This window comes from Canis lupus, chromosome 24 (assembly GCF_048164855.1).
Source record: "Canis lupus baileyi chromosome 24, mCanLup2.hap1, whole genome shotgun sequence".
In the NCBI taxonomy this organism is placed as follows: domain Eukaryota; kingdom Metazoa; phylum Chordata; class Mammalia; order Carnivora; family Canidae; genus Canis; species Canis lupus.
This window is the reverse complement of record NC_132861.1, coordinates 16647123-17151417: the sequence shown is the minus strand read 5'-3', so window position 1 is coordinate 17151417 and position 504295 is coordinate 16647123. Positions and strand designations below refer to the sequence as shown.

Below are 504295 nucleotides of genomic sequence, written 5' to 3'. Positions count from 1 at the left end.
ACCAGTTTGCATTCCTACTAACAGTATAAGAGGGTTTCCTTTCCTCCACATCCTTGCCAACACTTTTTTCTTGTATTTTTTTTTTTTATTTCAGCCATTCTGGCAGGTGTAAGATGGTATCTCATTGTGGTTTTGATTTGCATTTCTCTGATAATGAGTGATGTTGAGCATGTTTTCATGTGTCTGTTACCCATTTGTACATCTTCTTTGGAGAAATGTCTTTTCATGTCTCCTGCCCATTTCTTGACTGAATTTTTTGGCTTTTGGATGTTGAGTTTGATAATTCATTATAGATTTTGGATACTAGCTCTTTATCGGATAACACATTTGCAAATGGCTTTGTTAGTTGGGCGTCCGACTCTTGATTTCAGTTTATCTTGATCTCAGGGTCATGAATTCAAGCCCCATATTGGCCAGTATACTTCAAAAACAAACAAAACTACACAATACCACGTAGTTCCCATTTTATTATGGCAGCATTCTGCTTTAAGGTACCCATTTCTGTATACGTTCAATTAATCCTAGCTACCATAATAAACGCCAAAATCTCAGTGAGTTAAAACTATGAAGTGTTTTTTTGCTTAGGTAACAATACTGAGTTTTTCTGGTTGGTATGCACTGCCAGAAAATTCAGACACGCAGACTCCATTCAGGGAGTGGCTCTGCCATCTATAAAATGAGGGCTCTCAAGGTCATGCTTATGGTTGTTGCTACTTAGCCTAGCAAGAGGAGAAAAGAAAATAGAAGAACCTCCCAAATATGCACCATGCCTGAAACTGACATGTGTCACTTGTGCTCATCATCCACTCATAAAACTCTGTCTCGTTTACAAGCTTTACAAGAAGCTACAAAAATGTAGGCTAATTTCTACAGGATGAAGAAAAGGATTTGTACATAAGGTAATAGTCTCTGTCACACTGGCATATGTACTTTGGGAAAGTAAGAACTATGAGTGAGACCTGCCCTTTCACCTACAGATATTTAAACAGCAAGGCATGTGAAGAGATATATCCATAGACAGGATAATCATCTAATTTATTGTACCAACTGGGATACTTTTAAAAGTGAAAAAGTATCTAAAAAGAATTCAAATTATATAACTTTTGAAATATATATTGACCAACAGATGGAGTTATTATGTTGGTGGCCATATAGAATAATTCTATTAACAAACTTTAAAAAATATTTTCAAACAATTTAAAATTATTTTAAATAATAAATTTCCCTCTAAAGATGAGAACATTTATTTTAAAGAAAATGTTTTTAAATTTCCCTCTAAAGATGAGAACATTTATTTTAAAGAAAATGTTTTTCAAACATTTTTATATTGATTGAGCCATAAAAAATAACAAGCAGAAAAATTACTCTTGCTACATATTCACATACCTTAGTTTCTTAATGATATCAGCACCTATTATGGTATTTTTCTCGAAGAATGCGTTCTTTTCAATTGACCTCGTTTTTAATATTTTCATAAAATTTCCAGTACCCTCCTTTAAAGTTTTTAGCAAACATATTTAAAATTGTAGCCTTTTCAATGGACTCTTCTACATAGACCATATTTTTAAATGAGAAAATAGTATCTTTAAGTGCCGAGGTACCTGTTAGATTCACAGCAAATTCTGTTAAGTAGAGAATATTCTCAATTCTACTTTTTATATTGAAATAGGTAAATACTTCAGCTCACTTTTTTTTTGCATATACTGCCTTGTTTGCCTTCATTCAGAATGTCTTTTCCCAACAACTGTATTTTACAAGGCAAATCGTATGTAATTTATCACTACTTATGATTCTTTTAAGAGTTTTTCAAATTTAGATGCTGTAAAACCTCAATTTCATTCCACTCCTGTAAAGAATGTAATTTATCCAATTAGAATAAGAGTTCCAATAGAACATTCATTGCTTGAGGAGAAAAATGCTGTTGTAGAACTTTAAAATTATGTCTTTTGTAACTTTAGATTCTTCGTTTAATTTATTCATTTTCTCCTTTCTTTTTAGGTATAAAATGCAATATGTTCCTGTTTGTTTGTTTTGTTTTTAGTAATTACAGTTGGTTTATACATCCAAAGTATTTCAGTATTCAATATTTTGAATAAATATTCTCAGCTGATTTTGAAGAAAATATAATTAACATTTGACATCATGCTGTTCCAGGTTGCTCTTAAGGCTTACCCAGACAAGGAATGGACATTCCATAGATGAATCTACTCCTCTTCTCACTCTGCCCAAGGCCCCTTGTGCAAAGATCATTCTCACTCATGGCAGTGTGTGCAAAGCTAGGGTATTACCAGCATCAAAGAGATCACAGTCCAAAAATGGAGAGATAATTTCCTAAAGTGTCCAAAAGGAGACATAGTTGGAAGATGTATTATTCTATGTGCAAACCCTAAAATTCCAAATGGTAAATTTATGTGATGAGAAAATATACTATCAATTACAGTTTCTTTCATATTCTGAGATGTGTTTGTATTTGTGTACTCAAGCATGGTAAACAACTTTGAGACACTTGTGGGAGTCCACATGCAGGGCAGTGGCATCATATATGGTGCAGCACCATGATAATGATATGACCAGCATTAAATGAATAGAATTAGGGAACTGTAGTGGAAGGGAAGTCTTTTTCAGTTAGAGCCTTCAAATGAGACTACAGTCCCAAATGCCATCTTGATCTCAGCTTTGAGAGACCCTGAGCAGAGGACTCAGCTGAACTCTGATTCCTCCTGACTCACAGACTATGAGATAATATATGTATGTTGTTTCAAGTTGCTACTTATGGTCATGTCTTATAGAGTAATAGAAACTAGGAAACTGGGAGTTATCCCATACTATTCTCTCTTCATCCCTATACTCTTCCCTTAATAATTGCACTAAAATTTAATATTTCAAATTTTATTAATCCACTTCTCTCTATCTCTGTTATTTTTTATCTTAACCGACACCATCACCACCTGACAGCTGGATCCCTATAAAGTTATTCTAATTGATCTTACCACATTTAGTCTTGTTCTCTATAAATCCATTCCTATTCTGAAGAACAACTAATTTTAAAAATCTGATCACGTCATTCTTCACTTAAAATCTTTCGATTTCTGGGGTGCCTGGGTGGCACAGTTGGTTAAGCATCTGAGTTTGACTCAGATCATGATCTCGGGGTTCTGAGATTGAGCACTACATCAGGCTCCACAGGCAGTAGGAAATCTGCTTATCCCTTTGCCCCTCCTTCTGATCATGCTTGCTCTCTCTCATTCTTTCTCCTCCTCTCTCAAATAATGTTTTTTTAAAATCTACTAAAGTTACTCTTTAGTGAAAATATGTGCTAAGAGCACTGGGACAAAACTTTTATGAATAGAATTAGAATTAACCATGACAATTCCAGGAGGTAGGTACTATTATCATCTTAATTTTTTAAGGTGTTTTTGTTGTTATTGATTCTAAAAGTAAGCTCTATGCCCAAAGTGGGGCTTAAACTCACAATCCCAAGATCAAGAGTCACACACTCTGCTGACAGAGCTAGGCAGGCACCCTATGATTATCTTGATTCTTAAATGGAACGTATTGAAGCTTATAGAAACTAGGCCCTGAGGCTTATAGAAACTAAGTAATTTCACCCAGGGCTACACAGTTGTTAAAGGTAAGCCAACCCTGACATCCTTCAGTTTCTTGAACACATACACCTTCTCTCACTTGCCAGACTTTAAACTTTTATTTATGTATTTTTTTATAGATTTTATTTATTTATTCATGAGAGACACAGAGAGAGAGAGAAAGAGGCAGAGACACAGGCAGAGGGAGAAGCAGGCTCCACGCAGGGAGCCCAACGTGGGACTCAATCCCAGGACTCCGGGATCACGCCCTGGGCTGAAGGCAGACGCTGAACCACTGAGCCACCCAGGCATCCCTCTCACTTGCCAGAATATTCACTTTGGCCAAAAAAACCTCAGCCAGCTGCTCTCGCCCTTCCCTCTTTTTATCTTATAGCACTCAGATTAAAGTTTATTTCTCCAGAATGCCTTCCCCGAACTTATGGAGTACATTAGCTCTCCCTGCTGTGTACTTGTAATTTCCTTTCTAAACTACCTCTGTGTAGTTTTATGATCAAGTGATCTCAAAGTCCCTGCAAGCTCTAAAAATGACTGTGATTTCACCAAGTTTGGAACAGTTTCTTATTATAAGAAGCTGGAAATAGATTGCTTTGTATTTTAAAAAATCTTCCATAAACTCTTTGATAATTCAGTGAAGCTTATCATTTTATTTATTCTTGAGGATGCTGCCTATGTAATTGTATTCTGAAATAGTTCATCATAATAATGATATGATGAAACATCTGGAAATACAAATAAAAGCATCTTTTGGGTATTCTGCTCAGAAAAGAATAATAAACTGCCTGTCTGGCAACAACAACATGTCACTTCCTCAAGCTGAAATGTAGTCTCATTTTTCCTGACCCAAATAGACTCAACTAATGTTCTCATAAGAAAGTTACACAGCCTAAGAGCCCTTGCCTCAGCGCTATTAGGTACACCATTATTCCACTTTAATAGATGTGTTGTCTCACATACTCTAGAACCGTTTGGGAGCCATTAAAAAGACAAAATGATAAAGATTAGAAGTTATTACAGTTACTTGCTAGAGCTGTAGTTAGACTAATGCGTCTTTAGTAGGACAGTTCACACATCAAAAACAGTCTTAGAATAATCTGTTAACTTTTTCATAGAGAAAATTACTAAGGAGGAAAATAAAGGATTATAGGCACAATCTTTACAAACATTGATATTTATCTGGCAAAAATATGGGTTAGGAAGAGGATAGAAGAACGTGAAGGGTGTGAAAGTATAGACACAGGCTATAGTATGTTTGGGGTGTATATACATTACTTTTTGTCAAATATCTGTTTTAACAACACAACCCCAGGCAACTTTTTGATGGCATGCTATAGAATGGTTATATTGGTTTAGTGGTTACTCTGTATCAGAGTAAACACAAACAAACAAAAGCATTAAAAAATTTATTTGGCTGTACCTATTTAAAATGAGAAGAAAATAAACAATGTAGATTTAGAACACATAGCAATGCAATATAATACTTAAAATCATAAAGTTCAAGTTGCTATTAGGGTTTGGGATATTTTTTAGTTCAATGAAAATTACATTAGTTAAGCCTGTTTGGGATACAAATAAAATCCCAGATTTAACTAATTTAACTATGAAAGTTTTCTTGAACACCATGAATAAAAATGCATATGCGACCCATCTAAAGAGCTCAAGGGGCACCAGGCACCATTAAGACCATGTTTTTGTATCTCTCATGTCTGCTTCTGTTAGCATGTCAACTTCATTCTTTTCTTGCTTAAGGATCGCCTTCTACACATGGTGAAAACACAAACTCTAATAACTACAAAGTTTTATGTCTTATGACCTCAGTCACCTGAGAGACATTTCCTTCACACTGCCTCTGGTCCCAAGAATGAAAGTTACCAGGAAATATGCTCAATGATGGAGTTTGGGTTGAGAGCCACACAATCAATTGTGATCACATTTAAAAAATGGAAGCTCCTGAGAATAAAAGATGTATAGAATAGGGGGTGGTGATTCACAGAACCCTGATTCAGGTCAGTTCACATTATGGATATCTACTTTACTAATACAGGTGAAAGGTATAGCAGTTTATGACACTAGTGAAAGAATTTCCTAGCAATAAAAAAGCTTTAAAATAGAAAGTAAGGTCAACAAAATGGAATAGGAAGTCCCAGCCCTACTTTCCCTACAAAAACACTGATTTAACAAGATATGTGGACCAAAATGTAGGCATTTAGATAATCCCCTAATCCAGTTAAGAAGTTTCAGTATACCAGGAGAGCACAAAGCTAAAAACAACTGCACTGAAATGGATTGAAGATCAATTTCACTCTACCTGATTCAGCTCCTCTCTCAAGCTGGCACAGCACAGCACTGGAAAAAACAACCCTACTAGCTACTCTTCCCTCAGGGAGAAAGAGAAGAGTAGGACATTCATGCATTCAACATTCTGGCTTTTCAGAGGGCTACCTGAGGGCCTAATTTATGCCTCATTTCATTTGGAACACTAATGGAACTAGCTTAGTTTATACGGCTAGGAGCTACTGTAAATAAAGAAGGATGGGGAGTGTCTTGCTGTAGCTGGCACAGCTTGGCATAAGTGGGAAAAGATACACAAGTCAAAGCTTCTTCCTTAGGAAGGAGGAAAAGAAGTAGAATATGTGTCCAGAGTTCCACATTTTCTGATTGCTACTTGAGGAACTAGTAACTCTTTGCCTGTCTTAGGGCACTGATGGGAAGGCAGCACATTGTCCATGCCTGGTAGCAGGTGAGAACAAGAGATTAGGTAATTACTGCTATAGAATCAGAGAACTTTCAGTGCCACCCATAGACACCACATAAAGCAAGAGTTTAGAGGCTCCTGAAAAAAAAAAAGAACAGAAAACAAAAAACAAAACAAAACAAAACAAAAAAAAAATGGCTATGCCTCTCTAATTGGTAAATTGCTTCCTCAGGCGTAGAGAAGCCACACCTTCCCTGACAAGTTTTTAGGTGCCCCTAAAATCTCTAGTTAGGCTGCTTAATGAACATCTTCCCCTATATGAAATCATAAGGACTGAGACAGGCAACTGGTTTTATAAATGGGCATATTCCAAGTTATAAAACAATAAAGAAACAAAGAAAATGCCCCCCTAAAAAGAACAAATAAACTCCAAAAATTTATCCTAAAGTTACCTGAAGAGAAATATAAATTACCTGAAGAATGCAAAATCATCATTATAAAGGTGCTCTGTGAGCTCAAGAAAATAGCACATGAATAAAACAAGAATATCAATAAAGAGATAGAAAATATTTTTAAAAAAAGAACCAAACAAATTCTGGAGAGAAGGAATACAATAATATCCTTCAAAAGGAAGGATAATTGAACTTTTCCATAAAAAATAAAGGCTAAGGGAGTTCATCACCAGTAGACCTGTCTTACAAGATATGATAAAAGGAGTTCTTCAAGTTGAAAAGCAAGAATATTAAACAGCAACATGAAAGTATAAAACTCTCTGGTAAAGTATAAACAAATATGGAAATCAAAGAGAAGACATTACAACTGATACCACAGAAATTTAAATATTGTAATAGACTACTTTGAGCAATTATATGCCAATAAATTGGATAACCAAAAAGAAATGGGCAAGTCTCTAGACAGCTACAACATACCAAAATGGAATTATGAAGAAATAAAAAATGTAAACAGACCTGTAACTAGTAAGGAGATTAAATTAATAACAACAACAAAAAAGTCATGCAACAAAGTAAAGCTCAGAACTAGATAACTTCACTAGTTCATACTATAAACATTTGAGGAAGAATTATCACCAATTCTTGCCAAATTTTTCAAAAATTGAAGAGGAAGGAACCCTTCCAAATACATTTTATGAGACAAGCATTGACTTGATAGCAAAGATAGAAAACGACTACAAGAAAACTACAGGCAAATATCCCTAAACATAGATGCAAAAATTCTCCACAAACTATTAGCAAACCAAATTCAACAACCCATTAAGAGAATTATACACCATGACCAATGAGAATTATCTCTGGGATACAAGGATGGTTCAACACACAAAAAGCAATTACTATGATTCACCACATAATCAGAACAAAGGATAAAAACTGTATGATCATCCCAATAGACCAACAAGGCTACATATGATGAGCCCACAACTAACATCACACTCAATGGTGAAGAGCTAAAAACTTTTCTACTAAGATCAGGAGAAGACAAGAATGTCAATTCTCTTCACTTTTATTTACATAGTACTGGAAGTCCTAGCTGGAGCAATTAGGCAAGAAAAAGAGGTAAAGGTATTCAAAAGAAAAGAAGTAAAAATTCTGTTTGCAGATGACATGATCTGCAAATACAGAGAGCCCTAAAGATTGCAGGAAAAAAAATTGCTGGAAATAAAAAATTTGTAAAGTTGCAGATTACAGAAACCAACATGCAGAAATCAGTTGCAGTACTATACACAAAATAATCAATAATCTGATAAGGAAATTAAGAGAGCAGTCCCATTTACAATAGCAGGAAAAAGAATAAAATAGGACTAAATTCGACCATGGAGGTGAATGACTTGTACACTGAAAACTATAACACATTACTGAAAAGAAATTAAAGATGATACAAATAAATTAATCTTATGTTCATGAATTAGAATACTTTTTACTCTTAAACTGCCCATACTACCTAAAGTCATCTACAGACTGAATGCAATTCTTATCAAATTCACAACAGAAATTTTCATAGAACTAGAAAGATAATTATACAATTTATATGGAACTACAAAGGACTCTGCATACCCAAAAACAATATTGAAGAAGAACAAATATGGGGGCCTCACACTTCCTGTTTTCAAAATATATTATAAAGCTACAGTATTTAAAAGAGTATGGTACTGGCATAAAAATCGACATCAAGAACAATGGACCAGAATAGAGAATGCAGCAGTAAACTTATGTGTATATAGTCAAATGATCTTTCATAAGTATGATAAAACTACACAGTGAGGAAAGGATGTTTTTTTCAACACATGGTGTTGGGAAAACTGGATACCCACATGCAAAAGAATAAAATTGGAAACATTTATTAACACCACACACACAAAATGATATCGTAAGCAATTAAATACTTGAAAATATAAAACTCCCAGAAGAAAGCAAAGGGGAAAATCTTCATAACATTGGTCTGGCAATGATTTTTTTTAGCTGTGACACCAAAAGCATAGGCAACAAAAGCAAAAATAGACCAATGGGACTACATCAAACTAAAAAGCTTCTGAACAGCAAAGAAAACAATCCACAGTGTGAAAAGGCAACCTATGAAATGAGGGAAAATATTTGCAAATCATATATCTGACAAGGGATTAATCTCCAAAATATGTATTTTTTTAAACTCCTACAATTCAATAACAAGAAAAATAACCTGATTTTTAAAATAGGTGAAGGTATTGATTAAACACTTGTCCAAGGAAGATATGCAAATGGCCCACAAGTATATGAAAAGATGCTCAACATCACTTAGCGTCAGGGCCTGCAAATCAAAATCACAATAAGTTATCACCTCACACTTTCTAAGATGACTGTTACCAAAGATAAAAGATAACAAGGTTTAGGGTGGATGTGGAGAAATCAGAACCCTTATATGCTGTTGGTGGGATATGAAATAGCACAGACATGGTAGAAAACAGAATGGAGGTTCCTCAAAAAATTTACAAAAGAACCTCCATGAGATCTAGCAATTCCATTTCTGGGTATATACTCAGAAGAACTAAAAGTATGATCTTGAAGAGATATTTGAAATCTGGTGTTTATTGCAGCATTATTCTTAAGAGTCAAGGGGTGGGAAAACCTAAACGTCCATTGATGGATGAATAGATAAAGAAAATGTGGTAAATGCATACAGTGGAATATTACAGAGCCAAAAAAAAAATTAAGGAAATCCAGTCATATGCCACAACATGAAGGAACCTTGAGGATATTATGCTGAGTGAAGTAAGCTAGTTACAGAAAGAGAAGTATTGTATGATTCCACCCATGTTTGGCCTCTAAAGTAGAAACTCATAGATACAGAAAATAGAATGGCAGTTGCCAGGAGCCAGGAAGAGAAATAAGGAATTGGTGTTCAATGAGTAAAGGTTTCCTAATCACATCAGATGAAAAAGTTCTAAAGATCTAATGTATGACACCATACTTACAGTTAACAATCGTGTTAAGTTACAGTTAAATCGTGTACAGTTAAATTTTGGTTAGGAGGGTAGATCTGTGCGTTCTTTTTACTACCATAAAAAAACTTTAAAATATTAGGTCATCTTTTGTGTTAAAAAATAAAACAATGAAACCATGTATATCAAAGTGCCCTATCAATACTGTGTGCTGAGAAAATAGAAATATACCCGCCACAATTCCTTGCATTTTTATGTATTGGTCATCTACATTTTACTAAAGACTTTTTCATCTCAATAAATACAAGAAACTCTATTGGAAATTTAGAAAAGATTTAACTAAGGTGTATTTTAATAATAAGGAAATTGAGGCTTAAATGAGTGACAGAAATTTCCCAAGAATGTGTAACCTGTTACAGGCAGAGCACAGACTCAAACACTATTTGCTTGATTCCCAATTCTGAATACTCAAAAACAAAGCACAGAGTGTGTAGAGCCAGATCTTTAAAGACATAAACTCTAAAAAGAAGCTTTGATTTTTAACCTACCACATATGAATATTTTTTACAACAATAAAAGTTAGTAGCAATTCTCCTCTTCATTATTAGCAAGATAATATCTCCACTGATTTAGTTTGATTTATATTTTCTCGGAATAAATTCCTTTTCCTCTCCCATATGTTGTGATACATTACTCCAAGCAGTCTTTGCATAAACACATCAGGAGCCAATTTGGCTGGTGTGGGAAAGTGTTAGGGCTGATGGGAGCAGAAACACCTGCCACAGGTCTCTTTAATGGGCCCTAAATTAAGACTGTCGGAATCTTGCCTCAGGTGAAATCAGACCCGAGAAATGTTCCAACAAATCCAATGGGGAAAAAAAAAAAAAAAAAAAAAAAAAAAATCCAATGGGGAAGACTGTCAACCGGTAATAGGTGAAAATTGTATCTTGCTTGGAGAGGAGTTGGACATCTTAATGAAGTACTCACAAGCGCTTTCCCCAGGGCACTATGACTGTGTCAGTGTGCCCTCCGAACATGTGGTTGACATCCTATAGCTTCATGGGCCCGTGGTTAATATAGTGAAAGATGTATATGTTTCTATCAAGAAAGGATTCAATTTCATTCCAGATTTCCAGTATTGAAAACTTCTCAGGCAAAATAAATAAGTACTTCACAAAATCACATTTAATCTATTCTCCTGACTTTAAAAAGAGTGTCAAAATTGCCAAGTTAGTAAAGGAGATAACTGGATAGCAAATTCTTTTTCTAAGAATTTTTATTTCAAGAGGATTCATACATCAGTGTAATTCTTTTGCAGTGCCTATAGATTTGAATCCAAGAAACACACAAAAAATCTTTAATCTAAATAATTTGATATTTAGGGTGGCTTAAAAAATATGTGTTTAATAATCAAAAATTCAAGAAATACGGCTTTACAGTTGTTTAAAAGGTCACCCTCCTAGAACCTCTTCTGAAAAGGCATTTTATACCTTAATATTCAAATGGACAGCAAACTAGAAACAAGATCATACCAAGTGGCTAAGATGATGTCAAAAGGGATAAGAATATAAGCAACATGGGATACCTGGGTGGGTCAGTTGACTAAGCCTCTGACTTTGGTTTAGCTCGTGATCTCAGGGTCCTGGGATCTGGGTCTACACTCTGTGGGGAGTCTGCTTCTCCCTCTCCTTCTGCCCCGCCCCCCACTGCTCCAGTGTGTTCTCTCTCTCTCTTTCCCTCTCTCTCTCCCAAATAAATAAATAAAATATTTGAGAAAAAAGCATATTAGCAACATTATAAGAAATTCACATAAGAACATTGAAGTCAAAATATAATTCAGGTGATCTCTTCTTCTCTTGGCACAGTGATTTCACATAATAATTTTATTTTTGTTTTCAGTGCATGCCATACTTGAATCTACATATAATGCCTAGTAAATTTTAAAATGCAATGAAATCAAATTATTATCCTGGGAAATGTTAGGGACAATTAGTAAAAACTTGTTATTCTAAGTTTTAAGGGTAAAATCTTCACTTTTGTTGGGACTCTATGGGAAAATAGGAAAGTGATACTCATTTGTTTTATCTTCAACCTGAACAAACCACTAAAATACACAAAAAAAGAGTCAAAAAGAAAAGAGAGCACCATCGATACTGAAAATAGGATGTGATCCTAACTCCATAGCTCAAAAGCAGAACATTTGCCAAATTCTGCACAATTTGGATGAAAATGACACAGGAAACTTAGAGTCAACATTCACGTTCTCTACTTATGAGCACAGAGCAGTGGGCAGGAGACTGGATAGTTCTAAAGCAGTAAAGCAGAACTAATTGGGAAGATAAAAGAAAGAGGAAGATTTATGGTTTTTTTTTTTTTTCTTGTGGCCATTTAGATTTTCTTTCTTTTTCCTTTTTAAACTTTATGGTACTATCACACAGACACACACACACACACACACACACACACACACACACATATCTGACCCATTCTAAGTGAACAGTTTGATGAATGTGACAAACGTATGCATCTATGTAACCACCAACACAGTCAAGATACAGAACATTTGCATAACCCCAGAAGTCTTCTTTACACAAATTAGCATTGGTTCCCTCCCACCTTATTCCTACTGATCTGCTTTCTGTGACATGGATTGCAGTGCATTTTTCTAGAATCTCATATGAATGAAATGACGTATTATGGACCTTAGTGTGCCTTCTTTTACTCAATGTAATTTTTTTGGTTCATTTACATCACTGGATATGTTACTCAATTCCTTTTATCACTGAGTTCTTTTTCTCTGTATAGATAACCACATTTTTAAAATCTATTTACCACCTGATACATATTTTGAGTTTTTTCCAGATTTTAACTATTACAAATAAAGTTTCTACGAATATTTACATGCAAACCTTTATGTATTGTATTATATTGTTACCTTTACTTAATAAATACCTAATAGTGGAATTGCTGGGTCATATGGTAAGTGTATGTTCAACTTTATGAGAAATTCCCAATATATTTTCCCAATCAGTTATACCGTTATGTATTTCACAGCAATTTCCCACATGTAATTCAAAGTTGTTAATATCCACATTTTAAATTTTACCCATTCTAGTAAATGTGTGGCAGCATTCTTAGATATTTCATTGATGACTAGTGACACTGAACATCTTTCATATGTCTTCTTTGTGTAAGATCTATTCAAATCTTTTGTCAGTTTTTAAATTAGTGTTTTTCCTATAATTGAGTTGTGAAACTATTTTTTATATTCTGAATATGAGTGCTTTGTCAGATTAAGTATAATATTTACCTTTATTGCTGTAACAAATTACCATAAACCTAGAGGCAACACGAAGTTCTTCTTGTCGAATTGAACTTTTTGTCTCTTTCAAATGTTACTGTTTATTGCCTGGCAATATTTCTTGCTGTAGATTCTACTTTTTCACATCATAATGCAGCCACTCCTGTTTTCTTGTGATTTGTGTTTGCATGATATATCTTAATCAGTCTTCTTGGCTTTCACCTATCCATTTCTTAAAGCAGGATTTTAAAAAATATATTGTAGACATACGTGTTGGAGTATTTAAAACTTTTATGTACACACATTCCCACACCCACACAAATACTTGGGTTTAAATCTACCTTATTTTTTGTTTTCTATTTGCCTTATCTTTTTTTATTGTTGCTTCTTTTTTCTTGCATTTCTTTGGACTGAAATTTTTACAATTTTGTTCAACGTTTACTATTGGCTTCGTATACCTCTTGGTTTTATTTTCCATTGGTTGCTGTAAGGATTACAGTCTGAATCTCTAACTTATTTGGTCTTTTAATAGTATTTTATCAGTGTGAATAATGTAAGAACTGCACGTTAGTATGCTTTTTCCCATATCGGGCCTTTGTACTACTGTCATCCTCTTTATTTCCACGTAACAAATTCCACTATGTATTCTTATCATTTTTATTTAAAAATAGCTATCTTCTGAAGACATTTTTTAATGAGAGAGAAATATCTTTTACATTTATCTACATTAGTACTCTTCATTTCTTTGTGTACATACAAGTTTCCATATTGTATTATTTCCTTTCAATCTAAAGAAACTCCTTTAACATTTCTTGCAACACAGATCTGCTGGCAATAATTCCGTTTTTGATTATATGAGAAAATCCTTATGTTATTTTCATTCTTAAGTTTTTATTTAAATTTCAGTAAGTTAACATACAGTGTGATATTAATTTCATGTGTATGATACAGTGATTCAACAGTTCCATACATACAATACCTGATGCTTATTACAGCAAGCTCACTCCTTAATTCTCATCACTTATTTCCCACACACTCTCATAGTCTTCTCCTCTGGTAATCATGTTTGTTCTCTGTGGTTAAGAGTCGGTTTCTTGGTTTGCCTCTCTCTCCCTCTCTGTTTTTTCCCTTTGCCCATTTGTTTTGTTTCTTAAATTCCACATGAGTGAGATCATATGGTATTTGTCTTTCTCTGACTTATTTCATTTAGCATAATACTCTATAGCTCCATCCACATCCTTGAAAATCTTTCTTTTTGTTGCCTTCATTCTTGAAAAATATTTTCACTAGGTATAAAATTTGAGTTTGGCTTTCTTTCTTTCTTTTAGCATGTTATAAATGTTTTACTATCTTCGGCCTAGCATAGTATCTGGCAAAGAGTTTCTCATCTTTCTTAGCTTTGTTCTTCTGTATGTGATATGGCCTTTTTACATGTGGCTGTGAAGATTTTTTCCCCTTTATCCCTGGTTTTCAGCAACCTAATTATGCTATATGACAGTATAGTTTTCTTTTTTCTTTTTTTTTCTTTTTCTCTTTCTTTATATGGGTTGATGCATATTAAGTTTCCTGGATCTACAGATCTATGGTATTTGTCCAATTTGTAAAATACATTGGCCATTATTTCTTTAATTATTTTTCCCTTCCTTTCTTAAGGGCTTTGATTAAATGAATGTTAGATTGCTTTATGTTGTCCCACAGGTCACTGAAACTGATTTTTCTTAATTATTTTGTTTTATTTTCTTATCCCTTTGCTTCAGTTTGGACAAATATTTTGTTTGTTTGTTTTTGAGTTGATAAGTTTTTCTTCCATTTTTATTTCAGGTATTGTTTTTTCAATTCTAGAGTTTCATGTTCTTTTTATATATTTTATTTCTTTTGATATAATATTCATATTTTCCTTTAATTTAGGCATACTTTTAATAACTAATTTAAAGACCTTGTAACAATGCTATTATTTATTTCTGGATTTGTTTCTATTGCCTATTTCTCTCCTGTTTATAGGTCACATGTGCCTATTCTTGCAGTGTCTAATAGTCTTTTTTGGAAAGTAGACATTTTATCTATTACCTATTGAATGCTGGATTTTTTTTATTTCTTTAGAATGTTGGATTTCATTATGTCAAGTAATTATATTACATATACAATAAGTTAACCCCATGACACTTACAAGCTTTTAAAGGCAGGTTGAGGGTATCATTCTAGTATCTCCCCTGAGCACTCTGGGTGTTCACTCTGACTTTTTTTTTTTAAGATTTTATTTATTCTTGAGAGGTGGGGGGCAGAGACACAGGCAGAGGGAGAAGCAGGCTCCATGCAGGAAGCCCGATAATGGTACTTGATCCTGGGTCTCCAGGATCAGGCCCTGGGCCGAAGGCGGCGCTAAACTGCTAAGCCACCCGGGCTCCCTTACTCTGACATTTTATAAATGAAAGATATTCCCATCTTGTGTAAACTTGAGGAATTACTCATATTACAGCTCCCTGAGCTTCACCTGGAGCTTCACCCTACATGTGCATGGCTTAGTATTCGGTAACAGGATTCAAAATACAGGATGTATGGTTGAAAAATCCAGTTTTCTTTTATCCAGAAGAGAATTTATTAGTGGATATAAATGGTCCACAGAGCTATTGGGAGGACTGAAGAAACAGACTCTAGGGTGAGCTTCCAGGAATAAGTCCTTAAAATGCCCTTGGGCTGCCCTCCCCATCAAAAGGACAATTCCTCAAACCTGAACCATTCAATCTGGAACATGCATTGTTTTTTAATTTTTTTTTTTATTTATTTATGATAGTCACACAGAGAGAGAGAGGCAGAGACACAGGCAGAGGGAGAAGCAGGCTCCATGCACCAGGAGCCCGATGTGGGACTCGATCCCGGGTCTCCAGGATCGTGCCCTGGGCCAAAGGCAGGCGCCAAACAGCTGCGCCACCCAGGGATCCCTGGAACATGCATTTTTAATTGGGTGACATCATTTTCAAAGAGGTAAAAATTGGTTCTTGTGGGGATGGAGCAAAACAAACTTATATATTACAATGTTTGTAGTTCTGCAAAGCTCACATCTACCCTACAAATCTTATCCCTTTGTATTAATTTGTCTTAACTCAATTTTTCTCCATAGGAGGTGATAGAAAGGGGAGGGAGAGTTGCAAAAATGGACTTAGAATGAATGCTGTCTGTGCTATGGTGTTTTGTATTGTTTCATAAGATGGTGAGTCAGAGGTAGCCACAGGAAGGTGTTAGAAGCCACAAGAAGACACAGGAAAACAAAATTTATTATACACAGAGGTCCTCAGTAATACAGTTTAATGCATAGCTAAAATAACTGTTTGCTGCAAGAAGTAGGTTAGAAACATGGTCTTCAGTAAATGCAAGTGCATATGAGTATGAACTCTAGGATTGGTTTTGGGGAATGGAATAATAAATAGAATAACATAAAGAATAAGAAAAATATGTAAAATACTTTAGCCTTTAGATAAGTTTTAATAGATTTTTTTCTGTGTATTTACCAAAAGAGAAAAGAATATGCTGCAGAAATTTACAAGTCCAGCAATTAGCACACTCCATATGACATGTTCTAGTAACCAAAAGAAGACATAGCAAGGGGTAAGGGCAAAAAGGCCTCTCAGTACAAGACTGGGGAGATAAGCAGAGGCCACATTATAAAGGATATTATAGGCCATGTTAAAAATGTTTATCTCTATCATAAAAGCAATGGGAACACATTGAGAAGCTTTAAGTAGATGAGTGGTACATTATATTTGCATATTTTAGAAGTTCCTTCTGACTAACCTTGGAGAATCAATCAGAGGGTGACAAGAGTAAATGCTAGAGGATTGTTCTGAGGTTATTTAAATAAGAAATGATAAAAACTCATTTGAAGGTGGTGAAAGTAGAGGCAACAGAAATGAGCATTTATAAATTTAGTGAAAAGACTGCTTCTTGGAATACACTGGATGGGACGCCTGGGTGGCTCAGCGATTGAGCACCTCTGCCTTCAACCCAGGGCATGATCCTGGAGTCCCAGGATCAAGTCCCACATCAGGCTCCCTGCATGGAGCCTGCTTCTCTCTCTGCCTGTGTCTCTGACTGTCTGGGTTTCTCATGAATTAAAAAAAAAAAAAAAAAAGGAATACAGCGGTGAACTCCAATCATATGTCAGAGGTCACCAAAGTCACAGGAACAGATGACATCGTTAGCGTGAACAGTTTGGAGCCTAGGGCAAGCCTCCACTAACAGAGCAATAAAGGTGATAGGAGGCATGGTGGGGACCCAGGCAGAAAGCTAGGTGGGTGCCATGTCCTGTTTGCTAAGGAAAAGTTTGTAGAGCAGTTGGTAGTCAGAATGCTATGGATAAAACAGCAGAAGAAACCTAAAGCTTAATTCTTGTGTTTTTTCTTTTTTCATTTTTCTTATTGAACAGTGAAAATAGTTAAAGCCATACATTTCCATTGAAGTCCTGTGTTTGTTTTATCCTATAAAGTTTTACATGCAGTATTCTCTTTTAATTTTATAAACCATCAATGATGATAGTTACTTCCTCTCTACCAAATCGTTATCTTAGAGAATGTTATTTTAATTTTCAAGTGATCATATTTTTGTTTCAGTGGCCATCATTGTACAGAAAAAGGACTTGTAGAATCCTTTTGAGGACCCTTGATTATTTGGTTAGTTTTTCTTTCCTCTGGCATTGGGCTTTTGTTTTGTTTTTGTTTTTTTATGATTTTATTTATTTATTTATGAGAGTCACAGAGAGGCAGAGACAGGCAGAGGGAGAAGCTGGCTCCCTGTGGGAAGCCTGATGCAGGGCTCAGTCCCCTGACCAGGGATCATGCCCTGAGCCAAAGGCAGATGCTCAACCGCTGAGCAACCCAGGTGCCCCCCTTCCCATGGCATTGTGAATCGGGTTGACTTTTATTTTACACTGACCCCATCTAAATCTCAAGTTGAAGAAATTTGACAAAATACCAATGTCAAGTGTCCCCTCTCTCTAGTTTCCAGCACTAATATGGGAGTTTCTTTATTTTCAAACTCCTTTCATTATTTCAGGAATCTGGAAATAGTTAGGTGTATGCTCAGAGTATATTACCTGGTTCAGAAGCCAATCACAGATACTGGTTGAGTTGCCTGATGTTACAGCTCTGTTCTCTTCCACTGTAAACTACTGTATTAATTTTATTCTCTTTATTCTCTCCAATACAAAGTGTTTTTGTGACTAGAACAATGTCAATGTCAGGGACATTTTATTTATTTATTTATTTACTTATTTATTTATTTTTAAATATTTATTTATTTGAGAAAGAGAGAGTAGGTAGGAGGGACAGAGGGAGAGAGAGAGTCTCAAGCAGACTCTGAGCTGGGCATGGAGATCCACATGGGGCTCAATCTCAGGACACCAAAATCATGACTCTCAGAAGCCAAAACCAGGAGTCGGAGGCTCAAGCAACAGCACCACACAGGCGCCCCATCAAGGACATTTTAAATTCCCTTTGAAACCACTGTCTGCTTAGAATTTAAGTTGATAACCAACAGCAAATTTCCATTTGATTGAGCCATGATTTTTTTTCTACATAATGTGATTACAGCACCCTCTGGCAACAATAACTCAAGGGTAGCTGGAGGCTAAGTCTATGTAATTGCTTTACACCCAGAGTCACATGGTTGATAGTAACACTGCAAGAGATGTGAGAGAGTTTCTCATTAGTATACCCCCTTGTTTTGTAGATGTGGAAAATGCATCATGGCTAATACTTTGCACCTGTTATTTAGTGGAAATTTTGCATTCATATTTGACACAAAGAGTGATGTCTGACATAATAGAAAACTACAACATAGTATGGTTTGTGGAAATATAATTTTTAAATGGGCTATCCATAACCTCAGACTCCTTAGATTCTAGGTAGAATAGAAATGTCTTTCTTGTCAGCCTTTTAAAATAGCTATTAATTTACTATTCTAAATGAGTAGAATAGGTAAGTTACTCAACAAAGTAGAGCATGAAATGCACCCAAAAGATATTAAAAGTTTTATGGTTGCAATTTTGTATTTCAAACCCATAAGGACTTCTTGACTATGAAGACATGTGATATTTGTAAAATATCTACTTGTCATTTAAAGGCAGACATATCTTGACTTATTGTGTGTATTAATGTAGTCTCCACATAAATAATTATCATTACCATGGTTTCACTCATTTTTGCTGTGATTCCTGGTCACTCCGTTCTTCATCTTTCTTCCAAAATTTAGACGTAGGGTTTCACTTGTGAGCCTAAAGCCAGCCTGGTAATAATGCTAATACAAATGCTCATACTATTTTCAATTTCATCTTAATTCCAATTTTAATTCTAATACTAATACCAGCTAAAGCTTATTGAGTGCTTACTAGATATCAAGCTCTCTCCTAAAAGCTTTGCATCTCTTTTAACACAAATAATAACTTACTACAATTATTTCTACTTTACAGATTAGGAAACTAAAGCACAGGGTGTTAAGTAACATATCAAAGGTGCAGCACTGATATCTACCATCTACTGTCTACCAGGCAGTCTGGTTCCAGAGCCTAGAGTCTGGTTTTAAACACAGCTTAAATTCTACTGTTCCATCCAGAAGCTCATGTGGGTATTCAGGTCATGTCCAGGTAAAAAGGGGAATTCAGAGACTATAGCTACAAATGGTCAGTGATCATGGAACTTGTCTCTCTTGTATAAACTATAGGTAACCTGCTCACAGTTGCTACAGCAGCCTGATGATAGCCACACACACGAGCAGAAGAGAGAAATGTGCTGCATAAGTCATACCCTACCATTCATTTCTGAGAAGGAGAAAAAGACCCAGAAGGAAAAGCAGACTGTTTGGATGTTTTACAAACATTTAACTAGTGCTATAACCCAGTGATGAAGGATAGAACCAAACCCACACATGTTTTTTGCAGATGGCTATTTCTCAAAGGAAACCGATGGATCGTATTTGGAAATACTTTCTTCTTGATCTCATAACCTTCTTTTACCTTTAAGCCAGCAATTTTGGATGGTTATTCCCACTGGTGTCAGATAAAGACTGAAAAAGTTCATTGAACTTAACAACTAGAAGGTTATGAATGGGGATAATTTCAGCGATTTACCGAAGGCTGAAGCAGGTGTCAGTGGACTCAGGAAAGAAAACTCGTTTAGATTCCCATTTTGTAGGAGATGGAGGAAAATAGCTCTTACCTAACTTTGATAGCTAAATAAGGAATTAGATTAGAGACAAAAACAATAGATGTTTTTAAATTCCTAAATATAATTAAACAATAAGGTGGCAAAGGATGTAAAGAGAAAGAAAAGAAAAGAATCAAGAGTGCAGGTTTAAAGGAATAAGGGCACATGGACAGGACAGGGAGAAGCCATTTCACCCACTGATGTTGATGGGAAGGGGATGCCAGGGGATAGATAACTCGGGTAAGAGGCTGAGATAAGATCCACCCATCACCTTTATTTTTGCTGTGAAATCTACAGGGCCTGGGTGGTATTCACTCATTTCAGTGGTGTTAATTGGTAGTTGAAATACTATTTTGAATTTCAAATGAGATATCCTAAAATAAATACTAGAGTACATAGAACAAAACTAGCCAAGACTTTGTCCAGAGCAGGAAAGGACAGAAAAGTTAGAAAGGAAAAGGCAGTAAAATGGGTAAAATAGCCCCACTTAAGATAATTTATATTTAATACTTCCTTAGGAAAAACACAATTTGAAAATTTCAGAGTAAAATTACTAAGTTGCTTCATATCTTCCACATATGCTATCAGCCATCTAGAAGTCATTTTTGCTGTCTTTTTACTTTGGTAAACTCAGATGAAAAAAGAAACATCCTTTCAGTTCCAGTGTACTCCAGTCTGGTGATGAGTTTAAAGTGCATACTGAAGATAAAAGAATACCAAAATCTACAATGAAGGAAAAAGGAAGGGGGGGAGAAGAAATTTAAAAGCAGCATTCCTTAAAAGAGTAAACCTAGAAGTGTATCAGTATTTTTAAAAAGATTTTATTTATTTTGAAGTAGGTAGAAAGACAGAGGGAGAGGCAGAGAATCTTAAGAAGACTCCATCATGAGTATGGAGCTGGACGCAGGGCTCAATCTCACAACCCTGAGCTCATGACATGATTTGAATCCAAGAGTTGGCACCTAACAGACTGAGCCAACTGAGCACCTCTCAATATTTTTGATATCAATATTTTTGCCTCGTGGCATTTAAAACTTTTGACAGATGAGAATAACAGTTTTTTAAAGATTTATTTGTTTTAGAAACAGAGAGACTGAGCAAGTAGGGGGAGAGGCAGAGGGAGGGAAGCTTCAAGCAGGCTCCCCGCTGAGCACAGAGCCCAACTTTGTGCTGGATCTTACAACCCCAAGACCACGACCAGAGTCAAAACCAAGTGTTGGACACTTAACTGATGGAGCCACTCAGGCACCCCTGAAAATAACATTTTTAAATGACAGAGTGTATTTTTTTCAAACATCAAAAGCAGCTGAATTTAATGGTGAAGCATGTACTAATTGAGGCTATAAGATCATTTTCGCTTTCAACTCTCAAACTAAGCCTGTAACCTAAGCCAGAACAGCTGCTTTGATGAGAGTAATTCCAAAACTCTTACTTTTTAGGATCATCAGACAGAGGAGTCTTAATCATGCAAAGAAATCATAACGGCAACTCTGACATGTTCATTTCAAAGTACTCACAATGAAGTCCCTCTAAGTGAAGGGCAATATACAGATTTTGCTTGACTTGAATGAAATCTTATTCATGACACACTCTTGTTTTGCTGAGTAACTTCTCAGAGTATAAAAAGTTTTCAAATATGCAAACTCAACCAAATCTAACACACATTTATAGCCTAAAATAGATGTAAATTTTTTATACCCGTAAGCAAATGTTTTAACTAATAATAAATACAGTCTCTTTTCAGTTGTTTTTTTTTTTTTTTTGCAGTCTGTATGCAGTTTTTTTCACACACAATTCCAAGAGTCTTTGAAATTACAATGTCCTAACAACCATCAGCTTAATCAACCCTTACACCATATCTGTTTGAACAGATCCAATTTCTACTGAGCCTTCCTGCTTACTCATTTCACTCTACTATAAACAGTAAGACTCATGCCCTTTCTCAGCCCCGGTTTATACCACGATGTGAAATTACAGAGCTTCCTGCCCAATGATGATAAAGATGAAGCTGTCTATTCATAAGAGAAAAAAACCAGCAGCATTTACTGTATGATTATGTGCCAAGAACTGAGCCAACTTTTTTTACACAGATTTCCAATCCTTACAACAACCATTAATTGTATCTCCATTCTACAGATTAGGAAATTGAGATGCAGTAAAGTTACCGGCTTCCTGAGAGACACTCCTAGGAAGGCTGTATCCCCTCCCATACCTGATGATCTCACTGAGGAAATGAAGCCAACGAATCACAAACTGTTCCTGCCCTGCCCTTCATCTGTGCACAAATGTTCAGGACTCCTCATGATACCATGAGAAAAGTTTCACTGATCCTTTTGGAAACCCAGTCTTTCCACTTAATCACTGGATCCTACTACCCTCCCTCCCTTTCTTGTGAAATATATGCATCCTTGAAGTTATTTCTTTTCTGCATCCTTTTTGACTGGATTGTTCCCATCAGCATACAGAACTGCTGCCTTACCTCCCAAATTTGAAGAAAATTTCCTTGACCAATTATTCCCCACTGATTACATCATCCCATACTTCTTTTCTTCCCTATACCAAATTCTCAAGTGAATTGTCTATATTGAACACCTCAATTTCCCCTCTTTCATTGACTTTTTAACCCACTCCAATCTGGCTTATTGGCTTGCTGCTCCTCAGACTTGCTTAGCTATAGTCTCCATGTAGCCCAGGTGCAGTGGGTGTCTCCTCACCTCAATTTACTTGGCCTTTGGACCGTCCTAGAAGCTAATCAACAGCAGGGTCCTAGAGGATTCTGTGTTCCCCAGAAAGATCTCTAGATCATGTGTAGTGGCTATGAACATAAAAATGAAATCCTTCCACATGGAATATATTCTATAATTCTGTCTAATCATAGATCCTGGGGTGTTTTCTTTTCAGCTTTTATAAAATCCTCAATCCAAAACTTACAAACCCAAGAACTATGTACCCAAGAGATCCTTTCTTTTAAGTCTCTGTCAAAGACACTCAACATGTTGAATGCATTCAATCTGAAAATTATGATCATGTTACATTTTGTTAATCCTCTTCCCCTAAAAGCCACTATGTTTTTTACACCTAGAAATGAATTGGGGGGTTATATATACATTCTGCAATCAAATATCACTTGGGTAACTACCCAGTAGTTAAATTGTTGGGTCATATGGCATTTCTATATTTAATTTCTTCAAAGAATCTCCACACTGTTTTCCACAGTGGCTGCACCAATGTACATTCCTACCAATAGTACACGGGAGTTCCTTTTTCTTTACAATCTCATCAACACTTGTTATTTCTTGTCTTTTAATTTTTAGCCATTCTGATTGGTGTAAAATGATATCTCATTGTGGTTTTGATGATGAGTGATGTTGATCATCTTTTCATGTGTCTGTTGGCCATTTGTACATCTTCTTTAGAAAAATGTCTTCTAAGAAAAAAAGAAAAATGTCTTCTTAGGTACTCTGCCCATTTTTTAATCAGATTGTTTATGTTTTGGTGTTGAGTTGTATAAGTTCTTTATGTATTTTGGGTACTAACCCCATATTGTCTTGAATGGTCCTGGGGATAAAAAGTACAACATAGGGAATATAGTCAATGATACTATGATAGCATTGTATGGGAACAGATGGTAGCTACACTTGTGGTGAGCATAGTATAATGTATGCAGAAGTTGAATCACTATATTGTACACCTGGAACCAATGTAACCTGTACCAACTATATTCAAATTTAAAAACTTTAAAAAAATCTCACTCAGGACAAAAATTATACTTCCCACCAGAATCCTTGAAATACCCTATTTTGCTTATTAAAAGGAAGGCAAAATATTTGTCATTTGGAGTCAGGATCTCCCAAGCAATGAACTCTTCTGGAGAGTCTTGTAGTTTGGCTGTGCCTAGCTTGGCTTTTGCTTTTTGGTGCATGCCACCCTCCAGCCATTCCTAGTTACATGTGTACGTTAAGGTCTCCAGACTATTTAGCCCAAAAGCTGAAAGTCTCTTGTGGTTACAAATTCTTGAAAGAATGTTGTGTGTCCAGCTACTCTATTCTTATCAATATGTCAATATGAGAACATACGTTGTCTGAAACATGGCTACTTTCCCTTAAGTTTACCCTGAGATCATTACAGGGATCATGATATTGTCACTAGAAAATAATCTTCCTACTTTCTTCCAGAGGAACTGGGGGAAACTATCCTTCTTTTTCCTGGAGCTGCTAATTTAGGTTGATGCAGGTTGTATACTGCCAGAATACAGGAATACACCTGCATTATACTTTTCCCAACACAAAAAACTAATACAAGAAAGCAAAGCAAATAGATGGAGATACAAGCAAAAAGCCTTGCCCTCATGGAACTTACAGGAAAGCTGCTGGTGAAACATAAAATAAAGACAAGCAAATATATAAGAGCGTATATAGCAATACGTGATAAAGAAGAAACACAGTCAGGGAACGCTGAGGTGGGAGCAGTGTTGATGTTAGATAGCATGTTGATGTTTGAAGCTTGGGAAAACCTCACTGAGAAACTACATTTGAGGAAAGACCTCAGTGAAGTGAGGGATAACTTGCATGGATATTGGGGAGTTTTTCAGGCAGCAGTAGTGCAGATGCAAAGGCCCTGGGAGGGAGCAGGCCTGGTGTGATCAAGGAACTAGAAGTCGGCCACTGTGGCCACAGCACGGTAAGTGAGGGAGACAAGGCAGACGTGAGGTTTGGGAGGTCATATGGCACAGGCTTACGCAGGGCCTCAGAAGGCCCTATTGGATGGAGTTATTGGGCTTTACTCTGAATATGGTCAGAAGCCACCATCATGATTTGAGTGCACGGTCACCCCTGTGGCCAGCCTGTCTGCCACAAGACCCAACTGCCTTGGTTCCTAACATTCCTTGCTAGAGGCCACCTTGGCTCTGCCTGGCTCTGTGGCCACCAGACACACACACGACTTAAGGATGTACAGGAGTGGGCACGTACATCTCTTTGTGACCCGAACTGTAACTTGTCATTAGAATCCTGCTGCTGCCACTGTGCCGTCTGCTCCCCCAGCCCCACCTCCACCCCTGGCTAAAGCTGTGCGATTGCAGGTGTGCAACTGCTCCACTGCGGATACCATCCTGTCCCATCCTCCTCCCACATCCCAGAGCTGGCATTCTGTGCCTCAGAGTTCCTGAGTTCAGCACATCGGTTCTCTCCATTTTTTAACAGACCTCACTGTCCCCTAATCCCAAACATGCATTGGACTGGCCTGGGGACACATTCAAGCAACCACCACCACTCTCGACTCATCACTCCTTTCACCGGTGATGTTGTACTGGGTCAATCTCACAAGCCTGGATCATTCTTAGCTCGGTTTTTCCCTTGAATATCCTATAGCCATACCCTCCCTGGCCACAAACAGAATTCTTGGCAGGCAAAACACAGAAGATCAATAACCCAAAGCAATGCGCATGGCTTGAATTTTCTCTTATGCGGCTCCTCAGGGCTTTTGAAAAAGAGTCTTCTTCTAGAGATGATTGCTCCACCATTTTGGCAAAAAATGCTCAGGAGCTCTTGAATTCAAGTTGAGAGCATTAAGAAGTTGTGTTTCAATGTGGGAAACTCACTAGGAAGATTGGAGGAAATGCAGGCTGGAACAGAGCATCCTGGAGCAGTTTTCCATACCACTGGACAGCCAGACTCCTGACGACTCTGATATATTTGAGAATATGCTTCTGAAAGTCACCCTCTATCTCTAAACATCTTGATGGGCAATAATTTATAAGTTTATAAGTTGCAGGACATTAAAGGAATAAAGACTCTGGGGGAAGGAATTCTGAGGTGTGTGTCCCACCAAAAAATGGCAGAGTAAAGGGGAAGGAGGGATGGCTGGGGCCACAGTAAACTACATTCAGGCCAAAAGTTGTGATAGGGTTAGACAGGAAGTGACTTTGCATTCCAAATGACTTTGATAAATCAGACAGGAGATAAGGGCAATAATTAAACTTACTGTCATCAATTATATAAAATCACATTTTATTAAATTATCATTCTACTTTGAAAAAAATCCTCAGTTGGTTATAGCATCGTTATCTTGAGCCAGTTTTCCCAAGCTGGATTAAGCTGATCATATTTCATTTTTAGGGTGAATTAGAAACAAATTCTAAGAGCAAACTTGTGGTAAGAGTAAATTTATAACAATAACCCATTTCCAGTGCACTTTCTTTTTATGCTAACATTTCTATTGTGCTCCTGAAAATGAGTGTGGCTAATTCAGGTTGATGCGCAGTGAGTTTTTGGATTAACAGTTTCCAAGCCCCTACTCTACTGAAAATATAAGGAAAAGAGAGGTATTAATTATACCAAAAAGTAATAACTAAAAATAACTTTGAGTGAGACTACTTACATCTTAAAATGGATCTCCTTTGACTATACCTACCCTACCATGGTAATGAGTATGGCTATAAATCTATGAAATGATTTCAAATAAGCAAATAAAGACAAAAAGTGAGTATTGAGGAATCTATGAAATGGTATAGATCCTCTCCCTCAACTTTATATTTGCATCTGACCATTCTGGAAATAGAAAACAGAACTCTCATCCTAAGGCAAAGTTTCAAGCAAAGATTTGTTCCCTTATCTTCAATCTATTCGAAACCTAGAAGCTATTCCCTGTCCTCAAAGGCAAAGTTCAAGAGGATGAGAACCATAATTATTCATTTTTATATGCTAGCATCTGGTACACAGTAGATCTTCAACAAATGTTTGCAGAAGAATAAAGGAATTAACCAAGTCATTATCTTCAGTTTGATAATTAAATAACCTATAGCTGAAAGCATTTTCACACAAGTTAAAGAATGACCACCTGATGTATGAATGTGATCAAAGCAGAAGTGAACAAAGGCCTAACAGTCTTGGGTAGGGGAAACTTCTTTGGTTCACAATTACATGTACATCAGAGAATAATTTGGTGAAATCTAAACTTATCTGATAGTGGAGTAAAATAGATAGTGGAGTAAAATAGATAGTGGAGATGACATTTAAAAGATATTCACAAAAGAGCCAAAATTCTAAAATGGATAGAATTGAATTAGAGAAATCAAGAGTACCTCATTTAATATGGTGTTTTGAGGAGTGCCTGCGTGACTCAGTTAAGCATCTGCCTTGGGCTCAGGTCATGATCCTGGAGTCCTGGATTGAGCCCCCACATCAGGCTCTCTGCTCAGCAGGGAGTCTGCTTCTCCTTCTCCTTCTGCCTCTGCCCCTGCTTATGCTCTCTCTCACTTGCTCACTCTCTCAAATGAATAAAAAAAAATCTTTAAAAAAGTTTTTTAAATATGGTGTTTTGAGAGTTAAATAATATAATATGTGTAAAACCTTATAATAGTGCCTGAGACCTAGGAAGTGCTTTGCAAATGTTGAGTGATAGTAATAGTGGACGTAATACTGTCAGCACTTAAATTGATCAAACCTGGAGAAATATCCTTTTGAAACTGCAATCAACTAAAGAAATATTTATCAATCACCTGCAATGTGCCAATTCTGTACAAAACACTTGAAATCGAGAGATGAATGAGACATGATTTCTGCTTCCAATATGTAATGTAATTATAAATAATTAAATGGTAACACAGGAGGAGGAATAGTGGAGGTGTTTTCAAAGCTCCATTGGGACAGAGGAAGATGAACAACTTGACTATTAACTTCTAGACTCTAACCCCATCTAGAAGGGAACATGAGGCCTTCATAGAGCCTTGAATCCCAGAGCAGGCGAGCAATGGTTTTCCAAGCAGAAAAAACACATTTAATTTTTTTTAAAAATTCATTTAATTTAAATGAATTAAATTTCATTTTAATTCGAGCACAGAAAACACAAGACAATGGCCTTGAGTAAGATTAGGAAGATAAGCAATGTTAGACTGTGAAAGGCCCTGCAGGTTAGAATTTTTCTTTTTCTTTTTAAATTTTGTTTATCGATTTGAGAGAGTGAGTGCATGTGCAGGAGTAAGGAGAGGGGTAGCAGGGCTGGTGAGGGGTCGGGGGAGGACAAGCCAAGCCAATTTGACTCAGTGCTGAGCACAGAACCCAGTTTGGGGTTCAATCTCATGACCTGAGATCATGACCTGAGCCGAAACCAGAAGTTGGTCATTTAACCAGTTGAGCCACCCAGGTGCCCCTAGAATTTTCTTGTAGGCAATATAAAACCACCAGCATTTTAAAGTATAGTATAGCCTGAAATATAAGATATTTTAAGATGCATTTTATTAAGTACTTTGAAAAACTTATGAGAGCTGAGCCACTGAAAAAAAACTATAGAACATAGAGGTCTGAAGTGTTTCACAAGACAGACACTAGCCCTGTCTGTGTCACTCCCTGGGAGGCACCTGGAGAAGCTGTAATGTTATCAGTTGCACTCCGGTGAATTTTAAGAACTTAATTTAGTATCAGGGATTTATTAAGGCATTGGAAGGAATCTGGCTCATTGCCCCTGACCAAGGTCATTAAACAATGTTATTTTTGCATTTATTATATACAAAGCTAATATTAATCCTGATTTTCTTATATTTTAATGTTTTATCCCATAATTGCACATGCAGAGGCAAGAGAAACACTGAACAAACTCCAAGGCAATTAACTGGAAATCGGAAAAACTCTCCTGATTTCTTTCTTTCAATATTCTATGGAAGCTATACTGGCAAAGCATATGATGGTCTTCATGTGTGAATCCTTCTCTTTAGAAATGAAAGCACCTATTAGAAGTTTAGAAGTACTGACTATTATGAATATAAATGGGATTTCAAATACGATGGGCTTCAAAATGATTCTATTCTATGTGATAAGAAATGAAAGCTTCTGAGTCCAAAAGTTATGTTTCAGAGGCAAGCATATGCATTTTTACATTTTATTGTGGAAGGAAGTCTCCTTGGAATAAGGCAACTCTCTGTCCTACATTTGGTAAAGAGCTGTATCTGGATATTGATAGGGAGTTGTTTCAATAGATCTTTATTATTATGGATTTTCTTGACAACAACTCCGAGTTCATTCCAGATTCTCTCTATTACATTCAAATTCTTCGGTGACTCGGCTGGTTGCAGCATTAAATGTGTCTTCCTTTTTCCTCAAGAAGATTTGTACGTGTTTTGATGGACTCTTAGTGTCATGCTGAAAAATAAATGGTCTTTGTTTTTCCTTTCCAATGTCAACAGTTTGGGATGATTATATCCCTCCAGAAATTACTGTTGTTCTGTGGTTGTTTTCAAGGTCCACTTAAGTACCTAAATCTGCTCACATTTTTATCCTTGGTATTGCAGTTTGGAAAAATGTAAAACGTTACAGAGCAAAATGAAGGCTATCTTTAAAGGAAGAATGGCAGTTTTTACCTCCACTTAAAGGAAAGTTATAGAGCTGTTGAGTGGCTTGGAAGCCTAGAGAGGTTAAATAATTTATCCAAGGTCACAGAACTTATAAGTGGCAGGTCTGCTAGACTCCAAACTTCAGTCCACTGAAGATCCCCGGGTCTCTGTTCATATGGGTGTTAGGCTAACTGATGTTTCAGCATGTGTTTCCTGAGCACCTGGACTCAGGCAAATGAGGAATTAAAATGTACTTCTCTATGTTTATTCATTCAAACGACTTTTTTCAAGCACCTGGTGCTGGGCCTTATGTTTGCAAAAAATAAATTAAACACTGTTCTCGGCCTGAGGAGGGCTTAGGCTAATTAAGGAGGAAATCTCATGAATTAAAGAAAGAAAGGGAGAAAAACCATTATATTAACTGCTGTTAAAAAGGAAGGTGAAGAGGAGGAACGAGATCTGTACCATGGTAACAAGGTGCAATGGTAGGGCCAAGGAGTGGGTCTGGGGATGGGCTGTTCCTAGAATATTTATAGAAGAAGCGGGCAGACACAGGAAGAAGTGCCCACTATTGTCAAGTATGTGACAAAATTCAAACTTTTCAACTTAACTCCTGGAGAGAGCTCAGACCCCTGATTTTCATTTGACCACTTATATCCGATAAGCTACCTAGTACTATCCATATTTCTCAAATCCTACCTTCCTTTTCAATTCTCATTTTCACCATTGTAGCCAAAGCTGCCATGATCCTAATAATGTGTTACAAGGATGGAAACTTACCTGGTTCTCCTAGCCTTCAATCTCAAACCCTACTGCTAGCTCCTAGAGCTCTTTTTGGCATACACACTTGGCCATATTACTCTGAAAACTATTTGCCATCCACCCAATTTTTTTGAGTAAAATCTTAAACTTAGACCCACAATAAAATGTAATTTATTTGCCTAAGAATTACTCCCAACCCTGTGGGCCACTGGGAAATATAGTTTAAAAATACTCAAAAGATCAAGAAGGACTCCGTGGTATAGCCTTCACAGGCATCATGACTACTAATTACAAGGTGGAATCTCGAGTCTTGTTAGGGGCGGGAAGCATGGTATATTACCTGGGAACATGTGAGAAATGCTGAATCTTAGGCCCCTCCCCCAGAGCTCAATCTTCCAGGAGCAGTACCTTTTGGTAAATCATATGCACATTCAAGTTTGGGAAACACAGACTTAAAGTACCGCAGCATTTCGCAGTTTTTGCCTGATGATCGATCCTTGAATGATTTCCACAATACACTCGCTCATCTTCCTGAAGGTGGATATCTAACAGCAGTGCATGTTTGCTATTTCATGCCTCCTGTCTCCAGGTGGATTGGACACCTTCTCAGACCCTGTTGTGTGCCCCTCTCACTCTGTCACTTCACCATCTGGATTTACCTGCTGGGCCTATTTCCTGCCTTCAATCTCTGACAATTGGGAAACAGCCCATTCTTGAATATGGCAGTAGGGTTCCCACCTGGCTATGTCTTTTCCCACTCCTCAAATGGATGTGATCCATCCTCTTGAGACCCTGCAGCACTCAGTATCATTCTCATACAATGAGTATTCCAGGTTTGTTTTTTCAGCTAACCTGATTTTCATTTTCTTTATTACCAGATTGAAAGCTTACAGGGAGTGCAGATTCCTTAATATTTATGTTTAAGTGTTAACAAAGTATGTCCGGAGTGGATTGATGATTGTGGTAAGGGAAATAGATAAAGGGGAGTGAGTTAAGTCAAATGACCTAAGTTTTATTTTCACTCTGCTGAAAACCAATGTACCTTAGTCAAGTCACTTATGCTCTGCAATTCAAATTTCCCTTCTGTTACTTGACGAGTCCCTTCCAACTCTCAGATTATATTATTTGTGGGTGGCGGTGGTGGTGCTGGTGGTGGTGGTAGTGTGTTAAACATCTGCCAAGACTATAAATTTCAAGTTATATTCATTGGAATTACAAAACTGAAATCCATTATACATGTAGGCTTCTTTAATTCCTAGTGTTCTGTAAGTACATCCTATACTAAAAAATGCGGAATGTAAAAATAAAGAAAATCAGCACTTCCGAACGAAATTCCATGGAGTTATTAGATTTCAGATGACACAAAGATTCATTTTTAAAGGAAGAAAATTTGATCATGAAACCAGATTTAAATAATTTTATTTATTCTCTTAAAAATCTCATTTCAGAAAAGTTTATAAGGAGTTTATAATAAAAGACTTAAAATACCACAAGATGATGAACCAGAGTAAATAAAAATAAGACCAGAAATATGAAATGCAACAGAATGAGGCCCAAAAGTGAGGGAAACTTTTAAGACATTTGTTTTGCGTCTTCCCTCATACACGAGTAGACAATGGAGATCCTGGAGTTACTCTGTGCTAAGCTTTTAGCAGCAGCCAACACAGAAAGGGAAATTTTCCCAGCTAAATGATTCATATCTGGCACACAAAATGGGCCATGTCATTTCTGTAATCAAGATTTGTTGAACATTGGAAATGCAGCTAGAAAACATTCCTCCAATAAATATTTGGCAAGTTTATCTTTCATAGTTTTTTTAAACTTTCAGCTTTAATTGAGGGATAATTGACATATAAAATTGTAAGATATTTAAAGTATATATAGTGGTGGTTTAGATACATAAAGATCCCCTCCCCATTTTTTAAATTTTTTTAAAGATTTTATTTATTTATTCATGAGAGACAGAGAAAGAGAGAGAGAGGTAGAGACACAGGCAGAGGAAGAAGCAGGCTCCATGCGGGGAGCCTGACGTGGGACTTGATTCCGGGTCTCCAGGATCAGGCCCTGGGCTGAAGGTGGCGCTAAACCACTGAGCCACCAGGGCTGCCCCCCATTTTTTAATTAACACATCCATCTCCTTACTTTTATGGGTGTGTGAGAGGGAACATTTGAGTTCTATTCTCTTAGCAAATTTCAATTATACAATACCATTTAGTGCTGACAATTGAATGAAGACATGTATATCTGAAGAGACAATAGAACTGTGGTTGGGCTGGCCACCTTTTGTGAAAGGCAAAGATTCTATTAAAACACAGTTACTTGCCCAAATATAAAACCAAAATTGTGTCAAGACAATCACTTTGCATCTTTTCTAAGGCACAGAACAGACGATGAGGACTTCAAAGTTATTGTTCACTGTGTGAGTCAAATAATTTTAACCTTGAAAAATTTAAAGGGGCATAACATAGACAAGCACTGAGTACAAAGGGAAAGAGAAATGTCTCAATACATATGAGGAATAAAAGAATTTTATTGTACCTGGATTTAACTTCAATAAATGCTTTTTAACTGTCTCCACAATGACATTGGTCATTTGGCTAGATAAAATGCTGAGTGGAAAATTTTAATAGAGATAATTTTCAAGGCATAGAAAAAAAAAAGATGGTGCACAAATACATAAAATATTAGTGATTTTGGGGTTATAGCTAGTGTTAATTTTTCTTTATAGCATGGTTTTCACAATTTTTACAATGTATGCAAATTAGTATTGCAATCATAAGTACAGCATATATTAAACAATGATAAAAATACAAAGAAAAAAGGCATGCTATTCCATTGCAAGATGAATGAAGACTGCTTTCAAAAGAGTTACCAGAGGTATAATTCCACAGTCGGCAGGGAGTCTGAATTTCTGGGCCAAAACATTCTGGCCATTTTCAAGGGAAAAAAAAAAACCCACAAATTAATAAAGATAAATTGCCTAGAGATAGATTTTAATGAAAGTGAGCGTACAACAGCAGCATATTTATTACCTTGAACTGGTGATTTAACAGAGGCACATCTGGTCTTGGAATACATACTGTTTAAACTATCTAGCACATCTGGTCTTATCTTATTAAGCAAATAATGCAAATTCAAGTATAATTGAGGACCTCCTCATATTCATGGGAACTATGTTTAAAAAAAAAAAAAAAAAAAAAAAAAACTTTCCAAATAGCAAAATACATGCAAGCAAACACAGGAACACCTACAGAAAAACACATGTTAATATTCAAGTTAAATAAAGTATGTACTGGACCATGGACAAATCTGGAAAATGACAAGCACAATTCAAGACATACTTTGTTCCAGGAAAGCAGTAGTATTATAAAATGAAAAGAAACAAATAAATGTATATAGTACATTCTAAAGAGCAAATTTTAAATTACAGCTCACACAGGATCATACCTTTAACTCATGCCTACATCCATTCATTAGCTAACATTGCATACGTACTTTGATGTGCCAGTTTCCAGTTTCTGATCTGATGGGGCACTGGTGATCAAGTGCTGATCCCAGCAAGCACACCGCTTCAAGTCAGATGGAGGAGCAGACCATACACATATGCATGATGTGTGACATACAGGGAAAGCATCTTAATATTTCAGAGAAGACCCCAAAAAGAGAAAGAAAGATCAGGCTATGAGTAATGTCTAATTTTAGACCTCACCTGCAATTGAATTGCTAATAATCCATAATGCATCTCCCATAAATATAATCAATCCATTGTGAACTCTCCACTACACTAGCAAGCAGAGATTTGTTTGATTGAAATTTATTAAATGCATTAGTTGATGGTGAGACTTAACCTTCTCCATCCTGTTCTTCACTCGACCTGGCCTACATCAACATCCAATAAATAATTATCAACATTCAATAAATGAATTAACTGTTCAGTAAGGGATTGTTTATTTGAGGCCTTAATGTTATTTTTCATTGTTTCCCTGTAAGAGATTCACAGCAAAATTTTCATCTATCCAGGAAGCTACAAAAAAGGTCTAAAAATTTGTTTTAGAAATGACCTTAAGTTGTTTAGGAGTTTGGACTCATACAAAAATCATTACAAAATGTAATTAAATAATTTAAATCATTAAATTACAACTCCTATAAACATCACTGGGCATGCTGACCCGAATATCATGTTGCCAGAGGGCATTCCATTTTGCTGCATCATGTTTTGTTTGAATCTGCATTGTATTTTCAGAATAAAAGGATATTGTAATTATTAGGAATGCTGTGTTGACATTTGTCCAGAAGAGTTTTTCCCCTTTTATGTGTGATTTTATTTTCTAAAGCAATAAAAATATTCCAGTGAAACACATCTCTAATTTAATATTAATGTGAAAATGATTTCTCTTTAAGAGATTACTTTTGAAAAGTGTTGAAACAAATTATTCCTCAAAGCAAAGAATTATCCATCCAATTTATTTTAAAAGTGTTTTTCTGTTTAGCATAAGCAAAATATCTAACCAAAGCTTTGACCACTTCTTATCTCAGTATTTTTAAGAATAAAACATCAAGGCAAGTTACTGCTCTCAGTGAATTCACAACCTAGCCAGGTAAACACATCAAAAGAAACATATACTAAAGATTATGAACTATTTTGTGGAATATACAGTAAAGTATATAATAACAAAATCACAGGATGCCTGGGTGGCTCAGTGGTTGAGAGTCTGCCTTTGGCCCAGATCGTGATCCCAGGGTCCTGGGATTGAGTTCCGCAACAGTCTCCCTGTAGCAAGCCTGCTTCTCCCTCTGCCTAAGTCTCTGCCTCTCTCTCTCTCTCTCTCTCTCTCTTTCTCTCTCTGAGTCTGTCATGAATAAATAAAATATTTAAAAAAATAACAGAATCGCAAGATGCAAATAATTAGTAAATAGCTCAGATATAAGACCCTCAGGAAGGGCTAGAGGAACCCGAAATGATTCCATGGAGGAGGCTGGAGCTGGGAAGAGCTTGAAAGGGAGGGATTTTGTGTAAAAACACAGAAATGGAAGTGCCTTCAAAGTTAATAGTGTGGTGGATGGAAATTTCCTAAGAAACTCTTTATAGCCCTTCCAGCTCTCTCTAATCAGACTAAAAGAGCTATTCTAGGCAAAAATGGAGTTCTAGGGAGGCTTATCCAAAAATATATAGGACAGTTATATATACAATACATATTAGAAGGATATACATGTAAAATATTTGATGCTTTCTCTATATATGAGGAATATATATTATAGCATGTATATGTACTATATCAGGGGACCCAAGTCCTATCTATGAACACAGATTGCTCCAAGATCTAAATTACTGACCCTCAAAACTTACTTTCCCAACAAAGCCCTTCAAAGAAAATGGTGTCTATCTTTCAGATCCACAGATTTCTGTTCCAGTAAGTAAAATCATCCCACAACCAGCCAATTAGGAAGCTTAGGATACAGCCTCTCCCATTAATGGGTTAATCTGACCCAAACCCCTGTCATCTCTCACCTGGACTATTGCAATAAACTTCTCCACATTGCCCCTGTCATCACAATCTATTCAATGGGTGGTGTAAAAGAACAGAAATGTATTTCTCATGGTCCTAGAGGCTGAAGTCTAGGATCCAGGAGCCAGCCGGTTAGGTTTCTCCAGAGGCCTCTCTCCTTGGCTTGCAGGTAGCCACCTTCTCCCTGTGTCCTCACACACCTAACATCTGTCAGATGTTCTAATCTCTTCGTTTTATGAGGACACCAATTAGATTGGATTAGGAGGGCTCCACCCTTAGGACCTCATTTAACCCATTCCCTCCTTAAAGGCCAAATCTCCAAATATAGTCACCTTGGGGCTTAGGACTTCAACATGTGAAGTGGGTGGGGGAGGGGACACAATTCGGTCCATTCCAGTATCATTCAATGGTTTCCCATCACACCTAGAGAACAAGCCAATGTCTTTTTGGTGGCCAGCAAATGGTACCTGATCTGGCCATCTCCATTTCCATGCTCTCTCTAGCTACTGTGCTCAAGTAAATTGGCCTCTTTGCTGTTTCTAGAACTAACGGGCACCCTCTTATACTTGCTACTCTCTTTTACAGAACAGTTTTTTCCTTCAGATCTTTACTAAAAGGCCACTTCTCTAGGAGACATCACTACCTAATTTACAGTCTTGATCCTTGGGGCTCATCTGCACATCATAACCCCCTTTCCTGCTTTATTGTCCATTAAGGCATTTATCACCATCTCTCCCAATATTGAAAGGATATATCTTACATATTTATGTGTTTATTGTCTGTCACTAAGCTTCATGGTGGTGACATGTCTGTCACTAAGCTTCATTCTTTGTTTTATTCGCTGCTCTTCTCCATCATCTTTAACAGGAACAGGTATTCCCCTGTGATTCCACCTATCAAGGTGACAGAAATTCATGACTGTTTACTGCTGATGGGAATTATAAACTATTTCTAGAACATACTTGGTCTTGGCCAGTAGGTGACCTCCACTTTCCCCTACTTATTAATAAACTTTTACTGGTTCTTGGACATCTTTCGGTCTGCTGACTTTGCACAGCTACTCAAAATCCATTATTATTTCTCGTTCCTTTGCTTGTATACTTAGAACATGCTGAAATCAGCACATAGGAATTCATAAATTCAGACCTCAAGGGCTTTTCTATGAAAGTCCATGGTTTATTGAGGTGTTAACAAAACACTAGTAGTGCAAACAGAAATTCCAGATTAAAGAAGAGAACATTTATTTAGCTACCTGTCCCCCCCACCCATGTGTCAGGCACTTAATAAATACACAATTTCCTTGAATCCTTACAACATGCCTGCATATTTCTAATATACTGCTATCAAGTCTAATGATTTGATTGTCTCCATTCAAACACAAAAGCCCACATATTCCTTTAATATAATAAAATCTACATTTTTTTTCTCCCGAGTATGCAAAATTTATTACAACCCTCAAAGATTTTATTTAATGATCCTATATTTTATCTTCTCAAGCAAGCTAACATCCTCCTGTCTGGACACCGCTCTGGTCTCACACTAGTACACACTTGAAAACACCCTGGATCTAGAAGCTTGGTTTAACCAGCAACTCATGAAGGGAGTAACAGGTACATACCCTCATCCAACTACCTCTGGGGCAGAGGTTTGCAAATGGCATTCCTCAGAAGGATTCCTCAGAGGTCTTCAACAATTTTCAAAATGCAGCATAAAGGAGTCATTAAGAACATGGAGCACTGAGTTCAAATATCCACCCTTCCATTCACCAGCATATGTCTTGAGAAAATACTTCACTTCTCTATAAAACAGGAAGGATGATGCTGATGAGAATGCAAGTACTCAGAGTGGTGTTAAGAGAATTAAAATGAAAGAATACATAGAAAAGACTTAGAATTGTGCCCACAACCTGTGAGAGCATTCAATAAATGTATGTTGTATTTTGCCCCTTGCTTTTCTCATTTATACAAACACATCACATTTTTTTTCTTTTTCCTTATGACATTTAGTTGATTTCTAATCTTTTTCTTTAACGAATAGAGCCATGCTGAATATTCTCACGTTTCCAGAGGCTTATGTGAAAATTAGTCTAGTGTGCACACATAGAAGAGAGTTTGCTGTTTGGGAAATGTTCGTATGCAATGTATCTAGACATTCCAAACCTGTTCTCAAATGTTTTTGTATCAACCTTTATCGACCCCACTGTTATAAGACACCCTCACCGTCACCTGATATTGTCAGGCTTTATGAATGTGCTTCTCTGATGTGTGTGAAATCATGCCATCCTTCCATTCTCACTTCTGTGATCATTAGTGAGGTTAAACATGTTTTCGTTATATCGGACTTTCAGATTTCCTTTTCTACCAATTGTTTAACCACTACGATTTCTGCTGCCTTTTATTGGTCAAGGAAATTCATAAAACCAGCCTAGATTCAAGGGCAGGAAAAACAGGGTCCATTTCTAAATGACTAAAGCACCACACACATACACAGAAGGAAGGAAGGAGTTGGTAACCATCTTTCACCATCTACATTGTACCTTTATTGGTTGTATTGTTTGCCTTTTGCAAGGTTTTAGCTAATTTTAGAGGAGTTATCTCTATCTTCTAAATAATCATTCTTTGCAGGTTAGGCATCATGAATATTATTTCCCCATATGTGGCTTTTCTTGTCACACTTCAGGGTGTTTTTGACTCACAGAAATTCCCAGTTTTGCTGTTAGTACCCGTCTCTAATTATTTTTACCAAGGAGAAAGTTACAGTGTTCATGTTAGGTGTCAAAATATCTTTGCAACTCCTTCCGCTTACTCAAGACCAAGCTGAGTAATATCAAACTGCTTCATGACCATGTCCCAGTGAAGAAGAGAAAGTTATCTTGAATTCACAATCTACTCAAAATGTGACATACTCCATATGAAATCTAATCGTAGTCCATGTGCTTCTTACTTTACTTTTGCTCAGTGCATAAAATCCCAACAATATTTTTTAAAAAACTCCTTGTAGAAAACCTGAAACCACTTCTCATTTCCTGATGCTCCAAAGTGAGCTGTTAATTCAGCTTGAAGAAGTTCCTCATACAGAATGTCTTTCTCTTTGTTTTTCTTCTCCTGGCTGGCACATTTCTTGACATAAAGTAGGCACAACTTGACTGTTTGCTTAATTGTATTTAATTGAAGATATAAAACCAAGGTTAAAGTGGTTATAAAGTTTATGAAGGATTTTTTTTTAAATCACTAAAGTTGAAGCCAGTGAAGTGAGAGCTAAGATTCTAAAACATCTATTTTATTCCATCTAAAATATTCATAATTATTACGTTACAGATTATTGCAAAGCATTTTAAATGATTTAAAAAAGAAACAACAAAGAGCACAAGGGTAAAATTTTTAAGTATAGATCAGGAATTTGAGCCAATTCCGATTTATTTTATTGCTAAAGTTAATGAACCTTTTAGACTGTAGTTTCAATATGAAATTATGACACTATTCTTGAAATCTGTTCATGACTATTCATGGTGAAGAAGTTTTAGGTTCACTGAATTTACATGTTGCAGAAAGTCACAGCTTGAAACCCCATAGCTAAGAAACCTTGTGACTTCTAATTCAAGTTAATTTATGTCATGAATTTCCAGATATGTAAATCTGTAATAGATATTTTTATCTACCAAAACTGCAGTAAGGAGAGTGACAACTGTTTATTTTCTACCCAGTTTAGTGCCAGTTCCTGGGTTAGCACATTTAATAATGTTTTTATACATTCATAAAATAGTTTAGGGTCTCTTATTTGTTTGTTCCAGTGTACTAAGCCATGACTTCTTAAATTTCTAGCATAGTCCAGAGGCTCCAAAGATTTTAATGCATTTTTCAACAGTGATCATTAGAAATGTATATAATAGATAATCTTACACTGTGGATATGAAGTTATTATAATCAAGGAAACTTTTTGAGAAGCTTTTTTTTTTTTTGAGAATCATATAAAGCTTACAGATACTGTCCAAACCAGTGCACACCTACACAAAATTTGGCTTATAATTCTAGGAATTTCAAAGAATACTGAGGCCAATTCTTAGATCCCAGGCTAAGAATGTTTACCTAGTTCAATTGCCTTACTGGGAAGCAAAGCCCAGAGAGGTGCAGGACCTAACACTTCAGTGGCAGAGGTGGACTGAAATCCAAAACTTTGCTGCCTGAAGTCCATACTCTTTTTTTTTTTTTTTTTTCTGCACTGCACTCAAACTTAAAGGAGGTTACTAGAAAGAAATCACAGGATTAGAATTCAGAGTCTTCATTAGCTATGAAATGAACACAAGTGAGTTATTATACATGTAATAACTATAGCATAATATATTTAGAAGTGGGAGATGACCAAAACCAACAATCAAAAATGATAACCTACGCATGAGTGGCCAAAATAAATCCCACCAACTGAGCAGGGGTCATTGATGTAGGGTGGCTGATGGAAGGAAGGAGAAAGGAAGATTAAGGAGGAGAAGGAGAGGGGAGAGGACACGAGGGAAGAATAGGAGAGGGGAAGGGAAGGCAGAAATAGGGAAAAAGAAGAAGGATATGTGGTACCAGGGATGTGGCAGGACTATGCTTCTGTTTTTTTTTTTTTTTAAGATTTTATTTATTTATTCATGAGAGACACAAAAAGGCAGAAACACAGGCGAGGGGGAGAAGCAGGCTCCATGCAGGAAGCCTGATGTGGGACTCGAGCCCAGGACTCCTCGATCATACCCTGAGCCAAAGGCAGACACTCAAACACTGAGCCACCCAGGCGTCCCAGGACTATACTTCTTGTAATTATTTCCTCCTCCAAATCTTGAGGTGGTTCTAAAGTTCACAGAATGTTTAATGTGAGTGGTTGCTTTGTGGAAACCACTGAATGGACTAAATGCTTTTTTCAGGGTGATGTGGGAGTTCAAAACAAAACTGTTTAAGAAAACCCTTTCTGATAACAGCACACAGAGTACTCCCCCCCTTATTCATGAGGATATGTTCCAAGACACCCAATGGATGTCTGAAACTATAGACATTAGCCAACCGTATATGTACTATGTTTTTCCCAGTACATTCCTGTGATAAAGTTTAATTTATAACTTAGTTATTTTAAGCGATTAGCAATAATAATAAAAAGAACAATTACAACCTACTGTAATAAAAGTTATATGACTGTGATTTCTCTCTCTTTCTAAAAATGTCTTATTGTACTATACTCTTCTTGTGATGATGTGAGATGATAAAATGCCTAAGTGATCAGATGAAGTGAGGTGAGTAATGTAGGCATTATGATGCTACTATTGACCTTCTGACAATAGGTCAGAAGGAGGATCATCTGCTTCCAGACAAAGGTTGACTGGGGGTAATTGAAACCATGGAAAGCAAAACCACAGATAAGAGGAGACAACCAGGGATGCCTGGGTGGCTCAGTGGTTGAGTGTCTGCCTTTGGCTCAGGGTGTGATCCTGGAGGCCCGGGATTGAATCCCACATCGGGCTCCCCACATGGAGCCTGCTTCTCCCTCTGCCTATGTCTCTGCCTCTCTCTCTGTGTGTCTCTCATGAATAAATAAACAAATATTTAAAAAAAAGAGGAGACAACCATTTTTCCAAAGAAAATTACAGGATCCTGTCTGGTACTGTTAAGATTAAATTAGTTATCTAAGAGATTGAAATGATATAGGAACAAAACTGACTCAAGCCATCAAAATCTGGTAAATATCTTCAGTATCTTTTAACCTGTGGCTCTTAGGTTCTTATTTGTTTTCTTCAATAGCCTTCATGTTTTAAAATATCAGACACCATTAGAAACAAGAATTTCAGGTACTGAATTTAAATATATCTGTGATTCTTTCATGCACATGGATTTCATTAAGTTCAGTGAAGCAAATAAAATCTGTTGTTATGAAAGGGGCCTTTGACAGCTCATAATTACATAAAAATAAATGCATCACTTGAAGAGTAGAACAAAATTAAGATGTCAGCATTGATGGATCTCATAACTAAAATTTTCAAGAAGCACATTAAATCTCAGTAATTTCTTCCTGTTTTGTGTAGTTCTATTAAAATGGTAACAATTTTGCAGCAGCTTGACAGTATTTAATTCTTAACACATCATGAAAGTTAATTTTTAGAAATGATAGACTAAAATATATTGTATTTAAATCTGCTTAGTTAATTAAACCATGAAAGAATAAGATGGCAATTGCAATAGGAATTCAACTTAATTCAAAACTTGGGTTAAATGTATAGATTGTAAGTAAATAATCGATTCTAATACTTACAAGGAAAAATTAAAATATTAAAACTTAAAGTGTCATTATATATGTTAAGTGTTCATCAAAGAAAGAGAAATTGATATCTTCTAATGAGCTGTTTAAGTGGTCAGTCAAGTTTGAGTGGGAAATTTTACAGCCAAAAACTTGAAGACCTGATGCAATCATGTTAGTGCAATAATTCAATAATTTTAATGTGATATTTGAAGTCCTACCACCAATGAATAATGTAGGAAAATAGAGGCAATTCTTGGGGTTGATTTAAGCAATCACCTAACTTTAGGCTGTTTACACTGAGCTCTGATTATGAATCCAAATACTTTTATTTTATTTTAGTTTAGTTTAGTTTAGTTTTGTTTTGTTTTTCAAATATTTCAATTTTGAAATTAAAGTCCACAATTAGGATCACCAGTTACTGGGGCTCCTCTAAGTTTAGCCACTTCAACCTTCTTTCCCCTTCCTGCACACTTTCCCCATGCCCACAGCTTTCCTGTTTGGAATGGAAGAAGTTCCATCCTTCTGAAGCTAATTTGTTGGCCCTTGTCAATCATCTGTCAGGAGGACTGATTGGGGGGTAAATTAATTTCTAATCTATAAATAATTCTACCAAAACCCAGCACGTTCCCCCTTTGTTCCTCACAACTCTATCTCAGAATGTCACAGACACAAAAACAGCCTGATGATGCTTGAACTTAATTGAAACCTCTGGGGGAATAATGATGTGAAAAACAACTAATTTTCAGGGAATGAACTTGCTGAGGACAAATTTTAAAAATGACTCATATAATATTTCTGTATTTTTATTTTCAGAAACAAATGCCCACCATCTGTAAGGCAAATCTAAGCAAGTACACCTTTCAGGTATAAGGTTTTATAAACATCAAATAATTATATATTTTGCTAACATTTCCATGACACTATCAGGATTAGATTGGATTGGATTAGATTAGATTATCTGTGCTTATAAATTTCAAATGTGTATTTATTACTATTTAATCCTAATGACATTATCATCAGTATCTTCATTAGAAACAATTAATTAGTTGTTCTTTGCTATTTTTGTTACAAATCTTCTTTTATACCGTGTCTTTTGAGTGACTTGAAAGATAAGTAAGATTTTCTCAGATCAAGAAGGTAATTTAGGACGTTCTTAACAGTGATAGTAAAACGATTCTTTTTGGTAATATTGGTAGCCAGCAACAGTTAGGGTAGATAAATATTATAGGTTTCACTTAAATCCTGAGTCTCAAATCAAAAGCTGTCATACATACATTAATTATAAAATAGACATGAAATAGTTTCATAGCCAGGTCTGTAAATTATTTGAAGTCCACAGCACCTTTCACAAAGATTCACCCAAAGCAAATGTGACAATATTCTCATTGTAGATAGAGCTTTGTTAACTATATTTCACAGTCATCAAATCACAGTTTGATTATCTTCCAAACTGATGGCTGAACATGAGACAACTTAGAAACCCAATCCAAAGCTCCACTCTTGGCTACTTGACTCTCAACATTCTAGTGTATTCATGGAATTCTGCAAATATGCTTAAAATGTCTATGTATCTTTTTTTAAAGATTTTTATTTATTTATTCATGAGAGACACACACAGAGAAAGAAAGAGAGAGAGAGAGAGGCAGAGACATAGGCAGAGGGAGAAGGAGAAGCAGGCTCCATGCAGTGAACCTGATGCAGGACTCAATCCTGGGACTCCAGGATCATGCCCTGGGCATGATGCTAAAGGCAGGTGCTAAACCGCTGAGCCACCCAGGGATCTCCAAGTGTCTATGTATCTTAAACACTGTGAGTTTCACTGGTAAACACCATGTCCATAACCCATTTTGCTTACCAACCAGCCACAATTTTCACCAATAGAAACCTATTTCTTTTTTTTTTTAATTTTTATTTATTTATGATAGTCACAGAGAGAGAGAGAGAGAGAGAGGCAGAGACACAGGCAGAGGGAGAAGCAGGCTCCATGCACTGGGAGCCCGATGTGGGATTCGATCCTGGGTCTCCAGGATCGTGCCCTGGGCCAAAGGCAGGCGCCAAACCGCTGCGCCACCCAGGGATCCCTAGAAACCTATTTCTAACAACCTTTATGCTACCTTCCTGGCTGAATAGAGAGATACCTGAAACGCTGTGGTAGCTACTTTTTGAATGTGGTTCTCCAGGGGAGAGAAGGAATACAGTAAATGAAGGCAGGCAAAAAAAAAGCCAGACTCCTCTAAATACCCCTTGATTTATAGATTTGACTTTGGAATTGTGAAATTGATTTACCTATTTGGCAAAGCAAACAAACAAAAACAACCTGTCAAGGAACCTTAACCTGTTCTCAGTAACCATGCTGCTGATAAAACAATTGGTTCTGGGATCCTGAAACTGGCATTATCCAGTCTGAGCCAATGATTAGTCTTTGATACGCATGCAACAGAAATGTTTGCACAGTCTACCAGAGGACATGTACAAGATTATTCATTTAGCCAAAGGAGGAAACAAGACAAATGTCCATCAACAGTAAAATAAATTGTGTTCTAAGTATTCAAAGCAACAAAAATGAACTGCAACTATATACAACAAAACAAATGGGGTTCATAAACCATAATGTGCAGGAGAAGCCAAACATAAGTCTATGTACATGTGTATGTATGTATGTATGTAAGTACCTATCTATCTGTCATTTATCTATCATCTATGTGTCATAGGATTTCATTTAAAGTTCCCAAGAAAGGTTAAACTGAAATTTTTCTTCTTGCTACAAACCAAGATAGTGGTTGGCACTGAGTAAGAAGGAGGTAGCCAAACCTGAAAATGAGCACCAGTGAGTTTACTAGCATGCTGATAAGCTTCTGCTTTTTGGTCTGAATATTGGATATGTGGACATTCACAATATGGTAACTCATTGAGTTTCACATTTATGCTCTGTGGTCTTTTCTATATTTTATTTTATTTAAAATTCTTTTTAAGGAAACAGCTGCACTGGGGATCTCTGGGTGGCTCAGCAGTTTAGGGCCTGCCTTCAGCCCAGGGCCTGATCCTGGAGTCCCGGGATCGAGTCCCACATCAGGCTCCCTGCATGGAGCCTACTTCTCCCTCTGCCTGTGTCTCTGCCTCTCTCTCTCTCTCTCTCTCTGTCTCTCATAATAAATAAATAAAATCTTAAAAAAAAAAAGGAAACAGCTGCATTGACTGACATTTGAAAATGTTCAAATTTGATTTAAAATTTTATTCACAAGATATTTAGATTTTAAAACCAAATCATTAGAGATTTTAAGATAGGATCCACAATACTATCAATCCATACTCTCATGTGACACAGCTCTAAGAATTTTCTAAAGAAAGTTTTCTGAAGCAAACTTTCATCACCTAAGAAAGAGTATAATACACAATCACTGCCCCAGCTTCACAATGCAGTGTGTTATACTTTTCCTGGATGTCTACTTAGATAATATGATTATTTAATTTAGTAACTTGATAATAACAATAATGTGCAAAATTTGTTCTAGCTCATAGCCAATACAGAACAGAAAAATGAAGGCAGTAGTTCAAAGTAAAATATGAAGAATTAACTCTGGCCAAGTTTACTATCTGGAAAGTGATATGCAGGAGTCTGGTTCAGTTGAAGGGTATTTTGGGTCTGTAACTCATAAGCAGCTTGGCGATTTTATCTTTTATTCCCATGAAAGTAAATGAATAAAAAACAGAGTCTTAAGAGAAAGTTTCGTGAAAATGACTTTCAAAGTTTCCATTGAATGGAGCAAAGATGCTGCTCAGAAACTCTGAGCCACTGGGTCTCCTTTTTTCTTAGTGAAAATGTCACCTTCCTGACTTTAAGTTTGGTTCAAGAAGCATGAGAGCTTAAGGTTTATTTACCCCCAAAAAAGGTAAATATTAGGTAGAGAGAGGCATCAGTTCTTCCTGAATAGTGCAGAAAAAATCCAAGTTGAAAGGATCCTGGTACAGCTCAGAATGAAGCTTATGCATTCCAGCAACATCCCACCTCACCCAGGTGTCCAGTCCCCAGTATCTGTGCCCTCATCTCTATTTCCAACACCCCAGCTGGGACCCTGGGCAGTGAAGGTCTGGAGAAAGCATGCTGAGAGCCACAACGCATAAGCCTGAGTTCTGTGGTTGCTGCACTTTTGTCAAGTTCCAGTAGTATGAATCTTGTAGCACATGAGTGGGTGAGAGGGACCTCTTCTCTCTATCTCACAAGTCAGCAATTACCACAACTTGTGCCCACCTCACAAGTCAGCAATTACCACAACAAACTAAGCCTTGAACAAAACTCACACAATGGAGAATGTGTATTGACAAAGTTTTATTATCTTGCCTTTGCCTTCAAGTACCCGCAGAAACAACAAAATGTATATTTGACCAGTTGTTTCTGACCTGGTTGAGTATCAATTATTTCTTACATGGTTTCATGTCATAGCTCTTCTTCCATAATTAATGAACATGTCTCCTACCCACAGTGAAAATTACCCAGGTAATTCCAAGTTGAGGGAGTAAGGTCAAGCTCACTGTCAGCTCAGTGATGGACTATGAACAATTTTTCTCTTTGGATTGATAACAAATGCTACTGATGAGATTACCTACAATTGTGATCCTGGTAGTTATGGCATTTTAATGGAAATGAAGGTTGGAGCTACTGCCTAAACCTTACCAATTCTTTTTTTTTTTTCCTGGCTGAATTCAAGACTGGTGGAAGTGCTTCCTGGAGTGAATGGTGGCACATGATACCAAGGTAAGTGTACTTACATCTTGCCATCTCTACAGTGTTAATCAATGTGGGAAAAGGAAGGATATTTCCCTTCTAAAAATTATTCTAAATAGTTGGGAAATTGGATTCATAGTAATAGATATGGACACTAATATTAAAACTCTGGAGAAGTCTACATGGATGAACTAACTAGACTGAAACTGAAAATGCTAACAATGGTTGTAGTAGATTAATAGGTGTTCAAATTTATTTCTCTGTATTTTCCAAATGCTCTATAATAAGATTAACTTAATGATTTAAAAAATAAATTTGTGACGAAAAAATAAATTTATAGACAAAAAATATATTCTAAGAATAATGGAATCAAAACTACATATATATCTATATAAATACAAAATAAATAGTTAGTTGGTTAGCATGTTCTTTTCACCTGAATAGTAGAAAAGCAGGCAACCTTTTCTACATGAATAGAACTGATATCTTAATTTTAATGCTATCTTTGATATGTCATTTTAGCTTTGGTTTTAACTATTTGTATGAATATAATTGCTTCACATATCCATCTTTATTTGTTTTTAAGATTTTATTTATTTATTCATGAGAGACACAGAGAGAGAGAGAGGCAGAGACACCGGCAGAGCAGAAGCAGGCCCCATGCAGGGAGCCCAATGTGGGACTCAATCCTGGGACTCCAGGATCACTCCCTGCGCCAAAGGCAGGTGCTAAACTGCCGAGCCACCCAGGGATCCCCATATCCATCTTTCATAATTATCTTCTAACAGTATATTGATGCTTTGCTCTATCTGATGAGTTTAATTGAAATTAGTTGAGTTTTTAAATTTTACATTATTGTAAAATATGCAGCATAGTGATTTATTTCCCAATAATGTACAGATAGAATTCTGAAAATTCAAAGTATATCTCACACAATGATTTAATCATAGGAAGTTGTTAACTAATAATTTGCTTTTTCAAAAGTACTGGAAATCTTTCCCCTTATTTAATATTCAGAAAGCAAAGCAAAGAATAAAAAAGAGAAATGTTTGATTTCACACACCCAAGAAAATACTTAATTGCATATTCTTCAAAACTTTTGCACTCACTGAGAGAGGCATATTTGTACTTTCGATAAAAGTTATTATTCTATAAGACTGCTCTGTATATGTCTTTTTTTATCAGTGATACATCATGGCCACATTTTTAAGTCGACATAAGGTTATCTCATAATTTTAGTGGATGACTGATGTTCTACTGTACAGCTATATAATAACTTATTTAACTAATGCCTTATTGATTAGAAATTTCAGTTGTTAGCTAATTTTTAGTACAATTAACAATACTATGACAATCTCAAAGATCATCTTTGCAACATTGTCTAAATGTTAAGAAAAACTTCATAGTTGTGGAATAATTATTCCAAATGAGCATATAGTTTTTTAAAGTTTTTCAGATAGTACAAATTTGTCACCCAAAAATCTTGTGCCAATAAAAAACTCTCATTGACAGTTTATGAGATTGTCATTTATCAAAAACATTTATAACACTGACTGCTGTATTTTTTTAGTATTTGGCCATCTGAAAAAGAGATATCTTGTTTTAATCATCAATTTATTAGTTATTAAATGATGAAATAGTTTTCCTTAAAGTCATTGACCATTTATGCTTCTTTGTGTATATATTGCCCAGTAGTGTTCTTTACTGTCATATGAATAGTTTACAATTTCACATTTAATTTCCATTTTTAGCCTTATTCTTTAAAAATCTCAAGTGCTTAGGATAGTGTTTCTCAGTGGAGCATCACTGGCACTCAGGAAAAGACAAGCCTTCATTCACAGAAGGATCATTTACATACTTCAGGATATTTATCATACAAGGACCCTAAATGCCACCAGTGCTCCAGGTTCCCTAACAACCAAAATGTCCTTACTTCCAAATAGTCCTCAAGAAGGAAACAGTACTTTGGTTTGGTTGAAAATTATTTAATTGGAAACTTCTGCCATCCTTTTACTTTTAATTTCTAGTTTTATTCCAATTATATTGACAACTGTAAATAAGATTCTTATCATTACTGTTTAGCTGTCTGTAAAAATTTGGGTACATTATTGAATTTCACCTTATAGCCCAGTACAAAAATAAATTCAAAATAGATCAAGGACTGGGACGCCTGGGTGGCTCAGCAGTTGAATGTCTGTATGCCTTTGGCTCAGGGCATGATCCTGAAGTCCCAGGATCGAGTCCCACATCGGGATCCCTGCATGGGGCTTGCTTCTTCCTCTGCCTGTGTCTATGCCTCTCTCTCTCTCTCTCTCTGTCTCTCATGAATAAGTAAATAAAATCTTTAAAAAAAATAGGACCTAAAGGACCTAAATATGAGACCTGAATCCATAAAACTCTTGGAAAAGATCACAGCAGCAATTTCTCTCACATTGGCCATAGAAACTTTTTTCTAGATAAGTCTCCTGAGGCAAGGGAAACAAAAGCAAAAATAAACTATGGGAACTACATCAAAATAAGAAGCTTTTGCACAGCAAAGGAAACCAACAACAAAACAAAATGGCAACCTACTGAATGGGAGAAGATATTTGTAAATGAAATATCCAATAAGGGGTTAAAATCCAAAATATATAAGAACTTGAAAAACTCAACACCAAAAAAAAAAAAAAAAAAAAAATCTGAGGCACCTGGGTTCTTCAGTGGTTGAGCATCTGACTTTGGCTCAGGTCATGATCCCAGAGTCCTGGGATCAAGTTCTGCATCAGGCTTATGGAAGGGAGCCTGCTTCTCCCTCTGCCAATGTCTCTGCGTCTCTTTCTGTGTCTCTCATAAATAAATAAATAAATAAATAAATAAATAAATAAATAAATAAATAAATAAAAAAAATCATAAAAAAAATAAAATAAAAACCAATCTGATTTAAAAATGGGCAGAGGCGTCTGGGTGTCTCAGTTAAGTATCCAACTCTTGATTTCGGCTCAGGTCATGATCTCCAGGTCATGAGATTGAGGCCCATGTCAGGCTCCATGCTCAGCAGGGAATCTACTGGAGATTCTCTCTTTCTTCTTCTTTTGCCTGTCCCTCTGCTTGTGCTTGATCTCTCTCTCTCTCTCTCTCTCTCTCTCAAACAAATGGGTAAATCTTAAAAAAATAAAAGGCAGAAGACCTGAATAGGCATTTTTCCAAAGAAGACATACAGAATGCCAACAAACACATGACAAAGATGCTCAATGTCTCTAATTTTCAGGGAAATGCAAGTCAAAACTACAATGAGATATCACCATATACATGTTAGAATGGCCAAAATAAAAAAGACAAGAAATAACTTAGCGTTGGCGATGCTGTGGAGAAAAAGAAATCCTGGTGAATTGCTGGTAGGAATGTAAACTGGTATAACCACTATGGAAAACAGTATAAAGGTTCCTCAAAAAATTAAAAGTAGAAATACTATATGATCCCGCTATTCCACTATTGGGTATTTACCAAAAGAAAACAAATTCTCTTTTTTTTTTAATCCATGAACATTAGAAAGCATGTGTATTTCCCGATGGGTGTCACTTCATCAAATACATTATTCAGATCCCCTCTCATATCCATGACAACAAACCAGGTAGCCTGAGTCCAGTCTCTTTCCTCAGTGGATGACTCAGTACCACTTAAAAGATTTCTTGGATGATTACACATATATGACTAGTAGAACCTAATACATTGAGACACCAGCTTCAGCATAGCCCGGGGAATCTAGTTTTCAGCTTTCTTATATCGCTATGAGAGAAGAGGATAGGAAAAATGTGAGTTTCCAAACCTAGAGTCCATCATATTGTCATTGTATTTTGTTTGTTTGTTTTTGTTAAATTACTTTTCTCTTCTAATTTTTAAAAAAATTTTAACATGTTTAGTTTCTTCTATTATTTCCTCATTTTTCCCCCTCAAATAGCCAAAAATAATCCCATTTTTGGTGATTTAGGATTTTGAAGCACTACAGTTAATTTTATTTTAATGGCTTTATTATTATAAAAATTTACATTCTTCTGTCAACATAAGGAACAAGCTAGCTTACATAGACCCTCTCATAAGAAAGAGAAATTTATCATATTTTAATTCCCTTCACTACTCCCTTTTGTTGTATAATATTTTTCTAAAATATTCCGTGTTTCTAGAGATAATACATGGTGATATAGTTTTATAGTCCTCATACATTTGAAAGTACTCCTTTTGCTATTTGACATAAGTGTTATATTTGCAGAAGTCAAATCCTACTAAACCATAAACCTGAAAATGTTTTTATTATCTTTCAATATTTAATATTACCAAAAAAATTCTAAAGCAAAGCTCATTCTATCACCTTACTAGGCATTTATTTTTCCTTGTCAATAAATTATCTTTTTTATTGAAATATAGTACAGTATTATAGTAGTTTCAGATGAATAACATATTGATTTGACATTTATATACATTCTGAAATGCTCACCATGATCAATGGTCATCTGTCACCATACAAAGCTATTACAATATTACAATATTATTATTGTTATTAGTATTGTTATTAGTATTATTATATTACAATATTATTGACTATATTCCCCATGCTGTACTTTATATGAATATTTTTTATAATTGGAAGATTGTTTTTATTATTCAAGTTTTAAAAAAATTTAAAAAAATTATGATATCTTTAATTCTGCTTTAAATGTGGTGAAATTTTAGTAAATATGCACAACTTTCTTCATTTGAAGAAAAATTTTCTCATTTTTTCCTTCTGCTATATCTCTTCCTCCATCAGGTCCATTTTCCTTCTCTTACTCCCCTTCTGTATTTATTGTATCTTCAGAATCTACCACCTAACTAGTTTGCCTTTCCTTCCCTAGCTACTCTTTATTTCTTTTACTTCCATGTTATGAGAAGAATTTTTCTCTTATTCAGTCTTACATAGGTTTTTTTTTTTTTTTTTTAACCTTACTTAAGTGCTGGTAATACTTGGACTCATCATTCATTCAGACTTTAGGCCTCTCTTTAGGTTTGTTAAATTTTATTTTTTTCAGATAGGCATAATTGAGGCCTGTTAATTCTCAAATCATTCCTCATGCTAGATGACACAACAGAGATTTGGATAAATTCCTTTGTGTTATTAATAGTGAATGATTAATAGTGAATGATTATTAATAGTGAATGATTAATAAATAGGAAAAAAGGAAGTAATTTTAAAAGTGAAAACATCAAATTAAAAAAGTCTGAAATGAAACAAAATGAATAAGTGGAAAAGAAAAAGAGATGGTGGATTGAAGTAAAAGAAGAAAAGTTGATGGAAAGAAAAAACTGAAGAGAAATCACAAAGTAACACAAAACAGAAAAGAGAGGGTAGGGAGAGAAAGAAAGTTTAAATAAGAATATCTGTTAATATAAAAAGGGGAAGGAGGAAAGAGAAGAGAGTTCAGAAGGAATGGGAATGACAGATAGTATTTAGCATTACTATGCCTCTGGAAATTACTTTGTTACAATTAATAAATTATAGTAAAATTGATTAAATTAATAGTTAGTGAAGTTTAATAGTGGCACGAGATGGTGGCCATCATTTTAACTATTCTGAATTAAGGTTATGAATTCTAAGAAATGGATAGGGGTTTCTCCTGTGAAAAATTCAGTGAAAGTATACAGTGAATAAAGGATATGAAATGTAGAAAGCTAATAGGAAAATAAATAAAGGTATATTATTCTAATAGTTAAATAATTGCCAGGAATAACATATTCTGTCAGGTTGCAATTATTACTTTTAGACACTGAGACACACTTAATATACTGAAAGAAAAATACACAAATGATGTTAGGAGCATTAAGAGTCCATTCTGTTTCAGAATATGTCTGACTGCTCCCAACATGTTCATGCACTGGAAAAAATCTGGGTCATTACCTTTTATTATTGCATAATCAAAATGATTTCAATAAAATGAAAGAAAATACAAGAGATCTAAAGAAATGTAAGGGTGCATTTTGATGAAACTTCAAAGTCTATGGCTATACAGCAAATCATTTATCAGACCATCTCTTGTGGACCTTATGAGATTAGAAATGAAAAAATAGATGTGAAATTTTGAAAATAAAAATCATCTATAAAACCGAATGTTACTATGACCAAGGAATGCGTTTCAGAGAGAAACTGGAAATGTTCAGTACACAAAATAACTGAATTGAACAAAAGAAAAAGGCAAGTGACTGTGATCACTGAACGCAACATTTGCTATTAATTATGGCTTGTTGGAACTCTGAAACAAAATCCTATTGCATTGTTCATTGATTTCATTAATGATGGTAAAAAGAAAAATTTTGAAATAACTCAAGTTTATAAAAATTAAGAGTATGTAAAGATCATCTGGAACATCTATCATCTTTGATAAGTACAGGAATATTTTTTTAAGATTTTATTTATTTATTCTTGAGAAACACAGAGAAGCAGAGACATAGGCAGAGGGAGAAGCAGGCTTCCTGTGGGGAGCCTGATGCAGGACTCAACCCCAGGACCACAGGATCACGCTCCGCTCCGAGCTGAAGGCAGACACTCAACCACTGAGCCACCCAGGTGTCCCAGGAATATTTTTTTAAGTACTCTGATTTTTTTTGTTTAATATATTTGTTACACCAATAAAATACTATAGAAATAGTATTTGACTTTAATGAGACTTCTGTCCCTAGGAATCATGATTTTTAATATATATGCAGATTTAACAAGAAAATCATGTAAAATATACACACAGGTATCCATGAACCAATTAGGGAGCTGTATTTCTGAGTCAGTATCAAGTGACCCCCAGAGTTAGGCAAGCATGCCCCAGCCTAAAAACCCAGTGTCCTAGCAAAGAAAGAAAGTATAATTGTTGTAAATGTAATAGAAGTGTCATTCTACGTGAAATCACTTAATCAAATCACAAACAATAAGTTTTTTTTTTTTGTTTTGAAATTATGTAAAACTTGCTGAGTTTTTAAGGTAAAAAGTGAAAACTCAACAACAAAATCTGGGACTATTAAATTTCACTAAATCTTATGTTAATCAATGCCACACTCCTGTGGTAGACTGCATTATTGTTCCAAAGTATTTGTTTTAGACTTTAGACTAAATAATTTAGGGAAGTATGCACATCCATGACCAACTGGCCTACAACGTCTTGTGACTGACAAGCATATATGTTAAGACTTGGTTGATACTAGGTTTGGGCAGGTGACTTCCTCTGGAATATGAATGTACTGGGGTTAACACATGTCAGGTTGAAATAGGAACTTTGAGATACACTGTGTGTTTCCATCAGCTCTCTTGATTTTTTCCTTAAGGACAGCTTGCTTCCAATAATGACTACTCCTTCAGCCTGGGTCCTGAAATGAGAAAACCTATGACACGGAGCAGCAGCAGCCCAACTGCAATGACTGGCATACAACATGAGAGAAAAGTAAATATTTTTGTAAGTCACTGCCTAACAAAAACAAACAAACAAACAAAATGCTATTAAATCCCATTTCTAATATTTGTGGGTTCCCCTACATACCATCAACCACTTTCTCAAACCACACCTGTGCCAAGTATCCTGGAAAAAAACAACATGAAAACAAAAAAGCCAACTCAAAAGTAGCTCCACCTTCTGCTTTTGAGACTTTCCCGAATACACACAAATTTCAATCAGAAATAGGAGTGGTAAATACTCAGATCAAAAAATATTTAGCCCAAATAGGAATTGGCTATGACTTCTAACAATGCATAAGCCTCCTTTCCACCTGCCAAGTGTTTCCTGGACACCTCTAAAGACAGGTCTCATTTGTGCCTAGAAAGCAGTCTGTCACCGGCAGTCAGTGTCATTTAACCATATCAAGGGAGTTGCCTCTAATTCTCCCTCAGCTTCTGGTCTTCAGGGCTTCAGGGCTGTTAGGAGACCCGTTGCCCACCCCCCCACACCCCTGCAGGAAGTGGGTCGACTTTGCGTCACTCAGTCACCAGACCCTGGAATGATTCTTCTTGGGCATAAAGGTCCATAAAGTCCCTTTTGAATAATTTTATCATCTTTCACCTGGAGAAAATTTTTGACACTACAAGAATAAGTGAGAAAAAAATCAAGGGAAAGCATTAACTTTTCTAATAAAGTTCAATATTAAGTTTAAGGAATATATTTTATCTTGAAATAATTTATTCAACACAGTCGGATATTAAAATAACCTTCTGATGAAATATTAGATAGTAAGAGAAGAGAAACTGCTCTTTTAAGGGTTCTTTTTGGCAAAAGAAAAAATATAAGCTCATATGTAGTCCTATATTGTTTAAATTGAAGTTTTACTGTCAAAACTCTGGCCTTCACAAGCAGAGTCCCTCAGTATTCTTTGTCTAATCATTTTTTCTCACAAGCTCCCTGAGTATTTACAAAGATCCACTACTCTATTAAAAGCATACCATGCCACACGTATATTTTAAGTACTACGTTATGCAAGTGTGAACATGGTATTTTAAATATTATATATATGTGAATGTGTATATATATATATATATATATATATATATATATATAAACATGAAGCACTTTATAGTAAATGTCAGCTAGTTAGGACATTCAAAAGTACCTTCCTTACTACTAACTATTTGTTGGAGTCGTCAGTGAAAAGTGGCCTACATTAGCATTGAAAAAAAGAAAAGACAGCCTAACTAAAAAATAACTTATGAGATACTAAGGATTGTGCTCTTCAGTTTACAAACATTAACTCATTTAACTCTCTGTACCCCAAATCACTGTCGTTCTACAGGTGAGTGATTCTGAGCATCAGTAACCTGAGTATGCGTAGGCAGTCTCATGAAATGTTAAGAGTCTTTCTGGGTCCAGAGATCATGGGTTCTGATCTCTTACTGCTGGTCACTGTAAGATCTTTGTTAAGTTACTTAAAGTTTTACATCTCCACTTCCTAGTATGATTTCAGTTTGTATTTCCTTAATGGCTAATGACATTGAGCATCTTTTCATGTACTTACTGGTTATTTATATATTTTCTCTGGAGAAATATCTATTCAGATCTTTTACCTATTTTTAATTGGGTTGTCTTTTTACTGCTGAACTGTAAATGTTCTTTATATATCTAGTTGTCTCTTTTTTAAAAAAGATTTTATTTATTTATTCATGAGAGACACACAGAGAGAGGCAGGGACATAGGTAGAGGGAGAAGCAAGCTCCCTGCAGGGAGACCGATGTGGGACTCAATCCCAGGACCCCAGGAACATGCCCTGAGCCAAAGGTAGATGCTCAACTGCTGAGCCACCCAGATGCCCCTTGTTATAAGTCTCTTGTTAGATATATGATTTACAAATATTTTCTTCCATTCTGACCATGGTTTTTTCACTTTCCTGATGGCATAATTTGTAGCACAAACATTTTTAATTTTGGTGAAGACAAATCTATTTTTTCATTTGTTGTTTGTGATTTACCTCACCCAAGGCTACCAGGGTTTACTCTGATGTTTTATTCTGAAAGTCTTTTCTTTAAGCTCCTGAATTGAGGCCTATGATCCATTTTAAATTAACTTTTGTGCATGGTTTAGAGAAGAGAACACACTGCATTCTTCTGCATTTGTTTGCATATATCAAATAAATTACATAATTTGTCAGCATACAGTTGTTCACAGTATTCCTTTATAATCTTTTCTCTAAGGTTGATAATGATGGCCCCTCTTTCACCCTCGACATTGGAATGAATCCTCTCTTTTCTTTCTTGGTCAGGAGCCTCTGAGACTCTTTTCCCTAATGTCCCTGTTAAGCTTCTGGCTGGTTTGCCTCTATGAATATCACACTTGGTTCTGAGGCTGTTCTAATTGTTAGTGGATTCCTGTTATTTTCAAAAACACCTGGGCATAACCCATTCCACAGTCAGATCCAATTACAGTCCAGCCTCTTTGCACGGGTAATCTTTGAGGTCAGTCTCTGAGGCTTTTTCCACCCCAGGAGGGCTCCATTCTTTTTCCTGATTTTCTCTGTTAAATTTCTAGCTATTTAGCTTTTTGCTATCATGGAGCTACCATCCTCCTCTTAATTGCTTATTCCCAATATCTCCAGTGTTTCTGACAGCACCGTTAGGGGTGAACTTCCCCACACTCTCTTCCAGAGAAAATCACCCTTCTTCGGAAGAGCTATGGGACTATTGTCTTTCCCACTGCACAGAACCTCTGCCCCACTGCCCTGGAGCTGGAGGTGGGCAGCAGCCTTTCTCTTTACAGTGACACTTCTGCTCTATTATTGGGGTCTGTATCCCTTGGTATTCTCAGTTTTCCTCTCCCAATGTGGAACCCCCACCTTGAGTGCGCTAGAGTGGGGAACAGTAGTAGTAGCCCAATATTCTCAACCCCTCTATACCTAGGCTAGAGCTTCTACCCCACAGTGGTGTCTGGGTAGGTGGAAAGCCCCACACCTCTCAGCCACATCATATTGCCTGGAGTAATGCTTCTGGCACATGGCTTGGGAGACTGGGGCTGAAAATGGTGGATGCCTGCCCCTCCCAGAGAGAAGCCAATATCCCAGACTGGGAACTGGAGGAGAGAAGCTGCACTCATCCAGAGTGGCACCTCCACAACATTGAGCTGGGAGCTGGAGGAGTGGGTTGTGGCCCAGATTATTGCTCTTCTTACCAAGATTTAGTAGATTTTCATGAATAAATATTTCTTCATTTGCTGTATGCCCTTGGGACAATTCTCAGAGACTTTAAATGATTCTTTTAAAAATATTTTCACCACTTACAATTGTTTCATGGAGAGGGTAAGCAGAGACCCTCATTTCATTCCAATACTTTTCTTATTTGTATGTACATTTACCTTTCCTTTTAAAATGTAAAGTGTTAATTTTATGCATGCAATACACTGTGTATTCAGAAATGCACATAATTTACAAATAGATATACATGTACTGGGTGGCTCAAAAATATTTTTTACTAATAAGGTACTCGGTCAAACTGAGCCTTCACACCCTGTACACACTCTTGGGTTTTTTCCCCTATACCACTTTGGATATATTAGCTTTTCTGCCAGGATAATGATGGCAAGTGCTCTGGATCTTCAGTGTTCTCACCATCCACAGCATCAAATTGTTGCCAGTTACTTCTTTCTAAGCCAAGAAAAAAGAAGCCCTGACTCACATCACATTAGTTTTCGCAATTAAAATGTATTAATAACTTCTGAATTCTTTGACACAAATATATAAACTGAGACTTTTTCTAGATAGTAGGGACATTTTTAGAGCAAGGGTTCACAGTTCTTTTCATTGTCTGTGAAAGAGTTACGAAATGATTAGTATATCCTTAACAGTATATCTCAACCTCTGTCAATCTTATCTTCCTTGTGAGAATAAAGTTCTTGAAACAAATGGTTGTCACTGTCACAATCCATGAGGTAGAGAATAATTAATGAAGATTTTCACTGCACTTCTCTGGGAAATTAACTTACCCGCTTTTGATTCCTACCTTTGAAAAAGCGTGCTTTAATGTAATCTAAGCATTGCAAACGTCTCGGCCTTACAATTACCCATTTCGTTACATGAAAAACGTGTAAATTCCCCAACATCTTCATGTTTCCATTTGGTTCCAAATATGGTAGCATATCTCCACCTAAGAAATCATAAAATATACCAAAAAATGATCCTTTCGGGAATGAGCTAATCTACCTCCTAGGACATTCACCAAACATGTTCAAATACCTACACCACTCTCCAGACACAAAACTGCTAAAACCAAGTCACTGTCCTATGTAGACCAAGGGGTCCGAGTGTACGCATGGATGTCAACCAGGAAATAAATGATTGAAATACAAGCACTAATTAGGATAACTATATTCCATATCAACACAGTTGGGCGAACCTCTGCAGGCCTCGAGAAAAACAGAGTAAAAGAGCCTTCTTAAAACTGATGGGTCAGCACTCCCTACTTGGGAGCTGGTTGTAAGAGCTAATAACGTGCAGCAATATTTCTGCCACCGCGGAGAGTTTCTGCAAATCCCGAGGGATGCCTCCTGGCGGGGGGACCTGGCCCTCGCTTTCCAAGAGTGTCGAGGAGTGACCCGCGCAGCCTCTGAAGCCCAGGGGGTTCTCGGCGAGACCCCGGAGGCTCCCGGATGGGGCCGTTCCCCGCGCAGGGACGCCCGAAAACGCCGCAGGTTCGGAAGGCGCTGCCTGCTGTAACGGCGAGGGGCGAGGAGCCCGGTGCGGGGACGAATTCTTCCCCAGCTCCCAGCGCACGGCGCGCTCGGCGGGCGCGGCGGGACCCGAGGGGGCCGCGGGGAGCGGGCGGCGGGGGCGGGCGCAGGGCTGCGAGGCCGGGTGGGCGCGGGAGCAGCGCGCGGGCGGGGGTGCCGGACGCGCCCCGGCGCAGGAGGGAAGGGGGGCAGGGGTGGGGCTCGAGGCACCAGGGGCTCCTGTGCAGGCGCGGGCGGACGCGGGGCTGGACGCGGGGCTGGACGCGGGGCTGGACGCGGGGCTGGACGCGGGGCTGGACGCGGGGCTGGGGCGGGGCGCGGGGGGCGGGGCCGTCGCCGGGCTGGGCCCTCCCCGCGGGAGTCTGGCCTCCGCCTCCGCGCGCTCCCCCGGCGGCGGGGCCCGAGCTCGGGCGGGGATGTGGGCACCCGCGGCTCCGGGGAGCCGCACCCCCGCCCAGACGCAGAGGGGTGGCTGCGGTCGCCGAGGAAGGAGGACGGAGAGAAGACAGTGGTCTCCTCCGGTCGGGAATGAAGGGAAATCCTGTGGCCGTTTGCTCGCCGGGACCCCAAGAAGTGCAGCAGGTAGAGCACGGTCGCGGGCCAGCGCGGCTTCCCCCTCGGCTCCCCTGCTCCCCTCTTCCTTCTCTCGCAGCCCTACACACTCACGCCTCGGTTGTCGGGGTCCCCGGTTCCCCTGCAGCTTCCCCGAGACCCCACACCTACCTTCCCACCTGCGTCCTCTCCGCCCCACAGAGCGCCCCCTTCCCCGCCCGCGGGGCCCGGGACGAGGTGCGAGGGTGCGAGGAGGGTGCGAGGAGGGTGCGAGGGTGCGAGGGTGCGGTGCAGTCTACGCGCTCGGCCTCTCTCTCCCGGAAAAACTTTGCTAAGTGACCTGCGCTGGGACGCAGCACTTGGTAACTCGGTTGGGCGGGGGGCCCGGGCCGAGGGAGGGGGTGAAGGAGACGGGGGCGGGCGGGCGCGGGCGGAGGTGCAGCCCAGAGGGAAGGGAGATCAGAACGAAGCTGTTTTCTGCAAATTGATTTTGCCAAAAACATTGCCCCGGATTGCTGACTAGTCTGTTGACGTTGACGAAGCTGAACGGCTGCACCAAGTGCGGAGTTGCACAGGGTTTCACTTGGGCATTTTAGGGGGGAAGCAGAGATCCTTAAAATCACAGGTGGCTCACCCAGTCTTCAGTGGGATTATAACTTGATGATCACCCCCACCCCCATACCCACTACCTCTCTTAAGTTCCCCTGGTTGGTATTTATGTATTTGCATGTATTTGGTAAAACCAGAGTACGGCAGCTGATAACTTTTTAAATCACTACTACTGCTACTACTACTACTACTAAATCATCACTATCTGATGTTTACAAATAATGGTACAGTCCCATACAATTCTTCTGTGAAATAACCACTCATTAAGTAATACCAAGTGCTGTAAAAGTAGATTTTTAGTGATGACACTCTATATATGTATGGTATTTTTACGTGAATATTGCTGCAGGTTCCTTAAAACAGGTAAATCTGTAAAGCCATGGAATTGTGCTTATTTTACTTATAAAGCAGATCTTTTTATATGGCTCTTTTTGTGCTTTTTTTTTTCTTTAATATGAGCAAGCTATTTTTAAAAAGCCCTGAAAAACAGATTTTACAATACTGTTCAAAAATATATGTAAGTTGATCTCTCGGGCTTTGGTGCTGGAATATTTTACCAGAAGGTTCAGTGTCGCTGTATGAGATCTTCCTCTCTAGGAAAAGTGCTTCCAAAGTGATTAGCAAACTGACACCGCTCCACATGTGTGAAAATATTATATAGTTAACTTTCAAAGTTATTGAACTATGTTTCCAAATACCTTGCTCTGCCTAAGTCCTTATGTTCTTATGATGTTTAATGTTTGTTATTACTGAATCATTAAACACAGTATTTAGTAGATATTACACCTAAATCATGAATGCATGTAGTACACCTCCCCTGTGGGCTTACAAGTATAGAAAAGTTGTCCTGTATAACATTACAGTCTATAAGATATTTCTTTAATCTTCGAAAAAATATAGTGATGAACAATCCATTTAATGAATTAGACATACATAAGTAGACTATAAATGAAAACAGGAAACTTGACATTTAACAAATACTTTGTTTGCTTTTTAAAACTTAAAACACAAAAATAAATAAATAAATAAATAAATAAATAAATAAATAAATAAATAAATAAATAAAACTTAAAACACGTCTCTCAGTTAATAAGGATAATAATACTCATTAATTGTGGCTGGAGGATATATCAAATAGATTATATTTGAAGTATAAATATATTTCTGTAAATATATATGTATAGAATTACATTTTAATTTTATTAAAGATTTTTATTTATTTATTCATGAGAGAGAGAGAGTCAGAGACATAGGCAGAGGGAGAAGCAGGCTCCATGCAGGGAGCCTGATGTGGGACTCTATCCCAGGACTCCAGGATCAGGCCCTGGGCCGACAGCAGGCGCCCTAAACTGCTGAGCCATCCAGGTACCCCTAGAATTACATTTTAATCAGCATTATTTCATTATCTTAGGTATGACTTTTTAAAATTTATCAGAGCCCCATTTTGATGTTTAGTTGTTAAGATTGTGTCCTGCAAGAGTTCCTAATGTCCTTTGGGTGAAATAAGTAATTATCTCTAGATGTAGTTACAGTTAAGCAAAAAGGTAATGTTAATTTTATTTCTTTCTCTAGAATTGTACTGTTAGAAAGTGATTTATATGAACATGATCATCATAGTATAATAACCCAAACATTTAATTTTCTAAAGACTTAGGTGATGTTCCTTTGTGATTTTTCAAAAAATGCACATTTCATTATGTCTTCCATAGTTGAATTTATGTGAAGTAAACACACGGGTTATTTGTTGTGAGTGGTTATCTGTATAGTATCCCTTGTTTGAAGTATATTTGCATGTAAATTTCTGAACAGGACACCTAAATTAGGAAACAAAATAGCTACATATAACAACTTGTTTTTTTTTTTTTAGCATATCATTTTGTTAGATAAGAGGGAAATATTTGTGCTGGAATAGGAGATAGTAGGAAAAGGAAGTAGGTAGTAAATGAATGCTTCCTAACTATTTTAAGGTGATGGATTCCTTTGAAAACTTGATGATAGTTCTAGATCTGCTACTTGGACTGGATTTCAAGAGGTTAACAGTTCTTGAAGCCAGTTCTGGGCTCCTGGCTGAGGTCACATAAATTAGATTCTCAGCATGTAGGTGGGCTTGGTTGCTGCATGTACAAAACCTTGAGTCAGTCCATTATAATAAAGTGTGATTACATTAATACTTACATTAATAATAAAACAGGGAAAACTTAATTGGAAAAGTAACATGAGCCAGGTATTAATTTATAAAAATGTGCTTGTGATAGTTTGTCTAGCAGACTTTAATATTGCTTGCTAAACTCCTTTTGCAAAAATGACATAGTAAGTGAACTGAATGAAAAAAGGGGAAATTTAAAAAATAGGAAATCTTAACTAAAGTCATATTGCATTAAAGACAAAGGTCTAAGTAGCAACCGGTTATAAAAAGGCTAAGGCCGTATAAAAGTTGTGTTCTTATAAAGAATGTCTTTATGAGTCACTGGATTATTTACATGAAATTCTGTGGGTGGGATTATAATTGAGGCTGTCTTACATTTCAGAGACGTGAGTTGCAGATGCCCTCTGCATATAAAGGACTGTGTGCATCATTTTTTCCTCCAGGCTCCTGCTAGGCCTGCTGTCCTGACAAGTGGCTGCTCCTGGGAGCCATGGTTCCTCCTCTGTATCCTTCTTCCTTAAGATTCTTGACTCCATCTGTTTATTTATAATCCCCCTTAATCCAAAATGATTTGAGGTAAATACCCAACAAATTATTCTCAGGAGAATTTCCTCTGGGCATGTAGAGCATGCTGCTGTCCCTCTGACACTTGCTTTCAACCGGAGAGCGCTGAGTTCATCATATTGACTGAGCTCCTATATCAAGCCTGGCACGTCAGGCATTCATCACATTTCATCAGTCTTCACAAGCACCCTGTGAGGAGGACCCCACTCAACATACATGGAAACTAGGCCCAGAAAGGTTATCACTATCACTTGCCAAGGTGATTGCTCAGCAGATCTGAGTAATGACACAGACTTGACTCTAAACCCACACGTCCCAAGGTAGCACAAGCACAGCCCAGGGAGACGCTGCTGTGGTCAGTCCCACATCTCATGCTTCTTGTGAGTGCAAAGTAGCTCAAGTGACTAGCCCACATTACTAGCGCTAGGACTACTTTGATTCAAGGAAAAAGAAGGCCATCACATTTAAGGTTAACATGAGTATATGGAATGAGCACCAGTAACTCTGGTGCCCTTAAAACTCTCAGAATTCTTCTTGGGAAAGTGTGGAAGTCTTCTTGAAGGCAACTTCCATGTCTTCATTCTCCAATTACATATTTTGCTTTGACAATTTAATAAATCAGGCAAATACAGAAGGCCGATAAAATAGAATCATATCTTATGAACACAGTATTCCATTAACAAGTCTTGAGATGCATGGAGCATAGGGATGGATGGTGGCCAGCCCGTGGGTACTTGCTGTTTTACAAAGATTTTTATTCATACTTAGCTTAAGAAGCAGTCTTGTCACCCTTCACATGTTCACCATGTTTTTGCCTTTCTGCCTTTTTTTTCTTCCATTTCCAATATCTAGACTTTGAGATGTATACAAGTCGATGGGGAGAACGATCAAAGTAGAATAATAGTAAGAGAATGATACTCTGGTCCCTTCATTTGACCTGTCTCAAGCCCCAGGTAACCATCCCACAGTGTGTGTTTAAGAAATATCACACTCTGCTTAGGGTTCTACGTGATTCTTCTGGCTGAGACTCTTTCTAAAAATCTGGAAAAGTAGATGTCACCCTCTTTTTGAAAATTGCTTCTCTCTCTCTCTTTCCCTTCTTCTTGAAATCTCACTAGATACATTTTGGCCCTTCTCATCTCCATCTTCCATATCTTCTCGGGCTGCTGATTCCCTCATTCCACATCATGGTAGTTTAATTGCTCTAGTGATATGTAATTATTTTGTGTGAGTTCATCTACACTGAGAGTTATTCTTAGATAGGACTCTCCAATGTGACAGGTGTGAAAATGTCCCTAGGAGTGGTTCCGCTTGTACATGTGCTGGGGTACCAGGGGGTTTATGGGATTCAAAGCAGTTTTATGTAAATTTCATGGTGTGGGGTTATAGCAGCACATATTTGTTGTGAATTTGGGCAGACTGACACCTATAAAAGGTACAGGCTTGTGGTTAGTACAAACTTATGACTGCTTTCTTCCTATACAGTGGCTTATTTTTCTATCCACAGCCTTGGAGAGGGAGGGATCTCATACTTTCTCTGCATGTGGGAGCTCTGGCCTTGCAATGGACAGTGGCCAACTCTCCCATCTTTGTTGAGCATTAAGATTCAGGTTCAGTCTCTAGGCTCATAAGTGGGTCTGATAACCTGCATATTTCTATGTGTAGCATCCTCCCCAGTTAACTCTGGCTTTCATTTCCATCCTGTTTTGTAGCCTTGAGAATGTTCCATTCTTCCCTGCAACTTTGACTACATATTTTTAAAGTATTACATTTTGTGCAGAACTTCTGTGTGTTGGTGGTATAAATGGAACTCTCTCAGGTCTTCCTAGTCCATTATATTAAAAGAACTCTCTGTGTGTGACACATTTCATTATTTGGGGGGGACAGTTCCTGTTAACTATTTTTAAAGACAATTATGAAATAAAAAGTACATTGTACATCATATTGTGAGCTAGATTACAAAGAACTCTGTGACATTCATTATCTAAATTTTAAGTAAACCAAATTTTAACCAACTTCTGGAACTTTAAAATTAGCAATAAAGTATAATGGTGTATTAAGTAATGTTAAATGATTAAATGTATATAATAAGGATAATTCTCAATTATTTGTCAATTATGTTAATTATGTAATCTGTGAATTATTTAAGTTGGTTATATAAGCTATTGAGTATTTATTCTTGGGATGCCTATACCTTTACTACTAAATTTTGTTTTTGTTTTTGTTTCTGTTTTTTTATTTTTTTTTAAGATTTTATTTACTTATTCATGAAAGACACAGAGACGGCAGAGACGTAGGCTGAGGGAGAAGCAGGCTCCAGGCAGGGAGCCCAATGTGGGACTCGATCTTGAGACCGCGGATCACGCCCTGAGCCAGGGGCAGATGCTCAACCGCAGAGCCACCCAGGCATCCCTAAATTTTGTTTTTATTTACTAATATCTCTACCAAATGCTAGTTGGAAAGTAAGGATAGACATCAGGACAGTTTTATTACCTATTAGAGTTTGAGTGATTGGTTGCTTGAAACTAATAAATTGAGGTTTGAGTATCTTATTTGTCTTGTGACATAAAACTCAGACCTTAAGTATGAATTTGTATTCTGAACAGGTACTTAAGTAACTACCAGATGATTTCAGGGTTTTTTTTTTTACTTTGCCAGGGGGAGTGAAGGGCACATAAGACTGTAATATAATTATCAGATTCACCTCTTGGATTAACAATGATAATGGGACAATAAATTTATTTCTAAAATAGTAAAATCTAACTAAAACATGACTTAACATATGGTCTCTTTTCAATGAGATGTATAGGAGTAGGGAAACTTTTTCTACCATGGCTTAGGAACATTCTACTTGTAAAAACAGGTAGCAGGTTGTATTTGACACACAGGCCATCATTTACCAGACCTAAACTGTACTAATGAAAGCAATCAGTTATGAAGAAATAAGAACTTTAATTGTGAAGTATTTTCCAACATAGATTGAGGGTTTGAAGTGGTGGCAGCTTCTCACTGGCCGCAGGCAAGGGCAGCTTGCAGCTGCCAGACCGAGAGAAAATCTTACTTCCTCCTGCTGGATTGAGTAGGTTGTGAGGAGTGGGAGTGGGGGACAGCTCCACATCATGACATTTCTCCTCCATTTGAATGAGGCTTCCTTTATTCATTTTTCGCAATAGATACATAAACATTTTTGGAGAAATCACTTCATACACAATACTAATATATTCACACTCAAAAGATTTAGGAAAGAAGGAACTAATCCCTGTTTATTTTTTCTTTACCTTCTTTACTCCTGGCTTCAGGCAATGGTATGATTTACAAACCTAAAAAAATGTTGCTTTCTTCTCTGGAGCTGAAATTTCAAACTGAGTAAGTTAGTGTTTGCAAATTACCTCAAATTTATAAAAATTAATGCAATGAAAATTGTTAAAATAATATTTTGGTATATGCATAACTGTGAATATGCTGTACATGTTACATTACATTAAGGATCTTCCTTGAATTTTGTCACTATACAAAACTGTTGCAACAGCCTGAAAATATTAAAAATTAGAGAAATGTATATTTGTGACCCGTAATTTATTTTTTATTTGAATTCATTTAATGAACATATAGTGTCAAAGAGAGTTCAGTGATTCATCAATTGCATATAACACCCAGCGTCCATTCCATCATATGCCTTCCTTAATGCCCATCACCCAGTTACCCCATCCCACCTCCCCTCCAATAACCCTCAGTTTGTTTCCTATTGTTAAGAGTTTCTTATGGTTTGTCTCCCTCTCTGATTTTGTCTTGTTTTATTTTTCCCTCTTTTCTCTTATGTTTATCTGTTTTGTTTTTTAATTTCTACATATTACTGGAATCATGATAATTATCTTTCTCTGATTGATTTGTTTCACTTAGCATAATACCCTCTAGTTCTATCCATGCCATTGCAAATGGCAAGATATCATTTTTGATGGCTGAGTAATATCCATTTTGTATATATATGACCCATATTTTAAAATGGAAATTGTGTTGTACCCATCAGTAAGCCATGATCATCTGCACAGGTGGTTTATGATTTTGTTTCTGCAAACAGTGATCAAGTGGAGGTGAGCCAGAATGGTCATTTTCCTTTAAGAGATAAGAAGGATTTATATAAATTGGAAATAAGGGGGAAAAAAACCTAAAAATTATTTTATCAAGTTTGCCTCTTTTGACATTTAAAAGATTTTACAATTTAATTAAACTCTTTAGTTTCAAAAAATATTCTTAGTTTCATACTGGGAAGGGCTCCAGATTTTTCCATGTTGCTTATTTTAAAAATATTAACTACATATTGAGAAGTGGTGTTGTCCTTTATTTGCTACGCATCAAATAGTTGGAAGATGTTTTTCCCACTGGTAGATTTTGATTATTTGTAAATAATTTTTTCAAATAAAATAAAAGGTAATAATTTTGCGGTATAGAAGTGTATCAAATCAACATATTGTACACCTTAAGCTTTTACAGTGTTATCTGTCAAATATACCTCAATAAAGCTAGAAAGAAAAAAAGATTAGTGGAACTCTTCTCTCCTGCTTCGAAAAAGAAAATACTCTTATATTATAATGGTGTCTCTATATCATTATATATGTGTCCAAGCCCATAAAACATTACAACTCCAAGAGTAAACTCTAGGGTAAAATGTGGACTATCAGTGATTATGATGTGTCTATATAGGTTCATCCTTGCTAAAAAAAAAAAAAAAAAGAAAGAAAAAGGACCATTCTGGTGAGATATATTGGTAACAGAGGAGGCTGTGCATTTATAGGGAGGGCAGGACATATACTGCAAATCTCTATACCTCCCCCTTACTTTTGGTGTAGTAAAACTGAAACTGCTCTTAAAAAAAATAGTCTCTAAAAAATGAACAGTGCACACCTACACCACATTTTCTTTTTTTTTTAAAGATTATTTATTTATTTATTTATTTATTTATTTATTTATTTATTTATGATAGACATAGAGAGAGAGAGAGAGGCAGAGACACAGGAAGAGGGAGAAGCAGGCTCCATGCCAGGAGCCCAATGTGGGACTCGATCCTGGGACTCCAGGATCGCGCCCTGGGACAAAGGCGGGTGCTAAACTGCTGAGCCACCCAGGGATCCCCTACACCACATTTTCTATATCATCATTCATGTGTTGACGGACACTTAGTTTATTTTCGTATATTGGCTATTCTAAATAATGCTACAGTGAACATGGAAGTGAAGATATCTCTTCCAGATCCTGATTTATTTCTTTTGAATGTATACACAGAAATGGAATTGCCGGATTACATGATAGTTCTATTTTTAAACTTTTTGAGAAAGCTCTACACTGTTTTCCATAATTGCTGCACCATTTTACATTCTCACCAACAGTGTATAAGAGTTCCAGTTTCTCTACATCCTTCCAACACTTGTTAACCCCTTTTTTGTAATTAATTAGTTAATTTATTTGAGAGAGAGAGAGAATGAGCAGGGGGAAGGGCAGAGGGAGAGGGAGAGAGGCACACCCCCAGCTGAGCAGGGACCCCAGTGTGGGGCTCCATCCCAGGACCTGGTGATCTTAACCTGAGCCAAAGGCAGATGCTTAACCAACTGGGACACCTGGGCATCCCATCTCCTGTCTTTTTTGAGAATACCATTATAACAGGTGTGAGGTGATACCTCATACTATATTGTATACTTGAATTTTCTAAGATGTTCTGACCAAGGAAGGAAGGAAGTGTTCTGACCAGGGAAGGAAGGAAGGAAGGAAGGAAGGAAGGAAGGAAGGAAGGAAGGAAGGAAAGAAGGAAAGAAGGGTAAGGAGAGGGAGGGAGGGAGGGAAACGGTAACTATGGGAGGTGCTAGATGTGCCAAGTAGCTTGCTGTGGTGATCATTTCATAATATGTGTCAAAATTTCAAGTTGTACACCTTAAATACAATTTTTTTATTTGCCAATTATACCTCAGTAAAGCTGGGGGGCAGGAAATGGGGCTTTGGAAAATTTTCCATAGGATATGCTTTTGACATGATTTCTGTGTCGTATCCAGCGCGACTAACTTTGTCAATCTGCCCCAGTTAAACATGTTTTTAAAAGTTAATCTGCTACATTCAGAAAAGAGAGGGAAAAATTCAAAGGCCAGACTTTCATTAGCAATGGTCTGAGTTGTAGCCCTGATGAATTCTTATGAGTCACTAGCCCTAACTGAAACTGTAGGCCAAGTACCTCCATCCAGCAATTCCTCTCATCCCACATTCTTTGTCCAAAATGGGATGCTTCATTATTCATTTCAAACCATCCCTGCTCTGGTTGGTTAGCATTGTTTTTCATTCCATTTATTCTCCCACAGGTGAAAAGCTTCCCTATGCCCCACCCAGTGGGTGTGAGGTTCCATTAAAGCCTTGCTCTACACAGCATCCCAGTTTCCCAAATTGGGGTCCAGTGGCCTCTGCTTCCATGATACTTAGGCAGGGGTTTGGTATCTGCCACCATCTGGGGTTGCTCAGGAAATATTGTGGAGTTAGGCTTAAGTTTTTCCATCCTTTCAAGTTCAAGCACAGAAACCTTCCTTGAACTTCCTTTGCACGTAGGAAATGTCATGAAGACGCCCAGGCAGGTCCTACCCATCCATTCCTCTCTCAGGCTGCTGTCCATGAGCCTCCTCCTCCTGTTGGCATGTTCCTTCCCATGCAGCTGGACCCAATTTGATGGCCTGAACTTCCTTGGCCTCACCAGCACCATCAGCTTCCACCTATCTGTATGTATCTCCTCCATCCACTGAGAAAAGTCCTGCCACAGATCAATCCTATAGTGTGGTTTTCCTCTTATTACCACCAAAATGTTTTTAAAATCCCATACGTGTTCAGTTGCCAATGCTGAATAGCCTCAACTGGCAGGACCCTTAGCTTCATGCTGCTGTCATTTATTTATGCTCCACTTTTCCCTCTCCCATCCCAATGGGAGCCATTCCAGACCTCCTCCGTCCTTTATCATCCTTGGCAGATGACCTCCCTCCTGTTCAGCTGAGACAATGAGGCTCTTAGGTCTGTACTGCCTCAACTTCCTGTTCTGCCCAACCCTAACCTTAACCATATGCACATCTATCCTTCCCTCTTTTAAGCTGCTTTCCCTGGGCCCTCCCCTCCTGCTTTCTCCTTCACCCTCTTCAGGCCATTACACTTTCATGACCCTCCTCACCACGGGCCCCTTCCTCTATTTATATATTAGCACAAGATTAGATATGTGTTTGAGGCCTACGTGAAAGAAAGACCTTTAGAGAGAGATGGTGGCTACATATACGACTGGTTTAATAAAGACAGAAAATTAATTATTACCAGCCTACCTATGAACTATTTAAAGCAATCTTCTCCTGTACCTATTCTGATATAGTTTTTGTTTAAAAATTTTAATCAACTTACTTCATTACAATGTCAAAAAAAATGGGTGGGGGAAATGATTTAAGACAGTTTTGGGGGATCCCTGGGTGGCTCAGTGGTTTAGCGCCTGCCTTTGGCCCAGGGTTTGATCCTGGGGTCCTGGGATCGAGTCCCATGTCGGGCTCCTTGCATGGAGCCTGCTTCTCCCTCTGCCTCTCTCTCTTCTCTCTCTCTCTCTCTCTCTCTCTCTCTCTGTATGTGTGTGTGTCTCATGAATAAATAAATAAATAAAATCTTTTAAAAAAAAGACAGTTTTTGAACGATGAAAGAATTTAAACAAAATGAATATTATAGCATTATCCTCAAATCAGTAAATATCAGTAAATACCTGATATTTCTTGGACTAAATTTTGAAGTACAAGTGTTGGTTTTTTAAAAAGAAACAAAACAATAGGGAATGAAAGGTAATATTTGTAAAAGGCTTGGGCAGGAGGGCAGTTTTAGGTTTACAACAGAATTGAGAAGGTATAGAGATTTCCCATACTCCTCCTGCCCCGCGACAGGTCAGCCTCCCCACTATCAACATCCCATCCTACAGTTGTTGAAGTTGACCACCCTACACTTACATAGTTTTATCACGCAAAGCTCATCGTCTACATAAGAGCTCACTTTTGATGCTGTACATTCTATAGGTTAGGACAAATCTGTAATGACCTGCATCCACCATGATAGCATCATACAGAGTAGTTTCACTGCCCTATAGGCTCCCTGTGTTCCACCTGGTCAGTCCTTTCTTACCACGGACTCCTGGTGAGCACTTACCTTTTTATTGCCTTCATAGTTTTGCCTTTTGCAGAATGTCAGAGAGTTGGAATCATGTAGCCCTGTCAGATTGGCTTTTTTTCACTTAGTAGGAGGCATATACATTTCCCCTATATCTTCTAATGGCTTGAGAGCTTATTTCTTCGTGTTGCTGAGTAATATTCCATTGTCTGGGTGTACCAGTTTGTTTATCCATTTACCATTGCCCAGGCTTGTGTAAAATCTTTTTAAATGCAAAAACTATTTGACTTCCTTTTCTAAGAACATTCCTAAAAGTATTTCTTTTCGTATGAGTCAAACTTTTTTTTATTATTTATGATGTGGGAAGAAAAAGACCTGGAATTACTTCCTCAGAGTGTACAATATAGTTTGCATCCAAATAATTGTCTGTGTTCTATAAGTTTGTTTGCAAATATGATTATATTTTCTCAGAAATGTGTCATATATGTGTTAACACTGTAAGGAGCTTTGCAAATGTTTCTTTAAGCCTAATGTAGTTAAATAATAATGTTTCTTGTTGTGCAAAGCCTAAACATTGTTATCATTCCTGTGTTTCAGTTATTAAAACCAAAAATATATCAGAATATGTGATATTCAGGTTTGGCTCAAAGAGTAAGGACTCTTTCCTGGGCACATAAGTGGCATGAGTTTTCAATGACAGTTGCAGTAGAAAGAAACCAAGTGTGGTCCTGGGAGAGAAGGAGGATTCTGCACACCTCAGGGTGCAGGAAGATTCTACATATGTAGTGGTGACAAGCTCACAGCCACTTGGGGACATACTGACATGTGAGGCTGAGCAGGAGTTTTTACCAGCCATATCTATAAACCAGTAGTAGACTTTATGTTCATGTAGCATTGCCTAGATGTGAAAAGAGCTTAACTATTTCTTTCAAATAGACCAAAAGAAAAAAAATAGAAAGAAAATGTAAGAAAGAAAAGAAAAAGAAAATTCTCACTTTGGGGACCTAAAGCAATTACTTCGTTCTATTGAGTTGAAATGAACTGTCAAAAATGACTAAGCTTTCAGTTATACTCTGAGGCATAAAGGTGAACTGAACAGAATCATGTTCCAAAAGAGAGCACTCACATTGCCAGGGATTAAAAGTGGGATAAGATCTGTAGAGAAATCGGGAGTCCTAAAAGTCTGGCTTGAACCGAAACCACAAATTGTCTTCCGTTCTGTCCTTTGTGTAGGCTTTTGCTGAAACTGAATTTGCTATTTTCCTCTTCTTTGGTTATCTAAGATAGTGTGAAAGACCAAAATTCTTTCAGGAGTTAGGATCCACAGAAGGGAATGCATGGTGACTACCAGTAGTTTTCACAAGTAGCTAATGACCCCCTTAACCCTATGCTAAAGAAACATACTTCCACCTTGAAGATGATAATGTGAGGATAGTATTTACACAGCGCCTTCCTGAAATCATTCAAAAGCAGTAAGGCAAGAGAAAAACTTATTCAAATCCTATTTTAGGCAAAACTAAGAGACCACTAAAACCACAAAATTAGTGGAAAGTTGACCAAAAGAGTAGAGATTGAACAGGTATGTGTCTGAAAGAATAGCAAAGAGGCCGTCAGAGCTGCAGCCTCAGAAAACCCAGCACTGTGTGTTTCACAGGTAAAGTGTATGTGTTACGTGGTACAGTCTGCACGTCTCAGGTACAGTGGGAGGATGAGATGAATGAGCTGACAGCAGGGGATCTCTTGCACCAGGCTCAGTGCCAAGATGCAAAGGTGGGCAGATGAGGAGTCACACAGATCAGTCACGTGTCCAGAAGGCAGTCTGTCTGTTGAAGCTAAGCATAGGAGAGATCTTGTATTGTGAAGGAAAAGAAAAGTAAAAGAAAAGAAAAGCTTAAAAGTGAAGACTGGAAAAACACAGAAGCTCTGGTTCAGAGCAGAACACATCCCATCCTGGCACAGACCTCCTTCCTGAAAGTAGCTGATCCGATCGCAGAAAGGAGAAGGAGAGATGACGCTCTACGGAAAGGGATTGTTGGAAGAAATGAGCAGTATTTCACAGATAATGTCAGTGCTTTTCATGTATTTCTACATCTAGTATTTGGAATAAGGTCTTCTCTTAGAGTGGGCTACAAGCTACGTTGTTTTGCACCGTATCAACCTTGGCGACCCAGTAGAATTGCCTAGGGAACTTGACAAATACTGCTAGCCGGGCCTCTGTCATGCCAAATACATCAGAATTTCTGGAGAGGATCCTAGGCAGTGATATTATTTTATACATCTCCTGGTTGGTGTTAATGTGTGGCCACAGCTGAGAACCACTGCTCTTCATGCCTCTGTCTCTCTGGCCTTATCTGGCCTCTTCCATGTACCATGTTCCCACCCCTGGGCCTTGCTTGTGTAACTTAAACATAGATCATTGCTGCCCCAGGGCCATTACATGTGCCATCCCCTGCCTGTATCACACGTTGCTCTGGTCTCTTCATGATTGGTTCTTTCTCATTATTCAGGTCATCCCACAAAGCCCTGCCCTGACAATATATTTAAAATATTCTCCCCATCACCCTCTTTATTTTCTTAATATACTTGCCACTGTGAGAAATCTTGCTTATTGTTTTCTTATTGATTGGTTGTTTCCTCTCAACTAGAATATAAGCTCTAGGAAGGCAAGACCTCCTTTGCCCTGTGTATGCTGGTATCCTCAGCATCTAGAATAGTGTTTGGCACCCAGGTGGTGTTCATTGGATCAAAACAGCAGAAGTAGCCTCGGCAGGATCCTGGTAGCCTTTGTGTAAAGGTGATTCATATAAGATGAACCAACTCAGCATCTCAGAAAACAGTTTTAGGGAGAGTCCATCATTAATCCCATTAAGCAACCTCTATCTATAATAGGAAACATTTCCATACAGCTACCTAAAAAGGCATTGCCTTTCTTAGAAAATTATAAAGACAAGAACTAAGTTTCTCATTTATTCTAGCAAACATAAAAACAAATCAACAAAAGCAACTCATGTGTATGACAGAGATAATCCTTGATGAATATTATTTAAATAAATCATAAATGACAGACAACTGCTATTATCGTTCACTCCATTGTGCTATTATCATATTTTACCAAATCTGAAATGCTCATTTTTTACGTTTTAATAGCACTTAATTGGGATGCATATTACCATTAGTACCATATTATAGTTTAATTTGCAGAGGTACTCCTTTACTGGCATAAAAACAGTGGTGTTCTTAAAATCATCAGTCTTAGCTTTGATGGGATAATAGTATATGAGAAAGTCAGGGCTTTTTCATGAGGTTTCGTTGAGTCATAACTATGCATATAATATTTTTTTTGTAATTTAGAACTACCATCTTAAATTTTCCTTCTAGCCTTCTCTTACCAAATCAAGTTCTCTTTCTCAGTCCTCATCTTTGACCTCCCCAGAGCATATGATAACCCTGAATAGCCCCATCATTCATGTATGCCACCATAGAGGATATGGATTTCTGTAACCTCCAAGTTCTGTTTCAAAACTGATGCTAAGGGCAGCCCAGGTGGCTGAGAAGTTTGGTGTCTGCCTTTGGCCCAGAGCCTGATCCTGGAGACCTGGGATTGAGTCCCATGTCAGGCTCCCTGCATGGAGCCTGCTTCTCCCTCTGCCTGTCTCTCTCTCTCTCTCTCTCTCTCTCTCTCTCTCTGTCTCTCATGAATAAATAAATAAAATCTAAAAAAAAAAAAAATGATGCTAAGGAGTTTTTCAAGTTTCTGTTCACCACCTCTCTTCATTTTTTTGAAACTTGTGGTACTATCACCCCCTCAGTCTTCCACACCAGGAACTAAGTGAATTCCTATACCACTACCACCACCCACAAAACTTTTTTTAAAAAAAGGCAAGTTCTTTATTGCATTGGTTTGACTAAAACTTATGTTAGATTTTTATTTTGCAAATTATCAATACCAACTCTACAGTTGTGAATGGAAAAAAGACAATTTATTGGCTGATGTAAAGCACAAGATTAGAGCTGATTTAGGCATGCCTCAATTTATGGACTTGAAATTACCATGAATTTGACTTCGTCTCCCAGCTCCAACCTTTGCTGTGTTGTGTTGTTTTGTGTTCGTGGCTGCTCGCTAACCAGGCTTGAATCACAATCAAATTCAAATCAAGCAGAAAAGAAAATCTGTCTTGTCAGTCACTGAAACAAAAGTTGTGGGATTGCTCTGACTGAGACTGGTTGGCTTGGATAGAGTCATTTTAAAATAATCTCTGTGGCCGAGAGAATGCCATGCTCTGCTCAGCCTGGCCTAAGTCACTCAACCTGCCACTCAACGGGGAATGGTGTTGATCTGACTCGACCAAACATATGAACTAAAAACAAGGTAGGGGTGATTCCCCAAAAAGAAAAGCCAAGAGTTGTTATCAGAAGTGAAGTCAATGGATGTTAAGAAACAAAAAGCATGTACTCAAAAATTTTTTGGAACCAACATGTTCATTTTTGACATTTTTAAGTTTTAATCTCTCATTTTAAAATGAAAAAGTATTTGTCTCCTTTTAAAATATTAGTAAACAAATGGGATTTTTGTACTATAGTGGAGAAACCAGATTTTGTGGTATTGTGGAGATGCCAGATTTTCTTCTTGTTGCTGAAATTATATAGAATCTAATGCTTGATTATCAAACAGCTTTATTTCTTTCATCGTAAGTAATTGAACTGGATCATGCATAGGATGTGTTTAAGCCAACATCCCTCATTTTTCCCTTTAATTGTATTCTTCCTTTTCCATTTAAAAAAAAGGGGGGGTGGGCGGGGCAGCCCCGGTGGCTCAGCAGCTTAGCGCGGCCTTCAGCTCAGGGCCTGATCCTGGAGACCTGGGTTCGAGTCCCACGTCAGGCTCCCTGCATGGAATGGAACCTGCTTCTCTCTCTGCCTGTGTCTGTGCCTCTCTCTCTCTCTGTGTGTGTGTGTGTGTGTGTTTGTGTGTGTCTCATGAATAAATAAATTAAACCTTAAAAAAAAAAAGACTTTTTGATCATTTGCTAATGGGGGGTGCAAATACACACATTAGTGAAAATAATTTATATTAAGCTATGGAAAATTTCTGGCATGGCCAATGGCAATGGCTTTAAGCTAAGAAAGAAAACAGAAGTTTTGGGGAGAAGTGAGAGGGATGATTAAAATATGTTGAGTTTGCAACATGACTTTGAAATATCTACGCCATAAGTCTTTAAACACAAGGGATCCAAGCCAACTTCATTGTTACATCTCATCTCTCAAGGTCATTCTCTTCACCACCATCTTTTCTCCCAGGCCTCAGCATTGAATCTTGCTGTCAGCCCCATGACCTCATGACACAGCATTTGTGTTGTCATGATCCCTCTCACTTGTGAATGTGTCCCACTTACACATTTTCAGTGGAAAGAAGGTTTTTGAAATAGTAAGATTTTGAAGACTTTTCAGTAGCAGAGTGAAGGTCAGAGGTCAGAAGCACAGGGACGCTCAGGATGATATGAGCAAGGCAATGGTCAGAAGCAAGTCAGGTCCAGCTTCGTGGGATTTCCAGGGTCTTTACCTTTGAGACTGTAAAGTATCCCTGTGTGTATGTCAAGACTGTTAAACTGTGTATATCATATTAAGGCAAGTTGTTGTCAATTGATGTGGATTCAGACACCAGAAAACTAAATTGTAAGAAAAAAAATAATGTTTTGATTCTGTGAAAGTGCTATTGTGTAGTCTGCTTAGGAAAGTTAGTTACTAGCTGAGCATGTTAATAATTAGACATAACATCAAGTCAGAATGTTTTTTATCCTATTAGGTGTATCATTAAGTAAGCCAAAATATGTTTGTTGTAAAGATTTCATTTGTCATAATCTGTGATTCATGTATTTTACTTCATTTTGAAAAATTCACTCACAGCATTAAGAAATAATTGTAATAATAGCTACCATTTATATGTGTTTTACTATGTGCCAAGTGCCTTTTGTACATTATCTCATTTATTTTCCTAGCCTTAAGCAGGGAGTTGATATTATCCCCAACATTAATAGCAGAAAACAGACCATTAAGAAAATAACTAAGTTACCTGACATTACACAAGCTATTACTGATGAAAAGCTGATTTTAAAACTCAGGTGATGGGATCCCTGGGTGGCGCAGTGGTTTAGCGCCTGCCTTTGGCCCAGGGCGCGATCCTGGAGACCGAGGATCGAATCCCACGTCGGGCTCCCGGTGCATGGAGCCTGCTTCTCTCTCTGCCTGTGTCTCTGCCTCTCTCTCTCACTGTCTGCCTATCATAAATAAATAAAAAAAAAAAAATTAAAACTCAGGTGATCCCAAAGCCTAGAATTTTGGGCCATTAGTTTATATTATTTTTAGGGAAAGAATAAGTAAGGGAGATTTTTAAATTGAATTAAATTAAAAATTTTAATTAACTCTATGTAGTTAATGGTTAATAAACCATGATCAGATTGCAGAATACAGGACATCAGCCAAGCTGTCAAGACATGATTTGGGGGGTTTAGGGAGCTGAACTAAAGTCATCAATACCATAAATGTTTCAAGGTTTTGGTTCACAGTCTCAAAACTTATTTGTGAACCAATAAAAAACAGAGCACTTAGGTGAGTGACCGGTACATATCTCAATATGTGTTGACTCATATACATTTACAAATTATGTTTACATACTATTATGTCAATACTGAATACATTTGAAACAGGCACAAATACTGGAAATTTCAAAAGGCTGAGGTAATGATGATTTCTGATGTTGGAGAATTAACTACCACTAGGTCTCTTCCAAACAGAATTAACTTTTCCTTTATGTCTTCCATAGCCTTTGGTTCATACCTAAACTGTTATGCTACACACACTATTAAGTAATTCTTTAGCTATCTTTCCTCTGAGCTGGAAGGAAAGCTATGTAAGGAAAGTAGAAATTGTGGTTTACTTGTTAAATTCATTCATTTAGCAGATATTTAATGAGTACCTAGAGACTAAGGAATTACAGGTATCAAGATTCAGACCCTGTTGTCAAACTTAATGATCAAATAAAGAATAAAGAGGACTTAGGGAAGTAAGTAAGCAGTGACATACTGGTCTGCAATGAATGCTGTGAGGACCACAGAGATATTTAGGAGGGTACCAGCCTTGCCAAAAAGAGGACATTAGAAGAGAGGAGTTAGGTAAGTCTAGGAACTAATATAGAGTAGCCCTTGCCATGTAGTAGTTCCTCAGAAGAGAAGTGTGGTTGTTAAATGCTGACTTTTTCTGAGTTAGAGAAGATTGAGAAAAATCACTTCTCTGTTTACTGCCCAGTTCTGAACCAACCGAGAGACAAAAGGATGAGGCAAGTGAAGATCTAAATGTCATTTTTGTTAGAAATAGAGCTGTTGGAGAATGTATTCTAGGTGCTCAGCAACAATGGACTTGCTGATATTACATTCCCTGCCAGGATTCACCCACTCCTTCGGCAGCTCTGGATGAACACAGGTCCTTCCTAGGGCCCAAAGGATCAGTATCAAACTGTACTCTCTGCTGGCATGAAGGTCCCTGAAGAGAGTGGAATTGTACCATACAGACCCACTTTCTTATTGTAACTCATCAATGAGAACAATTAATCCACCTTCCCTGGAAAGAAATGAGTAGAAGAAATGGAAAGAATAAGTGTTCCTTCGTATGTGACTATTCTCCCAAATTTCAATGTCTGACATGCTTTTCAATGTCCCTGGGCACAAATGTACCTATTCCACTATATGCAGATTTCCAATATTCTCTTTTTCAGTTCTGTTTTTTCCCCTCCAATGTATTTTAGATTATGTATCTTACTTTTCATAAATCCTACCATCACTTCTTCTGTAGTTTTTGGTCAGAAATTTCTTATCAGAGTAAAGAGATTTTAAGAACATTCATGAACTCTAACTCAAGTAGTCTTACTTGATGATTACTTTTCAATAAGAAGAAATACACTTACATTTTATAAATGGATGCTACTTTCTCTTTGATGGAATCAGATATATGAAATGCCAGATGAATGGAACAGGAAATAAACTAGAGAGAATACTAATCTTACCAAAAGATATAACAGGTGCCTTTAAATGGTAATGTACCTTACTCGATATAAGCTAGAAATGCAAATCAGACTAGAATCACACTTCTCTGTGGGAACTCTTAATAATAGATGCCCAATGGACCAAGGATTTCAAAGTTTAGTCTGAAATTATTTCAACCCAGAATTTTATACTAAATTTAACTATTAACCAGTTTTGGAGCAGAATAGTACATTTTTGGACATAAAGGTACTCAGTCTACTTCCCAAACACCACTTCTGAATGATTATTTGAGTGTGTAAGTCCATCTAAGCAAGGGGGTATATGAGGAGAGGACATGAGATCTGAGTCAAGGAAGTTTTACTCAGCTCAGGGAAGACAGCAGCTGTGTGGGAAACTGGCTCGACAAGACAGTCTGGCACGTGGAGGGGAAGCCTGGATTACAGGATGCTGAAGAAAAATGCAATCCTATACAATAGATATTATTATCAGAAATTCAGCAGAAGTTTGATGATGTAGTAGAGGTAGAGAATGCAAGAGACAGAAAGAGCATTAGAAAGTAAGGGAGCTCAAGGTGAAAGACCTCCAAGAAAACCATGATATAAACTACTTAAATTAGAAAAGAACAGTGGATTTTAAGAAGAAAAATGACATTGATTCCAAGTATTAGATTAAAGCAATAAAAACTGAGAGACAACTAGGATAAGCTGAGGAAAGCAAATTTAGCAAAATTTCTTATTTTACAACAACAAAAATGGTATTCAGAAACTCCAACAACAAAAACTCTCTGGGAAAGACACAATGTCAGTACGCAGCAATTAAACTAATTGGAAGAATATTTTATTTTTTTAAACATTTTATCTATTTATTTGAGAGAGAGACAGAGAACAGTGGGAGGGGCCGAGAGAGAGAGAAGCAGACTCCCTATTTAGCAGGAAGCCTGATGCGGGGCTCGATCCCAAGACCCGAAGATCATGACCTGAGCCAAAGGCAGAGACTTAACTGACTAAGCCACTCAGGTGCCCCAATAAGAAATGAGTTGAAAGTCCTGTTCCACGCTTCTGGAAGTGGAGATGCCGGGGATCGAACCCGGGGCCTCATACATGCAAAGCATGTGCTCTACCACTGAGCTACATCCCCACTGCAGGAATAGTTTGAAAAGAAGATTTTATTCAAACTGATAATAGAACCATTGAGGAGCATTGGTGTTTGTCTTTGAAAGAGAATATCATTAGATAGTTTGGTGGCTAGTTGTAAAACAGTGAACACTGTGTATTGCATTGTTCTTTAAATTGACCTGATCAAATCACAGGAGATACAGGATCCCTGGGTGGCTCAGCGGTTTAGCGCCGCCATCAGCCCAGATCCTGGAGTCCTGGGATTGAGTCCCACTTGGGCTCCCTGCATGGAGCCTGCTTCTCCCTCTGCCTGTGTCTCTGCCTCTCTCTCCCTCTCTGTGTCTCTCATGAATGAATAAATAAAAAATCCCCCAAAAAATTTTTTTTAAAAGATTATAGTTTCAGAGTGGAATGTAAATATTACCCCTTTGAGCATGTACAGCAAGTAAAGGGAAAGGACAGAGGGTTGGAGATAAGAGTGGCAGGCACTGGGGTGCCTGGGTGGCTCAGTCAGTTCAGTGTCGGACTCTTGATTTTGGCTCAGGTTATGATCTTGGGGTTGTGAGATCGAGCCCTGTGTCAGGTTCCATACTGGGTTTGGAGCTTGCTTAAGATTCTCTCTCTAAAAAAAAAAAAAAAAAAGATTCTCTCTCTGCCCTTCCCTACCTCTCCTCCTCCCACGTCTCCATAAAAGAGTGGCAGGCACTGTGGGCACAGGCAGTGAGACATTTGGAATGCTAATGTCCTCCATTGGGCAGCAGAAGAACCAAGGGATAATCTGCCATTATGGAACGAGAAATGATTTTTTTTTTTTAAGAAATGATTACTTAAGTTCATTGTTTGAATTTGCAGAGGTGACCACAGGAGAAACAAACACTTGATAAAAGCACATCAGAAAAAGGAGACAAGGGCTACTGGGTAGTAATGTAATAATGTACATGAAGTAAGTCAGTAGATTAGGTCGAAAGTTCATAAACCCAGATTGAGCAATGAAAGGTTATGTAAAGGTCAGAGGCAGGTATGAGAAGGAATATCTAAGCAGTGATCTCTGACCAGTGGAAGTGGAGATGGGATAGGAGAAGCAGGAAACAGCAGAGTTTTTATTACAAGCCCTTCTGATCAATTTCCCCTTCTGTGTGTGCAAATCCAGCTTTGGTCTTTACTTGTAGTGCATTTCCTAGGATTCTGATGTGTGCACACCACACTTCTATTCACTGTCCAACCTGAGAATCACTGCTCAAGTCTGCACCTAATGGAGTTGCAGTACCTGTCCCCTCTCAGTTATGCAAGTCATGTGTCCATGGAATAAGGCTTTAAAAATATGATGATCCGGGGACCTGAGTGGCTCAGTCAGTTAGGCATCTGACTCTTGATATCAGCTCAGGTCGGGATCTCAGGGTGGTGGATCGAGCCCCAGGTTGTTCCCCAAGTTGGGGAAGATCTGCCTGGGATCCCTCGCCCTCTCCCTCTGTCCATCACTCCTCACAATGCTCTCTGTAAGATAAATAAAGCTTTAAAAAAATATGATGACCCAATGCAGTGATTGCCAAAGGATAACCTTAGAAATTTCAGGTAGTCCATTTCCTCTTCTGAAATGTAAGAGTTTTCTTTTTTTTAAGTCTTTCTTACCTCTTGTTTTTTTCCATATCCCACTGTTTTCTTTCTGTCGTCCCTGACAACAGTGAATTAATCTTTTGCCCTAAATAGTAACTCCAAACTTCCCCTGAAGTACCACAAGATGCCACAAAATGCCTACTTTCAGATCAATTTAAATTTTTATTAGTATGGCAACTCCAAATTATCTTTCTGAATACGTACACTTGGATGATTTCTATTGAAAAGTAATCAGAAAATTTAGGTGAGAAGCATCCAGGTGATTACGTTAATTACATTCTGGATTTAAACTTGTGTTTTCACTTGGGTGTGGAATCATTTCATTTTGCTTATGTGAAAGATCTATGGCCATCTCTCTTGAGGAAGTTGCAGCTTTGATTGGAGGGGCAGATCATGGATGTGGAATTTTGATACTTGAAAGTTTATCTCTTACAAAATAATTTAATTTGATTTCATATTTCATTTGCCCTGAAAGTTAATACTTTTATTACTGTTATACTGACCTCTTCTGGAAAAGTCTTATAATGTCATCCTGATTATATGTTAGCTTTTTTTTGTTATTGTGCACTGGAGAATGGATATTAGAAAACACCAAGTTTGAGCAGCCCGGGTGGCTCAGCAGTTTAACGCCACCTTCAGCCCAGGGCCTGATTCTGGAGACCTGGGATCGAGTCCCACGTCGAGCTCCCTGCAGGGGAGCCTGCTTCTCCCTCGGCCTGTGTCTCTGCCTCTCTCTCTCTCTCTCTCTCTCTGTCTGTCATGAATAGATAAATCTTAAAACAAAACAAAAACCTCAAGTTTGGTGTAACTCTTCAGAGTTCGATTGAGGGCTCACTGTATGCAGGTGCTGAGCAAGGGGTTCATAGTCTACCAGCGAGAACATGAATATAAAGCAATGATGGCGATGTAAATACAAATAACTATTAAGTTTATAAACACAGATAGGAAGCTGATGGTGACATATGAACAGACTTTTGAAAGTTAAATAGTAGTTAGAAAGAAAAGGATGGGAGGTAGTCAGATTTAGCCGGCATCCAAAGGCGTGTAGTTTCTTCCAGAACCTAAAGCAGGAGACAAGGGAGACAGAGCTCAGTCATAAAGGTGTGTGTGCCCTGTCAAGAATGTGGCACTCCATCCTGAAGGCTCACTGAGGAGCTTTAAGCTGGGGAGTGATATGGAGAGAGTGACCTGTTCTCAGCATTTCTCGGGCAATCCCAGGAGTCAAAAATGGAACTTGGCAGAACCTGGCAGCAGAGCAGCAGCTGCTGGCAGCAGCCCTAGGTGAGACCTGATGGAGAGCCCCACAGTCAGATGGGGACCTGGAGAGAAGAGAGCAGGCACAGAAGGAGATTCTGGGGCTTAGTGACTGGGGGGCTGGTGAGTGAGGGATGTTCCCCAATCATCTCCTTTGTGGAGGATAGAGTCTTATACTGAGGAAGGAAGGATGGACGAAAGAGCAGCTTTGGGGAGATGATGAGTTTAGTATTGGAGGAAAGCTTGAGGTGGTTTGGGGGGATTTCATCATAGCAACTCACATCTACGGTTAATATCCAAAGTCACGGGAACTATTAAAAATGGGGCTACTGTACATTGATCATCTGCACCTGGGCCCCTAACATGGTCTGGTATACTTCACTAGTCAATGTACTCCCCAGCTCTTCATGGCTCCTCTAGTCTTTTCAGACTTTGAACTGTCTCATCCCCCATCATCCCCTATATCCTGTCTCTGCAGGCAAACCTTACTTCCCACTTCATAACAAAAATGCAAATAATTAGCCCAAAAAGAACCAAAGCTCTATCAGAAATTCCTTGTTTTCACTAGATCTAAAAGTGTTCCCCCCAACCCAGCATCTTAGGCAGCAGGACTGTCTGTACCCAGGCAGAAGAAGTGAGGTAGGAGGGCAGGATTGCTGATGTCAGGAGGGAGGATAAAGGTGAATCCTAGAAGGATTCTATAGTTATGTAAGACCATGCTTAACAGAAGAGCCTAGACTTCCTTTTTTTTTTTTTAATTGAAGTATAGTTGACACACAATCTTACGTTAGTTTTAGGTGTACAACATAGTGATTCAACAGTTGTATACATGACACAGTGCTCGCCAAAATAAGCGTAGTCACCATCTGTCACCATACAACATTATTACAATATTACTGACTACATTCCCTACGCTGTGCTTTTCATCTCCATGACTTAGATTTGACGTGAAGTTTGCACTTCTTAATCCCCTGTACCTCTTTCACCCATTTCCCCTACTCTTGCCTCTGGTGACCACATTTGTTCTCTGTAGGTATGATTCTGTTTCTCTTTGTTTGCTTGCCATGACCAAACCAGCTCTGTAACCTCTAATGAGCCATTCTACAGCCAGTGATGTTAGATGTTAGACTAGGTTTCCTTTAAGGTTTCAAATAACTTTAAAATGTTATGATTGCACCGAAAACATATGAGATGTGTATATGTGGGTTCAGCTTCTAAGCTGAAGCTAGACCTACATTCAAAGCTTTGAAGATTTTGTTTCAATAATTGCAACTATTCTATAAAATGAAAGATTTTTTTTTCTCTAAGCCCTCCTCCTGAAAGACTGAAAAGGTTGGTTGTATTAAGTGAATGGAGATCAAATCCATAACTTGACTAACATTTTTACAAAGCAGTCCACAAAACATTGAAAAGTTAATCACTATAAAAACCAATTTACTGATTGATGAAAAGGTCCCACAATATGTAACCTTTAAATGTGACATTAAAAAATAAGAATATTGAGTTAGGAGTTTCAAATTTTTACTTTTCAGACACATACTGATACAAACATACATCTCATATTATCATTTTAAGTATTATATATTTTTATATATGTGTGTGATAGTTGTGCTGTAATTTTATGTCGAACTAAATTGCTGAGTTAGAGAAAATAGTAATGAGGAGAGAGTTCATGAAAGATTTCTTAAGTATTATAAATAAATGTGTGATTAGTTGAAGCTGTATCAGCTTTTAATTTAAGGCCTGCAGCTGTTAGTATAAGAAGCATCAAATGTCAAAAGAAGTTAGAGTTATGAATAAACAGAATAAGAGAAAAAGTCTCCTGAGAAGAAAATAAAATAAATATCAAGTATATGGATTATCACTACACTCCTTCTCCTATTCAAAGTTTGGTGCTAAAATATAAATTTCAAATATTTAATTTAATCTGTGTTAATCCATGCTGCTCACCAGGCTACACAAAAATAATGCAAAATAGAAGATTATTTAAAAGCCTGATATTTGTTTCCTTTACATCTTATAAAATCAAGTAATCTAAGTGTTATTCTTTTTAAATAAAGATAAAACATCAAGATTGCATTGTTACATTCACATACCTTGTTAAAAATAATATAAATGTAGTTTACTGGAGAAGAACTGTCGTAATTTTAACATGCAGAATTTATTTACCTTCTCTTTATTCTCTTTATTAGGAGGTTCATTTCTTAAGGTTTTCTTCTCAAATATTAAAGTTTTTCACTTAAGAGGCTTACAGAAAGTGATTTTTAAGGAGTGACTTTTACATGATAATATGCATTTCACTTGAATGAGAATATTATTCTCATATCCATTTAATACAAATAAAGTCCTGAGTTCTAACTGTTGCATGTTAATTTGTAATGATTTCTATGAAATTTTGTCAACATTAGATTCTACTGGAAATGAGTCTGTTTTTTTGCTCTTCATTTAAGGTAAAGTTTATTTTAGAAAGGTATAATTACATAAGACTATCATGATTCAGGATTTAAATGTTGGTTTTGTAAGAATTTTATGGGTTTTTTTTTTTTTTTTTTGGCCCACTTAGAGCTGTGTCCTGGAATTGGTGCCCAAACAATTTTAAGTGTGGTATGAGCTGTTTATGTCACTGAGTAAAATTAGATACGCCTGTTGCTAATAGGAGGGATGAAACATGAGACAAGGCCAAACACGTGAGAGCCTTCTCTTGCAGGCATAGTCCTGAAACCTCAAATCCTTCACTCATTCTGCAAATAAGGGGAAAGTTTGAGACATTTTGTCTCTGAAAGAGCTGGAGTTGATTGTAGCTACTTTTCCAGTGGGCTTTTTATACATCTAAGGTAAGTTATCAGTTTTAACTTGGATTTTATGTCATTAACAATAATAAGTACAAGATTTCTTGGTGTTTTTCTCTTTGTAGGTGACATAAATTTCTTTTAAGATGTTGAGTACATTTCTCTCAAAATGATTATGATTATGTATAAGAATCAATAAAATTTAGTATGGCTTCTCATTTCCACTCCTTTAAGTTACTCTACTAGTATGCTATGTATTTTTCACATGATTTGTATTTCAAATGTTTTTAATTTGTAGAATGACATGATAGCAGATCTATGTTATCAGGTATTAAGGTGTATACTATAGTTAATCTAGATAAAATATAATCTTTAAGATTACCTGTTCTAGTTCTACTCTTAAACTTTTGTGGTAGAACTACATTTGCTTCACATTTTGTCCATAGTTCTGTTACAAACATCAAAAAAATAGATTAAAATTAATGAGAGCAAGAGTCTAAGTCATTTGAAAAATTGGGAGTAAGCAAAACAAGAGCAAATTACCAACTTCAGTTCCCAACTATTCTCAGAGTGAAAAAAAGGAAAGAATAGTTCTCTCCTAAAATCTGGAAACAAAGTGTTACTCAAAATCCAGATCAAAAAGTAAATACAGAGGAAAAGTTAAACATATGCCAACACTTAGGCCTACTAAAGTTGTCAGCTTGCTCTTTGTGCTTCCTAGGTTAATAAGGAGCAATTGGAAAAACAAGTTTAGAGGGAGGCACAGAAAAAGATAATAAGGGAAAAAAGAGCTCAACTGGCTGAAAGATTTGCCAGCATGATGGAGTAACTCACTAGTACAAAATGTACTGTGTTTTTACTTATTTCCTTGGAAACATTTTGTAGAAATAGGTACAAAGAGGCACACTCAGTTTCGAGACTAACGGTTCAAGTTGGTATTCGTCTTATAGGTTCTAGAATTTATCTAAAGTTTTCCTTCAAAGCCAAATGAAAAGTAGTATTTCAGCATATTTAAATGTCAAATTCCAAAGACTGACAAATCCAAGTTTCCAAAAGAGGCTGGCTAAGCTTGCAGTTGCAGGTGCCAAGGGCAGGCCACCCTGAAATGTAAAAGTCACTTAAACAGCTAGTGAAGAAACAGTCTGAACCCCCAACTTCCCACATTTGTTTCCCAAAAGCAAGAAATCAATCTTCCTCCCGTGTGAAAGGTGTCCTCCTTCTAGCAGGAGATACAGAGACCTCCTTATCACCAGGGGTAATATACTCAAGTCTATATAAATCCTTGTTACTTTTTACTAATTTACTCCCCCAGCCCAAATTCTGTTTAGAATTCCTTACTAACAGAAGCTCCCAAAGTTAAGTTTTCTTTGTCTTCTAAATTCCTCACAGATTTATGGTCCCTTTCTCCAAAAAGTGTAAAAACTGCCTGCCTGGGTTGTTTCTTTAGGTCTCCACCTCATCATTGGGCCTCCTTGTGTAAGTAGTAAACCTTGGGTTTTGTTTTGTTAATCTGCCTTGTGTCAATTTAATTCTTAAACCACCTGGAAGACCTTAAAAGGTAGAAGGAAAAATGTTTCCTCCCCTACACAGTTAAAGTGCCGAAAATAAAATGGCACCATGTCATTCTTTAAAATACACACCCACTGCATTGCTGTTGACTATGAAAATCAAGGAGTAATTAATTGTAAATTATGAATGAGTGCCCATTTAGTTTAATTATGCATATTTTGTAGGACCTGTGGTTCTTCTTTTCCTCCCTCTTCTACTTGGCTTCTCACAGGCCCTTGCGGCTTCCCAAATGAGCCCAGACCCTGTAAGTCCATAATTGGCATGGTTTCCTCATGGGAGCAAACAAACTACATTCCTGAGTGTGATTCTGCTACTTGTCCATTCCTCAGAACCTGCTTCTATCCCTCTGTCCTTCTCTCTCCCTTTTCTTCTCAGTGTAAGTACCATTCTCCTATCTTTGAGTTTCTCTGGACCTACTGCAAGCCCAGATTATTTCCATGTTGCCCCCGTGAGTGTTGTAGAATGCCTCATCCATTGGACTTGCCATTTCTGACTGCAGCTTCATTTTCAATTTTATATGTGATTATGCCTTAGCACAATTTATGAGAAAATTGATACAGAGTATTTAGTAATTTGTGGATGTGCAAAAGTCTCAAGACTTCTCTGAAAATCCCTCAAAATATCAAAGTCTACTTGACGCGAGTATGACTTGACGCTGGTGTGCAGCACCAAAATGAGCTGGGGATTGCAGGAGGGTTCGCTTATGCCCAAAGGATTTATGCTTCATCCATAAGCGGTGGGGTGCCATTTGAGCATTTACAACAGAAAAGCAGCAGGGACAGATTTATTCTTTGGGATGCTCACTCTGGTTGCCATGGAGAATGGATTGGGGGCATGGGAGAGGGAGAGAGGAGGAGTTCTGGAAAAGTCCAAAGACAGCTTCTGCTAAGGACTGAGGAATGAAGGGAGAGGCAGCAGGAAGAAGTCATTGCCTTTCAGATGGATATCTTAAAACCTAGCCTCACCTTTGTGACTATTTCAACTCTTTTGAACATTCTCAATTAGTTTTATTTGTGAAACATTCCTGAAAAGCATACTATCAATGAAGAGGCAGTGATTACAAGTTCAGCGGAGTCCAAGTGCCACTTTCTAGCTGTATGACCTTGCTTGTGTGAATTGCTTAATTACCCTCTCACCTCCGTTTCTTCATTTGTAAAAATAGGGATTATCACACTTTCTACCTCTTAACGTTATGATGAGTATCAAATTCAGTTCATACAAAACATACAGAAAGTGTCTGACTTCTTGGTAAACAGTAACTGTCCTTTTCCTCCTCCTGCCCCCATCTCTTCTCACCATCACCACCAATAACGGGGAAACACATAATCTCGAATTCTCAACCCCACTGTCAGGGAAGTCAGAGAGGAACCTCAGAATAGTGAGTGATCAGTGATTCTAACCTTCTCCTGGACTCCCAACAACACCATGTGAGCCCTATATAGAAGATACCAGGCTTAGACTCTTTTTGCCCCAGTGGGGAATGTTCTCCACATTTGGTCAAGGCTGCTGAGGAGGAAATACTCCTTCCAGAACACAAATAGAAAACACACAAATAGTATCCTCCCTGATACTCTCACTAATTTACTGGAAATCCTGGGTGCCTTTAGTAGTTCTGAAGGAAAAAAAACTCAACTGACTGCTGGGATTCCTATGAACATTTTCCTTTCATAAAATATGTTAGATCTATCTTAATGAAAATTTTATATACAATATTCTAAAATGTTAATCTTGGTAAAAACATAGAAGTATGCTGTCCCTGTACCAGAATGCATTTGAATATCACTTTAAATCCTCCCTTTTCAATCCTGAGAAAAAGGTGTCTACAAAGATAGAAGTGAATCGTGACCTTGAAGTTCTCTGAAACTTCTTAATGAACTGTCAAAGCAATCGGAAAATTGCATACACACCACATTTGATAAGAACTTTAATTATGCCTACCTCAAGAATTTCTTTTTGCCCTAAATCTTTCATATGGAGACTTGTAACTAAAAAGAATCTCAGCTTGGTTGATACATTTAAATAATTTTCTTTTCTTAAAATTTGTCCTTTTGTATGGATATATCTCAGAGTTAGCAATTAGGTAAATGCTATTTTTAGGGACTAGGCAAACTGAGATTTTTGAGGGGAAGGGGTCATAGAGCTGTTATGCCTGAGATTTTCAGTCCAGTCATAGAACTCCAAAGACTTAATGACACAGAGGACAGGCTCTTTTATTCTGTTTGGTTAAATGTAGCTTCCATGTGTAACTTTAAGAATATTCTGAAATCTGTCTTCCTTTGTAAATAATGTCAAACTTAAGAGTTGTATCTATACAGGATGAATGGCATGAGGGTGGACTGAAGCCCCCCTCACAAGACTGACACACAAACTGGCTACTAAATGGCTAATAAGGGTTTGCATACTTCTCTAGGGCATTGCCCACACTGCAACCCACATCTTTGTATCTAGCTGCTTCTCGGCCCTAATCAGCTGCTCTCATTGCTTGACACATGCCTCATAGAGAACATTACCTTAATGAATCACTTGTATAAGAATCCTCACCTCATGGGCAGCCCGGGTGGCTCAGCGGTTTAGCGCCGCCTTCAGCCCAGAGCATGATCCTGGAGACCCGGGATCAAATCCCACGTCGGGTTCCCTGCATGGAGTCTGCTTCTCCCTCTGCCTGTGTCTCTGCCTTTCTCTCTCTCTGTGTATCTCATGAATAAATAAATAAAATCTCAAAAAAAAAAAAAAAAGAATCCTCACCTCAGGTTTTACTCAGGGAACCTACAATAGCGATGTTCTACTGTGAAATCCTTCAGCAAATCTGACTGAACACTTGCAAAAATCCCCATCTTTCCAAGAGCAATTATTTAGACAGGCTTTCCCGTGAGATTTGCTTGCCAGTTTATACACTCATAAACTGGCAAGCAAATCTCTTTTACTTTAGTAAAAGTCTTTAGTAAAAACACCTGTAGGACACTAAAGGCTGCCGAACTGAGGAGGACGATTGAATGGCAATGTAGTTGTGCCAGAGCTGGGATGGCCCTCGAAGCTGTCCTGGAATTGAGGAAGGGGCCTGGACTTTTGCACTCCTGCTGTGATCAAACAGTGGATGTGGGACGTTACTGTAGGTGGGGCCTTTCAGTGCCATCGAAAGTAATTCTTATCATCAATTCTCACTCCTGGCAACTGGAAGAATGAGAGCTTTGGTTCTGAAGAGTGACCAGAGTGTCACACCACTATTGTTCACCCTTGCATCACTCAGATACTTCATGTATCTAATTTGGGAATGCCGCCCCACCCCCAAGCTTCTAATCAGTCCCTTTCCTGAGGAAACCACTGAAGCAGCTCCAATGCTGCAGCTCGTCTCCAGGTGGCAGCTGATACTCATTGTCTCTCCCTCCACTGGCCACTCATTCATGCCACCTAACACCTTTATCAGTCCCTGTAGTCAACCTGACGTTCAATTCTGAGGGGTCTGAGCCATTGGTCATTGTGCTCTTTATCAGCCTCTGTCTGAGCACTTGTCCATTTACTATCAAAAGATAGAAAGATAAGAACAGTAGACCCATAGTCAAGTGCCACAGTGCCTTTGCTGTGAAGTGATCATTTGATTCATCAAAATGTCACAGGGAGTCCCACACCAGTGGGTCCAACACCTGTAAGTCCTCAGATGGTGATGCTGGCTACAGCCATGGAGGCAAAAAAGAAAAACCCATACCCAACCTATGTGTCAGTCCCAGTCACAATAATATAATTATCTTGCCATTGAGTAGCTAGCTACTTGAACATGTCGAGGGATGGTGCTATATCCAGGCTCAGCATTGGTGTCTGGCATTGGCAGTTTACACACTCATAGCAGCAATAGCTAAGCCAGATCAGTCCTGCTGAGGGGGAGCCTTCATGCATAGCCTCTATCCCAGCCACTATGGCCACTGTGTTAATGAGCCCACTCTGGGAGCACTGGGGTGGATGATGATGAGCTGGCTGGTGTCAGCTGGCTGAGTCATTCTGGCTATTTGGTGCCTCTTGCACAGTGGACACTCTGATGAAGTTAATGTGTGAAACAAACGCCTTTGCTCTGTGTAGCCTGTAGGTGCACCCCCACCCCACCTCCGCTCTTTCCCAGATCTCATTGCCCTCTCTCTTTCAGACTTCCCCTTCCATGTCCTGATGAACCAGCCAAGACATTCACCTTCATCAATAAGACCATATATATTACAACCTCAGCTGATTTTGGTTTCCATAAAATGTACACAAGCAGTCATACTGCCAGAGCTCTGTGCTTGGGAAGATTTCCTCTCAGCACCTTGACTGGGCTGAGGTCGACAGCATGACTTTTGTGGCTTGCACCAACATGTTGAGTCAACCCACCCTGAAACCAATTTTGGCCTTTTTCCTCCTCTGTAAGCTGGTCATATGGGACACCCCTCAAAGGCCAGAGGACTGAGATGAGGAGAGGTGGTGGGTGACATGGAACTCCTAGTCACCTGTGCATGTAGCCTACTTGTGCCCTCTGCCTGGACCTAACTTTCTAGGAAAAAGTTCTAACTTTCAAGAGGTTGCTGATGGCTCCTGTCCTTGGTGTAGGTCTAACAACACTCAGGTCATGATGGGAAATGCCACATGGCTGTTTGGTGTGTCCCATGGTCAAGTGCCTTATCTACACAAAGGCTCAGTAGTGTTTAGAGAAATGTTTTCAAACGGCATATAATTCTCTGCTGCAGATGGCTTGGCCTTATTCCAAAATGCTAGTGATTCTTCCATCGGCTTGCCCTTTCCTCATTGTGTGGCAGCCCAGTTGTATGGCCTTGGGCTCTGTTGGAGCAGGGCTGGCTGAGTCCTTGCTATGTCCACTTGCTTTGGTGTTGCAGGCACCTCCTTCTGGGGACCAGGTCTCTCTTTAGTCAAGGGTTTCCAGGTCTGGAACCTGAACAAAAAGTTGTGATTTTTATAGGAACCAGTGGCACTCAGCCTCCTGATTATCCATCCTCAATGTCTCTTTGTTGCATAGATGGAGAGAACTCCCCTGGTGGCTGCCCAACTATCCTCGTCCTCTTCAACAACTAGTAATTCTGGATTTTGTCTTTCACTATAGAAGCCATCACTTTCTCCAAGCTTTTGAGGGCCAACCTAGTGTGTATTACTGCCATCTTCCAAGACCTTTGCCATGGTGTTAAGTTCTGTATCATCAGAGGATGCTCTAATACCAAATGCTTCTTTGTCCACTTGGTATTTTCCTTGATGCGTCCAGATCCTCAGGACTCAGTGCTAGCTACATTGTTACCTGCTGACACACCTGCTGGATAGGGCCTTCTGGCCCTTTGGATAGTCCCTTTATTCCCTTATCAGGCCCTGCCTGTCCCTACCTGGTTATATGATGCTTTAACCCCAACTCTTGGTCAACTGGCCAGGAGAGAACAGGCCAAGTGGCAGGTTGTCACATCCTCTTCAAGTGGGAAGGAGGAATGGGCTACTCTTTGGACTCAGACATTCTAGGGGCATCTGGAGTTTCTAGTTTCTTAAGTGCATTGGCCCAGATGTCTCATTCCAAATATCAGGGCTCCACTCCCACCCTGCTGGGGCCCTGGCTCCAGCAGAACAGACTTGTTTGGGTTGAGAATTCAATCTTCTTTGGTACTCCATGACTCTTATAAAGGCTGGATCCTCTGTTGCTCTACCCTTCAGTTACAGGAAGAGAGGGTGTCTTCATCAGCTTCCAGAGAGGCCCTCTGATTTTTGCAATTTGCCTGGCACCATCTCAGTCTCACATTGTCTTTCTCCAGTGCCTTAAAGATGAGCCATCAATTCCGTGGCCCTTATGATTGCTTCATTTGAAGCCCTCCAACCCCTTATGCATTGCACCCACTAGTAAGTCTCCTCCCACTGATGTGCCATCCCCTGGTCACCACCAGGGGCAGTTTTCACAGTGATGCCACCACAGCATGCTGTGGCATAGCCCTGTAATCCAGGAACTGCCAGAAACAGGGTCCTTGTTGTCAGTAATTGACGGATGATCCAGCTCCAAAATACCATTTTGGATTCACTTTCTCAGACTTCTTCTTACCACCAACTCTGTTACCTCTATTTCTCTGGGGGGAACAGGAAATTGAAATTTGCATAGAAGAAGTTCATTAAGAAGTATTTTTTTTTAATTTATTTATGATAGTCACAGAGAGAGAAAGAGAGAGAGGCAGAGACACAGGCAGAGGGAGAAGCAGGCTCTATGCACTGGGAGCCCGATGTGGGATTCGATCCCGGGTCTCCAGGACCGCGCCCTGGGCCAAAGGCAGGCGCCAAACCTCTGCGCCACCCAGGGATCCCCATTAAGAAGTATTTTTAGGAAGAATAGCTCTACAGGAGTGGAGGAAACAGGAATGGGAAGAGGAAGAAACTGTGAGGTAGTGAAAACAGAGGCCTCCATGATCCCACAGGGCTGGCTGGGGAGAGATGAGGAGTAGAGGATGCTCTCTGGAGTCAGAATGACCCTTCAAAAGGGACATGAAGGCAGGAGCCAAGCCCTCATGCCACCAGACTGACTAGTCCTAGCTGCCTGAGGGGGCATCCCTTTGGGTGAGTCTGCCCTCATCAGTCTTTGGGGCAGGGACTCAGGCATGCATTGTGAGCAGGAAGCAGTCCTGGTGGCTGGGGGAATGAGTTTCTTGGTGATAAGGGGAGGTCTGTGTGGCACACCACAGTATCTGCTTAGAGTAATCTTCAGGTTTTATGTCTTTATGGTTATCTGATTTGGGCATGAATTTTTAGAAAATAATTTTCTTTCCTTACTTGTTTACTTTTATAGGTATGACTAAAGTATAATCCAGTAGAACAATATAAAAATATCATTTATGGAGAATTCATCTTTGCATTATAGTCAACCATTTGATCATCAGATATTGGCAATGCTCTAGGCAGTGGGACTGGCTAAGAACCAACAGGAGAAAAAAAATCCTGCCCTTGTAGGTATGGGACAAATGATATGGGAACATAGATGCAATATATTTTGGATGTTGAATAAGTGGAGGAGACTGGAGGCAGAAGAGACCAATTTGCATTTCAGATTAATCTACTCAGATTCATAAGTAGGGGAAGAAGTTAGAGCAACCCTAGGGGCACCTGGGTGGCTCAGTAGGTTAAGTGTCTGCCTTCGGCTCAGGTCATGATCCCTGGGATCCAGCCCCACATTAGGTTCCCTGCTCAGTGGAGAGTCTGCTTTTCCTTTTTACTCTGCTGCTCCCCCTGCTTGGGCTCTCTGCCTCTTTGTCAAATAAATATAAAGCCTTCAAAAAAAAAAAAAAAAAGTTAAAGATACCACAGAACTGCTAGGATAATTTCACCTTAAATAGGGGCTAACTTCAAATAACTAATTATCCCTTACTCTCTATATAGACAAATTAGAGTCCATTATTATTTTGGTGATCACTTTGATTAAATCATATTCTGTAATAAAATTATTTTACAGGAACAATCATAAAAATAATTCATTTTTATATATGAGGAGGAATCGATAGTGAACATTTTTAACATAATGGCTCTATTTAAAATATTTATGGAAAATACATAAATATGTCATTCATATAATAGTAAATAGGTATTTGAGTTATAATTGATTCTATTAATAATATTTTAGAGTTTTTCTGATTTGATATGAGTTGTATCTGTAATAATAGTTTCCAGAACCTTGTCAAGATTTGGCACTATCCTATTCTATAAATATACATTCTTTGAAATGCTAGTATGATCTGGCTTCAAAGTCGAAAGAGCATGAATTTTTTACTTAGTATACAATAGCAGCAAGTATAACACTATGTGCTAACCATTATTCTAGGAAAAGTGCATTTTCCCTTTGGAGCTATGATGGCAAATTTCAGGGAAATATTTAATATTTACAGGCCTCTCCATGTGTAAGATTTATAAATATATTAGGGGGTATATCAGAGCAAATGTTATAAGGTTAACTGGATTTATTGTGAATGTTAGGGATCTAATGATAATAAAATGGCTTGTTTAGAAAAATGATAGTAATCAGAGGCATAATAACCTTTATTAAACATAATTCTCATGATGTTAAATATGTATAATCCACCAATAAGTCTTACTTTCCACCTGTTGTGAGAAAGATGCCAGCAGATACAGGTGTTAGGTGGACCTTAAGAACTCTGAGAATATCAATTGTAAGCATTAGGGGGCTTAGAAGAAAACTATTACATTACTCATGATATTAGGAAAGCATTTATAAGTGATGACACCAATAAACAGCCCAGTGAGACTTTCATGTGTTAAAAAAAAAAACTTCTTGAAAAATTGCATAATTAAACTCTATGTTTGGTAATCCTTTTTGTTGATATAACATTCAGAAAATGCTATGCAATGAAATATTTCACACATTTGTGGGCAGTTTCTGAGGAATTTGACAAAATCCACAAGAACTTGGGGGAAGAAAACATAACCATATACTGTTTCCTAAAAGACTACATATTACATCAAAAACTAAATCCTTGTATTTATTTTGGGCCATCAAAATCAAAGAAGTATGCATTTTAAAGACAGATAAGCCAGGATCAAGTAATATCATGCCTTTCTCTTCCACTTTTGTTCAGGAGTCTTAATTGATAGAAACTGAGAGTCTCCAAGTAAATTTTTTCCACAATTTCCCCAGAACTTTAGCAGATCACAGTTTGGAGTAGAATTTGAAAAAGGAATGCCAGTGTGAAGAAGGATGAGAAGAGAGAAGACTGGTTGGCTCAGTGGTTGATCCCTTGGCTCAGGGTGTGATCCTGGGGTCCCGGTATCGAGTTCCGCATCAGGCTCCCTGTAGGGAGCCTGCTTCTCCCTCTGCCTATGTCTCTGTCTCTCTGTGTGTCGCTCATGAATAAATAAATAATAAAATCTTTAAAGAAAAAGAGGAAAGAGAAGATAAAACAGCAATGAGAACTCCAGTCTCCAGGGAGCAGGTGCACCCTATTATTAATCCCTATTAGAAGGAAATGTGGCTCTGTGGACTGCATCTCATGGACAGGACCAGGTGCCAAAGCCACAGAGCCCTGTCAGACAGCTTTTTAAACATATCCCACAAAAAGTCAGGACATGTCCTAAGACTAAGGTGATCAGGAGTCTACTTTGAGGAGAAGGCTGCTGGGCCATATGAGTTGATCAGTTGACAGAACTGATCATCACAGAGTTTTCATCATAGAACGCAGTAAGGTATGTCTTTAGAACTCAGTCTGGTTTTTATGAGAGCAAAAGGGAAATACCTAAGATACTATAATGAAAAGCAAAAGTAGAAACGGTGTTTGTTTGTTTGTTTGTTTTATAGCAATCTTCCTCCCAAATCCAACTCATTTGTCTTATCAGGGTGAAACTTTATATGATCTTGATCCAAAATGTGCTGTTCAGGCACAAAGAGTGCTTATGATTAACATTCATTCTAGCAAATGGAGTCACATGCAGGCCCGCTGGATGTGAAATGAGGGAAATGTCAGCCTATGAGTTATGACATATGGCAATAAAAGGGTCTGGAAAATAATGATGGGTAAATCTGTCATTTCCCTCTTTTGCATGATATGTTCTAGTTCTTTTCCTAGCTGTTCGTGAAGTTTCTGTTGAAGTTGAGGAAGTTAAAGAATGGGTAAGAGAGATAATATGTATGACTAAAGAAGGAATGACACATTTTTAACCATTATGCTGTTTCCTAGACGTGTAAATCTATTCCACAAATACATTATATATGTGGATATATTTTATTTGGCCACCTGCCTGTAACAATTACATATAATCGAGTGCCCGCTCTGTCGCAGGTACCAGTCTAGGTGTTCGACATATGACTGTGAACAAAGGATCCTTCCTGCCCTTGTGGGGATAAGAGTATAAAGAGGAATAGACAATAAAAAGTAAACGAAGGTTATCTCTGTGTCTATCCTGAGCAATACTATGAAAGAGAGAACACAGGATGCAGTTGTAAATTATGACAGGACAGAAAAGCATGGAAGTGGGGGTGCTCATGAGAGACCATTTAAGTCCAGTCGGATGTGGTGGCCATGCAGTATGGACCAAATTTTCAGTCAGAAGGAGCAACATACAAAGGCTAAAAAGATAGAAAAAGCTTATTCTGTTTGAGAGATGGAAGGAAGCCAGTGTTGAGAAGGGCAGAGTGGGATGAGACGGGACTGGAAAGGCTGGATGCACCAGTGGAATGGAGCTCAGTACGAAGCGTGCCGAGAGGCTACTAAGTGGCCTTCAACAGGGAGACACACGGTTGCTTTTGGGCTTCTAGCATCTCGGTGTAGGTTTTTGTTAACATCGACTTAGCTCTCACGGCAGCCACCTACTAATTTGTCTCTCTCCACTTGATGTAGGTGCACTAAATCAGAGGTTATGGTAGGTATGAACCATGCCAAGAAGGGGAGCATGTTTGGTACTGAATGACACCTGGTTCTGGTTATGAAGCTAGCTCTCCAAATGTGGCAGTCTTCGTTATGATACTTAAATGCATGCACTTCTAATTGACATGAGTACTGTTCTCGCTCAATCACTACGCTGTGTCAGATTTCTGCCAACTTCAATTTCTGGCTGTTAACATTACCCCTTAGTCAAATACTATATGACACTGTAAAAAAGTCTCCAATTTCTGAGTTTGTTTAATAAAAAGAAGGACAAAACACTGAGGAAAGTGTGTTTGAATTTTAACATTATCAAAGTAATAGATCTCAAAAGGTAGATTTATAAAAATTCTATAAATCTGAAAGAATACAGAAAAACATTTGGGAAATGCAATTTTCAATGAAAAAAGGTAGAGTGTATGGAAAATTATTAACAATTTTTAAATGTCATTGTCTTTTCTCTATGTGTACATTTTAATATGTATATCAATAATCTTTCTCTTTTTTAAAGATTTTATTTATTTGTTCACGAGAGACACAGAGAGAAGCAGAGACACAGGCAGAGGGAGAAGCAGGCTCCATGCAGGGAGCTCGACAGGGGACTCCATCCCGGGAATCTGGGATCAGGCCCTGAGCCAAAGGCAGATGCTCAACTGCTGAGCCACCCAGGCATCCCAATAATCTATCTTTTTCATTTAACACCCTATTATTAGCCTTTCCCTGGGATATTGTTTTGTTTCCAAGCAGTTGATTTTGTCATACCATAAGAATCCAATGAACTCATTACTCTTCATTTATTTACTGTCTTGTTTTTCGCCATCATAGATAATGTTAGAGTAAATATCCTGAAATATGAATTTTCAAAGAAATAGGAATGAAAATGTGGACTAAGTTTCTAGAATTGAAATTACTTGGTATTCTTCACTGAGAACCTCAAACAAAGTATCTGTCTAGAAGGATCACAATCACTTTCACACTCACCAGCAGAGGACTACTGTGCTCACATTTCAGACACTTTGCCAGTATTGGCTACTATAACTTTTTAAATCTCCTTAGTCTTTGCAACTGCTCAAGCATTTGTGTTTATTTGCATTCCTTGGGTTCCCAGTGAAGCTAAACTTTTTTTACTATGTGTATTATTGGTCATTTACATTTCTTTGATGTACATGCATGGCTTTGCTCAACTGTTATTGAATTGTTTGTGTTTTTTAAGAGAATCAACCTTGTCTTTAAGGCTGATGTTTTCCCCAATTTATTATCAGCTTTTGAATTGGGAGGGGAGCAGTCTCCTCCCCATGACTCTTTGTTTTCCTGAATGTTTATACCTAGTCACAGTGATGTGAGTTATGATGCAAACAGGGAGGCCAGAAAGACAGAATTAGCTAATTTAACAGAGGAATTAGCTATCTTTTGGAAGTGTGAAAGCAAATGGAGGGAGAACTCTTCCTGTCCTGTGGTTCTCAGTGCCAGCATGACCTGTGCTTTAGATAAGCACACTAACTTCTTCCCTGGAAGAGTGGCCCATCTATACTGGCTATCTTTTATTTCTCACTTTCCATTTACTTATTTATCACTTCTTTGTGGGGACTTGTTTTAGACTCTATTCTCCTTTTTCTATTGTTGTGATCTCATTTTTCATCCTTGCAAAACTACGCTTTGCATCCAGTAAGTCCCACTCTCTATATATTCCTTTGTCCAATACATACTCCTCGATTGCCTATTATGTGCACATAAATCCTACTGGCCATGGTTATATAGTCTTGCAGGTGACTACTCATGTGAGTTACCTTGTCGTTTTAATGGATGACATAACATTATAGTGTGTGCTGCATAATAAATTATGCTGCTTGGCTGTCAGAGCTACGTTACATGGTATGAAAGGCAGTTTTTGAGACTGTCAAAAATAATTTCCTTGCAGTTTTTTGGTTGGCATGATGGGTGCTACTAGAGGCTTGGTAAGCCTCCAGTCAGCATGCCCTGTGGCCTGGCAGGATCTAACTCAAAGCAGTCAGAGTTCCATCCCTAACACTCAGATGAATCTCCCTTAGAGAGATGAGATGGCTGGGGAGCTTGCCCATTGGACATCCTCCATCCCTTGTCTTGGGATTATGGCAGGAAAATATAATCTGAATCATATATATGTACCTGAGTGAGCATGATCGTCAAGCCTCAACCCTAGTCCTCTTAACATATTTCAAAGACTTTGGTTTTTGCTTTATCCATTATTGTGTAATGCACTTCTAATTTTACTATATTATCCACAAAGAATTTGTAAGAAACGAATCAAGTGGCATTTCATCATACTTCCTTGTGAACCAGTATGTTACGATTTTGTAAATGTTACATATATGCTTAAAAAGAATAAGCATGTCCCTGTTTCAGGGATAGGGCTCTTTACATGTCCATTTAAACACATTTCAATGGTATTGTCCAGGTTTCATATAGCAGCAGTAATTTTGGAGGGCTTGATCTATCTAGAGGTATGCTAAAATCTTCCACTAGGATAATGGCTTGCTTCATTTTTTGTGGAACTTCTTCAGTTTTTATTTACTATATATAGATGAATAGATATACATAGAAGTGGGTATATCAGAATGTTTGTTAGACTCATACAAGTCTAGCATTTATACAGCCTGCTGGTGAATATATTTTATATCTGTAGTGTTACAACAATCCCCCACTGTAATGTGCCTGTCATTATGAGAGTTCAGATATGACATAAATGATAGATGGTGCCTGTCTTCTGCTCCTGCCCCATTGTCAAGGAGTGGCTGAAGTTTTCATCTCCTTTGGGGTAAAAGGATGGATGGTATTATGTGTGTTGGGCTGGAAATAAGCAAATCAGTAAATGGAGCTCCTATCACCAATAATCTCCTAGATTACTCTTCCCAGAATAGGTTAACTGGGAGATTCATGGAATCACTGTTTCTTCCTCCTTCCCTTCCTTCTTGAAATCACTGTGCAGGCCCAAGAGCTCATGATCATTCTCAGCAGGTGCCCTACCAACAAGTGCTAGCTGGGGAAAGGATGGATTTGAACTCTCTGCCAGACCCTCCTATATATAGACCCTCACTGGGGTGAGTTTGTTAATTTTGCAGCATGACTACGTTTACAAGGTTGACCTCTGGGACCTACACTTGTCATGAGGTTTCTTTGCTTTTAGTGTTCTCCAGATTCAGAATTTTTTAAATAAATTTCAATTAATTTATACAGCTCAGGAGTCAGTATCTGTTTTAAGTCTAATTTATCTTCAATTAGAGAAAATTTTTCACAATTACCCTTTAATCGTTGTCTTTCCTGTATTTTCTCTAGTTATTCCCCTGAAGATCCAGTAGAGCACATTTAAGCCATCTTATCCATCATTTTCCCTTCATATTTCTCATATCTTTAACATGCTGTCATGTTTTCTAAGACTTTTCTTACATATTTGTTAGATACATATAAGACATATACTTTATATGTCTTATAATTTCAAGCTATATAACTTTTTGAATTTTAAAATGTAACTGAATTTCTCATTTCTAAAGAGTCTGTTTGGTTCTTTTCAAACCCATTTTTAAAAACATCATATTGACTCCTTTTCAACATCATCCATGTATTTATGATCTCTTTGTCTCAAACTCCTGGCAAGAACCTATCCAAATTAGGCATATCAATAAATGATGCTCGAAATTAAGAATGTCATTTAACAACATTTATTTAGTAGCCACAATCCTCAGTTCACTACATTATGCCCTGTGACAAGAATCAAAGAATATTAAAGACCAAATTCCTATCCATAAGGTGGTTTTATTTTAAATAATAAATAGGGAACCATGAATTCCAAGTATATAAAAACTGATATTTATGCAAAAATGTATTACACTTCATGTCTGAATCCCTGTCAGTTAAAATATTGATATCTGTATTTGAGAGAAGCCTTTACAACCCATCAAAATTAAATATACCACCATCAACATATTCTGAAAGATGGTTAACAGGGAAAGAGGTATAATTTTTTAATAACATTAATTATTTTAAATAAAGTGATCTATAAAGGTAATTTTTATTCAACATATGGCAAAACTCAAAATTCTTTATCTTGGAATATAGGTTTTGAGTTCTAAGATAAAGCATTGCTTCATTAATTTTTTGGTAAAGGCCTTATAAATAGATCACAAAGTACTCTGCATTGATCCAGTGTAATTTCTTGCCATTATAAATACAACTTTGCTGTTGTCTGACTTCAAAATGCTGAAGAATTGGTATCCTTCCCAATGCTGATTATAGTAAAGATCTGTAGGAAGCTAGCTGAACCAGATAGCCTCTGAAAGTCTCTTCTAGCAAAAGTATAATACATGGTATCAAATAAAAATGAAAGCCACTGAGTTATGAAAACTGTAAGCTAAGAATTTATTAAATAACAAAATTGATTTTTTAGAAAAAAAATTTTAAAAAAAATTTAAATTGGATATTCCACTTAGTCATTTAAATCATGCCTGTCTAGAGCAAAATCCTTGTTTTATGCAACATAATCAACACCGAGAAATAATAGCAATAGGAGGTTAACCAAAATACTTAAAGTGGGAAATCGTAAAACATGATAGAGTAAGAAATACAATGGGAAAAAATAGAACCAGATGTGGGAGCAGAAATAATGGTAAATAGAGCTCAACTCTGGAAGGACAAAAAGCAGATCACCAGCTTCTTAAAGTGAGCCTGGAGTCAGTATGTTCTGCTAAGGAAATGGGATCCAGCCTCTTAGTCAGCAAAGTAGGTGCACAAAAGTGGAGTGACTCATGGGGTGCCTGGGTGGCTCAGTCAGCTAAGCATCTGACTCAGTTTCAGATCAGGTTACCATCTGGGTCATGGGATCTACCCCTGCATCAGTCTCTAAACTCAATGCTGGAGTCTGCTTGAAATTCTCTCTCCTTCTCTCTCTGCCCATCCCCACCATGCACTCTCTCTCTTTCTGTCGAATGAATGAATGAATGAATGAGTGAAACTCATAAATTAAATAGAGCACTTTCCCCAGCTTCCTCTTCCTTGGGAGATCTTTGGCAGATTACAGTAGAGCCTGCTACCTCTCTCATGGTAAACAACTGAGCACACTAATCTAGTCCATTGTGACTGGGTTTCAAGTTACTAATTATAAACAGTTGAGGAAACTCTGGACTAATTCTAAACTGATTTTATTTTTTTGTTATTTAAATTTAAATAAAAGTATCTGGGGGATATGTGCATTCAATGGTTATAATTAATTTATTCAGTATTTACTGAGCACCTACTATGTGCCAGGTACTGCTCTGGTTGCCAGGGATGATACAAATTAACAAAACAATTGAAGACTCTAACCTCTTGGGGCTTCTATATGCTAAGGTGAGTATTTAAAGTAAGTCAATAAGATATATAGTTTGTCATGTGGAGTTAAGTGTCATAGTGAAAAATAAAGCAGGAAGGAACATAGAGAAATATGCAGTAGCATTGGTGGAAGGTTGTTATTTAAATAAGATGGTCAAGGAGGACTTCTTAATGATCTTTGAGCAGATAGCTGAGTGATGTAAAGGAGAAGCCATGCATTATCTGGGAGAAGACCATCCAGGCTTCCAGATAAGGGAAATGCCAAGTTCATGGTTGGAATATACATAGGTGAGTAAGGGGTACCTCGCTGGCTCAGTAGGTTGTGTCCAGCTCTTGGTTTCAACTCAGGTCATGATCTCAAGGGTTGTGAGATTAAGGCATCCCTTAAAATTTATTTTAATAAATAATATAAATTTATTTATAAATAAATATAAACAAAACAACTAAATGTGGTTAAGACCAGTGTGACCTGAGCAAGGAATAAGGGGGAGAGTGGCTGGGGATGAAGTCAGGATGGATCATGCCAGTCAGGCTAAACATTTTGAGTTTTACTCCAGGTGGAATAGAAGCCACAGAAGGGTTTTATAGAGAGGTGGTGGATGATCCGGTTGATGTTTTAAAGGACTGCTCCAGCCCCCCTTGTTGGAAATTGATTGCAGGAGATTTGGGATGCAAGCAGAGAACAGTTAGGCGGCTGTTGCAGTCAGCCAGGCAAATGACAATGGTAAGCCTCAATCAGATTTTGCCTTATTGGTAGTACTTTAATTCACTGATTTGTTGATGGTTTGGATGTGGCATGGAAAAAGAAAGGGATTAAGAACAACTTAAAGATTTTCGACTTGAGTATCTTAAAGGATGAAGTTGCCAGTTTGTGGGATGGGGGAAAATTTTAGTAGGAGTAGGTTAGGAAGATGCAGTCAGTTTTGGTCGGGACATGTAAAGTTTGAGATCCAGTTGGGCATAGTAGGAATCTGGAGCTCAAGATGAGTCTGTGCTAGGAACTGGCAAGTCCTCGGCTTAAAGATGCATCCATGGGGTGCCTGGGTGGCTCAGTCAGTTAAGCATCCAATGTTGGTTTCAGCTCAGGTCACGATCTCATGGGTGATGAGATTGAGCCCTGTGTCAGGCGTCAGGCTTCCCACAGAGCTTCTCTCCCTCTGCCTCTCCCTCAACTCATATTCTCTCTCTCTGTCCCTCCTTCCATTGCTCTGTTTCTAAAGTAAATAAATCTTAAAAAAAAAAAAAAAAAAAGATGCATCTACAACTGAGGGTTAACGTAAATGAAGAGAAGAAGCGGTCTAAGGGCTGAGTCTGAGGCTGGGTGATGAGGGCGAAGCAGCAAATGAGAATGAGAAGCAATAGCTATTGCAAGTAGGGTTTCTGGAAACCTAGTGAAAGAGGAAGCAAATGACTCTTTGGCATGTGCTGACCATAGGTCATGTGAATGCACACTTTGCTTAGCAATATGGAGGTCATTGGTGAGCTTACAAAAGTCAGTTCAATGGGTGGTAGGTATGAAAGCCTGTCTGGGGTGCAGGGGTGCCTGGGTGGCTCAGTGGTTGAACGTCTGCCTTTGGCTGGGGTCATGATCCCAGGGTCCTGGGATCAAGTCCCACATCAGGATCCTGGCAGAGTGCCTGCCTCTCCCTCTGCCTGTGTCTCTGCCTCTCTCTCTCTGTGTGTGTCTCTCATGGATAAATATATAAAATCTTAAAAAAACAAAAAACAAAAACAAAAAAACAAGCCTGTAATTAAGCTCTAGAGAGAAGGAAGACACATAGTTAGACAGTAGGTATAGTCAACCCACTCAAGGAGTTTTGCTGGAAGAAGTAGTGGAGAAGTGGAGCTGGTGCTGTAGATATTTGTGAAGTGCCTGCTGTCTGCCAGGGCATATGGTGGTAAAAGCATAATCACCATCCTCAGGAGCCACAGGCTGGTGGCTCACCCCTTCGAAGACTGACTTTTCAGTCTTATTTAGTTCATCCTTGTTAGTATTCTTTCAATAATAAAATCCTAGAGGCCTCATATATTACTAGTCCTCTTTCCAACAGGTCTTTTCTGGAAATGCTTTAACAGAGACAGCATGTTTTATTTTTATCTACTTAGTCGAGGTCCCCTTTAGCATTAACTCCTCATTCAAATCACTGTTAAAGAAGAGCATTGGATCACAAGTACTGGATCTTTTCTTGACGGATTCCATATGTTCATAAGTCATAGAATGTTTTATTTAGTGTGTAACTCAGAGGGCTCACTCCATCTATCTAGCCTCATTGGGTAACATTGTCCCTGGCATGTAGATAGCTCAGTGAATGTTTGTCAAATTCAATAGTTCTTTCAATTTCTTCATCCACTTATGGATTTTATTGTGTGCATATTACCTGTCTGTTACACTATTTTAGGGACATAGCAATGAACAAGGCTCACAGAGTTTAAATTCTAAGGAAAAGGAGTCAATAAACAGGTGAATGAATAATCAAAACAGATTCCCAGGACCAAGTTAGAGGGATTTAAGGGCCACCCTCGTAACAGAATTGCTTTTGGCTCTCCTATAAGCCACAACAAAATTGTCTCAAATGGATATTAAGGTTTTTCCCATTTTATGTAAGTGTAAAAAAAGCTTTCTATGAAAGGTAGAATAATGGCCCCCAAATATGTCCATGTCCTGATTCCTGGAGCCTTACATGGTAAAAGAGATTTTGCAGTTGTGATTATGTTAAGGCCTTTGAGACAGGGAGAGTGTCTTGGGTTGCCCAAGTGGGCCCAATGTCATCACAAGGCCCTTATGAAGGGGAAGTAGCAGGATTAGAGTCAGAAGGAGCTGAGGCAACATAAAGACAGATTGTAGCCAAGGAATGTGGGCAGCCTCTGGAAACTGGAAAAAAGAAGGAACAGATTTTTCCCTAGACCCTCCAGAAGGAATACGAACCTGTCCACAAAGACCCATTTTTAGATATCTGACCTCCCTAACTGAAAGACAATAAAATTGTACTGGTTTAAGCCACTAGATTTGTGATAATATGTTACACTAGCAATAGGAAACTATATATAGGAATAGAGATATGTAGCAGTTGGAAACTGTGTACACACATTCTTGGAAAGCTGCTATTTTTACTAATCTGTAGCGATACGGTAAAATAGTGCATTTCCTATAAATTCAGATTCTCTGGCCTCTCTTCCCAATCCAATTGCAGTCTCTCAGCCTACGCTTCACAGAAATTCTGGAGTTGCCTCCATTATTACAGATGATGACATGCACTTTGAAATAAATGTAATAGTGTGAGGCAATCGCAAGTGACTCAATGCCCAGAGAAGACTTCTTTGAGAAAATGACATGTAAGCTGCTGTTGAAATCTAAGGAGCCAGCAGTATTTCAAGTGGAGATAATGCTCAGGACAGAGGTCCTGAAGTGAGTTAACCTGGTCTGTTAAAGAATAGATGGAGTATTACAAGCAAAAGACAAAATGGTGGTAGATGATGTCAAAGAAGTAAGCAAAGGCCCCTTATGTAGGGTGTGGCAGGTAACAGAAGGGTTCAGATATTCTCAGTGTGAGGAATAGCCATTAGAGGGCTTGAAAGAACAGAATGATTGGAGCTTGCTTACATTTTGCACTTTTGGCTGCTCGGTAGAGAATGGTTTCTGGAAGAAAGAAAGAAGGAAGGGAGGAAGGGAGGAAGGGAGGAAGGAAGGAAGGAAGGAAGGAAGGAAGGAAGGAAGGAAGGAAGGAAGGAAGGAAGGAAGACCAGTTTTGCGGTAGTACAGGTAAGAGAGTTCATAGTGGCTTGAACTAGTGTGGGGGCAAGAGGTGTGGACGCATTCAGGATACATGTTAAAGCAGAGCTGATAAGATGTGAGAGGTTTGAAAAAAAAAAAAAAGATGTGAGAGGTTTGAAGGGAAAAGAGAAGAATCAAGGATGACTCCTAGGACTTTGGAGAAACTGTGTGCATGAGGTGGACTCTAATGTCAGGAAGATTGAAGAGCTCAAAAGAAGTGAGTAAATAGGTTATGCCAGTTTTGAAATCAGTAAGCATTTAGGTTTTGAATAATGTAGATTGTCCTGAGTATTTGAAAATCCTACGTGATGAATAGCACAGTTTTATATAATGAATTAGAACATAGGAAAATCCAATCATTGAGTTGGAAAGAGATTTAAAGAATTATTTAAGACTATGACTTATTTTAATAAGGACACCTCCAAACCATTCCTAAAAAAAAAAAAAAAAAGTAAGACCTTTGCATAAAAAAAAATATCCCAGAGGAGAATATTTTATGTTTTGAGTCATCATTTTACTACATTTATAATCAGGAAAATCTTATAATCTCTAATCTTCACTTTATAAATTAAAACCACTTTCTTCTTTCCTCTATGTAAAGTGAAATAATGAATAATTCTTTAAAATCTCCCCATGGAGGGATATGCCTGGAGGGCTCAGTGGTTGAGCATCTGTCTTCAGCTCAAGGCGTGATCCTGGGATCCATTGCCACATCAGGCTCTCTGTAAGGAGCCTGCTTCTCCCTCTGCCTGTGTCTCTGCCTCTCTCTGTGTGTCTCAAGAATAAATAAAATTTTTAAGAAATAAAATTAAATAAATAAAATCTCCTCATGGAGTTGAAATTGTTATGAAAATTTACTCTTCTTTACAAACAATGAATATTGTAAACATTTGTATGTACCTATACATTCTGATATTTCTTGGAAGTAGGTTAATACTGGGAAATTTTATTATAGGCAAAAATTACTGTGGTAGGTTTCTTGAAGAGAGCCTTTAATTCTAAGTAATTTAGCAACTGAAGAAAGATGTGATTTAATTCTTTAACATAAAAACTAAATAATTGGATTCCATTTTTAGAAAGATATATAGGTATCAGCTTGATTTTCCTCCCACTGAATCTTTTAAAAGCTTGGTAAGTTTTTTTAGGTTGATGCTTCAATTCCAAGTTTAACTCTGCAGAATTTTGCAAGTTGTCTCTATATACTTATTGATTAAAATCTGAAAATATGGTCACTGGATTTCAGATGGATTGGCCATATCTAAACTATTTTGAATGATAGATTACTCACACTCTGTGTTTGAAATGGTGATGTGTTTCAAAGTAATATTCAATTCTTTTTAAAAATCATCTTAATTTTGGAAATTTATTATTGAGGTAAAAAGTGTTATTTTGTCAGACTTTTAGTAAATCAGTATTGACAAATTCTCTGTTTCTATCTCTGTGCCCCTCCCTCTTTCTTCTCTCTCCCTCCTTCCTTTCCTCTCTCTCACTCTATCTCTCCACACCTCTTCTCTCCCTTTCTCTCTCCTTCTCTGTGTCTCTCTCTGGCCCTTCCTCTCTCTCTCAACCCCTCCCTGGCCCTTCTCCCACCCTGCCCCTACTCCGTGGCAGATGGTCCGCGAACAGTACACTACAACCACAGAAGGTACCCACATACAGAGGCCAGAGAATCAGTGTGTCTACAAAATTGGCATTTATGGCTGGAGAAAGCGTTGCCTATACTTATTTGTTCTTCTTCTACTCATCATCCTCCTTGTGAATTTTGCTCTTACGATTTGGATTCTTAAAGTGATGTGGTTTTCCCCAGTAAGTAGCTTCCTTTCCTGGTAAGCATGTTTTTGCTTGTTGTATCACATCATCCATATTGTATTGGTAGAAACCTCTTTTAATGTAATTAATGTTTGTTTTCTGTCCAGATCAAAACAATCAGTAGCAAAATAGTCATACATTTATTTTTTCTCAATTTCACTATGAACTATAGGGTGTTGGGGTTTTTTTGCTTTTCTATTGCAATTTTTTATGTTAGTCATTACCTCTGCACGTGGGAAAATTGTAACCATCTTGAGTTTGGGGTTGACTGCATCAAAATTGAGTAATGACTATTTAATCCATTAATTTGTAAAATTCTATAAATTATGTTTTCCTAATCTCATTAATCCACTAATACTAACTGCCTAGATGCTTTCTCATTTTTTAGAATTTCACTTTAATATACAATAAATTCATGTCCACGCGTCAACATTTAACAAAAGATTTAGTAGATAAAATACTAGTAGTCAAAAGGAATTCATAGTCTGTTTTAAACATCCTCATGTTTTCAGGATGGCTGGGTAATTTTATATGCTCTGATAATATTTTGTATACTTTTTGAAAAAATATATTCATTTAATATAAAAATGTCCTAATTTTGCTAGATAGTCATAGTGAGAAAAATAGCACATGTACATCACAGGTAGGTTAATCTGTTCCTTCCTTACATCTTGAAGATGTGATATAGGTACAGGCTCTTTCCAAGAACAATAGTTGTAGCAATCAGTCTGAAATGCCTTCCTTTGATGAGTCTCCTTCACTTTTTTTTTTTTTAAGATTTTATTTATTTATTCATGAGAAACACAGAGAAAGAGGCAGAGACACAGGCAGAGGGAGGAGAAGCAGGCTCCATACAAGGAGCCTGATGTGGCACTCGATCCCAGGAATCCGGGATCACACCCTGAGCCAAAGGCAGATGCTCGACCGCTGAACCACCCAGGCATCCCATCTCCTTCACTTTCTATGCAAATATTTCTTTTCTGCCTTTGCTCGATAGCCAGTAGGTACATTATTTATTTTGTTGACATAAATATTTTCTGATATTCAAAGAGGTAAAATACCAATCAAGTCAAAATATACCTTAAAAGGTGTTACTTAATATAATATAAACATATGTTATAAATTGATATTATAAATTATATTTAAATACTATAAATTTATGTATTTATGCTATAAATACATAAGTATATTTAAATTAGCCAAATGGAAGTTGTGCTTTCTTCTTTAAAATTTACAAAAAAAAAAAAAACGTTTTTACAGTATCACAATAATATTTAGTTTCATTGGACACCTTTGCTTAAGTAGCACAGCATATGCTATGCACATGCTGTATATCAGCTTCATTTTATCTCTGAATTTAAAATATTTTAATATTTTTTGGAGAGTGAACTGAGATTGAGGTCCTCAAATTATAAACTATAGGATCTATCAGAAATGCTTCCTGACTAAAGAGCCCTGCACCCACCACCATGTGCTCCTCGGTTATGCAGAATGTGGAGAGAAAATTTACTAGGAAAAAGACTTTTAGAAGGGCCTGGGGAAAAGAAGCCACCCCATGGCTCTGGAAGTGCGGAGGATGGTCAGATTTTAATAGTCTCTCACCAGGGACCATGGATGGGTTCTATCAATCACCTGGCCATCTTGGCACATGATTGGGCATTCGGTAAATATATCTTGAATGAATGCAGTTGTGTATTATATTAGAAGTATATGTGAATTAATTTTATAAACCATATGTGAACATAAAGTGATAGTGTACTTGCTTTTTGCTCTTGTCTTATATCGTAGCCCTGAAACAAGTTTTGGATATTATAAATTTTGATTACATTAAATGAAATTGTGCCAAGCAGCTGAGTCCACTTCAACCTAGGATAGCACATCACAGAGACCAGCACATGTTTTCCTGCCATTGCTGCCCTTCGTCATACCCTGTGCTTTCTAGTTTGAGACACGGTTAGCTCGTGTGGTATTTCCTTCAACACTAGGAAACTGTTGCTAATTTGGGGTTCTTTAGTGGCATCTTTCAACAAAATAGGATGAACAGACACCTGTATTCATGGATCAAAAGGGAAGACCCATAAAAATATTATTCTGCAGAAAGTGCCAAGGGTTGATTAAAAAATGGTGGGTGGACTTTGGGTCATTCTTCTCAAAATGAGATAACATAAATGATGCAATTCTTGTATGTGTGTGAGGTTGATCCCTTGCTTTGGGAACATTCCATGCATTGTAACGCTGGACATTGTACATTCATTTATGCTCTGATTTTTTTCCCTAGTTTTAAAGATCTCACTGTATATAGTAATTTAGTTTTGTTTTTATTTTATTCATATATAAACCAGTATCCCTTCTTGATTACATACATGCCAAGGAAGCAACATGACTATAAAAGAAACTTTGAAGAGCTTTGGCGCTAAAATGATAAAGTCAGGGCTCTCAACATTTGCACAGAGTGATAGAATTTTGAATATGTAACAGCTAGTATATAATTCTCTCCCCAAATTCAGTATAACAACCTATCTATTACCTATATAGTCATTAGTCAAGATAGACTGAAAACTATAATTTCCCAAATTAACAAAGTTTAAAAGACTTTCTCTGCTTAGATCCCCAACATATAGCAATGGCAGGTTTATTAACTTAGACATACTATCATTTCAGTCCTCCTGTTCCCCTCATCATATACTTTAATATTTTACTATAGAAGACAGTAAAGCCAACCACCAGTATCATGAGTATCTCCCAAGCACAGTTCCAGTCTTAGAACTGCAACTTCATGTAACAGAATTTTACATAATTTCTATGTATGACATCTATTGAACATAAAGTAATATTTAGGAAATTTTAACAACTGATGCCAAACATAAACTTTCTAGAATATTCTGTGTTGGTCATCATAATAGCTAAATCAATTATTCAGGAAAGTGGACATTAAAAGAACCAGTGCAATAAAGTGGCTCATTCTGTTTTTCCTTTTTATATTTTCCTTCTGTAAAACTAATATCCAAAACTAGTTTTGGTTAAAGTGTTCATGGTTATTAAATAGTATCCATGATTCTCATCAGTAAGTATATTAAAACAAGGCATTTTTAATTTTTAATGACCCAGATAGATTTTTTAAAAGATTTATGGTTATTTACTTATTCGCATATAAAATATTTTAGCTATTGTAAATAATGTTAAAATAAACATAGAGGTGCATATATCTTTTCAAATTAGTATTTTCATTTTCTTTGGGTAAATATTCAGTAGTGGAATTACTAGATTGTATGGTAGTTCTATTTTTAATTTTTTGAGGAACCTCCATACTGTTTTCCACAGCAGCTATACCGATTTACATTCCCACCAACAGTGCATGAGGGTTCCTTTTTCTCCACACCCTTACCAACATCTGTTGTTTCTTGTGTTGTTGATATGAGCCATACTGACAGGTGTGAGGTGATATATCATTTTGGTTTTGATTTGCATTTCTCTGATAACGAGTGATGTTGAGCATCTTTTCATGTACCTATATGTCTTCTTTGAAAAAAATTCTGTTCATGTCTATGGCCTATTTTATAATAGGATTGTTTTTCCAGTGTTGAGTTGTATAAGCTCTTGGGTATTAACTCCTTATTGGATATGTCATTTATAGATATCTTCTTCCATTCAGTGGGTTGTCTTTTTGGTTTGTTGATGATTTCCTTCAATGAGCAAAAACTTTTTATTTTGATGTAGTCCCAATAGTTTAATTTTGCTTTTGTTTCCCTTTCCTCAGGAGACATATCTAGAAAAATGGTTCTATGATTGATGTCAAGGAGATTACTGAGTGAGTAGCAGTTTTAATAAGCAAAGGAAACTTCATATGAAGCTCGTTCATCTTGAGAGGCAGCAAGATGAGTAGGTCCCCGCATCTGCCTGCCAGATCTTAAAAGTTTATATAGAGAAATTAACTAGGTTCAGATATATATGTTCCTTTACTATGGCAATAGACAATGTTGTTCCTTTTAGGAGGTCAAAAACCTTGAGCACATTTATCCTTAACAAGGATTTAAAATTAATTCACTTTGGAAACCAGACATTAGAAATCTTCTATCAAGAACTTCCGCATTAAGAAATTTTCATTTAGTGAGAAAATAAAGCCCTGGAAGACTGCCTCTCTGCATGCTTCCTTAGATCAATGTTTTCCTCATTGAGGAGTCAGAGACCATTCATAGGAAGACAGAAAAATAGTATTAGATGGCATATCACTGACTTTTATCTCAGCCCTGTGATTATATAATCATTTGAAGAGGATTTTTAAAACTCAGGAAAGAATGCTGATATACAAATGACTATAGGCTGTCTTTGAATGCACACTGGTCATGTAAGGTTATTAAAATATAACCTTTGTCATGATATTTTTTTAAAGATTTTATTTATTCATGAGACACACACACAGAGAGAGAGAGAGAGAGAGAGAGGCAGAGACACAGGCAAAGGGAGAAGCAGGCTCAATGCAGAGTCTGACATGGGACTCGATCCCAAGTCTCCAGAATCACGCCCTGGGCTGAAGGTGGCACTAAACTGCTGAGCCACCAGGGCTGCCCCTGTCATGATGTTTTTTAACATCTCCATTTATTAACACATTGTTATCCCCATGATCTTTATTTTCTTCATCTGTAAAATACTTGATTTATAACTGATGACACCCTAGTCCTTCCTAATGTAAAATTTGATGCTAATATGCTTTACTGATGGGTTTTCAGTAAGTGCTGTTGTCTTATTTTGGAGGATCGAGATTCATGATCTTGGTTTCCTTGCTTTGGACATGTCATGAATGTGGTATGTGGCATGCTAGCTCCATGGTCATCTAGACCATGTTATGAAAAGTTAAGACAATCATTTAATGCCTCTATATTATTAAATATCTTTATTTTACTTTTCTTTAACTACCTGGTTATGTTTGCGGTAGGCAGAATTTTAGGAAGGCTCCAATGACTGCCAGTCCTGGTGTTATGCTCTGTGTAATCCCCTCTCCTTGAGTGTGGGCAGAACCTGTGATTTGGCTAGAATATGGCAAAAGTGGTGGGATTAAGTTACATTTTGTAGCAAAGATAAAGAGACTTTGCAGATGCATTTAATGTTCCAAATCAATGATTTTGAGTTAATGAAGAGAGAAATTATCTTGGGTAGGCCTGCCTCAATTGGGTAAAAGATTGAGCCCTTTTGTAAGAGATTCTTCTGCTGGCCTCAAAGGCATGAGAGGGTCTGTGAGAGACCACGTGGCAAGGAACTAAGGGCAACTACTCAGTACTGAATGTGGCCCCTAGCAGAGAGCCAGCAATAAAATGGAGCCCTCACTCCCTGCCTTGCAAGGCAATGAAGTCTGCCAATAACCACATGAGCTTGGAAGAGAACCCCAAGTCCATAAAGGAACCAGCCTAGCGGCAGTTCCCAGAATCCTGGCCTACGGAAACTTGAAGAAGAAATATACATTGTTTTAAGCAGCTACCTTTGGGATAGTATGAATACAGTGTTATCCATTATGCAGAGTATTTAATTTCTCTTTTACTAGATATTGACAAAGAAAACAAAGAGAAAAACTCTAAAAGTACCTGAATGAACTTACCTAATGATCGATATTCACAACCATTTATTATTAGCAATTATTTTTTAAAGATTTTATTGATTTATTTCAGAGATAGAGCAAATAAGAGAGCACAAGCAGGGGGAAGGGTAGAAGGTGAAGGAGAAGCAATAAAACAGCAATAAAATAGTAATATTTTAGGCTAATCTAATAATGTTTTAAGCACTTACTACCTGAGAAATTATTTATTTAGCAAGTAAATTTGGTTTTGAAAATCTTTTTATCATGTATGCCTATTTTTTCACTTTAATAGCAAAAATGTTCTTGCCTGCATTGTCATGATAGGTTGATAATTTCATAATTGAAGAATCATTGAATATATGTTTTGATATATTATCATGAAGAAAGTTTATATTTAAGAGGCTCTGTCTTCTTTATTTTAATAACTCCTAAAACATGTACATACACTGCCCAACCCCTTTATGTCCATTAACTTAGTTCATCCTTATAATTACCCTATGAATTTGTATTTTACAAACTAAAGAATTATATATTTTATTTTGGAGATATCAATGATAGGTGTATCTTAACAAATACCAGGATCCATAAAAATCAAGAACACCTAAGCCAGGTCTTCAGAGCTCTCCCATACCCTTCAGAAAGTAGTACCATGAAGACTACAGAGATTCGGTATCCCCACACAGTGTCCAAAAAAAGCCCTACTGCATTCTTCCTATCCAAGTTTGGAACGAATGAAAGGGAATAAAAAGAGGTAGATAGAGCTCCAAATAATATCTGTATTACGGATAAAAGTTAAGTGGAGGGCACAGTTTAGATCTGCCTGAACATCTTGTGCCTCAGAATTAGGTCACCCAAGAAGTCACAGGCAGCATAGGAAAACTTCAGACATGTTTCCAGGGGCACAGACTTGATCATCATGTCATTCTTCCTCATGTGCTTTACTGTACCAATAGCAGACTGGAAATCTGGGGGCACATACATCCCCAGGGAAGGAGGAGCTGAGCCAAGGGTCTGCTGCTTTTCCTAACTCACCAACCATACAGGACACTCCTCCTGCTTTGGGGTACAGCAAGGGACCAAAGGGCTTCTGTGTTGGGAGGTCCCTCCCACATAACCTGCTTAAGAGGGGCAATCAGTTAGGATATAAATTAGAAGTTTGGGAACCAGAAATGTGCAGGAGTGGGAAGCCCATCCAGCCACCTTGGGGACCTAGTGATCCTTTATCCTGGTCATACCAGCATGCCTCTTCCAGCTGTTTTAAAAGCTCTGTCTGTAGCAATTTGAGAAGAAGAGATGCCTCCAAGGTATTCATCCAGTCTTATGGAAAAATCAATTAGTGGATTCCCTTCTCTATTGCACTAAAAACCACAGTAGCTCTTAAAATTCTGTTGATCTTTTTGACCCAGTGTTTTCGCATACATTATTCCCTCTGCCTAGAACGGCTACACACACACAGTCACATGTATCATTAGAGAATCTCTGCTCAGACCAGCACTTCCTTGCAGGGGTATATTCCTCAACCACTCCTATCCACAGGCTAAGACAGACTTCTCCTATTATTCTCTTTTCTAGGACTCTATTTTCCCCATCATAGCACACATCAAAATTTGAATTTATATACATTTTTGTGGTTGTTTAATATCTGCTCACCCATTAGGATCATGTCAGCTGAGCTCAGTAGGCCCAACATCTACCATCTTGAATAAATGACGGATTGAATGACAGAATGAGAGCATTTCCCCTGCCCCCTTTAATGAAATTGTTGTTATATGTTCTTAGCACATGAATAGAGAAGGAGTCGAGGCAACTCAGAAAAAGCAAAGATGATTAAGGAAGCGCAGAATAATCCAGACACTAAAGTGCAGATTAGAGAGGAGGCCGGAGGGTAAGTACATCATGGGAGTGAGAAGAGTAGCTCTCATGCTCTTAAGATGCATGACAGTTACCCGGGAAGGTCCTTAGAAATAGATATTTTGAAGCCACTTCCCAAAGTTGCTGGTTAATAGGTTCTGGAGTGGGGCTCCAGGTTCTTCCAGGGACCCGAGTCTGCAGACCAGGTTCAGGAACACATTGTCTTAGGGTCATTCAGAGTATAAACTACTTTCAGGGAATACAGTATTACTCACATGGGGTCATTTATCCAGATTTCATGTTGTTTCCTATCTTATATATTCTTTTTTTTTCTTTAAGATTTATTTATTACAGAGAGAGGCAGAGACAAAGGCAAAGGGAGAAGCAGATTCGCTGTTGGGAGGTCAATGTGAGACTCGATCCCAGGACCCCAGGATCACGCCCTAAGCCAAAGGCAGATGCTCAACCACTGAGCCATCCTGGTGCTCCTATATTATATATTCTTAATGGTTTATGCTGAGATGCTGAGATGCATTGCAATGTAGAGGCCTTCTGGTTCTTAACTGATAAAATGAAAATGGAAGAATATACCTGAATGAGCTAATACAGAACAAGACATTGAAACTTTGTCTAAAGAGCAGTTACCCTCATTACCTGTATCTCATTACTGGTCTCACTAACAAATATATTGAATAACATTACATTTATAAAATGAAATTAATTCCAAAAGAAAAGATGACATGTAAGCTACTGAAATTGAAATCTTTTCTGTGTTGATCCCTGATGGTTTATTGAAGAGGTCAAATTTAGCCAAAATAAATCACTTGTGCTAGAAAACTCTCTGCTGGAATGTTTCAATATTCAACAAATGTTTTATGAGTTTGGCAGAGGTTTTATTTTAAAATATCTTACTGCAGTAGCAAATGAAAAAAGAATTACTATCATATGTTTAGCAACCATTACGGTAGTATATTTTAAGATGACGCTGTTCTTATATCAAAATATGTTCAGCAACATACTTCACCTCCTGGAATCGCTGAGACTCCATCGCAGGCAGGTGGCCCCAAGTACCATCAGCGTCTGTGGATGATCATGAGCTCAGCCTTGCCTTTTCTTTGCTCTGCTCCCTCTGGGCTCCCTCCAGCTGTTTCTTCAAAAAAGGCAGTGTGTTGTCAACTGCAGGGAGGCCTCTAACAAAATCAGCCCTGATCCCAAAGGAATGCAGTCTCTGCCCACGGGAGAACAGCCCATAAGTGTGAAGGCAATGAAATTTTATCTGAACCACAGATAGCAGAAGAGATTTTCACTTCTTCACTATACCTGTCTACCATTCTTGATGCCTCTACTTAGTGATGTTTTGCCACTTGTCTTCTGCCTGCCTTTACAGAGACCCATGCTGTTGTGCAAGAAGAGGCCAGCAGCCTTGTGTTCTCCATTTGTGCCTTTGCCAAAGCCTAGTCCACATGGTCATTACATCGTCAGTGATCTGATATTTATTATTTATGCTGCCTCCTTATCTTTGCCACCCATTTTTCACACTAATGCAAATTAGGATTTAAAGAAAAACATGACACAGTGGCATTTAAAGCAGCACCTTGACATTTTCTCAAATTATTTATATCTTTCTGAAAAGAATTATATTACATCAGTGCTTGCCAGTCTAAAAACCAAATTGAAATGTTTGATTTATGTCTTAGTCATAATAGAGTGGGATTGATCCAGAGGTCACAGATGGTACGAACATGTACTAACTTAATGGCATTTTTAAGAAGACAAGATATTATTAAGCCTGAGTTGAGAGGAGGAAGATAAACCTCAAGCTATTCCAAGTACACAGGAATTTCATTATCCCTGGTATCAGTGACACAAATCCTATTATCACTGGTGTCTAAAGATACAAATAGCGCTATAGTTTTAATTTTTATCTCAAGGATGTTCATTCAATTTTCCTTTTTGTCATAATTTTTCTGCAAGTGGTTTAAGTATTGAGAAATAAAGCAAAAGCACACATGTCCTAAGCCACAGGCTCTTGTCGTGCATAGTGATAGTCATCAGCTGAACCTAGATATGAGATTCACATTCCTGTCATGAGGAGTATTATAACAAAGTGAATGTGTTCTCAATGTAAATATATTCACTTGCTTCCTTTTGTCAACAATAATATAAAACTGTAGATGCCTGCCACCCAGTCACTGAGGGGGGGCACTTGACAGGATGAGCACTGGGTGTTATACTATATGTTGGCAAATTGAACTCCAATAAAAAAAAATATACAAAACAAAAAATTTTAAAAATTAAAAAAATAAAACTGATGATGTCTTTGGGCAACATAATTTTTTTCTCACAAATGCTAATGAAGATATTATCTTGTAATTTATAAAAACAACCTAATTTACTTGTTTACGTGTTCTCTATCTAAAAAATCAGGCAAAAAAAAAAAAAACCCACCTTTTTTTTTTAGAGGTACTATACCGTGGTGGAAAGAACATTAGTTTATGGAGCCAGACTGGGTAAGAATCTTGGGTTTAAGTAAGATTATGTTCGATCTGCGATGTTCTGATGGTATACACACGCAGTGTACTGTTGGCAACTGTTTATGTTACTTAGGTGCTCGGTTTAAACTTGGCATGAAATTATGAAACCCTTTGGCCAAAGTGTTCTTTATTCTTTACTGAGCATAAAATGAAAGTACCTGTCATTCTGTTAAGCTTCTCACTGTGAAAACAATGGGGAAAGCCAAACTCAGATAAAAATATCATTCCATTCATCAAATATGGGTCTCTGTGTGGATGATGTAGTTGATGTTAGTATAATGATCAGGGCGTTAAAGCCATGACTAAAACCGTCTGGTCACTAGTCACCATAGGCTTGAGCTGTATGCAACTGTCAAACGTGGAAGTCAGACCGATTTCAGATATTCTATCTGCACAAAGTATGAAAAAACAGAATTTCAAAGATAACCATACTCAAAAAAAATGAGACACACAGAAAGGGACTATTTATTTACCTTGTGTTAAGAATTAATATTGGATGCTTTAATGTCTTTTTCTGTAGTGAGCTGTGACAAAGCTCATCATTGCCATTCCATTAAATCTAAAACTCTTTAGAAGTGAACTTAAATCCCACCTTTCTATCCTGGCTCAGACCAAATCCCACACCCTCTGAGGAATGTTCTCCAGTTTCTCTAACACACTTTAATCCAGCCTCATTCTGAACTCTCAAAGTTGTCTGTACTATTAGTGTATCTTTTTCATGTCAGAGAAACTTCTTGAGGGGCTAATGGGGCTTTGTATTTTTTTTTAATCCCCAGCCATATCACAGTGCCTTGCACATAATTTAAGTACCCAGTAAATATTTTATGGTCCTAAAAAAATGAGAAGAAATAAAAAAGAACTTTCACCCATGTGTATGAGATTAGCAGTGACCAAGAAGGAATGGTACAAATTCAGTATTAGGTTGATTACACAAAATTACTGTAGGATTTGCAGGTGGGTGGATAGATCCAAGATTACTAATCAAAAATTTGCTAATCTATTATCTTGTTCATAGAATCTGTACTGAATGAACCATGACATTCCCTCACAAATTCTCAATTTCTTTGCAAATGTGCTTAAATAAATTGTGTATCCTTAAAGTTGTCTCCTCCAATTTTCTGAGATGTAGATGTGGTTGTAGAACACTGACTTTCTTAACTTTATCCCTCTCCCCAAACACCCAGTTTTATGAACACCATTTATAGGATAATCTGTTTTTTGCTTTTGAAAACTTTTATTAATTTTAATGTTTGTGAAATTTGTATGCATTTTTGAAAGACAAAAGACTTGAGAAAAAACAAGAAATTACCCCTTAAAAGCTATCCAGATGTAACTGTGTCACTTTTGCTGCATATCCTTCTAATTGCATAATCCTGTGTTTTCTGTTAGTTATTATGCTTCCTTTATCATATAACAAGCTCTTGTGAGTTAAATCTACTTCAGAGCTATATGCTTTATCTCCGTTTGTTACTTCTTTTGATAGCGTTTTAGAACCCAATTTTAATTATGCTGAATTTGTTATTGTTTTCATATATATAAAAGAGGAAGTCATTCTTCTTTCTTTTTAACTTTCCAGGTGTTCTGACCACATTATTCTTTTTGTCTTTGCGGTGTATTAGGGATGATTTCAAACATAGCTTGAAAATACAAAATTCTTCATGAAGTTGCATGGCATCTATATAAAGTACCATGCTAATGCTAATCTTTTCTCACTTTTCTAGTTGTATTATCTGTGCTGTTAAATGAACATACCATCTCATAATTCTTGAGTCTTTTATGCTTCTTTATTCTCTTCCTGCTTCTCAAACTACTATTCTCTTGTGGTGGCTTCTCTCCTATTTCCTTCCCTGGGTCCATGTGTTAGCTCTACTTTATAAAGTAGAAAAAAAACTAGTCTATATATTTTTTTCTTAGCGTCTTGTCCACTGCTACCACATAACAGGCACTACTCTATAAATATAGGTGTACCTTAACTGCATTATTAGAAATTTAAAAATTTTGAGATCGCCGAGTGAGAAAATAAGTATTAGAATTTGCATCCAAAAAAAAAAAAGAATTTGCATCCATTTCTCTTTTTTAAATTTATTTATTCATGAGAGACAGAGAGAAGCAGAGACACAGGTAGAGGGAGGAGAAGTAGGCAAGGAGCCCGATATGGAACTTGATCCTGGGATTCCGGGATCACATCCTGAGCTGAAGGCAGACGCTCAACTGCTGAGCCACCCAGGTGTCCCTGCATCCATTTCATTTGATTTGAAATCAGCCCTTTTTTCACTTGACCACACCACATGGGGTATCATAAATGATGGTAGTAAAAAGAAATAGTTGACCATCATTCTTCCCTAACATGATAAAAAATACAAGGCCAAAAACAAGAAAAATATGTCTGATAGCACTACTGCCTTCTACCTTTTTGTTTGAAGTTTGTTAAATGCAACAAGACCATTTGTTAAATAAGGGATAGAAACAGTTAAACAGCAGATGATTTGAGGGAAAAGAATTACTCACAAATAATTATTGTGTTATAAAATCCAGAAGAAGTAAATGAAAAACTATTGAAACAAATACAGAAGTATAATATGTTAAATAATAAAATGAGGTACAAAGTTTCATTTTTAACACACACCCATACTCTAGTCCAAACTAGTTAGAAAATGTATTAGAATCACACTTGATATGCAATAAATATGCAAAATCACAAGGACTCTTGTTGAAATATACTTTCCTGAAAGTCCTAAAAGGAAACCTGAATAAAAGGGTGTATACAGCTGGATAAAAAGACTTCATCTTAGCTTCATTAATAACAAAAAATAACAAGGGAAAGTTTGCTCTAGCAAATACCAAAATATTTTATAAAACTAGAATAATCCAAACTGTGCAGCTCATGAACACAAATAGACCCAGGGAACATAAAGAGATGTTAAAGGGCACCTGAGAGGCTCAGTGATTGAGCACGTTTGCCTTTGGCTCAGGTCATGATCCCTCCGAATGTGTTCAGGAGCCCTCTGAAGTGCAGAACATCTGGCATGTCTACCTGCCAGGCTGGGTGGTTCTACTGCTTTCTAAATTTCTAAAAAACCTCTTTCCTTTTCTTTCTTAAAGAGCTCTGCAGAATTATTTGACAATATATGTAAGTACCATGTTTCCTTCCTTGTGGTGTGCACTCTGTTTTGGTTTCTGTTTTTAAATCAAATGTCTGTTTGGGAGGAGATGAACGTATTTAAGTCTATTAGATCTGTGCTGCTGGATTTTTTTTTAAGTGTAACCTTGACTAGCTGTCCTATTGTTTATCCTGTAAGATTAGTCTATCGAAGTTTGATAATTAATTGCAAAAGTTTGATAATTAATTGCAAAAAAAATGAGGTCCTGGGATTGAGCCCTGCATCGGGCTCCCTACCGGGAGCCTGCTTCTCCCTCTGCCTATGTCTCTGCCTCTCTCTCTGTGTCTCTCATGAATAAATAAATAAAATATTTTAAAAAGAGAAACATTAGAAATGGAATGTAAATTGGTAAATTCTGTACAATTTTAATTTGTTTACTTTTCTAAAAATTATACTTAATTAAAATGTTTTTAAGATACAAGTAAGTTACATAATTTGCAATGCTTAAATCAAAACATTGCAAATTATGTAACTTATTTTTCAAATTAACTATAAATGTATTAATAAACTGGTAAATTAAAAATTTTAAACTTGGTCAGTGGAAAAGGGTAGTAAGCTCAAATATGTTCCATCACCTTCAGAGTCATTCTCAGGTGGTAACCAGTATTTTGGCATACACTGAGATAATTTTGCTGCTTAAATGAAGATTGAACATGTCATACTTATTTGTATTTATTTCCTCGTGGAAGATATTGTGTTGCTGCTTCTTACAAATATGGCAATATATTTGAAAAATGTAAGCTAACGGGGAAGAGGGGCAATACTTCGTGAGTCTATGGAAAACTCAGAAAAATTACTCTGTTTTTAAGTATTGCAATGATACAGTGGGGAAGTCGTGAGCCAAAAGAGTAGGTACATTGCAGTATTGCCAGAGTATCTGTATATTGTATACTTTCATTTATAAAAGGTTTTTATTAGATGGTACTTTGGATCACTCCTAGGATTGCTCTAATGTCTAAATAGAATTATCCATTTCCATAAGAAAACAAGTTTTCTATAGAATAATTTATTTTCAGGGGATTTTTGCTTATTTATAACTGTAATTATATTAAAAGAATTTTCTTCTGGGAAAGAATATATTTTTAACTTGTTTTGGAAATCAATAGGAGATACAATTCAGTTGAAATTAAATTTATTCTATAGCAAGATGTTAGGAAATATGAATTTCATTAAATGAAGCATACCCAGAACTGGTTTCTGTACATATTTCTAGAGGCTCACAAAGTCTTACTCTTGACAAGCCAGAAGATCAACTCGACCAAACTATCCTTTCTTATGCTGAACCAAAACAAAAATCTATTATCTAATTTTCCGTGTGATTTAGAAGGAACAAATATCAAAAGCACATAAGAAATAGAAAATTGAAAAGTGAGTCACTTTGTGGATATTTGAAAACAGATAAGACAATCACTGATTATTCTGGGATCATTTGCAGGATCCATCTTTACAAAATATACTTAATTTATTTTTTAAAATATTTTATTTATTAATGAGACACACAGAGAAAGGCAGAGACATAGGCAGAGGGAGAAGCAGTGTGGGGAGCCAGATGTGGGACTCGATCTCAGGACCCCAGGATCATGATCCGAGCTCAAGGCAGATGCTCAACCACTAAGCCACACAGGGGTCCCTTAATTTATTTTCTTAAATATTTATTTATTATTTTAGAGAAGAAGAGAGAGCACACACGAGTGTGTGTGTGGGGGGAGGAACAGGGAGAGAGAATCTCCAGCAGATGCCCTGCTGAGTGGGGAGCCCAACCTAGGGCTCCTCTCATGACCCCTTGAGATCATGACCTGAGCCAAAATCAAGAGTCAGATGTTTAGCCAACTGAGCTATCCAAGCACCCCAAACATACTTACTTTAACTTCTCATCAAATTCTAGAATTCCTCTGTCTGCAGGATTAAAAAACAGTATCACTGATTTGAGGGAAGATGTTATAAAAATTCTCATTGAATAAATTTATGTCCTTGATCTATCACAGTGTTTTAGGATATAGGCAGATAAAAATACTGTAAACATTAATTCATGAAATAATTTTACCTATTTCCAAGGGAAAAAATTCTTATGAACTAGAACTTACATTTGATGCCTAAATTTTTTTTACTAGCAGCCTAGCAAGAAAGAAAAGTTGTGTCAGTCACCAGAAGTGACTGAAAAAGACAAAAACCTGAGGTAAGCAAATAATAATTACAAGAATAATTAATGATAAAGAAACTTGAATTTGGAAACTTTTGGTTTATATTACCTCTCAAATGTTGCAATGAAGTTATGAAAGCACAGCAAGTTTAAAGGCTTTTCCTGCTAAGATTTATTTGAGACAGAGTATGAGTGGGGAGGGAGAGGCAGAGGGAAATTCAAAAGCAGACCCCATGTTGAGCATGGGAGCCCCATTGGGGCTTGTTCTCATGACCCTGAGATCATGATCTGAGCTGAAAACCAAGAGTTGGACACTCAACCAAGTGCACCACCACCTAGCTGCCCCTCAGTTAAACACTTTTTAAAATCACTGCAACATCCACCAAGATGCAAAATTTCTTACTCTGCATCGTTTATCATCCTTAACTATGAATTCTGAAATAATACCAATCATTAGCCTATTAACTTTTTAAACATATACTGAGCAGCTAACATATGCAATGTGCTACGTATCATGGATCTTGAAGCTACAGAGGCTGTTTAATCATTTAACATGTTGTTGAGTTGTACTGTGTGTAAGATACAGTGCCAGCTGCAATAACAAGATTGGATTTATAAAACTCAGCACAGTAGAGGTCTAGATACACATAACAATGTGATAAGATTTCTATGAGAGACATGGTCACACTTTTGTAGAAATCCAGAAGAAGGACATACAGTGGCCTGAAGAGGTCAGAAAATGCTTCAATAGGACTTAGATGATTTGAGGATACAATATGAGAATGAAGAAATGCTGTTGAGTGTGAAGTTTATTGTCACTAAAAGATAAGGTTCAGAGAGGAATGATGGGAGATGAAGCTGTAGAAGTAGTCAGGGATCAAGTATAAGAGCCCTGTATCTCAGGAACTCACTTGTATTTTATTGTGTATACCAGTTGAATACCATCTCAGGTTTTTAAAGAGGGAAGTAAACTGTTAGTATATATGTAAGTATGTATGTATTTGATGGGGGGCACAGAGGGAAATGGAAAGAGAAAATTAGGCTCCACACTAAGGAAGGGTACTGAAGTGGAAGAAGAGTATATATTAATAATATATAATATATAACATATATCAGGTATATACATACCTGATATATGCCAAGGATGCCAAGGATGTAAACTCCAAGAAACACCAACATTTAACAAAAAGCATAGAAGGACATTGTTGAGAAATAAGTGCCAAAGGAACAAACTATAAGATAATAAAACAAACAGAACTGTCCTAAGCCTCAAGGGTAGATAGAGTGTTAAGAATCATGGGTTGATCACAGTCTCAAATGCTACAGAATTTTCCAATAGAATGAGAATTGAAAATGGGCATTGGATTTATTAAAAACAAAGTTATTAGGGACTTTAGGGAGAGCAATTTCAGTAGAATAATGATGATGGAAGCCAGATTATAGTGATCCAGAGACTAGATAGGAATTAAGGCAGTGGGAATTGAGTGTGGACTCTAACAGAATGTGAGTCATATATTCTGTGAATATTCAGCTTTCATAGAAACCACCAATTTTTCTAAGTGGTTGTACCAACTTATACCAACAGGATATGAGAGTTCCAGCTGTTCTGTATCCACTTGCTTCTCACTAACACTCCATATTTTCTATACTTTTTTCAGATTTACAGAATTGACAAACTTGCAAGATATTTAAAGTGTACCACATGATGATATGATGTACCCAACATTGTGAAAGGATTCCCCCCAGTGAATTAACATATCCATCACCTCCCATATGTCCCTTTTGTGTGTGAGAGAATAAGTTCTACTTGATTAGCAAATTTAAATTACACAATACAGTGTCAATCAACCATGGTCACCACATTAACAGTAGATCCTGCCACCCTCTTCAGGTCTTTGAACTGAAAGCTTGTACCTTTCTACCAGCCTCTTCCTACTTACCCCCTACTTGGCCCTGGTAACCACTTTTCTACTATCCATTTCTATGAACTTAATTTCCCCCCTCTTTAGATTTCACATAAAGTCATATATACTATGCAGTATTTGTCTTTCTCTATATGGCCTATTTCACCAAGCAAAATACTCTCCAAATTCATCCATGTTATTACAAATGACAGGATTTCCTTCTTTTTTGAGGCTAAATGATATTCCATTGTCTTTATATACCACACAAGAACAATGTATAATCTTATGCTGTTGGACTGAATGTTTATCTGGTCCAATGTACAATTTAAGAACACTTTTCCCTTATTGATTTTCTGTCTGAATGATGTACCCATTGTTGAAAGTGGAATATTGAAGTTCCCTGCTCTTAATGTATTGCTACCCATTTCTCCCTTCAGATCTATAAGTACTACAGTGTTGGGTGCATATTTACTAATGTTATGTCCTCTTGATGAATTGAGCCCTTTGACATTATATGATGACCTTCTTCATCTCTTGTTACAGTCCTTGGCTTACGATCTGTTTTTTTCTGATGTGAGAATAGCTACCCTTGATTTCTTTTGGTTTCCATTTTCATGGAATATCTTTTTTCCATCCATCCACTTTCAGCCTATACATATCTTTAAAGCTGAAGTGAGCCTCTTGTAGGCAGCATATATTTGACTCTTGTTTTGTTGTGTTATCCATTAAGTCACTCTGTGTCTTTTGATTGTAAAATTTTGTCCATTTACATTTAAAGTAGTTATTTTAGGTATGAATTTAGGATTGTCATTTTGTTCATCATATTCTGGTTGTTTTGTAATTCCCTTGGTGCCCTTCTTCCTGTCTTGTTTTCTTCCTTTGTGATTTGATGATTTTCCATAGTGTTCTGCTTAGATTCCTTTATCTTTTGTGGATCTACTGTAGATTTTGGCTTTGGTTACCTTAACACTTACAAAAGCATAGTTTTAGGGGTTCCTGGTGACTCAGTCTAAGTGTCTGACTCTTGATTTCAGCTCAGGTCATGATCTCAGGGTCGTGAGATCAAGCCGTATGTTGGGCTCCATGATGAGCATGGAGCTTGCTTAAGATTCTCTCCCTTCCACACTCTGCTCTTGCTCAATCTCTCTGTCTTTCTAAAAAACAAACAAAAAGCATATTTATAAGTCTATTACTTTTCTAAAAGAAAGTTAAGAGTTTTATTATCATTCAAGTTAGAGCAACTGCCTCTGATACACAACTTCACAAAGAAGAGAGTGCTCTAAAGAAAGAACATTTGGTACGTTATGTATGTTGTTTACATAAAGAGTTACAAATCTACATGATAAAGGACATTCCAGGAAGTTACACATTTTATCTTATTTTTTTATTTTAATTCCAATATAGTCAACACACAGTATTACATTTGTTTCAGGTGTACAATATGATGATTCAACAATTCCATACATCATCTACCGCAAGTCGTGAAACTGCACTCCTTAATCCTCTCTCCTATTTCACTCATCCCAGCACCCACCTTCTCTCTGGTAACCATCATCTATACTTAAGAGACAGTTTCTTGGTTTCTCTCTCTCTCTCTCTCTCTCTCTCTTTCTCTCTCTCTTTTTTTCCTTTGCTCATTTGTTTTGTTTCTTAAATCTGACGTATGAGTGAAACTATATGGTATTTGTCTTTCCCTGACTGACTTATTTCACTTAGCATTCTACTCTTTAATTCCATCCATGTTATTGTAAATGGCAAGATTTCATTCATTTTTATGGCTGAATATTTCATTGCATATACATACCACATTATTATGCATTCATCTATCAATAGACACTTCAGCTGCTTCCATAATTTGGCTATTGGGAATAATGCTGCTATACATATAGGGGTGCATATATCCCTTTAAATTAGTGTTTTTGTATTTGTGGGGTAAATAGCCAGTAGTACAATTGCTAGATTGTAGGGTAGTTCTATTTTTAATGTTTTGAGGAACATCCATACCTTTTTCCACAAGGCTGCTCTAGTTTGCATTCCTACAGACAGTATAAGTGGGTTCTTTTTCCTCCACATTCTTACCAGCCCTTCTTGTTACTTGTGTTTTTTATTTTAACCATTCTGACAGGTGTGAGGTGATATCTCATTATAGTTTTGATTTGCATTTCTCTGATTATAAGTGATGCTGAGCATCTTTTCATGTGTCTGTTGGCCATTGGATGTCTTCCTTGTGAAAATGTCTATTCATGTTTTCTTCCCATTTTTGACTGGATTATTTGGTTTTGAGGTGTTGTGTTGTATCAGTTCTTTATATATTTTAGATACTAACTCTATTGGATATGTGATTTGCAAATATTTTCTCCCATTCACTAGACTCCTTTTTAGTTTTGTTGATTTTTCCTTCATTGTGCAGAAGCTTTTTATTTTGATATAGTCCCAATAGTTTATTTTTGCTTTATTTCCCTGCCTCAGGAGTTATACATAGAAAAATGATGTTATTGCCAATGTCAGAGACACTACTGCCCATGCTCTCTTCTAGAATTTTTGTGGTTTCAGGCCTCATATTTAGGTCTTTAACCCATTTTAAATTTATTTTTGTATATGGTGTAAGAAAGTGGTCCAGTTTCATTCTTTTATGTGTGATTGCCCAGTTTTCCAAACAGCATTTGTTGAAGAGACTTTTTCCCATTGGATATTCTTTCCTGCTTTGTCAAAGATTATTGATCATATATTATGGGTTTATTTCTAGAATTTTCTATTCTGTTCTATTGATCTATGTACCTATTTTTGTGCCATCACAATACTGTTTTGATCACTACAGCTTTGTAATATAACTTGAAGTCTGGAATTATAATGCCTCTAGCTTTGCTTTTTTTCCCCAAGATTGATTTGACTATTTAGGGTCTCTTGTGATTCCATATAAATTTTAGGATTTTTTTTTTGTTTTAGTTCAACTGTGAAAAATGCTATTGGTATTTTGATAGGGATTGCATTAAAAGTATAGATTAAAAAAAAAATAAAAAAAAAATAAAAGTATAGATTGCTCTTGGTCATATGGACACTTTAACAATATTTGTTCTTCCCGTCCATGAGCATGGAATGTGTTTCCATTTCTTTGTGTCATCTTCAGTTTCTTTTATTAATGATCTATAGTTTTCAGAGTACAGGTTTTTCACCTCTTTGGTTAGACTTATTACTAAGTATCTCATTATTTTTGGTGAAATCGTAAATGGGATTTTTTTTTCTTAATTTCTCTTTGCTGCTTCATTATTAGTAATTAGTATATAGAAATACAACAGATTTCTGTACATTGATTTTGTATCTTGCGACTTTACTAAATTTATTTATCAGTTCTAGTAGTTTTTTGGTGGAGTCTTTTGGATTTTCTATACATAGTATCATGTCATTTGCAAATAGTGAATGTTTTACTTCTTCCTTACCAATTTGAATGCCTTTATTTCTATTTGTTGTCTGATTGCTGTGGCAAGGACTTCCAGAACTATGTTGAGTAAAAGTAGTGAGAGTAGACATCCTTGTCTTGTTCCTGACCTTAGAGGGAAAGCCCTGTCTTCCCCCATTACATTTGATGTTCAGTGTGGGTTTTAAATATACAGACTTTAGAGACACCTGGGTGGCTCAGTGGTTAAGCACCTGCCTTCGGCCCAGGGCGTGGTCCTGGAGTCCCAGGATCGAGTCCCACTTTGGGCCCCCTGCATGGAGCCTGCTTCTCTCTCTGCCTGTGGCTCTGCCCCTCTCTGTGTCTCTCATGAATAAACAAGTAAAATCTATAAATAAATAAATAAATAAACAAACAGACTTTATTATGCTGAGGTATGTTCCTCTAGACCTACTTTGTTGAGAGCTTTTATTATGAATGGATATTGTACTTCGTCAGATACTTTTTCTGCATCTGCATCTATTCAAATGATCATTTGGTTCTTATCCTTTCTCTTATTAGTGTGATATATCACAGTGATTGATTTATGAATATTGAACCACATGCGCATCCCAGAAATAGATCCCACTTGATCATGGTGAATTTTTAGCTTTTTAAAATATATTGTTAGATTCAGCTGCCTAGTATTTTGTTAAGGATTTTTGCATCTATATTTATCAGAGATACTGGCCTGAAGTTCTCCTTTATTGAAATGTCTTTATCTAATTTTGGTATCAGAGTAATACTGGCCTCATAGGATGAATTTGGGAGTTTTCATTCCTCTTCTATTTTTTTGGAATAGTTTGAGAAGAATAAATACTAACTCATCTTTAAATGTTTGGTAGAACTTGGCTGTGAAGCTGTCTGGTTCTGGACTTCTGTTGGGAGTTTTTAATCGATTCAGCCTGTTCAAGTTTTCTATTTCTTCCTGCTTCAGTTTTGGTAGTTTTTATGTTTCTAGGAATTTATCCATTTCTTCTGGGTATCTAATTTGTTGGCATATGGTTTTTCATAACATTCTTTTATAATTGTATTTATTTGAGTCCTTTCTCTTTTTTTTTATGTTTCTGACTAGAGGTTCATCAATTTTGTTGATCTTTTCAAAGAATCAGCTCCTGTTTTCATTGATCTGTTCTATTGGCTTTTTAGTTTTTATATCATCTATTTCTGTCTATTCTTAATTATTTCCTTCCTTCTGCTGTTTTTGGGTTCTTTTTCTTCAAACTGCTTTTGTTGCATCCCAAAGGCTTCAGACTCTTGTGTTTTCAGTTTTATTTGTTTCCATGTATTTTTTATTTCTTCTTTGATTTCCTGGTTGACCCACTCATTGTTTAGTAGCATGTTATTTAACCTCCATGTATTTGTGGTCCTTCCAGATTTTTTACTTGTGGCTGATTTTAGTTTCATAGCATTGTGATCAGAAAAGATGCATGGTATGACTTTGATCTCTTTGATTTTGTCAAGGCTCCTTTTGTGCCTTATATGTGATCTATTCTAGAGAATGTTCTCTGTGCACTTAAAAAATGTATCTTCTGTTTTAGGATAGAATTTTCTGAATATACCTATTAAATCCATCTGGTTCAATGTGCCATATAAAGCCACTGTTGCTTGCTGGTTTTCTGTTTGGGTTATATATCTATCAATCTAAGTGAGGTATTAAGTCCCCTACTATTATTGTGTTACTATTGATTAGTTCCTTTATGTTTGTTATTAATTGTTTTATGTATTTGGGTGCTTCCATGTTGGGTGCATAAGTATCTACAATTGTATATCTTCTTGTTAGATTGTCCCCTTTATTATTATGGTGTGCTTCTTTGTCTCTTCTTACAGTCTTTGTTTTAAAGTCTGTTTTGTCGGGATGCCTGAGTGGCTTGGTATTTGAGTGTCCCTTTGGCTCAGGGTGTGATCCCGGGGTCTGAGATCGAGTCCCACATCAGGGAACCTGCTTCTTTGTCTGCCTGTGTCTCTGCCTCTCTCTGTGTGTTTCTCATAAATAGATAAATAAAATCTTTAAAAATAAATAAATAAAGTCCATTTTGTCCAATATATGTATCACTGCTCTGGCTTTCTTTTGACATCCATCTGCATGATAAATGTCTCTACATCTTCTCACTTTCAGTGTGCAGGTGTCTTTAGGTCTGCAACAAGTCTCTTGTAGGCAACATTTAGATGGGTCTTGTTTTTTTTTATCCAGTCTGTCATCCTATCTCTTTTAATTGAAGTGTTTAGTACACTTACATTCAAAGTAATTATTGATAGATATTTATTGCTATTTTTTACTTGTTTTGTGGTTGTTTTGTAGTTTTCTCTGACCCTTTCTTCTCTTTCTCTTTTCCTGGTTTGCTGGTATTCTTTAGTGATATACTTGGATTGCTTTCTCTTTATTCTTTGCATACTTATTAGTGGTTTTTGATTTGTGGTTACCATTAGGTTTGTATATAACCTCTTCTGCCTATAGCAGTCTGGATTAAGTTGATGATTGCTTAAGTTCGAACCCATTCTTTATTCCTCTCACCCTGCCAACACATTTTAGGTATATGGTGTCATATTTTAATCCTTTTATTTTGTGAATTCCTTGACTGATTTTTTACAGAAATAGTTATTTTTACTGCTTCTGTATTTGCTACCTTTCATACTCTCACTTATGATCTTTCCTTTCCACTCAAAGATTCCACTCTAATATTTTTGTTAGCGGTGATTTAGTGGTCATGAACTCCTTTAATTTTTGTTTGCCTGAGAAATTCTTTATTTCTCCTTCTATTTTGAATGAATAGCCTTGCTGGATAGTGTATTCTTGGCTGTAGATTTTTCCATTTCAGCACTTTGAATATATCATACTATTCCCTCTGGCTTGCAAAGCTTCTGCTAAAAAATCCAGTGATAGACTTATAGGGCTTCCCTGGTATGCAACTGTCTCCTTTTCTCTTGCTGATTTTAATTTTGTTTTCTTTATCACTACTTTTTGCCATTTTGATTACTTTGTATCTTTGTATGGACCTCCTTTGGTTGATTTTGTTGGGGGAATCTCTGTGCCTCCTAGATTCAGATATATGTTTGTTTCCCCAGATTAGGGAAGTTTTCAGCTATTCTTTCTTCAAATAAATGTTCTCCCCCTTTTTCACTGTCTTTTCCTTCTGGGATCCCTATCATGCAAATATTATTGCTCTTGATGGAGTCATTGAGTTCCCTAAGTCTGTTCTCGTTTTTGCAGAATTCTTTTTTCTCTCATTTGTTCAGCTTGATGGTAAGTATTCTATTAGTCTATATTACTCTATCTTCTAGTTCATTAATTCATTCCTCTACTTCCTCCAGCCTGCTATTTATTCTATCAAGTGTTTTCTTTTTTTTTTTTTTTTTTATTTATTTATGATAGGCACACAGTGAGAGAGAGAGAGGCAGAGACACAGGCAGAGGGAGAAGCAGGCTCCATGCACCGGGAGCCCGACGTGGGATTCGATCCCGGGTCTCCAGGATTGCGCCCTGGGCCAAAGGCAGGCACCAAACCGCTGCGCCACCCAGGGATCCCTATCAAGTGTTTTCTTAATTTCATTTATTATATTCTTCGTCTCTGATTGATTCTTTTTAATCTCTGTATTAAGGGTCTCACTGATGTCCTCCACTCTTTTCTCAAGTTCAGTGACTATCATTATGATCATTATTTTAAATTCTCTATCGGGCATATTATTTATATCCATTTCACTTAGGTCTCATACTTTGGTTTTGTCGTATTCTTTCATTTGGGACATATTCTTCTATCTCATTTGCCTAACTCTGTCTTTCTGTGTTAGGAAAGTCAGCTATGCTGACTTAATCTTGAAACTAGTGAGTGGGACATTCACTTTTAATGAGGTGGGATTGGTCTTCCTCCACTGGGGAGACTGGCCAGCAAGGGCTTTTCCACAAAGCATGCTTGGGCCGGGGTGCAGTTTTAACAAGGTGTGTGCATTCTCCACAGAGGCCAGGAGATGCAGTGTTGGCAAGGTTTGTGCAAGTCTTCTGGGGGAGAGGATCCACAGCACCAAGACTGAGGCAGGTCTAGTTGTTGGGGAATTAGGGTAAAGTGTAAGCAAGTTAGGTTGTCTGTGCCTGCACCATGCTGATTCCTACAAGTGGCTGTGTGTTTATGGTGAGGGGCAGGGAAGGAAATTGTGCCTGCCAGCTTCTTTGTTCCTGGAGAAATACCTCAGCAAAATCTGAAATTAGTAACTAATTCTCCCTCCCATAAGCCCCAGGCACCTTTCAAACTGCTGCCTCCAGTTCTTTGCTGTGCTGTCTCTTTAAAGACCAGGGCTCAGCTTCATATCACCCTCTGGGCTCTCTTGGAGCTGAGCAGCTTATTTCTGAAGTTCCAGGCTGTAAGTCCCGTGGCTTGAGCTCTCAGAAAATTCGAGCCCTCTGATTTTCAAAGCCAAATGCTATGGGAATAGCTCTTCCCATTGCAGGCTGCCTGGGTGCTGGTCTGTTTCTTGTCCCTCTCAACACCTGCGGCTCCCTTCCTCTGGTGCTCAGACCCAGGAGGTTTAAGTTCTCACTGAGTCCTCAGCCTTCCTGCCTTCTTTAATGTGGCCTCTCCTCTACATTTAGTTGGGGAGTTTGTTTGGCTAGTCTTTGGGTCCTTTTCTGAGTAGTTTGCTCTGGTTTGAGTGTTAACTAGTTGTATTTGTGGGACAGGGTGACTTTAGGGTCTTCCTACTCTGCCATCTTCCCCTGAAGCCCTATTTATAACAGTCTATTTCAAACTAATCACTTCACTGCATACAAAAGCTCTACATTTTACATTCCTCCCCCAATATTTTATGTTTTTGGTGACGTGATTTACATCCTTTTACACCATGTGTCCATTAACAAATTATTGTGATTTATATCTTTTTACACCATGTGTCCATTAACAAATTATTGTAGTTATAGTTATTTTTACTTCTTTTATCTTTTAACCATCATTCTAGAGTTATAAGTGATTGACTCACCACCATTAGATTGGAGTATTCTAAACCTCCATATATTTACCTTAGCAGTGAGTTTTATACTTTCATATATTTTCCTGTTATTAACTAGCAATTTTCTGTTTCAGCTTGAAGAACTCCCTTTATTATTTCTAGTAAGGTGGTCTAGAGCTGATGGACTCCCTCAGCTTTCGTTTGTCTAGTAAATTCTTTATCTCTCCTTTAGTTCTGATGAACAACTTTGCCCAGCAGAGTATTCTTGGTTGGAAGTTTTTCTCTTTCAGCACTTTAAATATATTATCCCACTCCCTTCTGGCCTACAAAGTTTCTGCTGAAAAAGATCTATTTAGTTTTATGAGAATATCTTTGTGGGAACTAAGTTTCTTTTTTCTTTTTTTTTAAGATTTTATTTATTTATTCATGAGAGATGCATAGAGGGAGGCAGAGACATAGGCAGAAGGAGAAGCAGGCTCCCCACAGGGAGCCCCATGCAGGACTCTATCATAGGACCCTGAGATCACAACCTGAGCCAAAGGTAGACACTCAACCACTGAGCCACCTGGGTGTTCCTGGACTAGGTTTATTTTCTCTTGCTACTTTCAAGATTCCCTCCTTGTCTTTAACTTTTGACAGTTAAATTACAGTGTCTCTATGTGAGTCTCTTTGGATTCATCCTATTTGGTAATATTTGACCTTCTTGGAATCTGAATGTCTGTTTCTTCCCCCAGGTTAGGAATGTTTTCAGCCATTAGTTTTTGTTTTTTTTTTTTTAAGATTTTATTTATTTATTCATAGAGACAGAGAGAGAGAGGCAGAGACACAGGCAGAGGGAGAAGCAGGCATCATACAGAGAGCCTGATGTGGGACTCGATCCTGGGTCTCCAGGAGTCTCCAGGATCACGCCCTGGGCTGCAGGCGGTGCTAAACTGCTGCGCCACGGGGGCTACCCGCCATTAGTTTTTTGAATAAACTTTCTGACCCTTTCTCTCTCTTCTCCTTCTGGGACACCTGTAAGGTATATGTTGGTCCACTCAATGATGTTCCATAATTCCCTGAAGCCATCTTCACTCTCTTTCACTCTTTTTGCTCCTCTGGTTAAATAAATCCCACCATCCTGTTTGAGCTTGCTGATCTTTTTTTCAGCTTGATCCTGGTCTGTTGTTGAACCTGCTCTATTGAAATTTCTTAGTTAAGCTCTTAGACTCTTCCATTTGTTATTTCTATTAGGTAATTTTTAATATTTTTTGTGTTGAAATACATTGCTCTCCTGACCTGAGCATCTTTGTGATTTATTTTGAACTTTCTGTCATAAAGTATATTACTTTATTTCATTAGAACCTATTTCTGGAGATTTATCTTATTCTTTTGTTTGGGACATAATTCCCTTTTTCTTCATGTTCTTTGACTTTCTGTGTTGATTCCTGCATACTAGATAAAACAGCCACCACTCTCAATCTTGACAGAATGGTCTTGTGTGACAGTCCTTGTCAGTCAGCCCACCTGGGGCTTCTAGCTATCTCTCAAACTTTTGCTATTGTCCAAATAGCCATCATTATTCTTATTAGCTCTTAGTACTTGAGGATTTATCTAAACCTGTCAATGTACTCAAGGGGAAGACGTGAGCACCTAGATACAGTTTGATTAAAAGCTAGACCCTCAGGGATGCCTGAGTGGCTCAGTGGTTGAGCATCTGCCTTCGGCTCAGGGCGGACATGATCCCGGGGTCCTAGGATCTAGTTCTGCATTAGGCTCCCTTCAGGGAGCCTGCTTCTCCCTCTGGCCTTGGAGGGGCATTCCTGAGCCCCTTAAAAGCTGCTGCTTTGTTTGCCATGGTCCTTTGAGATTCTTGAATGCAAGCCCTATTGGCTATAAAAGCCAGGCAATCTGGGTGCTCATCCTGGAATAGAAGCCATAGAAGCCGGGCAGCCAGGTGTGTATACAGGTTCCTTTCAAGGTGATACTAATGTCTTTTATTATTTTAGAAGACTTGAGGGAGAACATAGGAAGGTGTACTCTTGTACACTGGTTTCCCTACTGACCTCTAGGGAAGATGGCAGCTAGACCCTAGCTGTGTGCTAAATTAGAACCCTGGCCCTCAGGCAGTAGCTTTAAAGTATGCAGATGAATCCCTTTGAGGGGAAGACTGGGAAATGGCATTTTCGCCTATCCCCTGCAGTGATCCCTGGCAGATAGCCATGATGAATGCTCATGCACCCATTAAGAACTGCTTCTTTGTTGGCTCTAGTCTGGTAAGGCTCATGGACAAAGCCCCACTGGCTTTCAGAGATAGGTATTTAGGGGGCCCGTCTGTCAGATGGGAGTCTTAAAATTTGGGGTACTAGGTGTGGGGTCTAGACTCTGCTCCTCAGAAAGAAGACTAATGACGGCTGATAAATGCAGTTGGAACTGGAAAAATTAATTTTACATTATTACTTTTTATCACTACCAATGTCTTTAAGTTGTTTCATGCATGCAGTTTAAAAAGAATAAAATTTTAAAGATTAGTTTAATAAGAAAAATGGATATGTAGTCTTTAGCATTTTTAATTAATTGACTTGTTATTAAAAGAAAAGTCAAGTTTCAGATGTTCAGGAAAACATAGACATTTTCATTCTTAGTCTTTAGAGTATTGACATAAGTTTGTTTTGCATCACATTTTCTGCTACTCAAAGCTAGGAAGAGGATTTTATTCAAATGATATTTGGACCTAAATTATATGTAAGTCAGGAGCATGTGTGATGGCAACTAAGCCCTAACTTTATTAAAGTTTTAGTGAGTTCAGTTTCCTGTGTGACCTCAATAGCAGAGAGCATAGAATATAATAGATCCTGCTATTTCTGAGTCAGTTTGCACAAATTACAATTGATCGAATCAGGTGATTTTTCTATTGTATTTGATTTTGTTAAAATCTCATAAACAGAAAAATTCCAATATTTTCTTATTTTATTCCTACATGGTTTAGTTGAAGAGCCACTCTAATAAGGTGAAAGTCTAAGCTTCTCCAACATTGCTCTCCATATCATATATCTGTAATTACATTATACTTAATTTATCTTCTCTATGGAATTGTGAATACCTCCAGATAGAACTTTTTGTCTCTGATACAGTAGAATCAACAAACATTTCTTATGTGCCAAATGTTAGCATTAGGCACTGGTAATACAAAGATGAGTGGGCTGAGAGCTCATAGAATGGGCTCCCATCCCCGAGTACAATATATGGAATATTTATAAGGACTAAATCTCATTCATCTTTGCCTCTAGACCCCAGCAAGTCTTCACCAGGTGGGCAGATGTGCAACAAACATGACAGTCATCTCTCAACCCCAAATTCCAGCCAGCACCGAATGTTACTAATTAACAATTGCACTTTTTTCCCCTCTGCCAGACTTAGACCTAAGGAACTTCTCACACAACACCTAAGGGTCTCAAACTTCTAAAAATCCCAGTGCCCAGGCCATACACCATAGCAACTTAAGCACAGCTTCTTGGGGGTTGGAGGAGAGAACTGGCCATCTGTAGTTCTTACAACCCTGTAGGTGATTCCATTGTGCAGCCAAAAGTCAGACTCATTGGTCAACCCTTGCCACTCTATGTGGTATCTGGAGCAGCAGCAACAGCATCACCTGGGAGCTGGTTACAAATGTCGACTCTCAGGTAGACCCACTAACTAGTAGTTGCACTTTAACTAGGTCCCAGGTGGTTTAAATACACATTATAGCTTGACAAGAACCACAGCAGCTTCTACCACTTTATTATTAATTGGTATGGTAGGCTGAATAATGCCCCAAAGATGTGAATATTTTACCTTCTATGGCTAAGGAGATACTGCATATGTGATTGAATTGAGGGTCTTGAAATGGAGAAATTATCCTGGATTATCCAGGTAGGACCAATGTAAGAGAAAGATAGGTGGGTCAGAGTCCAAGAAGGGGATATGATGACAGAAGCAGAATCTGAGTGATGTGGGCCATAAGCCAAAAATGCAGGTGGCCTATAGAGACTGGAAATGGCAAGAAAAAAGATTCTCCTTTGCAGCCTCCAGAAGCATATAGCCCTACCAGTCTCTAGGACTGTAGGATAATAAATTTGCATTGTTTTAAGCCACTAAATATGTAGTAATTTCTTACAGGAGAAATAGGAAACTAATACAGTAAGCAAGATGAAATGTGTGAGATAATAAAAAAATATATATATTGTTTTCTCCCCCCAGTTCCTGGCACAGAGCTCCTAAAACTTTGTAATCCCTTAAATGATAACAGGGAACATCCTTTGTTCTAATGAGGTGACTCTAGGTGGGCTCCTGGATGACTTCAGTATAGGGGCCAGTCACCAGAAAGACCCAGGCAAAATTAGAAGCTTAAATTTTCAGCCTTACCCCCACCATCCTCCAAAGAGGGGAAAGGGGCTGGAAATGGGGTTAATAATTGATCATGGCTACATGAGGAAGCCTCTATAAATGCCAGTAGTAGGGGGTTTGAGGAGCTTCTAGTTTAGCAAACACACCCACACTGCGAGAATGACATACCCCAATTCCAAGTAGACAGAAACTTCTCAGACTTCACCCTGTGTATATCTTCATCTGGCTGTTCATCTGTATCCTTTACCGTGTTCTTTAATACACTGGTAAATATATGTTTTCCTGAGTTCTGTGAGCTTCTTTTAGCCATTTAATCAAACCCAAGGAAGGGATTGTTGGAACTCTGATAAATAGCTGGTTAGTCAGAAGCACAGGTGACAGCCTGGGCTTGTGACTGGCATCTAAAGGCAGTGGTGGTGGATCAGTCTTGTGGGACTGAGGCCTTATTCTATGGAATTTGGTGGTATCTCTGGGTAGTTGGTGTTAGAATTGAGTTGAATTCTTCAACACTCTCCTGGTGTCTAAGGATTGCTACATGTGGGGAAAAACTCCACACATTAGGTGACCAGAAACGTCGGAAGTAAAGTGTTCTGTGTGAAGTACAGGAGCCTAATAGGAAGGAAAGACATAACAGGGGAGAGCTGAGTTTTTCCCTAAATAGGAAGGAAAAAAACTGAGTTTTTCTTTATTACACTCAGCTAGCTTTTAGAAGGTGGTGAGTGGGGGCAGTGCTCACCAGAGAAGAAAGACAGAGGGTAATTTGTTCCATACAAGAAGAGAAAATTATCAAAGTTAGTTACTTGAAACAAAATTAATGTGGTAAATTCAAAAGGATATACAGGCTAATTAAACTTTAAGAAATGAAAGGAAACAAGAGAAACTTGCAGAGCTATCAAATATTTTGCAATCTTTTGACCTCCAGAATGAAGAAAGCCAAAAACAACAGGAAATTGACCAAAATGAATTTAAGTTCCAGGGAAAGTTGATTAAATCATGCTCTACTTCAACTGTTCTAGCTGTGAATGCTAAGCCTGCAACTAAGAAAATGATGATTAAGGGCTAAGAGCAACACTCGTCTTGTTAACTCCAGCTTTGGGAAGATGAAGAGTGATTTGGAAGGGGTTTGGAAATTCTTCCTCCCTCAGTTCCTCAGCGGGGAGAATCTGAGACATCCTGCTCATTCTTCCTAACACCCATTAAGTGGAAGGGACTTTGAACTGCAGAGCTCATCCTCCTGGCATTCTGTGTAAGCTCCCTAAGGATTTAATCAAGGCATCATCCTGCTGGGACTGCTTTTCCTGCCCCTTGCTATTGCTTAGAAGTGTTGAGCCTACTTGGAGTGAGTGATAGAAGCAAAACAGAATCAAACTCTGGCACTTGGTTGATTTTGCCAAAAGAATGAATATGTGATGGTACAGTCACATTAGAATTAATAGCAGAGGATACACCAAAGGAAGGAAAGCCAGAGTTGAGATGTGCTATAACCATTAAGCTGACAGTGTCATGTAATGTAGGATCTAAATGATATTGAGTTTTATTGGCTAGACTTCTGATATTTTTTTCTGAAAATAGATCATCTAACAGTTCAAACACATAATAAGTGCTTTTGGACATCGGGTTTCGGGTAGAATAGATGTGGTTAATCTGCTTGAAGGAAATATTTCAGGGATCTATTGCCACAAAACATATCACTCTAAAAATGAATGGCTTGGGGATCCCTGGGTGGCTCAGGAGTTTAGCGCCTGCCTTCGGCCCAGGGCGTGATCCTGGAGACCCGGGATCAAGTCCCGCATCAGGCTCCCTGCATGGAGCCTGCTTCTCCCTCTGCCTGTGTCTCTGCCTCTCTCTCTCTGTCTCTCTCTCTGTCTCTCTGTGTCTCTAATTAATTAATTAATTAATTAATATTTAAAAAATAAAAATAAATAAAAATGAATGGCTTACAACAAAAGCCATTTTATTGTAACTTTTTATTTTGCAGGTCAAAATATGGGGTAGGACTCAGCCAGGCAGTTCTGCTCCCCATAATGTCAGTTGAGGTCACTCAGGTATAATTAACCAGTATTAGAGTTGGTTTCGAGAGTTCAAGATGACTTCACTCACATATCTGGTGCCACCGCAGGGATAGCTGGAAGCTGGGCTCAGTTGGAATTGAGAGCTGGAGAGTCTGTCCTTAGTCTCTGCAGCATGTGATCTCAGGGTCCCTGGACTTCTTACATCATAGTACTCAGGACTTCTGAAGTATACCGAGAGGCCTGAAAGAAGCTTCAAGGCTTCTTTTGATGTCATTTCTGCTGTTAGCCCAGATTCAAGAGGAGAGGATTACACTCTACCTCTGAAAAAGGAGTAACCAATATTTTGCATAGAGATCAACAAGCTCATGTACTAGTAATCCTATATGTGCTAGTATAGGGTTATGCACAGGGTTCTATGTACAGGCATAACTGAAACAAGTCTTGAAGGATTAATAAGGAATAGCTGTGTAAATTAAAATTATTAGTCAACAATATGAGCAAATGCATGGAAGCCTGAAAGAGCATGCTGAAATCCATATGATACAATGTAGTAAAAGTGTGGGAACCACAATGCAATCAGCAAGAGTCCAGAGAGAGCCCCAGGAATCCAGAGCAAGTCAGCCCCATCTCACAAGAGTCAAGAATGGACCTACACAGAGTGGGCCAGTCCTATGGCCCTGGTGCTGTAGACCCTTACCTCATCAACAAGAATAAATAGGGAGCATCAGGCGCTCGCCCTCTTACTGCCCTCTCACTGCCCTCTCACCATCACAGATGTACTTCCACCATCTGCCTCAAGTACACTGCACTTAGTGCCCATTTTCCTTCCATCCCGATTGATGTTGATCACCATAAGAAACCCTCATCTCCCCATTGCTCATCTCCTGCACTCAAATGCTCTAAGGCTTTGCGCATGCACTATCCTGTTCCTACTCCCGTCCTTCCCCAACTCCAGAAACCCTGTTTCACCCTCTGGAATTTAGGACTTTCATCAGCACAGCATATTTTTTATTTGGCTCACTACTTCGAGCACTTGATGAAAGAGCCAGTCTCCTTCCCTGTAAAATTACTATTTTCCCATTTACAGTTATAATTAATTTGTAAGGAAATAGTTTCAAACTATGTAAAGGTCCTGTTTTCATCAACCCTTCTGTTCATTTGTTTATTTTTGAATGCCTGTATGGACTCCTGATTTCTAATTCTACCTAGTGGGCTTTCATAATCCATTAGTGTCATTTCTTTTGACGTTCATGTTGAATCTGATTTGGCTTCTAGGAGGCCTTTTTAGCTGACTTTTCTGCCTTTTGACCTATCTTCATTATTCTTTGAGCCCTTCCTTGTCTTTTGGCACAAGATCTTCCAGCCTCATCATCCTCTTTCCTTACCCTGGCCCAGAAATTAGCTGCCTCTCCAAGGAGTTCTTGTTCCTTTTAGTGGGGAACAGTACTTAGAAGTGAAGATTCAAATGCCAGACATTCTCATGGCTGTTGATGTGGTGCTACTCTCCCAGACCCAGTCAGAAGACATATAACTAACACACACACACACCTTTGTATGAACATTTATTTCTCTACCTATCCACGTACACCACGGAGCACCATGGGTTCATACAAATTTTAAATTCAATCCACAACAGAATTATATATAATATAATATATATTATTATATTATATATTATAATTATATATATATTATATATAATTTATACCTCCCTTCCATGACATGAGGAACTTGGCTCCCATTGCTCTTTCATCTACTTATTTAATCACTCCCCTTCATGTTTCTACTCTCATACCTCCACCACCACTCTCTCTCCTACACAGATACCTCCCCATTCCACCTGAGCTTGGGAGCTTCAATGTTGAGGGTACTATTCACCCTTTTGGGACCTGACACCCAATACTGATCATGCCTCTTCATAGATGCCCTCTTCACCCAGATGAAGCATTTTATTTAACAAGAACACTTGGGATTAATGGAACCTTACATCTTTTTTTAAATCTTTTTTATTCTTAAAACCACAATATTCTTATAGAGATTTGGTATGGGTATCAGCACTCAAGAGGCCATTTTACTGATAAAATGATTCCCAGGTTATAGGAGATTATAGTCAATAACCACTGCAAATTTTTTTAAGGAAAAATAAGATAGTAGAAATCCATCAAAATATTTCAGTAATTTCATTGAGTGTGAACATTAAACTATTAATAGATATTTTCAAGTTGTGCTTTTAAAATTATCATCTGTAATCTCTTACAAGAGACACAAAGGAAAAAATTGAGGGAGTTTGAAAATAAAGGAAGGAAAAAGCATAAACCAGAACAATTCTGACTAAATGGAAACTGGTATGCAATAAAAATATCGTTTACAATGGCACCAAGAGACATGAAGTATTTATGTAAAAATCTAGCAAAATATGGATGATTTTTATGTTGAGGACTACAAAACACAGATGAAAGAAATCTTTAAAATTAAGTAAATGGGAAATAGTGCTTAAGCATTGGAAGATGCATTGTTGTTAAATGTCCATTCTCCCAAATTGATACTTATATTTCAGTACATTGCTAATCAAAATCCCAGCAAAAATTTTTGTAGAATAGACAAGCTGATTCTACAACTTATATTTAAAGGCAAGAAACTAGAATACAGTTTTAAAAAAAGAGAGAAATTTATATGATGCCACTCAAATGAGGTACCTAAAATAATCAGATTCATAGAATCAGGAAATAGAATGAATGGTGATTACCGGAGTTTGGGGGATTGGGAGATGGGAAGTTGTTTTTTAGTGAGTACAGAGTTTCAGTTGGAAAAGATGAAAAAGTTATGGAGATAGATGGTGGTGATTGCACAACGATATGAATGTACTTAATATCACTGAACTTACACAATTAAAAATGGCTACAATGGCAAGGTTTGTTAAGCATACAGTATCATAACAAAAATCTTTTTAAGAATTAAAATAGCCAAAACAGTTTTGAAGAATACAAAATTAGTAAACTCATACTATGTGATATCAAGCCTTACTGTAAAGTTAGAGTAACCAATACAGTGTAGTAAGGATAGACACATGGGTCAGTAGAACAGAATAGAGAATCCAGAAATACAACCACACATGGTTAATTAATTTTTGACGAAAGTACAAAAGTAATTCAGTGGACATTGGATAAAATTTTCACTATATTGAGCTGAAATAATTAGATATCCATATGCAAAATTATCATCTGTACCTCACACCATACATAAAAGTTAACAAAAATTAGAATTAGACTTAAATGTTTATTCTAAAACTAAAAATTCTAGAAAAAAAATATAGGAGAGAAAATATTTCTTTGGTTTAGGTAAAGCTTCCATATAAAATATCAAAAGCATAACCATAGAAGACAAAATTGATAAACTTCTTGAAAATTAAAAACTTTTGCTCTTTAAAAGACAGTTAAAGAAAAAACCACTGACTGGGTGGAAATATTTGCAAATTACATATCAACAGAGATTTGTATACAGAACATATAAAGAACTCTAAACCATCAAAAATAAGAAAAGAAACAATGAGTAGAAAAAAATTAAACACACATTTTACCAAAGAAGAGATATGGATAGCAAAAAGCACATTGAAAAATGCTTGACATCATTAGTCATTAAGAAAATACAAATTAAAACAACAATATGATATCATCATATACCTATTAGAATGGGAAAAAAATACTGACAATGCTAAGTGCTGACAAAAATACAGTGAACCAGAGCACTCATATATTGCTTATGGGAATGCAAAATGGTACAACTACCTTGGAAAACAGTTTGCAGTTTCTTATTTCTTATAAGAAAAACCATAAACCTACCATACAACCCATCAATCCCATTACTAGGCATTTGTTCAATAGAAATGATAAGCATGGATGAATGCCAAATGCATTATTCTACTGAAAGAAGGCAGTCTGCGAAGGCTGCATACTGTATGATTCCATTTATATGACATTCTGCAAGAGGCAAAACTATTGGAACAGAAAGCAGTGGTCGCCAAGGTGTGGGAGTGTGGGAGTGGGGAGTGACTGCTGGGGGGCATTTTTATTATCTCAAACTGTTCTATATCCTCACTGTGTTGATATTTTGTACTTTGTGAAAAATGTGCAAAAATTTTCACTGAAAACAATAAATTTTATTTTTTTATGTTATGCCTCCACATATGTGACACACACACACACACACACACACAAAAACCTAGACAAATAGATATATTCTTTTGTTTTCAGGCACTGAGGAATGATTGGTTGTTTGCAGAGGTTTGTAATTCATTGTATTAAAACCATAGAATAGTATAGGTAAAGGAGTTTGGGTCACCTCATGTCAATTTCCTCATTTTTCAAAGAGGAGGAAATGACACATGACAAGGAACAACTAGCTTTCGCAACCTGATTATGTAAATGAGCTATTTCAGAGCCTGGAATTACCATTACTTTTTTATTGTTTTTTCCCCCTAATATAGCAAAATAGAGTCCAGAAAAACTCCTGGCATTTTTTTCATTGAACCCAGAAATTCAGCAGCACATTTTCAGATTTGAATATGTAATCTTGAAACTTCACTTTGGTTAATTCTAGGGCAAAAATTCCTGATAGAATTGTTTCCTAAAAATTGGTTTATTATGCATAATTAAAGCCAACATTAGCAATATTATATATGCTAATGTTGGCTTAATTTTGTAAACTGTGCCTTACAATTCATGGTTAGATTTTGTGAGAAATTGTAGAATAGTAGTTGTCAACTTTTTAGATTTTGAACCCATTCTTCAAACTAAGCTCTACACTGAGTCATGTGTAAGAGAGACTCAGGAGAGCTGCTCTGCCTGTGGTGGGGATTGACCCAAACTCAGCAGCATTGAGAGACTTCCATTAAGCACAGTTGCAATATCCACTGCTCCCACACCTAAGTTTGAGAAGAGGACCATAATGGTGGTTCACAGACAGATAACCAGCAGAGTAATTCAAGATTGAATCTGGTTCTTGTTAATGGGGCTTATCAACCAGTGGAGTTCTTGAAGAGAGAAATCTATGGCATTCAGTTCGGAGTACCATATCTCTGTCCCAGAAATCACCTATCACCCTATAAAATGGCCCTTAATGTTTTTGTTTCATTTTCCTGAACATTCTGCTCTCCCCTTTTTAAATCTACCTCTATCTTGGAGGGGAGAGAGCAAAGATCAGAACTTAAGTTTGTTATATTTAGGTGCTCCCAAGATATTCAAAAGGGAGAGAGAGATAGACAGTTGTATATATGGGTCTGGAGATCAAAAGAAAGAATGTAAACTGCAAATAAAAACACGTGAGAATTTCCACACTGAGATGGTGATTGAAGCTGAGGGCGTGGCCAGGGAGGGATCATAGAAAAGTGCCTGACTGAGCTTGTGAAGGCCAGCAGTCAGAGGCTGGGTAGAGGGGATGAATATGTGTGGATGCCAAGGAGAAAAGCTAGGAGACCGTGGTATCCCAGAAACCAGGTGAGGATAGTGTTCCAACAAGAAAGAGATCCAGTGCTGAATTCTGAGAAAACAAAGGGAATGAAGTTTAAAAATGTCTACCAGATTTAACAGCTCTGATAGCACCAATAATCACCAGAATTAAGTCTTCTATCCTTTGTGATCATTCTTAATGACTGAAAATTCCTTGAGAACAGACACATTGAATAGAGATTCACTTCCTGCAATATTGCTTTTCACTTAAGAAATGGCCAATAAACAGTTGCTATATTGTAAACTTACCAGATACACTTGAAAGCTTTAAGGTATGGTAGCGGGTGGTGGTGAAAGAATGTCATGTACCCCGTGTATGGTTAAAACTCATAGAACTATACACCTCAAAATGGTCTGTTTTATTGCATCTTAATTTTTTTAAATGTTTTTAAATAGTAATGGTAAGAACCTTTTTCTTAGGTCATGGTGGGCTCTTGGGTGTTTATTATACATTGACTCTTTAAATCTAATATGTATTTCTTAAATAGTCCTTTGTATTACACAAGAGTTAATGAAATACTGACAATTGAATAAAAACAACTAAAGTTTTAAATAGAGTAGTATTTAAGAGAAATATAGAAAAGTGCCAATAGAAAATTTGTGAAAATGCATCTGTAATCCCAGTTGACACTAAAAGAAGGGGAAAAGAAAGCAATAATAAAATCTCTATTGTCTCCTCTTTTTAACAGACAGGAATGGGTCATTTGCGTGTTACAAAAGATGGTCTTCGCCTAGAAGGAGAATCAGAATTTTTATTCCCGTTGTATGCCAAGGAAATACACTCCAGAGTGGTAAGAAAATGATGAAACATTTAAATATTTTGTGTTTTCTGAAAAATAATCATTAAGCACAGAAATTCAACGTATCTCAGAAGAGGTTCTTAGAATGTATACATATACACACATTGCTGTTACACTCTTTATAAAAAGCTTGGCTAGAAGGTTGTAAAACACATTTCTGATATTACATTCTAAAAAGGTTCCTTTTTCATGTGCTTCAGATCTGAATTTTGTGGCTTCAGTAATTTAGACCATAATAAAAAAGGTTTGTTAATTAAAACCTTTATCAAAAATAATCTAAACTTCTTTCCATTAGTGCAGGTAATTTAAATACACTTTCTCGAGGCATTTAAAATTATCTGAGAGGCTTAGAAAGAAATTAGTTTCATAGTAGTAGGTTCTGTACTAATTATGCTAATTATAGATTATGGTCCTAATAATAGATTAAACATTCCCATTAAATGTGACTTTATAAATAAATCTACTTCGGGATCCCTGGGTGGCGCAGCGGTTTAGCGCCTGCCTTTGGCCCAGGGCGCGATCCTGGAGACCCGGGATCGAATCCCACATCAGGCTCCCGGTGCATGGAGCCTGCTTCTCCCTCTGCCTGTGTCTCTGCCTCTCTCTCTCTCTGTGTGACTATCATGAATAAATGAAAAAAAAATTTAAAAAAAATAAATAAATAAATAAATCTACTTCAATATTACCTTCATTTACCTCCATGGAATTTATAACAGGGAGAGCCACACATAAAATATAGTCAGTTTTTGTAATATGCTCTATTTTTCTTTAAGTGATGCTATGGACTTTGTAGTAAAGATAAACATTTTGCTGAATTATTGATTAGGTGGCATTATTCCAACAAAATGTTGAACTTCATCCAACCATAACTTATCAATTGTATGAGGAGTGCACTCTTCATTTTCCACTCATATTTCTAGATATGAATGTGTATGTCAGTATCTCCTACATGCAGAAGCTTTTCTAGCTACTTTAGGTCAATTGGAAAGGGTATAAAAGTCCAACCACTGAGAACACACATGATCTTAGAGATAAACCACACCCCTACATGGACATCAGGACAATCACCAAGCTCTACTACCAACCATAATGTGATGTGCTGTAAAGCTTACACATAAATATCAACTGCCCAGGAGAGATTATAGAAAGTGCAACACACATAGTAGCTCTTAGACACTACCATATTCCTTCTGATAATGTCTCTGTTGACAGTAGGAGCAGGCAAATGACCTGGAACGTGACAGGTTGATACATGCATGAGCTCAATTCTTCTTCAGATAATATGTTTATATTAATCGTGATGGCATTTCAATGTATTAAATATCCCTGTCTATGGGAACATGGAGAATGAACCCAAGCTTTTATAAGAGGGGAGGTCAGATGTGAGAAAAGAATTTAAATATTAGGACTTAGCCACTGCCTCACCCAGAGTTATGTTGGCTGATCCCCTATCATATTTTTGAAGAGATAAGACTAGTAGAATAGCCTGGTGACTGAAATCAGATGATTCATTCATAGCAAATTTAATATTCTGGCTTTCATAGTACTTTTAGTTTTACCAGGTTTTTTTCATTTCCAGCATACTTAATAAAACAGCAAAATTATATAAATTCTTTTAGATAATCATGTATTAAGTCTTACAATGATGCATTGAGGAAATATGTGAAGTGATACATAAAATTATGGGATGATATTATGTGATCACAAAGAATAGAGAGTATCTGGTAACTAACATGGCTTTCTAATAATAGGATTAACTGAACAAAATTACATTTTATATTTTCTGTATGCACTGATGTATTATATTTCCTTTTCAAAGATGAGTCCAGGAAATAATTTTCCATAAAACTACAGAGATGAATTTGCAAAACACAACACATATTCATTTATCTAATCTGCTGAGGTGAGAGAATTTCTTTATTATAAATATAATTCATCATGGTACTCTGTGCTATTACTCTTCACAATTAACACATAACGTCCTGTCAAGAGCATCCCTGGAGCTCATGATTTAAAACCATCCACCCTGCCCATTGACCTAAACACATAGCAGTTGTGTTTGATAAAACAAAAAGGTTGTATTTAGAAACATATAGATACAGTCAAAAATGAAATGAAGATGAAACACACAGTGGTAAAGCTTTACTTGAAATGATTATCTTTGAGGTTCATGGTCCTGGAGAGTGGTAGGGACAGCTTACCATCAAAGCCCACAGACGAACAGAGACCAAATGGCACCTGATGGGACTGCTTGACTCCAGGCAGATCCACTGCATGAGACAGCAATGAAAGGCAGAAAAGAGTTGCACCTACAGCCCAGGCTTGAATATAGCTGTGTATGTGTGGAATGGAACCCATAAAGATGCCAGAGCAAGACCCAAGTGTCACTGAGGACACAAGCCCTGAACCACCATTAGAAAACTGAGAAGCCTGGGGGTCTGAATGAAAACGATGATAAAGTCTTAAGACAGGCTGCATGAGTGCCAAAATTAAAATAGATCCACACAGGGAGCTTGAGACTTGAAACTTGAAACCACATGAGGAAACCTCCATCTAAAATAAGGACACCAAGGGGCACCTGAGTGGCTCAGTGGTTGAGCATCTGCCTTTGGCTCAGATTGTGATCCCAGGGTCCTGGGATCAAGTCCCATATCAGGCTCCCTGCAGGGAGCCCACTTCTCCTTCTCCCTGTATCTCTGCCTCTCTGTGTCTCTCATGAATGGATAAATAAAATCCTTAAAAAATAATAATAAATAAATAAAATAAGGAGGCCAAATGAACTCTACACAAAAAGAGAATCCACTTCCATCAAAGTAAAAATAACCGTTGTGAAAATGACTAGAAGAGCACACTTAAGACTCTCACAGAGATGTACTGTATGTTGGCTAATTGTCTTTAAATTTTAAAAAATCTCACAGAGTTTAAAGCTATTTTTGAGTGGCTTTTATTAAAAGAACAAGAAATTACAAATTCAAAACAGATAAATACAAGACGGAAATAACGGGGAACAGATTTATGTGCTTTTATTGAACAACTGACAAAACTGAGGATGTATATGGAACAGTGGTTTTCTCTGTGGTCTAGAAGTTCACATATTGAAACCTAACTCCCAAGGTGGTATTACTAGGAGATGTGGCTGGCTTTGGGGATATTAGCTCATGAGGACGGCACCCTCATGATGCGATTAGTGCCCTTACCAGAGAGCATGAGAGATCTCCCTCATGCCTTCTGCCATGTGAGCTGGAAGGAACCTTCTGTGAACCAGAAAGTCTCACAGGACAGCAAATCTGCCAGCACCATGATCTTAGACTTCCCAGCCTCCAGAACTGTGAGAAAAGCTTCATTGTTTATAAGCCACCCAGCCTTTGGTAGTTTGTGATAACACCGAAATGGAATAGGACAGTTTTCAAACACTGCACCATGGCAGTCAGGATAGTTCTCTCTGAGAGAGGAAACAAATGAGGTGAGCCCTAGGACTACCCCAGTTTACTGCCTGGAGAGACTCTCTAAGGCCACAGTGAGGGAGAGGACCAAAGCAGAGGCAGGTCTTCTCTCCAAGTTGAGAAGATTCAGTTAGGAGTCCAAGGAAAAGCAGCCAACCTGAGGTTCACAGGGTAGAGTACCATGGAGGAGGAGACCACCACACACTGAGAAAGCCCAGAGATTGCATGGGGTGTGCCCCTCTTGACCCCGGGGCACTGTTAACTCTTATTATTGTGCTAGTTATTTTTGAACAGTGCAAAAACCAGTATTAAGGTCATATCATTGGATAAAACATGAGATGCCAATAGATCTGTCTGCTTCCACAAAGCAATTTGGAGAATTTCAGACCTGCCAGAGTTCCAGAGCCCTCCTGAAACTTCTTTCCTTCTGAAATTTCACGTTATTCCCTACAACTTTGGAAGATATTTGGTTCCCTCTGAATGGATCATAAACCTACCTGAATCTCACCACCCAATTCTTGCGTTCTTTTTGAAGAAAATTGTTTATATAAAAGCAAAAGATGATCTGTAATACAAAACCCCCCTCCAGAGCTATGATACCACAAAAGGCACCAATGTGCCCATGAAGCCATTTTATCTTTCAACAAAAAATTCAAAGAACATAAGCATCTGACAAATTTTAGAAAGCCCTTTTGAAATTTTGAAAACACTTCACATTTGGAAAATAAGTAACATGGTATTTATCATAGAAAAACTAACCATTCTCTGATTTACCTCCTAAATATATATCATGTCCTTGACATAAATAATAAGAAGTGAAATTTTAGTTCCTTGGAATAGAAAAAACAATGATTAAAAGTTGATTATTTTAGATCTTCACTTTGAGAACTAATGTGGTATGTTGTGGCTAGTGCACATAAGCAGCAGAAACCCAAAAGAAAAAAAAAGAAACCCAAAAGAGTATTATAATTTATTTTTTTAAATGTTAGGACATCTACAGCAACAAGGAAATGAATTTTGCCACCAACCACATGAGCTTAGAAGATCTTGAGCTTGGAATGAAACCTCAGCTCTGCCATCCCCTTGAGACCCTGAACTTAGAACCAGGGTTGACTCTTCCTGGACTCCTGACCCACAAAAAATTATGACATAATAAATATGTATTGTTTTAAACTTTGGGGGGAAAGTACATTCATTTACTGTTTCATGTAATATAATCCAGGATTTTAAAATACTGTATAGGGTCACAGGATCTGTGACTATGGAGAAATTATCTCATATAAATCCTAAGTTTATGAATGAATATAAAGATACAGTCATTTTAAATAGTATGTATTTGTCAAATTTTATAAATGCCTTCCTAGGACTCATCTCTGCTTCTGCAGTCAACTCAGAATGTGACGGTCAATGCACGCAACTCTGAAGGAGAGGTCACAGGCAGATTAAAAGTGGGTGAGTCTGATTTCACAGTGCTTGGCATGTAATTGTTCCATGGGGAGCTGTGCTGGATGGATACATTTTTTTCTCTTCTAAAAAATTCAGAGTTATTTATGGACAGTTAAATTATGAGTTTTCTAAATATCATACTATGTTGACCACAGAGAATAGTTGGCATCACAGGGAGACAGTCTGAAGTATTCTAATTAAAATTATTTTGATTCTAAGAAATAGAGGACCATTCAAGGTAGTTAAAGAAACAATGATTATTACAGAATGCAAAAGAATCTGATCTGAGACCAAAGGAACCAAAGTAGTTTTTTTTTTAATGTGTTAACTAATGTTATTATGGTAATCATTTCACAATATATACAAATATCAAATTATCAAATTGTATGCCTTAAACTTACAGAATGTTTCTGTCAATTACCTCCAATAAAGCTAGGGAAATCCTCAATATATATTAAATAAAATATCCTTACCCAGAAACATACATAAAACAAAAACGAAGTTATGTATTGATCAGTTGGTGAAAATGTGAAAAGAGACTCACAGGCACCTAAACCTTTATTTCCCCTAGAAGCCTGGGGAGGCGCCTGGGTGTCTTATTCGTTTAAACACCTGACTCTTTATTTTGGTAATGTTGTGATCTCAGGGTCATGGGAATGAGCCCAAGTCAGGATCCATGCTCAATGAGGAGTCTGCTTGTCCTTCTCCCTACCACACTTGCATTTCTCTCTCTCTCTCTCTCTCTCTCTCAAATAAATAAATAAATAAATAAATAAATAAATAAATAAATAAATAAAATCTTAAAAAAAAAAAAAGAACCAGGGCTAAGAGCCAAAAGATTCTCTCTCTCTCTCTCTGTCTCTCTCTCTCTCTCCCAACCTCCTCCTTCTCCCTTCCTTTCTTCTCTCCCACATAACCCTCCTTTCCAATGTATCTTTGCCCATTGTTTTCACTTAGCTGCATCAGTTCTAACTCTGTAGGCCCTACAGGACCTCTCTGGTTCTTCACCTGATTGGCTGTAGTTCTCAACACCAACCACCTTAGTTTTCAATTGCACAAATTCTAAATTCACAACAAACTACTCTTATTGGTTCACCTAATATGTTTAACCAGCTGCCCTTGGGTCAGCATTTCACACCCATCCAACCAGCTAAAACCAAAGAATAATCTCACCAAGGAGTGAGATCCCATGGAATCTCACGTGGTGATATGATAACAAGGATTAGAGAGAAAGACCATAGATGGAAAAAATGACAAAAGAGGAAACCACCCAGTGAATGGAATACGTACCCATTCTCTATACTATCAGCAGTCTATAGATGTGCCAAGTCCAAAAAATTGTGTGGCCCTTTGGATTATGGGAAGACAGGTGAATTGTGTCCTGCCAACACAAACTAGTAACTTTCAGTGTCTCTTTTCTAATGGCTGTTTTTACAAAACAGAATAATGTTACATTGGAACCTACTGCCATATAATTAACCTAATGGTACCTTTTTATCATACTAATACAAGAGTTCCATATTATATGTTCTTCTTTAATCTTTATAACTTATTCCTAATAATGAATATATCTCTTGCTTAAAAGTTTGTTTGATCACTAAGTTCAGTGAAATTCTCAGTGGGTGTAGAGATAAATCTGAGTTTATCCAGCATACATGGTCTTGAAACTTATCTAAATCAAATCGTATTTTCTTAATGAATTATGTAGTATCATGATTTATCTTTCACCTTTATTTCATAAAATTCTTTGACTGTAGCTTTTAAGTGTTTGAGGGATTTTTGCTCATCTTTTGTCATGTGTTCAACATTTATCGGATGCCTATGTGCTACTTTCTATATGCTCTTAAGTACATAATAACATATAAGTAATATACATGTATCTCTTAGGAACTCCAAAATTAAAAGATTCCTTTTACACTCCTATAAAATTGATTTAATACAAATACTTCCTCATTAATTTTTTGTTGAATGTGGATTTTCATTTATCATACAAGAGAGTTAGACATAATGTAAACCTGTCTCTAATTGCATGAATGAAAAAAACTGAAGCTGTGGAAAGCTCATTTGCTTAAGAAAACATCACTATGTAGCAGAAAAAGCCAAACCAGGAGGTAGTACAAATTAACAGTTATCAGGGATTAGTAGTTAACAGGAATGAGTAGTTAGCAGGAAAAGCAAACCTCAGGACTTATTTCCATCAGTCAGGAGTGTAACACTCCCTCTCTCCAACCAGATATCCCTAAATTATTGCACACCAGTAACTGCCCTGGTTCCTGCAAGTATGGTTACCATTTTTGTGACCAAGAAATGTACTTAAAAGAAAAAAAAAAAAAAACAGAAAAAAATTTCCCATTAGAATTACTTTAGTTTAAATTAACCTTAAATCATGAGTTTTAACCATGGTGTTTCATGCTTGAGATTGTGTTAAAAAGAGTGAATTCCTAATAAACTTTCACTGGAAAACCTCTTTTATATTAAGAACCCTGAATCAGGGAATACCACTCAGCTCACCAAGGTTATTTTCAAGTAAATGACTTCCCATAATCACAGTCATTCCAGCCTCATCTTTTCTGAAAGAAGCTAAATTTAGCCAACCTGGATATTAAAATGTAATTTCTGTGAACTAAGCAAATTAATCCCACTTAATTAAATGAACAATTGTTTATTACAAAACTACTGAAAAAAATGGCAACCAATACAGTCAAAACCAAAAGTTTAAAACCTAAAAGAAATCAAACATTGACAAGTAATCAATAATAGCTAGCATTTCAAATCCTTGAACTGAAAGATACCAATTCATAGCAACAGTAATGGAATCTTACTAATTCTAAGTGCAGCTCTGGTTAGCACAGTTAATTTTCTTTCAATTTCAAATAATAGAAATGAATTTTGTTTAGCTTAAAAATAAGACACGCCCAGAAGTAAGCAAGCAGCAACTCAGATGGGCTGGCCAGTTTTGGCAGTTGAGTTTAACGAGAACTTAGCCAGTGGATCCTGTGGAGCACCAGCTTTCCAGCAACTGGCCTGGAATACAGAATGTGATCCAGCCAGACCACTGGCCTCTACCTTGAGGGATTTCTATAGCATCGTAGTCGCTACCAATCCAAGTGGACCTATTCAAACTACAACCAAATAAACCCAGTGGAGAAGCTGGGGATGTTTATGGCACTGTTTGGTCACTGCCACGCAGACATACAAGTCATTTTCCTGGGTGCTGAAAGAGACCCTCTGCTACAATCACACATGTCTTTGATCCAGGTCTTCGAATAGCAAAGCTGAGAAATAAGAATCTCATCAATCCATCAAGTTTGTTAGGGTTCTTAGAACTTCTGCATTGCCATGATATGCTTCTGCAAAAGACTTTATATACTCATAGTGTGCCTAATATAAGGCATATAAGGTAAAACAGAAGAATAAAGTGAATGTAGTATTACAGAATTCCATGCATGCTCAATTACGAGATAGCAGTGTACCTGCAGCCAAAGATATCTTTCCATGTGATGATTTTTAACTCAATGGAAGAAATATTAGAAATGAAGCCAAAAATACCAGCGTTATCCCAGCTGCATATTTCTCTGAAGTCACCAAGATATTGCTGCTTTGAAATCCTTCCTAAGGAAATAGGAGAAACAGGGTAGTGACTCAGGATCTGAGGATGAAGGGCCTTGTAGTGCAGTGTGCCACAGAGAAGAGAAGCCCCCAACATACAGTTGCAACAGGCTGTGAATCTAAGAATGTACTCAGGAGACAAAAGCAGAATAACTGAGAGGTTGACTTTTCAGCTGTTCGCTTGATTAATGATTCCCCAAGTTCAGCAAATGAATTGCTAAAGCACAAAGCATGCTCTGAGAAGAGGTTTGAAATGAGGGTGATGTTTAGAGATGCTGTCTTCAGATTGATGGGAATTCATGGGCTTTTGCTCTTTAACTTTGATCCTTTTGTACAAAGGTTTCTGAAACCCCTTCAAAGGGCAAAAACCAAGAGTCTTCTGTTAGCTGCACAAGTACATCAACATTGCTCTAACTGAGGGCAACAATTTTGTAATTGACAAAAAGTCTAGGGAAGTCATGATAGTGATAATCAGTGCTATCCAAGATAGCAGCTCGATATCCTTTCACTGGGATCCCTCCAAGATCTACCCGGTGTAAAACACACAAAGAGAAGATTGTGATGACATCTTCTAGAACTTTGATTTGGCTTTTCTGAGCACCATATCCTCAGATGTTGCAGGAGATTCTGGGGTGAGTCTATAGAGGTCTTGAGAGAAGCAAGAGTGCAAAGGGGTGCCTGAATGGCTCAGTCCATTGAGCATCTGACTCTTGATTTCCACCCAGGTCATGATCTCAGGACTGTGAGATTAAGCCCCATATTGGGCTTCATACTCAGCAAGGAGTCTGTTTGAGATTCTCTCCTTCTTCTCCCTCTGCCATTTGCATATTCTCTCTCTAAAATAAATAAATAAATCCTAAAAAAAAAAAAAGAAGCAAGAGTGCAAGAATATGAAGAATATGATGCTAGATTACACCTCCAGAGCAGACATTCTAGAACTGAGAAAGAGGTAGAGAATGACAAGAGATAAGTGGGAAAGTACCAGTCTTGGGGCAAGAAGGATGCCAAAGGTGAGTGGGTTTACATGTGTCACTCTTTCCTGAAGAACAGTGAGAACTTGCCAAGAGTCTGACTAGTATGTTCACAGAGGGGTGGAAAGCCAAAACTGGTGCCCTCAGAACACTTCTAACCAGCGCTGATCTTGCAAAGCACTATTTTGAGCACACAGTTGGAGTGCAGGAAGCAGTTCCCTGTACCTGCAGTGAGCTCTCCACTTGCTAGCTGGGAGACTGTTCGGAGAGTGACCTTGCATCTTGGACATAAAAATCATGGCATGTCCTCAGGAGAATGTGCAACACCTTGTTATTATAATGCAGATTAGGGCTCCATTATGATCACAACACTTCATTAATGAAGATGATAAAATGGCGTAGTGACCAGCTGGGTCACCTGCAGCATCTTTGACTGTGTCTCCTTCAGAGTCATGTGCTTCTGGCATAGGAAAGTGTGGAAGAACCTTGAGTCTATGTCTATGCCAGAGCCTGAGAGAACTTGCTCATTCCCTAGAACAGGTTGTTGAATATCTGTGGAACAGGGAGCAGGGATCGTGGATGACACCCACAGGAAGCCACTACCTGATGACACTTGGAAGTGATTGTCTTTAACATCACAGGCATGACACTTTGAACAACATAGAGATGCACACAGTTGAACTTAGAAGTAGCAGTATTGGCTTTATGTAATAAAGGAAGCATTTTTAACTTAAAAAAAATTAGGCAGATTCTAATCCAGAAAGATTTCCAGAAAATCTACCTAGATTTTCTTCCAACTGAGGAACAAGCACAGTGCTGCCTCAGGAAACCCAAAAATGAAATATACTGAAATACCACCAGTGGGCCCAGAAACACATGACTTCTACTTCAGGATATTGAATGTTTTCATAAGAGCCCAAGTCTGTAGAGCACACAAGATTAACGACTACAGTGGCTGGAAAGACAGACTAAAAACAGTACGTTAGGAAGAAAATCCAAATGAATTCACTTTCCAGTTAAAAAAAAAAAAAACACAAAGGGGAAGACCTTTATGATGAGGCATTATAACCAGAATACCCAGTCTGAAAAATAGATGTTCCCTCAGACAAAAGGTAACACCACAAGATGCATGTCTGAAAAAGAAGAAATATAGAATGAATTTCTTCCCAAGCAAGTTTTCCATTCTGGGTATAATGTTAAATTTGTATAATTTTTCTGAAAACTAGCAAGTCAAAAAATATTTGCTTATGTTTAAAAGTTTTGAAGTTCTACTACATTTTGAAAATTTTACAGTAAAAAAATAAAAGGGGAACTTCTTTGAAGGAAAACACAATGTTTATTTAGGAGGATGTGCAGATGGGTGAAGGATGCCTGCAACATTACTGTGTCAATGCTGTACAAAAAGATATAGTCAGAGACCAGAGACATGGCAAAATCTAACAAATATATATATACACTCCTGTTGACCCAATAATCCCACTTCTAGGAATCTACCCTGAAGATACAACCCCAACAAAACAAAATATGTGTGTAAAGTTCTTCTCTGTGGCAATATTTCTAATTGCAAAGCATTGGAAACCACTCACACATCCATATGTCTGGGTAAATGGCTGAATGGCCAGTATATCCATGTGGGAGGTACCATGTATCTGTAAAAAAGGATGAGGAAAATATCTAAGAGTTGATATGAAGTAAGTTCTGGGATGTATTTGTAAGCAATATAAAGTACAGAAGAGAATCTACTGTATGCTACCTTTCATGGAAGTAAGAAAAGAATATAAGAAAATATATATGTGTTTGCTCATTTATGCACAAGAAATAAAGGATAAACCTGAAATGTAGAGACTGATTCTTTGCCGGGTATATGTGGGAAGAGGGTGGGGGGGTGAGCCTGAGATGGAAGGGGTGAAGAGGAAGTCACACATCCCATTGAAGCTATCAAGGATTCTGTATGTCAGGAAAACCTTGGTTGTATTTTCACCAGCAAAACCCTCAAGCCAATTTTGCAAACTTAATTGGTCAGAACATAAAACCTTCCTTTATTTCCTTCATTTTTCATTTCCTTCTTTGTACCAAAGCCTTTAATGAAAAAATATTACTTTACCCAGATAGCTCTTATTTTTATCAGCAAGGTAGAATTTTTATCATATTTCTTAAAGAACTCCAATGGAGGATTATTGCTTAGTTCTAATAAGTGTTCAGCTAGGTTAATAAAAACCAGTAGAATATTAATAAAATTTAAAAGCTTAATTAGAAACCCAGTTATTTTAAGAGATGACTATCCCTATGATTATGGGCTTGTCATCACTTGGTATATTAATAGTGTTTTCTAAAGTGAAAACATATTTAATTTTTTTACATATTTAAATTTAACATTCAATGTCTGCTTGTATTTAATAAAACAAAGATAGAATTTTATTCACCTCTGTGCCTTTACTCAAGTATTTCCCTCTACCTGGCATGTCTCATTCTCCTTTCATCAGGGAAACAGAAACTCTTTCTTCAAGGTCAGTTCAGACATGATTTCCCCAGGGTACCATTTCTGAGCCCTAGAATAGACCATAGGTTCCCTGTCAGGGCTCTCATTGGATCCTGCCCATGCTTGTATCACAGCACTTCCCAAATTGTCCTGAAACTAGGTTCATATGCTTTTCTCTTCAGTGGGCTATGAACTCCTCTAAGTTGTGAGCTACATCCCACTTGTTTATCTATCCTCAATTCTTAGCACAGAACCTTGAACATGAAAAACATGCCATAAATTCGTGCTGAATAGTACAGACTCACTTTTTTGCATTTTCATTTTTTAAGTTTATTTTTTTTAGTCATCTGTACACCCAACATGGGACTTGAACTCACAACCCTGAAATCAAGATTTGCATTTTTGCATTTCCTTTGACTTGAGTAAAGGTTCATTTGACTTTGCTACTCATGAAAATTATGCTCCTAAACTCGTTGTCTAGTTCATCACTGTATATGAACCAGTAGTTACAGAAAAAGTATCAGTCATGTAGTTAAACCCCTTTTACCTAATAAAACCTCCTAGAACTGTTATATGAATTTCCAGGAAGCTCAACAGTGAGGTCTTACTGGATAAATTATTCCAGATTTTTTTCTCCCTGTCAATTTTACATACCCATAACTGCATAATCATCATGTAATGCAAAGCAATATTTATACAATAACAGTATAAGATATAGCAGTGGCCCAGAAGAGGTGAAAGGTGACACTGAGTCCCTGAGTGACTGAGACTGGGTGAAAGTACAAAGAGCAGAAATACAGGCAAGTATCTAAAAAATAAAGTCTGGCTTCCTTAAGGGAAAAAAAATTCAGAGAGGAAAAATGAGTTCCACTTTATAACTGACACACATACACACCACACACACACACACACACACACACAGACATATTTAAATGAAGAATCCCTGAAGACTCTTGCAATACCAGTTAATGAAATAACATAAGAATATGTTGTTGACCATATCCAAAACTGTTTAATGTATTCTTTGAAGAGCTTCTATTTCATTTCTGGTTAGGTATCCATCAACTTTAATGAGTACTAGGAAGGATACAGGGACACACACATAAAAACTCTAAGACATCCATTCATTTTCTCAGTATCTCTCCCAGATAAGACTATAAAGCTAACACACAAAAGAATTAGGAAACACATGTAGTTCCTTGTGCAAATGCTGAGAGCTGCATTCTGGAGAGATTAATCCATTATGCTGCCAGGGTTAGAAAGACTGGAAGCACAAAGATGAATTAGGAAACATGAAACGATGAACACCTGAGAGTAGACAAGGGTCACATATGTTCTTGGGGACACAGTATCCCCAGTGCCCATCACATGGGAGTATCCACTAAATCTTTGCTGAGTAAATAATGAGTTGGCAGGCAATGAGTCTAAAGCTCATCTGATGAGATGAAACTTGGAGGGGAAAGGGGAAAGTGATACCTCTGTCACTGAAATATAAAGAAGGAAGGCATGAACAAAAATGACATAGGGGAAGGGAAAGGACAGAAACCTGAAAGCATTTTTCCACGGTGATGTCTGTTTCCTCCAGCGTGTAACAGGTGAGGACTTCTCCCAAGAATAAGGGCACAGGAGGAAATCTGATATGATTCATCTTCTGGGTTGACATTGGTCATTGAAGTGAGCCATTCATAATATGGTCTTTCACAAATCTCACATTTTCAGAATACAAAATCCTTAGTTGGTTAATATTCCAAAGATTACAAATTTCAATAATCTTCAACAGAAGAAATATGTTATTTTAGGCAAGTTGTAAAGTTGAAAAAAACTTTGGATAACGTGTCCATTCATAAATTTGATCTAGATCGACACATTTATTTAGTTTTGTTTTTTAATTTTTTTATTTGAGTTTAGTTGACACACATGTTACATTCATTTCAGGTGTACAGCATAGTGATTCAGCATCTCTATACATTATGCTTTATAGATTTAAGCTTAGAACTTAAAAAAATTGGGATCCCTGGGTGGCGCAAAAAAATTGGGATCCCTGGGTGGCGCAGCGGTTTGGCGCCTGCCTTTGGCCCAGGGCGCGATCCTGGAGACCCGGGATCGAATCCCACGTCAGGCTCCCGGTGCATGGAGCCTGCTTCTCCCTCTGCCTGTGTCTCTGCCTCTCTCTCTCTCTCTCTCTGTGACTATCATAAATTAAAAAAAAAAAATTTAAAAAAAAGAACTTAAAAAAATTAATCATAGAATTAAAAAGAACTATTGGTAACAGATTTTATATATTTAGTAATTTGGTATTGCTGGGTGATATGACATGTAAACATAGAGATTTCTGACACTACATATAGTAAACACTTCATAATAAACTATTTTAATGAATTGTTCAGGTCCCAAAATGGTAGAGGTCCAGAGTCAACAGTTTCAGATCAACTCCAAGGATGGCAAGCCACTGTTTACTGTGGATGAAAAGGAAGTTGTGGTTGGTACAGATAAACTTCGAGTAACTGGTATGTGATAACTTTTCTTAAAATTGAGATGTAATTAACATAATATTCAATTAGTTTCAGGTATACAACATAATGATTTGATATCTATATCTATTGTGAAATCATCACTACAGTAAATCTAGTTAACATCAATCACCACACACAGTAGCAGATTTTTTCTTATGATGAGAACTTTTTTTAATTGCCGTGTAGTTAATACACAGTGTTGTATTAGTTTCAAGATCTAGTCTCATAGCCACTTTCAAATATACAATGCAGTATTGTTAACTATAGTTACCATGCTGTACATGACATCCCCAGGACTTATTTAGAAGTTTGTACCTTTTGACTCCCTTTACCCATTTTGCCCAGGCCCACCCCCAACCTTTGGCAACCACCAATCTGTTCTCTGTATCTATGAGTTTGACTTTTTTTTTATATTCCACGTATAAGTGAGATCACACAGTATTTATCTTTCTCTGACTTATTCCACTTAGCATAATACCCCCATGGTCCATCCATAGTTGCAAATGGCAGGATTGATGATGTCTACTAGCATTGCTGAATTAAGTGGATTAGTATATGAAGAAGACATCAGAATTCTTGATAAAGTATTATTGCACTTCTTCAGGCAATGAAATCTGTACAGAAAATAGTCCAAGAAACAGGACCAATTGTTTCAAACCAAGCCATCCTACACAAGGCATCGCTTAAGTGAAACTTTTCTTAGCCTAGGGCTCCTTCCAGGTCTTGATGTTAATTTTAGTGGAACAGGTGAGAAAAATTGATAAGCAACTAGATTATTTATTACCTACGTGTATGTATCAGAATGACCTGGAGGGCTTATCAAAGTGTATGTTGCTGGGCTTCATCCCCAGAGTTTCTGAATCAGTAGGTCTGGAATGGGACATGAGAATCTGCATTTCTTGTAAGTTCTCAGATGATGCTGATGCTTTAGTGCTAGGGACCACAGGCTGAGAACCACTCCCTAGGCTGACTTGTCCAGAAAAAACATGAAAAAAACATATTGGTACCATATAGCTGCTCTCCCTGGCATGCACATATTTCAGTTACCTTCTTAAAGATAAGTTATATTCTTCTTCTCTTTCATAGTTATTTTTGTCTGAGGTGCAAATTTCTTCCAAACTCCCCTTCTCTCCAATGAAAATAACTAGAGCAAATATACTACACCTGTAAGTACTGTGTACTTTCCTTGTCATTATGCCACTATAACAGTATGGAGTTCTTTTCACCAAGGCAACCCTGAGTGGTGAGTATATGAACAGTACAGTTTTGATCCAGAACGTGACTCTTCTCAGTTTTTCAATATGTTCATAGCTTCCCTAAATTTTGTGATTAAAGAAATGCAAGAAATTTTACAGTTCTGACTTCTCTCCTTATTTCTTCTATCTGGGGTGTTACTCCCTCTCTATAGTGTATAGCTCAGAATTTCTCAACATTAACACTACTGACATTTTGGCCTGGATAATATTTTTGGTGTAAGTGTGGGGCTATCCTATGCATTGCAGGATATTTAGCAAGTATCCCTTAACTTTTTGCACAGACTCCGTAGCATTATTCTTTCCCCAAGGAAAGATAACCAAAGGTTATCCCCAAGGGTTATGACAACCAAAATGTTTCCAAACATTGCCAAATGTTTTCAGCAGGATGAAGGAGTTGCAAAATCACCTCTAGTTGAGAACCACTGATTTACCTTAAGCCTACACTATTTCTCTGGGCTTTACTATCATTTATGTATTTATGATTATGTATTATGATTTAATGTGTACTATCTGCTAATAATTAAGTTAAATACCTGTAGTACAAAATAATTAAGGCATACTTCCTTTTACATAATGTTCATTTTAGCTGGAGAGCTTTTAACATAAATTAATTGGCTGGACACAGTCTGCTAAGGACTGTAATAGATGTTTGGGCCAAGAGCTATAGCCTGGAGAAAGGCATCAGTTGTGCCAGAGTGTGGTAGAAAGAGATACAGAATGAGTCAGACAAGGTTTCTCAAGGAAAGAGGAATTGATCTGGTCCTAGAAAAATGCTTACTAGGTTTATTAGGAAGAAAAAGTGATGTTAATTGTTCTAACCACAGTGTAGAGCATTAATGAATATTAATAAATGGATATTAATATACAATTATTAAAAATAAGAGTGGAGGAGATCCCTGGGTGGCTCAGCGGTTTAGCACCTGCTTTTGGCCCAAGGTGTGATCCTGGAGTCCCAGGATCAAGTCCCACATCAGGCTCCTGCATGGAGCCTGCTTCTCCCTCTGCCTGTGTCTCTGCCTCTCTCTCTCTCTCTCTCTCTCTCTCTGTCTGTCTCTAATGAATGAATAAATAAAATATTTTTAAAAAATAAGAGTGGATAACTTTTTGAGAACCAGACTGAATTCCAGTCCCAGCTGCTCGACTGAGTAGATATGTGACCTGGAACAACTTTAACCTGTCAGTGCTTCCCACTACAGCTCTAAGCATCTTTACCCACTGGTCTTTCATTGACTGGAGAATATTGTACAGAGTGCAGCAAAGCAAGGAAAAATTGATTGTGAAATAAAATTGCAAGTCTTGCAAAAGATTCAGGGTTCCCAGAAGTCAAAAGTGATGTAGAAATATTGAAATCACCAACAAAGCCAGTAACAAAAGAAGACCTGGAAAATCAGACTTGCCACAGATGGAAAGTATAAAAATAAACAAAGAGGATGACATGATAGGTACCTCAAAGATCAACAATTTTACTATCCCAAGATTGAAATATTCACCTTTGAGAAGACCGACAGTGCTATTGATTTGACTGTTATGATGATTTTACTGCATAAGTTAAAAATACAAACAATGTCATATTGTGTCACTGTGGTAGGCAGGATTCTAAGAATGACCCCCAGTGATCTTTGCTGTTATAAAATTCCCTCATCTCCGAGCATGGAAAGAATCTGTGAATGTGATGAGATATCACTTTCATAATTATGTTGTTTCTGTGGCAAAAAAGAGCCTGTCCATCTAAGGATTAGTTCTCAATGATCTATTCTAATCATATAGGCTCTTTGTAAGTAGAGAGTTTTCTCTGGCTGGTAGTACAAAGGGAAATCAGAGAAATTTGAAATGCAAAAAGGATTTGCTCTCTGTTGCTATATGAAGATTGAAGGGGCCATATGACAAGAAATGTGGCAACTTCTAGAGTCTTAGGCTCTAGGCTGACAGCAAGAAAACAGAGCCTCACCCCTAAAACCACAGGGACCTATATTCTGCCAATAACATGACTGGGCTTGGAACCAGATTCTTACCCAGAGACTCCAGAAAAGAGCCGTGAATGGCTAACACCTTGATTTTGGCCTTGTGGTTAAAATCCACATAAAATCTAGCCAAACCCACTGGGTAGGACTTCTGACCTACAGAACTATGAGCTAACAAGTGGTTACTGTTTCAAGCAGTTAAGTTTGTCATAATTTGTGGCACAGAAAATTTTAATACAGCCATCATACAATTCCAAGTGTGTTAGAAAAATTTCACTAAAAAACAAAACTTGATTTATTCTTTGTTCATTTTATATGATTTCATAGTTATTTATAACTGTTTTTGCTAAATATAAAATATAATATTTTTATAAACTTTGATTTTTAAAAATAAATTCCCATTAAAGCTTTTTCCACTATTCACTATAAAAATTTGGTCTTGTTTTAAATGGATTGATTCCAAGTAGACCTTGGAGTTTCTTGGAGCAGAAGCAGTAGCAGTTGAAAGCCAATACAAGAGGACTGATAAGAGAGACAGAGCCAGTTTCACTCTGGGGACTGGGAAAGAAAATTAAATGCTTTGCTTTACTTTTGTCTCTCCTGGTTACTTACATAACTACCCTAAGCATGAGATGTAAGAGGAGGAGTCAAGTTGCTCTTTCTTCAAGGTGGCACACTCCAAATTCTTGACTTGTGCTAAATCCTCATCTTGACTCTTGCATGAAATGTTTTCTTGCCATTACCTTTGTCTAAGTACTCAAAGAATAAAATGAATCTTCTCTTCAATTCTTAAGCAGATTCCATTTGCAGGTGATATAACTTGTATGTATAAAGTCTCCTAAAGATTCAACCAAAAAAAAAAAAAAACTGTTAGAACTAATCAGCAATTTCAGTAAAGTTGCAGGATAAAACAACATGCAGAAGTCAGTTGCATCTCTATACAGTGATAATGAAACATCTGAAAAAGAAAGAAAACCATCCTGTTCACAATAGTATCAAAAACAATAAAATACCAATGAATAGATTTAGCCAAGTAAATAAAAGATCTATGCAATGAAATCTACTAGACTTTGTTGAAAGAAACAGAAGAAGGCACAAATGGAAAGCCATCCCATATTCATGGATCAAAAGAATCAATGATGTAAAAATGTCTATACTACTCAAAGCCATCTATAGATTCAACTCAGTCCCTGCCAATATACCAATGGCATTTTTCACAGAAATATAAAAAACAATTTGAAACCACAAAAGACCCCTAATAGCCAAAGTAATCTTGAGGGGAAAAACAAAGCTAGAGGTATCACACTGATTTCAAACTGTACTGCAAAGCTAGAGTAATAAAAACAGTATGGTATGGCATAAAAATAAATACATAGACCAATGAAACAGAACTGAGAGCCCAGAATTAAACCCCCACATACACAATCAACTAATATTCAACAAGAAAACCAAATGAGGAAAGGATAGTCTTCTCAACAAATGGTATTGGGAAAACTGAATAAATACATGTAGAACAGTGAATTTGGTATCTAACATGGCTCACAAAAACTAACCCAAAATTAATCCAAGACTTGCACATAAGAGCTGATGCTATAAAACTCCTTGAAGAAAACACAGAGAAGATGCTCCTCAATACTGGTCTTGGCAATGATTTCTTGGACATGGCACAAGAACAAACATCAAAAACAAAACCCAAAGGGACTCTGTAAAACTTGAGGCTTCTGCAGAGCAAAATAAACAACTAACAAAATAAAAACCAATGTACAAAGTGGGGAAAGGTTTTACAAACCGTGTATCAGATAAAGGGTTAGTAGCTAAAGTACATAAAGAGCTCATTCAAATGAATAACGGTGAGAATAACAAAATCTCATACAACTCAAAAACAAACCAAAAACCCAGATTTTAAAACAGGCAAAGGAACTGTATAGACATTTTCCCAAGAAGACACCCAAATTTCCAACGGATACATAAAAAAATGTTCAAAACCACTACTCATCTGGGAAATGCAAAGCAAAATCAAAATGCAATCTCACATCTGTTAGAATGGCTTTCATTCTCAGTGAGAATGTAAATGTTTTCCACTGTGGAAAACATTATTAAGGTTCCTCAAAAAATTTAAAATAGATCTACTATATTATCCAGCAATTTCATTTCTGGGGATATATACCCAAAGGAAATGAAAACAGGATATTGAAGAAATACATACACTCCCATGTTTATTGCAGCATTATTCACAATAGCCAAGATATGGAGACAACTTAAGTGCCCATCAACAGAAGAATATGGTAGGTACATACAATAGAATATTACTCGGTGATGAGAGATAAGACATCCTGGCCATTTGCAACAAAATGGATAGACCTTGAACACATTATGCTAAGTGAGGTAAGTCAGACAGAGAAAAACAAGGACTGTATGATGTCACTTATATGTGGACTATAAAAAAGCCAAACTCATAAAAACAAAGAATGAAACAGTAGTTACCAGTGGATGGGGATGAGGGATGGGACAGATATAAGGATACAAACTTGGAACAAGTAGTAAATAAGCCCTAGAGGTCTAATGCATAGTATAATGAATATAGAAAACATATTGTATTACAGTTATCAAAACTGCTAAAGGCTAGAACTTAATTATTGCACTCACTAAAAAGAAAGGACCATTATGTAGCATGATGGAGGTGCTAGTTATCACTACAATGACAAATATATAAATGCTAACATGTTTTATACCTTACAATTTTTACACCTTATTTTTATGCCATGTTATATGGTAAATATATTTCAATAAAGTAGCATTCTTTAAAAAGTCTTAACATGGACGCCTGGGTGGCTAAGTGGTTGAGCATCTGCCTTTGGCTCAGGGTGTGATCCCAGGATCCCAGAACCAAGGAGTCTGCAAGGAGCCTGCTTCTCCCTCTGCCTGTGTCTCTGCCTCTCTGTGTCTCTCATGAATAAATAAATAAAATCTTTTTTAAAATTTAAAAAATAAAATAAAACCCTTAACTTTCCATTTAGACTCTCATCAGCTAGGAAATTGAAGAACTGTTTTTAAACCATATTTATGGAGGAGATTAAATAATTTCACCAACTCACTTTGAAACTGACCAAGACCTTTACACAGTCTCATTTTCCCCCTAAAAATAGAATTAGTTACCAAGTGACCAAAGTTAGCATGCCCTTTTTGTTAACCCCAATTATAGAACACATTACTGGACTAGCATCAAAATTTCATCTTAACAAAAATTTTTATGCCATTGCCAGAACTGACTTCTGGCAGAAAATACACTTTAATTCCTTGGCAGTGATATGCTAGGCTGGGTTCATTCCCCAACATTTAGTAAGAAAAACATGGACCTGCAATGGTATCCAATTCCTCTTGAGGAAAACAAGATTTACTGAAGCCAGTTCAATTTCTTTGCACCTGTGCAGCTAAGCAGGCTTACATGAAGTCAGAAGTGATGGAGAGAAATGCTGGAGTCACTCACAAAGCCACTGATAAAAAAGAGGATCTGGAAAGTAAGATTTCAGCAGCTGAAAAAGTGAACATAAACAAAGATGATAAGTCCAGGTCCTTTAAAAAGACATGAAGACAGATGATCTAGAAGATGCTAAGAGATCACCCTATCCTTTAAGAACATATGCAAGATCTCTAAACACTGTAATGTGAAGCTCTGTGAACAAGTTGATGATTTGGCCCATTGTTAACAATCTCCAGCTGAAAGGATCAAAAGACCTAATTAAATCTGGCTTAAATGATAAGAATATATATTATCTTACATGAGAAGTCTGGAGGTAGGATAGCTCCAGTTTGATTATGTCAGTGGTCCAGTAATATTTACTCTAACTGTGCTTCTCTTAAGTGTGTAACATTCCCCTCTTTATTTCAGTATGGCTCCAACAATCCTAACCATCACTTCCTTGTGTGATGACTCCTCTAAATTTCTGTAAGACCTTGATGGCCTCTTTAAATCTTCCAACCTAAATTCTCACATCAAATGACTTACATTTCTCTTGAAAGTGGGGCTTGGCTGGAATTTATTTTTTTAACGCCATCTAAAAGACTTTTGTTTTGTAATGAGGAGTTTAAAATATTTACATCTGTTTTGATTGCTGTTCTATTTGAGGTTATCTATGTCATATTATTTCATGATTTTTTTTTATCATTTTGAATTTAAGTCTGAAAGAAGCTTGGTATAAGGGGAGATACAGAGAAAGCAGTTCATGCATGTTCTTACTGACCATTATAAAGACTTAGGATTTGTTTTAAGTACAATGGAAAGGCATTGAATTATTTCAAGTGGTACTCTTTGATTTGCTATACATTTTAAGATCAATATAATCATTACAAGGGAGAATAGATTGTTTGGAGAAAAGAGAGGAAACAGTAAAACCAGTTAGGAAGATGTCACCAGGCAATAGATCCTGGTGACCTGAAGAGGTGGTAACAATGGTCATTGAAGGAAGATAATGATTTCAAATTAAGAACTGACATATAAAAGATTTGCCAATAGATCAAATGGATGCCAGAAATTGAGAGAAGGGGGTCAAAGATAGAGAGATAATATTTGTTTCCTGGCTGATGACATTATTCTCTAGGGAATGGACAAGCCTGAGGAGGAGAACACATTTGCAAGGCAGGGAGAATAGACAGTTAATGTTTTAGCTGCATAAATGCAAGGTATATGTGAAATAGCCAAGTGGATATGTCAAGTCAGTTCTTGGATATGTGAGCTGTTTATTTCTCAGAGATGAAGTTTTGACTAAAGATACAAATGGGGGCATCGTCAACCAATGGAGCTCTGAGAGATGCCAACATTAGATAGAGCCCAGTCAGATAAAAAGGAAGGGTAGCCACTAAAGGAGAATATGAAGAAACAGATAATGTGGTAAGAGGAATGTCACCAGGAGCCATTTTCTTGATGCCAAGAGAGACTATGATCCCAGGATTTGGGTCCTGGAAAGACAAGGACTGAAATTGTCATGAATATGCCATCATGGAGGTCATGATTATCTTAACAAGAGCATTTTCTTTGGAGTAATAAGGCAAAAGGCAATTTGCAGCGGTGGCAGAAAAGAATGGGTTGGAGACATCATGTGAAGGTTTGGCTGCGAGGCAGGGCAATGGAAATCTTTTTTGGTTTTGTATCACTTGAAAAGCTCATTTCAGGCCATAAATACTCAATGTATGTGTGGAATCAATCTTAGTAATTATCAGCATAAAAATCTAATAGATGTCTCGATAGATATTATCCACTGTTTGAACAGAAGTATTCATACTGAACTCTCTTTCTGTAACCAAAAGGACTTACAGAAGCAGCATGTAGAGAAGAAGGGCGTAGCCTTTGAGCAGTTTCCCCTTCAGTATGGGGTTCTGTCCATCAGGTCTTCACACCATCCAGTTCATTTGTGCCATAGTCTTACTACAGATCTTCACATGATTCATCATAAATATCCATTCATCATAAATTATTCTAGGACCCAGAAAAGAAATTGGATGGTATCATCCAAATACTGCTGATATCTTATAGTGAAAATGACCAGGGATCCCTGGGTGGCGCAGCGGTTTGGCGCCTGCCTTTGGCCCAGGGCGCGATCCTGGAGACCCAGGATCGAATCCCACATCGGGCTCCCTGCATGGAGACTGCTTCTCCCTCTGCCTGTGTCTCTGCCTCTCTCTCTCTCTCTGTGAGACTATCATAAATAAATAAAAATTTAAAAAAAAAATTAAAAAAAAAAAAAGAAAGAAAATGACCAGACGATTTACTATATCTAATCTTGGCGATACATTCTTTAAAAACAAAGTTAACATTGCAAGACTGGACTTTTTTATTATTATACTCTCATTATACAAATAATATTTATACAGGATCATGTTTTACAGTTATTTAAGTGCATTATCTACATAATGATATTTTATAATGGAACTTTTTTCCCTAAAATTTAGATTATATGACCACAATAATATGTTTCTATTTTCATTGATGTTACACCAATTATATATTTTTATATAATCATAGTTGGGAATATCAAATATGAATGCATACATAAGGGAAATATAGTTACTCTGAAAATCAATAATTTATTAAGAGTTATTTTTATAAAACCATTTATTAAGAATCTATTTTAATATATGCAAATAGATTCTGAGGAATATTTACTTTGAGGCCAAATAGCAATAATAAAAGTAAGATCGTATAATTTGAACACTGACAATTTCAATGATAGAGAAATTGCTGCTTTTATGTAACGATAATACGTATTAGATTATAAGCTTTATGCCTGCCTTGTACTTATGTGCATTACAATTATCACGTGTCACTATAATATCGCTAACTGGTTAAGTAATTGTCATACTTTTAAAAACTAATTATAAAGTTATAGTTCCTTACAAAAGAGTTCCACTGACACCCTTAGAGTAATTTCAGCTTACCATAAAAGTTTAAAATCCTATATATTAGTTCCTATATATCAGTTATGTTTTCTTACATCTGTACAAATTCAGCCACAAGTTCTAAATCTACTTGCGCTTTAATATATAGACTAAATATTTAATAGTTTGATGTCATTTGTTTTACTTTTGTAAAGTGATGCACCTCTGGTTTTGTTTAGGCCCCGAAGGTGCTCTTTTTGAACATTCAGTGGAGACCCCCCTCGTAAGAGCTGACCCATTTCAGGACCTGAGGTAAGAATTTTGTTCAGATACAAACTTTCTTATGGATGATACCTGGATATATGTGGAATAATATCTTAGCAGTCATTACCAGATCATGTCTTATTCCATTAATTATCTTTATTCTCATGTTCCACTTATTAACTAGTCAATACTTACTAAAATCCAAAGGAAGTAAAAAGTGGTACTGACTCCCTATGTTTAATCCACCCAAAACAGAAAATTTACCATCTTAACTACTTTTAAATGTACAGTTCAAAAGTATTAAGTACATTAACACTGCTGTACAACCATCACCACCTTCCATTTCCAGAAATCTTTTCATTTTGCAAAATTAATGCTCTGTGGCCAGTAAACAACTCTCTATTCTCATCTCTACCAACCCCTGGAAACCACAATTCTACTTTCTGTCTCCTCCAATTGGACAGTTCTAGGCACCTCATATACATGGAATCATATAGTATTTGTATTTTGCAACTGGCTCATTTCACCTAGCATAATGTCCCCAACCTTTGTTATATCTTTACGTAATGTCAGAATATATAAAATTGACTAGTACCAGATTGTAAAATACTTTATACAGAGTCTCTGTGTGCCTTTGTGTACTTCACTTTATCAGTGCACCACTGAATAACATTTATTGCTATAATTGTTTATTCCAATATTATATTTGTATTTTATAAAAAAGTCAAATACTATTTTTTAAAACAAGTGCCTGAAGTCCAAGGTATCACTTAAAATTACATTCAGTATTTGAATTTGAAGTATATGCAACCTTGGCCAAACTAACCTTTTGAAACTTTCTCATCTATAAAATACTGATAGTAACATATCTCAGTGTATTCTGAGAAAGATTTAATTAGCTATTAGGTTAAAAGTATTTTGTAAACTGAAAGTTGAGTTCAAATAATTATTTTTTAAGATTTTATTTATTTATTCATGAGAGACAGAGAGAGAGGCAGAGACACAGGCAGAGGGAGAAGTGGGCTCCCTGTGGGGAGCCGGTTACAGGATCACACTCTGAGCCAAAGGCAAACACTCAACCACTGAGCCACCCAGGCATCCCCAAATAATTATTTTTATTATCATTATTGTACCAAGTAGATAATCACACTAGATGGAATAAAAGTTAGGAAATTAAGCATTTCTCTTATTTTTTAATGTCTAATTAAATATTAATCAAAAGCAAATGAGGTTCAATTCATCTTACCCACTTAGAGAACATCTGCAGCATGAAAATAAATTGTGACTCTAATTACATTAGAACAATTTCATTAATTTTGATAAAGGATAATTTTGGTAAAGGATCATTATGCATAAGATCAATATTACAGAATTATTATAGTTAGGGAAGAAGAACATTTTACTTTTCTAGGATAGAAAAGTGATTCAATATCTTTAAAAATAATTCCACTTAAACCATTTTTAAATTATAAAGTAATAAAATTGTAGAGATGCCAGACTACTTTTTGAAGTAATTTACTTCACTGTTTTAAAACATATAGATCTCAAAATTAAACCATTTATCTTATGTCGTCCCACCAGAGTGTCAATCTGCTTGTTATCCGTCAGGCCCTTGCTAAAAAAAAAAAAAAATGGCAGAAGAGTATCCTCTTGCTTTCTAAAAGATGATACTAAGGGACGTCACATAACCCAAGTGTTACAACCAAAATAATTAAGAAAATGATGAAATTGTAAGAAAGTCCTGGAGGAATGGGCTGAGGATGGGAGGCATGAACAAATACTGAATGTCTTCAACTTGCAGGATCTGTGCTCTGTGCTGTACATAACTTATCTCATGTAATCATTAACTCTATTTTAAAAATAAGCAACTTGATTCCCATTTTACAAGAGAGGAAAACCAAGATCTAGATAGCAGCATGTTCTAAGCTAAGATTAAAATAGCCTATCAGCTCTGACTCCAAAGTCCATGTTCATTGGGTGTATTCTCTTTTCTACCTAAGTGGACCCTTGAGTGATTTATTCTTTGATTTATGACCAGACTCTTCTAAATGATTATATAATATTCATATTTTCTTCTGTAAATTCTTACCATAAACTTTCACTTTATATTTCTTTTTTTTTTAAGATTTGTTTATTCATGAGAGAGAGAGGCAGAGACATAGGCAGAGGGAGAAGCAGGCTCCATGCAGGGAGCCCGATGTGGGATTCGATCCTGGATCCTGGGATCACGACCCAAGCTTAAGGCAGCCACCCAACTGCTAAGCCACCCAGGCGTCCCTCACTTTATATTTCTGAGTCCCATACCCTTATTATTCCTGGCCTAAGATAAAGTGAAAATGATTCTAGAATATCCTGAAAACAATGAATGTGGATTTTGTAGGGCTGAGATCCTTATGCATTCATAAATATATCTCTGAAATATACATCTTTAAATATCACAAATTTAAAGTTTTACATTGGCTCAAATGGTAATCATAGAAGGGTGACAATTATTATTTTAAGAAGAAAGATAACGTGTATTTAAACTAGATTTACATTTCTTATAGCAAAATCATTCACAAGAAAAATGTGAACTCTGCTATGCTGCCTTCATTCTAACATGCTGCTTTTCATTCATACATGATATAATTCATTTTTTTTTAAAGTTCAGCAAAAATGTACTAAACATGTTAACGTACCAGAACGGTTGTTAGTTCTACAGTGATAAAACACATAGGATCATTCCCTTAATGATTTTAAAGTCTGTTGGGAAAGGAAACATGGAAACAAGTTAGAACAATGTAAGTCCTTGCTACGATGAAAGTTCACAATATAGTGAGAGCATAGTTGAAAAAACATAAAATCTTCCCAGGGTAATTTGAGATGATGTCACAGAGAAGGAAGCATTTGAACTGAAACAAGGAAATCAGTAGACATTAATGTCACAGGGTAAAATGTAAATCCTGTGCAACTCAATAGGGATGTGATGGTGATTAAGTAGTTATTATTTGTAAATTGCTGGAAACAATGCCTAGCGCATAGTCAGAAGTATACGCGTGTCATCATTAGATAAGTAAAATGAGAGGACATGGAAACATTTGCTCCTGTTTTTCAAACACTTGTAAATGCTAGTATATAAATAAATAAATAAATAAATAAATAAATAAATAAATAAATAAGCAAATAAATATTTATAAATATATATTATATACTTATTGCTTAACTAGAAACCAAGACAAGCTCATTCTTAGGTCCCAGGAACAGAAGAAATTCATCGTGAGAACACAGTAAAAGCTAAAGCCATGGTACTCCTGGAGATATCAGGATGCCATAGAGATTAGGGGCTAGAATTTTATTATGAGACTGTGATACCAAGCCACAGTGTGTGTGTGTGTGCGTGTGTGCGTGTGTGTGTGTGTGTGTGTGTGTAATGCCCCAGCCTGAGATGCCTTGTAAACAGTGGCCCCCTATGAAAGATACTTGAAACAATTTGCCTAGATAAAAAAAAGATACTGCAAACCCATCTTGAGCCATTGGTTGAAAGAGTTACCCACAAGAAATCCTTCATGCCAGTGCTCAGCCAAGATCAGAGGACCAAATCCACATTGTATAAGAACTCAAAGCTGGAAAATTAACATTAACTACACTGAAGTCAAACTACATTGAAGAAATTATCTCATTACCCATGACATAAAAACACCTATGGAAAACAATCCTTGCTGAAAATGAATTTACTACAATAATAATAATAATAATGAAATGACAAAGAATTGGCAGCCACTACAAGTTAACCCCTGCCCCAAACTCTACATAGTAGAGCAAAATGAGAGATTTTTAAAGACACGAATAAAAAATTGAATACAAGGATAAGGCAAAGGCAAAATAGTATAAAAATGGCAAATTTGGAAAAAAATGTAAATTCTAGAAATGAGAGATCAAGTAATTAAAATAAAACCAGTGGCAACCAGTACTTTGTTTCTCATGATTCTGTAATAAAAAGAGTCAGGATTCTTTGGAGAAATGGCTCATTCTAAGACTGAGACAGTGAATGTAGAAGATAAATTTGGAGCATTTTGTAGCTCCAGTAAATAAGGTGTGCTCAAAAATCAAAACAGCAAGGGTATAGCAAAAGGATACATAAGCCAAATGAAAGAGTTGCCCATCAAAAATCTCCCAGGCAAAAAACTTAAGCAAAAATATTGTAAATATTGGATTGTAACCCAAAGTTGGTGGTTATCAAATCTCCGTGATTTTTAGATTCCATCAAATACACTGTAACGTGATGAGTTTTCTTTCAAAATGACCGTGTTTATAATATGGCATAAATGGTATCTTTTGCAAATACTTAAATTTATGTAAAACACAATGTTAACTTAAAAGTGGGTAATGGGCACCCAGTTTTTCAGACTTCTTTTAGAACAGCCATGAAGAGCACTTCTTTTAGAACAGCCATAGAAGAGCCATGAAGAGCACTCTGAGTTGTCCATTCCACCAAGTTTTACAAAGTGTGGGTTTCAGATGTAAACATATTGGACTTTGCCAAACCTGACCAGTGTGCCTCTCAAAATGCTTTGTGCTGATTTCTAATTCTGTGAGCAGTGTTAGAGTCTGTCTTTCCTCACCTTTTACCACCATGTCCCACTGCCAGACTTTATGATCCTTTTCACACTGATGAGTGTTATCTTGTGTTATTTTACTTTTCATTTCTCTGGCAACTAGTGTGGTTAAGCATCTTTCATATTTTTATTCTGTTATTAAGGCTACTTTTTCTAGAATTGACTTCATCTGCTTTGCTTCTTTCCTTTTTTAAACGGTTTTATTTAAATATATAAATACATATATTTAAATATATATTCTGAATATCAACATTTTTCCTATTAACATTTTTTTTTATTTTTAATGTTTGTGTACTCAAATTAATTTATTTTATTTTATTTTTTTAAGATTTTATTTATTCACTCATGAGAGACACAGAGAGAAAGAGGCAGAGACACAGGCAGAGAGAGAAGCAGGCTCCATGCAGGGAGCCTGATGCAGGACTCAACCCTTGGTCTCCAGGATCATACCCTGGGCCAAAAGTGGCGCTAAACCACTGAGCCACCCAGGCTGCCCTGTGTACTCAAATTTATTAATTATTTCTTTCACTGAATTTGGATTTTAAACCATAAGTTGAAACTTTCCTTATAGAAAGGGGAAGTTGTCTGCCATGTTGCTCATCTGGCTTTCCCTTTTATATTAAAATACATTGTAGATCCCAAATGCACTTAGAGATTATTCTTGTATGAGGTATAAGGTATGAGGTCTAGGTCTAATTTTATTTTTTTCCATTCAGCCAACCAGAAGTGCCAACAATTAGATTATTTATTAGAAATTCTACTTTTGCTGCTACAGTTTGAAATACAACCTTTATCATGTATTACATTTTCCTATGCAGGTGGGCCTGTTTGTGTATTTTCTACTCTATTCTATTCATCGGTCTATTCAGGTGCCAGTGCCAGCACCAATCTTGATAAACAGGATTTAGAAGATCATTTAAAGTCAGATAGGACTTGTCTCTCTCACACATATGCACATAACCTTGTAGCGACTCTCAACATTTCTCTATCAATTAATTCTTCCTTATTTTTCCATGTGAACTTGAGTGTTAACTTGTCTAATTCAAGTAAAAGTGTATTCTTTTTTTAATTAACTATTTATTCATTAATTCATTAATTAATTCATTCATTCATTCATTCATTCATGAGAGACACAGAGAGAGGCAGAGACATAGGCAGAGGGAGAAGCAGGCTCCATGCAGGGAGTGTGATGCAGGACTCAATCCCAGGATCCTGGGATCATGCCCTGAGCCAAAGGCAGATACTCAACCACTGAGCCACTCAGGTGTCCCCAAAGCATATTCTTTTATTAGGATTATGTTAAATTCATAAATTAACTTAGGGAAAACTGATGTCTTCATAACATTACTTTTCCAAAAACATAGGGCATCTTTCCATTCACCAAAATCTATTTTTGTCCTTTCAGGAGTGCCTAAAAGTTTTCTTTAGGCAAGTTTGTCACATTTCTCATTAAGTTTATCCCTAAGCATTTTAGCTCATCTTTGTCACAATTATAAATGAGGTTTTACTCTATCTACCATTATATCTTCCTACAAGGTAAGTTTTGGATATGAGAGCTACTGATTGCTGCGTATTAATTTTATATAAATGACTTTACCAAACTTTTTATTCTTTGAGTGAGTTTTATGTTGGCCCATTAGGATTTTTCAGATATACGTTCATATCATCTGCAAATAGATATATTCTTACACTTTCTTTTGCAACTCTGTATCTCTGATTTCCCTTATCTCACTCCATGTCCCAATATCATTAGAGCAGTGTGAGAAACAAGTGGAAGTAGTATGCATCCTTGCCTTTACCCAGTCTAAATGGAAATGCCACTGGTATTCCTCCATTAAGTAAGATGATGTGAATGTGTAAAGAAAATATTTTATAAATAAAATGACTGTTATATTTTGTCAAAGGCTCATTTGTGTTTATGGAGATAGTCATATTTATGTGTTCCTTAGATATATTAGTACAGTGTGTCACGTTAATGGGTTTTCTAATACTGAACCAATCTTGCATTCATGGAATAAATTCTACTTGGTCATGGTATATTCTTTCCTTAAAATGGTGTTCAATTTTATCTGCTAATATTTTATCTAGAACCTTCACATTTATATACATGAATGATACTGGTCTGTACCTAGCTTTCTGTGTGCTGTTTTTGTAAAGTCTAGATAACAATGCTATGCTTCAAGAATTAAGATTTCCCTCATTTTCATTGTTCTGGAATAATTGTGGACAATTGGGATGCTCTGATCTCTAAAGCTTTCATATAATTCTCCCTGGAACCATATCGGCCTGATTAATTTTTAAAAAATAATTCCTTAAAAGTGCAATTCCTCTTTTATAAAAATTTGTCTTTTAAACTATACCTTTAATAAGGGTCAATTTTTATCAACTGTATTTCCTTAAGAAATTATTAATTTAATCTTGGTTTTCAAATACATTTGCATAATGGTTGAAAGTGGTACCTCAGGAATTTAATTCCTTCTGTTTCAGTGGTTTTCAAAACAACTCATTGATAAACATAATTAACAAATGAAGCATTGATTGATCTAACACAGCTTGCATAATTATATTCCTTATCCTAAGTATTTATTTCTCATTTATCATAGGTTACCACCTTGTGTCTACTTAAACAAGGAAAGCAATTTGTGCCTCATGGTAATTGACAGTTTATGGTGTGGCTGGTTTTCCTTAATTATAGCAATTCTAAGAAAAAAGAAAAAAATCATAAAATATCAAAACAAAACATAGTAGATTTAGTCAATTCAGCAAATAAAAACAGTTTGAAGAGTTGAAAGTTTCATCCAAAAATAGAAAATAAAGGGGTGGGGGGTTGCCTTGACTGGCTCAGTCAATAAAGCATGCAACTGTTGATCTCTGGGTTGTAAGTTTCCAGCCACACGTTGGGTGTAGAGATTACTTAAAAAATAAAATATTTTTTAAAAATCTTCATCCAATTACAGAATAGTGAAAATAAGCCCTTAGGAACTTGGGTATATTAAAAATACTCCTTAGGCATTAGTTGGGGGGGAGGTGTGAATTTTTTCAAAAACACTTTCATTTTTTCACATTAAGGTATTTAATCCAATCAGATTTGGTTTTTTTGTGTGGGGTATATCATTATATTTCAGTTGTTTCTCTAGTGGTTAAATTTCTGGATTTGAGGTTTAATCCCCTAAAGCTTCTAACTTTTAATAGGTAAATTTAACTATTTATTATTATTATGATCACTGATTTATTTGAAATATTTCTGTGAAAAAAAAAAATATTTCTGTGATGTCCTATTTTATTTACTGTACTTTTTCTTTTCATTTTTTCTTCTTTCTGGCCTTTAGTTGGATTATTAAACTTCTGCTTATTCTCCCTGCAGTATTTCCCTCTAGTGGTTCTGGTTTCATTCTTTTAATGATAACCTTTTTTTTTATTAAGATTTTATATATTTATTCATGAGAGACAGAGAGGCAGTGACACAGGCCTCCTGTGTCTCTCCTGTGTCACTTCTCCAAGGGAGAAGCAGGCTCCCTTGCAAGGAGCCTGATTTGGGACTTGATCCTGGATCCCAGGATCACACCCTGAGCTGAAGGCAGATGCTCAACCACTGAGCCACTCAGGCATCCCTAATGATAACCCTCTATATTTTATATGCATGGAGATAAATTAATACTTTCTAACTAAGTTTGTCATTATCATTCTCTTCTTATACCAAAAAATTTAGAAAGTTATTCCTATCCAAACTTCACTTTCCATATTTTGCAAAGCTTTTACTCATCTCTCTCGTTGTATTTTTCAGGCAATACAGATTTAGCTTTATTCCCACACTGTGTTGATTTTTTTTTCTAATGTCCAAAACTGCTCTTGCAAAATACTCCTTTCTTCTGGTTTTAGTTTCCATAAGTATTTTTTTTCACTAAGGATCTGCTTAGACAGCAAATTTTCCCTTGTGGGCCTGAAATGTCTAGTCCCTTCACAGTTGAATGATGGCTAAGTTGGGATATATTTCTAGACTGACAATAATTTTACATCAGCATTTTTAAGATATTATTCATTACTTTTGGGTCTTTGGTCAGAAAACAATTTGATTTTCATTGTGAATACTTTGAAGGCTTTCTCATAATTTTAATGTTTTGCAATTTTGCCACAAAGCGTTTGGAGGCTGGATATGTCTTAATTCATACTTGGGTATTGGTGTACCTCTTCAGTTCTAGGAACTCATGATATTTTTCAATTCTAATTAAACATTACCTCTTCCTGTCTGTCTTCTCATCTTCTAGAGCATAGGCATACTTTACTTGTGGTCTGTTGATCCCCTGGGTGTCCAAGAATAGAATTTAATGGGTTAATGATTTTGAATATGAAAAAGAAATCCTTCATTTTTACTGACCTCTAATTGAAATTTAGCATTCCTTCAAATATGAATGAGAGGCAACAAACCACAGTAGTATGGGCAGATTCCTTGACTTTTTCATCTTTAGAAGCCAGAGATACTTTAATATCATGTAAAGGTTATAGCAAAATCTCAAAATACATTACTGCTCTTCACTGCTTTGAGATTACGCTAGGTGTAAGTCCTCTGGCCAGATTTTATTTAATTACTAAATAAGATCATAAATTGCCATATCACCCATTTAAAGATATTTTTATATTTGTATTTAAAAGTCACCTAGTTTCCTTTGAAATTCTGTACTTTGTTTTTATGCATTTAAAAAAGTTTAATGTGTATCTCAAATTTCACATTTCGTGTTTTCCCAACCATTACCAAATCTACATTATAGGGTCCTATTCTCTTTTGATATGTGGCATGTCTACTATTCAGTCTACTACAAGACTTTAATTTTTTTATTTCATGAATTTCTACTTGCCTGGTTTTTAAATCTTTCTTTTTCTATTCTGGTCTTCTTCTATGAGTGTTAATTTATCTCCCTGGATGCTCTAAACTTAGTTAGTCCCTTTCTGACTGCTCTATTATCTCTAGTTCCTCATATTGATAGATCCTCCCATGTGGTTTGAAAATTCTGACAGCTCATCCTCTTCTGTTCTTCATCTGGGAGCAATTGTCATGGAGACTCAACATTTGCCTTTACATGTCAATTTCACATTCACTTCTGGCAGGGCCCTGCAGGGGGCACTGTTCTGAAGCCTGTGTTCCTAGATATTTCTCTTGTTGGTTTTATAAACTGCCTGAATAGGGTGTGGATTTGGATTCCACACTAATGCATGATTTAAGACTTTCTCTTCGCATCCCAGAATGAGCAGCCTACTTTAGGGCTGTTATCATACTGTGTTTCATTTCCCTTCTGTATGCCCAAAGCGCATTTCCAAACACTCCTCCCCTGCCCCCCACAGCTGGCCACAACTCCTTCCCTGTAGAGATGGAAAATACCAACCCACAAGGCATTTATCTGCCCATAAACTCCAAGGGCTCCAGCCTTTCAGCACCCACTCATCACTCTGGCTAGGAGTTTCTTCTGTTTCTGGCACTATGAAAATGCCTTTGTCTTTCTGGGTTGTTTTTTGGTTTTGTTTGTTTTGTTTTTGCCTAGTATGTGTTTTAATAATTTTGATCGTATTTTAACCAGCATTTATATGTAATTGCTGGCTGAGGGCAGAGCTGTGCTGCTCATCTGTCTTGACCAGAATTTATAGAGTGATATTTTTTAAAGCAAAAATGGAATCTTGTCATTCCTCTGCTTACATTCTTTAAGCTGCTTGAATGCTAGGTTTTAAAGGCAAGCAGCTCATCTGCCTTGTTTGCTACTGTTTTTATACTGTGTATACCATATACATATGCATATATGTACACACACAGCTTACTTATTTGGTAAATTTCTGAATCAGTGCTCAAAACTTTTTGTTCCTCATATAAGTCATGAGTAAATATATATTCACATATTTGAAGAAAGGGGTAGATATTTAACTAGCAAACTAAAATATAACAAAAGAGAAAATAATGGAGTTATTTTATATCTGACTACTGTTAATTGTGTTCATGGAAATGTATGCTTCAGGACATTGTAATCACAGACTTTTTTGGTAAAATGTGTTTTTACTTGTGCTGAACGGACATATTTCATCTCGAGGGCTAGAAACAATGCAAAGGGGAAGAAATTTCCTATTCCAGAAGCAGTATATTGTAACATGGTTAAAAACTAGTAATTGGTCCTGTTGAGGTCATTTTGTTGTTTGATGAGAAACAAACTCACCTTCACTAGGATCTTCAGGATCACAAATGGATTACCTGAAATGGACCAGACATCTAAAGTTGCTTACATGTCTTCCTTCCATTCCTTCCCCACCACCTCCCCCTTTCTATCAATCCGGACAGGACAAATGTAGACGATTAGCAGATGTAAAATAGCAAAATGGGCAGGCAGTCAGCCGACCAAATCATCTGGATGTATCCAAGTGTTTCCCTATAACCTAAGCTTAACATAATTTGACTAATAAATTCTATGAATGTCTCTGTTTCCTTGTACTCAAGGTAAATATAAACTTCAAAATGTGTAACAGATCAAATATTACATATTGAATGTACACAAGAAAATAAAACTTTGTTTTCTATAACAAAGAATGGTAGACAAAAAAACTTGCCAATTAAAGGCAGCAATTCATCTGAGTTAAACATCCACCGAATAAAAAAGAATAAAAAAGAATAAAAAAAAAAAAAACAAAAAACATCCACCGAATAAATACTCAGTTCAAATGCAATTAATGACCCAAGTACTTCTCTCCTCTGGAGCCACTCCCCTTTCTCTTTGATACCCATGCCTACACGGATATTACCCTGCTGTGGGAGGATTACAGACTGGTTTGGATCCTGTTCTACTTCTCACTTATCTTGAAACATTTCAATCCATTCAGCCTTTTGGACTTTTGGGTTGATTTAGGTTGGGTTTCAAATGATCATGTTATGCCACCTGGTGGAAATTTAGTATTTTTTCAGGCAGAGGCAAATAGAATTTCTCTGGTCCATATGTTCATTCCTGGTTCTGTTTGACTTTAACACAGGAGATTCTGATAAATTATAAAATAAACAAAGCTAGCTAAAGCCAGTCTCTATTCTGTCTATCAACCCTACCAGTTCAGAATTTTCACAAAAGAAATCTTCACATCTGCCCTGTAATCCTCCTAAATTAAAAACAAACAACATGCAAACAAAACCTAATAAGTTTACATTCTATTTTATGAGCAGGTAGCAAATGAACATGTTACCGTTAAGTTTGTCCTTTTTCCCCAAACAAGTTTGTGTTTTCATTAAAGAAATAGCTTTACAAAGTTATTCACAAATAGCATTTTCTTCTAGTGTGATATGCAGAGTGCTTAACCCTGCCATCTGAAACTACTATGTACGGGTGGAGCTGTGTAATCTTTTTATGTTTTTAGAGGATATTAATTTTGTAGACTCATTAATGGGAAGTTAATTTCTTCATTGCACATTATTTCTGGATTTGTCAATAAAGAATGTACACTACAAAAAAATGACAATGATACTATATACTTTATTATTTGTAGTTTCTATACAAATCCATTCAATGAGGGATTCCTGGGGTGACTTTTTTTAATACTATTTTTTGTTGTTTCTTTCCCTCATTTCAGATTAGAGTCCCCCACACGGAGTCTAAGCATGGATGCCCCAAAGGGTGTTCATATTAAAGCTCATGCTGGGAAAATCGAAGCTCTTTCTCAAATGGATATCATTTTTCAAAGTAGTGATGGAATGGTGAGTTCAGTGTTATGAAGCTCCTGTTGTATGTCCTGATGACTTTCAGAGCTGACAGAGAATATCAGTTCTGCCATTACCTGCTATTAATCCAACTTCTCTCAATATAGTGGTCACTAGGAGTTACCTGTAGATGATGGCCATAATCGGTTGTTGCCTTGAGCGCTATGCTTGCTCACATCATATTATGTTTAAATGAAAATTAAATATGAAAAATAAAAGCTTTAAAAGTCAACCACAATAAGGATAAAATCTGAAACTTCAGGTCCAGAAATAAAAGATCATTGATACAAACCAAAGTCATAATGAAGCAGTAGAGCACTCACTACCCAGTATTGATTGTTCTAGCACTAGATCAATTCATTAATTACCTGTTTGAGTTCAGGAAAGTTAACAGGCCTCTCCACACCTGGACCTATCTTCTCATTTGTCAAATAGGAAAAATAATATTTGCTTAACTATGTCACAGAGTTATGAGATACCAATGTGGTGATATAGGTGGTAATGTTTGAAATTACATTCACTTACTATTAAAAGGAAGGTGTGATTGAGGCAGCAAATGGAGACCATGAGAGGCAGCTCATAAGTGTGGACAGGACCCATCCAATGGCAGCCTGCTAGTGTAATATAAAAGACATCCAGTGAAGCCCCTTTAAGTTGTAACTTAAAATGTTATGAGGCCAAGAGCAGATAAATGCCAAAATGGAAGTCAAGAATTCTGGAATCTCATTACTAAATTATAATGTCATTACATACTTAAGATGTATTATTTTGAAAAAATACTAATTTTAATTTTGAAATAATAACCACTTATTTCCACAAATAAGGTATCATTTTTATAGTAGCACACAGCCTGACTCATAATTAAAGTTGATATCCCTTATTACTGGGAGCTAGTTCAAAGTGTGGGGGTGGCTGGTCTCCCACAAGATATATTCCCATAAAGATAAAGGAAGGTGAGCAGGGATGCAGTATGTGGACTGCCAGTGATGACAGTTTGCTAGAAGAGCAGGAAAAAAATAACAACTAGAAAAAAATTCACTGATTAACCATAATAAGGGAGAGCAGAGAAGCCAACAAGGAAAAGCTAACACACATTAGGGAAGACTAGGTAGCCACAAATCCAAAGCATCAGACAATAGCCTAAGTAGGTTCTGTGTTGAAAAAAAAAAAATAGATTTAATTTCTTTTACTCTAACTGTGTCCCAGACCACAAGGTAAATAAAGCTCTGCTTCTATTACTGTTCCACCCATGGCTTCACATGGCAGTGGTCAACTTCCCCAGGGGGAGTACAGATGGCAAACATCAGTTTATGAAAAGAGTAGAGTTCGTGGGTGAGAGTATATAAAATAAAGGAAGAGTCCAACCTTGTTTGTGGGGGGAAAAACATGTGCGTCCATGACATACTTCAATTCCTTCTAACAAGTGGGTGCGCCCTGGAGTGGGTAAGGTTAGAGTACCCGGTGTGACAGTCTTTAGTTCCCCAAAAGATTTCCAAACCCCAATTAAGGGCCATTTGTTTACATTTCAGTTTAATTAAACCATAGGAGGAACAAAAATCCCAATAGCTTCCATTTAACCGTAGTTGGCTGTAGTCCGGGTGTCTACTGCTTTTCCACATCTAAGAGAAGGCAGCTGAGTTTCAAATAATATTTTAGAAGTTAGGGAAATGGTAGCTAATGATGAAGTCAATCACCTCTCACAGGAAAAGAAAACCAACTGAAATTCCAACATTCACAGATAAAAATTATTAAGATGACTGTATTTCTGTGACTTGTACTTTACCCTAATGAGGTAGAGGTGATTTAGCATAAAGTCAAAGTAAATCACAAAATAAATGTGAATCAAAAGAGTTTTTTGCAGGTAATTCTGAAAGGTATTTCTGGGAGTGTAGCATCATAAATGTTCCTAGCTCAACTAGCACAATGGGTTTTTTTTTTTAAGATTTTATTTTATTTATTCATGAGAGACACACAGAGAGGGGAGAGAGAGACAGAGAGAGAGAGGCAGAGACACAGGCAGAGGCAGAAGCAGGCTCCATGCAGGGAGCCTGACATGGGACTCGATCCCAGGTCTCCAGGATCAGGCCCTGGACTGAAGGCTGCGCTAAACCGCTGAGCCACCCGGGCTGCCTGAGCACAATGGGTTTAAAAGAAAAAAAAAAAAAAACACTTCAGTTTGGAGAAGGAATTATTAAGCCTCTGCCTAGAAATTCTAGAAAACTAGAAATAGGCTTTATTTTTTTTAAGATTTCGTTTATTTATTCATAAGAGACACAGAGAAAGGCAGAGAGAGAAGGCTCCATGCAGGAAGCCCAATGTGGGACTCGATCCCATGACCCAGGGATCACGACCTAAGCCAAAGGCAGACGCTCAACCACTGAGCCACCCAGGTGCCCCTAGAAATAAGCTTTAAAAGAATCTGATCATTATGACCTAAGTCAGGTGCCTGTTTCATTTTCTATGCAGAAAGAAACCAACCTGTCTGGAGCATTTTGAGATAGGAGTTTCACACTACCGTGTTCCTTTCTACCACTTCATCTCTCCTTTTCTCCCAAACAGCTTGTGCTTGATGCTGAAACTGTGTGTTTACCCAAGTTGGTTCAGGGGACTCAGGGTCCCGCCGGCAGCTCACAGAGACTCTATGAAATTTGTGTGTGTCCAGATGGGAAGCTATACCTGTCCGTGGCTGGCGTGGGTACCACATGCCATGAACACAGTCACATCTGCCTCTAAACCACCTGCATCTGCCATGGAGCACCTGCCTCATTTCAGTGAGCTTTACATTGCTGACCTCAAGCCTTCACACTGAGCTACTTGACATCCTGGTGAATGGTGGACAGTGGATGGGAAGTAGGAGGTCACACTTTCAAAAGGAACTCAGAAAAATAGGCCAGTGAAGGTGTTCTGATGAAAATACATGATCTCAGAATGGTGTGCACATTATTAGACACAAAAGCCTAGCAATAGCAAAAAAGGGGGGGGGGGGAGGTATTCCACTAGGTTTATTTTCCTCAGAACCATTGTGACTTTTTTCTTTCTTGTGAATAATCAATCTACAATGAAATACTGAATCGCGTGTGGAATTAATTAATGCTGTTCAGCCATGACTAACTTCCCATAAAAAGTAGCATTGATCAATAATACATTGCCCCTCCAAAGGTGTTCCCAGTCAGACCCACAAGTTCTCCCTTTTAATGCAAAGTGTGTCAAGTTTCAGAAGAAATCTTCAGGTTTCTAGAGGACTTGAGTTGATCTGAATTTCAGTGTTGTCAAGGAATAAATTATACAAAAATTAATCATGTTTTCTTTACACGTAGTCAATAAGCAATAAAAAACCAACCAACATTTTTCACAAACTTGTTTGTCTTTGCTTCCTTTAATCCCCACGACAGTGCTTTGAGGTAGGTATTATGTTTCCCCCAAGTTATGGGATGATTTTAAAAGGTTCAGCTAGGACAAGTCAGAAGGTCATACAGTAGCTAGTGAAATTAATCTGAAATATGACCCTCCATGTGAGCAGCTGTTTTCACTTTGAAAAACTCTGGTATGTTGTCTCACTTTATCCAAATGTAAATGGGATTATATTCGTTTGACAAGTAAGGAAACCAGAGTCCAAAGGGGTTTTGTCATCCACCAGGACCAAGCAGCTAGTAGGTGGTGGGACTCAACCGCCCAGCCTGTGCATTTACCTCTTAACACAGTATAACAGACTGGATGTTTCTATGAAGCTTAGTACCAATTGTTTATATGTTGTTATGTAAATCAAATAGGACACACTGAACCTATGAAAACAGGCTAGCTTTGTGGAAGTCACTCACTCCGTAAAATGCCAGTTGTCAAAGAGTGATGCGTTTGGCTTGGTTTGGTTTTGTGTTTTACTGGTTATAATTAGAATCACCGAGCAGCACAAGATGTGGTAGGGCCAACAGCATTGCAACTCTCTATTTATAGGGTTTATAACTGTAAACGCAAGTTCAGGTTCATTTTTTTTTTTTTTTTTTTTTTGCAGTCTCAGAACTGAACGTAGAAAAGTGAACTCTTTTTTAAGATTTTATTTATTCATGAGAGACACACAGAGAGAGGCAGAGACATAGGCAGAGGGAGCAGCAGGATCCCTGTGGTGTCCCAATGCAGGCCTTGATCCCAGGATCCCAGGATCCTGACCTGAGCCAAAGGCAGACACTCAACACCTGAGCCACCCAGGTGTCCCATGTACACTTTATTTCTAATGCTGTTTGAATAAGATCTTCATTTAACAGGATAGCCTGTTTTCAAATTGCTATGTGCATTAACATTTGGAATTACAGAATAAAAATTAGGTGTGTCCTGAACTCGACCCTAAATATAATGTGCCTAAAGTTTCACAGGGGGTGGGTTTTTTTAGATTATAAATTGGTATTCACCTTTTCTGTTTAAAGTTCTGATTTCTTAATGTCTGCTTTCTTGCTACAACATTCTGTCATAGTAAGTAGTACTGCCTTTGTTTTGTCATATTTGCTCTCTTGCTCCATGTTTGTGCAAAACAAGTATCTTCAAGTTCAGTTGACACAAGGTCAAGAAAAAGAATCAAGGGGAAATTATGAAGGATAGAAACCTTTAAATAAAAGATGTAAATTACTTTTTGCTTTGTTTTTTTTGCTCCCTTGCTACTTGGAATCATGATGAAAGAAGTTATTGTGGATAGCTGCATTCTCCAGAGTGATAAGGAATTCATCCTTGGTTAGAATCAAAACTTTTAGATAGGCTGTATTCTAAAACCTATTACATAAACCTGTCCTTTTAAACATATTATGCAATGTAATTTAAATTGTTCTTAAAGGTCCAAGGTCCTGACTATGAATGTACCAAATGAACATACCTAATTAGCCATGTACACTAATATTCTTATATTCCAAGTGGTCGTAGACTATTGGGTATTGATACTTGAGCAACCTCAGCCCTTATATCTTTTTCAACTTCCAAACCAGCTGAGTAGACACAAGTCAGAAAGATGAAGACCAAATTATCAGATTTAATAGTAAAGAAATCTGATTTGCAGCAAAATGGACTCCCTAAGACCTGAATCATAGGATTGTCTCCTGGCTCAGGAAGAACTGTGGGCTCCGCACTCCTGTAACTCACCACGTGGAAGAGAGCAGACAGACAGACCAGACCTCTCCTGAAGGCACCCAAATTCACAGTAAAATTCACAAGTGAGCCTGGCATGTTCGGGTCCTTCCCCACCCTTTGCCCCTGCCACCCACCAGGTCAGTCTCCACTGCTTTGGGGATCAGTGAGGGAGAGCCCAAGCTGTTCTGAAAGGCAGAGCCCCTCACGTGAAGGCTCTTAGGTGGTGCTTATATAGTTTTTTTGTCCCTTCTTTCCCTGATTCAAGACATCAAATTTACTCATATTCAGCAGTGTGCTGTGTTTTAAATTCCACATCAGATTTGCTGTTGTTTCAAAGCCAAATAAATTTTTCTATCAGGTGCAAACATGCAGGTGGAAAAAGAGGATCTAAGGGCACCACTAAGTAAAAATCCATTTTGCACTGAATATTCAAACAGTGCAAATCCTTTAAACAGTGCAGATCCTTTAAATCCAGGATGCACCTTCACACCCCCAACACCTGACATAAGGCCTGCACACAGTGCCCGGGGGGGGTGGGGGCGTGGGGGGTGCTGTTTACAAATGAATGAATGACACTACTTTAAGCCATTTTTATTCCAACAAGATAACAGAAAAAGCCTTTGGAAGCCAAACCATGCGGATATCCCAGGGGTAGGCTGCACTTCCGCTCTGCCCAAGTGTGTGCAGCCGTGGCAGCCTCCTGCCCTCTGGATTCTGCACCTGTCAGCCCCCACAGTCACGGGTCCCTTCCTGGAAAGAGATCTCTCCATGTGTCCATCTGTACGTCTCCTGCTGGTTCTGTTTCTCATAGAACCTCAAATAATACACGGCTAATTAAAATCTATTAATTACTCTTTTCTACCAGCACTGCAAATGCTGTCCTCGAGATCTACAGAACTCGTCAAGTACAGAACATGTCATCTGGCACCAAGGGAAGCAAATCCCCCACACCTGCACATCAGGCCCATGACGTCTTCTCTTTATTAAGCGCTAATGGAACACTTTGCCGATGTCATCCTGCGGCTCTCGGCACTGCCTGGCCTCCCACTCCCCGTTGCTTTTTAAACTATCTGGGCTGCACAGGTTCTCGCTGAGTGTCCTTGTGGAGGCTGAGAACAGTTCTGCCAACCTGTGGGGGGAGGCTTCTGTCCCTTGCTCACCAGGCAGCACAGCACCTGCTCCTGACTGCAGGAAGGCCTGTCCCAAATCCTTGCTAGACTGTGTGCTACTCAGAGCAGCTTCTCCACACATGCACCAAGTTTCCATTTTCCTTTTAATAAGAAAAGCAGAAAGGGAAAGCATAAACAAATAAAATACAAAATTAGTTCATGTCAGAAATTCCTTACCCTGAATTTCAAAATCTAGAAAGCTCCAAAAATATGAACATCTTCCAAATACGTCTGCAGCAAACTACTGGTGGTGAGATCTGACCTGAATTTAGGTGAGGTTACATATTAAGCTTAGGTATTCAAGTCAGTGCAAGTATTCACAGGCTTCACTGCAGAAATATTAATGTGTTTAGGAGTGCTACCAACCCTCATGGGAATGTTTGTATTAACCTGCTAAAATCCAAATTCTGAAATACATCTAGATCCAAGGGTTGTATATCAAGGACTGTGAACCTGTATTTTTTTTTTTTTACAAGTATAGAAAACTAAACAAAACAAAAACCAACAACTCCAACTAGCTCAACTAGCACAACGGCCAAAGTTTTCTGTATAAAGTTTAATATCAAAAAACAAAATATATTCCAAGTGCTGAATCTGCGTTTCAAGGTAGCAAGCACTTCTGAAGATGTCCCAGAAACCTGAAGACCCAGAATTTGGTTAAGCACCAGAACAGAAACTCTAGCCCTGGTCTGCCTAGCTTTGAAAACCTATGCGTCAGGTATAAAGATGAACATCTTCTGTTTAGGGCTCAAGAGTAAATTAGCCCCAGACGTGCAGCCCCCTCCTGAGGTAAGGTAAATATCAAGTCAGCCTCTACCTATGGAAGAGCCACAATACCTAATGTACCTGCAGCCAAATACGTCTATATATGTGTGTGTACATATATATGCATATCTATCTATATATCTATATATATACACTGTACCATATATCAGCTAATCGTATTCCATAAAAAGGAAAAATAAAAGTATTAACTAAACCAATGAGCACCTAATAAACACAGTATACATCAAGTACTTCATATTCAGTCATTAAACAAAGAACATACTAAAATTCCAGTATAAAAATAAAAAATTCTAAATACTGCCAATAAGTATACCTCAAAACATTATAAAGGAAGATACTAAGTTTGATTTTCAGGAAATACCAGTTACGATAATTTCATATGTACATCTGCTTTATTAAAAGTATGGCACTTAATATAACAGCAGAAATAATTACATAGCTTCACATCCAGAAGCAATACAATAATGGAGGCACAAACATTCCTTATTACCATAAAAGTAAAAAAGTTTTAGTATGTTCCATAAGCCCTTAATTGCATAAAATATTATATCTAGCATCATTTACAGCCAGCACGCTTATATAATAAAACTAATTATCATTACTTTTTTACATTCTGCAAAAGAACTATGCCGAAATAAGTACAGTATAGGAGGACACTCAAACAGGATGAAAATCAATTGTCAGTTCTGAATCATTCATGGGGAAAATGCAAGCTGATGATTCCTCTTTTATAAACTACTAGATATTGTCACAATGGTTTTACACTTTTTAAATGTTTTCAAAGTAAAATCCAAAAAATTCCACTAAGTGCCATGTTGAAAGAAGATATTTTTTTTAACTGCAGCACCTTTAGACAACAAAAGATTGCATCCCGTTCAATCACGCCATATAAATTATATTTTTGGAAAATATGTACAAACAAACAGAAAGCAAATGTTCTAACAGTTGACAAATGTTTTGGTAAGCAGTTCTTGGACGCAATATCAACATCTGGTGATAAGAACTGCCACCATGTTGAGTTTTCCATACGTTACCTTCATGAAAAAGGAAGCCTGTAAACATAAGGTGTAGAAAACCATTTAAAATAAAGATGTAAAGTGCACTCAGTGCACCCTAAGAAGTACTATCTGCATACTCTTAATCAAGTAATATTCAGGATTAAAATATTGTACCATTTTTTAAATGTACTGAGTATATAAGATGTAAAATTGCAACAAATTCATAATCAGAGCCAGCTGATAATAATGCATCCAAAAGAGGATCCGATTAAAGAAGTGATCAAAGACTTAATTCCCCTTATTTGTTTAAACCAATGATATGTCCAGTGTTTCATGAGCTCCTTCAAAAACACCATGTTAAAAACAGAAAAGTAACTCCATCCTCATCACAGACATACACAGACTCTTATCCAACAAACCGCTAAGCTTTGGTTACATAAAGTGCAGCTCAGTAATGTGCCATCCCAGCCATTCAAATACACCTAGCAATTCTGCAGTTGCCATCTTCAAAACTGTTCTCTTTTAGATTCAGTTAAGGGATACTGATGTTTAACAACAACTCCAAAGTTCTTCCCAACGATCTGCAATGTGCTTTGCAATTCTTAAATAACTGGCAATGAAGCATAAGGAAGTTCAGCAATTCATATTTGTGCTACAACACAGTCCAGGTCTAGCTCTGCTTTTTTTTTTTTTTAAATACCTTCACACTTTTTGTTGTATAAAATTTTCAAGTTTTATGATGATACAGGCTGTACATTCCATCACCCTCATGGCAACCTCAGAGGTGAACCTGTCATTTGGGATCTGTGGGAAAGGAAGTAAGTCGGGGTATCTTGTTTTTAAACTGTCCACACCATAAGCCTCCAATGTGTGGACATCATTTGTCAATCCTTCAAGTTGTTGACTGTATTCCTCTATTTTTTGTGCAAGTGCAGTTGGCTTTACATCTTTATCGGACTTCCCTCTCACAGCATAGTCAGCGGCGATCAAAGCTAGTTTGGTAGAGAGGTGACACTTAAAGCACACCCACTCATTGGCATTTTTATGAAGGTCATTCCTGGCAGCTGAAAAATTCGCTCTAGCTTGTCTTAACCATCTCCGTGCTTCAACTGGATTACCAACTGACTTAAAAGTGGGAGGAACAAAGAACCTTTGAGAGTAGGTCTGTCCAGCTGCAGGTGTGCTTTTTTCTTTATTCTGTTGTTGCCTTTCAGATTTGTGGCTCGTCGCCTCTTGATTCCATGAAGTATAAAATCTTTGAAATGAGTACTTGTCTGACTGAAATCGGGATGCTGAGGTTGAAAATGTCCGCCTCGAGGCTCTGTCTGCATTCTGATCTAGAAAAGCCTGTTTCTCTAGCCTGTTGATTTCATTCTGCAAGTGTTTAAACACTTCATTGGCAATGTCATGATTCTCTGGATTTTTGTCAGGGTGCCATTTCAAATACAACCGCCTAATAATCTTTTTTCTTTCAGATTCTGGAAGTTTCCAAGCTTGCTCCACCACTGATGTGACTTCTTTTAAGATTTCTGGTAAAGAATTCACCTTGAGCTTTTTAGGGGAATGATGTTTTGAAGACGAGGTCTTCTGGCTCTCTCTACCGGAGAAAAGAGGAGGAATGCTTCGTAGACCAGGGGCTAGGAACTCAGTAGGGCTGGTTGGTGTAGAAGGGGCACTATCTCTGCTTTGAGAGCTTTCCTCAGGCCTTGAAAACTTATACAGATCGAGTGAGCTAACTATTTTATATTCACTATACCCAATATCAATCTGATATATCTTTCCCAGAAAACTAGAATTATCAGCATCTTCTCTTTCAACTTCTTGTACAATAATTGCATATGTATAGGTTGGCTGGTATGATCCATAGATATCACCACCTTCAGCATCAACAAGGTACCCAACATACTCTCCTGGGTAAAAAACATTCATTGGATCCATAAGCAGAGTATAATGGATTTCGGCAGGTATTGGGGTACCAGGCATTGGAAGTTCCAGTTTTGATGGTTCTGAAGAGTCATATTTTACTCCTAAACTATCAAGCTTCTCACTGATCCTGTAAATATCATTGCATCCTAGCATAGCAATTAAATATGAAGTGTCAGAAATCAAATTGTCCGTTGCTGATTTCAGTGTCATTGCCAATGCTAACAAAAAATTAATGTCCTTACTGTCTGAGTGCTGTATGTACAGCAGAATGACTGCATTACCAAATCTCTTCAGAAAAGCAAAAGTTTCACTTCTACTGTGGGGAATAGGATTAAAACCTTTAACTCTTAATGTTGTTTGAAGCTTTTCAAAACAGGACACTTTCAATCCTTCTCTTAGGGCTTTGCAAAGTCTTATGGCTTTTTCTTCATTGGCCAGGAAAGCATTATCATTTTCATGCTTCATAATTCTAATTAGTCCTGTGATGAACTGTTCAGAAGACAAGAGTAACTGCAATCTGCCCTGAAGAGAACACAATGCTCCAAACTGACATACTTTGGGAGTCTCTTCATCTAACTGCTCTTCAAGTATACTGCTCAGTAAACGAGGTCTAAGTTTTTGAGGAAAGAGCATTATCAATTTAGTATGAAAGCCATGGTCCTTCCCCAAGTAGCACTGGCTAAGATCAACCAACATCTGCACACCAATATTCCCCTGGATTCTACTTTTGTAATGCGGTGCATCATCAAAAACTAAGATGCTCGACTTTACTAGTCTGCCATCCTGGCTTGGAAGATAAAGTGCGAGGTCTCGTACATTCTCCAGATCACTCCTCACCTTGACTGAATCATTCTGCAGACTCTTAAATAAGCCAGAAACTACTCTCTTAACTGTGCGCATTTCATTAGGATCTAACTGTTTTCCTTCAGAATTTTTGAATATGCGGCTCAAAACTTCAACATACTGCTTTGTTGAAATAATATCTTCAGTACCCAGATGTTTGAACAACTGGTGAAATGTGCCCAGTTCTAAAGGTAGCTTATATAAGTAAGGTTTAAAATCAGATTCATATTCTAGATTTATCACTACCTCCTCAGGCTTCAGGAGTTTCCAACCATCTTCTACCATCACGAAAGCCACCCCACGCAGCTGAAACCGAAACTCCCTTTTTTCTGCACTGAGAAATTCATATATGCTCCTTAAGACCTTTGCTCTGGTTTTTACCATCTCTTCATCCAAAGTGGTTATGTTGCATATGTTTCTGCAGTTATTAATGACCTTATCGAGAGGAGGATCCAGGTTCACATTAAGCATACTTAAAACTTGCTCAAGCTGTTCCTGTGGACCAAGGTCACTACCTTCTTGTTCTCTGATGCTCAAGGGTGTGGCTTTCTCTGGAAGAATAGGGCAGGATGTCCATAAGAGTTGGAGCACATCACACTGCTTGAATTTGGGGTTTACTTGTGCTCCATTGAACTTTATGAGAGGAAGTGTTCCATTGACCTCTTGGTATTGAGGATGAAACCTAATGAATTCAGCAGGGGCCCGCTCAGGACACAAGAATGGTATTAAAGAAAGTTCTTTCAGAAAATTTCCAGATAACAAATCCATTCGTTCTTGGAATATATGATGGAGGAGAATATCAACCGTATTTTGCAATGTTTCCTTAGACCAGTTTTCTGTATTAGCTCTCACACTGATTTCCTTAGCAAACTGTAGCAACTGCTGCTGAGAAAGTATGTATTTCAGGCCGATGTTTCGTAAGAATTCCACCCAGGAGGTCATGAATGTGGCTTGATTTTTGGGCTTTATAAGTTGTTCCAATTTTTTAAAGAAGTCCTTAGGAATAAACAGCTTTTCAGGAAGCATAACTTCAAAAACTCTCACTGTTCTATCATAGAAATGTTTTGCTTGCTTTAGTCGACTGTTGGCATCATGGATTATCAGTAAACTTTCCAGTTTTTCAAAAAGTTGTTCCTTGATTTCTGACAATTCCTCAATGCTTGATAATCTATTCTTAAGATAGATTAAATGCTCTAATTTTGCATCATAAGAGAGATTTTCAATTTTTGGTAAAAGGTGTTTCAAATATACCTCAAGATCATCTACAGGTACACAGCCAAGCACCTCATATAGTTCTTTTAGGTGTATTTTTTCTTCAAGAAATGCAGACAATGACGATTGTGTCCATTTTTCCACTTCAGCTGAAGGGATACTTTTTGTGAGTACATAGCACGTTCCAAATTTTGCGATGCTCATGTAGCGACCACTGATGGATTTGTAGCATGGAAGTGATTTCAAAATTTTTATGTCATCTTGGGACATCAAGTGACTCAAATTGCAGTTGAAATACATCAAAAGTGCTTCAAAGTCATTTTCTACTAATTTTTCAGCCCTAAATGTTGAAGTTTGAACCATATAATGTACAGCCTTTAAAATGCTTGTGGGGCTCTCTATGTTTGCCGTGTGACATGACAACAGAGGAACAAATGCACTGTCTTTGGAGCAGATTTTGTTCAATGCAAGTTGAATGCAGCCAGCTTTCATTAGAGCATGAAAAACTTTATCACTCTGGGCATTTGGAAAAACTGCAATGTGCATGAGACTCAAAGGAAGCAGAACATCACCTTCAGGAACTACAAGCTGATTGGCTGAAACGGTAAACTTTGTTCCTGGAAGCAATGCCCAGTCCTTTAGGGTTTCAACGACAATGTCAAATATTGGTTGTGTTTCCTCCTGATCTTCTTTCACATTTACAGACTCGCTAATAAAATGCCATGCATTCTTAAGCCAAGACTCACTTGCAAAATTGTCCTTCCACTTTGTACAATTTTTGGTCTTGTATTCACGAGGCAACACAGAGGATAACAGATCAGCAAAGCTAGAAATGTCAAACACTTTTGCAACCTTACAGTTCAATAAAATATTACTGTATTTCAAATATAATGTATTCATGAACAAGTCTTTGCGAGATGGAATCAATTCATGGTATGTTGTCAGAAACTTGGGTCGTTTTGCATCAAATGTCTGCAAAACGCTGTCCAGCGTAATGAGAAGGGGCAGTCCTTCCACTTCAATTTCATTTTCTTCTGCATCCTTAAAACAATAATCCACTAGAAGTTTTAAACTATGAAAAAGCTTTAGGTTAGTCTGCTGGAGACGGCAAGGCAGCTTCCCAATATGGCAGTTAGTGTCAGGAGATGAAAATGTCATTAAAAAGGACCTAACATCAGCAGGAGTGACATAACTGACAGGAATATCTGCATCTATAAGACAGTGGTATAGATTCGCAGTTTCATCACAGTTATAGACCAAGTTGAAACCAATTTCTAAAAGCAAATGTTTCAGTCTGTAGACATTCTCTGCTACTGTCTTGCGGGTTGTAATGTTATAGTCTGCATTTTTAAGGTGCTGTAATTCATCCTGCAGTAAGTTGTCAAAAAACGGTCTGGTTTTATTGGAAGTAGACATATTAATCCAAGTAATTATAACTGCAGAGTGTAAATCAGAGCCGTCAATATTGGGAGCCCGTACAACAGGCAGAAGACGTTTCATGTCTTCATGAATGCAACTGTAAAGGGCTTTCACCAGACAATATAAATCTGGTTGTAGGTCAAGCCTGTTAACTGGGAAAAATGATAAAAACTTCTTTAAAGTATCTTTTACTACATGAATAGGCGTGTTCTGTAAAACTGATAATGTTGGGTCAGAACCAGGAAAATAGCGCTTTTTCAGCTGGATTAGTAATTCAACATATGCAGGCGCTATTAATGCTGTCATTAAACTGTTATTCCAGTCACTACGAACACCAACTCCATTATCATCCCGCCACAGATTTCTTCTGGCTGAATCTAGAGCAAAGTGGCCATTCACATGAAATGGTAATCCCGTCTCTAAAGAGAGGGGCAAGAAACAGAAGGCCCTGTGGGGCTTTTTATAGTTGTGAGTAATGCAAGCAGCTACTCCCCCACGTGGAAACAGAGTGATATCTTGATTCTTGTGAGCTGATATAACACTCTTAGACACTTTTTCCATACTTGAAAAACCTGACCTATTACAGATTAGCCATGTTGTAAGATTTCCTTCGGAGTCTTCTGTATCCATAGTATAGGTTATCTGTTGAACTGGTATGTCTTTGAGCTGTCTCTTTTTAGTAACACTATCGATTACAGATGCATGAAACTGCTTCCTTTTCAATCTGTCCCCATCCGTGATTTTGCCCTTTACAGAATACAGCACATTCAGAGCTCCAGTCCCTTTATCTATTTCACAAATAGAAATCTTTTCCATGTGATTAAGAAACATTAAAAGTTCTGCCCCATCTGACCGCAATTTGTCCAAAAGATTCTGGACCATTCTGTCTGATGATGGAACTGAAGAAATTTCTGAAACTTTTGCCATTTCTGCATTACGAAGAGGAAATCTAAACATTGTACAATTGTCCAATTTAAAGTGGGTTCCCAAATAAAGATCCAGAACATCTGAGAACTGTGTCCTAAAATCTGCATCCAAATCTCTAAACATGCGTCCAGGACTAACAGATGTGGCTCCTGGTGCATATCTGGCATGAGGATCAAAAATACATAAGATGTCATTGCCAGAAATAAAAGAAGGGCAGTCTGTAATATGATACACAGAATTGAATCCTATTCCATACTGTCCAGTTTTACAAGGATTTCCTTCTTTGGTGCCTTTTCCAAGATTCTGAATTCCTCTGACATCATCTTCTGTAAAAGGTTGGTTATTGTACACACAAAGTGCTGGCCCTTGCAGTGGAGCCCACTTATCATCAAATATTCTATCAACTGGATGCTGTCTAGGATCAAACACAAAACAGATTTCTGTGGCCTTTGCATCATCAGCATTTTGAAGAAGCTCCTTCAACATTTCCTTTTCTGAAGGATAGGCATTAAGGATACTCTTAATTCTGCTGGTCAATTTTTCTTTCTGCCCAAATTCCGTGCCAAGTGTTGTAAAACAGATGTTGGATGCATACCTCTCTAAGGCTTTATGTCGCTTTGGGACTGCTCCTAGTTTTACAGCTACTTCCCTGGGTATATCAGCATGACAGTATTTTACAGTGGTGTCCTTTACTTTAATCCAGGGGCAGTCATTGTAGCATAAAGATTTAGCAGGGAGAAGCTTGAGATTAGTATCTGGCAGTAATATTTTGCCATAATTTTTCTCACAAAATTCTTGTTTCTTTTCTCTAATAAGACTCCATATTCCCTCACTAATTATTCGCCGGCAAAGCTGAAAATTCTCTTCTGTTATTTGCTTTGTTCCTTTCTCTTGATCAATAGATTCCAAAACAAGAGCAAAATCTTCAACAGTAAATGACTGCCTCACACCCACACTTTCAAAAAGTTCACGAAAATTATTTTTGTACTTATTAGGCAGCTGATAAAGGTATGGTGCTGCTTCAAAATTCAAATGAAAAGAAACTTTTTCTGAGTCAACATATGCATTCTCAACTAGAATGAAGCTAAAGGGTTTTAATTTTTCAATAATCGATATCTTAATCATTTCATTTTGCATCATTGCATCATGAAGGTATTTGTAGCAAGCATTGGTGATGTTCTCCTGGTACAATGTAACCCCATCATCAACTGATTTTGCAACTTCTTTCAATTGGTTCACAACCAGATCAACTGTTGGCTTCCTTAGTAATCCCAAAAACTCCTTCACAGCCAATGACACTGAACCACATCCTCTGAAGGAATGTGAGTTTTCATTTAGAATTGGTTGCAAGAGACAAACTATATCCTGATGCTCGGCTGTATAAAGGTCAATTGCTGCAAACATGGTTTCAGGCTTAAAACTGTTACCTTTCCAGTCCAAAGAAAATCCTGCCGGCTTTGTGAGAAATGGAAGGAAGGGGATTGTTTGATATCTTGCAGCAAAATCCTTTGCTCTAGGATCCCTTATTTTTAGTTTTTCATCAATGAGGCTTAACAGGATACTACTTCTTAGACAAGCAGCAGCATGATCACTTTTATTAATTTCAGCCACGGACTGTGCCCGTTCCAGCATGTCATCCCATAAAATGTCATCTTTTGCCATACCTAACTGAACCAGCTTAATCAAAATAATAGGATTAAGATAATCCTGAGTAGAACCATAAGGAAACCGCCCATCTTTAATATCAAATAACTTTGCAACTCGTCCTTCAGGGTGTATTAATCTTGATGGTAAAACCAAAGGATGCCCCTCCAAAGAGCAAGGAATACATGGTGTAACACGAAGAATTCCTGAGAACTCATCAATTTTTTCATTTAGAACAAAATTCATTAAAGGATCTCTGAGCTCTGCTTCGATTTCTTGAATATTTGGGAAAAACACTTCATAGAAAAATTGTTTCTCTGAAAATGTATTTTCAAGCAGTATCTGTTTACAGCCAGCTTCTTCAAATCCTGATTTTACTGAAGAAGGAAGTTCAACAGCACAAAGGTTTTTTGACCCGGTCTTCTTGAGGTATTTCAAAAATATCTTGAAGGCTGCTGGACCAACATCTTTTCTTTTAAGTATTGAGTCATCTAGAAATCTCACATTCTTCATGGAAACCCACATGGATCCATCAGAGAAGACTCTGGTCAATTCTTTCCCTTTTCCATGAGCTATATCTTCATAAAATCCTTGGCAAATTACAGAAAAATCATCATGGACTAATTCAGGATCAGGCCACACTGAGTAGTAAGTATAGTCCATTAGCTCCCCATTTGTGGCCAGGTCACGGAGGACACTGAGTGCCTCCAAGTAAGCTTTCACAATAACGTGCCTCATGAAGGTGGTATTCCATCGTCCTTTTGTGTCCGTCTTCCAGATTTCTTTTCTATTTGAAGTAACAGCAAAACACCCATTGATGTGAACTGGCAATCCTGTTTTTATTCGTAAGGGTAAATAGCAAAATACTTCTCCCACATGTGGTTTTACAGCCCACTTCTGATCCTGGATTTCAGACAGCAGAACTCCCACTGCCCCACAAGGAACCAGCCCTAGTCTTCGTCCATTTTCATTCAGGGAAAACTTCAGAGCCTCTCCTGTATCCATGCAGGTACATATAAGCCATGTGGTACACTCTACTGTTTTTTGTGGCAACTCATCTGATGGCTTTTTTGATTGGCCAGACTTAGCCATTTCAAAGAGGGCAGTTAGGTCATCCTCTGGACCTCTGAAAAGTGGTGACTGTAAATCAGCAATCCTTCTGAACACATGGTGAAATTCTTCAACGGTGATCTGAAGAATGCAAGATGACTTTGGCGCATCCGCAGGAAGCTTTTTATTACTACTGCTGCAAGTCTTCATGAGCCTAGCAGCTTCTTTTAAAACACTTAAGACAGGAGCACTCAATGCTTTGGAAGGACAGGGTTTTTTTTTAATTATTACTGTATCTTGTGCCAAGCTGGGGTTGGTTTCCTCAATTTTCAAGTACTTCAAATACATTGAGGTCACACTCTGAGTGAAAATGATAAGCCTGTGTCCACAGAGACTAAATTCATCCACAAGAGAGTAAATATCTGCTGTATTATAGCAGGTACTACTAACTTCACTCACTTTCGCTTCCTGTTGCGTTCTAAAGGACAGTCGGAAAAGAGTTCCACTGTAGCTGTAAGGTGCTTCTACAGTCAAAGGTAACTGACAGCCAAAAACATCTATGAATGGTTTGAACTGATTAGGAAATTTCCTGAGTCTTTTTTGTTGTTTACTCCAGTTAATTTTGATCCCAGGATTAGATTTGTCTTTAATGTGTTTACTAATATGGTTTATGTTTGGATCGAACATTATCATGAATTCTCGACTCATAATGATGGGAATGTCGGTGATATGGTACACAGAATTAAATCCAAGACCAAATTTTCCAACTTTGTCAACCTCTTCCCTCTTTAAAGATTCTCCTAACCTGGTGATGTTCACAAAATCTGAATCTGAGAACTGAGAATTATTGAATGACCACAGAGCAGGTCCATGGCAAGCTGCCATGCCTGGGTCCAGCAGATTCTCTCGAATGTCCATATTTCTTCGCATATCAATCATGAAACTGCATTCGGTTGCATTTGCATCATCAGCGTTTTGAAGTAGCTCTTTGAAAATATCGGACACTGAAGGATATTCTTCCAGAATATTTTTAATTCTTACAGTAAGTGGTTCCCTCTGACCTGACTGCTCAAATCCCATGTTTTCAGGATTGATCAGTCTTGTGCTAAGGCATGGAACTTTCAGCCATTCTGCGGTTTTCATGGGTATGTCCTCGTGCACCAGAATGATTGGTTCCACTGAATCTTCCAGTAAGTCATTGAGGTCATCAACTTTGATGTCACAGTAACAGCACTCATGTATTGGCTTCATGATAAGTTTGGAAGGATTTTTGCTATGATGTATAGGAACGGGCGTGTTGGGGCTTGCTGGAATCTGATTGCTGTATAGCCATCTGATGATATTCAACATAAGATGAAGATTTTGTTTGCTTTCTTGATCACTGAGATCTTGGTCACTTTTGAGATACACCTTCTGAATGACCATGGAAATATGATCTGATGTCAACTCCTCTATTGAACCACAGACCTTAAACAGTTGATGGAATTTTGCCATGGTTTTAGGGACACTATGCAAATATGGCTGAAGGTCAAGATCATGAAATGGTTTTATCACAGCTTGGGCAAGGGGACAAAATTTTTTGCCAGTCCAAACCCATGGAAATTTTAAGGCTCTGAAAGCATCCTTTCCTTCACTCAAATGATCATGCATGAATCCATAAATTTCAAGCAAAATATGCTGAAATTGATAGTAGTCTTCATCACTAAAGGTTTTTGAAGTATACCAATCAACAACAATTTTAAAGTGTTTTAAGACAGCACTGATGCTAGGTTTGGTGAAGATCCCTAAAGCCTTCTCCAAGTTAATATGAACACTCTCAACAAGAGGAAGTGACGAGCCGACCAGAATTGCATGGGCTCCGTCACACATATCTGGTGGCGCACAAAGGTTACAGACGTCTCCCTTCCAGACTAAAGAGCCTGGATAGTTTGGTGGCCTTTCTTTGCAAGCTGGAACCCATTTTATTTTCTTCAGAGTCATCTTTCCTTCAGATGACTGCAACAGCATATGATTCTTGTTTAAAACCATTAAGAGTGTTTTGGCTTTCTTTAGAAGAATGTCCTGGTTTGGGCAAGAACTGACCTGTAAGTCTTCAATTTTTTTTGCTACTTGCACAACATCATTCTCTTTGAGACTGGCTTCGTTTTTTAAACCAATCTGTCTTAAAGAGTGAAGAATATCTGGTGAGGTAAAAACTGAAGGGGGGAAACAAGTTTCCTCTTCATTGTAAAAAAGGTCCTTTAGTACTTCTATATCAGGATCAAAAAGTTCACCAGCTGACACCATCTGTTCCTGTGATATCTGAATGAATTTTAATGGCATTAACCAGTCCAGCACATTTGGGTTCTCATTTTTAAGAGAGGACAGATTCTCAAGGATCCATAACATAAGGTGTGTTACCTCATCGTGTGAATAGAATGCATTTTCAATATCTCTTAAAATGAGCTTTATGCAATGAGTGGTCTTTAACTTCTCTATTTTCAACATGTTTGCCAAGCGAATAGTAGCTTCATCACTACTATCTATTACTGAAATAGAGAGTCGCAGATCTGGTGCAAGTTTGGCAGTATGGTGCAAGACCTTACAACCTTTTAGTTTCGTGTAAGAGGAAATGCCCTGATCAGATAAATGGTTAATTCGCTTGAATATTGGCAATTCCTGAATTATTCTTTTCTCCTTTTCACTGCTATCAGTTAAACTAGCTAAAAACTTCCTCAGGGCATCTTTGTGTGTGGGAAGGAGCGAAGCTATCTGATTGCACAATTTCTGCAGTGGCATCTTCTCCATTATCTGCAGAACAGCACTTGGTAATGGTGAATGAATGTATTTTTTAATAAGTGGATGCTGTATGGAGGCATCTAATTTTTTAAGGACAATTCCTCCAAGCTTTTGTACAATGTCTGCTAAAAATTCAGGAAGCTGTGCTTCAGATTCATCATCTAAAATGACTAATGATGGAATCCTGAGTCTAATGAGCTCCATACACGTCTGACCTTCTTCTAGTGTAGTTCTGGGGATAAGTGGCATCTCATCAAATAAAGTCAAATCCTCTGAAAAATGTATATAGAGATTCTTCCAAACCATCTTAAGCCATGAAACAGATGGGTGATTTTTGTCTTCATCAAATGGGTACCACTGAACAATCAACTCTCTGCCAGGCCAGAATGTATTCATTACTTCTTTGATAAGACGTGCAAATCGTTCTGGATTTAGAAGCTGCAGCTGAGTACATGGTCTTCCTGTAAATCATATACAGAAATGTTATAAATACATATAACTCTACTGTAACTTAGCTTTCTATTCTTGCAGATTAAGTAGTACTACCAAACCATTTTTAGAAGGTTTTAAGTACACTGTAAAAATTAAAACATTCAGCATACCTTGGCTAAGTAATTTTTAAGTAATGACAGAGAATCTACATATTCATCTATATTTATAATGACCTATGGGAGAAATAATTCTCTTTGGAAAGAGCTTATTTTAAATAAATATATAAAATGCATTTACGTTTATTTTAAAAATTATCCTCTGATATTCTACAAATGGCATCAACATGGGAAGGAATTTTTAGTGGCCATCTGTCCACAAATAAAAAAGCACCAAAGAAAATGTGGATAAAGCTTAAATAAGTGCCATTCTATATAAGGGTAAGGAATGCATCAACAAAACCCAATATGAACTTCCTTTCTTCGTATTTCCAGGATGGAAACATAGCGACATAGGATGAAGAGAGGAGCATAAGACTAGAGTCCCAATCTCTGATGACCAAAACTCTCTGAAGCTGAGGCAGCAAGGAAACTTACCAACTTTCACCCACTAACAAGATATGTAAGGTAAGTGTCACTTAATCTTTGTGGGGCCTGAATTCTCTGGAAAAAGGATGGGGAATGAAGTCCCAAAACTGCTTCATTTACATGCCCAAGTATGGACCATATTCACAACTTTTCCAAAGTAGCTTTTACCTAGCTCCTTATTCCTTATTTATTAGCATGTGCTCTTCAGAGCCCTGGGATTTTGCAGAAATGCCTCAGAGACAAGGAATAGGAGCAGCTAGGCACTTCTGAGAAGGCAGGGCTTGTCCCACCATGCCGCTCCACTTCTAGATGTTTTATAAATGAGGAGACTAAGATTTTGTCTAGGGAAAAAGATTTTTGCTAATTTTTAACTACTGCTACAAAAAATAACATTATTTCTAAGTGCCATTTGTGTTTCAAAGTATTTTAAAAATACCAATAGGAAAAGATTCTTCAATAACACCATATACCAATAGGTATGTGTTAGTCTATATAGAGAAATAAAAAGCATCTCAAATTCAGTAACATTGGATTCAATCTTATTGAATTTGAAGAAAACTAACAATTTCTTTCCTATGTACACAGAATTTCTAGACTCTTAAAAGACTAATTTAAAAAAATTATAAAAGAAGGCACACTTCAAGCCCCTTGAAACTTTTACACATCACTATTTTTTAAACAAGAAAGGACACCCTTATTCCATAGTCTTATGCATCAGAAAGATGACTTTACCTTCTACCAAGAAAACTGATCTTTCATGCTACAATAATACATTTTTAAATTACTGCTACAGAAACTTAAGGGCAAAATTTTACAACTTTTGAAAGATGTCAATACCCAAATTCTGAATATCTTCAGTTTCTACATGTGTGGTTTAGGGTAAATCAAGTAGTAACATTTAAGAAATCATAAAATCTTGTCGGTAGTCTAACTAGTATAGTCTCTTTGACCTCGGAGTTCCATTAAAATATAATTTATTATAATTAAGTTTTAACAATGTTCCATGAAAATGTTTATTGAATTGGAATTAATAGAATATCTAAATCATAAGTAAGGCAAGGGTATTATACCAAAGAGACAAAATAGAGTTAGAAATTAAAAATCTGAACACTCTGAAAACAAAAATAAAAACATTAAATGTGCACCACACTGTTCTCTATGTTAATAATTGCCACATGACGTGCATTTTGTAGATAATCCTGTCTAGTATCCTAAAAAACATATACCCACCTTCAGGAAAATTATCTAATATTAATGTATAAATAAAATGCCAAGAAAACACCCACACCACATATAACATGCAACTAATACACCAGTCATGCTCAACTGAAAAAACATAAGAGAAAATAAAGGAGAGAGAAAATGAAATTACGACATAATTCTAAAGTACTTAGATGGATTCAATCTGAAGTCCTAATGTCTATTTAGTTTGTATTTAAGCCTTTATAGCTTTTCACCCTAAAGTATAAATGTTAACACAGAAAAAAAATCTTCACCTCTTAGGTTAGAAAGCCATTGATATGGTAAAGCACCTCTAACAATATTGGAAAATAATTTTTGTAGCATTTTAATAAAGGACTGTGTTTTTGTTGGTCTTGCCTTGAAAATCATCAACACCATCAAAAGAGGTCAACTCTACAGTATCGGAAGTGTTCCTGGAGAGAAATGTTTTAGCTAAACTATTACTAAACATAGTAAGAGATAATAAGTTATTTCAGAAATAACTCTTTTTGTTGTTGTTTTTAGAAATAACTCTTCTAAGAGTAGTTTTTACTATCAATCTTTTCAAAACAATGACATCAACACACTGAATCGCTCTTCAAAGACTATGCTGTATTTTTTGCTTGTATTTTATTCTCAAGTTTATATTCAGTACTAACTTTGAGATTGATTTTTGACACAGATGAAGATAGGATATTATAGACTACATCAACATTTACTTAACCAAGAAATCTCAGTCTTGAATTTCACTGACTGGGGGCTCATTACACTTGACCAGACTCCTTCAGAGTCATGGCCAGCTGACTCTGGGCATCTGAGGCCATAAGTACAGCAACAGTTCTTTACATTTTTCTTGTACAGAAAGGAGCAGTGGCAGCTTCAATGGGTGATGAGGTCTGACAACACTCTACTAGGTAGAGATATCAAATTTCTCTCTAAATACTTGGGTGACAGGGTGAAAGTCCATTCAATGGTAAGCTACAGATGAGTCAAATCTTCCGAGCAACAGAAAGAAAGATGGGAAAGGAAAGGAACCAAGAGAGGACAGGAAAGTGCGCGTCTGCCCTCCAAGCACTCCATTGGGCGCACTGGGCAGGTCTGGTGGCAGCACTGCAAGTTCTGTGGGCATCCAGCAGAAATATCCACTCTAACGTGGAGCCTGCCAATGTGGTTCAAAAATCCACTGGTGACCAAATTTCTTCTCAAGAAGTCCACAGCGGCATTCTGTCTTCCTACTGTCCCTAGTGTTCATCTAGAAGCGGGGAGGCCACGACAAATGGAGAGGTCACTGCCATTACCCAGAGCACCCCCAGGGCATATGACAACTACGCAGCCTACTTCTACTACTATTTTGTTTCCCTCTTTGATTATGCCTTAGAAGTATAAGCTATACTAAGGTTTAAAAATATACAGTAAGAGTAGCTGTGGACAAGCTGGAAACCAAATTTAATATTAATAGGAATCATCAATATAGCAATGACTTGGTTTCTTGACTAATTTGAGTATAGGTACAGCTTACTTCAAAGCTGATCGACTCCAAAAATAATATTTACCACAAAAACAATTTCTGTAAAGCAAATCTTGCATCCTCTAATTTTCCAAGTGAAACATGAACTAGGGGAAAATAATACCAGCTGAGTCAAAAATTTTTATTAAAAAGAAATCCATAAAAGGACACAGCAGGCACTGTAAGTACAATCAGCCTATTTTTCCTAATGAAGGCTGTGTTAGCCACCTCACTCTCCTCAACGGGCCAAGGAGTGGGCTGTGTTGCCATTCCCAACTTCACCACGTCAGCCCAATGCCACTGTGGATACCACAGGACTTCCTCCCTTCAGGGCCACAGATCGTAGAACTGGTTCCCCTCTATACTTTCTAATCTTGATATTTATGTGTATCTTATAAGAGAGGTGCATTCATTCACACTTTCCCATTAAAACCCGCAGCTTAAAATACAAATTTCAGCATAATTCTTTCAGTTGAGACCAAATGTTTTATGAAATGAATGTTTCCAAGTCACTTAAATATGGTTTTATTGTGGTATGTACAACCACGACCTACATACCTAGATTGGTATAGTTTCCTCTCTCCTTTAATAGTTATCAGCACCAGAAAAAAAAAAATTGATAACATAATTTCTAGCTACTTTGGTAAATAAAAAAACAGGATTCAAAGAATCAAATGAACAAAAACATCAGGCTACAAATAAACACAACATTTAGTCAGTTACCATACCTGAATATCCCCAGAGAAGTTGTTGTGCTAGAATATAATTAAATCCAATCTTAGAAAAAGCCAGAATTGTCACAATTTCACATGATGGCTACAGAAATCATTCTACATCTTAAGATAACACTGTCTATGGAATCTTACACATGACTATGTAAAAGAAAAGCCATAAACAGAACTCCAAATAAAGCAAAATATACATTTAAGACTTTAAATGTATTTCAATGCACACTAAATTCAACTATATAAAGGGTGGGAAATCTTCGTTCAGAAAGAAAGCAAAGAAGAAAGGAATATGAACTTGTATGGATAAATTACATTTCCATAGCATAAATAAAGTCATTTAATAAGCTCCCAATGTGCTTTATGTACAGATGAGTATCACGTGATATTTGGATATTTCAGGTAAGAATTAAGAAAGGGAAGGGGCACCTGGGTGGCTAAGTAAATCCAACTCTGGATTTTGGCTCAGGTCACGCTCTCAGGGTCATGAGATTGAGCCCCACCTCAGGCCCCATTCTGGCTGTGGAGCCTGCTTGAGATTTTCTCTCTCCCTCTCTTCGTCCCTCCCCCTCTTAAAAAATAACTAAGAAAGAGAAGACATCTAACTTATAAGGTAAATCACTCCATAAATTGGTAGTACCTCTATAAAGTAAGTATATAATTTTTGGAGTTATCTCCATAAAGTAAATATAATTTTGACTCTATGATTTTAAAAAAAGGGAGGTTTTATCATATATTTCCACAGTTTGCTTATGGTAACCACCAATAATCCAAACTTCAAAGAATTCTCCATGGCCATCGAACACCTCCCTCTGCCCAAAGCAAGCCATTTCTTGGCTCAAGTACATGTCCACGGCTCTGTGAATATTTATGAATTTGGGTAACTTAGGCTACACTTGGCAGCTAACACAGAGACCATGCTCTTACCAAAGGAATTTAAGCTCTTCTAATCTGAACATTCTTCCAATTACTTTAGAGGCATTTTGTCAGTCAGTATTGACTGAGCACTAGAGACAGAGAAATAAACAAGACACATGACCTTAAACTACGTCTCATAGTCTAACAGGCAAGATGGGTATTAGATAAATTATTATAAATGATTAAACAGGTATACAGGTATGGTACAAATGCTACAAGGAGCATAGTGTGCCACAAGGACACACTGGCCATGAATGAGACAGCCGAGCCTGAGGGAGCAAGACTGGGGGAGGGGGTAGAGGAAACCATGTACACCACACCTACGGGAGGAAAAGAACAGCCTGTCCCCCAAATATGAGAAAGATCAATGGAGACAATAAGAGAGAATATTGATAATAATCACAATAATATCAAACACTGATATACCCTTTCCATGTACCAGGCATCTTTATAACACCCAGAAAATGGAGCCACATAATGAAGGGCCTCATATGAAATGTTTAGGATTTGGTCTTTGTTCCAAGGAAAAAGGGGAAGCCTTTGCCAGATTTTCAGGTAAGAAGTGAGAACGTATTTTGGAAAGATAATCGTAACCATACTATCACTCTATTAACTAGAGAAGCAAGAATGGGTGTGGGGAGACTTTCAAGGTTACCCCCATATTCAAGGTGAGACATGCTGGCCACCTGCGGGGAGGGGGACTGGGAGACTTCTTAAAACAGGGCCCTTCTGCCTGACAGTGAGCTGTGAGTGTAGTAACCCAGACATTCTCATGGTACAAATCCTGCCTCCAAATCTCTGGGATGTTGCTAATCTATATGCCTGAGGTTGGCACCTGACATTGCTACTTCTGCTGAATATTTCTGCACACTTCTATGAGATTGTCTCTGCAATGAGTACTGTAAATCCTCACAAAGTAGCGTCAACGTGGACAAGGCATACAAGCTGTCTCTCCAGATGTGATGTTTGCGGTCTTTCCTCTAAATGTCTTAGACAGAAGCTGGGCCAGTTCCTCTGTGAGGTCCCTCAAGCTGCCACCCCTCTTCATACTGACTCTCTTCCCAGCATCTGACACAGAAGCCATCCCACTAAATGGAGGTATTATTCACATTGCTGTCCCCACTGGACTGTGAGTTCCTTCCACTTTTATTCTTCATCACATTGTCTCCACCCAGGAGGATGCCTGGTATACACAGGGGAACCTCTGACAAATGTTTACTGGGAGTCTTGATCATGAAACAGAGCAAGGTGTGACACCATATGTAATAAGTAAATACAAAAAATATTTTGAATATAAATAGGATCTTGGTGCTAACCTAACCTAGCAGGCACTCTTACCATTGGTCTGATTTAGCTTTTTTTCTATTTATTTCCTCCAAAACCCACCTACCTGCTCTTCTAACTCTTCTCCAAATTCTGATAGTTAAGCATTTACTCAAGTAACTTAACAAATAACTCAAATGACGATGACAACATACACTCGATTATCTCACAATTATGAAAAGCAAGTAAGAGGACAGAAGATACTCATCTGGAAAGGAAAGAGTAAATCACAGGCACAATCCCAGGGATTTAATTGCCTTTTCATCTTTGCGCCCCTGTCCCCTGCAACAACATCCAAAGCCCAGCATGTGGAATCATGAACATGTCCAACCAGACTTGTCAAGCAGGCACTGGAAATACAAAAACAAAATAAGGGATGGTCCCTGCTCTCAAGGATTTTACAGTCTAGCCCAATAAAATTATGATCCTGATCAAGCAGAGAGGACTAAATGGACTATGTACCGAGCTCCCTGAGCCCAGCAGAGATATCTACCGCAGAGGTGCAAGGCCAGGGTGGGCGTAGGGCAGCCCACATGAAAGGCAGCTTCTTAGAGGACACGTGTGGGCTGAAGAGTCAAGGATGAACACAAGTCAGAGTGGCAAAGAGGAGGGTGGAGAGAGTGTTCTAAGCTAAGGGAACACCACATACAAAAATACAGATGTGAGAAAACTTTCCTTCAGGTAAAGACAATCACCAAGCATCCACCTTAAAGCAATCCCTGCACTATGTGGTGGTGACAAGTGTCTTTGCTCTCAGGAGACAAATGGAGTGGTAAGTTCATCCAACTACAAGTGCTTAGGAGGGGGACAGTAAATGAACCAAAGCCAACGAGATGGCAAGTTTACAATCAGGGAAAGCCCTGTTGCCAACACAAACAATACTAGGTCCATCCTGAAAGAATCCGCGTCCACTGGGAATGCCGAGCAGGGGAGGGACATGACCCAGTGAAGGGTGAGGAATCTGTGAGGAGGGACCTATGCTACAATGGTGACAGCCAAAGAAGAGAGAGCCAGGAAGCAGGGCAAAGAGATTTCAGGATAGGACAAGGACTCAAGTCAGGAAAATGTTGATTCTGAGATACTCATAGAGCTCCAAGTGCAAAATGATAACAGCAGCCACTTCATCAGTATCCTTATATGACATCTGTACCACGCGATTGCCCAAGTAATGACCAGGATGAGTAATGTACCACGACAACACCTTCCAATGATCTGCCCTGCTGCAATACTGCAAAACTGGACCAAACTCAATTAGAAAGTTGTGACTGCCTGCCATCCTTGATTCATCTCGTATCTCATTTCATTAACTTTGTAATAAAGCAATCTTGCATTTGATGTCATTAAATCTTGAGGGCCTCACCTAGACTCTCATGAAGGAGGTTATTATATTACCATGTTACTGATTAGAAAACAGGGCTCAGAGAGGTTGGCTAATTTATCCAAAGTCACACAGTGGAGGAATCAGGTGTGAACCAGGCATGTAACCACTATACCACAGTGCCCCTCTCATCACTGGGGTGGCAACTGGAGATGTGGCAGTCCTTCCTCAGGTATGGTGGCAGGGGTGTGGGCTGTGTGGGGAGACAGAGTGAGAGCAAAATGGAAGAGCTAAGAGCCCCCACACTAGTCCATATTCAAGGGGTAAATTCAGGAGTAGGGATTCACAAATAACTCCAGGAAGCAGGCAAAGAAGCATAAAGACACTAAAAGAGAATGGTGTCATGAAGCCAAGGAGCTCAGAAAGGACATGAGCAGCATCCTCTAAGCTTCACGGAGATTAGGTAAAAGCAACCACATAAGTCCACTGGATTTAACAATAAAAAAGTCATTAACTGGTGACCTCAGCCTGGCAATTTTATTGGAAATCTAGCAGAAGCAAAGGCTCATCTGCCGTGCTAACAGATGAGGAGGAGGTACAGACCATAGGCATATCCTATTCTTTCTAGAAGCTGGACCATGGACCAGGACAGAATACAAGAAAGGTAATCAAAGTCAAGTCTGTTCTGTTTTCCCCAAAATGGGATACACAGAAACATGTTTCATGCTAACAGCAAAGGGGCAGTAGAGGCAAACGGTGAAAGCAAAAGCAGTTACTCAATATTTAGCTCAGGACTCTAAATGTGATACAAGTACCACTATCAAATGAGACAGATTCTATCAGAGCTCTGGAGTCAGAGAAGCACCCACTGCAGAGAAAAAATACCTCATGTTACAATTCCATGCAACAGCACTTTCAAAACCAGGCAACCACTTGTTACTGATAGTGAATAAACAGAAGTCCACAGTCTGTATGTCAGCAAAACAGCCACATAACCATTATATAGGGTAAAAAATTAAAATACTAAATACAAACTCAAATGTTGTACATGTGTGATGCTCCCCACCACATGAAGGGAGCTCTATAAAAATGACACGGCCTCTCCCCTCCAACACTCACTCATCCCCTCCATTTGCCCCACGCCATCCGACAGCGGAATGACTGATCTGACTGGTAACTTCAGAAAAAGAATCTGCACGTTTCTAGGAAGCCTGGGGGGCGGGGGGGTTCTCCCCCACACTGCGCTGTGCAGGGCAGGACCCATGTAGGACAGCCTGGAGTCTTCCACGCGGCCTGTGCATAGACCAGTGAGCTGATCTGGATGATTCTGGATCAAGGGCAGAAGCAAGCCACTGTCCCCAGCCATGATCTCCACTACCAGAATTATCAGGACGTCAGAGGTGATCTGTGACGTTTATCTGCTGGACTCCTCTCAGGGCATCTCTTTACAAACTCAGCTCTCAGAAAAACAAAGCAAGGGTTTAACTTACTGGATCCTCATCAGGCTCTACATCATAATACCCCCCAAACGTTAAAACTGTTAAAGGCAACAAACTAGTATGAAAAATTACTTTTTGCCTGGAACTAATTGTACAAAAATAATAGGGAAGATGCCCAGGAGGCAGGCACCTATCACCCATGGGCCAGATAAAATACTGAAAAGGCCAGAGGTTAGGATTACTTAATAATCATGAGAATGGTAGCATACACTTTAACTGAGATAAAGAAAAGTGACCTTGAAGATAATGTCTGGGAGAACCAAGCTATACATTATGGGTGACAAGCAAAAACAGTCAACATGTCCCATCTAGTGTAACAGTCCAGAGAAAATTAACAAAGAACCAGAGAAAAAACAGTGCTTATGGTATAATTCCAAAAAACAAATCAGAATCCAAAGTAGATACCCAAAGTACAAAGACACAACTTTACAAAAATGTCAAATTATGTCAGTAAATGTATAAACTTAACTCTTCCCCAAAAATATAACAACAGGTACTCCCACTTAAGGATGAACAGGCAGGTTGTGGCCATGCCCTGTGCCACATGGTATCTAAAAAGTTTCCAGTTAAAGCAGTATTATTCTGTTGGATTTGTACCCTTTTCACCTGATTTGGTTCTAAAAAACTTGAATAACTGGGCTGATTTCCAAATCCATATCCACCTGAGAAACTACTAGCCCTTAACAAAAACATTCTCTCCAAAAGAAAGTAATATAACACACAATGAGAAAGAATGATCTATAACTCAGCTACCCTGGATGGATCTCACAAACATAAGAGGAAGTCAGAGAAACAGACACGGCACATATCGCATGATTTCCCCTTTCAGAAAGCACAGTAACTAGCTGAGCTAATCTGTGCTACTAGACTCCAGGATCACGGTGGGAGTGGTTAGGACCAGAGAGGCAGAGTATGGGTGTGGGCAATCTTCTGGGTTTTGATCTACATGTATTTGGTTTATAAAACTGCACTGAGGGGCACCTGGGTGGCTCAGCAATGGAGTGTCTACCTTCAGCTCAGGGCGTAATCCCAGGGTCCTGGGATAGTCCCACACTGGCCTCTTTGCAGGGAGCCTGCTTTCCCTCTGCCTGTGTCTCTGCCTCTCTGTGTCTTTCATGAATAAATAAAATCTTAAGTGCACTGAACCTACATTTATGACATGTACTCTTCTGTATGTACATTATATTGCAATGTGCAGTTTTTAAAAGAGACTGTCATACAGATTCTGAAAAATAAGGATTTCTAAAACTTTGGAGAAAAGAACAGTAGGGTTATAGGAATCCAAGTTTAGACTCCCTCAAAGGCTTTGAAGATGACCATTCCCAATTCAGTGAATAATCTGGATAGTGGAAAGATCCACGTCCAATTCCTTGCTCACAGTTATAGATCCTTATGGTAACAGCACTGCAGATTCCTCTTCCTTCGGTCTCGCCTGGGCTCATCCTTAGCTCGCTTCCCCCATCCCAACTCCTTTCACTTTTATTTAAATGAGTCAAGATGTACAATGACCAGCAACTTTCCTTTAGTCATTTTCCTTCAGAAGAAAAGAGCAGATGCAATAAAAGACAATGCCACAAAAAATGTGCTTTCTAACCTTAAACAATGGGACAAACCCAGAATTTTTCAGGGCAATATCTGACTTAGAAAGAAAGAGTTCAAGCAATGGTTTAATAAGGGCAAGGATGCTCACAAAAGTTGAAAGATACTATTAAACTGAGAACCATGGTGATTTTTTTCTCCCAAATCACTCTGTCTCTCCCTAAAAAGAATTCTCAATAAAGGACATCCTTTGCCAAGACCTCAAGAGTCCCCTTTCCTGACACTTTCATGTGTCTGCAGCTGGAGGCAGTGCAGACCTGGAGCCGACCCAGCATGGTCACAAGAACTCTGAGGACAGGGTGGTATGGGCGACACAAAGCTGGCAGGTGCAAGACCAAAGCTCCCCGCACACATGAGCTTCTGACCTGGAATCAAACTTTCCTCTTCGTCTCCATGCAACCCAATCAACAACATCTGTGCTACTACTATCCGGGCTACAAAATGGGAGACTTAGGTGTGCATGTGAGAAAGGAAATGGGAAAGCATTAAAAGTTGTGTAAGAAATTACCATACGTGTATACCACCCTCCCATGACAGAAGAGGTTCTGAAATACAATACCCGACTTTTGGACTCTTTTAGAATCTAGTACTGAAATGCCTTAAAATCTAACAATTACGTTAGATTGAACCAACTGAAATTGCTAACTTACAGGTCTAGAATGGAAAACTCTTGGCAATTTCATATTGGCTCAACTTCAAAGAAAACTTATAAAAACTTAATATTTTTAGCAATAGGTTTATTTAAAAAAACAACAGAACAACTATAATACCTCGGGTTTGGGCAGCTTCCTTTAAAGCAGCGATGAGGTGAGGCTTCAAGCTATCCAAAATGAACCTTCCTTCAAGACCTGGGAAAAGGGACCTAAAAAGTGAAAGGAACACAGCAATTATAACCTTCTAACGATTCTAAGGTAAAGTAATTCAATTTTGTAATTTCAAGTCAGTTAAATGTTCTATTTTACATAGAATTATAATGCACATACCAAATCACACTATAATACTTTTTTGATTGAATATTACTTAGGCTTCACTTTAAAATATGGTGGCCTCATGCACCATATCCAAGTCCAAGTAGTCTAAACATCTTAGATAAAATCACCTTTATTTTCTGAGATGACATACACATCCTCAGTTAAATTAATGTACTATCCTCATTAAATGTCATCAAAATAATTCATTATAGACACATCTTACTTCGTTATCATTAGTACTTTATAACCATTGTTTTCAGGGTCCTGTTACTGAGATTTCCAAGAGAAACACCTGTTCAGTACGTTTCTGGCTGACCAACATTTCAATGCTTTTTCACTTTAGGATGTAAAAATGTGCCTTACCATAGTTTAACAAAGGATTTCTGCAAAAGTCTTCCTGACTACAAAATCTACATGGATGAGCAATGGATTTCACAATAAAGGAGAGGGAGGGAGGGGGAGAGAGGAAGGGGGGAGGGGCCCTCAAGGGAACGAGCACTGCAGAAGCATGAGCTCTACCTTGGATAGTCTTCTGAGGTAATATAAATAACATCTTGATCTGATACGGATGAGGAGAAGGGCACAAAATTTCCATTTTGTAAAGGCAGCAGCTCTAAGCCCAGAAGTTCACTATAGGCCTGGTCAGAAAGCACGAATTCCAGAAGGTGAAGCTTGTCTTGGGCACCACCGGGGTGCGCAGACTTCCTCAAAACCTGCCGCACCCAGGCGGGAGTCACCTTCCTCACAGGTTTGGCACTGGAGGCAGCGAGCTGAACGGCAGCAGCGAGGTTGGGGGGAACCTTGACAATATGCTTCCCTGAGCTCTGGAGGTAGCTGAGCACACTTTTCGTGCATTCCCAACTTTCGTCCAGTTCCGAGAAGTAAGCCTGCTCCAACTTGACCCACTGGTTGCTAAGGGAATACATGACTGCGTTCTGGAACAGCTCGTTAAACAGAGGCTCTAACACCGGCTGCCAGTGCACCCTGACCTTGCTCACATCAGGCCAAAGCTTATAGATGAGGTCAACTGACAAGGGAAAATCGGAGCTCCTTTCGGTCTCCAGACGTTTTATGGAATCTAAGATGAGAGTCGCATAGGCTTTAGGGACAACAGTCATGACGAGAAACTCATTCCACAGGGCTGCAGGGTCTCTCCACTGGTCCAGCTCTCGCCACTTGATGCTTCTGCGATTGTCAGTCAGGCCAAAGAACCCACTGATATGAACTGGAAGGCCTGTTTTGCTCTCCTCACCTGGCGGCAAAGGCAGAAAACAGAAGGCTTTTCCTGAGAAATCAGCTGTTGCTCCTTTTTCTTCATCATCTCTCGATAAAGACATGGCTATTCCAATGATTGGGACAAACTTCAGTTCATCAGCTAGAGAATCAAGTTTACCGCTAATCCCTCGCCCGCCCACACTGTTACAGACCAGCCACGATGTTTTCTGCGCGTCCTTAGTGCTCTCATCTTCTAAAACTATGTTTATGTGATATGTGACACAGGTGATGCTATTGCTTGGAATCTTTTTACAATAGTTACTTATTGCAGTTTCCAGGATCTTTACAGAATTGGGCCGCTCATGTTTCAGGGCCTTATTTTCACTAGCAGTCACCCTAAACACCAGTTTCTCAGTTCCATCGGCCTCTCGGACATGTAAGGAGACATCCTGCACACTCTTCAGGAAGAGCAGCACTGTGTCTGCATCTGCCCTGAAGGAGTCAAACAACTCAAGAACTTTCTGCTTATTGTAGAGGTTACTACTAAGCTGGGAAGGCTGTAGGCGAAGAGGGAAACGGAAAAACGTTCCTGGAAAATTGGCATTTACAAACGTTTCCTTGGTGCTTCCAAAAATGCCAATAAATGGCGCAAACTGGTCAGAAAGTTCACTAATTTCTTTGCTGTCATCTTTGAGATTCCAACATTGGCCTGATTCATGTGGACCAAAAAGCGTTTGATGAGGATCTAGCATCCCAATCTGATCACCACTAAAGATACAAGGAACATCTGTAAAGAAAAATTCAACAGTCATGATTGATGCTGAAATTTAATGGACAGCTGTAACTATGATGCATAGCTACTATCAAGATATCGTATGTGGAAAAGCATAAACCATAAAGTGACTTTAACACAGATTTATCTAATAACAAACTAAATTTAGCTTCAGAAATGTAATTCTCTGCATATGAAATATAGTAATTTCGCTTTTGAATCAGTCAGTACCAGGCAGAGAAACCTGAAATGATTACTGTGAAATACCTACTAAACTATTAAATATGTAAAGGGTATCTGTATATTTGTACTCAGCCTCCACAGCCACCTGAACACAACTATACAAAAGAGTTGCATCCTATGCTCAAAATAAAAATTTTACTCAGATTCTCTGAAAAGAGGGGGAGAGAAATCACAGCACAGGTGACTCTGCCCACCATGTAACTCAGTTAGCAAAGGCCCTGGAGTGAGTGTTCACAAGCCCCCCAGGTGGCCTCCACCCCTGTGCTTCTCACACTGAGCACACCTCACCATGCAGAACCTAAACCCAGTGCTGCTCAAGACACATTTTTTGTATAGTATGGCTCCTAAAGCCAAGAGCAACTATTTCGCTTATTTCTCAACCACAGACAGAATACGGAGACACTGGCAGAGAAACTAGATGTGTCAGGTGCTCTCTACTTAGAGAAATTCTTCACCATGGTGCCTTCATAAGGACTTCAAGTCCTTATAAGTTTTGACAGGTTTTGCCTCACATGCTGACTTTAGCACCAAACCTTCATGCACCTTTAGCACCTTTAATATTTAAGGTTATCCACATAAGGCAGAGCCGTCACAACCACGGACCCCTAAAATTTCAGATATTTTAAGTGGGAAATGTGACATCCACCAACCCAGCCACTCAATCGATCAACAATGTGGTGGGATGGCACTCTGGGCTACACTCCCTTTACATCGTGTCTGCACTCCCGTTACTGAAATTATGTCAGAGACTCCTGATGGTTGTAAAGCATAACGCATGACCTTTGCAAATTCTCAGATTATAGAACAGCACTCCAGTTAATACTGTCTGACATCAACATGCTCATTCTCAAGCAAGGAACATCCAGAGATATGCAGACGTTCACAGTCAGCTAGACTCTCTGACTACAAAATCATTCCTGCACAACAGTCTCCACGTTTAGGCAACTCACAAGCATGCCCCTATAAAATTTTAAAACTTCCACATGTCACACACCTGAGGGGTAACTCGAAAATGGTTGAACACATCAACGTTAACGTTCATGTATAATTGTGACATAAATTTAATATATTTGTGTTATACAATATACTATAATAATGTAAATGCAATAAAAATATAGGCTTACTAAAACCAACCTTATAATGGGGGTGACTCAATGTCCCACTTGCCAAGGACAGCCCCAATTCAGGTCAGCTGTTAGGGAATGATACCACCCACCCTCTTCCACTCTGACAGGTGTCCCAGTTTGAACAATAAACTATATGGTCACCCAAGCTATAGCTATAGCTCTGCCAGCTAGCTCAGTCTCTCTTTTGCAAGTTCAAAATGCAGAGTTTGAAACTAAACCACAGCCAAGTGCCAATTCCACAAAAAACTTTTTATCACAAACTATGGTAAATACTGGTTGCTTTGACTCTGGAAGAATAGCCATCTTAGAGATATCTACAGGAAGAGTTTCAAGTACTTCTTATGTAACTCTGAACCAGACTCCTCATATTCTTTCTAGAAACAAGCATGATTTAAAAGTAATCTTTACAATACTCAAAAGTTTAAAAAGAACAAAATTTTTATGAGGAAATTGTTGAGAAACCAGAATCAAAGATCTTCACTTTGTTATTCAGTACTACTGAGCATTATACTTTCTCTTTAATCTCCTAGTATTTAAAGATATGTACAAGAAAATCTGTGAAAATCAGTTTGTCTGACTCAAAGATATTCAGTGTAAAATTTTTAGAGCAGAAACAATTTGTGTAGGCATTTCAAGAGCTACGTTTCAAATCTCATATAAAATGGATTAATATATACTATTACACTGAGCCCACCAGATCATGACATTAACTTTTAGCATCACATGAGGAAACTTTGGTATACTGACCATGGCAACTTTAGAAAACTCAAAACACATTGGTATTTCACTGGCATACTCCTTGCTGCTGCCAGAGAATTTGAAAAAGATGCCTTTTAAAACAGTATCATCTCCAAAGTTAACCAAATAAATTACAAAAGACGGTTAAAATAATTTTCACAACCATGACTGAAAAACCAAATACTATACCTGTTATATGATAGACAGAATTAAATCCAATTCCAAATCTTCCAACCTTCAGGGGGTCGTCCTTTTTCCTACTTCTTGCTATTTCCTGAATGCCATGCCAGTCCTCTGGAGTGAAAACTGCATTGTTGTATACATACAGAGCTGGCCCTGGGTGTTAAAATGCACATGCATAGAAACATAATAAAAATTTTTTAAAAGTAAAATACACATGCAGGTATTCAGAAAGAAGTAAGCCATGGCATTCGGTCCTCTTCCAAGAGCTTCCCCTACATAAACCTGCTTATTCCGTAAAAGATAAGAGAAGTGAATGGAATTACCGGATTTTACACTATAATTCCAATTTTCATAATAAAAATAAAAACACAAACTTAATGGTAAAAATTGCTAGCAGAAAGAAAAAAATATTGCTGGCCAAAACTCCAAAAAGGAAAAATTAAGGATGCTATGATCCTTAGACATCCAAACCACAGAGCAAACAAGGAAATTAATCACAGTATACTATTACTATATAAAATTTATTCCTAAATGGCATATTTAATTTTTTTTAATGGAATAACCTATAAATGTACTAAGGAGACTTGCTATTTTAAGAAACCTTATTAATATATTATTTCATATGGAGAAAAATAATCCTGAATAATAATAATAAACAATCAACTTGTTTTTGTCAGCCTCTGGATTTTTTCTGTACAAGCCATTACCTGTATAACTAAAACAATCATTAATGTGACAGATTTTAAAATCAGCACTTTGGAATAATACTACCCTGTCTCCAAAACATTCCTTTAAAAAGTCATCATTAAAACTCAAAATATTTGAATTTAAAACGTGAATTGATAATTCAAAATACTTTTAGAACACCCTTTTGAAACTTCAGAATCTCTAACATTCTTTGAATATGTTTATAGTAATTCATCATATTTAAAACACTGTTCTTTTAAAGAGTTACTGAAATATAACATACAATGAAGTGCAAAGATCCTAAGTGTACAGCTCGATGAATTCTTACAAAGTGAAGAAACCTGTGGAACTCCCACCGACATGAACAAAGAGAGCCCTCCCAGCTCCCCCAGAAGCTTCTCTTCACTCGCCTATAAATTCGAGCTCAGATACGGGGACACTGGCCCCTGCCTGTTTTACAAAAATGGCCTGGTGCTGTGTGTCAAATAGTGTAAGAATGGACAGGAGAGTCGTCCAGACTGCGAGGCCTTTCCGAGGAGGAGCATGTGGTAGCTGAAACAGACGCTGGATTTCAGACCCAGCTCTACCGTTACCACCTGCATCACTTCAGGCAAAAGGAAGTCTTGAAGGCTCAGTCTCCTCGTCTGCTCATCTATAAAGTAAGGAGAACAGTATTGCGTTGCAAAGAAGTGTGGGAGCTCAAATGACACAGTACAAAGGAGGGCCAAGCACAACACCTAGCACAGAGTCAACGCCTGAACGGTCAGATCCTGTTCCTGTTGGAGTCATGGGTGGTACCCAACGCAGTGAGTACTTACAATTAGCAAGATATTACTACAGGAATCTTAATACAGTAAGTATCCTATTAGCCAATGATAGCCAACGACAGCCAGTCGAGAGTGGCATCTGGTGAACAGTGTCTGGTCCTGCCAACTCCAAACCTCCATTAAAAATACCTATGAAGACACAGAAACGGGAACCACAGAAACTCACAACGCCGAACACCGAGACCAGAATCTGGAGAGAACCTGTGTAACTGGAAGGGCTACAGAAGGGAATCAGAAATCCAGCAGCGAACACGCCACTAACACTGCCAGGAGCAGAGCAGAGCTACCCGCCTGAAGGAAGACCTCCCTTCCTTCCCACTGTCAACCCGAAAACCCTTTGCTGCCCAGCTGCTTTTACAAAACATTTGTCAAATTACAAAACAATAGATGCAGGTTCTTACAAATTCAAACAAAGTAGTACTTCTCATAAATAAGAATTTCCTCCTCACATCCTCCTTCTCCAAGCCTTACTGACGCACCAAAACTGTCTCCCGTCCAACACCGTCAGTGAGCTCCTAGCAGGAAGGAGACAGGTGACAACCACCCGTCACCCGGAACTGCCAGGAACTATCATGGAACTGCCCTGTACACTGGCTTCTGGAGCATGCCTTACACAGGGGCTAGTCAGTGTCTGAACCAGGTGGCGCTCCGACGAGCCCACCTCAACCAGCAGACAACTGGGCGAGTCAGCTAGATGCTTCGCTCTTCACTGGCTCCTGCGTCTAGCAGGTATAATCCAGTTCTTAGTCCACGATTTTAATCATGGAATTATCTGATTATACTCATCCTGGAATCATACTCATCCTGGAGATTTAATCTTGAATCTCACTGAATCTCCACCTCCACCTTGCAGATCAATTCCAAAATATCCTAATCCACCCTGATTGAAAGGGTGCCTCTGGATTCTGAGAGTGAAGTAACAAAATAAATCTCTTCAGAAAATTTTCTCAAACAAAAGTTATGTAGGAAGGAAGGAAAGGTTAGCAGCAGGCCCGCAATCTACTTTCTCCTTTTAAAAGAGAATAGGGAGAGAGAGAGAACCCAGCCAAATCTCCTTGTATAAATGCTTATGACAGATCTCTGGGCAAACACACTAACACTACCTGCTAGCAGGGGAGCCTAGTGGGTACTTACAGAACCTCCTTATTTTAAGTAAACCTGGAATTTATAGATTTATGAGACAGAACTCCCTGAAAAAGTCACAAGCTATTTAATTATCAGAGAAAAACATGAACTTCTTTATGATTAAAACAGCTCCTTTTGTGCAGGAGAAGGCCTGCATACATCACTCAGAGTCCACCTCTGCTAACTGTAGGCCCAGCTGTGTCCCACACAGCATGAATGGACCTAGGGGAGGTGCTGGGAGTCCAAGACTTCTCCACACTTCCTTCACTATGTCTCTTCATTAACCACATCTCTGAAATCCTTATTGTGTGAAAATGGGTGCAATCTCCTCATTCCTATGCATTTCAATTTGACAGACTGAGCCTTTTGTCATCTGATTATATAAAAAAGAACAAAAACAAGGTGAACTGAAAAGTTCTCTTCTGCATAACTAAGTATCAATAAAGGGAAACAAAACTAAGATCTAAGATGATACCAGCTAACATAACACTGACATCTGAACACTGACATCTGAACGTAAGAGAAGGACAATCTCAAATATGCAAGAGCATATAGGGTCCTCATGTTACATAAAGCTATAAAAGATCATTTCTCACTACTTTTATGTGTCCAGGTTCATTTTAAATCAGTTCATCTGAAAATACTTTGAAGAGACTCTCTCTAAATACAGCCAACCCTTGAACACGGGTTTGAGTTGCATGGATTATACAACAATTTTCTTTGATAAGTGTTATAAATGTGTTTTCTTTCTCTTTAATGATTTTTTTGCATTTTCTTTCCTCTAGTTTAGCATATTGTAAGAATATAGTATATAATACATATAGTATACAAACTACGGGTTACTATGTTATGGATAAGATGCTTCTGGTCAACAGTAGGCTGTTGGTAGTTAAGTTTTAGGGGAATCAGAAGTTACACATAGATTTTTGACTGCACGGGGGTTGGCACCCCTTACCCCTACAATTTTCCAGGGTCAACTGCACTTATTCACAAATTCAGTTAAATAATCTTGTTTAAAATATTTTTTTAAAAAAAGAAGTGAAGTCAAGGCTAGAAACAAAAAATCATAGACTTTAGGAAGGAGTTTGATGCAAAACATTTCTAGGATCTCCTCACACTGTCACCTTTATGACTCTACGGTATACACATAATAATATCAGTGTGACACCAAACATAAAAGTATCACACAAATGAGCTCATTTATCCAAAAAATAACTTGGAGGCAGATTTTATTCTTATTACCATGTATAGAAGAGCAGACTGAAATTAAGCGGGGGCCAGGCCACCCATTTAATCATGATAAGTAAATATGAGGGTCAGAGTGAGGGCAGGTAAATCGGTGCCCAGTGGAGACATGCCTTGTGGAGGGCCTGTGCAGGACCAGGATCCTCCTATCCACACCTGGTATCTTTCAACGATGGCTACAATAAATCAGGGAAGCCTAGAACCAGGACTCCTGGCTTAGTACTCCTCTCATTATAAAACTGAACGATGGCAGAGAGACAGCCTGCCCCCATCACCAAGACAGGAGGGGTCAGGGCTACAATGCAGCCTCCTGGTGCATTAGGTCTGTCTTCACACAACAAACAAGTGTGACTTGGCTATCACAAATCTGACTAAAGAATGAATGTATCAGCTATAATGTTAAATAGATAACGTTAAAGTATTTAACCATTAATGTTGATTACTCTCCTAAATCATAAAACATCTTTTCAAAAATATATGACTTACACCTCTTCACAAGTATTACTCAGGAACATCTGAACCAATCCTTATTTTCAATGATCTTCTATCATATGTAGTCATTCTCTTACATATAATCACATGTAGTCGTATGTATGGTGTGTATCATCCTATTGACTTTTACATTGCACTCAGTTACAGACATTCTTTTGAACACAGCACGTCAGAGTAGGACTAAGGAACCAGCAGTTTATTGGTCATGGTTCTTACTGTCTTTCCTTTCATCATCCTTATTCCCTCATCTCCTTCAATCCTTCTTCCCACCCCACATCAAAACAGCTCAAGGGTACCGTAAAAGTAGAAAAGAATACTTCCTTCTAAATGTAGAGAAGTGGTATATTTGTGGAAAGGGTGTCCTTCTGTCCTCCTAATGATATAACTCACAAGTTCACTGAATAGAATGAGAGGCCCATGCATTTACATTGTTACTTTGAGTTTCAAGATTTTTACTTTGTTCTCTAAAGATACTGACTTGGACTCCTACCCATCAAAAGCAGAGAAATGCATCTGAAAAAGTGGAACTAAGTATGCCAAGAAGTGCAGGACAAATAACTGGCAGTCGGACTGTATCAGAGTACTGTAAATCACTAAAAATCACCTGTTAACACAAAAAATGAAACTTGTCCTTAATTATTGACTCTTACCCTGATATTGTGCCATATCTTTTGACCAAAGAGTCTCCGTTCCATACTGAGTTTCATCGTATAAAAATTTAACTTCCGTGGCCCCCGCATCTTCTGCATTCTGAATTAGTTCCTAATCAAGAAATATATCAAAAAAAATTTAATAATACAGTAATCCACCACCCATCTTTGAATTTACCCATAACATTTAAAAAGTAATTGTATTTAAGTAACAGAAACTCACTATTGGCATCATTACCTTTAAATGCAGTGGGGATATGACTGCAAGTAATTGTCATAGGCATCGAGAATATGGTTGAGAGCTTCTGAGTCTTTCTCTGATCATACACCTAAAATGTGATTTTTGACTTGCTATCTCCTAGTTCCAAATACAAATCCTGAGACTATTTATAACTCTCTTATTTATGATCTACCCAAGGCCTTTATTCAAAAGAAATTATTCCATTTCCGAGAGCTGCGCAGACTGTTCTCTTTCTGGGACAGGTACTTTATTCTCAAAGCAGTGACTAAACACAGACTTCGATTTATCACTTCCTTACAAAGATAACTTTCTCTTAGGAAAAATGTACCAGTCTTAATGTACCCACTAGTATTCTGCATTCTTGAGAAGTTGAGAGATGAACCTGTCTTTCCCCTGTACTAGAGCCGAAAGCGTCTGCACAGTCAGAACTGATTCATTCCTTTCTCATAAAGAAGATAGTAATGTTATTTGTTTGGTGGATGAGCGGTCGCACCTCCGCAACGTAGAAAGAAAAAAGCAAACTGCAAAATCACGCCCGTTGGCAACTGCAAAAACATCCTCACAGTCTCACAACCCCTATCACTTTGGCATGCCTACCAACAACATGTTGGGCGCTGGTTCATTTGAAGGGAGCACCAGACTCTGAAATAAGAGTCCAACTCTTAAAGCCAATGCCATCATCATCAAACTTGAAATGAACTCAAGAAAATATTTCTTGCTTATTCTGGGCCTTGATTAAATTTAGTAAGGCAACTGCCTGGATGAGCTCTGACTTAGATCAAACCAAATCAAATGGTTATATTCACCTTGTATTATTCACCCTAAATGAGGGGAGGGAGCAGTGAAGACAGATAAGAAGTGAGGAGAACTTATACTGATCCTACGGCAATGCCAACAGCAAAACCTTTACCAGACAGGAAAGGGACACAGTGCCCACAGGCTCTGAGACAACAGAAGACTGAGTGAGGGGACAGAGCAGAAGTGGAGAGCTAGTTTTGAGATATGGTATGGTGTTAGTTGACCCAGTGCGCGCTGAAAGGCTGGGGAGTCCTAGCCCATCTGCTATTGAACCTGGAACAAGAAATTTTGAACCACGCCCTTATCTACATCATCAGCTACAAACTGCTCCTATTTATACATCTGCCTATCTCTCAAAAGATTTTTAAGACCAATCCCTATCGCATTTAGTCTAAAAGAATTCCTAAAAATTGGCAATTTTACTTACATTAGGACTTTATAATATAAAAGACAGAAAAAAGAATTAAATGGGTAGCAAAATACAATGTTACCTATAAAATGATAGGACTTTCGAGGTTGGATCTTGTTTTCATTTGAGTATCTATTTGTGATTTATGTGCATTTTAGGGAGCAGTTATGAAGAAAATGGAACATAAAACCCTAAGTCTCAGACCCCAACTATCAGTTTCCAGCTGAACAAAAAACAAGATAGTATACTTGTTTCTCAAGGGATAGCTTTCAAACTGACTCTGAGAAGAGGCAATAAATGTGCCAATTTGCACATGACTTTGGGCAAGTCAGTAAAATATCTGTGGACATGTTTCCACAAACATCAGGAAAGGTAGTGGTATTTAGGTCTAGGTATTTCTAAGATTCCTATTAATTAAACCTACAAGGGCTGAATTCTACTACAGTATCTACAGAACAAGATTATATTGAGCTGGCTCGCACACAGCACACACAGTACACACCCTGGGAGGACTATCAGCTGCTTGCTCCCTAACTGTAAGGTATACAAAGATCTCACTCAGACCATTGCCCTGTATCCCCACAGCCCTCACTCACTCACTTATGAACTGATGAGCCCCGACTCCCATTACCACCAACTAAATCTTCATTGAAAATGTATTCTTGGAATGCCTGGGTGGCTCAGTGGTTGAGCATCTACCTTCAGCTCAGGGTGTGATCCCAGGATCTGGGATCAAGTCCTGCATCAAGCTCCTTGTGAAGAGCCTGCTTCTCCCTCTGCCTATATCTCTGCCTCTCTCTCTCCCTGACTTTCATGAATAAATAAATAAAATCTTAAGAAAAGAAGGAAAGAAAGAAAGAAAAATAATCCATTCACCTCTGTCACCCCAACAACACAATAACCACATTATTCCCATCTTTACTGCCCTAATACCTTACTACAAAAGTTTTCAAACTAACCTTCTGTAAACCACTGATGCCTATTCTGAAATGTGAACTTAAATTGCTCCAATTTACTGTCATTATTAAAATCCTAATCAAATTCACAAAACACACAAAGAAAGAATCCTAAAAGAAGAGGAAAAAAGTCCTTAACTTATAAGGCGAAACAGATCAGGTTTACCACAGATCTCTCCCCAAAAACCTGGCAGGCCAGAAGACAGTGGTATATTCAATTTGCTGAATGGCAAAAACACGCAGCCCAGAATTCTCTATCCAGCTCTCATTCAGAATAGGAGAGAGCAAGAGTTTCCTAGACAAACAAAAACTAAACAAGTTCATGACTACTAAACCAGCTCTGCAAGAAATATTAAAGGGGACTCTTCAAGTGGGAAAGAAAGACCAAAAGCAACAAAGACTAGAAAGGAACAGAGAAAATCTCCAGAAACAACTTTACCAGTAATACAATGGCACTAAATTAATTACTGTCAATAATCGCTCTGAATATAAATGAAGTAAATGCTCCCATCAAAAGACCCAGGGTACCAGCATGGACCAAAAAACAAGACCCATCTATATGCTGCCTGTAAGAGACTCATTTTAAACCTAAAGACACCTACAGACTGAAAGTGAGGGGGTAGAGAAACACCTACCTCACTAATGGCTGCCAAAAGATAGCCAAAGTAGATACTTTTATCAGATAAACTAGATTTTAAACTAAAGACTGTAACAAAAGATGAAGAAGAGCATTATATCATAATTAAGGGGTCTATCCATCAAGAAGATCTAACAACTGTATATATTTATGCCCTCAACTTGGAAGCACCCAAACACACAAATCAATTAATAACAAACATAAAGGAACTCGCTGATAATAATACAATGACAGTAAGAGGACTTTAAGACCTCACTTGTATCAATGGACAGATCATCTAAGCAGAAAATCAACAAGAAAACAGTGGCTATGAATGACATGCTAGACCAGATGGGACTTAACAGATGTATTCAAAGCATTTCATCCTATAGCAACAGAATGCACATTCTTTTTGAGTACATATGCAACATTCTCCAGAACAAATCACATACTAGGTCACAAATCAGGCTGCAACCAGTAGAAAAAGACTGAGATCATCCCATGCATATTTTCAGACCACAATGCTATGAAACCTGAAGTCAACCACAAGAAAAAATTTGGAAAGATCACAAATGGGATTAAAGAACATCCCACTAAAGAATGAATAGATTACCCAGAAAATTAAAGAAGAAATTTAAAAATACACAAAAGCAAATGAAAATTAAAACATGACAGTCCAGGGATGCCTGGGTGGCTCAGTGGTTGAGTGCCTGCCTTTGGCCCAGGGTGTGATCCTAGAGTCCTGGGATCAAGTCCCACGTCAGGCTCCTGCATGGAGCCTGCCTCTCTCTGCCTATGTCTCTGCCGCTCGCTCTCTCTTGTCTCTCGTAAATAAATAAAAATTAAAAAAAAAAAAAAAGACAGTCCAGAACCTTTGGGATACAGCAAACACAGTCCTAAAAGGGAAGTAAATTGCAATACAGGCTTTCCTCGAGAAGCAAGAAAAATCTCACACATCCTAACTTTAGTGTAAAGGAAGTAGCAAACAACAGCAAATAAAGCCTAAATACAGAAGAAGGGAAATAATAAAGATTAGAGCAGAGAGAAATGATATAGAAACAAACAAAAAAACAGATCAATGAAACTAAGAGCTGGTTCTTTGGAGGAATTAATAAAATTGATAAACCCTTACCCAGACTTATCAAAAGCAAAGAGAAAGGGCCCAAATAAATAAAACCACAAATGAAAGAGGAGAGATGAGAACCAACACCACAGAAATAGAAACAATTATGAGAATATTATGAAAAATTATGTGCCAACAAACTCAGCAATCTAGAAGAAACGGACAAATTCCTAGAAACGTACAAACTACCAAAACTGCAAAAGAAATAGAAAATTTGAGCAGACCCATAACCAGCAAAGAAATTGAAATCAATAATCAAAAATCTCCCAAAAAACGAAAGTCCAGGGCCAGATGGCTTCCCAAAGGAATTCTATCAGATATTTAAATAAGAGTTAATACCTATTGTTTTTAAACTGTTCAAAAAAATACAAATGGAAGGAAAACTTCCAAACTCTGAAGCCAGAGTTTACCTTGATTAAAACCAAAGACCTCATTAAAAAGAATTAAAGGTCAATATCCCTGATGAACATGGATGCAAAAATTCTCAACAAGATGCTAGCTAATAGGATCTCACAGTACATTAAAAGAATCATTCTCCACAACCAAGAGGGATTTATTCCTGGGCTGCAGGGCTGGTTTAATATTTACAAATCAATCAATATGACACACTCCATTAATAAAAGAAAGGATAAGAACCATATGACCTCCTTAATAGATGCAGAAATGCATTTGACAAAATATAGCATTCATTCTTGATAAAAACCCTCAACAAAGTAAGGATAGAGGGAACACACCTCAACATCATCAAGCTCATATACAAAAAACCCACAGCTAATATCATCCTCAATGGGTAAAAAACTGACAGCTTTTCCTCTACAGTCAGGAACAAGGCAGGGATGTCCACTTTCACCATTACTATTTAACGTAGTAGTGGAAGTCTTAGCCTCAGCAATCAGACAACACAAAGAAATAAAAGGCATCCAAACTGACAAGGAAGAAGCCAAATGTTCACTATCTGCAAACAGGATTCTCTATGTAGGAAACCCAAAAGACTCCACCAAAAAATTGCTAGAACTAATGTGTGAATTTAGCTAAGTCACAGGATATAAAAATCAATGTAAGCAAATCTGATGTATTTCTATACAGCAATAATGAAGCAGCAGAAAGAGAAATTAAGGAATTGATCCCATTTACAATTGCACCAAAACTGTAAGATACTTAGGAGCAAACCTAACCAAAGACGTAAAAGATCTGTACTCTGAAAACCATAGAATACTTATCAAAGAAACTGAAGATGACACAGAGAAATGGGGGGAAAAAATCCATGCTCATGGATTGAGAGAACATACATTGTTAAAATGTCTCTATCACCCAAAGCTATCTACACATTTAATGCAATCCCTATCAAAATTCCACCAGCCTTTTTTTAAGATGTGTTTATTTTAGAGAGAGTATGTGTGCGCATGTGAGCAGAGAGAGGGGTGTTAAGGGAGAGGGAGAAAAATCTCAAGCAGAATCCCCATCGGCCATGGAGCCCGATGCAGGGCTTGATCTCATAACCCTGAGAGTGTGGCCTGAGCTGAAACTCAGACACTAAACCAACTGAGCCACCCAGGAGCCCCACCATCAGCATTTTTCACAAAGCTGGAACAAACAATCCTAAAATTTATATGGAACCACAAAACACCCCAAATAGCCAAAGTAATATTGAAAAAGAAAAGAAAAGCAGGAGGCAACATGATTCTGAACTCCGAGCACTATTACAAAGATGTGATCATCAAAACGGTATGACACTGGCACAAAAACAGACACAGAGATCAATGGAACAGAGCAGAAAACCCAGAAAGTGGACCCACAGCTATATGGTCAACTAATCCCCAACAAAAAAGCAAAGAATATCCAATGGAAATAAAACAGTCTCTTCAACAAATGGTGCTGGGGTAACTGAACAGCCACATACAGAAAAATGAAACTGGACCACTTTCTTACATCATATCCAAAAATAAATTTGAAATGGATCAAAGACCTAAAAGTGAGACAGGAAACCATCAAAATCCTAGCAGAGAACACAGGCAGCAACCCTTTTGATCTCAGCTGTAGCAACTTATAGATATGTCATCAGAGGCAAGGGAAACAAAAGTAAAAATGAATTATCAGGACTTCATCAAAATAAAACGCTTCTGCACAGCGAAGGAAACAATCAGCAAAACTAAAAGGCAACAAACATATGGAATGGGAAATGCAAATGACCTATGAGATAAAGAGCTAGTATCCAAAATCTATAAAGAACTTACCAAACTCAACACCCAAAAAACAACCCAGGTAAGAAAGGGGCAGAAGACATAAATAGACATTTTTGTCCAGATGGCTAACAGACACATGAAAACATATTCAACATCACTCATCATTAGGGAAATACAAATCAAACCACAATTAGGGACAACTGGGTGGCTCAGTGGTTGAGCATCTATCTGCCTTTGGCTCAGAGCGTGACTCAGAGGTCCAAGGACTGAGTCCTACATCAGGTTCCCTGTGAGGAGCCGACTTCTCCCTCTGCCTATGTCTCTGCCTCTCTCTGTGTCTTTCATGAATAAATAAATAAAATCTTAAAAAAAGCCCATGATGAGATACCACCTCACACCTGTCAGAATGGCTAAAATGAACAGCTCAGAAAATGAGAAGTTGGCAAGGATGATAAAAGGAAACCCCCTTACACTCTTGGTGGGAGTGCAGAGTGGTGTGGCCACTCTGGAAAACAGTGTGGAGGTTACTCAAAAAGTTAAAATTTTAACTACCCTAGCGGCAGCCATTGCACTACTAGGAATTTCCCAAAGGATACAAAAAATACAGATTCAAAGGGGTACATGCACCCCACTGTTTATAGCAGCATTATCAAAAATAGCCAAACTATGGAGAGAGTGTTCATCGACTGATGAATGGATAAAGAAGATATGGGGCATATATATACACAATGGTATATTACTCAGCCAGCATAAAGAAGGAAATCTTTCCATTTACAATGCCAAAGATGGAGCTAGAGTGATTTTATGCTAAGTGAATCAAGTCAGGCAGAGAAAGACAAATACTGTATGATTTCACTCATATATGGAATTTAAGAAACAAAACAGATGAATGTGTGGGAAAAGAAAAAAAGAGAACAAATCATAAAAGACTCAATGATAGAGAACAAACAAGATTTGATGGAAGGAACTGAATGGTGGATGGGCTAAATGGGTGCTGGGTATTAAGGAAGGCACCTGTTAGGATGAGCACTGGATATTATATATAACTGATGATGAATCAGTAAATTCTACTCCTGAAACCAAAAAAAATTAATAAAAATAAAACCAAAAAAATAAAATCACGAATGATGGAGCAATCCCCCCCCAATCAGTGCCTATCAGAGCATGACTACTTAAATTCAATTAAACACGCCTAATCCTTACTCTAAAAACTTAGCATCCAAACTAGAAAATATGAGGGCCAAGATATTAAAGGCAATAAACACTACATAAATTAACAAGAAGAAAAATGCATGATAGTTGATCTACTTTGACAATTAACTGAGGAGCTTTCTCATTAAGCTTAAACGCAAAACCTGATTTTGCTATATCTTCTATTGCTTTCTTTTATGGTTGTTCAGTTTTTTGGATTTTTTTAAGTTTTTGAGGAGTATATTCAAACTAAAAAAATATATATTGTAAAGAGAAACATATAACTAAAATCATTACCCTATTAAATAAATTCTCCTAAAAAGCAAACCTCTAAAACCAGAGGTCAAATGTGTTCATGATTTCTGCATGTGAGTCTTGCATTATTTTGTTCATTTGGTCAACTGGTTGGTTTTTACAGGCTCTGCATGATGTTTCACATAATGTTTATAACTTTACACTATACACTTACATAAAATTACAAAGTGTTCCTAGAGCAACACTGTGTTCGCTCGCTCACAGCACACAGCGACTTAGTGAGTCCCTCTGCCTCTGAAACCTCCCGTGTTTACAATGGCTGCATTCTCAACCCATCCTATCCAGCATATACACGCAGGCACAGAGGGAAACAGATACAGCTATTTAAATCTAGACACAATTTTTTAAAAGTTAAACACTTCTAGAACTTCCAATTCATTTTAATCTGTCTCATTTTTATCAAAGTAAATTCACACATGTAAAGGCACACAACACATGTCCTACCTTAAGAATCTGTCCTCCTTCTGGATATCTTCTTAAAATGTCCTTGAGAAAGTCAACAAGTGGTGGAGTTGTCTGACCAAATCGACCTAAAATATAGGACACATTTAAAAAATTACTTAGAAAAAAAAATCCAACGTGTTATTTGGTTCCAAGACATAGTAAAATTATACAAGTGATGACTTCATACATTTTATACTGCAGCACTCAGGTACAAAAATCTACCTGACTAAACAGATTCAGTAGAAAGCACAGCAGACTCAATTTACTGAATCTCAAGATTTTTAACTGAGCTATAAAATTCCAGTTTTAAAAAAGTTCAAAAATAGACTATATATCACAAAAGATTAGTAATTCAAAAATAAAGAGCATGGGGAGGGCAGGGATTGTTGCCATTTTCCAAAGCAAATGAAGTAAATGGCATATTTTGTGTACTTTGCCACTAAACAATGAGCCAGAGATAGGTGTCTATTATGGCATTGTTAATATTCTCAAATTCAACCAATGTTCTCTGATTGTTCTGAGATCGCCATAGTCACTGTCCCAGTGGCTGTCTAGTTCAAATACATTTAAGCATTTCCTAACAGAGATTCTTAGAACTGACTGATCAGGTTGCCTCCAGATAGCTGGTGATAGGAAAGTATAGAGAGGATGGGGAAAGAAAAGTCAACTTTTCAGATGCACAGAAAAAAACAAAACAAAAAAAACAAAACAAAAAAAACCAACTCCGTATCATTAAAAAAAAAACAAAAAAAAACAAAAAAAAACTCTGTGCTTAAAATAATGAAATCATCACTACAAATTCATCTGCATCATTCTGGCACAGCAGACACCAGGACCAAGCCCCAGTAGGATTCTGCACCACAGGATGTGATACTCCATGCATTCTTATAATTCACTAGTTCTATCCGCCCTTTTTACTCCAGCTCTGATACCCCCTCATCACCTCCCGTGGAATATATTTTCATTCACTTTTAAAACATAATCTTTATGCAACTAAAAATGGCATGTGCTCCTGGTAAAGTCAATGTAATACCTCCCCCTTTCAAGCCTCTTGATTGAAGGTTTACAAAAAGATGACGATTTTTTAAAGTCAGATCTCCAATCTTGATCCAGTCAGATAACTGAAAAAAAGAAAAAAACATGTATGAAAAGTAATATTGGTTCTAAAACAGTACATCCAAAACTATCTCAATTTTTTTTTCACTTAAGAAATAATGCTTAACTGTACTTATCAGGAAATAAGTTGCTCTGCAGAAGTGAGTATTTCAAAGGACGGAAATTTAGTCAAACATCTTATTTAACTTAAAGGATTTTTCTTAACCTATAGGATTTTAACTTAAACCTAAAGGATCTTTTCCTTAAATAATTACAAATAAAGATCTGCTTTAAAATAACCTAAAATTTGTATGATGAACCAGGCTCATCAACATCATTCTTTTCCATTTCCAAAGTGTCCCAGGCAGAGCCAAAGCCAGATCAACTGTCTCCCCAGTGGTCACTCACATGCTACTACGGAACGGTCTCTTACAGGTCAACGGTCTGCAAAACATTACTCAAAAGTTCAGCTGCAGAATCGCCTTCATAACTTACACTCCTCAACAGGGTGTGTGTGAATGACATCATTCACCCTATCAAACATTCAGAATCTCCAAGGGTCTGCCACCCACCCCACACTGATATCCATCCCTCCAGGTTGCTAAAGCTCAACCTGTCAAAAGTGGCCTCACTGCATTTCCTTCCAAACCCTTATCTCTCATCTTTTACTCTGTATCTCAGTTAACAGTGGTACCTTCTACCTTTTCACTTTAGAGGGAACAGGTGGGGAGAAGTTCTCTCTCTCTGCAAACCACATGCCCAGTTACCCTCCAGGGTCTAGCATGCCCATCCCCAATTTCTCTCAGACCTGACTTGCTCTTCCTCCATTTCCAATGCTCAGACTCCCAGTATTTCTTGCATTTTTTATGTCTCCTTTTTTCTGTGTATCATCTTCATTCTAGTCCCCATCTCTAAATTACAAATCTGAGCACTTTGTTATAGTTTCCAGCTTATAAAGCACTTTCATATGCATATTCCCATTGAATCTTAAAGCAAGTCTGAAAAAAACCCTGAAAAGTACAGTAATTACTTTGTGTTGTTAACCACCAAACTTTTAGCAGCAACCCTAATTCTGGAACATATTAATAGAGTGGAATATCAAACAGTAATGAAAAATGGACTAACTACACTACACATAACTTTGGGTGAATATTTATAACATAATATTGAGTGAAAAAAAGCTAATTCTGGGTTTACTACATATGGAATAACAAGCTTCTTATAAAGTTCATAAATAACTAAAAGTAAACAGTATAACATGCAGGTTATATATTTAGGTTATAGACATACACATACACATATGTGGATATATATGCACACAGGTGTATATTATATATACACATATATACACACACTTAGGAAAACTATTAAAAAGACTACAAAAACAGGTAACAGAATAATAAACACTAAGGGCTACAGGAAAAGAAACAGGCACACGGGCTGGGGACAAGAAGCACAGAGGTAAATATAAACTATCAAGTGTTCCCAGTGTCCAGTTGGATGTCATCTTGGTTCATTCTGTTAGTTAACTGATTAATTACTAAAAGATAGCCATGCATAAGCCAAGGATTACTAGTCCAATTTAGTAATAGCTAAGGTACATATGAATGAAGAAAGGCAGGATGGAAGGAAATTTTAATGCAGGAAGTAGCCTGCAGGTCTTAAAGACGACTTGAAAGGGAAGAAGGCACAGAGTAGAATCATGTTAGTAAAAAGAGAACTGGCTATGTGAGTCAATGAATGCTTTTGGTGGACGGTGATCAGCGGCCTATGTATAGGGAAGTGATTCTCCCAAAGAGAAATCAAGCAGCACAGATAACTGACCTCAGCAGTGCTATCAGCTTTCTCCTCCTGAGTCTGCCAAGATTCAGGGATTTTGCTAGGGCCTCTCTCCTTCCCAGAACCTAAATCACTCCAACCAAGCAAAGTAACACAGTCCTATTCATCTCCAGAAGCAATGAAATCTTAAAAGTTACCCATTTAAGTATTTGTACATTTGTTTTAAAACAGAGTGACTATTAAAGGATTTGAACATCTGGATCTCTGTCCATGCCAGCCTTAACCTCCCTCAAAAACCTCAGAGATGCTCATTTTCATTTACTATGAAACAATAAGTCTTTCCAATTTACTAAGCGAACAATACAATATTAATTACAACTGGATCCCCTCCACCCCCACCCTGACACTTCTTCCCTTGTTCAGGGGTCAAGGGCACAAGGAGGTCCTAAGGTTCCAGAGTTGACAGAAAGGACATTTTTGATCAATTAAGAGACAGGAAGTTAAGTAATACTTCAAACCTCCTGCTTTGAGGTTCGACCACATTTGGATCAGGAAAATGCACAGCTATCACTAATAGCTCAGTCTCTTCATGAGACCAGAGGTACAGTGAAGAACTTACAAATTCCACTTCTAGGCCAGGGAAAGCAAAAGAGAGACAAGGAGAAGGAGGAGCATAGGTGACCCAGAAAGACAGAGGGCTGAGTAAGCGCCTTCTGCTTACTCTGTCCAATACCAACCAAAACCAGTGAGTTGACAAGGAGCCGTCAACAGTTTCTGTGTCCTGCCCACCCTGACATATTTAGAATTCCATTATCTCTGGGTCTGACTCAAGGCTTGTGAACAACATTGGCAAGACCCTCTTGTCTTACTCTACATCTACCCCCACTACACTGCACACACGCACACATGTGCACATCCATCTGGTGCCAAACTGCAACCAGCATACCTTTTATAAAGTCTCCCATACATTCTTTCCTTTCGGTTTCCCCTCTATAGTCAAGAGTCTAGAACATCCCTAGCTCAAGACAGCACAAGTGTCCTAACCAGACCTCGACCCACCCACCCCCACTCAGTCTGAAACACTTGATGCACCACAGCCACATTCACCATCCACTATCAATGCTCTGCACAGACATCTCCAAAAACACTTCTGATGACGACCCAGCCACAAAGAAGCCTGACAGTATGACCACATGTTAAGGGACAGGATGACAGAGTAGACCTAGAGGAGTAACCAAAAAAGGGGGTACAGAACCAGAAGAGTAGACACAGCAAGGCAAAGAGACAGAGGGGGGCCCAGAAAAAGAGGTAAGGATGACAAGTTTTGCTCCTCAATTCTGTCCACAGTCTTCAATCAAGTCACTGTCTGCATGCCATCAAACACCTGGGGAAGCTGGCAAGGAGGGTTGAGCTGTGGAGGAACAGAAGAGCAGTTTATCTAGAAACCTGTGTCTAAGTGCTCAAGAGCCCATGGTGTGGACCCAGGTACATAGAAGGTCAGGATTACACTGAGGGATTAAAAGTCACAGGGATCAAGTACTTCATCAGTTTGTATTGGGTATAAATCCAACACCTGAAACGTCATTCTGCATGGCTCAGTGTTCCATATATACTTAACATGTTTACCTCCTTTAAATACTGGAAATGATCTTTCAGCACATTAGAAGTGAAGAAATTTATTCAGATAAAAGAGTAAGCTACTTTTCAGAAAATGCGGAGTATGTTAATTTTCGGTAAAATGCCCCCATTTAACTCCTCCTTTGAGAAAATTTGTTTTTTCAGTCATCTTAAAAAATATATAGGACAATATGAAATACTCCCATCTTCCGAGGTTTTGATCTCATTCGTTTTCAGCTCAGACGTTTTCATGGGAATGCACTCCTCAAAATAACAGCTTCTATAATATAGTCTGAAGATCCTTTCAACCCTACATGTCTGTGATTCAAAACTAAGGGGAAACCTCTAAGACATTAAAGTTGAAATTAATCCCAGCGAAACGTACGACACAATCAGGGGGAAAAAAAAAAAAAAAAAGAGCAATGGCTAAGTCGCTTCAAGACAAGTAAACAACAACAACGAAAACCCTCTCGGCTGTAACGCCCATCAGAAAAAGTATCTTCATTTCAGGAAGTGAAGATTCAGACAAAAGGGCGGGCAGGGGGCAGGCAGGGGCAGGCAGGGGGCAGGCAGGGGGCCACAAACGCTGGAATGGTGAGTTACAACCAACGGTGATGCTCCTGTTGCTTCCCGAGCATCACCCCCAGGGTGAGCACTGCAGGAGCGTCTGCCTCCCGCGGCACCGGACGGAGCCCGTTCAGTCCCCGGGCCGGGAGCCTGCGGAGAGCGAGGGGCCGCGCTGCAAGCCCGAGCACGGACGGCGGCCGGCGGCCCTACCTCCCTGCCGCCCAGCCACAGCCGCTGCTCCGACGCCGGGAAGCCCGTCTCCGCCAGGATGCGCTCCTTGAGGTCGCGCACGGTCCAGGACGCCCGAGCCGCCACGGTCCTGCAGCCCACGCAGCCGGGGAGGACGGTCACCCGCAGCCACCTGCGCGAGAGGCAAAGGAACCTTCAGAGGGGGCCACGTGGGGCCGAGCGCCCCGGCCCGGCCCGGCCCGCCCCCGCCCCCGCCCCCGCCCCGGCAGCGTTACCGGTCCCCCATCGCCTGCGTCCTCGCCCAGCGCCGCGCCCGCTCACGGCCGCCGCCGCCGCACCCAGAGCCCCGGCGCGGGCCGGCAGCGCGGGATCCTCATGGCGCAGGCGGGCGCCGCCCCGGCCGGGCTCAGCCACAGCCCCGCGAGCCGCGGCACGGGCCGGGCTGGAAACGCGAGAGGAAGCCGCGGCCGCGGGGCGGGGCGGGGCGGGGCCAGGGCAAGCAGCGGCGGCGCGCTCCCAGCCAGCGGAGCCCCTGGAGGCGCCGCCCGCGGGCACGCGCCCGCCGGGACCGTTAGCCGCGCGGTCCACCCGCCCCGCCCCACCCGCGTCTGCAGGCCCCGCCCCGCCCGCGGGCCACGCCCCCACTCGCGTCAGCAGACCCCGCCCCGCCCGCGGGCCACGCCCCCGCCCGCGTCAGCAGACCCCGCCCCTCCCGCGGGCCCCGCCCCCGCCCGCGTCTGCAGGCTGGCGCGCGGGTCTGCAAGCGCGCGGGGCGGGGCCCAGGAGGACCTGAAACACTTAATTGTATATGCAGAACACACACACACAGAGAAGACGTGTATTTTCCCCGGCGGACCTCAACAGTACCGTGAAAGGCAGAGCTGGACATTCCTAGGGCCTACGTCTCCTTCGCCTCTGATGCCTTTCAATCCCTGGAAACATCTCCAAATAAGATTTATGGTGACTTCTTAGGTAGGCACAGCGGGGAAACGTGGGGATTGCAGAACACAAGTGTCTTTCACGGTCTCCCGTTTGTTTTTAAGGGACAGAAGTAGGATCAGTGAGTGGTTCAGTTTGCCAGAGGAAGGAGAGCCAGTAAGAAAGTAATAGATGAGAACACAAGAACACACAGGAACAGATCCCGTGACATGTTAAGATGCACGTAACTTATTCGGGCAACATTATCTTTTGTCGGTGGTCGCCTCAGTGTTTTCCCATCACGCCTGCAAGCTCTTTGAGATCAGAAACCAGAGCCTTAAAGTTGATGGCATCACCCAAGAGTAGCAAACGTTGCCTTGTAACTTAAAAGTGCACATTGCAAGGATCCCTGGGTGGCACAGCGGTTTGGCGCCTGCCTTTGGCCCAGGGCGCGATCCTGGAGACCCGGGATCGAATCCCACATTGGGCTCCCGGTGCATGGAGCCTGCTTCTCCCTCTGCCTATGTCTCTGCCTCTCTCTCTCTGTGTGACTATCATAAATAAATAAAAATTTTTAAAAAAGTGCACATTGCAGAATGAAGCTGCAGAAAATGTCTTTTCCTCTGATTTCTCATAGGTATAGATGAGAAGCATTGCAAGAAGGGGGGGGGGGGCAACATCTATTAATAAAATTCAAAGGCTATGTCCTGAACAAGTAAACTTGTGTTTCTTGCTTAAATACCTGGAATAGACTTAATTTTAGTGTTAGCCCAAAAAATGATATTAATTGCTGTTTTTTTTCAATTATTACTCCCCCCTCCATAAAAAATATTACTTAGAAGTTGATATCAGTAGTAATAGAGTACCTATACATCTATTCCATCCCTCCTATAACAGTATTTAGAAGGGAAAGTCTGTAGATCATTGCAGCTCTTTCCCCACTTGGCACAATCAATTAGAGAATAGCTAATTCAATATAAGATCAGGCCAGAAAACCCTAATGGACGAATATTTACTTTTTCAATCAGACAAGACTATACATGCAAATGCATTACAATATCAGCAGGTAGAAAGAATGAGCTCTCACTCTTCTGACATGGCACAGCACAACTCCGCCAGGAGAGATCCTCCACACCTAAATCCTTCAATAACCTCCAAGTCCACCTGCTTTCCTTATGCTCTCTCCTAGGGGGCCAGGCAAACATGATGTGGTGCAGAGGTGAAGCCATAAGAGAAAGGAATGATCCTGATGGAGAGGATTTCACAAGTAGTGAGGCAGGGGCACCTAGGTGGCTCAGATCGTGATCCCGGGGTCCTGGGATTCAGTCTTGCATCAGGCTCCCCACGAGCAGCCTGCTTCTCCCTCTGCCTGTGTCTCTGCCTCTCTTTCTCTGTGTCTCTCATGAATAAATAAATAAAATCTTAAAAAATAAAGGATTATTCTGCATGGGAAATGCAAGTAAATCTGGAATTCAAAAGAGATGTCAAGGCTAAAGATAGATTTGGGGGCAGCCCGGTGGCGCAGCGGTTTAGCGCCGCCTGCAGCCCAGGGCATGATCCTGGAGACCCTGGATCGAGTCCCATGTCGGGCTCTCTGCATGGAGCCTGCTTCTCCCTCTCATTCTCTCTCTGTGTCTCTATGAATAAATAAATAAAATATTTTAAAAAAAAGATAGATTTGGAAATCATTTGTTTAGTCATTCAGATACTATTTACTAAACCTCTCCTATTCCCTAGAAGGATACATTTCTAAATGACAACAAAGCAAAGTCCCCATCTCATGCTTGCACTCTAGGGAATCCGGAAGACAACAATAAACAAATAGACAATATATAAATTCATCCTATGATGTCAGCCAAGTAGGGATAAGTACTATTTAAAAGTGGAGAGAGGAAGCTGGGGCAGGATAAGATAAGAGAGGAAAAGCTGAGATGGCCATAGAACTCCTTTCTAAGAACTGACATGTGAAAAGAGGACAGGATGAAACACAGGAAAATAAAGTTATCCAGAATGATGTCGTTCAAGAAAAAAGGGGGATGGAGCAATCATTGCAGCCCCTGTACCCATCACCTTTGACCTGGATTGGGTATCATTCCCTCCTCCCTGGGTTGCCCCTCCTCAACTTCTCTCCTCCCGACCCATCATCCCACTGCAAAATCAAAGTTGAAATTGATGTCTTTGCTGTTTGCTGATGGCTTCCCAGAGCCTGAACACAGTTCTAATACAGAATAGGTGCTCAATAACTATGAGGAAAGGAAGGAAAGATTAAAGGAAGGAAAAAAGGAAGCATGCAAGGGAAGAATTAAATAAAGGAAGTGGGGGCTGAAAGAAAGGGAGGAAAAAAGACTAAATATCTGGAAAATACAGAAAAGTAGGTAGGAGCTCAAACATTATACATAATTCTAACACCCCAATACAAACAACATTTTTATCCATTGCCATTAATTTAAGGGTTTTTTATGAGATTATAATAATACTACAGGTACATAGTATCTTTTCAACTACAGTACATAGACATTTTTTCAACATTTTTCTCACTGAATAAATTGTATTTCTAATAACTGCCTAATTTTCCACTGAGAAGAAATGTCTTAGGCTACTCAACCCTACTGATACTTGCGGGGGTATTTTAATTTTTCGGAAGTGCACAGACCAATAAATATCTTTGTTCATGAACTTTTACCACTGTTTAAGATGAGAAAGAAATTTGCAAAAGTGATGTATTCTAATCAACGTGTAGCTGAGCCTTAACCTCTTCTGTAGGAGCATGTTATAAAATGCAGAACAGCAAGAAGCCAAAACTTTAGTTTCTTCTTTTAGAATGAATGAGTCCAGACTCTAAAAAACAAGAAGTCATGGGACCACCCTTTGAGCCTATTTCAGTTGTAGAGATGAGCAAAATAAGATCATTTTATTGCACAAGCCAGACTCAGCAGGACAACAGCAGAAAACGATGTCATTTCTTCTCATGAGCCATGTTTTAATTTTCCCTGGTGCTTCTTTCTTTCCCTTGCCCTGGATGACAGAGCCAGCTGAGCCCTAGCCTCCCTATCACTCCTAGATCATAAAAATTCTCCAGTCTCATTCAGTCCTTCAAATGACTCACCTTAGTAATTGAAAACCCTACCCAGGGTAACAACCAAAACACCAGTCCAATCGAATGAAAAAGTCTTAAATAGTAACTGGGCTTCCTTTATTCTAGTTCATTCCCACCACATCGACAGCAGTTTGGAAGCATAGTGCAAGGCTGAGAGTTAATTTCCCCTGAAACAACACTTCATGATTTTATGAAATGGAATGTGCCTAATAGCATGTCTCTGATCAGAGGGAAACAATAAATTAGTCCTTCTGGAGAATGTTTGCCAGTTATATAAAGACAAAAGAATGACAAGTCATTATTCCTTTGTTTAATGAGTCAGCACAAGGCTGTTTAGCCTGAAAATAAGATGAGGATATCATGGGCATGCTTTAGGACAGTAAAATCCTAAAAAATGAGTAAAAATCATAAGCCAAACAGAAAGAGGAAAAAAAAAATCTCTCATGGAGAGCAAATAGCACCTACAAAAAAAATAGAGTAAAAAAAAAAAAAAAAATAGCAGTAAAGCTGAGGGATTACAAGTAGCTCCATATGATAGGATCAGAGAGTAGGATTAAATTAGGATTATATTTTACATATAAAAGTGCAGGAAATATGATCCTAGAGCAGTTTGTGGGAATATGGCCATGAAGTATCCTTTATGCTACATTCAGAGTTATGTAGGTGGCACTTTCAGATTTTAATCAGGTCAGGCGATCATAATTACACTCTATAAAGATTCCTTAGGTGGCAGGAGTGAGGATGACTTGGAAGAAGACAAGACTTAAAACAGGAACAGGGATCCCTGGGTGGCGCAGTGGTTTGGCACCTGCCTTTGGCCCAGGGCGCGATCCTGGAGACCCAGGATTGAATCCCACGTCGGGCTCCCGGTGCATGGAGCCTGCTTCTCCCTCTGCCTATGTCTCTGCCTCTGTGTGTGTGTGTGTGTGACTATCATAAATAAATAAAAATTTTTTAAAAAAAAGGAACAAAATTTTTAAAAAATGGTATCTGTAAGATTAAGTAAAAACCTTCAAAAAAGGAATTAGGAGTGCCAAGTCTCACATAGGTAAAGTGCCTGTAGGATTTGACAACTAGGAAGCCCATGTTGACTCAATGCTCCAGAACCTGCAAGAATTTCCTGATGATTATAGAATCAAGTTCAAGTTATTATGCATGATTTATAAGGCCCATCACAACCAAGTCCTGGTCAACCTTCTCAGATTCTTCTGAGGCCACCCCATGGTCTGTCTCCATGACCAGCTTATAATAATATGTAACTCCCCCCCAAAAATTAATAATAATAATAATAATATGTAACCCTTACAGAATACTTACACTGTGCCAGGCACTGACTAAAATCCTTATGTGATTTAACCCATCAGATCTTGCCAACAACCCCATGAAGTACATAAAATCTTAATTTTCAGATACGGAAAATGAAACTAAACATTTTACTTGTAGCTCCAGAGCTCTAAGTGGGAGAGCCAGGAAGAGAGCCAGGATCTGTAGTCCAACTCCAGAGCCCATGCACTATTCATATTAAACTATAATATTCAGAGAATACAATCACCTCACATTGCCTAGCTCCCCCCGTGTACCCTGCCCACATTGTCCTCACCTACTTGCAGTCCCCTTCCCATCACTTTCCATCAAATAAATTCCTAAGTCCTTTTCCAAGAATGACCACCTCTCCCAGCTTTCCCTGACTCTTCTGGGCCAATTCTATCTAATGTGTACATTGTATATTTACCATTGGTATTACACATCTCACATTTTTAACTATTATTAATTTTTATTCATTGCAAAGGGAACACCTTTGCATTTCTCTTTGTATCTCAAGGGCCTAGTACAGAGTAATCTTCAATAAATGTTGCTAAGATGTTTGAGAGTTAAAGTTGCATACAGATAAATAGCAACTTCACTCCTAATATCAGTCAACAAGGTTTGGTTTGGTTTTGGGGTCTGATTACCTGACTAGCAGTAGTTAAACTGATAAAGGTTTGTTTTTCCCACAGGTCAGGAAGTCAGGAGGAATGCCATTCTTTGACAATGTCAAGACTTGCATTTCAGTAATGTTTTAGGACTTTCTCCCCTTGTCAGAAAATGGCTAAGAAACCTCTAATATCTCTGTATTCAGTGTAAGAGGAAGGGGGAAGGGGAGAAAACAGTTCCACCTGCTTTATCAGAAAAACAAGAATTTTCCCAGCAGACTTCTATTTCTGTATCATTGGCCACCCTGAGCCGCAAGGAAGGCAGGGAAAACCAAGCCTCTAAAATAGAAGTTTATAGCAAGAGGATAGGGATTTTTGAGTGACTGTCTGATCAGCCTAGGACACTATCTATGATATTGCTCTCATATACATGGAAAATTTATTTTTAAAGCGTCCACAGAAATATTAGAAAACAATGCAACAGGGGTGGGCCTGGGTGGTTTGGTGGTTTAGCGGTTTAGCGCCACCTTCAGCCCAGGGCCTGATCCTAGAGACCCAGGATGGAGCCCCACGTCGGACTCCCTGCATGGACCCTGCTTCTCCCTCTGCCTGTGTCTCTGCCTCTTTCTCTCTCTCTCTCTCTCTCTCTCTCTCTCTCTCTCTCTCTCTCTGTGTATGTCTCATTAATAAATAAATTCTTTAAAAAAAAAGAATGAAAAAAATGCAACAAGTTAGGTTTTTTTCTAAAGATTTTCGTTTATTTATTTGAGAGAGAATGAGACAGATCACAGAGGTAGAGAGAGAAGTAGACTCCCCACTGAGTAGGGAGCCCGATGCAGGGCTTGATCCCAGGACCCTGGGATTATGACCCAAATTGATGGCAGACACTTAGCAACTGAGCCACCCAGGCACCCTAATTAGTTTTTTAAAGCCTGATTAGTAACATATCAAGACAATTTTTTCCAAAGAATAGTTCGGGGGAAATATTTCACGCAAGTAATCTTTCTTTGCCTTGGGATGGGATTTGGGTAAATCCTATGATTTTTCTGCTCTTTTTTATATAATGACAGTCCTGAGGTCACTTTAAGTTACAAAGTATAGTTTCAATTCTCTAACTGGAATAAAGTCCAGGCAAAACATTCAACAAAAGTCAGCTTCTCCTTGATGTTCCCATCACCACACTACACAAAGTCCTATAGTCAAAGGCTGCCTGCTTTCCAGGAGTGGGTGGGGACAGTCTCTGTTCTCTCCCTGTTCCTCCAAAGAGTTGCAGTTCGACCCCACACAGGCCAAAGCTGTGCAGGCAGGAAAGGCAGGAGGATGGGTGGTTCCTTGGCTGGGTGGCTTTGAGCCCTGTAGGTCTGGCAGGTGAAGTCAGCTCACCACTTCTCCTGCGGAAGTCTCTGGAAAGTCCTGTCCCTGAGGACCTCAGCTATGAGGCAAAAGCATTTCTACACTGAGCAATCACTCATGACCCTTTCTACAACCTTAAAGAATTCCACGTCACCCCCTACTTGTTGTTCTCGCCCCACCTCAAGCAACTCTATTGAAGAAGCCCAACCTGATGCTCTTGCACTTAGTTCAGATGTGTTCTATGGAAAATTCTCTCACGTCCCTTGCCCAGCAAGCTTAGGCAGTGCAGGCCAATGCCAACACAGTCACCTCCCTCCTGCTGCCTCAGAGTGCTTGTGCCCCAGGCCTGAACTGGCCTCCGCCCCAGTTCCAAGTTCTCTGTGTGGTTCACCAGGCTTGGTGTAAAGGAGGTAAACCCCTCTAATCCTGTCCACTTGGCAACATCTCTCTCCAAATAACCTCTACCGAACTTCTCTCTGTACTCAGGCTAAGGGGGGAAGGGGTTTCCCTCACAGTTTATGCTCTGAGGCTCTTTGTAATTACATATATGAAAGAGGGTCTGTCTGCAAACAATTTGGTATACAATATCACTGTTAAAATTAAGGTGGAAGCACTTTATTTTAGCACTTTGTTACCTTAGATACACACTAGCCATCAGAATAATTCAAATTGTGTTTTCATAAAGCCCAAGAGAAGAAAAATATGAATAACATGTGAATCAACAAATATATATATGTGAGATGTATATATATATATAATTATGCATTCATTAATTCAAAGTTCAGATACCACAGTATACCAGAATTAGTAATTAAACAAAACAACACCTAGCTCCTATGAGGCTCATATTTTCATAATGGGGAGGCAGAAAATAAATAGAGACAATAATATGCAAAGCAGAAATAAGTCCTCTGATGAAATATGGTGGGCAAGGAATGGAGCATGACATGGGCTGGGGTGCTATTTATCTTAATGTCATCTGAGAATGGAACCAAATACGCAAAGTGAGAAAACACCCAGAAGGATGCCCTAGGACGATGCTGGTGATCGAGGAAACATATCCCTTTCCCAAAGGTGAACTGTAAGGATAAGATTTCTTCTCCATAAAAAACAAAATTTGCTAGTCTAGTTCATTCTCCTTAACTCACCTCACCTTATTACTATAATTCTGCTTAAAGTATTTAAAATTTAAAGAGTACTCATCAGAATCCTATGTATTCTATCCACTACAAATTTCTAAATAGAATATCTCAACCACATTAATAAAAGAGAAGATAAGAACCATATGATCAAGAACAGACACAGAGATCAATGGAAAAGAATAGAAAACCTAGAAAGCAGACCCACAGCTGTATGGTCAACTAATCCTCAACAAAACAGCAAAGAATATCCAATGGAAATAAGATAGTCTCTTCAACAAATGGTGTTGAGATAACTGAACAGCCACATGCAGAAAAATGAAACTGGACCACTTTTTTATACCATACCTAAATTCAAAACGGATCTAAAAGTGAGACAGGAAACCATCAGAATCCTAGAGGAGAACACAGGCAGCAACCTCTCTGACCTGAGCCATAGCAACTTTTTACTAGACCCATTGCCAGAGGAAAGGGAAACAAAAGCAACAATGAACCATTGGGACTTCATCAAGGTAAAAATCTTCTACACAGTGAAGAAAGCTATCAACAAAACTAAACAGCCTACAGAGTGGGAGAAAATATTTGCAAATGATGTATTTGATAAAGGGTTAGCATCCAAAATCTATAAAGAACTTATCAAACTCAATACCCGCCAAAAAAAATAAATAAAATAATCCAGTTAAGAAATGGGGAGAAGACATAATTAGACATTTTTCCCAGTTAAACATCCAGATGGCTAACAGACACATGGAAACAAGCTCAAAATCACTCATCATCAGGGAAATACAAATCAAAACCATGATGAGATACCACCTCACACCTGTCAAAGTTGGTGAGGATGTGGAGAAAGGGGATCCCTCTGCACATTCTGCAGGTGGGAATGCAGACTAGTGCAGCCACTCTGGAGAACAGTATGGAGGTTCCTCAAAATGTTAACAATAGAAGTTCCCTGTGATCCAGCAACTGCACTACTAGGTATTTATCCAAAGGATCCAAAAATATAGATTCAAAGAAGCTCCAATGTTTATAGCAGCATTATCAAAGATTTCCAAACTATGGAAAAAACCCAAATGTCCATTGACTGATGAAAGGATCAAGAAGATGTGGTGTGTACACATGCAATGCAATATCACTTAGCCATCAAAAAGAATGAAATCTTGCCATTTGCAATGACATGGTTAGAGCTAGACTATATTATGCCAAATGAAATGAGTCAGGTGGAGAAAGACAAATACCATATGATTTCACTCATATGCGGAATCTGAGAAAAAAACAGGTGAACATATGGGAAGGGGGAAAAAAGGAGAGGGAAGCAAACCATAAGACACTCTTAACAAGAGAGAATAAACAAGGTTGATGGAAGGGAGGTGGGGGGGATGGGCTAGACAGTGATGGGCATTAAAGAGGGCACTTGTTATGATGAGCACTGGGTGTTATCTGTAAGTGATGAATCACTAGATTCTACTCCCAAAAACAATATTACACTATATGTTAACTAATTAGAATTTAAGTAAAAATTTGAAGAAAATGAAGTCAATTAAACTACCTATTTAATTGAGGTATTCTTCCAACCGATGAATATCTTGTTTAATATTGGTTTAAAATTCATTCAATAAGGGACGCTTTGGTGGCTCAGCGTTTGGGCGCCTGCCTTCAGCTCAGGTTGTGATCCCAGGATCCAGGATCAAGTCCCACGTCGGGCTCCCTGCATGGAGCCTGCTTCTCCCTCTCCCTATGTCTCTGCCTCTCTCTCTGTGTGTGCCTCCCATGAATAAATAAATTTTTTTAAAAAATTCATTCAATGAGTACTATTGCCTTAAGGGGAAACCCTCCATTTTTGTTTATATCTCTACAAGCCGCTGGTGTGTGCACCAGGTTAGTGTGTACTATCATGAGCATGTATGTTTGGGCATGTAGAAGGCAACTGTCTTTTAACACACTATGAGTCTTTATGCATCTGAATTATAATAAACTATTATTACTAATGGGAGCGGGATTTTCAACTGTCTGTGCCTGGAGACATTCTGCACAAATTAAACGAGGACACTTCCCCATTCCCGCTCATCTGCACATCCTAAAAGGCCCTGTGCAATTATGGCAGGATATGCACAGCAATGGGGGGAGAGAGGTGGCAGGGAGCACCCAGACCCACAACATCCAGGCAGAACCGGATGCTAGATGGTATCATTAGTAACACTTTTATCTCAGCTAGGAGAAAAAGCCACACGTCTCCATGCTTATCTCTAGAGCCTTCTTCCCTTTGGCCTTGTTCTCTTCCTTACTCCTGAGTTACTGACCTTGCCATGTTTGATAAGCCCCTGCATCACTTCCATCGGAGTCTCTCAGACCTTGAAAGAACATGGTAAGTATTTCTCCTCTGTCAGGCTTGTTGGTGTCCCACTGGCTTTCTCTTTATGCTTACGGCATCCCCACACTTCCTTCTCTACCTCCCTGTGCCCTCCCACGACCCGACTTCTCGGGCCAGTACCATTCCCATCTCTTCTTCCCTCTCATAGGCTCTTCTAGAAACAACTGCTCACATACAATTCTGTTTTGACGATTTTGAGAGCAGTATCTGATTGCATGTGAAATGAAGTGGTGACCCACTATAATAGAAACATGAAAGAGGAGTGCAGGTGACTGTCAGGGTCTTGGGGAAGGCAAGGGTGGCTACAGAAAACAGGGGCAAAATCAAGAAAAAATGATGAGCCAAAGATGCAAATTCCTGTACCAATGGCTTCCCATGTCACTCAGAGGAAAAGTCAGGGTCCTTAGCATATAAGGCATCAGTGGTCAAATGCCCTGTGTCCCAGGGCTTATATCCTCCTCAATCATTGGCTCCCTGGTCCCTGCCTCACCTCCCTCTAGCTCATTCTACCACAGCTACGCTTGGCACCCTTCAGTCCTGAACATCAAAACACATTCCCCTGGCTCAGGGTCTTTGCACTTGCTGTTCCCCATTTGGCATGATCTTAATCCAGATGGCATTTTTCACTCTCTCACCTCCATTATGTCTGCATACATGTCAAACGTCATCTTTCTCAGGAGGCCTTCCCAACCACCCTGTAAAACAGCAACATTCCCAATGTGCCCCCCCCTTTAAATTACCTAATCCCTCTCTAATAGAACCTATGACCATCTGATACATACTTGGTTACTTATTTGTACAACATCTAGCTCTACTCCATGAGAGCAAAGCCACTGTCTGTTGAGTTCACTGCTCTCTTCCCAGCATGGGATGGGGTCTGGCATGCCACAGGTACTCAAGAAATACTGTTGAATGCATGAATGGATGCATGCTCACTCTGCTGGCATCCTGGACTCCATGCTGATACCTGAGGTCCATATCCCTCCCAGCTTGTTCCAATCTTGGTTTCCAGCCTCTAACCCCAGGGCTCCAGCACTGCCAGGCTCACTGCAGCCACAGCTCTGACTATGCCCTCTAGATGTTGGTTGTCCCCTGGCTTCAGCCCCCTGGCAGGTGGCTCTCCGCTTTGCTCCATGGAGCCTGTGACCTCGTGTCCTATATTCAGTCTGCAGGTGCCAACTGACCCCACCAGCAGGTCACTTAGCAGGACAGATCCTGCCACTTTGGCCTCCTTCCCAGGACAAGCAACCACCAGGAGATTGGGAGAACAAGGTCACAGTCACATTGTACTTCCTTAATGAAGATTCTTAAATCTTGGTGAGAACCCACAGCTCAAATATTCAAAAAAAACCTGTGTCTGGTGTTTAAGATTAAGAACCTACACTCTGGCGGTGCCTGGGTGGCTCAGTCAGTTAAGCATCTACCTTTGGCTCAGGTCATGATCCAGGGGTCCTGGGACTGAGCCCCATGATGGGCTCCCTGCTTAGTGGGGGGTCTGCTTCTCCCTCCCCCTCTGCCCCTCCCCCATTCCTGCATGTACACACTCTCTCAAATAAATAAAATCTTTAAAAAAAAAAAAGAACCTACATTCCGATGAGTCTTATTGAGAGATGTTCCTAAGAATACACCTCTGCACAAGAGACTTCAGTTTTGTTGTACCAGACATCACTAGAATTGCATCATGACTGCTGTGCCCTCCCCAAATCCTCCCTCAGAGGAGGCCTCAAGAGTCCCTTCCCACCTCCAGACACGTCATTCTCTTGCCCCTGTACCATGTCCTGCCTAAGGTCATAAGTCCCAAAGCTCTTGAGCATGTTGACACCCCCCTACAGTGGGTGTATCACTAAATCATGCTCTTTGCTCCCTGGTACTACAACATTTACCATAACTGCCTCAGTGTGACCCCTCCACCCCTGGTTTGCATCCCCCTACAAAACCCATCTCAGTACCACATCTCTCCATCTTGTGACTACCCAAGCCTTGGAAATAGTATCCTAAGTTAAATGAGTCAAGCGCTCAAGACCACACATTATGGGCTTCCATTTGTATGAAATGTCCAGAGTAGGTAAATCCAAGGAGACAGAAAGTAGACTGCTGCTTGCTGAGGCTAGGGAGAAGGGACAGTGAGGAGTAACTGCTAATGGGCTTCTTTGGGGGATGATGAAAATATTCTGGAATAGTGACATATCCTGGTGAACATCCTTAAAAGCCATTGAACTGGATCCGTTAAAATGGTGAACAGCATGGTGTGCGAATTACATCTTAAAAAGAAAAATGATAATAACATTGCAGTTGATGTGAATATGTCACCATACCACCATGTGTTGATTCCCTCTGGGCACAAAAATTTTTAATGTGGCTACCTTGACTTTTCTGGTGAGTCCAGTGGTCTATTTCACTATCTTCTTAAGGTGTTCTCAGCCGTTTTCCAGAATGGTCACAACTAATGGCTTTGTCCCAAATACATACACAAATAAGACAAATGCAAACTCCTTATCAGAACATCCAAGTCCTACTTTTCATGGTGATCTCTCCCTGACCTCCATTTACTTTCCCCACCTCCCACCACCCCTTGCATGCCATGCTCCACTCTTCTCAAATTAACCCCCGGATCCCAATCATGTTGCCTTTGCGTGTGATCTCCTTCCTCCCTCAGTGTCCACTCTGCCTTCAGATTCAACCTTCTTCAGGAAGCCTGATGCTTCCCAAGACACCATGGCTGTGAGCCTGGTTTCTACCTCCTTGATCACTGGTCCCATCTTCCTCTCCTTCCCAAGCTTGCTGACAGTGGGGCACCCCACTGGGGACCTGAGCTCCACCTTCAAAATCTTATGCAGAGTAACCTCTTTAAAGGAAAATGAGGGGATCTCTGGGTGGCTCATCAGTTTAGCGCCTGCCTTTGGCCCAAGGCGCGATCCTGGAGTCCGGGGATCGAGTCCCCCCATTGGGCTCCTGGCATGGAGCCTGCTTCTCCCTCCTCCTGTGTCTCTGCCTCTCTCTCTCCCTCTCTCTGTCTATCATAAATAAATAAATAAATAAATAAATAAATAAATAAATAAATAAATAAATAAAGTCTTAAAGGTTTATTAAAAAAAAAAAAAAAAAACAAGGAAAACGAGGTCTTCAACCAGAAATGCAGGTGGCTCATGGCAAAATTTATCCAACAGGCCACATTTAATAACCAGTAAGTCAGACAAATCACAAAACTTCCCTTCTCTTTGTGCTAATATAGACACAATTGCTTAACTTTTTATTTTTAGTTACACTGAACGTGCTTTGGGAAATGATGTCATGTTTCTGAATTAACATTCCTGCCTTTTCTGCTTCCAACAAGAGTACTATGAATTCCCTAAACTGCTGTAAAAATTATGAGAAAATAGGCTTGCACGGACTTTACATGACGCTTGTGAATTTACTGTTAATTTTAATAAGCACTGATTTGGTTGGTTGCCAAAAATCCTAGATTATTCAAAAACAGCTTTGCCAAAGCAAAATTAACCAGTGGGAGCTTTAAATGTAGCCATGCTTACATATATCAATTGACTAATCCAACGGGACTTCGCATTAGAAAGGAAAAAAATGACTCAGCCCTCTGGATATTATAAAGGTGAGACATCATGAGCTGTATTAGCCATTTCAAGGAAGGCTAAACCACATGTGAATTCCTCTGAATTCTGAATTGCTCTTCCATTTATGGTGACCTTCGATTAAACCTCCTCTCTTGGAATATTTTATAGAAACATGGAGATAACGAGCTGGCTGGAACAGTGTGTACATCAAAATAAATCTGCTGCTTGCTAACAAATAGAAAGTTTGAGTAGAGTCTCAGGTGTAGATACAATAGTAGGAAACTCAGATATAAACCTATCTCATCATAACACTGAATAAGTAGAAATAACACTGAACATAAAAAAGGAAATAGTAGGAACATACCAATACCATAGTATATTTCTACCTATTTTCTGCTTCTCCTGGCTACTGTTATTCTTCCCATCAATTCATCTTCCTTCTATCTGTCCTTTATTTTCCTTTATTTTCACCTTCTGCCCTTCTCCATCCTCTGCCCCTCATGTGATAGTGAATTGAGGGTGTGGACCCCCCCCCCAATTCTCACACCTGCCAGCTGGGGGGATTGTCACTATTCCGGAGCTCACATTTTCACCTGTATAACTGGACGGACTGTCAGGTTATTGTCAGGTGAAATGGGGCAGTCACTGACCAAGGAGATGATCATTTTTCATATAAAAAATGTGTAGCACCACTGTGTGCTGGGCACTGGTACAGTGATAAAGGAACACAGTTCCTGCCCTGGGGGAGCATCACCTTGTGGAACAGCAACCAGGCAGGAATTGCAAGATGTCATCCTCCATGTTCTTTTTTTTTCTTACCCCCTCCCAGTCTCTTCCTTCACCCTTCTCTCTTATATGGGCATCTGAACAGTCAAAAATCAATGCCAGGAAAAAAACAAACAAACAAGAATCAGGTGTCTTGGGTACTCTTGAACCCTCTTATTTCAGTCACCTCACCCTGATGTCCCCTACCCTTTTCTCCACCGCTTCCCCAGCTCTGAGAGGTTGGTAAACATTAACTGTGCATGTTCTTTGTGCAGTCACTCTACCAAATCAAAGATGCTAGTGATAGTAACAATCCTACTGCCTGTAAGAAACCTGGAGAATGGAACAACATGCAAACATAATCAACATAATTTTCGTATAAAAGGAAAAGTGCTAAAATAAAGAAAACCTACCTAAGCCATTAGTCGCTATGAATGCCAAGGCATGTCTTCCATTAACAGTTTTCCTGGACCCACACCATGGCTTCACGAGCCAATCAGGCAAGAGACTGCATTCCTAGCTGATTTTATATGTGGAATGAAAGCTGCTTTTTCTTTTCTTCCCCCATTACCTTTACCCCCAAGCATATTGCATTGCTCAGCTTTCAGGCAGATCTATCTAAGGCCTTGGTGGTGGTTCTCCTGCCCAACTAGGGCACACATTAGCTCCTCTTCACCCTTCCTGTGTGTGAACAGAGTCTCCCTCCAAAGTGGCCCTGGCATTCCCTTCTCTTTCGTCTTCGTGTGTTTGTGTGTGTTTAGAGAGAGAATTTGTCTTTCTATCTCTTTGGACCTTCCTTAGGAAGGACAGTGCAGACCAGGTTAACTATTCTCAGTGGCTATGGTATGGTCCTTTGATCGTTGCATGCTTCTTCACACAGGAAGGCAATGAAAGGGTATTCTCCACAGCCAATACCATTCTCCCAAGTATATTTGTATTTTAACAGGAGATTTTCATTTCTGCTTCTGTATGGGGCTTGGGTTCATATTTTGGGAAGTTTAGTCCTCTGACTCCCTCTGAAATCATATCACAAAGACAATCACTACTTTTAAGCAGCAATGGAGATGGCAAGACACTCAAAACAATGCCTAATAATAATTACTGCCATTAATAATTTATGAGGCACCAAATGCTTTGTATTTAATCTTCATGAAAACCCTATGAGGCATTTTTATTCCTATGGATGATGTAAGATTCAGAAAGGCCAAAACTGCCCAGGTTTACACACAGGGTCAAGATCTAACCCCACTCTCAGCAAACTCAAAACCTGAGTCTTTAATCACTGCCCACATCCCCATATGGGGTTGTTGTTGATGGAACTAGAGATGTTTATCCTGGAGGAAAAAAAAATGACTCCTCTTATACTATACAAATACGGGAATGGTTTTCATGTATAAATACTTCTGTGGCTCCAGAGAGAGACAAATTTGGGGCTCACTCCAACAAAATATGTCACAACAACTAGAACAATTCTCATTTTTATACACTGACCACCAACTACATGTCGAATCCTTTACAACCACTATAACAATTAGTTCTCCAATGAACCTATGAAGACATTCTCACTCACACTTAAAAGTCAGGACCCGGGACCCAGAAAACATACATAATCTATCTGAGGTTTCCTCAGAAATGGCAAGTGTCAACATTGGAACTTAGATCTCTGCTCAATTCCCCTTATTCTGTGCTGCTCTCCAGAATTGAGTAGGGGGGAAACATTTTGCTTAAGATTCTAAAACCCATGCATGGTCAGCATGCCTCAGGGATGAGAGTGAACAGTGTCCTAGGTTTTCTCTCTCTTTTTCTTTTTTAAAGACTTATTTATTTACTATTTTAGACAGAGAGAAAAAGAAAAAGTGAGAGAGCAGGTGGGAAGGGGCAGAGGGAGAGTTAAGAATTTCAAGAAGACTCCTCAATGAGTGCAGAGCCCAACTCAGGGCTCAATCCCACAACCCTGAGATCATGACCTGAGTCGAAATCAAAAGTCAGAGGCTTGGGATCCCTGGGTGGCGCAGCGGTTTGGCGCCTGCCTTTGGCCCAGGGCGCGATCCTGGAGACCCGGGATCGAATCCCACATCGGGCTCCCGGTGCATGGAGCCTGCTTCTCCTTCTGCCTGTGTCTCTGCCTCTCTCTCTCTCTGTGTGTGTGACTATCATAAATAAATAAAAATTAAAAAAAAAATTAAAAAAAAAAAAAAGTCAGAGGCTTAACCAATTGAGCCATCCAGGCACCTGCTAGGTAGGTTCTCTTCTAAGGGCTAGATCACAGTCTTGTATTTCAAACATAGCAATTTTATAGGCTGGCCGGATGTAGGCGCATGCAAGCTCTCTCACACACGCTGCAGAACACTTCTAAATGTATGTGATAAATATACAAGCATGAATTATGGAATAGAGATATAAGTATGCAGTCAAAAGGGGGGAGATTTTACAATCAACCACTTCTATTCAGTTAGAATAGAAATGGAAATCTTACTTATTTGGTCATACTTTGTTTTGAATATTTCTTGCTTAGATTCACTAATGATTTTGAAAAATAAAAAACATCTTCTTATGTATCCCATTTCTAAATATCTGGACTTGAAGTGAACAGTTCAAAGAGTGAACATTATTTTATCTCTGTGCGGAGCCAATGCCATAATAACTTGAAAATATGAATCATGTAAACCACATCCACAAAATTACAAAATTATGTGTGGATTTGTGAAAAATAACACTGTATTTTTTTATTCACTTTAGTAAAAGAGGAGCATACCACAGTCTTCTTCACACAGAGGGCTTCTAAATGGCTGCATACACATGCTATCTTGGGGAACAATTATAGTAGTTGGCAGGCAACCTCTACTGGAGGGGACACAAAGAAAATGCAGTTAGAAATAGGTCAGGGGAGTTGCTTAAGGAAAATTGAGAATGGATCCATTAAAAAACAAAATAACTAGACTTTAAAGGAGTACTACAATTAAATAGAAGCTTAATCTGCTAAAATCCTACATTTTGTTCATTTCTCAAACCATTTCAAATTTTCTCTTCATAGGATTTCATTGGATAAATTAAAGAGTTATAAATTGAAAAAGAAGATTTCTATTTGCTCTCTGCTTATGAAAATTAATATTTCTTAAGTACCAAGGACAAAATTTTTAAATAAGGAAAGCATAACTAATATTCAAATGTATACTTTTTTCAGAATTCACCCAAATCTAAATCTAAATTCACCTAAAACAAATCATATGATTGCTTACTATTTCTATCCTCTTTATAAATAACTGACTTATAAATAGTATAAGTATAATAGCTAAGCAACTGACATTTAAAACTTATCAATTAGAGAAGTACTTAAGGCAATTGAATATAGTTCAGAAAACATACTTTTAATTTCATTGGTAATTAAAATTTTATGTGTGTTTGTCATTTAAGCCTTTGGTCACTTTCCTGTTTTCTACATATTTTCCATTTTTGATTAAATAATCTGCAGATATTGTGAATATAATATAAATATTCCCAAAAGTAAATACTGGTTTTTCTCTGCAAACCCTCTACCTATACCTCCAATCAGCCACCGTGGTCCACCATGCTGACTATCTCTTGAATCCATTCCTTCTGCATGCTCATAGTGGTTCAGGCTTTACTCTCTCTTGCTTAGACCATGAGATCAGGGCCCTAACTATTCAGCACCAAATCCTTTCTGCTTCAGTCAATCCTTCATATTGCCACTGAGTTATTTTCAAATGCAGGGGGACTAAGCCTCTGCCCATCATAACAATATTCAGTACTTTAAGTTACCCATGTGATAAAGTTCAAATGCTTTAAAGACAGGCTCACTTTCCCAACCTTGTCTCCTCCCCTCCTTCCTGAATATTCCCCCAAAGTACTGCAGGTAGGCCCATGGTTTTGCACTTTTTTTTTTTTTTTGCACATTTTTCGCACATTTTGTTGCCTCCTGAAGCATCTACCTCCTCCCTACATGTTAAACCCATTACCCATCCTTGGTGGCCCAGCTCAAATGCCACTTCAGTTGAGAAACCTTCCTTCTCTACCCAATATGGTTTCAGGAGAAATGGGAATGGGTCCATGACAAATAAGCCTTGTGTGACCTTTCTTATTCTCTCATAATGCTTTGCATGTCCATCTATCCCAGGTCTTCCCACACTACATAAACCAGGTATTTACATGGCTGTGTATCCCCCTAGAGACTGGGAACCTATTAAGAATAGGAAACAGGTCTCAATATCCCTCTTCCACACCCCCAGGGCCTGGCACACAACCTCATCAGTGCTTATGGAGTGAACAAGGACTGAGATGGGTAAGCAGGATACTTATAAGATCTCTTTCTCTGAAGAGTTGGTGAAAAGCTAGAACCTCAGACTTGCATCACATATCCAGGAAGCACTGATCTTATATTTAAGTTCTGAAGTGCATGAATGGGAAGTTGGAAACACTCCTTCACATTTCAGGGGATAAATCTATAAAACACCTCAGAGATGAGAAGAACCTGATAAATGACACTACTGAGATCCTACTAATCAATCAGCACCCAGCTGGAAGAGTAGAAGGCTGCCTCCAGCTAGGCCAATGAGAAGAAACCTCTATCTCCTTGAACAACTTCAACACTTAACTTTCACTTATGAATGATCGAAGAAGGCATGAATTTTCTTTATTCATGACTACTGAAACCTCTCTTGCTTACAATCTCTCATATGTCATTCTATGTCCCACAACATTCAGTGCTGAAAATGGGAATGCTGTGATCTTAATCATTCCATTCCTTAATAAGCACTTTGCATCCTCCGTACAAAGTAAGAATTAGAAGAAAAGTGGGTCCTTATCATTTTTTTCTTTTCTTTAATAATTGCCTTAGTGGACAGATATTAGTAAACTGTCATTAGATAGAACTGTGAGCTGGTCTAATCTTTCATCACAAACTCCAAAATTTTTCACAGCTTGAGAAGAGGTGAACTTCACAACCCCTAATTTTTGGAAAAGCAATGGTTAAAAAAAAAGCAACAGAGCCAAAGAGAAATTGGGATTCAGCCTGTAAAAGATCAGAGGATGAAGTGATTGGAATTTGTGCAGAACCTAAAGAATTTTTATGGTCAATGTTGTTAGCATTTGCTGATCACTTACTGTTCTAAGGCCTTCCTTCGGGAGCTAAAAGACTACTACACATCAGCTGGTTCCTCTGCTCACCTTGTACATTTTTTTAAGTTATCTCTATATCCTATGTGGGGGTCAAACTCATGACCCCAAGATTGAGGGTCACATGTTCTCCTAATTAAGTCAGCCAGGAGTCTCTATACACTTCTTTTTTGTCTTAATATATGGGCAATACCCAACTTTTCACTTATCTGTGAAAGTACCATTCATTTGTGTAGGATGCTGGTTTGAGATGTGCTGATACAGCTGCTGGGGAGACTCTTTGAAGCAGAGGACCCCTGATAGGCAGCTTAAGTATGCTCTTCCTCACTATGTACTTGCAACTTAATTTGTTCCTTAAACTTAAAATTCCTTCAGCTTAAAGATTCCTTTTAATTGTGAGAATAATGAATTTTAAAGCTAACATTTTGTAATATATGACTACCCATAAGAAAGATATTAACTTAAAAAACATTAGTTATTCCATTTTAAAGACCTTAAGGTAGAAATGAAGTGCTACCAACTAGGTGTGGCTTCGACAGTCAACTGACTGGATGGAGGAGATTCAGAAAACAACTTGATTCATGGAGAATCCATTTTACCAATGAAAGACATTGGCTAAAGATCCTTAACTTAACCCTGAGAACAGTCTTCACTAAATAATAATACTTAAATAAGTTTAAGTAAATTGGTAATATCCATGGTCCTTACTTCCAAAACACAAACTGATAATTACCTGTTCCAGAATAGAAAATAAGCTTTTACTGGGACTGGACCTATGGACCCAAAGAATATGATGATAAGGTACCATTAAGTAGCAAAATGTAGACATGTTTGCCTTTTTTCAGTGACTGGTCAGTGGGCAGAGAGAAACAATCAGTTGCCACTGCACTTAACACAATGTCTGCAAAGCACATGTTATCCTTGTAAACTTGTCCTCTCTTTCTGTAACTCAACTGAAGTTTTGAGCTAAGACTTCCCTAATTAAAAAAGGAAAAAAGACAGTAAATATGTACAAGGGCTCTGTAGTGCATCATTCTCTTTAAAGAACATGTTTGCTACCATTCTTCACTATACAGATTAAAAGAAAGAATAAATTACAGTGTCTGAAGTCTGTTCCTTGGACTCTGCATTTAGCCAGGATTTTCTTGCAACATGAGAAGAGGCAGTTCCTTTCTCTTGTTTTTTTATTCTTTTGGGGAGGAGAGACCAGGTTAATTTATGTCAAAATGTCAAATTATTTGGCTGTACCTACCTATGCTAGAGGTCACAATAATATACAACCACTTTTATAAAGCTTTTCTGTTTTTTTTTTTATTTTCAAAGATTTTTCAAGGGATTTTTTTTCTATACATTCTATGACAGATTTTATACAGAACCTATTTACTTGGTCTAGGAGATGCTGTAGGCTTCAAACTGTGTTTAGCTCTGAAAAGAATTAGTGTTTTGATTCTGCACTATTTTTCTTATGGCTGTGGCTTTCAATCATAACAAATTAGAAGTTACAATAATTTATATTAAGGATTCATATATAAAACATTTTTCCTACTGCTGAATTTTAAACAATATATCATGTCAATTTGACTCTAAGTTATCATTCCTACTTGAAATTTTTTTCCTCTTGGAGGCTCAGTAAATGATATCATTTAAAACCTGTGGAAGCAGCTGAGATGTCCTTTAACAGATGAATGGATAAAAAAAGATGTGATACACATACATGCACAAACACACACATACATACACACAATAGAATATTACTCAGCCATCAGAAAGGATGAATACGTACCATTTACTTCGATGTGGATGGAACTGGAGGTTATTATGCTGAGTGAAATAAGTCAATTGGAGAAGGATAATCATCATAAGGTTTCACTCACATGTGGAATAATAAGAAATAGTGAAAGGGACCATAAGGGAAGGGGGACTGAGTGGGGGAAAATTAGAGAGGAAGACAAACCATGAGAGACTTCTACCTGGGAAACAAACAAAGGGTTGCAGAAGGGGAGGAGGGTGAGAGGATGGGGTAACTGGGTGACAGGCATTAAGGAGTCTCGTGATGGGATGAGCATTCGGTATTATAGGCAACTAATGAATCATTGAAAACTACATCTGAAACTAATGATGTACTATATGTTGGAAAATTGTATTTAAATAAAAAAATAAAACCCTAATGTTTTATACTGGGTAATAAATTAACTTTATATTTCTCTCAAGAAAAACCTATCAGTTGATTTTTCAGTGAAGAGGACCATCCTAAGTAGTGTTTAATGGGTAATGATTCCAGTACCTATAAATGTTAAATAACAAATATATTTCTATGGCTGTTACTGCTTCCCCTTCTCCTTTCCAATAGCTTTAGGTGATTGCAGAACTCCTTCCTTCAACACACATCTGTTGAGAGTGGAAAAGCCTTCGGGGTCCTTCAGAATGCCACTGCACAGCTGCACCCCCCCCAGCACAAAATAGAGTGGGTAGGATTTGCTTTACCATGTTGAAACAAAGAGAAAGGTATGAACAAATTGGGCATAATTTCAATTAGTATTTAATCTGCATAACGAGTATATAGGTACAATGACTTAACAGTTTCTTCTATGTATGCCTAAAATTTTTCATGATATTTTTAAGGGGGGCAAAGGGGTATGAAGACCAGGCATAGGATTTCTGCCAATCGTGGGTAAAGAGGGTGAAAGCCCAGGATTCTTTCCACATATACTAAATATCACTCTGCCCCTCAGGTCCACTCTCCACCTTGCTCACCTCAACCGACCTGTCTGGACTGCATCAGGAGGGCCTCAGGAGGCTTTTGCTGCAGGTTCAGTTGACCAACAGCAGCCTCAACAGAGGGGGAAGTGAGAGATGAGAGTGATGTCACAGAATTCATTCCCCCAACACCCATCACATAGCCTCACCATGGTCTGTGTCTTTCAACAAAAGGTCACTGCCCTTCTCAAGAGGTGTTGCCCCAAGTTATGCTTTGTCCTTAAAGATTTAGGCAACTGCTTCTACCTTAGTCCCTCAGGTCTTGGGAGGTAACTGCCTCAGTTGCCAGCTTCCTTGGCAACTGATTCTTTTTCATTTTCCATATTCCTTTGGCTTATCCTAAATTGACTGTGGGGACCCCATCTATAGCCCGCTCACCACAGCATGATTGCCTGTCTACCCATGAAGGAGAAACTGAATCAGACTTAACTATTTTGAGAAACAGCAGCGTGCCTGATGGACAAATACAGCAAAGCATTCATCAGTATGTCTTTTTCTCCTTCCCTCACCAAATCCCTTCCCCTGGTCATTGAAGATGGATTTCTTACTGCTCTGAAACTGACAGCAATGGTGAGTCACCTGTTGCAGACCAAACTCTAGCCTGTGTATATTACACAGAAGAGCTTAAAATCACACATGCAGGCTGTTTTCCCTCCCCCAGGAACCAGGAAAATGGGAATTGCTACAGAGCCCATGGCAGGAAACTACAGGGAAACCAAGTTGGCCTTTTCATTAATACTCGGTGAGGATCACCAACTGTCCCAAATCATCTTGCTGCCTTTTGATGATTCCTTCCCTAAATATACTATATGGTGTTCACCAAGATTATCGCCAGCCCCTGCCTTTGCATCTTGTGTTTCCTATTGGTTGACCAGACACTTGATAAGGCCCTTCCTGAGCAGATCTTGACACACTTGGAGATGTTGAGGGGATGATAGAAAGGATGGTAGAAAGGAAAATCCCTGCAACCAGCCAAGAAGGGTAAGACAGACCAGTTTACAACTGCTCGTTATCTGGGATGGCAGTAGGCAGCACCACCCCGTAACACTTGCTGGTGGAAGCCATCGCACATGGCTAGGCTTTGTGCTAGTTTCTCAATAATGGAGTATTGAAATGAAAACACCAGACCCAAAATGGAGTCACTTATGTTAAGGGCATCACATTGGCAAACCAAGACTTAATACCTAACCGAAGTGCAGTTTCACCCTCCGCCAGAATGTAACCTTTAACCAGTCAACACGGAATTTCCTGGCCAGCACTAGGAAATATATTGATAGACCCCTTCTGTTCCCCTTAGGAGGGTGACCTTGCCTCAAACAATGCGTTCTTTGCTAATAATTTCCTTTATCCACTCCCTCTCTACCTTTAAAATGTTTTCCTTTCCTGCAGCCTGATGGACTTCTTCTCTATTTGCTAGATGGGAGGCTGCCTGGTTCATGAATCGTTCAACAAAGTCAATTTGATTTTTTAAATTATTCAGTTGAATTTTTGCTGCTTAACAGAAGTAACTGTAACAAGTGATACCTTTTCTTGGGCATTCTGGGTCAGCTACTATGTTTTAACTTCACGATCTCTAACCTAACATTATTGTAGGCATTATGATCCCTCTATTAAGAAAAAGGAACATATTCAAGACCACATAACTAGTAAATAGCAAAGCCAAGTTTCAAACCAAGTATATCTGGCTCAAACGTTGATACTCTTTCCATTACACAATTTGTTTTCTCTGAAAGGAGGTGGAAGGATATTTGTTCTGAGTTTGTTTTGTTTGGATGCAGAGGTATCTAAGGAGAAGAGAGAGGGAGGAGATGTAGAGGCGGCAGGACAGGACCCATTCTCCCCTTTCTGCCTGGTATATAAGGGACTGGTTTTGAGCCTATGAGGACAGAAACTCAGGCACAATGTTTATGAAACATGGGACAAGACTTAGTCCATGCAGTGCTGCTTCCCTCCCAGAAAACAAATTTGGCACAGGCTTGAGGAGAAGCCATTCATCTCCCTTTACTGCCCTATCCCCAGGTTTCAGAATGGTTTTGGGCTCAGGGTGTCCACTGGGTATGGGGGACTTACCAAAACAACAGCTTTCAGAGGCCTTGACAATCTCCTTGACTTAGAGGCTCAAGAGGAAAGAACATGAGCAAATTTATTCCTGAGCCCATATAAGACATCACCACCTTGAGGATACCCAGAAATAGCTGGGGAAGAATTTAAGCAGACTAGTGGAGCATGGGGGTTAAAGTCTTGTCAAACGGGTGAAGGCTTGAGCCATGGAGATATGGATGTAAATATTAACTGACTTTATTTAGACTCATGAACTACAGAAACTAAGGAGTGTGGAATAATTACTAATCCACTTGTTCTTTCTTTGGACCCCTATCACCCTGGCTCTGGTTCTGGGTCACTGCCATTAGACCCATGGCTTCGAGCCTAAATCCACTCCTGCCCCTCATGAGAAGTACAAGGTCTGGCTTGTTTTCCTGGCCCATTACTGCCTACTTGCTCTTCCCTGTCTGGGCTTAGTTTCACATACTTGGACTCAGCTTCTTTGCCTGCTATCCTGAAGCCTGGACTCTGCTTTCCCATCTGAATCTTTCTTACTCCTAGTATGCTCCCGTAAAAAAAAAAAAAAAAAAAAAAAAAAATTATATACGTGTGTGTGTGTGTGTGTGTGTGTAATTAAATATAATATATCTTCTTGGGCTTGCCACAGGGGGCTTTTATTTTTTATTTTATTTTATTTTATTTTATTTTATTTTATTTTATTTGAGAGACAGAGAGTGAATGAGAGAGAGCACAAGCAGCAGGGAGGGGCAGAGGGAGAAGTAGACTACTGCTGAGCAGGGAGCCTGACAGTAGACTCAATCCCAGGATCCTGAGATCATGACTTGAACTGAAAGCAGACAACCAACTGAGCCACCCAGGTGCCCCAGGGGCACAGAGCTTTTAAATTTCCTGAGGATAGTAGTGTCTTTAGTATACTGATGAGGTGACTCAGGGCAGGGCTTCTAGGTAGTTTCAGGATCAGTGGTTAGAGATAGAGGAATTAGTGATGTGATTAGAGGACTGGTACTTTTAGCTGCATCCCCCTGACCTCCAGAGAAGGGAGAGGGGCTGGAGCCTGAGTTCAATCAGTCATGCCTACAGAATCAAACTCCAATAAAAACTCTGAAACAACAAGGCTAAGGGAGCCCCCCAACTGGTGAACACATCAAGGTGATAGGAGGGCTCCGGAAACTGCATACTCCTTACCCCCAAATCTTGCCTGATACATCTCTTCCACTTGGGGGTTACTGAGTCATATCCTTTACAATAAACCATAATCATGAGTAAAGCAGTCTGAGTTCAGAGTCGTTGTAGTGAATTACTGAACCCGAGGAAAGGCACCATGGTAATCCCTGAATCTGTAGTTGGGTAACCTGGAGATCCCATTTGTAGCTGGACCCTCAAGTGGGGCAGTCTTGCAGGACTGAGCCCTTAACCTCAAGGGTCTATGCTAACTTTTGGTAGTTAGTGTCAGGTGAGGAATTAGGGAATTGATCATTTTTGGGAAAATGGCATAACAGTCATCATAATCAGGTTGTTGATATTCATCTTAAGTGTATTCAACATTCCCACACAGTCAGATACTAATGATGTTCTCACAACCTTGGTGAAGATACTGACAAACACATGTGTGAACCACCACAGAGCCATCAGTGAAGAGGTACGTCCAACACCCTTCCATCCTGCCCAGAGTCATCATCATCTTTCATCTAGATTGTCACAACTCATAATGGGCTCCTCACTTCTACACCTGGCCCTCTTCATAGCAGCTAGTGGGCTGCTTTAAACACATGTCAGAGAATGTCACTCCTTAAAACCCTGCAATGGATTCCCAGTTGGCTTCACGATGACCTGGTGCCCAGGTACCTCTTCAACCACATCGTCAGCCGGCCTTCATTCACTTCCCTCCAGCATGCCCACCACCTCCCTATTCTTGTAACATGCCAGGCAGCTCCTACCTAGGCACTTTGCATGAATTCCTCTGTCTGGAACATTCTTCTCCTTCATAATTATTATTATTCCTTCCTCTTTCAAGTGTTTGCTCAAATTTAATCTTTTTCATGAGTACCATCCTGACCTTCCTATTTAAAATTGAGACACATGTTCCTATACCCCATCAGACTCCCACCTCCTTTCTTTGGCTTACCATTCCTTTTGTTCCATCATACAAGATACCATATAACTTAATTATGTACTACTTATTTTCTGTCTTTCCCTGATAGAATGTAAGAGTCACAAAAGTCAGTATCTGTATCAGTTGAATTCCCTGATATATCCCCAGGCACATAATAAATGCTCCATACATGTTAGCTGAATGATTAATTTTAAGAACAGAGATTAATTTGGAGGATCCTAACTGAAAGGGCTGCCCTGTAATCCCCAGGTCAGTGGAGCCAGACACATTGGGTAGATTCTGGAGGAAGATGGGAGAGGCAGGACCAGTCACAGGTCTTGAACCTGCTTGAACCTGGGCTCTCTCCATGACCAAACTTTAGGAGACACCTTTGAGCCTTCTTTTCAATGAGGCCTTGCCCTTAAGCTCTGTCTTTGACCTGCCTAACCCAGCTTTAGCAAGAATCCTGCTAAATCAGTTTAGCAAAAATCTCCCTACTTTTAACATCCAATTACCCTCAGTATTTAACCAAATTCCATAATCCCTACCCCTGATACCCAATCACCCTGCCAGCCTTCAGCAAGAATTCTATCAAGATGGTTTAGCAAGAATCCCCCTACACTGGGTATCTCCTTCTATTAATATTACATCCCCTGGTCTCCACACTCTGCTCATTGGCTATAAATCCTTAGTCATCTTTGCTGTATTCAGATTTGAGCACGATCTCTCTCCCCTGTTGCAATGCTCTTGACACCCCTTCAATAGTCTTGAATGAAGTCTTCCTAACCATTTTAACAAGTGTCAGAAAAAAAATTTTCTTTAACTAACCCTATGAGTTTGAGCAAGTCACATAATTTCAGCTTTCTTATCTATCAAACAAGACCCATAAGAAAGGATCTCAGACATCACCACCAGCCTGAATCAATACCAAATAAGTGAAGCTCCTTAGCACACTGTAACTAGAACTGTTTCCTAGGCATCGTGTAGGACAATTTCTCCAAATCTGGTCCACCCTTCCACATCCTGGATTCTGCTTTTACACTGGCACATACTGAAGCTCCAGAGTCTTCCTGATGGCCATAGAGAGAGAACCAATCCCAAAGCATCCTTCAACAATTGAGATTAAGTCTCAACTTTTAGTTTAAATATCCAGATGGAGGGCAGCCCGGGTGGTTCAGTGGTTTAGTGGTTTAGCGCTGCCTTCATAGCAGCTAGCTAAGAAGCACTTTAAAAGGTAAAAAAAAGAAAAATCTTCAAAAATACTGTGAGATAGCATGTATGGTGACACGTATGTTTCTCTCATGTTTAAAAAATTTAACATCAGTTAAATTTTATCAGACCCAGGATTGAGTCCCACGTGGGGCTCCCTGCGTGGAGTCTGCTTCTCCCTCTGCCTGTGTCTTTGCCTCTCTCTCTCTCTCTCTCTGTGTATGTGTGTGTGTGTCTAATGAATAAATAAATAAAATCTTTAAAAATAAATAATTAAATATCCAGATGGCATATCCAATAATACATCTGCCTTTATTTTAGCGTAACGCTTGATACTGCCTATTAGATAGACAATCTAACTTCTTTTCCCAAAACATCTACATAAAGCCAATACCCTAGGAAGGGCCTGAACTATTGATGCCATGACTGCATGAGCCCCACCACATACACATACCCCTTAGAACTCAAGATACTATGCCCCAGAGCTCAAGAAGCCCCAGCTGGATCTTTTTCACCTATAAAAATTATTATCTTGTCCCAGGATCAAAGAAGCCAGGCAATCAAGCTTTATAGATTTATGGTCTTAATAAGATAGGTTTTAAATGCCTTAATAAAAGTGTGTACTTAGAAAAATGACCTTAAGATTGATGTTTTGGCCCTCAACCCACGTATTCCACTCTGTGTAGTCACACACGTTGCTATATCCAGTCACTGGCATTTTGGCTTTAAGTAAATAAGTAAATAAGCTTTAAGTAAATAAATATATCAGTTCGGAGAATATCCTACAGTACCCAAAGACTACAGAATCTGCAAAGACACACTCAATGCTAATATACTTTTTTAAAGCTATAAATAGAATTTATCAGCCAGAGGTTCCTAGATGGCTTACTCGGTTAAGCATTTGCCTTCAACTCACATCATGATCTCAGGGTCCTGTGATCCAGCCCCATGTCAGGCTCCCTGTTCAGCAGGGAGTCTGTTTCTCTCTCTCTGCCCCTGCCCCTCCTCCCTGCTTATGTTTCTCTCTCTCTCTCTCTCTCTCAAATAAATTAAATTAAATTAAATTAAAAGTTTATCAGCCAGAATCTGTCATTTTTTCAACATCTGTTAGCTACTTCAAATCAATCCTGATTGTTGAAAAGTTATACTTTAGTGACAGTATCAGTGATTCTACATAAACATCACTCTTTAAAATAAATTTATAGGGGCGCCTGGGTAGTTCAGTCAGTTAAATGTCTGCCTTCAGCTCAGGTCATGATCTTGGAGTCCCAAGATTGAGCCCCATGTCAGGCTCCCCACTCAGTAGGGAGTCTGCTTCTCTCTCTCTCCCTCTGTCCTTCTCTCTCTCTCTCTCTCACACACACTCTCTCTCAAAAAATAAATAAAATCTTTAAAAAAATAAAATAAATTTTAAAATGACATTATGTCTAACAAATCAGTCAATTGCCAAGTAGTATGAAAATGAATTTACCTTTAGTTTGAAAAACACCTACTTTCACAACTGAGAAGGCATAATATAGAAGCACTTTAAAAGGTAAAAAAAAGAAAAATCTTCAAAAATACTGTGAGATAGCATGTATGGTGACACGTATGTTTCTCTCATGTTTAAAAAATTTAACATCAGTAATATTATCTTAGATGCTCTAGATGTCTTCTTATTATACTAAAAAACAGTCAAATATTCCAATTGGCCAATAAAAATTAAATCCATTAAGTGATCTCAACACTTGTGTGCATTCGCATATTTAAGTACAAACCAGTCACAAAAGTAATCCTCATTTGCTAAGAGGCAAGTTCTATTGAAAAAGTTACACTTACCTCCTCTGTCTAGTGAATTCAACATTTAAAAATTTTTATTTTGGAAATTTCTGAAAAATAAAAGCAAACACTGGGGTTTTTTTCAACAAGCCAAATCTGAAAGGCAAATTTGAAAAGTCTTTTCATCTGTTGATATCATTAGGGTACAAGATGTGAAGGCTTACCTGGTCTCTATGGCACTAAAATTTTATTTATTGAGCATACTATTTGAATACAGCATTCAAAATCAATGAAAAAGTGTTTTGTCATATGCTTAAGAAAAAAACACATAGAAATTTAAGGGGTAATTGTAAACATTATATTTTTGCTTCAAACCTCAAGCTTGTATGGTTCTTACAAAATAACAACTAAATTTGAGGAAAGGAGTAAACTTTATTCTTACCAAAGTTCACTGCTCTCTCTCTCCATATCTCTCTCTCTCTCTCTGTCTCTCTCTCTCTCTTTCCCTTCCCAGGTCATTTGATAAAATTTCAGGTACTTCAGTTTTTTATTTCATATTTTCCAAATAATCCCATGGCCAGTAGGAGGCACTAGCATATACACTTGAGGAAAGAGAAAATGGGGATGGGGCATCTAATCAACCATCCATTACAACAGCCACACCAGAAGACAGAAAATCCAAAAACCATCTGGACAAAGGTAAGGAATGATTTCCAACCTTGGCTTGAATTGCTACAGCCATCATTCCCGTTACAGCTGAAATATCTATAGTTGACTCCCTCTCATCTCTAGAAAGCTTTCATCTGTTTTTGCCTATCTATGTTTCATTTGGGAAAACCCAATAAGCCTTAAAATATCAATGCCAATCGTTGTCACTTAAAACATGAACTCATTTACCTATTATCCGTGGTCTCCATTATTACTTCTGGAATATGTGTCTGTGAAAATCATGAAACTATTTTTCTGTTTTCTAAGTCTTTCGTTTGTATTTCCTTTCAGTGTATACTCCGAGCTCAGCTCTGCGTGGCCGGTGAGAAGCCCATCTTCCCCTCAGTGTCCACCACCCATCATCTGATGCCCGGGAGCATTGTTATGTCTTGCTGTCTTCCTTCAAGTAAGACTCTCCAGTCCAAAAGTGGTTGCCTCTTTGGGTTATGCCTTCTGATCTGGCAACCCACAGAAGTTCTTAAGGTAAACTAGTATCAAGTAGGTAACGGTGTTTGGCTTTTCTCCACAGCAGAAAGTAGCAATTTTCATCTGGGAATCTTCTGTTTTTCTTTCTGAAGGTGGTGAGGAAAAATGTTGCAGAAGCTCTTGGGCTCCGTGTTTCTCACCCTCATCTCACCAGATATAAAACACTCACCGGCAAGAGCCCTTCTGCTTGCTCTGGTAATGCCTGCATTGCCACATCACTTTTGGATCCTGGAAGAAAAACCAAGGAAGGTTAGAGGGAGTAGGGAAAAAGTACTCTGAGTAAATGCACTAAAAATGTAATTCCTTGTGGAAGACAGCCACGGTTCTTATTTCCAGCGACTTTCTAATTATAAACTGCTGGTTGCACTAGAGCCCTGCCAAATCGCATGGCATTTATCCCTTACCTCACAACCAACAAACACACACATGTAACTAGACATGGTGGACTCTATAAATAAAAAAACATATCAATTTAATTTAGTTTCCTGTTCTCACTCCCTACACATTTCTTCCCATTTCTCCATTTCCCTGGCTTCTTTCAAGTGAAATACGTACTTTAGATGAGTGCCCTTTTTCAGAAACCATGCCTTTAAATCCAAAGCTATGACTTTACATATAATATAGCTCATGTTTGAAAGTGAAACATCTACATCAGGAAAAAAAAATAAAATGTAACTATCAGAAAGTCTTTTTGTAATATTCTCAGCAACCCCTAGTGACTACCAACAGTCTAATATTTTAAGAAAAAAAAAAAAACTAGGAAAATAAGTGACACGCTTTGACAACAGTGATAAGCCAGAAGGACACAGGAGATTGAATTTTCTACCCATTTATACATTCTCATGCGTATAAGCACTTGATAATTTTCAAGACACTCTCTTAGTATCACACTTAAACAATTCTTTGAAGTGGACAGAGCGAGAGAGAATAGTTAGACTGTTGAAGAAACTTGGGCGCAGTAAAGTGAGGAACAGTGTTCAGGCTCACTCAGCTAGGCACTCACACACTGGAAGCTGCAAAACCAGCTCCTGAATGCCTATTCTACTTTTGTTACCAATGATATTTCATTGCAGACAAATGTAATTTAGAGATAGTAAACTAAGCTAGACTTATAACACTATAGATTCTCGGCTTCATGAAAACCCAGGAAAATAACTCAAAATGCACTGTAATCAGTGCGTGATTTCCTGAAATCACTTCCTCAGTAACTTGTTATAATAAAAATGTGACCAGACATCAGGAGTGAGATTAATCAAAACAAGCCAATCCAAAATCTTGATTATTCTTTCACATAAAATCATGTGTAATGAAATTTGACTGCCTTGGGTAAAGAATTAGAGAAATTCTTGGGATGCCTGGGTGGTTCAGTGGTTGAGCGCTTCCCTTTCGCCCAGGGCCTGATCCGGGACTCCCAGGATCAAATCCCACATTGGGCTCCCTGTATGGAGCCTGCTTCTCTCTCTGCCTGTGTCTCTTTCCTTCTCTCTATGTCTCTCATGAATAAATAAATAAAATCTTTAAAAAAAAAGGATTAGAGAAATTCTAGATTGAAATTTATAATTAAAGAATTAAAATTTAATTTAATTTTAAAAATAAAGAATTGAAATTAAATTAAGAAATTATGTAGCATGAAAATGAAAGCCTATGACAATGAATTTCAAAAATTAGACTCTTTAATTTGAAATGTTCAGATTAAGAGAAGTTATGTGTAATAAAGTGGAAGATAAGAGTCAATTTCTTTATCTGTGAAACAAGGGGTTGGAATAAGCTTTCCAAGTTATTAACACCTGTAAAATTCTATGATTCATTCTATGATCTAACTCATAAACAAATTCTGAGAATAGAAATTCATCCAAATTATGTCTTTCTAAATAAAAAAGATTTTGTCAATTGTCATTCTAAGTATAGTTATAAAGTATAAACGTGTCATAGAACAGACACAGGTTTTATATAAATATTTATGATAGGGCAGCCCAGGTGGCTTAGGGGTTTAGCACTGCCTTTAGCCCAGGGCATGATCCTGGATACCTGGGATCCAGTCCCACGTCGGGCTCCCTGCATGGAGCCTGCTTCTCCCTCTGCCTGTGTCTCTGCCTCTCTCTCTCTCTCTCTCTCTCTCTCTCTCTCTCGTGAATAAATAAATAAAATCTTTAAAAAATAAAATATGAAATTCCAAAGGAAATCCAGGATTAGTTATACTTGAATAGAGACCCTCCAGGCCCTTGCCTTCAGCACAATTTCTCTGCTCGTGATGTTCTGCTTCCATGGGAGCATTAGAGAGAAACAGAACCATTGATTTCAGTGGAACACTGCACATTCATGCTTATTAACCTCATTGAATGAGTTTCCATCTCTATTTCCAATTTGTTGATATCTTTTAAAAAACACATTCTGAAATGTTAGCTTTACATCACCTGACATGTTTAGTAAAATGGCTACACAATGTAGAACCCTGTGGTATAAATCACTATAACCTTCCTACAGATGGACAATAATACATCCATCATAAAAAACAATCTTTGAATTGTTTTTCCTATAAAACTCTGAACCCTAATGAAAGTACTATCATCAAGTACATTTATTTCTATCAATGCTAGCAGGATATGACGACTTTGAGCAATATATCACCAAAGCCAAGATACAGTCTTTCTCCTGATCCCTCGACACAACTAATTTAAGAACTAAGTCCATCCTATGCAATAGATTCCATCACTAATATGGAAACTCTCCTCATAGGGAAAGCAGGAGGCTGGCCAGTTTCATTGGTGAGCTGCACCAAATGTTCACCAAACAGCTAACTCTAATATCTTACAGATTCTCCCAGAAAACATAAAAACAGACAGTATCAACCATACTGCCTATGCTACACCTCTTCACAGGGGTAATTTCAGAACAATTAGAGAAGACAAGTCCTGAGGAGATGCACATGTACAAAGTTTCCAGTGTCCAAAAGGGAATAATGGTTTTTGGAATTCTAAGTTGTGGGCTAGATGTTAATTAAAGAGGCAATATTAAAATTGAAAATTTTATTACTAGAGAGAATTAAGGAGCTGCTAGACGAGGACACAGTTTTCCCTACCACAGGTTCATCAAGAAAATGTCATGTCATGTTAATACACTTTCCTCTTTGACAACATTTTAGACTGATAGCTGTGTCATATAAACATATAAGAGGCCCTTATAAAAACAGAGATAATGCACATGATGACAAAAAAGGCTCCATATCATTGAAATGTCAACTCTCCTCAAATTGATCTTTTCATTCAAAGGAATTCTGACCAAAGACCCAGTAAGTTTTTAAAATAAAGCTGGACAAGTTTTGTGGAAGAACAAAAGGACAAGAATATTTTTAAAAAGACATTCCTTCAGAAGAGTAAGGGGAAAGACTTGCTTTTCTAGACATTGAATCTTTCTTTATAAAACTTTTTTAAAAGATTTTATTTATTTATTTATTTGAAAGAGAGAGCATGAGCAGGGGAAAGGACAGAGAGGGAGGGAGAAATAAACTCCCTGGGTGAGCAGAGAGCCCAACTCAGGGCTCAATCCCAGGATCCTGGGATGAGGACCCAAGCCAAAGACAGATGCCTAGCAACTGAGGCACCCAGGCACCCCTAAATATTGAATCTTAATGTAAAACTATTATAACTAAGTTAATAGGGCATTCACACAGGAACAATTAGAATAAAAGCTTAGCAACAGAGCCCTGCATTCACGGAAACCTGATACATGAAGAAGTGTTTAGAGAATTCAGTTGGGAAAGCAGACCATTCAGAAAATGTTACTGGGACAGTTGGTTATCTACATAAAAACAAAACATATCTGTACCTCCCATGGTACACAAATATCAATGCCACACATAAATGAGAAAATCAAACCTTAAAGTCTTTAGAAAGAAATATAACACAGTATCTTTATGACTTCAAAGTAAAGAATTCTTTAAAGAACAAATAGAAGGCACTAACCATAAGACAAAAGATGATTACAGTCAAACCACATTAAAATCAATACTTCTGGTCACCTAAGGCAAGCTACAAAAATCAGCAGACATATTTGCCATACAGATAATTGACAAAAGTTTGTGTCCAGAATACATAAAGAACTCTTGAAAATAAAAAAGGAAATGATCTAAAAAAAAAAAAAAGGCAGGCAAAGTGTTCTAATTTATATATATTCTTTTGTATGCACAGTATTTCCATTTAAAGATAATAAAAATTCACTTTGTGCTATAAATTGTGTCTCATACATGGGATAATATTGAAAATAGGTTTATAAAACATTGAAGAGTATATAATGACATCCTTGCTTAAAATAGTTTTTAATATCTTTCATTTATTATCATATAATAGTCCTCCACCTTGTGAAATACTCTGTGAGAACCTACTCCCTAAGCATTCCAAAGTATTCCTCAAAGTTCCAAAGATCCATATGGTACCAGTAAGCCCTTCTTAATCAATTAGAAATCCTGTGTATGTCATTTAAATGACAGTACCTTACATTTCTCTAGTCCTTTACAATTCCATATACGGTGTCATGCAATCCACAAGACTATTTGATCAAAGAGGTAGACCAGATAGTTTCCCCTTTTTACAGGTTAAGAGATTGAAGCTCAAGAAAGTTAAAGCATGCGCCCAAGCCACAAGAGAATATAGAATAGAAGGGTACAAGGTTGACAAAAGTCCCCAGGGCTGTCTGTAGCAAATGTAAATGTTAGTATATAAATATGGAAATGTTAGTTTACAGAGATATTAATCTTTGTAAAACCATGCTCTGCAGTGGCGATGTTGAACGGACCATCACATACCATCACAGTGTCTCTTGGGGCCATAAGGATACTGCAAGGTCACACTGTAAGGAAGTGACACAGCTCCAATACAAGCTCTAGAACCTTATAGTTCAAGAGGTTTCTCCAATAAACTAGACTGCTTCTCACATAATGATACTGAAATATATGGAGTGCATCAACATTCACAAAGCATTTATTATATATTCTTTTCTGTATTCTCATGATTACTTTGTACTAATCCAAGATCAAAATATATAGGAAATATATATGTCTTTTTTAGTCTCAATTCATGATTGCACACACACACATACACACCCCTTTATTCAATTCAACAAACATCTATTTCTTGGTGTGCCATAATTTAACATTTTATTTATTTTTTTTTTTAAAGATTTTATTTATTTATTCATGATAGTCGCAGAGAGAGAGAGAGAGGCAGAGACACAGGCAGAGGGAGAAGCAGGCTCCATGCACCGGGAGCCCGACGTGGGATTCGATCCCGGGTCTCCAGGATCGCGCCCTGGGCCAAAGGCAGGCGCCAAACCGCTGCGCCACCCAGGGATCCCTAATTTAACATTTTAAATATGCAGATATATGAACACATCTCTGCCTGTAATTAAATATATACTTTTATTTCACATTCATTATTTTAAACTACAGAAATGCTTTTTGTTCCTTACTGATTGCAAGATTAACATTACATAGGATTTTTATACTTGTATGTCTAATGCTTCTCTTGTATAGAAATCTTTATCTGATAATGCTTTCATCTGATAATGTAGATTCATCATAAAGACTACCCTGCACTATGTCTAAAAGTGCTTAGCAAACTGCAGTGCTTAGTTTCTGCAAGTATTGGATGTCACTCTTCGTGTTCATGCAATATTCTTTAACACATGAAGTGACATAAAACGCATTCAGAATATTTTCTGACCACAGATTCAGGTCCTTGTCTCACTCATTGGGGCCACAAACAATCGGTGCTCTATAACTTGTCATTTGAGAATGGGGCTTGGACATCCAGCCCTGCCAGCTGTGGAGTCCGTTCATTTGGCTTGGAAACCTGAAGCTGCTGCCCATATAGGGCACAGTGTGCCATTCAGTGACCTCTTCGCCTCCCTGGCAAAAACACCCTATTTTGGCAACCTGGGTTTTCCCTATAGCAGGTGAATTTGGCACCGTGTATGATCTCATTTAAGGAGGAGGAAAAAAACATGCCAGGTCCACTTACTCACTGAGTTGAAACTCTCTTTGAGTTATGCTACTTGAAACAGAAACAGCCCAGAGACTCAAGGAGTAAATAATGACCCTGGTGTAAATAGGAGGTGACGGTCCCCTCAGCCAAAAGCTGTCCTTTGGCAAGTAGGCAGGGAGGAGTGCGGGAAGACGAAAGGATCTCTAAGGTGGAAGAAAGTAGACTTCACCAGAAAGAAAGAGGACAAGAGAAACTTCCCAGGAAATAGAATACAGATGCCTGACTGCCACCTACGTGAATGAGAAGAAAGTTCTCTCCTGCAGAGATGAGATAAAAATATAATAAGGAGCTACCCCCAAAATGTTATCCTCAATACGATGTCACTTCTTTTTTGGTTTGTATGTCTATTAAATTGCAGAACTGCATGCTTTCTGCATTGATAGTAAAAACCCCTTCTCACAGAGGGGGAGGAAGGGGTCCAAGGTCGGGAAGAAGCAAGGATGTCAGGGATGGTCCTTCCCCCTTTCCACTCCTCTCAGTACTGTCAGGATTCACAGGCACCACTCTCTGCAGCTTTACCTACCTTAATAGCTTTCGTTTCCCTAGAAACAGGCTTTCAACCCATTTATAGCAAAGAATAGAGCTAGAATTGCCCGTATAGCAATCTCCTGAGAATGGCATACACATTTGTCTGAAAATGGGATTTAAAAATCAACATTACTTTCTCATAGGGAGCTAAATCCTCTGTGATGCAGTAAAAATTTACCCTTGAAAGTCCCTAACATTACAAAAACAGGGAGCCCAATACAGACAGACTTCAGGCCCACAGAAAGCCTCCAGTGGAATTACCCTCAGAAAAAAACTGTCTTGCCCTCCTTAATGTCAGAACAAAACATGAGTCAGCAAAGACTTTAAAATGGCATCTTTGCAAAATGGAGAAGTCAGATTATTCACCCTATAAATCAATAGGGCAAAATTAAGATGCTAAGACATAGCAAGAATTACAAATGTCACTAATGGCAGAACAGTATTGGCACAATCTGCTATGGGAAAGGTCATGGTCTCTACAGCCATTTCTTTGGCCGCTAATATACATCCCTGTAATTGAAGGTGCACATCAATGTACTTTGCAAAGCACCAAAAATAAAGTTAGAGATGAATGATACTTAATTGGTTGGGTGTGTGTATGCATGTGTATGTATGGTATAATTAAAGATTTCCATGTAAAATGTACAACAGAGAAGATATTATATTTCAGATTTAATAAGAAAACAATATAAATTACTCTCTCAATATTCCAAGTCTCCTCTGTGTTATACAAATCCTCCTCCTCTACTTTGCTGAATGCTCCTCAAGAATGGCTTGTTCATCTCCTACTCAGTCAGACTCTGGGCCATGGATACAGAAGTTATTCAATAAAGATTGAGTACTTTAGTCACTTTGGTCAATTTCCAGGTAATAAAAAACCACATATTTTTATAGCATATCTTGGATCAAATTGGTGGTAGGGTTTATTAGCCTATAGTCAGTCCCATTTAAGAAGGAGAGAACTAAAGTTCCAGGAGGTGAAATATCAGAACTAGTATGATGTACAGTCACTTTTCAAAACCAAATTTACCTGACTCCAAACAAACATATTTAAAATCTTGGATTTTTTTCATTCTTTAGCAAGGCCCCTAGGGAATATGAGGTACATTGGACACAATACACTCTTCAGGATCAATATTTTCTTAGAATGGTCACTTAGCTTAATCATTTAATAAAAGCATTAATACATAAAACTAGGGAGATGTTTGCATATTATGAAAAACTGATAAAGATTGGATTTAATTTCTGTTAAGCTTAAAAACCAACAAATTAATCTTTATGCTCAAAGTAAATGATTATCTAATTTATCAAGGTTCTGTTTATACCGAGTTGCTAGATTTAGCAAATAAAAATATGCCTAGTTAAGTTTGAATTTCAACTAAATAACAAATTTTGTTTTTAGTATATGTTTATTTTGTGCAATATTGCCTATAATTTATCTGGTATCCTATTAGGACTTTTTTAGTGATTAAATTTATCATCACATTAAAAACAAGGAAAAATGGCTAAACCTTTACTACTATGTAAATAAGTGCACAAATTCCAGACACCTAAAAATTTCAAATACATATGCCTCCTTAGTACTTACTACTTAAATGAAATAAGAAGATCTATGAAGTTTAAGTGATCACCCATAACATTATTTAGATATCTTTGACTTTTTAGAAATGCTATAGTTTCAGGACACATGAAAAGGAATATGTGGACTGCAGAGTTCCTATTTTCTCATTTTCTAATCCAGAGCAGAATATTTAAATCAAATGTTTGTCTGGATGCAATGTTACTATAACTAGACCATACATGCCCCCTTACAAAAGCAAGAACTGGTGTAGCTTGGGCTTCATGTCACCATAAAGTCTAAATGCCACGAGAGGAGAGACACCAAGGTAAGGAAACTAGAGCTCAGGTTCGCAGTCTGAGGACTCACAAAGCAAGAAAAGTGAACATGGATATCATCTAGTCAACCTCCTCTTTTTACAAATAAGAAATAGTTGGGGCTCTCCTCTCTCTTAACCTTATATTTTATGATCTGCAAAATGGTATTGCCTATTCCAGGAGGTTATGGTGAGAATGACAACAGACATAATGTGGCAATGCAGACACATTAGTTGAACAAATAATTGTTATAAACCAAGGGTACTCCTGAGACAGGCTATATTAACTATGTACCCAGCACTTGAAGGAAACTCAAAGAGTATCTACTCTATATCTCCTGTCTCAGATATGAGGGTAAATGACTTTCTAGATAGCGCAAAGAGAAGCCAAGGCGGAGCTAGCACCACACCCCTTGATTCCCACCTAGTGCTTCTTCCAATTTCATTATGTTCCTCTTTAGGTATCAGCACAGTGGCTCCATCCTAGGTGTTCAAGTCAGACACAATGTGCTAAGTGTAGAATTTAAGGAAAGGAAAGGTGGCGAGGAGAAAGGAGGAAAGCACATAAAATAGAAATTAAAATAGTAATAGGATTGGCAATACAAAAAGCAAATTACTCTCCAGGTTGTCCAAGATCAGAATAGCAACGGGAATCGTTCTGGTTTCCAATTTGGCATCCTTTGTGTCAATCACATTTAGCGGTCCTCACTTGGCCTCACAGCAGGACAGTCAATATCATAATGGCTTCTGCCATCATAAAGGATTTAATGGGAGCTGTACTAAGACAGTTGGCTTTCCCTTCTCCAATAGAACAGTCTTGTGGCAACATGGAAGCACCAGTGTTACTTTTATACATAAGAGATCCTTAGTAAGTATTGAGATGCAGTCGGTCAAAAGATCATTTCACAATTCCTTCCTTTAGGGAAATGGTACAAGACACCACTTCAGTCTTCCTCCCCATGGGTGGGAGGATAGGAAGGTGGGGAGACTGAATGGGAAAAGTCAAAACTCCTGCTAAATAGCAACATTGTGCCAAGTTCTGTGCTGGTGCCTTCATTTGCAATACCTCATTCCCACCCCATGACAGTAGTGTGGAAAACAACTGCCAACTTCTCTACCGTAGGAAGGAACTGAGACTCAGAGAAGTCAAGTGAGTTTTCAGTGGTTGCAGATCTAAGATGTGGCAGAGATGAATGAGATCAGAACCTAAAGCTTCTGAGAACAAATCCAGCATAAAGCAGCAATACCCCAGATGCTTCGGAGGCAAGCGAACTTTAGTCCCAAAAAGCTATGATTGGGCTTTTCTTCCTATCATGGGAAGGACAGAAAACATCATCTTAATTATAGAAAGGATCTTACAAACCGAGCAAGGTACAAGGAAAAGATGGAAATATGGAGCATCCAGCTTGGTATGTTTGAAAGGGAGATCGAAGGGGCCTCATCTCCAGAAAAAAAGAAGGGGTAATTGGCCAGCCCACAGGCCAGAGAAGGTAAAGAAAGGATGAAGAAAGACCTGGAGTCAGGGTTAGGGAAAGAAAGCTGGTTAGTCATAACCAAAACCACCAGGACATAATAATCACACTTTAATTTGCTACGTCCCTGGTTATCAATGGATAGCTTAAAAAAAAACAATATAGGAGATCCACTTTTCTTGTGACAAATATAATGGGACTAAATGTCAACTATTTTATCTGCATTGGTGGAGAAATAAAGAGCTCCCCTTCCATATAACTTTAGGGCAGCTCGTGCTTGGGAAACACATGGAATTAACCTGCATTCACTCTTAATTACACAGAGAAGGATAAAATTAAAGCCAAAACGATTGTCATGTTCGAAACACATCCAGCAGTCTTTACTGAAGTATTAACCTTGTTTCAAGAAAAAAAAGAACAAGACAGAGATTCCTGTTGTTAAAACGGAGCTACTCTTTCTAAGAATGTAATGATCACTTATTCGAATAAAATTGAATAACAAAACACTTTTAACTAAAAAACAGGATTTTCAAATATCATTGTATAACTATCATCTGCGGAATCATTTAAGGGTGTGCTGTTTGAAATGAGGACAATCACTATAAATTAAACGATAAGCCACTTTGAGAATCCCACTTTGTTATTCAACAGGGCTCTTAATCCCACACTCGGTGCTACAGCAATAGAGCCATTGTGACCCACACTGCAACCCAGGGTGGAAATTAAAATGACAAAGCCGGGTGGTCTGAGCATCTCGACCACAGCGATCTCTCTAGTAACAAGGCAGCTGGCGCCTCACCCACAAACCCACAGGCTGCCAGCCCAAACTGTGCATTTTTACAAGAACCTATTACTCACAGCTGCCCCTCACGTGAAAGGAGATTCGCTATCTTCCACGGAAGGCGGGTATCGGAGCAGAGGGGGCAATGATCTCCGCAAACAACTGCAGTGACTGACCGACCTGGCTGCAGCCCGGCTCTCAGAGGATTGGGGAACCAATCAAACTGCAGGCCCGTTCATTTCCCTAAGCTCCTTCCTCTTCCCTTCCCGTTGGGTGTCTAGCTGCATCCTCAAATACTTACCGGTAGCTGTCAGCGTCCACCTCGGACCCTTTGTTTTCCTTTTGTCCCATCAGCAGGTTCCAGCTAGTGACTGCCACCGCAGCCGCACTGGGTCCGGGGACTGGATGCCTCTGCCGCAGTCAGCAGCCACCCCGCCCCGCCAGCAGCCTTTTTTTTTTTTTTTTTTTCTTTTTAAAGAGATAGGGACCATCATCCACCTCAGGTTTGAATAATGCTGCAGAGTACATACAGCACAGTTGCTCAGGCTGGTGGTGCAAAAGAACAGCAGGTGCAGTTTCCACTCTCATGAAGTTGCAAAGATTAATTTTAGGAAGGAGGCATGGCAAACAGAAGACCGGTTCTGTTTATCACTAGCCGTGTGTCCTTAGACAAGTCACTCGTGGGTCTCATTTAGCCCTTTGCAAATGAGGAGTTGTGACCAGGTAATGCTCTGGAAATCCTGTAATTTACTAGAATTAAATACAAAAACATCAGCCACGCACTCGCTGATAAAATAGAGTAACATGCTATGTTTGCATTGCAGGTTAAGAGCTCACAAAGCACTTTTTGTATTTTATTTGGATTTAGGTATGATGTTCCCAAGGTTTAAAAAAAGATCATTTACCTAAAATGTTTTGTGAATTGTGAAATGTCAGAGTTGTAAAATGTTCTAAGTTTTCATTGTTACTGTCAGTTTAGTAATAAAAGTACTGTAACAATAAATTAGAGTTCTATCTTCTTGCTTCCTACACATGGAGGACGTGAAATACCAAGAGAGTCTGTTTTTGTAAATAGCCCTTCCCCTGCGGCCCTTGGGTGCACCATATTCCTCACAGCCTTCTAGCAGAACTGCCTACGTCAATAGAAACCTAGAACAGAGGCTTATCTAGAACTACTGGAGCTTTGAAACTCCTGGTTGCTTTACATCTGAGCACAATACCTAATTCAGCTCTGCAAACTCCAGACCTCAAAAGGCTAAACCAATCTTTCCAGAGAAGGCCAAGGGAGACCCAACATGTCAGCATCCAGTTCAGCAGCACTGCCACCTGCCTCTCCACAGCATGGGCCTCCATGGGGCTGCTACTTAAGACTCCAAATCTAATTTCCTTGGTGTCCTAGACTCACCAATTCAGATGCACATATATAACGTCCTAGAAAAGAGTAGGGAAATGTCTTATTCCAAAAAAAATCACTAAATAACAACAAGGGAGAAATAGCATCCTGAGTACCTGTTATCTGATTCTCACCCCAGGGATGCATGGGCCACCAGCAGTCTAGCCCGAATGGTATGCCCCATAAGGTGAGCGTTCCCCTCCACAGGTGTCTCAATTCTAACAGCACCATCTCAGTCATCATCAAATTAATTAAGCACACATCTGTGGAGAGCTGGCACTCAGGTAGGCACAGGGCACTGCAAGGCCAATCCTCAGTTTCTTGTTCACAGAATGTGATCATCTGCATACTAACAACTTGGAACTGTTAGAACCCTAGGAGGGCAAATGTTATAAACTATAAGTATCTATAGTTCCCCATTCCTCCACCTTCCAAGGAAAATGGGTCCCTAATGAGATCATTTTGTAACATTCAAGGTAGCCATGCTGGGATGCAAGCAGCAGGCACAAAATAATAGTTACAGTACTGTTTTATGCTAATTAGAAAGACAATGTGTTTATTTTAGAAAATATGAGAAATATAACCCATAAACATACCATCTGAAATAGCTGTTTTTAGTCTTTGGTGTTTGATATATATACATCACACACATTGTATGTTTTATATCTGGTTCTCCCACTTAACATTATATTGAAAATATTTTCCTCTTTCATTCTTTGAGGACATACTTTTTAATGCCTGCATGAAAACCCTTCTTAGCGTTATACCATAGCATATCTAACTACTTCCCTATTGTTGTTCTTTTAGATTGATGTACATTATTTTCAGAAAGATTATACCATTTTGCCTACCTACTCATACTGCACAAAACTACCCAGTGACATATTGGTTATGTAGAAATGGCCAGATGATGCAGAGGTTAACACTTCAGGTCCTCATGAACACTGTGCATGGCCTGCTCTTGTGTTGTCACAAGGATTTGCACGTGCATGTGTGGTTCCACCCACACTCGCACACTCAAGAAACTGTACAGGTTCACTTAAATCTGTGGTTCTATTGATGGTTTTGAACATTGTTGTCAAAAGATTTAGACTTTGTCCTAAAAATGGTAAGAAACCTAAAGTATCTAGATAATTAGGGAATCGCAAATCTTCCATGTTGCAGCCAAAGATTGACTGTTGATGTACACAGTTTAGAGGTCAGCGCATCGTCCCTCACCTTAAGCGACCCCAAGCAAATGGTGTGAGAAAGTATTATCTAATACCCCCCCCCAAACCCCCACCCAGAATCATGAAAACTTAACTAGAGGGATAAGTCTTTGTCACTCATCTGGGACTTTTAAAGAGCTGGCACCACCAACTCTCTGGCCTCCTCTCCTGGATGACTCCCAGCTTCCTCTCCTGGATGACTCCTGGATGGCTCGCGCCATGGCCCACTCTTCCTTTCCAGCCCCATCATATAGCCGGGAGCCCATGTGGCCTTTTTTTCCATAAAGCTGTATGAGTGTCAGATTTTTATCAACTCAGAACTGGCCATTGTTCAATCTGAGAGATGTCCGCTCAATTTCAGCATCTACTCATAACCTAGTCTTAGACTTGATATCTTCATCACAGATTCTGTTAACTCACCTGTGTATAAAGCCAGCAGTCTCTCGATCACAATAACTGCTTTTAGCAATTTAGTGGGGCAGCCATAGATTTGATCCCTATAAACCAGTAAATGTCTAGGCAGAAAGCATCTATGCTTTTTAACCTCTAGTTTCGCCTTCTGTGAAATGGCAATATCACCTTCCAATATAGGCACACACAGTTCTTGGCGTAGATCAGGTATCCAAATTATAGAAGTTATTAAATTTTTATAGTATTTTTTCTGTTTTAAGTCACCTTCCCAATTTGAGAAGTAATTTTGGAAGTGAGAGCCAGACACTTGCCCTTTAAAGCTACCTATGTAAACTCAACTCAAGAATTTCAGAAAATCCCCAACTATATTTCTAAATCACAGCAGCAAAATGATCCTATGACATGTCCTAGAGAGGACACACAGGCTCTGGGTTATGAAAATATGGAAGGTAGAAGGTAACAATTAACAGAAAAATGACCTCATAAGCATTGTGGCTCCTCACTACATACAGGCAGTCAGAGTAAACGCATCTACCATGTTGTAAATTGGTTGAGTGTCTGCCTTTGGCTCAGGGCATGATTTCAGGGTCCTGGGATCAAGTCCTGCATTCGGCTCCCTGCTGAGAGCCTGCTTCTCCCTCTGCCTATGTCTCTACCTGTCTCTGTGTCTCTCATGAATAAATAAATAGCATCTTTAAAAAAATTGTATTTATTTATTTGAGAAAGAAAAAACGTGAGTGAGGAAACAGGGGGAGGGGCAAAGGGGGAGAGAGAGAATCTCAAGCCGACTCCATGCTGAACACGTGCGACTCCATCCTAGGACTCCAAGATCACGACGTGTGCTGAAAACAAGAGTCACATGCTGATGGTTCTAACTATCCCTTTGAGCTACAGCTCGTCGTTGAGTTTCTCTGGTATTAATGCATGTTGCTCACATTATTAAAAATCGATGTGCTTTAATTTTGTTAATCTGTCTTTTGTCAGTTCAATTTCCAGAGTCCTGTCTGCAGAACACAGAAGGATGGAAGAAGAGGGATCCTTCTCCCTTGCTACAATTGCAGACCTGCCGCTGGTTCCCTGAATTTTTTCTAAGAAGTCAGTGCCTAGAGCTTGGCTGTGACAACACTCCCTGCAATTTTCCAGTCCTGTGATGGTCCAGAAAAAACAAGCTTTCTGAAGCACAGTCACACAGACATGTAGACCAACACCACACCACACCACATAGCGTCCAAGGAAGTAGCTTTCTGTACAAAGGCAAGGTGGTGCTCCTTTGTCTTTGCTTCACGATGTAACAATATTACAATGAAGCATCAACAGACAGGTGCATCTTAATTACAACGTACCCAATTCTGCCACAGGATGCAGTGCAGGCAAAATAACAATTAATTTTTAAGGTGATGCTTAAAGCCACCCTGGCCACCTAAAAACAATTCCATACCAATTTACAGGATCATCAGCTCACAAGAAAAGGAATACTATCATCAATAACCCAAACTTCACTGAGACCACAGAACAGAGTCTAAACAAGTAGGAATTGTCTCAGATGAGCCTCCCTGCTCCCACATTTAAAAAAGAAAACCTTGAAAATCAATGCATTTTAAATGTGTAAAAATCAACCATCCTGCCATTCAGAAAACAAGCAAATAAATGCTGTTGGTGTTTCAGTGGGTATAGATCATTCCACGTTATTTCCTAGGCGTATGTGTGCATCCACAACAATTTATTAATTTATCATGTGGCTTCTATGTACAAGGCCCTTTGCCACCTGTTGCAGTAAATAAATGGTAGAAAACCAAACAGGCAGGGGCCCTGCCATGAGGAGCTTACACTGCAATGACCAGAGACCAAATAGACACAAACAAACGTGTATGCCAAGTGGTAAGATAAACGTTACCAAGGAAATTAAGTCCTGTAAGAAGAAGGTACTAATGGTGCTGGGAGGTGCTACTTTATTTTTTTTTAAAGACTTTATGTAATTATTTGAGAGTGTGTGTGTATGTTTGTGTGTGTGTGTGTGTGTGTGTGTGTGTGCGCGCGCGCGCGCGTGGGGGCAGGGCAGGCAGAGGGCCAGGGAGAAGCAGACTCCCCCGGGATCATGACCTGAGCCAAAGGCAGACGGTTTATCCAATTGAGCCACACAGGTGCCCTAGAGAGGTGCTACTTCAGACAGAGAAAGAATTCAACCAAAAGTTATCTATCAGACACTCATCATATGCCAGAGTTAGAAAATACAGAATTTTCAGGTTTAGATCCAGAGCAACAATTCCTAATTTAGTGAGATTCAATAATAACTAAAAAAAACCATCAAAAAAAAGTCACTCAACGTTTTCATATATTTTTCTTTTTTTCTTTAATACTCAAAATTAGTTTATTTTTAATTGCACAGGTCACATATAATTGCATTCTGTTTGGACATGATTTGAACACTACAGCTAATACTAACTTTCCATTATAACCTGCCCATCCTCCATTTCTCGTCTCGGAATAAGTAATCATTACCATATGTCCCCTTCCAGAGTAAATCTTTTCAGTAATGCATACTCAAACGGACATAGCAACATACTGTATTGCATTTCAAAAGAACATAAATTATACTTTCCTTCCTGCAACTTGCTTTTTGTACCTAATAATCTATCAGCAAATATTCTTTTTTTTTTTTAAATTTTTTATTTATTTATGATAGTTACAGAGAGAGAGAGAGGCAGAGACACAGGCAGAGAGAGAAGCAGGCTCCATGCACCGGGAGCCCGACGTGGGATTCGATCCCGGGTCTCCAGGATCGCGCCCTGGGCCAAAGGCAGGCGCCAAACCGCTGCGCCACCCAGGGATCCCTATCAGCAAATATTCTTATATTTCCATGCCAGTACTCCATTCTCTCTAACTATCAAATACTATTCCATAGTTAGGACACATCACAGTGTATTTAACCCTTCCATTCTGATAGATATTAAGGTGACTTCCAATTTGTATTATTAAAAAATAAAACTGTACTTGTCTCTTTATGTCCATGGGACTCAGGTAACATGGAGTGGAATTGCTAGGTCATAGGCTTTAACTTTTATTTTAGTTATTTAGTTATTTAGTTCTTATTTTAAAGAGAGTGAAAGTGCAAGTGGGGAGTCACAGAGGGAGAGAGAAAATCTTAAGCAGGCTCCATGCGCAGCATGGAACCCAACTCGGGACTTGATCTCACAACCCTGAGATCACGACCTGAGCAAAATCAAGAGTTGGATGCTTAGCCGACTGAGCCACCCAGGCACCCCTAAATTTTAATATATACTGTCTAATGACTCTAGCATTTAAAGTGCTTGTATTGGGAGCACCTAGGTGGCTCAGTCGGTTAAGCATCTGTCTTCAGCTCAGGTCATCACACTAGGGGCCTGGGATTGAGCCCCATGACTACGGGGTAAGTCTGCTCAGTGGAAAGTCTGTCTCCCTCTTCCTCTTTCTGCCCCTCCCCTTGCTAACATTCTCTCTCTCTCTCTCTCAAATAAATAAAATCTTTAAATAAAAAATAAAGGGTTTGTATTGGTTTAAACTTCCACCAGAGGTATGCCTTCTGCAAAATTAGAGCCACAGTATACTTACCATTTAAGACTATATTTTCTCTTACATAACAAAACACTATGAATATGAACATTTTTCGATGTATTTAAGTGTCTTTTTAAAAGACAATTTTTAATGGAGGTGTATTATCTCATCTCAGTTGTATCAAACTGTTTTTTTAAATTGATTTCCCCACCATTGGATATTTCAGATATATCCAGTTGCAGCTATAATCTTTATGCATTTGGGATAGTTTCTTTATGCCACATTCTTTGAAGTTAATACTGGACCAAAGAGGATGGACATGTTTAAAGCATCTTACACAAGAGTTGCCAAATTGACCTCCAGAAAGACTTCACCAGTTGATATTGCCACCAGCAGGTGGTAAGAATAACCACATTTATGTTTAGGTGAGCATCCCAGGTGTTTCTCAGGATTTATATGGTGTGAGAAGTCACAAAGGACTTCCTGAAGGTGCTAGACTGCCCACAGTGGACGGGCCGCACGCCACGATGTGGCACAGCGTGGCAGAAGGAGTGAGTGGATGTGCCATCTATGCTCAAGCCCTGGCTTCCCACTTCCCACTGTGGGCCCTAGAAACATGACTTGCTGTCTTCATGCCTCAGCTTCTTCGAATGTAAAATAGGGATGTTAATAAAACCTAGTAGGTGTTTGTGCAGAATAAATGAGCTTTTATATATACATATATATAAAGCTTTTAGCACAGCACTTGGTTCAGCTCTCTCATAAATATTAGGAAGAGATTATAGGTTTGCTGTTTTTCCATGGTGTTCAATGCCAGCAATATAAAGTTTCATATTCATTTGTTCAACATGTTTATTGAGTAATTCCTGTGGACCGGACAGTGATAAATAAGTATCCTTGCCCATGTGACAAATCTATTTGAGAATTTATTAGAAAGACTATCCACTAGAAGAAGCACTGCCTCTTGTGAGCTGTAGCAATTATATATATATATATAGGGCAGCCCAGGGCGTGATTCTGGAGACCCGGGATCAAGTCCCGCATCAAGCTCTCTGCGTGGAGCCTGCTTCTCCCTCTGCCTGTGTTTCTGCCTCTCTCTCTCTCTCTCTGTCTCTATGAATAAATAAATAAAATCTTTTAAAAAAATTATATATATATATATGCGTTTGCCTTTTTGCCTTTGTTCTTGGGAAGTTCAGAGCAAAGCTTAATCCTCTATTATAATAATACTGATACTATTGGTTTATTGATTTAGTATATTGATTTCTTTCTCATTCTGATACATTTTTCACTTTCCATTTCACAATCAGTGGCCTTGCTTAGAGTCACTTTTCTATAGATATACAACCATATACAACCATATACTTTTACTTAAACACCTGTACATTTTAAGTTATGAATAAGGAAACTTTTCACTTAAACATATATGGAAGGGGAGGTGGGGGGATGGGGTAACTGGGTGATGGGCATTAAGGAGGGCACATGATGTAATGAGCATGGGGTGTTATATAAGACTGATAAATCACTGAATTCTACCTCTGAAACTAATTATACATTGTTTGTTAATTAGATGAATTTAAATTAAAAAATGAAAAACAACCTAAAAAATTTAAAAATTAAAATAAATTTGAAAAAGAAACAGATACAGAGTTTTCAGAAAAGGGGCCAAAAGTGGAAAGTGTAACAAAGTACAAACTACAAAGAATACTAAATAAAAAGAGTCAGAGCTGATTTTTGTGATATGCATCTATATAAGTTTGGAAAAGAATAAAAAATGGGGTGGGGGCTTGAAACTCCAGACCTTTGGTTTCTTGGGTGCCTGAGCCAGTAAGCAGTGGAAACTGATTTTAAGCAGGAACAGAACCTCATATTTATTTTGCATCTGCAGAGTTCCAGGCACTGATTACTCTAATGCTTGGTCTTCACAAAAATAGTCCTTCGGGGTAGGTATTACTCCTCAAGTAGATGAAGAAGCTGATGTCTGGAATGATTCATTCCAAGGTCTCTGTAATTGCCACCCCCATTCTCAGTAAGGAGTAACATGCTGGCATCTCCTGTCACACCCAGGGCTGGGCAAGAAGAGAGACAAGGGCAGGGCTCTCTTCAAGAGGCCTGAAGCCGAGTAATCCTCATTACTGGCTTAAAAGAAGTAGGCTGTGTAATACTTATTTTTATAAGGAATATGGAGAAATGTAGATATCATATCAGAATATAGTAATATGAGACATAAAGATGTATGTGCTGTGGTCCATGAAGCCCACAGCTAGAATTTATCTTGATTAATTTAACAAAACAAAACTCTATAGATATGAAGATATTTTTGCAGCATCATTTGTTTTCTGCACACCTTAAATGAACATAGGGTAAATTACAAAATTATATAGTCATAAAAATAAAATAAAAAGAGAACCTAGGACCAGCTATATAACTTACAGGTCCCACAATCAAATAAAAACATCAGTCACCTTGCTCAAAATTATGAAGAATTTCAAGATGTTCACAACAGATCCTTAAACTAGGAGCATGGGATCCAGTGGGACTTCGTGAAGCTGATCTTAGTAGAAACAGAAAATGTTCACAATAAGTTATGCAGGGGAGAAAATACATGAGGTAAGTGTACCACAATTGTGATTCCATGGAATATATATGAGAATTAACTGCAAATAATCAAAATAGTTGTTAAGGTGGTCAGATGATGGAGAAAAATCTTCCTTAATATTTTCACTATACAATTTTGTGGATGAAAAAGTTGCTTTTTAAAAAATAAAGCAGATAGGCTAAGGAATTCATATCTATAGAAACAGAATAATGATTTATGAGATCCACAGCCTCTGCAGAACTGTATGCCTCCTCTGACAGTTGCTTGGCCATCCCCACTCAGGTCAGCTTGCTGTGGCCTGAGGTCCCAGGAAGAGACGGCATCCAAGTGCCAATCTGCTTATGGCCACCATGTTTGTGACCATAATTGTCCTGAACTATCTTTGTCATCAGGAGCCTACCAGGTCCAGGTTCCTATCTGATATGCTACCTGAAGTGTTCTTTTTACTCATGTCCAGTAAGACAACAACCAATAAATTGGTTGAGAATGGTTTGGCACAAACTATAAAATCAACAGGCTGATTTATAAGACATAAACTTATAAACGTATAAGACATAAACTTATAAACTTATAAGACATAAACTTAAGAAAATGTCTCAGTCTTGGTCCTGACCTTCCTGGCATGGTGTTATCAAGTGATCTTCTGAGGCTCAGGCAGTTCTGTGCCTTGTACCATGTGTGCCCAGGCTCCCTGGGCATTTATATTCACCATATTCACCACAGGGTATTGGCTCTTTGGTGTCTGCAGCTGTACAAAGCTAATCACTAGAGTGTATGGTGATGGTTCCCTGGCCGAGGGAGCTTGTATTCAGACCTTCTGTCACACATGGGATGTGAACCGGGCCTGGGAGCCATCAAGCCACTTATCCAGAACATCCACCAAGAGGAGCAGAGCCAGGAAAGTAAAACAAACACATGGTCTGCTGGAAGGCTTGTAAAACAAAACTGAATCATGCATGAGACTGTGGGGGCACAAATTTTTGTTCGGCAGCAAGGCTAGTATGCTGGGGGTTAATTGAACAAAGTCTTCACTATAGGGTGAATGGGGTCAGTATTTCAGACCAAACCAGGCTTCCCCTAGAGCATTCTGCAGGACGGCTTTCTCCTCAGATGTTGGCCATTCCATGCTTTAAGAGTCAAAAAAAAAATAGGAACTGCCAATAACTACACAGTTGGAGCTGGATTTGGACTTTGTAGGCGATTTAATTTTTACCACATGACATTTCACAAGGTGAATGCAACACAACCAAATGTGTGGACCCAGCCCAGCTGCTTCCTAACAGCTGACAGTGCGCTTGCTGCTCTATCATCGGAAGTATTAACAAGCTTGCCCAGTTTGCAAGAACACATAGAGCCAGGGCTCTGACCCTCGTCTGTGTAAACAGCACCCACCACCCTCAGCCACCATCTCTGCCCACTGGATTTGGAATGCTGAGTCATTTCTGAGTGCCTCAAGTCTCAAGCTCTTCTCTAACAGATTGTTTCTGGAATATTTCCATTCTCTTTCCCTGCAGTGGACACCCCATTGAAGTAAGACATTCAAGATCTATTTAGGCTCTCTGTCTTCCCACTGCAGACTCCTGACCAGCTGACTGAACTGAGTCACTACCAGCTGAACGGCCATCATGACCAATCGACTCCTTCTTGGCCTCTCTCTCCCACCAGCCTCTCCTCTGGAGTGTGGGTGGCCCTCTCTGGTAAAGCTGGTTGACTATTCCTGGAAGCCACTTCCATATTTCACAGCCACATCATAAACACTTCCCACTTCATCCTTAGTTAGGTCTTAAGTCACATAATTGGATTTTCCACCTTTCACTAAAAAATTGCTGACTCAGAAAGAGGATAACTTTTGATTGCACGTTTTTGAGAAATCTTTATATACCTCACTTTAGGCTTCTTCAGGCTCACTGTTGTAGAATCAGACGATCACAAATCTTTTAATATTATGGACATAAAAATGAGGTACAGAGAAGAGGAGTGACTTCCTAAGAGTAACATGGTTATTAAGTGTCAAATAAATATCCAAAGAGCTCTACTTGGAACTCTACCTTGTGATTCCTAGTCCAGGACATTTTTCTTGTATTCCTCCAGGATGCACCACACACACACACCACCACCACCACCACCACCACCACCACCACCACCATGTAGCGAAATAGACAATGTTAGGTATTCACAATAGAGGTTACTCTATTGTCCAGATTTACCTGAAACACACTACACTATTCCTTTTGTTGTTGTTTTTAAACCGAGCTAACACTTCCAGTGATGAACGTTTCCAGATGTAATTGCATACGGTCTTGCAAAATAGTTTCCGTAATTTTTTAAATCTTCAACTTGTTTCTAATTATGTTATATGCTGGTAGTTGGGAGGAGGTAAAAAAACCAAGAATGACAAATGACCCTTGAAACCCACTTCTGAACAAATGGTCACTGATGACATGGAATAAAAATAGGGAGCAGGCTGTGGGGGCTGCAGAATGTAAAGAACAGAAGAAGCACCAACAGCTTTCCTAGAGTCAGAACTGGGTATATTTTGTTTTTATGTTGCTGCTTTTCACTTGTTCATTGTTGATTTTCATCTTTTCCAATACAGTCCTTGATTTTCTCCCGCCAAGCATTCTGAAAATGTGGCTATTTTCTGCCATTAATTATGTAAGTGGTCCTCTTTATAACATTAAATGGCGCACCTAGATGTCTGTTTCTCAATGTATCAGCTTTAAGGTAGAAGTTGATAGTAGACTGCTATAAGAAGTGGATAAATTACATGTCTTTCCCTCCATTTTTCAGGAAAATGGTGTCCCTGCTGTGTGGGGGCAGGGAGGAGGGGAAGGAGGGAAGCTAAGGGTAGAACCTAGTGATACCTGAGGGCATCTCCTCCCATTGATTGCAAAACCATAAAGGGTAATGAAAGACTTCTATCCTACACAAGCAGGCTCAGATCCCTCAAAAACAAAGGTATGAATAACTCAAAGGAGGAAAGAATAATCCCAGCTGTCAGAGGTGCTGGCTAAAGACAAAGGGAATCCAGGATAGGCAGCAAAGAAGGAAACTCTGCTGTCGCAGAAACAGGGACTATCACTCTACCCATATTTAGTATTAACACATAGGATGTTGGTAATAATGGACCTTACAATTAAATCTACAATGTGCAGATGATAAAATGAGTTTAAGAGACTTTACAGAAGAAAGTATATCAGCCAGACATACAGAACCTGGGTCTGAGTGATTATATGAGAGAGTTTGGTTTGTCTCCCTTTACAAAAGGTGTGTCATTCTGGTTGTATGACCAATAGTAACATTATGTAAGAAGAATACATTTCTTTTTGCAAACTATAAACATGGAGGGGATCCTTGGGTAGCACAGCGGTTTAGCTCCTGCCTTTGGCCCATGGCGCAATCCTGGAGTCCCAGGATCAAGTCCCACGTGGGGCTCTCGGCATGGAGCCTGCTTCTCCCTCTGCCTGTGTCTCTGCCTCTCTCTCTCTCTCTCTCTCGCTCTCTCTCTCTCTGTCTATCATGAATAAATAAATAAATACATCTTAAAAAAAAAAAAAAATATGGAGCCCCCAGGCATGCTCTTTCACATCCTGAAGGCCTCAGGTCCTGCCCAGATGGACCTCTCCATAAGGCTGGTTGGGAGTCCCTCAGTGCACGCAGCTGGCTTCTTGCACTCGGGGATTGTTGAGGAAGTGGTTTCCTGTGATGAAACCCTGGCTCTTGCACCCCCCCTCTCCACAGCAGTCCTTGGTTCCTGCCTGTTTCCTGAGTCTTTCCAACAGTGCAATGAGCTGCCCAGTATCTTCCAATAATTTTCGTTTCTGCCTGTTGGTCAGGATCAGCTGGTCTTTCCTGGTACATGCTCTTGACAAACACAAATATATTAAAATCCCAGCAAAATAGTCAACCCAGGGCAGCCCCGGTGGCGCAGCGGTTTAGCGCCGCCTGCAGCCCCGGGCGTGATCCTGGAGACCCAGGATCGGGTCCCAGGTCAGGCTCCTGCATGGAGCCTGCTTCTCCCTCTGCCTGTGTCTCTGCCTCTCTTTCTCTCCCTGCATCTCTATGAATAAATAAGTAAAATCTAAAGAAAAACAAAACAAAAAACAAAAACAAAAAAAAATAGTCTACCCAGAACCCCACCAGAGAACTAAGGGCAATGAAATGCCTCAACACACTCACTGCTAGACCTTGTGTGTATGTTTGTTTACGCGTATGCTGTGCATGTCCGTCTTAATGTCAGCTCTATAAGAGACCATCTTATCCATTTTAGATTTTTTGAAAAAATAACTTCATGTTTTGAATTTATTTATGAATCACAGGAAGCTGCAAAAAAACGGTAGAGAGCTCCTGCATACACTTTACCATCTTCCCCAATGATAACATCTGCCTAAGTGTAGCATATACTCAAGAAACCAAGGAATATGACACCACTATCATTGGCATTGTACTACCAACTCAAATGCAGATCTTTTCCTTTTCTTTTCTTTTTTGAATTGAAGTATAGTTAACATACAGGATTATATTAGTTTCTGGTGTACAATATACAACAGTGATTTAGCAATTCTATATATTACTCAGTGCTTATTATGATAAACACCCTCCTTAATCCCCATCACCTATTTCCTCCATCCCCCTCTTCTCCCCTCTGGTAACTACCAGTTAGTTCTCTGTACTTAAGAGTCTGTTTTTTGTCTGTCTTTTTTTCCTTTGTTTGTTCATTTGTTTTGTTTTTTAAATTGCACATATGAGTGCAACCATATTTTTGTCTTTCTCTGACTTATACCCTGTTTTTTCCCTGTTTTTCTGTGACTTATACCCTCTAGATCTATCCATGTTGTTGCAAATGGCAAGAGTTCATTCTTTTCTATGGCTGAGCAACATTCCATTTATATACCACATGAGAAGTTCCTCAATATCACTAATCAGAGAAATGCAAATCAAAACCACAATGAGATATCCCTTTACACTTGTCAGAATGGCTAGAATCAAGAAGACTGGAAATACCAAGTGTTGGTGAGGACATGGTAGAAAAGGAACTCTTGTGTATCATTGGTGGGAATGTAAATTGGTGAAGCCACTGTGGAGAACAGCACGGAGGTTCCTCAAAAAAATTAAAAATAGAATTATCATATGATCCAGCAATTCCGCTAGTGAGTATTTATTTATCTAAAGAAAACAAAAACACTAATTCAAAAAGATATATGCACTCTATGTTTATTGCAGCATTATTTACAATAGCCAGAGCATGGAAGTGGCCCAAGTGTCCATCCACAGATGAACCTGGAAAAAGGAGATGTGGTCTTGCATCTTCAGAACCTGGGTAATAGTGCTTGGCACATGGTAAAAATTCAACCAATTCTTGCTGAATGAACAAACAGGTGAATAAGTGAGTGAATCAATTACAGCAGTACTTGGTGAAATTAAGTGGACACTTTTAATACCAAATTGTAGGATGCCACCCTACATGGAGAAAGAGGAAGGGAAAGAAAGAAGAGAGGAGATGAAGGGTCATGGAATGCAAGATGGTGGGGACAAGAAGTAAGATTTTTGAGCATCCTTCAAAGGGAGTGATACATGTTAGGATGCACTGTGCCAATCCCCTCCAAAAAATCTATAGTAATATTCTATATTATTCTTTGAAGTAGTATTTGACTTTGAAGACTTTGAAATTGTATTTGAATTTCATTTAAGCACATCAACAAGTAGAAGTGATCCTCAAGGCACTCCAGATATTTTCTGAATATTTAACTTACTAACAATTCTTGATGCTGTAACTTCATTGGAGAAGAAGATAGGATGAAGGAGGAGAGGTAGTATTCAACGTACACTGACTCACTGGACAGTTGTGGAGGGAAGTAGGGCAGGGCTGTGATGGAAGGAGATGCCAGCCCCTGTTCATCCTCATCGGGGGAGGCCTGGGTGGCGGTAGCAGCAGGACACAAAGGGATCACAAGATCCCAAGAGACATGCGAAGACTGCAGAGTATAGTCATGCTATGACAGTGGTGAAGTGAGCCAGGACCCGTGGAAGAACAGGGAAGAATTTGCAATTGTGAAGAACAGAATGAAGTTAAATTTAGGTCGATTAAGTCACAAATATCAGATTCCATTCTTTTTACGATTGCAGAGTCATTAGGAAATTGACCGAAACTGAAAACTGCATGACATGAGTTGAATGATGACTCCCTCCTCCCTGAAAAAAAAAAAAAGTCTGTATTTTCCAGAATCTGTGAAAGTCACCTTACTTGGAAAAGGGATCTTGCAGGTATAATTTAGGATCTTAAACTGAGATCATCTTGAATTATTTGGGTGGACCCTAAATCTAATGACAAGTGCCCTTATAAGAGACAGAAGATGAGGAGACAGACACAGAGGAAAATCCCTGGGAAGACAAAAGCAAAGATGGGAGCGAGGATCTATGAAGAAGGAACACCCAGAGCCACTAACAGGTAGAAGAGGCAAGGAAGGATTTCCCCAGAGCCTTCAGAGGGGTTGTATCTCTGCCGACACCAGGATTGGGACTTTTGGCCTCCAAAACTTCTGGCCTTCCCATATTGACTTCTGCATGAGAAAATAAATGTCTGCTGCTTTAAGTCACAAAGTCTGTGGTAATTTTAACAGTAGCCCTAGGATACTAATACACTGCATAAGAACAAACACTGTCAGGTTGGAAAGTGTGGGCTTGTATAGCTTTCAAGACATTGAGTAATGGCATCTGTATGAGTCAGGGTTCAGCCAGTCCCATAGGAGACAATGAGATTTGTTGGAATGCATGGGCTTGTGCAATCATAGGGGCCTGCTGGGACAGTCTGAAATGTGGAGGGCAGGCTGGAGCCCTTGGCACACACAGACACTGCTGTCCTCAGGTTGACTTCCTTCTTTCTCAGCTCAGCTCTTAAGGCCTGGTTGATCAGGCCCATCCCAATTATCTAGGATGATGCTCCCTTACTTAACGTCAGCTGACTTTGGACTCTTATCACATCTGCAACATACCCTCAGAGCATGAACTAGGTTGGCATTTGGTTAAATAACTGGGGACAGTAGCCACTCCAGAGAGATTGCTCCCACCGAAAGTTCTGACCATAACCTCCGTCACTCATTGTCCCCAGAGCAGCAGACCTAGAATCCAAGACCGAGAAAAACTTGGTTAAGAATAGAGATGATGTGTCAAGTAAAATCTGACAAAGGTGTAAGTTGAAAAGTGAACATAAAAACAATCTTCAGGTTCTTTTCATCTCTTACTAGAGTTGACTTTTCAACCCAAAAAACGGAAAAGATAGTTTTTCTTCTCTCACTTTGGCCTCACAGTGGTAACAGTCCTGTGTCACTGATACCCTGGATCCATAGACAACATAACATTTTTATTTTCAGAGATAAAAATAAAAAGTTGTTGCCAGGAGGAAGGGTCAGACAGTCAACTCCTGCCAGGGCTCTCTGTGTAGAATTTAGACAAGAGGTTGCAAGTTGGCAGCAGTGAGGCTGGTGACAAGAGCCAACCCAGCGAGGAAGGCAGTGCAGAAAACTGGAGACAGCTACACACTGAATGGAGTCACTGAGCTGCCAAACCAGTGCCAACCACTGCCTCCCCTAGACCTCTACTTACGTGGGAAAAACACTTGAGATCTCACTAGGGCAAGCCAATTTCTGTGAGTTTTCTCTTATTTGCAGAACAAGAAATGTGGCTGATCAGACAAAAACAATACTCACCATAAAGTCTATCTTGCCTACCTCAGCAGGTTATTATGTGAATTCAATGAGCTAATGCATCTACAAACAAGATATAAAATAAGGCATTTTAATATACTGCCCAGCATGTGACGGCTGCCCAAGAAATATGTGCATATGTGTCCTAAATGATGCCACAACACATGTGAAGCAAATGGCTGACCGTTGTTTTTTTTTTTTTTTTAAAGATTTTAGTTATTTATTCATGAGAGACAGAGAGAGAGAGGCAGAGACGCAGGCAGAGGGAGAAGCAGGCTCCATGCCGGAGCCCGATGTGGGATTTGATCCCAGCACCCCAGGATCATGCCTTGGGCTGAAGGCAGATGCTCAACCACTGAGCCACCCAGGCGTCCCAGCAAATGACTTATTTGTGAGCTTGGTTTGTCTTTTCCTTTCATAAGAGCAAATGAATAAAAGCATAGGAAATCAAAATATATGTATTTTTTGATCCAGGAAAACAATGGTAAATTTTATTTTTCACAAAGAGGAGAGAGCATTATTGTTTGTGAATTTGCATCTAAATATACATTTCCCCTTAATGACAGATTTTGAAAGATTTTGAGCAAGTCGAGGAGATATGTACAATGAATGCCACACCAGCCCATCCAACTTGAAAAAGGCAGAAGTTACTCTCACCAGTTCATGTGTGTAGACTAGGAGGAGGCTACAGATCCAGGAGACAGGGACACTAGCAAAAATTACGTCATGCCCCTAGTGAACCTTGGAAGGTCATCAGAGACCATCTCTCTGCTTCAGGCCAGCCAGAATCTAAACCACTGTGGGAGATGAACGCTCGCCTAGCCTGTCATGCCACCTGCTCCCCATTAATCAGGATGACATCTGGAGTCAAACGTGCCCTCTTGAATTCTGGAAAGCATCCTGGTGCATGATGATGGCATTTTTCCTTGGATCATGACGGTGAAATGTATTTAGTCAGGTTGCAGTAGCACACTATGCCTTCATGGAAACCTCAGAAAGTGGCCCCCAGTTTCTGTAACGCCGTGATATATGGGGCAGGTGAAATAGGTGAAGGGGCTTGGAAGGAGGCTGACCTTCCAGTTATAAAATAAGTCATAAGGATGTGATAAACAGCACAGGGAATATTGTAATAACTTTCCGTGATGTGATGATAACTAGACTTATTTTGGTAATCATTTCATGGTATATGAAAACATTAGATCACTATGTTGGACACCTGAAACTAACAGGATATTGCATGTCAATTATACTTCAATTAAAAAATAAACTAAAAAAATAAGATATCTCAAAACCCCTCCTCCTGAAAACTTTACTGGTTTATAAAGAATGGTTTGGGGATGCCTGGGTGGCTCAGCAGTTGAGCGTCTGCCTTCAGCCCAAGGTGTGATCCCCAGGGTCTGGGATTGAGTCCTACACCCTCTGCCTGTGTCTCTGCCTCTCTCTGCGTGTCTCTCATGAATAAATAAATAAAACCTTTAAAAAAATAAAAATAAAGAACTGTTTGCCCTACTAAGTGAACTCTTCCACTTTACCACTTTTAGAAAGATCAACATTAACTGGAGCAAGTTATCATAGTGGTTAAGCAAAGAGACTGTTCTTTTTTGAATGTGCATTGATTGAATGTGCAGCTTCATCACATAGCTGTGTGGTCTTTTACAAGTTGCTTACCTTCTCTGTGTCAGAATTTCCCTATCTGTCAAGGGGGATATATCAATCATATTTTATGATCCTTTCACATCTTGGGGACCTTGCTGGCCAGGGGGGTGACTGCCCCTTCTAGGGCTAGCTAATTCCTAGAGTTAGCAAGCAACTTCACTGAAAGCATCCCTTTCGTATGCAAACCAACCATTCCAAAGCTGGTATTCCCAAACATCTCCTTTATCTGACTCTCTCACACTAAGCCAGTATTTCCCTGGCCCCATATCACCCAAGGGCCAGGTACTGGACAAGTGGAGGCCACCTCTATAGAACAAGGCCTACCAAAATTTCTGAAGGTATCCAAATCTAAATCTGCTCAAATCTGACTCCATTTCCTTATACATTCCTTCTCATCCTCATAAAAACCATGCTAAAGCCTGTGAGCCATGCTTTCTCCTTCATACTCTGCCTCTTGACACTGGTACTTCTCTATGTGGCGTGTGGTATCGCATGCCCCTCCACTTGGAAACTGTGAGGTATAAAGTTTCTTTCAGTGGCATCAATCTCTCTGTTGTTACTTGGTCACCTCTAAAAATTAAGCCCTGGGTACAAATGTAACAGGGTGATATTGAAGATTCCCATCTCTAAGGCCAGTATGAAAATCAAGCAACATAATGCCTATGAAGCATGCAGAATAGCACTTGAAATGCCCATAGAATGGATTGTATGCCCATCATGGGTTAGCTATTACTAACTGGGCCCACATTGCTCCCTGTCTTCAGATGGAAAGCTTAGCATGGCTCCTCACCACCACTGCCTTGGCTAGGTTCCTCTCACTCCCTGTCTTGTGTTTGTAGCCTCCCTGCCTCCAACACCATGTCTTGCTGCACTGCCCTTCTTAAAACTTACCCTTTCTTTCTCTCTGATTTCCAGACTCCTCCTAAAAGCATGCCATCTGGTATACCAAGACCAAGAGTACATGTTTCTTCCCAAGAGGGCCTGATCCAGTGCACACATCTGTCCCAAGACACCTTGATGATTCAGTCACATGTCTCTCCACAATATCAACAAAGATGTGGAACATATTACTCCTCACATTAACATTTTGAACATAATAGCCATAATAGCTACTAGCAATACTTACTAGTCTCTTATGAGCCAATGCTTTGCTCATTTTCATTTAAATTTTATTCCTTAGTACAACTTTTGAACACAGGTATCATTTTACAGGTAAGAAAAGCATTGCACAGAGAATTTAAGTAATTTACCTAATGTAATGACCATTGAGGGGCCACGCCATATTTCAAATGTGGATTACCTGACTCCTACCCATGCCCTTATCACAGTGCTTGTGCGAGCTGCTTTTAATATTCTAAGAGTACTATTTACCATTATTGTCATACATGTTGTTGTTCTTATCATTACTGTTGATTCTATATTACTGGCCAACATCACAGAAGTTTTTATCTCTCCAGTTATCCTTCCCACCAATGAAGAATCAAACTTCTAGCATAAGCAACAAAGGCCACGTCCATTTAGAACACTAGCAAGCCAAAGTTTTCCTATCAATATTGCTTCCATAATTTACCTCTTCTCTAGCTCGTGCTGTTTATTGTAAAATCATTCATGTTTAAATACCACTTTTTCCTCTGATAGAATAATTTTAGAAACAAAACGACAACAACTCTCCATGTATGAAACCAGACCAAGGACTGTTTGTTAGTCAATTCCCAAAAGGAAGAAAACCTTCCTATTCTATCACAATATTTTCCAATTAATTAATTAATTTCTAATTATATAAGTATCAGTTATCTGATTAATTATGGAAATTGAGTGGTCTGTTTTATTTTTCTAGGCAAAGCTATAAAACTCTATGGGTTTTCTAGGCATGTTAATTCACTTTTGTATAAATGCAAAAATTACTTTATAATAATACAACTGACTATGAGTTGATTAAAGCATTTTCTCATACAACCAGGGTTGGAGTTCGAGCCTTTATTGAAGCAATTTATTTCATTTATAAAACTATTGCATGCCATAGGAGCACTTAGGACCTCAAGCTCAAGCCAAAAGCATTGAGTAGATGATGCCTTGAAAGACAGCATGCCATGAAGAAGCAGTTAAGATTCTAAGATAAGCCATAAAGATTCATGGTTAGAAAGCTCACAGAACTCTGATACAGGAATTTCTTTAATCTCTTTTTTCCAACATAATAAACAAAGGCTCAGAGATGTTGATGCATGTAAAGCTCATGGCTAGATGATATGTAGTGTTGTCTTTATTTTTTTTTTTTTTTTTAATTTTTATTTATTTATGATAGTCACACAGAGAGAGAGAGAGAGAGGCAGAGACACAGGCAGAGGGAGAAGCAGGCTCCATGCACCAGGAGCCCGATGTGGGATTCGATCCTGGGTCTCCAGGATCGCGCCCTGGGCCAAAGGCAGGCGCCAAACCGCTGCGCCACCCAGGGATCCCTGTAGTGTTGTCTTTAAATACAAACAACACATTGTTAATAATACTTGCATGAACAATGCTTTAACAGCAACATTCACCCAACTATATGAGGACCTTCAATATGCCAGGTGCTGCACCAAGTCTTGGGGTTAGTGAGGGAAGAGATGCATTGCTACATTGAAAGGATTACAGTCTAGTGGGGGGAGCCAGGCATGTTAAAGTTTAAAATACAAGGTGATAATGATATATTATAGAGGGACCATTGGGGTGTCTGCCATGGGAGTATAGACAGGGACCTAATTCTGTATGAGTGGCTGAAAACTGTCATCAGGGCAATTCTTACCCAACAAGAATCTACATTAATAGGTCTACAGACCCTTGAGTGACAGATGCTGCATTTTTTTTTCACTTGTGAGGAATTCTAGCTCTGCACACTGTCAAACATGCCTCTCCAGCCTCAAGTCTGAGCACACTCACTTGCTTACATCTGGCCACACTAACCTCTTCTCCTGCCCCTAAACGTCCTGCCTCAGCTCTCTTAAATACGTTCTCTCATAACTGCTCTCTTCTTTACGCTCCCCTCTTACCGCATCTTGGTCTCATCTACAGGTCACACATCAACCCTTACAGGAACAAATGGGTCTCTGGAGACTATTGGTCTGGGAAATCATCTCCAGCTCTGCCAAGACCATGCAGGTGCCCACTCTCTGCTTCCTTAGCTCCTCAGTGACCTGGCCCTCCCTTTCCCACCCCAACCCAGAAATGGATTCAGGGACCATATCACCATGTCCAGGACAGATTCATCATAGGCATTCAACAAGTAAGAATAAAAGCAGCTTTTAAATCATTTATATCAAAATTCCATTTCCACTTAAATAATTGCATACACACACAAAAATCAATTGTACAAACAGAATGGCATGTCTCTTGTACTGCATAGTTCTTTATCTAAAATGCACATTGCAAGGTGGGGGGCATCTGGGCAGCTCATCAGTCAAGCCTCCAACTCTTGATTTTGACTCAGGTCATGTTCTCGGGGTCATAAGATCGAGCCCCACGTCTAGCCCCATGTGGGGCTCCATGTTAAGCGTAGAGCCTGCTTAAAAGTCTCTCTCTCTCCTTCTCACTCTAGGTGTGTTAGGGTTTTTTATGTTTCTAATAAACTTTGTGCTATATTAGGCATATATTCATAGGCATTCAGATATCAACCAACCTTTTTGTATGATAACAGTAATAATTATCAAGTGAAACAAAATGCACTTGTCAACTGTGAATCAGTATACAAATGTGTGAGGCACCATGAACATCTGGACTCTGCCAAGCCTAGGACTCTTTGGATGTCCTCCTGTCTCTGGTTCATTCCAGATTATTGTCCTTCTTCTTCCCTAGGCCTAGCCTAACCTAGCTGAAGACCCAGAAATGATCAAGAAAAATCCCCCCAAACCAAGAATGTTACAAAAAACAACAATTAATACAAACATAAAGGCCACTGTAAGCTTGGCACACTCCCACCTTTTCCAGCTTGATAACTGCTTATACTTGGGACTTCCCAGCAACACCCCCCACCCACCACCACTGGTGAGCTAAAAGCTGCTCCCAACATAATGGGGGGTGGAGGGAGGCACGGTGTCCATCATCATCATCATCATCATCATCATCATCATCAGGCTCTAGCACACAGAGAAATAGTTTGGCACAGGTGGAGTAGCTTGTTTTCGAGTCAATCACCTGAGCCAACTCCAGACCCATCTCTTCTCAGCTCCATGAACTACAACATGTAAATTAGCTTGTCCTGATTCTTCATCTGAAAAATTCAACAATAATAAACTTCCTTTGTAAGATTTTTTGTGAACACAAAATGGGTTCACAATTTTTGGGATTAGGAAAGTGCCTAGCACGCAGAAAGCACTCAATACATGCACTATTATAAGCACCATCGTCGTTCCATTGGTTTTCAGAAAACTAACTCAAACTAGTTTAGGCAAAAAGGGCAAATTTTGGCTTCAGGAGTACAGAAACAAGAGCTTAAAATGCCACAAGGACTCTCTCTTTGTCTTTTGTTTCTGTTGCTCTCTTTAGTCAGGCTAATTCTCTTCACTGGAAGATCCAATGAGAGAGACATTCCCCACCTGGGCTCCTAGGTTGATCTGACCAATCCCCATGGACAGGACACAGGATCTGAGGTAGGTGGTACCTCTTACTCAAACCTGAGATTATGAAGCTCCTTGAAACAGAAGCACTCTTGCACACAGATAAAAGGGTCATCTGCTACCATGCTCACTGCTGGCTTCTACAGAAGCCATTCCCCTCCCCTTATGGAACACCTTTCTTTCTCATTCATTCATCCTCACATATGTTTAAACATTTAATCACATGTCTATATGGTGATAGATGCTTCGAGGTGGAATTAGAGATGAAAAAGACACAGCCTCTCAAGACTCTAAATTTCCTTTTATCTGTAGAGCCGCCTATTTGGCTCTCAAGTCTGTTTGTTAATAAAAAGAAATAGCTTCTGCCCACAGATTGATGGCTAGCCATGCTCCCTGTGAAACAATGAACACAGCAGCTGTTGCTCAACACAGGCTACCTTGTCCAGGAAACAGTGACTTCTGAAGGCCCAGAAACAGCTGCCTCAACTCACGGGTGACATGTGACATAATTCAGTGAATCCCTCTTCAAATGACAATGGGACAAGTGTTGGTATAACCTCCCCATGAATGAGTGTTTGGAATGTGGAGAAGAGCAATGGGTGACAACATGGAGCTCAGCTCTAGAACACACAAACAGCTGCAGGATCATGTGAGAGAAGCATGTAAGAGGCCAGGTGGGAAAGCCAGCATGAGGCCGACCCCTGGCCCCTCTCCCACAGCCTGCCCCGTGTTCATCCTGGGCCATGTCCTTCCCCCAGCTCAGCCTTCTCCCTTCTATTTATCACTTTAATGAACATTTCTGAAGGTTCCCTGCTATGGACTGAATGTTTGTGTCCCACAAAATTCATACATTGAAGCCGTAATCTCCTGTGTGATATTTGGTGGGCAGGTAGCTTTGAGAAGTAATTAGGTCATGAAAGCTCCATCTTCATGACAGGATTAGTACTCTTATAAGAAGAGATGTGAGAGAAACAATCTCTCTCTTGGCCATGTAAGAACACACCATGAAGGCTGCCATCTCCAAAACTGAAACTGACCTGGCACCCTGATCCCAGATTTTCAGCCTCAATAACTGTGAGAAATACATTTCTGGTATTTAAGACTCCAGTGTGTGGCATTTGCTATAGAAGCCCAAGCTGCCTAAGACCTGCCTACCTAATGCCAAGGCTGCAGTGGGTTCTGAGAATAGAAAGAGAAATAAGAACGGCCCATACCCCAGAGGAGCATACCCCCTCAGGAGAAGCTCATAGACTGGCAGTGACTGTGGTGTGTACACAACTGGGTGTGTTACCAAGTGCTGGGGGAACAGGACACAGAAGGAGATCATGACTCTGCCTATGGAACTCAGGTGAAATGAAAGAGAGTATGAAATTCGGGAAAGCAGTTTTTGTGCCTCAAAATATTACTCAAATATCTTTTTCATTCTAAAAAATAACATTAATTTCATTAAAATTACAAATTTTAAATTTTGATTTTCCTTTAGTTTTTAATCCAACATCCAAAGCTTATTCTACAGTCATTAATAGCATTATTGTAGCAAAAGGAACTCTAACAATTTATTGAGATTGCCATAAATAGTTCAAACTTATTTATAAATGTGAAATCACTTTTTTAAGGGCTATAATTTAATAAACAAAATCTTCTTTAGTACTTAAATTGCTTCTACAAAGCTAATAAATTTTCAAAGGTAATGATTCTAAAGTTATCCTAGATGTATATCATTTTAGTAAGACTTCAGTATAAAATAATAAGTCAAAGTGAACTAGTCAATGATATATTTTTAATAGAATTATAAGGCTAATCTAATTGCTTCAATAACAAATTTCTTTTAAATGCTACAAATCCTTAAAATGCCAAACATACACAATGTATTTTCCAACATTCAACTATAAATACCACACGATTGATGGATTTCATTCCCTTAAATATTTCTTCATTTCATTCTCAACTTTCTCAGGATTAAAAGATGCTTACCCACCAAGAAGGCAATCCAACATTTTCATATGTAACTCTTCTGCTTGCTGAGGTGAGGGTACAGGAGGATACAGCCCACCAAGGAGATATAGGCTGAGCCTGAGCTCAGAGGCCTCATACCTCCAGGCCTATTTTTCTATGACCTACCAGGCTGAGCCATACAAAGATGGCGTCTTCACCTCATAGGAAGGATGTTCAGGAAGCCCACACTCTTGGACCTACACGTGACTCATCCCCTTACCTAATTTTTTTAATCTCTCATGGAAGCCTACAACTGCCAATCACGATGTTACATCCCCTAATTAGGTTTTGTGTCTGATTTCCTAGTTGGTTAAGATAGGAAAACAAACACTGAAGGCTTTGTGGAGAGAGAGGCACCTGGACTGCATTTAGAGGTACCTCCTCATGCCTTTCTGGTGCCTAATGCCTTCTTGCTGTCTGCTCAGTATCCAGGGCCCCACTGTGTGACTCTGTGGGATGCTGGAGGTAGTTGCATACATCTCCTCCCCAGGCCCATGTCCAGTGATATCTCGTTGGTAGCTCGAAATCAGCCATAATGGGAGTGTTTACACCGTGAAAATGGATAGATACTATGAACATGCACCTTCAGGAAGCTAGTTGTTAAATACTCACCAGCACACAGTAGTCACCCCCTTATCCATACCTTAGCCTTCCATGGTTTTGGTCACCTGCAGCCAACCACAGTCTGGAAGCGGATGATCCTCCTGTGATGTAGGGTCAGAGGTCAGCAGTAGCCTAACACTAGATCACAATGCCTGTCATCCACTTCCCTTCATTTCATCATGTAGACATCTTATCACCTCACACCATCACAAGAAGAAGGGTGAGTAGAGTACAATAGGATAATTTGAGAAAGACCACATTCATATAACTTGTATTGCAGTACATCATTACAATTATTCTATTTTATTATTAGTTATTATTGTTGATTTTTAATATGCCTAGCTTATAAATTAAACCTTATCATAGTTCTGTATATATACATAAGAAAAAGATAGTATATATAGGGTTCAGTCTCATCCACAGGTTCAAGCATCTGCTGGGGGTCTTGGAACATAGGCCCCATGGATAAGAGGTCTACTGTACGGTTGGTGTTTCTCCAGTCAGTCTTGCAACCTCTGCTCAAGCTCTGTATTCCAGATCAAGCAGTTGATTATTCTCTTCTGCCAACCAAATTTGGTCTATGCCAAGTCAGAGTATTCCAGAACTTTGTACTACTTTCTTTCAGGGAAAACACTAAAGTAATGATGGATTAACTAAATCACATTAAGATATCAGTAACAGGTATTTACAGGCAAGCTGAAAGAGGAGGAATCTTCCATAGCATGGTCTGAACAGATTATAATTTAAGTGTCACTCTCTGGGACCCTCTCTTGTTGTCTTGATATCTAGCTTTCCATGGCACTCTCTAGTATCTTTTTGGTTTTGTTGTTGGTCGTAATCTTAAAGACCAACAAGCAAACCTATTATTCCCTTTTTTAAAAGGCCACTTTAGGGGCATCTGGATGGCACAGTCAATTAAGTGTCTGCCTTTGGCTCAGGTCATGATCTCAGGGTTCTGGGATTAAGCCCCACATTGGGCTCCCCACTCAACAGGGAGTCTGCTTCTCCTTCTCTTTTCGTCCCTCCCCACCCCACTTGTGCTCTCATGTGCTCCCTCTCTCTCTCTCAAATAAATAAAATCTTTTTTTTAAAAAATAAAATTAAAAATAGCCTGTTCTTAGACTAAGGACCTACAAGATGTGGTCTGACTTGCAAAGACAAGCTGAGCCAATCAGTCTAGGAATTTGAAATTGGGAGACCGAGAGCTGAAGCAGTGAGCAATGAAGTTGAGATGAAGAGATATGAGATATAATAGAAGCTAAGAAAATGCTTTGGGCTATATGCACACTGAAGTTCTAGACAATAGAAACTATGAGGAGAGGAGGTTAGCATGAGAGAGAAATAGGGAACAGCATGCAGGGAGAAGGCTCAAGAGGAGAATCCAGTAGCCCAAGAAAGGAGCCTTATGCTCAGTAATCTTCCAGATTGAATTTCCAAGAAATCTATCTGTCCTTGATTCCTGCATTTTGATTCTCTTGAGATTTCTGAAACACACTTGAAGCCCCTTTTATCTGGGTTGGGTCAGTGATACTGCAACTGAAAGACACTTGACTCAATTTCAATTTGAATTGACATTTTTGTATTGACTATTCAAAAATATGTCTCCAGGTTATTACATATGCTTTAAATGTATAGTGTTTAATAGTGAAATCACATTTCATGGTATGATTATGTTGTTGTGTAAGAGCCCTGAGGGCAGCTCGGGTGGCTCAGCGGTTTAGTGCCTGCCTTCAGCCTAGGGCGTGATCCTGGAGACCCAGGATCGAATCCCGCGTCAGGCTCCCTGCATGGAGCCTGCTTCTCCCTCTGCCTGTGTCTCTGCCTCTCTCTCTCTCTCTCTCTCTCTCTGTCTCTCATGAATAAATAAATAAGATCTTTAAAAAAAATTTAGAACCCTGAATGACAAGGAAGTTGACAGTTGATGCTATTAAAATTATTCCATGGGTACTAAGAAACCCATGACCTGTGGTTGCCCAAATGATTCTGGAAGAGCTCCAGTATTCTTTTAAGAATTTTTTTTACCTTCTAGAGTGGCAACATGCATGTACACACCAGCTTAGTGAGTAAAATTTAGCATGGAGAAATCCAGCATGACTCTGAAAATTCCTAGAATACCTAAATAACTGAACCCATTACCCAAGTTTTTACGAGGGCACAGTGGCTGTTTTCAGATTCCCCATGCTATTGTAACTCAGAATAATGCAGCCATAGCCCCACTCTAACCTGGTCTTAGTCATGGGACAAGAATTCTGGGATAAAGGCCCAGCATTAGTCATGGGACAAGAATTCTGGGATAAAGGCCATTGTGAAGTCCAGATGAAGATGAGCATGTTAGGCACGCAGAAACAACACATGCAACTAAATCCTATATATACATTTTCTTTCTTTTAAAAAAAAAGTTTTTACTAATTTTTTGAGAGAGAGAGAGAGAGAGAGAGAATGAGCAGGGGAAGTGGCAAAGGGAGAGGGAGAAGCAGACTGAGCAGGGAGCCCAAACTGGGGTTCGATCCCAGGACCCTGGGATCATGACCTGACCCGAAGGCAGACACTCAGCTAGCTAAGCCATTCAGATGCCCCTACATTTTCTTTCTAATAGAAAGACTGAAAGCATGTAACATGCCACAATTGTCTCTTACAAGAAAAGCAGAAATGGCATCAGCTCAAAAATTGGCATCAGTATGTAGTAAACCCTTGGGCAAGCTGTGAAGAATCCAGACTCCATCCTCTGTTTCAAAACGTAATAAATGCTGTTCTTCGTAGGTTTGGAAACTGTTTCGGAAAATAAATTTTATCACCTTTCCTCACACAGGTTTTATCCACATGGTAACTTCAAAGATCTTCTGTAGCTCTCCTTTCTCAACATAATAGGACAATTAGTCTTTCTAGCTCTGAATCCTTAACCTCACACCAATCATCCCACGAAATTACAACAATATTAGCAACTTACCTACAAGAGAGAAAACTCGCAGGTATTATTTTAAAAATAGGGGCATCTCTGAATGTGATGCAGCCTTTCTCTGAGTGCTTTGCCTTATCTTTTTTCAGGGAATGGATGACACCATGATGTAGCTAAACCACCAATGAGGTAAGGGAACTTAAAGTTTTAGTGTTATTTAGTACTATTTAGAAATGATCATGAGTCTACATAATTCAAAGGTTAGTACTGAGAAAATGTGAGATAAAAGCATTTAATTACATTTTAAGCAATTTACAAATACAATGATTTCCTTTTGCTAGAAGATTGAGGAAGGAAAAAGGTCTAGTGAGCAGAACAGACTGAATCCAACAGACTTGGATTCAAATCCTATCTACCTGACCTTGAGCAAGTTCCTCACTGCTCTGAATTTCGTTTTCCTCATCTGTAATATGTTATTACTGACATATAACTTATATTTCATCAAGGTTAAATATTTCCTGTATTAATAGTGCCTTCCTCACCAGTTAACAAGAAGATTAAGTGGCATTTGTGATGTGATGTGTCTGCAATAAATGTGGTCTTAACGGTGGTACCAGAAAAAGGTCACTTTCCAAGTGGCCTTACACAGAGGTTTGACCATTCCTTCTACTACTCCTCTAGTTCCGTTTGACCTTTGTTTTTTTGGCCAGCATGGTATTTAATAAATAATTTCAACATTAAAAATATTTATCAACATTTAAAACTTGGAAGATTTCACTTACAGTCCAGATTTCTGCCTTCTCTTGACAATTGGGAAGATCTGAGAACACATGACCCATGTTCTGATGGTCGACAAGTAGCCCGGGCTGAGAAGCAGGTATGCCTCTTTAAATGGGTTGCATTGGTTTCTGTTCACCACAATGTTCATCCAACCTACTTTTCTCACTTACATTTACTGCCTGAAATGCATCTTCAAAATAAAAAGTAACATTTTAGGCAGAATGGCAGGTCAATGGGTGTTTTTCAGACATAAAGCAGGCCTTCTTATAAAGAGTATGGACACTGTCTAATAACACAAAATGTTGCCAGGACGATAAAATTACAGTTCTTTTTAAAATTATTCACCCTAATTTCCTGAATCTTCATGCCAGGCCACATATTGGGGTGCACACAATGCTTTCCTTCAACAGAATCATAGACTCCCTGGGATGAGAGGAACCTTCATGATAATCTGGTTGAGGATTCATGCATTGCTTGATACCTCTCTACAACATCTCTGCCAGAGTTTTCCAGTGAACTTCAACCAGCTTAGAAAGTCTGGTCTCCTCCCAAGGCAGCTATCCTGACTCTTGAGACCCTCTTCGTAAATTGAACAGAAATCTGACTCCTCCATTATTACGCCAAAGTTGTTAAGTAGTACAATCTGCAAAGTACAATCACAAATAAACTCTCATTTAATCCTCTGCAAGAATGAGTTATTATTGAGATTGTTGCTTCTTTACAAATGAAGAAATTGAGGCTCAGAGAAGTTGCATGGCTTAGCCAAGGTCACATAACTGGTAAGTAGTGGCAAGAGGTGGTTTCTAGTTTCAAATTTCCATAGAACCAATAGTATGGTTCTATTCTTTCCAGAGAACCATTGGTCTAAGGTCTAGCCTATGAAATAATACTGCACATCTAATTTCTCTTTCCTGTAATACACCTTCATATATTTGAACACAGATATGATGTCTAACTTGAGTAGTTCCTATTTCTAGCAAAATAGCCTCCTTTCCTTCAAACAAGATTCATTTGACAAGATTTCTGTGGTCCTCTCCCTTCTCATTTCTCTTGCAAACACGATTGTGATGATTCAATGTATGTGTCCACTTGACCAGCCTGAGGGATGCCCAGATAAACTGGTAGGAGATTACATCTGAGTGTGTGAGAAGGTATTTCCAGAAGAGATTAGCATTTGAATTGGTAGTCTGAGTGAAGAAGATGTCCTCATCAGTGTGGGTGGGCATCATCCACACCACAGAGGGCCTGAAGAGAAGACAGGCAGAGGAAGGGTGAATTTGCTTTCTGCAGATGTTTTATCTTCTCTCGCCTTCAGACATTAGTGCTCTTGATTCTCAAGCCCTCGGTCTAATTCCTGGGCTTTACCCAGTTGGCCCCCTGCTTCTGAAGCCCTCAGAATCTGAATTACACCCCTGGCTTTCCTGATTCTCTAGCTTCCCAACTTTTCAGCCTCCATAATCTAATAGGTAAATTTCTATAATAAATAAATATCCATATTCATCCTATTGGTTCCGTTTCTCCGGAGAAACCCTACCAATACAACAATCAATTTTAAAGTTTTGTTTTTTTTTTTTTAAAGATTTTATCTATTTATTTGAGAGAGAGAGAGAGAGAGAGAGAGAGAAAGCATGAGTGGGGTGAGGGGCAGAGGTAAAGGGAGAAGCAGACGCCCCTGCTGAGCTGGAGCCTGATATAAGACTCAATCCCAGGACCCTGGGATCATGACCTGAGCCAAAGGCAGACGCTTAGCTAACTGAGACACCCAGGTGCCCCAAGCATTTTATATGTATTACCTAATTTAATCCTCTCAACTCTGAGAGGCAACTATCATAATCCCTGTTTTATGATGAAGACACTGATGAGCTCATGCATCAAAGAGAGATCCCCAAGTCATACTGCTGGGAGTAAAGCCTAGATTCCCACTCTGGCAGGAAGACTTTAGCACTCTCACTTATAGCTACTTCTTTCTATAGTTTCTTGGTCTCTAACCCCCCACATTATGATCAGATCATAGGAGATATTGGCAATGGATTTGGGGAAGTTGAGAAACACACTTCTCAAATCTTACTGGGATATCACTCAGCTAAAAGTAATCATCATGAAATAAAATAAAAGGAACACACTGTTTGGAGAATTCCAGACAGATGTGGGTTTAGATTTGAGCTCCAGCACTCACCACCTGTACAACCTAAGTCCACCTATTTGAGTTCTCTGAGCCTCAGTTTTCTCACCAGAGAAATAAAGATAAAAGTGTCAACTTCACATGGTTGTTGAGAGTGTGCAAAGCCCCTAGCTCAGCATTAGCAGACTTCAAGGGATATTTACTCTCTTCTTTCTTTTACAAGGAAAATGAGGCTGGTCTGACCTACTTACCCAGTGGTCTGGGAGCATGCTGGACTCTGCACTCATGCCTGGACCTCCTTGCTATACATATTGTTTCGTGTTCATAACGTCCCTTCTTTCTCTTGCCATTGCTGAGTTTTATTCTGAGTATCCAGCCCATTCTTTATTGCAGAAAAAAAAAAATGCAATCCTCATTTTGAGCTGCCTAAGTGAAAAACAAAATTTGGGAAGTGAAAAACAACAGCAAGGAAAAAAAAAAACATTTCAAGAATTCTAGCTATGATAGGAGAAGGAAAACACATTCTTCAATTTTGGAAACTCCTCCGTCATTCTACCCTAAATTTAGAATTGAACTCACCATTTTGGCATGTGGCACTGTAGGACTCTGCCACACTGGATTTCGAGTGGCTGCATTCTGACCAAATATCAGTAGAGGTAAAGATAACCATCACAGGGTTTAGTCCTAAAAATCCCAAGGTGGCTTACTAGCTATGGAACTTGGTTGGGGCTAGTCAACCTGTCTCAAATTCAGTTTCCTTCAGTTTCCATCACAACAATGCTCCCATCTCCAATGGCAGTAAGGATTGAAGTACCAATGCCTAGGGAAAACTTAGCACATAGTAAATTCTCTTAAAAAAAAAAAAAACCAGTTGGAATTATCATTACTAGTTAGATTTGATTCAATAAAATGCGTCTTTGGAATACATTTTATTTTTAAGATTTTATTTTATTTTTTAAGATTTTGTATTTATTTATTTATTCATAGAGATGCAGAGAGAGAGAGAGAGAGAGAGAGAGAGGCAGAGACACAGGCAGAGGGAGAAGCAGGCTCCATGCAGAGAGCCCGACGTGGGACTCGATCCAGGGTCTCCAGATCACACCCTGGGCTGCAGGCGGCTCTAAACCGCTGCACCACCGGGGCTGCCCTGGAATACATTTTAAAAATGTGTGTAAGCCTTACTGCAATAACCTAAAGCAATGCTGTAAGAAATATAAGAAGTTGGAAATGGGAGTCATTGATCCCCATCAATAACTATTCCTATTTATTGATCCCTACCTGTAACTATTCCTAGTTAGGTACCTTAAAATGTTCTTAACTTCCTTTCCCCTTCCACCTCCCCTCTCCACCTTTCCTTCCTACTCTTCACTGAAACAGGAGTCTAATTGGCTACTAAGGAAGGTCCACAGAGAGTTGATAAACAACAGGGTATTGACATAACAGTAACTATCTCTCCCCAACACTAATCAAATACAAAGCGCAAAATAGTGACTTTACCATGGAGGAACCAGCAGACGCTGACTTGGCCATTTCATAAATATCAGCATCATACAAGTAGGTCATGGTGACCTCCAAGAAGAACACAGCATAATTTCTACCAAAAATGTGTAGACCGAGTCTGGCTATGCAAAAACATTAGAGAGAACCAAATGAGCATCATCCTACACAGTAGAGGACCTAGACTTCTTTGTTATTACCATGAAGATGTAATTGACATATAACATTATTTGGGTTTAAGGTGTATAACATAAATATTTGGCATATATAGAGCAACATGATTACTACAATAAATTTAGTTCATATCCATCACCTCACACAGTTACAATTTTTTTCTTGTAATGAGAACTTTGAAGATCTACTTCATGCCTGTACATTTTAAGACTCTCAAGGACACCCTCATAGGCTGAATTGCATCCCCACCAAAAATGTACATTGAAGTCCTAGCCCCTAGAACCTCAAAACATCACTGAGTTTGAAGACAGGGTCTTCAAAGAGGTAATTAGGGAGAAATGAGGTCATTAGGGTGGGTCCTTATCCAATATGCGTGAGGTCCTTACAAGGTGAGGAGACCAGGACACAGACTCATCCCAAGGAAGCACAGAGAGAAGATGACCACCTGCTAGCTGAGGGGAAAGACCCAGGAAGAAACCCGCTTGGCCAACACCTTGATTTTGGATTTCTGGCCCCTAGAACTGTAAAGAAATAAACTGTGGTTCAAGCCACCCAGCTACAGGACTTGGTTATGATTCCTAGCAAGCCAATACCAACAAGAGAGGGAAAAACTGAGGATGTCCCAGACAGAAGAAAACAAATGACACATGACAACTGAGTGCAACATGCCATCCTGATCCCAGACCAGAAAGAACAAAAAAGAAGGTGCTGGTGAGATGAGATTGGGGCCTGAGGCTCAGCCTATGCCAAAGAGATGTTGATTTCCTGGTTGGCAGGGTTGTGCCTGGTCATGGAGGACAGGGCTCTAGTTTTACAGAGCAACACACAGAAGTATTTAGGGATGATGGGGCACAAGGTGTGTGTGTGTGGGGGAGACATAAATCAGTCTGAAAATAAAGAGGAAGAGCAACAGGGCAAATGTGATCAAATGCTAACAACTGGGGAATGTGGTCAAGGAAATACACACATTCTTTGTACTCTTCTCAAAGCTCGTCTAAAGATTTTGTTTTTTAAGGTAGATAATGCTATTTTGGGAACTCTTGTGTGCAGCTGATGGGAATGTAAGGTGGTACAACGGCTGTGGAAATCAGTATGGCAGCTCAAATATAGACTTACCATATGATCCCACAATCCACTTCTGGGTATATGCCCAAAAGAACCGTAAGCAGAAACTCAAACGCATTCCTGGACACTTGTGTTCATAGCAGCATTAGTCACAATAGCCAAAAGGGGAAAGCAACCCAAGTGTCCACTGATGACTGCATGGATGAACAAAATGTGATGTGCACACAGAATGAAATTCAGCCTTAAAAAGGAAGGAAAGTCTGACACATGCTACCATATGGGTGAAACTTGAGGATATTATGCTAAATGAAATAAATCAGTCACAAAAGGACAAATGTCATATGATTCCTTTTATGAGATTCCTAGATGGTCACATTCAGAGACACTGAAGGGTACCAGAATATGCCACCCCAAAACATGCCTCTCTGGCAATGGATTCTTTTGAGCTTAAAAGCCATTGAGAACCAGCAGATATAAGAAAGCTCTGAAAATAGGGGACCAATTTTCCTCTTGTAAAGGGAATTTGCATTTATAAAGCAAACTTCCATTTGTAAAAATTATCCTCTTTCCAAGACTAGGAAGGGGAAGACTGTTAATAAATCTTATCAAAGGAAAAATATCTGTATGACCAACCATACTAAAAGCCCTTCTTTACCAAGCTTCCTGGCTACCTTACCATAACTCCGCTCTCCCATCAAGAACCCCCAAACCCACTTCCCTTTGCTTAGCCTACTATGGGATCCAAGCCCAAGCTCTAACCACTGCTTTGGTTACTCATTGAGGGTGCTCCCATGTGTCTATGTGTGATGCATGTATTAATACATTTGTGTTTGTTTTTCTCTTGTTAATCTGTCTTTGGTGTTTTTATAGAGCTCCAGCCGGAAAATGTAGGAGTGAAAGAGGACTTCAACTACCTACATTTTGACCTCAAACCTTCTAAGTGATAAGGTTCTTCTATCCAGCTTATGTCTAAACTTGGGCAAAAGACCTTATGGGCAAAGCATCCCCTGATGGGAACTGAAACCAGCCCCTCAAGCAATAAGGACCAGCCTGAGCCAGCAAGATCCTGCCCATGATTGACCCCAAAACAACGATGACTTGACCTTCACTGCCCACCTGCCCATACTCACCAACCTTTGTCCCCCATTTTCCTTACATAAACCTGGAAGTATTTTTGGCCCTTTGGAGATAGTCTTTGAGACATTAGTCTATCATTGTCCCAATGGCGGCCTCACTGAAATAAACCCCTTTCTTGTCTCATCACCACTAGCGTCTCTGCCTGTGGACATTGTCAGCGGTGAGTGGCCAAACCTGTCCGTTTTGAACCCCTGGAGCCACGTACTCTTGCACCCCGGGGTCCCAGCTACAGGAAGGAGTAGGAAAAAGGAAATATATCCTCTCACAAGACTAAGTAGGATATTGCCAGTAGCTGTAGGAAGAGGACAATGCTAGGTCATGATCTAATGAGTACAGAATTTCAGTTCTACAAGATGAAAAGTGTTCTGGAGACTGATTACACAATCTGTGAATGTTCTTAACAATACTGAACTTACAAGGAGTTAAGATAGTACATTTTTTAAAAGATTTTATTTTTCCCCTACATGGAGCCTGATGTGGGACTGGATTCTAGGACCCCGAATCACAACCTGAGCCGAAGGCAGGTGGTCAACCATTGAGCCACCCGGATGCCCCAAGATAGTAAATTTTGATGTTACCTTTATTTTAGTGATTTAAAATGTTTAAAAAGATACCTTCACTATTACTTCTCTCTTTATATATCTGCCTTTTCTTCCTTAGCTATAATAAAAATCTCTGGGGGCCAATAGCATGTCTTAAATGTTGCATCTTTCAGAATCAAAAGCCAGGTCCCAGGAGCTGCCCAGTACAGGTATGCTTCTAGGAATCCTGCGAGTGAATGTCTGAACTTGCAGCTGCCTTGGAAGACCTTGGATATGGGGTTTCCTTACTTAATATTCCCCGGCATCTATCACAGTGCTCTGTATATAATAAGTGCTCGATAAATGTTCACTGATGACAATGATAAGGACCCAAAAGGTTCTTGAAGGCTTTCTTGCTCTCCTGGCGACAGGCATAGGAACACATCGGCTCTGGCTGAGTGGCCTAGCTTCTCACGGTCTGGGAATGTATCTACTATGACATATCCTGCAGGAGTTAGTTAGACTTGGACTAGAAGCCAGTTCTTCATTGGCCTTTTTCCCTCCACATTATTAATAACTTTGTAAATTCAGGGTTCCATGAAAGGAATCCAGAAATACATCAGAACACCTTTGAAATGCACAGGAGGGCCAAGAACCCATGGAGTGCCGGAGACTTGGCGTGTGTTATTTCATTTCAACCTCACAGCAAACCTCACAATTTAACCAGGCTTCTACTGAGAAAATGGAAGCTCGAGGAGGTTACGTAACTTTGCCACCAAGTCCCACTTGTGAGTGGCAGAATCTGGGCCTTCTCTGCAACGCCACAGGCCTCCAGGGGTCAGTGGGGTCACTCCTCTGGGCCAGCAGGTGAGCCCAGGGCTCTGGAGACAGCCAGACCAGAGAATGGAGGGACTTGATTGAAAAGCCCTCTGGCAGAGCATTAGGTGTCTGTGTGGCCAAGGCAGCTGCCCCGGTGCAGCGTCAGGGGTCATCTCACTACTACTCTCACCAGGAAGAGAAGATGATTCTCAGAAGTGCATCTGAGAGATTCTTGGGAATTAACTGACACACTCCATTTCCTATGATCCGTGCAAAAGTGGGACTCCGTGTTCGGATTGGTATCCCTGGGCTGGTGACACCTAGGAACTCTCATTTATACTTGGCTCAGTCTGCTCAGCAACTCAGTGCTTTCTCTCTCTCTCTCTCTCTTTCTCTCTCTCTCTCAACTTTTTAAAATTTAAATTCAATTTGCCAACATATAGTACTTTCTTGAATAGTCGGTCTTTATATACACAGAGATCTTTGTGACTTTGGCTACACTCTTGGCCTGCACACATCATTTCCCCAGAGCCGGCTTGACAGCTCCGCTCTCAACCACAGGAGGGCGCAGTGGTATCATTTAAAAAACATGTCCCCACCTCAAGGCTGCTGCTGTGGACCTGGTTTTGGGAAAAGATCCCATTTGGGTTTTGGGGGTGGAGGGAGGGGATTAGAGTTTTGGTTTTTACAAAAGATGACTCTAATACAAATGCAAATTAAATTGTTCAAAACGGGAGCCTGTTCCAACCCCCCGCATTTTGCAAATAAGAAAACTAATCCCAGAAAGCTCCAGGCCTCTGCTGCCAATGGGATACAGGTGATTGGTGACCAAAGGTACCACTCCAGGCTTCTCCGGAGAATCTGACCATAACCCGCTGGGATCCAGTGGTTGAGTGGGGGCCACTCACGACTCAGAAAGCACACAGGAAGGCCCAGAGGACAAGAGGGTACAAAACCCCACTGTGTGTTGCATAGAACTGCCAGGGAAACATCAGCATCGCTTCTAGACTTGAACTTATGTCCTAATGGGGGAACTCAGTGAGTACAGCACTGAGGAAGAGCAGATCACAGGCAGAGGTGCCAGGACCCATACCTGCAGAGATCTCCCTGAAAGGGCTTCATAAAACCTGCCTTTGATTCATGGATACCTCCTCCTCCACCACTAACAGTTGACAAAGAATGGTTCTGTTCTTGGACAAAGGACCCCATATAAGTGATCACTAAACAGGATAGGGTGATGAGAGAGGATGGATGGTGGCCCTCTTAGACAAAGGAACGCCAAGAAAGAGCTGTACAGTCCTGTCCCAAATTATACGATCCATCCTGCTGGTGTTCAAGCGCTGAGTTTCTGTGTCTGCTGGTGGCAGGAGTGCAGTGGACTTCCCGTCCGAACCCCTGGGGCAGCGCTGCACACGGAAAGCTCTGTAGGCCCCGGGGGCTCAGGCTGGCCCCGCTGAAGCTAACCCACCGCAGGCTGGAGCCGCACACGGATTCCCCGGGCTGCACGGCGCCGCTCAGAGACAGCCCCATGTCTCAGTTTCATTTCATTTACACCTTTGCTCCATTTAGTCATGATCACTCTAACTCCATCACTGTTGTCTGTGTACTTTTTTATTAACTACCTGCTCTCAGATAATAACCCTGCGTCCTTTTCCAGAGGAAGGCAGCAAATCAAGAGGACCAAGAGGACCAAGAGGACCAAGACCGTGAGAGATGGAAGGTGCTGAGAATGGGTAAGAAAAGTTTTCTGGTTCCCAAAGGTCCTGCTGCTCAGGCCTCAGGCTCCTTCTTGGGTGTGGAGGCCAAACCCACAGTCGATCTCTGAAGGAGCAAGCTCCCTGCCTCTCGGGTTGTTAAAGAGATACAGTCTGTTTCTTCTAAAGGCATAGAATCAGCAGGATGATAAGAGACAGTTATACTTTATCATTTATATAAGCCCTGCCTTTCTCCAAAATGGTTTTGATAGAATTTACACTAAAAAGCGTGTGATAGGCCTTACTAACGGAAGAACGAAGGGGCTCCTCGGTGGCTCAGCAGTTGAGCGTCTGCCTTTGGTTCAGGTCTGATCCGGGGTGCTGGGATCAAGTCCCTCACTGGGCTCCCTGCAAGGAGCCTGCTTCTCCCTCTGCCTCCCTGTGTCTTTCATGAAGAAATCAATAAAATCTTAAAAAAAACAAAACAAAACACAGAGATGAGGATGAAGTATCAGGAGGGGAAAAGACAGGAGGGAAAAAGAGAGTAAATATAAGAGTACTCAGAGGTAAGGTAGTTTCTTTCTCTCTCTCTCTCTTTTTTTTTTTTTTTTAAGATTTTATTGATTTATTCATGAGAGACACAGAGAGAGACAGACAGGCAGGCAGATGGAGAAGCAGGCTCCATGCAGGAAGCCCGACATGGGACTCGATCCCGGGTCTCCAGGATCAGGCCCTGGGCCGAAGGCAGTGCTAAACCGCTGAGCCACCCGGGCTGCCCAGGTAAGGTGGTTTCTTTTTTTTCTTTTTTCTATCATGAAGTATGAAACATGGCTCTGAGCTTCCTGGAGGCCAAGGCAAAAGTAGAAACAAGAGAAATGCATATAGTAGTAGACAAAAAAAAAAGGTACGTTTTTAAAAATAACTTTTTTTTTCCCTAGACACCAAATCTAAAAAGAATTGCCATATGCAAGGATTCATAACACGGCTTTAAGTCAGGAAACGATGGACAACACCTCCATGAGAATTAATTCACACAAATTGACAGGAATAAGAATTGATATTAAAGCACAAGTTGGTGAAGTTAATCCTGCCAGGGGTGGGCTAACATGAGCAAACTTAAGAAAAACTCAGGATTCCAACAATTGGAGACACGGAATGAAGGATACCTATTCATTCTGCATCGTGTGCAGGAGGTCAGGCTTAAATGTTGATGACAGCTTATTCCTTATAAATGCAAGTGGAGCTGCTCAAAACAGGAGTCTGCAAGAAGCCAACATCTCTGATCTGAAGTTAGGAATGATTTTCATCAGCTGTGTATCTGGCCCCTGTGCAGGCACCCCGGGCACACACACCAGGCTGTGTGAGGGTGTCCACTGGCAGGGATGGTGCACAAACGGAGAATGTCTACACTGCACATGTGCAACACAGCTTGATTTCATAATCTCATTTCTGGATTGAATTTTGAGCAGATGTGCCTTGCTCTTGCTCTCTCTCTCTCTCTCTCTTTAAGGGTAAAAAGTGATGAAAAATGCTGTGGTTTTAAAATTAAGTGAGCACTCAAAAAATATTAGCTCTGTTTGGCTTCAGATTTTGTTTTTTCCTATACTCTAAAGTTCTCTTCTTGGCAGCAAAATGTCCAGTTGAAAGCGGCATGCCTATTGCCTCCCCATTCCTTAAAAAAAAAAAGAAAAAAATGCCTGTGGAAAGTCTCCATTAACTGAAAGAGAGAAGTTATTCACACTTTGATTTTACCTTTAAATGATAGCCTTTACTTAATTTTTTAAGCATCTGCAATACATTAATTGATCAATAAATTAATTAAAAGTGTAGCACTTTAACATGCCTAGTACTTTGCTGGGCTACAAAACATGATCATCTATTTCTTCTTGAATATTTCTCATGAATACACAATCTTGTCGGAGGAAACTAAAACACAGAACACAGTTAGAGGGTAGTAAGTCCTAATACGTGTCAAATTCTCAAATCTGGAGAAGGAAGGACTATTGTGGGGAGGAGTGAGCAGGGAGGAATGTGTGGTCTTTACCTGTCACCATCATTTTTCATGCCTAAGAAAATAAGAAATATCTAAGCATCTTACAACTCTCAGCTCTTCTCCTCTCCGACAAATATCTATCCAGCTCCAAGTTGACACCTCAGGTTTCACTGTGGCTCCTTACTTCCTGTTAGATCTTTAAAAAAAAAAATCTTTGCTTAACATGTAGAAGGCTGAATGAAGAGCAGGAAAATCTTGCGTGTCAGTAAAACACCGGAAATTGCAGAGACCAAGTGTCAGCTCACAAGTTCATCACCTTACACATGGATCCCTGAGCACATTCTCACATTTTTTTCTTTTAACCCTCCCTTGGCAACCTTCCACTCAGACATCACCTTTTATGCAGAGAACCAGGCACTTTTCTCAGCACCATGAATCCTATTCTCAGCCAGGTGCATAGCCACAGAACTTACAGCAACAGGATGAGACGAGCATCCCAGGACGTGACTCCATGCAGAAGAAATTGCAGCCCAGGCTTCTTGCACAGCTGGGACATTGGCCGGGTCATACATGTACAACCTAATTATACATGAGGTGTTTTGAGAATTGCAAGTGTGTATCTAAGTGCAGAAACATATACAAACTTTAACCCACATGCACACACTGTTCACATCCACAATACACACGTGCCACACACAATCAGGCTGGTTTGCTATGGCTATTAACAGGAAAAGACAATTAGAGTTTTTATTATTACAATCTTGTTTGAACTTTTGCCTCATCAGAAATGTAACAGACAACAAAAGAAGAAATCCCTATGTTTATCCTAGTGTAGCGTATTTCTCTTCTCTCAAATTTTTATGAACACTATTGAGGAAAGGAATACTTTCTGGAATTACCCATGCAATTTTTTGGTGGCAGTGTGGTTACCAGCTTCATTCGCCTCCCGATAACCCTGAGAACCCTAAACACTGAGGACCCTCTGACCCCAGGGGACAGAACCTGGGCAGCAGTGGAGATCTCATTTAACAGGTAAGATCTTGGGTTCAACTGACAGATCTGCCACCCTCCCCAATATCAGTTTGCCAAACCTTTGTTAAATACCAACCGTGGCCTTGTTCTACACAGTGTGGGATGATTAACAAAAGGTTGGTGCCCTTTGGGCAGTCATTGTTTTATAGGGAATTCTAGAAGCAGGAAGGAAGGAGGGTCTCAGGGGGGTAGGCTTTGAACTGAATCAGTCTCTAAAGATAAACTAGTCAACAGAATTAGAGAGCGGAAGGGAAAAGACTGTTTTGGAAGGTGGACCTTTCAGAAAAAGCAAATAGCTTGAGCAACAGCACCAGCACAAAAAAGCCAGAGCATTTGGAGAATTTCAAAACACTGTGCATGACTGAGTATAAGGAGCACGAGAGAGTCTTTTGAGAAATACGGCTGGAGAGGTAATGGGCGGCCAGATCTTGTGTCACACAAAGGACCTCTTATGCCACACAAAGGAATTTGGATTTTTTTTCTCTTTAGGCATAAGGAAGCCATTGAAGGGCTTTAAACAGGCAGCAATGTAATCAGATTTACTCTTTGGAAATAAGACCTCCTGATTAGTTAATGAGCTCGTATTTCTTTTCTTGTGTGTCCACCATTGTTTTATCGCTTGGTCTTTAGACTCTATTATTGATTGAAATAACAAAATGATGGGAGTTAAGAGGCTATGCCACTTAACCTTCCAAAGCCTATTTCATCTGCTTTCCCAGTAGGGATTATACTATCTACTTTACCTTACTGGTTTGGTGTAAGATTAAAATAAGATACAGACAGAAAAACCAGCTTGTGGTACTATTGCCTTGATAATGGCTGCTGGACTCCATCAGTTAGCTGGTACCAAGCAGAGTAGAAATGAATTAATATTTACAATTGGACCAATTATGAACAAAATCAGAAAATATTTGAGCTAGCACAAATTTTATAAACCACACTGAGTCTTTCATTTTATTTTGTATTTTAAAATGTTGACATCTAGGTCCCAACTGAGAGATTCTGATTTTATTAGGGGTATAGCCCGGGGTTGGGATTTTTGAAAGGATCATGAGGTTATTTGATATGCAGTTAGATTTGAAAATCACTATTCTAGTCTTGTGTGGCTTTACAAGTATGTCCCTTTAAATTCTCCAGTAATACATTATACACATGCTGTATAAACTGTACTAAAACATACAGAAAAAAACAAAGGAAGCTATTGAGTTCATTTTATGAAGCAAGAACAATCATAATAACAAAAAACTAAAACTTAAAATTCATCCAAAGACATTAAGCTATAATTAATCTTTCCTATGAATATAATTATAGAAATCATAAATAAAATGCTATAAAAATATTTAAACTGTATATTAAAGGAATAGGCCAAGTAGAATTTATTTGAGCTGAAAGATGGTTTAATATCAGGAAATTTGTAATTATAATGCATCATCATTTAAATAATATTTATTTAGCAATATAAAGCAGCAAGTACCAACGCAATGAGTATATAAGATAAACATTGTCTCCATCCCACAGAATGTATGCTGCAGTGTGAAAGATAAATATTAAATTAATGGTATACACCAAAGGCAAAATAAGAAAAATATTAATAAATACCAAGTGAGGGCAGCCTGGGTGGCTCAGCGGTTTAACGCCGCCTTCAGCCCAGGGTGTGATCCTGGAGACCCGGGATCAAGTCCTACATCCGGCTCCCTGCATGGAGCCTGCTTCTCCCTCTCCTGTGTCTCTGCCTCTCTCTCTCTCTCTCTCTGTGGGTCTCTCATGAGTAAATAAATAAAATCTTTAAAAATAAATAAATAAATACATACATACATACATACCAAGTGATATTGGATAAATTCAAACACCAAAACAGAGCTAGGAATAGAAAATACATTTTAGCATGCTATCACAATGAAATGTATTTCCTTCTAGTAGCCAATATCCTGTGAAAATCAGGAACAAAACACTGTTAAAAAACAAAACAAAACAAAACAAAACGCTGTCTGTTGATGTCATTATGATTTTCATTGTTCTAGAATTTTCAGTCAACAGAAAAATAAATTTAAAAAAATAAGAAATATTACTGAGTAGCAATGATTTGATAAGAAAGATTACTAAGTAGCAATGATTTGAAAAAAAAAAACAAACAAACCTGATTTTTCTCCTAGAAAAATAAGGTGAATCATGCAAGAATTATTATAATTAATTTTTAAAGGTTAGTTTAAAAGCTGAATGAAAGATAAATATACAATTCTAGTAACTGTCATATATGTATTTTATGAATTAAAATTATTTTTTTCACTAAACTCCCTCTCTTTACTCCCACACCTGATTCTCAGAAAACAAGACATGTCCCTTTCTCAAAGAGTGTGCTCTCGGTGACTACTTCCTCATTTGATAGACCAGCTGGCCATATGACCCTGTCACTTAGATTATGAAATGAAACGCGATCCTCTCTAATTTTCACAAGTATGCTGTGAAGTAAGTTTTTTGATTACAGCATTTTACACAGTATTACATAAGGAAATGCTGCAAGGTCACAAAGCTAGAGGTAGAAATGACAGGACGCAGGCCAAATCTGACCCTGAGGCTCATGTTTGGTGAATTATATCATACAAATCAAATAATAAATGTTACAATCAACAAAAGAAAAAAATCATAAGCTTAAAAAGAGAGAGGAAATACAAGTTTATTTTTTTATTTTTTAAAAGTTTTTATTTATTTATTCATGAGAGACATACAGAGAGAGAGAGAGAGAGAGAGAGAGGCAGAGACACAGGCAGAAGGAGAAGCAGGCTCCATGCAGGGAGTCCAATGTGGGACTCAATCCGGGGTCTCCAGGATCACACCCTGGGCAGAAGGCAGATGCTCAACCCCTGAGCCACCCAGGCGTCCCATGGAAATACAAGTTTAAAAGCTATACTAGAAATCACAAAGTAAAAGATCCATGCATTTACTTGTAAAACATTCTCAAAAACTTAATCAGTTCCTCAAATTGATAAAAAGCATTCACAAAAAGCCTACAGCTGACATTATACTTAATAGTAAAAGCTGACTGCTTTCCCTTAAGAATGGGAATAAGTTAATGATATTTCTACTCTCAGCACTTCAATTTAATATTGTACTGAAGTTCTGGCCAGTGCAATAAGTAAGAAAAGGGAAATTAAAAGCATACAGATTGGGAATGGAGAAGTAAAACTGTATAACACTTGCAGACAATATGATCTACTATATGAAAATCCTAAGGAATCTTCAAAACACCTACTAGACCTAATAAGTTAGTTTAACAAGGTCACTGAATCAGTATACAAGAATACATTTGTTCCTCTCTACACAGCATCAAATAATATACAAATAAAATTGAGAAAACCAGTCTTTTCAAAATACCATCAAAAAGGATCAAATATTTAGGAGCAAATTTAACAAAAGTACAAGACCTATACACTGAAAATTACAAATGAGGAAAATTAAAGTGGACCTAAGTAAATGGAGAAATATGCCATAGTCATAACTTGGAAAATTTTTAATATTTAACATTTTTAAGATGACAATATTTTTAAGATTCTCCCCACCTTGATCTATAGATTCAATGTAATCTCTACCAAAATCTTTTCTGGCTACTCTATAGAAATTAATAAGCTGATCTCAAAAATTATACGCAAAAGCAGAGGATACTGAATAGGCAAATCAATTGCAAAAAAAGAATAAAGTAGGAGGACTTACACTATCTGATTTCAAAACTTACTATGTAGCTGTAACAATCAAGTCAGTAAAAAAAAAAATCAAGTCTGTGTTATTGGCATAAGATTAGATACATAAATCAGTGGAACAGGAATGTAAGATCATAAATAAACCCATTAATTTGTAATCAATAACTTTTGAACAAAGTTGTCATGACAACTCAATGATAAAAGAATGGTCTTTTCAACAAATGACACTAGAACAATGGGATATTCACAAAGAAATGTATGTGTGAAACGAGATCCTTACCCCATACCATACACAAATATTAGCTCAAAATTTATTTATTTATTTATTTATTTATTTATTTATTTACTTATTTATTATTTATTTATTTAGCTAAAAATTTATAATAGACCTAAAAGCTAAGCATTCAGTCTATAAGACTTCAAAAAGAAATCATAGGTACATAGTTGAAAGTCACTGTGGTCTTAGACCAGGCTAAGAGATTTTAGCTGTGAGATCAAAACAAAACTAATAAAAGAAAAATTGATAAATTGTGTTTCATTAAAACGAAATACTCTGGCTCTTCAAAACACATCATTAAGGAAATGCAAGGCACATCTCAAGCTGAGATAAACATTTGCAAATCATATATCCAAGAAAAGACTTGTAGCTCAAATAAAGAATTCCTCAACTCCACGGAGAACTTTATAACTCCACAGAAAAAAGGCAAGCAATCCAATTAAAATTAGGCAAAAAAATGAACAGATAATTCACCAAAAATATATTATGGATAAAAAATAAGCACCTGAAAGCTGCTCACACACATGCACACACACAACGCGAGCGTGTGTGCATGTGCGTGCTAGAATGTCTATAACCAAAAAGGCTGATAACCAAACGTTGCTGAAGATACAGAGGAATGGATCTTCATATATAGCTGGTGGGAACATAAAAATGATACAGTCACTTTGTAAAACAGTTTAGCAGTTTCACAATAAGTTAAACAATCTGCTCCTAAATATCTACTCAAGAGAAATGAAAATGTATGTCTAAAGATGTACATGTGACTATCCATAGCAACATTATTTATAGCAGCCCCAATTTGGAAATATCCCAAATGCTCATAACTGGTAAATGGATAAACAATATATGGTATATCAATACAATAGGATATGGTAACAGAAGAGAATGAATTGCTGATACATGCAAGAATGTGAATGAACTTTAAAAACACTATGTTAAGTGAAAGAAGCCTGACACAAAAGACTTTACTGTATGATTCCATTATGTGACGTTTTTAGGTAGGCAAAATTATAGAAGACAAATCAATACTTGCCCGCTGCTGCAGCTGGGAGCAGGAAATGGCTTCAAATAGGCACAAGAGAACTTTTTGGATTAATGGAAAGGTTCTAAAACTTGACTGATGATTGTGCAACTTTACAAACTTATAAAAACTCATAGAGCTATACAGTTACAATGGTTGAATTTTATTATAGGTATAGTGTACCTCAATAAAGCTGCAGTATGAAAAAAGACAAGCAGAGGAAATAATGACAGCAAATATAATGGAAGCATTATTTATTTAATGTCTCTATTTTATAAAATACACAAATAACAATAAGGATAGCATTATAATTTTTAAAAATTATTATAAAAGAGTTCAAGCACACAGAAGAGTTTGGGAATAATGGGGCAAAAACTAGTATATTCACTATTCAGTTCTGTTGGAATTCAATATTTTGTAATTTTTGCTCAAAATAATTTTTGGCAGAAAAGGAATGCAGAGAAAATAAATTCTCAAGTATTATTATTGTAGCATCTCTGGAAAGAAATCTGATAATATCTGTTCAAGCTAAAAATATACATACATTTGACAAGCAATCCCACTCTTAGGAATATATCTATATTAGATATAAAGCTATCAGTACATAAGGATGTGTGTCAAGGATACTATTGCAAAAAGGATGTGCAAAAGAAGAATCAAAGAGATTATTCATTGATAGAGGAATGGCTGAATAAACTGGGCAATTTCATAAAATAAATAAGCTTTTCAGCTGACTTGAAGATTCTCAAACACGTATTTATTTTTTTTAATAATAAATTTATTTTTTATTGGTGTTCAATTTGCCAACATACAGAATAGCACCCAGTGCTCATCCTGTCAAGTGCCCCCTTCAGTGCCCACCAACCAGTAACCCTCACCTCCCGCCCCTCCCCTTCCACCACCCCTAGTTCGTTTCCCAGAGTTAGCAGTCTTCCATGTTCTGTCTCCCTTTCTGATATTTCCTACACATTTCTTCTCCCTTTCCCTCTATTCCCTTTCACTATTATTTATATTCCCCAAATGAATGAGACCATATAATGTTTGTCCTTCTCCGACTGACTTACTTCACTCAGCATAATACCCTCCAGTTCCATCCACATCGAAGCAAATAGTGGGTATTTGTCGTTTCTAATGGCTGAGTAATATTCCATTGTATACATAAACCACATCTTCTTTACCCATTCATCTTTCGATGGACACCGAGTCTCCTTCCACAGTTTGGCTATTGTGGACATTGCTGCTAGAATCATCGGGGTGCAGGTGTCCCAGCGTTTCATTGCATCTGTACCTTTGGGGTAAATCCCCAGCAGTGCAATTGCTGAGTCATAGGGTAGATCTATTTTTAACTCTTTGAGGAACCTCCACACAGTTTTCCAGAGTGGCTGCACCAGTTCACATTCCCACCAACAGTGTAAAAAGGTTCCCCTTTCTCCACATCCTCTCCAACATTTGTGGTTTCCTGCCTTGTTAATTTGCCCCATTCTCACTGGGTGTGAGGTGGTATCTCATTGTGGTTTTGATTTGTATTTCCCTGATGGCAAGTGATGCAGAGCATTTTCTCATATGCATGTTGGCCATGTCTATGTCTTCCTCTGTGAGATTTCTGTTCATGTCTTTTGCCCATTTCATGATTGGATTGTTGGTTTCTTTGGTGTTGAGTTTAATAAGTTCTTTATAGATCTTGGAAACTAGCCCTTTATCTGATAGGTCATTTGCAAATCTCTTCTCCCATTCTGTAGGTTGTCTTTTAGTTTTGTTGACTGTATCCTTTGCTGTGCAAAAGCTTCTTATCTTGATGAAGTCCCAATAGTTCATTTTTGCTTTTGTTTCTTTTGCCTTCGTGGATGTATCTTGCGAGAAGTTACTGTGGCCGAGTTCAAAAAGGCTGTTGCCTGTGTTCTCCTCTAGGATTTTGATGGAATCTTGTCTCACATTTAGATCTTTCATCCATTTTGAGTTTATCTTTGTGTATGGTGAAAGAGAGTGGTCTAGTTTCATTCTTCTGCATGTGGATGTCCAATTTTCCCAGCACCATTTATTGAAGAGACTGTCTTTCTTCCAGTGGATAGTCTTTCCTCCTTTATCGAATATTAGTTGACCATAAAGTTGAGGGTCCACTTCTGTTCCATTGATCTATGTGTCTGTTTTTGTGCCAGTACCACACTGCCTTGATGACCACAGCTTTGTAGTACAACCTGAAATCTGGCATTGTCAAATACTTGTATTTAATTGAAAAAAAATTAAGATTCAGAGATAGGTGAATTAAAATCCAAATTTTGTAGAGTTCTGATACAAGATGGCAACATAGGAAGACTTTGAACTCCCCTCTTCCACAGAACACACTACATTACACCTATCAATAGACAATTCCTCCTGAAGAAGAACTGAGGGACGACTGAACAGCTACTGAACAACCAAAGATTGGGAGAATAGCAGGAGAACAGCGAAAGAGACAGACACAGCAAGAAAGGGAAACCACACTCCCAACACTGTAAATGGCAGAAGAGAAGGATAGTGCTGAGGTAACGGGAATAGATCGCTCTGTCCTTGGGCACAAGAAAAAATTTCCTAGAAGAGAACATGAGCAGTAATTTCTCTGACATTTGCCATAGCAGCATATTTCTAGACATGTCTTCTAAGGCAGGGGGAATGAAAGCAAAAGTGAAATACTGGGACTATATCAAAATAAAGAGTTTTTTTCAGAGCAAAAGAAACCATCAAGAAAACAGAAAGACCATCTACTGAATGGGAGGATATATTTGCAAATGCATATCTGATAAGGAGTTCATATCCAAATATATAAACAGCTTATACAACTGTTTACAAAAAAAACCAAATTATTAAAACCAAATTATTAAATTAAAAAGTGGGCTGAAGGCCTGAATAGACATTTTGCCAAAGACGACATATAGATGGCCAACAGACACATGAAAAGATGCTCAACATCACTCATCATCAAGGAAATGCAAATCAAGGCCACAGTGAGATATCACCTCACACCTCTTAGAATGCTAAAATAGAAGAATACAAGAAGCAGTGGGTATTGGCGAGGTTGTGGAGAAAACGAAACCCTCATGCCCTATTGCTGGGAATGTAAATTGGTATGGCAGTCACTGTGAAGAACAGTATGGAGGTTCCTCAAACAGTTAAAAATAGAAATATCACATGATCCAATTATTTCGTGATTGGGTATTTATCCAGGGCAAATGAAAACACTAACTCAAAAAGAAACATGCACCACTATGTTTAGTGTGGCATTATTTACAACAGCCAAGACATGGAAGCAAGCTAAGTGTCCATCAATAGACAAATGCATAGGAAAAATGTGTGTGTGTGTGTGTGTGTATATATGCATATACATATACATATACATACATATACATATATATACATACATATATAATAGTCCATACATTGGAATATTACACAGTCATGAAAAAATGAGGTCTTGCCATTTAAGACAACATGGATGGACCTAGATGATACTATGCTGAGTGAAATAAGTAAGAAGAATAAGAAAAACAAATGCTGCATGATTCCACTCACAAATGGATTCTTAAAAAATGAAAACATGAAAAGCAGAATCAGAACTATTAATAGCAATGGTTGCCACATGTGAGGGGGCTGTGAGGTTAGGCAAAATGCATGAAGGAAAGAGGAAAATATAGGACTCCAGTTATGGAATGAGTAAGTTACAGGAACAAAAAGCAGAGCATAAAGAATACAGTCAATGATATTGTAATAGCTATGTAACAGGCCAGATGGTATCTATACTTGTGGTGAACATAGTGTAATGTATAAACTTGTTAAATCCTCTCCCCCTGAAACCCTTTATAAAACTCTCTATAAATGTGTGCTCATGTATACTTTTGTATTAAATCTAAGCATAAGCAATCAGTGGGAAAATAATGTTGAATTTCATTGGTCATAAAAATAAACACTTTAGCATGCCAATAATAAATATGTCATTCTTACCTATCAAATTTAAAAACTTTCAAAATAGAAATAACTTATTCAAAAAATGCTTCTAAGAAGCAGACACTCTCATGCATGGATTCTGGAAATATAAATTTGTGTAACCCTTTTGAAGTACAGTTTGGATATGTTCTAAGCACCCTAATAGCATTTTTATATTTTGACACAATAATTTCAACAATGCACTTGATTCTTTAAAAATAATTTGATAAGTACACAACAATGTTCATTACAGAAGTAAATTTAATCATTGAGACTGTAAATAAAAAATTCTTAATAGAAGACTGGCTAAATACATTTTAAAATGTGCAGTAATTACATTGTAAATTAATGTACATTATACATACAGTAATTAAATGAATGGCAATAAAGACTTTGCATAACTTCAAAAACTGTTGATGTGATAGTATTAATTAGGACAAAGGAATACAATTATATACAAAATATGATATAAATGAGGCAAATAACTTTTGAAGACAATAAGGAATACTCTAAAAAGGTCACAGATCGTTTCTGAACCTTGGGATTACAGGTTACACTATAAGATGGAAATCATTGTAAATGGTGGGTAGTATTTCTCTCAATTGATAAACTTATTCCCTTCTTTATATAATGGTACCAACCTCCTCTACCAGTCACTTACATCATCCTGTTTTACTTGCTTTGTAGTACTTTTCCCTGTCTGAAAAATCTTATATAAGTTATTCAACTTATCTGCAGTCTCCTTTTATTAAATGAAAGCTCTGTGAAAACAATGAGATTTTCATTTTCTTCACTGTCACATGCTCAGCCTGTCCATAATGCACTCAATACATACTGGTTGAATGAATGAAATATGTATAAAGACAACGTTACAAATATTGGCTGTCGTTCTTTCAAATGAGGAAGAGAACAACGGTGATGTCTCCATTAGCCAAGTGACTCTCAAATCAGTTAATTCAGATAGCTTACATTAATGAAAATTTTTAATTTAAAATATTTATATATTTAACATATAGAACTGGTAAATTTATTCTTCAGTTGTCTGGGTAGTATCTCAACTTGAGAGGTGTTACACCATCCTATTTTATGTAGTTGTTAAAAGAATTTATATATGCTTTGAAGATTCAAACCTCAGGCTAATCTAGTTCAGGATCATAATGAACATGTGTATTCACCTCCCATCCCTCCTGAGGGCCATCAAGTGACAACACAGAAGCACAAAGAAGAATGAACTCATACACAAAGAGAGCAAGGAAGAGGGATATCAGTAGACAGAAACTTTAACAAATTTCCAGGAGACAGAAAGCAGATGAACAGGGCAGCAAAGGAAGCTAGAGCCCAGAATATAACTGTTGGAGACTGAGCAAGGGAGCCAGTCTCCCCTCTGGAAGTCAGAAGAGTCTTGGACCTTAGAAATGGCAAGTACAGTGAGAAGAAATGAAAAAGAAGGCAGAAAACCAGAAGGAAAGATTTTTTTTAAATTTTTAATCCATTCCATACTGTTACTTTTAAAAATACAATAAAAAAGAATTACGAGAAAAATATGATTTTAAAGACAAAGATATACAAAATCAAAGCTCAAATGTTTTGAGATCCAAAAGACACAAGATTGCATTTCAACATAATCAGAATAAACTTAAAATAAGAAAAAAAAGAATTATAAAAATGGTACACATTTATTGAAGGTGTGCATATATGCAAGCAAAATAGGGAATTGTTATTTAATAAGTTTTTGTTATTCTGCAGTTGTAACTAGTTATGAAAGAAATAGTGATTTTAAAAAGAAGAGGGGTGCCTGGGTGACTCAGATGGATAAGCATCTAACTCTTGATTTCAGCTCAAGTCTTGATCTCAGGGTCCTGGGATTGAGCTTTGCATTGCATTGAGTTCCATGCTCAGTGCGGAGTCGGCTTGAGGATTCTCTCTCTCCTTCTCCCTTTGCCCCTCTCCTCACTCATCCTTACTTTCTCTTTCTCTCAAATAAAATAAATAAATCTTTTTTTAAAAAAAGAAATAGTGATTGCCCATACAAAAGAAAAATGTCTGGGTTCAGCTTGTATTCCTAAAATACAAATATTAAAAAATTATAAATTCACATAATTATTAGAAATACTTGGGCAGCTCGGGTGGCTCAGCGGGTAGTGCCACCATTAGCCCAGGGTAGGATCCTGGAGATCCAGGATCGAGTCCCATGTCAGGGTCCTGAATGGAGCCTGCTTCTGCCTCTGCCTGTGTCTCTGCCTCTCTCTCTCTGTCTCTCATGAATAAATAAAAAAAATAAAATCATAAAAAAAGAAATACTCATATATAATGTTTGTGTATATGTTACTATGGTAATAATGTATATGTATGTATAATGTATATATGAATATGTATACTTTTTAATTATATGCATTTATAAACAATGAACAAACCTTGTATATATTAATATATGTTTATGAATATGTATGACATCATAAGATTTACATATAAGATTATATTATATATTTTGCTTTTGTTAAAAAGATTTTATTTATTTATTTGAGAGAGAGGGAGGGAGGGAGTGTGAGCAGGAGGAGGGTCAGAGGGATAGGCAGAGAATCTCAAACAGACTCCACATTGAACATGGAACCTGGTGTGGGGCTCCATCTCATGACCCTGAGATCATGACCTAAGCCAAAGTCAAGAGCCAGAGGCTTAACTGACTCAGTCACCCAAGCACTCCTATTTTGCTTTTTATAAGGAAGTATATTGCTATCTATTTCTCTCTGTAGATCTGTTAATATTTGCTTTATATATTTAGGCACTCCTATATTGGGTACATAAGAATTTACAAACATACACATACATATATTTGTGTAACATATATTTTATATATAAAGGAGAAACAAACAGAAATATAATGATAGTTAGGAACTTTAATTCCCCACTATCAAAAATGGATAGATCATCCAGACAGAGAATCAATATGGGAACAGCAGATTTAAGCAACACTGTAGACAAATATACAGAACTTTCTATCCAATAACAGCAGAATACATATTCTTTTCAAGTACATGTGAAACATTTTCTAGAATAAATCCTATGTTAGGCCACAAAATAAGTCTGAGCAAGTTCAAGAAGGTTGAAATCATATCAAGTATCTTCTCTGAGGGCAATGGTATGAAACAATCAATAAATAGCAGGGGGGAAATTGAAAAACTCATGAATACTTGGAAATTAAACACTGTTCTCCTGAACAATGAAGAGATCAAAGAAGAAATTAAAGGGAGGGATCCCTGGGTGGCGCAGCGGTTTGGCGCCTGCCTTTGGCCCAGGGCACGATCCTGGAGACCCGGGATCGAATCCCACGTCGGGCTCCCTGCATGGAGCCTGCTTCTCCCTCTGCCTGTGTCTCTGCCTCTCTGTCTCTCTCTCTCTGTGTGACTATCATGAATAAATAAATAAAATCTTTGAAAAAAAAAAAAAAAAAAAAAAAAAAAGAAATTAAAGGGAAACAAAAAAATACTTTGAGACAAATGAAAGTAAAAATGAAAACAAACCATACCAAAATTTATGGGGTATACCAAAAACCGTTCTAAGAGGGAAGCTCATAGCAACAAATGCTCACATTAAAAATGAAAAAAAGATCTCAAGTAAATAACCTAACTCTACACCTCAAGGAACTAAAAAAAAAGAAGAACAAACTGAGCACAACGTTAGCAGAAGGAAGAAAATAATAAAGGTTAGAGTGGAAATAAATGAAATAGAGAACAGGAAAATAATATAAAAGATAAACAAAACTAAGAGTTGGTTCCTTGAAAAAATAGATAAAATTGACAAACCATTAGCTATACCCCCCCAAAAAGAAATAAGACCCAAATCAACAAAGTATAAACAAAAGAGGAGATATTACAAATGATACCACAGAAATACAAAGAACTATAAGAAGTTACTATGAACAACCGTATGCCAACAAACCAGGAAACCTAGAAGAAATGAAAAAATTCTTAGAAACCTACAACCTATCGAGACTAAGTCAGAAAGAAATAGAAATCAACAGGCCAACTATAAGTCAGGAGATTGAATTAGTAATCAAAAATCTCCCAGTAAAGAAAATCCTAGGACTAGGTGGCTTTACTGGTGGATTTTGCCAAACATTCAAAGGAGAAAAATTTACATCAATCCTTCTCAAATTCTTCCAAAAACTCAGAGGAGGTAACATTACCAAACTCATTTTATGAGGCTAGCATTACCCTGATACCAACATCAGAAAATTACACTACCAGAAAGGAAAACTATGGACCAATGTCCCTAATGAATATAGATGCTATATTTCTCAATAAAATACCAGCAAACCAAATTCAGTGGCACCTAAAATAAATTGTTAACCGTGATCAAATGGGACTTATATCTGGGATGCAAGGATGATTCGACATGTGCAAATCAATGTGATACATCATATTAATAGAATAGAAAAAAAATTATATTATTTTGATAAATGCAGAAAAAGCATTTCACAAAATTTAGCATCCATTCATGATAAAAAAAACTCTTAACAAATTAGGTACAGATGGAATATACCTCGACATAATAAAGGCTACATATGACAGCCCACAGCTAGCAGCTTCTTAATGTTGAAAGGTTAAAAGGTTTCCTCTAAGTTTAGGAACAAGACAAAGGTGCCTATTCTCATCACTCTTATTCAACATAGTACTGGAAGTCCTTGCCAGAGCAATCATACAAGAAAAACAAATAAGCCATGGAAATTGTAAAGGAAAAAGTGAAATTGTCTCTTATTTCCCTATAGTCCACAAAAAAATCATTAGCAACAATTAGCAAATTCACTAAAAACCATTCAACAAATTCACTAAACTTGCAAGATACAAAATTAATATACAAAAATCAGTAGCATTTCTAAACATTAACAACAAATTATCTGAAAAAAATAAATTGATTTTATTTACAATAGCATCAAAAACAATAAAATACTTGAGAATAAATTTAACCAAAGGGGGGAAAGATCTTTACACTGAAAAGAACAGTCGCTGGTGAAAAAAATGAAGGAAACACAAATAAATGGAAAGGTACCCATGTTCATGGATGGGAAAAGTCAGGTTGTTAAAATGGCCATACTGCTGAAAGCTATTTATAGATTCAACATAATCTCTATCAAGGTTCCAATGGCATTTTTTTAATGGAAGTAGAAAAAAACCATCCTAAAATTTATGTGGAATTACAAAAAAACCCAAATATCCAAAGCAAACCCAAGAAAGAACAAAGCAAGAGGCATTAAGCTTTCTAATTTCAAGCTATATTTTAAAGCTATTGTAATCAAAACGGTATAGCAATGCATAAAGACAGACACAAAGACCAAGAGAACAGAATCAAGAGCCTAGAAATAAACCCGTGCATATACAGTTAACTAATATTTAACAAGAGAGCCAATAATATTCAGTGGAGAAAAGACAGTCTCTTCAACGAATGGGGCTGTTAAAGTTGGATATTCACATGTAAAATAATGAAACTAGATTCCTATCACACACTAGTCACAAAAATTAACCTGAAATGAATTAGACTTAGGTGTAAGATCTGAAACTATAAAACTACAAAAGAAGACATAGGGGATAAACTCCTTGACATTGGTCTTAGCATTTGGATTTGACACCAAAATCAAAGGCAACAAAAGCAAAAATAAAATATGTGGGACTATGTCAAACTTAAAAACTTCTATACGAAAACAAACAAACAAACAAACAAAAAGCTTCTACATGACAAAGGAAATGATCAGCAAATAGAAAGGCAACCTAGAATGGGAAAGAATATTTGCAAATCATATATCTGATAATGGGTTAATATCCAAAATAGGTTAGAAACTCATACAATATAAAGAACTTATAGTCATTAGAAAAAAACAAATATTCCAATTTAAAAATGGGCAAAGGACTTAAATAGACATTTTTCTTTTTTTTTTTTTTAAAGATTTTATTTATTTATTTGGGAGAGAGAGAACAAGCAAGAGAGAGCATAAGCAGGGGGAGAGGGAGAGGGACAAGCAGATACCCCTCTGAGTGGAGATCCCAATGTGGAGCTCCATCCCAGAACACTGGGATCATGACTTGAGCTGAAAGCAGACGCTAACCAACTGAACCACCCAGGCATTCCACAAACGAGGCTTAAGACAATGGAAATATATTCTCTCCAAGTTCTGGAGTATAAGGATTTGAAATCAAGGTGGTTTTTTCGTTTTGTTTTGTTTTGTTTTGTTTTGTTTTTTTATTGGTGTTCAATTTACCAACATACAGAATAACCCCCAGTGCCCGTCACCCAATCACTCCCACCCCCCGCCCTCCTCCCCTTCTACCACCCCTAGTTCGTTTCCCAGAGTTAGCAGTCTTTACGTTCTGTCTCCCTTTCTGATATTTCCCACACATTTCTTCTCCCTTCCCTTATTTTCCCTTTCACTATTATTTATATTCCCCAAATGAATGAGAACATATAATGTTTGTCCTTCTCCGACTGACTTACTTCACTCAGCATAATACCCTCCAGTTCCATCCACGTTGAAGCAAATGGTGGGTATTTGTCATTTCTAATAGCTGAGTAATATTCCATTGTATACGTAAACCACATCTTCTTTATCCATTCATCTTTCGATGGACACCGAGGCTCCTTCCACAGTTTGGCTATTGCGGCCACTGCTGCTATAAACATTGGGGTGCAGGTGTCCCGGCATTTCATTGCATCTGTATCTTTGGGGTAAATCCCCAACAGTGCAGTTGCTGGGTCGTAGGGCAGATCTATTTTTAACTCTTTGAGGAACCTCCACACAGTTTTCCAGAGTGGCTGCACCAGTTCACATTCCCACCAACAGTGTAAGAGGGTTCCCTTTTCTCCACATCCTCTCCAACATTTGTGGTTTCCTGCCTTGTTAATTTGCCCCATTCTCACTGGTGTGAGGTGGTATCTCATTGTGGTTTTGATTTGTATTTCCCTGATGGCAAGTGATGCGGAGCATTTTCTCATATGCATGTTGGCCATGTCTATGTCTTCCTCTGTGAGATTTCTGTTCATGTCTTTTGCCCATTTCATGATTGGATTGTTGGTTTCTTTGGTGTTGAGTTTAATAAGTTCTTTATAGATCTTGGAAACTAGCCCTTTATCTGATAGGTCATTTGCAAATCTCTTCTCCCATTCTGTAGGTTGTCTTTTAGTTTTGTTGACTGTATCCTTTGCTGTGCAAAAGCTTCTTATCTTGATGAAGTCCCAATAGTTCATTTTTGCTTTTGTTTCTTTTGTCTTCGTGGATGTATCTTGCAAGAAGTTACTGTGGCCGAGTTCAAAAAGGGTGTTGCCTGTGTTCTCCTCTAGGATTTTGATGGAATCTTGTCTCACATTTAGATCTTTCATCCATTTTGAGTTTATCTTTGTGTATGGTGAAAGAGAGTGGTCTAGTTTCATTCTTCTGCATGTGGATGTCCAATTTTCCCAGCACCATTTATTGAAGAGACTGTCTTTCTTCCAATGGATAGTCTTTCCTCCTTTATCGAATATTAGTTGACCATAAGGCTCAGGGTCCACTTCTGGGTTCTCTATTGTGTTCCATTGATCTATGTGTCTGTTTTTGTGCCAGTACCACACTGCCTTGATGACCACAGCTTTGTAGTACAACCTGAAATCTGGCATTGTGATGCCCCCAGATATGGTTTTCTTTTTTAAAATTCCCCTGGCTATTCGGGGTCTTTTCTGATTCCACACAAATCTTAAAATAATTTGTTCTAACTCTCTGAAGAAAGTCCATGGTATTTTGATAGGGATTGCATTAAACGTGTATATTGCCCTGGGTAACATTGACATTTTCACAATATTAATTCTGCCAATCCATGAGCATGGAATATTTTTCCATCTCTTTGTGTCTTCCTTAATTTCTTTCAGAAGTGTTCTATAGTTTTGAGGGTATAGATCCTTTACCTCTTTGGTTAGGTTTATTCCTAGGTATCTTATGATTTTGGGTGCAATTGTAAATGGGATTGACTCCTTAATTTCTCTTTCTTCAGTTTCATTGTTAGTGTATAGAAATGCCACTGACTTCTGGGCATTGATTTTGTATCCTGCCACGCTACCGAATTGCTGTATGAGCTCTAGCAATCTTGGGGTGGAGACTTTTGGGTTTTCTATGTAGAGTATCATGTCATCGGCGAAGAGGGAGAGTTTGACTTCTTCTTTGCCAATTTGAATGCCTTTAATGTCTTTTTGTTGTCTGATTGCTGAGGCTAGGACTTCCAGTACTATGTTGAATAGCAGTGGTGAGAGTGGACATCCCTGTCTTGTTCCTGATCTTAGGGGAAAGGCTCCCAGTGCTTCCCCATTGAGAATGATATTTGCTGTGGGCTTTTCGTAGATGGCTTTTAAGATGTTGAGGAATGTTCCCTCTATCCCTACACTCTGAAGAGTTTTGATCAGAAACGGATGCTGTATTTTGTCAAATGCTTTCTCTGCATCTAAAGAGAGGTTCATATGGTTCTTGGTTTTTCTCTTGCTGATATGATGAATCACATTGATTGTTTTATGGGTGTTGAACCAGCCTTGTGTCCCAGGGATAAATCCTACTTGGTCATGGTGAATAATTTTCTTAATGAACTGTTGGATTCTATTGGCCAGTATCTTGTTGAGAATTTTTGCATCCATGTTCATCAGGGATATTGGTCTGTAATTCTCCTTTTTGGTGGGGTCTTTGTCTGGTTTTGGAATTAAGGTGATGCTGGCCTCATAGAACGAATTTGGAAGTACTCCATCTCTTTCTATCTTTCCAAACAGCTTTAGGAGAATAGGTATGGTTTCTTCTTTAAACGTTTGATAGAATTCCCCTGGGAAGCCATCTGGCCCTCGACTCCTGTGTCTTGGGAGGTTTTTGATGACTGCTTCAATTTCCTCCCTGGTTATTGACCTGTTAAGGTTTTCTATTTCTTCCTGTTCCAGTTTTGGTAGTTTGTGGCTTTCCAGGAATGCGTCCATTTCTTCTAGATTGCCTAATTTATTGGCCTATAGCTGTTCATAATATGTTTTTAAAATAGTTTGTATTTCCTTGGTGTTGGTAGTGATCTCTCCTTTCTCATTCATGATTTTATTGATTTGAGTCTTCTCTCTCTTCTCTTTTTAATAAGGCTGGCTAATGGTTTATCTATCTTATTAATTCTTTCAAAGAACCAACTCCTGGTTCTGTTGATCTGTTCCACAGTTCTTCTGGTCTCGATTTCGTTGAGTTCTGCTCGAATCTTTATTAACTCTCTTCTTCTGCTGGGTGTAGGATCTATTTGCTGTTTTTTCTCTAGCTCCTTTATGTGTAAGGTTAGCTTTTGTATTTGAGTTCTTTCCAGTTTTTAAATGGATGCTTGTATTGCGATGTATTTCCCCCTTAGGACTGCTTTTGCTGCATCCCAAAGATTTTGAACGGTTGTATCTTCATTCTCATTAGTTTCCATGAATCTTTTTAATTCTTCCTTAATTTCCTGGTTGACCCTTTCATCTTTTAGCAGGATGGTCCTTAACCTCCACGTGTTTGAGGTCCTTCCAAACTTCTTGTTGTGATTTAGTTGTAATTTCAAGGCATTATGGTCTGAGAATATGCAGGGGATGATCCCAATCTTTTGGTATTGGTTCAGACCCGATTTGTGACCCAGTATGTGGTCTATTCTGGAGAAAGTTCCATGTGCACTTGAGAAGAATGTGTATTCAGTTGAGTTTGGATGTAAAGTTCTGTAGATATCTGTGAAATCCATCTGGTCCAGTGTATCATTTAAAGCTCTTGTTTCTTTGGAGATGTTGTGCTTAGAAGACCTATCGAGTATAGAAAGAGCTAGATTGAAGTCACCAAGTATAAGTGTATTATTATCTAAGTATTTCTTCACTTTGGTTAATAATTGATTTATATATTTGGCAGCTCCCACATTCGGGGCATATATATTGAGGATTGTTAAGTCCTCTTGTTGAATAGATCCTTTAAGTATGATATAGTGTCCCTCTTCATCTCTCACTACAGTCTTTGGGGTAAATTTTAGTTTATCTGATATAAGGATGGCTACCCCTGCTTTCTTTTGAGGACCATTCGAATGGTAAATGGTTCTCCAACCTTTTATTTTCAGGCTGTAGGTGTCTTTCTGTCTAAAATGAGTCTCTTGTAGACAGCAAATAGATGGGTCCTGCTTTTTTATCCAGTCTGAAACCCTGCGCCTTTTGATGGGGTCATTAAACCCGTTCACATTCAGAGTTACTATTGAGAGATATGAGTTTAGTATCATCATGATATCTATTCAGTCCTTGTTTTTGTGGATTGTTCCACTGAACTTCTTCTTAAAGGGGAATTTTAAGAGTCCCCCTTAAAATTTCTTGCAGAGCTGGTTTGGAGGTCACATATTCTTTCAGTTGCTGCCTGTCTTGGAAGCTCTTTATCTCTCCTTCCATTTTGAATGAGATCCTTGCTGGATAAAGTATTCTTGGTTGCATGTTCTTCTCATTTAGGACCCTGAATATATCCTGCCAGCCCTTTCTGGCCTGCCAGGTCTCTGTGGAGAGGTCTGCTGTTACCCTAATACTCCTCCCCAAAAAAGTCAGGGATTTCTTGTCTCTTGCTGCTTTAAGGTTCTTCTCTTTATCTTTGGAATTTGCAAGCTTCACTATTAAATGTCGAGGTGTTGAACGGTTTTTATTGATTTTAGGGGGGGATCTCTCTATTTCCTGGATCTTAATGCCTGTTTCCCTTCCCAGATTAGGAAAGTTTTTAGCTAGAATTTGTTCAAATACATATTCTGGCCCTCTGTCCCTTTCGGTGCCCTCGGGAACACCAATTAAACGTAATTTTTTCTTCCTCAGGCTGTCGTTTATTTCCCTTAATCTATCTTCATGGTCTTTTAATTGTTTGTCTTTTTTTTCCTCAGTTTCCCTCTTTGCCATCAACTTGTCTTCTATGTCACTCACTCGTTCTTCCACCTCGTTAACCCTCGTTGTTAGGACTTCTAGTTTGGATTGCATCTCATTCAATTGATTTTTAATTTCTGCCTGATTGGATCTAAATTCTGCAGTCATGAAGTCTCTTGAGTCCTTTATGCTTTTTTTCTAGAGCCACCAGTAGCTGTATAATAGTGCTTCTGAATTGGCTTTCTGACATTGAATTGTAATCCAGATTTTGTAACTCTGTGGGAGAGAGGACTGTTTCTGATTCTTTCTTTTGAGGTGAGGTTTTCCTTCTAGTCATTTTGCTCAGTGCAGAGTGGCCAAAAGCAAGTTGTATTGGGAAAAGGAGAAAAAGAGAGGAGAGAAAGAAGGAAAGAAAAGAGAAAGAGAAAAAAAAAGGAAGAAAAAAACGAAAAAAAGAAGAAAAAGAGAAAGAAAAAGAAAGAAAGGGAAAAAAGGGGGTGGGGGAAGGAAACAAATTAAAAAGCAAAACAAAACAAAACAAAACAAAAACAACAACAACAAAAAAAAGAACCACGGGGGAGTATCTTCTGATTCTGTGTACTTTAAGTCCCTTGGCTTCCCCTGGAAATTGTCCGTCTAGCTGGTCTTCTGGGGGAGGGGCCTGCTGTGCTGATTTTCAGGTGTTAGCACTTGGGGGAGCTGCTGTGCCCCTGCCTGGTGCAGGGCTCAGTGGGGGTTGTTTACCCTGTGAGGCCCCAGGAGCAACAGCCCTAGTGGCGGGGCCAGCTCTGGAGCCCTGGATTCAGCCCCCGCAGGAACTCCGGAGCTCTCCGTCTGCAGGGCCTGGAGGATCCGGGGCGGGGCCGCTGATCTGCTCAGCTGGGGCAGGAGCGTCCTTGAGGTCCTGGGCCCTCCCGGTCTCTGCCTGTCCGGGTGGACGCCGGATCCTGGGCTGTGTCCCGGCGCCCTGTGCTCCGGAGCCTGCGCTGGTGGATTCGCGCTCCCGGGCCGCGCAGCCACCTCCGCGGAGCCGCCGCCCGAGCACCCCGAGCTGCTCCTGGAACCGCGCAGCCCCCTCCGCACGGAGCCTCTTCCTCTGCCCGAGCCCCTCCGAGCTGCTCCCGCCCCGCAGCCCCCTCCGCGGAGCCGCCGCCCGAGCCCCTCCGAGCTGCTCCGGGCCCCGCCGTGCGCGCTGCAGCCCTTAGGGAGCTCGGCGCACTCCCCCGGGGCGCAGGTGTCTGTTAGTGTCCCCGGGAACCCGAGGGCATCCCCGCCCTCCTGGGTCCTGCTCCACCTCCCTGGAGCCCCTTTCCCCCGGGAAGGTTGGTGCAGCTCCTGCTCCTCCGGGACGGGGCTCTCCTGTCCTGGGGACACTCGCCCCGGCCTCAGCCCGGCTCCTCGCGGGGCCCCTCCCCCTTGGAGGCCTTTGTTTCTTTATTTCTTTTTTCCCGTCTTCCTACCTTGATAGAAGCGCGAACTCTTCTCACTGTTGCATTCCAGGGGTTCTCTCTTTAATTCTCAGGCCGAATTCATAGATTTTCAGGATAATTTGAAGGTTTTCTAGGTAATTTGGTGGAGACAGGTGATTTGGGGACCCTACTCTTCCGCCGTCTTGCCCCTCCTCCTCAAATAGACATTTTTCTGAAGAAGATATATGAATGAATGGCCAACAGGTATTCAAGACCATAATCCTTTCTACCACTCAAGAAAAAAAAAGAACCCATGGATTTTCTTAATGATATTCTCATGCTGACTACAGTAGAAGTTGGGGGAAAAGCCCATCTTAAAGACAGAAAGCAGAAGGTCAGTTATTATTTGATGAGTTCCATCATCATGATCCATTACAAATTAAAACTGAGTATTGCTATAGAGCCCCATAATGTTCATTACGTGGAAGATAAGGAAAAAGATGTTTGTGCCTCTATAGTTTGAAAAGTGTGTAAGCCCCCAACTGGCATCTGACTATAAAATGACTTAAAACAAACATCATACACTATAGAAAAATATAAGAAACAATTCCTTTAAAGTCACGAAAAATGTAAAAATGGCCACGATTACCATTTGAATTCACCATTGCACCAGATATACTAACTTGGTGAATTAGATAATGAACATATGATATAAGGGATATTTTTAAAATGTTATTTTTATAAATATTATATATAATACATTTTAAATAATATATTATTTTATATGATATATTTATAATATTTTTATAAATTATAGTTTTATAAATTGCAATATATTATATTTATAATATTTTTATAAATATTATAAATATAATTCGATAATCACCAGAACAATTACAAACAACTAAAACTAGTAGAAGCTCAGCCAAGTTGCTTAGAGGACATAGTGATAAAAAGCTACCTTACTGCATAATCAGTTGCAAAATGTAGCATTTTTTTAAAAAGAAGATTTTTATTTAATTTTGAGAAAGAGAGCAAGAGTGAGGGGCAGGGAGAGGAAGAAGCAGACTCCCTGCTGAGCAGGGAGCCTGATGCAGGGCTTGATCCCAGGATCCTAGGAACATGCCCTGAGCTGAAGGCAGATGCTTAACTGACTGAGCCACCCAGGCACCCAAAATGTAACAATTTTAAAGCTCATTCACAAAAACACAAAAGCATTACTTGTGAAGAAATATAAAAGAAATATAAGGGGCATGTGGCTCAACAGTTTAGCGCCGCCATCGGCCCAGGGCATGATCCTGGAGACCTGGAATCGAGTCCCACGTCGGGATCCCTGCATGGAGCCTGCTTCTCCCTCTGCCTGTGTCTCTGCCTCTGTCTCTCTCTCTCTCTGTCTCTCATTAATAAAAAATAAATAAAATATTTTTTTAAAAAAAGAAAGGAAATACAAGATGTGAAAGGAGAAATGCATAAAACTTTATCATAGGACCTAAAAAAGATCATTGGTACATACATTCATCATTTAAAAATTAACAATAAAATATTTCTTCCCCAAAATAAAAATTACATGGAATTTCAATAAAGTTTACAACATGTTTTTTTCACTAAACTTGCCTATTACCACAATTGAAACAGAAGGATAAAGAATAAAGAGCCAACATTAGCCAAAGCAATTTGGAAGAAGGAATGGAAGGAACAGATTCATTCATTTTGTAACCTATCAAGATTTATAAGTAGAATGATTAAATTATGGTGCAGTGCTTGTGTGGGGATAATGAACAGAACAATGAAATAAAAGAAAATTAAGAAATACATTCATGCATATTTGAAAACTGTATATGGCAGAGTTAGAATTTCACTTCAATGTGGAAAGAATGGATTGATTATTCAATAAACAATATCAGGATTATTGGTTATCAGTATGGAGAAAATAAAATGGCGCAGAGGTTCCTGATAAATCCAATACAGTTTGCATATTATGCAAAAAATGTGAAAAGAGACTTTAAAATTTTTTAAAGTATGTAGGAAACTATTGTTATTTCTTCAATAGTAGGGAATAATACTTTAAACAACACACACACACGCAAAAAAGGCATACACGCATACAACAAAACCAAAAGACACTGATCATTTTATCACACTAAAATGAAAATATATCATCTTGGTCAGGAATTCTTGAGAGAACCCCTTTCTGGAGGTTGGGTCCTTCATGCAAATTCATTGTAGTAATCATTTCACAGCATATTCAAGTCAAGTCATTATGCTCTATACTTTAAAATTCTACAGTGCTATATGTTAATCATACCTGGATAAAACTGGGAGGTGGGGCGGGGGGATAAGCAAGAGAAAATAAAATGTATTTTAAAAAAAGGAAATCCATAGTATATTAATCTATATTCTGTCATAATCTCTTAATGTGGATAAAATATTTTCCTGTCAGTGTAGCAGTCATCAAAATATATTCCTATCCAAAATTTAAATGCAAAACTACATTTGCTAACAGTAAGCATGCCAGCTTGGGTTTCTCAGCAATGTGTTAAAATATTACAAAAGTATATGAGCATTCTAAATATTCCTCTTTATCTCATTGTGATAAAAAAAGGAAAATTTCATTTGGTTAGCATGACAGAGAAGCAGGTAAGTTTTAGATTCCAGCAAAGGACTGTTGGGGATTTACCCCAAAGATTCAGATGCAATGAAACGCCGGGACACCTGCACCCCGATGTTCCTAGCAGCAATGTCCACAATAGCCAAACTGTGGAAGGAGCCTTGGTGTCCATCGAAAGATGAATAGATAAAGAAGATGTGGTTTATGTATACAATGGAATATTACTCAGCCATTAGAAACGACAAATACCCACCATTTGCTTCAACGTGGATGGAACTGGAGGGTATTATGCTGAGTGAAATAAGTCAATCGGAGAAGGACAAACAGTGTATGTTCTCATTCATTTGGGGAATATAAATAATAGTGAAAGGGAATATAAGGGAAGGGAGAAGAAATGTGTGGGAAATATCAGAAAGGGAGACAGAACATAAAGACTCCTAACTCTGGGAAACGAACTAGGGGTGGTGGGAGGGGAGGAGGGCGGGGGGTGGGGGTGAATGGGTGATGGGTACTGAGTGGGGCACTTGACGGGATGAGCACTGGGTGTTATTCTGTATGTTGGTAAATTGAACACCAATAAAAAATAAATTTATTTAAAAAATAAATAAAATAAAAAATATGTAAAAAAATAAAAATAAAAAATTGAAGTGAAAAAAAAAAAAGATTCCAGCAAAGGTATATTACGCCTGTTTCAAGAAGAAGGATAATAATTTAAAACCCTAAGAGGGAAAAATGAAAAGGTATAAAGGGATGCCTCAATATAACAATTGTCCTATGGTAAAATTTCGAGCATTCAATGCAGGAACAGGAATGAGGGGTTCATGTGACTTGCCATGAGCACATTCCCCCAGTGCGCCACTCAGCTCTGATTGGGACATTGAGGGAAGGAAATATTGCGCTGTGTACCCGGATCAAGGCTGCTCTTCACTTTCTACTTTTAGAATCAACCTGCTGACATCAGAAACTTACAGTTAAAAAGACACAAGGTGAAATATTATCAGTCTTGACAATATTGAAATAAAGTCTTCACTGTCAGAAGTTACCAGAAATTGTCAGGGAGGAAAAAGAGGGAAGATCAGAAGGGAGTAGAGACAGGTAGTTCTGTAAAGGTGAACTTTTGTACTGGAAAGTTGATAAGTACAGTCTTTAACTGACTGATCACTTCCATTGCTATGAACTGTCCAGAAGAGGGACATCACGGAGACAGATATTAGAATAGGAATTGCCTGAGGCTGGGACTGAAATGAGAAGTGGCTACAAATGACCAGGAGGGATCTTTTTTTTGGCATGATAGAAATGTTCTAAAATTAGATTCTAAAACATTTAGAAATGTTCGAAAATTTACCAAAATTCATCATATTGTATACTTAAAATATGTGAATTTTATAAGTACACGATACATCAATAAAACTGTGTTTAAAAAAAGAACTGATTAAAAAAACTGATGAGTCAGGGACACCTGGGTGGCTCAGCAGTTGAGTGTCTGCCTTTGGCTCAGGGCATGACCCCGGGGTCCTGGGATCGAGTCCCACATGGGGCTCCTTGTGAGAAGCCTGCTTCTCCTCTGTCTGTGCTTCTTGTGAATAAATAAATAAAACCTTAAAAAAAATTGATGAGTCAAAGAATAGATGTAAAGGCATAGCACTGAGACCTGTTGGTAACCAACAGGAATCAAAAACAGAAATGTTCTTCAGAATTACCTAGGAGCCATGGGACAGGCTGAGAAAAAGTGGAATGGAGACTTGTTTATCAATTCTGTTTTTCTCTACTGTTTTGATTTTTTTAATCAATGCACAGATTACTGCAATACTTTATTTAAAATTTTTTTCATATTTAGATTCCCTGATGCAGAAAAAAAATTTCCTACTTTGAATCTTTTAGAATCTAAATGTAAGTCATTATATCATCTGAGTAAATGAGCAGAATTTATTTTTTCTCCTAATGACCAAGGCCAAGCAGCAGACTTTTTTTACAAGCCACCTTTTTTCCTAACCCAACAGGGGCAAGAGCTCCAACGAGCAGAGTCCAAAGTTCATACCACTCCCAAAATAGAATGGTGTAAAGGAGAAGTAGCAACTGATCATCCCGGGAACAACATTTGGTATGGTTCGTGTCGGTGGTTGCCATGGATTAATAGATCAAACACAAATAATTTTCAGGGAAGCAAGTGCCCTAGAAACAGGAGATGACAAGTGAAGTCGCTAGTGTTATCAGCTGTCTTCATCTGTTTATGTAAGAATCCTGCCAAAGTAACCATCCATATGCTGGGGTGTGAGTCTCATGAGACAGCCTTCCTAACGTGAGCCGAAACTGATATGGTGGCTGATGAGAGACTGTTGACAGTGGAAACAAATATTAAGAACTTTTTGGGATATGAAGTAATGTGGGGGATCATGAGGGCTTAAAGCTACAAGCTAATGGCCTTGCACTTGGTTTAGTGACCACTATACTCAGTACCCAGGTCTCCACAAAGTGTGTGGGAGTTATTTCTGTATTTCATCAAGCAGCCAGAAACTTTAGACCTTCCCTTTAAAATAAAGTGGCACATGAACAGTGGTAATAATAATAAACCAGTCAGAGTGACCACATCCAGCCAAGTAGAATGTGGCTTACTTAGTGGCTCTAAACATGGGAGAACAAAAAGTGGGAATATGCCTACCTTTCTGCCAACTCCACCCAACCAAATATTTCCCATGTAAAAGTGAAACCAGACCTTCCATGGGCCTGTCTGCTGCCTGTCTGTCCTGAACTTACCTCAGGATTTGGCTCCTTACCTGAATGTGCAACTAGGGAGCCCTACAGGCACTCAGGATGAGATTGGGTTGTCCTTGTCATCTGCATGCCCCTAGGTCCCTGCTCCAGGGTTGAACAAGCCACAGCCATAAAGAGAGCAGTGGCTGGTCAAGAGGCCCCTGTCAGACACAGTGAGGTTGGAAAGAAAAGCATCATGTACGCCTCGAGGAGAACACCACTCTTCTCACCCCAAAGGTGGAATCGATTTCCTAACTATGATTCTGACATCAATTCTGATGTGAATGCCCCTTTTACCACACCACCAAGCAATTAACTCAATTTGGATACTATCTGCCAGGAGATGGTGTCAGACCCCACAGGTCAAGAGTTCAGTCCCATTAGACTGTCCCCTTCCCCTTCCCCACCCCCAACTTCAGATGCCAGGCCAAGTGCAGGTTACCACTTGTGCTTCTGACTGGTTAGAGAGTGGAGGTTCCTCCAACCTTTTCTTTCAGTCTGATTAATTTGGTAGAGCAGCTCACAGAACCCAGAAACATGTTACTTGCTAGATAACTGGCCTCTTGTAAAATGTTGAAACTCAGGAACAACCAAATGGAAGAAGTGTATAAGGCAAGGTATGCAGGAAGAGGCACCACCCTCCTTGAATCTTCATGTGCTCACCAGCTCTGAGACCCTCTGAATCCCATCACTTTTAGCTCCTAGGTTTTTATGAAGGCTACATTATGTAGACGGGATCGATTACATCATTGGCCACTGGTGATCAACTCAACCTTCACCCCCTCTCCCTTCCCCAGAAGTAGAGGGAGGGGCCTAGGAATGAAAGTTCCAACCCTCCAATCTCGAGGTTGGTTTCCCTGGCAAAAACCAGGGTATGGCTGAAAAGGATATGTTGTGAATATCAATACACCTTTTTCACTCCTTTTTTTTTTTTTTTTTTTAAGATTTTATTTATTTACTCTTGAGAGACAGAGACAGAGAGGCAGAGACACAGGCAGAGAGAGAAGCAGGCTCCAGCAGGAAGCCCGATGTGGGACTCCATCCCAGGTCTCCAGGATCACGCCCTGGGCTGAAGGCGGCACTGAGCCACCCAGGCTGCCCCACCTCTTTCACTCTTAAGTCTTAGGAAATTCTAAGGGTTTTAAAAGTTCTGTGTCAGAAACTGGATGAAGACTAAATAATATATTTCTTATTATAAATTACAGTATCACAATAATCCTCTCAGTTACTATTTATATGATGTTAAAACAAATCAAAACAGAAAACCCAAATGGCCTTTTCACTAAACCAGTACTATTTGTTTAGTGAGATTTTAAAATGCACGATCCAGTCAATGGGAGAGACAGCATCATTCATACAAACATTATAAGATAAAGAGCTAAACATAAAATTGAAAATATAAGTCAACAATCACATTTGCAAGTATATTGCTGCCAGTAGTTGCTGATCAGTAGCCCCCGAAGATGAGTCCTATATCAATCTTTTAAGTGCAACTTACTGTTTCAGGGCTAAAGAATCTTGCAAGAAAGAATTTCTTGCCAATAATTAAGTTGTGTCCAAATATTTGTTTTTTTATCTGTAGAAATGTAATCAAGATTTCTTTCGTTCCTAATACCATCAAAAAAGTTTCTGACAGATACTTCATGGTGATCAGATTTGACCAGCATTTTCTATGGCGGAAGTGCAGATGGCAGATGTTTTGAGTCTTCATGGCATTGACTGGTGGTTGAGTGTGCTCACACTGCACCCAAGTATAGTCATGGTTGCTTACTAGATTTGCCCCTTACTTGCTCTGGGATTTACTTGAGGTCTATAAATATTTAAATTTTCATCTTCTCTGTCTCCATACTTTCCAGGGCTGCCATGAGCTTAAGTGGGAGCACATGTATAAAGCACACAGCAGGGTGCTTGAAACATATAATGGTAGAAACTGTTACAAGTATTTCTACTTTACAGCTGGGGGAACTGTGGCCCAGAGAAGTCCCGTGGCTTCTGAGCTCTGAGGTCACAAAGTTGGAGTCTGAATCTAGGCTATTGATAGTATGGCTGTTGTACATATTAATTGAGTGAATCAAGAAAAATCCTGGTAAAGAGAGGCACTCGGTTAGCTCTTTTATTACCACTTTATTTGTTTTCATGCTATTTAGGCCTTTCTCTGTATCTTACTCCAAGAATGAGAGGCTGGTATATGTATGCACATAGTCTATGAGAATGACAACCTTTTGAACTTACTGCATGTCTGTGACTCAGGCTTTTGAGAAAGCCATATTTTCTGCAGGCTATGAGATAGAGATAGCATATGGTAGAAACATACATACAAAAATGACTTTTCCAAGTGGGTAAAGTCATTGGTGAAGGAACAGATCTAAATCCTTATAAGCCTCCTGGGCATTCTAGTTGTTTAGTGAACAGTTTTTATAAAAACTTGATGGTAATTATTAAATTTCTGAGTTGTCCCACCTAAGTTGTGGAGTTGTAAAATCACCCAAATTTTGTACTTGTAATAAAGGAGAAATGATGTATGGCAATGATAATTTTAAAAAAGAATGAGAGCCTGGTTTTTGATTTGAACACTGATCTCAAGCTTTACATAAGTGCTGAAAGGAAAGAACATTGGGGAATTGGGTATGAAAAGGATAGAGGATTCCTTTCCTCTTTCTCTCAGCACTGCAAGGGCACAGCACAACTGATGCTGTTACCTGCCATTCTGGGAGGAGCTGTAAGGAGCAAATCAGGAGCGTGTCATGGTTACGCTCAGTAGAGCAGTCCTGCCTGTGATCCTAGCATCAGCAGTCATGAAGCTTTGGGACTTTGGGTAGGTTTCCTCATCTATGATACGGGGATCATGATGACACCAATCCTCTATTTTTTTTCCTTCCTTCCTTCCTTCCTTCCTTCCTTCCTTCCTTCCTTCCTTCCTCTCCTGGACCACTATTCATTTTTTTTAATTGAAGTATAGTTGACTCACAATGTTACATTAGTTTCAGGTGTATGACACAGTGGTTGGACAAGTCTATGGCTTATGCCATGCTCACTACAGGTGGAACTCCCATCCACCACCCATAGCGCTGGTACAGCATCATTCCCCATGTTGGACTTTTTATCCTGGTGATTTATTTATTCCACCACAGGAAGTCTGTACCTCCCATTCTCCCTCCACCACTTCGCTCACATCCCCATGGGTCTATTCTCTGTATTTATGGGTCTCTTTCAGCTTTTTCCAATAAATTTGTGGGAGGATTCAATGAGATGCAAGAAAATGTTTTAAAACTGCCTAGTACAGTGATGGCATACTACCTATTCACAACTTGCCTAGCAATATCCTCTTTTTTTTTTTTTTATTTAAAGCACCTTAACAATAAGCTATGACATTTCTACAGATGTGACCACCATGAGACAAATAAAGCAAATATGAAAAAGACTACGGGGACCTCCAGTAATCCCAGCGGTGGGAGGCGCACTCTGTACTCAATCTCTAAGTCAGGCCTGTCGCCCGTGATGGATCAGCTTACAGGGACTGCCAATTGAGTCAAAGCAAATTCCAGCTCCATTAGCTTCATTTCCTTTGAACTAAAATCTGGAACATAACACTATAAACTTTCTGAAACCAAGCATTTCACATTAAAATGGTAATTGTTTTTTGAAGCTACTTCTGAAAATGCTTATTTTCTTAGGAAAAAAAACCATTTAAATATGGTTCAAATGAAATAGCAGGGCTTTGGTAAAGAAACCATCAGAATTAAAGAACAGTATTCAATTATGATACACCATTTTGCCCCAAATAGTCTTTGTTTGCTTATTTTTTCAGAATCCTATTTCTATTTAAAATTGTCCTTCAATCATTTTGAAATTGAATTCTAAGAGAAAGCCAATTGTGAACCAGAGGAGCTGGAGCCTGATGTTCTTCTGGGTCTATTCATGAACGCTGGGGTGCCTGCATTCTTTTTCCTTCTTTTCAGGGCTGGAGCTCTATACACAGGGATTCCCTTGGCTTGTGAACAAGCCCCTGGAATGCAGGCATTCAGCATCTGTTGCTGTCTCTGACAATCCCCTTGGGCCCCTCTGCCTCACCCTCACCTCTACTCCAACTGCCTGGTCACTTTTTATCCATACTTAACTTTCCAAAGGAAATTCTTTGCACAAGCAGTCTCTCAAAATTGTTTACTGAAGTCACCAACTGACTAGTCTGTGCAAGTCTAGGAGAAAATGCAGGGGAAGGGAACCTAAGAAAATATTGTGATGAAATATGTGGGAAATCTATTAACTCACTCCCTATACTACCATCTCTTTAATAGCATTCATGCAGCTAGAGGCGTTTTCTCACTTATCTTTGGACATCAGCTTATGCTCCTCATGACTGACTGTTGGGAAATCTGGTTGACAAATTGAGCATCACTAGCCCCTTCTGATTTCTCTCAGACATAAGGGAAAAGTATATAGTATCATCATCTACTACAAAGGCTTATGGGCACATAAGGAGAACATGCCTGGTGAGGAAGATGCAGAGCATTTTATGGGGGCATAAAACAATTACTTTGCTCTCAATGGCTTAGTTTTATAGGACACATTAATGAATGATAAATAATAATAGAAACTAGCATATTAAGTGTCAAATGTATGTGGTGTTGTATATATTTTATAGATATGTGTAAAGATGAGGAGTTTTGTTCAGTTTCATTTTGATGTTGGTATGTGAGTCCATTAATTTGTGTGTGTAGGTGTGTATGTGTGTGTTAGAGAGGATGCTGCTGACATGGAATATCTTAAACATCAAATTAGGAAAATAGGAATAACAGTAAATGATTAGTGTTGCTTCCTTCTCACTCATTTATCCCCTTTTGTCCAACCCTATCTACTGACACATCTCTTCATGTTAAGACCCAGGTCAAGGTGATTATTGAATGCAAAGGTTTAATAAGCTCACCACAGACAATTCCAGAAGGTTTTAATTCCCTGACGATTCATCTAACTGAGCATCACCTAAGTTCCCTACTTGGACACATAACCATCTGGCTATTCAGCCCCAAATGTCAATGAAGGAGATGGTTTTCTTTCCTTACATCTTCACTTCTCTGTGTCCCAACAGAAAATTACAGAAAGACACTAAACATCCCTCTTCACCTTTATTCCAACCCAATCACTTTATTCTTCAAAAACGGAAAAGAATTGGAAGAATTATCATGATTTTCCCTGACCCTATTTTCCAGTTGTTGTTGTTGTTGACTTTCATTGAACATACATCTTCTACCCTACCATTTCCTTTTCTTGACATTTCTAAATAGCCAAACTGAAGAAGGCATCCAATGAATCTCTTATTTTCCTTTCCATTAAAAGTTAAAAGTTGGAGTTCCATAAAAAGTCAACACAGAAAATCCAGAAAGGAGACTCATCAAAGAAATAATGCAATAATCTGTCTCAGAATTAAGAGTCACTAGTGTCTATTAAAAGGGCCAACAAAATAGCCAAGGAATTAAAAAGCAAAATCATATCCAAGTATGTTACCAAAAATTTTCAGAATCTCTAGACAAAGAGAAAATTCTAAAAATTTATAGATAGAAAAAAGAAAATGCCACTTTACTTCAGACATCTCAACAAAAACAATGGAAGCCAGAAGGAGCAATGCCTTTGAAATCCTAAAGGGAAATATTTTCATCCTAGAATTATATACCAAACCCAAATACAAGTCAAGCATAAATACATTATAATCATATTTTAAAATATTCAACTTCTCAAAAAAAATTTTGTGTGCCTTCTATCCTCTCACAAAAAGCTACCAGAAAACAAGTTCCACCAATAAACAGATAGATATTTAATAAAAGAAATAAGAGGTTAGCACAGGAAGAGGCAAAGTAATGGTTAAGAGAGATCCCAGGATGACAGCTGTGTACAAGGCACAGAGAACAAGCAGTCTAGATAAGAGGAAACAGGATGGTTATAGAGGAGATTTCTCCAGAAAAATGAAATTGGTAGAATGCCTCATGTACCTGAAAGTCTTGAAGGAAGATGTAGACAGTTCATGAAGAAGCTGTGGTTGAACTGGCAAGAGGACAGAAAGTCAAGGGGAAAGAAAAGATAATTAGCTCCAGGAAAAACAGAACTTTGCAGAGAAAAGAAAAAGTAATCACAATTCGTCACATAACTCCCCTATAAATAACATTTACATAGTTATAATGATGTAACTAAAAAATATTGAGCTAATTATTTTACAACCTATTTGAGGAGTCAAGAGAATAGGAAAAGACACAGCTAATAGGAGGAAGCACAGTTAAATAATCATCTTTTGTAGTAGGAAGATAACCTACAACAGAAAGATTGAAAAGGAGAAATACAAGCATGCCACTTAGAGAAAATAAAGGAAAGAGAAATGTAGCTAAAATAGGTCAAAGTGGTTGTCTCATAAAACGAAGGAAAATGGAGGTGAGCCTGTTGGTTTTCATAGCCAGCTTATTGGCTTAAACTATGAGCATGGGTAACTTTGATAAAAATTAGAGCCAAAACAAATAATTAAAGCCAAGACAAATATATATACAAAAATAATCCGACTAACAAAGGGGCTGGCTCCAAGAGGATTTGCTTCTGATACCATAAACTATGGAAACCTGGAGCTTCCATTGACAACTTCAATTAGGGAAGTTATCTAAATTGCCTTCAATTAGGGAAAAAAGACTACATGTATATGTTTAAAGTTATTATAGTTAGCAATTACTGGGATTTTCTGGAATTAAAAACTTCTGGACATAATGGGAAATAAGAAAGATATTAGAAGTAAAAAATAGAGTGGCTCACATTCAGAAACAGAGAGTTGACTTATTTTATGAAACACATATACTTTTAGGTTTATGGTTTCAGTGTCTATGCAGTGTTTTCTCATAAGGCAAACCATGTTGCAGGTTACTTTCTGACCATTATAGACAATGACCTTCACCACAAGATAATGGGTGATGTTGACCCTGAGGCTATCCTTGATTATTCTCCAAATGAATTTGAATAAGTGAGTAAAGATTACCTGAAATCTAGGGTGTACAGGACTTCCTGACCTTGGCTTTGAAGAAAAGATTTAATGAGGAAATATTATGGAGGGAGTCACAGACTACAGGGAAGGTTCAAGAAGAACTCATCTTGGAAATGAAACCACCTGATGGTTGAGGAGAAAGTGTCAATACCAAACTGGAATCTGAAACAAAAGATCAGATTTGCGGTCCCTCATTATAAGACAACAGAAACAAGAAACAATTGGCATAAACAAAAGCTGACCTTACGTGGACTGACAATGCATTCTGCTCCATCTGTTTGGGTTTACTGAATGGTACTTTGCCAGCAAAGTTGGAGAAATGCATAAAAATAAATCCATCCCATTTTGGGCAAGCAGTATAATCAGAAAGAAAATATAATAAACCAATTCATGGAAATGGTGGGGGTGTATCCTGTAAAAATTCAAAGCCAACATATCCAAGCCAGGATTGACTTCTTCAATAAAATACTGCCGAGTTTCCCAAGACAGCATGTCTCCTTTTCTCTCCCCCTGTCTCCGGAAACATCCCAACCCAAAAAGCCACTGGAAACAGTATCCTGGCCCAATTTCTTAATTCCAAAAATTCTACAGCAGATTATCCTAAGATAATGTCATTAGAAATGCTAGGCTAGATTCCTGCTTGATTTCATTATAAGTCTGATACAAAGTCAACTACAACTATAAAGTAGGACAATAAATCCTAATCCTGCCCCTCAAACACTGGGGAAAAGAGGAAGGGTGGGACCAAATGTCTTTAGTAAAGCATGGACTTCTTAATTTTTCATAAATCATAACCTGTGTGCTCCTTAATTAAAACAGGAAGTTTTTCTGTTCTTCCTTTCACACCACAAGCCATGGAGGCCTTCATAGATATAAGAGATGATTCTAACTCTTTGCCTATCAGTCAGAGTCCCAGCAGGAAACAAGAGTTCACACAGAGGGCTCACTTCCACAACTTCAATGTGGGGTTTTTCAGAGCTATAGGCCCCATGAAGAGACCCATCAAAGATGCTGAGGCACCCAGAGGTTAGCAACATTAGGGAGCTATCGTGGCCACTGGGGCTTGGAGGAACAAGGAGAGGGGAGAGGGTAACCAGAGCCCAATAGCTACAATCTCAGAGGGACAGTGATTACCTACCCTGCAAGGCTGACTCACAGAAAGCAAGGGGAGAAAGTGGATGCTGTCCATCCACTTGCCATGCCCCAAGGCTAGCAGGCAAGAAGCTGAGAAATGAAATTCATAGGGGGCCAGTCTCCCAGGAATCAGAGAGAAGAGTGGAGAATGGACAGAGAAATGGGGGGAGGGAGGGAAAAATGGGGAATGACCAGGATACCTTGTATTTAAATGGTTGACTTAGAACACACCTGAAATGGATCTTTCAGAAACTCTAAAAGTATATGTATTTATATGTGCACATATGTGTATATAAATCAGAGATTAATAAATAAATGATACAACCACACACTAATAATCTTTGTCTCTCTAAAATGATCACAGCTTAATACAGTCATAAAGACACAAAATGCCTTAGGTTATACAATTATGGGTGTCATAGCGGTCCCCTGGCCCCCTGGATTTTCATTCAGTCAGGAATAAGGGGCCCAGGTACTTGTATTTTCAACAGCTTGATGATTGATTTGTTGCACGTACAATTCTGTGAATCATCCATTTCAATAGACTATGATCAGTCTTTCACCTCTAAGGAAATTCACTTAAGCAGATTATTTTCTTCCTAATGACTAGGTTAGGCCCTCACTTACTGAAAGAAGGGTGAGAAAGGGGGGTAAGTTAAGAAAGGGAGAGGAGGTAAAGAGAGGAGTTTAAGAGAACAAAGACAGTTTCTAGAGAAATCAGAGGGACAAGAAGGGAGATTGGGGGCATAATAAGAAATGGGAATCAGAAATGTGTATATGTGTGGCTGGTTTTGTATTAGAAGTCTTATCTAGATCAATTTAAAACCTTTAAAAATTCTAAGCATTTAAAAGATTGTGACTATCTGCCAAGAAAGTCTGAAGATATTGACACCCTGGTACCAATGAGCACCCCCAGAGCCCAAATTTTGGTTTAGAAATACCATTCTGAAATAAAAGAAACAGGTTTTCTTCAGTCATAGCTGATTCTAGGACTGAAGCAAGGAATATGCAACATTTACCCAAATATCCTGTAGTGTCAAGGTAAGAAAGTACTCAAAAGAATGGGAGTGTATTAAAGGGACACAGGATCTCGCCTGAAAGAGCTCCCAATGGCCAAATCTAGAACAATTAGAACAACAGAATAAATAACATAGAACAGGATTTTTTTTAAAAGCACTGGATTATAATTCAAAGTATAAAATAAATATGCATAATTATACAAATAATATTGAATTTAATAATGAAGGAGAAGAGACAACATTTTCACCGAGAAGAGTTCCAAATAATACATGTAGATATTTCCCTACCAAAGAGGTGGAGTTTAACTGCCCTCCTCAGAGGATGGGGTGGACTTAGTTATTTGCTTTCAGAGAACGAAGAACTGGCAAGGGAAGAGTAACAACTTTACATGGAGAAATCTGATAAACACTCTCTGAACCAGGTGATGAAGGTTACCATCACCAGCAACATCATGTAGAAATCATATGCTCCCAACATGACATATGAAAAGGACACTTGTCTGTGATAGTCTTTCCCCAAATCCCTAATTCTGGTGCAATTATGAGAAGGACACCAGAAAAAAACAAAATCAGACACATTATATAAAATACCAGACTGGTACTCTTCAAAACATTCAAGGTTATGAAAAATAAGGAGAGGCTGAGAAATTGTCACAGTCCAGAGGAACTAACCAGACGTGACAAATGAAAGCAATGTGGCGTTTGGGCTGGGATCATAGAATAAGAAAAGGACATTAATGAGAAGACATGTAGAAATTTCAATAAAATCTGCAGTTTCATCAATAGGAATGTAACAGTGTTAAATTTGAGGAATTTCAAAATCATAACATCAATAACAAATAAAAGGTCATGTTTCAATTAGAACTATTGGTACTTTTCATCATATCTAAAGCAAAGTTTTTAAGACATTGGCTCAAGTCCTAACTTAATTGAATTACAAACCATTTTTGGAAAGCTGATATTGCACAAAACTTCATTTCATATTGCTTCATGTTATGCACAGTGAACATCTGGATGTTTCCATTCACTTTACTGAATTAAAACCAGCTCATCCTCCAGGAAGTGAAAAGTAACTATCATATGAGCTCACTGGCCAAAAGCTGCATAAATAAAAGCTCATGTAAAATTTCTGAAAATTTCCTTGAACTAAAAATAAGCAAAATGAGTTATTAATGACTAGATCACTGATAAATTCACCCCAGGAGACATTCCAGAAGCTCTGTAGATAATCATCTGCTTCCACAATAAATGTCAGATTGTTGGCCTGTGGGAAATTTCACTCTCTAAAGTGGTAACAGGTTTTGATTAGTGCCAAAAATTCTCTTTAAAAGTTCCAATAGGAAGCAAAATTATTTGGATAACTTAAGGTACCCTGAGAAATTAGGTATTATAATCGAGAAGTTCATATGCTGGTAAATGATAAGAATATGCTCAAATAGTTTGCAGTATCTTTTTCTTGGTAAATACCAGGGTCCTTAACACATAGTAGTGACAAGTTGTACACTTTTTTTAGACACCTCCCTCTGGAGACAATTAACTGATTCAGAATTGTGCTAGCTAGAGATTATTTATCAGGGGTAATATTTAGTTATAAGTCTTTTTCTTTCTAGAATATAGAATATTAATGATTCTTTGCAGCACCAATTTCAAGAAAATGTGTTGAGCAAGATATTTCCTGAATGCACTGGAAAATGATTTTGGGGTGCTGAGGGAACACTTCTACTTCCCTGGGCATCAGTCCCACTTAGTGGCCAATAAGATGCAGTGACAACGCTCTTTCTGTATGCAGGGACTTCCAAAGTAGAAAGGGCAGGGAGGGAGAACAAGGGAAGGAAGGAGCGAGAGAACCAGACCTAATGTCTAAAAGTCCTAATCCACCACCAAAAAGCCAAAATGTTTCAGTTAACTATGATAGGGCATCCTGTGGCATTAGTTAATTTCATTTTTTTACCCAAACACAGGTTTTTAAATTTTGTCCTTTTATTTTTATCCATTTTTATTTTACAGATTTTTATATTTTATTCAAAATATTGACTTTAATGTGTTCTGTTTTAAAGATCTCCAGTATGAACTGCTGAATTCCTGTAACCACAAGTATGATATTCCAAAGTACTGTCTTCGTACCTCACATTAACTTACAATTTATATAGAAGCATCAGAGCTAATTCATCCTATTGGACAATCCAGAGTGCAGAATCAGACAGTCCTCCAGGGGATTGTTAAGTGCTTTTTTACCTACATAAAGGACAGGTGATGTGGACAAGGAAGAGTTCTTGGGTGAGTATTTTCTTTGCCATGTATCATGGCAGGAATTCCAGTTTCATTTGAATCCGTGCCTAGGTATTTGGATGAATTCAAAGCTTAACTTTGAGGGAAATCCCAGCTCTGCCAGCAGCTGCTGTTAAAGTCCACCTTGAGTTGGGATTGTTTGGACCTTCATTCCAGCAAGAACCCTGGCCAGATTTCTCAACCTTTATAAGAGGAGGCCCATCTTGCTCGTTTGGTAGCCAAAACATACCAATTCTCTTAAAGACTCCACTAGGGAGCAGGAATTATGTCTTTTTATCCCCAAATCTAGCACAGGACCAGCCTGATGAATAATAAATGTTAATTGAATGAGTAAATAAATACTATTTTATCATCCAAAGCCCCTTCTGTAAAGTCTAATGTGATCCCCTCAGAATTTGCCACCAAGAAAATGTTGTCTCTATTAAGGACTTTATGAGCACCCAACATTAGAATTATTTAACCCACTAAGCTTACATTTTTGTCCTGGACCAAATCAGGACCAAATACAGTGGTCCCCCCCTCATCTGTGGTGGGGAAACTTCCAGGCCCCCAGTGGATGCTGAAACCATTGATAGTATCATAACCTATATTTAAAGACAGTCCCTGCTCATAGTGGTTTGAATGATGATTTTTTTTTACTTTAAAATGGTGCCAAAACAACATGCATTCAGTATAAGCCAAAATTTGAATTTTGAATTTGGATCTTTCCCTGGGCTAGCAATACATGGGACCATTCTCCTTTATGATGCTGGGCCATAGTCACAGGTCCCAGTCTGGCACACCATCACGAGGGCCAACAATCATTCTGCACCCTGACGACCATGCGTTTTTGTCACTTTCAGAGTTGTGTTCAGTTACATGCGATACTTAACACTTTGTAATAAAATAGGCTTTGTCTTTGATGATCTTCTTACCCAACTGTTAGCTAAAGTCAGTTCTGAGCACGTTTAAGGTAGGTTAGGCTCAGCTGTGATGTTTGGTAGATTAGGTGTATGAAAGGCACTTCAATTCCCAATATTTCCAACTTATGACAGGCTTATCAAGCTGTGACCCGATAAAGGTACAATACAGATCTTCCTATAAAAACATACCTATGATAAAGTTTAGTTCATAGGTTAGACACAGCATGAGATTAACAAGAACTATAATGAAATAGAACAACTATAATATTCTATAATAAAAGTTATGTGAATGTGGTCTCTCTCTCTCTCTCTCTCAAAATGTCAGAGTGTACAGTAGTCACCCTTCCTGGGATGCTGTGAGTTGATAAAATGCCTAAACTATGAGATGGAGGGATGTGAATGACATAGGCACGGTGACACAGTGTTGGCTGCTATTGACCTTTCGATGATAAGTCAGAAGGACAATGATCAGCTTCTGGACTGAGATTCACTGCATATAAGGGGATCTGCTGTACCATGTTCAATCACAGTAAGAAGACTAACCAGATATTTTCTCTTCTGATCTTGACTAAACATATTGTTTAGTTATATTCTGTTCTCAGCTGCCTCAAGTTTGGAAAGACAGTAATCATTAAATAAATTCAGCCGTGGAGTTATGGATCGCAATAACTGATCCATGGTTTTTATAAGGTGTCCTGTTCTCCAGGGGCATGGAGACTTAGCTTCTTCCTCTCTCTGAGAAGCCGAGGAGTGTTGTTTGTATCCTGAAGGCAGGAGAGGTTGCCATACCTCAACCCAGGGTGATCAAAGATGTTGCTTTTTTACCTGTGAAGGTCTTACCTGGGTCCAGAGTAGAGAGTTCACTCCCCTCCCTTCACCACTAAGGCTTTTGGTTTTGTAAGAGGAAAGGTATGCGGGTCAGCTTCCTGCAGGTCCCCAGAGGCAGCTGCTCACTTTTATCACCTTACTCCTGACAGGGGCTCCCTAGAGTCTTCAGACCTGCCCAGTCTCCTGAATGGTCAGGCTGTGAGTGAGTGCAGTCTCCTATTTTGTCTGGGCCCCAGTTTTCCAGATAGACATGCTCACCTATCTTGGCCTCTAGAATCCGTTAAGATCCCAACTGATTCCTTCTTACTTGCTTGTATGGTGGCTGGCCTCCCCTTCATGTGATACAAAAGGTGCAGAAATTCACAGATCTGAGCTTTCCTGGAGGAGCTGATCCCTCTTTGGAATTCCATTCACTTGTGACCTCAGCTTTCTGATGGGCTCCAGAAACAGGATCTTGTAGATGATCCAGGCTTTTGTCATCCCCGGGGTAGAAGCAATGTTCCTTTACAGTTTTCTACATACTCAGTGGAAGTAGAACCCATAAAAAGTGGTATTTTGAACTATATTTAGGGTGTGTGCATGCACTGACTGTTTTTGCTAGCCCCCTCTGAGTTGTAGATTCATGTTCCTATTAGGCCTGTTGTCTCCCCTGAGTCCAACAACATATGCAGTAGAAGCAACCGGCTCAGTCAGGGATCTGGTCCTTCGCCAGGGTTTGAATACCAATCAGACCCATGACCTGGGTTTTATTAGTACTGTGCCCACGGCACCTGGGAAACCAGCCACCCTGGTGTGAAGTCGGGTTACATGACAGGGTAGAGAACAGATGTCGCCTACACAGTTATCACTTTTCGTATCAGGGTTGTATTTTGGCAAGATCTCATAAATTCTCATAATAGGACCTTTGACCCACACAAGACAAAGGGAAATAGAGATGAATCATTCTAGCAATAAATATTTAGTAATTTGATCAACACAGTCAATCCAAATAATTTAAGTCTCCATGACATTAGCCCTCACCAGGAGCTTGGTTCGTATAAACTATTATACAACAGATTTCTACTTTTTCTTGAGCTTTATTAATCAGGAAAATATGTAATGAAGTCTATATAAAAAATGAAGATTTGGTGTCTTCCTAAAAGTTACTTTTTCAAACAATGGAGGCCACTATAAATATATCTCCACTAATAATCAACTTTCTTACTGTCTTTATGTTTCTATGTTAACTTGTCCTTGTATGGTTACTGTTTCTGGCTGACGTTATATCAGGCCTGGGAAGGGAAAGCAAAATGTCCATTCAAGCTATCATAATACTGCAGTGTGATTAACACCAGCTTTCATTAAGTTGCCTGAAGATTGTACCAAAAAAAAAAAAGTTATATTCTTTAAAGTTTTGAAGCAAGTAGCCTTAAGTTTAAATAAGGCAGATGGCTGGTTTTTTCCTAATAAAAAGTTAAAAATACAGTCACTCTTGTTATAGGGGACACATGCTACCACTTTTCTGAAGCAATTTTTTAGAGTTTAAATTACAAATACCAGAAGTCAAATGTTTATAATCAAAGCCTTAAATTCTGGTTTCACAAATCCCAGTCTGCCAAACAGGGAGCACATACCTTTTTAATTGAATATTATGGCCAGAGGCCCTGGGCAGGGCTGAGAGTCAGTAACAGGGCGGGAGTGCTTCTATCAGCAGGATCCCCTAGGGGATCCTCCAAAGAGGTGGACCTGTGCCCAACCTGGAGGTGATAGATTATTTCAAAAGAACAGGATGGGAGGGATCATGTCTGATAGAATAAGCTTTCACTTTTGGGTTTATGACTCTGTGCTAGTTGAATAGAGCAAGAGTCTCTCTGACTTTCTTAAGTACCCAACTCAGTAAGTTTTCTTTTGCAGTTAAGAATGACAGAGCAAGCATGTGTTTCTGGAAGCCAAACTAGTCCAAACCTTTCTCTGGAGAAGAGATGAAGAATAATTCTATATCTTAAATGAAAAGATCAGCCAATCATTTGTTAAATTAGAAACACATTTATAAGGGGAAAAAAAGCCAGATGGATAAGTATTTTACCTCAACCAAACTATATCATAAAATATAACTTTTAGATAAGGATATTAGCTTTCTTTAAAGCATTTGTAACAGATCACCCAATTTCACAATCTCATTTCTTATGCTAGCTAACTTTTATCAATTAGCTGACTGTATATTTATTATTTAATGATTAGTTATTTGGAATGTAAATACTTTGAAAAAAAATTAAAAATTAAAATTTTCTTACAGGCCCTTCCTTAATTTCATTCATTTCAAATCGTTTCTTTTTTTTTTTAAAGATTTTATTTTATTTATTCGTGAGAGACAGAAAGAGAGAGAGAGAGAGGCAGAGACACAGGCAGAGGGAGAAGCAGGCTCCCTGCGGGGAGCCTGATGTGGGACTCAATCCTAGGACCCCGGGATCACGCCCTGGGCTGAAGGCAGGCGCTCAACCACTGAGCCACCCAGGCGTCCCTGATCAGAGACTTTCTAACTGACAGAATATAAAATGTATTTTGAGAGAAAATATGTTTCTTGCAAATATTTAAGTTCTATGTCAGAAAACTATTGAGATTTTCCATCACCTTGCTTTGTTCAGATTTGTATGTTATTTCAAAACTGCCTCACTTTTTATATTAGTTCCTTTGCTTTAAAAGACTCTGAACATGATTTCATTTACTTAGGGTAGAATTGCAATAGATCGAAATGACCTAAAACTACAAACCAAGGCGTTGTGCTAACGGAGCCACTTGTGCTTCTAACGTGGCTGCTTCACTTCACGTTGGCATCTCTTCAACCTCCTTTAGCCACATCTGTTTCATGGATTGATTTGGAAAACAAAAGGGTTATGAGAGCCTGGAAAACATTGATGTTGCCACCAAACATGAACTCAATCCCTCTGTCTTTGAAAGAGCCTCCCAAGGCACATTCTATGCATTTGGTTCCATGTGGAACAGCTTAGGCAATTCAAGAGAACTTCAATATTAGATCAAAAGTATATTTCCAGATGCCACTTTAAAATAACAAACAGAGATTTATAGTTTACTTCCCAATAGAGGCGGCACTTGGAACAATGCTTATCATCAACAGTTCCAGCTTCTGCTGATTAAAAATAGTAATCTGTTCCTTTGAAAAGGCTACCAAAATATTTTGTACCAATCAAAAGAGAGTTTAACAGAGTCTATTAAATGCCACCCTCCCTCATCCCTTGGCTAAGGCACCATGCCTGCACTTCGGGAGAAGGAAGCGAGCGACAGAAACAAATAATTTGTGTCTGGAAAAGCTACTTTCATTAGAAAGGAAATGGAGGCAAGTGAAAGTCAGTTAAAAGAAAGAGTACAGATTTCAGGTATAGAGTTTCCTCTTCGGTATTTCTGCTTGGTTCTTTTCCTAGGCCTTCCTCTAATTCACTCAGCCAAAGTCACCTGCCTCTCCTCGACATTTCCATGGAAATTTACTGAAGTGATCCTCTGAGGAGAGTGCTATCATTTTACTCAGGAGATATCTCTCCCAAAGTAGGTGCTACATTGTTTGAGCATCTTTTATTTTTATTTATTTATTTATTTTTAAGATTTTGTGTATTTGTTTATGAGAGACACAGAGAGAATGAGGCAGAGACATAGGCAGAGGGAAAAGCAGGCTTCCTGCAGGAGACCCAGTGCAGGACTCCATCCCAAGACCCCAGGATCACCACCTGAGCTGAAGGCAGACTCTTAACCACTGAGCCACCCAGCGTCCCTTCTTTGAGCATCTTAACCACATCTTCAAATGTGTGTCACCCTTACTGTCTTCCAAATACAGATCCCATTACGTAGTCACTACTGAATAAATGTTGAAGTAGAATGGAATGGAACTGATGAAAGGGACACTAAAGAGTGACGATGGAAAAAGACTTTCATTCAAAATCAAAAGAAGTTCACAAAAATGTATCCAGAGAATAAGGAAATTTGTTCTAATTATTCAGTGCAACCAAATAGGGAATGGAAGAGCTATTCTTTTAAAGGAAAGTGTTTGAGTTCTATCACATCTACTCATAAACCACTTCTCCCTCTTATAAACTAAGGTTACATATGGAGCAGAGAGGAAGGGAATGTGCCTGCTCTGAACACCAGATGCAATGAGAGCTCCATTATATTCCTGTTCGCCAACCCAGGTTCCTAGCTGTAGAACATCAAAGAGCAATGTTGGAGATGATTTGAATCTGAAATAGTTATGGGTGCAGTCTTCAGTCTGTCTTGCCCCCTATTCATTTAGCACAGACTTTTCATCCATCTCTACAGGAAAAAATAAAATAGCTAGGAGGAATGAAAGCAAAGCCAAATTCTTTCCAAGATGGCAAAAAGAACACAATGAAAATGTCTTCATATAGTCTTCAAAATCTCACCCAGGAAAGCCACTTTAAACCTCAAGGTAGAATGTGATACTCTTGGATTGTTCCAGAAGAGTTGCTCAATCACAAAAATCTACATGGCTCCTTGGCAATAAACAAATAAAGATATGCATAATGTTGCTTCAGCATTTTTAAATGATGGTAGCCTGGAAATGCTTCCTCCCCCCGCCACCAAAAAAAGATTAGTCTGTATGTTAGACAGGTGTCCTGGACTGTCTCTCTTAATCACTGAAAATAATATTCCCTTTCTCACTAACTTAATCCAGAATAATCTTCTCATATTATTATGACACTTTCAGAAAGAAAACACCTGTGTGTATCACCTGGCACAATTTAAAACTTGTTAACAAGGTGGTGACAAGGAATTGGATGCCATTTAGCAGTGGTAGCTACATGTTTCCAATAAACAAAGCTATTTTGCTCTCCTCAGTGCCTTGCTCGCCAGCACTTTAAATACATGCCTTTCCTTTAGTGAGAGGTAGGATCACTGATCTTTGCCAGCAGGTGGTGCAAAAACCATATTGTAGAAAATATTCACAGAAAAACAGTAGGATATGTCAGGTCCGGTTCTTGTGGTACCCATGCACATTGCTTTTGGAAGAAGTGATGGTAGAGCTCCTTTTTTTTTTGTTTTTGTTTTTTAGCATTAATTTATATTCTACTTCCATAACACCCCATCTCTTCCCAACCCAAACCACCTTGCTAATTTCACACATTTGGTGGGACATAAAGATGATCTATTTTAGCAATTATGGCAAATTTCATTATTTGTTAGATTTCACCTCCTTTCTTCTCTCCCCAGCTCCCTGAAGTTAACTCCAGATCTACATAAGATCATCAGCAGCTCCCAAGAGGGGCAAGTTATTTGTGATGTAACTCTAGCATGTAGGGCTCAAGACTAAATCAGGGTCCTGAGATCTGATGGTCCTGTCTACCAAGCTTGTGTGTCCCTCTCTCTGCCTCATTCTCTGCTTCCACTCAGGGGTGAGATCACATAGAATCAAAACTGGTTCAAAGTAATCTACTATTGTTATTATTTAGTGACAGAAATGTTTAATCATGAGATGTACTGTGAAGAATAAACAGCACAAAAAGGAAAGCACTTTGTGGGATCCCTGGGTGGCACAGCGGTTTGGCGCCTGCCTTTGGCCCAGATCCTGGAGACCCAGAGATCGAATCCCACGTCGGGCTCCCGGTGCATGGAGCCTGCTTCTCTCTCTGCCTGTGTCTCTGCCTCTCTCTCTCTCTCTCTGTGTGACTATCATAAATAAATAAAAATTTAAAAAAAAAGTAAAGCACTTTGTAAATTAAAACAAACACAACTTTCGAATGGTTTAAAATCTGGTTGATTATTTCTTATATGACCTCCTTCAAATTCCTTAACTCTTCTATTCCTCAGTGTATTTCTTTATTTACTTATGTTAGCTACCTGACAAGGGAGGGCATAGGGTAAGGCTAATGAGCACCAGAGAAAAAAAGAATAAACCCAAATTTAATTCTTATTCCCTGTTCTAGACACCATGCTTCTGACTTTCATAAACTTCAGTGAAACAGCTACTAAAAGTAGGGATAGTTCTGGGATTCAAATCCAAATCTTGGGTCTTCCATTGTTTCTTTTCAGATATTGATCTATAAATGCTAATTCAGTATTAGGTTACAGACTCTAGTATTCAGACCTGAGAAAGCTGCCAGGTTGTAAGTGACAGTCAGTGGTCTGGTTCTTCTTCTGAGCATGCCACTGTTACAGGGATACTATCAGATGAAAATCCCCCTTCCAGACACACATACAGACCCATACAAGTTCACTTTAAAATGGACTCCAATTTTACAAACGATAGAATGATCCTAGAAAAACTGAACATCCTGCCATGAGTCACAGAGACAGCTGGCTGCCTGAGAATCAACTCTCTGCTTCCTTTCAACTTATATCAGCATAGGACTAAGTACTCCAGACTCAAGTAGAAGAGTCGACAAAGTTTCCCTCATGCCCCACTCTTCTGTGATAGTCCTTGGTAACCCAGATAGGCCTTACATGATCTCACTGCCACCTGGACCACTTCCAATATCTGACCCTTCAGCTTCAAAGCTCATGCTTCCGTTCCCTGCTAACTCACTTCCCTTATCTGCACCTGCATTCCACAGGGGCTGGCTGGCTCCTGGCAAACTCGCCCAACCTGCCCTCCTCCACCTCTCTGTTCTCACCACCAAGCCCTTAAAAGTGCCACTCTGGGGACCTGAGTCATCTCCCTCTCCCAGCCTCTGAGACTCCCAGTTTTGAGACAAACACTTAACCAGTTATGGTTGTATTTATGTGCATTTAGCTTTCACAAAAAATTTAGATCAGATTCATCCCCAAACCTCCAACCTAATTCTATCCAAACCCAGAACTTTTTATGCTCCATAAATCCTGGATTTTTAGTTACCTATTATGGAAATATATGTTTTCTATATAATCCTATAAACCAGCATTAAATAGCATATTTTGTATTGATTCACATAATCCGCTGTCTCTCATTACATTTGCAGATGTCTTACCTTAAGACACAGTTTGATCTTAATATATTCTAGTGTCACAGTTTAAGAAACTAAACATTTGATATATGTTTTCTCCTTTTCATTGTTAATTCTCCTTGTGCCTAGTTTTTCTACTCAACTTTTGCATTAAATTTATCAAATGAATGATCCAGGTAAAAGAAGAGCCCATATACATTTTTTTTATATTACCCATATTGTTCAGTAAGTGTTTACTAAATATCAACCAAAGTACAAGACACAGAACTTAGCCCCAGGAAAGCAAAAAATTAAAAAGTGATACTCTCAGCCCTTCAGGGATTTATTACCTCAAAAAGGAAAAAGTAAAGAGTGTACACACAGCTCCACTAAGAAGCAGAATGGAGTAAACCTATATCAGAGGCATAAACAAAGTAGTTTAGAAACACAGGGAGGGAGGGATATTTTGGGAGTAGAGTGCAGGCTCTGATCCATAAATGCTAATTCAATCTTAGGTTACGAGCTCTATCAGAAAATGAAATCAGTGAGGGGGTGCTGGAGGCAGTCTGTGCCATTTGAGAATGCCATTTTGGCATTCACATGGCCAAAATGAACAGAAGGGACATTCTAGGCAAGGGGACAGCATGGCCAAATCATAGAGGAGAGGACCTCGCATGCTGGTAGCCTTTTGCTGAAGCCAACTACTGGTGAGGGAGAACAGAAACAGATAATACCAATAGCCACTGGGATGAAAAGGAGGGTGGATTCAAGAGATAGTTAAAGAACAATCCCCGGAATCTGACATGTCATTGGGTAGGAGAGCATGAGTCCATAATTAAAAATTAAAAAAATTTTTTTTAAAAGATTTACTTTACTTCCTAAGCAGTAGGCAACATTTTTATTTATTTATTTATTTATTTATTTATTTATTTATTTATTTATTTATTTTATTTAAGTAATTTTTAAAAAAGATTTTATTTATTTATTCATGATAGACAGAGAGAGAGAGAGAGAGAGAGAGAGGCAGAGACACAGGCAGAGGGAGAAGCAGGCTCCATGCAGGGAGCCCAACGCGGGAGTTGATCCCAGGACTCCAGGATCACACCCTGGGCCAAAGGCAGGAGCCAAACCGCTGAGCCACCCAGGGATCCCCTGTAGGCAACATTTTAATTGTGAAACCTTTATCAAATTGCACTGAATTTTTTACTCATATATCTTATTCCTTACTTGCATTTTACTCCTTAAGAAGAGGAACAGGGTCTTGTTTTCATCTTTGCACTTATGTTCCTATTTGGTTGCATTGGTTAAGGGACATAAATACCATCTATAGAGCATTACTAATATAAATAGGAGATATATGAAATGACAAGGGAGAGAGGAAAGAGAAAACCAAAGACAGATCTTCCCCCTTTAAGGGGACACTGCTATTGAAAGGATGGAAGAAGGTAGAAGAATTGAAGGAGGGCCCAGAAAGAGAGGAGTGCCAGAGAGTAGAGACAGCTACATCACACAAGCTGTGAGTTCAGTGGCACCTTGTGCTGAGAGAGGCAGGAATGGAAAACTCTTATAAATGTCTAAAGGTCCCCAGGATGCTTGGTGTTGGCTGGGTGAGACATAGTAGGGCAAGTAGGGACCATCACCTCATCTTAAGAGGCCAGCAGTCCTCAGCTCCAAGGGAATGTTGACTTAGTACAGCCAAAGCTTCCATAGTTATGATGAGTGTCAGAATGCAGATAGACATATCAATATTAAAGCTTAGCAACTAACTTATGTTTGAAAGATAAAAATATGATAGCCAAGCATTACCTTGATCTCAGAGCCCGACAAAGATCCCACTAAAAAGAATTACAGACCACTATCCCTGATGAAAATGGAAGCAGCCAGTGTAGGACATTCGGGCAAGAGTGATATGGTGGAGAGAATAGATGTTGGAAATGATATGCAGTGGTTATGATCATCGAGACGAGACAGGACACAAATCCCATTACATGGGGCTGAGTAGTGAGTTGAGTGTTGAGAAAAGGGAGACACAACACATGCAAAGTCACACTCCCTAACGGGTATGTCAACTCCCGAAGCCATGAAGACCAGCCATCGTGGGAAAACCTGCCTTTAAGGGCACACAAAGGTAGTCACCTGCTCAGAACAGCTCAGGTGGCTCCATTTCCCTAATTACAGAAAGCTTGGTGCAGAGGGAAAGTAAAAGTTATTGCATCTCTAAAACCCTCACTACAATACCTGCAGGGGCCGGACAGCTGAGACTGGATTTAATCAGTCAAGGTCATACCTATTAGCATCCATTAATGTGCTATCTGTGGTGTCTTTAGAAGTTCCACACAGTCTGGGCAGATTCTTTCCAAACCTGAAATGATTTTGCTTTGGCTGTTGCAGGCTGGGTAGCCGAGAGGAGAGCCCCAGCACACAGTGGAGTCTATTCAATGAGGCTAGTCTTGCATTTCAGAGGGTCTTTGCTTGTCAGGATGCCTGAGTGTTAGCTCTCCAGGGAGGACTGAGTAACTAGGAATGGAAATAATGATAACAAGGCTAAGACCTGGTCTACGAGGTTTCCTGTATTTATCGTAGTGCAGCGTGAAATTGAACACTTAATAAATGTGTGTGTATGTTTAATGGAGAGCTTCCAACACAAGTGGAAATTTTTTTTTGAAGAATTTTTTAAAAGATTTACTTTATTTATTTGAGAGAGAGAGAGAGATTGGAGACAGGAAGGGCAGAAGGAAAGAGAGGGAAACTCAAGCCAACTCGTGCTGAAAACAGACCCTGAGATCAGACCCAAGCTGAAACCAAGAGTTGGACACTTTAACTGACTGTGCCACAGCCCCAGAGTGAAAAACATTTTTAAATGAGGTTTTTTTTTCTTCTCTTTTTTGAGTCCATTATCTCCAAATCACAGAACAGACAGACATCACAGACACGCAGCCAATGAGCTATTTACAACCACATTCTTCATTTCCTTGGAAACATTCATAATTGTTTCATTTCAAAGACAGTGCTATTTAAAGGTTATGAAGTATCTTATTGGAAAGCTCTAGTAAACATATCTTATTTCACTGAGCATTTCTGGAAAGTTACTTCAGAATTGTCCAAGATGATACAGAGCAGTTCTGCTTCACTGGAAAGAAGCAAAGGGTAATTTAGTAGCTGTAGGTTGAAACCAAATAATGTTGCCAAAATAGTGTGAAGCCTCTGGCTCAGGACCTTACTTCAACCCATAGTGATAATTCTCATTTTCATGAAAGCTAAGTACAATTTAGGGTTTCTGAAGTTCTCCCTAAATGTACAGTTGGTTCGCTTAATGTTTAATCTTTCCCACTGCTTTGATGTATGGATCTGTTTATTTTGTAATCATTTTTGTTTAAAGGCGCCCTGTGATTATTTGACTGCTAGGCCCATTCTTGAAATCCTTAGGATTTTAAACTACCTGTCATAGTAAATCACTAGGACCATTCTGCCAAAAAAGAATAATGAAATTAAACTACCACACACATGCAAGGAATATCTAGGAATACAGTGGAATCAATTTAAATATATACTAAATAGAGCATAAATGCATTGAATAGAATGCAGATGTAAGTTCATTCAAACTCAAGGCTTGAACATTCAAAGCACCTCTTTCTTCCAAACTAGTGCTGCTGCCTGGGACTTTGGGTGGTCCTGGAGACATCTATCTCCTCTGGATAATTCTACCGCAGGGCAACAGCCAGACGAGAGCCTCAGGCAACAGCACACTGTTTTGGCTTTTCACATATAAAGATATATTCTTGCGGGCTTAAGAGAAAATTGACCTGACACGTTTCCACACAGCAAAACTCTTCTTGCCCTTAGGACACCATTTTCCACCTTCGTACACACCAGTTTATCATCTTCAAAGCAAAGGAATGCCTTCATGGTGACTGATGTGCTCCAGGGAGGGGTGATGGGTGAGAAGGCATACAGACAAGCTGGTGAAGTTTGCTCCTGAACAGTGACTGTCCTCAGGAACTTGACCCATTTCTCATTTTGCCATTTTCACAATTAAAATGCTTGCTATAGATTCAATGCTTGTGCTCCCCCCAAATTCATAGGTTGAAATCCCACCGCCAAAGAGACAGTATTAGGAGGTGGGGACTTTGGACGTGTTTAGGTCATGAAAGTAGAGTGCTGATGAATGAGATTGATGCCCTTTCGGGGCATCAAAGGAGACTCCAGAAAGTTCCCTCACCCTCTCCACCATGTGACATTATGGCCAAAAGACAGCCATCTATGAACTAGAGGGCAGATGCACCAGACACCAAGTCAGCCGGCGGCTGCCTTGATCTTGGACTTCTAGGCTCCAGAACTGTGAGAAATAAATGCTTGTCATCGTAAGCCACCCATTCCATGGTTCTTTGCTGTAGCAGCCTGAACTGATGAAAACAATGCTGAAAAGAAAGAGAAACCCATTCAGGTTTCCCATAATTGTGATTTTTTTCATAATTAAAATTATGATATGACTGAATCTTTGTGTAGGTGCTTTTCAAATAAAAGGAAAAGTGACCTGTATAATATCATTGTGCTATTAGAATGAAATAGATTTGGTACAGCTCTTAATAGTATGCAAACCATTTTCCTAATGGTTTATAACTCATTAAAGCCCAGAACCAAGCTAACAAAGGTAAGTGATGCTATTATTCTACTTAGATGCGGATCCTGGGGTTCAGAGAAGTCTACACTTCACAACTGTCAGAATCATTATTCTTCTGACTTTCCAGAGACCATCCCTCCCCATCCCTCCCCAGTATGTACCAGTACTTAGCCTGTATCACAATTCTGTAGAATGATTCCTATTATGTGGTCCTGGAGGGCAGGTTAATTGTCTTGCTTACTTAAACAGTAACTACAAAGTTAAATCAATTGTGCCGGAAGCCTGGATTACATAATGGAATCTTTTAAAATATTAATAGTATTCAGTATATTTGAAGTACTGAAAAGAATGGGCTATAATATTTCTCTGCCACAGAGATCTAAAAACATCAGTTCTGGGCACAGAGCTAATGAAACCAAAGCTGTTTTCTCGGGCTATCGTGACCGAGTTCTCTACAAACCACTGAACAGTTCTGCTGAACCAGAACGGCCTGTGTCATCCCCGAAAATAATAAGTGTGCACTGCATCGTCATTAAATGCTTGTTTACATGTGTTATTTCTCTCTTGCCAAAGGCTGGTTAACGTTTGATTCATTTAAAATATTGAACAATAGACATACGTCCCTGAGCACACAAATATGTCTCTTTTATGACTAAGCAAAATGTCCACAGATTTAGGATATTTTCTCTCTTTTTACTGATTTGCGTTCCAATGCTGAACAGAAATCTCTAGTAAGCTGCGGGCATCATTTTGAAGCTCTGGTGTGTCTCTGGTATCTCTCATCACTGTCTTTTCTCTGTCTTTGCCTCAGTTCAATGACTTTACAAGATTGCTGATGGATTCTTTACTAAGCTGCTTCTTGAAAGGCAGATTGCCCCTGTGGGTGCTCGGGAAAACAAAAAGTAGCAAATGGTGTGGCTGGGTTAACACAAACTCCAACACTCATGGCTTCCATGAATGTTTCTTGACTAGAGCGTGTCTATACAGCTACTTAATTACAGTGCTGCTTTCCTGGTGGTCTTCCACCACAACAATCTTCCTTCCATAATTCATTGTTTCCCTCGACAAAAAGCTTTGAGCCATGATTTTCTATTCATTCTCTTATAGAACTGGATCAGATATATTATTTCAGGAGCCTAATCTAGTATATCAGGAAGTTAAAGAACAGGATCTCCAAGAACCCTTCCAACGCTGAAGATGAGAGCTAGCAGCAGGGAGGTGAAGCACCAGTTATGATTTGAAGTTGTTTCATCTAGAGAAAAAAAAAAAAAAGAACATCAAAGGGATTACTTAATAATTGTTTGCAAAGTCTATAAAGCATGGCATGCCCTTAGTGATGATGATTTGAGATAGAAGATGATGAGAGGGTCTAAAATCCGTGGTTCTCACAAGCAAGGGTGCTTTTGCCCCCAAAGCACATTCAGTGTTTGGAGATATTTTTCACACTTTAGCTGGAGCTTGGGAGCAGCTGTTACTCTCGCATAGTAGGTAGAGGCGGGGGACATTGTGGAACATCCTACAGTGTTGGGGACAGCCCAACCCCAAAACAGAATGTCAGTAGTGTGAGGTTGACAACTAAGAAGACTCAAATCATGTTGAAGAAATGGTCTTCTAAGCACCACTTACTAGACCAAATCACACAATTAGGGGAGTTTTCCCAATTTTTTTAGAGGTATAATTAACATACAGTGTTATCTTAGCTTCACGTGTACAACATATTGATTCAAAAATTCTGGGGTACCTGGGTAGGTCAGCCAGGTAAGCATCTGCCTTCAGCTTGGGTCATGATCCCAGGGTCCTGGGATGGGTCTGCTTTGCCCTCTACCTCTGCCTGCTGCTCTGCCTACTTGTGTTCTCTCTCTCTGAAAATAAATAAATAAAATCTTTAAAAACACACACACAGACACAAAAATTCTATATATATTACTCAATGCTCACCACAATAAGGGGAGTCACCAAACAGTGTAATTATCATCTTATTGACATCTTATATTTCCTATGCTGTACTCTTAGTCTCTGTGACCTATTTATTTTGTAATTGGAAGTTTGTACCTCTCACTCTCCTTTATCCATTTCACCCATCCCCCCGCCCATCTCTCCTCTGGTAACCAGTTTGTTCTGTGTTTAAGGGTCTGTCTTTTTTGTTTGTCTCTTTTTCTTTACTCACTTGTTTGTTTTGTTTCTTGAATTCCACATGAGTTGAAATCATGTGGTACTTGTGTTCCCCTGTCTGACTTGTTTGATATGGGGGAAACCCAAGTGTCCATCCAAAGATGCATGGGTAAAGAAGATGTGGTATCTGTATATACAATGGAATATTACTCAGCCATAAAAAGGATGACATCTTGCCATTGGCAACATCATGGATGGACCTAGAGGGTATAATGCTTTGTGAAGTAAGTCAGAGTTTTCTCAGTATTCTGATCTAGAGAGAATGGATGGGGATGTGCTGATGATTATTCACATTCTTCTGTCACCAGTTTCTGATGCTATAAAATCATTATAAACTAACGGAAACATCTTTACTTCATGGTTACATGGTAAGTACATCAATCCCTTCACATGTTGTTCTTCCCTTTTGACAAGATTTGGGAGAAACCAGACTTGCAGAAGGTTTTCTGAAGATCCATCTATCTATTTTGATCTGGATTGTTTTTTCTCTTCTTTTTCTGAAAGAAAATTTAACTGTGTATTAATGTTACCTTTACTCTGCTGCAAGGTGTCAGAAGCCATTTAGTACATAATATATGTCATTTAGGTTAATAACCCCAGTCATCATTAGACCTGAGAACAGTTCTAGCTGCCCACCATGCCTTAAATTGTAGACTCCATATAACTAAATTTAACGTGAAAATGTTTTCTGTTGAGTTTCTGTTGAGTTTATATAACACGTTTTGACCTGCTCAGTCCACAGGAAACCAGAAGACTGTAAATAGATTTTTAAAAGCTTTTCAATTCAGTGCAAACAGTAATCCACATTCAGGGTTAAACCTTGAAATTCCAGGAAGATTTGAAGGTTTTATAAGGCTTACCCACCCATTATGTTAACTACTATCTTTTATGTTTTTTTTCTTTCTTTCTTTTTTATTTTTTAATTTTTTTTTAGTATCTACCTTACATGCTTTGAAAGACAATTATCACAATGAAAGTTTTTTTTTTAAACCCAAGATTTTACCAGTGTCTATAGCTTATTTCACAACTCTCAAATATTTGCTGCCTTTTGGGGCTAATATCTTTAGAACTAAATTAGATAGCACTAAGTCAGCCAGGATGCTGTCTTAGATGGATAAGAGTTCTCTGGTGGGACTAATATCTAGGACACTGTATGACATAAAATCCAGAACCAAAGTTAGACTGCCTGGGTTCAAATCCAGCCTAACTGCTTCCTTTGGAGGATGGTGGGGATGTTGCCATGTTATTTATTTTCTCTATGTCTCAGTTTCCTTATGTGTAAATGGGAATAACAGTATCTCCCTCAGAGATGTTTATCCAAATTAAATGGTTAAACCAGTGATTTTCAAAGTGTGACCCACAAACCAGAAGCAACCACATTATCTGGGGGCTTATTAGAAATAAATGCAAATGTCCTGGACCCACCCAAACCCACTAAACCAGAAGCCATCCAGGCAGGTCTGATGCATGCAAAAGTTTGAGAAACCAACTTAAACAATGTAAAATGTAAAACATTGGCTGGGACATAATAAACATTCAATATATGTTAACTATTGTTATCAGCAAATCTTAGTAAGCTTTTCTGAAGTATTTTACTACCTCCTTATTTATTTTAAAATATCTTTTTAAGCATCTATTTTTGAAACACCTTGGCTTTCATATACTCCTGGCTTTTTGTCAAGTGCCAAGTGATTCATTCCTCCCATATCCCTGCCTTCCCGGCCTTCTGGGCTTCCTATCACTCTCTGCTTGCCTCCTGAGCACCCCCTCCTTCCTCTGTGAATCTTGTACCGGTCTTGTCACTGTGGAATGAGTTCACATTGCTTTCTCCAGTAGTACCCCTGATTTTGTGCGAAGGGCAAGAAGGTGTGTGTACATTTTAATAGTTTGTTTTAGGAAACAGATCTACTTCTTTGTTGTTTATCCTACTGCACAGCTCCAGGGGGCATTCACCCTATATCCTATATAACCCTGCAGAAGATGTCATCCTAAAGGACGTTTTTAGAACAAATAAGAAAAATGATGACCCAATGGCACTGAAAGTGGGATTCCTAGCCTCACTATGTTCACAAATCAATTTAAATAATAGAAAAGAGAACAGCAAGCTTCCTTCCAAAGAGTACAGAATAGGGAGAGGAAGGAGAGAGAATGCCCTTATAAGGGAGAAACCTGACAAGCACTACCTCAGCCAGGTGACCTAGGTCAACATCAACAACCACAAATCACGTTGATAGCACACACCCTTGATTATATAGCCTTGTATTTTAGATCCAACCTACACATCTACCTTTACTCCTTCTATTTTAACCTCATATATCAGCCAACATGAGTATAATTTTCTTAAGGTCAGGTTTTACTATGTTTATTCTCTGCACAGTCTTGTAAATAGGATATGCTTAATTCTTTGAGAAATTGACAGAAGGAAAGAGAGAAGAAAGGGAGAGAAATAACCTTTTGGAAAAATAAATGGATTTCTCAGAAGATACAATAGATAAAATTGAGGTCATAAAGTACATGTCAAGGAAAATTTCTACTTGAAGAAACATACAAAACAGACATGGTAATGAGGGAAAGTAGTGGTGTTTAATTTAATATTAAAAGATTTAGCAAATAAGTTGGACACATTGACTTTTAAATGCTCTACTTCAAGATATGCATACATTGTGAGTCCTAGTGCCAGTAAGTATTAAGCCAACTAGAACTCATCAGTGCAAGTAAAGCTTTATTTGGGGTTATCTGCAGAATGCTTTTCTATCGTATCCTTGGCTTATCTCTTTAAACAAACTCTGAAATACTCTAGAGTTTCATGGAGCTATTGCTATATACTCGATAATTATTCCATCACCTTTCTGCAAAGAATCCAACTTGTTCAGGTATCTCACAGAATGCTCTGGAAATGTGGGCTCCTCCCAGGCCCAGATGGTTAACCATGATCGCATAAGACATCATGGTAATCCTCTTCACCTTTGCCAGTGATGGTTTAAAGATAGGGAGGTTACTCAATTCTGTTCAACAATAGGAAAGAATTTTATGAGGGGGTTTATTGGAATGGGTTTATTTGCTCACTATGAAGAGTCGCATGGGTAGAAAGCCCCCTCCTTGGTTAAAGATTATCTGGTCTGTATGTGCTGCATGCAACTGGGTGTCCTTTGATGATGAAGCATCAGGCCAACAAATCCAACCACAGAGGAAAGATGGAGAGAATTTGAAAGCCCAAGAATACCACAGAGCTGCTAAATTAACCATTGAACTTCCTTATTTCTGTATTTCTTATTGTGTGAGAGGGAAATGAGGTTGTTGGTTGGTACTGTATTATTTGTAATTGAAATTGTCATGGGAAACCTGGGTGGCTCAGTGGTTGAGCGTCTGCCTTCAGCTCAAGGTGTGATCCTGGAGTCCTGGAACCAAGTCCCTTGTCAGGCTCCCTTCAGGGAGCCTGCTTCTTCAACTCTGCCTGTATTTCTGCCTCTCTCTTGGTGCCTCTCATGAATAAATAAATAAAATCTTTTTTTTTTTTAAAGGAATTGTCTTAACTATCAGATACCCACTCATTGCCAATAACCTTGTTAGTCTCATAGGTGCCATTTTTTTTTTATCTCAACCAAGTAGAAAATTTATTTATTTTTATTTTTTTTTAGAAAATTTATTTAAGCAGGGAAAATAATTACCACATATTTCTAGCTGTGATTATTTTTTCATAATTCAATGTTTCTGAAATCATGATACAATTTACAATCAATGCATGCATTTGATATGTAAAAGTTCCTTCTTTCCTTAAAATTATTATTGAATTGGTGGTGCAGATTACAACAGTTGTGTTTTAAACACTAACAAATCTGGTAACAGATCTTCAGCTTTATCCCAAAAGAGGGAAAGAATAGAGAAAACAGCTGAAGAACTTAGTTGGAATATGCTAAACTTGAAATAAAAGGTTTTAATCTAGAGTAGGATTAGGATATGCAGGGTCCTTACAATTATTTAATTTGATCCCCTTTATGGATCAAATTACACACACATACACACTCACACATGTTTATTCACCTGTAAATCTACATTAAAAAGTTGGCATAGAGCATAGAATCAGACTATAATACCAGAATTGTACAGCTAGAAGAGGCAAACAAGAACAAATTTAAGGCTATTTATGGTACAATAAGAGCATATATGTTAAATGATTTGATCTGATTTACACAGATCCATGTAGGAAGACAACCAATCTTTTTGCTTTCATTTTTTGCAAAAAGATCTTTCTAGTGATTTTTTAAAAAGATTTTATTTACATATTCCTGAGAGACACACAGAGAGAGGCAGAGACACAGGCAGAAGGAGAGCCCTCTGCCTCCTCCCGTGGGGAACCCAATGGGGGACTCAATCCCAGGACCCCGGGATCACAACCTGAGCCAAAGGCAGATGCTCAACCATTAAGCCACCCAGGTGCCCCACTAGTGATTTTTATAAAATAAGATATCTTATAATTTTTAAGTAAAATAATCATTGGGATGTATTTTTATTAATATAGTGCAGAGAAATCATGTTCTTTCAGGCCATTTACAATTATGAACTTTATGTAGGATATGACCTTTAGGATTCTGATACTAAAGGACGCACATAAAATAAGCCCTAAAATAGCAAGATAATATTATAAAATATATATTTTAATGACTTTGAAAATGAACACAAAGTACAAACTATTCTAGAAGATGATTATGATTGACTCAAAAATTGTGTAAACCTTAAACAAAACAAAGTCAAGCCAGTGGAGAAGAAACAAGAAAACAGGGAAACCATGACCAGAACACCAGGCTACCCTCAGATTATACTACAAACAGTTTCATTAAATTCAAGAAAAGATTGCCTCTTTAATCAACTGACTATATTTGAAATAAGAAGTGGAGAGCACATCAATTCATTTTGTGATGCTACTATAATCCTAAAAATAATCAGATATTAGCAGTGTCAAAAATAAAAATTGCAAGCCAATATCACTGGTTAACATGGATGTAAAAATTCTGAACATTAGCAAATTGAACCCAACAATACAATGTTATATTTCTCCATTGCTTAAAACTGTTGTCTTTTTACATCAACTTTATGGAAGTATAAGTTCTATACTACATCATTTTCTACAATACTTTGAAGAACAGAAGTTTTTTTAATATTGTCCTCATAGTCTATTTTATTCTTAGTGTTTTGGTGATCTAACAAATGTTTGTTATCACAAAGTTACAAAAGATATTTCCCGTGTTTTCTTCTGAAAGTTTTACAGTTTTAAATTTATGTTTCAGTGTATGATCTCTTCTGAGTTCATATAGTAAAGTAAGGGTCATTCAGAAGTGAAATCCATTTCACCATTTGCTGAAAAGATAATCCTTTCCCCATTGAATTGTCTTGGCACCTTTGTTGAAAATCAATTGACCATATATTTGTAGATCTATTTCTAGACTCTGTATTTGTCAATGTTAATTTTATGCATCAGCTTGACTGGGCTAAGGGATTTCCAGATAGCTGGTAAAACCTTATTTCTTGATGTGTCTGCAAAAGTGTTTCCAGAAGAGATAAGCAGCTTATTTGGAGACAAATTAGAGAAAAAAGGAAAAGGAAGGGTGAATTTATTCTCTTTGCTTGAACTGGACATCTCTCTTCTACCCTCTAATATCTGTGCTCCTGTTCTCCACCTTTGGGCTCAAAACCGAATCACACCACCAGCCTTCCTGTTCCTCAGCTTGCAAGTGGCAGGTCGTAGAACTTCTTGGCCTCTGTGATTATGTCAGCCAATTTCTATAATAAAGCTCTTTTTTATATATATCTGTACAAATCCTATTGGTCTGAACTCTGAATAATACAATATTCTGGAGAACTCTGAATAATGCAATATTCTATTCCACTGATTTCTACCTGTTCTTACATTAATTCCACACTGTTATAATTACTCTTTAATAAATCTTGAAAAAACAGGAAGGCAAGTTCTACAACTTTATCTCTTTGTGCTTAAAATTGTTTTGACTATTCTAAGTTATTCACATTTCTACAAAATTTTGGAATCAGCTTTTCAATTTCTATAAAAAAAAAGCCTGCTGGGATTTTGATTGAACTTATATTAAATCTATAGATCAATTTCAAGAGAATCATCTTTAAAAAATGCTAGGAAGTTCTGACACAGGCTACAACATACATGAGCTTCAAGGATATTATACTAAGTAAAATAAGCTAGTCACAAGAAGACAAATACTTATAGGAGGAATTTAGTCAAATTTATAGAAACAGAAAATAGAATGGTGGTTACTAGGAGCTGTGGGGGGAAGAGTATGAGGAATTATTAATGTATATGGAATTTCATTTTTGCAAGATGAAAAATGTTCTGGAGGCTGGTAGTACAACAATGTGAATATACTCAGCACTACTGAACTGTACACTTAAAAATGGTTAAGATGGTGAGTTACACCTGTACTTTAACCACAACTAAAACTTTAAAAACACATATATTGAGTCTTCAATCTATAAACACAATGTATCTATTTAGTTAGATATTCTTTCATTTCTCTCAATGAACAGATCTTACAATATTTTGTTAAATTTATCACTGGGTAATTTTATCACTTCACGTCTTTGATGCCATTGTAAAAGGTGTCATTTAAAGACGGTTTTACTACCTCCTTGACCATTTACATCCCTTCCTTCCTCCCTCCCTTTCTTTTTTCCTTGATTCCTTTTTTTTTCTTTTTTGGCAATGTGGAACTCAAGTGGGAAGAACACACATCCCTTTCTTCTTCCCTCGAGAGAAAATGTTCCATCTTTTTCCTTAAAATGTGTTGCTAACTCTGAGTTTTCACACTGAGGAAGTTACTTTTTATTCCTAGTTTGCTTAAATTATTTAATAATTGTGGATGTTGAATTTTTTCAAATACTTTTCCTTGCATGTTGAGATCCTGGTGGTTATGTATATTCTGTTAATATGGTGAAGTATTTTTGGTTAAATTTTTTTTTTTTGGTTAATTTTTTAACGTTAAGCCAGTCTTATATTCCAAGGGCAAAACCCACTTGAACATGATGCATTGTCCTCTTTATATTTTGATGAGTTTGACGGACTAAAATTTTTTAAAGGTTTTATTTAAATTCCTGTTAGTTAACACAGAGTGATTGGCTCAAATTTTGATACGTAATTTTTTTGCCTCTATGTTCACAATACATAGATAAATATTTTTTCTTTCTTGTAATTTCTTTTTCTGGATTTGGTATCTGGTTAATGCCCACATCAAAAATAAGTTGAAAAGTGTTTTTATTTCTCTGTTTTTTCAAAGAATGATTAGAAGACTTGCTTAGAATTCACGAGTCTAAAACTACCAGGGTCTGGAAATTTCTTCACTTAGAAAGATTCCATCACACATTTAAATATATAGTAAATATCAACATGTTCATGTTTTCTATTTCTTCTTGAATCACATTGGTAATATGCTTTAATTAACATAAAGTTGTCATAATATCCTCTTATTATTCTTTAATATCTGTATGATCTATAGTGATGATCTGCTCTCATTCCAAATTGGTAATGTGCTTCTTTTCCTTTTTTTTTTTTTAAGATTTAATTTTTTTTATTTGAGAGAGAGAGAGAGAACAAGCAGGGGAAGAGGCAGAGAAAGGAGAAGCAGACTCCCTAGCAAGCAGGGACCCTGACTTGAGGGCTCCATCCTAGGACTCCAGGATCACGACCTGAGCCAAAGGCAGATGTTTAACGAACTGAGACACCCAGGTGCCCCTGCCTCTTCTTTTCTTAGCCATTCTACTATACTTCTTTTCACTCTCCATCTCATTCTTTGAGCTACTGCTGTCATCTATTTGCTTCTACATTTATTATAAACTCCACAGTTAATTGTTATTACTACTTCTTTATTTTTTGTTTGCATATTTATTTTAATTTCAATATAATTAATATACAATGTTATTTTCATTATTACTTTTTCAAACTGTTACGTTTACCTACACATTTACCATTTCTGTTGCTTATCTCTCCTTTTTAAGACCCGTGATCTTACTTCAAGTATGATTTTACTTCAACCTGAGGAATTTCTTTTAACATCACTTGTACAATAGTCCTATTGGGGGAAAAAAATCTTTCTAGATTTTGTTTTTATGAAAGTGAATATTTTGCCTTCATTTTTGAAGAGTATTTTCACTGGACATATACTTCCATACTCTCATTTTTTCTTTCAGAAATTTAAAGATGTCTTTCTGTTGTTTTCTGACTTCTGCTGGTTATGAGGAGAAGTGTAGGACATTCTTAATCTTGTCCTTGTGAATATAATGTCTTTCCCCCTGCAGTGGTTACATATAAGATTTTTTCTGCATCATTGGTTTTTAGTAATTTGAGTATAATTTGCCTTGGTGTGTTTTGCTTTATGTTTTTTTCTGCTTGGAATTTATTGAGCTTCTTGGATCTATTGGTTTACAGTTTTTACCAAATTATTAAAAATATTAATTCCTATATTTCTTCAAAAATATTTTCTGCCTCTCCTCATTCAAATGACATGTTGAATCATTTGATATTTCCTCAAATGCCGCTAAAACAATGCTGTTTTGTTTAGTCTTTTTTTTTTCTTTCTGTGCTTCAATTTGGATAGTTTGTAATGCTATATCTCAAGTTTTACTGATTTTTTTTCTTCTGCAGTGTTTAATCTGCTGTTAATCCCACTCAGTGAATTTTTCTTTTCAGGTATTATATTTTTCAACTCTACAAGTTGAAAAAATATATATATATAACTTAATTTGATATCCTAAATATGTATAATATTATATTACTATATATTATATATAATTATATATACATCTTAAATTTCCCTCCTGATTATATACATGTCTTCCCTTAAATCCTGAATACAGTTTTAGGCTCTTCCAGGTCTAAAGCCAGGATGACAGTAGGTCTCACACTGTCTTTTCCCTTTCCTCAGGAATCACAGTCTTGTACACCTTGTGCTTCAATGTGTTTAAGTACTTGTTTCATTATCTTGTCCACTTTTCTAATTGTTATGGCAGAAGGGCAAGTCCAGTGACAATGATCACAACATGCCTGAAGTGGAAGTTATTTGTAAGCTTTTAACACACAATCTAACTTCATCCTTACTCCCCCTGCCTCCTTTCATTCAGTTTCTCTCACTAGACTGTACGTTCTATCAGGTCAGGGACTTTGGTCTGCTTCCTTCCTGTTGTGCCTCCATTACCTAAAATATGCCATAAATCTTTGTTAAATCGTTGAACAATTATTTATTTTATCTGTAATTTAAAGTGCTTTAGCCGAGAAAGAGTGATAGTGTATTTGTTCCAGTGAATTCAAGTTTTGACAGGATACAATTTTTATAATCATGAGTCCATATTTACGGGTGTTTAGCCTGCACATGAGGCATTATTAATGAGCACAATGTGCGTGAAAAATGAGCTCTCATTGAGAAATTAAGTATAGCTAGAGAATGGGGATAGGTTAACATATTTCAGAGATATTCCTCACCCTTAAAGGACATAAGAATTTAATGAGCCTCTAGTCTGAACCCAGAGGGATGCTTTGTGGCTTAATCTTTAAACAAAAAACACTTGGAATTCAGCCATTTTCAAGGCAAATATCTTCTTGCTGACACCAACCATGGAATGTTGTCATGCATTTCACGCAAAGTGCTACTCAGACCACCCAAATGTACAGAGAGCTGGAATTCCATGTAGATAAGAGAACGGGGGGTATGAACAATTTTATATCTACTTTCCAACCAATATTGGTTTAGTAAATGTTAGTATGTCTACAGAATTTTGTCTAAGATATGCTTTCACTTTACCTGGTAGGGAGATTGTGAGGCAGTAGCTAACCTTCTCTCACCTTAAACTTTTCACAGGTTATTGCTATTTGCCAAACAGTAACACTTATGCAGGACCAAATTTACTTAGATTAGTTTGTAATTGACCAAGTTGGGTTAATTCTCAAGAAAGCTAACTTAAGAAAATTCTATTACTGTGATTCATCTTAGTAATAGATAAAAGGAGGAAAATCTGACAATCATGTTAGAAGATACATCATAGTTCTGATGTACAATTTCAAGTAAATCCATAAATTTTTTAAAATTTAGCAAACAAGAGGTGCACCAGGGTGGCTCAGTCAGTTAAGCCACTGCCTTCGGCTCAGGTCATGATCTCAGGGTGCTGGGATCAAGCCCTGCATGGGGCTCCCTGCTCAGTGGGTAGCCTGCTTCTCCCTCTCTCTCTGTCCCTGCTCAGGGACTCGCTCACTCGCTTACTCTGTCTCTCAAATATATATATATAAAATCTTTAAAAAAATATTAGCAAACAAGAAATGGAAGAAAACTTCTTGAACTTGAAAAGTGTTGTACTCAAATCTAACATTAAATAGACCTATGGAACAAAATAAAAACCAAGGAACAGTTTATTTTATATATAATATGTATGCAGTACTCTAGAGGCAGCATTATGAGCTAGTGAGGAAAGTATGAACTGCTCAACGAATTGTGTTCCTTTTACTACCTCGGAGGAATTTGACCTTTGTTTTTTTCTGTGACAATCTAGAAGTCCTAGAAACCTTTGATAAAAAGTCTGAATTACTTTAATAGAAAGTGAAAATGACTAAATATCTAATCTCTTACTAATAATATTTCAAATATAATCTTATTGTGTGCAATTAGTTTTATTGCATATACTGGGACAATTACCTGTTCCCTGGTGGGGGAAGGATGCTTCATCTATTTGACTCCATACACAAAAATAAATTCCAGATGCATTTAAATATCTAAGTGTGAAAAGGAAAAGTTTGGAAACTAGGAGAAAAAATTATGGAATGTCTTCGTGACCTTAGAATAGAGAAATATTACTTCAACAAGACAAAAAAGCAAATACCTGATAATTCATCAGAACAGATTTATGAATTTTATTATGTTAATATTATTTAACTTCAGCATAAAAAAGGTGTCTTAGACAAAGATGAAAGGTGATCATTGCACCTACATCAGCCACAAATTAGTATCAAAATTTACATGTAACATTCAGCAACCTAATAAGTCAAAGACAAACCAAGGTGGAAATCGGACCACTATATGAATGTGTAGTTCAAAGAAGAAATACAATGGTTAACAAGCATATTAAAAGATTTTCAAACTCACTAGTAACAGAGAAATGAAGCTAGAAATAATAAAATATTTCAAACTCATTAGCTAGCCAAAGTTTAAAACTAAGCATTGAGTGGGGCTTGTGGAGGAATGAGAACTCAGGGAGCGCACAGAATCAGAATAACCACTTGGGGAAGCAATTTGTCAACAGCTAGCAGATCCCTAAATGCTGTCTTCAGGTGTCTTTGTAAAGCCCTCACATATGTACACGTCGAAGGGTATGCAAGTACACTGGATGTTCATTGCAGCATTTTGTTTTAGTGAAGTGCTGGAAACAACCTAACTACTCATCATCAGGGCAGTGAACAAACATTAAATGTTAAGATCTGTGTGGCAGAGATGTTTGTCTCTTGTCCTTCCCTGAGGCTCGGCACCTAGAACAACACCTGGTTCTTAGTAGAAGCTTGACACATCCTTGAGACCTACATGAATAAATGAATTTTCACACCATATCACACAGCAGATAAAATAATCTACATGCATCGACACTGATGAATCTCAAAGAAAAATGACCTGGAAAAGAATTTGTGGAGTATAAATCTATAAATGTGTGTTGTCAAAACACACAGAACAACGTTATATGCTGTTGATGCAAATGTAGGCACATAACACAAAATCAAAATCCAGCTGGAATTCAGCGGGTCCCACCCACATCGACACTAACTAGCAGGGCCAAACCATCACCAGCCCTGCACTGAAATTATTATGGCTTCCCCCTCTTAACTAGTCTCCCTGCTGTGCCCATGTTCCTGCCTGGAATCTATTCTCCAGACAATAGCCAGAATGGTTCTGTTAAACAATCATCAGGTCAATGCATTCCTCTGCTCAAAACGCTCAAATGGCTCCTGTCTCAAAAGCTCCTTATGGTGGGCTGCAAGGGAGCACCTCCTCGTCCCAGCCCCTGGCCCTCTAACCTCGTGCATTCTTCCAACCTACCCCAGCCTTGCCCCTTGAACAGAGGCTCCCTGGGCCTAGAATGTCTGCAGTCCTGATGTCTCGTGCTTTGCTCCTCTTCTTTCTTCAGATCTTCCTAAAATGTTACACTGTCACTGAGCAACCTTATCCAAAATTGAACACCCCTTCACCCCTCCCTGTTTTCTATTCCTGCTTTATCTTTTTCTTAGCACATCTTCTCACCTAATACACCATACATTTTACTTGTTTTTGCTCATTGTCTACCTCTACACTCTTTCAAACGTCAGCTCCAGGATTACAGGCACTTTTGTATGTTTGATTTGTGGCTAAATCTCCAGGAACTAGAACACTGCCTGCTGCAGAGTAGGCTCAGAATGAAACATAAAATCATTGTGGTCAGGATGCAGACTTCTTTCAGAATAGTGATAGACACTGGGGACTGAGGAATGTGTAGAATGTGGGGATGGTTCCAAATATATTGTACTGTTTTATATTCTAATAAAAAAAGAAGCAAATATGGCAAATGCGAGCATCAAAAGAATTTAAGTAATGTATTTTTTGTCTATTTTTTATTTTTCATATTCTTACTTTAAATTGATGGATAATATCTATAGAATAAAGTACACTAACTTAACTGTACAAGTTTTTAAATTTTTAAAGAATTTTTTAGAGAGAGAGAGCATGTGAGTGGGCAGAGGGGCAAAGAGAGAGGAGAGAGAGAGAGAATTGCAAGCAGGTGCCACGCTCAGCATAGGGACAGACTGGGGACTCAGTCTCACCACCATGAGATCATGACCTAAGCTGAAACCAAGCGATGGAAGCTTGATGGACTGAGCCACCCAGATGCCCCAAGTGTACAACTTTTTATTTTTGTGCACATCCATGTGACCACCAGCTAAATTAATATCCCAAAAATATTTAGCACTCTGTAAACGTTGCTTGTGCTCCTTCCCAGTTTATACCACTCCTGCCCCAGATAATCACTATTCTGACTTTAATTATCAGTTACATTTTCCTGTTCTTGAAATTCATACAAATGGATTTACACAAATACACTCTTCTGTGTCTGGCTTCTTTTACTGAACTTAACGTCATTGAGATTTATCCACGTTGTTGCATGTACCAGTAGATCACTTTTTAAATATTATGGTATTCTACTGTACAAATATACACAATTTTTTCTCTAGCCTCCCATTGTGTGCATTTGATTTTTTTTCTCAGGTTTTGGCCATTGTACATAAAGCATCTATAAATTTCTCACACATATTTGTTTATAAACATATGCTTTTATTTCTTCTATGTGTATTTGAGAACTGGACTATCTTAATCTTAGGTTAGGTGCATGCTTAGATCTAGTAAAAATTGCCATAGTTTTCTAAAGCAGTTGTTCCATTAATGCGGGCACCAATCATATCTGAGTTTCAGTTGCTCCCATCCTCACCAACACTTGTTATTACCAGTCTTTTTAAATTGTAACCATTTTGGCGGGTGTGGGGCGGTATCTCATTTCAGATTCTAATTTGCATTTTCCTTACGAGCAATAATGTAAAACACCTTTATTCACTTGGCCATTTGGACTCTTTTGCGAGGCTCCCACTTTAAAAATCAGGTTGTTTGTCTTTGGTTATCATTTGCAACCGTTCACCTGTTCTGGAGAAGTTTTCTTCAGATACAAGTATTGTGAATCTATGGCTTGCTTTCATCTCCTTAATGGAGTTTATTGGTGAGGAGAAACGTAAAATCTTTATGAGACCCACCTTCATGCTTTTGGATATTTAAAATTGTGTGTAATTAAACATTTTTAGTTAAAAAAAGAGAAAAGAGGGTCTTTCCCCTTCCCTCGTGGTTAGATGGAACATATACCGTTGGAAGGAAACTTCTTTCCTTCCTTCTCTCCTTCCTTCCTTTTCCTCCTTCTTTCTTCTTTCCTTTTTATCTTCCCTTATTCCTTTGTCTTTCTGTCTTTTCTGCTTACCCTCTGTTCTCCATAGTTCTTAGTATTTTTTGGTTTATCTCTCTCTCTCTTTCCCTCTCTCTCTCTCTCTCTCTCTGTCTCTCCTTTATTGCTTCTTACTACTTTAAAAACAGGAACTGATTCCATTTGGAAGATGTTCCTTGTTCCAAGGATAGTGTAATGACATTGCAGGGTAAATAGGCTAGGATAGGAAGAAAACAAAATAGATCTCTAACTTCAAAACTTTCTCAAGTGTGAGTCTGTTAAAACTCCTATTGTTCATACCACCACAGCACTGGTCCCTTTGTAGTTTCCAGCAGGAACGTTTCTTTGAGAAATTTTCTGCATCTCAGACACAAACTTCAACAACTGCCTTAAGTAGCAATGTCTGCTTTGGAAAGCTAGTCATGAAGAATTCTGGATTCTCCGGCCTCTAACAGAAGGTTTCTATTTTACTTCTCAAGGTAACTCAAAGGGACTGGTTTTAATCTACAAAACTCTATTGTCTAGATCTCCTTAGAGATCTCTGTTTTCCCTTGCACACCTTTCATTGCTCGGCTTTGTTACTGCTCATGATGCAAAGATACAAATTTCAGGGAATGTGAGATTTGGTCTTGGAGAAGATAGTATTCTCTTAATAATCCTTTTATTAATTCACACTAGATTAAGCAAGCACAGTTCTGAATAACATGGAATCTGTCTTCTTCGGATAATAGAAAATAAAACTAGGTAGGATATTGAAATTTTCACAGGAAATTGAGGAATATCATAAAAAGTAAATAGCTTTGGAGAATAATGCTCAAGAACTTAGAGAGGAAAGAATAGAGATAACATATTACAAAATAAGGCAGAGCGTAGAAAAGATAATATGTGCTAATCCACCCATTGACAAAGTAACAGAATCGAGGAGATAACAGATAATTCCTAGCAGAAATTAGTCATGTATTTATTCAACCACTCTTTTTTTTTTTTTTGCCAACTGAGGTGCTAAGCATGGCTGCCAATTTACACAAGGCATTGATCCAGTCCCTAAAGGAGCCCTAAGGGCAGGCAGGAGTGGTCCTACGCCAAATTATGAGATCTACAACATAGCCTTTATCTTCAATTTTAAATCTCTTCTTTTTGCAAACTTCTCCCTGCCCCTTCCCCTTTCTGTGGTTAATTTTTTAATTTCACCAGAATTAAAAACATTCTAGGAAATATATATAGTTAGCATAGTTACAGCTTAGTGGGAACTGAAGTCAACATATCCTCTCACAGTGGAATTCGTATTTTAATGCTTATCTTTTTCAATTGAAATACTTGGCTGACTTCAGCAAAGTGAATCAGAGGAAGGTGGATCCAAATTCATCAGCAGAAAATGATAATAAAGAGCCCTTTCTGTAGTCCCACAGGTAAACCTATCACACATTTTATTATGGTAAGAAACTAAAGGTTAGCTTGTTTCACTGTAAGCTTGAAATAACTCTAGTTATAGTCAAAAAAGGAAATCTTGAGTTGGGTCAAATGCTTCAGGGATTTACATCATGGAACAGTAAAGGAATATTCTCTCTGCAATCTGCTTCTTCAAAGAAGACTGTAGTTGGACTGCTCAGAGCAATATTTGTTAACAGAAGTAAGTTGATATAGTTGAGAGGGTCCAGAGCAAGGCACCAAAATGATCAAAGGAGTGACTTGTGCATTAAGATCAAAAGACCTGGCGGTGTGTAGATTGGCCAAGTAACGGTGGAGAGGGGGTATCTCGGTACTTGATAAGCGTCTACAAATATTTAAAAGGTGTTAACACTAAAGAAGGCAAGTCCTTATTTTGCCTGCTTGGAGGTGAAACAGTAAAGGTAAAGCTAAGGAAAGAACAATGTACATAGAATATCAGGAAATACCTCCAACAAATAACAATTGAGGTTTCTGCAAAGGTAGACTATGTCTAATTTCGGACTTAGATCCGCTATGTCCCTAGCAGAAACTGAGCCTGAATAACTTTCTTTGTGAATCATTATATTTCACTGTATTTCTTGTCTCTATTACCCATTATTTAATACTTACTAACTTATCTTCTGCCTGTTGCTCAAATTCTCTTAATGCAGCATCTTTGCAGTATCTTTGTTAACTATATGCAGCATCTTTGTTACACAGGAAATGCCTAGTTTAGAATGACAGAGTTTGAAGAGCCACAGCAAGCTTGAGGTAACCATTGTCATCAGAGAGGCTGAGTGACTTCTCCAAAATATACAAGCCTGATGACTCAAACAGGAGCTAAAACCAGGCCTTCATGCCAGTGGGACCTGATTCCCATCATATGGCATTTCATTTATCTTAAGATAATGTATATACACAATCCTATCTGACTCCATGTGACCATCTCAATTTAGTTTTTTCTTAAACCTATGATTAACAAATTTTAGGAATTTTTTTCCTCTGCCAGATTTCCAAATTCTCACATTTTTATTACTGCTTAGAAGAGATTCATTTAAAACTGCAAACTTGGGACACCTAGGTGGCTCAGCAGTTGAGCATCTGCCTTCGGCTCAGGGCGTGATCCCAGGATCCAGGATTGAGTCCCACATAGGGCTCCTTGCGGGGAGCCTGCTTATCCTTCTGCCTGTGTCTCTGTCTCTGTCTCTGTCTCTCTCTCTCTCTCTCTCTCTGTGTCTGTCTTAAATAAATAAAAATTAAAAAAATAAATAAAACTATAAACTAGGTTCATAAGCAGCGCTTATCCCTAATGGGAAAATGATCTCAGGGCAAACTGTCACTGAAGGTCAACCCACCTGTTGCCTTTGTCACAGCGAGATGCTTGAGCTGAGAGGGGAGGCCTTCTCCCTCACACACAAAATGAACAGTCCTTCTCACTGCAACATCTCTACCTAGGTCAAGCTTCACCCTTCACACTCAAGTTGGAAATTAAAAGACCTTGAGCGGTGAAGGGCCATGATAGCCTTCTTACCATAGTGGGGGACAAGCTTACCAAGTGAAAGTGGGGACTGTGTCATTTCTTTTTACCTAAAAACTTCAATAGTGTCAAGATGATTTTTTTGGGAAATAAGCCACATCATATGGTAATGACTGATGTTGCTCTCCTGGCGTCACTCTTCATTGACTGCCCGTTTGGTTCTTAGCTAGACTCAAGAGACATGAGACGAGTACAATGTGGGTCGTGCCTTCAAAGAGTTCCTGTCTGATGTGCAGAGTGGGAACAGAAACCACTTAGTCTTCCGTAGAAGACCATGGGAATTGCTATGGTGGAGACAGTAGGTGCTGGAATGGGTTATTTCAAGAGGGAGAGACAAGGGGCACCCATTCCTACTGACGTTAGGGAAAGCTTCCTGAAAAAGCAGTCAATTTTGGTTGTCAAGAAATCTTCTGTCCTACTTCTCTCTATACATACACAAATATATAATATTCATAAGGAGAGTTTTTAATGGGTTTATAACATAGACTGCTACGCAACTTGTTTTGAAAACAACCTCAACAAATATTATAGATGTCCTTCCATATATGCCCATATCATTTTTTCAAATAGTTAGCATGTTTACCCTTTATTTAACCATTTATTCAACCATCATTCTATTTTGGACAGTTGGGCTGTTTCTAATTTTCACTAACTACTAATGTAATCTGAATGACAGCCTCCTCTTCATTTCGGTCCCATAGAGTATATTCACTCCCTGGGGTGGGGATGGACCAGGGAGGGTATTCTTTAGCTTCTGGAGTTGAGGTCCCCTGCTAGCTGGCATTCCCGCCCCCCCCCCCACTCTACCACCCAGTGCACCACAGAAGGATGACTGCTGCTTTTCAGAAGGCTGTGGATGAGGGGCTGTGCTCTTTCAAAAAATCAATACAATCTCACAACTTTTTTAGATCAAATACGCATTGGCTTCCAAAAGCCCTATAAGTAACACTTCCCCTACGATATTTCAGCTTTGTGGGCAGGATAGGAAGAAGTTGAGGGAGGCAGTGGTCAGCAATTGCTCCTCTGTTCACCTCATTGCCTCTGTTGTTCCAACCAAGATGGGCAATGTGCCTCTGTTTAGTCCTTGAGAGGACTTTCCAGGTGCTTGTTCCCTGATTCCCAGTCCTCCTCAGTTCTGACATGAAGTCCTCCACCCACTGTCCCCATCCCTGACTCAAGAAAGTTGACTCCCACTGGAAGGTAACAGAGGGGGACTCAGCCAAACTTCAGTGGAGCTTCTATCTGTTAGGCTCTCATCTCCAGAAAGCTGGTCAAGCCGTTGTCCCCATGGACAGAGAATGGACAGAAATGGGCATCTCTTGATGTCTCTCCACAAGTAAAGCTGAGATTGATTAATCTCCTGCAGTACCTGAAGAAAACATAATTTACCATGAATATGTGAAGAATTTGTGATCAAGCCTATTTCTCCTATTACCTTGATTCTAACCCTATTCCTCACATAAAAAATGACCTTGGTCAAAGATGTATCAACCTCTCTCTACGCCTGATTACTTTTTATTTTTATTTTTTTTAACTTTTTTTTAAAAAGGTTTTATTCATTTATTTATTTAGAGTGAGCAAAGAGGGGGGAGAGAGAGAGGTAGAGAGAATCTCAAGCAGATTCCACGCTGAGTGTGAAGCCCAACATAGGGCTTGATCCCATGACCCAAGATCATGACCTGAGCTGAAATCAAGAGTCCAATGCTTAATGGACTTAGCCCCCCGGGTCCCTGTGGCCTGATTACTAGTTCTAATGCCTCCACATTAACCGAGGATGCCCCTGCATGAGCCATCATGGCCAATGGCACCATGAGCAATACTTTTTTTCTGGTCTCCAAGTTTCTCCACTGACAGCAGAGGTGCAACTATCATGTCATCAATTACACAAATAATGCAGGGATGCATACCTGTCTCAGTGATCCTTGCACACACGGGTGCATTCCCGGAACTAGAATGGATCAGTAAAGCCATATTGCCAAGTACAAATTAAAATCCTTCCATCAGGGTACTATGGTAAATATTCCTTTTCCTCTGCATCGTAATATTTTCCTCCTATGTAATAGACTATAAAAAAGGAAAATACTGATAAAATTCAAGGCGAAGCACAGTGAAAGTTGGAAAAACAGTTCATTTTCATATACTACTGGCAAAACTGTTAATTGGTACAACCTTTTTGAGAGTAATGTATCATTACCATAAAACCGTAAATGCATATCATTTGACCTAACAATCTTCTAAAAATCTTTCCTAAAGAAATATAAGCACATGCTGACCAAGATATTAACTATGGTATCATTTATAGTAACAAAATAATAGAAAATCATTTAATATCCACTAATAAGGGAATATTATGCTGGCATCCTGATATATTTAGTATACAAAAGTAAGTTTTAAAACAATACAGCAAGATACAGCAAGACCACCTTTTTGTTTAAAAAAATGTGTGTGGACACCTGAGTGGCTCAGTTGATTAAGCAGCTAACTCTTGGTTTCAGCTCATGTCGTGACCTCATGGGTGGTGATATCCAGCCCCACACTGGGCTCCATGCTGGAGAGTCTCTCTCTCCCTTCTGCCCCTTACCTCCACTCGTGCACAAGTGTGTGTATGTGTGCGCATGTGCACTCTCTCTCTCAAATAAAAAAAAATCCTTAAGATATTGTGTGTGTATGTGGTGTGTATGCATAGTGTGGAGTGTAGAGTTTATGTGTGGAAGGTGGTATGTGCGAGTGCATGGTGTTATGTGTATGTGACATACATATAGTGTGTGTGGTATATGACATATACACAATGTGTACAGTGTGTGTGTGTGCATGATGTATGTGTGTGGTGTATGAACAGTATACTGTGTTCATGCCTGCTGTGGTATGTAGAGTTTGGAGTAGGAGAGGTGTATGTGTAGTGTGTAAGTGTGTGTGCATGGTATGACGTAGATGTGGATGTGAGGCATATATGATATGTGTACATAGTGTGGTGTGTGTGTGTGTGTGTGTGGTATATGTGCAGCATATATGGTATGAGTGCATATGTGGGTGTCCACAGGAGGCATGTGTGTGTTGGCCCCTGTATAATGGGATTAGATTGGAAATAAGGAGGGAAACAGCTCATTTCTACTGCACACATTTCAGTTTCCTTTGAGTTCTTCTTACAGACTCCTGTACCAATGGTCTAATCTCTGAGTCATGTTTCTCTTTTCATGCTAGACCTTTACAGAGGAAATGGTGCAATTTCTATTCAAATTCCAGCACAAACAACCTTTTTTTTTTTTTTTTTTTTTTTTTTTAGGAACCTCATCTGAGGACAGTGTCTTATTTTACAATCTTTCCCCAGTGTCAGAGACATTCCCAATAAAGGGACTTATTGTCAGCGACATTTGTTTCATAACGCTTTGCGCGTAGATACAATTGTGGGATAAAGCAGAAGCAATGCATTTCCGGTATTAAATATCACACTGAAACAGTACTTAAGATACCAACTAGAAGGTTAAATAAATAGGAGAGAAGAACACCCTTGGCAGAAACCAGCGTGTTAGCTACCTTCTCTATTTGATATTTGCCAATAATGAAAAAGGCAGCCACACTAAAGGCAGCAATGGGAGTGTCCTCAAATCAAAAGAATATCTGCTAGAAGTATGTTCAATGAGCTGTTGACAGAGATTACTTTGGGGTCAGGACAAGACTTTTGCTTCTTGATTTAATTACCTAAAACTATATAATTTTTTAAAAGGACAAATCAGAATTATAGTTGATGAGTGGATTTCTTTACTTAGTTTTTCTTTAATTATTCTATTTTCTATAATTAATATATACTGTTTTTGTAATCAGAAAAAAATCCCAATACTTGAAATTTAACATTTTTCAGAGGTGGACACATAAGCCTCCTACTGGGGATTCCTGTGGCCCAAGAAGCTTAGGTTAATTTACAGAGGCTATTAACACTTAAGTTGGCAGGGCTCTCTACTTATGAAAACAAAAACAGCATTTTAGAAAAATATTTAATTAACAGAAAACAATAGTGAAATAGTGTGATCTTGTAAAAGAGTACAGCTTTAGAGTTATTCACTCTTGAGGTTGATTTTAGCCATGGGGTCTTGGAAAGTGACACAGCTCTTCTGATCCTTAGTCCCTTGGCCTTTGAACTGGGGGATCTGTTATGAATTTAGCCGAGTGCCAGGCTGAAGAGAGAGAGAGTTAACCAGGAGCTATTATTATCAATGCTGAAGAATGCATATGAAAACAGAGTTCCATCATATTCTCAACCTCTCAGAGACCCCAAACAAGCTGTCAGATCATCATAGAGACATTTGAGGGAGGGCTGGACACTTTGTTGCCTCTAATTATAAAGCCTCTCCTGCCAAGTTCCATGTGCATGTAGCTCCAAAGTCCTTTACTTCTGGTCATTCTCCTGACTTTTTACCAGTTGGAATCTCTACCTTCTCCTGGCTGCGGTCCTCACTATTTATCCATGTCATGTGCAGTCCTGAAAGACCACACCTTTAGTCTTAGCACAAAAATTCTTGTTCCTTCCCAGAGGTTTCTGCCCCTCTCTGTAGGAGGCCCACATCCCACCAGGAGAGCAGAGTCACAAAATGCTACTCCCTCTCCAACCTCTGATATACACAGGCCACCTCTATTGTATTCCCAGTTATTCCTCCCTGTCTCCACGGAGACTCTTGCTCTCCACCATACCCTCAGCTTGGTACTTGTGAAGAACCAAATATCCTTCTCTGCTCTGGGGCACTCTGTCCCTCTGATAGTGGAAGACTCACTTACTATCGAGCTGTACCAGTATATGAAAGTCCTACCAATCATTGAAGTCTGGACACACTTCATTTATTGTTTTGAAAGAATATTATTTTTAATCTTATACATTCATCTAAAGGATGATGCATCCTTAACCTTGAACTCTAACATGAACAGAAATGAGGTATTCCCTTTAAAAACTATCATAATACATTAAACTTTTTGGTTATATAGGACTGAGAGGTCATAGTAGCAATTTCTAAAAATCAAAGTTGCCCATTTTCAAATGCTGTGAAACACATTGCAAGCCAAAATGTAAAATACCTTAAAAAAATGTAAAATACCTTTTGATTTCAAAACGAAAAATGTTTTTTTAAAAGGTTTTATTTATTTATTTATTCATGAGAGACACACAGAGAGAGAGAAAGGCAGAGACACAAGCAGAGGGAGAAGCAGGCTCCATGCAGGGAGCCTGATGTGGGACTCGATCCCTGGGACTCCAGGATCACACCCTGGGCCAAAGGCAGGCGCTAAACTGCTGAGCAACCCAGGGATCCCTGAGTAATGCTTTTTAAAAGAGGAATATAGAGTGCCTTTCTCTTCCAAAGAGAAACAATTTTTACTCACCTGTTACAGTCAGAAATGACATGTCTTTTTTTCTAAGCTATGCTTTAAATAGTTAAGAATTAACATGTGTTCCATACTTACTCCCCAACAGTACTATTTTAATGTTAACAAGAACTAAGGAGCAGGGTACTCTTACTTTCCTCATCTTAGAGATAAGGAAAGAAGTTTGAAGTGACTTACTCATCTTCAGAAATTTATGTCAAAGTACTAGACCTCAAGCCAAGGCACCCTCATGTGAGAGACTATTTACCTAAGTTGAATGGTTCTAACCAGGACATTAAAAGGTAGAAATTTGGCTAGAACAGCTTCCTTTTCCAAACTCTTGTTTTTAAAGATTTTATTTATTTATTTATTTATTTATTTATTTATTTATTTATGGGAGACACACAGAAAGGTAGAGACATAGGCAGAGGGAGAAGCAGGCTCCCTGCAGGGAACCTGACACAGAACTTGACCCTGGGACCCCGGAATCATGCCTTGAGTCAAAGGTAGACACTCAACCACTGAACCACCCAGGCATCCCTCCAAACTCTTTATATCTACTTCCAACAACATATGTATTTCTTACTTGCTTTCAATAATCTATGAAACTAGAAGATGAAAAAGAAAAACTAAATTTTGAGATTCATATAATCCATGGGCTTTGATCTTGAATAACATTAGAAAAGTACCATAATGTAGTTATTTCCCACAAATTATAAATAGCAACTGTGCCATTGTATATGCTTTATGAAAAGGTAATTTTATATCGACGGAAGAAATAATAGCCATTCTATACAAACTCTCCTATTAAATAGAAGATGAAGTAATTCATTCCGAGCTCATTTTATCAGACCAGCATTACCCTATACCTAAACCAAACAAAGACATTACAAGGAAAGAAAACTAGAGATCACTAACCATCATGAACACACATGCAAAAAAATCAACAAATCAAATCCAGCAATATTTTTAAAAACTCATGCATCACAATCAAATCCTTATAATACAAGATCAACCCAACATTCAAAAATCAATCAGTGTAATTCACTCTATAAACAAAATGAAGAAAACCATATAATCACATTAATAGATACAGAAAAAACATATCCTACGAATTATCATTTATGACTCATTTATAATAAAAACTCTCAGAACATTAGGAATAGAGAGGGCTTTCTTCAATTTGATAAAGAGCATCTACAAAAAACACTACAGCTACCATTATTCCTATTGGTGAAAACTGTATGCTTTTTCTTTGAGATAGGGAAAAAGGCAAAGGTATCCTCTCTTATCACTCAGACTCCACATCCTAATGGAAGTCCTCATTAGTGCAATAAGGCAAGAAAAATTAAGGCAAGACATACAAATTAGAGAAATAATAGAACAATCTCAACTTGCAAATAGCATTACTTAGGAAGAACATCCCAAAAAAGTTTAAATTAAAAAAAAAACTAAAGAAAAAAGCTACAGTAGTAAATACAGTGTAGTACTGACAAAATAATAGAGATATGGGTCAACAGAAGAGAATAGAGCTCAGAAATAGACTCATACAAAATATAATCAACCATTCTTTGGTGCTTTTTTATTTGTTTGTTTGTTTTTTGTTTTCAAAGGTACAAAGGCAATTCAGTGGAGAAAAGATAGTCTTCAACAAATCATGCTGAAATAACTAGATGGTCAAAAGCAAAAAAAATTAACCTAAATCTGTACCTTATCACAAAATATTTAACAAAATATTTAACTCAAAACTGGTCACAGAGTTAAATGTAAAGTGTAAAGCTATAAAACTACTAAAAAAAAATAAGAGAAAATCTGTGTAACCTTAGATTGGTCAAAGAGTTTTAAAGTAGGACATCAAAAGTATGATACTTTTTTTTTTTAATTGCTGCATTGGTCCTTATGTTTTTTTTTTAGACTTTATTTGCTTATTCATGAGAGACATAGAGAAGAGAGGCAGAGACAGGCAGAAGGAGAAACAGGCTCCCTGTGGGGAGCGTGATGTGGGACTCAGTCCCAGGACCCTGGGATCATGACCTGAGCGGAAGGCAGATGCTCAACCACTGAGCCATCCAGGTGCCCCACATAGGTACTCATTAAATTTAAAATGTTTCCTTTGGAAAAGGCACTGATAAAGGAGTGAACGGATAAGCCGCAGACTGGGGGAAAATATTTTCTAATTATATTTTTGACAAAGAACTCTATAAACTGAACAATAAGAAAACAAAAGGTGATATGTAATGAATAAGTCATGAGGATGAAAGGTAAAGCATTGGGAGTATAATCAATGGTATTGTAACACCGTCATGTGGTGACAGATGGTAGCTACACTTGTGATGAGCATAGCACAACATAAAGACTTGTGGAATCACTATGTTGTACACTCAAAACTAATGTAACATTGTGTGTCAGTTACAATTCAATAAAAGAATATATAACGTGGGATCCCTGGGTGGCGCAGCGGTTTGGCGCCTGCCTTTGGCCCAGGGCGCGATCCTGGAGACCGGGATCGAATCCCATGTCGGGCTCCCGGTGCATGGAGCCTGCTTCTCCCTCTGCCTGTGTCTCTGCCTCTCTCTCTCTCTCTCTCTCTCTCTGTGTGTGTGTGACTATCATAAATAAATAAAAATTAAAAAATATATAATGAAATAGAATGCATAATATGCAAAAAATACAAATAACATTTAAAAAAGAAAACAAAACAAAATACTAACTTTAAAATGGGCAAAAGGTCTGAACAGACACTTTACAAAAAAAAATGAGTAACAGATAAATATAGAAAAGATACTCAGCATTATTAATCATTAAAGAATTTCAAGGTAAAACTAAAAGATACCACTGCATACTTATTAGTTTAGCTAATTGTGTAAATGTGTAAACGGCAAATGCAAGTGAGATTATGGATCAACTAGAGCTCTAACATGTTATTGGAAGGAATACAAAATAGTACAACCATTTCAGAAAACAACTTGGATATTTCTTGTAAAACTAAACATATCTATCATATGACTCAGCAGTCCTGCACCTAGATATTTACTAAAGAGAAATGAAAATTTTGTTCAAGCAAGAACTTGTACATGTTTATATTTAACAACTTCATTCAAAATTACCAAAATTTGAATGTCAAACTGTAGTATATCCATTCAGTGGAATACTACTCAGCAATAAAAAAGAACAATCATTGATCCACACAACAACATAAATACATTTTGCTAGAGGATGCATTAAATGCAATTTGCTATAGTGGAAACAGACCAGACTACAAAGATAGCATATTGCATAATTCCATTTATGTGATACTGTAGAAAGGCCAAAAAAAAAAAAAGTGAGAGGAAAAGATTAGTGGTTTCTAGAGGTTGGTGAGTACAAGGGAAGAGTTGAATATAAAGGAGCAATACAAGGATATTTTGGGGGTGATAAAATTATTCTCTATGGAGCTGCAGTGGCGGATACATGGCTATTCATTTGCCAGAAACCTGTATACTGTAGAGTAAATTTCCTGAATAAATTCCGTCATTTAGTTGATAGTATTGTATCAAGATTAATATTCTAATTTTGAGATGAAGAAGCTGGCTTCAGGATAAATGGGAACTCTCTGTACTATTTTTGCAATTCTGTAAATCTAAAATTATTCCAAAATAGCACTGTTGGGGCAGCCCTGGTGGCTCAGTGGTTTAGCGCCTCCTTCAGCCCAGGGCCTGATCCTGGAGACTCAGGATCGAGTCCCATGTCGGGCTCCCTGCATGGAGCCTGCTTCTCCCTCTGCCTATGTCTCTGCCTCTCTCTCTTTCTCTCTCTGTCTCATGAATAAATAAATAAAATCTTAAAAGAAAAACAAAACAAAACAAAAAAAACAAAATAGCACTGTTATAGAGATGCCTGGGTGGCTCAGTGGTTAAGCATCTCCCTTTGGCTCAGGTAGTGATCCTGGGGTCCTGGGATGAGTCCCGCATCAGGCTCCCTGCACAGAGCCTACTTCTCCCTCTGCCTATGTCTCTCTCTCTCTGTGTCTCTCATGAATAAATAAAATCTTTAAAAATAACATAAAATAATCCCAAATAAAAAGGTTTTCAAAGATAATTTTATATTAAACTGGGTATGCTATGCTGAACAGGATCTCTCACATAATTAAACTCTCCCTTATTTTCTATTGAACATATTAGATAATCTGAAGATTAATCTGGAAATTTTGTTTTACCAATGGAGTACAAACTATATTCCTAAGTATGCTCTTAACATATTTCTATTGTTTGAAAATGAATCCTTCACCATCTACCACTTTATTTTGCAATTCTATTTAGCAGAGCTACTGTATTCTATTTTTCCCTCAAATTTTGTCTTTTTCTGATTTTACCAAGAATGATAACTGTTCTGTGTGTTTTATGTCCCCAGTTGTGTGGTAGATGCTCTTTCGATTTCACGAACAGTTGCGTCATTAAATTTTTGACTTTATTTTTTTATTTTTTTTCAAAAGATTTTATTTGTTTATTCATGAAAGACACACACACAGAGGAGCAGAGATATAGGCAGAAGAAGAAGGCTCCCTCTGGGGAACCCAATGCCAGACTTGATCCCAGGACCCTGGGATCACGCCCTGAGCTGAATGAAGGCAGACACTCAACCACTGAGCCACCCAGGCATCCCAAATATTTTGACTTTAGATCAGCATTTCTTAAAGTACACCTTAGGGCAGGCCTGTTTTCATCTAACATTGTACTTTCTGATGAAGCCAAAATATCACTCTTTTCCTTTCTCTCTCTCTCTCTCTCTCGTTCTCTTTTGCGGTGTTATTCTGAAGAAATTTCTTAGTGTGTCTTTCCCCAGTTTCTCATTGTTCCATTTGCATTTTTGTTAGTGTGGTCAAGCTCCTGGGAACCAAGATTCATAATTAGTCTGGTGTATTAATTAGCATAAATTCTGAACAGGCAGGAAATGAAATGGAAATCATTTAATTAATTGGAAAATACAAGTTTGATAGCTGATCTGAAAACTAGCCAGAGTTCAGAGAAGTATTTGGACAGTAATATGTTATGGTGGATAAGAATGATATTGTAATCTCTTAAACTCTCAATCTCTTAAATTGAAGAACAGAAAGTAGCAAGGCTCCAATTGGGTAGTTGGAGGCAACTTCATTGTGAATGAAGTACCTTTTTGATCACTGATGGTGGGTGTGTCTGTATGTATCTGCTGAATTAATTTGTTTATTGCTGCTGTTGTTTTATTAGAACAGAACCACTCCATTGCAGATAGTTTTATCATATTCACCGTTGATGGGTCACTACTTTGGAGAAACTTGAATTTGACAGATTATTTAAATCACTAGCTATTCTATTGTCTTGTAGTTATGGATAAATATTTCTAATTTCCAATTTTATGTGAGCGACATTTAAGAATTAAAACTGACAGTGCAAAAAAAAATAAAAAAATAAAAAAAAAAAATAAAACTGACAGTGCTATAGAACCCAATATAAAACAATGTAAGTCTTTGAAAATTCAATACTAGTATCAATGAAATTAATTTCATTGCTCTGATAACAGAGAATGCACCTCTTTAACTGACCTATAGTACAATGATATATTATTAAGGTCGCAAAGAAAATCACAAGAAATCAATAAAAGTGGAAACAACATAATTCATGAATCTAATCATACATTTCCAACATAAAGAGAATCAAAATAAGTATTAGCTACTTAGAGATGATGAAATTCATTTTTAAACCACAGATGGTTCAAAGAATAAACCCAAAACCAAAATTATGGAATTTTTTAAGTAATGTCTAACACCATTATGAGGCTTGAACTCATGACTCTGCAATCAAGAGCCACATGCTCTACCAACTGAATCAGCCAGGCCCCCAAAATATTTAGATGATAATGAGTACTATTAAACACTATAGAATTCAAAGGACTTCTGATTTTAGCTCCTACATGTAAAGAGATGAGAAATCATGACTCCTATCCTTATAACAAGAAAAAACTGAAAATCAGTGACTTTTCTAGATCCATCAGGGAACTGAAGTCACAGGGCAAACTGTAACCTCGAAATCTGGAGCGATGGGGAAATATAGAGAATTAAAATAGAGATCTGCTTACCTGAAGCAGAAGCCACAGGAGCCAGTTACAATCAGGAACACTTGAATAATAATTTTGATGAATTCTTAGAGCCTGAGTGTAGACTTGTGAGAAATTCTGGGGAGCCCAATCTTAGTGGAATCAGCACACTTTCTTAAATATTACCTCCAAAAACTCCATCATGTTCTTTCATTGATGATCAGAGAAAGAACCTTTGTATTTTGGTCAGAGGAAGGGGGAAGGGGACACCTTTCCCCAGAGGGATGTCTGGGTGGCTCAGCGGTTAAGCACCTGCCTTTGGCTCAGAGAGTGATTCTGGGTCCGAGGATTGAGTCCCATATCAGGCTCCCTGCATGGAGCCTGCTTCTCTCCCTGCCTATGTCTCTGCCTCTCTCTCTCTCATGAATAAATAAATAAATCTTTAAAATAAATAAATAAATTCCCAGAACATTTCCATAACAAAGCTTGCCCTCCAGAGGAAACTACTTTACCAGAGATTTATCTGGAGCAAGAGCAACAAGTCAACTTCAACCCCTCTGGAATTCCTGCCTTATATATATAAAGAATTTTTTTTTAAGGCTAAGAAATGTTTCTGAAGTCCACAACCCAGGAACTCAGGTCCACTAAAAAACTGAGATTTAATCAGAGGAGCATAGAAAGCTTTCCCTCCCCAACACTTTGCCACCACATCAAAAGGGCCTTGGTATTGACAGAATTTTAAGACACAGACTCTATTTAAGAAGAAGTTCTTAGGGAACTTAGGGAAAGCAATGGGAGAAAAACAAAACAAGGAAACTAGAAGAAACCAAAACCTCTGGCATCTGCAGCTACAGCAAACATTAAACGCAGCCTAGATCTGAGCCAGATTTACATAATTCTAACCTCACATAACATAAGAGATTAACCTCATACAAAAAGTCTAATTATCTCATATGGCATGTACAGGTCTCAACAAAAAAAAATGACAGACATGCTAAAAGACAAGACAAAATCCAGTCTGAAGAGATAAAGCGAACATCCTAACGAGACTCATATATGATATAAATTTTAGAATTATCATATAGAGAATTTAAAACAGCTATGATTAACATAGTAAGGGCTCTGATTAAAAAAAAAGTAGACTGTATGCAAGAACAAGTAGCTAATGTAAGCAGAGAGATCCAAATTCTAAGAAATAATAAAAGAGAAAAGCTAGAAATCAAAAACACTGTAACAGAAGTGAAGATTGTCTTTGGTGGTCCCATTGGTAAAATAGACACAGTGAAGTAAAGAATCAGAGAATTTGGAAAAAATATCAATAGAAACTTCCCAAACTAAAATGCAAAGAGAAAAAAAGAATTTTAAAAAGTCTATGGTCAATTACCAAAGGTGTAACATGCAAGTAATAGGAATGCCAATAGAAGAAGAAAGAGAGAAAGGAATACAAGAAATATTTAAAATGATAATAGCTTAGAATTCTCCAAAATTAATGACAAACATCAAACTATAGACCCAGGAAACTTTAGAGAACACCAACCAGAATAAACATCCAAACTTCTCCAGGGAAACACATCATATTTAAACTACAGAAAATCAAAGGCAAAAAGAAAATCTCAAAAGAAGTCTGAAGGGAAAGAAGAAAGAAGGGAAGAAAGAAAGGAGAAAAGAATTTGATCTATTTAAAAGTAAGGATAAAAATTATACCAGGAAAACAAAAAGAGAGTGGAGTGAAATATTTAAATAGTGGAAAGAAATAAAAACCCTCACTAACTTAGAATTATGTATATGACAAAATTATCCTTCAAAAGGATATAAGAAATCCATTTTTGAAGAAGATATAAACTCTCTCAGACAAATAAAAACTCAAGGAATTTGTCACCCTGCAAGAAATGTTAAAAGAAGCTCTTCACAAAAAAGGAAAATTATATAGGTCAAAAACATAGATTTATAAAAAGAAAGACTGAGTAAATGAAAGTATAATAAAAAATTATTTTTCCTATTTCTTTTTGTTTAATAAATAACTGTTCTGAGCAATAATAGCAACAGTATGTTGGGTGATTGTGGTCTATGGATAAATGAAATAAATGACAACAATGTTATAAGAGATAGGAAAGAGGAATTGGGAATGCTGAGTTATAAGGTGCCTTATACTACGCATGAAACATTATAGTATTATATAAAAGTGGACCTAGATTTGTTGCAGTGGTTGTCATAGAGTTTGTGATATACTTTTACAAATAATAAACAGATTGAGAAGAAAGGAATTAAATTTTCTTTGTTCACAGATTACATGATCCCCAAGGAACTGACTAAAAAAAATTTAAAACTAATAAGTGATAACAGCAAGGTTGCAAGATATAGGGTTAATATACAAAGGTCAAATGCTTTCTTCTGTATGAGCATTGACAACTGAAATTTGAAATTATAAACACAATATCATTTATATTAATACCTACACCCCAAAAACCACCCTAAAATATTTAAGTATAAATCTTAAAATATACAAGATCTATATGAAGAAAACTACAAAATTCTGATGAAATAAGTGGAGAGCTGTCCCATGTTCTTGGGTAAGAAGGCTCACTATTACTAAGATGTCAATTTTTCCCACTATGATCTATAGATTCAATGAAATCTCAATTAAAATTCCACCAATTTATTTGGTGAATATCAGCAAACCATTTCTAAAGTTATATGGAAAGGCAAAAGACTGAGAATTGCCAACATAATACTGAAAAAGTCCGGGGACTGTTATTATCTGGATTCAAAATATACTATGAAGCGACAGTAATCAATATAATGTGATATTAGAAAAAGACAAGATGAAATGGTTAGACAAAAGAGACAAAATGGAACAAACAAAAAGAGTCGAGAAATAAACCTACACATACATCAACATATCTTTGACAAAGGAACAAAAATAATTGAATGGAGAAAGGATAGGCTCTTCAACAAAAGGTGTTAGAACAACTGAACATTCATGTGCAAAATGAATCTAGACACAGACTTTATACCTTTCACAAAAATGAACTCAAAATGGGTCACAGACCTAAATGTAAAAAAACACAAAAGTACAAAATTTCCAGAGGGCAAAACAAGAAGTGACGATGGGTTTGGTGATGAGTTTTGGATATGATACTAAAAGCACAATCATGAAAGAAAAAATTGACCAGGTAAATTTTACTAAAACTAAAAATGTCTGGTCTGCAAAGATATTGTTAAGAGAATAAAAAGGTAAGCCACAGACTGGGAGACTACTCACAAAACACATATCTGATATAGGATTTGTACTTAAAATATACAAAGAACTCTTAAAACTCAACAATAAAAAAATATGTTCCCCAATTTAAGATATGCAAAAGATGTGAATAGGCACCTTACCAGAGAAGATACACGGATAGGAAGTAAACATATGAAAAGATGTTCAACATCAAATGTCCTTAGGTAATTGCAAATTACAATGAAAGACCACTACACATAATGGCTAAAATCCAAAAACAAAAAAACAAACAAACAAAAAAACCTGACCATACCTTGACAAGGATGCACAGCAACCCAAAACCCTTATTCATTGTCAGTAAGAATGCAAAATGACACAGTAACTTTGGAAGACGGGCAATTTCTTAAAAATTGAACCATAGTTTCACCATGCGATCCAGCAACCACTCTCCTAGGCATTTATTTCCCGAAGTGAGTTGAAAATTGACACCCACATAAATACCTGCACAAAGATGTTTAGCAACGTTATTCACCATTGCCAAAACTTGGAAGATACCAAGATGTTCCTCCATATGTAAATAGATAAACAATGGCACAGCCAGAAAATGGAATATTATTCAGCAATAAAAAGAAATGAGCTTTGAAAAAGCTCATATTAAGCCATGAAAAGACAGGGAGGAACCTTAAATACATATTACCAAGTGCAAAAAGCCAATCTGAAAGGCTCCTTACTATATGATTTCTACTGTATGAGAGTCTGAAAAAGAAAAAGCCACGGATATGTTCAGCAGTCCAGTGGATTCCAGGGGTTCAGGGCAGGGGGGATAAGTAGGTGGAGCACATAGGATTTTTAGGGCAGTGCAACTATTCTGTGTGAGGCTGTCCTGGCATATACAAGACATTATGCGTTTGTTCAAATCTATAGAATGGTACAGCACAAAGCGGGAACTATAGTGTAAACTGAGGACTTCAGCTAATGATATAAATATTGATTCATTAATTACAAATCACACTACTGCAAGATGTGAATAATAAGGATGCCTGGGTGGCTCAGCAGTTTAGTGTCTGCCTTCAGCTCAGGTCCTGATCCCAGGATCAGGGATCGAGTCCTGCATCGGGCTCCGAGTGAGGAGCCAGCTTCTCCCTCTGCCTATGTCTCTGCCTCTCTCTCTCTCTCTGTGTCTCATTAATAAATATTTTTTTAAAAGATGTGAATAATAGAGGGAACTTTGTATGAAGCATAGGGCTTATATGGGACATCTCTGTACTATTTTATTTTTCTGTTGGTCTAAAACTATTCCATAAAATGAAGTCTCTCTATATATATTAAAAAGTTAAGCACTGGCATCAGCAAATTGCAAACTAACACATTATGAGGCACCACTGAATTCCCTTTGGATGGGTAAAATTATAAAGACCGACAGTATCAAGTGTAGTCAAGGGTATAGAGCAAATGGGAATCTCCTACATCACTGGCAGGAATGTAAAATGATATAACCATTTGGGAAAACAAGTTGGCGGTTTCTTGTAATGTTAAATATATGCCATGTAACCCAGAATTTCTACTTCTAGGTATTTACCTAAGAGAAATAAAAAATATATACCCATTCAAAGACTTGCATACAAATGTTCATAAGCTTTATAAGTAATAGCCCAAATGTGTACTTTAATTCCTCTCTTTAATTACTTTCTGCAATATTCTGCTTCACTCAATAGTCCCCCTGAACTGACATTTTGAAGAAGAGAGAACTTTTTTTTTTTTCCCCACAGGAGAGGAAGCAGTCCAGCCAGAGCGGGGGGTGTCCACAGGAGCTGAGAGGGATTTTTAGGAAGCAGATTGGAGGCTTTCTGATGAGAATATAAGCCTTTTTTGAAATTTTGGGTGGGCTCTGTATTAGTTTCTTAGGGCTACTGTAATAAAGTACCTATTGTAGACTGAGGGGCTTAAACAACAGAAATTGACAGTTACAGCTCTGGAGGCAAGAAGTTTGAAATTAAGATGTTGGTTGGCAGGGCTAGTCCCTTCTGAAGGCTGTGAGGGAAAATCTGTTCAAGGCCTCTCTCCTTGGCTTGTAGATGGCCATCTTCTCTCTGGGTCTATTCGTCATCTTCCATCTGTGTGTCCCTGTGACCAAATTTAGGTCTTTTTAGGAAGAAACAAATCATAATGGGTTATAGTCTACTCTAATGACCTCATTTTAAGTTGATTACTTCTATAAAGACCTACCTCCAAATGAGGTCACAATCTGAAGTACTAGGGGTTAGGATTCCAACATATGAATTCTGGGTTCACAACTCAACCCATTACAGGCTTGAAACATTCCTTTTTAAGGACCTGTAGAGGATAATCAGATAATGTAAGCATGGTCTCCGGCCTCTGAAGGACTTGAGGACATCTGGGTTACCTCGGACCCACATTAACTGGACCCAGGCCCTGTGTGATGTTTTGCCCTACTCTTTTGAAATATTAAGCCCAACTCAAATCTGGGTTTGATCTCCCAAATAAATGTTGGCGTCTCACTATTGTTCTCTAATTCTTACAGAGAAAGAAAATGAAACTTGGCTTTTCTGTTGAGAGTGTTTTCTGCTTGGTTCTCAATTTTTCTCCATCTTAAAAATTTTGGTAGAATACACATAACATTAATTTACTATCTTAACCATTTTTAAGTGTACACTTTAGTGGTACTAAATATATTTATATTTTTGTGCAGCCAGCACCACCAACTACTTCTTGATCTCTTTTCATCTTTGTGATCCTGAATATTTGTCCCCATTAAAAGACAACTTCTAATGACCCCTTTCCCCAAACTCCTGGTAACCAATACTCTTTGTTTTAATCTCTCACTTTCCCCCACACTCCAGGTTCTGGTAACTACCATTCTACCCTGTGTTACTAGGAGTTTGGTGAGGCTTTTTGTTTTTGTCTTTGTAGGGTTAAGATTCCACATATAAGTGAGATCATATAATATCTGTCTCTCTGTGTATGGCTTATTTCACTTATAGTATATCCTCCAGTTTCATCCACACTGTCAAAAATGCCAATATTTTCTTCTTTTTTAAAGGCTCGATAATATGCTATACTATAATATAATGGAATATGTATATTTCAGTAGGCTAATACTCCATTTTCTTTATCCAGTTATCTGTGGATGGACATTTAGCTTATTTCCCAAGCTTGGCTATAGTGAATAACGCTACAGTGAACATGCGAGCATGGAGCTGTTTACTCTTTGATTTCATTTCCTTTAGATACATACTCGAGTGGGATTGCTCGATCTGCTTTGCATAAGCTCATCTCAACAACATTGGGGAGGTAGATGCTGTCATCTTCTTGCAGTACAGGAAAATGAAGCTTTGTGTCTTACCCAGATTGTCCAAGCTGCTATTAAGTTCCAGATAAAAAAGACAGCCCTTCTGACTCCAGTACCCATGCTCTTCCCATAGCATTGAGCTACTTCACACATGTGAGCAAAGTATATAAATGGAACAAATTTTAAAGTTATTCCTCCCAGTTTATGTATATACAACTATGTTAGCCCATATAATCCAGGATGTATCTAAACAAAAAGTTGAGAAAAGAGGCATTAGAAAAAGAGTTCCAGGGAACTCCAAGAACTTTAAAACTTAATGGAAGAAAATGTATGTTACCTGAACCTGTATCTCACAGTTGTAGGAATGCATGCCATTCCCCCTGCGAGGTAGAGAACCAAAGGAGGCACGTTTCAGCTGTTGGAAAGAAGACAGCAGGCAGTGGCAACAGAGGGACACGGGAGGCGCCCTCTCAAGAATCTCAGGAAGCCCCGTCATTCTTTGATTTGACAAATGGAAGCTTCCTCAGTTTTAAGTGCAATGAAATGCAGCATCAGGCTCCTCACTAGGGATCAAATTGCTGTCCCAGCACCATTACACAGCCAGGTGGCGAAATGCAATTTGGCCAAGAGAGTAAAATAAGCCATTTATAGGTGATGTGGCACCAGGAGTCATCGATAAGATGTTGTAAGCCAGTGTTATTGAAACAGATCACTGAGCAGAGTGTAGTGACATACTTCCTATCACCATGGCATCAGACTTAATTTCACTAATCTAAGTTTCTTGGAGGGAGAGAGAAAAGCTTTGCAGTAGCTCCCCTTCATGGTGCCGTTCAGAAATAACAATGGTCCAGGCCACATCTCCACAATGAAGGGAGCTCCGTGGGCTGAAGCACAGCACTAATGAGCCCCGGGTCAAGAGGTCACTCCTCATTCGAGAAGGGCCTTTAGCCACACTCTGCTCCTGGCGACAGATGGGGCCCTAACCTCATTCCCCTTTCATCTCACACGTGGTGGGGGCGGGGGAGGGTTTTGGTCACAAGAGGACCAATTCATAGTCATTCTCAGTGAGTTAGTGAATAAACTCTTCCATTGGAGATGATGCTGCATTGAGAGACGTATTTTGAACAACAAATCTTGGTGAGATTCGTGTAAATCAAGGATCATTTGACTGGTTTTCATGGGAGTCCCTGCTGTAAGCTTCCAGGGAAACTGTAAGAATCCCTCACCTATTTTGGTGAGGGACTGTTGATGTCAAACTCTATCAAGACACTAGGATTACTTGCTGATGCAAAGACACTTACATAGCACTGAATTGTTATGACTTCATATGTCGGCACATGGGGAGACCTTACTCATGAGAGCAGGGTGATAGAATATGGATTTCATGCTAGTTGCAGGGCCGGATGACCTCCAGGAAGAAATGGGCATATGCCTACTTGGTAATATTTTGTACTGTTAAATATTCTCATTGTATTCCAAGAAGCCCTGGAAACGTCATACAGAGTCCAGGCATCACAGGATTTTTCCTGCTCCACTTTCAAGAAGTCATAAAGAATCACATCTGCACTTCAAATACTATCTGAGCTCTGTGCCTCTTTGAGAAATGATGCATGAGATCGAAAATTATAAAAGAAATGTTGAAAAGTAAATGTGACTATTTACACATTGCATATGCTGAGCTCATTAACTGTTCAAACCAGTATTTTGCTATTAAAATTTGTTTGGGATTCATAGAGCACGTTATAAACTACACTTTCAGGAAAATAATATTAGACAAAACAAATTAGGGAGGGAAGTTACATAAAGATGAAATTCTACTGTCTTCTCAGTTTTGCAAACATAATTTTAACTCTCCTTCCAGAAGTTGGCAAATCTCCATTATAAAATGGAAAATTTTCCTTCACTCTGTGAAAGAGTGGTCTCTAATTGAGAAATGCACCCTATCCTAGATTGTAATGAAAGTGAAATTTCTGGTTATCTGCTATTCCAATGAGTGCTAAAAATAAAATAATCTTATCGTATCTAATCTGCCAATGTTAAGGACCAGGTAAAAAAAAAAATCTAAATAATGTGCAACAGGTTTGATTTTAAATTATGGAGAATTAGACTAATGTAGTGATGCTTTATGAGTTACGAGTGCAAACTATGGATTTAGGAAAAACAGTCCTAAAGGTACATATGGCTTTGGGGTCAGCACAGGGCAAGTGCTTTCTCTACCTAACACTTTTCTTTTGTGAATTTAAAAATGCTTAACAGGTGTTACTGAGTTATACCTATCAAAGGACTGCATATTGTTTTAAAACCTAGTTTTCAGAATCCCTGACGAAGACCAAGAGTAAGAGTTAAGTCTCTGGGGGATCCCTGGGTGGCGCAGCGGTTTGGCGCCTGCCTTTGGCCCGGGGCGCGGTCCTGGATATCCGGGATCGAATCCCACGTCAGGCTCCCGGTGCATGGAGCCTGCTTCTCCCTCTGCCTGTGTCTCTGCCTCTCTCTCTCACTGTGTGCCTATCATAAATAAATAAAAGTTTAAAAAAAAAAGAGTTAAGTCTCTGTCCAAAGACTGCTCCACTTAAGTCTCTAGGACAGAGACTTAAGTGAAAGGGTGGCAGATATCAGCCACTGATGAATTGTTGGTTATCTGCTGAATAATTACCTTCATTGAAACACCACTGTTTAGTTGACAGTCAACTTCTAATAATTTAAGTTGCAAGGAAAAGACAGCTTACTTTAAGATCCTTAAAGAGATGTCACATTTAAAACAAAGACACATTTTCAAAACATTACCCCCTCCATGTGTCAGAGCCCCTGGGTGTTTTCCAGAATGGTCTTATATTGCTATTTAACTACTCTGAATATTTGACACCCAGTCTTTGTGAAAAAGTGTGATTCTTATCAACGAAAAGGCAATTAAATGCTGTCATTTGGAACCCAGATGGATCAGGGATCTTATCACTCTCCAGCAATCACTGTCCTTTCCAACTGGGAAACAGATAACAGAAACTGCACTGCGTGAGGCACAATAGCCTAACGTGATTAGAAATCAGGCCGACTCTGGCTTCTCTGGAGCTGTACTCCCCCACAGGCTGAATTATAGCTCTCCTACCAGTCCCACGGCGCTGAATGATGTCATGGGATCTGCAGTTCAGCGAGATGAAAGGGATAAAGCAGAACCCGCTGGCACTAGGCAAAGCTTCCAACACACAATCCCCAACACAGCTTGGGAACCGAAAAAAGCTACAGATCCAGCCACTCAGCCCAAGCTTGGGGGAGCCACCGGTATTGCCTGGTTGCAGAGGGGAAGGGGGAAAAAAAAAAAAAAAGGAAAACAACGTGATCCATGTTAAACAAAAGAATTTGTGGACTAGGAGGCGGGAGGGTGACTACCTGCCGAAAGGGAACTTTCTGATATCCGTGCATATATATAAACTTAGTCGTGCCTTTCATGTTCTGCAACTGATCACCGATCAGATTACGGGCATTTCATCTCCCTGCTCGTCTGCCTTTGATCTGCATGGTTAATTTTATTTTCCTGGATTTGAAGTTTCGTCTGGGCTTGTGCTGACATACATTTTTGGGAAGGTAGAAGCATTTGGCATAGAAGTGCTGCCAAGGAGAAACTAAGTTGCCGAAAGGGTGAGTACTGGAAAGAGTTCAGCACGTTGCAGGTACAGCACTTTCTGTTTTGTGTAGCTTTCACTTGACTTTTCCTGTGTGTTCTAAGAAAAAGATGGCTTTAATCAATTAAAAGCAGGCATTTCTCTACTTGAATACTACATTATGTTATATGAATGTGTCCGAGCAAGGAGGATTCTCATTGCAAAAGGGTTTGCAATCTGTCATGCAAATTTTACTTGGAAGTGAGTTGTTCAAACAGGAAAAAACAGAACGCTAACTTTAGCATACAACCCGCCTTCAGAGCCTGAGATCTGTAAGCTGTAATTGCTCTAAGTATTTACAGGTTGCTTTATTTAGTAAACAGCCAGTGGAACTTTACTGGCTGCCAATGCTTTCCTTGTTTTCTTATATAAAAGAGTATAGTGCATCTCTGGCAATACTGTGCCTTTCATTTATTTATTCTCTCACCCCCAAGATGTAAACCTATCAAATACATTTCCTTGTGCAGTTTGCATCCTCAAGGGAATCACTGAAAAGGCATTCAAGTATGATTAAAGCCTTTTATGTGTAAAACTGAAGAATTTTAAAACAGGGAGGGTAAAGTTGTGCCAAGTTTGGTTAAAAAATTCTCTAGTGATTTTCAGTAACCTTTGGAAATAGCACAAGCCTTATTTACAGAAACATTCACGACATTAGTATTCCTAAATTAACATTTACTTTAAATTTATAGTGACAGCTGTTGTAAGTTAAAATTTGCCAGCTGTTTATGAAAACTGAGTAATCAATAGTTACTAGGCTGTATATAGTTTTTAGTCACATTTTCACTTTAGTTTACACTCAACTTGGCAAAGCCAAAATATATATCGTGGTGTCTAATTTGAAAGTTCAGTGGTTTGGGTTTTTTTTTTTTTTTTTTGTCAGTTCAATAATCTCACGCACACGCGCACGCGCACACACACACACACACACAGAAATTTTTACACTGAAATGCAAGAATTTAAATACAGTGCAAAAGTAAGAGCTCCACATTCACATTAGTTCACTTTAGTTTCTAGTCCTAAGTTTATTTGGGTAGAATAATTATCATCACAATGGTCTGTTTTATGCTAGCTGAACCACAAAGAAATTATAAGTGATAAGACTAGTTATCCTTTAGTCTGAAATTCTGATGAAACAGGAAAGGTCTAATGAGCCTCATTTCGAATGTAATTAATTTTTCAGAGCCAATTAATTTAATCACTTTCTAAACTTTCCTCCAGATATTAGAAGGATGGTAATTAGCACTGTTTGCTTAATTTTAAAACTTTGGTAGCTGTTAAGTGGAGATTATTTAAAATCGTACAAGATGACTATATTTTAGAAATGTGTCAGTAAGAATTTAATCTGAAAGATGTAACTTGTTTTTAGTCATGCCAGGAGAGGCATTTAATTTTTTGTTCTACTGACAATGTGTAGCAAAGCATGTCCAAAATATCCTGGGGTATCTGTTTAGGTTGATTCTTATATTTGTTTGCTTAAAAAATCCTCTTTAAATCACAAAAGCAGTATTAATGTTCACATTCCAATAAAGAAAACTAAGCTTTTAAAGTAATGAGTGGAGAAGATGCCTGAAGAAATAACATGCTTAGGAACTTGATAATTTAGTTTAGCTTTGAGATTTATAAAAATGTTAAACCATTGTTTATTCTGCTACTAGGCTCATTTTAACAGCTACAAGTTCTCCTCGGCACAAAACAAAAGGGAGAATTAGCAATTATCTGATTAATTTAGGCTTTGTAGAAAACTAGCTTGGGCAAGTCAAGTCCTTGAAAATCCACTTCAGTGTCTGAATTAATTCAATTAATTGTTTACTTCTTGTGTCTTGGTTGAGAAATGAAGCAGATTGTGTTTGATTTTCAAAGAAAGGTGGCCCTTACCGAATGTACAGGTAGAGTCTCAAAAAGGCATTTCTTAATTAATTGCCACACAGTGATCTGGATGGTGACTTAAGAAGCTATACTCCATAATACTTCTATGAAGGAAACCCTTATGTCATATTTTTCAAAGCACTCTCCTATCTATTGCTTCAATGGCAGCTTTGTTACTGTAGAAGTTCCAAGTCTTCAAAAGACTTTTATTTCTGGTCCTGATTCTGTCACCGAGTCGCTATGCGACCTTAAGAGAGTCACTTCACTACTCAGTTTTCTCATGTGTGAAATGAGGGAGTCGACTCTATCATTGTGAAAGAAGCAGGGTGGAATTTTTAGAGCCATTTTACAGATGAGAAAACTGAGATTAGGGAAAGGTTGCCTTGACTACCCTAACCAAGGTCGCTTGGCTGGTTTTTCAAGTCCTAATCCAATGTTCTTTCTAGTTCACCATGCATAGTCTTGCATAGTCTGTTTTCTAACAACTGCACAACAGAACAAATGTACCATGTAGCTGAACAGAGAACAATGTTAGTTCAAAAGATAAAGATGGCTGCTTCCTATTGGAACACACACACACACACACACACACACACACACACACACATTTTGTTTGTTTCCATGATAGATATGTCAATCAACTGGATTAGTCTGGTTGTCTTCCAGCTGTTCTCTTCACTTCTATATTTCTAAGCAGTCTAAACTCAATTATTGCTGCACATAATGTATCAGAAGGACTAAAATGGTTTATACCAAATATTAATGTATCAGCGCAATGTGGAGTTATACACGTTTGTGTGTGTCTGCCTGTGTATTTGTATCTATACAAGTGTGGCATTATATAGGCACATTTTTTGTGTTTTCAAGGAATTCATGTTATCTTAGAAGATGTCAGTGGGTCCCTGATAAGTTTAATAGTTAATGAAAGGTTGTTATTCATCGAGGGAGATTCCCAGTGGGATTTTTATGAGATTTCACTTTATAAATTTCATATGATTCTCTCTTGAGATGTGTTTCATACTACATTTGATTATGTTAAGAATCCTTGAATGTATTTCCATTAACTCTTTATGTTTCTTTTTTCCCTGAGGGGGGAAAAATGTTTCTTGTGAATAAATTTAATTTGTGGACTATAAATTTTGAACAGACAGTACTCTTAAAGCTAAATCGCTATCCCTCATGTCTTATCATCCTCATAAAGGTTTCATTTGAGGCTTTACAGATTATTATTCAGTAACAATCACTAATATTTATTAATTCACTAATTATTAATTCACTTATACTTATTGAATACTTGTATGTCAGGCACTCTCACAATGGTTTTTAAAAGACTATCTAATTTAAATTTACAATCACTGTCATCTGCATCATACAGATGAGGAAAGTGATTCTCAGAGAGGTTAAAAAACATACGTAAGATCACAAGGCTAATTAAGTGGCAGCTCTAGAATGTATCTGATTTCAAATCTTGGGTTCTTTTGTTCTAGGGCTAGGTAGTCAATTCTTTCCATTACAAGAATTACATAGAGCCCAACTTAACTGTTAGCAAACATTACAAACAAAATCTTGGCCAAAAAAAGCGTTCTGTACTTTTTCTTTCTTTTGATATATTTTATGAGAACTATTAGAAATTTTTGATAGAGTTTTCCATCAGTTAGCTATAAAGGAGTTTAAGACATAAAGCATTCTTCTTCTGCTTTGCAACTAGACAGAGATCAATAATTGGCCATTGGCTTGGTCAGATTTTCTTCTCTATGATGGCAGAGCCAGTCCAAGGAACCCTGGAAAAATTAATAATTTGGTGCCCTTTGAAAGAATGATTTTTTATAATTTTGTCAGCCCAATTTACAAAAACGGGCAATGAAAAAGGGGGCAGAAGGAAGCTACCTGATGGCTGTGCTTAATTTCCCCTCTATGTCACAAGCTTTGGCCTGTGGAGTTGTTTCTCAAACCCCTCCTCTTGCTGGAATGACAACTCAGAAGGTACCAAGTCTCCCATCCTTAGATGGAGAGGTGTTAAACCACTATCCAGGGTGAGTTCAATTTACTCTTTGCTGAAAAGGGGGAGGAGGAGGGAGAGATAAGGCTTTCCACTGACCTTATCAAGCCATTCCCTCCAGCATCAAGAACTCTCTGCAAGAGGAGTTCTGACAAGAACAGCTTTCTCCATGTTAAGCCACATGCAGAGGAGTCTGCCTTTAGATTTAGAGGAGTCAAGGGCTCATTTCTTCTCTCATTAGACATGTGAAGTCTAGCTAATGGGGGTGTCATGAATTCACAAAGATCAGTGCAGGTGCTACAACTTATAACAACTTTGCTCTATAAATGTCATGAGTTTGACATTACATAAACTAAATAACTTCCTTGGCCTTTTCATGTATATTGGTCTATGCACTAATGGTATGGTGAAGATTATATTAAGATTCAGGGAGACTAGATTTTGATTCCAGCTTTATTATTAACTTGGTGTGTGACCTTGAGCAAGTCACTCAATGTCTGGCCCCAATCATACACTGATAGTCTAGAATTGGCTGCAATGGGTGTTGGGGTTTACTTAAATAGCTGTATCTTGGTTATTTTCTCCCTTATTTTCTTAAATGTATTTGACAAACTTGATTAATATTTGAGATCCTCATTCCCATTTATTAATTCACTCAACAAATTTTAATGAATACCTGCTATGCACCAGGCATTGTGGATTGACAGACAAAATTCAATACTCTCATATAGCATGCATTCTGTTATATTTTCCCAGAGAATAGAGATTTACACTAGAAATTATTAGAAAGCCAACCAATTTTTCTTAAATTTTGCTTCTAGTGAGCTGACTTATCACTGAAACTATTTTTTTTTCACAAGGGCCAATGTCCCACGTTTATTTACATATGAAGTGTTTATTTGTTTTTTATTTTTTATTTTTTTTAATTTTTATTTATTTATGATAGTCACACACACACACACACACACACAGAGAGAGAGAGAGAGAGAGGCGGAGACACAGGCAGAGGGAGAAGCAGGCTCCATGCACCGGGAGCCCGACGTGGGATTCGATCCCGGGTCTCCAGGATCGCGCCCTGGGCCAAAGGCAGGCGCCAAACCGCTGCGCCACCCAGGGATCGCCACATATGAAGTGTTTAATACATGAAACTATTTTAAAAAGAAGTCCTATTACTTCATTAGTTCAATTTGCAGGGGGAAACATCCTAAACAAATGCACTTTGTATCAGCCTAGATATTGCTAAAACTAGCTTCAAGGAAACCAACCCTTAATATAATCTTAAAAACAGCAACTCTATGAAGATCCTCATGGCAATTTGGCCTTTCCTGTAAAAACTTCAATATATTAATGATATTCAGTGTTTGGAAGGGAGAAAAAAAATGCTTGCAGCTCTAAGCATCAGCCTCATTCTCAGTGAGCCTAGGAATCACATAATTCTTTTTGTACTTCCACTGACACTCAGTTGTGTGTCTGGGTTCTCATTCAGATACTGGAAGAGAGTATCTGAATGAGTGTGGTAAAGTGGGGAGTATTTATTTAACTTAACTGGCCTGTTCTTTAGAGAATAAGATGCATATACTAGCCAGAGTGCTGAGGTTCAATGCTATTTGTCCCCACTGTCAAGTATCATTTCAATGATCATTTATCTACTGACACTGGGCATTTGATGCCCTACAGAAGATGTCCTGCTACTAATAATGGCTGCCATTTAGTGAGCATTTACTATGAGTCAGACATGGTGCTAAGTGCTTTAAATACCTTATTTTATAATAACCACAAATGAATCAACACATTTTATGGATGACAAAAATGGAAATTGAAGGAGGTGAAGTTCCTTTTCCAAGGGTATCCAACTAGTGAATGGCAAATTGTCATCCAAGACCAGATAATCCAGTGCCAAGGCCCATGAGTGTTAAAAATAATGTCTCTCTCCGTAGTCAACTAATAGGTTAACTGGGCAGATCAATCAAATACACATGAAATGATGCAAGAACTAATGGACTAAATAATGTCTTACTGCCTCTAAGTACAAAAGGAGGCCAGGAAATAAAAGAGCACTTGGCTGAAGTCAAAGAGGTAGTTCCTGAGCTGGCATATTAAATTCCACTGAGAAAACATTTATTGAACATTTGCTTGGGTGTTTGATATTATCAGAGATACAAGTTTGAACAAAATATATCCCTTCTCTGAAAGCATTTTTAACTCCTTAGGGAAGAAAGCTAAGTCATAGACACTTAGGACTCGAGGGAGATGTGGCAAGTACTATTATGGTAGTAAGAAGTTCACAAATCTTGGATAGACTCATAAGAGTTGTGGCTTTTAGGCTGGTTCTTAAATAGGAGTAAGGTAAGTAGGTAAGGAGCCAGAGCAGTAAGGGAAGTAGGTGAGTATAAAGAAGAAGCTCAGCAAAGGGAAGGGGAAATTCAGGGCACATTTGAGGCAAGGCATGCAGACCAGTTTGGCCAGAATATAAAGTGTATGGCATCTTTGAATGTTAATTTAAGGAGTATGAAAGCCATTTTTTACAATGAGGAACCTCTTGTAAATCTTTTAATTGGACAGTGCCGGTGATGGAAGCCCAGAGAAAGCAGGTCTGCTGGACAGACCAGCAAGGACAAAGATTGACCAGCTGTGGCAATATTCAGATGACAGGTAGGGAGGGCCTGTACCATGGTGGAGGGAGTGAGACCAAGAGAAAAAGATGAAGAAAGGGTGAGTGTAGTTAAATCTCACAAAGGAAGAAGCAATAATTCAGGTGAACAAAGACACTGAGTGCTCCGTGCTCTAGACTCTGAGATAGTAAGAAAATAAGATGTGTCTTCAGATGATTGAAGTCTAAGGTAGGAAGGGAGCTCAGACGAACAGATAACCTCAATATAATGACAAGCATGTTAACTGCAGTACATGCAGCAGTACTAGTAACAGCACGGATAGGCTAGGGAAACTCTTTTCTTCTTTCCCTATAAATATGGCAGACTGCTCTGCATGTGGCTTAACAAAGGAACAGGCAGGCTGGGCAGCCACCCATGATGCCAGGCAAGGCTGTCCAAGTACTAGGGACAGTTAGCAGGATGGAGAAAGCTGTTCTTGTCAGAACTCCCCTTGCAGAGAGTGGTTGCTGCTGGAGGGAATGGTTTGATAAAGTCATTGGAAAGCCCCACCTACCGACCTCACCTCTCCCTCCTTCTCCCTTTTCATTAAAGAGCAAATTGTACTCACCACAGATGGTGGTGAACTTGCTTTCAATCTAAGGTTGAGAGACTTGCCTTGAGGTTTAAATAAGATAGTGCGTATTATTTGTAAATTCTTTACAGAGAAGTTGTTACTGGGGTTTATGTTCTGGCTGTGTTAGATTTGAAGTAGATATCCTTGGGATATGACGCTTGGGAATCATATTTTTTAATGTATGTTCACAAGAACCTGGTCTAGAACTATGGCTTCTCAAGACCAAAGATGCGCTATCGGAAATTAACTAGAGCAACTCATTCATTTATTTATTCAACAAATATTTATTGAGGGACTACAATGGGGTTTGGGGTGTAGTAAGGAAACATAGGCTGTGGTTCCACCCAAAGAGTCGTGCAGTTGTGTCAGGAAAACAAAACCAACACACGAGAAATGGATGCCTCTTTGTACTGGAGTCATGCACAGCATCTTGAGTTTGAAGGAACTTTTGCCTTTTATTTACTTATTGGACAGATGAAATAATAATTGCTTACATTTCTATAGCATTCTACTGCTGCAAAGGTCATATATATATATATATATATATATATATATATATATATATATATATATGATTCTTTTACTCCTTCCAGCAAATTTGCAAACTGGGTACCGCTAGCTCCGTTTCATAGATGCACCAACTAAAGTTCCTGAGTTTCAGCACCTTACACAAAGCAATAGTAAAGGTATGGAGCCTGGGCACTGTGCTCCCCCACAGGCCAGCGGCTTTGAGTTTATCCAGCGACCCTATGGGTTGGATTGGGTTAGCGCTGGCGTGCAGGAGGTGGACACAGGCGGATACCAGGATTCACGGGGTAAAACTGACCACTAGAGGTTTCTGTCCGCGGGTGGGGGGAGCGCGCCTTGAGTGAGTATCTGCTGGAAAAACGCGTCAATGAATGAATGAGACGGTTACTGATGAGCGAGGTCATCACGGTTTGGATCCACCTGGGCAAACGTGCCGCATCGTTTTCTGGGTACACAGGGAACAGGCAAAAGCAGGTGCTGGGGAGAGGGTGAGCCGGCAAAGAAAGGCGCAAAGATCTCGGGGAAAGTACGTCCAGGGTAGCAACGAAGGCTGTCTCCCGTCGCCGAAGGAGTTCCCCTAACAGACGAGCTCTTCTGGTGTCGGCGTCCCGGTCTCCCCAGGCCCTGCGCAGTCACCGGCTCCCGCAGCCGCAGGGGGCGCGCCTCCCGCGCGTCGGACCGGAGCGGGGAGAGCCCGACCCGCCAGCCGAGGCTGCCCGGCGCGGGGGGCGGGGCCGGGCCCCGGGGGGCGGGGCTCCGGTGGACGGCTCCCCTACTGGGTGGGGCTACGGGTGGGCGGGCCCGGGAGGCGGCACCGTTGCCGGGCTACGGGAGGGCGCTGAGCGCGCGGCGCGGGGAGCGCTCGGCCAGCGCGGTGAGAGGACCCGGTCCCTGCTGCGCACCCGGTGCGCGCCCGCGGCTCGTTCCACGCGGCCTGGCCCTGCGGGGAGCACGGGGAGCGGGGGCGGCGGAGCCTCCCGGTGGCCGGGCAGGTAGGTGCCCCGCTCCTCCGGGGCTACGCGGCCGTGCCTCACCCGCACCCTGGGTGGACCCCGAGGAAGGGCAGCGCGGAGGAGGCGGCTGCCCAACGGGGAGGGTCGCTTGGAGAAGGCTGCTCCCGTGCAGGGGGGCGGGGTGGGGGCGAGCGGGCCGTGCGGGACCAAGCGCCCCCCGGCAGGGGTGACAGCGGGAGAGGAGGGCTGCCGAGGGAGGAGGCGCCCGAGATGGAGCCGAGGCGGGAGGGACGCGGGAGGATGAACGCCTCCGGCCTCAGTCGGCGATGGCAGTGATGGGACTTAGTCTTCCAGGCCAGGATCTTGTAAATAGAAAACCTGCGTGTGCAGTAGACGTTTGTGAGTGTGTAAATAAACCCGTGTGAGGCGTGCCGCCGGCCGGGAAGGGCGGCGCTGCGAGGTCGGTGGGTCCGGGCACCTCGCGGCCTCGGCGCCCCTGTGGACTCCCGCTCCCCGGGGCAGGCGTGCGCAGGCCCAGGCTGCCCACCCGCGGGAGCTGCGGGGGTGCGGGGTGCCGGGGTGCTGGGCTGCGGGGCTGCTGGGCTGGGGGGCTGCGGGGGCTGCGGGGGTGTGGGGGTGCGGGGGGGTGCTGGGCTGCGGGGCGGCGGGGGGTGCGGGGGGGTGGGGGTGCGGGGGTGCTGGGCTGTGGGGGTTTGGGGCTGTGGGGGTTTGGGGCTGCAGGGGTGCTGGGCTGCGGGGGTGCTGGGCTGGGGGGCTGCGGGGGATGCGGGGGTGTGGGGGTGCGGGGGGGTGCTGGGCTGCGGGGCGGCGGGGGGTGCGGGGGGGTGGGGGTGCGGGGGTGCTGGGCTGTGGGGGTTCGGGGCTGTGGGGGTGCGGGGCTGCAGGGGTGCTGGGCTGCGGGGGTTCTGGGCTGCGGGGCGGCGGGGGGTGCGGGGGTGCTGGACTGCGGGGGTGCTGGGCTGGGGGGATGCGGGGGATGAGGGGGTGTGGGGGTGCTGGGCTGCTGGGCTGCGGGGGTGCTGGGCTGTGGGGCTGCGGGGCTGCAGGGGTACTGGGCTGCGGGGGTGCTGGGCTGCGGGGCGGCGGGGGGTGCGGGGCTGTGGGGGTGCGGGGCTGCAGGGGTGCTGGGCTGCGGGGCTGCTGGGCTGCAGGGGTGTGGAGCGGCGGGGGGTGCCGGAGTGTGGGTTACGGGGGGCGGGGCACGGAACTGCGGGGGTGCGGGGCTGCGGAGGTACCAGTGTGCGGGAGGTGCGGGGGTGTGGGGCAGAGAGCACTGGCAGGGCTCAGAGGTGGTCCGGAAACACAGCATTCTGAGGAAAAGAACACTTGGCAAATAAAAGCACTGTTAGTACAATGATGGGTAGAGCGTGGTAGGTTAGGGAGAAAGGTCAGTGTTCTCAGGACTGGTCCAGGTTCTGATGCCATTTCGTGGAATAGAAATTTACTAATACACTCTTGAAGGTGAAATTTGGAAGGCTTAAAATTCAAGGATGATCTCTTTGGATGGCAGCCAACTATTCATCAAATGTACATTTAAGAAATCCATGTCACCTTTTGCATTTTCATTAAAGGACTCAATCTGCAAACAGAACCATAAGCCTCGGTCAGTGTTGTTTAATTGAAAGAATTGAACTCAAAATATCAATGAAGGCTTACTTTTTACTCCACTGACAGTTATTCTTTACTAGAAGACAATTTCTTCACATAAACAGGAAACAGTTATTGTTAAGCATGACTTATGCAAACAGAAAATTTTAATATGCTGTTATTTCATGATCAGATACTTCTCTTCAAAAGGGAGGATTATATTGCATTAGTTCAGGATTTACTCAGTATGTTTTCTGTTGTGCAGTTTCTCCTTAGGCATTTGTGCCAATGCTACTTTCATGTAGTTTACGTATGTATACATATATATATATATTTTTATTTCAAGCACTGCTTATTCTCTAATTTGAAGATCAGTAACTTAAAGGGGGTGAGAATTGAGTCCGACTGTAGAAGAAAGTGTTTGACATTAATTATTATTCACAGAGATATGGGTACTTCAAAAGAATTTATCTTTGAGTGATATTTATCAAGTTGCTCTGAAAATAATGCAAAACATAGAAATGCAATTTCATTGTGAAAATATTACTTGACATCAATATGTAAAACATTATTGTGAGCTGTGTAAGTTATTTTTTAACCTATGAAAATGTCTTATACCATCTACTTTATTACTGAGGCCACACGACCTTATTGACTTGAGAATTTTTCCATGGTAAGTGTTAGTATTTTCTAGGATGTTGATGGAAGTTATCTGTCCCTTTGATGAGACTGTCTTTTAAATGAGCCCCAGGCTGCATCTTGAATTTGAAGTTAAGGACATGTGAAGACTTTTTACACACTTGAAATTGCAGTGTTAAAGTACCTTTCCTGTCTAGAAACTTGAAAAAAGGAACACAGCTAATATATAAGTAGCCATAAGAAGCTTTTCAAAAGAACAGAAAATGACTTTTTTTTTATTTCAGATAATCATGAGCTTTCATTTATACCTACCTGCCACACATACGAATGGAAAATGAATGGAGACATGTAACTGTCACATGCTGTCCTTATTATGTTAGTTTAATTTACTAGTTATAGCTCTAGTACATAACTCTAGGGCATGTTGGGGACTTTTGAAACATAAGTGAGGAAGCCTGCTAACACTCATGATGAGAATTTGATTCTCCTTTTTCACCTATTTAGATCTTTGAAGCTTAATCCAATCCCCTGTGACTACTTCCATCATTCAAAAAATTAACACAACACAAAAAAACTGCAGGCGTCTTGAACATCTGAAAAATAGCAAGTCCTTTTAAATCTGATGAGTCAGTATTTAAAGTCAAAGATTTAAAATTCGGAAAAAGGCTAACATGCCCTATCTGTGTTGACTACAGGTTGAATGAGAAGGCCCACCTTGGATAATGTACACTCCAAATAAATAGACAGCTGCTTATGTGATAAGAGAGCCAGGAACAGTTCAACAGTGAAGTACATTTGTCTCGTGGCAGCTGATTATTAAACGTTCATAGCCTCTTTAAAGTAACTTTCTAGATGAAGAAAAAGAACAGTAAAGCAGTATGAACGCAATTTCTTTTCATGATTTACAGGTTAAGCAGTGAGTTCATTCATCCTATTTTATCCGTCTAAAATGTTTACATTTAAAAGTAAGATGTTTAAACAGTATTGAGCTATCTTTTAGTCCACACATCACAGAATATGTACCTTTTAAACTGAAGTTTAAAACCTGGGTTTTAAAAAGGGAACAAGCACCCATCAGCAATTAGATAAAACAAAGGAACTTGTATATCTAAAGATTAAATATTATGTAGCCACTCTTCAGTAGGCATGGAAAGGGCTAATAAGAGGAAATCTAAAAGAATGGACACTACTTAGACTGGGAAAGAGGACTTCAGATGTTTCAAAGAGAAGTTTTGGAATTGATCCAGACTTCTAAAATAAAAATTTAAACAGCTGTGTTTTAGAAATGGTTATGCACAGTTCTCTTAAGATACACTGTGTCGGTATTGGAGGTCCCCATGGTCCTTGATGCTACAGTTGTTCTACTTGTATTTTGAGATAGAGAAATATTTATGAATTGGGTGGGGGGTGGTGCCTGGGTTCAATATGCTATATTTTGAGAATACTGACAGTGATTTTCTGAAGGAACACAAGGATGGTAGAGAACCCAAGGTTGATAGAATCTACAATCCAGAGAAACAAAAAGAATTAGTATCCAAAAACGCTATGCTAGGTTAAGTTCTTAAAAAAAAAAAAAATTATTCTAGAAGCTTGACAGTGGCCCCTAATGTTTTTGAACTTTGAGGGAATTGAAGATATTGTGTTTGGCAACAGAACATTGTAAAGCTTGTAGGGTTTTTTAGCAGAAAATATTTCATGATTTGAAAAAGGGAAATCTTTCTCATTCTGCAGCCAACAACAATATGTATGTGCTTATTACTGCATGCCTTTGTGAGCTTCCTAGGCTACAAAAGAGGCTGCCAACTCTATGATGTAGGAAGAATGATTTTCAGAACATAATGAAATTGAAGGCTAAGATAGAGGAAGGCTAGAGGGCAGGGGTTATTGTCCTGTTTGGAAATGGCAGTACCCTAAATTTCTAACTAGCTTTTTATTCTCTCAGCATAGGGAATGGACATTATTTCTAAGCCATTTATGATTATGTTCCACCATTAAAATGTAAAAGACTATATGTATAGCACTGGCTTTATTTCAATGCTGATTTTATAAATTGTAAGCCTGCCAGTTTACTTTAATGTTGATTTTTTAAAAAAAATATTTCAGTTTATTGCATATTGGAAAAATGTATGAATTGACTGTAGCTTTATTACATAATGGTAATACAGTTTTAGGAGATGAAAACTGTTACCTATTGCATGCACTGTATGTTGGACAATAAATCAAGTAACTTTAAAAGGTTGAAAAAGTGAAGAAATTAATTTATTCTGAAAAAGTATCCAGATTATTTGAATTATTCTGAAATTCATGTATTTTGGTCATTTATAAGATAAAAAATAAAATTATTCTCAGAAAGTTTACTGAATTAAGGGGCGCCTGGGTGGCTCAGTTAGTTAACCATCCAACTCTTGATTGCAGCTCAGGTCTTGATCTCAGAGTTGTGAGTTCAAGCCCCACATTGGACTCCATGCTGGGTATGGAGCCTATTTAAAAAAAAAAAAAAAAAAGAAGAAGGAAAGAAAGGTTACTGAATTGTTAAAAGTTGAAAAACAAATACTAGATTCTTATTTAGTGATCTTTGTTATATTATAGCACTATATTCAAGAACTGGGATTCTGGGGATCCCTGGGTGGGCAGTGGTTTAGCGCCTGCCTTTGGCCCAGGGCGCGATCCTGGAGACCTGGGATCAAATCCCACCGTCAGGCTCCCGGTGCATGGAGCCTGCTTCTCCCTCTGCCTGTGTCTCTGCCTCTTTCTCTCTCTCTCTCTCTCTCTCTCTCTGTGTGACTATCATAAAAAAAAAAAAAAAGAACTGGGATTCTGAACTGAATTGTGTTCTACCAAAGGATTTTATGTTTCAATCTCAAGTTACAGTTGCACATATTTTCCGAATATAGCTTTAGCCCTTATAACAATCCTAAGAACTAAAATGTCATCCGTAATTAGTCAGTTTCTTCATTCACTCAACAAGTATTGGGCACATATTGTGAGTGAGTTATAATTCTAGAGCAAAATCACAGTTCTTGTCATGAAGTCCTCAAACCATAATTGGTTTGGTTGGTGCCGGAGTGAAGGGAGGGGGCTCAGTGTGGCAATAGGAGATGGTGGAGTATGGGGCACTAGAAACCATATGTTCTTCTGTGTAAAGGATGACTGATGCTCAGCTCTACCTCACGTTGCCTTGGTGTGGGACTAGGTGTTTTAATTTTTCGAAAAAAAAAAAAAACAACTTTTTTTTATATCGAAAACTTACTTTAAAAAATTAAGGGTACAGTGAGTAAAGAAAATAGTGCTGCTGGCCAGATGCAACACATGGCCTGCAGAGAGGCAAGTGTCCAGGTAATTACACCGCGAGGTAGAGATGAACCCAGGGTGCAATGGAAACAGAAGAGAAGTGCCATGCGAGATTTAGGAAGATCCCAGAAGAACTCTGACAGATTGTGGTGCAGGTATGGTAGATATAGTCAGAGTACATATAGGAAGGCCCCATGGCGAAAGAGGCAGGTGGCGGTTGGGCAAACTGCAGGTTAAAACAACCAGGGTGGGTTTGGGAGCTAGTGGTGTGCCCAGCCAGTAGGAGATGGAGCCCAGAGCCACTCCTCCTTAGCGGGCTCCTGCAGAGGGCTGCCAGGACCCTGCCTCTCCGCCTGTTCACACACCAGCGCAGGGTTTCACCAGATGAACAAGGAGGTAGAAGGGGCGTGCGTTTCAGCACCTGTTGGATTTATCCCGGTTACCATTCATTCAAATGAGCGGGCTGAGCAGTTTGATTTGAGAAGCAGCCACCTTCTGTGCAGCTGAACAGAATGTTTGCAGCCCTGGGCTTCAGGCTCCTGTCTCTTCTTTTTTGCTTGCCTGGGCCTCCCCAGACTGCCACTCTGTTTGATACTGTAGAACAGCAGTTGTCAAAGCAGAAGTTCCAAACTCCTAGAAAACAGTGAATCAGGCATCCTTAGTCTTTTCCTTTATTGCCTAGCTAGAGGCAGTTTCTCCACACACATTTTGCAAAAATGGTTGCTAGATTGTTAATAGATGATATCTAGTCTGGATTTTTTTTGGCAAACTATGAAAACCTGTAATCCCGATAATTCATATGTCTCATACTTGATAAGTCATCTCCAAATAAACAGGACACTAATATAAAGGCATCTTTCTCCCTGGCTTGGGCCCTGAATGCTCAGAAGTTAAAAGCAATTTCAATAAATACCTTTTTATTGCCTTATTTTTATTTTAAATATTATTGCTTACATGCTTGTTATTTCATTAAATTTTCCTTCTTTTTATGAATGCCAAAGCATTTCACAAGGTTATTTCATTTTTCTCCAGGAAATGCAAGGTCACACTTACAACACTTCACCAGCCAAATTGTTTGCTTCTAAATACCCCTTTGCCGGGTTATACTCAAATGTGTTTAGGAGATACCACCACCGCTGCTAGGCTGTGAGCTCCCTGGAAGTGTACTTTTGTAGTTCCTGCCCCAACTTGATATTGCCTTCTTTCAAGCACCTAATAACTACTTAACCAAAATGTGTTGAATAAATGGATAAATCATGAAATGTCTTATTTTGTTATGTGGTTTTGGTTTTGTTGATCATTTGTGTTCACATCATCCTACTGTGCCACGGGCCATTGGATACTACAGTATAGGATGATAAAACACTAGGTCAGCCTGGTGGAATAGCTGAGCACCCCATTTTGGAGTTACTAGGCATGGATTTGGTTTGTTTTTCACCATTTCTATGATGTGTCCTTTGACCTGCAGTTTTCCTCTTACATTGGATAAAAGTAAATATCTACTCTTTGTAAGATTTTATTTATTTATTCATGACAGACATAGAAAGAGAGAAAGAGAGAGGCAGAGACACAGGCAGAGGGAGAAGCAGGCTCCACGCAGGGAGCCCAATGTGGGACTCGATCCTGGGTCTCCAGGATCACGCCCTGGGCCAAAGGCAGGCGCCAAACCGCTCCGCTACCCAGGGATCTCCAAATATCTACTCTTTTTAAAGTGTGGGAGTATGGAAACAACTATACTTTTTATAAAGTATAGTCACAGTACTCAACATATAAATGCTTAGTTCAGACTTTGAATTGATTCTTAGTCTTTGAACGTTTTCTGCGCACCTGTAGGTCCAGAGATCTAAACCGTCACCTTCCACTGGATTGTGACCATCTGAATAATGTCTCCCGTTGGTCTAACAAGTCACAGACATTGGACCATTGGGTCTTCAATATGAATGTCATTAACTACAACAATAACCATCGCCAATGCTTATGTAGCATTTATTATGTGCCACAAACAGTTTGTATCAATTCACTGTCCTGGCAGTGCTTTATGAGTGCTATTCAACACACTTATTCCTCACAGCAGTTTCAGGAGGCAGGTATTATCACTAGGCCCAATGCAGAGATGAGGACACTGAGGCTTAGGTTAAGTAACCTGGCCAAGGTCACACACTAGTGGGTGTCATTGCCTAGCAACTGCCCCAGGAACCAGATCCACCCCCGTCCTCTGCTAAGTATGTGAGGCACTGGGCTAGGTAGGCACTTGATATACATTATCTCAGGTAATCCTCACAACAGCCTGTGATACAGGTTCTATTTTTATCTCTACCAATGTGTAGTTTCAAAGTGACATTGCTAAGAAATGGGCCTAAAAACCCAGGTGCTCTAGTGCTCTAGTTAACACTTTTCCCTGATAGTTTCCCCTAAAAGCCAGGTTCTTAAAAAACCCATATTGGGTTTACATGCAGAAAAATGTTTGAACTTGGACTTTATATCATCCCATCTGCTGTCAGGACAATTGGGCAAGCTACCCAGTCCTAATTACTTCCCAGCCTCTTGGTATAGAAAAAGCCAGGCTAAGCGAGAAGTCACAAAAGAGAGAAGTGATATATTCCAATGGTGCATTTTGCCTTCTAGCTCCCAGTGTAAGAAATCTGTTAAAAAAAAAAAAACCTGCTCACATTTTTAAAAAGCAAATTAGGATTTTTAAAAAATCACCATATTATTCAATCATCAGACTTAATGCCTTGTAGATATAATGACATAGTAATAAGATATATCTGAGATAGAATGTTTATTCTTATTCATCACAGAAAAGTTAAGTCCATTACATGCAACCAAATCCCACTTGTTTTCCATAATATATTCTTCATTGTTTTGTGCTGCTTTATTCTCTTCATTAATTCAAACATTTACGTGCCCACATGTGCCAGGTACTATGCTAAATACTGGGAATACAAAGAGTAATGAGGTGTGGTACCCCTTTTAAAGAAACACACAGTCTGGTGCCTAAAACTGGCATACAGATAAGCATAATTGCTATGTCATATGATCGATACTGTGCATGAATGTAGAAAGACCTTTAGGGCCATAGGGAACAAATAAATCTCTTTAGTGTGCTTGGTCTTGGCCAGCATCTCAGCAGGGTGACAGCTGAGCAGGTTCTTGGAGGGATTTAGGGAGAAAGGCTCTCCTAGGTTACAGCCTGAGTGAGAGGGCAAGACCACGGGGTTTCAGAAGAAACGTGGGCATCAGGCTATGGCAGAGCCAGATGGATGGGAGAGCAGTGACTAGTGATGACACCGGTGGGCTAGTGGGTGAGATTGTAAATGGCCCAGGTGCCAGGCTAAGGAGTTTAAAGGGTAATTTGCAAAGATCAACCCATTCAAAGTATTTAATTTAGCGTGGTGTGTGTGTGTGTGTTTTGGGAGAATGATATAAGTTAGCACGTAGGATATAGTTCCATTCAGTTTTTTCTGCCCTATCATCTAAAAAAAAAAATTCTCCTTCTGATGCAGAAATCATTGTACTTTATTTAATTTTTTTCTTTAATTGTGTTTATGCGATTTTTAATCTCATCACTTATTTTATAGACTTTTCAAGTACTATATAATTTACCTTTTTGCCCCAAGAACATAGCACATATTTTTTTCATTATTAATGAAATACCCTAGAAAGAACTTTTAGAAAAAAGAGGGAAAAAATTTCACCCAGGATGCCACAATATGAACCTAACCACTGATAGCATTCTGACTTACTTATTTTTGTACATAAAACAGGTGTATCTTCTGAAGTCAAAATCGTGTTGCCATGACTTCCAACCCAAAGTGTGTGGGTTGGAAGATACTACAGTATCTGTGTGCCTGCCGCAGTAGTTAGTACAGAATCCTAGTGTATTGTTCCGATCAAACTAGTTGCTTGATTGTGGTATGCACTAACTGTCGATCTTTTTTTTTTTCTTGTATTTGGGTAAATGCTTTGATATTTATACCCTCTCTTCCATATTAGCTTAATCCAAGAGATTTTGTGTTTTCCTTTAAAAAATCAGCACATTTTAAAAAATTAGGACCATGTCAAGAAAGAGATAACCCAAAGCATACATTTTGGGGAATGTGATTTTATCTTCTCTTCCCAATTCTGCGTCTGCACAGGCAGGAAGCTGCATGGTTGGATAACTGCTGGGTCATTTTGACATATGCAAGGAGGAAAAAGAAGCTATGGCCAAAAGCTGGAAAAGCAAAAACCAAAACCAAAAAACTTTGAATTCAGTCAAAATGAATCATTCATTCAACAAACATTAAATTTCATTGCACTGATAATTGGAGCCACTCAGGTGGCTGGAGTAACTTTCTGGGCTGTCTGTCTCAGACAGACAGGGTTGTGTTCAGGCTCACCCCAGGCTGGCTGCTTGGCCAGCAGGGAGACAGCAGCCCGCCAGCCCTGCTTCCTTTGTTGTTAATTGCTATTGTTTTTCTTAAGGTCTTTGGTCCAGGGTTCTGGTTCTCTGCTCTGGTTTCTTTCTAAGTGGTCACATTGTTTGCTCTGGGTCTCTGTTAGTTTTGGAAGATTCAACTTTGAAGAGAAACTGAGCCCTTGTTTCTCTACCTAATAGATGGAACCACCAGCTGAGTCTTCCCTATTTTTTTTTTTTTAAGATAGATCTCTTCTCTGGACATTGTATGGGTCTGAAAAAAAGGCAGCCATGTCTGTTTCTACCTTTTAGGTCATTTACCATAAAGATGAGGTGGTTTGGCTTTATCTTTTATCGAAAAGGGAGTGCCTCCAATTTCATCACTTGTAAATGATTTTTAGATGTTCTTAAATAAATGCTCATTTTTCTGCTCATAGATTACTTTCACTGTACTGGTTGGAGGAAGTACTCACACATGCCAAACATGAGCTGTATCTGCTTCTTTGTGGAGCTGCAGGCCCAAGACCCAAGCCTTGCAGGGTATATGCCACTCAGGAGCACTGGAGCCAACCCACCTGGGTGTACATCTTGCTATGCCTCTCATTGGCCTTGAGCAAGGGACTCAGTCCTCTCTGAGCCTGTTTCCCCACATCTCTAAAATTGGATATCTACCTTCTAGAGTCCTTGTGAAGGTAAATGAATTAATATGGTGGAGATAGTGCCTGGCACATAGTGCTTAGCACATGTTCATTGTTACTTTATCACTATAATTGCCCTCTTGGCACCAACTAAACCCATCTACATGGTGGGTTTATATAGTCACTGTTGTAATATAACTCTGTTGGGTGGAGCTGTTGGAACTATAGAGACTTGGGTAGAAAATAAAGGCATGCATAGGGGCACCAGGCTGGATCAGTCAGGAGAGCATGCCACTCTTGACCTCTGGGTTGTGAGTTTGAACCCCACACTGGGAGTAGAGATTACTTTAAAAGGTAAGATCTGTAAAAAAAAGAAGAAAATAAAAGCATGTATAGCCTAGGAATTCAGAGCCAGTAGGAGTTTTGCATATAATGTATAGGGAGACAAAGCTTCCACTCCCCTAACCTAAATTCTTAAAAGCTTACCTATTGTTTGTCTGTGTATTTTTTTATAAAGTGATTTCCTTTAAAACATAAATAGTATTACCTAGTAGAAATGTTAATGGTAAACATTGTACAGTAAATACAGAACACCAGCAACCAATGTCATCCTGGTTAACTAGATCTTCTTGTCTTTTAGAAAACTCCTCCACAATAAATACACGTAATAAGAGCCATGGCTTTAAAAGTGCTCCTGGAACAAGAAAAAGCATTTCGCACCATTGTACTTTTACTGGCCTATTTGGTAAGTCAAGTCTTTCCTAAGAACGTGGTGAGAGAGTCATCTAAGTAGTACCAAAATGATCTTCAATTTCCAATCCCATCTTTTGCATTTTTCTTTCAAATTGTATTTTATCATGTTGCATTTCATTAGTAAGCATAGATTGCTGCCAAGACAAAAGTCTTGACATTTGTAGCAATTGTTGAAATTATTTTGTTTACATTTAGATGAAGTAATAAAATCACAGCATTACTCATAGCTCTAGGACAATGGTACTCTGTTGTGTGTATAGGCTTATGTCTCTATAACACACCCTAGACCCTAACAAGACCAGATTCTCTTTGGAGCCCATGATTTACACAGTTTGTGAAGAAATTAGAATTGACTCTTAAAAGAAGTGTGATTTTTATATAGTTATTTAAACCCTTCTTGGTTCCAAAAAGCATTAAAGACAGAGGGAGAATTTTAATGTTTGAATGCTTGACATGAAAGATCTATGAAGGTGTTCAAAAAAGTTGAAATTTATTTCATCTGGAGATAGGATCATCATCTGCAAATGTAAAACGAATTATTCATGCTGAAGACAGTACCTGAAGTCTTCTTGAAAGACAAAGTAAGAGTGGGGTCACTTTGGAGCCTGAGATTCAGGTAGAGGAAGGAAAATTTTCCTTCCTTCCAGCTGACGCTGTTACACATTTGAATGAATGGTCTAGGAGGGAGGTAGTGGGATTTGTTTCTCTCTCTCCCTCCCCCCGCCCTTTTTTTAAAGATTTTATTTATTTATTCATGAGAGACACACAGAGAGGCAGAAACATAAGCAGAGGGAGAAGCAGACTCCCTGTGGGGAGCCCAGTGCGACTCAATCCCAGGACTCCAGGATCAGGACGTGGGCCAAAGGCAGATGCTCAACCACTGAGCCACCTGGGTGTCCCTGGAATTTGTTTCTCAGAGTGATTACAGTTTCTTTGTGGCTGAATGAATCTCCACCTTGAATTCTCCCTCCTGCCTGCTTGAGAGGTTCAGACTTTGATTTTATTTAATTGGTTTGCAGGACATCATTATAGATACTCCTGCTTCAAGGAGGCCATAGTTTGTGCTGATTAATTACTCATCATTACAATCATCAAGAACAATTTCCTGTGCCTTTTTGTATAATCGCCATTCTGCAGAACAATGTCTGTTCACCCAGTGCTTCTTAGAAAAGAGGACATGTCCTAAGTCATTTTGTCCTTTTCTACCTTAGGCACTCAGAAAAGTATCAGAGGAAGATAGCCGTTGATCCAAAAAAAAAAAAAAAAGAGAGAGAGAGAGAGAGAGAGAGACATACACACACACACACACACACACACACACACACACACACACACAGACCTCATTCAGGGAATACAGAGAAAAATCAGGCTTATTGACTTATTTGTTCCACTGACTTATTCAGAAAGTGATTTTGTGGGGCACCTGGGTGGCTCAGTGGGTTAAGCATCTGCCTTCAGTTCAGGTCATGATCTCAGGGTCCTGGGATCGAGCCCCAAATCAGGCTCGCTGCTCAGTGGGGAGTCTGCTTCTCCCTGTCTCTCAAATAAATGAAATATTTATTTAAAAAGTGATTTTTCTTCCTAAATTGAAAATTAAATTGGCCTCTGAATTCATGTTTACATTCAGTGATTGTGTAAATAATACTGATGATGTTGTTCCTTTCTTACCAAAAATATATGTATATAATTTTAAACTTACTTTAAAATAACATTTTGCAAAACTTTTTTTTTCAGGCATGTGAAGTGATTTGTGAAACAGGAGACTGTAGACAACAAGAATTCAGGGATCGATCTGGAAATTGTGTTCTCTGCAAGCAATGTGGGCCAGGCATGGAATTGTCTAAGGTAAATATTGGATGCATGGTGAGGTTGTAAATTTGTGCTTTTAAAATACATTCTTTTGGGCTAAACTCTTTTAGCTAGTTACTGGTGAAGATTTGGACACGATGACAGAATTTGGTTACTTGAGCCAAAATTGGGTAAATTGAGAGCCAATTGAGAATTGGGTGATTACCCAATTCTCTCTCCAATACCTTTGATTCATATATCTTACTGAGATAAAAGGAGTAGGTTCTGTCTGATAATTAGAATCTAATTGTTGTTTTGTGAAATTTGTGCTTATCGTATGTCAGCGAAAGAATAGAATTATTAAGGTGTATTTGAGTTAGTTAAAAAGAACCAAATACTCTACTGAAGATTTTGAAATAAAATCATAAGAGAAAATACTAACGCTACTTTCTTTCACTGGGTCTTCTTTTTCTTAAGATGAATTATTACCATTGCTAGTCACAAAGTAGCGCCTACAGTAACCATGCTCCATAGAGGCAGCGCCTTTGCAAACTAGCATTCTGTACATTCTTTTGACAATGCAGGTGCTATTATTAATCTCCCCATGTTGGATGTACGTTATTCCCAGGAGCATTTTAAATATATTCATCTACCCGCTACTTGTTAAGAAGCGGTATGTCCCAGGAGGGCATATTTCAAAGTCTTGGGTATTCTCAGACCTTTTTTGCTTTATTTTCTAACCTTTTGAAGATATTACTAGTTGTAGATAATTGATATATCATTTTGTTCTAAATAAAGCATCAAAGTCTTCCTGCTAGAAAACGAACAAAAAGATTTTTCTTTTTACTTAAAGTGACTTTTAAAAGAGGAGTCCTTTGCCCCTACAGACTGCCATTATTTCAAGTGGAGTCTTGTCATTCATAGATTTTTGATCAATGATCCACAAACAGCAGGAAACAAAGCATTCTGCATTCTGCAAGTGATTCCTGGTGGATGGCTTTTCTCTGCTGGTTGTGTTCAATAAGTGGTGCCATTTAATATCCTGGGCTTTACATTTGGATTGAAACTGGCTGATCTTCGAACCGTGTGTTCCATTGACTTCACTGTGGCATCTAAACTGGTATTTTTTAGTCCTTATTGATTGTAGAGAGGTGCATTTTCAGATCTAGGTTTTGTGGTGTTGGGTGTAAGAGGAGCAGACCTGTAGATCTAGGATCAGTGAACAAAGTAGTAAAAAATGTGACAGTGCCCAACAGAAAAATAGATGATGAAGTTGCTACCTCTCAAAAGTTCTTCTTTTCCCAAATCTCTGTGAAAATCTGAGTGAAATGTCATAGATTCTGAAAGATGAGTAAATCATTTTCAGAAGTTGCTCCCTCTCCTTCATCCTTTGAATCTAGAGAGTATAGCCTCAGAATAATTTCTGGAGAATCAGACCAGGGATGAAGGTCCCTATGACCTCTAGTGGTTTTTTTGTTTGTTTGTTTGTTTGTTTTTTAGTATTTTTATCTAAGCTTTTTTTATTTAAAAATTTTAATTAAAAAATCTAACTTTTTATTGAAAAAGTAGGCTGACGGTCCTATCACCCCTAACATTTTTTTATTTAAAAAAATCCATCTTCTGAGATTATCTGATAAGAGTTTTTCTATTTTACAATTTTCCAAATTTTCCATGGATTTTCAGAAGAAATATTTTTCTCTAGGTAGTAATTTTCCCCAAATGTGGAAACAGGTGTCTATCCCTATGACACTGGATGCAACCAAAGAGAGTAGGAATTCTGAATAATTCTGCCTTTACTACTTGATTAGTATTTGTTTCAATATTTATTATCATTTTATTCATTAGAAAAAGGACAAATTGGGTGAGAAAGACTCAAAGGAAAGGTAATGATATCACTGAAAAATTAGGGTAAGACCCACTTGGATGCACGAATGTCACAAATACGTGTATCATGCTCCTACATACCCTGAGGTATCTACCTTGAGTTGGACATAGTACAGCCACAGAGTACCTTTACTAAAGAACATCAGTCAACTTCAGATAGTTCTTAGGTCAAAAAAAGTGCCACTTAAATCTTGTCATATAAAAGTTAATGGATTTCTGTGTGTGTGTATATGTGTGTGTTATAAATTATTTTGCCAAGTCTTTTATCTTGGTTTTAGCTCCTAGCAAATAAAATTAGCAACTTAGCCTTGCTCATGCCCTAACAGAGCAAAGGAATCAAACATATCAATGGAATATATATTCATACTATGTTTCCTAGTATGTATATATTATAGTATATATATTATAGTATATAAAATTATATATATAATACATTTATACATATAAATATATATATACATATGTACATATACATTATACATATAATATTATACATATCTTATACAGTATGTATATATCAAGACAGCTCGAGGTTTTTTCATAAGTGATTACTTTGGGGCTGGGAAGTTTCTAAACTGTCCATTCATAATTTTACAGTTTCTTCTTTCTAGGCTGCCTTAATTAACTCTTTAGCAAGAACATGTATCTTTCAGAGGAGAAAAATATTAAGTTCTGAGTATATTAAAATCAGATAAATCACTTAAATTAGCAAACCTTTTCAACTGGTTAACTCTGACATCCAAGTTTTACAAATCAAAGAAAAGTTTACATCTTTGGCTAATACTAAGCTTTTTTAAAAAAACATAATCTGATATTTATAAATAATTGAATTCCTTTTTCACTTATTATGCCAAACTTATAATTTGGAGGGCGGAATGCCTGTTCATTTGTAATAACTGAGTTCTGTAGTACTTACCTCTTTAACTGAGGCTTAAGATTCTGGTTACCTGTGGTGCTTGAAATTTTGAATGCACAATGAACAGTAAGTATTTTAAAGTCAGTTATTAAAAAGTAGAAAAGCTGAATCAAATTACTGATCACAACCAGTTTTCTTTATATTAAGGGGAAAAAAAAGAAGTGCATTTTCACCAGACATGAGAGCTTTCAGATAACCTTTATCCTAACATTATTAAATTACTTGTTTCACTATAGTAAACATAACTTAAAACTTATGTCCATTTTCTAATATTGTGTCTCTCGACCCAAAATAACAAATGCTGGGTCATAGGGTTCTTTGAATTACAAATGTGTTATCTGTGTCTTAAAACTAAAGCCTGGAAATACTTTGGGTAAGCAGGTAGCGTTAAAATTTCCATCTGTGGTTTTATTACTCCTAATGATTATTTTCTTTGGAAGGCGTTCAATTCTAGTTTTTTCTGAAGGTGTCGGGGCTTACTTTCCCATTGTTAGGTCTCTGCCATTTAAAACATGTAGTGTAGGGTTTGGGGGAGGTTACCAGAATAGCATTCCTGGAGACAGTCTACACTTTGGCACACCTGTCCTAGGTGGTCAGTGGTCCATCTGACCTCTTTCACTTCCTTTCAGTTGTCAGATAGTAAGTCTGCACAGAAGCTCCAAGCTCAGTAATAACCATTGTTGCTTGTTTAGATTGAGACTTTTCCTTTTGTTGGCCACTTTTTAAGTGATTACTTATTTTAACCTTTTACCCTAGATACTTTCGGTTATGTGTGTCTAAGGGATGTCTCTTAGCAAATATGTACTACCTCTCAAATATGTCTTCAGCTGTTATTCTGTAATATATATCATGCAACCAGAATAGATACTAGCTAACGTTTGTTATAATGAGCCAGATTCTATGTGATATTTGTATATTAAGTTATAGAGGCCCTTTAATGTATGTCTTAAATAGGGGGTATAACTCCTTCTGTTTTATAGATGGGGAAACAGACATGGAGATGGTCAGTTGCTCTGTCCATTGCCACCATTAGAAGTGCTGGGAGAAAGTGGTGGGGCCACATGGTGGTAATGATTTCTTTTCTCATTTTGCATAGTGCCCATGTACAGTGCTGTCCGACAGAACTTTCTGTGATGGTGGAATGGTCTGTATCTGCGCTGGCCAATATAGGAGTTACTAGCCACTTGAAGTGTGTTATTGAACACTTGAAGGGTGGCTCGTGTCACTGAAGCACTAGATTTTAAATTTTAGCAAATGAAATTTTAAGTTTTGCCACATGAAATTGTGGCTGTTATATTGGACAGTGTAGCTCTCTAGAATGATGAAATTCCCTCTAGAAATTCTGGCTCAGGACCAACTTCTAAAAAAGAGATCCAAATCACGCTGACCTGATGCTTGTACATTCTAGGAGCTGCTTTCCTGGTCAGCCTTCTTCCTTTCTTTCCTTGTCTGAGCTACCCGTGGCCTGGGCACTGGTTTCTGAACATCCCTCTGCTTCTGCTCTCCCACCACACTCCTTTCGGCTGAGCCACGCGGGAGCCATTGCTGTGGCTTCTCACACCATGTGGCACCCTCTGTGTCCCCATCTGAGCTGTCTGATGGCAGTAGCTAGTAGCTCTTTGGGCTCTTTCCCTGAAAGCCCCCAGTATCCTATCTTCTCAGTTAGCTTCTTTTTGGTAACTCAGCTTAATGGGTAGTTTTCCTGTGTCTTTGGGAAAATGTAGGATAGGCCACTGAGCCATCTGGGGTCTGTTTTGAGGATTTTCTTCCATTGAGCCATAGCTGGTCTTTCTCTCTTCCACATCAGGGTTTAGGTTCAGAAAGTTTAAGAGAAAGATCATTGATAATGTATTTTTCCTATTTCCAAGACAAAAAGTACAAACTGTTGCTTACGTAGCTCCATGAGTGGTTACATGCTGGCATCTGGAGCCTTAAACAGCCAGCTTTTTGGCTCACAGAAATAAACAGCATTGCGATACGTGGGAGAGGATGACTTTTGTTTTCCCGAAGTGACCACATTAGCCTTTTAATTCTTACTGTCTAGAATCTGCCCAGCCACAGCCCCTCCTCCTCACCGAGTATTAATGCCAACAATGTGCTTTTAACATGATCACCTCCCAGCAGTAAACCAGGAAACTAGTTTTTGCATGAACCACTTGAAACAGTCTTCAAGTCTCTGGCACGGTTTTCAAAGTAAACTTTTCTAACCAATTATTGGGATGACTTTAATGTAAAAAATTAAGTCTTGTAAACAACAACACACTTTCCTCCACAAATATGCACATTTTTAAAGATGTCTACTTTTTTGGAAAGCTGTTTTTGTCCCCATGAAGAAAGTCACACATGCACACAAAAAGATTAATATGATTTGCAAGCATGAAAAAGATTCATTTATGCCATCTAATTACAGTGTTGCTCACTTTATTTATGTTTAATTATACCTAATCGAGCCCAGTGATGTTTGGCAGATATTAGCAAGCTCTAGCTTGTAATTTTTCTTTAAAAAACTCAACTACAGATTTTCATAAACTGGAACTTGTGGGGCCGGGGCGGGGGGAGAACCTAGGTCTTTGGTGGTGTTTTATTAAAGGAAATTTAAAAAGCTGATTTCTAAACACCAGCTACATAAATCTAATTTGTCATTTCCATTTGCGTGCGCTAGATTTTCTCCACAAATAACTTCTTCTCTGTCCAAATTTGAGCGTTTCAAGTTCAAAGAACCAAAGTTAATAACTTATTGGCTGTACAAATAAATAGTGCTTTAGACCCAAGGCCCCCAAATGTATTTCCTGGACAATTGATGGTCTGTGAGGATCTCCCCTGTGGTCTGAAACTGCTCCTACAACATGTAGGTAAGATCCGCTTGTGTTTTTGCTAAGTGCTGAATTTGCAGAGGGAGAAAAGAGAGAAGGGGATTTGAGGACTGTTTACTTTGAGTCATTTTGCCACTGGAAAGCCACCAAATGTGGCTTAAAAATATTGGGCAGAGTGTCAGAGCTACTGCTGCCGCCAGCTTGGGTGGAAGCGGCCCAGCTGGATGCAGCCCTCTCTTGCCTTGGAACCAAGATAAGGAGGGTTGCTCAAAGCTTCCACCCCCACCCCACAGTGACCATCACCCTCATCTTCCATCCCCTGGCCCACCTCCACCAGCCCCAGAGAATTATCTGGACTTACCAATTAGGACACTGCTGTGACCTTTATAGGGTTTGTTCCCTGGAATAAAGTAATGATACTAGTAATAAAACAACATCAGGAAACACTGCCTTCAATGATATTTGTTCCTCCATTCATTTAGTCAGCAAACATTTATGTGTTACTCACCAGCCTGGTATGTACTGTTAAAGAAAAAAATATCCAGTGGCACTTGTTAATAAGGACGGCAAGGCAAGCTTTGTTCGATAGGTATGGAGGGGGATCACAGCAATGGGATTTTCTAGTGGGGGAAAACCACTGGGCTCCATCCCAACACAACATGGGCTTATGGGAATTTATAGCCATGGAGCAGGGGTCGGTGAGTTGAAAGTTACTGAGGGCAAACATCAAGGGTAGGAGGGGTCCTGGCTGAAGCCAACCTAACAGCTCTTTGCTGAAGACAAGCCAAGGTGATTGGACTTCAAGTCCCTATGAGACTTCAAGTATAGGATGAGGAACCCCAGCCGATATTGAGAATGGGTAGTTCTGGGTAAGCTGACTTAGCAGAGGACTTGCTAAAGCTGGATAGCACAAGGACGTGCACAGGTGCGCCTGGAAGAAGGTTAAGGAGCCTGGCTAAAGTTTGGTCAATCAAAGAATCTTTATAAGTACCAGGTGCCCTGATAGGCTTTGGGGAAAGAGTGATGGAGGGTGGTGTTAAGTATAGAGGATTGTTCACTTATTGTAGGATTTTGGGAAATCACTAGGAATCCTATGGCAATGCTTTTTTTTTAATTGGGTTATTTTATTCATGTGTACATTTTCACACTTTGATGCTTATTAAAAGGCCTCTTCAGGGATTCAGGAAAGTTGTAAGTTTTCCTTTTAAGCTTTTAAGATACGAGGTCATAATTTCAAAAACAAATACTCTAGGATTGTTTGAAAGCCTAAATGCATCTCTGCCATTGGTATTCACGGCCAACCATGCTCCATAAAAATAAAACACATATGTCTAATTCTGAGGGCCAGGCCAATGGCTGACTAATGCCCCCACTCCCGCCCTGGTGTCCTCCCATGTATCCTCCCTCACCGAACACAAGTACAGTCCTTCCAAGGAAATGGTGAGAGGGCGAGCTGTAATGTAACCTGAAAAGTGTCAGAGAACCAGAGCCGGACAGAGGGGAAAGCAGCAAAAACAGATTTCACTCAGGAACTATTGCAACAGGGGGAGAGAGGCCTCAGGATAGAACTAGGCTCAATTCCAAATGCAACATGGACAAGTGGGGATTTCAGCCAAGGACCAGGGTGGGAGGCAGTGGATGGAAAAGTCCTAGGAGGAAACATCAGGGCAGGGGGCATTCTGGCAAAAGCAGACCTAACAGGATTCTTGCTGAAGGCAGGCAGGATGATCCGAGGATTGGAGGGCCAGGAGGAAATTTGAGCAGGAATTGAGGGTGAGCGGATAGGAGGGTGGAAGATTCTGGCTTAACCAACCTCACAGGATTCTTGGACAACTGACCTCTTGAGGACAAAGCCAAGGCTAGGGCCTCATAGAGAAAGTAGCTCACAGGAGCCTGTGAAGTTTGGTGAAAAGTACGGTAAACCTCACCACCAGCATGGCTAGCTTAGCCTCTTCTTTAAGTACTCTTTGTTTTATGTCACCAAAAATCCATTCCTTCCATTTCTTTTATTCTCAACAGTAGTATACTAGCCTGCTCTGGGAAATCATATGCCGAGGGAAATTGTGCCCTTTATATTTAAAAGTAATGGGGGAAGCCACAAAAGATTTTTTAACTGTTTTCATTAAATGTACCATTAGACAGTGTGATCAATGCCACAGTGCTTCAGCAGACCTCTGTGGTTACCCCTCCATCCTGCACTTGGGATGCAGTGATGACTAGCCTCCGGTAGAATGAACTCAACTATTAGCCACACAATGGTATGCTCTCCATCTGCTGGTAGGGAACACTCTCCAAGATGTATTGAGTACAGAAAACTGAAAAACTAGTTACAGAGCAGTGTGTTAAGATACACACACACACACACACACACACACACACACACACAGGATGTTAGGATATTTCTGGGAGCTTTTTCCCAAACCAGATAACAGCTGTTTGCCTGTGTGGACAGAATAGGAAATAAAGAGACCAGAGATGTCAAAGAAGGCATACTGTTTGATTTGTTTATAAAGATCTTGTGTGTAGTAGTAGTTTTTCAGTATAAAGAGTGATAAAAAGAAAAGGGACCAGAAATAGTCTCTGGCCCCAGGGGGGTGGACACGAGTTTATAGAGGCACAATTTCAATGTGCGCTCAGCAGTACTATCCTGGGCAGGAGGCTGTGAGCCACAAGCACTTCAAGCTGTTTGGCCTTTTCTCTTTTTCTCTTGGTAGTTATTTATTGAACTTAATGGGGAAGATTTCAGGGCATTTCAACCACCTAGTTTTACTGAATGAAATAAAAACATCAAAGTAGACATTTATATTGGGGATAATTTAATGTTTATATGCTGTTTACTTTATAGCCTGGATTTCAAATAATTGCAGCATCTCTGTGTTTATATGGTGCTTTAGAAATATGGCAGTCAGCTCTAAAAGCAGTTGCTGCCATGGACACGGTGCTATCACTTAATTCCTTGGGAATATCTTCTCTGAATTTCTCGTTAAGTCAAGGTTTCTAGTTAATTTAACATCTAGAATGATCACTTCATAAATTTCTTAGACCATCATGAACTGCAAGCATTTTTTAAAATCTTAAAAATAATGAGGTTGGAATTTTGATACTATCTTTGGGAAAATGACAAATACTTTAGATAAAAGGTATTTTAAACTAAATTCCCCCAAATAGTTATCAGTCTCTATAAAAGTTCTCAGGAGACTACATGATTCACAATACATTTTTAATACATTTAGGTATTATTTTGTGATTATAATGGACACACAGCTTTTTTTTTGTTTGGTTAGATTTTATTTATTTATTCATGAGAACACACAGAGAGAGGCAGAGACATAGGCAGAGGGAGAAGCAGGCTCCCTGCAGGGAGCCCAGTGCAGCACTCGATCCCAGGACCCTGGGATCACCCCTTGAGCGAAACGCAGATGCTCACCCATTGAGCCACCCAGGCTTTGTTGTTTTTTTCTTTCTTTTTTTCAAGATTTTTTTTAAAGATTTTATTTATTTATTCATGAGAGACAGAAAGAGGGAGGTAGAAACACAGGCAGAAGGAGAAGCAGGCTCTATCAGGAAGCCCGATGTGGGACTCGATCCCGGGACCCCGGGATCACACCTTAAGCCAAAGGCAGATGCTCAACTGCTGCGCCACCCAGGCATCCCAAGGTTTTTATTTATTTGAGAGAGAAAGAGAGAGAGAGAGAGAGCACGAGGAGTGTGAGTGAAGTGGAGAAGCAGAGAGAGAGGGAGAAGCAAACTCTCCACTGAACAGGGAGCCCACCTAAGGACTTGATTCCAGGACCCTGAGATCATGACCTGAGATGAAAGCAGACACTTAACCAGCTGAGCCACCCAGGCGCCCCTGTTGTTTTTTCTATACATGATTTGATCCAATATAGAATGGACCCCCCAAAAAAAGTTCCATGGAATCCTCAGTCTATGAAGTATAGTGATATGTAAGTGACACACAATGATAATGTGGCAGAAACACACTAGTCAAAATGGTCTTCACGTATGTGCAATGCAAACTCTAGAATACAGTCAGGAATCAAAAAATAAGGACAAATATCTTCCCAACACTTAAATACTCATTATTTTTCAAAAGAGATGAGCCTACCAAAACACCTATTTGTCTTTCTTTCAAGTCTATGTCTGCTTGGATATTCATTTAGTTTCTCAGGAATGGAGAGAGGAAGAGAATTGTCAGAGACAGTGATAACCCAACAGGACGAGGAGTGAGAGTTGACTGCCTGGCAAGGATATTAAACTGCCTACATACACACAGGGGCTTCCTAGTTTCTTGTATTACAACACAACGCAATAGTTGATTCAAGCAGGTATGGCTAAATTATATTTTGTGTACCATTTTTAAAAGACAGATAACTGCAATTCATTATAGACATATTTTTATTCTCTAAAAATAATTCAGATATAAATTTATGTTTTTTTAAAAAAAGATTTTATTCATTTATTCATGAGACACACACACACAGAGAGAGAGAGAGAGAGGCAGAGACATAGGCAGAGGGAGAAGCAGGCTCCATACAGGGAGCCCGATGTGGGGGACTCGATCCTGCAACTCTGGTCTGGGATCATGTCCTAAGCCAAAGGCAGACACTCAACCACTGAGCCACCCAGGCGTCCCTATATTTATGTTTCAAGTAACCCAGAAAAAATTGGAGTCTGAGGATCCTTTTGTTTCCCAGTGAGGCTTTATTATACTTGAATTGGGAAAGTTGGTTTGTTGAGTTGTAGAGAATCTAGAAAGGTATCATTTACCTGGTGAATGCCCACTCTGTGCTTGATTTATAGTTTACTTTTTAAAAAAGATTTTATTTATTTATTCATGAGAGCACAGAGAGAGACAGAAACACAGGCAGAGGGAGAAGCAGGCTCCCTGTGGGGAGCCGGATGTGTGACTCGATCCTAGGACCCTGGGATCATGACCTGAGCCAAAGGCAGATGCACAACCACTGAGCCACCCAGGCGCCTCTAGTTCTCATTTCTCTTAACCTTTATTTTCCTTTCTGCTCTCTTCCTTTTTCCTTCCTTTCTTTGTTGTGTTGCAACTTGTATATGACACCCTTACAATCCAAGCTGGCTGTATCAAAGTATAATTTTGAAACTTTGCTCTTGTGTGAACCTTTGACATGGAGATACTGAGCCTGTGGGCAACAAGTCCCCATCCCCCTATTCAAATGGCACAGGCACCACACTTTGATCCTGGAAGATTGTAAGAAGAGGCTCCTGTCACACTGAAAGAGAGTCTTAGGATGCATTCGGCTGTCTCTGCAACTACTTAGCAAAAACACACTTCTGCCCCAGTGCAGAGCCACATCACCCATGTACAAAGCACCAAAAACAGCAGGGACCTCCCCGCAAAGACCTACTCCATGGACCTAGTCCATGCCCAAGCAGTTCTTCTTGAATATGTATCTTTGGTATTTTCCTGATTGCCGGAGTAAGAGATGCTGTTTGGCAAAATTTAAATTATCGCAGAATTATAAAAAATTCAAATCACCTCATAATTTCACTCCCCACCCCTTAGATAATACCTGCTAACAGTTTCAAAGAAATTCTAAATGTGGAGCACCTGGGTGGCTCTGTGGTTGAGCATCTGCCTTCAGCTCAGGTTGTGATCCTGGGGTCCTGGGATCGAGTCCCACATTGAGCTCCCCAAAGGGAGCCTACTTTCCCCTCTGTCTTTGTCTCTGCCTCTCTCTCTATGTGTGTCTCTCATGAATAAATAAATAAAACCTTTAAAAAAAATTCTAATTGTGAATAGTTCTTCAAATCAATTTTTTTCCTTCTGCTGTCTGTGCCTTGGATTAGAACATCGTCTAGTTGGAACACTCAGGATTCAGAAGGTTGTTGACCTTTTTTTGCTCCCCTACTCTTTGATGTGGATGTTTAGAGTATGCATTTGAAAGGCTGGCTGAATAACTGAAGTGAGGAAGGAGGGTATGGCTCCTCCATGATATGAATGAGTTAATTAGTAAAAACTCTAAATTGAAGTTCTATTACGAATCTCTTTTATTCAGAAGTTTGTTGGGTATGGGGAATGTTATCTTTTGTGTTGGTTTTGATTTAATTTTTGACAGTAAGTACTACTTAGTTGACTGTGCCTATAAATACAAATGAAAGGCTTTAAGTATATAAGTTTTATAGGCCAGTGGGAATTTTGAACTGGCAGGGATTTGCATCCTGCATCTGAGGTTTACAGGTGAGGAAATGAAGAGATTTTGTCAGAGTCCTTCCCTCTGCTACTGAGCTGTTTATGTGGGCTCGCTCAGCGTGCTCTCCAAGTGCAGAGATAAGTATCCTATGGATCCTACGGTGTCGAGGTATAGAATCCAATTGCAGAATGAAACAGTGTAGGTTCAAATCCTGGTTCTGACATTAGCAATGTCACCTTGGTTAAGGTACGGACCTTCTGGGAAGCTCCACACCCCCATTCATGAAATGGGAGTCATGATAACACTTTTCTCATTTGAAAGAAGTCTAAAGTAATGAGATAATGTGTATGAAGTTCCAGGCACAGAGTAAGCACCCAGTAAACATTAATACTAATTATGAATATTTTTGTAAGCGATGGGATCATATTTCCAAACCATGAACACATATCTACACATTCTTATTTTAAAAAAATAAGATTTTATTTATTTGAGAGAGAGAGAGCAAGAGAGAGCACAAGCAGGGAGGGAGAGGGAGAAGCAGACTCCCCCTTGAGCAGGGAACTGTCATGGGGCTTGATTCCAAGACCCTGGGATCATGACCCCAGCCAAAGGCAGACGCTTAACCAACTGAGCCCCCCAGGTGCCCCTACATCATTCTTCTTATGGTTGCATTGTATTTACATTATACGATAGGCTCTGATTTATTTGGTTCTCAACCTTGTAGAAATGATCATAATGTGGGTCAAAGCACCATCCATTTTGCCCATCCATGGGAAGCAGTACTGTGTTTTGATGTTCAAATCTATCCGGAGACCTTTAGCATCACACAGCTTAATCCAAACAAGAATTGAGTGTTCTTTAAAGAACTACATCAGAATCTTTCTATTATCACGCAATAACACACGGCTAAACCTGTCAAGATGCTCTCTACTGGATAGATTTCTAGGCTTATCAGCTTAGGAAATTTCTTTTGCAGCTAGCCTCACTTCTAAAATATCACTGTTGAGATCCAAATACGTGTTTTCTGCCTTGCTAAGTAAGTAAGTGTCTGGATACTTCCCTGACTGTAGTTTCTGCACATGCCCAAGACTGGCTTAATTAGGAAAGAAGAAAGTGCCATAATTCTGCCATAAGCTAGCAATAATGCAGCAGTGGGGGTCCCTGAGAACCTTTATTATTCAAATGCTCGTGGCTTCTTGAATAAAGTGGATGACTAAGTATACTCATCGTAGTAAGAGAGATTATTAGCAGTGGGAGACACATTTGAACTTGCTGAAAGGGCTGCCTTTGTATCCAAGAAGGCCCTGCTTGGTGATTATAAGACCAGGTCTTCCTTTTATCCCCGCCGTCTTTTTCACGCTTGCCACGTCTGAATAGCGTTCTGGTGCCTGTTAATCCCTGCAGGAATGCGGCTTTGGCTACGGGGAGGATGCCCAGTGCATGACGTGCCGGCCTCAGAGGTTCAAGGAGGACTGGGGCTTTCAGAAATGCAAGCCGTGCCTGGAGTGCGCGGCCGTGAACCGCTTCCAGAAGGCCAACTGCTCCGTCACCAGCGATACCGTCTGCGGGGACTGCTTGCCAGGGTACGTTGGGTGATTCCTGTCCCCCGTAATCATAGGATGATGATTAAACAAACATTTCCCTTGTTCCCCCTGAAGGTGATCACACCCCAACAGGAACCTGCACACATCTGGCGAGCGGTCGGGACATCCTCTGTGCCCACCATGTGCTGCGCCACATGACACGGGCTGGTTATGAATAAAACGCATAAGTAACGCTAACACAGGATTAGTGTCACGAGAATCTAAAGAGCTTCCTGTAAATTGATGAAAAAGAAAATGTGGACAGATGGACGGAAGAGTGATTGGGCAATTCACAAAAGAGGCAACACGTGTGCCCTGTGATCCTTTGTCCACGTTCATCCTCGTTAGTGATCAGAGAAATGCAAATCACAGCCATTCACTCATTTCCACGGATATTTGTGAAGCAGCGTGGAGACATTGCTTTAGGAGAAGTGAGGCGTTGCTGAGGTAGAGAGGCCAAGAACCCTACCCGTGTGGAGTTTAGATCTTAGTAAGGGTTTTCAAAAGAGCTAAACAGTAAATAATACATAAATTCTGCAGAAAGGTAGCAGAGGATGATTTCTGTAGAAGAAAGAGAACCTAGAGCAGGTAAGGTGGATTAGGCATGCCCCGAGGGCAAGCAAATGGCAGTGTTCAGGTGTGTGACCAGGGTAGGTGAGCTCTGAGCAAGACTTGGAGGAGTTGAGGCAGTTTGCTGAGTAGGTGTGGGGGGAGAAAAGCACTGTGGACACAGGAATGCAGACAGGTCCTAACATGGACATGACCCTGGAGTTCAGGTGCTCTAGCAGTCTAACATGGGAATCTGGGCTCTCAGGCACTGCAGAGGCAGGGCTCTAACTGGACTTAGCCAGAATACGCCCACAGATCAGGGTAGCTCTGACCAAATGGCACAGTGCTAGTTCTGGGGCTCGTGTGTGTGTGTGTGTGTGTGTGTGTGTGTGTGTTAAGATTTTATTTATTTTTTTTTAATTTTTATTTATTTATAATAGTCATACAGAGAGAGAGAGAGGCAGAGACATAGGCAGAGGGAGAAGCAGGCCCCATGCACCGGGTCTCCAGGATCGCGCCCTGCGCCAAAGGCAGGCGCTAAACTGCTGCACCACCCAGGGTTCCCAAGATTTTATTTATTTATCTGAGGGTGAGAGGGAGAGAGGGAGGGAGGGAGGGCATGAGCATGGTACAGAGGGAGGAGGAGAAGCAGGCTCTTTGCTGAGCAGGGAGCCTGATACAGGGCTGGATACCAGGGCCCTAAGATCATGACCCAAGCTGAAGGCTGATGCTTAACCGAGTCACCTAGATGCCCCTCTGGGGCTCTTGTTGAGGGCAGAGGGGAAGACAGACCTGTGGGCCTGAAGGACAGAAACAGGACAAGAAATAATCTGATGGGCCAAGTGTGACCCTATGCAATGACTCAGCACCTGAACAGGTGCAAAATGTAGTGGTCTGACACCAAAAGCACAAGCAATAAAAGAAAATAGCTCTTAGACTTCACCAAAATTAAAATCTTTTGTGTTTCAAAGGATATCATCAAGAAAATGAAAAGACAACCCACAGAATTAGAGCTATTTATAAATCATATATGTGATAAGGGATTGTCTTATCTAGAATATATAAAGAACTCTTACATTTCAATAATGAAAAGACCAATAACCAATTAAAATATGGACAAAGGATTTGAATAGACACTTCTCCAAAGATACACAGATAGCCAACAAGCCCATGAAAAGATGTTCAGTGTCAATTTGCATCAGGGAAATGCAAATTAAAACCACATACTTCAAGCCAACTAGGATGGGTGTGACCAGAAAGACAATGACAAGGGTTGATAAGGACATGGAGTAACTGGAACCATCATCCACCATTGGTGGGATTGGAAAATGATGGAGCTACTTTGGAAAACAGTCTGGCAGTTCCTCAAAAAGTTAAAATAGAGTTACCATGTGACCCAGCAATTCCGCTTTTAGGTATTATAACCAAGAGAATTGGAAACCTGTCCACACAAAAACGAGTACATAAATGTTCAGAGCAGCATGATGTGTAATGGTCAAAAAGTGGGAACAACCCCGATATCCATCAACTGATAAATGGCTTAACAAAATGGAGTATATTCAAACGATGGAATATTATTTGATGATAAAAGGGGGTGAATTACTCATAACATGCAACAAAATGGATGAACCTAGAAAACATGCTCGAAAGAAACCAATGACAAAAGATGTATTCTATGATTTCATTTGTATGCAGTGTCCAGAATGGGCAGATCTAGAGAGTAGAAAGAATATGAGTGGTTACCTGGGGTCGGGGGGTTTGGGGAAGACTGAGGGGTGACTGCTTAAGGGTACAGAGTTTCTTTTTTTGGTGCGATGAAGATGTCTAAAATTGTTGGTTCTGATGGTTGCTCAGCTCTGTGAGTACACTAAAGGCCATTTAGTTGTACACTTTAAGTGGATGGATTGCAATATATGTGAATTAGATTTCAATCTGCTACTTAAAGAAAAAAAAAAGGAATGGTCTATAATCTCAGGTGATGCTGATACCAGTGAATATTATTATCCAGGATTTTGACCTCAAGCAGACTAATCGAGGAACACGAACCGAGCATCTGACTCATCTCTGCTGTTCCTATTTTCTGCTTCTGACAAAAGCATGTCAGTGCCCACCTGCTCTCTTCATCTATGGGGCAGGGAGAAGAGGAGGTCCATGGGAGATTCAGGGGTGAGAGAGTGGGGAAGAGCATAGGACCAAGGGATTTAGTTTTTACAAAGAGGGAACCCACAGGGTTTGTGACTGGAGTGTGAGAGAGGGTGCGTTCTCCCCAGGACCTGGCACCAAAGTGCTTCCTCGTGCTTCATTGTCACCTGAGCCCACGGCTTCAGCTTCAACAGTGTTTGCTCATTCCTTAAGTAAATCCTTAGATGTGGGAAAGTCATATATAAGTGAATAGACATTTGAATGATGTTTCATAGTTTATTTATATGATTAGTTTAAAATTACATCCTTTCTAAGCCAGCATGAATGTATGTGGCAGGCAATAATTACATAGTGACTTTGACCCAGGCCTTCCAGAGTGTTTTAAGGTGCTCACCCACCCTCACTATATGTGTGTGAAGAAGGTAAAGAGTTGAAACCCATTTTATAGAGAGGAAAATTAAGGCAGAAAGAAAATAAGCCATTTGCCTATTGCTCCCAGAAAAAGGATGCCAAAGTCAGGCAGAGGGTGGGCATTTTCATTCATAGTGCTGCTTCTGCCTTCTGAAGCCTCAACCTCACCCAGATAAGAATCTTCTACTGCCCATAGGCTTAGCCCCAACAGGACAGTAGCGGCTTTTTCCCCAGTAACAGTACAGTGTGGGAATAGTCTGTCCTCGGTGCCCTCAATTTGAGTGATTGAAGACAGACAGTCCCCTTGTTCCCAAGTATGACTTAAGACTAGTTCCTTAATTTTTCTGACACCCATTCTTCTCACCTACAAATGATCATCTAATAATACCAACCTGCAAAATTGCTGGAATGATTGAGAATATAATGCATGCGAAGTACCAAGCAGAGTGCCTAATCCATAGTAAGCACTAAATACATATTTGACCTCGTCACCAATTAATGTTACTGGAAACCAGTGGAAGCTTCACATGACTTGTTCTATTTTGTTTTGTTTACAATGGGCCTCCAACCTCCCCTTCTGGCTCCCATGTTCCCACTCTTTCTCTGCTAAAGGGACCTGGGGCCTGGCCTGAAAGAATTAACCTGGCCCCTGATGGTTCTTTGCTGTTCCTAGCAACCACGATAGCTAACATGTATTGAGCATTTACTATGTGCTGAGCAGTTTATTTAATCATCAAAACCATTCCATAAACCAGGGGTAATACCAAATACCCTTTACAAGCAGTTGATCCTTGGAGGGGATAAATGACTCGCTCAAGGTCGCCCAGCTTGTCATTTCACTGCTGAGCCCCCATACCTAACCCCGTGTCTGGTTTCACAGGGAGATTCCCCTGGAGCCTCTGTGACCGGTGACTAACCAGGGGGCTGCCACTGCCCTTCCGTGCCCTACCCTCACTGCACCCGCACACCCCATCAGCCCCCTGGCTCCTGAAAGTTGCTAGCATTGCCTTCGTGAGCTTTCTCATCTTGGTGCTTGGTCCTCCTTTGCCCATTCTCAGAGTTCACTCCATGAACCACTACACTGAGCTTGGCTTTGACCCTAGTGGTTCATCTCTTCATTAGTATTTGTTCAGTTTCAACAAGGGGCCATTGCTGTGGATTGCTGAGGACATAAATAGTAGGCTGTCCATCAATACGAAACTGGTACAAATAAGAATATGGGAGGGAAGAGCATGCCCAGTATCTAACATGCACTGCAGAAAATTTAACCATGGCTTGACCGTAAGACACAGGACACAGTCCCTGCCTTCCAGACTGCATTAAGCGATATCATTATAAAACCAGAGTTGGACTATGGTGTGTCGTCTCCCTGCAGCAGTGCTCTCAGTGAATGAAGAGTTGATGGTCTACAAACAGGCTTTCTTAAAATAGCACTTTTCAAACATGGTGTCCATTAGGCAAACTGGTGTTATTTGGATCCAGTCCAATTAAAAATTCCTCTCCAATTTCAGTGTTGGAGAAAAATTAGAAACCATGTATTTATATGCTGCCTTTCACCAAACCGTGATTAGATAAAAGCCAGTATGATTTCCTTTTTCTTTATTGCATTAGCTATCTGAACGCCCAGAGTAAAATCTGAAGTTTGACTATAGAAGCTAGTTTAGCCAGACACCTGTGTATGTCCTGGGTCCCTTTTATTTTATTTTCTTAAAATTTGTATCCTTTCTCATATGGGCAAAAAGCAGAGTTGCAAATGTTTCTGTGGCTCCAAACCATGACAGTCTAAGCAAAAGAATGTAAAATAATTTTTCAAAATTCTTACATGTATTTATTCACTGAATATTATCAATTACATGTTAAAACTCTAGTTTCTGTATCTTCATCTTCAAATTGGAGGATAAAATGGAAAATTTTGTTAAAAATTATCTCCTGAAAAAATTAGATTAAATTAATTAAAATTTAAAAATTAAAAATTCAGTCAAAAAAAAAAAAACTTAGATTCTGCAATCCAGCCATTGGCATAAAGAAGCTGGCAGAGCAGATTCTGAATGCTTTTGTCAAATCTCTGTGCAGAGCTGTGGATAGCTGCTCTCAGAGTAACATCCAAGCATCATTTCTCCTAGTGAGCAGTGTTTACACACACGGGAGCCTCATGAATCACTGTGCACACTCAACCTCAGTTCTAGTTAGTATTTCAAGCTGTTTATACTTCGTATCTAGTGTTATTCTAAACGTGATGTAATTTGCCCACCTTCTAGCCTCATTTCCAATGATGGCTCAAACCCATATTTTAATCAATATATTTTTGGGAAATATATTTCATTCAATTGTCAGGGAAAGCTCAGACCTCAAAACTTGCCACTAGATTTCCTTATTTTAAGAATGTTAAATGTCTGTGTTTGTTTCCCAAGGAGTATGTATTTCTCTGTGAATTGTTGATCTAGAAAATGTTGGATAACATTTTTATTTCACTTGTTCTGAATATTTATTTATGTAGAATGAGTATGTATAAAATGATTTGAGACTGTGTCAACGTTCAGTTACTTATATTTGTCAAATTTTCTGGCTGAAGGGATAAATAGTATTAGTTTGCATATATTAAAATGTTTAATAAGAAATTAATCTTTAATATCTTTAATAAGAAAGCTCTCATATAGCCTTATGGTTCTTTCTTACCTCATGTTAAAATTTTTTTATGTGTTTTTGTTGTAAAAAACACATAACATAAAATTTACCATCTTAACTCTTTTTAAGTATACAGTTCAGGAGTGTTAAGTACATTCACAATGCTGTAAGTGGCTCTCCAGAACATTTTCATCTTCCCAAACTGAAATTCTATATCCATTGAACAATAACTCACCTTTTCCTCCTCCCCTCAGCCCCTGGTAACCACCATTCTACTTTCTGTTTATATGAATTTGATTACATGCCTAATACAAATGGAACCATGTAATATTTGCCTTTTGTTACTGGTTTGTTTCATTTAACACATCCTCAAGGTTTATCCATGGTGTAGGGTGTGACAGGATATTTTTCCAAGGACCTTTGTGCTGCATTCACGTTCTGGCTATTGTGAATAGTGCTGCTAGGAACATGGATGTGCAAATATCCCTTACACGCCCTGCCTTCACTTCTTTTGGATACAGCCCAGGAGTGGAATTGCTGGATCATATAGTAGTTGTATTTTTAATTTTTTGAGGAACTGCTGTTCTCCCCAGCAGCTGCATCATTTTACAGTGGTTCCAATTTCTCTTCATATCCTCCCCAACACTTATTATTTTCCGATTGTGTTGTTTTGGTTTGGTTTTTAGTAGCCATCCTAATGGGCATAAGGTGATACTTCATTGTGGTTTTCATTTGCATTTTCCTGATGATGAGTGAGGTTGACTGTCAGGCATCTTTTCATGTGCTTATTGGCCATTTATATATCATCTTTGGAAAAATATCTATTCAAGTCCTTTGTCCATTTTCTAATCAGGTTATTTGATTTTTGTTGTTGAGTTATAGGTATTCTTTATATATTCTAGATATTAACTCCTTGTCAGACATATGGTTTGCAAATATTTTCTCCCCTACCATAGGTTTTTCACTCTGTTGATTGTATCCTGCTTTTAAAATCCTGAAAAAAATTATTATTTTATTATCAGTTAATACTTTTTTGATGTGACTTAACTTGTTTTAACTACTTTATTGAGGTATAATTGACATGTCAAAAGCTGTACATATTTACTTGATGAGTTTAGGGATAAGTATATATTGGTTTTATCCTTACTGCATAAAATTTTTAAGTTTCATGTAGTCCAATGTGTCTATTTTTCCTTTTGTTGTGTGTTTCACATATGCCTTTAGATTGCCTTTTATTGTCATATCCAAGAAATCATTGCCAAATTCAACATCATGAAGTTTTTCGCATTTTCTTTTAGAAATTTTATAGTTTTGGGGTCTTATGTTTAGGTCTTTAATTCATTTTGAGTTAGCTTTTTTGTATGGTGTTAGATAAGGTTCCAACTTCATTCTTTTGCATGTGGATATCCATTGTTTCCAGGACCATTTTTTAAGGAGACTGTCCCATCCCCAGTAAGTGGTCTTGGTACTCTTGTTGTATTTCAACAACAAGATCATTTGACCATATATGTGAGAGTTTATTTTTGGGCTCTCTATTTCATTCCATTGTTCTCCGTGTCTCTCTTTATGCCAGTATTGATTATTATAGCTATCACTGATTATTATACTGTTTTGTATGCTGTACACTTTATTGATACTGCATACTATATTGATTTTATAGCTTTGTGATATGTTTCAGTATCAGGAAGTGTGAAAAATGAAGACTAAGCAAATACTGAGTGTATCTGGGCATTTCAAATAATTTACCTAATTTTAAACACAAATTTTGCTTCAACCATAAATCATACAGATTTGCTACCACAATATCCAATTTCACAAAATAATTGCATCTATCTTGCCCTCTATAGACTTGGTTTATTCTCCATATCATTATTTTGTCATAGAAAGATGTATTTTCAAATATATTTAGAAATAATCACTGTTAAGTTAGGTATATAATATCTTACAATTTTTTTTTCAATACAAATATATGTATGTAAGTTATATTAGCTGCTTTGGTAAAAAATCTAAAAGGATATATAACAAAGTATGTGCTTGTACAAAACAAAATTATATTATTCACCTTTCCTTTTTTTAACTTATTGATATTCTGAGTTAGAAAAAATGTATAGGAGATCTACATCATTGTTTCTTTAAAGGCCACTTTGTATTCCATTGCCTTGGGACTACCATGGTTAGTCATATCTACTGTTGTATATTGAAATTGTGCCTAACTGGGTTTTTTCCTTCTATACACAATACTATGATGGCATTGTTATACATACAGCTTCACTCACTTGATTGTTTCTTTAGGATAAATTTCAAAAAAATGAAATTACTGATTAAAGGATATATAAACTATTTTATTGAGTTCTGATGGCATATTGCTACACTGCCCTTCTACAAGTAGCAATTTATAATGCCACTGGTACATAGGCATGTGCTTATTTTGTCAATACTCACACCAACACTTTCCAAGTTTTCTAAGTAAAAATGGAATATTGTCATTGCAACTTTCATTTACTTGATTAAATTAATGAAGTTAAACATTTCAATGTTAAATTTTTAAAAATTTAATCACATTGTGTTTCTAGTTTTAAGTTTTAAAATTCTGAAATATTCTTCTTTTGGGAATTAATGTTCTTTGCCTATCTTTCAACTGCAATATTCACCTTTACCAGTATGGTTTTTTAGGTTTCTATTACAGACTGGAATCAGATAATACTATGATTAGAACCATTTTTCATTTTTCTTTTGCCTGTTGACTATGTTGATGATGCTTTATTTATTTTTTGCTCTTTGGATGTCTTTAATATTTTGTATATGTGTATGTATGGGTCTGTGTGTATGCATGTGTGTATGTATGGGTGTGCATGGGTGTGTATGGGGGAGGTATGGGTGTCTAGGGGTGTGGTAAAAGCTGTCAATCTCTTTCATTCTGGCTCCTGGGTTTCTTGTCATGCCTAGAAAGGTAATCCTCATATGAAGGCTGTATAAGTATCTCCCGATTTTTTTCCATTGCTTTTATAGTTTGCTTGGCTTTTTTTGGTCTCTGAATTTCAAGTGTTTAAAAACTGGCCCTTGATTTACAAGGAATTTTGTCATTTAAACTACACAGAAATGCCAAAGACCACTGATTTCCTAATCCCTCACTAGCACCAGCACCTCAGTATAGTGGGGCTGAGAAGAATTTACAAAGTTATGTTTAGTGGAATTGATATTTCTTAAATGGTCACTGCATCTAAGGGTGTGTTTGTGGGGATTCCTGGGTGGCTCAGCAGTTTAGAGCCTGCCTTCCGCCCAGGGTGTGATCCTGGAGTCCCAGGATCGAGTCCCACATCAGGCTTCCTGCATGGAGCCTGCTTCTCCCTCTGCCTGTATCTCTGCCTCTCTCTCTCTCTCTCTCTCTCTGTGTCACTCATGAATGAATGAATAAAATCTTTAAAAAAAAATAAGGGTGTGTCTGTCTGAGAGAGTGTTGTATGTAAGCCTTTTTGTTGCTTTTTTTGAAAAAAGTAAAACTGATAATGGAGATGACTGATAATTTCTGAACATCGTGAATCTCTTTGCTGCAACTTTGAGCTCAGAAGAAAGAGCTAATGAGAATTCTTTTCTTTTCTCCTCTAGGTTTTATAGGAAGACAAAACTTGTCGGTTTTCAAGACATGGAGTGTGTACCTTGTGGAGATCCTCCTCCTCCTTACGAGCCACACTGTGAGTCAACTCCATACAAACACAGCAGAAGGGCTCTCGGCCTTTTTTTTTTCTTAAAAAGATTTTGTTTATTCATGACAGACACACACAGAGAGAGAGAGAGAGAGGGGCAGAGACACAGGCAGAGGGAGAAGCAGATGCAGGGAGCCCAATGTGGGACTCCATCCCAGGGCTCCAGGATCACACCCCGGGAGGAAGGTGGCACCAAACCACTGGGCCACCGGGGCTGCCCTGTCGGCCTTTTTAAGAAACTTTCCTGCAGTTAGCAAATGGGGCAAAATCTCTCTCCACTGTGGGGCTTAGAGTGTGCATTCTTTTGTCAAGCTTCCAGCAGGATATAAAGCCCTTTTGTTGTGTGCCTCAGTCAGCAAACTGTGTCCCTTGATTTGAATCTCAGAGCAAGATACAGACACTTTGCTGCTGCTTGTTTCATTCAAACTTCTATCTTGGGTTCTAGGTTTCTAACTGCAATTAAGTAGGTGATCCAATCCTAAGGCATACTGTCTTTGCCTCGGGCTCATGAATTTCGATGTTTTCCCATCTTTTAGGCCCCAGTACTGTCCTATGGTGGCTTCCCTACCTTTCCAGAGACTTTCGTCACAATGAATCATCTGCCCTAATTAATGTATTTAAATTAAATATTGGCTCATTTCATTCACTCCTTCGTTTTTCTCCTTTAACACATAAATAGGAAGAGAAAAGCCATTGCATGGTGGGAATACAGCTAAATGAGAAATTTTGCCTTTTCTTCTCTGTATTAACAGTAATCTTCTTGATTGTATTGTTTCCTTCAATATAAAAGGTATTTGTGACAGGGCTAGCGATTTGTGTTGATTTTGAATAGGAAGGAGAGTGGATCCTCACTTTTCTTATTCCTAAATACACATGTGGCCAGTGGAAGTTTACAGGTGATGGGCCAGGAAAGAAGGCAGCAGGTGGGCTCCCCCAGGGTGCTCAGGGCTTGTCTTTGCTAAGCAGGATGATCGTACAGAAGCACCAGCGAAGCCTGGGTAGGGGGGTGGGGGAAGGTGCTCCATTCCATGCATGGGTTGCTTATGCCTTTCTGGGGAGCATGGGTAATACTCTGAGGTCCTCTTGATTCTTTCTGTGACAGGAGCCCTCTTTGAACTAACTGAAAGTCATTGCATTATTGATAAGACCACACAGTACTTGTGTTTCCAAGAATGTCCCGGAATTTGCTGTCCATATTATTCTTTCCTTTACCAAAATACATTATTTCTTATTCTTCATTTGATATAGTATAGTAGAAAGGCCAGAAAAAGAAAGAAAGAAAGAAGGAAAGAAAGAAAGAAAGAAAGAAAGAAAGAAAGAAAGAAAGAAAGAAAGAAAGAAAAAGGGATTCTTCCTAAGTTTTACAAAAATATGTGGTGACTCTTTTTTATAATATACAAATATTTGCCAAATAATTGTATGTATGTATGTATGTATGTATGTATGTATTTATTTATTTATGAGAGACACAGAGAGAGAGAGAGGCAGAGACACAGGCAAAGGGAGAAGCAGGGAAGCAGACTCCTGCTGGGAGCCCAATGTGGGACTTGATCCCAGGACCCTGGGATTACGTTCTGAGCAGAAGGTAGTTGCTCAACCACTGAGCCACCCAGGCACCCCTAATTCATTGTATTTAACAAATGCAGTATCAAATGTTACTTATCAGTCCTAGGAGGTAAAAATACTGTTTTACTTAGTTTTCTCACTGTCCCATCATCAGCCTACATTTGTCAACGAGGACACCAGGTCCAGAAAGGTTCATACCTTTCCATTGTTGCCTGGGGAATGGTGAAGACACCATTCAGACCCAGGTCTGTCTAACGCCGAACATTCTGCTTTTGTCACCACACTCTATTGTCTCCCTGAGAAAAACCAAAGTATCTAATCTGTCCTCTGTTGGTTGATGTAATCTACTACACTTGACTTTTTGTTTGCTTTAATATTTGTCATTTAAACAAAAACTCTAAAAATCTAACCTAGAGGAGATCTTTATGCTACACAGCCTGTAAAAGGACATGTCCTCTTGCCAATTAAAATGGGGCAGTGACCTGGGCTTGCAATCATTTTGTCCAGAAGGCAAATTAAGATCATGCCCTTCATCCCAAACTACCATTAAGTGATTTAGTAAAGTAACTGCTATTGCCCAGTTTAGAGTTGGAAAGTACTAGGATTTTTTTTCTCTTTAATTTATTCGGTTTAAATTTAATATCATCTGGTCATAAGTCTGAGGCATTGGAATTTTTTGCCTTTAGGGATCTGGCTAAGCTCGGACATCATAAATTAGACTTTAAACATAGTTTTCACATTTAACTTCCAATGTCTTGTAGAGCCCTGAGTAAGTTACAGTTTGAAAAGAAAATTAACTAATTTAATTTATTATGTATAGATATATCCCACCATATATGAAATTCTTTAGAAAGCAAAGAAAAACAAATGATTTCTGTAAGTCAGAAATGCAACATGCAAGGTAATAGCCTTTCAAATCATGAAACAACAGTCTGGGATCTTTAGTGAGTGTTAATCCTTATCTCTGTAGAAGAGAGTTTGCTGCCTTTGGCACAGTTCTTGGGAATATGTCCAGGGCACAACTAATCTCCTCAAAAGAGATCTTGAAATCTTTTGGGGGAATTATGTAAGGCGCCTTATGTTTTCATTTCTTCTACCCAGAGTATTTCAACTCATCCACAAAGAACTACTTCTCCAGTAATTTTTCCCTGCTGAGGGGTTCCTATTTTATTTAGACTCAGCTGTAAGAAAGTGATGCCACTCAAGCTGGCTCAAGTAATGGGGTTTGTTTTAAGGATATACATAGTAGTGAGAGACTGGAACTTCACTCAACCTGGGCGCAGTCCTTCCTTGGGACCAAGGGCAGCCCTGGAGTCTGGGGGCTGTAGCCCCCCCACAACAGGAGGCTCCGAGTCCTGCCCTGGCTCTGGTCAGCACCACTGATGCTTCCTCAGTCTGCAGAGTTCTGTTTACATCTCCTCCTTTCCTTTCATGCTTCCAAGAAGTTGGTCCATACTTCCTCAGTCATGCTTTTCAGGGAGAGAATCTCATTGGCCAAGGAAAATACCACCGTCCTATAAGACAGAGTCTTTTTGATTTAACTGTTGAACAAATCTTTGGGTGCCTTCTGGGGGCCAAGCGCAGAGTGATGGACAAATAGATCCCGATTCTTTTCTTCGTGAGCTTATGGTATAGTAGGGGAGTTGTCAAATAACCACTCCAAATTAAACAGTATTTAGATACTACCCACATAGATGCAGAAGTGTGGTTGGCCAGTCCTGTCCCTGAAGGGATCTGCAGTGCTCTAAGAATGTATAATGGATCATGATGTAGGAACATTATGGAAGATTTTCCAGAACTGTGACTTTTGAGCTATGATCTAAAGGATAAGTCGGACGAAGATGAACCAGAAAAGGTGACTAAACAGAGGACCAGGGAAGTCGGAGGAAGCCAGGAGCGTATGTAGAACATCCTCCCTTGTGCAAGTCAAGTCAGTTGACACTGGAAATGTCCTTTGTACTTAACATCTTGGAAGTCATGACACTGACAAGCACCACCTCACTGAGTAATGGAAATGAAGCCAGATGATAATGAAATGACAAGCTAACGTAAGGGGAGGAATAGAGATGATTATGGACAACTGTCTAGAAGTTTACCTGTGAAGGTAACATGGGAATATGCAGGCAACGGAAGGATTTCATTTTGTTTTATTTCGTTTCTGAGGTGAGAGACACATATGCTTGTTTGCAGGTTGAGGGAGACGGTCCAGTTGAGAGAGGTTGACTATTTTATATGAGAGAACAGTAGAATGATCAGTCATGTAAGGTTTGCTGGAAAAGGATCTCGAAGCTCGTTTGTTGGGTTGGCCTTCTCTGGAAGGAGCAAGTGCTCCCTGCGGTAACCAGCGAAGGTGGGGAGTGGGGCAATGAACATGGACCTCTGCATTCCGTGACAGGGGATGAGGGGCTCGTGGATTTGGCTTCTATGTGTGTGAAGTCAGAAGCATTGTGTTCTGCCCAGTGAGGCATGAGCCAAGGAACTCAGAGGCTGCAAAGGCATAGGTGTTTGAGAGTCTCATTACACAGTGGGGGAGGGAAGTTGATTTGAGAAGATAGCGGGTTTCCTGGTAGCACCAGGAAGGTGTCCAGATGAAGTTTGTGGTCATAGCAAAGCACCATTTGCTCCTCAAATGACATCTGTAGGTACTTATGCTGTAGGAATGACTCAGGCCACCTCTGAGGCTGCCCCAAAACATATATAGATTGAGCCCTAAATGTGCAGCTTATAGCAAGCTACAAACAAGCCTTGATAATATCGCCTGTCTTAATAACACAAGAATAATTTTAAATGGATGTAAATAAATTTTCTTGTATTTATACAATACCTGAAATAACCCAAGGTAATGACTTACATGAGAACTGAAAACTTCCCACATTTCTGTCAACTCTCCAAGGGACCACATATCACATTTCCTATATCTAGTCATCCATCGATGGACGGAGTTATTCCCTGTCATGGCTATCCTAAATAATGCTGCAATGAACATGGAATGCAGATATCTTTTTGAGTTAATGCTTTCATTTTCTTCAGGTAAATACCCAGAAGTGGAATTGCTGAGCTGTATGGTAGTCTTTTTTTTTTTTTTTTTTTTAGGAGTCTCCATACTGTTTTCCATAATGGCTGTACCAATTTACATTCCCACCAGCAGTGCACAAGGGTTCCCTTTTCTCCATATCCTCACTAGCATTTGTTATTATCTTGTCTTGTTGATAGGAGCCATCCCAATAGGGGTGAAGTGATAGCTTATGGTGGTTTTGATTTGCATTTCCCTGATGATCAGTGATATTGAGCATCTTTTCATGTGCCTGTTGGCCATCTGTATGTCTTCTTTGGAAAAATGTCTATTCAGACCCTCTGCCCATTTTTTAATCAGATTTCTTTTTGCTATAGAGTTGTATGAGTTTTTATATATTTTGGATATTAACCCCTTATCAGATGTCTGATTCATAAATATCTTCTCTCATTCAGTAGGTTGCTTCTTCACTTTGTTGATGATTTCCTTTGCTCTGGAGAAGCTTTTTAGTTTGATGTAGTCCTACCTTTTTATTTTTGCTTTTGTTGCCATTGCTTCTGGTGTCAGATCCAAAAAATCATCACCAAGAACCAATGTCAAGGCGTTTACCACCTATTTTTTTCTGAGTTTTATGGTTTTAGGTCTTACATTCAAGCCTTTAATCCATTTTGAGTTAGCTTTTGTATGTGGTGTAAGAAAGTAACCCAGTTTCATTTTTCTGCATGTGACTGTCTAGTTTTCCCAACACCATTTATTGAAGAGACTGTCTTTTTCTCATTGTATATTTTTGGCTCCTGTGTCATAAATTAGTTGACCCTCTATATGTGGGTTTATTTCTGGGCTCTCTGTTCTGTTCCATTGATCTATGTGTCTGTTTTTATGCCAACACCATACTGTTTTAATTTCTAGGGTTTTGCAATATAGTTTGAAATTAGGAAGCATGATACCTCCAGCTTTCTTTTTCTTTTCTCAAGGTTTCTTTGGCCATTCAGGGGCTGTTGTGGTTCCATACAAATTGTAGGAAAGTTTGATCCATTTCTGTGGGGAAAAAAAAGCCATTAGAACTTTGATAGGGATTGCATTGAATCTATACATTGCTTTGGGTAGTATAGACACTTTAACAATGTTAATCCTTCCAATCCGTGAGCGTGGAATATTATCTCATGCAGATTTTGAGTAGAACTAAATGAAATCGTAACCAGAAACCTATCATCCCTAGAGTTAGCCTAGTAATGACTACCTGCCTGCTGGCCTGCTTTCTTCTAATGGTGACTGCATCTACCCTGCATCTCCTGCAGTGCTACCCCCACCCATGTATGCTCTTTAGAGGTTATGGACAAGATGGACTTGTCCCACGTGGGCAGGATGTCATGATGCAGCCGGCTTTGATCTTTGTCTTGCTGTCCTTCACCCCCACCAATGAAAGGGCTCCCCAGAAAGCGGCTGCAGTGGAATTTTTGTGTTTGATTACTTGAATGGCTAGAGTACCAGGCTGAAGAAACCCTATTAGGCTGGTATCTTTCCTCCTCATCCCACGACCTAAGGCCTCAGGCCACATGCCCAACCAGCATGAGCTTGAAGCTTCCCTCCCCTCAAAATAAGGATGGATGTGTGACTGTAATTGATTAGTCCATTCATAACCTCTTTGTCAGGTCACCAATAGCATTAATTTGTGAGAATGGCTGGTTGGGCCTGGAGCACAGAGTTGATGAATGATATCACTGTAAATTGCAGATCAATAAAAGGCACCTTTACATAAAAATCCCTGCTCTGGGCTCTGTTCCTCATCACCTGATCTTCACTTCCTCAAAATGTGCACCCATTTAGAACATTAAGGGGAAATCAAGAAAAATCCACAAGAAATTTTAGAAGAACTATATCCTGCCCCAGGCCAGATAAGAAATGCAGATTTTGTATGATTTCTTTTAGCAATGTTTACTTAATTTGGAACAAATACTGTGGTTGGAACAAATGGTTTTGAAAAAAATTCAAAGCGGTTTTTCATCCAAGTATAGCTTTATTTAAGTGTGTTTAACCTAGATGTTTGCTTTGTTCTTGGGGGCTTTGTAAAACAAGCCATGTGATTCTGAAGAGATAAGTGACCAGATAAGTCTCTGTGTGGGGGAAAGACAAAAGCAGGAGCTGTGTGGGACTGGAACTATTTAGGAATTTGACATGGCTTAATGGTCTCAAAGAACAGCAGGTCTCTGTACCAATAAGTGATAAATGACATTAAAAAAAATGATTATTTTCCCAAGGAAACTTAAAATACCTTCTAAGTAACAGATAAAGTAACATCAAAATAAACTGTTAACTGAAATATTTGCTCATTAAAGATAATTTTTAAAGTTTAGTAGAAACAAAGAAAGGGACACTGCCAATAAGCAAAGCATTGCCCACATTAGAACTTAGAAGACAAAAGCCAGCATCTTGGTGGTTTTCTTTCATCCCTTTTCCATCTCTACCACTGATTTATGAACAATGGATGTAACTATGCTGTACATGCCACTTTGTGTCCTTTTCTACCTGAGGTATAGTTTTTTTTTCATACACTATTGAAGCATTAATTTTAATGATATTACAGATTAAAGTAGCACGTCGGTATTAGGGCTACAGTTGGGTTTGAAGACTGCTCTGTTACACACGTTGTTGTTGTTTGTATCACTGTCTATACCCCAGTGGATGGGTGCTCACAGTTTATGTGTCCAAAGGTATCAATACTCAATGTGCAGTTATTGCGAGGTTATTTCAAAGTAAGGGTGCCTGGTAAACACCTCTTTTAAAGAAAATACAACAAATTTAGAAGGAAATACATTGGGAGTCTTTTGAAATCGGTACCAGTATGAGTCTTCAGGTTTTCTCTAAAAGAGGAGGAAGAGGAGGCAGAGGGAGAGACCTTGCCTTTGGCAGATTACAAGTGGATTTCAGCTTTTGCCTGAATGTTTTAGTGACTGGTGAGATTCAAAACCCAGTTCCTGGCATTCACGCAGCACCCAGGAGCCTGCATCGTGGGGTACTTTACACACTTACTGAGTCTTATCAGAGGAAATGGCCATGTGAGGGGATGCAGAAGGGAAGCATATAATCCAGGAGAATTTGGCATTTGCTTTGGAAACGTGATGTGATTTTTATTCCATCTCTGGGTGTTTATTGTTTCTGCAGCAGAGCTCTTGTGATGATGAGTGTGCTAATACTTAGTGGCCGGACTTCTCAGGGTACCCCTGGGATCCTCTGCAGGTTGGACCACAAAGCAACGATGTGCTAATGAAGGGTGCCCTTGACTGAGGGCTTTCAGGTAGTCTGTGGTCCTCGGGCCGAGACTCCTCAGTGTCAGGCTAGGGGGACACTTGTCGTGTGTTAGGTGGATGGAACCTGGCTTTGGGGATTGTTGCAGAAACAGACAATAGTGCCACCACGAGCCCTGATTAAGTCGCTAATGCAGCAGAGAAGGGGAGCTTCTTGCAGAGGAGCCTTACAAGGTTAGCTCTTTCCCATGGAACAGAACTTACAGGGTAGGGGACAGGAAGCAATGAGACCAACCTACGCTCTCCCTTTCTTCTTGTCAATATGATGCGATCTCATTATCTTATTGGAAGACGATCTAAAATAGTGGTTAAAGGTTGCTTCTGCAGAAACGGAGGAGGCAGGTAGCAGCGGGTGTCCCTGTAGAACCGCAGCCCGATTGCTTTGCAGCTGTCCCGCCGAATCCGTTTATGTTTGGTCACAGGCACTGCTATGCCAAGCGAAGGAGCCACAGCGGAGGGAAGGGTGGAGGGAAGGAGGCAGCGGCAGAGATGGAGAAGGCAGGAAGCAGAAGGGCAGCCTGCAGCCAGCGGGAGGAATCCCAACACACGTAGAGCAGCCCCAGGAGCTCCAAAGCCACTGGGATTTTGTGCCAGTTAGTGTAGGGGAGAGACCCATGCTCCAGTGACTGAGCCCTGAGGGTGTGTCTGGAATAGCACGGGGCCCGGGACTCATCGTTCTCATTATTCTTTCTGGACCCCAAGAAAGGGGTGGGGAGACAGTCCAATGATGTTTGTTGAAACCTAATTTTTTAGAAAATGGAAAACCATTGTAATTGTTTTAGACTGGTTTCTATGGAAAACGATTAATCTTTTTTCAGCTTATTTGCCTACCGAGAGGTGAACAATGGTTATGTACAAAGAGGTTAAAAATGTGTTATGACAAACACCTCCTTTTCCAAGGATGTGGGAAAAAGAGCTGGGCAGTTTAAATGTGTTGACCTCTTCAGAGGAAGTGTGCTATAAATGCTACCACTTTGTATGATTATGTAGCTATTTCAAATATTTGTCTTAGCCCTGGTTTCGCTCAAGTTCTAGAAACCAGAACTTCCTAAAAAAAAAATGTTCCTTAAACTCACGTGCTCTACCTTCATCCTTTTGTCCCAATATGTTATTGATAAATGCATGTAAGCTGTTAACTTTGTTTCAAGTGAAAGAAAAGGAAAGTTTGGATGCCTTGACCGAGTCAGGTGACCGTGTCCCTTGAAGGTGGAGATGCTTTGGAGAAGTTGTTTGCCTGTGACGTCAGGGAGGCAGGAGTGTCCTGAGCCCGAGGCACGGCAGTGGCCCACGGTAGCTGTTGATGATTACCCCGTCAGCTATAAATCTGACTTCTCTGCCCTTTATCTTAAGTCTCTTTGAAATGTTGAAAGTCAGTGCGCCGGTGTAAATATTTACTCATGGAGAAACAGGCTGTGGTTTGTTAAAGGCCATCACTAAATTAAATGAATGCTAGATTAAGTACAGTTTATTTAAAAAATCTAAAATCCAACAGGCCTGTTTCACTAAGGTATGGACTTTTGCAAATGGAACAGTGATTAGCGTGCGTGTCCATTGAACGCGTAGCACATACATAAATGTGGAGAAAGCATTCTCACAGTTTCTGCCAAACCTCCCCTTCCCATGGCAGGACATTTATTCTCCCGAGGTACTATATGAGGGCTCACATTGTGCCAGGAGACCAGCATTTGGTCCCCTGTGGGCTCACATTCCAAAGGGACTGGAATATGTCACCTTTACCAATGGATTGAGATCTTTTTGCTTTTAAACAAGGGTGAACGCCTGGCCACTTCCCACATCAACTACTTAAGGGAGGGGATTTAATTTAAGGCACATAATTTTGAGGAGGAAGAAGAGAGCACCAAGAGAGTTTAAAATAGCAAATCTTGAATTCTGCACAGGACCAGACGTTTCATCTGCATTTCTCAGTCTGAGCTTGCAGTAATTCTCTACTGTGCCTTCATGTCACAGTCAGGCAGCACAGAAAAGAGGAGACAGGATTCGAACCCAGGTCGGCCTGGCAGCGCAGACATGCCAAGTTCAATACTCACCTCTCCAAGTGAACTCGGGAGGAGCTCTCTTATTTCTATAAAAGAGTTTTAAAATAATTTTAAGATTAAGGAAAAAATTTGAAACTATAAATGAAATGTAATTGAGTCCTCCTACTTGAAGAAATAGTGTAAAAAGAACATAAAAGTTAGCAAAGGTGGTAAAAAATAAAAATTGAAAGCTTGAAGTCCTATGTTAAACAGGAATTAGGTATTTGTATTTATTTATTTATTTTTATTTTATTTTATTTTATTTTATTTTATTTTATTTTATCTTATTTTTGGAATTAGGTATTTTTAAAAGATTTTATTTATTTATTCATGAGAGACACACAGAGAGAAGCAGAGACACAGGCAGAGGGAGAAGCAGGCTCCCTGCGAGGAGATCCATGCGGGACTCCATCTCAGGACCTCAGGATCACGACCTGAGCCAAAGGTAGAGGTGCTCAACCACTGAGCCACCCAGGGGCCTCAGGAATTAGGTTTTTAAGGATAATATCTGACTTTGGGGATTTAAAACATTATTTTAACTGCTTTTTAAAATTATTTTGATCATCTGAGATATTATTTTAAGTATTCATGAAAATTTTGTCTATATTATGAATCATTTAGCGATTTTCTTAAATATCCAAAAAATATCTTTTCCTGACACTATTATAATTACAATTATAATTAAAGGGAGGTTAGGCTTTTTTTAACTGCTGCAAAATATTTTTTTAATTTATAGATATACAAATATCATACAAGAAGGTGTGCATAATTCAGTGAGTTTTGATGGATCTGTACACCTGTGTAATCATCTTCCCAATAAAGATGTAAAACACTGCTGTCATTTCTCTAAGAAAAAAAGTTCTGTTAAGTGATGACTTTGGAGTAACCTCAGAAGGGTTCACTTTATCTTACTTACTAGCTGTCATGAAGATGTGGTTTGAGCATTTTTTCATTCTCTCACATTTTAAAAAATGTATGCATATATATATATATTAGTCTTTTCTGAACACGTTCATTTTCTGTCATGAGACCCAAGAGCTACAGTATGAAATGTCGAATTTTGTCTTGAAAGGAGCAAAATCTTCAGTATCAAACTTAAAACTGTCATTGAAAATTAATCATGTCTAGAAAGCTTTATAGTGGTTACAGGAGGCATGCTTTTCTTTAAAATGAGAAAAATTCCTTTTTGGTATTAAGCTGATGTGTAATTGGTGTAATTCAGGAGATATGCCAGGGAGGACTTTCTGAATGCCTGATGCTCATCTTGACACAGTGGAATGATCGTAAAGACACCTCTGTGATGTTGTCATTTATCTGTGGGTCAGTCTGTCCACACGGTTGACTGACAAATATATTGAAGGCCTTCTCTGAACACTGATGTGGGTGCTGGCCCACAGCCAAATACACGGATGAAATTCTCAGTCCTCAAGGAGTTGGCATTCGAATGCTCCAGAGCTGGGGTATTATTTAAAATAAAGTGGTCAGGGAAGACCTCAATAAAGTGATCCTAGGGCAGGGCCCTGGAGGAGGGAAGGGAGTGAGTTGGACACAGCATGTTGGGACAGAGCCAGCAACATGCTTAGCAGAGCTGGAATCCAGTGGGGGTGGGGATGGACTTGGGGTGAGGGTGTAGACCACTGTAAGAGCTGGGAAGCCACTGTAAGGACCCTGGTCTGGCTATAGGAATGACATTGCCTGACTTAACTTTTAAAAAGTGTGTCTGGCTGCTGTTCAGAATAGACTTCAGAGGAGCAAGGGAAGAAGCAAGGGAACTAGTTAAACCCAGTATTTTTAACCGGTACAATAAATATAGGCACTTTGAGGAATAGGTTTCCTACCCTTTTCTCCAGATTTAATTATTAGTTTAATTAATTTAATTTAATCAGTTTAATGTAAATACATTTAATGAATTTAATTGTTAGTTACATTAATAATAGAATATTTGTTATATTTTGCTTGCTCTGTGTGATGCCAAAGAAAATTACAGAGGAATAGCATTTGATTGAGGTTTTTTTTTTTTTTTTTCCTAAACTCCTGGAAGCCACAAAGTTGGAAGAGGCTAATTGAAGATTTTACATCAGTGCCATAAGATTTTAGTTCATCACAACTGTTTTATATTACTTTAGGGCCTAGGGACACAGATGAAGATCTGAACATTAAAATTGGGAGAGCTTCTCTCTAACTTCCAATACTAATTGGCACTGAAAGGACACTGTCACATAACACCCACTTTTATCATCCCTGGACAAATGGAGACCAGTATCCACTTGATGTTTCTCACCCTGTAGCTCATGTAACCTTCACCGTGAAGAAGACATGATTTTGAGTCCTGGTCGTAGCACTAACTCTTAAACTAGTTATTTAACTTTTCTGGGACCCTGGTTTTTCATGTACCAAATGAGGATTCTAATACTTTTAAAAGAGGAAACAAAGCATTGGTTGAATTCCTGAATCTGCTTCATATTCTAAGTCTCCAAAAAAACTAGACTCCTTCCAGCTTCACCCAGAGTTTTATTCTTTAACATAAATTATATCAACTGTAAAATTATAAAGAAATTAGTAGCAGTATCAATTCTGCCAGAGTAGGAGATAGAAAGAGACACAATCTACATTCAGATTTCCTTTTCAGTGTAGACCTAGCTATATGAAGCTGTGCATCAACATATATGCCTTTTCTTAGTTGGAAGTTAATGGGCAGAAATAATTTTAAGTTTCATTACCTTAGAATAATTTCACAGGAGATTACCTCTTCAAATACAGCAGCGAGGTAAATAAAAATTATCCACTTTACTAATAACAGGGAACCTAACAATTATAGGATGCAGTGTACTTAGGTGAAAGCATGCCTAGCTTGACCCTGCCCTTCTCCACTTGAGGCAAAATGAACAAGGTCATGCTTTTACAAGGACTTGGCATCCAGGAGCCTAAATGGAGCCTGGCGCTCAAAGGGTTAAGCAGTCTGCGTGGGGAAGAGCCAGGGCAGGGGCCCAATTTCATATCTTTGTTCTAGTTCCCAGATGGCAACCCTGTCTCTTAGTCCCAATTGAAGCAAAACTATTTTTGAGCTTGTGTATCCTTCAGCACAGATGTTCAAGGCCATAATAACGTGTTTCTTTTATGGTGTCCTTTCTGTTTCTTGTGTAGAAGTTTCAAAGCTTCATTGTTTCATCGGTCAAATAAACACAGCAAGACCTTATAGGACTGTGGGATAATAAAAAGAAGAAAAACATCCTTGAAAGCAGGAAAAAATTGCTTCACTTTATCATACTTGCAGAGAAATACTAGAGACAATCTGCTGCCATTTTTGCGGCCTATAATTTTTTCAGTGTTAATTATGGCATTTATCATAATTAAAGTACCAAACAGTTAGGCTTATAATCTACCCAGCACTGAAGAGAAATTTAAAATAATGAGCTCGCTTTTGGCATAACAGACTTTCTCTGAATAGCACGTGGCAGTGAAAGTCTCTAGTCAACCCCATGGATCAAAATGTGGCCAGCAAGGGCCTGTTGTTCACCTCCCTGACGGGTCAGCTGCTCTCCTGTGATGTCTCCTCTGCTCCTCTTCTTTCTTTCTTTTTTTTTCCCCTCAAAGACATGCATGATAATATTTGTCCTATACAGTCCTAATGGGAAACAGACCTCTAGGCCAAGTGATCTTAGAGGCAAGATTAAGACTAGAAACAGAGTCTAGTGAAGTCATTTGCTAAGTCTCAGCTACTGTGATGTCAGCCTCCTGGAACAGACTTGCTACCTGGGATTTTCTCCCTTCCAGGGATGTTCTTCGTGTCGTGATGGGGCCTTGGGATCCCCTCTGGCCTCCAGCCCTTCAGATCACTCTCTTTCTGCCTCCCAAGCCTTCACAGATGCCTGTGTATCTGCTGCCAGCCTGGATCCCTCACCCACCACTCCAGCACCTCTCTTAGTAATACTCTTAACCCTTCGTCTGCTTAAACCCTATCACACTTGCTTTAGTCCTCTCACTGGGCTGCTGAGGGCCTGTATATCCCAGGTCCCTTTATTTGTTTATTTTTTTTAAAGATTTTATTTATTTATTCATGAGAGACACAGAGAGAGAGGCAGAGACATAGGCAGAGGGAGAAGCAGGCTCCCTGTGGACAGCCGGATGCAGGACTCGATCCCAGGACCCTGGGATTCTGCCCTGAGCTGAAGGCAGATACTCAACCACTGAACCACCCAGGTGCTCCAGGTCCCTTTAATTTCATTGCTGCATTTCAAATAGTGCGTTCCATGACATATGTATCTTAAAGAGTAGAAGCTCTGTCTTCATCTGTAATTCTCTTTTGTCTTGTTGAGAAAAAATACAGCTGTTCAGTTCAATACCTTATAAACATAGTTAATTTTCATTTTCAGATAGAAGTATTCACATTTTGCACTAATAAGTAAAATCCAAAGCCAAGGAGAGCCTGGGTGGTGCAGTCAGTTGAGTGACTGCCTTCAGCTCAGGTCAAGATCTCAGGGTCCTGGGATGGAGTCCTGCATCGGGCTCCCTGCTCAGCAGGGAGTCTGCTTCCCCCTGCACATTCTTTCTTTCTCCCTCTCCCTCTCTCTCTCCCAAACAGATAAATAAAATCTTTAAAAAAAAAAAAAGTCAAATTAAAAAAAACAAAATCTTTGCCTCACTGTCACTAACAGAGTCAACAGTGATGGAATAAGCCCTCAGCCACATCCGTACCCTGGATTAATCTGTCTTCCCCTTCCCCTGTTGTCTCCGCAATGGTTCTGGGGAGCAAACCATGAAATATTATGGCTCTGAGTCCACACTTGGTCTTCATTGCTTAGGCAGCTCCCCAGCCAGTACTGTGTGGTCCAAACAAAACAGGCTCCCGTGGCCTACCAGTGGCCTGCACGCCCTGGCCTGGCAGGACGTAGGCCAATTAGGAAGCCGTGGTGTGCTGCTGAGGAGAAGATAAGTGAGAACCAGGATAGTGGCTGAAGGGAGGAAGAGGAGAAAGATCCAAGCATTTGGAAAGACAGTTTGCAAAGCAGTATACAGTGCCGATGTGGAAGAATAATCTAAAGTCACTATTTTTCTAGCAACGTAAATGCAAAGTACTTATTAGAGCAGTCAGAATGAATGATGACACTGGGGTTTTGGCTTAGGATCAAAACAAAACGATATTGGCACAATAACGCTTTGTACTTGGGTTGTTAAGTACCATCAACTTCCTTTGCAGTGTGAGTCGCCATCGACGCCAGTCTAGTACAGCAGCGTGGTGATGCCTGGAGCAGTGGAGGGGGACTGGGTGCTGCTGCCAGAGAGAAAGGAGCTGGGCTGCCCAAAAGGCAGATAAAACATGCGCTCGGGTATTTAGTTGGAAGAGGTTTGCAATGGAGAATGGTGGTCTCAGCTGAAAGGGGAACCAAGCCTCTGTCCAGGTACAGACTCGGTGACATCTGTCTTAGTTTTTAAAACCAGTTTTTGTAAACACACAGGTTAGCAGTTCAGGTCAGAAAACGCACCAGGCTGTGTTGATGAGAATTAGAAATTGCCAATTCTCTACCTAATTTCATACCATCAGGTTATTGCCAGATAAATGCTGTTGCAGACTTCCTTAACACCTACAACGTACCCAACTTTGAGTGAGAATTTGACTCTCCAGGTAAAAATAAAAAGGTAAATCAAGAGTTAAGAGGCATAGGATAAAATATCACCAACATAGGATATCCCGTGGGCCAGTGGAAGGAGGCGTCTGTCTTAACCCTTTTTAAAGATTTAATCTATGATTAAATGTGCATCTGTTTGCTTGTGAATGCTCTGCTGGGCCAGGCGGCCTTCCAGGCGTCTTCCTCCTTCCCATCTCATTTCTTTACTCAAGTGCGAGTACTTCTCTGGCATGCTGGCAATCCAAAATGTCCAAGTGTCCATCTGAGTGTCACCAGACTCTGTCACAGACAGAGTCAAATTACCTTGTCCAACTAATTGGTCTTTTTTTTCTGCTATAATTTTGCAGTAAGGGAAGACCATTTATATATTTGAAGTAGAGGGGTGCCTGGATGGCTCAATCGGTTAAGCGTCTGCCTTTGGCTCAGGTCATGATCCTGGGGTCCTGGGATAGAGACCTGCATTGGGCTCCCTGCTCTATGGGGAGTCTGCTTCTCCCTCTCCCTCTGCCCCTACCACTCCCCTTGCTTATGCTCAATCTCTGTCTAATAAATAAATAAAATCTTTAAAAAACAATTGGCGGTAGAACCAGACAAATGTACATAAAAATGAGAAAACAGAGATTTCTTCTTCTCTGTCCCTTCCTTTTAGACATCATTTCTATTTGTCCTTTTTTCCTTCACTACCCTCTTTTTGCAAGTAATTTAAATACATACTGTTGTTTTTGCTTAGTGCTTTTTTGTTTCTGTTTATCTGTCACTATGTAGTTCATAAGTCCAGGGCACAGTCTTAGTGCCCAAGGATCTAGGAAGAAATACAATTCATATAGTTTTAGTTCATTCTCTCTAAATAGCTATGCCAGTAATACTTAATATAAGCCTTTTGAAAAAATGCAGAAATCTTGTACAAAAATTGGACTTGGTTGTAGAACTATCGGCTTGCATCTCATCCATGTAGAATTCTCTACAGGGGTATTTAAGGAAGAGTAAGTGCAGGTCCTGTACCTTGTCTTCTGTATGCCTTGAGTGAGAACATTAACCACGGGAGTTGCTTTAAACTCCTGTGCCTGAGCTCTGTGTTGTCAGGGCTACCACTGCTACTGATAGATATTCGAAATTTTTCTTGGGGCGCCTGGCTGGCTCAGTTGGTTAAGTGTCTGCCTTCAGCTCAGGTCACAATCTCAGGGCCTGGGATCAAGCCCTGCATTGGGCTCGATAGGGAGCCTGATTCTCACTTTGCCTCTGCTGCTAGCCCTGCTTGTGCTATTTCTTTCTTTCTCTCTGTCAAATAAATAAATAAATAAATAAATAAATAAATAAATAAATAAAATCTTTTTAAAAATTTTTTAAAAATTTTATTTGCTTATCAAAGTCACAATATTCCTTGAAGTTTAGGTATTTTGTTAATTTTTTATTGTTATATAACATTGCTTAATATTACCAGGTTAGACCATATTGGTAGGACTCTTCGAGATACTTACATAAAAGCAGTGATAACTTTACTCTTACAAAAAAAAAAAAAAAAACAACTTTACTCTTACAAGAAATGCATCTAAACTTCTGGAAGGAACTATTTTGGCTTGTTTTTATTGTTAATTTTCCTTCTGAACTTGACAGTGCTTTAGGGATGTGTTATGAGGACACATGCATGAACAAGTAACTCATTCCATCAATTTATTCAACAGCCTGTCTACTATGCAGATGGTTTCAACTGGGTTAAAATTCCAGATTCTGACATAATAATAATTACAATACAGTGTCTGATTCTGAATAATAATGGGAAAAAAGCATGGCTAACACTTATAGAAATTATACTATATATGAGGTACGATGCCAACCCTTTAAGTAGGTTACTTCATTCAGTTCTCACAAAAATCCCTTCAGGTTGGTATTGTTATATCCTGATTTTACCAATAAAGAAACTGAAGCAAACAGTTGTATTTGCTGGTCATATGACTGCTAGTAAATTGCAAACTGGGGATTTGAACCCAGATCGTTTACTACACAGGTCTTAACCATTAGAATGTGCAGTGTTTTACAGTAACTTTTAAAGCCAGAAAAAGACAAAAAAGGAAGAAAGGATGAAGATATGCTGACACATATGGACCAGAAAGAGACTTCTGACTTAGTCCTTTTTAAAGATTTAATCTATGATCCTTCAGAATCAAAGTGCTTAAATTGGTCAACAAGCAGTGCTTCCAGTTCTAGCAGTACCTGCCAGCAGAGCCCCAGTAAAAACAGCAGGTCAGAACTTTGGAGTACTGGAGTGTTTGCTATTTTAGTTCTCACTTAGTAAATTCAGGTTCATGTAAACACAACTCAAATATGCTCTACATGTATGAGCTGTTTACTGCTAGAATCTGCTCAGTTATTATGTATATTAATTTATCTGGACAATCATTGGTACCATTTTTTGCTTCAGCAATGGGTCTAATTAAAAGCAACTATTCTATATAACTAAAATATTGATGCTGCATTCTTATCTTTAACCCCTTGATTCATAACTGTTCTTTCAGTACCAAAGTATTAACAATCACTTGCCTTATTTTACTCTCTGAAAGATGATTTTAAACCACTGACTTTAGTGAAGATTTTCCAAGAACAGAGATAAAGTTGTAAATAAGAACTGATAACTGATGGACCTGTTATTTAAGGAACTTTATACTCTTCTAATTACACACCTGTTCTATTCTAAAAAACTTGGCACAGTATTTTGATGAAAACTTTCCAGAAGGCAATAAAAGGCTTCGATATTCATATAACTGATGTTTTAATTGCAATATTTGAACCTTTCTTTCTATAATTCAATGGAATTACTGGAATCATTTTTAATAATCTAAGGGAGATTACTATTTAAATGACTTCTTAGAAAAATAATAGAATAAATGTAAATGTGAAGGACATTCCTTAGTGCTTTAAATTTAAGAATGAATATATTTTCCTCTTCCCTCCCCACTCCCCCAAGAAGGGCATTTCACATTTTCTTCATGGTTTCCTTCCAACGAACATGGTAACAGGCTGACAATGGCAATAAAACAGTGATGGGCAGGCAGCCCAGAGGAAAACAGAGATCAATCAAGTCAGAGCTGGCAGATGGAGAGAAGGCTCAAAGATCCTTCATGGGAGCTCTCAGGGTCACCCGCTCTGCACTGCCCTAAATAACAGAGTAGTATCCATCCCATAATGCCACAGAGAGCCTGTCAGTGCCATTGCAATATACTAGATTTCATATAGATGGATTTATTTTGGGTTCCAAAGATATCCTTTCGGCTTTCCCATTCTACTTTGCTTACATTCAGTGGCCCTTCATACAGCCTGGCCAGGTGGGAAATAAAGGTGTAAAAGTTTACTTCTCACGGGTGGGTTCTCTTTATGGTACAGCCATATTTGTTGGTCATCTGGGTTAGTATTCAGAGCAAGCTTGAGGCCACTTTGGGATTCTGCCTTGATTCACTTGCATTTATTTTTTTTTAAAGAGGGATAAAAATTTTTAATTGTTGAAATATATTGGTAAATTGAGTAATCTACATTGTAGTACTAAGTGGCTACACATGGTCATCCTCAAATTAAGAACTTTCCTAATACCCCACTAACCATCAATCACAAGTCCTTGAAAATACTATAGGATTAACTTGATGAGATGCTGTGATCACACAAAGGAGAATGGGAGAATCAATGACTGCAAAGGATTCACAAAAGAACTGGTGATTCGTACAGTGCCTAGGCGTGAGCTTCGGAGAAGGAATCCAGCTCACCAGTGCTGATGTATCAGCAGATGTTCTTACAACATGGCTCCGCAGTGGAAGAGGGCTTGCAGGGCTGTGCTTTTGTGGATGCTCTCTCAGTTCAAAAAAGAAAATCAATTAAAAAAAAAAAACCATATAGGGCATGACCTTGGAAACTCAGCACTCAGAGCATGGTGAAAAATTGGCCTGACATGATGAACTTTTGGTTCTACATGCACACAACTGGCTGTCCTAGTTACAGGTGTTAGAATATACTCCAGCCAGTGTTCACTTGTCACAGATGCTGATGAACAGAGATCTCAAGCTAAAAAACATATATATATATATATATTTGGGTGATGCTTCAAAAGTAAAGTCAGAATGGTTCCTTAGGAAAAAGATGCAAATCCTAGTCTGATTCTCCTATTATTCATTTGAGAAATGTTACTTTTTAAAATCAAATAATCTTGTGTAAGTAATGGGATCTTGCTTACATCATTATTTCTATTTATTATAAACTTCCACTGAGCTTTGCTCCTATAATTTTACTTGGTGACATCATATTTGAAAATCACATTTTGGTTTCATCTTTATTCAAAGTTTCTCATTCAACAGTCAATTTGTAAGTAGTTACAATGGGCAAGTTCACAGAAATAGAAACTGACAATCAAGCAGTACTTCCCTGTTCTCCTTCCATCTCCACCCCCTTGTAATGTCTGATCTGCTTTCTGACTCTGTCACTTTGCCTATTCTAGATGTTTCATATAAGGAATGATATTAATATTTGTCCTTTTGTGTCTGGCTTATTTCACTTAGCACAATGTTTTCAAGATTTGCTTATGTCACACCATGTATTGAATTTTCCCGTTTTTTTAAGGCTTAAAAACATCATTTTATGTATATGCCACATGTGTGTTATCCAGTCATTTGTTGATAGATGATTGGGTTGTTTCCACCCTTCAGCCATTGTGAATAATATTGCTGTGAACACTGGCATAGAAGTATCTATTTGAGTCCTTGTTTTCTGTTCTTTTGAGTATGGACCTAGGAGTAAAAGTGCTGGGTGGTACTGTAATTCCGTGTTTAACTTTTGGAGGACTTTTGCCAGACTGTATCCTCCAGTAGCTGTATCACTTACATTCCCACCAGTAATGTACACCTCTGTACCAATCCTTATTTTCTGTTTTATCATCATCATCATCCTAGTAGGTGTGAGGTGGTATCTCATTGTGGTTTTTATTTGCATTTCCCTAATGACTAATGATGTTGACTATCTTTTCTTGTGCGTATTGGGCATTTGTATACCTTCTTTGGAGAAATGTCTATTTAAGTGCTTTGCCCATTTTGGATTGCTTGCTTTTTGTTGTTGGATTGTAGGAGTTCCTTATATATTCTGAGTATTAAACACTACTCAGATACATAGTTTGTAAATATTTTCTCACATTTCACGAGTTGTCAGCATCCTTGATGATGTCCTTAGAAGCACAAAGTTTTTGATTTTGATAAAACCCAATTTATCTGTTTTGCTTTTGTCGCCTGTGCTTTTGGTATATATTTAAGGAACTATTGCCAAATCCAAGGTCATGAAGATTTTTTCCTCTATGTTTTCCCCTAGGAATTTTATAGCTTTTACTTTTAAATTTAGGTCTTTGGTTCATGTATTAATCTTTTAATACATGAGATAGGATCCAACTTCATTCTTTTGCATGTGGATATCCAGTTTTCCCACCACCATTTGTTGAAGAGACTGTTCTTTCTCCCATTGAACAGTTTTGGTACTCTTGTCAAAAATCAGTTGATCATTGTTGTATGGGTTTATTTCTGGGCTGTCAGTCATATCCCATTGGTCTGTATGTCTATCCTTATGTCAGTACCATACTTTCTGATTATTCTAGCATTTATGGTAAGTTTGGAATTTAGGAAGTGTGAATCCTCCAACATTGTTCTTTTTCAAGACTGTTTTGGCTATTTAGAATTCTTTGAAGTTCAGTATGAATTTTAGGATTTTTTTTTCATTTCTGCAAAAAAAAAAAAAAACCATTGGGATTTTGATAGAGGTTGCATTCAATTGCATGTATCACATTGTTATTTTTTAATGGAGTTTTTACTTAAATCTGTACTTTTTAAAAAGCAAGCTCTACACCCAGTGTGGGGCTTGAACTCACAACCCCGAGATCAAGAGTTGCATGCTCTACTGATTCAGCCAGCCAGGCACCTTATGTATGTCACTTTGGATTGTATTGTCATCTTAACAATATTAAATATTCCAATCTATCAACATGGGATGTCTCTCCATTTATTTGTAAATCCATTTATTCTGCCATTTCTTTCAGCAATGTGTTGTAATTCCCAGTGTCCAAGTTTTTACCTCCTTAAGTTTATTTTGTGGAGGGTTTGGTGTCTATCTTTATAAGGACTCTTGATCTGTGGTTTTCTTTCTCTGTAGTGCCTTCATCTACATAGGGTAATTCTGGCCCCCTAGAAAGTTTGAAGGTGTTCTCTCTTCTTCATTTTTTGGGAAGAGTTTGAGAAGGAGTGATGTGAATCCTTCTTTAAATATTTGGTAGAATTCATCAGTGGAGTCATCAGGTCCTGGGCTTTTCTTTCCTGGGAGGTTTTTGATGACTGATTCTGTCTCCTTACTTCTAATAGGTTTCTAATAGGTTCTGATTTTCTATTTCTTCTGTCTCATTTTTGTTGGTTTGTATATTTCTAAGAATTGTTCATTTCATCTGGTTTATCCAGTATGTTGGTATGCAGTTGTTTGTAGTATTCTCTTATAATCCTTTTTATTTCTATAAAGTCAGTTGCAATGTTCTCTTTCATTTCTGATGTTAATAATTTATATCTACTCCCTTTTTAAAGTCAGTCTGAAGTTTTGTCAATTTTGTTGAACTTTTCAAAGATCAGCTCTTGGGCTTGTTGATTCTCTGTATTGTTTTTCTACTCTATTTCATTTATCTCTGCTCTAATTCTTATTATCTCCTCCCATCTGCTAGCTTTTGGGTTCATTTACTCTTCTTTTTCTAAATGTCTTTGAAAGCTGAAGTTTAAATTATTAACTTTAGATCTTCTTTTTCAATATAGACTTATACTGCTATAAATTTTCCTCTAAGATTCCCTTTTGCTGCATCCCATAGGTTTTGTTATGCTGTGGCTTTCAAACCTTTTCATTCATCTCAAAAGGTTTTCTAACTTCCCTTGCAATTTCTTCCTTCACTTATTATTTAAGAGCATATTGCTTAATTTCTTCATATTTGTAAGTTTTCCTGTTTTCCTTCTGTTAGTGATTTCTAGTTTCATTCCTTCGTGATTAGAAAAGGGACTTTGCCTGGTTCAATTTTTAAAACTTTATTGAAACTTGTTTTGTGACCTCACTTATGGTCTATCCTGAATAATATTCTATGTGCACTTGAGAAGAATGTGTATTCCACTGTTGTTGACTATATCCTGTTATTCTTAGAATAGAATCCAGACTCCACACTACAGTCTTTAAATCCCTCCATGAACTGACCCTGACCAGCTTCCCTGACATCACATCTCCCTCCACTTTCCTCTTAGTTCTTGCTCAGGAAATACTTTTATTTCCTGAGTTATTAATTAACTTTAACTTAATAATTTAGTGTAATAATAATGTGTCTTTTGATAGCATGTGAAACAATATATCTTTGTGAAAAGTTTTAAAATATATGGGAAATGCTTATATATGAAACTTAAAGCAGCATTATTACAATACCCAAAAGGCAGAGAGAACCCAAATGTCCATCATCTGATGAATGGATAAACAAAAGCAGTATATCCAAAGCATGGACTGGTATTCAGCCATAAAAGGAATGAAGTTCTTTTACATGCTACAGAATGGTTGAACCATGAAAACATTATGCTAAGTGATAGAAGCTAGACACAAAAGGCCACATAATATTGTATGATTCCATTTAGATGAAATATCCAGAATAGACAAATCATAGAGACAGAAAGGAGATTAGTGCTTACCAGGAAGTGGAAAGAAAGAAAAATGTAGATTGACTGCTTAATGGGTATAGAGTTTCCTTCTGAGGTGATGAAAATGTTCTAGAATTAGTGGTGATGGTTGCACAACATTATGAATATACCCAATGTCAAAAGTGGTAAATGTTATGTATATTTTACCACAATAAAAAAAATCAGTCCAGTATATATATATATATATATATATATATATATATATATATATATATCACATATATATACACATATATATATACATATATATGTATATACACACACACACAGAAAAAGCTAATTTTGGAATAATATTTCTATCAGTTACTAAAAAGCAAACCACATAGTTCTAAGACCAAAGTCCAAGATGAAAAGAAATAAATGAGGAAGGCTCACTCTTGACATTTATACAATGTCAGAATGCTTGATATAAAGTGGATTAAAAAAATCCAACTATTTTGTTTAGTGGCAGACTCTTTTGTGGTACATCTGGAATTCATATGTTGAGTGCTAACATAGATATTTTTGTTTATCCAGTTTCGATTAACAAGATAAAGCTTACACTCCATAACTGTACCCTCGCCTCAATTAACATTGCAAAGAGTTCTTTGTTAGTATTTTTTGTTGTTGTTAAAGAGCATTACTAGAAATGGATTCATCAGGTTTTAATTTTGTTAAACCTTTATTTGATACAGGATTTTTATCAGTGGTGATAGAAGAGTATAGACAACAATGGATTGAATTGTAGTTTACTTGAAACAAACATAAATGTCAAATATAAAATATTTCAGTGAAAATTATTAGGAAATGCCTAAATTGTATGTTTATGTTTCAGAACTAATTGTCAGTTGAATTACATGTGCCAGAATATGGTTATCAATGCTCACACTTCCAATTATGTTGGAGAGACATGTTATAGGGAAGGAAATCTGATGTATTATTTATTTGCATGTGCTAAACTCTCTGATGAAAACACAAGGTATTACTGAAATCTTGAAAACAGAAACTCAGAAAATACAGTTCATTTACAGCTTGTTTTTCCCTACTGTATTTATTTGCTTCTCATCTAATTATATCATAGAGATCTTAAAAATAACACTTAAAAAGATCATACATTATCTTTCCCTGCAAAAAAAAAATACAATAGCCTCTAATCTTGGGGATAAGACAGTTTGAATTTGTGAAGCTAGGTTTGTGTTTTAAATTAAGTCAAGTTATTTTGTATATGTTAGCTGATTAAGTAGAATTTACTGGTCTGTACAAAACTGGAGCCAAGAATCCTTCACACTATAGTAAATTTTTTGCTCTAAATGGTTGCAAAAAAGCATAGCAAAATTTACAAAAAAAAAAAAAAAAAGCATAAGTTTTGGAGCCAGAGACAAATTAGACTCACATCTAGATCCAACCACCCAATATTTGTTTGATATTAAAAAATATATAGGTATGTAGAGCCTTCTTCATGTACAAAACCCTAACTGTAAAGGATTATTATGACTTTTCAAAAGCAAGTAAGTAAGAGGCTGGCCCTCTGTAGGTGTTTGGCATACGGAAGCCAGGATGGTGTTTTGATAATCTGGGTAGCTGTCTCCAAAAAATAATTATGGGTTCCTGTCATTAACAGTTCTGTAGATGCCTATGTCATTTTCTGCATACTTCTGCATAGTTTTAGGGGGAGAGGCTCAGTAAAAAGATAAGATTAGTGTGCCTGATTTGATAAAATGAAAAGAATGCTTAATCATTCCCTTTTATCCAATTCAGCTAGTAATCAGTTTCCAAAATTAACACCAAAGCGGCTTTCACTGGAAGATGTGCATGGCCTCCCAAAGGTCCTCCCTTTTCTAGCTTCTTTGGTAATTCATTATAAATTAGTCATCATGATGGATGTATTGTTAACTAAGGTTATATTTGACATATAATAACTAAAATAAGACCCCTTTGTGATGAGTCCTTGGAGTACTAATTAAAACTGACTAGAGAAGGTGAAGTTTCTGTCTCATATTCATTCTGCAGGGATAATCAATAATCTTCAAGTTTTGTGTGTTGATAAATCCAAGCAACCCTTGCTCTTTCACCTGTGGTCACATTAACATCACATAAAGAGCATGTAAGTGGAACTGTTATTTGCTGCCAGCTGTTTCCATCTGCACCGTCACCAGCTGGGGAGCCAAGGGTGGAAGCACGTGAGGCAAAGACACTGGTGGCATAATCTCACCTTATTAATTAGAGAGGTCCCTGTTAAATTAACTTTTGGCTCTTTAGAATCTTCCAGTTTCTTTCACAAGTGTTCATTCATCCCATCATTTATCAAAGACACATGGGCACCAGCTATGGTGGTGGATGGTATAGATATGGTAGTGGACAACACTGATGAAAATCCCTGCCCTTGTGGAAGCTGAATTTAAGTGGGAGGTGAAATTGATTCAGGTAGAAGCTAAGTTGCTATTACAAGGACACCCAAAAACATTGCCGCCTAGTTACATAAGATAGATGTTCCCCTCTCCATCTGGCAGTAGTGTGACCAGTCCAGCATGGAGGAGCAGGTCTGCTGCAGGTTGTCATTCAGAGGCCAGCTGCTGACTCCGCAGCACGTTCCCAGCCTTTGGATATCTTCCTCATCAGTAGGATCAAGACTGGGCATAATCTAGCCATATCCAGCTTGCAGTCCACAGAGAAGAGGATGTCTCGGGCAAGCAATCTGTCCCTAAATCGGAGATGACACATACTTTGTGCATCACTTCTGTTCATCCCTCCCATCCCCTGTTGCCTCTAACTTAGACATATCATCATGCCTAGCTGCAAAGGAGTCTGGAAAATATGGCCTCTGGCCAGGCCCCACTTAAACACAAGCCCAATGGGTATGTTTGGGGACACAGGATGGGTTCCAGCGGAGAGAATGACAATGAACCAAACAAGTTAAACACATAAAGTGCCAGAGGGCAGTGAGGACTAGGAAGGTAAAGCAAGCAGGAAAGGGGGTAGGAAGCACTGGTGAGACGCTGTAGTTTTAAAGAGTTTGGTGGGGGGGGAGTCTTGCTAAGTGGGTGATGTTTGCAGAAGGACAGCTGAAGGAGTCATCTGTGCAGCCCGGGATGAGCCTAGCCCATAGGCCGTGAGCAGGAGAGGTCTGTGGGGACAGAGCGTTTGTGGAAGGAAGCGAGGAGGTCGGGACTATCAGAGGTTGTAAGAGGTCATCTTTTGGACTCATTATGGAGTTTAAGATGCATCTCCATTCCAAGTAGAGATCTTCAAATAAGTTATTAGATGAATCTAGAGTTCAGGGAAGCAGCCCAGACTGGAAATAAAAATTTTAGAGTAGTAAAATACAGCATCCTACTCAATCTTATTCTTTACCTATTCTTTAATGTGAAGGCCTTGGGTGTTTCTGTAGGAAGAAATCAGCCAGGCCACAGATCACAGGACTTTCTTTTTTTTTTTTTTTTTTTAAACACTCCCTTTTATTTATTATAGTCACAGAGAGAGAGAGGCGCAGAGACACAGACAGAGGGAGAAGCAGGCTCCATGCACTGGGAGCCCGACGTGGGACTCGATCCCAGGTCTCCAGGATCACGCTCTGGGCCAAAGGCAGGCGCCAAACCGCTGCGCCACCCAGGGATCCCCACAGGACTTTCTTAATAGCCAACATGTCCAAGTGTGCATGGCCGCTCACTCCACAGGAGCTCATCTGGCCTGTGAGATGCTCAGCCTCCTTGATGGTGGATCTGGTATCTACTTGAGCCACTATTTAGTCTTCTCTATGAGGAAACCAAGCCTCAGAAGTCTTGTCCGTGGCCAGGGGGGAAAGCAGTGAGAGCTAAAACAGGGAGGCCAGTTTCCTTCCTCCCACGTCAGCCCTCCTTGAGGAGGGCTCTTGGTCAGGAGGATGCTCTGGGAAGAAGGATCTTCTGTTGAGCAGGTTTGTAAACAGCCTGCTAGGAAGTCAACATGGTTACACATGTAGGGAGATCGGGAGTAGCAGACCTATGGAATTACAAATGAAACCCCCCAGAGCACACATCGGAGCCTGATACTTCTGAACCTTCCCAGACTCATCATAAACATTCCTCTCCTCCTTGCCTCAGTGACACTCAGGCATTGCTCTGTGTGCCTGCTGTGGGCATGCAAGATGAGATCCACACTGAGGCCGAGTGGCCCTGAAATGCTTTCTCGGGGCAGATGCACTCATGCTGAACTGGCTTCATGCACAGCCGGACAGTCTGCCATTCAGAAAATCCCCTGATCTCTCCATGACCTGGCTGGTTTCTCCCAGCAGAAGTGGGCATGGCCTGCACATACACAGGAGCCACATTTTGCTAATCTTTTCCTGGCAAAATGTGTTACTCACTCAGAAGCTACATGCATCCATGGGCCAGCATGGCCCACTGGAGAGGATCCCAAAGTCTGGTTTCAGTTCTCGAGCCATCTTACTTTGTGGTCTAACCTTGAGCAAACTACCCTAAGTCTTGGTTTTCTCATCTTATACAATGAGGGCCATCAGTGCATTGTCACAGCTTTGCCTGGTTGTAAGGGGAATGAAATCCCTGGAGGTCTGTTAGCAGTGTCCAGGGCTAGAATAGCACCCAAAGCCTACAGAAGCTCATTCCGGTCAGGTCTGTGGCCTGCACATTGAGTTCCTAATCTTTTAAGACTTTTCCTTGACTGGTCAGGGTCCAGTAACACAGACCTCTCCATGATATGTGTCTCTCCAGCTACATTCTGAAGCTGTTTAGGGGGTAAGATGTAAGGAGACTATCTCTGCAACTTGGATATTTTGCACCTTGGTCACACTCCGAAGAAGGTAAAAGACTTGTATAAAAACGATTGCCAGACTTTGTTGGTGACCTCTGTTTCCTCTTCTTCTGTTCAGATTCTCATTCAACTTATTTAATGTCTTATAGGATGTCTAAGTCACAGTTAGGTACTCAGTATGTAATTGTTCCGCTAGGCCGAACTCCTAAGGAAATGTATAGTATAAAATTTGCACTTATCTAATGTAATATAAAATTTAAGTTAAGAAAACAGTTCTCACTCTGAAGTAACTTTGCCGGAGGGTATTGCTAAGATTATAGTGGAATTTAATAACTTAATTAGGGTAAGAGATGTCTTTGTATTCCAGAAAAGTTAAAACTTTCCAAAGACTGAACATTCCTGTTCTCTGTTCTTTAGAAGTACTATCAGAATCCTAATAAGGTACGGGTAAAATTCCTTGCAGGCATTCAATACGCTTGGTCAACTATGGACAGGGAATTTAGTCGAGGCATGTGAGTGGAAAGAATCTTTAACCTCAGTATCATTGTAGCGGTCACAGGTCAGCAAAACAATATTTTTTAGTTTGTAGTAGAGAAATCTTTTTCTGAGAAATCATCAGCAACACCTCAAATAACCAGAATTTAATAGAGTAGAAGCCACTTCATATAATTGATACTCACCTCCTCCTCCCTCTCTCCCCCTCCCCTCCTTTTATTTCTTTTCTACTCAAATCAAAAAGAGTTATAAGGAAATAGGCTTTTAGCAGAAATTTATGTGAATTAGTGGTTCTTAAATGATAGACAGCCCAGTCTTCCATAGTGTCCACATAAATGTCTGCATTTCTGTGATGATGGAGCCTAAAAATGATGAGCCCATTTTCTATAAAATAGATTGCTTGCTGTAACTGTTGTCGTAAACTTGTACATATAAACAAAAATCCAGAATGTGGTTTCCAGAGCCCTGCTTCCCATGGAGACCTCTCTGAGACCTTTTCTTATTAGGTGTCAAACGTTGAGAGGTAAAACTATTATGTTTTTCTTGTTCATCTTCAGATGCTACTTCCAGGGAGATGTAGAGAGAAGGGGCTTTACTGAGTGCACTCTTTAAAAAAAATCGATGTTATTATGGCAACTGGATATCATTGAGATTACGATATTAGTACCCTACCATGGAAAGATATTTATTCCTAAGACTTTTATGATTCACTTGGGGAAAATAGATCTTGAATCACAAACCACCAGACTCAAAATCCCCATCAGAGGTATTTTAGCATGTTTATAAAGTTCCTTTCATATGAAGGTACATAAGTTGACTAATATACTTAAAAAGAAGTTAAACAAGAACTTAAAGAATGCTAATCATGATTCTACTTTAATGGGAAGTCCCAATTCTTAGTAGGGTTTTCCTAAATATCCAGTAGCATGTGAATGAATGAGCTGAATTCCATAGTTACAACAGAGTTAGGAACTTTGAGATCTTCACCTCAAATCATGTACTGTGTTGCATTCTGACAATAGCTCTTGCTAAAGCCCTGCATTGGAGCTGGTTTATTTGAGGAAGAATTTCAACTGATCTCGCTCTGAAGTCAACCACCTTTTTCACAAACATAAGCAAGGTGGCAGTTTTCCACAACTGCACCATTTGGTCCAAACAGATAAGAATTCCATTTCCCAAATCCCTTACCCTGTGGGGTAGCCTACTATTTCCCTTGCGCAGGATATGAATTCCTATTCGGTTATTGATTTGTCAGTGTTTGTACAGCTGTGCCTGTGTTCATATATCCTCCTGTGAATTTGTCCACTGATAGAGGCTGTTTCAGATTTAGATTTAATCTCTATCAGGTCAGGGATGTAATTTGTTTAACTTGCTGTATGATGCACTTCAGTTTGTGCTGTTTGATGATTATAGGATGTCTATATAGCTACAAGTGGTAAATATATTTTATGAATATGAAACATGTTTACGAACAAATATCTTTTAAAATGTATGATTGGATTGTGATTCTTAATCATCCAAGCCCAAGGCATATAGCTTAGGTGCCTTCTGGGTAGCAATAGAAGACTTTTATCAATGTGGCCCCAGAATTCTTGAGCCTAGAAATACCAAAATTTGATGTTCCTGGATGATCACTCCTGCTTTCCTATTTTTATCAGTCAATATTACTAGCTCAGAAATTTCTGATTCTAGCCTCAGGTGTCATATAGTGGAAATCAGTCTGATGGGATTGGAGAGATGTGTAGCCAGGGACGAGAAGAAAGGTACCAAATAATGAGTTGGCTTGCATCTAGGTGCCACGCTGCACAAATGGAGATATAAACCTTTAATGTCTAGGATTGTGATATCCATACAACTGCCATTAGCCGTATGTGGCCAGTGAGCACCTGAAATGTGCTTAGTCCAAAAGGAGATGGTGATGTCCATGTGAAATCACATTGGACTTTGAAAGTTTTGTACAAATAGAGAATGTAAACTATGTCATTAATAATTTGTACATTGACTACATGAAAACAATATATTTTAAGATATATTGGGTTAGGTAAAATAGATAAATTTTACCTGTTTGTTTTACTTTTTTTAACATGGCTTCTAGACAACTTCAAATTACACGAGGGACGCATGTTATGTTTCTCTCAGGCCACAGTGATCTGGAGTAACCCTCAGCCTTGCAGGAGCCCCCACTGAGTGGCACTAAGGAAGTGAGAGCATCCGCAGGGAGCAGAAGGGCCCACCTCATCTTGCAGGGCAGGTACCCAGAGGAGGAAAAGGCATAACTGCCTGTCTGTTTAGGCTTCAAGCTCTCTCAGATTCTTCTCAGGTTAGTTAGTAGGTTATGAATTGACTGCACTTAATATAGATTTCTAATTTAAGTGAGTTCATGCTTCCCAGTACCCTAAGAAAGTTAAGTGCTAATTATATCATCATGATTAATAACAGCAATCAGTGGTTCTAGAGCACCGAGTACAGGGCCTGTTCTACATGCTTCACCTGATATAATGCATTTCACCCTTTCAACAGCCAGGTGAGACAGATCCTATTATTACCTCCATAGAACAGAGGTGCGAGTGATACTCTGTGAGATTGAATAATTGGCTCAGGGTTAGAAATCCAGAGGTTAAGCCAGGCAATGAGATTCCAGAACCTTAGCCCTTGACCATGATGCAATACCTCCCTCTAAAATAGAATCTCTTTCTTGACACTTTCTTAATACATTACTGTGCTGCCCAGCCATAGTATAGAAATAGTATTTGTTTGTTTGTTTTTTTCTCTAAAATTTAGCTGTTGTTCAGTAATTCAATAGCCAGGCATTAAAAAATGTTCACTGTCTCAGAGATTGGGGGTCACAATTAGGTTGTGAATGATCCCACTCCTTATTTTCCCTAAAGTTGCCCCAAAAAGCATCCCTTAAGTCAGTGTGTTTGAAAATGTAGGCAGTCTAATTCCAATCAAATAGCAAATATTACACACCTACTATGTGCCAAATGCTGTGTCAAGCACTGGGAGATGGAAAAAGATGAGGAATTCCAGCTGGCAAACAGCTCTGGTCTAGTGGGCCTAAAAGAACATTCAGGCAATGCAATGTGTTGAGGATTGTGTGTCCGCGGTGCTGTGGGAAAGGAGGAGTGGCACATCCACACATTTGGGGTGCAGGGTGAAGGTGCAGTGCTAAAGAGATCTTCTAAGAAGAGGGAACACTGAGCCTTCTTAGAATACCTCCTCTTGTTTTCTGGGGTCTGACTTACCTTCCATGAAGGCCATTATTAAAGATGACCCTCAAGTCAAGTGTAAGCATCAGAGTCTCCGAGGTTGTTGAGAGCCTGCTGACCCCCTTCTTGTGGTTTCCAGGTACCAGTAAGGTCAACCTCGTGAAGATCCCATCCACGGCCTCCAGCCCGCGGGACACAGCCCTGGCGGCCGTTATCTGCAGCGCCCTGGCCACTGTCCTGCTGGCCCTGCTCATCCTCTGTGTCATCTATTGTAAGAGGCAGTTTATGGAGAAAAAACCCAGCTGTGAGTTTGGAGCTCTTTCTGTTTGTTAGCATTTGGGTAAAATGTGTTTGTCATCATTGTCACCAGAGGGTCCACGAGGCCTTGACTGGGACAACAGTCAGGAGCTATAAAGGGACAGAGTGGATGTGGAAAGGGAGTCCATAGCCCCTTGGTCCCCCAGAGGCACCGCTTAATAAGGACATTGAAAAAGCAGCAGCATCCCCTGCCATCCGGCAAAAATGAAAGCCATTCCAAGTTGGCAACAGAAATGCTCTATAATTTGAGCTTTACCATATTAATTCCTATTTGTGCCTTCATGTAAGAAGAAATATTTTTAAATGTGAATGATGGTTGTCTTTCTCTTCAGAAATGTAAGAGCTAGAGGGGTACCTGTCTGCATTAAGGTGTTCGTTGGTCTTTATAGAGGAGATGGTCTTCACTGACGGAATTCTCGCCCCCTGTAGGGTCTCTGAGAGCACAAGACATTCAGTACAACGGTTCTGAACTGTCATGTTTTGACAGACGTCGGCTCAACGAATCTGTTCCCAGAGCGTGTTGTCGGTGCCACCGGGACTCGGCCCAGACCTGTGGTAAGTGCAGCCAGTCAAGAGGCCATTCAGGGAGCACAAGGGACATAGACCTTGCAAACACTTGTCCCTGTTCGTCCCACAGCTAGGTTGCTCTGCTTGGTTTTCTAGTTAAAGCTAATCTTGTTAAATTATTCTCTGTCCCCCAATGGTTTGGGTGTTTTGAGCCTCTTAAGTATCAAACAGAAGCATCTCATTAAAATTCTAGAATTGTTCAGCAACATTTTAAGGCAAGTTTACCTTTATTGTTTTGGGCCAACTGATTGAAAATAGTATCCTCCTTTTGTAGAGTAGGAGTGTATATCTTGTCTTGTCTGTTGGATTCAAGCTGAACTTGGATGTGTCTTATTAATGTCTTTTTGGACATTAATAAGGAAGAGCAGGGAGAAAGATCTATGACAGGGGTTTACACATACCTCAGTTGCCCCTGGGACTACTGGCCGCAAGGAAGTTTAGGGAAGTCATGCAAATGGAAATTGGTTTCTCACCAGGGCAAAAAAAATGGGCAAAGATAATACTTTCTCTGCCACTTACTTATATTCATCAGTATGAGGTTCAAACACTTACACTTCCCTCTTGGCCCCCACTGTGAAGACCCCTCACCTCCTCTACAGAGTAGAATTGGATGGCAGCAGCCTTCCTAGATGTCTGGCCCTTCCTGCCTGGCCTTATGTTCTCATAGCACCTTTAAAGCAATGCCGAGAGTGCCATTTTGTCTCTCAGAGCCGCTCTTGAAGCTGAGTGTTTCAATCCACTTAGATTGACTGATGCTCTTGGAACTGTCCAGTCGTTCTTACCAAGAAATTACAGGATTCCATTTTCTGATCTAACGTTCCATATGTGGAGTAAGAAGTTTTCAGCAGACTTATTTTGCTACTGCTCATTACTGCCTTCTGTTTTAGGAATGGGCTGGGAACAAAATATAAGTCTTTCTGTGGCGTGTGTGGCTCTATTTTTGCCTTTGCCTATGTAGGTAATAGACCTCTAGACAGTCTTGACAATACCTGAGTGATCCCCAAAACACCGCCAGTGCTGGGGTTCCCAGACACTGTGCTGGCACAGCGTGGCTGGGGTCTGAGAGGGCAGGAATAATTCCTGAGAGATGAACTCCAATGTAGTAAAATGCAGCTTTGGGCAAACTCTGTCTCCTCTTAACATCTATCCAAAAAGAAAGATTAAATAGGCAGATGGCGTTGGCGCACATCCTCCTAAAAGAACACCAAGCCTAGAAAGGTTCAGGATAGCTGACCACTTATATGTGGTTTCCTGCTTTATGGCAGTGCCTTTTTTCTTCTGTCTTTTTACTTTGACATAATTTAAGACTTAAAAAAATGTTGAAAGAATGATACAAAGACTTCTGACGCTGTCTTCACCCAGATTCCCCAAATAACAACATTTTATCTCATTTCCACATCTGCTTTAACATTTTTCTAAGTAGCATAGAGATATATGTACTTATACACAATTTTTCCATCTCCGCTTAAAAATCAGTTGCAAATGATGATCTACTTTCCCCTCAATACTAATCATGTTTGTTTCCAAAGAACAAGAACATTTTCTTACAGAACAGCACAGTTTATGAAAATCAGGAAATTGACGTTAAATCAAAGCTATCGTATAATCTATAGAGCGTATTCAGATTTTCTTAATTGTTGCAAAAATGTCCTTTATAGTAAAAGAAAATCCCAAATGACATTGTTGCATTTAGTTGTCAAATCTCTTTACCTTATTTTAATCTGACATAGGTCCTTAATCTTTCATGACATTATTATTTTTGACAAGCACAGGCCAGTAATTTTGTAGAATGACCCTTAGTTTGGGTTTGCCTGATGTTTCTGTAAGACTATATTGAGAAATACTGCAGAGGTGATGCTGTGTCCTTCCCAGTGTCCCTCATCAAGAGTCACAGCATGTGTGGCTGTCCTGTTCTGGTCGGGGTAATTTGGGTCCCTTCGTTAAGGTGGCACCTGCCAGGTTTCTCTGCTGTAACGTTAGTGTTCTTCTCTTTGTAGTTCATCAGTACCTTGCAGGAGACTCTCTGAGACTATGTAAATATGTAAATACCCTGTTAACTCTCCAAACTTTCACCCAGGAGTTTAGCATCCACTGATGATTCTTACCTGAATCAGTCATTACGATGATGGTTACAAACGCTTGTGTTGTAATTCCATCATTCTCTCCACCTTTATTAGTTGGCTTCCTACAGCAAGAAAGAACTTCTTCCTCATTTATTTATTTGAATTAATGTGGACTTGTGGGCTCTATTCCACGGCGTATGCTCCTTTGCTATCATCATTTACGTTGTTACTCACATTTTCCTAGGTTTGGCCAGTGCATGTCCCTTCATGCCGCCTCATGTGTCATTTTGACGTGTCCTAGTTATTCTTTTAGCACTTTCTTAATTTCTGGGACACAAAATAAGTTCCAGGCTCATCTTGCACTTTTGCTGCTTGAGCCCTAGAAACAGTCATTTTGAAAAGGAAAAGCAGTGCCTTTTGCTTTTAAATAATTTTGAAATGTCTCACGGTGAGCGTGACATGGGCTTGCTGAGTTGACTGGCCATGGATCCAGGGAAGTTCCCCATGCTCACAGCAGCACAGTGACATATACTCACTTAGCACAAGGTGGGGCCCACACTGAGAGAGATTTAGGCGAATGTGTGCAGTTATCCAGCCTACCTCACACTGGTTCACAAATGCATGTCAATGTTTAACATTCATTTTCAAAAAGAAAACTATTAATTCCACAATATTTTTTCCTTTTGATAAAAGAGAGAATTACTCATGAAAACTTGGGTTACACACATAAACATATAGATGTATATGTAAACATATAATTTCTCCACATCTTTTTCTCTCTTTCTGTATGTGTCTCTATATTTGTATGCTTTAGTATGTATATGGTTCTATGAAACCAGAATTATATATGTATGTGTATACAGAGAGAAAAGTTCACTAAATGTTGATAGTATATATTTCCAGTTCATGAAGTTAGGTAATAGTTATTTTTAAATTTCTTATCTTAATCCCTCTCTTTAAAATCTTTTTTTTTTTTTTTAATTTCTTTTCTGGGACACCTGGGTGGCTCAGTGATTGAGTGTCTGCCTTTGGCTCAGGTCGGGATCCCAGGATCCTGGGATGGAGTCCCATATCAGGCTCCCCACAGGGAGCTGCTGCTCCCTCTGCCTATGTCTCTGCCTCTTTCTGTGTCTGTCATTAATAAATAAATAAAATATTTAAGTTTAAAAAAATTAAAAAAAAATTTTTTCTTCAGTAGGCTTATATTATCTTTGTAATCAAACATCTATGCTGCCTCAGTGAACAAAATGGTTTGTAAAGATGTGTGTACACATCTAGTTGCTCCTTACATTACATTCCTAGAAGTAAAAAAAATAATAATAATTACTGTGTGTGAGTCTGTGTTTGTGTGTGTTAAGGGTTTGAATGTGTTTATGTTCTTGTTCTAACTGCTAGTCCACTCAGCAGAAATATGCTCTTGTTTCTACCATTTCTGTTCTACCATTGATGTAGGACAGTCTCATTTCACATTTGCTTTCACAGGCTGTGTCCTTACCTTTCAGTGTTATTTTTTATTGTGGTAAAATGTCAGATGAAATGTATCATTTTAACATCATTTAAGTGTGCAGTTCAGTGGCATTGAGTCCATTCCCACTGTTATACAGCCATCGCCACCAGTCATCAGCAGAGCCCCTTCATCTTTCCAAACTGAAGCTCCATCTCCAGTAAAGTGACCTGCCGCCCCCATGTCCCATTTTCCACCAGCCCCAGCACCACCATTCAGCCTGTCTGGGTTTGACTACCCGAGGTACTTCATACAAGCACTTTAGCATTTTTGTAAGATAACAAAAAAGAGAGATTTTTTTTTTAAGATTTTATTTATTCCTGAAAGACACAGAGAGAGGCAGAGACACAGACAGAGGGAGAAGCAGGCTCCCTGCTGCAGGGAGCCTGATATAGGACTTGATCCCAGGACCCCAGGATCATGACCTGAGCTGAAGGCAGATGCTCAACCACTGAGCCACCCAGGCTTCCCAAAAGAGAGAGAATTAAACCTCATATTTCCTTTCCCCAAAGAGTCACCCAAAGGGGAATAGCTGAATTTTCTCCAGCACTGTTGAGCCGGTATTAAAGAGAAAGTTCCCAGAAGACAGCCTTGTGCTTCACACCTCTGCTGGCTTCCCTAGGGCCTGTCCACTTGATTCCATCTCTGTGCTGTGATGAGGCCTGCAGCGGGGACCGGGTGACTCTTGGCTGTAGGGTGCATTCCAAGGCCACTCTTCAGGAGAGGTAACTCGGTATTTTTAATCCATATAATGCATGTCCCCTTGTGCAAATATGCATTCTACTAATCTAGCACTTTTCATGTCAAACTATGAGACATCATTTACAAAATATTATTAATGACATTCTGGACATCGGAGGGGGACAAAGCCTTGGCAAGAGGTAAATGAGTCTCTCAGGGTTACTGATATCCAGTGCGACTTTCTTTATACTCTACACTCCATTAATTTTGTTTTTGTCTCATATTCATGATTTGTGACACTTCTGTCATAACTATGTTGATTAGAAGTAGGTATAAACATTCAGCTTTAAAGTAAGTGGAGAAATTAAACTTTTTGTATGGAAGCAAGTTTATAGCAAAGGAAGCACTAGAATTCTGACGTAATCAGTTGTTGTTGCATCTAGAAAACTTGAAAGCAGAGCTGGCGTGTTGCTTTGTATTGGTGTTTTTCCTCCCCATAGGTGACTTAAAGATCTTTTGAATGTGTGTTTAGACACACAGGTCCAGCAGGGGAGACCATGCCCACGTTCTTCGGGTCCCTTTCAAGGTCCATCTGTGGTGAGTTTTCAGACGCCTGGCCTCTGATGCAGAATCCCATTTGTGGTGATGACATCTCTTTTTGTGACTCATATCCTGAACTCCCCGGAGAAGAAACTCATTCTCTCAGTCCAGAGAACGAAAGCTCATCATCTTTGGATTCAAACAGTAGCCAGGATTTGGTTGGTGGAGCTCTTCCAGAGCATTCTGAAAACTTTATGGAAACTACTGATTTCTCTAGACATAACAGCCCCCCGACAGAACCAGTGCTGACTCAGAATACACTGACTACCAGAAGCCAGCTACGGCAGGAGAGTGGTGACATCACTGACCTGACCACTCAGACATCCCTGCAGGTAAGGCAGTGACTGGCCTCAATGAAGACACAGCATTGACTCAGGACAGACCCAACGGGTTGGAACTCCTCTCACCATAGAAGGTGGGGGGACCTGATGAGAAAGTTTTTCCATCCTTCATAACTTCTTGGTCTTATATGGATGGAGAATATGTTTTAAATTAAATTACAAGTGGGTTTTGTTTTATTTTTTCAATGCATAGGCACTCTGGTCATAATGAGCTCCATCCTTTTACTCCTTGTAAATCCAGGTACTTAGCACAGCACCCCCAGCAACGTTCCTGGTTGAGAGACATGAGTTAGTCACAGGAGCATCTTGTAAACAGTTCCTCACCATCGCTTGATTCACCGTCGTTAATGGGAATTTTGATCTCCCCAAGCTTCTCCTTTCCCTCTTTTTCTGATGTTTTTGAGATTGCTCTGCTTTCACTGATCTTTTTGGTTAGAAATTGATTGTCAGTCATGATCTGGGTCCAAAGACTGCATAATAACCTTCTAGAAGAAAGGGCTTGAAATCAGATTTGCAAGGAGATAGAGATGGTGACTGAGGGGACATGGGGCTTTTGGGCAGGCTGCAGGGCAAGAGGCAGAGAAGCATCAGGGAAACCAATGCCTCTTCCGGTGAGGATATAGCCATTCCTGAATTTGACTTACTGTCTACAAGCATTTCCTTCATGTGAGCCCATATAATGTCGGAATATATTCTTTCTGAAAAGATGTCAACCTTTAGTGTAAGAGCAGAGTGTCAGCAAGAGTGAGGCTCCCAGGCCCCACAAGGCCTACACGCATAGCCTTGCTCTCACTGCTTGTGAGCAACCAATTCAGTCTGAAGCCAAAGTGTGAGTGGAGGTGTGCTCCTTTGAAGAAGAGCCTGTAGGTTATGTGTTGATCTAAATCTATAGTACTTTTTTTCTCAACTACAAAAAAAAAAAAAAAAAATTCTATAGAGACTTCATAGAGAATTCTATGCAGAAAGCATTTGTTGACTTTGGAGAAAAATAATTTTGTTTTTCTCAAAATAAAGGAAATGAAGAGTTAAGGGAAGAAAAGCCAACAAATTAGGCATTTAAATTGTAAAATACATCTCTCTGTAGCAGAGAAAGAGCCTTTACTGACCTTGTTCTGTTGAACCATCCTGTAATTTTTGTAATTTCCATAATAATAGTAAGAAAAGACAACAATTAGCAGAGTTGTGAGCTGTGTGTGGGTCTCAAGAATGGACAGTGGCCCACAAGCCTTGGGGGCTGAGCATACCCAGCTGCCTAGAGGAGGACGTAACAGGCCCTAAGAGCAGGTGAGAGAGGCAAAAGACAGCTAACGCCAATTTCCCAGCCGGCTGCTTTGCCAAGTACTCTACAAGTCTTGAGAGACTCTTAAAATTAAATCAGTGACACAATTTCATTACATGCTGAAGTTTCTTTGCTATCAAGTCAATTGGTTTTGATCATAAACTTGCTTTTACTTTCACAAATGTCTGTAGTTACCTCTTCCCACACATCTGTTCTTAGGCACAAATTCTTAGGGACCTAGAATTGTGTTCCCAGGGACCATCTATGGTTTTTCAGACCATTGTCAGCAAATAGAATTACCACTCATCTTCATTGTGTAGCTTGTCCCCACTTTCATGATGTAAATTCTGAAACTAAGGAGTGAAACATCTTGATGCCAAGTCATATCAGAACCGACTCAATGTCTATCTTTTTCTATTTGTATCATTGGTGAGATGGGGGCAGGAGTAAGCAGTATTATTACAGTTATATGAATGTAAATCATTTAGTGTAGAAGATTGGTGTATATAATGGCATTAACTTCTTTTCAGAGACGGTTGTCAAGGTAATCATGATCTCCATAAAGATACTTTCAACTCAGATTATCATGAAAAGAAATGATAATTACATATAAAATGAATGAGAAAATGTAACATTCAAGTTACACAATGTCATTTATTAGTGAAAGGTTTATTAGCTTTCTAAGATATGTTATCTTAGAATTCTTACATAATGTGGTAAATATAAATGAGGCATTCTGAATTCTGGAAAGGAATTTTTAAAACATGAATCATTTCAGTTTTCCCCCTATAATTAAAAACAACACAATCTTTTGAGCCCATTTTAAGAGATAATCTTTTCCAGGTTCTGAAAAGCACTTTGCCTTTGGTTGCATTTATTGAATACTTAGTGAGTGAACTTTAATCTTCAAGAGCAAACAGGAGAGAGATATAACTTTACATCCTTGGGAGACTGACCCTCTTTGCTTCAAGGGTCAGCCGAGTATTTAGCTCAACAGTTCTGTTTTTGTCAATACATTAGATTCCAAAAGGAAATTCAGACTTCCTTTTAATAGGTTGATTCTCCAAGATAGAGAACATACTTACTTCTCATAAAGAATTTGTTTTCATCAACTTGGTATTATGGACCAAAAAACTTCCAGTTCCTTGAGTTTGTGTTTAGTTAGCTTGGTCCATGGGCTCATTCCTAATTCAGGACAGCATGGTATTTCTGTTTGAGAAATACAGAAAGGCTGCAAGAGTCATTATAGCATCCCTCCCCCCACTTTAGTGATTTATTTATCTTTATTTTCAAAGGACCTTTAAATTCCTACCTAAGTATTCACTCATATTTTCACAATTCCTTTCTTCTCTCCAGCTTTATTGAGATAGAATTGACACATCACATGGCAGTGTGATGATTTGATAAACATCTATATTGCAAAATTCACAATGGCTCTTTTGTCTTACAGGGTCAGATTGCTAATGCATGATGCATTTGTTTCCAAAAACTGTATTTTTACACAGTAGTTTTCTTGTGGGTGGTTTAAGACCACCCAGAATCAGATGTTGATAGTTTTATGGTGCAGGATAAAGCACATAGGTGTGAGAACCTTCTTTAGTCTGAATGACACAGTTCCAATCAAATTTTCCCTATACACACATCCCCAGAAAAGGGATAGAACTAAAATATTTGGGACATCATTTGCTAAAATCCTTGGGAGAATGAGGCCAACCTGTTTACTTACAGGAAAAGCTTTTTTGGTGATGTTTTTCACCATCATTGAAAATGTCAACATGAAATAATAGAAGGAATGGTAGAAAAGATATGAGATGACCTAGGTTCTAGTAGCTTGGTCTCTTAAAAGCCCTATTTTTTTTTCCATATCAGCAAAATGAGTACTATTTGTCTCCCATAGTAGCATTCATATGGGTATTACTATCATATCAATTGATCAATATATTTGATGAAACCATTTCAGATTTTTGAGAGTTCTTTCAGAAGCTTCTATCAGAAGCTTCTATTTCTAGAAGCTTCTTTCTCCTTCGACCTAGGGAATAAAGTATTTGTAAACTTACCTGATATGTCACCAATGCCCAATTAGTAGTAAAGAAGTGAATGAAAGGTTAACATAAAATGAAGATTCTTTTCATTTGCAGTAACGTGCAGTTGGCTGATGCCTCCAGAAGTTAGATCGCTGCCCTTCTGTGACAAAGGACAGCTCTAAGCATGCCCCTTTGCTGAGGATATTTGCCCTTGGAAGAGTGAGGAGAAGATGATTAGATGAGAACTCATTTCCAAACTATCTCTAAACTTTCTCCAGTGGTTTAGCAGAAGTTTTAAATGCAAAGAATGAGAATGTGACTATTCATTAATCATCTTTGTTCTGAAGGGACTAAAGGATCCTAACATCTTGCCTACAACTGCTTTAAGAGTGCAGCATTGAAACAAGCTTTAAATGTTTGAAAGGGGTCGAAAATGAGCAAAAGAATCATTGTTTAATACACTTGTTTCTGCGGGTCATATTATCAATTCTGCAGTGTTATTTGCAAATACTGAGTGACTGTGAGTTGTTATAAAAATCTTTATTTTATCCTCAGAGTATGTGCATACCTGGATATCCAAACACTGTTAATGAACTACCTGTCCATATGTTATTAAAATCACATGTACGACAAGTAAACGTTATGTATAATTGTCACAGACTATAGCTCAGCAGTTTTCACTTGTATTATTTTTCAAGCTTTCCTTTCTGTTGCTGTTTTAGGAAGCTTAAAGGAGTTGCTTCTTTCTGCCGTTGAAGCATATGGATGGAACCCACCGGGCACTCGCCCCTCCGCTTAGGCTTATGAACTGAGCACAGTCTGGACCCTGCGCGGCTTCTGGGGGAAAAGAAAATAAATCTGAACCAAACTGATGGCGTTTTAAGCCTTTCAACCAGTTGCTTCTGAGCCAGACCAGCTGTAAGCTGAAACCTCAAGCAATAACAAGGAAAGACTCCAGGCACTCACAATACTTTGCATCTTTCCTAAACAAGAAGCTTCTATGCCACAAGCGTGACTTCAAAGACTGATGGGTCGAGTTTGCAGCCTACGAGATTATGAGCATATAACAAGAAACAGAAATGCATTCATGCTTATTTTCACGGCGAATGTGGTTTTACCAGACTGAAGACCCAGACTCTATGTTTTTTCATTTATACTTTCTCTCCAGGAATAATTTCATATAGCCAATTATCCTACTAAAAGTCAGTGTCAGATTAGTTACCTGAGTTATTATGTCGAAGCGTTCAAAAATGAGTGTTTGTATGTGATGAAACTCACTTTTTCATCATCTGATTAGCTTAAGAGGTTATAATTGACTTCATATTGCCTGCCTAAATCATGGGTTTGTTAGAAGAAGGCAACTGGCCTGACTAGGAATCAGAGGAGGGCAAGCCTTCTCCAGAACGGAGAACCTGTAACCTTAGCTACTGACTTGTGAACCCCTGCCGGAGCTGGTAATGAGAGGAGCCTGAGCTGGGGAAGTGGTGGGGAAAGAGCTGCCCACCACCCTGTGTTAAAAACCACTTAGCACATGTATCCTAGAGACTTGGATACAATGATTAGCATATTTCTGTGAAAAGCAATTGATATGGAAGCATTTGTTACTTCTGACTCTGTGATTGAGCTTAGAAGATCCAGAATTTCTCTCTTATAGAAAAGTGATAATTTATAAAGATAATTTTCCTCCCCTCCCCTCCTTCTGCCTCCAAAGCCTACCAGCCTGTCCTCTATACCTATGAGTTTATTTTTGTTTTTGTTTTTGCGTCATATCTTATAACTAAGGGCTTTAGAAATTACCGCTTATCTGGTTCCCCTCCTGCTGGAATGTAACACCCAGCGAACCGTCTTAAGAGACTGCACGACATACTAGAATGGGAAGAAAAAGCAGGCAGCCTAGAGGAGAGCAGTTCGTAACTGCCCTCATGGAGTCCGCCCAAGTGTTACAGTGGTCCCTCCGACTGTGCACATTTCGTTAGCACAGTGATCTGCCATAGGCAGTGATGCTGGATTTAAGTGTGGCGTCAGGCGCCCCATCCCTTACATCCTTGGTGTTTACACACTAGAATTTTCTCTACAGCTAAGAGAGACAATGAACCCAGTTCAGCCACAAACCGGAAGATGGCTCATTTGCTCTTAATCTTTACACCCTGGAGAGGAATTACTTGAGCAGGATTTATCTGTTTCCTACTTGAACCTACATGATCAGCTCTGGCCTTTGTCTTTTCACATTTGCACTTAAAAAAGAAATCGAACATCACTGTGTTTGAGCTCACTAAAATACATAGTTTCCCAGTTGCCCCACCCAGATCACTCTTTTACCTAACATTAAATTGAACTAAAAAAGATCTGTCTTTCTTAGGACTTTTTATCTTCTCACTTATTAGACCATGCTTCTCTCTCTCTGTAGGAAGTTAGGAACATCTAATGAGCCTTCTTCTTGGTAGCTGGACCGGTTTCTCTCCCCATGGTTTTAGGCTCTAATATGTGTGGATTAGCTTGCCTGTGCTTGGTTCTTCTCGTGACCTCAGTTCCTTGAACCAAAATAAGAAATTAGAATCATCTCAGGGTGACCCACAATCTTTTGTGTCTCCCTAGTACCCTCTTTTCTTTTCCTTTTGGAGCATTCACCAATGGTTTTTAAATTTTGATAAGTCGCCAGCTCTTAGGAGAGTTGCCTTTAGGAAAGTCATGTAAAATATTTAGGATTTGACCACAAGATGTCTATGAAAATGCACACTAGAGTTTCCTCGAGTGGCTTCACTGTAATTCACATATGTATGCCATTGTTTGCAATCTGAGCGTTTTGTTTTGACAGAGGATGATCAAAGTAGGCCCGGGTTGTGCTGCTTCTGGTGACCTGAATATATTTTCCACATGTAGAAACCCTCCTCAACTTCAAAGACAAACACTTGCTGGAGAGAGCTAGATGGATGGGAATGAGACTGTGGCCCTAAACCCTGAAACATCACTTTGGATCAGTGAGGAAATACTTAGGGTTGAAAGCTGATTTCATTTGATACTAAATTTGAAAATTCCAGGGTTATTTTATCAAGATGAAGACATTTTACCACCACCTACTGCAGAAACATATAATAATGTTAGATTCTATACTCTGTGTAAACACTTGAGAGGAAAAGCCCAATCTGCATTTCCCGTAGTTGGAATATCCTACAGCGATCACAGGAACTCAGTCTCTAGGATGTGGATGCCAGGAAATCATCATCAGGTAATAAAAGGGCTGGGAGTGAGAACTGGTGTGACTTCAAACATTACAGAGACCCACCAACAAGAATGAGACAAGGATTTGGTGACCGACCATGTAAAGGCAAGGGTTTCCTCATTTTGTGTATATGGAATATATTTTTCAAATATAGATTTTCTACTTTAGATAAAATGTTACTGTTGCTAATACCTAGTTAAGCTCTATTGTTCATGGTAGTAAAAAAAAAAATTGCAGAGAAAAGGAAAAAAAGTCCATCATTGCTTGAAGGTCACCAGCTTGAATCAATTTAGATTTCATCATTACTATTTTGCATACTGGAATTTATAAATTTGTAAATTTTCATTTTCTTATACAAATTGTTTTGTAATATCCTTTTTTATATGTGAATAAAATCGTTACCTGGTATTCGTATTGACATGTCCAGTAAGAAGATGATTGGCGATCAGAATGTGGATTTGTTTTCCATTCCTGCTCTCCACCTGGGGGGTCTCACTAAGTTGTGATCCTTCCACTATAACCCTCTCTGGCCCTCAACTCTTGTGAGGGGGATTTGAAATCCTTCGTAGTGACCTGGTTGTATTTCTCAGGTATGTCAAGCTACTGAAGAATACTCTGAGTTATTTGAGAAGCTTTTGGCATCAAGATTCTATTATGATCTCTTTTTCCTCCTTCATTTTATGACATAAAGATGAAAAGAACTAAAGGAGGAGAGGTTTTATATTCATTCTTTGTGGAGGTCAGGATGTTTTCTGTGGAGGAGTGGACCCACTCCCACAGAGTGACACTGGTTACTGTAAGAGTTTCTTTTTTCCTTCCCAGCTTCTGACCTTCCTTCCCTTTGGTAAAGCTTTTAAAGCTATTATTAGATATTGAGAGAGGACTTTAAACTTCCTGGAAAAAATTGGGTTATTTTAAAGGGACGCCATATTCTCTCAGCGGGTTAGACTGTAGTGTTAAAATGACACTATGGGTTCCCTAAGGGAAAGACAATAGCTTCTTTTTTTTTTTTAATTGTACTTATTTATTTGAGAGAGAGACAAAGCATGAGAAAGAGAGTATGAGCAGGGAGAAGGGTAGAGGGAGAAGCAGACTCCCCATTGAACAGGAGCCCAAGGTGGGACTGGATCCCAGGACCCCAAGATCATAACCAGAGCCAAAAGCAGACACTTAACCAACTAAACCACCCGTGCGCCCGGGACATTAGCTTCTCTTCCCCTTCTACACCTCCACCCACACACCGGCTCCTTGGCTCAAGTAGACTTTTCCCATGTGCATGCAATCCAGTTGGGCTTGTGAGTACCATCAACTCTCTGAGAAAAGTAAGTCAAAGCCTGTGAGGTTCTAACAAGAGGTACTCTCTAGTCACATAAACAACTTATTTTCATTATTACCACTATTATAAAGGTCTCTTTGCAGTTGGCTACTTGTCATTCTGAATTCGTCTATTAGTGCTATTTTAACTTGAGGAGGTATTGTCTAATTTCCTTAAAAGCACCCGATAAGCTACATAGATGCTAGCTTAAATTTATCAATCAGTCATCTTGAAACTAAACAACAGTCTGAGAATCTCCAAAGTCTTCTATAATATCTAAGAAATTTCAGTATGACCTGGTATGTGGTTGTAGTCATGTAATTAAATGGAATCAAGTCAACAGTGCACAGTAGCAGTGGCTGTGTCACCTTTCAGCCAGAGGAAGGTCACAAGGTTTCTCCTGTAGAGACCAGACCCGGTCCGTTCGCAAACCAGCAGTGGCA

General features: G+C 38.7%; 3 protein-coding genes, 2 long non-coding RNA genes and 1 other non-coding gene across 14 annotated transcripts; 2 read left to right on the top strand and 4 right to left on the bottom strand.

Annotated features, from left to right (window-relative positions):
• Positions 1-31710: 31710 nt before the first annotated feature.
• Positions 31711-59852, bottom strand: LOC140615820 (uncharacterized). Of its 2 annotated transcripts, none has more exons than XR_012016296.1 (5): positions 59717-59852; positions 58267-58410; positions 37434-37613; positions 36576-36708; positions 31711-33942 (listed from the first exon to the last, which is right to left on the bottom strand). It is a non-coding gene; the product is annotated as an uncharacterized lncRNA (long non-coding RNA). The 2 variants fall into 2 exon arrangements; XR_012016297.1 differs by lacking the exon at positions 59717-59852 and adding an exon at positions 58660-59011.
• On the top strand, positions 59355-186863 carry SGCG (sarcoglycan gamma). Of its 3 annotated transcripts, XM_072795780.1 has the most exons (9): positions 85714-85868; positions 87213-87299; positions 108477-108671; positions 146774-146875; positions 151692-151779; positions 161220-161339; positions 171174-171246; positions 183381-183504; positions 186067-186863. In XM_072795780.1, the coding sequence occupies exons 3-9, from the start codon at positions 108477-108479 to the stop codon at positions 186238-186240; spliced, it is 876 nt and encodes a 291-aa protein (XP_072651881.1). In that variant the 5' UTR covers positions 85714-85868; positions 87213-87299; the 3' UTR covers positions 186241-186863. The 3 variants fall into 3 exon arrangements, with proteins under 3 accessions (XP_072651878.1, XP_072651880.1, XP_072651881.1); XM_072795777.1 differs by lacking the exons at positions 85714-85868; positions 87213-87299 and adding an exon at positions 59355-59575; XM_072795779.1 differs by lacking the exon at positions 87213-87299 and having other exon boundaries at positions 85694-85868.
• TRNAA-UGC (transfer RNA alanine (anticodon UGC)) lies at positions 80117-80188 on the bottom strand. Its single transcript has one exon. It is a non-coding gene; the product is annotated as a tRNA-Ala (tRNA).
• Positions 160700-182187, bottom strand: LOC140615821 (uncharacterized). The gene is made up of 3 exons (XR_012016298.1): positions 181988-182187; positions 173877-173940; positions 160700-165400 (listed from the first exon to the last, which is right to left on the bottom strand). It is a non-coding gene; the product is annotated as an uncharacterized lncRNA (long non-coding RNA).
• Positions 186864-190944: 4081 nt separating the features above from the next.
• On the bottom strand, positions 190945-280746 carry SACS (sacsin molecular chaperone). Of its 3 annotated transcripts, XM_072795774.1 has the most exons (11): positions 280616-280746; positions 269325-269849; positions 238314-238464; positions 234079-234166; positions 233046-233131; positions 224770-224881; positions 219750-219896; positions 215985-217467; positions 215265-215356; positions 207841-207867; positions 190945-203829 (listed from the first exon to the last, which is right to left on the bottom strand). In XM_072795774.1, the coding sequence occupies exons 2-11, from the start codon at positions 269342-269344 to the stop codon at positions 192272-192274; spliced, it is 13764 nt and encodes a 4587-aa protein (XP_072651875.1). In that variant the 5' UTR covers positions 269345-269849; positions 280616-280746; the 3' UTR covers positions 190945-192271. The 3 variants fall into 3 exon arrangements, with proteins under 3 accessions (XP_072651875.1, XP_072651877.1, XP_072651876.1); XM_072795776.1 differs by lacking the exon at positions 207841-207867; XM_072795775.1 differs by lacking the exons at positions 269325-269849; positions 280616-280746 and adding an exon at positions 238568-238704.
• A 132520-nt stretch (positions 280747-413266) lies between these two features.
• TNFRSF19 (TNF receptor superfamily member 19) lies at positions 413267-502951 on the top strand. Of its 4 annotated transcripts, none has more exons than XM_072795773.1 (11): positions 413267-413736; positions 432705-432959; positions 433546-433650; positions 435393-435503; positions 448631-448809; positions 458143-458228; positions 490080-490244; positions 490688-490813; positions 495015-495117; positions 495606-496005; positions 500040-502951. In XM_072795773.1, the coding sequence occupies exons 3-11, from the start codon at positions 433582-433584 to the stop codon at positions 500046-500048; spliced, it is 1248 nt and encodes a 415-aa protein (XP_072651874.1). In that variant the 5' UTR covers positions 413267-413736; positions 432705-432959; positions 433546-433581; the 3' UTR covers positions 500049-502951. The 4 variants fall into 4 exon arrangements, with proteins under 4 accessions (XP_072651874.1, XP_072651872.1, XP_072651873.1 ...); XM_072795772.1 differs by lacking the exon at positions 413267-413736 and adding an exon at positions 422230-422369; XM_072795771.1 differs by lacking the exon at positions 432705-432959.
• Positions 502952-504295: the final 1344 nt, after the last annotated feature.

Excerpts from the sequence above, each read along its gene's own strand:
- SGCG (XM_072795777.1), top strand. The coding sequence starts at position 59,522 with ATGAAGGGAAATCCTGTGGCCGTTTGCTCGCCGGGACCCCAAGAAGTG. Across the intron at positions 59,576-108,476 it reads GACCCCAAGAAGTGCAGCAG|ATGGTCCGCGAACAGTACAC; the intron begins GTAGAGCACGGT and ends ACTCCGTGGCAG. Across the intron at positions 151,780-161,219 it reads CACAGGCAGATTAAAAGTGG|GTCCCAAAATGGTAGAGGTC; the intron begins GTGAGTCTGATT and ends TGAATTGTTCAG.
- SACS (XM_072795774.1), bottom strand. The coding sequence starts at position 269,344 with ATGGAGACCACGGATAATAG. Across the intron at positions 238,465-269,324 it reads ATGGAGACCACGGATAATAG|GTGGCTGCGGGTGACCGTCC; the intron begins GTAAATGAGTTC and ends CCTCTCGCGCAG. Across the intron at positions 207,868-215,264 it reads GGAAGCTGCCCAAACCCGAG|CACAACAACTTCTCTGGGGA; the intron begins GTATTATAGTTG and ends ATTATATTCTAG.
- TNFRSF19 (XM_072795771.1), top strand. The coding sequence starts at position 433,582 with ATGGCTTTAAAAGTGCTCCTGGAACAAGAAAAAGCATTTCGCACCATT. Across the intron at positions 490,245-490,687 it reads TATGGAGAAAAAACCCAGCT|GGTCTCTGAGAGCACAAGAC; the intron begins GTGAGTTTGGAG and ends CGCCCCCTGTAG. Across the intron at positions 490,814-495,014 it reads GGACTCGGCCCAGACCTGTG|GGCCTGTCCACTTGATTCCA; the intron begins GTAAGTGCAGCC and ends TGGCTTCCCTAG.